Here is a 551,984-nt window from a genome sequence, read left to right on the forward strand (position 1 = left end):
TGCATAATATTTCATAAAAAAACGTTGGAACAATGACAGATATGGTCTCTCTACATCTAATTTAACAGTAGTAGAGACTGAACGAGAACGCGCTCGCCCGGTGGCAGTTGGGAGTTGCCATGGCAACCGTAAACACACAAACAAACAGCTAGAGAGGACCAGAGGACAGCCTCGACATTTCGCTCTCGTTTTATCGCCAGTTATCTAAAAAAAAAAGTTCAACAACGGTGTCAGATTGGTTAAGTAATATTACCTACAGTCTACTTTAAGTATTTATGTTAATATTTATACCTATTGTTACATATTTATGTGGTATTTTTCCTGAATCATTTGAAATGTCAACTAGCAAACGGTAACTTACGCTAGCACAGCATAACTTATGTTATGTTTAACATTATAATGCCGAGCATCTTGAATGCTTTTATTCATGTTCTGCTGTATCTCCGATATTTTTGTTAAATAATTTGGGTGTTTTATTCTTCGTTTTTGTGTGTTTTTCAAAATAAATGAACTGAATGAACTAAAGTCACATTGAGTCTGCATTCGTCATTCACATTCATTGAAATAGCCTTTAAATTAGTTTGGGCAAATGAGGACATAACATACAGCATGTCCGCCTATTGAAAAATGAATAATTATAAAAATTACCAACTGATTACCAACACACAACTAATAGATCCATGACGTTGCCACAACGTTGCAGTTACTAACTGGCAACGTTACAATGTTACGTTGTGACAACGTATCTGGGAATTTCACTTTTCCAGTTGTCACAACGTAACTAGTTACGTCACCACGACGAAAGTTTAGTCAGCAGATTACGTTGCAGTTACGTAACAGCCACGTATTTGTGTTAGCTGGGAAGGTGGGTCATTTACGGGCTGATAAATGATTTGTTTATAACGTTAGCTATTTCCATCAAGAAACGGGGCCTTTGTAAAAACTCAAATACTCCCTTAAGAGACCAAATAAGTAGGCTACGGCGCTATGAATAAAACGCCCAACATGTTAAGTCTTTGACGTATATTTTCCACCTCAGTCCCAAAACGGGATGAAAACAAATAACCTTATGAAAAAGGAAACAAAAACGTCGTTTTGCCTTCAAACAGGCCTGTTCTGTTCTGAGCGCAACGACGACAATAACTGTAACATTATTATTACTATTTTTTTAAGTGTCGAGTTTATCTGAACAATATCTAAATTAAATATAGCCTATATAATATTGATTCGGTTTCGTTGTTTACTCGAGTCCTTCCAAATAACCTTAAACGACGAGTCCCATCCCCCAATCCTGCAGCGTACGTTAGTGTTTAGCTAACATCTGCCCACAAACAAAGACATTGCGACATATATTTTGGTTTGGGTACGTTGAAAATAAAGTAGTAACGTTAGTCATTCTTAATGTTATTTGTTATGAGTCTGCATGTCTCTATGATTGTACAGCCTGAACATTAAGATAGCGACACGGCCGACACCCTTATAACCCAGTTTGACTTGACTGTATAGAGCAACAAAACCGCAATTTTTTAAAACGCAATACACATTTATAATAGAGGATGTGTATTACATTTCTACATACTTAAATACAACAACTACTTGACTAGGTATTGCTGTATACAAGTTACAATATCATAAATAAATGACAACCATGAACTTTCCCTGAATATACGTTAGTATAGTGATCATGCTGTAAAACCAATACTGAGGATTTTATATTTAAATACAGTATAAAAGCGAATCTTTGGTGATATGAACTTGATGCACTTACCAAATGTCCTCCTTTGTTTAAATGTCTTTTCCGAAGGCATGTTTAAATTTAAATTAGACACAGTTTTCTTTAGGCACACCTGCCTAATTTAGTTTGTTTTCTATCCCTGAACAGATCGTAAACTGTAATGTGTTTTATAAAGCGAAATCGTATAATTCAGTTGCGTGTCGTTGCTTCGTCCCGTGTGAAGTCTCTCTTAGCCAGCAAAACAAACTAGTCAGCTGACCGATGACGTCACGGGCGCATATGCTGCCATGGGGAAGGGAAGAGCTTGAGGTTAGTCATAGGCCCTGTCCCAAATGGCACATTCATGTGCACTTGCGCACAAGATCGTAGAGTGTCCCATTCGGGTGATATGCGCACTTCAGCAGAGCCCGCAAGTTTGACTTCTACGCGGCAGTCAAAGCGGCATTATGTTGTGAAAGTGCGGACATAGAGGAAGACCGTGAGGGTTTAGCCTGTGCCATTTGGGACAGGGCAATAGTCACTCTCTGACCCCTCACTGAGGAGCATTTTAGAACCTTTTGTCTTTGCCAGTTCCTTTTTTATTTTATATGCTTACTGAATTCATTATAGTTTCGTATTTGAAACTATAGTATTATGGGGGGTTTGTAAAAAAATTATATCATATATATATATATATATATATATATATATATATATATATATATATATATATATATATATATATATATATATATATATATATATATATAATTTTAGCCTGTCAAAGGCGCAATGTGTAAGATATTTGGTTTACAATATCCAAAAACAATATTTATGTTTTACATTGTGTGACTATTGTGAAGCCTACTTACAATATCCCAAATGTTTAAAAAAAAACAAAAAAACAATTAATCTAGAGAAATAAGCAATATTACCCAGGACACGAGCCGTGTCTGTGCGTCGCCTATCAATGACATATTGCATTGAATTGTGTGTAATTGTAAAATGTATTGTGTGTTTTATTAGACAGGTGAGCAACTGTTTGGGTACATTAACTGACAGAAAATAATCATTGTTATATAGCTCAACGCAGTTATGGTTTGTGCACATGGGGACGATTATTGCACGCGCTTATGGCCAGCGTTTGTTCGAGAAATTTTTCGGTGAGTCCTTGTGTTCACACCCAAGCGATTTTCACTGGCAATGTGCCGAGTAAACGTGCAAATTCAGCAGATGGTGCTCCGGGTACACAAGGTGGTGCCGTACGTGCCACTTTTCACTTCTGACACTCGTTTATCACTCAGAAAAAAAAGGAGTATTTGCCTGCTTGCCAAAAGCATTCACACAAGTTTTGCTAACTCGCAGCATTAGCAGCTCATCTTCTTCAGTTTGTCAATTTACTTCCTCTTTGTCGAAAATCGTCCTGGTGTGAACAGGCCTTTAGCCTTATTGTTTAAATCTTGTACCAGGTTTTATCATGCCTAATATCGATCTAGCTTACTGCAGTGTGCAATAAGTCTCATAGTAGCTGCCAAGCGAACGCACAGAGTAGCATTATAACATTCAACACACTCAAATATTGTATCTAATATGATGACACGGACCTGCATTCCCCCACATACACATGACCATAAAAATCAGAAGCGGTCGTTTGTGGCATAATAAAAGCTCAGTGAAATCAAGGCGTCATCAAGCTCTGCATTCGTTTCGAAATAAGTGACCTCTAGCGGCGAAAAATTACATATTGTGGCTTTAACTGAATATTTCAAAGGGTAGCTTTACATGCCCAACATGTTAGGGCATGTTCACTACATAGGGTGAGTTTGTTGCAATGGCCTTGCCATTAAAAAGGCTTTTCAAACAGCTGCAAAAACAATAACGATTTTACATAGATGTTTTGCTTTTCCAGAAAAAGCGAAACCTTAAATTATACTGTTCTTTAAGTAGTGCAGAGATGAGTCATAAATAATAATAATAATAATAATAATAATAATAATAAAATGTATGAATTTTCGCCTGTTTTTTCCTGTATTTTTATGCAAGCAGATACTTTATAAAATCGTCTTTCTGAAATGTTTCAGAATAGATACACTTATAGCTGTTAATAGCTGTTTTGTTGCTACTATAAACATCTGTATAACAACACTAATGAAGAAATATCAAACAACACAGAATTAGTGTAGTTAAACCAAAGCCATGCAGCCATTATCAATGTTAAAGGTATAATATGTAAGATTTTTAGGTTAAAATATCCAAAAACCATAGAATAATGTTACATTTTGTTGACTTGTGTACTTACATTATACCAAATAACATACTCACTGTATGTGATGTCCATGTACTGAACTCTTGTTATTCAACTATGCCATGGTTAGTTCAATTATTTCATTCTAGGGCACTTTTAATAGGTGACATCAAGTGGCGAAAAACTACATGTGTTTTTAACTTATGACAGAAAATTTTGATGCCTAAAAAAACACATAAAGCCTAATTGTTTTATACAATTATTTTTACTTTTCTTTTTAGTAGTACAGATACTGTATGACCTATTTGATCAAAAGTAACTAGACATATGATAAAGTTCAGATGTTTAATATTGGGCTTGTTAAGGCCTGTTTTCCCAAGCCATCGTATGTCCATCTGTGTTGTTAGGACAATCACATGTAAGTGAAAGTGAAAACAAAACTGACAATTCAGCATTGTTAGGCTTCCATGAGCCATGCTGTAAAATGATTCATTTGATCAAATCCAACCTCTTGAATACTGAGTGGATTGTATGAACTGCGGCAGAATATTAATAACAGCAGTGCATTATTAGGTGAAAAATATGAAATACAGTTTGGGGGGAATTTGGTTAACACAACATAATGTTTCTTTGAAGTTGTTTTGAACTTGCCATATGAGTCACATAATAGGCTACTTTCTTTTTTACATTTTATTATTTAAATGATATCCGAGCTCTAACATAACATTTGCAGACAAGATAATTAATCAGCACGCTGTTAATAGGTAAACATATGAAAGTTTTTTTCCCCCTCACAGATTTTCCCATTAACCTTCTGGTTTGTTGGATGTGAACATGAACATCTGTGCAATAATAGTACATTAGCATATATTTTTGTAGAAATGTTTGCAGGCTTATAAAAAAGGAAAATATTAAATATGTGTTTATACTTATTAGTTTGAAAATAAATATGAATTCACCTAATCTTATTTGGAGACTCTTTTTTTTTAATTCTAAAATTCCTATCCCAGTTAAAAGTACTGGCTATTTGGAGACTTTTGGATGCATTACTAGAAAATATATAAAAGTATTATTACTATTATATCATTATTTGAAAAGCAGATGCATCTGTGAGATGTGTCTGGGAATAAATCCAGTCCAACACATTGTCATCCATATTCTATGAGTATTTCCGCAGTAAAAACCTGTTTTCTTGGAGGTTAGAACTCAAATTAAAACCATCCAGATGTTCAGTATACATTCCTCTGGAAAATAACATCTTGCAACTTCTGTGTAAAAATACCCCCATACTTATCCATATTTAGCGCTTTACACTAATTTGTTAAACTGTATCAAGTTAAAAGCAGTTTTCAATATATTTTTTTTTAATCTCAGGTTTTCTATTAGGTGCTTCTGAGACAAAACATGTATGGGATACTTTAAATTGGTAAAACTGTCAAATAAAAAGTCAATAATTTTGTTAACAGCATGTATTTATAATTTCGATTAATTCATTGTTTCTGCATTAAATGAATACATTGTTAAAATGTAATATTGTAAATGGTGTGATATGTTCTGGAATATATAACTTGGACACAGTCACCTCTGATAACAGATCACTCTAAATTATAATGTAGTAGACATGCATTTTCTGTAAAGCTGCTTTGAAATATGTATTGTGAAAAATGCTATATAAATCATTTGAATTGAAATACTTTCAGGGCACAGTGTTGCTTCTACAGACATTTGTAAAAGAATCGGTCGCTTTCAGGAGCTCAGTGAATTCAAGCGTGGTACCGTGATAGGTTGCCACCTGTGCAATGAGTCCATTCGTGAAATTTCCTCACTACCAATTATTCTACGGTCAACTGTTAGTGGTATTATAACAGAGTGAAAACAATTGGGAACAACAGCAACTTAGCCACGAAGTGGTAGGCCAGATAAAATCACAGAGCGGGGTCAGCGCATGCTGAGGCGCACAGTGCGCAGAAGTCGCCAACTTTCTGCAAAGTCAATATCGACAGACCCCCAAACTTTGTGTGGCCTTCAGATTAGCTGAAGAACAGTGTGTATAGAGCTTCATGGAATGGGTTTCCATGGCCGAGCAGCTGCATCCAAGCCTCACATCATCAAGTGCAATGCAAAGCGATAATAATTCAGTGACGTAAAGCACACCACCACTGGACTTAGAGCAGTGGAGACATGAGTGACGAATCACGCTTCTTTGTCTGGCAATCCGATGGACAAGTCTTGGTTTGACAGTTGCAAGGAAAACAGCACTTGTCTTACTGCATAGTGCCAAGTGTAAAATTTGGTGGAGAGGGGATTATGGTGTGGGGTTGTTTTTCAGGGGTTGGGCTTGACCCCTTAGTTCCAGTGAAACGAACTCTTAATGCTTCAGCATACCAAGACATTTTGGACAATTTCGTGCTTCCAAATTTGTGGGAGTTTGGGGATGGCCCCTTCCTGTTCCAACATGACTGCGCATCAGTGCACAAAGCAAGGTCCATAAAGACATGGATAAGGTGAGTTTGGTATGGAGGAACTTGACTGGCCTGACCTCAACCCGATAGAACACCTTTAGGATGAATTAGAGTAGAGAGCCAGGCCTTCTCGACCAGCATCAGTGCCTGACCTCACAAATGTGCTTCTATAAGAATTAGACAAAAATTCCCCAAAACACACTCCTAAACCTTGTGGAAAGCCTTCCCAGAAGATTTGGCGCTGTTATAGCTGCAAAGGGTGGGCCAACTCATAATTAAACTCTATGGATTAAGAATGGGATGCCATTAAAGTTCATGTGCATGTAAAGGCAGGCGTCCTAAAACGTTTGGCAATATAGTGTATTTATACTATACATATAGGCCTACTATTACAATATAGTTAAAGTTAGGCCTAATTCATATGCTTTGCTTGGTGGTTCGAGTATATTGTAAGAGTAAAGTTGCATTAGAATTTAAGAATATTAAGTATGCTAAACCAAAAATCTAATCCAATAAGCATTCAGTCAAGAGTCTTCATGAAAGACTAGTAACATGACAGTAAAACAAATTGCAAGTACACTCGAGAAGGACAGTTCATTTATAACCACATCTCAATTTTCTTACCAACCACATGACATTGACGTCAAGATGGGCCCCTCTCTCTCTCTCTCTCTCTCTCTCTCTCTCTCTCTCTGTGTGTTATGGATCACTCCCAGTCACACTCCGTGTTCCTGTCATCCTCCCAGTCATCAGATGGTGGGCAGGCTCACTCACGGCTGGGCACTCAAGTGATGGCAGCTGTCCTGTAGGAAGTGCAGTTGGCACGGGTTTATCTGCGATGTCTCTCCGTTATCTCGCCTTGGCATTGTGTCATGGTATAAATATTCAATATTTCGGAACTCAGTTTTTAGAGTCTCAACTTCGGGTTGATCCAAAAATGTGTAGAATCTTGTTAAATCGCAGCATAATAAGGTGTTTCGTAATTGTATTAATTATAAAATCGCAATTAGCCTCACAAGTCCACATCGTCCATAAGAGGCTAGGGCGTCTACATGACATCATACGTGAGCTGTAGGATTTGTCAGTGAACAGCAGGTGGCGCTCTTGCTCAATCCCTGCCCGTCATGATTACAGTACAGCTTCTCGAGAGACCGTGTGTGTGAGGCAGTCTGCTATTTCTGACACGTCCTCTCATAAGGAGCCTGCTCTCGGCTTTCAGAAACATTAAAGCTGCCTCGCAACACAAAAGATTTAATCCTGTAAATCCAACGTTTATAATCCGGAACGCATCACGTAAAATCGTTCATTAAAATGACTTGCATTACATAATTCAGTATAATTTCCTAATTTGCATTACGCGTCCTGTTCTTAATTATACTATTTGATTTTATTAGCATGTATAATTTTGATTTTGTAAGAAAAAAATAAAAAAATAAAAACTTGTTGCATTACAGATTTTCTTAATGCACAGTTATAAAAACTAGGCTATAAAACAACCCATATGGGTGCTTAGTGTGATTTTACTTCCAAACCATTACATTTAATCCTTAGCTATAATTCTAAATGACTTTCGTCTTTATATGCCATTGAATTTTTATGCCTTTGTGATTTAATTATTTTAATAAATTTATCACTAGTATATATATTTTTTATGCATTCTAAGTTTCCGATGAAAGTGGTGATGGTACTAGTTTCCATTGCAGTGGACAGATGAGCAACTCTCTCACAAAGTAAAAAACATTAAATAATGATAATGATTATTATATTACTGCTGTCATATTAAAAGTTTTTATAAAAACTATGAGACAAGCGTGTGTGTGTGTGTGTGTGTGTATGATATGAACAGATGTGTTGTTCATGATTAATGTTAACTAATGCAAATCAATACAACCTTATTGTAGTGTTATTGTATATATATATAATTTTTTCCAGTATATATCCTTTTTTATTATACATAGCACATGCTCATATGTAAACACATCTTATATATGCATGCTACAAATCTATTCTAACAAAAGTTACAATTAATGTTAATTTGTTAACATTAATTAATCTATTAAACTAACTTAATCTAACAATGGGCAATACATTTAAAAGCAGTATTTTTTCATCTTTGTTAATATTAGTTAATAAAAATCCAGTTGTTCATTGTTTGTTCATGTTAGTTCCCAGTGTATTAACTCATATTAACAAATACAGCATTTGATTTTAATAATGTAGGCTATTATTAAATGAAGATTAATACATGCTATTGTTCTTACAGCACCTTACTGTAAAGTGTTATCATATATCCATTATTGTTTTAAAATAAAACGGATGAAGTTTTTTTTTCTTTCTTTGCGATTTAATAATTTTCTAATAAACCTTTAGGGTCATCTTATGCCCAGTGCAGAATGTTTCCAAATGAAATTGCTGTTTACTTCCTAAAATATTTAACCACGGTCTTATAGGAGCAATCGGAAATAATAAGCTGATGAACCTGTTGAACCTTCCTCTGTAGACCAGGATGTTGAGCAGTAATTGAAATCCTTTGACCCATCACCAGGGCCGGAGGACCGAGGAAAGATTTGATCATAATGTGAAGCATCATTGCAAATGAAAATGGTGCGCTCTTTCAATCTCCAACCCATTTTTCCCCCTTGAATAACACTGAAGGAGTTCATTCGGATCAATCCGTGGATGACCCTGAATGGGCTTTTTTGGGAGGAGCAATATCTTATTAAATGAATTACTCTTAAAGTAATGGAGCTGTAATAACCTAGTGCACTCTATAGTTTTAGCATGATAAAAGCAGGCGGCGACTATTGTCGACAACAGCCCCTCTCAAGGCCGAGGCTAGTAATTCAGCACAGCGTTGCCATGGTGGTCGCCATGGAAACATCCTACACCGTTCGCTGAGAGTTGAAGGTAACACCCACTCTCATTGTTCATCGGTCGCTGGGCTAATGCATATTCATAGACACAGCGAAGCCATTACCGAAGGCTTTTATTGGTCTGTGTATCCATCAGCTGCACAATACCATTACAAATGCTGCAATTCACCTATCTATGGCCTCTTAATTAAGAGGGACTAGATTAATAACCTCGGGTGATTTGATTAATAAAGCAACAGGAGTGCATCTGATTTGCGTGGAAGCACGATTGCGTTTTCTGCGCGCTTTTGTTTCAGTTGTGGTCTGACAAAGTTGTGTAGAGAAGAAAGAAGGAGGCGACTCAGGCAGGTATCAGGATGACAGTTTTAATCAGTTTGGAAGAAAAATATTGATGCGATTGCATATCGTTTAACAGACAGCACAAAAGCGTTTTGCTTCGGAGATAATTGCTTCATCAGAAGTGTACAAGGTTTGCATGAATAAAAGATCAACTCAGAGCTCGAGGCCTTGAAACATATCGCCCTCCTACACAAAAACATTCACCTTAAGTTGGCCGGCGCAGTCGCGTCCTACAGGGCTGCGCTTGCAACAAGACAAATAAAACACAACTCTCTGCTGAATTTAACCGTACAAAACAAAAAGACATGGCTAACAGCGCTTTTTGAATATTCAAAATTACACTTTTGTTTAACCAAAGCCAGCTAATCAGCTGCATTGTTTGGCGGGCATGTTCACGGGTCCAAAACATGGTTAATTATGAGCGTTAGCCACAAGCAACAATCAGGCACGACTTACCTGTCTAATGAAGGGGGAAACGAACGGATGAGCCTCTCATTTGGCAGAGGGCATGGTCAGAAGGTTTCTGCGTTTCTGCCGTTACACAATGGACCTGGTCGCTGAGGTAGACTGTGACTTGTTGTCAGAAAGCAGAAGGAACAACAACAAAATCACTAGTCTTCCACAGCGGCCCAGGCCAACATCTCGGTATTTGTAGAAATAGAGTCGTCGTTAGTAGAAACCGTTGAGACGGGGCTTTCTGTAATCTTTTTCAATATACTGGATGGATGTTCTGCAATATCAGTACTGGGATATAGCCAGCAGCATGCCCAACATATTTTTTTTTATAGGAGATGGAATTGATTTACGGTCTATGAAGATGAATATTTATTGAGAGCTCTTCTGTATGTGTGCAGAAGCAACATCAGCTAAAGCTCTCCAGAGACCCAGTGCGAATCCGGAGAACTCAAAGACTGATGGGAGCTCATAATGTGGTATTACTTAAAGCATACCTGCCCTTTCCTTTGAGAAGACTTCACACACCCTGCAAAATGTCGCCCGTATCTGAAGGCTACTGTGGCAACCTTGTGTCCTCGTGCTCGGTCCGATGAGGATCAAAATGAAAGAGGATTCAGCCAACAATCCCCTAGTTCGAATAACAGGTCTGCTTGAAAAGTCCCGGAAAAAGCTGCAGGTGTGAATCACACAACGTATGGTTAATAAGTGGACACCTTAAAAAAATAAAAAAAGGAAGAAGAAATGCAAACATTACTATGCAATACCAAGAATTATAGTACAGTCTTGTCCATGTTTGCCACACCTGCCAATGTTAAGTGAATTGAGAAAATATTTATTAATTAAATGTTTATTTATTATCTCTAAACATATATGTATGTATAAATGTGTGTGTGTGTGCATGGCTGGTAAAAAAAAATTCAAATTTAAAATAAAAAGCGTTCTGAATAGAAAAGTCTGGTTTGTTTAAAATTCTATTTTATATTATATTATAATATAAATATATATATAAATATATATAAATATATATAAAAAAAAAAATATATATATATATATATATATATATATATATATATATATATATATATATATATATATATATATATATATATATATATATATATATATATATATAATATAATATAAAAAATCAGGTCTCCAATTGAGCATTTTCAAGTGACTGAAAACATCAAATTTTTTCAGTTGGCCGAATTGAATTTCTTTGATTTAAATTTCATCAATTATAAAATTATTTTCTGAATATATTTTGTTATACATTATCAAATATTGTGTATTTTATTATTATATCTTTTTAAAATATATGTTATTATACATTATAAAATATTACATTTGTCTCAATTTTCTACAAAGCTGTTCGAAGACGCAAGAGTCGCTTGTACTTGAGGCTGCGTTTACACAACAATAATGTACTAAAATCAGAAAAGCGTTTCCTTTGCAGTTTTTTTTTTTTTTGCGTACAGGTGACACTATTGTCAAAAAATTGTAAAAGTGTATTTAGTGCAGCCTTGTGAATCTGACCAGCTCTGCACAGCCCCACCCACCAAATCTCATTGGTCCAAAATCCCATTGCTTGAAACTTGGGTGCATAGTTAAGCGTTCAACTATGGACCCATCAATCCAAAGTTCCCCGACTTCCCATTAGCCACGGAGGCAGTTACCCTCGGGTATAAAAGCTGGCCCGTAAAAGTGTTCAGTTAAGCAAGCTCACGGCTCCCACGTAACGCCCGCGTTCAGGACATAATGAAGTGATCGGTTTTAAATGACAGATCAATGCACGGAAGTGAGAGCGACAGCAAAGGCGAGGCAGGAAAGGTGCAGCAGGCTGGCCTTTTCATATGGCTCGCACATCATTTCGCTAAAACCTCTCCGCACGCGCACGCACACACAACCTAGACCTTTGATAGTGACATTTGGAGAAGGACAGCGGAGTGCATTTACTTCTACCTTCATCGGAAGACACGAGCGACAGGACTGTGCCCTCTTCTCTCTGAAGGAAACACTATTTGCTTTCAGTCCAAAGGGCGGAGGGCTCTACGACAAAAACAACAACAAAATCCAGCAGAGAAGCCTCCTTGTTCATGGAGCGGCGTAACACGAACCGCGAGATTCTGTCTTAGCGCAGAAATATGTACAAGGGACGGCGGTGTGCTCCGTCAAACTCACCTGCGTGGACAACAAAAGCATGACTGACAGGTGTTTTGGGATGGCAGGGGACCGTCAAAGCTAAGGTTACATCAGCCCATTCATTTTGTATAAGGCCCTGCTTGGGTTAGCACATACAAAGAGAAAGCAACAATCGGGAGGCCATTGTGCCGGGGACGGCATTGAGCGGAGACTGACAGCGCGATTCTTTAGCCCTCTGAAGGAGAGCTTCATTAGAGACGTGGCTACTTGCCGCCGCCTCATACTGAGGTGATGGATTACTTTCAGAGCCCAAGCCGCACAAGGGAAATTAGCTCGGATCAACTATGGTTTTTCCCATTAAAAAAACATATTAGCCATAATAGGCTCCTCACTTTGTATGAATAAAGTCGAGCAGTCCTTTTTTCTTTCGGCCCCCTCTCATTTTCTTTAAGTAGCCGAACCCGTTTCCGCACGCACTTATACATTTACTTAAGATTCCAGAGAAGTGGGAGCAAGTGAGAGAAAGAAAAAAGGTGAGAGTACCGTTCCTATTTATCTCCTGTCGGGAGTCTAGCTGGAAAATAATGGGCTCTACGTTGAATAGTAATCCTTTATTAAGGCCAGTTAAATTATGCTCTTCAGTTTAGGATGGCCGCCTTTCACTGGGCACAATTAGAAAAACCAAACGCGCCGCGTGGAGAGAAAGAGCTCGGTGTCCAGCCAAGAGGAGCGAGCATTCAATTCAGCTCCTATAACATGCGAATTAAGACTAATGTCCAATTATACTGTCGCCACCATTTGTCTAAAGATGATGATTGGACTGAGAGAGAGAAATCTTTTTCTTTTGAGGCTGCGCGTGGATCGTAACCTCGGGGATTCGTCATGCTTGTAAAACTTTATTACGATCACTCTTGGCAGGCGAAAATCAATTGTCTCCATTTTTTGGATTGTTGAGCATGTTATAGGGATCTTTATAGGCTCGGGGATATGACAGTTTGGACGTCAGATGGATTCATCGCGCCTCGCTAATGGAGAGACCTGAAATAGCTGGTCAGGCAGATGACGAGATGTTCATTTAATAGATAGTATTTTTTTTTCCTTCTCAACTCGTGCGCGGAACATGTATTGGGGAAAGAAAACAATTAAAAAATGCATTAGGGCAGCCGATTATGGAGCTTAGACGGCAGATAATGATGTCAGTTAGCTTCGAAATCTTGTCAGAGACGTGTTCGACTGGCATTCAGATGTTTAAATGAAAATGTTCCACAGCAGATGTCGAGCATGATAATGACTAATTGCACAAAAAAGAAAATGGAATTATTCAACTAGTAACTACCAATGGACCCTTTTCCATCTGAAGCGATAAATAAATCCTCAGAGTTCAGGTACGAGTTGGTTTTTCGATTTTAAGAAAATACTGAAGGTTTACATGAAAGAACAGAAAACGGACTAGACTGAATGTTTACATTTTTTGGCATTATGGTTTTCACTGTGAGCACAAATATAAATAGTTCTCTCCCTTCTTAGCTCGCTAACCCTGTGCATCCAAAAAAATCGTTCATATATATTTCTTTAATGCAATAACACCGCTGTAACACTGTCACGTCGGGCCCAACCGGATGGCCACCTCTCCTAATTTGATTCCCTTCACATCTAGTGAACCCGTCCTGTGAGAGAACATGGCAGGAACACCTTACATGGCTGTTCAGTCACCCCTTCAAATTGTTACCTCTCTCACTCCCTCTCCTTCTCTCTCTCTCCCCAGGCGCTGAGCTGAGCTGAGCTGATTAGGTGGGTGACTTACAGTGACGGAGGTGAGTTCCCGCTTCCTACTCGCTCTCTCTCCGTCTAGCTCTATCTCTGAGGAAGAACCACTGCAGAGATGCCTGAATCCATCTCTTACTGATTTGCTGTGAGTGCTGCTGTGTGGAGTTGAGAGAGCTGCGGAGCGGAGAGGCAAACTGTGCCTGTGGTTCCTCAGCACCATTCCTGCAGTTACAAATCTACAATAGAAACACTTCAGTCTCAGCACTAAAAGATCTATCTATCTATCTATCTATCTATCTATCTATCTATCTATCTATCTATCTGTCTGTCTGTCTGTCTGTCTGTCTGTCTGTCTATCTATCAATCTGTCAGTTGGTTGCTTTTTGTCTATCTATCTATCTATCTATCTATCTATCTATCTATCTATCTATCTATCTATCTATCTATCTATCTATCTATCTATCTGTCTGTCTGTCTGTCTGTCTGTCTGTCTGTCTGTCTGTTGGTTGTCTATCTATCTATCTATCTATCTATCTATCTATCTATCTATCTATCTATCTATCTATCTATCTATCTATCTATCTGTCTGTCTGTCTGTCTGTCTGTCTGTCTGTCTGTTGGTTGTCTATCTATCTATCTATCTATCTATCTATCTATCTATCTATCTATCTATCTATCTATCTATCTATCTATCTATCTATCTATCTATCTATCTATCTATCTATCTATCTATCTATCTCTTTCAGTTGGTTGTTTTTTATCCATCCATCCATCCATCCATCCATCCATCCATCCATCCATCCATCCATCCATCCATCCATCCATCCTAGTTTTAACTTTCTAAATAATTGCACAATATTTTCACATTTAAATGAAATGCCAGATTTTCACTGTGGACTCTGTTTTCCATGCAGCTCCAATTCATTTGCCACCATTTTGTCTGTAATCTAGCTCAATATATCATAATAAATTAAATCTACTCTGACACCAATCATAAAATAAGAATCTTTAATCTGAATTTGAATTTTGAATAATTTTGAAATTTGAATCATAAATGTTTTAATAGGTTACATTTTTACTTTCCCTCCTTTCCCAAATTTAAATAGCTTTGGTTACACTTTACAAGCAATATCTGTTTTGACCACAGCTGTTACAGATGTAACGGTACATCGGATAATTGTTATTGTTGTAAATATGTGCAGGCCAGAGTGTGGTTGTCAGTCAGTGGTGTACAGACCGATTTCTCGGTAATTAACGCGGGTAAGAGCATATGATTTACGGTAATTGCCTTGACAAGGGGGCTGAGTGAAGCTACACTTAATTACCTGAACATGCTCTCTCCCAGGAGCCCAGTCAAAACGACCTTTTACCGTTTTTTCCTTTTATTTTACAGTGCTGAAATTGGAGAGATGTGGAGGTGGTGAATTTGCTCCACACCCCCCAATCTGCCTGTCAGAGGGATGTTGAAAAATATTCGGTGGAGGTAACTGGCAGTCGTATGAGAGTGTGCGCATATATATATATATATATATGCGCTTTCATGTTTGTCGTTTTTTTTTTAGAAGGGAACACATAGCAAATCAAAGGCAAATTTCACCAAAAACTTCCCATCAGGTCTTTTTAAAGAGACACCTGCATACAGAATGTGCTTTATGTTGCAAAACCTCTGATTCAGTTAAGATTTCCTAGGCTGCAATCAGATTACCTCGATTGTGCATCCATGGCAGACCATCCAAGCCTGTTTTTATAGCATCAAAAATCAATTCTGCCATTTTCTAAACTGCAGAATGTTGCAATGAAGTCAGATGACCTCATGGCCATTGTGCTCAAATCCAATCTGATTGTCTCTTATAGTCACCGTCGTCAATTCAATACGCCTGAATAGCGGTGCGTTTTGGAACAGGCACGTATCTTGTTAATCAATAGGTGGAAATTTAATTTAACACATTTCGGCTGCATTCAAGAAGATTTAAGTGAAATACAGCACTTTCCTGGACGTGCCGTGCCACCTGTCACTATCAAAACGCTTGGATGGCGAAATAGAGGATTCTAGCGCTAAAATCGAAAAGAGACGGAGAGGATGGTGAAGACAGCTTCTGCAAATTGAGTGATGGTTGTTAAAAACGGCAACATGACAATATGCGTCACATGACTGTGTGGGGGAAGTGCTGTGGACTTGTGCTAGCGGGGAGTTTCCTGGGGGTGGACGCCTGGACGGTGTTAGCGATCAGTAGGAGAGCAGTAGATATGTCTGTCAACTCCAGCTTTCCCCGTCAGTTAGGACCCCTCGCTGTGCCCACCTCTGATGTCGAATTTCAGTCTGACTTTCCTCTCCAACCCCCTCCCTTTCCATTCCGCCCTTCATCCTCCTGCCCCCCACCCTCATTCCGCTTTCTGAAGCACAGATAGGTCGCTGGGCAGTTTATGGCACCGCAGCAGTGAGGCGAAATGCTTTTTGTCCCTCCATCATGTTTTTGTGTACACTCCGCGCCACTGGCGTGCACCTGTACTTGGCGCCGAACAAAGGTCCATAGCAACGGGAGGATCGCGGCAGCTGGATACCACACCTGTTTGATCTTTAAGACCTCTCCTTGATAAGTGGCAGTAACCAGGGAAACCAGGACGAAAGGGTTTAATGCATTGTTTCAATAGGTAGGGCTTAGGCAGGCAACATAGGTCAGGATTTATGTTAGCGAACAAATGAGAAGGGTACGGATAAAATTTGAGCTGATACTAATAGTTGATAGGTAATTTTTAATTACTATATGGTATGGTCTATATATACATACCAGCCATTTATCAGTTGAGGGCTTTTTATTAGTTGCTTTCCTCATGTGAAAAATTATTGGCATATATGATAATAATAATAATATATATATATATATATATATATATATATATATATATATATATATATATATATATATATATATATATATATATATATATATATATATATATATATATATATATATGTGTTTTTATTATTATCATATATACTAGCATGTGTGTATGTATGTATGCATTGTATGTATATATATGTATATGTATATATATATATATATATATATATATATATATATATATATATATATATAAGTGCTGTCAAATCGATTAATCGCATCCAAAATAAACGCTAGTTTACATGCATATGTGTGTATTTATATGTACATTATTATTTTGGATGCATTTAATCGTGATTAATCATTTTATGTGTGTTTGCTGTCAAAATGATTAATCGCATCCAAAATAAACAGCAAACTTTCATTTTGCATTCATGAATGCTACAAGTGAATAAAGGCATCACAGGATTATAAGGTACAGTATGTAAATGTGGATAGTCCTATCAAGATTTGTTAAATATTACAGTTAAGTGTCATTAAATTATTGTGTAAGTGTAAAATTAGGGGAAATGTGCAATTTTATATCAGCCGCGTGATATCAAATATATATATATTGGTATGGGCTGATATTTATTTTAACATGTATACTATACTATATAAAAAGGCAAATACATACTTACACAACACCACTGGACATCTTCAGTGCTTCTCTCCACAGTTGTATTGTGAAGACCTGAAAAAGAAATAGGAATTCTCATGGTTACATAACGGATGCACATATCGACTCCCATTCTACATTTATTTCAAGTCTCTGTGGTCTGTGTTTATCTGTAATTAAAACTAGAGCGGAAAAAATACATCGCAATATCTCTCCCGAGACCTGCTCTGATTTGCACAGCACACATGCACCGTCTCCTCCACTGCGGCCGAACCCTGTTGTGCACAGTCTTAGTCCTGCTCACTTCCTGCTTTGTAATTCAATTGCACGGCCTAACAGACACTCTCTCACCGAGAGGAAAGCTGAGCTTCTTAGCTTGCGTACCCTTGGGATCAGTGTGCTTGGCTCTCCGTGAAGGCGAATGACACATTGGACCATGAATAAGTATTCGTTTTGAAACCGGAAACCTTCATTGAAGGTTTTGCTGGATCACTAGGAAGTGATTTGAAAATAAATATAAAAGTGTCTGCTAATTGAGTCATTTAATATGTTGAATACATTATTCCACTACTAGATATAATATATATAATATAATAGTGGACAGAAAAGCTGAAAATCTCAGTAAAAACGTACAAATGCCGTCACTGGGGTTGTACCTTTTCAAAAGGTGCACTTTTGTTCCAACTAATATGTACCTTTAAGGTTCCAATATGCACCCTTTTGGTACAAAAGTATACCTTTTGAAATGGGTGACAGCTTTTGCACATTTTTTCCTGAGAGTCTATACCAGCGGGTGTAGTTTAAGGCCTTACGCTCCTCGTCGGCCTCTTACCAACCCCTCCCATCGCCTCCGGACCCTCAGCGGACAGCTGCTCCACAGCTCCACATCCACCCTCGCGTCCCCCACTGCTAGACAGTCACTCGCACTGGCTGATTCACACTTCAAACGCAGCCACAAATGGCCATCGCTCGTACGCAGATTCTCTCACGTTCTGATGTCCAACCTACTCTGGAAAACATGCATGTGGAAAAAACGGATTGCCATCTTCAAGGTTAGGGGCCAACGTGAACACGGCTGCGTTAAAAGGCCCTTGAGGTCTTGATGATGCTTCAGTAGATTCCACAATATTACACAGGGCTACCCTGCAGTCTAATATCGCTCTGAAATATCAACACCAACAAGAGGAGCCAAATCCTCTTGAAGTTCAAATCCAATTCAAAGCAACAGTTCAAATGTACAGCACTGTGAACTCAAACACTAGCTATGAGGGAGCTAAGTAAGCAGTGGCTCTCTTAAGATTTATTCATATTTACACAGCTGTTATTTGATATTGGATCGGGGGGTGCTGTAACACGAGGTGCGTTGTAACACTGTCAGATCAACCGATTAGAAATGGGCTGAAATCATATCGTACACGACCACATGTTCCTGATGGAAACAGGTTTTACAGAACAGCTTTGAGTTTAGAAGGAAAACCGAACTCGTTTATAATTTGCTATCAAGTAGAAGGATTTATATGATCGAGTTTCTCGGATTAATTTGATATATAGGCTAACATTCACACGCTGTGTAAAAAAAAAATGTATGTCTCTATTCAGAAGCATGAAATGTTTCCTATACCGTCACCATTTTGAATTCAAATGCTTGAAACTAAATGAGTAATGTAAAAATGCATACATTTAAAAGTAAATTTGAATATGACATACTTTTTTAATGCTACATCCAGCTAGGCTGTAACAACAGCTCTCTTTGTACCTGAGGATATACATTTTTAGAACGTTTTGGGATAAACTACATGAATTTGTAGCTAACAGATATTATGATAATACTATTTCACAGTGTCCTTGTTACACGTTATACATTACCATTGTAATAACAGTAAATTATGCATAATTACATGCAACCAAATCCTAATCCCTGTAGTAAGAACATGTAGTTATTAAATATTACTTAAATATATAATTACACTATAACAATGACACCTTAACATAAAGTGTAACCGGGGATATTATATCAAGTTTGAGGCATGTAATGCAAACAACACCGAGTCACAGACGTTCAAACTAAATGTTTAGTTTGCCACCGTTTGTCTGTCACTTTAAATGGATCCACTGACTAGAAGCATCTGTTGAAAACGATACAGACACAAGACGTTTTGTTTAGTGGCTCTGGTGATTTTATCTACATGTGAAAAGTCAACACACTGTATTTTCCTCACCCACTCCCGTGTTTTGGAAACCAAGCTGCATCTAATTGCATTAATTGCGCATATCCTCTTGTTTGAACACCTGCTGTAAACGAGGTTTTTTTCTTCTTGCTTGCGAAGTACAGACCGCGACACGCACCGAAACCATTTGGGCTGCCATTTCTGGAAGTGTTTTTCCATGTAAATGTGTCATCACGACGCTCACAGACAACCTGTCACATCCGCCTGCTCGCGCGCGTCCACAGCACCCGCACGTGATCGATGACTTCTGTATAGTTCGATAAAACAGTGAGGAATTGTCGATAATTTCGCTGTTTGTTATCTTCAATTGAAGCGTTTTTTGCTATTGTTTGGCAGTTTACAGCCTGAGAGACTTATTCAGGTCTGTTTAATCAAGCTTTACATGAATTTCTTTGTACGTGAAAACGTAACACAATGTGTTTACATGTCTGTAACACGTTGCTGTCTGCTCTGTGTGTGAAACTTTAATAGAAACGGTGTAAATTATTGTCATGTGTGCTGTTGTTACAACCTTTAATAGAAAGCATGAAAGTGGGTGACTTAAGGTAGTCAAATATAAACAAATAGAATTTAAAAAATACATAAAATATAGTTTGTCCATGTTTCTCATTCTGTGGCTCCAGTTAAAGTACATTATAAAGTGTTATAACCCTACTTAACATGTAGACGTAAATCTGACATGGTAAACCTGCTGATTCATATGATACAAGTGTTTCTTACCTCACATTTTTTTCTTGTCTTCAAAAAAAAAAAAAAAAAAAAAAAAAAAATGGGAAAAAAAGGGTGGTGGTCAATGTAAGATTTCTCCCCAGTAGCTCATTTCAATTGGGTAAAGCTGACAGGTTTACAGCTCCCCGCTCTCTCACACACATAATGTATATCTGTAAATCAGACAGGACCACAAGGGTGACCAGCCATAATTACATACAGCATGCTTAATTTAATTTCCTGACAGATAACGCCGTTTATTTATTATATTTGTAATGAAAATTGGTTATCAACATATTGCACAGAACATCTCCAAGTGTGGTTTGTCTGTGCATCATCGAGAGAACACTGGGACAACAGTGGAAATCATTTTAAAGGATCTTACAATATGTACTTTGAACGCGCCTAGCATCTAACAGGTGGTTCAGAACATCTGTTCAGTTCTTCAGAGGGTCGTCACTAAGCCCTACGCAAGAAATAATTCATTCTGACTAGATTAACCAGCCTACACCTCAGTCTAGCTTATGTTCATCTAGAAAAAAGATTTATTTAGTCTTTTTTCCCCCATTGTGTGCACAACAACATCTTTGTTTCCATCCATTTAAATTGTCTTTGCAACTCAACTGTCATTAAGCTCATCACTGAAGGTTTTTATCTTTGGAACCACTTTGATTTCACTTTTAGTATATGTTGACATTCATTAGTGCACTAAATGGTTCCTTGATCTATATACTCTATACGTTCAGCAACCAAAGGATGGCGGTCAAAACTGTGATTTGTTCAGGGAGGCTTCAACATTAGTGCGTCTACTTCCAAATAAATCATTAATTTGCTAAATTGTCCCCAGGGGCTGATCCTGTGCTGTTGGCAATGATTGTCATTGACTCCCTTGTTCTGTGGGTGACACTGGGAGCTGTCCACCAATGCGGTGCTGAAATTGATCGAAGGGGCGAACGCCTAGCGCATATCCGGCGGAAGCCAATTATATGCGCCCTTTTCCTTGTATTTTTTTTTTTTTTTTTGGAGTGGGCATTTAAGCACATTGTTTTCAATGTTTACAAGAGTTCATCCACCTCCTTGATGCCATCACCATCATTTTGCCTGTGTTCCACACCCAGGACAACAATTATTTCCCCCTAAAATGCATATACAAATAGTTATATTTGCATATGTATATATGCAAGCATAATATAGTTTGTATTGTAAAAGATAAAACTGCACCTAAATGATCATTGTCATTCCAAACCCATTTTCTTTTTTTCTCCATGGAGCACAAAAGGAAGTGTTAGGCAAGAATGGCAGCCTTAGTCACTGTTCCCTTTCGTTGTATGGAGCAAGATGGAATGAAAACAGATGGTGACTGAGGCTGTCAGTCCTTAACATCTCCTTTTGTGTTCCACGGAATAAAGAAAGTCAGCTTGGAATGACATGAGGCTGAGTAAATAGCCGAATTTTAATGTTTTGGCTGAGCTATCCTTTTAAGCAAGCCTTTTTTCCCCCCTTCTGCGTACTGAACAAGATATGAATGACTCCACACACAAGCCCACCTGGAGATGTGTGAATTCACATATCCCCCCACCCCCACCACCACCACCCGAGGGTTGGAGTTCAGTCAGGAGAGCATGGCACTTCATTGCATTAAATTGCCATCGGAATACATTGGAGCTAAACGTTGAGGGAAGGCCACCAGGACCACCTCTATGTGATTAGCACCCGCAGAAAAATGAGGATGTTGAGGACTGCTCTGATATTGGATTTGCCAAGGATAATAATAATAAACAGCTCTTCAAATCTAATTGTAGTCATTCGTTCAACACACCAGCTGGGGAATTAAGGATCTTGAAGGAGCTCTTCTCCTATAATCAATAGAAGTTTTGCAAAAGCATATTGACTTGGGGGGAGAGCGATTATTTTGATTGAATGGGAGACAGAACAGAATTAACAATAATGAAAAATGTCGCCGTTTCTGACCCTGAGGCTTTTCAATCGAGGGGGGAAAAATCAGCCGTTTCAAGTGAAAAACACTGTTGAGTCATTTATAAAGGGCTGCATTCATAGGCTGCTTTCACAATAGACGTTCATCATGTTTTACACAGACATTCGACATGCAAATCCCACCGCAAATTACATCTAAGCGACTTCAAGAAGACCTGCTGATGCTCTTGTCACCTGTTGATCAGGATCATCAACACTTGATGCAACTTTCCCTACAAAACACATTTTATTTTAGTGTAAAAAATGGGATTGACACCAAATGCAGTCGACTCCGTCACCACAATCTGTGTAGTTTATATTCTAGACACATTTTGTTAGAAATTCGAATGATTATTTCTCTAGTAGTTCGATAAGAAAGAAATTATTTTCTGGGTTTTGAAAAAAATCATCAGAATGCATCGTTCGGATCGCTTTAGGGCGTTGTATGTTTAAACAAGAAATATATTAAAAAAAATCTTACATGAACTCTATCCTAACCACTTTGCATTTGGTTGACATCGTCTTTCTTAATCGCTCGAAAACCTCTTTTTTCTGTGACAGAAAGATATGAAATGAAGGATATCTTACGTGTCTTTGCTGATGCGCTTCGGAGGACGCTTCGCTGGAGATGACAGCCCGTCTTCTTCTCGCCATGTGCTGTAACAAAAGCATCCCATGCATCCGAAGCCTGTCCCTTTAAAGCCTTGCTGCATCCCTGCAGGTGGCCTGTCAATTTAGCGGATCTGAATGACGTCACCGCAGGGCTGAAAAAGCTGTAAGTTACCTTTCATAATAAAAGTCATTCGCGGGTTTATTTCAGTCGATAAACCGAAAAGGTTTTGTTGTTTTAGCTGATTTAAGATGATCACCCTACTTGGATAAACTATATATATATATATATATATATATATATATATATATATATATATATATATATATATATATATATATATATATATATATATATATATATATATATATATATTATATATATATATATATATATATATTATATATATATAGTTAATGATCATTTTATGTGTGGAAATGTCTTTTAATCCCTGAAAAAAACAGTTTATCTATTTATCCATCTATCTGTGACTGTGTGTTTTAAACTCTGTTCCATCCATCCACCCACCCATCCTTCTTGGCAGGGATGACTCAAAAACTTCATTTGTAACCTTTATAACTCACCTTCATTAAATGTGAAGAATGCCATGTGTCTTTCTAATACCCCATTCATCTCTTAATAACTTAATTTTTTTAATTTAATTTTGTTTATATTCCAACAAATAAATAGGTAAACACCAGTGTATTTTTTTGTTGGTTTAACTTTAAAAAGTAAGTAACCTGGATGCCTTAACATTTTGAGTTTATTTAAATTAAATATTTGAGTTGATACAATGAAGGAAAATGGTTTAATAAATAGAAACTCTAAATATTATTGTATCTGAACCACATAAAAAAATGTGTTAAATCATGAAAATAGCACTATTTGACATGTTTTACTGCGTCATCACAAATAAAACACACAATTATCCAGTATGCTTACAAAAAGTTTTAATACTATTTGAACAAAGGTTGTTGATTCTCAAAAATGTTCATTGTATTAACTCAAATGTTTAATTTTAATGAATTCAAAATTTTAAGGCAACCAGATAACTTTTTAAAAACATATTTTTACAGTGTCTGTGTTCAATTTAATGACATAAAACATCTTAATATGGGCCTAATCTACATTATTGCATTAACAAAATTAAAATGAATGTTAAAACTAAAATTAAAATTATTTACAAAATAACCCAATTTAAAATGAAGTAAAAAAACAAACAAAAAAACAAACAAAAAACATGGAAAACTGTAATAATTTTACTGACCAGAACGGGAAAACAATTATTACCAGCAAGCCACCAACCCCCCCCCCCCCCCCCCCCCTATATATAAGATATATAGCATATATCTTATTGATTAGTAATCCGGAAACTGATTACTTCTTTATTTAATTAATTGTTTGTTTATTTGTTTGCTTGGATTGGTTGATTAGCTCACTGCCATAAATAGATGACACAACATCAGCAGCCAGGAAGAATGCGAAGGTTAAAAACATGCAATTAATGTTTGTAATGTAAAGTGCCCACCCACACACAGCATGATTTAGATGCACACGGCGTGTCAGTTGGCAGCGTGCTTTTCCTCGGAACCTGTAGATTTGTCTAGTCACAACCACAATATGGGGATATTTGCTTTCTGCAAAACACAGTAGGCTATATATAGGCTATTTTCTTTCTGTTCATGCACATTTAATTGTATCTATCCTCGTGTTGGATGTCTCTCTTATCTGACACACCCAGTTCAGGTCTTGGATCCTGTCCTAATGATCTGATTATGTAAATCATGTGCGTTTAAATAAAGGTTAAATCCAAACCATAGATGTACATATAGATTGCAGTTTTTTCATAGCTAAACATTTTGGATTCTTAAATTAACAATTTTTTACTCACTCTTAAAAATAAAGGTTCTTTATTGGCATTTGTGATTCCATGAAGATTTTTTAACATCCATAGAACCTTTTTATAGTTTATAGTAGATTGTTTTTGTTGTTGGTGGTGAAAACCTCCTTTTGGAAATCTGAAGAACCTTTTAACATAATAAAAATACTTTTGGTAATTAAAGGGTTAGTTCACCCAAAAATGAAATTGATGTCATTAACTCTATGTCTATGCACACTATGCACACTTTACTGTCCATGTCCAGAAAGGGAATACAAACATAATCAAAAACATATTCAGTTGTTTGATTAGAATCTCTTGAAGCATTGAAAATACATTTTGGTCCAAAAATATCAAAAACTACGACTTTATTCAGCATTGTCTTCTCTTTCGCATTTCTTTTCAAACCTCAAATAAAGATTCAAACGGTTATGAAGCAGCGAATCGATTCATGATTCGGATCACCAATGTGACGTGATTTCAGCAGTTTGACAGGCTATCCAAACTGCTGAAATCACGTGACATTGGCGATCCGAATCATGAATCGATTCGCTGATTCATAACCGTTTGAATCTTTTTTTGAGGAAAACAGAAGAGAAGACAATGCTGCATAAAGTCGTAGTTTTTGTTATTTTTGGACCAAAATGTATTTTCGATGCTTCAAGAGATTCTAATAAACCAACTGATGTCACATATGGACTACTTTGATGATGTTTTTATTCCCTTTCTGGACATGGACAGTAAAGCGTGGACATCGACTGCATATGCTCTGGGACTAAAATATAAACTGTGTTCTGAAGATGAACAGAGGGCTTACGGGTGTGGAACGACATTAGGGTGAGGAGTTAATGACATCAATTTCATTTTTGGGTGAACTAGCCCTTTAAAGGTGCGTAAAAAACGTGTGTGTAAATTTAATCAGCATCTAGAGGTGAAGTTGAAAACTGCAACTGTTCACCTCTCCCTTTCGAAGCACAAAGCTACAGTGGCCGACATCTAAATGTTGGGTCTGGGAACACACATTGGCAGGGATCAATCCGAGGGGCGGGATAAATGGTTGTCTTTCAACCATTTATGAAGAAAGTAACTGAGGCTGAATCCGAAATCACCCCTATACCCTTAAATAGGGCACTATTTGAGGGGTCAGCCTTTTGTAGTGGTGTCCAAAACCATAGTGGATGTTATTGAGTGCACTCATTCAATTACACAATGCATCACAATAACGAGTATATAACACACAACTATCCGACTTTACGCACTTGTTTTCATTCATTCCTTAAAAGTGAACTGTATCAGTGGACTAACGTAGGGAATAGTGAATCAAGGTTTAGTGGACAATTTCATAGTCAGAGCGAGAGTGCTTTTTTAAGAATGACTTCAGTGCTGCCGTTCTTTGTTCTTTTCTTTCTTGTGTTAAACCTGCCCACCGTCTCTACACACAATGTGATTGATCGACCAAAGTTTGTTTTTTCAAGCTCGCAAGCCAATGGAGAGTTGCTAGAATTACATTTGCTGCCACTAGGGTGCGTCTAGATTTCTAGGCTACCGTTTAGGGCTACTGTAGAAACATGGCGGGAGACACGTGTAAGGAGACTAGTGGTGTATGATAAAAAATGGCTCATTCTAAGGTAATAAAAACATAACAATTCACTATATAAGGTCTTTATTTACCACTGAAAACATATTTATGTACACTCACCTAAAGGATTATTAGGAACACCTGTTCAATTTCTCATTAATGCAATTATCGAATCAACCAATCACATGGCAGTTGCTTCAATGCATGTAGGGGTGTGGTCCTGGTCAAGACAATATCCTGAACTCCAAACTGAATGTCAGAATGGGAAAGAAAGGTGATTTAAGCATTTTTTGAGCATGGCATGGTTGTTGGTGCCAGACGGGCCGGTCTGAGTATTCCACAATCTACTCAGTTACTGGGATTTTCACACACAACCATTTCTAGGGTTTACAAAGAATGGTGTGAAAAGGGGAAAACATCCAGTATTCGGCAGTCCTGTGGGCGAAAATACCTTGTTGATGCTAGAGGTCAGAGGAGAATGGGCCGACTGATTCAAGATGATAAAAAAAAGAGTTTAAATCAGATTAATTAATTAACTTAATCCATAAAATGTTCCTATGATGGGAACACAAAGCACCTGATATAACCCTTTAAGGTTCCTTATAGAACCTTTTCTTCTAATTGTATTGCAATATACAGTATATGCTTTATGTATTTATATGGATGCAAATCAGTTTTAAAGATTAAAGTTTGACACCTGTGTCACCTGTATCTGCTATCATGACCTCAAATTCTACAAAGTCCTAAAATTGCACAATGCACAGTCGACTGTTCCGCCCTATTTAAGAGCTTCGATTAACTTTGGTCAGGGTGCACCAGAGCCCTGCGTGAAGCAAATGGGTAGCAGCATTTATTTATTTATTTATTTAGTATTTTTTTTGGCTTGCACTGTTCCCTTTAAAAGTGTCAGGGGAGATACGCTGTTGGCTTCAGTCCAAGAGACATGCACAAAATAACCCCATAGGTCCTATTTGGGCAACTAATTATGGTTCGTATGCAAAGAGTCATGTATTAAACACAGAACCAAAACATACTTTTTATCATTCCAATTTTCACTTTGATTTTATTGACTCGAATCATCCTAAGTTAATGATCTGCTCATGATTAGTACACCGCGGTACTGTCTTTTTTTAATTGTTTGTTTGAATAGATTTTCCACACAGTAAAACATTAAAAAGCAGCAAGGAACCTTTCTCTAGAGGTTTTATTGAGCTAGTCTGTATATATGTAATATCTTTCCCACTTTATATAGGCTACAGAAAGACAGTGCTCTCGTTTTACTATTAATGGGAGAAAGTGAAACGCTTAATATGGTGTAATAAGTCCCGCCTTCTAATGAAAAAAGCCAATAACTGAATGATAAAGTCATTGCGTCAGTGCAGCTGCAGTTGAATCGTAAGCTCGGTGAACTGTTTTGGAGAATTCGGGGCCCTACTTTAACATTGTAAGCGTATCTGAAGTTTAACGAAATCTAGTTTAGAATAGAAAAAAAGGGTAGGAGCAGCAATTTTGGACCCAAATGTGGGGCGCAGAGCTGAAGTGGTTAATGAGTCATGGGAGTGTTTTGTAGCCTAGAAATCTAGACGCACCCTAGCGGCAGCAAATCTAATCTGCCGCGAGTGTCGTCTAGCAACTCTCAATACACTTCTGAGCTGTAAACGCCAAACTCTGGTCAGGCCAATCACATCGTGTATAGAGTCGGTGGGCGGGGCTGGCAGAGTTTGGCTTGCGTGCTTCTAGTAAACACAGAAGCTGGCGAACGACGGTCTTTATTTTCAGTTGAGGAATTGCAGTTTTACATTACTTCCGTATTGGCTTCAAAAGAGATTGCGGGAGGTTGCCGCTTGTTCACACTATAGCCGATAATTATAACAATAAAGATATAGCCTATACATTTAAAATAAATAAATAAACAATAGTATGTATACAATGTATAAAAAATAGCAGTCTCCACACCACAACGATAACAGTAATGGCAATGTGAAGAAATATCGTTGGAGCCACTTTCAGAATGATTGTTTTCTGGCTGATAAAATCATTGACGGCCAATCAGAATCCATTTAAAGATCTCAAGCATTCTAAAGCTTAGAATAAACAGAAGGATACCGTCCACGCAGTTGCCTCTATAGTTAACGTTCTTGGTGTGAACGGGCCTGTAATGTTTATTTATTAATTATTTCGTTTTCCTGCAAATACTGCCTCCTTCACAGCATATTTTGCTTTTAGTCATTTAGACTCAGGGCTGAACTGATTTTAAAAGGATCAGCATATAAAACCAAGACCTTTGATTTAAATGATTTTTATGCAGCAATAAGCAGCTAACTGTAATGGGCCAGGCATTAGGTTCAAATATAAACAGTCTCTGCTTAGCCTTTTTATTCATTATTTTTATGAAACCCAACCACATTTACCCTTAAAACGAATGTTTCGAAAATCGATAATTGAGTTTAAATCTGGTTTATCTTTTAATAATCTTTCCAGGGGCTGAATTACAATAACTTTCAGGTAAACCTGCATCAGACCAAGAGCTTTTCATTTCAGATATTTACGCTGTTTGCTTGAAATTATTCCAAGAAATGTTGCATGTTTAATGTCTTTTAGGATGTGACAAACCCAGGATGCTGATTTCCAAGCTCATTAAATGGACACCTAATGATGGTTTGTCCTCAGTAAGTGAGATCGATGCGGGTCCTCAGTGTGTGCCGAGGAAGTGAAGATGTTACGTAATTGGAGAAGACACTGATGAGTCCGCATGGGAGGTGCCCCATTCTTGCTTCGACTTTATTTAAATGCTAGTCTTACTTGTTTACAAAGCCTATGCGATTTTGCTGTAGTCGTGATGCTTTGATTCATTCCACAGGACAATAGAGCCGTAGTTCTGTGTGTCTATCACCTTGCAACTGATCTAATGAAGAAAGAACGTCCTATGGCTTTACATTTTGGCGGCTTTATGTCCAAATGGATGCAACAGGACTGTGCACTTCTCCTCTGAAAAATTAGGAACATTTAGCTTGTCATATTTCCCCAGCTGAATTGAGCCTTTTTTCCGTTAAATTTAACACATTCTTGTTTCAGCTCAGAACCTTTGTGTGCTTCATAAGATGGACCAATTTTAAATGCCAGAATCTCCTTCACAATAATAAATGGGATTAAAGTGCTGTCTATGCTCAACAAAGAAATTGGGAAATTATGTTTTTACCTTAGCATGAATTTTATCCACTTAGGAGACGGCAGCTGCAAGGAAGCGCAGACAGCCATTTTACATTTCCATAATTTGGTTGGAAAAAGCCACAAGAGGTGTATTTTCAGGCACAAATGTGCTATTTGTCCCCCCCCATTGTGTTCCCAGCACTATTTTGGTGTACTCCGGGACTGAAATGTTTGGTTCATCATGTTGTTTTGTGAGGCCTTTGTGCATTTCTGTGCCATTCTACTGTACATTATCAGGCATTTGCATGATTGTTTTTGTATTTCAACACTGTCTCCTCTACCTATTTTAGCACAAGGCTTATACGACAGAGGTCATCGTGTAGGTACTGTCATTTGTCTATTTGATTTAGCAAGGAAGCAATTTTAAAACAGTGTAGCATGAATCCCTGATTCTTTTTTGCACGTGCACGCTGATCACAGATTTGAAGTGCACGGTTGTTAAGAGGGTTTGTAAACAATACCGTAGCGGCATCATTCGATCTTAAGAGTAAATATGAGATGTGAACACTTAACAAAGAGCATGTCTGAAAGGGCACAAGTGTTTGGAGATTTGTGTCCTCCATAATCACTATTAATTTGTATTTTTGCTGTCACGCCACACAAATGACATGTGGGTAATTAGGACCAAATTAAGAGGGTATTTATCATGGAGATTGCAATCAATTAATTAAAACCAATAATCTCAATATGCGCAAATTGGCATTTGGTATACAATGTAATTGTCAAACTGCATGCATGGAAAACAGGGACAATTTGAGATCCAATTTGTTGCAGGGATGAAAGTGCCCTCTTAAAAATTATAAAAGTGTCAGATCGTACAGCCGCTCGATATTATAACCAATAATTATAAAGAAATATAATGGATATATTATATGGATATATATCCAACTGCATATATATATATATATATATATATATATATATATATATATATATATATAGAGAGAGAGAGAGAGAGAGAGAGAGAGAGAGAGAGAGAGAGAGAGAGAGAGAGAGAGAGAGAGAGAGAGAGAGAGAGAGAGAAAACGAGAGAATTTTAATACTTTTATATTGTAATCATTACACATTTACTTTCCAAATTACTGTAGAAACAACTTAAAGACAGTATATTTTGCTTATTTGTTGTAATGTTGTCATCTTATGAATGAAGGTCATTAATATTGGTCTCATTGATTTTTTTTTAACCTCTTAAACTCCGTGGAAGGGAATGACATCGTCATGTATATACTTTCAAATTTAAATGTCTGTGGAGGAGCTATGATGTCATATTTGGTACCATTTGAAAGCTTAGAGTCTGGAGAGATCACTTTGGCATTTGTTTTACACAAAGTAATGTATTTACACTGGTGCCATTTCGATTTGGCCTACCCAAATTGAAAAGCTTGAAAAAAACGGGGGTCATCTCTTCAGACCCATTTGAATAAATCTTGCATACAGCATGACACAAACAAACTTCTTTTTTTCCACATTTTCTGTAATTTAGTGGAAGCAGCCCAAACGGTCTGCAGGGTCCTAGAGCACACAGGGTCTGAGATACATACTTTCAAAAATGAATTTATATTTAAAAAAATCAAAAAGCAGCTAATTTTTTTGGGGGGGGGTTGGGGTTATTACAGCTTAGACAACATATACCTACATGTTTATGACTTTTAGCAGTGTTTTATTTAACTTCAAAGGGTTTCCTGTAAAATGATACCAACATTTTGAACTTAGACCACTGTATGTGTGTATGGGAAGCTTTTCAATTTGGGTAGGCCAAATCCAGGCGGAAATACCAAAAAATGGTCTTGGAGTTTAAGTACACACCGAAAAATAGGGTGTCAAAATTGTACCTTTAGCTTATCGCTGGGGCAGTACCCTTAAAAGGACATCTTTGTACCTGTTTTACTCCTAAAAGGTGCATATTAGTACCTTTGAGTACAAATGCGTACCTTAAGGTACTACAATGAACCTTTTTGTGGTAAAAATGGTACAATGTTGTTCTTTTTAGGGAACTTTTAATTTAAGTGTACTTAAAACAATCTTCACATAAACCCTTTATATGCCATATTTACTTGTGGCCTTCCTAACTGTTAGACATACTGAAGTTAACTTTTCTTAACTGCATAAATTAGCAATTATATATAGAATTATAAAAGCTAACATTTTCTCTTTTACCTTTGTTCTTTGATTAAATTTAATGACTGGCATCACATTAGGTGGTTTATCCGGCTCCTGTCACTTTAAAATCTGCTGCAAAACATGAAGTTGGTGTCAACTGCATCTAATTTTCTCACAGCTCTTTAGGTTCATTTAAGACATTATTTAACTAATTGAACTTAAATTATAAATAATTTAAGACGGCTCTTATGAGAATACTCGACAAAACTGACATTTTAGCATAATTCTGTGTGTAATTGTTTGTTCAAGCGCTAAAGAGAACTTGATTCTATATGCTGTCTTATTTGCATGAATAAGAGCATGATCATATGATGTAGCCAAAGTATGAAAAACGGATGCTGTGTTAATTCCGTTAAATATTTTTAACGTTAAACTGAACTGTGTTTTGTGTATATATATATATATATATATATATATATATATATATATATATATATATATATATATATATATATATATATATATATATATATATATATATACACATTTTGTAACGTTTTGTGGTTATATATATTTTTCTGTAGTTGTGGCCAAAATTATTAGAACACTTGGCATCTGGGAGTCGTGTTATTGGAACTGTATTAATTTTCCAAGAGGACAATGACCCGGAACCTTCTTCTAACTATTGGCGGAACTACCTGTGACTAAAGGAATCAGCTGGAATATTGAAAATGATGGACTGGCCCCCTCAAAGTCCGGACCTCAACCCAATCAAGCACATTTGGGGCAAGTTGTAAAATAAACTGGACATATCTATACGCTCAAAGGAAAGCCTTTGGCTTCAGTTGCGTAAGGCATGGGATAACATTAGTGTTGAAGTTCTCAGAGGAAATATATTGACACTATGCCAGCGAGATGTCCTGCTGTAATTGCTGCAGAAGGTGGACATACCAAATTTTCAAGTTAAAAGTGGATAAAAACAGTACGACTCTCTTCTTCTGATATTTGATGGTCAGATCAACCATCTGCATGTTTTATAAACATTTGAAATATAAATTTTGGAGGCAAAAAAGGTCAATATTTTCAGATCTGTCAGGTGTTCTAGTAATTTTGGTTGAACTGTTATTTGACGTGCTGGTAAGGGTTTATTTTGACCTCTGCATCCCAGAGCAAAGCTAACGTAATATTTCCTTTTTGTAAATATGACTTTTTAGAATCCTTCATTTATATACGCTAACCACGAAGGAAATCTCCTGATTTTAAGGGTCAGCTTGCATAGTCTAAGGGCGTTTACATTATTCATTAAAGAGATCTATGGTTGCCGGTGGCCCTAATCTACCCCGCCGCCCAACGGCACAGTGATAAGCATCAGGTTACCTGCCAGGCCGAGGCAGAGGCAGTTCAAAAGTCACATTGACAGATGTCCGTATCGGTGTTATGCAAACCTGTACAGAGCGATTCCTTGTTTAGTTAAGCGGCCCATAAGTAATTCATTGCATTTAGCGAGAAGCAGCATCTGTTCGGCAGCCCCTGCGAGGAAACCCCGATTACCTGGCAGAAGGTGCAGCCTTTCCAGGTAGCCGTTCTAATCAGCTAATGATCTCAGCGCCGAAGATTATTTTCCCAGCATTCACTCGTGTGCGCGCGCACGTGTGTGTGTGTGTGGAGGTGGTGTGTATTTTGCAAACTCTGGTCCCCTTGCATCAAGTCTGGCAATAAAAGTATAAAGTCCTCTGGGGAATATGGGTGGAGAGAACCACAAGCAGCTCGACAAGTTCTTCTGACACTAATGTTTCCTTCACTGGCACTAATAATAGAAAAGTGCCCATCAATTTCCTTTCACCTGTGATCCCCAAGTGGCAGAAATTGCTGCTGCACACTGATGGCCGGCTTTCTCGGCGCAGGCGTGGTGCGGTGCCCAGGCTTCCCTGCTGAGAACCCCCTTAGCTTTCTTAAGGGGTGAGAAGGTAATTCTGCCTGAGTGTGGTTTCTGCACTTGACCTCTCTTTGCCTGCCTTTAAAGAGCGTGTTTTCATGAAATGGTGAAATAATTTCTTTCCAAACTTCTGGTCCATCTCTGCTGACCTAAACTGAGTGGTGTCCTCCCTGAAAAGCTACAGATATTGTCCTACTTGCTCTTCCACTTTGGCCCTGGAGCCCCATAAAAGCTCAAGATTTGCGATCCATACAAGCAAAAAAACAAGAAAACAGGGCTCCCGAAGCAATCAGTGCGTGCTAAAGAGAGTGGCCGCAATTACAGAAATGCGAGACAAAAGCCATTTCAAGGCACTCGCCTAAAACATTTTCACCCTTATCTGGTCTGATACTTTCCTGCCTTTTCTTTGCTTAAGGCGACTAAATTCAAGGTCTGACAGATGCAGCTTTCCGGCATTGTTGCAATGTATCAATGTACACTTTTCAAAGTCATCATGAAATCAAAATTGACACCATTTAGAATTGTGGTGAACAATTAGCCTGTGTCAGTTAATACACAGAAACTTTTGTTGTGGTAATCTGAAAAGTTACTTCCGTTCTCTGTGGATGTCAGTTTCACAGCTTGGGTAGAATATCCTTATCCCCTTCCCTCCAACCGTCAGTCTGCTGCAACACTGAAGTAAAGTTGGTAGCAACTTCCGGACTTTAAAAACCAAAGTACCAAAACCAATGAGCCTTTCAATGAAACTTAATTTGTTTGAGCCTTTCAAAATGAAACTTAATTTGTTTGAGCCTTTCAATGAAACTTAATTTGTTGGAGTAATCAACTTAAAAATTTGTGTTTATGCTACAAATTATTAAGTTCCTCTAACTCAATGTAGCTTGTTGTTTGAATGTAAATTTACTCAAAGTTGTCATAACGGCAAAAAAATATTGTTGAGTAAGCACGTTATTTTTTTAAATTGAACATTTCAATGAAAATGTCTTAAAAGAACCATTTGTTCTTAGTGTGAAGAACATTTTAAAAATAACCCCTTTTGACTATAAAGAAGCTTTAGTACAATGGAAAGGTTCCATGGATGTTAAAGGTTTTTCAAGGAATAAAACAAAGTTTTTTTTTTTTTTTTTGCAGTGATGCCATAGACTTTAATAAAAGAAAAGAAAAGTTCTTAGCATATATATGAAGAACCGTTAAAGGGTCGTCATAAAAGGTTCTTCAATTATTAAAATGTTCTTCACACTAAGACGTGAAAGAAACTTTTTATTGAAAGGTTTATTGCGGAACCCCAATGGTTCTTGTATTTTATCACTGCAAAAAAGGGTATGAAAAAAACTATTTAAGTTCCCCAAATAACCTTTCACTAAACAGTTTCTAAAAGAACCATTATTTTCTTAAAGCGGGGGTGAAATGCTGTTTCATGCATACTGAGTTTTTTACACTGTTAAAAACTTGGATTCCCATCCTAAACATAGTCAAAGTTTCAAATAGAGTTTATAGAGTATTTCTGTGACAAAAATACTCCTTCCGGTTTCTCACAAGTTTCGGAGAGTTTTTTTCAAGTATGGGTCTACTTGACGTTAATAGATCGGAAGGTCCTTGTATGGGCTGTACGGGCTCTTCTCCCGGTAGGGTGCGCGCGCGCGTCACTAGCGCGAGACAGGAAATGCACGCTGTAAACAGTAAACTCTCTCAGCTGCAGATCCAGTCGTCCGTGAACATTAATGTCGGTTATAGTCTGCGCCGCGCTCCACTTCATTCCTCCACTTTGACATTAAGCGACTTCAACGCTTCAGCACAGCATTCTGGGAAGGCAGCGCTGCATTTGAACCGATTTGAACGCAGAAATGCTTCAGTCGCATCGCAAAATGGATCTCCACACTCCAAGAAGTGTGTTTTTGACGGAGCCATCCCAGCGATAAAGGTTCGGTCCTGCTTTGGAAGCAGCCGGTGAGTAAAACTGCTTCAAATGTCTGTGCTGTGCTTATCGTCGCGTTTGTAAACATCAGTAAACGACACGATCGCGATCTTCGTCATTCAAATGCACTAACGGACTTCATTGCTGTTATATGTAACTTATAACGTTACACTACTCTGACGTGCAAAACCGTTTTGCTTGCTACTAAGGTTTGGTTGCATACAATAGTCCATAAACCGAATCATGTCATGTTGACAGGCCTCTAAATACAGTACATACCACAGAGACCGACGTCCTGCTGTTGCTGTTTCTATTTCAGCCTCCGAATTAGATTCTGGATCATATCTATTAGCTGAGATAGCGATGGGTTTCTCCACGCTTGAGGACGTCACCGCTTTGCGCATATGTCATTCTTTAGCTCCGCCCACACGATACGCCCGTTTTTTCCGGAAAGACTCGGTACAGCCCATATTTCTTTTACAAATATAATAAAACGAAAGAGTTTTCGGAGATATGAAGGATGCAATACTACTCTATAGGTACTCAAGATTGACATGAGATTGACTGAAACTGAGTGTTTCACCCCCCCTTTAATGTAAAGAGCATGTGAATAATCTTTTTCCACCATAAAGGGGAAAGGTCAAATGGAACCTCAGACGACCAAATTCAAGGTCTAGTGGGATGCAAAGTTGCATAATTGCATATTTAAGCGCTTTGAGTGCCTAGAAAAGCGCTCTATAAATGTAACAAATTATTATTATTATTATTATTATTATTATATTTGTTCTAGTATATCCAAAATCGTATTTTCACAATGATGCCATAAAAGAACCATTTTGGATTCCCCAAAGAACCTTTCAGTCAAAAGGAACATTACTTTCATAGTGTAAAGAACATTTTAATATTCTAAAGAACCTTTTTTCTGCTATAAACCATTTGTGCAGTGGGCCAAGGTTCTAGAACAGGGGTGTCCAATCCTGCTCCTGGAGGGCCACTGTCCTAGCCTGACAAGCCATACCCACATCAAGATGTTTGGTCTGGAAACTCACCATAGACAGGGCTCAATCCGAGGGGCGGGATAAATGGTTGTCTTTCAAACTCCCTCTGCACGTGATAGGATAGCGCCAACGAAGGTGAAACAGAGCTCGTTGATAGATTAAACATTCGCCGTATCCGGTCAGCAAAACTCCGAACACATCTTCCCTTTTTAAGAATGACTTCAGTGCCGTTCTTTGTTCTTTTCTCAGAGAAAAGCTTAACTCCAAGTCTTCCAGAATCGCGGTCAAAGATGATTCGAAAGACCGCCGCCGTTCGCCAGTTTCTGTGTTTACTAGAAGCACGCAAATGCAGCTCCGCCGTCGTTATGGCCCCGCCCACCGACTCTATACACGATGTGATTGGTCCGGCAAGAGTTAGGGGAATACAGCTCAGAAGGGTATTGAGAGTTGCTAGACGACACTTGCGGGCAGATTAAATTTGCTGCCGCTAGGGTGCGTCTAGATTTCTAGGCTACCACTGTCCTGCAGTATTTAGCTTTAACCCCAATTAAACACACCTGTACTAGCTAATTAAGGTCTTATTAGGCATATTAGAAACTTTAGCAGGTGTGTTGAGGCAAGCTGGAGCTAAACTCTGCAGGACAGTTTCCCTCCAGGACCGACTTTGGACACCACTCTTCTAGAACCACCTATGTCAATAAAGAAATAAAGAGTGTTCCATAGAGAAACAATCACTATTGGGTCTTATTGCCTGCAAGCAGTCATTTGTAGTTTTTAAAAAAAAGACTGAATTCATAAGAAAGGTACGGATGGGCATATTTGCTGAAAGGGAAATATGACAAGGAGTAAACAAACTTAAAAATCTGGCGAAATACGTGGTGGAGATGAAGCAGAGGGTGTTGAAATCACTCCTGATTTGCATGCCCTGCAGTCTCCGGCTCTCAACGAGGACTGATGTACGAGGAGATGCGAGCACTCTTTACACGGAGTCCCATGACACGCTGTACGCGCTCATTATGAACCCAACTATGCCTGTCCAGAATGTTTCCCTCCCCCATAACACACTCGCGCACATATCGCACACAAGCCTTCTTGCATGCACGCTCACACACACGCATCCACAAAAGCAAGATCGGCATCCTGCACTTGTCCTTTACCCTTCATCCATTGTTTGGCTCTGAGAGGTTTCCACGGAAACCAGAATTAGAATTTGCCTGCTACTTAAAGAAGAGGCTGAAATGTGTTGTACAGCATCTGTAGTCCGTGTTGCATGTAAACAACGTAATTTCCAATGACCACGACACTCCTTCCCTCACAAAATGCATGTTCATTGCATATGGAAAGTGTATTGATAACCTCATCATTTACACTACCTGTTAAACATCACTAGTCACATTTTAAGCCACCTGTTTGTTTTAATGAGGCATTTGATTCAGTTTGAAGAATGATTTTATGAGAAGCAACACATAGACACCTTTGAAATACAGCACGAGATAAAAGCTATCAGTCTGTGGCCACATTGATTGGACTGGCAAGGCTGCAGAGAAGGGTTGGCTTTGGTAGGAAACAATGTTTCTAAGCAACAGCATCCTGTCAGCTGATCAGGATGACCAATAGAATCCAGCCATGTATTCTGGTCAGCCAATGAGAGAGCACACGCCTTTATTTCTATCTGTGAGGGTTTAGTGTTAGGAGAATATATTTACACACACTGACCAAGCAGCAGGCAGATCTACATAATTCTGTACGGTCCATAAAGGCCTTCTCTGAATATGACTCAAAATGGGATTAAAAGTTATATTTTAGAGCTTTATGACATTAAAGATGATAATATGTAGCACACACTCTCAGGAAAATGCAACCTGTTGATCTCAGATTATACATATGTGTTAGAACTTTAAACAATGGGAAATACAGCCCCCCCCCCCCAGCATGTCATCTATGAGCTTTTTGATCAACCCCCCGCCCTCCCCCCACAAAATAATTGCATTTTTTTTTTCGAAAGAAAAAAACAAATTGTGAAAAGAAAAAAATTCCCCTAAAGTTTGAAGGAAGCTACAATTACGGAAACATTCTATTATGTTGCTGAGTACCAACTATATTGAGAAGATAAAAGCTTCTTTTTAAATGTCAAACACAGCCTCTATGCAACGTAGATTTTCAGAAATGTAAAAAAAAAAAAAAAAGAAAAGGAAAAAAAAAGCAGCATCGTCGCTTGTTCTGTGCAAAAAGCAACCTTTTAAAACTGCTTTTGCCAATTACGTCCAGTATTGCAATAGGTTTGTAATTAAGGCTATATGCCACCGGTTTGAGTGTACTTGGAGTTTCCACTGGCCTAGCCATTTTCTAGTCCGGAATCGGCAGTGAAAGTTTCATTACCACAGAATTTGTGATTTCCCTGTGCTCTTTGTTTTGCTTCTTCTGCATTAGGCCCTCATATCAGTCTAAAAACCAGCCTTAAGGACCCTCCATCTACCACTCGGGCTCTGGATGCAGAGGAAATGAATCTTCCTGAGTTCTCGTGCATTTTGCCTGCTAGTGAGGAGGGGGGACGTAAAAAAACAAAAACAAAACCTGAAAGGGAAGATGATGACCCTTGACAAAGAGAAAAGAGCCGAATGAAAGGCCATTATTTGGAAAAATCTCAAATGCAAACCCCATACCATAATGCTATAGCTGCCATGTTTTTGGCCCCTAAGCGAAGCGCTTTGGCCCATGGGTGGAGAGTGCACTCAAAACGCTGGCACGTAGCATTTGGAGGGCTCTAATGTTCTTTTTCCATGTTTTTCCACTGGAATACCTTTCATGCTTACAACCTGCCATTACTGAAGATTACAACTTATATAATCTACCAACTGGGTCTCTACATACTTGGGTCGAGGATAATTGGGTACAAATCCATTATCATACTCTCAAGGCCAAGCACACAGGTTTCCTTCTGTGCTCAGTTCTTATTCATTTTTCTTTTTCAATTTTTCAACCCTCATAATCCATTTTGGATAAAGAACACTAAATGAATTTGGGCAAATTAGACTTTATCTCATGTTCTCTTTTTGGAGCTCCACATGAGAACTACCACATAAGATTGAGCGTATTCGGTCAAACAAACGCATATGTATGTATGAATCAGCCAGTATATTTGTAGGACTTACAATTTCCACTCAGAAATTTATAGCAAATAATTACCAAGAAATGGCAAGTAACATATTGAACTAAACATGGACGTTTGAAGTAGAAACACTGGAATAGTGTTGACATATGCCATTAATCTTTGTCTTACTTTGAAAAATCTTTTTTTATAGTTCATTAACACTCTATCATGAAAAATACATATTTTTATCTATCCCCAAAAAAGGATGAATGCTCAAAATGCCTTTTCACGTTCTATGGAGGATTTGGACTTTGTATGTACACTTTTAATCCTGTATTCAATGTATATAGTTTGCTAAATAACCTAATAAATGATTTTTTTCTTTTTCTCTATAAAAAATGTTGTACCAGGTTTTGTTTTGTAATTGCACTCATGGAATGAGTGCTTAAAAAACAAACAAACAACAACAACAAAAAAAACCCTCACCATAATAATTTTAAGCCGTACCAGAAAAGCACCTCCATTAGTGGTATTCTGTAAAGATTTATTGACCTCTGTCCTAATCATCATGGAACTACCCTGTCAATTGACATTTAAAAATGGTTTGTTAATATCATCATTTTAAACATTTTCTGGAAGACGAGCATGCTGCCTATTGAATATGGAATTAAAAGTGTATTTACAAAGTCCAAATGCTCCATAAAACGTGGAAGTGAAAAGGCATTTTGAGCATTCGTCATTTTCTTTCTATGGCAGTAACAGAAGACAAAAGAGTGAGATGACCTCATCTGTCACTGCTTTGCCTTTTCGGTGTACTCTGCTAATGGGTGCATAAATGGGAAGTGCTTTGTCCCTAATTATTAGTGCTAAATTTCCCTTTTGTTAGACTGCTCGCCAACCAAACCCTGACCAAGAAATTTCTTCTACTTGAAAAGTAAATTTAATAACGCTGCTAAAAAAAATGCCAGTCTCTCATGGCCAAACTTATGTCTACCGTATGGTGATAGCTAAAAATAAAGACGTGTCTTTATCCACTTTACAATAGGGAAATAAAAGTTTCAGCTAAAATCCTTCTCTTCATCAATTCACTTCTCATCAGGTAAGCTTTTACTTATCTGTGAGTATTAGGTGTTCCAACTTAACTAATCAAACAACTCAACTCCATCATAAAACAACTACAACCATAGGGACAATAACACATTAAGCACACGCAAATTAATATTCAATAAAAAACAAAAATGCATCTCTTTTGTAACAATTTTGGTCAATGTCATCATGATGAGACTTCAAAACCTTCTCAATACTAATGCACTTTGAATGTTCAGAGCTGTGATTATGATCAATTAAATGGCAATGCAGGTAATGTCTTGTCAGCGGGTGGCCATTTTGTTTTTACTTACTCTAATTCTTAACACTCTCTATGTTTTCCCAACATACAGTAAAACACATGGACAAAACCCTGTGAGACCATTACCCAAGAAAGACCTCTTTAAATTAAGCCCTAGGGTGCTTAAAAAGGGATAGTTCACCTAAAAAAAAAATTACCCCATGATTTACTCACCCTCAAGCCATCCTAGTTATTATGACTTTCTTCTTTCAGACAAACAATTGGAGTTATATAAAAAAAAATCCTGACTCTTCCAATCATTATAAATGGCAATGAATGGCAGCCGAAAAATTTGAAGCAAAAAAGGTGTATCCATCCATTATAAAAGAACTCCACACAGCTCCACACAGTTAATAAAAGCCTTCTGAAGCGAATCGATGTTTTTTTGTGAGAAAAATATCTATACTTAACACATTATAAAGTGGTGGACCGCCTTTCATATTCAAGTTAGCCTACGGAAAAAGCGTAACTGTTGTGACAATGGCATCGGACGTAGTGTAAAACAACATAACTGCCACAATGCTGACGTCGGACGTGGCACAAGCATTTTGAACTGCGAGAGGCACTACACATTCTTTGTAAATTGAATATGGAAGGTGGTCTAATGGAAGCTAGATATTTTACTTTATAACACATACAACAAATATGGATATTTTTCTTACAAAAACTCATCGATTCGCTTCAGAAGGTCTTTATTAACCCCCTGGAGCTGTATGGAATACTTTTATAATGGATGGACACACTTTTTTGGTCTTCAAATTTTGGGCTGCCATTCACTGCCATTAATAATGCTTGGACCCAGAACATTTAAACAAAAATTTTGATTGTATTCGTCTGAAAGAAGAATGTCATAGACTCCTAGGATGCTTGAGGGTGATTAAATCATGGGATCATTTTCATTTTTGGTTGAACTAACCCTTTAAGACCAGCGAACTAGCTTAGGATGGTTTTTAGGTTTTAGTGCTCTAACCAGCCCAATCAAACAATACATCTCAGATTATTTTCTGCCATGTTCCAAGTCTTGCTCCTAATGCATCCAAAATCAGTCTGAAGTGTTTAGTGGTGTTCAGCTGGTTAGTAAGCTTGTCTTCTAGCTTGACCACCCGAAAAGAGCCCCAAACCATTTTAAAAAGGCAGTCTAACCATAATGAGAGACCCGCTAAACAGTTTAGTTCGGTTAAAACTGTTTTTATGAGCAGGACATTCTCCAAAATAATTTTATGTAGCCTATGTCACACTGACAATAATAATCTCCTCAGAAATTATGGATACCCATAGCCTACATATTCACACAGCACTACTGACTTCAGCGGGTTAATTTTACAGAACATTTAATCAATCCAAATCGCTGAAAGAATCTCATACCACAGAGGTGTAGTTGCGCTGTTTCGCCGCTGCTGAAGGGGGCGCTCTGACACTCTGTGCACCCCATGTCCACTGTTTATGCGGAGAGCTCGCCGATGGCAGTTTACTTCCGCCGGTTAGACAGCGACGAACAGACCTCCAAACTTATAGCACTCCCGAATAAACTTTTAAACCGCATTGTACGTCCCTTTCAAAGGTTTTTGCTCTTTATGTTTTATTTCATGCGGATGTAGGTTTTCTTTTGTCCATGCTTGTGCTCCCAGAGAGTTAAAGCTGCACAGATATTAACATGAGAAGTGTTTAAATGAACATGCAGGTAAGATATGCATAATCAACTGCGTGTGTTTTGGTGTTTATCCAGATGTTTTATTTTGAATAATGTTTAAACGAACTTATTTTTGTTGTTGTAATAAACCCGCAAAAAGTGAGTCAGAACAGGAATATTTTTATGTTAGTTTTTGTATTATAACGTGCTAACGTTAAGTTAATACTTATGATCTCTTCCAATAATGTTCTAGTTTCTCATTTGCAGTGGTAAAGCTATAACTTACTGTGGCTACCTTCCGTCTGTTTTTTGTTTTGTATTATAAAAACTATTGAAAATAAGTGTGTAGAGGTATCTGCCCTACCTGCTTTCCATTATGAACTTGATTATTATAATCTGTTCCAATTCCAATAATGTTTTAATTTCTCATTTGCAGTGGTATAGCTGTTAGTATGGCCATCTGCCAGTCTAATTGTTTATTTTTTGTTCTATAGAAAGTATTATATAAAATAATTTTGTAGGGATATTCTCCTGCATTTAAAGGGATAGTTTACCCAAAAATGAGAATTGTCATCATTTAGTTACACTCAAGTTGTGCCAATCCTGTATAAATATATTTGTTCTGCTGTACACAAAGGAAGATATTTGGAAGAATGTTCAAGCAGATCTCGACAGCCATTGACTACCATGGTAGCAGAAGAAAGAAATTCATACAGGTTTGGACCAACTTGAGGGTGTTTAAATGATGACAGAATTAATTTTTGGGTGAACTATCCCTTTAACTTGATTACTTAATTTTTCATTTACAGTAGTAAAGCTGTTATTATGGCTGCTCACCGCAACACTACATCAGAGGATGATTTCCCCACTCTGAAGCCGAGACGCATCCAGAACCAGAATGTGGTCCACAGGCTAGAGAGGCGTCGGATCTGCTCTGGTCCACTCGGGGCTCACTGGTACCGTGTGCGCTGTTTCCACCAGAACCTGTTCCCCAACTTCACAGTGGTGAACGTGGAGAAGCCACCCTGCTTCCTGCGCAAGTTCTCCCCTGACGGTCGATGCTTTATTGCATTCTCCTCTGATCAGACTTCCTTGGAAATCTATGAGTACCAGGGATGCCAGGCCGCTGAAGATCTTCTCCAGGGTCAGGAGGGAGAAACGCTGGCCAATGGGAATGACCAGCGTTCCCTCAACATCAGAGGCAGACTCTTCGAACGCTTCTTCTCCCTGCTCCACGTCACCAATGTGGCCTCCAACGGTGAGCACTTGAACAGAGAGTGCAGTCTTTTCACCGACGACTGCCGCTATGTAATCGTCGGCTCTGCTGCTTACTTGCCCGAAGAGCCTCATCCGCACTTTTTCGAGGTGTACAGAAACAACGAATCCGTGACGCCGAACCCGCGCTCACCTCTTGAGGACTACTCGCTGCACATCATAGACCTGCACACGGGCCGACTGTGTGATACACGCACCTTTAAGTGTGACAAAATTATTCTGTCACACAATCAAGGACTCTACCTTTACAGAAATATACTGGCCGTGCTTTCTGTGCAGCAACAGACAATACATGTCTTTCAGGTAAGAGTAACGGTGTCTAAGGCCCTGTTTACAACTGGTATTATAATTCATTTTGGTTGGTCGGATCACAAGGAGACAAGGAAACATACGCGTTTACACCTGGTGTTTTAATCCGTCTCTTTTGTCCACTTTCAACCACGTCTGTCCTGATTTTTGCGAGTCAAGGGTCTATGGGTGGGTAAACGTATGGGCTTTTTCAGATCTTTTGATCTAATGTATGCAGTAAGTTTGCACAATTTACATATGAAAGCGAAATGAGACGACGCTGATAGCCGCAAGACCATGCCAAACGCTATGAGTGTGTGTTAAAAATAAGGAACGGTGAGAGAACATTTTGCGATCTGATTGACCAAAACTTAGTAAATGTAAACTTATCATTACATAGTAACATAGTAACTGTCTTATATGATGTATTCTTATCTTTTTTAAATTTATATTTATACCCATCATTCCCTGTCAGTTCTCTATCGTTCATAAAAATACGAAGAGAATTGCGATTCCCCTTTGAAGTATAATTGGTTTATCAAACTGAATTTTGTTTTGTCAGACCATGGTGTCCAAGGCGGGCGACACAGGTTTCTATTTCGCTTGTCATTTTGCCAGTCCCATCACCCCATTTATACCCATAATTCGGTGCAAATAGAAATACCAAAAATGCCAATAAAGGTATAAATTACACTCATCAGCCACTTTATTCGGTACACCTTGCTGGTATGGTGTTAGACTCTTTTTCCTTCAGAAAGTCATAAAGTGAGAGTTCACCAAAAATGAAAATTAGCTGAGTCATCCTAGCTTTATGACATTCGTCTTTCAGATAAATACAATCAGAGTTATATTAAAATATGTACTGGCTCTTCCAAGCATAATAACGGCAGTGAATGGATGTTTCTTTTTTGAAGTCCATAAAAGCGCATACTATCCATTATAAAAGTGCATCTATCCATTATAAAAGTGCTCCACACAGCTCCAGAGGGTTAATAAAGTCTTGTGCGAAGCAATGTGTTTGTGTAAGAACAATATACATTTTTAATACATGATGAATACATGCACTTTTATGGCCTTCAAAACTACCATTCACTGCCATCATAAAGCTTGGAAGAGCCAGGACATTTTTTTATATAACTCCGGTTGTATTCGTCTGAAAGAAGAATGCCGTATGCACCTAGGAATAGGATGGCTTGTGGGTGAGTAAATCATGAGGGAAATCATTTTTCGTGGTATAAATTCAGCAAGGTGCTGGAAAATGTAGGTTCATATTGACATGATGGCATCACATAGTTTCTGCAGATTTGTCGGCTACACATCTCAAAAGTGCTCTATTGGATTGAGATCTGGTGAGTGTGGAGGCCGTTTGAGTATAGTGAACTTTCAAGAAACCAGTTTGAGGTGATTTGATCTTTGTGACATGGCACATTATCCTGCCTGAACTGGAAGCAGCTATCAAGATGGTTACACTGTGGTCATAAAATGGCTGGACATGGTCAGCAACAATACTTGGGTAGACTGTGGCATTTAAACAATGCTCCATTGGTATTAAAGGGGCCCGAAGTGTGCCAAGAAAATATCCCCTCACTATTACACCACCAGCAGCCTGAACTGATGATGCAAGGCAGGATGGATCCATACTTTTATGTTTTTGCTGAATGTTGCAGCAGAAATCAAGACTCATCAGACTGGGCGGCAACGTTTTTCTGATCATATTTTGTCCTTTTTTGGTGGGCCCGTGTGAATTATAGCCTCAGTTTCCTGTTCTTAGCTAACAGGTGTGGACCCAGTGTGTTATCTTGCTACTAGATTTTCATTATTTTGTGCGTTCAGAGATGCTCTTCTGCAGACCTCCACTGTAGCAAGTGGTTATTTGAGTTACTGTTGCCTTTTTTATCAGCTGGAACCAGTCTGGCCAATTTCCTCTTACCTCTGGCATCAACAAGACATTTTCGCTCACAGAACTGCTACTCACTGGATACTCACCCTCTTTCAGACCATTCTCTGTAAACCCTATACATTGCTGTATGTGAAAATACAAACGTTAAATAAATCATCAGTTTCTGAAGTACTCACAACAGCCAGTCTAATACTGACAACCATGCCACATTCAAAGTCACTTAAATCACCTTTCTTCCCAATTCTTATACTCGCTTTGAACTTCATTGAGTTGCTGCCGTTTGCGTTAATAAGCAGTCCAACAGGTCTACCTAATAAAGTGGCCTGTGAGTGTATGGGTGTTTCTCAAATGGAAGGCTGCATCCTGGTAAAGCTTCATATCTTGCCTGCCACATCATCAAGCACTGCAGGAAGCCATCTCAATTTGAAGGTTACTTGGAATGCAGCCTTTGTTTAGCATCTTTCATTCAGCACATTTTGAAGGATGCATCAAGTGTATTTTGCACACGTTCCTGTTTAATACAAAGTATTTTTCCCAAATTAAATTTCAATAGTATTTTCGTGCAATGTTGGCCAGTAGTGACGTTACTAGTTTAAAGAAAACTTTCAATAGCGTGGTGGTAGCGTCACTGTTTTCTGAATCAAATGCCTTTTCATCAGCAAAGCTATTTGTGGATCAAGAACTGCGGTAGCGTCCACACAAGCTACATTTTCCCAAGCATTTCTGAAGATCCGCTAAAGTCGCGGATGTACTTGACTTCTACTTTCCGCTCTGTCTCGCGCACCGACACACACATGCACACGTACACATACAAGTGTCATTAAATATAAATACATGTTTTTTTTTGCCATGTTGGTACTGTTTGGAACTGGTCTTATTTCTTTTACCACTGTACTTTGAGCAAAAGTGGCAAAGTCTAAATTGAGCATAAACATGCAAACACAGGTGTGTATGCACACATACACATACAGATCAACTTATGTCAACAAAGTATGTGTTGCTATCTGTTTGACTTTTATTGATCACTGAGACAGCATTGACTGAATGAAATTGGTTCAATATAAAAATTAAATAAATTAAAAATAGCTTAAATGTTGCTGTAGCTTAGCATGCTACATTTCCCAGGGCGGTTGCTTCAGTGTAGTGAAGCTTAATTTAATGTTGATAAACTGCTAGCTTAGTGCACTACATTTTCCAAGTTGCTTGACCAACACTGTTTTGGTGCCGTGACCATGGGGCAGGAATGTTTCTAGCGTCTCTTTCTAGCGTTTATGCTGAGCTGACTGAACTCTAGCTTTCGAGGACTGGACTAGGAAGGACACAGCCTCACTAGGATGAAACCTTCTGTTTGAGACACTATATTTTTAAATATAATATATATTTTTAGAACATTGACAATTTTTAGCAACCTACATTTATTTTGTCAGACCATGTTGCTCAGGTGGGGGACAAGTTTCAACCCAGTTTGGTATGTTTGACTGGTCCAATCCTTATCCCACGTTTTTCCCCAAAAATTTCTGTCATTTCTCTACTGTTTGTACAAATAAAAACTTCGCCCCCCGTAATTACTAAACGAAATGAATTTATTTACTTCCTCCTGCCCAGGTGACGCCAGAAGGAACCTTCCTTGACGTGCGCACCATCGGCCGTTTTTGTTACGAGGATGACTTGCTGACACTGTCTGCGGTATACTCCGAGGCCCAGGCTGAAGGTCAGCCCGGTTTCTCACGTCTGTATAAGGAGAAAACCATCAACTCATTGAAGCACCGTCTGCTGGTGTACCTGTGGAGGAGGGCAGAACAAGACGGCAGCGCCACAGCCAAACGGCGGTTCTTTCAATTCTTCGATCAGCTCAGGCAGCTGCGCATGTGGAAGATGCAGCTCCTGGATGAACATCACCTGTTCATTAAGTACACCAGCGAAGATGTAGTCACGCTCAGGGTCACCGACCCCTCGCAGGTAAAAAAAAAGAAAAGAAAAAAAAAGCCATCTCACCCACAACACACATGCTGTGGAGTAACTGGAGACTGAATCAGATATATCACCCTTGCTGGCGTCATCCCTTAATCTTTGGTGGTGTAAGATAAAATGTTTGTTTTCGTTTTGTTGTCAATCTCTACACAGGTGGGATTTGTGCTACGTCAAGTTTGGTGGATCGGTTGTGCATTTGATAGTAAACGATCATTATGTTAACTACTTTCTCAATTCTCCTCTCCTTTTCATTTTTAGCCCTCTTTCTTCGTGGTTTACAATATGCTAACCACTGAGGTTATTGCAGTTTTTGAGAACACTTCTGACAAACTTCTGGAGCTTTTTGAAAACTTCTGCGACCTCTTCCGTAACGCCACACTCCACAGCGAGGCTGTGCAGTTCCCCTGCTCTGCTTCCAGCAACAACTTTGCCCGTCAGGTACAACGCAGGTGAGATATAAATATCAAGCCTGACCACTTCATAAGCCACAAATTGATGGTCGAGCCAGAGGAGGCCTGCCTCACTTTTTTTCTCACAAAAGGCCTTCACAATCACTCCGTAGAAGGAGTGCAGCTCTACATATTGGGTGAGAACTCACTCATGCTGGCACCTTTTGATATTAAAAACTTTAATTATGTCTCTCAATCGCAGGCTGCTTAAAAAAATATTCTGAAACTAAGAAAAACCTTATCCACCTAAAGCGAGGCAGACAGACTTTCGTTCATATACTACCATTCAAAGGTTTTGCCGTTTAGTACGTTTTTTTGTGTGTGTTTTGTCTTACAAAGGCTGCGTTTATTTGATCTTAAATAAAGGAAATACAGTAATATTATTAAAACGAAAAAACTAATATTTTCTATTAAAATATATTTTAAAATTTAATATATTCCCATGATGCAAAGCTGAATTGTCAGCATCATTACTCCAGTCTTCAGTGTCACATGATCCTTCAGAAATCATTCTGCATTGAATCATTGCTGCTCAAGAAACATTTATTATTATCAATGTTGAAATCAATTGTGCTGCTTAATGTTTTTGTGGAAACTGTGATACTTATTTTCAGGATTCTTTGATAAATAGAAAGAACGACATTTATTTGAAATAGCGATTTTGGTTACACTTTATTTTACACTGACCTTGTAATACATTTTAGTAATAACAGCAACACATGTATAATTACATGTAACTAACCCTCAACCAAATCATAATCCTACCCCAACCCTATACTAAGTACATGTACTAATTAATATCACTCTGTACTTAAATATATAATTACACTGTAACAATGACACCTCAATTGTTAATTGTAGTGTAACCACAATTTTTTTATTACATTATAATATTAACAACAGTGGGTGTACATCATGTCCAAACTAGAAAATACCCCCCCCCCCCCCATAAATTTTGCTGAAAAAAGCATATTTAGCCATTAAAGTGTATTCATCAAACTAAATTTAGATTCATCACCTCCCACCTCCCACCACCTTATCATATCTTGTAATTTCTGTATTTTTGGTACAAATAAAGTGTAAAAAAAAAAAAAAAAATTCCTTTTCCCTTTTAAAGTTTCATAGTTCATTTAACCCCTGCTCCCACCAACGTGCTAAGCTTTCTCTTCCATTTTAATCCAAAGTTTTGTCATAATCAGCCATTTCTTGGTTTCTGTTTCTTTGCCATCATGTTTGATAGCACCGCCCACACCGAAGGGGTTTTGCTGTTTAATTAATGTGAGTCACTTGGCCTGCACAGTATTTATGGACCGGTTTGTTCGTGCCCAGGTTCAAAGACACCATCGTGAATGCCAAATACGGAGGGCACACAGAAGCGGTCAGAAGGCTTCTTGGTCAGCTACCCATCAGTGCTCAGTCCTATAGCAGTAGCCCGTATCTGGATCTTTCCCTCTTCAGCTACGATGACAAGTGGGTGTCTGTCATGGAACGGCCAAAGACCTGTGGCGATCATCCCATAAGGTACCTCTAAGCTAAAGAGTCCCTTCTGTTAAGCAGTTCGGACTTTATACTGAAATATTATTAAAGAACATTTTGTGGTTTATTTTTTAAGCATTCCTGAATATTATTAAGTTTTATTTTATCCTTAAATGTAGACATATGCACAGATTGTTGACAAAGACAGTGAATTGCAGAAGAGGCCAGAATGTACGCCCACTTTTCCAGTATAGTGAAAAATGAGGCCCAGCATGAGGTCCGCAGCAACTTCCTTGTTAAAACTTGAAACACTGAAGTGTAATTTCATGCCGTGGCAGGCGATATTTAAAACACTTCCTGAGGGCTCTCAAAAATGTCTCTGACAAATGTTACCATAATTTTCTGATTTGACAGTTCGCTTACGCTGTAAAACACACTGGTTTCTTGCTGTCGCCATGCCATTTGCCATCATAATAAACTGGCGCTGCTTTTTCCCCCCCTCTTGCAGGTTCTACGCGAGGGACTCGGGATTGCTGAAATTTAAGATCCAGGCAGGCCTGCTGGGCAGACCCATTAACCACACGGTCAGGAGACTGGTCGCGTTCACCTTCCATCCCTTCGAGCCCTTCGCTATCTCCGTGCAGCGCACCAATGCCGAATACGTTGTCAACTTTCACATGCGCCACGGATGCGTATGATAGTGCATGTGTGAGTACAGACGCGAGACTTGAGAGACTGAGACTTTCTTTTTATACATCTTTTTTTTATATTAAAGTTTTATTTATTACAAACGTGATGTCTTTTATGCATTTGCACTAAATGTTTTTATATATTTGGATTTTGCATTGTGCAAAATAAAATGTATGTTATAGAATTGCTTGGTCCGTTGTCCTGAAAGTGAAAGGTTATTGTCAAAACAGATGTTTGACCAGTCAGAACATTAAGATATTCACAGTTCACATTCATCTAATGCCATTTTTTTTAAATAGCAGACAAAGTAAAGAATATGCTAATGCCCCCTTTTAGCAGTTTCCCCCTCAAAAGCCTAATGAAACAGTTCAGCTTCCATTACCTAGCCATCTCCCACATAGTCGACCAGCATTAACCAAAAAACGGAGGTGGGTTCAAAGCACGCAACACCACACCAACACTAATGCCACAATAATAACAACAAAAACTAATTCTGAAATTGATTCATTGTAGCCAGTTTACTAAGTGAGAAGCTTCCCTGTGGGAATACGATTGTTCAGTTGATAGAGCAGAGGTTGAAGAAAATGCATCTGTTTTAATAAGCACTTCAGCGCTGATTGAAGGACAATTTTCAATACGGGAGATTGCGACAGCTTTAAAACGGCTGCATTGTGAACTTCTATACGGAGGGGAAAGATTTCCCCCCTTCATAATGAAGAAAAAAACACAATTAGAACTAATAAATCGAACACGTAAATCCCAGGCGACTCGTGTTTGGAGTCGCCTGTCTCGGTGGGAAAGGAGTATGTCAAGTCTCCCCCCACCAGTCTGAAAGCTTTCTTTTCTTGAAGTTCCCCAGAGTGCCATTTTTTTTTGAGTGGACCCCTAAGTGCAACTACTGTAAGTGTAATCATTCTCTCAAGGCTTTATGAATACGAATCCCTGATATCCCGCTAGTTACTGACAGAAATTTCCCGTCCGGCAAGATGACCGCGTTCTTGTAGGTGCTCCAGGCACGGTTGTGCGCAGGGCCCCTGAACGCAGGAATGAATGCTTTTAGCCGTGGACTGGATTGAAAAGTGTGATCCTAGGGTTCGGCGTGGGCGGGAGTGGGAGGGTGTCGACTGTGCTTCGTAGGGCTTCTCTCTCATTTAATTCATCTATAATGGTGCTGCCGCGGTACGGAACAAAAAAATCTTACCGGGGTTATAATTTCCCTGCGCAATCAGTTCAGTTTTGCGCTGCATGGAGAGAAAAAAAGGGAGGGGAGAGAGAGAGAGAGAGAGAGAGAGAGAGAGAGAGAGAGAGAGAGAGAGAGAGAGAGGTGAAATGCACCAAACACTTGATTGAGGAGAAAATTAAGTGAAACGTTGTGAATTGTGATTGCATTATTCAACGTTTTCCATCGCATTCTTCCTCCTTTTGTGTCTCCATTATGCGTCGCGTTGACCTGTCCCCATCGCAAATGATCCACATTGCTCCGGGTATGAGAGAATTAATTAGATAAAGAGAGAGAAGAAGTAAAACATTTACCACAACAAAATTGGTTGCCGACAGAGATGTTATGCCATGCTCTTTCAGCCCGACCTCGTCGAAAGCTTTAATAGCTGTCATTGTTGTGGCTGCCTGCGCTGTTAGAAAGAGACAGTGCGTCTTTCATTGCAGTCTTTATCGCTCTGGTTTAAAAGGTGTTACTGAACCCGAACCATCCATCATGGGCATGCTTTGTAAAACATGGGATATCTGCGTGTCGTCAATTGAAAATCTGTGCTTTTTCTCCAACCTGGTGACTTATTGTATGGAACATTTAAAGCAGCTTGACATTTCAACTTGCTTCAGGTGTTTTTATAGATGCTCTGCCGCATGTAAAGTTGCAGAGCCCATTGCATAGGTCACTTGTCTACCTCCCTAGGATATATTCTCTTCATACTTGTCACAAAGCTTTTTGATATCCAATTACAATCCCTTCTAATTTGGAGTTAGTTGCTGTTTTTGCAGTTTAAAATTGACAATAAATGTGTATGTCTGGCTTGTTCTCACTTCTGAATGACCTTTAACTTAAGATGAACTGTAGATTTTAGTTCTGCTTGGATTTATTTTTATTCGACAGTCTAGGTAATTCCATAAAACAAAAATAGTGGTTAGAAATTTAGTTAAAGGGTTAGCAAAATTGAAAATTCTGTCATTAATTACTTACTCTAATGTTGTTTGAGACCCGTAAGACCGTCGTTCATCTTCGAAACACAAATTGATATTTTTGTTGATATCCGATGGCTCAGAAAGTCCTTCATTGACACCAATGTCATTTCCTCTCTCAAGACCCATAAGGCACTAAAGACGATGTTACAAAGCCCATCTCACTACAGTGGTTCTACAATAATTTTATGAAGCGACGAGAATTAGTTTTTGTGCTCACTTGGAAATTGCTCCCAGAAATCACAATATATGATTTTTTGACTATTTATTTGTATGATACAGCAAATAAGTATTTGAATACCTGTCTATCAGCTAGAACTGACCCTCAAATACCTCTTAGTCTGCCTTTAAAATGGCCATCTCCACGCCATTTATTCTAAATTATATGCACCTGTTTGAGGTCGTTAGCTGCATAAAGATACCTGTCCATCCCATACAATCAGTAAGAATCCAACTACTAACATGGCCAAGACCAAAGAGCTGTCCAAAGACACTAGAGACAAATTTGTACACCTCTACCAGGCTTGAAAGGGCTACGGGGAAATTGCCAAGCAGCTTGGTGAAAAAAGGTCCACTGTTGGAGCAATCATTAGAAAATGGAAGAATCTAAACATGACTCAATCTCCCTCGGACTGGGGCTCCATGCAAGATCTCACCTCGTGGGGTCTCAATGATCCTAAGAAAGGTGAGAAATCAGCCCAGAACTACACTAGAGGAGTTGGTCAATGACCTGAAAAGAGCTGGGACCACTGTTTCCAAGGTTACTGTTGATAATACACTCAGACGTCATGGTTTGAAATCATGCATGGCACGGAAGGTTCTCCTTCTTAAACCAGCACATGTCCAGGTCCGTCTTAAGTTTGCCAATGACCATTTGGATGATCCAGAGGAGTCATGGGAGAAAGTCATATGGTCAGATGAGACCAAAATAGAACTTTTTGGCCATAATTCCACTAAACGTATTTGGAGGAAGAAGAATGATGAGTACCATCGCAAGAAAACCATCCCTACTGTGAAGCATGGGGGTGTTTTTCTGCACACGGGACAGGGCGACTGCACTGTATTAATGAGAGGATGACCGGGCCATGTATTGCAACATTTTGGGGAACAACCTCCTTCCCTCAGTTAGAGCATTGAAGATGCATAATATAATTTTCAACACATTTAAATGTATCTAATATGTTAAACAGAGCTGTGTTACCTCATACTCATGACCGGAAAAGCGGAAACGGCGCCGGCGACTGTGGCATAATAAGTTGCAAGGCATGTAATAAATCAACAACAATAAGTTAAGCTCAGCTCCTGCTCTGCTTAATATTACAGTAACGTTTATAATCGCATCCATGAACACGATTTCTGCCCAAGTCTTAGCCTGATTTTTTTTTTTTTTTCCACTGACTGAGGTGAAGACCACATGTCCCAAGATTCTGAGCTCAAACGTGTCCTCTTAAAGGGTTAGTTCACCCAAAAAATGTAAACGCTATCATTAATTACTCCCTCTCATGTCGTTCCAAACCTGTAAGTCCAAATGAAGATTTTTTTTTTTTGATGAAATCCTAGAGCTCTGACCACACAGACAGCAATTGAATTAGCACCTTTAAGGTCTAGAAAGGTCATTATTGTTAAGATAGTCCATATGACTCCAGCAGTTTAACCTTAATTTTATGAAGCGATGAGAATACTTTACTTTTTGTGGACAAAAACAAACATCTAAATAACGACTTTCTTTAACAATTTCGTTCTGCCCTCTGCCAGTCTCAAAATGAATCCTGTGAAAATTATAAAAAAAAAAAAAATTGGACATCGCATTATCTTGAAAATGGTACTCTAAATTCTTCTAACGGGCTCCATACCTAATGGCCGGTTTCAAGTTTCATATTACAACATTTATTTGAACTACTTTATAATCAAAACCTTTTTTAATCTTGACAAAATTATTGCTTTTTTGTCTTGAACTTGCCTGTGCCCTTAGCCCTTAAAACAACATGGGTGGCAAGTCTTTGATGGCTCTGTAACACTTCCACTTTTTTTTATAAGTACTGACTCTTCAAACTTGTAATCAGGCACTTATTTTGTGCTAATTAGGTCTGCACAAATGGCTGCAACCTAGCATGCGGAGAGGGTGCGGGTCACCTGAAAAACTTCATCTACGTTTATTCGGCTGCCTAATTAGGTGTCCAGCTGCTTGCCGGTCGGCCAGCTTGGAGATCACGTCCAATCAGACGGCCAAGTAAATCCAGGGCCACTGAGCTGGGTTAACGTGTGATATCCTGCCTCTGTCGGTGACATGGCTGACTGGGGTTAACCTGTGAAGAGGCAGCAGGTGCTGTGGGATTAAGTGTCCGCCCTGCCTCTGGTTACACAAGCTAATTGAACACATTCTGACGACCTCTGGACACCTGGGGAAAGCCTCTGGACATGAGAGTGGGAGGGACCTGGCTCCAACCATGTGTGGTTTGAGAAAAAAGTATACTGACCCCTATTGTGGGAAAAAATAGTGAGAAAATACAATGCAATTTGCTTTGAGTTAACACTAGAATATAAAACCATTCATTCTATTCACTGGACAGAACCATTTAAAAGTAAATTGGTTGCACTTTATTTTACAGTACGTGCACTTACAGTGTACTCACCAAAGAAAGAACTGGGTAATATATGGTAACTACATGGGTTAATGTTATATTTAGGGGTAGGTTTTGAAGTTAGTACATAGTTATTACCCAGTTATTGCAAATACTGTAATAAGTACATATGTACATAGGGAACCGGATTCTAAAATAGTGCTACCAATTAATTAGACAGATTTAAGGTTTTGAGCCTGAAAGACTCAACTAACTCAAGAGTTTCATATTAAATCCAGTTTTTCCTGCACCGCTTTTTAGTAGTGATTTAAAGTATCTTGAAAATTAAAAATGTTTTTGCTAGAAAAGAACCTATTTCTCGGCAGGGATCTTGCAGAGCCTTTGGAGCTCTTTGAAACCATTGATTTGGACCTTCAATATTTTAGTTGCCTTTGAAGACCCCCAATCAACCCCCAATCCCCCCTTAACATTTTGTGACTTGTTCTCAATTAGAGTCATGAACATCATGCATGCAAATTTCAACACGCTGATGTGTTTTGACATGCAGAAACAATTTCTATTATGTTCGTGGGTCAATTTGAGGCCCAAAATAATAACAATCCTTGGTTATATTTAGTTTTTTTTTTTACTGCCATGTGAAGATAAAAGGATTTTTCCCACTTATTCCAATACAGAGAAAATCTGTCAGCTACAATGGGTAAAAATGAGCTATCATTTCTTTCTTTTTTTAAGTTGTATGCAATGCTATTTTAACATGCTGTATGTTGTCTAATTTAGGGTCATGAACTATGCTTGCAAAGGTTTCAATACAATAATGTGTTGTGAAATGTGCATACAGAATTCAAAAGCAACTGTACAGACCCCCCCCCCCCCCAAAAAAAAAAAAATACAATTTCTTTGGTGCTTTATATAAAATATACATTTTACAAAACATCTTCAGCTCTAAAACTATAAGAAAATCTAAATCAAATTGGACAAGTTCTGTGCCAAATTTTAGGTCTATCTATCTATCTATCTATCTATCTATCTATCTATCTATCTATCTATCTATCTATCTATCTATCTATCTATCTATCTATCTATCTATCTATCTATCTATCTATCTATCTATCTATCTATCTATCTATCTATCTATCTATCTATCTATATATATATATATATATATATATATATATATATATATACATATTTATTTATTTATTTTTCAGTGCCGCAGATCTAAAATTTTCCACTAGATGATACCCAGATAAGGATACCCATTTCCATATATGGTTTGACCGATTTGAACCAGATATTTACATATTTTTTATAATATTTATTAGATAGACATCTTATTCAGAAGTGGTTTGGCCAGGGATGTTAATACTGGATTTAAATTCAATCTTTGCATTAGTTCGGCACTGTCACAATTTTTTTTTTGCTGGAAAAATGGCTGTCTATCATTTCTTTTGAAAATCAGCCAGCAAATATGAAAACTAGAGTCTGAAAACATTCAAATGATTTATTGTTGGGGGGTTATTGAAAACATTTGGGGTTGAAGAATGAAGAATTCGCACATAACATGAGGGTTGAATCAGTTTGCCGATCCTTCACTGAATACATTGAACTGTATGGCTTTCAGCAATGGTTTGTGATACTCATTAGCTATTGACTGATTACTGCTATACTGAAATACATATACATTTTTTGAATAGGCTATACAAATGTTTTAATGCAAAAAATACTTTGGCATTTATACAGTGGCCTCAAATGTATGGATGTATGACTTGGGTATGATAATGGTTGTCTATATCTGTTCATCAAGAATGTGGCAGATCTATTAGCTTCAAACTGGGTAAAAGGTTTCAAATAAGGTCAATGTTTGAATTAACGGTGAGTGGGCAATACAAATAGCAACGGAAATTCATGTGTCAGTCAGTTGCTTCGGTAAAACATTAACCTGAGGTTAATTATGAGAGGTCATGGACCATATGTTAGTGTTTGCAGCATGCATGTTGTGTTATCAGTCTTTATGATAAGGCCAAAATGCATACATTTCCTACCACATGCCATGTGAAGACAAGCCTGTGCTGCTGGCCTGACCCTGGTTACTATGGTTACGATGTGTACTTTGTTGTAGCCGCGAGCAGCTGTGTCCCAATTCAGTTGCTGCTTTCTTCGAAGGAAGCGGACTTCAAAGGACACACCTTTGAAGACTGTAATGCTCGGACCGAGCGCTGTTAACACTTTCCCTGCCAGAGTAAAAAAAAACTGCCAGCAGCACATACTTGTATGAATATCTTAACATGTAATTAAGTCCTTTTAATGCTGCCTTCAGATGCACAAGTTTCCTGGTAAAAAGCTGGACATGAACGCTCTCTTGAGTCGTATTTACAATATTGATAATGATCCAAGTTCTCAAGCTGGGCGGGCCACAAACTTTAAAAATGTTTACCTAAATAATAATTTGAAGCATATTGTATGTATTATACACAGTGAAAATAGCCTTTATTTGACCAAAATTGACCCGTAAGTTGCCTATAGATAGTTCAGTGAATGTTTATATGGCTGTTAATAAATGGGACACCTTAAATATCATTTAGACTGTAATACAATTTTCTCAATTAATATAGGCAAGAATAAACCTGGTCTCCGTGGTTCCTGTTCTTTCCAACAACAAAGCATTTTAATGCGATGAGATTGTAATCACAACTTCAGAAGCGGGAAGTAGGGTATTTCCGATAGCATGTGAACGCAGCACAAGTCAATTAGATAACAAAGTCACTCGCCGGACATTTTTAAAATGCCTCTCGGACATGCAAGTGCGGCTCCAATCTCTTTGAATGGGGAAACATCAAATTCTCCAAAACTTTTTGCCAAGCTTATGATTCAATTTCATAATCTGACAACAAGTGTCTCATAAATATAGTTTCTAAATGCTGAAATCATGACAAAAAAGGCATTTTTCAGTCTGGACCAAGCTAATGCGCATGCGACAGTTTGTTTCTATAGGAACCGGAGCTTCTAATGGCAGCTGCAGTGATGAGATGACTTTACTAATTAGTGATCGGCACTTTTCTTTATAAGGCAGGACTAATTTCATCATATCACTTTCTTCCATTAAAAGTAATAGAGTAAAGTAATACTGTCTTTCTGTATTTAGTTTTTGATGTAATATATGAAAACAGCTTCTGTTTAAAAAAGCGTTTCATTCTAGCTTCATATTTATTTATTCATTTTTATCTTGAATGTGGGTACGATTAATATAAAAAAGCAGCATTTTAAACAAAAACCTTAGGAAATCGCATAAGCAATACTTTTATCACTTGTTTCTGCTTCCTTTTTTGATTCTTTACTCTTTCAGATGTTGTGTAATAGCACCTCCTACCGTTTAACCAGAGGCGGTTTTTACTTTTTCAAGTAATTCTATTGTTAAGTATTTATACTTTATCAGTGTTCTTCTTTGGAAAACTTTTAAAGCGGTGACAGGGGCATAGATATAACAGGGGAGCTAAAGCTCATTAAATATGCAAATCTTCTCCAATCCTAGCCTTGGGCGTTTACTTCCAAGTCTCCAGTGCGTCACACCATCAAAACCCAGCGTTCAGAAGACCGCCTCAAGACCATTGTAGAAAATAGCCTATTACGTATTAGTTATGATGTTTTTGAATGTAAAAACCACACGAACGTCATTAGTTGACCTCAGACACTCAGACAACGGTATAAAAAAAATAAAAAAGCCAGTTCATGACACCTTTAATTCACAACATTCCAAAACATAATATTGTATTTTTTACTGCACTACATGCTGTATATTTTTACTCAAGTAAAAGTAATTAAAATGAGTACAAGTAAGAAAGTACTGTATGTTTAATGTAATAATAATAAAAAAAATCTAACTCTTCCTCTATTTTTTCTTTTCCCTCCCTATTCTAGCTGTTGCTACTCTGAGTTATATCCAAATCTCTGCATTTAAGGCACTTTTTGCGTTTCTTCGCCTCTTGATGTCAGATAGCTTCCTGTACTCCTTTGGATACAAAGCTTTGTATAAAAGTGTCTGCTAAATGCATAAATGTAAATGTTAAAGTTAACAGTAAAAAAACAACTTTTTTTATTTATGAAATGTAGTGCACTTAAAAGTATGACATTATGCATTATGCTTTGTAATGTAGTGAAGTAAAAGTTTTCAAAAGAAAAACATAAAGTATATAATTGAAATAAATACATTTTCTTGAGTAGAAAGTAAAAATACTTCACTAGTATCCACCTCTGTGTATAACACTGAAAACGCAGAAAGTTGGAACAATGTGAAGTGGGACATCATTGTTATTGTCACCAAGCAACTGTGACAGCTGCCGTTGACAAGCATTTTTGAAGTTTAGTCTATCCAACTGTCTGAAAACGAAACAGGGTTCAAAACAGAATTTTGGTGTAGGCTAGGCCGAGAAGGATCTATCTGTTGTTAACCTTCATTGCCCTGGGAACGAAGGGCGAATTTGAAGGAACATTTCGAATTGGGACAGCCTTTGTCGCGCCGCTGTGACGCAATCGGCCTTCGAAGGTTGCAGCCTCTGAATTAGGACGCAGCTGCTGTCTGCCTGGTAACCCAGTTCTTGTTAATTGCTGTTGTCTTGGCAACAAGGTGCCTAGTGTAATCTGGAAAAAATGGGTAACAATCTGCAACAAATGTATGTATTCATTAGAAGAATTCAGCTTCTCCCTTCTGGTGTTCCTTTCGGCAGGCAAGACTTGAGATTTCAGTCTTGGCGTTTGGGGTTAGAATAAAGTGAGACAACACACCTGACCTTACAAGATCACACTTATTTCAGCGCAACCTCGACTATGGGCTGCCAGCCACCTGTTAGACAGCAGTGTAATATGAAACGGAAAGGGACTGCTCTGGTGTAGCATCGTGTGCAATCGTGTAATTCAATAGAGAGGATCTACACTGATTTACACCGGAGTGAGATGTGCACATCATCATTCAGAGGAGACAATGAGTCTAATGTGCATGTTTAGTCTAATAATTCACCAATTTAATTCTGCAGTAATTCTGCATAATGTACAAAATGAGTCCACTGTACCTTATAAAAAAAAAACACACATTATGAATGCACTTTAAAGAAATTTGAATGTAAATGTATTTGAATTCTTGAGATGTGTGTGTGTGTGTATATATATATATATATATATATATATATATATATATATATATATATATATGGGACTGATACTTTAAAATAGTGCTGCAGAAAATGGATTAATCGCATATATATATACACACTCATCCAAAGGATTATTAGGAACACCATACTAATACTGTGTTTGACCCCCTTTCGCCTTCAGAACTGCCTTAACTCTATGTGGCATTGATTCAACAAGGTGCTGAAAGCATTCTTTAGAAATGTTGGCCCATATTGATAGGATAGCATCTTGCAGTTGATGGAGATTTGTGGGATGCACATCCAGGGCACGAAGCTCCCGTTCCACCACATCCCAAAGATGCTCTATTGCGTTGAGATCTGGTGACTGTGGGGGCCATTTTAGTACAGTGAACTCATTGTCATGTTTAAAAAAACAATTTTAAATGATTCATGCTTTGTGACATGGTGCATTATCCTGTTGGAAGTAGCCATCAGAGGATGGGTACATGGTTGTCATAAAGGGATGGACATGGTCAGAAACAATGCTCAGGTAGACTGTGGCATTTAAACAATGGCCTAAAGTGTGCCAAGAAAACATCCCCCACACCATTACACCACCACCACCAGCAGCCTGCACAGTGATGACAAGGCATGATGGATCCATGTTCTCATTCAGTTTACACCAAATTCTGACTCTACCATTTGAATCTTTCAACAGAAATCGAGACCCATCAGACCAGGCATTTTTCCAGTCTTCAACTGTCCAATTTTGGTGAGCTTTTGCTAATTGTAGCCTCTTTTTCCTATTTGTAGTGGAGATGAGTGGTACCCGGTGGGGTCTTCTGATGTTGTAGCCCATCCGCCTCAAGGTTGTGCGTGTTGTTGATCCACAAATGTTTTGCTGCATACCTTGGTTGATCTAACGAGTGGTTATTTCAGTCAAAGTTGCTCTTCTATCGGCTTGAATCAGTCAGCCCATTCTCCTCTGACCTCTAGCATCAACAAGGCATTTTCGCCCACAGGACTGCCGCATATTCAATGTTTTTCCCTTTTCACAAAATTCTTTGTAAACCCTAGAAATCATTGTGCGTGAAAATCCCAGTAACTGAGCAGATTGTGAAATACTCAGACCGGCCCGTCTGGCACCAACAACCATGCCACGCTCAAAATTGCTTAAATCACCTTTCTTTCCCATTCTGACATTCAGTTTGGAGTTCAGGAGATTGTCTTGACCAGGACCACACCCCTAAATGCATTGAAGCAACTGCCATGTGATTGGTTGATTAGATAATTGCATTAAAGAGAAATTGAACAGGTGTTCCTAATAATCCTTTAGGTGAGTGCATGTGTGAGCATGTGTGTGTGTGTGTGTTTACAAACTTTTTTTTTAGATTTGATTAATCGTGATTAATCAACTTGACAGCCCTACTTTAAAATAAAGATTTCTGTAACTGTAGCTGCAATATGTTGAAGGGTGCATGATGGATTCTTTCTATCATACCTTCTTGTCCCATCAAAACAAAATGTTTAAATCATTAGGCTTACCATAGTGATGCAGTATGGCAAAAACAAGGTTTTGAACACTGATTTTATTATGTATTCACTCATAATTCATTCCTGAAAAAAGTAACGCTACAATACTTTTTATTATTATTGTTCACTCACAATATTTGTAAATTAATCCAAATTTCTTCATTTAATTTGACTGTTCGGTATAAATGGGATGCTAGAAACAATGTTTAGTCTGAAAACATTTTTTGAGAAACTAGCTAAACCTTCTCCAGAGATCATTTAGTGGGCAATGAGTTTTAAAACCGATCATGTGCACAAGGAGGTTGCGTTACTGTTTTCTCTTGAGTGTGAATTCATGTGTGTCATATACAAGTAATTTATACATGAGATGCATACATCAAAACTAGCCATTTCTCACCCATAGTCTGATTCAGAAACATTTGCATTCAGCACCAAGTCAAAATGAATCTCTGTATAGCAGACAATTTAAAATGGCAGCTTTTGGTGTATGCCTACCGTTGTACTCTTTAAATTTCTTTTTAAATGTTTTGGCCAAAACTGGGTTCGTTATGCTTCATATAATATTTAGTATGTCATTCATACTTAATTTGTAAAAGCAAATCCATAATACTTTTATAAATGCTTTGTTCTTGCAACTGTTTTATGTATCCTTGTTTCTCATAAAGGAAAATATGCTTCGCCAACCTCTTAACGAAACGTGCGCTGGTCGCTGTATAAATGTTTAGATATGTTTCTAAATAAGTTATCCTGCTCTCCATTTCCATTTGCAGGCTTCTTCAAAACCCGAAACCTTTTCAGTGAGACGCATTGCGCCTGATTAGGTTCTTCTGAAGTACCTCACATCCTTGCTACGCCCTTAATGCTGTCAGCAGCCATCGAAGACCTCGCTGCACGGTGGAAATGATCATTCCCCCATTACCAAGGCTCTACTATTTTTAACTGGTGAATGAAACCTTCTAACCTTTCCCTGTTCACTCCTCAGCACATGTCTGAAAGGTAACTGCCCCAATAACGCACCGTGACATGTGTCAGGTACGCTAACCTAGGCCTGCGCTCCAAGAAATCAAAGTAATTTGATAGTTCTCTGTTAGAGTATGCAGAGTGAAGAGCACTTATAAAAAGTGTTATCTTCATTGTTCCTGCTTTAAAAATGCACATAAGGTCATAGTTGGAGCTAATGAGCCCATACGAATTGGATGATATTATTTTTCGGAATGCTGGAAACATGGTTAAGTGGGGTAATAGCACAAACGGCTACTGCTGTGTGCTTCCATTTTTAAAGACGTACAACTAACAAAACAAATAAACAACACTGGAGTCAAGCTAAGTCAACATGCCTGTAAAAATAGTTTTGGATCTGCAAAACACTGCCTCTCTTCTTGTTTTGTTTTCCAGATACATTAAGCTTCAATTGAACTGGCATATACACATACGGTAAGGTATTATATCCATATTTACAACAAGTGTGATGTCTAGTGTATTGTGATGATGTTATATTTTTCATTCATCTGCATGGACCGCATTGCTTTGTGTTATATTATGGTTATATTCTTTATATTATATGTAGCTATGTAACCGTGAGTTTGGTCAAATAAAAACAAATAAAGAATGTGAACGGAGCAGAATGAATGATAGAAATTTTCTATCACACCTCCGCTCACATTCCTTTTTCACCATAGTTTTGTCTCAAAAATATCAGATTTTGCTAGTTTTGCAAAGTAGAGGTACCTCTGTTGTACAGATCTGTCTGTGTTGCTTTTATTTACCCACCTCAAACAGTATCTTAAACCAAGAGAACAGAAAAAATCCATCATATTTTGGCCATGTTTTTTATCCCCAAATGCTGGCACAAATTGTACCTCATGTCTTGAACACTCTGTCAACATTTAATATGGTAGACTTTTTTTTCTTCATATGACCAATATTGATTGAGAGTTGCAGTTCATTTTCTATGAGCACCTCAAGGGTTGATTGTTCAAAAACCCTGCAAGGAGACGGAAAACCCAGCAAAGACACTCAATAAAATGAAACTTTTGTTAAGGCGGAAAAAGCGGACAACGCCTAAATATTGACTAAACATATTTGACTAGGGCTTGCTGTTCCTCGGATTTTGTCAAGCTGTACGGGAGCTTCAAGCCGGCTGTGAATTGCGAATGAAGATCTGCACGCTAGTGCATGCCCAGGGTGTTGTAGTGAGTGTGGGACTGACTTAATTTCCTTTCCAGTAGCCACACCTGATTTGGTGTTAACAATAGAGAGAGAGAGAGAGAGAGAGAGAGAGAGAGAGAGAGAGAGAGAGAGAGAGAGAGAGAGAGAGAGAGAGAGAGAGAGAGAGAGAGAGAGAGTTGTAAAGAAAGAAAGATGCATGCATGTAAAGGGGAAGGAAGGATGGATGGAAAGCACAAAGTAGAAAGGAGGAAAATGACAAAATAAGTGAAGAAGAAAGTGAGAAGACGGTAAGAAGAAAGTAAGTTGCACAGGGAAAGGAAGAAAAACTAAAGTACAAAAAGGAGGAAGTAGAGGAGGGAGGTAAGAAAGACAAATAATGTTTCACAGTGGAAGAAGAGAAAAAACAGCAAGAAGGAAGAAAAACAAAAGTGACGAGGAAGGGGGAAAGGGAAGGAAGGAGGACAGGAAGACAAAGTAGCTTAAGTTGCAAGGGGAAAGAAGAAAAAATAAAGTAGAAAGAAAAAAGTAGGAGGTATGAAAAGGAAAAGCAAGGAAAGGGGAAAAGCAAGGAAAGCAAGAAGAAGGAACGGAATAAAAGGTAGGAAGATAGAAAAGAAAGAACGTTTCAAGAGGAAGGAAGGAAGGAAGGAAGGAAGGAAGGAAGGAAGGAAGGAAGGAAGGAAGGAAGGAAGGAAGGAAGGAAGGAAGGAAGGAAGGAAGGAAGGAAGGAAGGAAGGAAGGAAAACAGGTAAAAGGTGGAAGGATGGAAAACAAAAAGAAAACAGATGGAAAGTGGAAGGAAGGAAAACTAAAGGAAAATTGAGGCTAAAGGTGGAAGGAAAGAAAAAAAGGAAGAAAGAGGAAGGTGAAGGAAGAAAAGGGATGAGAGAACTAAATGGAGGAAGGAGAGAAAAAGAAAGGAACCCAATGAGAAAAGAAAGACAAAAAGGACAAAAAGTTGCATGGAGGAAGTTAGAAAAATAGAAAGGCAAGAAGGAAAGAAAGACTAAGCAAGACAGAAAGTAAGTTACAAGAGGAAGGGATAAAAGGAAGGAAGCGGAACAAAAATGAGGAAGGAACGAAAAACAGAGTAGCAAGGAAGGAAGGAAAATAAGTCCAATAATGTTTTAAGAGGGAAAATAATGGAAAGGAATTAAAGGGGGGAGGGACTATAACAACCCCTTCCTCCCTGCAGAAAACTCATTTAAACCAGCCTGGCTTAACTAAACCGCGTTCTCATCCCATGCTCATTTTTAGCTATTTTTCTCGACTAACCTGTTGAACAAAATCCATCTAAACCCATAGAAAGCTTAGCTTAGCCACCTTCGCCAGGCAGGGAGACCAGTAGGATTTTTTGGATAAGAACCGTAAAGGTTCCCACATTTTGTCTAATTACATGTAGGATGATAATCGGCACTCAGTTAATCTGTAAACCCATAAAAAACCCTTTCAGAAGATGGGGAGAAAACGGCGGAGAAGGATCGCGCAACACGCACCCGAGACAAACCTCCAAACACCCTCGCTGCATGTAGCTATCGGAACATAATCTAAAATTACAGCGAAGCTAACTCATTAGCATACTCATGCACTGGAGGGAAATGCGCTGATTATGTTTTACTTTACACTGATGACCGAGATGTATTCATCTGCTACGACCGCTGCTTTGTGTGTCTGCGTGTTCGTCCAGGGGAAATGGGAGGGGGGGCCGGATACGTAATAATCATCCTCCCTAGATTAAATGGAGGCCATTAGACAGATATTAGGGGAACAATTGGGAGTATTGGGCCAGGCTGTCCGCTAGCGCACTTCACTACGATCAACGAGTGAGTCACGGCTCCGGCTAATGGTTTATCAGCCGTGTAGACAGGACCGTAGCGGGGCTGCGGAGGGCAGCGCACCGGGAGGCCTGGCCGCTGATAGTTTAGCGGCCTACATGTCTCCGGCTTATGTTCCCTCCTCTCCCGGCATTACCGGGAAAAAGTCATTACCGCTGTAATTATTTTCAAGAAGATGTACTCGCAAATATCAGCGATTTGCTTTCTTTGATAAATACTACGACAATCAGGGGGGTTATTTTGCTGCACTATGCACCTAGCGCTGTGCTTTTTTTCCCTGAGGTTGCCATGTTATTTTCCAGGGTATGTCCATTTAGAAGTACGATGTTTTACTGCGTTTGCGTCCACACGTTAATTGGCCGTAATTAAGGACATGCGAGCACAGCAGAAAGGATGAGTGCGGTAGCATTGTGAGTTAGAGAGCCATGTTCGAAGCCGAAACGTGTGGGCTGGTTCTGTCAGAGGCACAAGGCAAACAAAGCTGCTCGGTCATGTCTGAGAGCGCCATGAATAATCTCTGATTGAGCCCAATTATCACAGCAGACAAATCTGACAGAAACAGATGCGGAGGCAAAATGAGTAAGACCTATTAATATTAGCAAAAAAACTAAAAAAACTAAAAACTAAAATCGTGAGGGGAAGGTTCGCGCCAAAAGAGGACAGGCAAAACAATATGGTGCCGAAAGATCCGGAGGCGAAATTAGACCACCTTGTGTCAACAACACACAAAATAAAAGGAGGCACCTGTTTATAATAGACACCTCCCTGGAAGAAGCTTATTTCTCCTGATGGGACCCCTACTGATGAGAAGAGACCCGACTAATCTTCATGTGACCTGTCCCTAGCTGCGGGGGACGGGGAGAACACAACGCGTGCCCGGCGGTACAATAGGCACATGGAGACTCATATTGACAGTTTGCGCTCGGTGGTATCGTTTTGCTCCCCGGGAAGGCATAATCACATTATGGATGAATGTGAAGCGTTGTCTGTATTAATAGGCTCTGAGTCAGGTGGGTTTTACCCCGGTGAGCCTCTGTGCCAAAAAGTAGGGTGGAAAACATGTCCGTATGCTATGATGACTACTAGTGCAGTGCTGCCACCATGTGGTAAGTGCGCATATAGGAACACGTGCAATTTCATATTAAAGGCATGCTGATCCTGTTTAAAAGGAGCTAGGGAAGAAAAATAGCACCTGCCTTTTCTTTTTCAGAGTTATTAAGCAAGTTTCTGATGGATTTATGATGTCTTTTTGCCTCTTTATGCCGTCAAAAAGCACACCATATTCCATTGCAATGCTTTTCTCCGTTGAGGCCACAGGAGGGCAGTGCTAATCACATGTGTGTTCTTTAATGTACAGGGGATTGCAAACTGTACTTTGATGCGTTGTTAAGCACACAAGCCACTGTATATAGAGGTCTTACATTTGTACATTAAAAAATTATATATATATATATTCTATAATGTGATTGCTGTTATCAGATTGACTCTAAAATGAATGTTAGATTAACTGTAAATGGGGGATAAACTGCTTCGATACAAGTCCTTTCTGGTTGATTAGGTCAGAGGATATAATTAGAGATTTAATTGAATATTATTATTATTTTACATGAACAGGTTGTAGCCTCTGGGAGCCAAATGTTAAAACAATCAGTCCCAACAAATTATAAGTGATCAAACTATTCCTCCTGGGACCCAGAAAAAAAAGCTTCTTTTTTTCCATGTCATTGCATTGTTTAGAGCATAAGAAACTATTTTTTGGGGTGAAAATTTATATTGTATTCATATGGTATGATATGTCCTCTGTAGTTGACACCAGGACAATCATTTTTTAAGTTTCAGGATTCTTTTTAAACAAACTTTTTTTGATGATTCTAAAATATGTTATGAAATATATAACTGAATGCATTGATATACCATTTTATTTTATGCAATAAATGTGGGTAAAATGGCCATACTTGGATTTTCCCATTCAATACAATGGATCTATACACTGCATCTAATTTACATATTAATGTGTTCTTGGTGCAACATGTAATGAAAAAAGTAGTGTAATAATGGGAGTAATAGTTGGCAACATTTTCATAATGTATGTAATATTTCAGTGGAATATTGATGTGTAATTTATTTTCCTATTCATTTGTTGTGTCTCCAAAATGCCTGATAAACATGATTTAAGTCCTGGAGTCCACCACAGTAGACATTTATGAAATCAATGCCCTGTTTTGTAACAAAAAGCCACATTTTGATTAGAAACCCCATAACTTTTTCCTGAGATGTTGACTTATAACAAAAAAAAAGAAAAAAAAAAGAAAGAAAATTAATCAGATTTAAATTAGACTTACAAAACATTATCATATTTTCATAAGAGTGCTAAAAATTAATGTCAGCCATTTTTAAAGACCAATAAGATGATGATGTCCTGGTGAAACCTCCAAACATTTTGTATCTGTTCAAAGCCCTGAATGTGCTCTTTAAAGAACACCCTGACTTCAAACTGTGACGCGTGTTCTGTCACAGAAATTCACTAAAATATAATGTCCACTACAGTGGTCAAAAGTCTATTACTGGGTCCCAGGAGGATATATGGCCCTCGACCACAAAACCAGTCATTATAGGGTAATTATTTTGAATTACCATCCAAAAGCTGAATAAATAAGATTTCCATTGATGTATGTTTTGTTATGATAGGACAATATTTGTCCTAGATACAACTATTTGACAATCTGGAATCTGAGGGTAAATTTTTTTTTTAAAAAATGGAGAAAATCGCCTTTAAAGTTGTCCAAATAAAGTCCATAGCAATGCATATTACTACTACACTGTAAAAACGTTTGGTTGGTTTTTGTTAGTTTAACTTAAAAAAGTAAGTAACCTGGTTGCCTTAAAATTTTGAGTTTATTCAAATTAAAAATTTGAGTTGATACAATGAAGGAAATTTGTTTAATAAATAGAAACTCAAAATATTTTTGTATCTGAACCACATAAAAAATTTGACAAATCATGAAAATAGCACTATTTGGCATGTTTCACTGCGTCATCACAAATAAAACACACACACAATTACCCAATATGCTTACAAAATCTTTTAATAATATTTTAATAAAGGTTGTTGAATCTCAAAAAATTGTCATTGTATTAACTCAACATTTTAATTTCAATGAACTCAAAATTTTAAGGCAAATTTTAAGTAACTTTATTTCTAAATAATTTTTTTACAGTGTAATAATACATTTTATATATATTTATGGTAAGAAACTTAAAAAATATCCTAATGGAGCATCATCTTTTCTTTATATCCTAATGATTTTTGGCATAAAAGTAAAATCGATCATTTTGACCCACACAATGTATTGTTGGCTATTACCACAAATAAACCCGTGTGACTTATGACAGGTTTTGTGGTCCAGGGTCACATATATTATATTATATTATATTATATTATATTATATTATATTATATTATATTATATTATATTATATTAATTATATTATATTATATTATATTATATTATATTATATTATATTATATTATATTATATTATATTAAATTATATTATATTATATTATATTAATTATATTAATTACATTATATATTTAATTTACCTATCTTTTTTTCTTATGCACATTTACAGTAAAAGCACAATGGATGCTTGTCTTGACTAAATAGGCTTCAAGAAGACAAATGCTTATGTGAAATGGCTAAAAAGTAATCTCTCTCTGTCATATCCAATTAATGTTGATATAATTTGCCCACATGAGCCAGACTAATGATTCAAGTTATTGATTTCTCGCTCTACTTTTAGGGAAGCCTTCTCCGGAGGCCGAGATCTGGGAGTTTATCCTCAAACGGAGAATAACACCACGCTGTGTCAGGTATATTTTTAGCTAAAACACATGCGGTTTGACTGGTTTTGAATGCATTTCTGACTGTCTGAGAAAACCCTATCTTCCCATGTAGAGTTTGCTTTATTATTTTATCTGGGAAGGTGACTTTGGAAATGGAATAGATTACAAGTTACCCTATTTAATATAATAAGTAATGCATCCCAATTGCTTTTTAAAAGTAATCTAACTAATTACATTGGATTACTTTTTGATTACTTTTTCTAATTTCCAGCACTAAAACACCTTTTTATCACTTGCCATGATGGCAACTCAGACAGGTTATAGTCGAAAGCGTTCAGCGACTATGTGGATTGATGTAATTGGCAGACTTAATGCTCTGCAAATTTAAACGAGAACCAATCAAAAGCTTCAGAATAGCATCGCTTTACTAAACAGCCTTTAAATGGCAGGAGGCATCGTGCACATCAAAAACAGGCAAAGCAACAAATTACAGAAAATATTCAGATGTAACCCCTTTGTAATCATTCAAATTTTCATAAGTAACTGTAATCTAATTAAATAATAATAAGAAGAAAGTCAGTTTAATACAATTAATAATAATACAAAATCAGTGTTCATTCATATTGTTACAAGCAACTAACAACACTTAGCCTGTCATTATTCTATGTGTGCATATAAACTAGTGTGAGCCAATATTTATTGTTTGCAAACAACATTAAATGCATGCTTAAATGCTTTAATATGAATAATTCCTAAGCTGACACGAGGTCTATTGAAAATGCTTAAGAAGGGAGCTACAATTACACATAAATAAACCTTCCTGACAGTGCTAACACAAAGGCCCTCAAAGTGCATTAACTGTAATCCCCACGGTTCCTGCTGTTTGACCATTTAATAAAACTCAATTAAATGCAGTCGGTCATAAAGCTTCTGTATGGAGATCCGCTGCACAAGAGTCAGTCAAGGATGTGTTGACACACCAGAAGCCAAAACAAAAGGAATTAAATTCTCATTCATGGAAGTTACATAAGCACCCAATTGAATATGTATATGGAGGCCATTTTGATGCACAACAACAAACAATCAAAAGCCTGCAGCCAATGACAGCGCCCCCATGTGGTTTGACCAAAGCCCTGACCAGTTGTGTTTTTTAGTGCCATTCTTAAAGCGAGACAATTTTGACATTTTGTGCTTTTTGTCTTTTCATAGTTTTTTTTTTTTTTAGATTAGAATTTAACTTTTAAGTGAATCTTTTATAGCGCTTTATCTATTTGCGTCTCTGTAGATTTCAATTACAATATATTTAAAGGCTGTTATCTCAAAATGAGTTTTTTCTCCTGCACTGAGCCAGAAATCTCTAACTTCAGTACCGGTTACTTACACCAAACTTTACACTTTTATTCCTATCTATATTCTGAATGTCTATCTATCTATCTATCTATCTATCTATCTATCTATCTATCTATCTATCTATCTATCTATCTATCTATCTATCTATCTATCTATCTATCTATCTATCTATCTATCTATCTATCTATCTATCTATCTATCTATCTATCTTTTTGAAAAATGTACTTTTGTTGACAGTATTTTCTGATTTATGAAGTGATTAAAAGATATTCAGTCTTCCCTCTGTAAAAAAAACTTTGACTCTAATATGTCAAAAAAGGAACAATAGTTTTGTACCTGACTTCATTCAATGTTCATATTTTTGTTCTATAAATTTATGCAAATGAGTGCATATTTAATTAGATAGCTCATTTGCATATTTAAACATAGCATTTCAGAAAACTTGGAATTCTTAATGTAATCAATCAACTGGGGAAGTGTGGTGATATCTATTAATTATTTTTATATATATTTTATTATATTCACCTGGGGTGTCTTCCCTTAAGAAATAAAAAGTGAAACAGTTGTGTACGTTGAATGCTGATATCAGACTGTTCAGAATTTCTTACACTTAATCAAAGTGAAACATTTACATTTACACATCACAAATCTTCATCTATTTCACCTACTGTGCTGTGATTTTTATGCAGTGTTTTAGTGTTTATGCAATCAGATGAATTATTCATGAGCTTGAATTTGTCTGTTACTGTCTTTCTGTATCCTTCCACTAGGTGGCAATAGTTAGCTTTCTATCTGCTTGAGCAGTATTTGAATATTTCAGCATGACCACAGTAGAATAGACAGTGACTCAGACTTGCTATGATTTCACAAATATGAGGAGAAAAAGAGAAACATGTATTTCTTATCTCTAGGAGTCAGATTTAATGTTCATAGTCTAAAATAATAATGTCATGCACATTTATTGATGTGTATGACTTTACTCTGACTAAGGTCTGTGGAAATAAGGCTGCCCATTAAATAAGTAGAATATTAAAGGTGGATTTACACAGTTAAAGCCTTAAATGCAGTACGACAAAAAAATAAGATTTTTTCCCCATGCAAACAGTTTAAGCAGGCTCTGAAATACTGCGGATCAAATGAAGACATTGTTATTCTTTTCAGTGCAAACACGCCTCCTTTTTATGTGAATACCTAATTTGTATAACAAACAGAGTGTGCAAATATCTGATTAAACTAATGTCTTTGGTAGTATTTTGTCAGAAAGCCTTATTCTGAATGTTTTGTGGGCTGAATGCTTCACAAAGGTACACAACAGTACAACCTAACAAACGAATCAGTCAAATTAGCCCATTCGGACTTATTTACACTGTTAAAGAGTTGGATTCTCATGCTAAACATGGGCAAAATGTAAAATAAATAAATAAATAGTTGGACGTACTTTCTGTGGCTAATACCCTCCTTCAGGATTCAAACAATTTTTGGAACGTTTTTTCCCCCTGCCTATAACATCATAAAGTGCGGAATTTACGGCCTCAAAATCAACAATGTCACTAAAGAAGTGTGTTTCTGGTTGTGAGCGATAGATACCCGTGTTCAGCTTCCCAAAATAACCCAGCGTCGAGGAAACAGTGGATGCAATTTGTTTTTCCAAAGCAGGACTTTTGCAAGTGTGTTTGTTTGTTTCCGGTCATGAGTCTGAACCGCAGGCGGTGAAGTGAAACTGCGTCAAAGGTCTGTTTTGTTCACAATCGGCATGTGAACTCCAAATAATGTCAACAACACCAACGTATAGTGGATCGAAAGTTATCCATGGAGGGTGTGTGCTTGAGATTCTTTAGCTCCGCCCCCTGCACGCCTTCAAGTGTTTGGCTGTTTTTGGACAGATTCGGTACAGCGCATCTGTCTTTTATAAATATGATAAAACTCTCTTCGGAGATATGAAGGATGCAATACTACTCAATAGGTACTCAAAATTAACATGAGATTGGGAGAAACTGTGTTATGCCCCCTTTACTGTAACGTTTGTGGGTGGTATAAGTGCTTGGTATGTACTCAAATTTCGACACCATTGAAATTGCAGGAAATGAACGGCATGGCGTATTTATTTGCATGTTTGTCTGTCTAAACAACTCCCCCTCTCTGCAGCAGTCTGGTCTGAAACATGAATCCGAGGGGACGGAGATGTTGTCCATCTTGTGAAAGGAAAACAGAGAGAGAGAAAATGATAGAGAAGAGAGGGCATCGTGCTTCTCGCAAGCTGACAATTCCAGCGACTCTGTCAGACAGCAGTTGACTGCTTCTCTGCTATTCCTGTTGGAGGGCTGAACCCACTCTGCCTTGTTGGCACAGATATTTTTAGCCCTGGCGTTTGGCAGAGAGACCAGCACTAAGAGTGATGGGGCCACACAGGCCTCCAACGGCAAAAGGGCAGCAGTGGGAAGAAGAGGGCAGAGGCGGGCAAGGTCACATGAGGCCATTGAAGATGAGAGAGTGGAAGATGTGGTGATTGAGTCTTTGACAGGCTGTATCTTATACCTGTGAAAGGCTAGTATGGTATTTTCTTAAATATTCAAATATGTAGGCAAAACTACAACTAAATGTATCACATGCAACCCAAAAATGTGTCAATAATTAAAATTGTAGTAAAGTGAGACAACGAACACAGAGCGAGTTTCATTCGCATCTATGAATCGATTCTTTTTGGCGAAAAGATTCAAATGTGGTCTCAAACCACCTCATGCGATCTGAATCAGATCGGAGCCATTGCTGAGTTTGAAAATGACTCCCTCACTGAATCGTGAATCATTTTCCGGTTATGGCAGTTTCGATTAGAATTGAGAACCATTCATTGTAATTTAAGCTACATATTCACTGCAGAGATTTTGTTGTAATAAATGATATTCCATAAAACATTACAATTTTACTTAATTGGTCGTTGTTTAGTGAGTTCCAACTCTTAATGTTGAATTGATAGTAAGGTGTGTGTGTGTGTGTGTGTGTGTGTTAGTGTAACCATATTTTGCGAACAAAATTGTACCCAGGAGTGATCAAGACCGGAGAAAATCTCAAAAAACCTCCTTTCGGGGACATCCTCATTTGTAAAACCTAGTACCTATACATTTTTCAATGTAAAAATGCAGAAATTTTTCTATAATAGGTAGGTTTAGGGTCTGGTTTAGGTTATAAAATGTGCAATTCTATAAAAACAATAAAAGTCTATTCAATGTCCCCATTTAGATATAGCTAAAGTAATCATGTGTGTGTGTGCCCTTGTTTATGTTTATATTATATTTTGTTCGGTGTAAAAACCATTACGTCTATGGAGAATCCCCACAAATATAGTGAACCAGACGTGCATGTGTGCGTGTGTGTGCGTGCATGTGTGTGCTCTTGTGTGTGCGTGTGTTTGTGTGTATTATAAATCTAGAGTGAGCTCTACATATTATATTAAGTGCTTCTGTAATTTGGCAACTAAATATTTTATTTTAAAAGCCATTGGCTCAAGCATTTTTAGTCCGTAGCCCCTGCATTAACTGAGCTTCCTATTTCTAGTAAAAATAAAATAAAATTGAACAATGGATTTGTTTGTACTTCTCCGTTTCACTGTTTTCCTAGTACAATCTCTATCACATCTTTAACAACTTTTTGCTATCACAGGACTGCCAAAACAGCCTAACCCCTTCACAGCGCATTGCCTCATCTTTCCCTCATAAACGTTTTTGTTTTGCTAACTCCTTGTGCCTAGATTGTATAAAGGCTCCTCCTCAGTTACTGATAGACTTCTTTTCCTGCCCTTTAGCTCTCTTCCCAGCAGGTCTTTTCCTTAGATCCACCTGTCTGTGTGCCGAGCTCTGCGGAAAGCACTAACATATTCCCTTTGTTAGCCGTACCTCCTACACAATTTGTCTCCGCATGGATGACCTTGACTGCTCCAATCCTAAAATAGACCCTGCGCACAGGTGTTTTTTTATCGCTTCCTCAAGACTATATTATCACATGCAGCCTTTCTTTTTATAAATGGAAGATCTGAATCTTACGGTATCAACTCTATCCTGCCAAGTCAAAGCAATCTGTCGTATGGCATTCGGTTCTGCAGATTACTTGTTGCTATGTGAAAATTTTAAGGCTGTATGCTTTTGGAAAGTCATCACATTTCTGGGAAACATTTTCTGTCCACCTAGTTTGTACTATAAACTGTCCTCAATGAGATCTCAATGGTCCAAATGTAAATGTATACAATATTAAAAAAATACTTTGTGATGGTCCCACAACAGACCTGCTAACCCTTTATTCTACTAACCCTAACCCTAACAGTCTACTACTCAACTAATAATCTAATGAGAGTTAGTTAACATGTACAGTAGGTGCAATATTGCTTAGTCAACATAATGTCTAAAGGCGACCATCAAAACAGTGTAACCAAATACTTAGCTAACATATGAAATTATTTGTAGTGCTAGCAAGCTGTTAACAGAGAAAATCGTTTAGATAAAATAGCTTGCTAGCATTTGTTAATTGCATTAGCTAACACAAATATAGAAGTGAGCTGCTAGAAAATCTGAGGAATAGGCTAGTCTACATAGCTAAATTGACAAAACATGCTAGCAAGCTGATAACAGACTGAACAACCGAGAAGCCTAATACTAAACTACTATTTGAAATCAAAAATAGATATTAACAAACTGCTTAGCTAGCTACTGAAATCGCTAGCTAGCTGCTATCAGAATGAAAAGATTGAGTAATACTGAGGTAATATATGAAATCAAGAATAGATGTGCTAGCAATTAACAAATGCTAGCAAGCTGCTGAAAAAGATCAAGTAATTCTTGGCTAAATAAGAAATGAAGTGAGCAAAGCAGATTAATAGAAACAACCAAAGTGCTTGCAGCTGCTGACAGAGCAAAAGAGATATAAACAAACTAAATTAAATATATAGTGCTAGTTGAAAGAAAATCTGAGAAATACGTAGTGAAATGTAACAAAACCAAAAAGTGCTAGCAAGCTGCTAATAGACTGAAAAACGGAGTAATATTTAAAATCAAGCCCTTATGAAAATAAACCATGGTTTTATTATAATAAAAGTGTATTACCATGGTTTTTTGGCTAATTGATTACCATTTATATAACCACAGTTTTACCACAAATACCATGGTTAAACTATGGTTAGAGGAGCAAAGCATAATTGATTTGTGGTTACCATGGTTTAAATCATGGTTTTGTGGTTTTATTTTTAGTAAAACCATGATTTATTTTGGTAGGGGAGAATATATGCTAGCAAACTGCTTAGCTATCAAAAAGCTACTGAAATTAACAATAAGTGCTAGCAATCTCCTGACAGAGTGTAAAGATTGAATAATACTTAGCTAATATTAAATCACAAATGAGCAGGTTGTGCAGACCCAGAGCAGACTGGAAATACATAAACTAAACTAACAACAGAAGTTTTACTGACAGAGCAAAACAGATCTAAAATACTTAGCTAACATATAGCATAACAATAGGCTAGTAGCTAACAGAAGATCAGATTTTAAATGAACAATAACTGCTAGCAAACTGCAAACAGACTGAAAAGATTGAGTAATGAAAGCCAACTGAAAGATGACAAAATCAACAACCGAGCAAAGTGCTGACAGAACAGCCTAAAAAATTGATTACAATTTACAATAGATAGCAAGCTGCTAACAGAACAAATTACTCAACAACACAATATCAACAATAGAAGTGCTATGAAGCTAATTACAAGGTGCAGGCAGGTGAGCTAATACAGGTCCAGAAAGATTTAGCTTAGCAAGCAAAAAAATAAGCATCATTTTGCTCAGAGATGGACATTAGGTGGATTTAGAGGGAACCTGGGTATATGAGATCGAAGTGCATGGTCTCTCAAGAAGACCTAGACCTCGGGCTGGAGCATCAGTCTCTGAGGATACGGATGGCTACTGTGCCACAGGCACGCTCTTCTCATCCTCAAGAAATAACTTGCCTGAAGCCTGCTGTCGTGCCATCTCTATGTGTGAATTGAGTTTGTGTGTTGCCAGTGGTTATAGATGCTATCAGTCAAGCGCCACACATCCACATGCATGCCTGTACCTGCGGTGTGACGCCAGCAACCAATCTATATTCCACTGGAATGTCGAGAGCATGCGTTAGCTGGCAAACAAATAAAGCCAACAGCTGGTTTGATGGTGAGGAGACAGGAAAATGAGAATTTCAACCAAGTTTCAAAATGATTCCCACGCTTGACGTATTAGCGGAAAGATGGTTCTCACTTCTAAGGTCTGAGATGGAATTAAATATCCACCCCACTGAGTTTTTGTCACCGTTCCTCTGCAAAGCCGCAGCGATTTCACATCTCTCGGTGGCGTGTCTTTGATATTAATGCGGGTGTTTTTATTGTGAAAGGAGGTATTTTTCTTCCCTTATTACTCTCTCCATTGAAGAGCGGTACAGTCAGAGAAATTCGATCACTCTGAAATAAGGCTGTCCCTTACCGTGTTGTCTTTTCCAAGAGGCGACTTAAAATTTACATCTACGTTTAGCAACTGCCTGACTGACCCAGACTCATTCGCACGGCTGTTAATCTGAGGGAAATAAACGTTTCATAAAAACAGAGGCTTTAAAGTCAATTCCGTAAATAGTGTTAATAACCCAACCTCTGACCTCAGGTAATTTAGTCTCCGTGTTTAAAAACCCTCTCACAGCCAGGTGTTGCTTTCACACTGAGATATTTGCACTTTCTCTGATTTATGAATCACAGTTGGTAAGGAACAGTAATTTTTATAATACTTAATTAAAGTGGCCATTAAATAACGACTCCCCTGCTGTATTTTTCAAGCTTAATCACATTGGTGCATTTCGTATTAAAAGACAGACTTGGCAGAATATTAGAGGCTGGTTTCGTATTACTGTCTGTGAATGCAAAAGCACAGTTCACTCCTTTTGTTTCTAATATAGAGCCATAAAACATATCTTCTTGCACTTTTAATACAGTAGGCTGTGCAAAGACAATCAAAGCACAGGCATTTTAGTATTATTTATGGAGACGCATAATAGCTTCTTGGTTTTCACCCAGGGTTAATTTGACTGTGTTTGTGTTGTGAGTAAGTGGTTCCCATATGTTTCTCCAAATGATGGTAATGTCATTGCCCTCTGCTGGTACAATAGATAATTATCCCTGTCAAAATGACCTCTCAATGAAAGGACTAATTTATTCCTCAACAGGACAAAAAAAAACTGTTTCTTTGAATTGACTTAAGCTTTATATTTGTTTGTTCTATTTAAAAATAGCCATTGTCCTCCTCCATAGTCTTCCACATTTTTCTACCGCTTGAGATTTTCTACCACCCCCTCTTTTATATGAATGTGAAGCGGTTTTAAAGTTCACTCAGCAACCCCACACATTTCTGAACAGGACCCCCCCTTGGTACTCCGACTGTTGACAGATGTCTCGTGTTTTTCTCGACATCTTTAACTCTGTGGCACACATGTCAGTGTGCTTTTGGACAAAGGCTTCTCTTTGAAAGTGACATCTGCACAGGCCACAGAGGTGACCGCAGGCCAGGGGTTGAGTCCTGCAGGCGTCTCTCTGCTGGTCATTTCAAACTGTGGCTCAGAGGTCTACAGCCTGCAGGACGGAACTGTCGCTTACACTCCTGACAGACCGCTTACCATGTGTTTCTTTCTTTCCTCACAGATTATAATCCATATGTATTCTAACATATAGCCTAAGAAATAAAGTAATACTTGTACCCAGCAAGGACATATTATACCCTATCATACACCCGGCGGAATGTGGCACCAGGTGCGAAGCTCATTTTTTGTTCGTTTTAGCCCTGATGCAGTTATCGTTTTCATGTTCACTGTCACTTTGTAAAAATTGCAAATGCATTTGCACCCATTTGTTTGCCCATGAAAACAAGGTGTGTTCAGACGCATTGTTGGCATGTTGCTATTTTGAGGAAACTAACCAGGCAAAAACCTAGTCTAAATATAATTTATTTATTTTTGTTATTTAAAGGGTGCGTTAGTAATATGCACCTATAGGCGCGTACACTCTGCTTATTATACAAAGGGACGCGCGGCAGCACAACATTTTTTATATATATAAAAAATAAAAGGATTCCTCTCTGGAGAAGCATTCAGTCTTTCCGCTCGCGAATTATACCATAGTGCAAGCTCAACTGGCTAAAAGGAATGGGAGATGAGACAGATTGGTTTATTGCACGTTATGCCCAAAACACACCCATGACTTATTAAAAGATGTAAGGCCGCCCAAATCGTCCCAACGGAGGCTAACGATCGGCGGGTGAAGGTCGCTGCGCGTTCGGTCTTTTCAGCGGGGAAAAGAGATTTTATTCCAATTCCTCGTTATCTGACTCCATTTAATCATAATTTAGAATTTAGGTTAGAATGCCAAGTGGTTATTTGGTCATTTATATTTAATAGTTTAAGTACACATTTAATTATTCCGTTTAACCCTTTGTTGAAATTATACCCGTATAACCTGAATAATTCCAGAGCAAGTCAGAATCAATCAAAGTGTAACAATTTATTAACAATCAGGTAAATGTATAACGCCAATTACATAATCAATTCAAAGGTAATCCATATAACATCAAATACTCTGAAGTAAAGAATGAAATATATACCTGACTTCTGAAAATTACACAATGCTGGCTATCTTGAGACATCCAGCATTATGGGCTGACGACCTGTTTAAAGTGTCAAGCCCTGAGCTCTTTGCAACATTCCCTTAAATACCCAGAAACAAATGTACAAACTCTTTCAAGTGTAAACACGAGTTCACAATGGGAATTTGCATTAATCAAGACTTGTATTGATGCAAAGGCCAAATGGCTGAAAACCACACCCACCATACTAAGACAATATATCTCTAAACTCTTAAAACATTAATTATCTTTTGGTTAATTTCTGTGAGAATGAGATCTTTGTACCAGTCGCACTGAGACATTTCAAACGATATCAAACACATGTAATACTCTATCGTGTGGATTGCCATTGTAATATAGAGATTCTGGGTGTATTTCCAGTGATCTCAGCATGAGAGAGGGAAGGAATTGGGGGAGAGGGGGTCAACAGGGAAAGATGTAGATTAGCTGATACTGAGGTGAGACTTGCGTCTCCAGTGGTGTGAGTGACAGTTCAGATGTTAATTTCCTTTATTTTCTCAGAGAGTCCTTGTTCCTCCTTTAGACATTTCGGTATCTGCTAGTTTTTTCAGCCAGCCATTTTTCCAGTCATTAAACTAGCAAAAGTGGATTCAAAAGTGCACTTGCACCGTGCGCTTTCAGTCAAGTCACCTTTATTGCACTTTTTACAATGAAGATTGTTTCAAAGCAGCTTCACAGTGATAACAGGAATAATGCAACATAATTTAATAGAAAGTAATATATTTAAATATTTAGCTTTAAACCATGTGCTTAGATTGTTAAAATAGTGCCCATTAAATTGATCAAAAGTGAGTACTTTTATATTGTTACAGAAATTCTTTCAAATAAATGCTGCTCTTTTGAACATTCTCAAAGAATCATGAAATTATTTTAAAGAATTATAATAATTCTTTAAAATTTAAATATGCTCAGTAGAACAAAAGTAATAATATTTTACAATATTAAATGCAGCCTTGGTAAGCATAGAGACTTTTCTCAAAAACATAAATATTACTTTTTTTTTATTTTTTATTTTTTTATTTATTTATTTATTTATTTATTTATTTATTTATTTATTTATTATTATGCAAACAGACAAGTACAATATTTACAAAAGAGAAGTAAGATGCAAAATACAAATACAAGGGCCAACAAAACATAACATGCCAGTACGATGTGTGCGTGTGTATGTGTTTGTTTGTGTGTGTGTGTGTGTGTGTGTGTGTGTGTGTGTGTGTGTGTGTGTGTGTGTGTGTGTGTGTGTGTGTGTGTGTGTGTGTGTGTGTGTGTGTGTGTGTGTGTGTGTGTGTGTGTGTGTGTGTGTGTGTGTGTGTGTGTGTGTGTGTGTGTGTGTGTGTGTGTGTGTGTGTGTGTTTGTGCGTGTAACTGGTGTGGGAGTGTTAATGTATGAATAAAGGATCATGTAGGGAAGTACAACAGACATAACCAAAAAATATATGTGTATAAATAAGGAAATAAAATGGGGTATGAAGAAGGTGACAACAGCAATAGTAATAGCAATATTAATAATAATAACAATAATAATGATAAATCCAATTAATTAGAAATGACAAATAGTATTAATAGTATTATCAGTAGTAGTAATGACAAACATATATACAAATATACTCATTTCATCCGGAATGAGGGGAAGGTTAAAGGGTCAGGAAGAGGACAAATAAAAACAATAGTAGTAATAGTAATAATAATATTAATAATGGTAGATATTGATAAAGTCATTAATAGTGATAATAATAGTAGTGGTAACAATGATTTTAATAATAATAAAAATAAAAATAATTATAATAATGGTAATATTGATCAGCTATTAATAACAAGGTATTATAAAGCTTTGATACCCCTCATGGTCATGGCATAGGATAGACCTCTGCCAGAGTCGTAATGCAAACATAAATATTACTGACCCATAGTGTATACTATTGAGTTTACTTTATAGAAAGTTTTTTTTTTCTAAAAAAAAAACAACCTTCCTTCCTTCCTTCCTTCCTTCCTTCCTTCCTTCCTTCCTTCCTTCCTTCCTTCCTTCCTTCCTTCCTTCCTTCCTTCCTTCCTTCCTTCCTTCCTTCCTTCCTTCCTTCCTTCCTTCCTTCCTTCCTTCCTTCCTTCCTTCCTTCCTTCCTTCCTTCCTTCCTTCCTTCCCTCCTTCCTTCCTACCTCCCTCCCTCCCTCCCTCCCTCCCTCCCTCCGTCCAAGAAACATGAAATATTTAATTATATTTATAATAATTTTCCTTATTTGTTTTTAATATTTCAGACAAGGTTAAGCAGCGAAATCTCATTAATGATTCAAACTCTTAGCCCTCTGGACATGCTGACTAATACAATAAACTCTTATTATATTAAAATTCATAGCACAAATACTTTGCATAGATAAATGATTACTACGAAGACAGACCAACACAGCAGAAATGCGGCGTTCAGAGGTGGGAATCAGTGCGCACTGGCAGGATGATGAAAAGGAAGCTTCCCACTGTGCTTATTGAAATGCATCACAATCATTTGACATGCAAGAAATCTCCAGGCGGATTGGCTGGCAGGGATTCTGAGCTGCAACCTTTCTAGACCTTCAAAAAGCACATTTTTGTGCTCCAGATTTTTGGAACCTAGTTAAAAACTTTTCTTAATGTTTTGGGACAATTAATGTATTAAACTGCCTAAAATATGAGTAGACATTTAGTTTGTGGCCGTATTCTGATTCTTAGTTCTCGTTTTTATGTGTTTTGTCATGATTCATCTATGCAGATTACAGGCTAACGGTTATAACATCCCCAGAGTTCGGGATACCTTATTTGCCCTTGTCACATGTCACTGTTTGTCACGTAGGAGGTCATGCTACATGCAGAATATGTAGGAGGGAGAGAGATTTTGAGCTGTTATGATACTGAAATGTCCTATTTTAACCTCAGCTCAAGAGATTTTCTTTGGCTGATCATCTATACTTATAACTATGCGTATATCTAAAGCTTGATTGATTGATTTGAACTGAATCTTTTTGAAAAGTTTTAATAAACCTTTACATGATAGTGTGGTCCATGACATCCCAACATAGGCGCATAAAACATTCCAAAAATGTTTCCATTAAGATATATACAATGCTATTTTTATCATGTTTTTATTAATTCATTTTGGTGTTTTTGATTTGAAAATCATTTAGAAGTATAATTTTAGAAGTCACTAAAAGACATTTCTTTTTCATCTTTCTTCACTCTTTTAGGTCTATATCTATGTAAAAACCTACACTACAAGATGTTAACTTCAGACCGGATGTGAACAAGAATATGTCTGGATAATTTGGATACAATGTTCAGCCTTTTGAAGACATTTCATGTCCAACTTGCTTCCAATTTGTAAGTACCAGACATTTCAATAATGAGGTTTTACAAGCAAGATCGATCACCCTCAATGTTACGAGTGATGTAATAATCTGCACCAAAGGCAATGGTTTTATTCATACGGGAAACCGGGGAGGGTTGTAACATATTTTGTTTCAACATCTGCGTTTTAGTTGTCAAGCTTATATTCCAGCAGTTTAGTACTCCAGCAGTTATCTGCTACAAATGACATAAACCATAATGTGTGACAACTCAACATTCTCTCCTGTCTCCTACTTGCTTTGGGTAAAAACTGTTCATATTGGGCCCGGTTCAAAACTTATCAGATTGTTTTAGGTATTTCCTTTTTCTCCTCCCATTATAAACCCTAATGGACCATATCAAAAGCATTGGATTTTCTCCAACGTGCTGCTACAAAGTAAGTTTTTTTCTAGGTCACTTACCAGCATTTCTATTTCCCCTTTCATTGAACACCAAACTCGTTCGGCTACAGTCGAGTCACCGTGACACAGCTCACATATTTTTGCCTTTACAACACAATGTGTTCCCCATCCCTTGTTCTGGAGTATCCAGATCTGTAGGTTGAGGGGTTGCAGTATGTTTTTTCCCCTTTATTTTGGTGCTGTTCTGCTGAGCAGACAGACCCTAAAGAGAAATCCCATTTCAAATTAAATTTAAATGACCCCCCAAGCTCATAAACAGTGGGTCGCCTGACAGCCTAATTTATAATTCAGCACTGAGCTAGGGGCTCCTGGTTTGATGTTAAAGAAAAGGCAGCCAGAGAACGAGTCTTTGCATCTGATTCCGAAGAACATAAATATCGGAAGAACAAAAGACAAAAGTTTGGCATAATTAAGGTTTTTAAATGTTTTTGAAAGAAGTCTCTTATACTATCCAAAGCTGCATGAGAAAACAGTAATATTGTGAAATATTATTGCAACTAAAAAAAACTGTTTTTATTGTAATATAATTTAAAATGTATTTTATTCCTGTGATGGTAAAGCTGAATTGTCAGCATCATTGCTCCATTCTTCAGAGCCACATGATCCTTCGGTATTCTTTCTAATATGATTGCTGCTCAAGAAAAAATTCTTGTTATTATCAATGTTGTGCTGCTTAATTATTATTATTTTTTTGTCGAAACTGTTATTCACTCTTGCTTTCAATTACACATTGTTAATAGTTGATGTGTTAGCAAGCGTAAGGATTAGAGAGTGTTTGACAAGGGCCAAATTGTGATGGCTAGATGACTGGGTGAGAGCATCTTCAAAACTGCAGCTCTTGTGGGGTGTTCGCGGTCTGCAGTGGTCAGTATCTATCAAAAGTGGTCCAAGGAAGGAACAGTAGTGAACTGGCGGCCAAGGCTCATTGATGCATGTGGGGAGTGAAGGCTGGCCTGTGTGGTCCGATCAAACAGACCTGGTCTGATGAATCACACTTTTTTTACATCACGTGGATGGCCGTATGTGTTGCTTACCCGGGGGACACATGGCCCCAGGATGCACTATGCGAAGAAGGCAAGCCGGCAGAGGCAGGTTACTTTGACACGTACCACCTACCTAAGCACTGTTGCAGACTATGTACACCCTTTCATGGAAACGGTATTCCCTGGTGACTGTGGCCTCTTTCAGCAGGATAATGCGCCTGGCACCTTTTGTTTGAGGTGTTGACTTGGCCTCCAAATCCCCTCAGATCTTTATCCAATCGAGCATCTGTAGGATGTGATGAACAAACAAGTCTGATCCATGGAGGCCCCACCTCGCAACTTACAGGACTTAAAGGATCTGCTGCTAACATCTTGGTGCCAGATAACACAGAACACCTTCAGGGGTCTAATGGAGTCCATGCCTCGACGAGTCAGGGCTGTTTGGGCAGCAAAAGAGGGACCAACACAATATGTATAACCTATACTGTTATTCAAAGGATACATTCAATTTGAATAAAAATTATAAGACTTTTATAATTAGAAAATATCTATTTTGTTTTAAATAAATGCTGTTCTTTTGAACTTTCTACTTCTAAAAATGTGTTGCAGATTCCACAAAAACATTAATCACCCAAAAGTTTTTCACCATTGATAATAAGAACTATGATTAATTATTGAGCAGAAAATCATCATATTAGAATGATTTCTGAAGGATCATGTGACACTGAAGACTGGAGGAATGATGCTGAAAATTCTACTTTACCACCACAGGAATGAATTACATTATAAATGATATTAAAATAGAAAATAGTATTTTTTAAGTTACACAATTTCACAATGTTACTGTTTTGCTTTGGATAGAATAAGATACTTTTATAAAATAAAATAAAAACATTTAAAAACCTTTTTTAAATTTTTGTTCTTCAGAATATGTGAAATTAATCATATGGATTTTTAATATGGATTATTAATATGATTAATATGCTGTATTAATGTGTGATATTAATAATATGATCTAAGATGGATTCAGTATCTGTTCTGTATTTATACAGTATCAACAGTAAAAGCTAAAGTCAGCAACACAAATGATGACTGAAGGATGTGTGTGTGTGTGTGTGTGTGTGTGTGTCCTTGTTTATATTATATTATTGGGACCAAATGTCCCCATAAGGATAGTAAAACCTGAGATCACCTACATTGTGGGGACCAGCCAGCGTTCCCCACTTTTCAAAAGGCTTATAAATCATACAGGATGATGTTTTTTGAAAATGTAAAAATGCAGAATGTTTCCTGTAATGGGTTTAGGGGCAGGGAACGTACAGTTTTACGGTATAAAAAACATTACGTCTATAGAGAGTCCCCACAAATATAGTGAACCAGACGTGTGTGTGTGTGTGTGTGTGGTGTGTGTGTGTGTGTGTGTGTGTGTGTGTGTGTGTGTGTGTGTGTGTGTGTGTGTGTGTGTGTGTGTGTGTGAGTGAGAGAGAGAGAAAGAAAGAGAGCTTCTCTGTAAAATTTTAGGCAATAAAGAAAACGGCAATTACATTACATTTGTTTATTCGTCAAAGTTATGGAAAACAAAGCTCTGGATAACTTCCCAATTTCATTTAGAACCCCTGCGAGGAACCCCCTGCCATGCAGCCAAAACACACTCTCCACCGACAACCAAATTAGCTTCAAGGGCAGATGCAGATACAACTGTTTATGAAGGTGAAGTCATTGAGTTTTAATCTTATCCTTAAGACAAAGCTAGTAATCTTGATGAAAATAAAACCTTTTAAAAAAAAAAAAAAAAAATCTGTTTTGGTGGTCTGTTAGCGTAACTAGTGTTTAGCACGTACTCTGACAGCGCTTCAAATAATTCCAATAATGCTGTTTGAGAAGTAATTATACTTGAGTTCTGATTTTCATTTGATAGACAAAATTATTTTTTAGATGACAATTTTTACTGACCATAGATCTTAGTCAGGGTAGCGCCATATTTAATTTTTGAAAGGAATGAAAATGAGGTTGTGAGAGGGATAGAATAGACTGTGTTAAATGGATTGTACTGTTGTTTAACAACATACACATGGACCCTTTCATGGGTTTTCATAAGTGGAAGTTGTCAGTAATGGTGAATGGGAGACGACAGTATTTTTGTAACATTTGCTCCAATAGCAAAAGAGAAAATCGCGTTTTCCCTGACTTTCCAAAAGAGGGAAAAATGATATTGACCCAATGGGCACATCCGGCTTGGCTAGATGTCAACTCTGAATTAAAAACAGAACTTAGTTGTTTAATTAACTTTATTGAAAGACATCACAGCCCTTACAGAAAAAACATGAATTTCACGTGTGATCACGTGTTTTTGTGAAGTTTGTGTTTTTTCTGTAAGGGAGTTACTGGTTTATCAGGCTCCTGTCACTTTAATATCTGCCACTGCCGAACATGACGTGGCTCTATACGTTCATTTAACTAAAGATTAAGAAGAACTAAAGAAACTAAAGATTAAGACTAAAACTGGCATTTTAGCATAATTCTTGGTGTTATTGTTCGTTTAACAATGCGCTAAAGGGAACTTGACTCTGGCCATACTGGCGCGTGTCTTACTGTGCGTTGTGTGTGTGTGTGTGTGTGTGTCAGGACATTTGCACACAGTGCGTTCTCTTTTGCCCTATTGTGCTTGAATGGTAGCATTTGCATGAATAAGAGCGTGATCATCGTTAGCCAAAGGATGATAGAAAAACGGATGTAATGTTAATTGTGTTAAATATTTTTAATGCATTAAGCTGATCACGTGTTAATTTTGACAGCACTTATAAAAATGTATTCATAATTTAAATGAATTCATTAGGTAAAAAAATAGTTTGAAATGAATGAATTAAGACTTTTGTCTAGAGTTTTTTTAAAACTTTATTTGAACTTTTGCGGCTTCTGCAACATCATCAGTTTATATCGGAATTATAACCCTTTATCCCATTACTTTCATTATTATTAGATGTTTGCAACACAGAAATAGCAATACTGTATAGTTGAAAACACTGTTTATAAAGCTGACTGAGACAAATGGGAATATGGGTAAATGAGATGAAGGAAGAAAGAGAAAACATAGATTATACCTCTATTTCCTTTCACATATCTTCTGAAACGGCTCGCTTCCACCCACAGCTCCACTAAAACAAGCTTACTGGAAAAACATGCTGATGGAAACCACCGGTAAAGATATCGGCTCTGCAGTGAGAAGAGGGGCCGCCCGCTGCGCTGAAGATACGGCCATGAGGGGCTTTGTGCTGGTAAGCAGAGAAACTATCATGTCCTCCTCCATTCTCTTCTTCCTCTGTGAATACAGAAAGTGCCAGCAGGCGAAATGTGAAGCTCTGTGTGAGAGCTTCATTAAAGAAGAAAGTCATACAGGTTTGAAATGACATAAGTGCGAGTAAATTATGACTTTTTTGTTTGGGGGGGGGGGGGGGGGGTGAACTATCTCTTTAATCAAGCACCCAAGAGTGGCCATAATTAGTTACATGTGGCTCACTGATCATTTTTTAAGTGCTTAAATCAGTCACTAAAAACGGGTTACACAACTGTATAGTGAAAATGTGTCACTTTTGCTCTCCAGTGCGCTGTCTAGAGAGAAAGTCATTTTACAAATTTGAATCTGGCCTGCGACAACGCATAGACAGTAAAAATAAATGGACACAGCGACCCCATAGATTTCAACAGTGAAAATTGAAGTCAATTAGAAGCACTCACTTCCTGATGGCTGAGCGTACTGCGAGCAGCCTGTCTGACAGTTGTAAGTCTTCTAGAAGTTGTGGAAAGTGAAATCTGAATCACGTTGTTTAAATGTTTTGTCCCGTTGCTTTTTGCTCACTATGGGTTTCTCCCCATTCTTCTCCCTTGACTTTATCGGACTTTATGTCTCCACGTCCCACAACATCCTCATAGATAGTAAAAGATTGCTCTGGAGCGTCTCCTCCTGTCTATACGGTAATTTCTCAACTGTGCGACAGTCGCGTTGGTTATGACGCAATCGTTAGCCTATTTTTACAAGAACAGCTTCTACAGGGCGATAGTGTAAGATACAAGGTAATGAAGCGTTTTATACATTGTTTCTTTAGAAATAAACAATGGACAAATGGAGTCTTTAAACGCCTCAGATGTAAAGTTATCAGCGGTCAAAATGACGCAAAAAATGAATGGGAGTCAATGGGATGCTAACAGCAGGTGATGGCCTGGTTAGCAATGGCCGCCCCATGGGAGGTACGCTTTCCAGGTGCTAGATTATCCCCCTGCGAGTCGGTTCTGCACTGAATTTCATGTTGCTTTAAATGAAAATAGTGCGAAATACAGAAAACACTCACTTCTGCCACCTATTGGACTGGAGTGTGAAGTGCTGGATGGCACACAATATTTTAGCCATATGAACTACTTCTTGTTCTTTTTGGAGCTTGGAAGACTTCAAGGCACAATCATACAGCAGACGCAATGGAACCCCAGGGTTTTTCGCTAGTTTCAGCCCGACCCAGTTATCCTTTGTCACATCCAGCGCCATGTTGTTTAAATAGCAAATGCACTCGTTCCCATCTGTTCGCCTATGAGCGTGCTGGTCTGAAAACGAGGTGTGTTCAGGCCAGTGGCGAGGCCAGAAATTTTTAACTGAGTGGACCTTGGTGGAATAGGGTGGACCTCAATGACTACTCTCAAATTACACAAATTTAACAATATGGGACAAAATCACTTGACAGTAAATATAAGCTATATATGATTTATTTTTTTGCCAACAAATTCATATAATTCATATATACAAAATTAATTTATAACAAGCAGCTACAAAGTCTATTGCAAGGAAGACAAATATAGGCCTAGATATTGTGCAGACATCAGTGTTCAGTAATTGGGTTAATTTTAAAATGGAATAACCAGTTCTTGTCACTTATGCAACTCAGTATAACTGTTATCAAACATGTATTTGCAGCTTAACCTGTGAGAATTTCGTCTTGTGTTATGCACCGTGGCCAGTGTTAAAAGTTTATTTCACTAGCAGACGTAAACTCATCTTCCAATCCCCTCAACAATACGTGATTGGCTAAACATTACTACTAAGCTTATTGATTGGCTGTTGCAATAAGGCATATGAAATTGCAATGAAATATGAAAATGTTTTCACTCTACCATAATTATTTTTTTAGTAGGGCTGTCAATCGATTAAAATATTTAATCGCAATTTAATCGTACATTTTTAGCAATTGTGAATCTAAAATTAAGTTTTTAATACTCTAATCAACATGAGTATGGACAAATATGCATGCTTTATGCAAATGTACATTTATTATTAGTGAAACCATACTTATTCAATAATAATCAATACAGCATGAAGATTAGACGTATCAACGGTCATAGATGTTTATCTAAGAAATTGTTCATGTCTCTTAAGCCTAAACTTAAAAATTAAGTGTAAGCAGTGATTTCTCTCATATTAAGAATATAAAGGGAGTTTTTACACTGGAAGTTTAATTCAGAGCAGGGCACAGTTCGTATGAAAAATTGGTAATGTGTACCAGTGAGCGCACCAGAACCACACCACACCCGGAGGAGGTCCATAGTCAACGAGTAGGAATATAGTGCGGCCCCTTTAAGAGACGCGCGCTCCCTATTGAACTGCCGGTATTTTGCGTGTGCGCGCCGAACTGGGCTGCGATTTACGTGGACAGTGTGAAGAACGTGGACTCGGGAGCGCGCTTGTTCAGGAAAGTAACCTGTGCATTCGTTTTAGCCGATTGTAATGTATTTAGTTCAATAAAACAGGTGTACTGTAATCGGTGATGGTGTTAATGATTTACCTCAGACATGAGCGAGAGTGAGCTGCAGTGCATCGCGCTCAGACTGCAGAGAATGCGCTCTGTGAAAAAACGCACTTTTCGTTTTGAAGTCTAATAAAAGTGAAACAAAAAATGTGGTAGCTTATGTGGTAGCTTATGTTGGCAATAACTGCTCTTTTGGTTTAGAATATTAATGTCAACCCTTTTCTTTCCCTATTAATGTTTGGTGCTGCATCCTTTGCGTCTGACTGCTCTCACTTTTTCCAAATACGGGCTATGCCCTATGCCACAGATCAAACAGAAAATGCGCGCTGCGTTAATAAATTTAGTGCTGTTAAAATGAATTTGCGTTAACGCGTTATTAACGTATTTGACAGCCCTATTTTTTAATGAAACTTTTTGTACGTGTTTAAGTGATTTGTGTTGTCACGTAGGCATATTTTTTCTGCTATCCCAATTTTTTTTTTTTTTTGTCTGTTCTGATTGGGTGGGCCAGCCGTCAATCTGAGTGGGCCAGTGCCACCCTGGCCCTTATGTTGCCTCGCCCCTGGTTCAGGCGCATTGTTGACTTGTTGCTTTTTTGAGGCAACTGAAATAGACTACGCCATTGACCAACAAATACTTGGTCTAAAGGCGCGTTAGTAATATGTGCCTTTAGGCGGGTGCACAACGCACGTACACTTGTTACACACACAGGGATGCGTAGCAGCACACAAACATGCCAAATAGTTTCCACTCGCAAATTCCGCCTTTAAAAAATGCGAATCCGCCATGGTGCAAGCACAACTGGCTTTTAAAAGGAATGGGAGATGAGACTCCCATTCCCACTCCCATTCAAAAACCGATTGGTTTATTGCACGTTACCCCAAAACACACCCATGACTTATTAAGGGATTAGGAACCGCCAACCATTTTATAACAATAAAAGTGGATTCGGATATGCCCAAAGTACACCTGCAACATGCGCTTCGGACCATGTGCTCAAATCGTTAAAATAGGGCCTCAAATGTGTAGTATAATGCCGTTTTAAAGTAAATGTGTGTATATTCTCGTTCATGACAGAGCAACAGAAAGCTGGAGAATGATAAAGAGAGAAAGCAAAAAAATCCCTCTATTAGAAGCTGCGCTCAGAGCGTGTGCTTCAGGGTGGAGGGGTAGACGAGAGAGGAAGAAAAAGTGCTGTTAACGACAGATAAAGACGCCGTCACCGAGTGATGTGAGACTTAGGGCAATGAAGACCAGATAAAAAGAACAACGGAATTAGAGCCCTCCTCCCCTCCCCACTCGTCAGAATCGGCAGCGCTGCCTCGCTTTGAAAACACACACATTATGAAACATCACGCGTGATTAGCAAGCTCTTCCTTTGACTTTGACAACTGAATGCCTGACTGCTTGTCAGGAAGGGGAATTCTGAGGAGTCTTCCTGTCTTTTCTCTCTCTCCTTTTCTTTTCTTTCCTTTCCGTCACTGACTTTGATGACTTATCACGCATGTCAGAGACGGTGCTCGGTGGATTGCTGTGTTTGTCTTTGACTCATTGCTTGAATAAATAAACTCTTGAGCTGTAGCGTGTGACTGTTTTGGAGCTACACATAGTTGAGGATATTGACAAGACGTCTTTCTTGAACTTGGATGATTGCATGACGACTGGTGTTATATTATATATGTAAATTATATATGTAAATATAACAATGATTTTGTTGTGTATGTATTCATATTATGCCGTCGCATCATCCAGGGGGATGCTGCGCATTGGTGGTGGTTGAGGAGATTCCCCCCTTCAATGTAAAGTGCTTTGAGTGCCTTGAAAAGCGCTATATAAATCGAACAAATATTTATATATGTATATATATATATATATATATATATATATATATATATATATATATATATATATATATATATATATATATATAATATTATATATATATTTGAGGTGGGCAATTTAATTTTGAAATTAATCTAGATTAATCTAGATTTAAATGGCTCATCTGAATTCTACCGAAGGCTTTCACAATGTGTGTGCTACCCTCTCACATACGTTACGCTAGGGGTGCAACTGTACAGATAGCTCACGGTTTGGTTTGTCTCACACTTTTAGTTTCACGGTTTTGGTACGGTTCGGTATTTACTATGTTCAGGGAAAAAAGGACTACTGTCAAATAAAAATAAAGAAAATAAGAACAAATAACTTAAATACAAGCAGCAGCACACATAAATACTATTGAGCAAATTATTTATAAAATAAATAATGCTTTTCAGGTTTTTCAGGTGGGTCTAACATTAGTTTTTAGGTAGATAAATTGAATAAAGTCATCAAATGTAAAATAATTGCATATTTCTCTGTTTAAATTAAAAATGAATCTTTATTAAACTTGAATAACACAAGCTATTCAGTCAAGAGCAGTGAGTGATGTCCTTATCTTTTGTTTGACATTAAACAGAGTAAAGGCCTCTTTAAGACCCAATGCAGGGATATGCGTCGTCTTTCTCGACTGTATAAAGTTTACTTAAAGGTCCTGTTCTTTGCGATTCCATCTTTCAATCTTTAGCTAGTGTGAAATGGTGCTGTTAGAGCATATATAATACCTGTAAAATTATAAAGCTTAAAGTTCAATGCCAAGCAAGATATTTTATCTAAAAGAAGTTCCCTTTCAAAGCCTACAGCCGGTTTGGACTACACCCCTGCACTTATTTAATGAATGACGTCACTAGAACCGTTTGTTGACTAACCCTCCGCCCACAAGAACACGCAAAATAGGGGGCGTGGTCTTATTGCTCTCCCATGTGGAGAAGAGCGCGCATTCATTCAGCGCTTGCATCTCCCCGTTATGGTAAGAGGCGGGACCTTTCCGGGCAAAGTGCGCCAAGCTGCTGTCCAATCACAACACGGGAAGCGCTGGCCCAATCAGAACTCGTTACGTATTTCTGAAGGAGGGACTTCATAGAACAAGGAAATCATCAGGCCGTTTTTAGGACAGAGGAAACAGCGCTATACAGATAAGTCAATTGTGTGAAAAATACTGTTTTTTTTACACGCGAAACATGAACTCATGTTATATTGAACACTGTAAACATAATCAAAGCTTCGAAAACACGCGAAGAACGGGGCCTTTAAGGCATATCCAGACAGATATGGATACTCATCAAGTTGGACATGGGAAACACTGGTATAGACCCAGCTTCCAACCCAACTTTGAGAATAGATTAACGACGTTATTTTTTTTTATTGGCCGTTAAGAGTCTCACGTCAACGCAGCTCGTTAATCCCGATAACGGCCCACCACTAATATATATTTATATTTTATATTATAACTGTATTAGAGATTTATCATCCCATAAGAATTACTTTTATACATTCATTTTATATATATACCTCACAGCCAGTGGAAAAGAATTGGCAGAAATCATGTTCATGGATGCGGTTATTAACGTTACAGTAGTGTGAAGCAGAGCAGGGCTGAGTGTTGAGGAGCTGAGCACGGCCGCTGGAGCGATTGTTACACAAACACGCCTCGCGAGCAGCGGGACTTTTATTATGATGGGACACAGTCGCCGGCGCCATTTCTGTTTTTCCGGTCATGAGTATGAGGTAACACAGCTCAGTTTATCATATTAGATACATCTAAGTGTGTTTAAAATGATGTTATGACGTTACTCTGTGGGCTCATGCAGCTTTTGCAGGTTTGAGCTTGGCTTGCAACTTCTCAGTCCTCCACTGTCTAGTTCATAACCATGTTGTTTAAAATAAAAATATAATTATAGAGCCAGAATGTTAACTCACCAAGCAAAAGGCTTCGACTTGTGCTCTTTTTAGTTCTCAAAGAGAAAAGGAAAGACACAAGGTGTGTTTGTTTTCCTCTGTGACCCATTATCTTTTAGTCAGAAGTGGTGTGTGATGTGGCATTAGGTCAGACGAGCCGGGAGCGAAAAGCGCGTGTTTGTGGGTGTTCGCGGACTGCAGAAAAACTTCACTCTACTAATTGACTCGGTGTCAGTGTGTGGTCAGGGCAGGGTCAACCTCCACTTCACTCTCATTCACAATTCACAAAAGCTCATGGGACTCACGCCAGCCGTGGCATTTTCAGCTAACACACCGACAGGTTTAAAACACACACATGCACACACTGTACACCGCGCAACACTATTAAACAGCATATAAATATTGTCATAACAGACCGTCCATGCATTTAAAAAAAAAATGTTTTTTTATAATGCATAGACATAAAATGGTTGCTCTCTTGCCATGTGCAGCTGTTTTATTATAACACATGAAACTTTGCCAAATTGTTAATAGTGGTCAATTTTTAAGTATATTTAAATATTTCCCAGCCTGAATTGCATCATTATTGCATCACTCTTAACGAACCCTCCATGGGGAAGCAGTCTTTTTAAGCCGAACAATGTTAACAGCATGAGCACATCTTCATACACTGCTGGGCTAGAGAATCTCCCTGAAGATACCAGCCAGCCCTAAAGATCTGAATACATGATTAATTGAAGATGTTTGAATTTGAGTTTCACATTCAGATTAAGGAGTTACACCCAATCTGAAGAATTACATAAATAAAAAAAGTTGAAAGTTGCGATTTCTAAGTTCAATACGAACTTTTAAATGAATGAGCAATGCCCTTTGAATCACTTTTTGATTTGCAGTCAACTTGAATATTGATGTCTGCAGCATTTGACCTCATCAGTCTTCTGAGAGCGACTCCGGCTTCAGACATTTGATGCATAAGTAACAGGACGGGCCACTGGTGGAATTCAAACCATTGCCTTGACTGTAATGAGTCCTCAGACTGAACCGGCAGTCTTTTAAGGTGAAACGGAGTACTTTGCTTGTAGCTAAATAGCTTTATGTTCAAGCTAACGGCCCTGCGGCTAAATAAACAAAAGTCCAGCTGGATCGGGACCAGCTGTCCTGAATCCATCAGAAGAGCTTAAATGCGCTCGCTGAGGGTTGCGGTGGATTTCAGGCTAGTGATGATGATTTACTGCCTCAGGGCTCGATGAAATAAATCCAACAGGTTCGTTCAGAAGCTAGCATTGCTAGCAACTCAAAAGTGGCTAATTGTACAGTAAATGGTGCTTCAAAGCATCTCAGGTTTTGTTTGCTCTGCATTTGATATGGAGAAAACATAACAACAAAGATATATTACTTTCTGGTTGTCGTAATTGAACAAGTATCATTATATTTTAACCCTCAGTAGTATGCAGTACTGATGGAATATGTAAATGGGGGAAACGTTGGTAAATGTTTTTAAAACCATGATTTTTTTTTTTTTAAACATAGAAATCTTAAATAGATTTGTAATACAGCCAGGGTTGTTTTTAAAAGCCTAGTTCATCCGGTTTGAAACACGAGTAACTATTTTTCATGCTTTTCCCAGCAAATGTGCAGTGAGACTTGTATAGTGTTCAAAAGGTTTCCCAGCAGAACATTGGCCAAAGCATCACCGTCTCCGCTGGCTTGCCTTCTTCCCATAGTACATCCTGGTGCCATGTGTTCCCCGGGTAAGCGACGCACACGCACCCGGCCATCCACGTGATGTAAAAGTAAACGTGATTCATCAGACTAGGCCTTCTTCTATTGCTCTGTGGTCGGTGCACTGTGTATTCTGACGCTTTTCTATCAGGACCAGCATTAACTTTTTTAACAATTTGAGCTACAGTAGTTTGTCTGTTTGATCGGACCACACAGGCCAGCCTTTGCACCCCACATGCAAAGCTTTGGCCGACCCCCATGACCCTGTCGCCGGTTCACCACTGTTCCTTCCTTGGACCACTTTTGATAGATTAAAACACTGATAAATCAACTCATCAACTGACAGTGTGTATGCCTCCTAACCTTCCATTGTCAATTGTGCTCGTTCCTGTTGTGTGTCCTCAAACTGGTAATCCGCATAAGCATCGAGTCTGAGGAGGAGGGGGCGAGCCAAATAATGTATTTACTTTGGACTGCAGTACCCATTTCAACCACTAAATGCCATTATTACAAACAGCACCTTAAAAAAATGTGTTGAATCTTATATAACTTATGAAGAAGTTAAAAATTGCTTAACTTAAGCAATGTTGTCAGAACTTATTGATCCTATAACTTTTTCCAAGATACATTATTGCAATTCTATTTTAGTAAAGAATTTAATTGCAACATTCATATTTTCGGTAAAACTGTTTAAGATGTGCCCCAAAGTGATTAACAATTTCTAAAGTTAAGGGAAATGCTAAGAGCTAAGAGTTTTTTTTTTTGTGTTTGCAGTGAGAAGAATGTAACCGGCAATCAATATTAATATATTAGGTGTTAGGTTATGAATATTGGCGAAAAACATGATTCCATCTTATGAACCAGGCTGATAAGGTTTGTGTGTTTCTACTCCCATGTGTGGAATTTTATTGCATTTTTTTCCACTGATTTTATAGATTTTTTTTAGATTTGGCTTGCTGGAAGTGTTAAAGGAGCACTCTGCCGTTTTTATAAATAGGGGTTATTCAACTTCTTTCCTACATTTAGATATGTGGGCAAATGCATTTTAACATGCATTGTTTTAGTTTGGCAGGGTCGCCGCTAGCATAGCTTAGCATAATGAATGGAATCCTATATAGCCAGCTATCATGCCTCAATAAAAGTGACCCCCCCCCCACACACAAAAAAACCCCACCCACCTAATTACTTATTATGGCCTGCATATTCACAACGAGTACAAATAGCAGTGCACATTTCTGAGGCAGATATTGACTTGGACTATATTATTTGGAAGCACAAGCGAAGCACTGCTACTTAGGCGCAGAGATATCACGGCTCATCCTCACGTCCTCCGGCTGTTGAGCGATCGCAATGTGCTGCTTGATATCTCTGGACCCAACTAGCAGTGCTTCGCCTGTGTTTCCCCATAATATAGTCCCAAGTCAATATCTGCCTAGGTGTTTTTTTTTTTGGGGATCACTTTTACTCGGGACATGCTAGCTGGCAACATAGGATTCCATTCATTATGCTAAGCTAAGCTACCAGCGACTCTGCCCAACTTAAACAATGCATGAACTGAGATAAAAATGCATTTGCCCACATATCTAAATGTAGGAAAGAAGTTGAATAAGTCCTATTTCTAAAAACGGTGGTGTGTTCCTTTAACGTGTTAAAAACAAGCAGCAAAAATGACTTGGTTGTTACTGCGTGCATGCGGCCTCTCATCTGGTGGTGTTGTCATTATGATAACTTCACATCATTAAGACCAAACCAGCCAAGCGTAGTTAAAAAAGACATGATGTATCCTTCGCCCACCCCTCACTTAGATTAAGAAGAGCCCTCTCTCTCCTCAGCGTGTGGACCCTTCTTGGGTCATTACACTTCAAAGTAAATAATATTTTTGATCTTAAGCATACGTTTCCCTACCGGCGTGAATGATGTGTACTCGCTTCTCCATTTCATGGCACACTGCCCTCTGGGCTGAGAACCTTTTCTTAGCTGGAGTCCTTCCTGGATTCCTTCATTATTATTACTATTAGAGACATTCATAAAATAATACCCGTGTTATATCTAATGGCATTTTACCGATGAAAAGCCCTCCCTTCCTGCTCGTGTTGGTCTCCAAATTCCCATCATGCCGAGGCTTTTCTAAAAACGTTCACAGATCTGTCAGCTGTTGTATCCATCAATTATTACATCAACATGACGCTGACGTGATAATGACAGAAAGTAACGATGTCATGCTGTATAGAGTGCTATATTGTTCCTTCCTAGCAATCAATACTTATTTTTAGTATTATTTTCAATTTATTCAGTTTTGAATTTTTCTCATGACAGCTACACCGATCAGGCATAACATTATGACCATTCCTAATATTGTTTTGGTCTCCCTTTTGCTGCCAAAAAAAGCCCTGACTCGTAAAGGCATGGACTCCATTAGACCCCTGCAGTTGTGTTGTGTTATCTGGCACCAAGATGTTAGCAGCAGATCCTTTAAGTCCTGTAAGTTGCGAGGCAGGGCCTCCATGGATCAGACTTGTTTGTTCAGCGCATCCCACAGATGCTCGATTGGATTGAGATCTGGGGAATCTGGGAAAACATTATTCCCTCCTTCACATTTTGGCCCTTGTCAAACTCACTCAAATCCCTACGCTTGCTCATTTTTTCTGCTTCTAACAAATCAGCTATGAGGAGAAAATGTTCACTTGCTGCCTAATATATCCCACCCACTAACAGGTGCCGTGATGAAGAGATAATCAGTGTTATTAACCTCAGTGTTATCAGTTATCAGTGTATTTTGTTTCTGAAAGCAGTGCTTTCAACTATTTTTTTATTTGTAGCTACACGTTTTACAAGGTAGACATAAAAATGTAATTTTTACATAATAACCGTAATTAACAGGTGGTTTATTGTATAAATGTTGATATTCATGCAGGATGAAATCTGACTCCAGAGAGTGTTATGTATTAACAGAGGCAGTTTTTCCTGGCTTCTAAACTCTAGAATGTTATCCACTTGAATATAGAGATAGAAAGCCCCCTTTCGGCCACATGCAAGGTCTGAAAGGTACTGTACTAGTGGATGCCTGGTGTATAGTTTTAAAATATTCATGAGGATTGTATTTACTTGTTCTACAGGGAACAGTTGCTATCATCAATAGTAAATGTTCGGTGAGAAGGCGCCAGCCGGTTCTCAACAGTAACCGTTTGAGATATTTTTCAAACATCACAAGCATCGATGAGATTTTGTTACAGGAATATTTCTCTCTATGTTTCTCTTTATTTGTCAGGATCATGTTAAAACTGGGATGTCTACAGTATGCCAGAGCTTTGTTTCCCAACATGCACTGCTGCATGAATAAATAATGCGGTTGCATTTTTAAATTACCTTTGGTGTTACTTTTATTATAATGTCCAGGTATATTATTTTCTAAAATGTACTTTTTTCTCACTAGAATTGCAAGCATCTCCTTTAAATGTTTATCAAAATTATATTGTTTTTGTTGTTTTGTTAAATTTCTTAAACTCACTCTATGTGAGTATAATGACAATACATCTATTCTATTCTATTCTATTCTATTCTATTCTATTCTATTCTATTCTATTCTATTCTATTCTATTCTATTCTATTCTATTCTATTCTATTCTATTCTATTCTATTCTATTCTATGATTATATATTTTGACCAGACTTTAGTTTAGTTTAAGAAACTTATTAACAGTGCAGTTGTTTTCTGTAGCACTATACTTACTGAAAAAATAAATAATAATATATATTATTATTAAAAAAAGATGAATTAAAAAAAACCTTTTCCACTGTTTTCTTTTAAAACGTTTAAAAATATACATTATAAATAATATATATATATATATATATATATATATATATATAATATATATAATATTAATATATATATATATATATATATATATATATATATATATATTATTTATAATGTATATTTTTAAACGTTTTAAAAGAAAACAGTGGAAAAGGTTTTTTTTAATTCATCTTTTTTTATAAACAGCATGTTAGGTTGGTATAATAACATCTGCCATGATCTGTAATCATTATATGATACAGTGTTATAAAAATATATTTATATTAGTGCTGTAAAACGAAATATATGTGTGTGTATTCTATATAATTTTTATGTACTGTATATTTGAATAGACATATATATATATATATATATATATATATATATATATATATATATATATATATATATATATATATATATATATATATATATATATATATAAAATCTATCCCGACCATCTGAGGGCACCTCAAGCTCTTGAGACGTTTAAAAAAGGACTTAAAACATCTATTTTTGGGAGAGCTTATGACTTTTAGCTATTAAATCTATTAGTATTTTCCCATACTATTCTTAGCACTTTGAGATTTGTTCCAAATGTAAAGTGCAATACAAATAAAATGTATTATTATTATTATTATTAGTATTATATAAAATAAAAATTTTGTCTAAAATAAATATTTGTATGTATGTATGTGTATATATATACATACAAGCCAATTGTATGTATTTATATAATATAAATAGCATATATATAAATAGCAAATATTTATTTTAAACCAATTTTTATTTTGGATACGATTCATCTCGATTGTCTTTTAGCCCGAAATTATGATAATAAAATCGAATCCTATTTTTAACTATTTATTAATACCGTTCCTTTTCAGGGTCATGCGTTGTGTGTGTGTGTGTGTGTGTGTGTGTGTGTATATATATATATATATATATATATATATATATATATATATATATATATATATATATTTTTTTTTTTTTTTTTTTTTTTGTGAATATTTTATTTAAAGATTATTTAAATATAACTGATTTAGAAAAGCTTCTTTTATCAGCTAGATGATTATAATCTACGTTGAATGTTTAAAAATAAATGAACACATGCATTCATTTGACTGACTTGACTTCACGTAATTGGCAAAAATGCAGTCTTCATTTGTCATAGTGCTTCATATAATGAGGTGAAAAGCTATACCATCTGTGCATGGATGTCTTAATATTTAATAGCTCCACACTGTTCCTCAAGCTTTGGGGGTAAAGTATGGTTCCTTGATTTCAGTGGTGTCTTTGAAGGCGGATGAACCAGTGTGGCCGTGCGGGAGGGCAGAGACTTACGGTTGGAATCTGCCTTTCAAACCAGTCATTTTAATTTTGAATCACAGAATCGCTTTCTGAAGACCTGCTGACATCTCATTAGGAACACAGTGGCAAAGCAGAATTAATAATACACACACAGAAAAGAAAAGGGACAATCTTGCTGCTTCTTGGCTCAGTGGTCTGTACTTCTTCTGATTAATGGTTAAATAATCTGTTTACAGAGTCTTTGAGGAGATTTTGTATTTTCATCTAGCAGAATCTTCCTTTTTATACAAATTTTCTGTTTAGTTTTTCTGTGATAAGTATCGCACGCACACACACACATTTTTATGTTTTATGGGGACTTTCCATAGACATAGTGCATTTTATACTGTACAAACTGCATTTCATATCCCCATACACTAAACCTACTCATCACAGAAAAATGTCTGCATTTTTACGTTCTAAAAACATCACTTATTATAATTTTATAAGCTGTTTTCCTTGTGGGGACATTGCCATTTTCGTGGAGACATTTTGCCCTTATAATGTAGGGTTACACACACACACACACACACACACACACACACACACACACACACACACACACACACACACACACACACACACACACACACACACACACACACACACTAAGTAATTCTTATATTGTTTAATTTAACGATGCATTAAAATAACTACAATAAAAATATTATATAGAAATATTATCTGTCTGTCTGTCTGTCTGTCTGTCTGCCTGCCTGCCTGCCTGCCTATCTATCTATCTATCTATCTATCTATCTATCTATCTATCTATCTATCTATCTATCTATCTATCTATCTATCTATCTATCTATCTATCTATCTATCTATCTATCTATCTATCTGTCTGTCTGTCTGTCTGTCTGTCTGTCTGTCTGTCTGTCTGTCTGTCTGTCTGTCTGTCTGTCTGTCTGTCTGTCTGTCTGTCTATCTATCTAAAGTGTTACCATATATATAGATTATGGTCAAATTCTCACTATTAACTAACTTTTAACAACTACTTTTGCCTCAAAAAAACTCATAATTACTGCTTATAGTTAAGGTAGTTAAGGTAAGTAGGATTAGGAATGTAGAATGTGGTCATGCAGAATAGGACATTAATATGTGCTTTATAACTAGTACTAATAATCAGCCAATATCCTAGTAATATACATGCTAAGCAACTAGTGAGAACTGAAGTGTTACTATATATATATATATATATATATATATATATATATATATATATATATATATATATATATATATATATATATATATATTATGTTTTGCATGTATGATGTTCCATTACATGCATTATTCCCTCTCTTCAGAAGGACTCTCAACACAGCAAATTCGAAAATGCTTCATGAAAAGTGTGAGTAATGTTATAAATTTCCCAATGTAATTATAGCAAAATGATAGCGGCTTGGGTTGAAATCTCACTCAGTCCTGACAGTATCGATGCACTGTAATAAAAGACTGACCGCTCTCCCATCGCAAACTATCCGTCCTCCTGGTCGCTCGATGACTCCGTGGTCATGACCTGTTGTACCTCCGCAGATGGCGAATCACAGTTGATGCCCCAGATGGCGATACGTTATCTTCTGTGAGTAAACTGAGCTTGGGCGATGATTCATTTTCCCTCATGCAGCGTTTTATTTGACTCGCTCCGTAAATGTCTTTTGATTTGATAAAGCCAAATGTGCAGATGCAGTTTTCACATTTCACTGTTCGAGGCACGTCAAGCGGTCGGTTTCTGCAGTTACAGCTGTCATCGTCGGTTCGGAGGGAAAGATGAAAACACTGAATTACTGTATGACATTCAATGTCAAATGTTTAATTTCGCTTAGACGATCCATTGCCCCGAATCCATTTCAATTGTCATACAGAACAGTGCAGGAATAACTAAATGTGTGTAATATATTCTTTCAGCTTGAGTGAGTGCGTAATGACTAAAGTCGTTCAGTCACCTGAAAATTGTCAGCAAATTCTAGATGTACCCTGTTGCAGATATATAATTTTACATGAGGCAGTAACAGCATAATCACAGCAATTACAGAGAGGTACATTGACAGTTTCATCTCCACTGGAGTGAAGTGCACTATTTGCTTGTGTGAAGACAGACAGTTAATTTTAGCCAGAAGTTTTGCCGCCATGATGGGTCATTGCTTATTTTGGCCTGTTTTTCCTGTTTAAAAGTCGACATGAAACCAAATTTGGCCATACACTATGATAGAAAAGTTTGGGGTTGGTCTAGTAGTATCGCATCGTTACAGATCGCTTTCAGTTACAATATAACATAAAATTTAAAAAACAGATACATTAGAAATAAACCTAATTAAGGACAACTTACCAAGCTGTCACAGGCTGTAATATGCTTTCTTTTTGAGGTGTTCTTGGTTCTTTGTCCTGTGATTCAGTAGCCTGATGTGGTCATACTCAAGTCTCGAGTCTGAAACTGCTCCATTGGGCTGTGATTATGGGGCGTTTCAGCCGTACCAGGAAAGACATCAATTGGCTAGACCTACAACCAATCAGAGCAACGAAGCAACGCATTGTCAAATGTCAACAGAGCTCAACTGCACTGTGTTGTCAAGTACACGTTTTTTTCCGCGGGTTGAAGCGACTATTATGTGATATATAGACCTATGAGTGCGAATTTTAGCAGGCGATCTTGTCAAAATAACACACATTTTACCCCCCAAACACCATTTTTTTCTGGAGAACCCCCCTAGAAGCTATTGTTTAGGGCTAGTATTTGGTGGGTTTTGTTGTAAAAACTTGGCAACTATGTCTGCACACGCGCTGGAATAAACGATCTTTGCCGGTGTTGTAAAAAAATAAAATAATTTAAGGATACACAGAGTACTTACCCAACATGATCATCATTTCTGAGAGAAATTGTGAAGGTGAATGCATATACAAACAAGCTCTCCGTTTAGGATTCGAAGAAATATAATCCAAGCCCCTTTGATGACGTGATGATTACGTTACTGTTTATCATCTGTCCGTCATCGTCTAAAGCCCGCCCTGATGATTTCATTGGTCAGAACAGTTTCTGTCATAATTACTCCTCTATGGATCGAGTCCAGACCGAACTGCCCGACCTAAAAATGTTGTGGGCGGGGCTAAGTTCGGCTGTATCCAGGCTAGTGATTCAGGATCAGACTCGGGGTGAAACATGTATGGGCGAATCATTGTCATTTTTCCACATTTGACGCCTTCAAAAAATTCCCATACGTGTACTGACTGTTGAGTCGAAACTCATTATAATATGCAAAACTGTTATCCAATCATAGCAGTGGGCTTTTACTTCTAAGTCTTCAGTGGGGAACGCCCATAAGAACCAACTGTTATAAGCCAAATTACTTATTTATTATGATGTTTTTGAATGTAAAAACCACACAACTGAAATAAGTTGACTTCAGACAACAGTATAAAATACTAAAAAAAAGCCAGTTCATATCCCCTTTAAAAAATATGTTTGTGTGGAAACCATGATCATTGCTTTCCTTATGCTTGCCTATTTTTCCTGCTTCTAAGACATCAGCTTTGAGGACAAAATGTTCACTTGCTGCCTAATATATCCCACCCACTAACAGGTGCCGTGATGAAGAGATAATGAGTGTATAATGTTATGTCATTATGTTATCACCAGTGGTTATAATGCTATGCCTGTTTGGTGTGACGCTATATTGCGAAAAGTATTGGGACACCACTCCCATTGATTGATACCTGCAATAAATAATGTTGGTGCTGTTCTTTTTACCCTACAGGGGGTTATTGGTGCTCTCCCTGCACTGGGAGTTCTTGCCCAGAACAGAACCATACCGCCAGTCCGAACTGTGTGCTAATAGTTATTCAATCATCTTTGACGATAGTAGTCCTGACAGAATTTTAAGTTAAAGGGTTAGTTCACCCAAAAATGAAAATTGTCATTAATTACTTACCCTAATGTCGTTCGACACCCGTAAGATCTCCTTTCATTTTCAGAACACAAATGAAGATATTTTTGTTGAAATCCGATGGCTCAGAAAGGCCTTCATTGACACCAATGTCATTTCCTCTCTCAAGACCCATAAAGGCACTAAAGACATCGTTACAAAGCCCATCTCACTACAGTGGCTCTACAATAACTTTATGAAGCGACGAGAATAGTTTTGTGCACAAAATAATGACCTATATAGTGATGGGCCGATTTCAAAAAAAGTTTAAAGGATTATGAATCAGCGTATCGATTCATGATTCGGATCGCCAATGTCACGTGATTTCTACAGTTTGGCTGTTTGACACGCGACCTTACGGGTGTTAAACGATATTAGGGTATTTGGCTTACTCAAATATTTAAAGTTGGGAGCAAATAAATCTGCAAGTACTGCTTACTTAAACTAGAAATTTCTTAACTTAAAAAAATGATTACCTAATTTTTTTTGTTTTGTTTTTGTTTCCCCAATTTATACAGGGTAACAGTACACACACACACACACACACACACACACACACACACACACACACACACACACACACACACACGTTTGTTTTAGTGACATATGTGGACATTCCATAGGCGTAATGGTTTTTATACTGTACAAACCGTATTTTCTATCCCCTACACTGCCCCTACCCCTAAACCTACCCATCACAGGAAACATTCTGCATTTTTACTTTCTAAAAAAAACTCATCCTGTATGATTTATAAGCATTATGAAAAGTGAAAAAGTGGCCATGTCCTCATATTTCACCCTCTCCTTGTAATACCTATGTCATACACATGTCGTTATACACATTTTTGTCCTCATATGTCACAAAAACATGAATACACACACACATTCTTTTGGAGTAAATGTTAAATCAAATTTGAACGTTATTTATTGGGCCTTTGGAAAGGAGAGAGAGAGAAATACATTGGCGTTTGTGTTGATTTTGGAAGTGTGTCATTGTGGACTTTTGAGTAATTCTTAGCATGTCCAATGATAGCGTGTTGACTAGCGAGGCAACGGACCATCCTGACCTCCTCCACCTCCAATAGCAGATTAATCACATGCAGACCACGGATGAAATCTGGGCTTGAAGAACGAGAAAAACAACGCGGAAAAATAACCAACAGATACACATGCGATGGAACAGGTTACGGATGGAAGAGTAGGAAAGGAGAAAAATCGGCCCCTGGAGACAGTAATTAAGACAAAGGATGTGCGGTACACTGCCTGGATCAGGGTTAAACAGTGGCCATCATAGAGGCCGCGAAAGAAGAAGGAGGAGAGAGAGAAAGTGGAAAGAAAGAGAAATCAGCGCGGCATCAGCACAGCGCATAGTGATGGATGAAGCCTGGAGCCAGCTATATTAAACCCATTAGAGGGACATTTCTTCACCTTTCCATATAAATCTCCAGATAAATTATTTACCTCTTGCAGCTCCACGCAACATGATATATGTGCGCAGGCTTTTGTATGCCTCTTAAGACCTGCTTTCGACAAACCTCACTGTACAGACCCTCAATATGCTCCTATTTGTGACGAGTGACCCTGGCAAACAACCCTTTATATCATTGTATTTCTGGCTTTTGAGGTGTTCCTAACAGCCAAAAAAAAAATACAGTTATTATTTCCACAGCAAAACTGCTAGCTTGGTCTTGGTAAGAACACTTTGCAGTTATAGTTATAGTTCTACAAACTATTTAGTGTGGATGATAATGTTTGTCATAAACAGATCATCAGTAGACTGCATTAGAAAAATTAACTTATTAAAATATTATAAATATTAAAAGGGATATTATGATTATTATATAAAACATTTTAACAGTTTACAATAATTTAGTATCATGAACTATTGAGTGTATACAATTAAATCAAATTATGTATGTCATTTTAATAACTACTAAATATAAATGTTGTGTGTCAATCACATTTTATTAAATGAGTTCCTACGTTTGAATAACGTTTTAATTGAAGTACTGAATACAATACATAGACAGATCAGGCATAACATTACGACCAGGTGGAGTGAATAACATCAATAATATCTCTTCATCACGACACCTGTTAGTGGGTGGGATATATATTAGGCAGCAAGCCAACATTTTGTCCTCAAACTTGATGTGTATGAAGCAGGACAAATGGGCAAGTGTAAGGATTTGAGTGAGTTTGGACCAAATTATGATGGCTAGACGACTGGGTCAGAGTATCTCAAGAACTGCAGCTCTTGTGGGGTGTTCCTGGTCTGCAGCGCTCAGTATCTTTCAAAACTGTTCCTTCCTGGTCCAAGGAAGGAATGGGTGAACTGGTGACAGGACCATGGGCGGCCAAGGCTCATTGATGCACATGGGGAGCGTTTATTAAAATTACATAAATAATTTGAACTAATTATATACTCTCAATTGACTGATCGGTATATATAGTCTAAATGTAGATATTTACTTAAAGCGGGGGTGAAATGCTGTTTCATGCACACTGAGCTTTTTACACTGTTAAAGACTTGGATTCCCATCCTAAACATAGACAAAGTTCAAAAACTAATGTTGGATGTTTGACGGAGTATTTCTGTGTCAAAAATACTCCTTCCGGTTTCTCACAAGTTTCAGAGAGGTTTTTTTCGAGTATGGGTCGGCTTGACGTCGATAGAGTGGAAGGTCCTTGTATGGGCCGTACGGGCTCTTCTCCCGGTAGGGTGCGCGCGCGCGTGACCAGAGCGAGAGAGGAAATGCACGCCCCATAAACACTCTCTCAGCTGCAGATCCACTCGTCCGTGAACACTTCTGTCACGCCGCACTCCACTTTATTCCTACGGGTGACGTCGAGCGACTTCAACGCTTCAGCACAGCATTCCGGGAAGGCAGCGCTGCATTTGAACCGATTTGAACGCAGAAATGACGGGAAGCTTCACAACATCGCTTCAGTCGTGTCGCAATAGTGTATCTCCACAGTCACTGCTGTCACAGGACTTCACCAAATCAACAGTTACCAAAGAAGTGTGTTTTTGACGGAGCGGTCCCAACGATAAAGCTTCACGGTTGTGCTTTGGAAGCAGGCGGTGAGTTAAACTGCTTCACATGTCTATGTTGTTGGCTATCGTCGCGTAAGTAAACATCAGTGAACAACACGATCGTGTGTAACGTTAGTTAATTTATCAATGGAGCATGCAATCTATGGTGTGTGTTTAAATACATTTGTTTAGCTGACCACTATAGGTGTCAGTTTGTTTATTGTAAAACCACCCAAACATAAACCTAGCGTTCTCACAAAGCGTGCTTCGTCATTCAAATGCACTAACGGACTCCATTGTTTGTATAACGTTACACTAGTCTGACGTGCAAAACCGTTTTGCTTGCTACTGCTAAGGTTTAGTCACATACAATAGTCCATAAACCAAATCATGTCCTCATAAACTGCGAGTAAACACACACAAATGTAGACAGGCCACTAAATACAGTACATACCACAGAGACGGACGTCCTGCTGTTGCTGCTTCTCCTGTTCAATTTATTTCAGCCTCCGGATCTGATTCTGGATCATATCTGTATTAGTTGAATCTGATTTAGGGTAGCGTTTTCTTCTCCACGCTTGAGGACGTCACCGCTTTGTTCGCGCTCGTCATTCTTTAGCTCCACCCACTCGATACGCCTCCAGGCGCTCGTTTTTTTCCGGAAAGGCTCAGTACAGCCTATATTTCTTTTATAAATATAATAAAACTAAAGACTTTTTGGAGATATGAAGGATACAATACTACTCTATAGGTACTCGAGATTGACTTGAGATTGACTGAAACTGAATGTTTCACCCCACCTTTAAATGATATATTAGATAAATTAACATGCATATTATTTACATATATTACAGTTCATTTGATTAATGGTCCAGTTGCATTATTTAATGCATTAAGTATCATTAACTAGCAATCAACAATACAATACAATAATATTTTATGTTAATTTGTACATTATAATAAATTCTTTACATTTCAATTGAATTATGTATATAATTATATCTAATTATTTATATATAAATACATTTTATTATGTAAAAAGTGTAATTCTGCATTATTTAATGCTTAAAATATCATAACCTAACAACAATACTTTTACACCATTTATTAATTGTTTATTTGTACATATTCAGTTCAATTGTACCAAATACATTCTAAATGTCAATTGTTGTAACTGACAAACTGCAGGCCTGTTGCTCGTTTCTTTCTGACACACTTGCGCAAACCAGCAAGATGGATCGGAAAAGAAACAGCGGCTCTAACACCAGCTTGCAAAACGCATCCTAAGAACGACCTAAAATATGGTCCCGTTGATCTGCAGCACAGACAGATGTGATCTCATTACTGCTCTGAAGCAGTCGGTAATAACCTGCATTGAGACGGGGAAAGGATGCGCTGTTTATTTTTCCTTCCCTTTTCACCTGGATGGAGAGATCGGGTTTGCTAAGGAGATGATATTGCGGCTGTAGTACATGACTGGAAAACAGCACGCGCTTGTTGTGTGTGTGTGTGTGTCCTGTCAGGCTGTAAGCAAGTGTGCTGGCGAAATTGAAAGTAGATTACATAGCTGATGAAATACGTGTGTGTGAGTGTGTGTGTGTGGTGATTATGTTTAAGGGGGGCACCATAAGATAAGAAGTGCTCTCCGCTCTCCTCTTCACTCTATTAATATGGAACAGAATGATTTCCAATGCAGCTGCATGCGTATACGCAGACAACACAAATCATTTGGCAAAGCGGAATTAACAAATAAACAAGCTAAATATTTGTGAGAATTATTTAGCAGGCATCGCGTCGAGGGAACTAGCTCAGCTTGTGCTTGTTTGACATCGGTTGACGCTTTTGTTCATAATTTGCATGAAATATCCTCATTCCAATCTGCTAATTATAATTTGTAGGAGGAGGAAATTCATTTGCGATCGTTTGCCACAGTCTACATCATGTTTCAGAAAAAAAAAAAATGTTGTAGGCCTACATATAAATTTGAGGCATTTTTAAATCTCGTTTTTATTTATTCAATAGTTACGAATAGTTTCCACGTGATATTTCATTCAAGTAGCCAAAGCAGTCTGCTACTTTCTTGGTTTATTTCCCCCAATGAACGTGCACGCTCACGGTTCACAGTTATTAAATGAACTCTGGAAGCCGTGTTACCTGGCAACCCGCCGGCCAGTGTCATCTTTATGACAAAGGCAAAGATCAAGGTGTTATTTATCAAAATATCATGAGAAGTCGCTCTTCATCAGCACCAAAATCCCTTCATTTTGGGAACTCATTTAAATTCTTGTTTTTAAGAAGAGTTCATTTGATCAAATCCAATTTCTTCCCTCTCTGAAGACGTGCGCTCCTATCAATCTTGTGAAACAGAAGAGTAAGATTCATTTGACTTCCCTCTAAAGGCCATGAATCCTGCCAACCTCTCACAGTAAAAAGTGGGTATTGTGACAAAATAGACTTTTTACTATAAGCTGTTTGTTGGCTTTATTTTAATTAATTAGTTAAATTAAATTAATTAACATAAATTAACAAAGAAAGATACTTCTAAAGCATGTAACCTTCATTTCAGCATTTACATTGTGCAATATATATATAATTGCAATGCGTGTATATATATGCACGCATTGCAATTAATAGTAAAATTCTTAATTAATGTACTCCTTACAACTTTTATTTGAATAACTGAATAATCCTTAATCAACTATTTAATTAAAACATGTAAGGATTATTCAATTCTTTTTGAATTTCTACTATTAATTGAAATGCATAAATCTCTTTTTGAGTGTGAATCTGTATTAACTAACATTAACAAAGATAAATAAATACTGTTACTTCTCATTGTTAGTTAATGCATTAACAAATGTTAAGTAATAGGACTTTATTGTAGTTTACATTTTTTAAACTCAATTGCAAAATACATTTGCTTTGAACTGCAGCGTTAATTACTTAATTAAGTGATTTTCTTTGTATTAGTCATATATTTTGTATTTTGACTATGGTAAAACATTCGGTAACACTTTATTTTTAGTGTCCAGAATAATGCATTATTAAGCATTAATTCATGATAAACTTGTTTACAATTAATCATTGGTTAAGCTTGAACATACTAGTAAGTGATTAACTTTACATTTTAAGGGTCTGTAATTATCTATTAGTTAAACTAGTAATTGATGATTTGCTTGTTCATATTAGCCATTACTTAACTTAATAAGCCATATATTTTTTTGTGTAGTGATGTAATTATATTTCTGTGCCATTCTGTTAAGTTAACTGAACATTAAGCTAGTAATTATGTTTAATTACTGCTGATTTTGCTGTTATAGATTGTTAAAATAATGTAATAAAGACAATTTGACCACCTATTCTAAAGTGAAAGTTGTATCCTCATTAATTATGGCACTTTTTCAGTTATATTTAAGTTTATTGACCAGAATAAGCCAATGAATAATAATGCCATATAAGAATAATAATGTCATATAAGTTAATCATTAATTAATGCTTAACTAATGTATTATTCTGAACCCTTAACATAAAGTGTTATCAAACATTCCTTTATTAATTTAGTCAATAGTTCATTATCAAATTCGGTAATTTCTAGACATCAAATTTTAGTTTACAAAAAGAAATTAGCTGCAATTATTTAAAGTGCAAAATCAAACCCAATATTTTTTTAGACACACCACTTCAAGTTTTGGATCAGAAATATTAAATAATAATAAAAAAAAAAACAGCAAGTATGTATTAAATTGCTCAATGGTGACAGTATCATGTTTCCACAATAGTATTAAGCAGCATAACTGTTTTCGATATTGATAATGATAAAAAATGAAAAAGAATAATGATTTCTAAAGGATCACGTGACACTGAAGACTGGAGTAATGAGGCTGAAAATTCAGCTTTGCCACCACAGGAATAAATTACATTTTAAAATATATTCAAAAAGAAAATTGTATTTAAATGAGTTATTTCAACTGTAATCTCTTTTGACTCCAAGGGATTATCTGGAGTTTGTGTCTGTTTGGGTGGGTTTTGCACATGTTGAGTTCAGTGTCCTGTGTTGTAGCAAGTTTTTCATATTTTCATATTTTAATATTCTTGCACATCTGTTATTCATTTCGTTGATTAGTTTGTCTTACTACATTTGGTTGTTTTGTTCCTGTTTCGAGAGTAATTATAGCCTTGGTGAGCATACGAGACTTCTTTCAAAAACATATAATAGACCCCAAACATCTCGTCTTTGTTATGTTTGACGGGAAAAAAAGTATTTATGTTGACAAGGACACTGCCAATGATAATCGAATGTTCAATTAGGGGGAAAAAAACAAAAACAAATAATGCATGCAATATTATTTATTCAGAATATCATGCAGTTATTTCGCTCTAATTTGACAAATTAAACTTTAAAGTGTGCATGAAATACAAACCCGCAGGGCAGTTTGAAAGCATTAAGGAAGCTTTCCTGTGAATACTGTCTTTAGGATCATGCGTTAATACATCTCTTTGACCCCGTCAGCCAAGTTACAGTTCATTTTAATGCAAGTGCATGATGGAGATCTCATAACTCTAATTTACAATAACCATTTCTGCTTTTGGTATAGCGGCTTTGAGCTTGGTTTATTGAAGAGCACAGAGCGACTCCTGGACAACCGGGTGATTTATACAGAGCTTCCTCTACAGGAGCGGTCCATTACAAACCCACCCCATTCACCCGCCATCAATACGGCACTAATTGTTTCTGTGACAGGGGAAACATGGCCATTTTGTAACTGCCCACACAGGAACATTAGCACCCAGACAGTAGCGCTCCGAAGCCACCTCCCAAAACATCTCCCATGGAGCCTCAGTCTCGGAGAAAAGCCATAAAACAACCACAAATGCATGGAATGCTAAGCCCAGGAACATTTGAAACCACCGGCACCCTGGAAAAGCAGCCCGAGGGCCTTCAAAGTATCCAGTGAAGTCATCAGAAGAACAAGATAATGGGCTGATTAGGCCCAAGGTGCTGATGCTCAGGGAATTTAGTGGTAAAAAGACATTAGCAGAGCAGGATAACTCAGCCCGAGTAGGAATTAATAGCAAAGGATGCGGCATAATTCCATTAAAAATGTGTTACTGATGGGTCAGCGGATAAAATACTGTTTGGCTCCTAAGGTTACCCATCCCATTGCATTTTGGAGAAATCTATAGTGCAGGGAGGCAACTGTGGCGAGTCTTTAGCACAGATGTAATAGATAATTGATGTGTTCTTTGTGCAGACTGTCTCTGTCTTTGGGTGTTTCAATGGTTTTATAAATTCGGTTTCCATTATTGGGATTTTAAAGCTCAACTTTAGATTTCTAAAGGGAAGACTAATGCATAGCCCTCGACTATTAGGGTTTAGTATGTTGTCAACACTGTTTTATCATAAATTATTATCAAATATTTAATACATTATCAAATATTTTGCATGTCTGTTGTTTTATTTCATTTCTTTTAGTAGGCCTGGACAGACTGTTGGGTGTATTCTGTAGGCATTGGAGGAACGAATCACCCCGAGGATGTCAAATATACCCGGAGACAGAAGCTGTCCATTAGCATTGCCATTTACCTCCACTGGCACATCAACCCTGGAGGTACACACGACCAAGATCATCTTTGCTTCATGCGGACACTCATTTAATTTCAGTCAACCATTCTGAATTCTACGCCTTTAAACGGATGGAAAGTGACAGTAAGAACTTTACATGGTTGTAAAATTAGAAATTCTGTTCTTTTGACCATTTCCGAAAAGATTAAGCAGCATACCTGATTTCAACATTGATAATAATGCGATATGTTTCTTGGAATGATTTCCTAAGGATAATATGAGAGGAGACTGGAGTAATGGCTGCTGGAAATGTAGATTTGAATGTGTATTAAAATTGTATTTTAAAATATAACAATATGTCCCAGTATTATTAGTGGTATTATTAGCATTGGTGAGAGACCTCTGTCAAAAACATAACAAAAATCTAAACTACCCAAAACTTTTGAATGTCATTGTGTGCCATGATGCTGCAAAAATAAAGCCTTAATTCTGTACTTTTGCCATTCTAATGGTGTGGTTTCAGATATTAAATAGCTAACTGTTGAAACTAACCAGCCAATCCATAAATGGAAGGAACTAATCACTCTGCCATTGTCCTCATCAAACCTTCCCTGATAAACCAGTGAAAACACGTCTTTGTAATGGTTACTTCCAATGACTGGCAGCTAAATTGGTCTGAAGGTTGGCGAATTTAGTAGCTGGGATATAATAAAAATGCCATCTCTGAGTCACTTTTACATTTTTAAATCCCTTAGTTTTCACCATTTCCAAAAAGCCAAGCCAATGTTGATTCTTGTTTTATTACAAGATGTCGCATTCTCTGTTTGCCAGCAGACTCTCCTCTGTTCACCTTTAAAAAGATTTCCCTAGAGGTTTGAAGATTTACTATGATCCGTGTCAACCGTTCTTACTCACAACTAACCTATCCCACACCATACAAACTACAACTTTTCTCTAGATATAACGAGATACGGACGCACAGGCGAGTGACATATGGAATTTCCTGTAAAAACCATCCCTTCATCCCTCCAATTAGGGTAAGACAAAAAACTTTTTGGAAAAAGAATTAATTATGTATACTCATTAGTTAGATTTTGTTCATTTTGAACAAAACAAAAAAAAGTTGTGTACACTGTGTACCTTTAAGCCACTTTGGATAGAAGGATCTATGACAATAAGAACACCAAGAGGAAAGAACAGTCAGAAAAAAAAACCTGCTGGTATTTCAATGAATTTCTTGGGGAATGCTATGATGGCTAGAGTCTTACAGAAATCCCCTTATGCAGTGATAAGAAAAAAAGAGAGCCTCACTGAAAAAAAGACTGAAGGATAGAGGGAATTTGTTAGTAAAGATTGAAACAACAACAGCATTTTCCCACTGGGTACCACCTACCAGGAGCAGTGGGTGATCGTCTCTAGCACTTGGCCTGTAAGAAAGTGATTGTGATGCGTCTGAATGGTAAGTCAGCAGGCTTTGCTGCCCATGAAGTCGACCCATGCAGTGCTTCAGGCAACCTGCTGACCAGTGGTAGTTCTCTAAGATGACCCCTATATTACTGTGTAAAGTGATGGTGGTCTTCTCTGAATACTTGATTACTTGATCTATATATACTTTGGCTGGTTGAATTTTACATAATTTATATACGTTTTTCAATTGTAGCCTTTAAAAAGGTGTAATGATATAATAAAATAAAGAACAATGTAGTGTTGTCAAACATCTTTACTTATCAATACTGAAATATGCTATATATACTATAGCACATTTTAGTATTACTATAGCAATACTAAAGTGCTTCCAATACCCGATTTCCGCAGAATAGGTATGATACCAGCTACGCTTTCTCGCTCTCTCACAATCTCTCCAACAGCAAGTTGACACACAAACCCACCTCTCCTCACTCAGTCGTTTCATTTGCTCCGGATCAATAGTTGCTGTTACAGGAACATATTGCGTATTGTGCAAAATTTTACTCATTCCCTTACGATTTTTTCGAACTCACCCAATCACCCAATAAGTGACAACAGCCAACTAAACCTGTTGCCAAATTATGAGAAAATATTAAAAATATCTATATGGCAGTTATCACCATGGTATCAATGACAAAATTGTGGCCAGTAAAAATGCTGAGATGCTCGTAACTTTGGAAAACCACTAGCCACAGTGGGTGGTAAGCAAAAAAAGTTAATGTCAATCCCTATATATATATGTTTTTATTTTATTTGTGATAACTTTATTTTTGATAATTTCATGACTTTTGGCCACTGTTTATAATTTGCTTAGTTAAAAAACAAGAACTTACAAGAGTTACACGAATGTATTAGTTTTATTTTATTTTACTTCCTTACATTAATATATATATGTGTTAGTCCCCCTTTTGCTGTCAAAACTAAGCCCCTGAAGGTGTGCTGTGGTATCTGGAACTAAGATGTTAGCAGCAGATCCTTTAAGTCTTGTAAGTTGTGAGTTGGGGCCTTCATGGATCAGACTTGTTTGTTCAGCACATCCTACAGATGCTCAACTGGATTGAGATTTGATGAATTTGGACGCCAAGTCAACAGCTCAAACTCATGTTGTGCTCCTCAAACCATTCCTGAACCATTTTTGCTTTGGTCTCTTTCAGCAGGATAATACGACACAGTCACCAGGGAATACCATTTGCATGAAAGGGTGTACATGGTCTGTTACAATGCTTAGGTAGGTGGTACGTGTCACAGTAACATCCACATGGATGGCAGGACTTCCCATCAGAACATTGCCCAAAGCTTCACACTGCCTTTGTCGGCTTACCTTCTTCCGATAGTGCATCCTGGTGTTATGTGTTCCCCAGGTAATCTACACACATGCACCTGATTATCCACATGATGTTAAAGAAAACATGGTTCATCAGACCAGACTTCTTCCATTGCTCCGTGGTCCAGTTCTGATGCTCTGTTGGTGCTTTTGGTGGTGGACAGGGGTCAGCATGGGCATCCTGACTGGTCTGTGGCAATGCAGCCCCATATGCGACAATCTGCAATGCACTGTGTATTCTGACACCTCTCTATCAGGACCAGCATTAACTTCTTGAGCAATTTGAGCTGCAGTAGCTTGTCTGTTTGATCAGAGCACATGGGCCAGCTGTTGCTCCCCACATGCATCAATGGCCTTGGCCACTCATGACCCTGTCTAGTTTGAGTTGTAGTTCAGTAATGGCGGCGGATCTTTCAATCTTTGCTGGGGTTTGTTGGTGGCCGTGGTGTTGTGGCCCTCCTCCCCAACAGGGTGAATTCGGGAAAAAATAGATTTTCCAGCTCGCTCCGTTAGTGGTGAAGGAGTTGGCTGAAGCCCTATTCGGACGGTAATTGTTCCTCATGGGGTCGGAAGATATTGCCATCATTTAAGTTAAAGGGGCTAGTCAGTAATTTTATCACTGTCCGTTTCCCACCACCTGCGTAAAAATCCCTGGCCGAGTTACCTACTGCTTTTGACAAACACCAAGGTCGTGTGGTGATGTAATAGCTGTCCGAATATCAAGAGTTTTCAAGAATATATCACTTCAAAATTCACTCTTTATATCCTTTTACACCACTGCAGAGCACTGTATGGTTGCACTTTGCTGTTATTTGGATGCTTTTCTAGACTTTTCTAGACATTTAAAATGCTGGCAAGTATTTACAAGAACAATATATTTCATAACCGCTCAAAGAAATTAAAATAAAAGCACGTAAACATTTGAATTGGTCCGTTATTTACGGCAGCATTTATTCTTATCATGCTAAGCATCTGACATTTTATTTAAAGCTACACTGTGTGACATTTTCCCCCATCTAGCGGTGAAAAGGTATATGACCATAAAGAGAATATTAGTTTCTGTTCCTCTCAATTCTGATTTCGTTTTAACTCCTACGGTGGCCGATTTAGTCCAAGATTAACATGGCAATCCCCCTCTTCACATTCGACACGGTGCCATCGAGTGTTAAAACGTGAAAGGCGAAGCTTGAATTTACGAGTATGTCCCTCTTTGGCTAATGTACTTTCAAGATGGAGGGGCATCATGGCGACCAGCATTCGAACCCCTCACCCGTATGTATTTCAATGGCATATTATAAACTTATGAGAATACTTTATTACTTGAAAGAAGTAAATATACATTAATGAGCACATATATTTTTGAAAGAACTACGTGTTTTTAGCTAAGAAAAAAATTAAAAAGTAGCTTTAAAGCATACAATCATGTTATGGAACACGTGAGCAGCGCGTTCCCGATCACAAAACTCTCCCGTCCACCATGAATAACACAATCACAATCCGAATGCACGAGTTTTAGTTTTTATCCTACGGTTTTATCACTTGAGGTGGCCTGCACATTTATTTTGACGGATTTGTGAGCAACAGGCGAAAGGCGCTTGACATACGTCACGACCAAACGTTAGCGATTGGTTATGGCAGATCCAGAGTGGCTCAGGGCAGACCCAATAGTTTTAAACTTCAACAGAGTGCCAGCCTTCGCGGAAATGAGAGTGTCAATGGAGAGTGGCCAGACTCTATGTAGAAATGAAATGCACGAGAGTCTGGTAAGACCAGGCTAGTAAAATCCAGCCTTGACCACAATGAATTTCCATTTTAAGCTGGAATTTCACAAAAGTATAATTCTTTTCCTAAAGTTAAACATATGTATAATTGTCTACAATATTGACAAACAGCACCTGAGCATGCTGGAAAAGTATTCAACCAGATATCCCCATCTTTGTAGGAGCCATGCAGCACTGTCACTCAACAGGGAGGTAAAGATGATAGAAAAAGCTCTCAGTGCCCTGAGCCGTCAAGTCAACAGTTAAAGTAAATAGAGCCACTTGCAGAAAACAGCAGTTGGAGTGTTTAATACCTGTTTTTAGTGTAGGAAAAAGCCCAACTGCTGCTCGCCTCGTTCGCTGTTGGTTTAGATGGAGGCCAAGACAAGTGGGTGGAAACCAAGGAATACAGAGTGCATTTTTACCTGTTTTACACTTCCTAGTGCTTTGACAAATGACTCGTACTGTTTGCAAATAACCACATTTTGTTGCTTAAAAAAGAAAAAAGCAATTATAAGATTTCATTTTATATTTTTATATTACATATGCATTTGCATTAGTGTACCTTTATCATACGGATATCGCCTTTATAACAAATGGCCCTTTGTAGACTCTATGTAGACATGTAGCTGTGTTTTCTCCCTGTAACCCTGTAGTTTTAACATTAAACAACCCCAGGGAGTAGTTCTGACACAATATATCGAGCGTGAACACCACCGGGCCATAACACACTCCTAAATGGAAGGGGCTTTCTGTTTAGTGACCTATCTGGGGGGCCAGAGGAAACTCATAATGCCCATTACAGGAGTAGTTAATGGCTCTTAGCAAGGCCTATTAATTAAACACACAGACAGCAGCCCGTTGATGTGATAGGTACATTCTTTTCTCTTTTTTTGCTGTGTGCATTATTAATGAGCAATGATCAGGAGCCCTTCTGCATTGTGGGATATAATTGACTCTAATAGGTGGGACAAGGGAGACGACATTTACACGGCCGGCCGCAGGATTATTAACGATAAGCTCATGCATTTATATGTCGGTCATTTAATGTGATGTGTAACGTCAATTTGGCTCAGTTTTATGTGAATGCTGTTATTAAAGTTGGAAATAAATACTGCATTCAAAGTCAAGGCGTTGGAGACGGTATGAGTGTGAATGCTAATGTTTAATTTCAGTGGTTGAGGTCACGTGTTGGCTAAAATTGCTTGCATAAATGGGACTGAGAACTTTTATCTTATGATTTTCATGAGAATTTAGTCTGGATTAGTGATTCGCTCTGTATTCCTTAGTGCAGTTTGGGTTTGTCCTTTAAAATGGGCTTTTTGTCAAAATGGACCCAATTTATTGTATGCTAATGCTTAGTTAACAACATTGTATGTTAATGAAATTGTTTAAAAATCCAAATATATGATCATAATCATGACATAATACAATGCATATTATATCAAAAGTATTTGTTATCAAAATATTCCTGCTTGGCTGACACCAACCAACTGGTGTGTAACCCTTAGTTTTCATTGTTCAAAATCAACTCCCATCCTACATTTTTTCCTGATGAACTTTCAGTTTCGCTTGGAGATATGCCATGTTACAAAACTAAAATGGATTGTAAATGGTTTTAATGCTGGCTTCAGTGGATTCCGTTAGGGTTACAGAAAATTACTAGTACCTATTATTTAATTGACAGGAATGTTGTTTCAAGATGTTGATTCACAAAAGTGATTCAAGTCTAGAATCTAAGCCATTAGCCCTTTAAAAAAGTTCAAGATAAAATGATCCAGACCTTTAATATACTGTGTTTTACTGTATGTGTCTCCATAAAGTCTGGGCCATTTGTTTTTGATTTATGTTCTGAATGCAAGAAAGAGTTCACTTCATGCCATAATAATCATCTCATTAATCACCTCTGCTCACACAGTTGGATTTAGAAACTTACAGCGAAAATGAAAATATGCTGTGGAAATCCAACAAGCATTAACTTCAGACAAACAAGAACCATATGCCTCTAATGGAGCTTCCCACTCAAAAATAATGCTAGTGAGCTCAATTTATAATGTATTAAGTTCTCTAAAGTCTAACAAGTTTGCAAAGCCGGCAAAAAAGCTGTAAACTGCTTAAAAGTGCCATGTCGATGTACTAAGGAACCTGCTAAATGGAAGGTGAATTATCTTTGAAATAATTTACTGAAAAGCACAGTGTTTATCATAAGTGCTTTTTAAAGATTATGGTATATTTATTATCTATAATGGATATGAAGCACCTCAGATGGGTTCAGAACGTTTGAAAAACTCAAGCCAGCCATTTAAACGCCCTGGACGAGTGTAATGTGGTTAAATGACAGTACATGGCAGGTTTCTGAAATGTGAACGAATTGTCATTTTTAAACAATCATCAGTCTAGTCTGAATGATTTGTTCATGAATCAATCAAATCGATTCAGTCACTCACTCACTCAATGCTTTGTTCACAGCTCACCAGAGAGGAAAATACATGATAAAATGAAATTCACTTTTAAATATGACAAGTTTTATGAACCACTTTTATGGTGCTTTTCTGTCAATTTTCAAAATTATAAGCGTTAGTTCCTTTGCATTGAAAAGAAGTAAACATTATTAGTTTCTGAAAAAGAAAATTCATACTTTTACTATGAAGAACTGTAAAAGTTGACTTTGCCAGAATTATTGTGAAAGAATCCACCTTAATTGTGAGTTATTTCATTATCAGTTTCTTCGGGTTACAAGTGACGGTCTTTGTGAGTGAATCATTGATTCATTTACATGATTCGCTCAAAACTCCTTTAGGAACTAAACATGTGGCTAACGAGTGAGTCCTTAAAGCATTTCCTCAACTGATTCATTGAACACCACTGATTTTGATTTATTCAGAAACGAAACAAGAGACTGGTCATATGAATGAAACATTGAATCATTCACTCAACTAAGTCGATTCATTCTGGAAAAAGTCTCAGAGGCGTGCAACAGTTTATTCAGCTGTGGCTTTATTTGTAACTCGAATTTCGATTTCAAAGTTACCCAGAATCATAACTTCTTGTTTATTGAACCTTTCCACTGCAATGTAAAACTGAATCAGAAGCCCTTACGCAAAAACAATCTTGCCAAGCCAAAAGGGCTTTGTTTGTCCTACAAGTGTGTCATACATACCTCAAATATGTTAATCACTTAGAGCTGACTAGTCTTAGTTCAAAGCTGTAGTGGCCCATCCAAGACTGACAATGACACTATTATGGAAATGCCTCCTTGCCAAAACTCACTGGAGATGAATTTAAAGGACTCAGCTGCTCCTATGCAAATTACTAAACACTCAGATGAGGTCAACGCGAGTGCTGCCAAGCAACGCTTGCAAGCCAGAGACTTTATTTAACAAATACATTAATCTTAGCTAATGTCCTATTATTAAAATGAGAAAAATGCCTTGAACTCTGCTGTGTAAAACCTTATTCAATCAACATATTGATGTAATTTGAACTGAAACTGAAAGAGAGGGCGGACCATTTTGAACAGCTCCTCCCCTTTTTAAAACAGCCAATAGTGTTTCATTCATATCACTCCACGGCCAGAGCTGTTGAGTTTGGTAAAGCCGCATTTGACATCTTATGACAGCCACAGTCTAATACATTCTCCTTGTAGATTTATAATGAGACTGTTTCTAAAGTAAAACAGCAATCAACATGTTGCCCATGACCATGCTGAGGAGGTGTATTTTGAAAAGTGTGTAATTTATTTTAGTGCATGGCGCTGGTGTTATCTCTTCTACTCGTCAGTGCTGCGTCTAATGCAGAGACTCTTTAACCCTTTTTCCTCCAATGCTTTAAAATATGGAATTTTAAAGACTTTATATAAGATGGTGCACTTATATTACTATGAAAGAGAGAAAGTGCAATGCGCAATATGGCAAAATAAGTCCTGCTTTTTAAATAAAAGTAGCAACTGGCAATAACTGATTGGTGAAGTCATCGCGTCACTGCAGCTGCCGTTAGAAGCTCCGGTTCCTATAGAAACAGTCAATGTTCTGAGAAGCACATTTAGCTTTGTCCAGGCTAAAAAAAAAGAAAAAAGTTTTAACACTATTTTAACATGAGAAACAACATTTATATGAGTTACAGTCAGATTTGAAATTGATTTCAAATATGAAATTGAATCATAAGCTTGGTGAATAGCTTTGTGTAACAGAGGCCAGCTAGTAGTAGTTGCTGTGCGAGTAAAACCTCACTCCTCTGACCTCAAGAGATGCTGTAGCGATTGACGCTAGAGGTTGCAGCCTTTAGCTTCCTTGTTAGAGCGTCTGACTCTCATGCCGGGGGACCAGGGTTCGAGTCTCGGTCCGAACAGAAGGGGTTACATTTGGAGAATATGACTGAAATACCTGACGAAAGCAGTTTCAAAGATGGCCGCCAAATTAAATGACTTAGAGGGACTTCATGTAGAATTAAAATGTGTCTGAAACAATTTGTGGTCTGCGGCTGCACACACTTGCGCATATGCTCTGTTATCGTGTCTTTGGACCGGAGCTGCGGCAGTTCGAGTGACACTAACACAAAACCAGTTTCATTCACTCTATGAAAACCATATTTACAAGTTCTGAATTAAGTATATTCATAGTGCAGAGGGTGGGATGCTTCAGATTCTAGAGAGAATTTGATTGAACAGAAAATGTGATAAGAAGTGATCTCATAAAAATCGTTGATCAAATTTGGCTGAAGTGAGAGACTGTACATTTTTTTCAACAACAACAAAAAAACAACAACACCAAAGTGTCCCATATGACTTGTGTTATACTCCAAACAGAACAAATTATTGATTTAAAATATTTGTTTTATTTCACAAGCATTTCGGGTGAACTGTTCCTTTAAGCAGAGCGGTTTTTGCAGTACATTTCTTTCAAAGCCCCTCTCTATCGGCACCATCGGCATGCGGTGGGTGCGAAAGGCGTAGCTATCACGGGACACGGTCCACCGTGCTCTGCTGGAGTGAACACAGCTGATGAACAGAGGGAAGATATCATCCGTGCTTCCTCCATCAGACTGACCCATGCCTGCGGACATGCTCCGTATCTCTTCCTTCTGTGGTGCTGTGGCCTGTCAACTGTGTCCGTACTGCCAACACGCTGGTGTTTTTAACCCTACGGCTCTCCCGCGCTCTCACTATGCTGAACATATAAACAGTGGGAGCTATACTGGGATGTATTAATGAGCTCTGTTTTTATTTATTATTTATTTATTCTTTGTGATGTGAAGGGATGTGGAGGGCCAGATCCTAGGATTGGACACCGCGGAGCGTGTTTTGTTCCTTAATGTCTGTCTGCTGCAAAAATTGTTTATCTGGCATGAATGGCTGACCCCAGCGGGGCGAGTCATGTCAGACCATATGACACGGCTGTGTGTTGGCCTAGAATGTGAACTAGGCTATTATTCTTTCTAGTTGTATGCAAAAAAAAATTATATATATAAAGAAAACATTCTTTGTTTTTTTAAACTATTTTTAATGGCGAAGCAAAAATAGATAAAGTACCTGGAAATGTACCTGCTGTTATAGTTATTAGCTTATGCTTTTGTGATATCGCTTAAATATATTAAAATAAATGAATATTGCAGAATATGTAAAAATACATTAAATATTTAAATTGGCATTGGTAAATAGTAAATGTTAATTAAGTATTTATTTAGAAATTTTGTTTTAATTAATTATATTATAATTGCTTTTGTTTTTGAAGGTCAGTTAAAACTAAATGCTAAACAAGGAAAATTGTGAAATAATTGTTGAAATAAAAATAAACACTACGTTAAAACGCCTATATCCATTTTTGCCCCTCTCTTTGTCATTTCAGATCTCACTATCAAATTATAATAGAATAAAATTAGATTAAAAATGACCTCAGTCTTACGTCAACAAGAAGCAAGTGTACTTATCACTCCCTATAGGCTTTATCGTTCTTTATCAGCTTAGTGCTAAATCAACCCATCTCAAATCAGACATCGCAGCTCCCTCAGGACCGCCACACTTAAAAACCACGATATACACCGGGGACTCTCGCCACTTTTGAACGGTGATGCAACAAAACACAGAACAGTTGACAACATCTGCAGGCCCATCACTGGCATTGTCATCAAACTTGAAGGCTTGTTAGTGAATCCCTCATGTATTTTGGAAGCCATTCGTTAAAGACACCTTAAAGGGTATAATTCACTCAAAAATAAAAATTCAGCAAATTCATGATTTACAAACCCTCAAGTTGTTCCAAACCTGTATGAATTTCTTTCTTCTGATGAATACAAAGGGAAGATATTTTGAAGAATATGGGTAACTAATCAGTTGAAGGGGCCTGTTGTATTAGAAAAAACCATAGACCGTAAAAAAATATGGACGACTCGACATCATCCGTTTCCGCTTGCCATATTTGAAGCTTTCAGGCGCGGGTGCACGGCGCGGACATCTTGGGACCGAGTCTGCGCAGTAGCGATTTCGGGACCGGAGTTGCGCAGTAGAGCGCAGGAAGTAGAGCAGGAAGTATAGCTGCGATGTCAAGAGCCCGCCCACACTCTCGCAGATGCAGAACAATTAATTATGTTGGTGTGAAATAAACAGTTATGGAAATGTAGAAATTAAAGGTAAAGCTCTAATCTGCTCCCAAAAATTCCGAAAAAAATCTGTTAGTGCTTCAGTGACAACTTCACTCAGAGAAGACGTCAGTCTCAGCTGTCAATCATGACGTCACACCCCCGTTTTTAAAGCGTCAGATAACTAACTAAAACTAAACTTATTTTAAAAACGAACACTTGAAATGAAATCATCGTGATGATAACTGCCTTCAATGACATAAACTAACTTTGGGGAAAAAATGTTTGAAGTGTAATTTTATTATTTAGTTTGCCTCGCGTCCATTAGAAAACACAGAGGGGCGGCTATACTGGGACCGGTCACCGGGGGGCGATCGAGGCGCGAAAGCTTCATTAAATGAGAGAGAGACTGCAGGCTTGAAAAAAACACAATGGAAGTCAATGGGGCCTAGTTTGGTTATCAACATTCTTCAAAATATCTTTTGTGTTCAGAAGTAGAAAGTAATTCATTAAAGTTTGGAACAACTTGAGTATATTAGATTTCATTTTTGGATGAACCATCCATTTTAAAGGACTTGTTAATCCAAGAAAACAATGTCATCATTTTAAACACGTACTCTAAATGACTTACTTTCTTACTAAATTATTTTTCAATAAATAAAGTGAACGATGAAGAAGGATACCAACTTCCAAAAGGACAAATACTGGTAGTTTCTTAACAGAATTAAGGCCCATTCACACCAAGAAAAATAACTATAATGTTAACAATAAACATACAGTTCTAAAACTAGTTCTCAAAATCTAAATATAAAAGAATAGAGTCCAAACCAGTTGTGAATGAGACTTTACAGCAAAACCCCCCAGTGTTAAATGAACTCTCCCCAGAGTTTGACTCCACACTCAAGAATGTTAAAATTAACTCTGAACAGAAACACAAAAACACCTGATCTTACCGATTTTAAGTGTCACCGATTTTAAGTCACCATTATGGTGATCAGTGTTTGCTTTAGCTTGTCCCTTGGCTTTTTAAATATTACTTATGGCTGCTTTAAATGTTTATAAAACAGATTTGTTATGGCACAGAAAAGAGGTCCTCGGGTGTTGATTATTTTTTGATTGTAAAAAAGATTGTAGTCATCAAGTAGAGGTAGACCTGATGAACTGTGATCATTCTGAGCCCAATCGCTGATCCTATGGCTAATGTGTTCATTTTACATTATTTGCACTGATGGTCACCATTGTTGAGAATCATATGCTGATTCTTGATGTCTAAGTAGTTCAATGTTTTTTGATCAGAACAACTTTTAAAAATCCTTCTGATTATATTAAAAATGTCAGATTTTATGATGTAGAATCACAGGGATGACTTAACTAATTAAGTAAACCTAAATTGTAGATTAATCATAAATGAGATCAGTAATTTAGGTTCAAACATAACCAACATCACCTGATCACATTTTCTCTTGGCTTCTCTGGCTGTAATAACTCCTTTACAGCTGCCAGACAAAACCAAAAGTCAGGAGCCCAGCTAAAGCAAACACTGATCACTATAATAGTGACATAAACCGGCTCTTTCCTTCAGTGATTCTGCTCGTTATCATAAGTTCATCACTAATGATCAATCATCATTCAATTCATCACTTACCGGTAATTATCGAATTAACTTTAACACTGCTTCAGAGTTCATTTTAACACTTGAGTGTGGAGAGTTAAATTAATTTTGGCAAATAGTTATTTTGAACCTTTCAGTTGATTCAAATCCAAAAACAGATCTGAATGATTCGTTCACGTCTGATTCAGTTCTTGCTTTCAGCCTACTGAATGATGTCATCAATTTGAATTCGAGAACCAGTTCAGTTCTGATTATGAATCATTAAGAGCAATCAGCTCAATGAAGGAGCAGATCATCAGTGAATAATTACATTTTTGTTCCTCTCACAAAGGTAACTAATGGCTCCAGAAGATTGTTATTTTAGAACATTTATTATGCGTTTGCCTTAAAAAAAATTAAAAAATAATCTGGCACTGCCATATTTATTGCAATTTATGCCAAAAGTACTATACCCAATACTGCTTCTTTACTCTACTAAATGTCTCCTTTTCCACAGCAGAAATAGTTATATGGTTTTGTAATGACACGAGGGTGAGTAAATGATGGTAGGGTTTTCCTTTTTTTTGGGAGAACTGATCCTTTAAGAGGAAGGAGGGGAAGGAAATGTAAGAGCGCGATTGAGTTGGACTATAGCCAGCGCAACATCACCTCTATCCAAAGTCCATCCTTCATTCTCGAGGCTCAGAGAGCCTGTAAATACTTCAGAGAGAGCAAGACACCTCATTTTTACCTGAATGAACACCTCTGCTCCAGCCAGTGCATTACACTAATTGAGTCCTGTGGTGGTGTTTGTGTGTGAGAGTGTGACCTTTTAATACAATGCCTGCAGCACACAACTCCCAACAGTTGTATCTCTCCTAGAAGGAAGTGTGCGTGTGCCAAAGACGACGTGTTTGAGCAATGTAATCAATGACGGCATATCCAGATTTGGATATTTGTTTTATAGGTATATTTCAGCATTTACAGATGTTAAGGTGTGGTCACATTAACCGTTGCTCTTTAAAATTGAAAATCAAATGAAATCCAGTCATTCCAATAGGAATCCGGGCCATTGGGAGATTCGAAAAGCGGAAAACTTAAAGGGTTAGTTCGCCCAAAAATGGAAATTCTCTCATTAATTAATTACCCTAATGTCGTTTGACACCCGTAAGATCTCTGTTCATCTTCAGAACACAAATGAAGATATTTTTGTTGAAATCCGATGGCTCAGAAAGGCCTTCATTGACACCAATGTCATTTCCTCTCTCAAGACCCATAAAGGCACTAAAGACGCCGTTACAAAGCCCATCTCACTACAGTGGCTCTACAATCATTTTATGAATTGATGAGAATAGTTTTTGTTTGCAAAAAAACCAAATAACGACTTGTATAGTGATGGGTCGATTTCAAAATGAACAGCTATGAATCAGCGTATTGATTCATGATTCAGATCGCGTTTCAAACTGTCAAACTGCTAAAATCATGTGACATTGATGATCCGAATCATGAATCAATACACTGATTCATAACCATTAGTTTTGAAATCGGCCCATCACTATACACTCTCAGAAAAAAAGGTACAGTGCTGTCACTGGGGCGGTACCCTAAGGTACAAAAGTGAAAAGGTACATATTTTTTACCTTACTCACCCCTAAATGGTACATATCAGTACTTTAAGAGTGCAAATTAGTACCTTGAAGGTACATAGTAGAACATTAAAGGTACATATTAGTACCTTTTCGGTTTTGTACCTTAGGGTACCGCCCCAGTGACAGAAATGTACCTTTAAAGACAGTGTATAAGTCGTTATTTAGAGAGAATTTTTGCATACAAAAACTATTCTTGTCACTTCATAAAATGATTGTAGAGCCACTGTAGTGAGATGGGCTTTGTAACGACGTCTTTAGTGCCTTTATGGGTCTTGAGAGAGGAAATGACATTGGTGTCAATGAAGGCCTTTCTGAGCCATCGGATTTCAACACTAATATCTTCATTTGTTTTTCCAAGATGAACGGAGGTCTTACGGGTGTCAAAAGACATTAGGGTAAGTAATTATTGACATAATTTTTATTTTTGGTTGAACTAACCCTTTGAGGGGAAATGGGTGGAGCTTGATGTCCATCTCTTCCTTTCTGAAATAATGGGTTAAGCTTGAAAGTCCAAGCACAGCCTAATCTAAGCCTCTGTTGGCTGAACATCTGATGCATATGGCACACTAATTTGGAAAAACTTAAGGAGTTTTAAAGTCGTCTTCTGATTGAATTCTTCTAGGAAGATTTCCGAGAGACGTAGGTGTTGCGTTCTTTAACGGTCCTCCTGGAAACAAAGATGCCGTGAAGCCAAACCCCCTTATGGAAAAAGCCATCCATTGGGTTTTCAACTGTGACAATGAGCACTAATCATGATCAACTAAAAGCTGGATTTTCAGAAGTATGTACAGTTCGCAGCATAGACTCTTTAAAATACATCCAAGAGTTTTACACACCGGACATCGACATTGCATTTTCACTCCCCTAAACATGACGCTGAACAAAACGAACTGTGATTGGTTGCTTTACATGTCGGTCCTTGGCCAATAAAAGCTGCTATAGAGTCCAGACCTTCAGACTGACGGCAAACTAACCACACCCTAACCTTACCCATAACCCTAGCCCCAAACATAACTAGGTTAAGCTCCACCTATTAAGTCCACAGAGGTGGAGCTGGACAAGGTCAATCTCTACCATTACATCCAGAAAGGCGGAGCTGGATGTCATTTGTCTCTGCAGTGAGCACCTCTTGAAACACTTCCCTACGCAGATTTCACTCATTTTGAAGTGAAACACAAAAACACGCGATGAAAACAAGCAGAATCACTAAAGGAAAGCGTCACCGATTTTAAGTCACCATTATGGTGATCAGTGTTTGCTTTAGCTTGTCCCTTGGCTTTTTAATATTACTTATGGATGCTTTAAATGTTTATAAAACAGATTTGTACTTTTTCTGGGTTTTCCCCCCTCACCACCAAATATATAGTTTATTTGTATCATTTTGTAAAGTTATATGCCTTTACAAGGAAGAATTAGTCCAAAAGTCAGACACATTTTCGCTTTTACTGTACGTTTCGTTGTTCCTATAAAACTATCAAATGTTCCTTTACAGATGTCACCCTGAGAAACAATTATTATTATTCAAACTGGGAGTGCATTTTGCTTATATTTATTTCAAACACAGTGTTTTCTTGTTGTATTTTGGTGTGACCGTTTCTCTAACAGAAACATTACAGTCCGAGTGAGGCGGTTATTAGATCAGACCACATACTAACTGTCAGTGCATCTCCATTTGCTGCCATTAGTTGCAAGGGGGAATGTTTTAGCTGGGGGACGTGGCAGAGGATGTGGTATCTGTTGTGGCCTGAGATGATTCACTTCGGCTAGGTCATAAAGCCCCATAATTGCCGAGCCTTTCTGTTTTATTGCTATTCATTGCAGGGAGTATGAAGCAACTCAGAGGCCAAATGTGGGACCCTGCGAGCCCTTTAATGGACATCTTTGCCCATTTTGGTCTCCGCTATGATTCAAGATAGAAAGAAATAATTGAATAGTGCTCGGATAAATGGCTTTGGTTTGGGCAACGGCAGATGCTTAATGTTCAATAGATAAGGTCAGGCAACACTGTGCCGGGATGGAGTTTCTGGTTGTCATTGGTTTAAGGTTGGTGATGCTTCAGGCAAAAGGGTGGAATGCGATCTCAGAGGTCAAGAGAAGTGTGTGTTTCTCCGAAGGAAAAGTGCTGTCGGCTTGGTTCAAGCCTGTGATTAAAAATATAAATTAAACCTCGAAAGCTTAAAAAAAAAGGGGTTTATTTTTGGCAAAATTATGGAGGTCAAACTTATGGAGGAATGAAGCTGTGCTTACATTCCTTCTATGAATCACACATAAACATATTTGAGAAATAATCATATGATTAAATTTAGGATGTTTCAATGCAACATTTTATAAATTAGACCCAGGAACTAAAAAGACTTATAATATGATAGGGAATAATATGGCATCTTTAAAGCAAAAAAATATTTTAAAAAATGATTCAATATTTACATGCATTGTTATTCTGAAAATATAATGAATGGAGTAATATAATGAAATAAATTTTATTAAATAAAAAAATGCAGAATAGGATGTTCACTAGTGCTCTTTGGACCACACTGCATTTCTAATGTTTTCTTTATCATTTTTAATGCCTCAACATGGTTTAGGTTTGTCATAGCCCACTGAGCAATGGGCCCCACTTGCCAATTTGTAATGTTTTTGTGGCTTAAATGGGATTATAGGTTACACTTTAAATTAATCGTATTTTAAGCTTCCCTTAAGACAATCCCCAGCATGCAATTACCAAAAGAAGTTGTCTTTAGGATTTATAATTTCATTATTTATTTAATGATAAACCCCTTTTCTGTCATTAAATTAAAAAAAGTTAATTATTTTAAAACTCTTTCCTTCCTATATGAGAGCTTGTCATGTATTTATTATTTGTGCAAAATAAAAAAAATAGATACATTATGCTTGGAGACCGCAGTTGAAATATAAAATGCTGGCTATATTTATGATTTTAATTTTCTCAGATGATCTCCCCCAATTTTCATATTTGGTTCAGTAACTGCCACCGTATCAAGGCACTGCAATTCAATAACCCATATTTAAATGATCTTTTACATTACTGTATAAGAGACTATAACATCAGGTTTGAGGAATGCAATGCCCTGAACTAGAACCCTTTATTTAGTGAACAAAAGAATACACACATTAATAATAATACAAAATAATGCTGTACATGTATTCATAATCGGGTAAGTTTTGAAACAGTGGCAGAATTTTAGAAGTTTTTTTCTTTCTTAAAATAGGTTTGAAAGAAGGCAATTTGTGCTGTGTTTAATGAAAATATTGTCCTCCCACTCACACACAGTAGATCTGAATGCAAGCTTACTTCAAAGTGCTTGGCACGCAAAAGAAAAGGCATAGCTATTAAAAAAAAGTGTGAGTGTTACTGTATGTGAATAGACAAGGAAAAAATGATAAAAGGGGGTCTAATGTTTGGAGGAGTTATTCAGTAGGTGATTATTGCTTCTTATCAAAAACAAAGAAGTTGAAGGCACCTTGAAATGGCTTCAACTTTATTTCATCATTTGTTTTAGTCATATTTTTTATATAAAATCATGAAGTCTCATTTCTTTTGTTCTGTTTTAATGTCGTTTTTTTGCTCTTATGGTCTTCTAGGGAGAATAAAATCAGCATGAGACTGCCATTGGGAATTATTTGTGTTGTTTTGATAAAAAGTACATAATAAAAGCAAGTAATAATAAAAGCAATAAAATGACCTTTATGCTTTGGATGCAGTTTTCCACTCTAAGTTTTCCACTCATAATCATGCATCCATTTATATAATACACACTATTTTCAGACCTAAAAATCCATTTTGAATGCAAATCATATATACACAATATTGCCAAAAGTATTGGGACAGCCCTCCAAATCATTGAAATCAGGTGTTCCAATCACTTCCATGGCCAAAGGTGTAATCAAGCACCTAGGCATGCAGATGCGTCTACAAACATTTGTGAAAGATTGAGTTACTCTCAGGAGCTCAGTGAATTCAAGCGTGTTACCGGGTTAGGTTGACAGCTGTTCAGTAATTCAATACATGAAATTTTCTCACTACAAAATATTTCACGGTCAACTGTTAGTGGTATTATAAAAAAGAGAAAACAATTGGGAACAACAGTAACTCAGCCATGAAGTTTTAGGCCACGTAAAATCAAAGAGCGGGGCCAGCGCATACTGAGGCGCACAGTGTGCAGAAGTCGCCGACTTTCAGCAGTCAATAGCTACAGGCCTCTAAACTTTGTGTGGCCTTCAGATTAGCTCAAGAACAGTGCGTAGAGAACTTCATGGAAGTGTTGGATGCTGCGGTGTAAAGAGGAGACGTGTTCTCTGATGAATGAGTCTGGGTTTGGCAGTTGCCAGGAGAACGGGACTTGCCTGAAGACATTGTGTGAAGTGTAAAGTTTGGTGAAGGTGGGATTATGGTGTGGGGTTGTTATTCAGGGGTTAGGCTTGGCTCTTTAGTTCCAGTGAAAGGAACTCTAAATGCTTCAGCATATCAAGACATTTTGGATAATTTCATGCTCCCAAATTTGTTTGATCAGTTTAGGGATGGCCCCTTCCAATTCCAACATGACTGAGCACCAGTGCACAAAGCAAGGTCCATAAAGAGATGGATGAGCTAGTTTGGTGTGGAGGAACTTGACTGGCCTGCACAGAGTCCTGACCTAAACCCGATAGAACACCTTTGGGATGAATTAGAGCAGAGGTTGCGAGACCAGGCCTTCTCGTCCGACATCAGTGCCTGACCTCACAAATGTACTTGTAGAAGAATGGTCAACATTTTTCGAAAACACACTCCTAAACCTTCTGGGCCAATTTGCAACCCTAAAGGCAGGTGTCTCAAAACTTTTGCCAAATGTGTGTGTGTGTGTGTGTGTGTGTGTGTGTGTGTGTGTGTGTGTGTGTGTGTGTGTGTGTGTGTGTGTGTGTGTGTGTGTGTGTGTGTGTGTGTGTGTGTGTGTGTGTGTGTGTGTGTGTGTGTGTGTGTGTTCATGTTTTCTATCCTGGTGTGGACAATGCACACAGACTCATAGGGACTCATGTCACTGTGGGGACCTAAGTTAAGGTCCCCATGAGGAAATAAGCTTATAAATCATACAGAATTAGTTTTTTTGAAAATGTAAATATTCTGAAAGTTTTCTGTGATAGGTTTAGGGGTAGGGTTAGTGTAAGGGGATAGAATATACAGTTTGTACAGTATAAAAACCATGACATCTATGGAGAATCCCCACAAAGATAGTAAACCAGACATGCGTGTGTGTGTGAACTAAAACTCAAGCCATATACAGTAAATGCATATGTTCTGATTTCAGGTCACCTGAACCAAGACCTTTACCATCCTCTTCGATCTGCAGTATGACAGGAAAATAACCCAAGGATCCCACTGTGACGGCTCAACAGAGAGCTGTTTTCTCCGGGCTTGTAATCTTCATCCTTTGACCCCACTTTGTGTAGGTCCATCTTCTCCATTACCAGCAGATGTTCTTCCAGCCTTGTTGGAGTCATCCCAGACACACCCATCAACCTCCTGAGAATGACAGTGGGGTTTTAAAACGGTTCCACTGGTTGGTTAAAAGACATGAGCTCTGCTAGTAGAAAGCAAAACTGTCCCTATGGGTGCCCTAAAATGGATTCCTGACATTGATGAATTGGCCTGAATGAGGGACATGATTATATTTCACCCTTAACATTAGACATAGTGCAAGTCAATGCCCTTTGGAACACAAAAACAGAAGCAAAAAATACCTAAACACGGAATCATATTAGGCGTACTGTGACATTTTGTTTCCACACGGGAAATGAGTCTCCTCATTGGCTGTAAATAATTGTATGCTAAATCACTGGTGCTTCATGAATGCAGATCCCTGAGGAAAATCCTTGTTATATGCACCAAGAAGGGCAATTGTACATAGATTTTTTTAGCCATATTTGTTTGAGCCATTTGATAAAAATTATGTCATTTCAAAATTAAAATCGCTTGCATCACCTTAATATTAACTTAAATGTTTAATAATAATATTAAAGAGACAAGATTCATAGTAAGATTTATAGTCAAAACATAAATAATTATTATTAGGGAAAATTCTAGGTATGGTTTCAAACTACCATTCACATGTTTGGGTTCAGTAGTATTGTCTTGTTATGGCTGTAAGTCTGTTATGCTCAAAGCTGCTTTTATTTGATCAAATATACAGTAAAATTGTGAAATATTTAATACTTATAATTTAAAATGTAATTTATTCCTATGATGCTAAGCTGAATTTTCAGCATCATTACTCCAGTCTTCAGTGTCACATGATCCTTCTGAAATCATTCTAAAATGCTTATAATGTGCAATAAATATTTCATATTCGTAATTATTATTAATGTTGAAAACAGTTGTGCTGCTACTTAATATTTTCACAGAAAAGTGGAGAAAAAAATTTAAGATTTTTTTTATGATCAGGATTATTTTTATATTTAAATGTATTGTAACTATGTAAAGATTATGTTTAAGTAATTTTATGGACACATTGAATACACTATTTATTTAAATATTAAAAAAATATTAATTATTAGAATTATAAATATTAAAAAATTACCTTACCTGACTGGAAACAATCATCTCATAGAATGGCTTGTGTAGTTAATTGTTGTTAATTGGCTTGTAGCAAACACCCCTCAGCCAATTTGCAGTACATTATCACTACTGACTGCAGAATATGCGTAACTCAAAGCTAGAACAGTGAGCAAAAATCAATTTAGTCCGTTGATCAATTTATCAACGGGTCTTGTGTTAGCGTCCCACAACTTGGACCATTAGGTGACCACCAGTTTAATCACACCCTTGTTTAATTTAACTCTTTTTCAAAAGCTAAATCAAGAACAGCATTCCCTCTGATGCATTTATTCACATGTTGCTCTTTCTGTCACAGCGCAGACATACAGGTTTGTGGCTATGTGACTTGTTTCTGTTTTAGACTGTATCCTTCCATTCGGCGATTTCAGGGAACGGAGAAATGTAATGAAGAGGGAGTGTCTCCTTTCGCCCACACTGAGGCCACACACATGCTGTTACTCAGAGAGGGCGAGAAACAGACAGAGGGAAAGGGATCTTACACAGGTTGAATCACACCGCTTCAAAACTAACTGACTCAGTAGCATAAACTTATGCAATTGTTCCACACACACACACACACACACACACACACACACACACACACACACACACACACACACACACACACACACACACACACACACACACACACACACACACACACACACACACACACACACACACAATAAATAAATAATAATGATGCCTATAAATATTACTATTATTATATAAAAAATGCTTATATTATAGTAGTTCATTTAAAAGTCAATTATGTAAAAAAGAGAAAAATGACATGCCTTTAATGCATATGAACAATTAAAGAAATCTATATTTATTATCTTTTAATAGTAATGTAACTGTTATAAGAGCATATTTAAGATAAATGCAATATCATCTAAGTTCCTGATTAGTTTTGCGTAGATCAGGAGTTTTCAAACGGGGGTCCATGGAAAAGTCTAAAGAAAAGAAAAACTGTCTAAAAATATAAAAATAAATAAATAATACAAATTAAGATGAATTAACTAAATACACCAATTATATATATATATATATATATATATATATATATATATATATATATATATATATATATATATATATATATACAGCATAGTGCAGTCAGTAGGGAAAAAAACATAATAGAAACTAAATACTTCCAAATACTGTTATGCGTATTAAAGCTACATAAATGTAATTTTTCTGTCTGCTAGAGATTGCCTATCAGCGGCGTAGTTTGATGACGCCAAGTTTGAGTTTAGAATCTTGTGACATGTGGTCTTCACCTCACAGTCGGTGGAAAAGAATCGGGATAGGACTCTGAGGATAGAAATCATGTTCATGGATGTGGTTATTAACATTACTGTAGTGTGAAGCAGAGCAGGGCTGAGTGTTGAGGAGCTGAGCAAGGCCGCTGGAGAGATTTTTACTCAAACACACGCAGCGGGACTTTTATTAGGACGGGACACAGTCGCCGGCGCCATTTCCGTTTTTCTGGTCATGATTATGAGGTAACAGAGCTCTGTTTAATTATATTAGATACATTTAAGTGTGTTTAAAATGATGTTATGACGTTACTCAGCGGCTGCTGTGACACTTGTTCACACTGCTAAGAGTAAAGTATTTCTGCCCCCCCCCCCCCCCCCCAAAAAAAAAAACGAGGGTAACGCCGATATGACGCAATTGACAGGCGACTCCCTCAGGTGTCCCGGTTCCTTGGTTAAAATAGCAATTTTCTCACAATTTACATATAGTGTATCTTTAATAATATTCACAGAATATATCTTTATACATGAAATTTTATGACTTTTAAATTTTAGAATGGGGAGCCCTCACACCAGAATGATGATATTTTGTGGTCCATGGCATGTCAAAACCAGACTGACAAACCCAGGTGTTGATCAACACCATCCTAGTGTTTACATGTAAACATCCATATGAATTACAATAAATATGCACTGGCCCTTTAAGACAGCCATTTTGTCACTTTCTATTTAAGAGGGCCTGCCAATCATATTCTCAGTCAGTCAATCTGCAGGTAGATGCCAAACAATGTGGATTACAAACAAAAACTCTCAGATGGATTTTATACAATACAAGAAACACCCCCAAACCACATCTCTTCAGGAAAGGGTTTGATTTATTTTGTTATGTCCACCTGGGTGTTCTTGGGATTTGTAGAAATGCCTTTACTTGAGCTGGGTGTATGGTGAAGCCAAATTTCTGGCTGTCAATGCATTGGGCATAGTTGCTTTTATCCTCTAATACAGAAAGTATTGGGCATCTTGAATCTTATTATTTGAAACTATTGCCATGTTTATTTGTTGGATTGAGTGTTTACTATGATTGATTTGCTGATGGGTTTGTCTTGTCTCTGGGCCAGATGAGCTTTTGAGTTGTCTTTAACAAAGTATTTGTGTCCCTATGGAATGGAATGTTCTGGTGATTGAGAGCGTTTTTAATTTTTAAGCTTATTTAATGTTTATTTACTGTCCTGATGAATTGTGTAGCATGTGGCCATTTAGTTAGGTGGTACTTAATGGCAAGAAAACAGATGATATTTTTGATCTTTATGAATGTGAAATATATATATATATATATATATATATATATATATATATATATATATATATATATATATTAGCAGTGGGTTTTAAACATCCGTCTTAAAGTAGAATAGTTTTGTCTCTTTATTTATTAAAGTCTCTTCTCATAATATTTTAGAGTACTTCTTGGATAAATAAGTGGAAAAAATTAAATCCACAGATAAACAGAAGATATTTGTGCCCTTTATGAAAATAATTATACATCTAGTTTTTTTTTTCTAGCAATGGTTTTAAATATCAGTCTTAAAGTAGAATAATTTTGTTTCTACATTTAAAAAACAATTCTCTTAACATTCCAATATCATATTTTACAGTACTTCTTGGACAAATAAGTGAACGTGTGTGTGTGTGTGTGTGTGTGTGTGTGTGTGTGTGTGTGTGTGTGTGTGTGTGTGTGTGTGTGTGTGTGTGTGTGTGTGTGTGTGTGTGTGTGTGTGTGTGTGTGTGTGTGTGTGTGTGCTTGATGAAAAGCTCTAATGTATCGTTAAATGATATGTTCCATGTGACAACCGTGTGACAACATGCTCTCTTATTGCATTATTATTATTGATGTGTATATTCAATGAAGTACATTTTATTCCCCCTAGGAAATAATTGTGGAATGATGTATTTACTAAGTTTTTGCATTCAAGGCTTGCTTATGCAGAAATTAACTTTTAAATGCCTAAGCTTAAAGTAAACTAGAAGTCATCATAAGGATGAATGACTGTACAGAACACATGGATGTTTTTCTCTCTCAAGTTTCCTCATTACGTCACCAGCAGAGCTGTCTTAAGTTTTCACTCCTTGAGCCATCTGTTGCTCCAACTGTTGCTTTCCCTTCTTGAGATAAGACGTCACTCTGGGAGCCCATTTGCATCTGTCTTGCCTGGTCTCATCACAATTGCTCAGCACTAAATTCAGGTGTAAATGGGGCTCAACGTTTTGAGATGACCATTCTAACCATATTTGTAGGCAGTGTTGGGGGTAACGGCAACCCAATCTCACGTCCAATTGTGCGTATTTTACGAGGTGGCTATTTTGAATGAATTTGTAAATGTCCTAACCTCAAACACCCGCCACTGCAGTTTAGACAAATCGTACAAATTCATGCAACTGACGTTGTACAAATTTGTATGAATTAGCCACCTGGTCCTAGCCTGACAAGCCAAACCCACATCAAGATGTTTGGTCTGGAAACTCACCATAGACAGGGCTCAATCCGAGGGGCGGGATAAACGGTTGTCTTTCAAACTCCTTCTGCACGGCGTGCACACAATTGGATAGCGCTACAACCAACCAGAGCTAGTTGAAAAGATTAAACTTTCGTCGTATCCAGTTGGCAAAACTCAGAACACATCTTCCCTTCTTAAGAATGACTTCAGTGCTGTTCTTTTCTCAGACAAAAGCTTAACTCCAAGTGTTGCAGAGTCGTTGATTCGAAAGACCGCCATTCGCCAGTTTCTGTGTTTCTGTGTTTACATTATGTTAAGCCCCGCCCAGCGACTCTATACACGATGTGATTGGCCCGACCAGAGTTTGGTTTTTACAGCTCAGAAGGGTATTGAGAGTTGCTAGACGACATTCGCGGGCAGATTAGATTTGCTGCCGCTAGGGTGCGTCTAGATTTCTAGGATAACCTGGTACAAATACGTGATACAGATACGTTGTATTGATTGTGAAATCATGTTGGCAACGTTACGTAATCAGATTACTTCAATGTTATTAATGTTACTTTTAAATTTACAATAATAAACAAGTAGCTTAAAGCAAGTTACTTGTTCTCATTTATTGACTGACACCTCTCCTGTCTCCATGTTGAGACAAAAAATTAGTGCGGTACAGATGTGTTGTATTTTTTTAAAAGGAAATAACATGATTTTGTATTTGTAACACATTGCTTTTATAAGTAATTTTCCCTTACACTGACTGTTTGTGGGTAGTCTGTGTTGCATTAGATAAATTAATTCACAAGAAGAAAACCAAATATGCATGTCTTTAATGCTGAAATATGCTGATAATTTGGCTTTAAAGGACACTTCACAAAGGAAACACCAACCCGACGTCAAAGAACTAGCAGTGATGAAAGCCAACTAGTGATGTGTGATTTGTTCATTTTGAACGAATTGTTCGAACACTGGGCATCATAAATGTTTAATGCCCATATCTTCTGATGATTTTATAATAATAAATATATTACAACATGCAGTCAATAATACGACTGTAATGTTGTATATGTTGCGAGACACAGAACCGGGAAGCGGTCATGTGACAAAAGAACGAGACTCAGAGTCAGACACGAAGATTCGAGAGATGAACACATTTTTTTATTCCAAAAGTACTAAATGTGTTGAAAAATGTAACTTGGCTGTACAGTCGTTTTGGAGAAAACGGTGATGTACTTCCTGGTTCTAGTAAGAACTCGAGCTGCTGCGTTTTGGACTAGTTAGAGTTTGTTTATTAAGCAAGCAGGGCAACCACCCAGTAGAGCATTACAATAATCTAGCCTTGAGCTTATGAAAGCATGTACTAACTGTTCAGCATTTTGCATTGAAAGCATGTGCCGTAATTTAGATATATTTTTAAGATGGTAGAATGCAGTTTTAAAGCTGCTAGAAACGTGGCTTTCAAATGAAAGATTCGTATCAAAGAGCACATCCAGGTTCCTCACTGACGACGAGGGCTTGACAGAGCACTCATCAAGTGTTAGAGAATATTCAAGGTTACTACTTGTGGTGTTTTAATTTGCAGTTAATTACCATTCATCCAATTTTTTTCTTGTGAATTGGTAAGTTTCGTCAGGGCGCAAAGAAATATAGAGCTTAGTATTGTCAGCATAACAATAAAAACTAACGCCATGCTTCCTAATGATATCTGCCAGTGGTAGCGTACAGGGTGAAAAGCAACGGTCCTAACACTGAGCCTTGCGGTACTCCAAACCGAACTTGTGATCGGTGTGACATCTCTTAATTTACTGCAACAAACTGATTATGGCCGGATAAGAATGATTTAAACCATGCCAATGCAATTCCACTAATGCCAACATAATTTTCGAGTCTATTCAAAAAAATGTTGTGGTCGATAGTGTCGCTGAATGCAGCGCTAAAATCTGGTAATACTACTAGAGAGATACAACCACGATCAGATGATAAGAGTAAATAATTTGTAACTCTGATGAGATCAGTCTCAGTACTATGATACGGTCTAAATCCTGACTGGAAATCCTCACAGATATCATTTCTTTCTAAAAAGGAACATAATTGTGAAGACACTGCCTTTTCTAGTATTATAATTTTTTTGACTTGGAAAAAAGATTTGTTCATTTTGCTGAACAAGATTCAAAGATCTGAGACCGTAAAATGATCGGAACTTCCCACTACTAACGCCAATAGTATTATTGCCTCTTGTCGCCCCCTTTTGTGCAAAACAGTTGCACTTGAACACAGAGAGAACTACAGCTGACTGTTAGCTAGCATGTACATTCTGCACTTGCATGTGAAGGAGACAACTGTACATTTCTGCAGATATGTTCTTCTCTATTAATCATTCAAAAGGGAAACCAACGCTACAGGATGCAGGTACACAAAGCGGCAACAAATCAGCCTACGCTTAAATCAGCACTAGGTAACATACGGGGTATCATACGGGGTAACACACTAGGTATAAATAGACATACGGGGTCCGCGGGTTATGAGACGACCCACGGATCACTAGTTCAGGGCTATCAGGGTTGTCATGTCAACAAATGCACGCGAGATGGCATCCCCTGTTGTAGGATGACAGATCTTACGACAGTAGTTGAGGACATTATTTTTTCCTGTAGGGGGACCCCGAGAGCAAAAGTAGCCAAGTGCGGCTTTAACGTTATCTTTTTGAATATCAATCCTGCTGATCATGTTATTTATTCATGTTAATATTAAACATTTCGCCCAGGAACATTTGGGTAAGATGACATAAAATTAGAACATCCTTCTATCTTTACCGTTTCTACTTCTTTGCTCGCTGTTTCGCTATTATTCCCGTGCATTGACTCATTCGGTAAGCTGAACAGCCAATCCGAGATCTCTCTCTCTCACACACACAGCCTGACGGTGATTCTACATGCTGAATCAGCCCAAAAAACACAGACGGTGTCCGACTAGAGCCAATGGTGTGGAACACACACACAAAAAAATAAGACGGCCGACACTCAAAAATGGCCCAACATTGCCCGGCGGCTGATTGTCGGCTTGGTGTGTCCCGGGCTTTAGAGCCAATAAGAAAAGTAAAGCTTGAATGACCCTCTAGTTTCTTATCTTCACTTCTCTTTGCTGAGGTGACATAATACAGAAATCTACATATGGTGCCATGACCTTATTATCTGAGAGCACACTCTTATTCCATTATTAGTTTAAGGTCCTATTTGATTAAAAGAGCATTAAAATCTTACAGTATCACTCCTCACAGGGGTATCAGTTTGTATTATAAATATATCCATCTCTCCTTGGTTTTTGATCCCTATTGATGAACCCTCAGCAAAGAGCAGAGAAAAATGTTAGTGTGTGTTTGTGAATAAATATGTATGTATGCATGCAAGCTTGTATGTATGTATTTTCATGTAGACCAGTAATGTGTTTTACAAGTCATGGGAGATTTGTATTTATTTATGTATGTAAATACATGTATGTTTTTGATTACATTATATTGCTGGTGTGTTTATGAGTTCATCTTAAGCCCTGTTCTGGCTGGACTGTTTTTCCCTGAGGAGGTCACATACTTATTTGTTTTACAGAAGATTTTTTTCCATTTGAATGAAACAAATGGTTTTTGGCTAACTCAGAGGTCTGCAGAGAAATCTAATCCCATTTGGATGGGAATGTCTGTTGTTGGGGTTTATTATTAATTAATTAATTTTGACATTTTTGGAGCATCTGGTGCAACTTCATTATGGATTTAGACTTTAAGTTCTGTTTATTTTATTGGGCTTCAGTTCTTCTGAGAGCCCAATCCTGAATTAAACCTAAATAATCACAGTCCTGCTAATAACTCAAATGTAACTTGATTTTACTGGTAACACTTTACAGTGAGGCTTCAGTAACTACATTCTTTAACAACTAACAAAAATCCATACTTCAAAATTTGTTTTAATTATATAGTATTATTGTATTAAATACCGTAATATTGCATGACACAGGTGCACTTAGGGCGTGTCCGATTTCAATTCACTTTATTTCACAAGGTAGCAATGTGTCTAATGCACAATGATGAAGTGACGTATTACTCCGTTACTGCAGGCTGAAAACGAAACAATAATAACTGTAATCTGCTAAACTTGAAATGGCTCAGTGATCTGCTCAAACTGACCCCTTCCAAGCTTCAAAAGGTAACAAAATATATGTTATTCTTCTGTAACTGTTACACTAATTTCAGGAGAGTTTTATATTATTGTGACAGGTAGAGATCCATCCGTGTTAGATATAGATCCGGGTCACTAAAGACCTGAAGATGTAAGAATTATTGGCAAAACAGTCATGCATTTAAGGGTTAAAAATGTTTGTGCTGCTGCACACTCATGTGTGTGTAATAAGCAGAGTGTACACGTGTTATGTACCCACCTATAGGTACATATTACTAACGTGCCCTTTAAATAACACAATCTATTGACTTTAGACCATGTTTTTGTTGGTCAATGCGCCTGAACACACCTTGTTGGGTGTGGATGAACAGATGGGTGCAAGTGCATTTGCTATTTAAATAACATGGCGCTGGATGTGAAAATGATAACTCTGTCGGACTGAAACTAGCAAAACACACTTGCGTTGTGCCTGGTGCAACCATAGGACAATATATGACATCATGTAGTGATGAAAACACAAGTAACTAAAACATAGGTCACAAAATCTCCTGGGTCCATGGACTTACAGCAGAGCACTTCACTCTTGATTTCAAGTAGCCTTATTTATTTTGCCAATATCTGCTGTAAATCTGTTTAATTATTTTTGCCTCAGATTTACATGTTTGTGTATGATTAAACTATTTAGTATTTTTGCAGTAAAACATACAAAAGCCACTAGGCCAGTGTTATATATTTTGTTCAGTTGAGTTCTTACAATATCCCAAATGTTTCCAACTATTTGTAAATTGTTAGAAAATTGCTATTTTAACCAATGAACCGGGACGTCTGAGGGAGTTGCCTGTCAATTGCGTCATATCTATATTACCCTCGGTAAAGAAGCTCTTTATTCTTAGCAGTGTGAACAAGTCACAGCAGCCACTGAGTGAACGCACAGAGTAACGTCATAACATCATTTTAAACACAACTAAATGTATCTAATATGATAACCAGAGCTGTATTACCTCATACTCATGACGTAAAGGCGAAAATGGTGTCGGCGACTGTGTCCCATCATAATAAAAGTCCCGCTGCTCGCGAGGCGTGTTTGTGTAACAATCTCTTCCGCGGCCTTGCTCAGCTCCTCAACACTCAGCCCTGCTCTGCTTCACACTACTGTAACGTTAATAACCGCATCCATGAACATGATTTCTGCCCGAGTCCTATCCCGCTTTTCCACTGGCTGTGAGGTGAAGACCACATGTCCCAAGATTCTGAGCTCAAACATGGCGTCATTAAACTACGCCTTTGTTTTGAATAGACGCCCTCTAGCAGATTTAAAAGTTACACTGTGCAGCTTTAAATGTTTTAAAATTTGGAGGGCAAATTTGTGCAAACTGGTGTAGGTGTTATCAATATGGAAAAATTCTACCAATAAGCCCTTTTGAAGCCAAAAGTTTTTGTAAAAAGAAACAACCCACTCTAAATAGTGTTTAGTGTTTGTATGTGAGTTTTTTTCTCTTTCAATGTGTTTAAGATAAGCACTTAATGTGTTGCTAACTTGCTACTATGTAAAAGAAATACTAAAAACTACACGGCACATTGCAAGTGCAATAAAACTAAATTGCAAGATTGTTTTAAATGATAGAAAATGTAAAGGGTGAAATAAGAGAGCATTAAGATGCAACCCAGTTTGTGAAGAGTACATTTAATCGCAGTCCTCTGAATTCAGCATGCTCTGTTAAGCAAAGTTAACCAACCAACAACCTTCCCAAATGTTGCCTGTCTAGAAACAGTTTTCTGAGACCATTTGTTTCTTACGCTGGAGCTGTCAACAAAAACTTGCTTAATCATTCATCAGGATGTTCATTAATTGCCTGTTGAGTTCTAAGTAGAATAAAGGAGCATGCTAAAAGTGGCATGTTGTGTTTGTGACAGAACTTGAACATCTCTATAGCGCGCTGGGTTTATTCCAGTGTCAGCTTCAGGCCAATACGTCTTAGCATCTTTAGATCTGCTCTTAATGGAACAGGGCCATCGCTTTTATGGCATTGCCCTCCGGAGATTCCCAAATGGCTTTAATATCTCTCTCTCTAAAGTTTGACTCATTTGTGTAGGACAGAATGAGTTTAACCAGCCAATTCTGCAGATGAAACCCAAGTGGCATGACCGCAAACCACAAGATAGACATGCAGCCAATGTGCATCCTTAAAAATATGGTACCAAACTTGTTAAAGCACAAATTTGAAACTTGTCAGATTCATCAAGGCAATTTCAAAAGCAAAGTTGTCCAATTCTGGAGTGTTAAGCACTTTAGACCAGCCGAGATGGGATTTTTCATACCTGTGAGGCTGTTTTAAGTCCAAAGGTCACACACTAGGTGCTCATAACAGCATTCGCCCACGGCTAACACTGTATTCACAATAGTTATGAAACGTATCCTCTCAACGCGAATCAAGTTTATGCTTTTTTCCCCCCCTGCCTGTCCACTCCCCATAATGCTGAGCAAAGCATAGCTCCAGGAAGAATACAGCAGTGATTCTGAAGCCAATAAACATCATCCAATTTTGACTTGCAGACACTCAAATAGCATTTTCTTGAAGAAACGGTGTAACCGTTTTTGTGTGTGTGTGTGTGTGTGTCTTTCGACTGGGTGTTTTACATATACTTTAATCCATTATATCCACAATGTTCGCTACAGTTCAAAACTTTGGGGTCAGTGTATGTATGTGTGTGTGTGTGTGTGTGTGTGTGTGTGTGTGTGTGTGTGTGTGTGTGTGTGTGTGTGTGTGTGTGTGTGTGTGTGTATGTATATATATATATATATATATATATATATATATATATATATTGATCAAAATAACAGTAAAGATAAAGTCTATACATTATTACAAAAGATGATTTATATTATTATAAATTAATATAAAAAATATACATTTATATTATAATATAAATAAGGGGCGGCACTGGCTCAGTGGTTCATGTAGGTTGTCTATAAACCGGAAGTTTGGTTGTTCGATCCCAGGTTCCACCTGACCAAGTGTCGAGGTGTCCATGAGCAAGACACCTAACCCCAGCTGCTCCCGACGAGCTGGATGGCGCCTTACAAGGCTGACATCGCCGTCGGTGTATGAATGTGTGAATGTGAGGCAAAATGTAAAGCGCTTTGGATGGCCATAGGGTCTGTTAAAAGCGCTATATAAATGAAGTCCATTTACCATTATTTCAAATAAATGCTTTTGAACATTCAATTCATCAAATTGTCTTTTACAAAACATTCAGCACAACATGTTTTCAGCATTGATAATCATAAGAAATGTTTCTTGAGCAGCAAATCAGCATATTTCTGAAGGATCATGTGACACTGAAGACTGGAGTAAATTCAGCTTTGCCATCACAGGATAAAAATATTTGAATTTTTTTGTAATATTTTATAATATTACGGTTTTACTGTATTTCAGGTCAAATATATGCGGCATTGGCGACAGTAACCATACTTTGTAACATTCAATTGTAGTGTATATAAAATATTTATATAATCCTCCCATACAATATTTAATTTACTTTTAATTATGTCTTGTGTAAACTTTTATCTTAAGTACATGGAGTATTAAGAACAGAACAAATTCTTTCACTTTTTTATTAGCAGCTTTGCAAATAGTGCTTGACAGAAAAGCCAAAAGCCACACAAAGAATAATGATATTTACTCCTTGTGAGTCCGTGCTCACTTTAAGATGGAATTAATCACACATGTCAGAGGTTCAGTACAGTTTTTCCCTCCTTTTTTTTTAGTCCATCTTTCTGCCTTTTTATACCCTCCACCAGGTCCCTTGCTGCCTCTTCAAAACACTGGCATGCATGTCAACTTGAGAAATGCCACCTATTCCCTTTCTGGCAGGGCCCTTGGCTGAGCAGATGGCATGTGGATGTCAAGCACCAATGTATTTATTGCCATGCGCCCCCAATGATGGCAAAAAAGCAATATCTGAACCCATCCATTCTGCTGGTCGAGAACTGGAAATATGTCTCGAGTCTGTGTGTGTTTATGAAAATATCCCCAAGTTGTCAGATTTGAGGGACGACACTCGGCACCCACAGCGACAGCCTTCATCTACTGCTCATCACCTGTGACATCAACTTCTTGCACAGCTAAAGCTAAACTGCATAGTTTAGTCTCATGGAAGATGAGGCCCCACATATAGTACAGCAGCCCTGGCAGGGGCGACGGGTGAATTAGGGCTCGAGGAAAAAGGAATGAAATGGAGTGTACGAGACTGTGACAGGCTGCCGTCTTGCGCGCTTGTGGCTTTAGAACTGAACCAATCTGAACAGGTGTTCGATTTGGAGACCTGTAGACCAGAGGGGACAGCGATACTCTAGAGATCCCAGCCTGTAACGGGTCTATTTCTGGAGTGCCAGAGAAGGAACAAAGAATTCAGGTGGAAGATGACCGAACCAGAAAGCACACACACTGATTGCCATTTGCTTAGTGTCATTCCAAGTTATGCAGGATTGGAGTGACATAACAGGGAGTCGTGATTCACTGAAATTAACAACTGCAAAGTTTCGGATTTGGACTAAATGGGCTGGCTGAAATCATTAACTGAAACAGAAAGGTGCCACTAAAACCGCTTGCAAATGTAACCTTTTCCTGAGGAAAGCCATTCAATGTCTATAAGCTTACTAGTTGGGTAGAAAAAAATATATCTAGAGAGAAGCATTTTGCTAAATATATGAACTGTTACATTCTTTATACTTGTACTTAACATGTTCTTCATGAATGTGTTTGAATAAATCTGTCATGAAAACAAGTTTTTATTATAGCCACTGTTTGAATGAATATAAACATAATTCTGTTATTAAAAAGTTGATATAAAACTTGTGAATTTTATGTGAATAAAAGCTTAAATTAAATCTGTTCATCATGTAAAACGATCGTGTCTCTTCAGAACATTTGGACTACGCCGCTTGATTCATATGGATTAGTTTTATGATCTCTTTATGAACTTTTTGAAGCATCAAAATGGTAGTTGTATGGACTGTATTGATTCTATCAAAATATCTTCATTTGTGTTCCGAAGATCTGAAGGGTTTGGAACCACATGAGTGTGAGTAAGTTATGACTTTTCATTTTTAGCCGAACTAACACTTTAAATAAACTTTTTTTGGTTTCCGGCTTAATAAAAACTTTAATTTCGATTTGCATTATAAATTCATTTTGGTGCATCCCTAACAGGAAGTAAATGGTAACAGATTTGTCTTTTTTCCCCCAGTGAACTATTCCTTGCAGCACGCGCGCACAATCAAAAACGCATCCTCATCCACTTTCCGCCCACTTTCAACTTCTTTTCTGGTTCTCTATCTGTCACTGTCTATCAATTTTTCCTTTCGTCTTTTACCCTCTTGGTTTCCTCTCCACCTTTCAAACAAGAAAAACACTCCTGTAAAAACCTCAGGCAACTCCTGGCTGTTCATCGATTCTGTCTTGTGTGGCTGGGAAAACAGATTTGCGATGGCCTGATCTCTGTTCACATGTTTGGGCTCACAGGAGGGAACATCATGAGCTAAGTACCCTTCAACATTTCAGATGATTTTTGAACTCTAGGGTTAAAAGTCTAACTGAAGTCAACTGTCCATCCACTATCCAAGACAACATGGCTTTCAGACAGAACTATTGCTCTCTTGAAGAAGGGAGTCCATTTTTGCAATACCTAACTTCTTTATAAACTAATGCGATAAGAAGGAAAGGCAGCCTGTATCTGCAAATCACCAATGTTCCTGAGGTTTTGAGGTCCACTTCACAGCCAATGATGGACCTTACAATCTAGTCACCAACTATCAAGAATGAAGGCCAAAGCTTTCTACTTGACTTCAAAAGGTCTCAAGAAACTCCCCCCTTAGTTCTGCCGTGTCTTCTGTCGTCCTTCTCTCTACGACAACACTTCTGATCACTCGTTTAACTTCTCGACACTTCTACAAAAGCGGGGAACAACAATAACTACATATTATACCTCAGCAGTTCCCTGAAGCTAGTTACTTTCTCTGTCTGCTGTGGAGAAGCAGAAGGGACAGATGAGGAGAAGGCAAACTCAAAGCCGGGGGTAGGAGGGGAAAAAAAGAGACTACTTGAATCCAACTCAATCAATACGTCCTAAGAGACCATTATGGGATTGTTCTTTGTCAGTCCTGCAGAGGGCACAGAGTCTGTCATAAACCAAGTCAGAGTTCTTTCCAGAATCCTCTTCAACCGTGATTTTTTTTAAACAGCTATTCTGCCACTGAGAGTTTTGACCTTCGGTGTATATGCGTGTGTCTGACTTTCTCATCTTTCTGTTTCCCACTGGATCCAAGCATTTGCTCCATTGATCTGTTCTCCAGACATTTATTTATTCCTCTGAAAGTTGTTGTTGTTTAGCTGTGCAGTCAAACGGATGTGTTTAATTGAGCTCCTGATATAGTGTGCATTTGTGCAAGTACTCCAATAGTGGAAGAGAAGAGGGGAGATGATTTGGCGATGGTATGAGTTTAAGAATGGGGACTGAGGCCATCTGAACACCTTTTTTCACCCCATGAACAAAAGCCATTGAAGCAAGCCACTGACTCCAATTAAACTGCTATTAAATCGAAACTCAATGTGTTCCACTTTCAATTAGTCTGTGAAGGACATTTTGTGCTTTCACTTTAACTTGCCAACTGAAGTGACCGTCTCCTCTTCCACTCCACAAAGAAATTGACATAGCTCTTGGGTTCGCAGAAGTAGTGGGGTTAAATTGTTTTTCTTTCTTTGCTAAACAAATGGATGAATTACATCAGCAGCTACCCAGGTTGCCGGGTCTGGGAGGGTTGGGTCGGTTGAACAGATTCTGAGATGAGCCCACAATGCCCTGGGAAATTAGTATTTGGAGCACCAGTCTGGGTATTCCTGAATTGGCAGGCTCATTCTAGAAGGCTGGCAGAAGCTTTAAGACAAGAACATAATGCTCCATCATAGTTAGCGTCATGGCACAAGAAGATCACAATATAATCTGGCAACTGTACCACAGCTGGGGAATGTCATGGCTGCTTATTTGATGAAATGAGATGAGCTACTCAGATAAGATGAGCTGAGTCATTTGATTGCTTTCATGTCACTATTTTGAGATGCAAGTTTTTGACTAGAATGACTGCACTGCATCTACAAGTCATACATTTAACATACGTAAGAATGATTCTCTGGATCTCCCTGTTCTTTTTTTAAATATTGAAATTCATAGTGTGGTGGTTGCAGGTGATAAACCTGCTGTGAATTGTAATCTAAGTCATTTGTCCTCTTTGCGTATTATTATTCATTTGGTGCTGGCTTGTTCTGTAGCTTGATGTGTGTCCGTTTCATGTTCAAAGACGATGCAGTATCAAAGATGAACTGCTGAGCGGCTTCAGTTAGTGCAGGGATGTTAAAATGCAATGTTCAGTTTTTAAAACTCTCTCAAATGCATATTTCTTGAACATTGTCTGTAGGTTGTAGGTGTCATTGTTTGAAACACTTTTTGGTCCAGTTTCACAAACAGAACTTAGGCCTTAGTTTAATTAGGGCATTTAAGTAGTTTTTTTCTCTCCCCTTTTTAATGTCCCCTAAAAAAACAACTGGTGTGCATCTTGAGTCAAAACAATGCTAGTTGATTTTAGTTAAAACAGTTAAAACATCCATTTTAGTCTAGGACTAGTTTAAGCCATGTCTTCTGCTGGTGAAATTACCTGCCAAACTCCAGCCGTTTTCAAGAAAAGGATTAAGACCCTGCTGAAAAAAACTGCTAAAATCAGCTTAGGCTGGTCTTAGTTAGTTTAAGCTGGAAATAGCTGATTTAAACTGGTTTCCCAGGTTAGTCAAATTGGTGTTTAGTTGGTTTTAGCTGGTATCCCATGACCAAAACACCTCTAAAAACAGCCTGGGAGACCACCTTAAACCAACCAACTAGCTTAGGCTGGTTTTAGCTGTTTCGAGTAATTTTTTAAAATGTATTTTTGTCAACACATGACATTAAATCTACCACTTACTATTATATTCTTAAAACCCTGTGCTAGACTAACTGGGATTTATCACAACAATTATATATTGTAAATGTAAACAACTGTTTTGTACTCCGCAAAATACTTCTGTAATAAACTGGATAATGCTAACTGCTAAATGCTAACGTGCTAGTTAATAATAATGAATACACACATATATCTTTCTTATGGCCTCCCCTGGAGGAAAATTATTATAACATTAAAGCCATAATATCACATCCACTGTTAAATGCACCAGTTGTTAGGGTAGTACATCAATCACTATAATAGACATTTTGACTATAATTTAACTAATAAACTTGTCCTTTACATTCTATTTAGGTCGAACATGAGAATTCAAATTCGTATGAACACATTATTTAGAAAAATCTCAACTAAAAAGGTCAGTTATCTCTAGATCACGCTAATTGGAAATATTTTAATTTCCTTATTAATTTCCTATGATTTTAAAGTACTAAATCCTGTTACTTAATCACACCTCATTTCTAGCAGGCAAGGATGATGAATTGAATGACCTCCCTTCTTTGGGCTCTAATCAACTCTTGATTAATCAATTTCTAATCAATGCTGATGGATGAACTGTCTTGATGTATCTTTTAACAGGCGGAGGGTGCTCCCCCGTGTGTCTAGCGGATGATGCTTTAGAATGACAAGCGAGTGATGCCAGACAGAGGTCATTAATGTGTATTTCACTTCAAAAGTAGAGATGTGCCAACAAGATGGATCTCTTCGGTTTAATGCAAGTTCGGATCAGAGCGCAGTTTGATCCAGGCTTTAGGAGATGGGCCAGTGTGGGTTGGTGGAGTTGTTTGAGCTTCTCTGGAGAGATTTACTCTGTATAATGTAACATCTCTGTACTGCAGTGTTCAAAATAGCTATGGATTGAATGATGTATTAGAAAAATACATTTTAATATTAGGGATGCCAATTTACACATTCCCATGATCAATCATGGTTTAAATTAATCAATTAATCGATTAATCTTAAGCCTTAATACTGCAATGGCATTGCTGACAGCATGATGGTGCGTAAATGCTGTTAAAAACGCCATGTTCCTCACCAAATGAAAGAGAAGGGTTTTTAGTCTAAATAAAGGACTAGGGTAGTAAAGTTGATGTGATTTATCATTTAATTAAATTGCTTATTTAATAATCAATTATATTGGTGATGTCACCAACACCGCCTCACATGCGTGCTAGTCAGAATGCGTAACTTGTGGACACACTCTTCCCGCAACAACGCGCTGAAACAAAGCAACCAAACCCAATGAATTACAATATGTTATGCAATTTGACAGTCCCAGTCATAGTTATTATTAGTTGTGCATTGCTGTTTGAGCTGCATGCGCTAAAGATATTCACAGGCACACTTTAGGCCGCAATAATTCTTAACCAAATGCATTCTATATGAGATAAATCAGGCATAACATTGACATTGGTCCCCCTTTGTCTGTCAAAACAGCTCTTTTCCATCGAGGCATGGACTCCACAAGACCCCTCAAGGTGTACTGTGGTATCTGGCACCAAGATGTTAGCAGCAGATCCTTCCAGTCCTGTAAGTTGCGAGGTGGACCAATTTGGAGGCCAAATCAATACTTCAAACTTGTTGTTCTCCTCAAATCATGCATGAACCATGTTTGCTTTGTGGAAGGACACATTATTCTGCGATAGGAGGTGACAGACACAAGGGAATGGCGTTTCCATGAAAGGGTGTACATAGACTGCAACAATGCTTAGGAAGGTGGTACATGTCAAAGTAACATCCACATAGATGGCAGGACCCAAGGTTTCCCAGCAGAACATTGCCCAAAGCATCACACTGCCTCCGTCGGCTTGCTTAATTCCCATAGTGCATCCTGGTGTCATGTGTTCCCCAGGTAATCTACGCACACATACCCGGCCTGCCATGTGGTGAAAAAGAAAACATGATTCATCAGACCAAGCCACCTTCTTCCATGGTCCAGTTCTGATGCTCACTTGCCCAGTGTTGGCGCTTTCGATGGTGGACAGAGGTCAGGAACCCTGACTAGTATGAGGCTATGCAACCCCATACGCAACAAACTGCGATGCACTGTGTATTTTGACACCTTTCTATCAGAACCAGCATTAACTTCTTAAGCAATTTAAGCTACAGTAGCTTGTCTGTTTGATCGGAGCACACGGGCCAGCCTTCACTCCCCACATGCATCAATGAACCTTGGATGACCATGACCCTGCCGTTGGTTCACCACTGTTCCTTCCTTTGTCCGCTATTGATAGATACTGAGCACTGCAGACCAGGAACACCACAAAAGCGGCAGTTTTGGAGATGCTATGAACCAGTCATCTCACCATCACAATTTGGGCCTTGTCAAATCCTTACACTTGCCCATTTTTCCTGCTTCTAACACCTCAAGTTTGAGGACAAAATGTTCAATTGCTGCCTAATATATCCCACCCACTAACAGATGCCGTGATGAAGAGATAATTAATGTTATTCACTTAACCTGTCAGTGGTCATAATGTTATGCCTGATGTTATGCGTGTATATATAGGCCTGCACAAAATAAACACAATATTACAACTTGCATTCGCACAAAACAAAAGGCTGCGAATGCACACGGATTCTTATAGTCATAAAGGTGTAACTCTAGCCTTTTAAAATGGTCCCAAACGTAACTGGCATGCTTGCTTAATTTCCTTGTGTCTGTTTTTACATGTCTCTTAATCGTCGATCGATACGTTTTATTGATAAAAATTACCAACAATTAATCAATTGTCGATTAGCATCCCTAGTAATATATAGTCAAGTCTCCCCCAAAACAAAAAATTGTCATCATTTACTCATACACATACCTCACATTGTTCCAATTTTTTGTTTTTGTTCCATACAATTGTGTTAAAACATAAGTTTTATTTTGGACCCCATTGATTTCCATTGTATTTGACTTTCAGCTGAACTTACTGGGGATGTTTTTGTCAGTATTAAAAGCATTAATAAAAACGCAGTGGATTTTGAGTGTCATGTCTCTTCAGTTTCACAATTCTAACATTGACTTTTAATCACTATTACTGCACAACTGTCAAACTTAGGTTATTAAACCTTTTTTTATTCACCCACCAGTCACTGTAACAGTATTCTGCAATAAAAAAGCCTTGGCAACTTCTTTCACAAGTATAAGAGTAAGCACATGAATGAGAGCCTTTAAAACAAGTGTGACTGTGTTGATGAGCGGTGTGCTTTTTCTGCATGTTCAGAAGGTGCCGAACAGCAATATACAGTAGCAAAAAAAAAGATAGATTGAAAGAGGGGGAGATGCTTGATGAGGCCCTCTGTTGTTTGTTTCCCATAATGCACAGCGCAAACTCGCCTGGAATACCTAATCAGCTAACAGACTTCAGCTACGAATGTGGCAAGTTATGAACTAATGAGCTAACCTTCACACATCTGACCTCACACTGGAACTGATGCAAGACTTTCTTTATATTTTCTCATTCTCCGTTGTGAGGAACAGTCCAGTTTCATTTGAAGTTTGGGATGTTCTCTTGCGGCATTTGAGGTGTAATATGTCCCTCAAAAATCTGGAACAGACAAAGAACATGGTAAAACATTTGTAGAATGTCTTAAAGTACACATGATGAATTTTCCATTGACATGAGTCAATTTACCATAGTCTTTTTCACAAAGAAAAACTTCCTTTACAATCCACCCAGACAATATATTGAAACTAAACTGATATGAGTCATTCAGAAATTGACATCACGCGATAAATCGTGCTATTCACGCAAAGTGGGATGCTTGAATATTTTGAATCCATTCGCTTCATTCACGTGTGACATTCCCTTAACAACAGACGCGAATCATGGGAGGGGCCTCTGCCAGGCAGCGGCAGTCGTCAGAAGGACTAGCCAAGTCAAAGGGTTAGTGCACCCAAAAATGAAATTGATGTCATTAATGACTCACCCTAATGTCGTTCCACACCCGTAAGACCTCCGTTCATCTTCAGAACAAAGCTTAAGATATTTTATATTTAGTCCAACAGCATATCTAAATGTAAGCACACTTTACTGTCCATGTCCAGAAAGGGAATAAAAACATCATCATAGTAGTCCATATGTGACATCAGTTAGTTCATTAGAATCTCTTGACGCATTGAAAATACATTTTGGTCCAGAAATAACAAAAACTACGACTTTATTCAGCATTGTCTTCTCTTCCGCGAATGTTTTCAAACCTCAAATAAAGATTCAAACGGCTATGAATCCGCGTATTGATTCATGATTCGGATCGCGTGTCAAACTGCTGAAATATCGTGACATTTGCGATCCGGATCTTGAATCAATACGCTGATTTACGACTGTTTGAATCTTTATTTGAGGTTTAAAAACAAACGTGGAAGAGAAGTGGAATCCTTCACTTCACCACGTGACAGCAGCAAGCAGGCTCCTGATTGGTTGACGCGGCAAAGAAAATATCTGGCAAGAAGTGGAAAGCATGGTTATATGATGAGCAAGAGTTATATGGGAGCCAGCAACCATCTCACCCTTTAGCCCGAGACTGGTTTCCCACTGAAGCTAGCAGGGCTGAGCCTGGTCAGTACCTGGATGGGAAACCAACTGGGAAAATCAGGTAGCTGCTGGAAGAGGTGTTAGTGAGGCAAGCAGGGGGCGCTCACCCTGAGGTCTGTGTGGGTCCTAACGCTCCAGTATAGTGGCTGTACTGTAACAAGCACCGAGGTCCTGGCTCTCCGTGGTCATTAAAAATCCCAGGATGTCCTTCAGAAAAATAGTAGGGTTGTAACCCCGGCATCCTGGCCAAATTTTCCAATTGGACTCTGTCCACCATGGCCTCCTAATAATCCCCATATACCGATTGGCTTAATCACACGTCTCCTCTCCACCAATCAGCTGGTGTGTGTGGTGAGCGTTCTGGCGCAATATGGCTGCCGTCACATCATCCAGGTGGATGCTGCACATTGGTGGTGGTTGAGTAGATTCCCCCTCTTCGTAACACGCATTGAGCACCCAGAAAAGCGCTGTATAAATGTAACAAATTATTATTAAGTCTACAAGCAAATGCATTTAAACTTTATAATAAAGACAGCAAAGTATAAATGGCCCACTAACTCATGGTGTAGGACAGATCAGCAGTGATATTCGCTTGATCTTGAGTAGAAGCAACATCTCTTTTAAGGCAATTCTGTGCACTAGGCAGCATTCTAAATTCTTGGTAAGAAAATGTCTTTTACAATTCAGATCTAAGACTGATGATGTGCAGATTAATGTATGGACTCATTCTACAGCCACAAAGATTCAGTCAGTTCTTTTTTCCTTCCACCTCTTCTTCTAATCCGGATACAGAGGCTGCATGAGTCTTGAGGTGGTTGGTGAGTGACAGATATTGATTGTTCACTGTCAGGACTTATTTAGGGCCGGTGCTGCCACACGCAACGTATTTTTAAAGAAACAGTTCAAGCTAAAATTAGAAATGTCATTATTTACTCTTATGTCATTCGAAACTCTTATCCTTTTCTTTCTTTCCTCCTTGAAACAAAAAAAGTCAATAAACATTACCATGGAAGTATTCTTCTGATAGCTTTGTGTAAAGAACAGAATTAAATTAAAGTAATTTTATGCTGTTATACCCTTTTTGATTTTAAATCACAGGGCTTTATATGAATTCCATTGGTTCTTCCTTTATAAATGCATTGTGAGGATTCAGACGCCGTATGATAAATAAAAGAAGAACTGATCTGGACAAAAGGTTATTAATGATATAAAACCTCAGAACTAAGAGCTTGTCTCATCAATCAGGCATGAAAGCAATTAAGTACACTAAGATACCGCTAGTAACAGGGCCTCCTCTAAGTGAAATGACCCAACCATATACAATATGCATTACAGTCAAGAGTCGGATGTTATTTACACATCCGTTTAAATGATATAAATCTATTAAATATCGCTGCAAGTGCGCATTTACAGAATCATTGTGCGTTATTACTATGCTAATGGAAAAAACATATTCATGTATGCTGGAGCAGCATACATTTTTGAAATAATTTAAAAGTATTTACTGTCAACATTGATCAATTTTATGCTTCCCTGCTGAATAAGTCTTACTGAGCCTAAACTTTTGAACAGTAGGTTACACCGATCATGCATAACATTTTGACCACCTTCCTAATATTGTGTTGTGACTTGTCAGGGCATGGACTCTACTAAACTCCTGAAGGTGTGCTGTGGTATCTGGCACCAAGATGTTAGGTGTAAGCATTGTCCTGCTGAAAGAGGCCACAGCCACAGGGAATACAGTTTACATTAAAGGGTGTACAGCAATGCTTAGGTAGGTTTTACGGGTCAAAATAACATCCACCTGCATGGCAGGACCAAAGGTTACCCGTTAGGACACAAAGTTACCCAGCAGAAAATCGCCCAAAGCATCACACTGCCATGCACCCAGCCATCTACGTGATGTAAAGGAAAACATGCTTCATCCGACCAGGCCACCTTCTCCGTGGTCCAGTTCTGATGCTTATGTGCCCACTGTTGGCACTTAAGTTGTTGGGCAGGGGTCAAGATGGGTACCCTGAGCCCCGTACCTTACAAACTGTGATCCACTGTATATTCTAACACTGTTGGCACTTTTGTTGGTGGGTAGGGGTCAGCATGGGTACCCTGAGCCCCGTATGTTACAAACTATGATCCACTGTATATTCTAACACCTTTCTATCAGAACCAGCATTCATTTCTTATGCAATTTAAGCTACAGTAGCTCATCTTTTTGGTCAGACCACATGGGCCAGGTTTCACTCCCTACGTGCATCAATGAGCCGTGGAGCCCATGACCCCGTCGCTGGTTTACCTTCCTTGGACAACTTTTGTTAGATTTGCAGTTTTGGAGAATCCTTACGCTTGCCCATTTTTCCTGCTTCTAACACATCAACTTTGAGGATAAAATGTTCACTTTCTGCCTAATATATCCTACCCACTAACATTTGCCAGGATGAAGAGATAATCAGTATTATTCAATTCACCTGCCTGATCAGTGTGTATATATAATTTTTTATTATTATTCTATATTTTTCTCTATTATTTACTTTGAAATGTTTATTATTCCCTGATTTTTTGACTTCTAAACCTTGATGTGTTCCTAATAGTTTATAAATGGTATAAATAGCCTAATGTTTGATTTATAAACAAACCATACTTTAAGTCTTTTCAATGAATCGATTGATCCAGTTCACAAAATCAGTCTGATATATATTCTATAAAATAAATAGACAGTATATATTTGAAACTATGTGAATTTACAACATTGCTTTTTTTTTTTTTTTTGCATTAAATGTTCCTTTAAGATGTGTTGCACAAGATGTGCTTCCATTAACAAATGGAAAAGAAAAACATTTTGGTTACACTTTCAATAGACCACTTTAGACTAGATTCTACTAACTATAAGTAACTTTGTAACTACATGTCAGCTTACTCTTAATGTCACTTTTAGTAGACTGTTAGGTTGGAGTCAGTAAAGTTACTTATAGTTAAAAGAATGCCTAGTGGGCCATTATAATGAAGCGTTAACCATATTTTTAGTTCTGAAACATAGCTAAAACACTATTTCTGTCTTTGCACTGATACGAAATAAAACATTTATCAATGTAAATAAGATGAAATATAATTGTTGTATGATGTGGAAACTAAGGCGTTGAATGCAACACACATTGAAGAGAGACGTTAAGCACCTACAGCAGAAAAGAGCTGCCAGTTATCTCGACGACTTCAAACAGACAAGAGTGATGAGAGGCAGGAACAACGTTCCTGACAAGCAAAATGAGACGACAACGTGAAGAGGCAATTAAGGAGGGAACGGAATCAATAAATACGAGTCTAGCCATTATTTCGCCCTCTGTGAAGAGGCAGGTGCAAACTGATGTGCAGGTGACAGAGTGGGTTTTTGAAAACCTCGACATCCGACCGACAGTTAGACTAACGTTTATGCTTTTGCCATCAGTGGCTGTGACAAGTTAAAAAGGCCCTTGCGTTTTGGAGGGCGTGTGTGTGTGTGCGTGTGCGCGCACGCTTTTTTCCCGCCGCAAGCGCGTTTATTTGCGTTGGCGTGCAGAGTTCAAATGGAGCTGACAGTTAAGCAGATCAAATCCTCTGCGATTAATTTACTGTTCTCTGTTGTTTTTAGTTGTATTTTAGTTTTCAAAAGGAAAAGGGACTTGAAAAGGCTGTTTGGGAATGAATGAGCTCACTTAAAAGCCACTTGTCAGTAGCTAATTTATTTTTACTCTTAAATGTGAAATGTTTAGTCAAAGAAGTCACATTTTTTATGTTTTGTATGCTTACAATTGACTTCCTATAGTTCACCAGAAATTGTCATTTACTTACCCCCATGTCTAAAGGCTTGTTCACACCAAGAACAATAACTATAAAGACATCTATTAGCATCCACACACACCAGCAGACGACATCGTTCTAGAGTGCGCGCTGCAGTTTTGCCGCCTGCCTCTTAAAGCAGGATTCTGATTGGATGTCAATGTTTTTATCATCAGCTGAAAAGTGATTCCAGTGATATTAAATGTTTCTCTGTGTCATTATGGTTATTATTGTAGTGTGGACTCATTCTTTTAAATTTAGAATGATATTCAGAATTTTTATTAGAACTATATCGTTATCATTAGGCTATTGTTTGGTGTAACCCTCCATGTTGATAGGTTTTTTCTTCTTCTGTGGAGATGTTTGGTAGATTAATAAGCTGCTTTTCATACAATGGAACTGAATGTTGACCACAGCTGTTAAACAATATTTGTGAATAATTACTGAATTTAATTTCTTTCCTCACACAAAACTATCACATGGGTTCAACAGACTCAGAAGTTGTTCACAAGTTGTATGAATGGCTTTTTATGATGCTTTATGGTGCATTTTGTCCTTTTGGAGCTTGACAGCCCCATCCACTTTTATTGTGCTGTATGTAAGAAAGCACTTCCATCCTCTATAAAGTCTTACATGGCCAGATTATTTTTAGGACTACTTCTTCTTCCCCCCCCCCCCCCATCTATATAGTGGAACAAAAAACTACAACAGTGTTTAAAACCTTACACAAGTTATAATTATTAGATCTGAAAAATAAAATTTTATTTGGCCAAAATGGAGTATGTGTCACATGCCTGTCCTGTCGTGTGTGCACTTGTGGGTTTTGTTATGTTGAGCATGTGCTCGTGTCCCTGTCAGTTCCCTCCCCCTTGTTATCTGATTATTGGTTAATTTGCCCCACCTGTTCTCCCTCATTATCTGCCTTGTTTGTTCCCTTTATAATCTCCTTGTGTTTGTCAGTCTGTGTTGGATCCTTGTGTAATGTCTGCGTCTCCCGTTCCCCCAGTGACTTCTGTTGGTATGTTTTGAGTTTTAGTTTATGTTCTATTATGTGTTTTGCCCCCTCGTGGGTGTTTGTTTTGTATTTATGTTTTATTTGTTATAAATATATATCCTTTTCTGCACTTGAGTCCTCGCACCATTTCCTTTGTCTGTAACGTGACAGAAGGATCCAACCATACAATGAGGACTCAGCAGAGAAGTTCTCCCTCGGTGCCAGTCCCGGGGGTCCCGAGTCCGGGAATCCCGAGTCCAGACATGGCCTGGAGGGCTGTTATGGGAGGCTTTGTGGTGGCAGTCCTGCATGCTTGGGAGAAGCACAGGGTGTCATCCACAACTCCGGTGGTCCCAGTGCCGGTGGATCGTGTTCCGGTGGTCCCTGTGCCGGTGGATCGTGTTCCGGTGGTCCCTGTGCCGGTGGATCGTGTTCCGGTGGTCCCTGTGCCGGTGGATCGTGCTCCGGTGGTCCCTGTGCCGGTGGATCGTGCTCCGGTGGTCCCTGTGCCGGTGGATCGTGTTCCGGTGGTCCCTGTGCCGGTGGATCGTGTTCCGGTGGTCCCTGTGCCGGTGGATCGTTTTCCGGTGGTCCCTGTGCTGGTGGACTCCGTTCCGGTGGTCCCGAGTCCGGAAACGGCCTGGAGGGCTGTGATGGGATGCTTTGTGGTGGCAGTCCTGCATGCGTGGAAGGAGCACAGGGCTTTATCCGAAGCCCCGGAGGCAGTTCCGGTGGTCCCAGTTCCGGCGGATCGTGTTCCGGTGGTCCCTGTGCCGGTGAATTGTGTTCCGGTGGTCCCTGTGCTGGTGGATCGTGTTCCGGTGGTCCCAGTTCCGGCAGATCATGTTCCGGTGGTCCCAATGCCAGCAGATTGTATTCCGGTGGTCCCAGTGCTGGTGGATACTGCTGGACTGGAGAAGTTTCCCCAACGCCCTGCCTGCGCCGCCGAGGCGTCCTGCTCTCCCTGCGCCGCCGAGGCGTCCTGCTCTCCGTGCGCCGCCGAGGCGTCCTGCTCTCCGTGCGCCGCTGAGGCGTCCTGCTCTCCGTGCGCCGCTGAGGCGTCCTGCTCTCCGTGCGCCGCTGAGGCGTCCTGCTCTCCGTGCGCCGCTGAGGCGTCCTGCTCTCCGTGCGCCGCTGAGGCGTCCTGCTCTCCGTGCGCCGCTGAGGCGTCCTGCTCTCCGTGCGCCGCTGAGGCGTCCTGCTCTCCGTGCGCCGCTGAGGCGTCCTGCTCTCCGTGCGCCGCTGAGGCGTCCTGCTCTCCGTGCGCCGCTGAGGCGTCCTGCTCTCCGTGCGCCGCTGAGGCGTCCTGCTCTCCGTGCGCCGCTGAGGCGTCCTGCTCTCCGTGCGCCGCTGAGGCGTCCTGCTCTCCGTGCGCCGCTGAGGCGTCCTGCTCTCCGTGCGACTCTGAGGCGTCCTGCTCTCACCGCGCCGCTGAGGCGTCCTGCTCTCACCGCGCCGCTGAGGCGTCCTGCTCTCACTGCGCCTCCCTGGCGCTCCCTGCACTGACCGCACCACCCAGGAGTCCTGCTCTCACCGCGCCTCCCTAGCGCCCTGCTCTACCCATGCCGCCCTGGCCGCCTGAACTCTGCGGGCCGCCCCGGCCACCTGAACTCGGTGGGCCTCCCGACTTCGGCGGGCCGCCCTGGTCATTCGAACTTTGTGTGCCACCATGGCCTCCTGAACTTTTTGTTTTCCTCGTTCCTCCCTTGTTTACCCCTCCCTTGTCTGTACCTTCTTTGTCTGTCCCTCCCGTGCCCCCCTGGTCTGTCCCTCCCGTGCCCCCCTGGTCTGTTCCTCCCGTGCCCCCCTGGTCTGTTCCTCCCGTGCCCCCCTGGTCTGTTCCTCCCGTCCCTCCCTGGTCTGTCCCTCCCGTCCCTCCCTGGTCTGTCCCTCCCGTCCCTCCCTGGTCTGTCCCTCCCGTCCCTCCCTGGTCTGTCCCTCCCGTCCCTCCCTGGTCTGTCCCTCCCGTCCCGCCCGGGTCTGTCCCTCCCGTCCCTAGTGGAGCGTCTGGTAGCCGCTCCTTAAGGAGGGGGTAATGTCACATGCCTGTCCTGTCGTGTGTGCACTTGTGGGTTTTGTTATGTTGAGCATGTGCTCGTGTCCCTGTCAGTTCCCTCCCCCTTGTTATCTGATTATTGGTTAATTTGCCCCACCTGTTCTCCCTCATTATCTGCCTTGTTTGTTCCCTTTATAATCTCCTTGTGTTTGTCAGTCTGTGTTGGATCCTTGTGTAATGTCTGCGTCTCCCGTTCCCCCAGTGACTTCTGTTGGTATGTTTTGAGTTTTAGTTTATGTTCTATTATGTGTTTTGCCCCCTCGTGGGTGTTTGTTTTGTATTTATGTTTTATTTGTTATAAATATATATCCTTTTCTGCACTTGAGTCCTCGCACCATTTCCTTTGTCTGTAACGTGACAGTATGCTAATGTATCATATGATTTTTCCAACATGTTCATTTATGATACAGTATGTACACAGCTGAGGCTGTCTGGCAAAATATACTGTCAAGGTTTTTATCACAGTCTTGTCAGACTTGAGCTTGTAAGTAAGTGACTTTTCCTGTCGATATAAAGCACCATGGGGCCAAAAACTGATGCTGGACCTTTGACAAAAGGAAGCAATTTATTGAATGCCACACAAAATGACTTGAGAGAAATGGCAAATTTATTTCAGAAAGGTTAAGTAGTATTTCACACCTGTGGAACTGTGTGTATTGTATTAGCCCCACACAACACATTTAGCACACAGGTGAATCTTGGGATAACAAGTTAAAATAACATCAAAGGGCTCATAAATGCATATGTTTCAGAACTACAACACAGAGCTGGCAGTTTTAACAGTGTTAAATGTTGAATGTGCACACATGGTTCATGTACTGGGTCCTTCATTGGAACCGCGTAGGAAGTGAGAATGACAGATGGTTCTGTTCCTCCGCTCTGTCAAGCAGGCTTCAACCCCACGGCTCTGTGGCTCCGTTCCTCTGTATCTCTCATGATGAGGAAAGATGGGGCAGGTCAGCTCTTTGACAGAAGGGAGCAATGTGAAACAGACACCTGCCTGCCTGTGTCATATGTACGTATGAGAGAAAGACTATTGAGCTGGGTGGAAATGGTGTGGCTCTTGTAAATGGTGAAGAGAAAAAAAGTTCGGATTTTTATTTTTGGAAATACCCAACCAAATAAATTATTTTAAAAGCAGGGTAGGTGATTTTGTTCTAGAAACTTTTTGTATTATGCTGGTTGAAAGTCTCCTCACATCCTGATAGCAATCACTCAGTTAAAGGGATAGTTTACCCAAAAAAATTAAAATGAGTAATTGTAATAGTAATAGATTTACTCACTCTCAAGCCAATAGTTGTATATGACTTTCTTCTTTTAGATGAATACAATCAGAGTTATATAGAAAAATGTCCTGGCTCTTCCAAGCTTTATAATGGCAGTGAATGGCAGCCCAAAAAAGGGCATCCATCCATTATAAAAGTAACCCACACTGCTCTGGGAGGAAAAGCCTTCTAAAGCGAATCCATGGGTTTTTGTAAGAATTATTATTATACCCATAGTTAAAATATTATACAAAACATTTTGAATTTGTTCTGTATTCATAAGTTGAAAATGGAAAGCAGTCTGCCGTAAACTATATTTTACTTTATAACGTTAAAAAATATTTTTTTTTTCCTAACAAAAACCCATTGATTTGCTTTAGAAAGTCTTTATTAACCTTCATTATTAGCCTGGATTACTTTTATAATGGATGGATAGACTTTTATGGGCTTCATAGTCGGGCTGCCCATTCACTGTCATTATAATGCTTGGAAGAGCCACATGTTTTTTAATAGAACTCTAATTGAATTCGTCTGAGAGAAGAATGTCATATACACCTAGGGAGAAAATCATGGGGTAATAAAACTATCCCTTTAAGTGGTCTAAATGTATTTTTATGTGTATATAGCATCTGTGTAAGGCATACACTAAAAAACGAAGTAGTCTAATTTTCTTAATTTTTCTTCATCAAGTTTTTGCATGCATATTTTTTAAAAGTAAATTTCACAAATGAAATTAAGTAAACTCTACTTAACAAAATGAAGTAAAATTACCAAAGGATTTTTCAAAGTAGATTTCTGCTTAAGGTTTCCTTTGAAATAATTGAAAGGAAGTATTTAGTTTTCCTTAGCTTGAACTGAGTACTAATATAGAATTTACTTAGTTTTTTTTTAAATTCTCGACTGACCTAATTTTTTCATAAAGAATTGTTTGTGTGTGTGTGTGTGTGTGTGTGTGTGTGTGTGTGTGTTAGTAGTATTTACTTCACCACAGAATAGTTTTTATTAGTGTAGGACTGTAAATGTGCATCCAATCACTGCATTCAATGTCCTACCGGCCTGCCACATAGATATTTTCATACCTCCAGGCACCAGCTTGGACGTCATCAATGCGTTTCATGCTAAAACAGTCACTGAGCACCTCAAAAAAAAAAAAAAAAAAAAAAAAAAAAAAACACAAAAAAACAACAACCATGCAACCGCCTTTTACACTTCCTCCTGAACCAAAACAACGAGTTTATGCTGCGTTCACGCCATAGCTTTTATTTGGAAGAGACAGAAACCCGTGATGTTATACCTGGAGGGGTTTGTGACTCAATGCGTTTCAGTGGCAGCACTGCTTTACTTTTATTTTCAAACAGTCTTTTTAAACAGTCATTTTAAACAGGTTTTATATTCTAATATAGGAGAACATTTTTAAGTTCCTCATATAACTTATTTTGTGATTGATCATGTTATTGCAAAAAAAAGGGGGAAAAAATCTATACTGTACTATCCTTTAAAGTTGTAGTAAGTAAAATTTAAATATTTTTTAGTTAAATATTTTGCAAACCAAGGCTGCATTTATTTGAAGAAGAAAAATGTAAAGAAAATAGTGATATTTTGACATATTTAAAATAACTTTTCTATTTTAATATACAGTAGTAACTTGCAAGTTGATAGTGTGCGGGACTTCTCCTTTTCATTTGATGATAATAGGACTTTTTTGTCCTGCTCTCCTACGCACCTATCACACACAGGTGTGCGACGTTTATGTGATTAATATACAGTAGTATAAAACATATTTTGTTCCTGTAATGGCAAAGCTGAATTTTGACGCATGATCCTTCTTAAATCATTCAAATTTACTTATTATTAGATTCATATATATATATATATATAATCTAATAATAATAATAATTATTATTATTTTATTATTATTATTATTATTATTATTATTATTATTATTATTATTATTATTATTATTATTATTTTATTGTTTTTCATTAAATTGTTTATGTTCTATATCAAACAGTTGTGCTAAATTTCTTAATTTCTTTAAACTAATGCTAAACCTTTGAACAGTGGTTCATTATCATCATCATCATCATCATTATCATGATTGTGGAAAAAGACTCCGGACAATAAGAGAATGCGTATTAAAGTACATCCATTTTGATTTACCAAGTCAAATTTTAGTTGCATCTTTGTACTGGTGCTTTACAGAATAAATGATGTTTTTTCCTCTGCTAATGAATGATATTTGAACCAATGTGCTGATCTGAAGAATCTATAATGTAACATCAAGAACCTTTTTAATCTCTAAAGAACCATTAAGCCAACTCAAGATGCCTATACAGCAAAAGGGGCCCACATAAATAAAGTTTAAATCAGAACAAACTGCTTTGGTAACCTAATTTGACTTTTTCCTCTTAAGTTTTCCTTTCAAGTTTCACGCTAACCTTATAGTAAAAACAAGTGTAAATCGGTTTTGTGGGTCCCAATCTCTTAAGGAGACTATCCCTTATGTTTTCTGTAAATTAGAAATGCTTTATTTTTACAGGAAGGGGAATTGCTTCTGCATTAAAAGATAACTTGCATCCAGTAAGCTTCATTGCTGTTTTAACCAGGGCTTTTAACATGTTTGCTCATCTACCATGAATGTAGCCAAATTGGGGTAAGCTAGTGGATGAAGCTTAAGTGATTCAGCATCAAATATTTATTGTGTGACCACGTTGGCAATTGTGGGGAAAGCAAATGTGCCTGCATTTAGCTGTGGTTATTTGTAGCTAAAGCACTATTTCATAGTACAATTCATCCATTTGTCTTAGTGGCCTACTACATTAAAATGGGTCATATTGCATCATTTTCATTTGTAATAGTGTTATTTTTATGCATTAAACTATATTTGTGGAATGCATGCACATTGAAACACTACTTCAGGCCAAGGATCCCTTGGTGATAGAGACCATCATTTACATATAAAACGTAGTGTTGCTTTCTGGCCTATAATTACATGCGTATGGTTTCATAATCTGTGTTTCTTGCAAATGTTATTCTTGTATCATTTAGAGACTATGTTTTTAATAATAGTTTGAATTAGTTTTTATTTGTACATTTTTTGTTTTCATTTTAAAAGTATAATATAACACTATGTGACTGCTTGCAGTTTGCGGAAGAACATTGTTTTGGGTGTGCTTTGTCTCTACGTGACTGTGCAGATGATTTTGGTTATCCTACTGCTCATAAAATATATATGGTGCATATGAAATCGTGTACTGAGTAGGTACTTGTCTTCTGACCGTTAAAAAAGTATGTTCTATGAATGTTTGTAGTATGAATGTAATGCGAAGTACTGCATCTTCAATATTGTCATTATCACTTTATCTACCAGCGTCAATTGCGTCGCTTCACCTCTATTCATAAATGCTGTCCAGTGGCTTCATGGGATAGTAAAGTCCACTTCATATTCTTGTTGGAAGTAGTAGGTCATCCGGGGACTTTTGTATACTATTTTTCACATGCTATATAGTAGAGAAGTATTTGTTTTTTGACTCAGCATTAGGCTGGAGGTAAACAATCGGCGAGAGTTGCTGCTTGTAGTCAGGAAGGAGCTAAAACAGACATGTGTCTCTTCACAATAGATAATGCTGCTCTGATAGAGGGCTACATATCACGATTTATCAGTTCAATAAAATATCTTATACATCTGTTGAGTATTGAATACTCCATCAGCATGTCATTTCTGCAACATTTTAAGTCCCTTAGTTCTAGCTTTCTCTGAAAGGCCAAACTAATGTTGATTCTTGTTTTATTACAAGCTCTGTAACATTCTTATTTTGCCATCAAACTCTACTCTGTTTGGCGTTTAAAATGGGTGATTTCTCACTGATGTTCGTGATCCATGACAAATTTTCGCTCATTGTGACACTTAAACTATGCCACTCCCACAATATACATGTGTCAAAGTAGCGGGAGCAACTTTTCTTTATTTACAGTTATTATTGTATTATTTATTATGCGACATAGATGGAGAGTGGCGTATGTAAGCAATTCTTATGAAAAACCATCCTACTATTAGCCTGACAAGCCAGACCCACATCAAAATGTTGGGTCTGGAAACTCACCATTGACAGGGCTCAATCGGAAGGGCGGGATAAACGGTTGTCTTTCAAACTCCCTCAGGACGCAATTGGATAGCACTACAACCAACTAGAGCAATGTGGAATGGAGCTAGTTGATAATTAAAAGTTTCGCCGTATCCGGTCAGCAAAACTCTGAACGCATCTTCTCTTCTTAAGAACGACTTCAGTGCCATTCTTTGTTCTTTTCTCAGAGAAAAGCTTAACTCCAAGTCTTCCAGAGTCGCGACCAAAGCCGATTCAAAAGGCCGCAGTTCACCAGCTTCTTTGTTTTCAAGAAGCATGTGGAACCTCCGCAACTCTGCCGTCATTATGTTAAGCCCGCCCACCGACTCTATACACAATGTGATTGGCCTGACCAGAGTTTGGTTTTTCCAGCTCACAAGTGTATGGAGAGTTGCTAGACAATACTCTGCAAATTAGATTTGCTGCCGCTAGGGTGCGTCTAGATTTCTAGGCTATCCTACTATGTCTAATATGAACATTTAAAACTTTCTTACAGTCTTACTGTAGCCCTGCACGACAAATCGTGGCCACAAATTAAGAGTTTCTTAATGATTATATTGTGTGTAAAAATTTGGCTACTTAAAACAAGGGAACAAATTAGTAAAACATCTCTGCTTTCATATTAGTAAGTCATGGTTTACACATCCTTAGGCCAGCTAGGTGTATAATACTTTCTTCTTTCAGCGGCACACAATCTGCGTTCTGTTCAATAATATCTTGGCTCTTCCAAGCTTTATAATGGCATTGAAAGCACCTACGTTTTTGAAGCTTTCCAAAAAAGTTTCCAGGTTTTCCATTTAAGCGCATTTATCCATATTAAAAGTGATCCATATGACTCCAGTGTGTTAATAAATCCATGATTGGACTTTATGAGAAAAATATCCACATTTAAAACCTTATAAGAAGAAGAAAGTTATACCTAGGATGGCATGAGGGTCAGAAAATTATGTACAATTCCTTTAATTCATGGCCATCTGTGACATTTTGGTAGAAGGATTGATTTATTTACCGCTTGTTTAAAATGTATATATAGAGTAACTTTTGTATATTAATAATTTTTTACACTTTTTTTTTTTACTATTGGAGAGACAATGAAATGTTTATCTTTAGATTCTTGTTAAAGTTTAGCTTAAAGGGATGTTCACCACTTTAATGATTTAAAAAGTTCATAAAGAGATCGTAAATTAATTCATATTAATTGAGTAGTTAGACCAAATTTACTGAATTTTTAAAGCATCAAAGTGTTAGTTGTGTAGCTGTCTTTGGAGAGACAGAAATAAAGTAAAAATAGAAATAACCTAACCCTTTAAGAAATAGCTGTTACTTTTTGAACAGGATGAAGACGTCCAATTTTTTCTTAATTTGTTTCATTTATTCCTGCCCTTTAGAAGCAACAGAAGTTACATGTTTCCCAGAAGACAAATTTAGTACAATTTACTTTGATCTTTAAATTCCAAAAAAAAAAAACACACACACACACAAAAACACTCCTCCTCTTAATGCAGTGTTTCCTTCTGGAGCATCAGTGAATGTATGAACCTTTTTTAATAGTTGTGTTTGAGTCCCTCGATTGTCAGAATGAAACAGTCACTGCTGAACAGGTTTCAAATATGCAAAAGATGCTGGAAAACTGAAGAAATTTCTTGAACTGGAGAGTTTTTCTGAAGAACGTTAGGCAGTTTAACTGCTCAGGACAAATGAGGGACTCAAAAGCAAACATCACAAAACACAAACCTTTATATAAATTCAGCTATTTTTTTATCTTGTGGACAATATGTAAACATCTTTTATGAAAAATATCTTATTCAGGACCATACTAATTACACAACTTATTTATAGACCCTTTCCCTACAATGTTGGGATGAATCCATAATTTTTTTCATGGAAACAAAATTATGTAGGCCTAGTTGAAATGTGAAATTTGTCTCTACACAGTTTCACAAAAAAATGTATATAGTTCCGTCAATACAAATGCTAATGGATTATTCACAATTTTACTTAAGCAATTAACAAAGCTTAAAATAAAATCTGTACAATTTGTTGAAAAAAATAAAACCCTTTTCACCATTACACATTCCCTGCTCTGTTCTCCGCAGTGCAAACACTTGCTGTCTAGCTAAAGTTTTGTTTTGTTTTCCTTTTTTGGATTACGACACTCTCAAAAACAATAGATACTGGTGCCAGTCATCATTACTCATTATGCGATAATTTTAATGAGAAATTTGTTCCTTTTGTCATGTTCATGGAGACCCAGAAATGTCTAATATGTCACAGAATAAAAGAAAGAGAGAGCTGTAGAAATGAGATTGTGAAGGAAATGATGGGGTTCTTTTTTTCTTGTGTTACACACCACATTGCTCTCAATGGATAAAACAGGTTGCACTCTAAAACTGAAACAAAATGTGTGCTTATGCTACTAATTGTATAAGCAAAAGAATGCACTAATATTTTGAGTAGTATTTTACCCCCCCAAAATATAAAATTGCTACAATGTAAACCAACTAATTTGACTGCAAGGCACTTTACTATATGTACACTATTGTCAAAAGTATCGGTACACATCCAAATGCAGGTGTTCCAATCACAGGTGTATAAAAAAATCAAGCGTGGTACCGTGATAGGTTGGCACCTGTGCAATAAGTCCATTCGTTAAATTTCCTCTCTACTAAATAGTCCATGGTCAACTGGTAGTTGTATTATAACAGAATAGCTATAGCAACTTAGCCATGAAGTGGTAAGCCACGTAAAATCACAGAGCGGGGTCAGCGCATGCAGAGGCGCACAGTGTGCAGAAGTCGCCAACTTTCTGTAGAGTCAATAGCTACAGACCTCCAGACTTCATGTGGCCTTCAGATTAGCTCAAGAACGGTGTAGAGCTTCATGGAATGGCCGAACAGCTGCATCCAATCCTCACATCACCAAGTGCAATGGAAAGCGATAATAATGCAGTGATGTTAAGCATGTCACCACTGGACTCTGTGTAACAATGTGAAACAATGTGTGATTTTTTAATTTATATTGATTGACAGCACTAATAACATTTTGTTGTTGTTGTGTAAAACAAGAATGGGTTACTTTATAATTTGTTGACACATCAATTTATATTTATATATTTGTTGGTCTTCTAGTGAATGGGTGACTTTATTGGACCTAGTTTAAGCAGGAACTACTAATAATGTAATTTGTCAACCCGTTCTCACTCCCAAGGCGTCAAAATCCGAAGCATAGTCAAGTGCCTTCCGCGTCACAATTAAGACGCTAAAGGTGCCCCTGGGCGTCATTTTGCGACGCGCTGGGTGCTCCATTCATTACAAAAGGCTTGTTCGAGATCCATTGGCGCTGCGCAGACCGATCGGTGTATGACATCAAAGTCCCGCGAGAGAGATTCAAAAGCACAAGGAGTAGTTTGCTCTACAATCGTTCTCGCGGTTCTTTGATGTCATATGCTGCTCAGTCTGCGCAGCGCCAATGGATCTTGAACAAACCTAATGATAAACCTTTGGCGTCATAAACAGACGCATTTAATTATTTGCGTTTATAAAAGCAGACATGATTTTATTAATATTTAAAGGCTACTTTTATATTTAGGAACAACTAACTCCACTCCTACCCTAAACCTACCCATATCTAAACAATATAAAACACATAACAGGCAAATAAATGTACAGTCACAGGTATTTATTGCAAAAACTGACCAAAACAGTATAAAAGTATTAACTCATGTTGCATTCCAAGTCTTCTGAAGTCATACGATGTCTTCATGTGAAGAACTGAGTTGATCTTGATGTTTTAATCGCTGAAATGATGATCCCGCTGCCCCGTGAACGAACTCATTCATATCTCATTCAAATAATTCAAAAGTCTCCTGAGCATGACGCAATCGGTCACAAGACACACGAGAGCCAATGACATTTTACAATCAAAGCTGACGTAATGACGCAATTGGTCACAAGACATACTAGAGCCAATGCAATTTCACTATGAAATCTCACGTAACGGGCGCCAATATTTGAAATTTGATTGTGTTTGTTCATGATCTTCGGCGGATGGAGATGCTGATCGCTTTTGGGGATTTTCTTCATACAAATCAATCGTTTGGCCTCGGAAAACTTGGATTATTTAACTTTTTTGAATAACTCATGTATGCAGACGTATGTTATATCCTGTGTTTTATATCATGTTCAGACAAATGGGTAGGTTTAGGGATGGGATGGGGTTGGGTTACATGTTAAGCATGTCTAAATAGCGTAAATAAAATAAATGTAAATAAAATTATGCTTGCTGATTAAATTGAAAAACACACTCCAACATGTCATAATGGCAAAATTATAAACTAATACAATTTCACCATGACGATAACATTACTAATACCCAGTGCGTCTGTGTATGACGCCAAAGGTTTCTCACTGAAATGAATGGAGCACCCAGCGCGTCGAAACATGACGCCTTGGGGCACCTTTAGCGTCTTTATTGTGACGCGGAAGGCATTTGACCATGCTTCGGTTTTTGACGCCTTGAGAGTGAGAATGGGTTGAATTTGTTTATATTTTATTTAAATTGGTTATATACACTCACCTAAAGGATTATTAGGAACACCTGTTCAATTTCTCATTAATGCAATTATCTAATCAACCAATCACATGGCAGTTGTTTCAATGCATTTAGGGGTGTGGTCCTGGTCAAGACAATCTCCTGAACTTTTGAGCGTGGCATGGTTGTTGGTGCCAGACGGGCCAGTCTAAGTATTTCACAATCTGCTCACTTACTGGGATTTTCACACACAACCTTTTCTAGGGTTTACAAAGAATGGTGTGAAAAGGGGAAAACATCCAGTATGCGACAGTCCTTTGGGCCAAAATGCCTTGTTGATGCTAGGTTTAGAGGAGAATGGGCCGACTGATTCAAGCCAATAGAAGAGCAACTTTGACTGAAATAACCCCTCGTTACAACCGAGGTATGCAGCAAAGCATTTGTGAAGCCACAACACACACAACCTTGAGGCGGATGGGCTACAACAGCAGAAGACCCCACCAGGGGCCAGATTCACAAAACATTCTAAAGAATAAAATGATTCTTAACTGATTCTTAACTGATTCTTAACTGATTCTTAACTTCTTAACTTTCTAACTTTCTGGACATGGACAGTATAGTGTGCCTACACGATACGCTGTCGGACTAAATTTAAAATATCTTAAACTGTGTTCTGAAAATGAACAGAGGTCTTAGGGGTGTGGAACGACATTAGGGTGAATCATTAATGATAAAATTTTATTTTTGGGTGAACTAACCCTTTAAGGCAGTTCTGAAGGCGAAAAGGGGGCAAACAGTATTAGTGTGGTGTTCCTAATAATCCTTTAGGTGAGTGTATATATTAATTATGTGCATTGGTGTGCTTTGCCATTTTATGTTATTTAGTTAACTGCATTGTGTGTTTATCTGAGTAACTTTTTATGTAATCTATCTTCTTTATTTTAGTATTTATCCCAGTTGCTGCAGTAGCCACTTTTGACGAAAGTGTTTTCAGTAACAAAGTAATACATTTATATAATTGAATGAAATGTCATCACATATCACCAAAATGCCATCCCGTAAAACCTGAAACATCTTCTTTACAGTAAAGTCCTGGCAACCTGGTAATACAATAAACTGGTCCTGGTCTGTGTTTGTATTCATTATGTTGTTGACCTATATCTATGGTCTTACATATCTATAAACACTTGTCCCACTCTATAAATTGTGTATTTATGCAGCACTCGTAAGATATGAATTTACTCTCAGCATAGTTAACTACTGTATATTGTTGACTTTTTTTGTTTGTTTTTGTTTGTTTAATCTCCAAGCAATGTAAAACATTTTTTTTCATCCTGCCAAGTAGCTTTATCAGCAGAGCATACAGTTAAACACAGACACTCTCAGGATGAATGAAGTCCAATATACCCTAGGAACAAGATCTGTGGAACCACAGATACCAACATGTTTGTGTTGTCTCTTGCATGTTGGTTTTTTGTTGTATGGTAGATCTTCAAATACACCATACTGATTTAGAAATACCCAGGTGTGGAAAAGTGTGTAGACACAACTATGACATACTTAGCGAGGCCTACAGGGAACTGATGTCCTCGTAATTCTTGTTTTTAGACTCCAAAAGTCTTCGCTTAAGCAATGACAGAACTTGCCGCTTCAGATTTAGTGTTGAATGTGCAGATGGCTGGTTATACATTAATTGGGCGAGGTCTTGGTGGGGCAGGACACTTTGACTCAGAACCACTCAGAGTTCAAAGAGCAGGAGCATCAGAGATCAGCTTACAGTTGAGTAAAAACATGATTCCACAGCAGACGAACGAGAGTTCATGATTGTGACCCCGAAGGACTGGTTTTCTTATTTAGTCTAAGGAGTGTGTGCTTGTAAAATGACAAATTCTACCATTGGTTGCTGCTCACATAGAATAATATATATACATACATACATACATACAAACATACATATGTACAATACATACAATACATACATACATAGATACATACATACATACAGTACGTACAGTACATGTACGTACATACATACATACATATATACATACATAGAGTGGGGTTGTAACCCCGGCATCCTGGCCAAATTTGCCCATTGGCCCCTGTCCATCATGGCCTCCTAATCTTCCCCCTATCCTGATTGGCTTCATCACTCGGTCTCCTCTCCACCATAAGCTGGTGTGTGGTGAGCGTTCTGGCGCAAAATGGCTGCCGTCGCATCATCCAGGTGGATGCTGCACATTTGGTGGTGGTTGAAGAGATTCCCCCTTTTATGTAAAGTACTTTGAGTGCCTAGAAAAGCGCTATATAAATGTAACAAATTATTATTACATACATACATACATACATAAATGCATACACGCATGCATACACCGATCAGGCATAAAATTATGAAGAAGTGAAGTACATTGATTATTTCTTCATCACAGCACCTGTTAGTGGGTGGGATATATTTTGTGTGTGTGTGTGTGTGTGTGTGTGTGTGTGTGTGTGTGTGTGTGTGTGTGTGTGTGTGTGTGTGCAAAACACTTTATAATTTTTTGTTGGCATACATTTAATGCTTATCCAATAAATAGATACTGTATATATGAATATGAATATATTGGCGACTGGGACACTTTTTACTTAAGTAAGCCTAATATATTTTCCAGGATGGGTTTCTGTATACTTTTTGTAGCAAATACTTTAATATATATTTAAAAAAATACAATAAAAAAGAGTCCCACTCTATACATTTTGGACTTGTAAGATGTTCATTTATTATTACAAAATAGTTCTTGAAACTAAAATACATGAATCTGGCTTTTGACTCAATACCTGTCTGTTATTGTCACGTCACAGACAAGGGAAACAGGAAAATGGTGCGAGGACTCAAGTGCAGAAAATGATCATTTATTATAAAATAAAACATAAACTCAAAACAACAACCCACAAGGGGGAAAAACACATAATAGAATAATATAAATACAAACTTAAACAAACCAACAGAATCACGGGGAGGACGGAAGACGCAGACATTACACAAGGATCCAACACAGACTGACAAACACAAGGAGCTTAAAAGGGGAAGAAATCAAGAGGGAACAGGTGGGGCAAATTAACCAATAATCAGATAACAAGAAGGGCGGGGTTGGCAGTAGACCGGAGACATGACAAAACCCACATGTGCACACAAAACAGGACAGGCATGTGACATTACCCCCTCCTTAAGGAGCGGCTACCAGACGCTCCACTAGGGACAGGGATGGGAGAAACAGACCAGGGCGGGACGGGAGGGGCTGACCAGGGCGGGACGGGAGGGACTGACCAGGGCGGGACGGGAGGGACTGACCAGGGCGGGACGGGAGGGACTGACCAGGGCGGGACGGGAGGGACAGACCAGGGCGGGACGGGAGGGACAGACCAGGGTGGGACGGGAGGGACAGGGGAAACAGACAAGGAAGGAACAGACAAGGGAGGGGCAAACAAGGGAGGGACAAGGAAAACAAAAAGTTCAGGAGGCCATGGTGGCACACAAAGTTCGAATGACCAGGGCGGCCCGCCGAAGTCGGGAGGCCCACCGAGTTCAGGTGGCCGGGGCGGCCCGCAGAGTTCAGGCGGCCAGGGCGGCATGGGTAGAGCAGGGCGCCAGGGAGGCGCGGTGAGAGCAGGACTCCTGGGTGGTGCGGTCAGTGCAGGGAGCGCCAGGGAGGCGCGGTGAGAGCAGGACGCCTCAGCGGCGCACGGAGAGCAGGACGCCTCAGCGGCGAACGGAGAGCAGGACGCCTCAGCGGCGCACGGAGAGCAGGACGCCTCAGCGGCGCACGGAGAGCAGGACGCCTCAGCGGCGCACGGAGAGCAGGACGCCTCAGCGGCGCACGGAGAGCAGGACGCCTCAGCGGCGCACGGAGAGCAGGACGCCTCAGCGGCGCACGGAGAGCAGGACGCCTCAGCGGCGCACGGAGAGCAGGACGCCTCAGCGGCGCACGGAGAGCAGGACGCCTCAGCGGCGCACGGAGAGCAGGACTGCTCAGGGGCGCAGGGAGAGCTGGGCGCCTCAGGGGCGCAGGGAGAGCAGGGCGCCTCAGCGGCGCAGGCAGGGCGTTGGGGAAACTTCTCCAGTCCAGCAGTATCCACCGGCACTGGGACCACCGGAATACGATCTGCTGGCATTGGGACCACCGGAACATGATCTGCCGGAACTGGGACCACCGGAACACGATCCACCGGCACAGGGACCACCGGAACACGATCCACCGGAACTGAGACCACCGGCACACGATCCACCGGAACTGGGACCACCGGAACTGCCTCCGGGGCTTCGGATAAAGCCCTGTGCTCCTTCCACGCATGCAGGACTGCCACTACAAAGCATCCCATCACAGCCCTCCAGGCCGTTTCCGGACTCGGGACCACCGGAACGGAGTCCACCGGCACAGGGACCACCGGAACACGATCCACCGGCACAGGGACCACCGGAACACGATCCACCGGCACAGGGACCACCGGAACACGATCCACCGGCACAGGGACCACCGGAACACGATCCACCAGCACAGGGACCACCGGAGCACGATCCACCGGCACAGGGACCACCGGAGCACGATCCACCGGCACAGGGACCACCGGAGCACGATCCACCGGCACAGGGACCACCGGAACATGATCCACCGGCACAGGGACCACCGGCGCACGATCCACCGGAACTGGGACCACCGGAGTGGTGGATGACACCCTGTGCTTTTCCCAAGCATGCAGGACTGCCACCACAAACCCTCCCATTACGGCCCTCCAGGCCATGTCTGGACTCGGGATTCCCGGACTCGGGACCCCCGGAACTGGCACCGAGGGAGAACTTCTCTGCTGAGTCCTCATAGTATGGTTGGATCCTTCTGTCACGTCACAGACAAGGGAAACAGGAAAATGGTGCGAGGACTCAAGTGCAGAAAATGATCATTTATTATAAAATAAAACATAAACTCAAAACAACAACCCACAAGGGGGAAAAACACATAATAGAATAATATAAATACAAACTTAAACAAACCAACAGAATCACGGGGAGGACGGAAGACGCAGACATTACACAAGGATCCAACACAGACTGACAAACACAAGGAGCTTAAAAGGGGAAGAAATCAAGAGGGAACAGGTGGGGCAAATTAACCAATAATCAGATAACAAGAAGGGCGGGGTTGGCAGTAGACCGGAGACATGACAAAACCCACATGTGCACACAAAACAGGACAGGCATGTGACAGTTATTGAGATTTAATATTTGTGGCAACTTCCATTTGTGTCAACAAGCTCCAGTCTCTATTAAAAGAATACACACGATGACAGCTTAATGCTTCGTGTAAATTAACTAATACTAATATGTATCATTACAATGTTTAGAGAGTAAGGAGTTTTTGTAAAGTGTTACAGATTTATTCATTTAGGTGAAATATATTTTTTTATTATTACATTTTGACCTTTTAAAAAAGACTGTTAAAAAATGACTAGAAGAAGTTATTTAAAAATATACATTGGAAATGTGTATATTCAAGATGGAAGGAAAGTATTTCTTATTTGACAGCAGATTTTAGTCAGTATGTATATATATTTTTTTGTAGAAATGGTAGGCTGTAAATGTTCTTCAACATCCTTCATGTATAGTTCTTCAACTATAAATGAATCAACATCAGTGCGTAGTAGGCTACGTTAAGACCCCCCCCCCCCCCCCCCCACACACACACACACCCTTTTTAATAATCTCGGACATCCATATTTGTCAAATAATGGTGCGTACTGCTTGGTACACGATGTGAAAACACTGTTTGGCAGCGGGGTTTTGCCTGTTGCAAAGTGCGTTGTTTTTCAAGTGCTGATTTGATCGCCTTTGCTGTTATGCAGGTGCGTCAGTTTTTAATCTGCCCAGTAGGTGGGACTTGATGCTCGGAGCATGGACCTCTCTCTCTCTCTCTCTCTCTCTCTCTCTCTCTCTCTCTCTCTCTCTCTCTCTCTCTCTCTCTCGACTGCGCTCTGACGCTTTTAGTCTTCAAGCCGGAGCTCCAACAACCTGGAACTGCGCGACAAACAGCACCGTGGAGACGGGGAAGCTTGTACCATGCAGCCCGGAGAGGAGGACAGACTGGGACCGTTGATTTTTGAGCCCTTTCTACATTGACGGAGTATTTCTCCCCTCTTTTCTTGGGGACATCATTGCGATCTCATTGATCTAACATACCTTTACTCTCATCCACGCAGCCGCGCGCGCTCTCGCGTTACCGTACGGATACCCGGAGCGCTTTCGTTTCTTTCGCCGTTGAACATTAACCCCCCTCAAGGAGCTAAAACATTGAGGGAGACACCTGGAAACATGGATTTATTCTCCATCCCACCTCGCGTTTGCTGGTGGAGGATCCTGTTTCTCCTCAGCATCTTCCAAAATTACATGAGCTCCATGCTGGACTGCCCACCGACCTGCACTTGTTCTACCACTGACATCTTTTGCAATAAGTCTTACCAAGGGAATTTCCTTCCCCTCCTGGCACTACAGGACACCGTGAGCGATGGGAATACCACTAACAGCCTCCCGGACCTGTTTGAGAACATCTCCTCCATGTAAGTCAAGCGCACAAGTTTCCATCACATGTTGAGTCCATGTGTGCATTGAGATCAACTCTCAGCCTCCCACTCACTCCAGGCTTTGTGTTGGTGTGTGGGATGATTAGAAGGGTTTTGACGATGGGCAGTAGCTTAAAACGATCTTAAATTGATAAAGAAGACCAGCTTTGCAATTGAATGTCCATTTTGAAACCAGGAATGAAAAGAAAGCCGTTGGATATTTGCCACTCCATACGCAAAGTCCATGTTAAAAATTCCCAAGTGCATTGGGGACAATTAATTGCTTAATAGCTTAAATGCATCTGCTTTTTTTTTTTTTTTGGCTTCACAGAGAGAAGTCTTTATCGAGGCTGCTTTGTATTCAAGACAGGAATCCCAAAAGGAATTTTGTCACATTCGTGAGCTTCGTGAAAGGTGCATTGTGCTATTAGAGACCGAGCGAGAGAGAGAGAGAGAGAAGGAGGAAAAAAAGGTTTGCATGAGTTTGAAGTGACACACCAGCTTGTATTAATAAGTGCATCGGGATTTTAAAGTCGCATCTCATTTTTGCATTCGTGTCTAGGTTGATGTTCCAGTGCATGGCAGGTTATGGCAAGTCGAATAAGTAATATTAGAAAGCAACATTAATGCTGTAATAGCTAAATTATGGTCTTTTTGATGGTCTCTGATGGTTTTGGGATAAATAAGAGAGCTGCGTAATGGCCCTCAACTGATCCGAGCAAATAAATAATAACGCCTGGAGCAAAGAACATTAACGTTGTTGTCTTCAACCGGCTTTGGATGCCAAATAATGACATTTTGCATTTTGAAAAGCGTTTAGGTTTGCCATATTAAGACATCAATATTCTCTCTCTCTTAAAGTTTTCTGGGCCATCTTTTGTGGTTCAACCACAATTATGGTTCAGCACTGGTTCTCCTGGACACGACACCAGTCTGGATGATGTTTCCCTTTGTAAAATCAATAATTTAAGGCTACAAACGTGCGAAAAGCAAGACCGATCGAGTTCCCCTTGAAATATTTCAATGCCAGCGCAGCACTGAGAACAAAAGAGTGCATTTTGATGGAACAAAAACCCGATTGATGATTGATTCTTTGTTGGGAATTGCCTAGAAAGGGATGCTGTGACAACAGTATAGCGCTTTGTGGCGGATTTACTTTTTTCCCCTCGCATTCTATCGGGCGAACTGCCTAATAGTGTATGCAAACTGATGTACGAGCTCAACAGTTTCTCAGGGAGACGTTTTTACAGCCCCGTCTCCAGTCACTGTGTAAGGCCACTAGAGGGGATAGTGGTAACCTTTTCCAGCATCTAAACTGGGAAGCCACCGATCAGGGAGCAGGTCTCTAAAGCGTGCATGTCCCTTCTCACTTGTTTGCTTTTGACTAGCTGTTTGCTTTAAAGATTTAATTTTCAGCAGTAGAGAGTTCAGCACCCCTGATACTGGACAGCTCCTGTAACTCTGCCAGTTTCAAGTCTTGGGCTGCACATTTTGGATCTTGGAGCCTTTACTAATGAGTTCATGATATGATTAAAAAATGCCCAACTTCCAAATTGTGATGTGGGGTATGCGAGTAGCAGGATTGAGAGCTTTCCTGAAAAAGAGGCCTACATTTTTAGTCGGCATTCCCCTACGAGTCATCAACCCACTTCTATTGTATTCACTCGACCTTGACCAATTTACAAATTATGGCGATACTCCTTCAGGCCAACTAGCTTCAGTGTTACTACTAGAGCTAAAGCAAAGGCCAACTGAAACTTATGTCGAGCGAGGAGGGCATTTAGAGGAGACTGGGGCAAGTTGTCACAAGGGGAAGTTGATGCAAGCATTGCATCTCAGTAACTAGCTTTGAGTTAAATAAAATGTCAAATTTTACATAAATGTCAAGTCAGGACAGGTCTTTATTTTCCTTCATTAAATAACATGTATATATAATATATAGTTAATTTGCCCTTTAGACTGTTGGCTATTTAAATGCAGGTTTCCATTGTGAAAACTTACCTCATATACCTCAAAGACGTGTTTGGAAACCTAAACCTCACTTAAGGTATGAAAGTCTTTGTATTGCATGTCGAATATCAGGCACACTTTCCATAACACATTTCACAAACAGAGATGTTTAAAAACGGTTTCGATTCTGGTATGACACTTGTTTTAAATGTGTCTGAAATACCCAAGACTAATGCTGATAAGTATTTCTGGGCATCACAGGTGGTCGAGGTCCATCTGTTTTTTGCAGTCTCGCACATTTTCAAGTGGGTTTTTCGAGTTCTGAGAGAGAATAACCTAAAGAAGAGCTTGTAATGGTCACATGTGCTCAGAGCTTTTACAATGTATTGTTGTTTTTCCCCCAGCTTTGCTGTAGTCTGCTGTTTTGTTGCCCATTGGAGTAATCGAGGACCCTTAGTGTTGATCATTTGTTTGCATCAAGCCTATCCATTACGCTAATTGTCTTTTTTTGTACTCTCAATAATGGTATTTCTGTATTAGCGGCACTATTCTTTTATTTCGCTAATGGAATGTCATAATGCATGGCCAGAATATGAAAACATACCAGATCCCTCTTATTTAACTGTTTATGCTACAACAAAAAATGCTTAATGAAGTCAATAAGCAACTAGACTGCTGTTTTTCCATTGCATTTAGTGAGTAAAGTTTATTTATCGAGCACATTTCACACATAAAATCACAAAGTGTAAGCAAAAAAAACCCAGTAAAACAGAACAATCAGAAAGTTTTAAAAAGCCTAAAATAAAACCCAGTCAACTAAAAGCTTGTTTAAATAACACTGTCTTGAGTTGCCTTTTAAAAGAATCGACAGAGTCGGGCACACGGAGGGACAAGGGCGTTCCACAGTCTGGGGGTTGCAGCCTAAAAGGACAGGTCTCCCCGGGTTTTATAACGAGTCTTTGGGACCATGGAAAGACTCTGGCCTGAGGATCGAAGGGACGGCCTGGGGAGTAGGGACACAGCAAATCAGCAATGTTTTGTGGGGCCTGACCATTTAAAGCGCTAACATTTAAAACAAATATTTTCGAATCAATCCGAAATTTGATGGGTAGCCAGTGAAGGGCGGATAAAATGGTTGTGATGTGTATACTTCTGCCAGATTCTGTTAAAAGCCTCGCCACAGCATTTTGAACCATTTGGAGACGATTTAGAGCAGATTTGTTGAAAAAGTAAAAAGAGAGTAACAATAATCTAAACGTGAGGAAATAAAAGCATAGATAACCATCTCAAATTAAGAATCCAATAAAATTGCCCTCAATTTTGCAATATTAGATGATAAAAAATTTAATTTTTGACGAAAAGTCTAGAATGGCAGTCCAAAGACATATTTACAGTTGCTCTGAAGATTATTTTTAATAAGGACCTATTATACCTATTTTAGATGGTTGCATCTCCTCTCTTCCCAGTCTGTCAGTAAGGCTCTGTGAAGCCCCTCCTTCAGAAAATCAGTGTGTTCTGATTGGTCGGCTGGACCAGTGTGTTATAATTGGTCAACTGCTTTCGAGCGAGTTTCTGAAATGCCACACCCCTTATTATAATGCTGCCATAACACATTGCTAACGCACCTCATCCATCCTTTTTCCATATGCCTTGGTTGGGGATTATTAAATGAGAAGTATTGTGATGGGAATGTTCAAAAACACATTCTTTTGCACATACTTTACGTGGTGGCAGCACCTCTCTTCCCAGTCTGTCAGTAACGCTCTGTTTAGTTCTGGTGTCTGTGAAGCCACTCCTTCCGGAATTCACAGTGTGCTCTGATTGGTCGGCTGGACCAGTGTGTTATGATCGGTCAACTGTTTTGAGCGCGTTTCAGAAATGCCACCATAACGGTGTTATACACACTAACGCACCTCATCCAGACTCCGCCCCCTTTTTCCATGTGCCTTGGGTGGGAATTATTTAAATGAGAAGTATTGTGATGGGAATGTTCAAAAATACATTCTTTTGCACATACTTTACTTGGTTGCAGCAGCACCTCTTTTCCCAGTCTTTCAGTAATGCTCTGTTTAGTTCTGGTGTCAGTGAAGCCCCTCCTTCCGAAATTCACAGTGTGCTCTGATTGGTCGGCTGGACCAGTGTGTTTTGATTGGTCAACCATTTTGTGTTTCGGAAATCCCACGCCCCCTACCATAACGCTGCTATGACACACTAACACATCTCAACCAGACCCCGCCCCCTTTTTTCAAATGCCTTGGGTGGGAATTATTTAAATGAGGAGTGTCGGGATGCGAACGTTCCTGGGGGGAAACTCAAGACTGCAATCGAGGTATTTCATAGAGTTTAGAAACAGTTCTGCCAATATAGAGAATAGCTCCCGTTGGAGTGACTGTGCTTTGGAACTTAGCAGACCTTTTTCATGCTCAAACAGCAACATTACACACTGAAGAAAGCATAATAGCTCCTCTTTTCTTTTCACTCTCAAAAACCGAGCTTTATTAAGAATTCTGTGCACAGTGTTGTCAATGAAACGGGGGAATTTATCAGTGACTAGCACTAGAAAACAAGACGCATGCCCACTATATTTGATTGACCATTCAGTCTCCATTCAGCCATCCCGAAGGTCCCTGTGTCTATAGACAGACGTCTGAGAGCCTAATTTAATGTGCGATTTAAAAAAGAAAGGATTAGCAACCGTCTCAGATATTCCCAGTTGAAAATGACTCCCTGAAATCTAAATGGCGTTACTTTGCAAAGATTACACAGACGCTTTACAGAAATTGTTTTCAACGTAAAGCAGCCACGGCAAATCGGCACCTATAAAAGACATCAGCAATGTCCCATACCATAATAGATGGAAAAGGTATGAAAAGGATGTTGGTCATTGAAGAACATTTTAATGGAAATTCAAACGACATCTAGTGTATGTGTTGTGCTCGCCGCTGTTCGTAAGAAGGATTTTTCCCCCCGTCTGCCTGCTTGATTGATGCTTTCAGGTAATCAAACAATAGCTTCAGGGCACAAATGGATCCGTAATTACACTCCTTATGTGACGATCAAACTTTCTTCCTTGAGCAGGAACTGAGATTGGAGAGTTTGTTTGCCTTTTCACCGGGCAAAATGTTGACTAAGCGTTTGCGGATCATCGATACTCCGTTTTTTGGATTCTTATGCTTCACGATCTGTGACTCCTAAAGCGCCTTTTGTTCTGGCAGGTGTGGTTATGTGCAAGGCCAGCTAATTTCAGCACAGTCTGTCTGGCAGTGGCTGCTGGAAAGCATGTTAGAAGCTGTGAAATCATCCATGGCATATGTTGTGCTAGGAGAGGCTGAGAGAGGTGAGGAGGGTTATTATCAGAGTGGCGTATCTAAGGAAATGCAAAAGGATCTCATTTGCATCAGCCTTTTTTTTATTGTCTCATGCCGAGGTGGTAGTACCCGTTTGAGAAAGGTCATGGAGATAGAGACGCTTTGGACATGGGCTTTTTGAAATGCATGAAATATTCTTTGTAGATGTCACATGAACACGCCAGAGTAAGAGAGCATCAACCCTTTCCAAACAGATGTGCTGTACCGCAGGGACTCAGAAGCATAATACTGCGATGGATCTAATCTGTCTGTCTGTCGTTCTACCTATCGTCCTCTGTCTGTCTGTCTGTCTGTCTGTCTGTCTGTCTGTCTGTCTGTCGTCCTCTGTCCGTCTGTTGTTCTATCTCTCGTCCTCTGTCTGTTTTTCTGTCTGTCTGTCTGTCTGTCTGTCTGTCTGTCTGTATGTCTGTCTGTCTGTCGTTCTATCTCTCGTCCTCTGTCTGTCTGTCTGTCGTTCTATCTATCGTCCCCTGTCTGTCTGTCTGTCTGTCTGTTGTTCTATCTCTCGTCCTGTCTGTCTGTCTGTCTGTTGTTCTATCTCTCGTCCTCTGTCTGTCTGTCTGTTTGTCATTCTATCTCTCGTCCTCTGTCTGTCTGTCTGTCTGTCTGCCCGTCTGTCGTTCTATCTATCGTCCTCTGTCTGTCTGTCTGTCTGTCTGTCTGTCTGTTGTTCTATCTCTCGTCCTCTGTCTGTCTGTCATTCTATCTATCGTCCTCTGTCTGTCTGTCTGTCGTTCTATCTATCGTCCTCTGTCTGTCTGTCTGTCTGTCTGTCGTTCTATCTCTCGTCCTCTGTCTGTCTGTCATTCTATCTATCGTCCTCTGTCTGTCTGTCTGTCTGTCTGTCTGCTGTTCTATCTATTGTCCTCTGTCTGTCGTTCTATCTATCTTCCTCTGTCTGTCTGTCTGTCATTCTATCTACCGTCCTCTGTCTCTGTTGTTCTATCTATCGTCCTCTGTCTGTCATTCTATCTCTCGTCCTCTGTCTGTCTGTCTGTCTGTCTGTCTGTCTGTCTGTCTGTCATTCTATCTATCATCCTCTGTCTGTCTGTCGTTCAACCTATCATTCTGTATGTCATTCTATCTATTGTCCTCTGTCTGTCTGTCATTCTGCCTATCGTCCTCTGTCTGTCTGTCTGTCATTCTAACTATCGTCCTCTGTCTGTCTGTCATTCTACCTATCGTCCTCTGTCTGTCTGTCTGTCTGTCTGTCTGTCTGTCTGTCTGTCATTCTACCTATCGTCCTCTGTCTGTCTGTCTGTCTGTCTGTCATTCTAACTATCGTCCTCTGTCTGTCGTTCTATCTATCGTCATCTGTATGTCTGTCTTTCTATCAATCGTCTGTCTGTCTGTCGTTCTATCTATCGTCCTCTGTCTGTCGTTCTATCTATCATCATCTGTCTGTCGTTTTATCTATCGTCATCTGTCTGTCTGTCATTCTATCTATCGCCCTCTGTCTGTCTGTCATTCTACCTATCATCCTCTGTCTGTTGTTCTGTCTGTCTGTCTGTCTGTCTGTTGTTCTCTTTATTGTCCTCTCTGTCTGTCTGTCATTCTATCTATCGTCCTCTCTGTCTGTCTGTCGTTCTATCTATCATCCTCTCTGTCTGTCTGTCGTTCTATCTATCGTCCTCTCTGTCTGTCTGTCGTTCTTTCTATCGTCCTCTCTGTCTGTCTGTCGTTCTATCTATCATCCTCTCTGTCTGTCTGTCTGTCTGTCTGTCTGTCTGTCTGTCGTTCTTTCTATCGTCCTCTCTATCTATAATTCTACTTATCGTCCTCTCTGTGTGTCTGTTGTTCTCTCTCTCTCTCTCTCTCTCTCTCTCTCTCTCTCTCTCTCTCTCTCTCTCTCTCTCTCTCTCTCTCTCTCTCTCTCTCTCTCTCTCTCTCTCTGTCTGTCTTTCATTCTACCCATCATCCTGTCTGTCTGTCTGTCTGTCTTAAAAGGGTTAATTATTTTTATTATTTAATTTGTGGCACATACCACATTAGATTTTCTGAGCACCCAAATATTTACAGTCATTCTCAACAAAACATATTTAAAAAAAAGGGTGAGTGATGGTTAAACGACAAGCAACCATTGGTTTGGAAATCAGGTTTCCTATTTGTTTTATCCAAACTCCCTAAAGCTCATTTTACTTGATTTAACAACTAGCATCTAAACTTCTTTGAAGAAGCGTATCAAATCCAATAGGATCGGCACTGCCTCTTCTCTTCTTTTGCTTTAGGTTTAGTAATTGTTAGTTCTGTCTTTGCAAGAAAATCAAACTGACCGCATGCATAACAAAACCACTCCTGTTTGTAAACTATTTGGAAGACAGGCTTATTGGCTTAAAGGCACTTTCACTGACAAAAACAGCTTTCACTCTTGCTTGCTGGTTATGGGCCTTGTTAAGTCGAAACAAAGTCCCCCTTTTATTTACCTCCTATTTGTTTACAGATGCACAGGTGCAATTTGACAATTTGGAGAGCCTTAGGTGTCTGATCAAAAGAAAACCACCGCCTGTCTGTTCAGAAATGGTCCTGTTTGACATTTGTAATCTAGAAAACTACCAGTGTAGCATTCATTATTATTGTAACCCCTTTTTATGACCTATTCTTTGACCTTGAGAGCTTAAAAAGCTTTTTGTGTATCATTACGCTTTGATATTGGTGACACAAGAACACGCATGAATGAGCATGTTATGTACATTATTATTTTCAATAATATTTTAGACACAACATCCTTTTAATAACTCACTAAAACAGCTAAAAGTATGCAAAGCTCTTGCTAATGTGCAAATTATGGATTTTAAAGGAGCACATGATGGATTTGGAGGCGCGCTGATATGGACTGACCCGCTACTGTCCCTAATAAAGTATTGTGACGCGTCCAGAGTGACCCCTGATGTTCATAATGTGTCTAGAGGCCCTTTTTATGATAACCATAATGGCAGAAAGATCAATAGAGAACAGCATAACCTCAAAGACCCCTCATTGTGTGGTTGCAGATATGAATGTGATATGAAGGTCTCGCTATGCTACGTTAATCAGAAGACTGTCTCAATAACAGGTTTGCTGTATTTTCCATTTTACATGTTGTATTGGGTGACTGCCTTCAGTCATAAATAATCCCGGCGTGCCATTTGAAATGGGGGCAGCGGTTACCGGGTGGTATCGATCGGAGATTCAAAATGCCCTGTTGTTGTTATGTGGGGTTGACAGAATTGATCAAATGTAGAAGATTTGGGGCATGAACCTGCATATTAATTGACACTTGTGGACCTGTATTAAATCTTTTTTGGTTTTCTGATATTTAAGGGTTAGTTCACCCAAATGACTCACCCTAATGTCGTTCCACACCCTTAAGACCTCCGGTCATCTTCGGAACACAGTTTTAAGATATTAAAACTGTTTGGGGCTGTTCATGTGCTCACAGTTTTAAGATATTAAAACTGTTCCTCCATTGAATGTATGTACGGTATACTGTCCCTTTCCAGAAAGGGAATAAAAACATCATCAAAGTAGTCAATATGTGACGTCAGTGGGTTAGTTAGAATCTCTTGAAGCATCGAAAATACATTTTTGTCCAAAAATAACAAAAACAACGACTTAATTCAGCATTGTCTTCTCTTCCGTGTTTGTTTTCAACGGTTATGAATTTGCCTGATTTGAAAGATTTGGACGGTTATGAATCAGCCTATTGATTAATGATTCAGATCGCCAGTGTCTCGTGATTTCAGCAGTTTGGCAGTTCGACACACGATCCGAATCATGAATCGATCCGCTGATTCACGACTGTTCGAAACTTTGTTTCAGGTTTGAAAACAAACCCAGAAGAGAAGACAATGCTGAATAAAGTCGTAGTTTTGGTTATTTTTGGACCAAAATGTATTTTCGATGCTTCAAGAGATTCTAATTAATCCACTGACGTCACATATTGACTACTTTGATGATGTTTTTATTTCCTTTTTGGAAAGGGACAGTATACCGTACATACATTTACTGGAGGAACAGCTCTCGGTCTAAATATAAAATATCTTAAACTGTGTTCTGAAGATGAACGGAGGTCTTACAGGTGTAGAATGAAATTAGGTAATTTTTAACAGAATTTTAATTTTTGGGTGAACTAAACCTTTTCGAGTTTTCAGGGAGTTTAGTTCTATTTGTGTTTGAAATGAAGAACCACTTAAATAAATTAATAAATATTTATTATTAAAAGTATAGTAGAAATAGCAGAAGTATAAATTAATCAATTAATAATACTAATAGTATTTATTTATTACTACTACTACTACTACTACTACTAATATTAATAATAAACAAATAAAAATCACCTTTATAAAATCCACTACATCTCAGGAACATCACGAAATGTTCAATGTCATACCCATTTCTCTTGTTATTGTCTTAAACAAAGTCCTGATGAGAGCAAGTTTATCAGCACAATTCACAAGAATGTAGTTCTTGCTGCTGGCTATATGCGACACTAAATAACAGTAGGAAGTTGAGGCAAAATGATTGCCACTGCTACGTCGAAACAGTGTGGTGCAAAAATATGTGCATGCCACCCCACTCCTGCTGCTTCTACAAATAAGTTACACGGCGCTTTGTCAGACCCCACACTGTGAACACTTCTGTTTGCGTGTTTGATGGGTAATCGTTCCCTAAATTTAGCTGAATGCACTCGGTTGTAAAAATGACAGCAAGCGATCTCAAGGTCACATGGCTGTTTAATGTAGATTTGTAGATATTTTGGGTAAGCAGGTCGTGTAGCTTATTTTATTTTATATGAAACATTTTTAATTGGGAGAGGAAACTGGAATTTCTGTCTTATCGCCATCGTCCAGACATCCAGAGAGGTTTCATAGTGGCCGTAGACTACGATAAAATATTGATCACTCTCTCCTTTCAGCACATGATGAAGCCTTTTACCTCCTTGCCTCTTTAGAAGACAGAAAAATAAAGTTCTATTTCTTTATGACTATTTTGCAGCTCTTTTTGTGTGCCCGTGAGGCATTTTTGTAGCCAATGTCAAAGATGAAATTGAATGAAACAAGCACATCCCAGTGTTTTTTTCTTCTTCCCCTAATTCAATATAAAGTTATTGATTGGGTCAAAAGTAATGGAATAACAGTGACATTCCAATCTAGAATATTCATGACTATAGATAGAGGAAAATACGAGGGAAGGAGCTTTGGGCTTCAATCATGGACATATTGGAGGTAATTTTGTCCGCCTCTGTTTTAGATTTCCTTCGTTTTCATTTTCTCTTACTCCTCTCGCGCTCCCATCCCCTCCTTCATTATTTTTTTTTATCCCTCCTTGCCGCTGATCTTTTATTCATTGCATGGCTAATGAAGCGCCTGATAGACTGTAGAACAGTGGGATGAGCCGCAGCAGTTCATTTCTTGGCTATAGCTGGAAGAGAGCAGATGAAGGCGTCCACAGGTAGGCAGTAGCGGTATCTTTACTAGCGTGCCCTGCAGTTTTCATGCTTGCCAGATTTTACAAAGGACTTTCATACCAGATATTTCTTTTTCTTTATCATTTTCAAGTTGTAATAAAGAAAACAATACCCTTTAAGCCTGATAGTAACATTTTCGTTGATTAGATAGCGCTTGGCCGCATTGGAAGCCAGAATTGTAAACTCATGTAAACTCTAATCATGTAAACTCTAATCTGATTGGCTGACTATACACCTCATCCAGGAGTAAGGGCACACCTTTATTTCTTTTTGATTATGTAATCAGTCAGCTTGGACTACATGGTGTTTCATACAAGGTACTTTATACAGTAAGCACTTATAAGGTTATTAAATCTTTAAAAGACTGAAGATATACAGTATATAGTCAAAACTGGAATACTCTAAGGGCGTGTTCACACTTGGCAGGTTTGGTTAGATTAAAACGAACCCTGGTGCAATTGCTCTGTTATTGCGGTTTATTTGATTTATAGGGCTGTGACAAAGGACTATTTTGATAACCGATTAATCTAACGATTATTGGAACGATAAATCGATTGATCATCGATAGTTTCACAGATTAATTAAGTAGGTTTTGATCGATTATTCCAATTTTTCAATTTGTTAAAATATTGAGTTATACCTATTTTAACTAATAAATAGCCGTCACCTTTATTTATATAGCGCTTTTTACAATGCCAATTGTTTCAAAGCAGCTTCACTGTGTTAACTGGAGGCAAAAGAATTTTGTTTCGGCTGTACAGCCGCTCGGGAGAAAACGGCGATGTCCTCCATCTAATTTCAATAATCATATAGTGTCAATGTGGGCAGATCGGTAATATAGTTGAATTTTAAGTGTCCCCAATTGAGCAAGCCAAAAGCCAAAGGAGATGGTGGCAAGGAACCAAAACTCCTTCAGGGCCAGAATGTAAAAAAAAAACAACCTTGGAACAAGGCAGCCAGACAGTGTCGGCCCAGATCCGGCCCACATCTGATACACATTAAATCCACATGTACCAGATGTGGGCCAACACTATTGTAAGAGTTGAAGTTATTTTGAATGTTAATTCAGTAGTATCTCTCCTGGGAGCTTAAGAGAGCTTAAAAAGCTTTTTGTGTATCATTACGCTCCTATCATCTAAATGGATGTTGTTGTGAGGACTTTTGTCATGACGCGGTGTATGTAAAAAGGGAGAGCGGAAGAAGGTGAATAAAGGGAACTCGTCAGTGTCCGTGGGTTTTATTTCCATAATCTCAGAGTTTATTTAGGATTTAAGCCCAGAGAACACCCACAAGCAAATACTACACTATGTTGCTGTCTGGAAATTGTAATACACTTTTTTATATAAGAGTAAGAATATGAGTATGTAATATTGTGCATACTGTTCTCACACAACACGTCCGTTTTCTCAGGTCAAGCTCATTATCCCATTATCTCTTCCTCTTTTCTACTATTACAGCAAAAAATACACATAAATGAGCATCAAAAGTATGTTGAAAGATACAGCACAACATACTGAAATGAATCATCTTTAATGATTTCACTTAATCTGAGTTTCAACCGTAGAAAGACTTCAATAATACAGCTGGCAAACAATGTCACAAAATGTTACATTTACCTCAGGAAACCCATTTAATGACCATAAAACCTCTAGAGAGGAGCCTTTTTCAAAACGGTCTCAATTGTGTGAACTTGAATTAGTGAGAGTTGGTCGCCCTTCATATGACAGCAGTTTTTTTGTTCATGCTAAACTTTTCCCCATTTTACGTGTTCGGCTTTGTTCGCGCTCTGAAGTACTGTGTACTCTATTGGATTGGGTCAGGGAGGGCTGCATTACAGCACCCCACTGGTCAAACCCTGTTATTGCAGGCCCTTTAAATAGGTAGATTCATATGAGATCAAAAGATTATTTGACTAAATATTTGTAAACAATTTTTTGTCATCGATAATTTTTACCAATTTCATCCCTATTTATTTAAGTGTGAATGCTGCCATCCAAATCCTGATGTGCACCAAACAAGAGGACCAATACCCATAAAAAGTAGGGTCTTGGTCTGCTTTCAAAAGAAATCTGGTGAAATACGAACACATCATAGGACTCCAACAAACTATCATTTTGATAGATTAATCTAAGGATTTTGGAACAATGAATCGACTAATCTAATCAGTAGGCTTTGATCGATTATTCCAATTTTGCAATTAGTTAAAATACTGAGTTATATCTATTTTAACTAACAAATAAAAACAAAAGCAGACAGCAACATAGTTTCGGCCCAGATCCGGCCCACATCTGGTAAATCACTTCAGCTTTTGAAAATGTATTTTTGATGAATTTTGAACCAACTGAATAGACCAATCTCCTCTTTTCCTCCTCAAAAGACTTCAGTAATAACATGGGCCAAAGAAATCGAAATGCACCAAAAACGACATGATTTCACAAGACGTGACATGCCTGATACCTGTTTTTATCTTGTCATAGGAGCTACACTGCCCTGTACAGTTTGGTACAGGAATCAGAAATGGTGTGTCCTTGCAGCAGATCTTCATTTTACAAACATCTGCACTGTTTTTTTTAGCAGTGTCATTAAATGCATCTTCAGCACTTTTTCCACCATGTTTTAAAGCTTTCTTTTTAGCTTTACACCTTTAGAGTCTATAGCAAGTAAGCCCGTTCAGGCGGACTCAAAACATTTTTTTAACTTTGACTGACGTTCTCAAGCTAAAGAGGCCTTATAAGAGGTGTAAACACAGGGCTGAGGGCTTCCGTGTTACCAGAGGGTCCTAGTCCTCTGTGATACTCATTGCTATTCACAGGGAGCCATAGCGATAGGAAAACAAGAGTGGGCGGCAAGAGTAGGATTGAGCATCTTAGAAGGCACCTGCGCCAGGCGGATGCCGGTTGGGTTTAGCTGCGTATCTCTGGTGCCTGAGAGCACATTGTTGTTGTGTTTTTTTTTCGGGGGGGGGGGGGGGGGGGGGGGTGTTTAGGATTCCAGGGGAGCTTTTCTGTGATGAAAGGCTAAGTGGGATTTTGACTCCTATCTCAGGCATTTTGCTGTGTAATAATGTTACTCTGCAACTGCAAGCGGCCTAGTCCCTATAAGGTCATTTTGATGGTGTCTTGAAAACTTGTTTTTCGATCCAAGTCGATGGGATAAATGGACTGCCTCCTCTGTAAAGCTTGCATCAGGCTTTTTCTTAGATCTGAAGTAACCCAACCACAGTATGGTAACTCTTAAGCTTGTAGGGGATTGTATAAATACCATTTATAATCAAACTTTTATATGATAATGTGGCTTCATTGGCATATCATTTGATTGTTCAAAAGTGCCTTAAAGTCACTATGAAATCTAAAAAAAATTTTTTAATCAAAATCGAGTGTTCTAGGCGTGACGTCAAAACCCGGAAGACTAAACTTGCCAGTGGTTCCCTCGACATTTTAGGGTTTTCAAGTTATAAGTAAAATGGTCTGTGGTAAACGTAACCTGACAATATTTGGACATTTTGTCCTACAACATAAATTAAACATACCCCAACTGTCTTATCTAGTTACTTTTTATGAACATAAAAAAATAAAACAATTAGCTATAAAATTCACATTGGGTGTGTGTAATCTACATTGTAGAACAAAACGTCCAAGTATCGTCAAAGTTATCTTTTCCACAGGCCTTATATTACTCATACATTTAAACCCCCCCATTATAATACCCATAGAAAAAAATCTTGAGGGAACTACTTGCAAATTAGTCTTCCGGGTTTTGACGTCAAGCCTGCAGCACTCTTAAACCTCCCCTTCCTCTTTCAACATCATCACTTACTGGCCCAAGGGCGAGACAACCTGTCATTCACATGAGATCGACCAATAGCGAACCACAAACCCAAACCACATAATTCACAATAAATTCCTGATGGACAAAAAAGTCCACAAAAAAGCCATTTCACTTGTGCCTGGATCTCTGAACTAAACCGGAGGTTTGCTGGAGGTCTCAACCACACACAGTGCCTCTTCCCTGGGCTCTGGCATGCCATTCTCTCGGTCTGACTGCCTGGATGTCTGAAACGAACCAGGGTTTACTGGAAGCCTCAGCCCACACACAGTGCCTCTTCTCTGGGCTCTGGCATGCCATTTGCTCGGTCTGACTGCCTGGATGTCTGAACCAAACCAGGGTTTACTGGAAGTCTCAGTCCGCGCACAGTGTACCTTCCCTGGGGTTAGGCATGCCATTCCACCGGTCTGACTGCCTGGATGTCTGAACCAAACCAGGGTTTACTGGAAGTCTCAGTCCGCACACAGTGCCTCTTCCCTAGGCTCAGGCATGCCATTCCTCCGGTCTGACTGCCTGGATGTCTGAACCGAACCAGAGATTACTGGAAGTCTCAGTCCGCACACAGTGCCCCTTCCCTGGGATTCAGTGGTTGTCAGGCTGTTGCTATGCATTTGATAGTGAGTGGTTAGTGGTTGCTACTTTGTTGCTATGTGTTTTTTAGGGCATTTTGCCCAGACAGCAACATAGTGTCGGCCCAGATCCTGGCCACATCTGGTACATGTGGATTCAATGTGCACCAGATGTGGGACGGATCTGGGCCAACACTATGCTGCTGTCTGAGTGGATGCTAGAAGCCAGAAATAACATTTATTTGAGGAGAATCTAATTACTTGATAGATTTGTGAAACTGGTTTTAATTGTAAACATGTCATATAGTGTCGCTTAAGGATTTTTAGATTGTTTACTAAAAGCGAATGAAGCCATTTTTGCAGTGTGTGTGATATTCAGATCTTTAGAAAGGACTTGTTCAATGTAAAGATGTGGTCACATTTTTCATTGTTTGGTGAATGTCCTCTGGCAAAATCCAGTCATTTTAATAGGAATGCATGCCATATTTCATCACACAGATTTCGTTGAGAAAGTGACTCTTCTGTGAGCTGTGCTTCATACATAGCCATATTGTTTTTAAATAATTATTTATGCCTGCTATGTACCATTACCACTATGGTCATTATCATCATGTCAGATTCAAATGGTCATTTTCCTGGCCACGTGTGTCAGAGGGCCGGGTCGGGGTCCGTCTGTTGAAAAGACGCTGCCAAGCTGTTTTCTTTGATAACTAAAAGTTTTCAATCTGTCTAACAGGTGCTCTGACCTGACGATCTCATTTATGAGAATCGGTTTGTGGCGAGCAGTGGCCAAGATCCAAGATCTACAGGCCTAATTACCCAGCTGCTGCTGAAGATTTTTTAATTTCCTATAACTGATAAAGAGAGAAACTTTCCTGCACCTGGTTTTAATGGCAAATCTGTGTTTTCCATCTGTTATTCAGAGGGTTTCTTCATTGCCTTTCCTCAACATGATTGACCAAAGCTTTGGAAAAAGTAGTTGTCTATGAAATCATAGTTCATATCAGCAGCTTGACTGCTGTGGAATGCTTCTATTTGCGTATACGCAGAATAAGGGACAGCCTGATCCTGGGTCGGAGCTCCCGGTCGTGTTTCGCTTGTGAATTCTGGCCTAGACTGCAGTGGAGGAAAGCCTCGCAGAGGGTGTGGGCCATATTCCTCCTCCACCGTGAGAGGAGTTTTAATGAGCACACAGCCGATGCATGTCCTGCGCATTCATAAATAGCTCTCCACCCCCGTCAAACTCCCTTCATCCTCCATCCACCGGCCCACGGTGCTGGTATCAAAATCCTGCAAACGTTGTAAAACAGTAACATCAACCCACAGACGGAACAAGGAGTTCCTTCGCTGCCTGGCGCATGTCACTGACATTTAACAGAATTATCCATGCTCAACGTAAACTCTTGTCCACATTGAGGATGGATATTTAACCCGTTTGAAGTTTTCAAGAAAGGTGAAAGTGAAGTTTAAACTTTTTGAGACATGGGACCAAAAAATCATGTTCCACAGATTATATATTTCTTTATTTATACTTTAAAATAAATAATAGATGATCACTATAATGTTATAATATAAATTGATTTTTTTAAAGGGGGGGTGAAACACTCAGTTTCAGTCAATCTCATGTCAATCTTGAATACCTATAGAGTAGTATTGCATCCTTTATATCTCCGAAAAGTCTTTAGTTTTATTATATTTATAAAAGAAATATGGGCTGTACCGAGTCTTTCCGGAAAAAAACGAGTGCCTGGAGGCGTATCGTGTGGACGGAGCTAAAGAATGACGATCGCACAAAGCGATGACGTCCTCAAGCGTGGAGAAGCCTATCGCTATCGAGCTCAGCTAATAGATATATAATCTATAATCATTCGGAGACTGAAATAAATTGAACAGGAGAAACAGCAACAGCAGGACGTCCGTCTCTGTGGTATGTACTGTATTGAGTGGCCTGTCAACATTTGTGTGTGTTTACTCGCAGTTTATGAGGACATGATTCGGTTTATGGACTATTGTATGCGACTAAACCTTAGCAGTAGCAAGCAAAACGGTTTTGCACGTCAGACTAGTGTAACGTTATACAAACAATGGAGTCCGTTAGTGCATTTGAATGACGAAGCACGCGATCGTGTCGTTTACTGATGTTTACTCACACGACGATCCAACAGCATAGACATTTGAAGCAGTTTTACTCACTTTATCTAGTGAGTAAAACTGCTAGTTTTATCGCTGGGACTGCTCCGTCAAAAACACACTTCTTTGGTATGATTTGGTGAAGTCCTGACAGCAGTGACTTGCTGTGCGGAAGCGTTGAAGTCGCTTGATGTCACAGATAGGAATAAAGTGGAGCGCGGCGGGAGTGTATGGGCGTGCATTTCCTCTCTCGCTCTAGTCACGTGCGCGCGCACCCTACCGGGAGAAGAGCCCGTACGGCCCATACAAGGACCTTCCGCTCTATTAACGTCAAGTCGAGCCATACTCGAAAAAACTCTCCAAAACTTGTGAGAAACTGGAAGGTGTATTTTTGACACAGAAATGATCTATGAAATGTCCAACATTAGTTTTTGAAACTTTGTCTATGTTTAAGATGGGAATCCAAGTCTTTAACAGTGTAAACACCACAAAAAAGTAATAAGTCATAAGTTGCACAGGTATATTCGTGGCAATAGCCAACAATACATTGTTTGGGTCAAAATTATTGATTTTTCTTTTATGCCAAAAACCATTAGGATATTTAGTAAAGATCATGTTCCATGAAGAAATTATTTATCCCGCTGTTGGCGGGTGACCAATTGAAGATTAGCGACATTGCTAACTTATCTGCGCCACTTAATCTAAGCTGTTTTCAAATCAGTCTACTGTAGGTGTTCCTGTAAGCTAAATTTTTTGCAAGTAACAGTGTAGCATGACAAAAAACCTACATAAGTAATTTAAAAATAACGTTCATGTGTTGTGTGCCCCCTCAAAGAGACATGAAGTTGTGGCGTTAGGAGCAGGGAAGTCTATAGAGTACCTTATTTTATGAATTAAAATATCAATATTTAGCGCCAGCGTATCGATTCTCGTATCTCGTCTGATTTTATAACACCTCTGCGCGCCAATGATATATGCGATACTATAAATTGCAACTGTATTAACCGGTCATGTACAATTTAAATGCCTTGATTGGATAAATAAATAGTTTGGATTTGACCCATTTTATGTTAGCAGTTAGCAGCTAGCAACGCCACTAAAATTATACAAATGGCTAAAGGGGTGATGAATTGAGAAATCAACTTTACCTTGAGCTTTTGATATATAAAAGGTCATGGTAATGACCCCCCCCCCCCCCTTAACTTCAGTTTTTTATTCTGTTTTGTCCCCACTCAAGAATCAGTTTAGATGATGAAATGAAATCCACGTTTCTTTGCCTGGGAGCTGGGAGGCTGTGTTTCTGGGCAGCGTAGAGAATCTTGTTAAGTGTTTACTTTCTAAAAATTCTTTCATTTGGGTGCTACGAGTAACAGATTGGGAAATTTTGGGGGGGTTTGACTCAGGCTTCAGATCGAACTTTGTGTTTGTAGCGATTTCGTAAGGGTCATTGATTTTCTTTTTATTCTTCTCATGCTAGTGTTTTATTACCTTGCTTTATATTCTTTGCAGCACATCAGTGACTTTTCCTGTCTGGCATAGCTTTCATCAAGCTAAGACACTTACGAATAGAGAGAGAGAGAATAAGGAGACTGGTTTACATGTAATTCCTTTTCTATTCAGGTCTTTATATTGTTAGCATGGATTGCAGGGTGGCTCATTTAAAAAATCTCCTGTGTATTTTTTTTCTGTCAAGCACAAATGGCCTCGGCAGGTCATGCCTTTAAGTAAAACGTGCAATTATACGACCATAATTTGCTATAATTAAAGCTTGGAAATTGATATGAGCAAAGAACATCAACAAAGGAGATGTAGTTCACGTACATTCATCACTAATTTATGAGGATATCTTGTTTTAATTAATTCATAATTGCTTTGGAAACTTGGAGAGCTCACCACCGTTACTTTTCCCTAAATAATTACAACCATGTCACCCAATGGGATGTTTAAGATTGGTAATTGGAATTTGATTTAAGTGACTTTTTAAATATTTCAAGCCCAAAGAATAAAACGTAATGGAACATTTTAAAAGACTGAACATTTAATACCCTGATAGGTCTGAGCAATTAAGGGGAGTGTTAAATTTGATTTGCCAATATTGGCGAGGAATAAAAAGAAGACTAATAACAATGGAAATAGGTTTGTTTTATCTTTACCGGCCACAGACAGTGCGGCTGTGTATGACACATTCGGTGCGGTGGTATATCAGAGCTTCCAGCATTTCATGTGGGAACGCAAAACCATTTAGACATTTGCTTTTGCTTTGAAATAGCTTTTGATTTGGTCAGATCTAACCAGACTGGGAAATGTTCAAAACACGCTTGCCGGAAAGTGAAGATATTTTTTATGCAAGTTAAGGTAGTAACTCTGTGTGGTTTTGTTTAGTTTTTTCTTCCCAAACTAGTTAAGTCAAATCCCATTTAATTGGTCAAATTAATCACACAGTCATCGGTCAAGAAGTTCAGACTTCATGAATTCAGTTTAAAGTTTTGACAAATCTTGGATGACTGTGATTGTGACAAAGAGTAATGCTATCTACCGATATCTACTAACACTTCACTGAGGTAAAAGTTAGGTTGAGGTTAGAATCGTTTCAGTGTTGTGTAGGAAATTGCACTAATATTCCCATGACTGAAAAAATCTTCTGAATTGCCTGTGGAGGAGTTTTTAGCTAGCTTAGAAAATATTTATGCTAGTAACTATACTACATTTTGCTAGCATAAATATCAAATTAAAAGTCGATTTCCTAAATAAATGTTTACAGTTTAATGGTGTAGATATTTTTAACACACATATTGCAAGTAATTAGCATCAATACAAGTATATTCCGCTTTTGGAGGGTGACCAACTGAAAATTAGCGACATTGCTAACTTATCTGCGCCACAGCATCTCACCTATTTTCAAATCGGTCTACTGTAGGTGTTCCTGTAAGCTACATTCTTTAGCAAGTAACAGCGTCACATGACAAAAAACCTACATTAGTAGTTTAAAAATAGCTTGACTGCAGTTGAACTACATTAGCGTGAGAAGCTACAACACTGCTCCATTCTCATAACATGTCCTATGCTGTGCTATGCTAGGTAGCTAAGTGTGCAGTAAATAAAGGTGCATTGAAGGTTGTATTTAGAAGTTGGGAAGTCGTAATAAAGATGTCAGGTGCATTGAAATTGATTTGGTGCGAGCAAGATGAGGATGCCCCTTTTCTACAAATAATACAGTATAATAAAATTATATTTTTTTGCGTTGTTATTCAGTTTACAGTATGAAGGTGCTGTAAACTGGCTTGTTGTGTATTTTTATAATAATATATAATCGCAATTGTACAATATGATCATATTTGGTTCATGCTACTATATACTCCTTACGAAAATGGTTTTATTATAGTAAAAGTGTAGTAACCATGTTTTGTTTTGTTTTGTTTTTGGCTTTTTTGACTTTTCGAGCCCTTGCCCATACGTGTCTGAATCCAGCGTACTAAAGGAATGCTCTGTTAGAAACGTACACATAAGCAAAACGATCTATAACAATGCAGTACTATTACATATAAAAACACGTTTTACACACATAAGTGTGTTGCACTATTCCTGTCGGATCCAAATCCAGCATCAACCGGAGAGATGTTTACAACAATTTCGCAGTGAAATTAAGTGAATATGTCTTCCCCACGTGAGCTGGAACCTCATTAAAAATAAAGTTCAACCACTCATTCCTAATATTAGGATCAGAAGGAAGCTTATGCAGCGACTGTGTTCTTCCACAAGCAGGAATAGCGCAATATCTTAATCCTCCTCGGCATGTTTATTGTTGTTGACCAGCTAGCACGAGTCCTCCATGAGTTTTACCAGATTCTGTAAAGGTGGTGTTTCGTCACGCACTGACGTCAGTATGAAGCACAGGGCCGTTTGCTGAGCGTGGTGTCTATAAAAGCTTTTCTTTGACTAACAAGGACGTTTTCAGCTCTGAAACTTAGAGGATATTCTTATATTACCATGACCTTTTATATATCAAAAGCTCAAGGGAAAGTTGATTCCTCAATTCATCACCCCTTTAAACTAAAGTTAGTGTAGCAAAACCATTTGTGGTGACCATGGTTTATTTATATTAACCATGTTTATTTTGCTGTAAAACATGGTTACTTTTCATTCGGGAAGATAAATACTGTAGCAATTTCCTTAATTTCAACAAATTTCCCACTGCATGAATTTCATACTGCCATATTTTCTCAGAAGCTCAGGGCTATAAGAAAATAGTTTTCCACTCATATTTATGACTTTTTGGTGATGTTCATGTCCCTTCAAAGATTTTTCCAACAGGCAGAGGTGGGTAGTAACGAATTACATTTACTTCGTTACATTTACTTGAGTACATTTTTTGGGTAACTTGTACTTTTAGAGTATATTTAAAAATGGGTACTTTTACTTTTACTCAAGTACATTTCTTGTGAAAAAACTGTACTTTTACTTAGTTACATTCGGTGGCGTTCCTCCGCTACTGTCAATGGTGATAATTAATTATATATTTTAAAATAAGTTATGACTTGTTCGCAAGTCTCGCGAAACGTTGGAGAGGCTGCTTCGCGAGAGGTGGATACGCATCACCCGCATAAAATTAGCGCGCGTTTAGTCAGAAGATGATGGCCGAAGCAGAGGGAGATGTGTGTGAGCTACGGCAGATCATCCATACGTGGCCTCATGTTCAGCCTGTTTTCAGTCCAAGATGTCAAAAAGAACAGTTTCATAATTTAATGCATGCTGTACGTGTGCACCAATATGAACTGACATCTCAGCATACAATAATTCCAGCTCCAACCTGAGAAAACAGCGGTAAGTGTAACAATGATGCCTATATTTGAACACTGTTAATGGTAATTTGGTAACTATGGACACTTTTCCTTTATTGTAATACTATTTCACACACTGTCCGAGTGTTTTCCTCATATGCGCTCTTGTGCAAGCATTGACAAATCGTTTGAATCCTCCGAACACACGTCCACAAACAAACGTTCACATCTGTACATTTACATATCTTTTTTTTCTCATAAAACGAGCAACCTCATTGGCAAAATGTACCTGTGACAATGTTTTTGCAAACCACAAAATACGTACCAATACACACTGCAGGAATTCCAACAGAAATGAACACTATAGGCAGAAAAACTGCATTTTTTGTTAGTCTATGGTTTGTAAAACATTTTGAATTTTGCGTCACAGCTCCATGTTCTGCTTTTCTAATTCACCAGACTTGCTCGATAGCTCAGCTGATACAGATTTGTATTTGCAATGCGAAAAGCTTGAGAACGAACCCCATGAAGAACGAGTCATGATAAGAGCTCAAAGACGAGATCTAAACACAATCTAAAAATACATGGACACAATTTTATTTTTGTCACATTTGCTTTTGTTAACACTTTCGGGTAGGTTTAGTGTGGGTGTAGGCTACGTTAAAAACACAACGTAACAAAACATGTCAGATTCACGCAAATCTGTTCTGGAAAAAAATAAGCTTTTAGCGCCACCCAGTGGACATTTCACTTTGAAACTGTCGCAATATGTACGTATTGGTACATATTTTGTGGTTTGCAAAAACGTTGCCACAGGTACTGATGAGATCAGGCTAAAAACGAAACAAATTGAATAGCCTAATGTGACATCTTGCATTTATACACATATCCGGACAGACAACAGTCTGCAGTGTATACATACGTTTAAAAATGGGACTGTATTTTTAAGAATGCATATACTTATAAAAATATAAGAACAAAGTATGTTTTAAAAAGAGCTGTGGTTAGCCCAGCACACCATTAATTTACACTGTTTAACCATTAAACACACACACACACACACACACACACATATATATATATATATATATATTTGGAGGTGTGTGAAAGCTCTCTAAGTAGTCTGAAATTCAGGGTTTTTGGATCTTATCAATCAGATCGAAAGTAACTAGTAACTAAGTACTTGAGTAGTTTTTTCATCTAATACTTTTTTACTCTTACTCAAGTAACTATTACGATTGTTACTTTTACTTTTACTTGAGTAAATATTTCCGTAAGTACTTGTACTTTTACTTGAGTAAAGATTTTGGCTACTCTACCCACCTCTGCCAACAGGAAACGCACTATAAGTAACATAAAGACATGCTAGAATTGTTGATTGACGTTTGTTCTGAACTTCTAAATGCCAGACTTTTTTTGTCTCCGTCTGTAAGGACTTCTAGCTTAAATTATAAAGCCTTTGCTGATGGAGTCTCTTGTTCAAAAGCTTTAATTGCAGGTCTGTCGAGAGTGAGCGACTACGAGAACGAAAGATGACAGATTTCAACAATCATCTCTGGAGAGTGGATGAGTTCAGGGATTGAGCATGTATCCTTCCTTAATTCCCTTTGCTGAAAGACGTACCACCCCCCACTTGTTACGAATACCCTTTTAGAACGAGCCGAGCCCCTGGATCATGTCTTTAAGTCCGACCCTATATCTGTCTATCCCACCTAATTGAATTCCTCAAAATGAGAAGATCCGTCTGCCAGAAATCCCGCTTGCTTTATTTCCCATCAGCGGGTGAAGAGCACATGGGGTTTGATGGCAGAACCCTAATGTGCTTCCTGCCCGTCTCATCTCTTCTTTTACCTTTCAGAATTAGTTAAGAAGATGGAGAGAGAGAGCAGTTCCTTGTGTAGCTGCTCTGCGAGGAGATGTCAGGGGCGGAGTGGTTCATGATGATTTCACAGCTGTCTGTGGAATAATTGAAGACTGTGTGCTTGTGGGCATGTGGAGAGAACTACATGCGGTGGTGATGTTGGTGGAGACTCACGGTGTCTTTTGGTTTTGTTGCTCGAGAAGCTGCTTTATGTCCCAAAGGTATGTCTAGTATAGTATGTGTGTGTATATGCATAGATATCCATAATAAAGGCTAGATGTCTCGTGCGCGCTATTGGCCAATGGAGGTCGCCGTCCGCAACTTGCGGCCATCTTGTCACAGGCAGCTCGCTCACTCGTAACAGTGTGTTTTAATGGTGCATGTACTTTTAAACAGAGGTGGGTAGTAACGAATTACATTTACTTCGTTACATTTACTTGAGTACATTTTTTGGGTAACTTGTACTTTTAGAGTATATTTAAAAATGGGTACTTTTACTTTTACTCAAGTACATTTCTTGTGAAAAAACTGTACTTTTACTTAGTTACATTCGGTGGCGTTCCTCCGCTACTGTCAATGGTGATAATTAATTATATATTTTAAAATAAGTTATGACTTGTTCGCAAGTCTCGCGAAACGTTGGAGAGGCTGCTTCGCGAGAGGTGGATACGCATCACCCGCATAAAATTAGCGCGCGTTTAGTCAGAAGATGATGGCCGAAGCAGAGGGAGATGTGTGTGAGCTACGGCAGATCATCCATACGTGGCCTCATGTTCAGCCTGTTTTCAGTCCAAGATGTCAAAAAGAACAGTTTCATAATTTAATGCATGCTGTACGTGTGCACCAATATGAACTGACATCTCAGCATACAATAATTCCAGCTCCAACCTGAGAAAACAGCGGTAAGTGTAACAATGATGCCTATATTTGAACACTGTTAATGGTAATTTGGTAACTATGGACACTTTTCCTTTATTGTAATACTATTTCACACACTGTCCGAGTGTTTTCCTCATATGCGCTCTTGTGCAAGCATTGACAAATCGTTTGAATCCTCCGAACACACGTCCACAAACAAACGTTCACATCTGTACATTTACATATCTTTTTTTTCTCATAAAACGAGCAACCTCATTGGCAAAATGTACCTGTGACAATGTTTTTGCAAACCACAAAATACGTACCAATACACACTGCAGGAATTCCAACAGAAATGAACACTATAGGCAGAAAAACTGCATTTTTTGTTAGTCTATGGTTTGTAAAACATTTTGAATTTTGCGTCACAGCTCCATGTTCTGCTTTTCTAATTCACCAGACTTGCTCGATAGCTCAGCTGATACAGATTTGTATTTGCAATGCGAAAAGCTTGAGAACGAACCCCATGAAGAACGAGTCATGATAAGAGCTCAAAGACGAGATCTAAACACAATCTAAAAATACATGGACACAATTTTATTTTTGTCACATTTGCTTTTGTTAACACTTTCGGGTAGGTTTAGTGTGGGTGTAGGCTACGTTAAAAACACAACGTAACAAAACATGTCAGATTCACGCAAATCTGTTCTGGAAAAAAATAAGCTTTTAGCGCCACCCAGTGGACATTTCACTTTGAAACTGTCGCAATATGTACGTATTGGTACATATTTTGTGGTTTGCAAAAACGTTGCCACAGGTACTGATGAGATCAGGCTAAAAACGAAACAAATTGAATAGCCTAATGTGACATCTTGCATTTATACACATATCCGGACAGACAACAGTCTGCAGTGTATACATACGTTTAAAAATGGGACTGTATTTTTAAGAATGCATATACTTATAAAAATATAAGAACAAAGTATGTTTTAAAAAGAGCTGTGGTTAGCCCAGCACACCATTAATTTACACTGTTTAACCATTAAACACACACACACACACACACACACACATATATATATATATATATATATTTGGAGGTGTGTGAAAGCTCTCTAAGTAGTCTGAAATTCAGGGTTTTTGGATCTTATCAATCAGATCGAAAGTAACTAGTAACTAAGTACTTGAGTAGTTTTTTCATCTAATACTTTTTTACTCTTACTCAAGTAACTATTACGATTGTTACTTTTACTTTTACTTGAGTAAATATTTCCGTAAGTACTTGTACTTTTACTTGAGTAAAGATTTTGGCTACTCTACCCACCTCTGCTTTTAAATAACCATAACTTGCTCAATTTTCAACCGGTTTTCAAACTGTTTCGTTTGTTATAAATGACAGAGATGTAGTTATGACACTACATACTTATGAATAATTATAACCATGGACTTTAATATGAAAGTAACATTGAACAGAACAGATGGGTGCAATGAACACACACACACACACACACACACACACACACACACACACACACACACACACACACACACACACACACACACACACACACACACACACACACACACGGTATTTATGTTAAATCAATATATAGGCTACTAAAACTGTGTACCGAACGGCAACATGAGAAATTATATATATTTATACACATAGCTCTGAATTTTTCCCTGAGCTAGCTCTATATATATATATATATATATATATATATATGCTTTTTTAATAAGAATATAATAAAATAATTTGTATTTAAAAAAAATTAAATAAACAAAAAAACATTTATTTAAATGTTTCATTTATTTTCATTTATTTTAACTAGACAAAAGATTGGTTGTCATAAAATCGTTATTGGTGTCAATAAAACTGAACAGCTTTGAACAGCTCGATTGTGGTCTCAGCCCCCTTGATAACGTGCACATAAGTTAGCCGTAATACACAAGCTGCACGATTAAGTCGTTTATCGAAACGAAAAGCTGCAATTTTAACGTGTTAAAGCATCCTGATTTGTAGCCATGTTAATAACGTTTGTAAGAAACCAAACCATTTGTAAATCCGTCAAGATTTCAGCGAGATAAGAGTATTTATGTTCGTACAGATCACTCATCTTACATCAGGTCCCACAGCGCCCGACAGAAAGCCTGCCTGTGACAAGATGGCCGCCGGTGATGCCGATGGTGACTCCGCCGTAAGATATCTAGTCCTTATTATGGATATCTATGTGTATATGTATCTACACCCTAGTGGGAAAGAGAAGAGTCAAAGCCCCTCTCTCTTGGGTGCCTTTGTTTAGAAGAGGGCAGACCGTGTGTTGCATTATTCATAAAGTTATTTCTGGCGAGTGCTATTGACAGGGCACGGTGTTGTGCTCTATCTCGTCACATTCGGAGAGGAGAATGAAGCCCAGGTTGAGATTGTGGTCTGACTAGCCACTCCAGAATCAGGATTTAGTACCAAATCGTGGCCTTGAAGTACTGAGGGAGCCATTTGGCACCGGACATAGAAGTAGTAGTAATGATAATAATACATCATAGTCAAAAGATGCATGCATGCATATATGTATGCGTGCTAAGCATTGTCCACATGAACGTATGTGATACATGTGTCCCGCGGTCTCTCTTGAAACCAACACGGAACGGGACTTAAACTGCAATTCATTGACTGGCTGGAGAGATAAGCTCCAAAAGGGAGTCAACTTTGTATCTCCCCCAATGTTCATTGATTAAAATGCCAAACTTTACTGGAGAATTTTTTTATTGTTTTATTATTATTATTATTTTTTAACAGCCCAATACAAGTGGTTTTGGACTATATAGCTAATTTTGCCCTTCATGACAACTGTGAGGGGGTGAATTATTTTTTACAACTCAACCATTTAAATTATATTAAGCCTTAAAGGTCTGCATAATTATTTGAGTGACAGGTGGATTGCCACAATGGTCGAGCTAGGTGGGCATGGTTTCAGCAACCAGGAACCTCAGCTCCACCCACGTCCCGCTTCTTTGCCCATTTTCAGTTACCCAGTGCTGCGTTCCACTCCATACACTCCACAGACATGCACTTGCGAACTTCCCTAAGCACTTCCCCTTGGGGGAATCCCCGCCGCCATTTTGAAGTGCTTTTCACTTCGTGAAGTGGACAAGGGAAGTTTATATGGACAGACTCTTGATCCCTCGATTTTGACCGAGTGAGCTAGTCTACTTTATATGTACACTTCAGGCAGCTTCATATACCACAAGGCAACACGATTGTGACGTCACCGCATATCGCGTTTAATATCTATGATATTTTTAAAAACATTTAAAACAACCCAAACACATCCATGTACATATAGAATGCTGCATTAAACAATTAAGGGAAAAAAATAATAAATCAACTCAATGGCGGATTCCAAGTGATCAAGGGCTTATGGCGTTCCAGTTCAGTCCATTGCAAAGTTTCCACCAGTAGTGGGCACTCATGCAACTTAAGCAATGAGGCACATCCAAGTGAACGAGATGGAGAGAAGTTCACGAGTGAAGGGCATAATAAAAACCAACCTGAACGCAGCACAGGAGTGCTGCCAAGGTGGCAATGGCCGGCTTTTAGGCTTCAAAAATGCGCTTCGGAAAACTACGGGTGACGTCACGTACACTACGTCCATATTTTTTAATATTCAATGGTTTTAATATTACAAATATACACTAGCTAGTTTTAACCGGTTATTACTATTTACTATTACTACTGAGTAAATGTCTGATTTTATTTGTAGTGGTGGTAATATCTCAATTTATTCATTAATTAATTAATGTATTTTTAATTCACTTATTTTAATAGAATGTCTATTCACACTAAGTTCAAATAGCGTGCCTTGTTGGCAAGTGCTATCGCACTAGCTCTGCCTAACAATGCCTGGCTGTGCCAAACAAGATTTATAAAAAACGCCCGTTGTTCATCGTCCTCAGGGGCGCAATCATGGCTAATAGATCACGGTTTTATCACGGTCAACACGGCTTCAAATCCGCCTTTTGCAAAGCTTGCTCTTCTCTCTTTTCTCATCACCAATCAGAAAATGCTCTAAATGTGGAAATAAAGTGCCAAACAAAATGTTTAATAATAATAAAAGCATTTATTGGGTAGGGTTAGTGATCGGTGGCTTTTATTGTCCCTTTAAGGCGGCATTCCGTTTAATAATTTAAATAAAATTAATAATTTACACTGTTATTATTGCATCCTGTTAATGTACAACAATAATGAGGTGTAAATAGTATGTATCTGTCAAAATAAATGATACATTACATGTAATTACTATTTATATGGCAAAGAACTGCTTCTTTTATTTGGTGTAAATAAAATATATCACTATTTTCACTGAGTAAACAGAATCTACAGCTATTTGCACTTATTGCAAAAAGGCACTGCCTTATTTTATTTCATAATAATAATGCAGATTAAGTTTGATGTTTTTACTTAATTGAAAGAAAAAAAACTCATTAAGAAGTATTTTTTTTATATGTAGTGTACGCATTATTCCACACTAAACATTTCAAACAATGCTGTGCTACATTGTCACATTACATTTTATTCAGAGATTGGCATAGTTGTCTTTTTAAAGCCATTTTTATATAATTTTAGAGTCAGATATTTTTTTCATGTTTTTGCAAATTTCCATACTCTGGGCGATATGTATACGATTAATATAATAATTATATAACATGCTTTTCTAAGTACAACCATGGCGTTAATGGTCACGTGCGAATAAATATTGCAACTTGAACCATGCAGCCAGTTCCTCCAGCGTTATTCAGCCTTCAGTCCACGACACCACATACGGTACAAGTGGCCGTGTCACAAAACTTGATCTCAATGAGATGTGGCACTTGGCTAAAACAGACCCCAGGCCCACTTTCCATAAGGTAGTCTCTAAAGAACAACAGAAAAGCACAGATCCTGTTCACCGTTTGGCCTGTAACACAAACATTAAGATTGAGTGAGTGCGTGGAAGTTCTCCGTTTCACGCGGACGGCTTTTATCAACAAACCCTCAAACGGCTCGCTTGTCCCCTAATCCAAATCCTTACTCTACTCCTTTTATTTTTATAATATCCGAGCCTTTTCAAGTCTATGTGACTGTTTTTTTTTTTTTTTTTTTTTTTTGTCAGTTACTATTCTCCCATGTTTACTTGAGTCTTCAGACAATGTCGTCAGTGTGGCTTAATCTAGTTTAAAGAGCTGGAACCCCCCTCGGTTCCCAAACCCCCCTTCAAACAACTCCACCCAAGACCCAACAATGAGACGACTGTGATGGAAGAGAAGAAAGACGGGTGCCCATGTCAACGAACAAAGAAAGGGGCGTAGTAGGCAGATCTGGCCAATCACGAAAGATATTACATAAGAAAAATGCAGATTGTGCTCTGACCGCATTTAGACTCCCAGCTTTTTATTTTCCTGTCAATTCGGATGTTCTGAACATAATCATATCTTTCCCATGTCGATCACTTAGACATGTTTTACATAATGTAAACAGACAATATTGGGTCTGTGTCTCCATTCAGGAGAATTAAATCTGGTGTGTCTTTCTCGTAGAGCCACATGCTGATAAAGATGGGAAATGAGAAACGTGTTGTCTCCAACAGCCCTGCGGATGCATTATTGCAGTCGCCCTAATCTAAAATAACACGCTGTAATGTATGGAATTTATGTGCCACCTTAAGATCCACATAATAGACGATTTAGTGCACACGCCATAAAGCAATAACAGGGCAGATTGAGTTTATGAAATGCAATTTTTCATTCTGCTTTCTGGAGCTATGAGTAGAAAAGAATGTATTACGCTGAAATGCATGCCATATCTCTGCAGTGGCCACTAATAAGGGTGATTGCATTGCCATGGTTTAGTGTGTGTGTGTATTTATGTACGGCGGATGTAATCAGTGTGTTTTGATCCTCGTTCAATGGAATGTAAGTGTTTGACGCTGAGAGTGCAGCAGTTGATCAGGCAACTGGAAGAAGCAGTCTAGTTTACGGGGTTTGAAACCCAGTCGGACAAGTCAGTGGTGTTTTTGTTTGTTTTAAATCATCGTTAAAAAATAAATTAAAAAAGGGCATTTTAATCTGGACTAAAACAACATAGTATTACCGTGTGTGTATATGCATATGAAGTTTTCAGCTAAAAATCTTGTTCTTCCTACATCTTGGCCCGAGTGTGAGTAAATTACCTGAAATATATATATATATATATATATATATATATATATATATATATATATATATATATATATAACTGGAATTCTCTATTTTAACCTTAATTACTACTTGTAATATAAATAATATAAATATTAAAAGAAAAATAATAATAATAATAATATATATATATATATATATATATATATATACATATATATATATATATATATATATATATATATATATATATATATATTATTTTTAAAATATTTTTCTTTTAATATTTATATTATTTATATTACAAGTAGTAATTAAGGTTAAAATAGAGAATTCCAGTGCAAATAGGCAAATTAGAGTCATATTGGGGCTGGAAAAAGAATAATATTGCAGATCATAACTGCTTTCTTATTTTTAGGTTCTGCATTCGAATAGCCTACATGTTTAGACTTGGTCAAACTCTAGATTTCTTTTAATGTGAAATCTTAAAACGTTAATAACATACTCAACACACACACACACACACACACACACACACACACACACACACACACACACACACACACACACACACACACACACATATATCAGAGGTGGGCATAGATAAAAAAAATTTAATCTAGATTAATTTTGAAATTAATCTAGATTAAAATGGCTAATCTGAATTCTGCCGAAGGCTTTCAGAATTTGTGTGCTACCCTCTCACATACGTTACGCTAGGGGTGTAACAGTACAGATAGCTCACAGTTCGGTTTGTATCACGCTTTTAGGTTCACGGTTTTGGTACGGTTCGGTATTTAATTTAGCCTGACAAGCCAGACCCACATCAAGATGTTTGGTCTGGAAACTCACCATAAACAGGGCTCAATCCGAGGGGCGGGATAAACGGTTGTCTTTCAAACTCCCTCTGCACGCGATAGGATAGCACTACAACCAACTAGAACAACGAAAGTGAAGCAGAGCTCGCTGATAGATTAAACATTCGCCGAATCCGGCGTATCCACAAAACTCAGAACACATCTTCCCTTTTTAAGAATGACTTCAGTGCCGTTCTTTGTTCTTTTCTCAGAGAAAAGCTTAACTCCAAGTCTTCCAGAGTCGTGGTCAAAGCTGATTCGAAAGACCGCCGTTCGCCAGTTTCTGTGTTTACTAGAAGCACGCAAACGCAACTCGGCCATCGTCATTATGGCCCCGCCCACTGACTCTATACACGATGTGATTGGCACAAGCTATTCCATCAAGAGCAGTGAGTGATGTCCTTATCTTTTGTTTGACATTAAACAGAGTAAAGGCCCAAGAGTTTAAGACCCAATGCAGGGATATGCGTCGTCTTTCTCGACTGTATAAAGTTCACTTAAGGCATATCCAGACTATGTCTGCTTGGATACTCATCCAGTTGGACATGTTGACACTTTTTGTATGAGTTTGTCCGTTCAAGCGCAAGACTTGAAAGATAACTCAATATTTGCGCGCTTTGAGACGTTTGCGCGCTTTGCGACGAGTGCACAGAGATAAATCTTCTCTCAGCGCGCGCGAGTCCTCTTTCCCGGCTTCTGGCTCTACACGCGGGTGATGAGTCATCACCCGATGAGTCATCACTGATGACGGTGAAATGACTGGTCATATTCAGACATACGGCAGCATTTGCATGCACTGAACAGTTTACAAAGAGAGGCCGTTTTGCCCACGTTTTTCTTTTATTATCTCTGTATTACTGAGAAGCCAGCACGTGTATCCATCAACAGAAACATACACAAAGCATTATTTTCAAGTTACAACCCATATTAAAGATGCGTCAAACTTTGAGAATAGATTAACGGCGGGTTTTTTTTTATCGGCTGTTAAGAGTCTCAGGTTAACGCAGCACGTTAACGCCGAAATATATATATATATATATATATATATATATATATATATATATAAAATAGACCCCTATACTACCCCTATATTAAACCCCTATATATATATATATATATATATATATATATATATATATATATATATTAGACCCCTATACTACCTATACTGGGGATTCAGGGGGAGTAGTAATCTGGCAGGGGTCAGAATTCCGCACACCGGTGTCTCCTCATCTTCTCCACTAGATCTAGTCCACCTACCAGCAACATAAAGGTAATGAACGATGTGGTCACGGGCATACAGGCAGGGGTGGAAAAGAGTGGGTGTGGGGTGGTGTGATAGCTGTCAGTCAAAGCCGAGTTTGCGCATTGCTGAAGAGGTCCTCTTGTTCGTCTGGATGCTCGATAAATCATTTAAAGGTGCCTGTGCGCTGTCGGCGAGCTTTCAATCACGCCACGCACATGCAGTTACGAGCAGACCCGGGGAGCTTCTCAATCACACGCTCTCAGCCGGCCTATTTCAACAACTTCTATGCATATGCGATCATAAGATCCTCCAGATGGGCTCCTTTACATTTCATGCCACGATCATGTGTGCTCTTGTGACTCATCTCCATCCTCCCACCACTCCAAAAACACACGCACGAGGCGCACAATCGCTCTCCCCCTCGTTGCGCTCTCAGGGCAGGGAGCACACGGCCTTGCCGAGGGAAAATACTGATGATATTGGACACAAACCGCGAGGTGCTCAAGTCTTCTGCGACGGCTGGAATGAAGGGTCGTGATGCCTCATGTTTGCTTGCAGTTTATAGCTCGCTTTGTGACACAGACAGGTCTGACCTCAGAGGTGGAGAATGCAGATTGTTTTCTGAAAACCATCCTTTTCGGTGCTACGATCCTACGCCTCCTCTCCTGCTGAGCCCTGTCGGAACTTGAATTGCATGGCATTGATTGGCCACCTCACAGCTGAGGCGCTCATCCATATTCGCTGACCATGTGTTTCACGCCATTCCAACATAGGCTCATGAAACCTTTTCAAAGACTGTGATGATCAGTGTTAGGGGTAGTAACTCGTTATAAGTAACTTGAGTTAAATGGTTAGTTCACCCAAAAATTTGATTTATGTCCTTAATGACCCTAATGTCGTTCCACACCCGTAAGACCTCAGTTCATCTTCGAAACACAGTTTAAGATATTTTATATTTCGTCCGAGAGCTGTTCTGTTCTTTAAATGAAAGTGGATGCACACTATACTTTCCATGTCCAGAAAGGTAAGGAAAAAAGCATCGGAAATACATTTTAGTCCAAAAATAACAAAAACTACAACTTTATTCAGCATTCTTATCTTCTGGGTTTGTTTTCAATCCTCAAATTTAAGATTCGAACGGTTATGAATAAGCGTATTGATTCATGATTCAGAATCATTTTTATTACCTTTCTGGACATGGACATTATAGTGTGCATATACTTTCATTGAAGGAACAGAAAAGCTCTCTCAGTAAAAAAAGGGGGCGGCAGTGGCTCAGTGGTTCATGTAGGTTGTCTACAAACCAGAAGTTTGGTGGTTCAATCCCCGGTTCCATCTGACCAAGTGTCGAGGTGTCCATGAGCAAGACACCTAACTCCAGCTGCTCCCGATGAGCTGGATGGCGCCTTACATGGCTGTTATCGCCGTCGGTGTATGAATGGGTGAATGTGAGGCAAAATGTAAAGCGCTTTGGATGGCCATAGGGTCTGTTAAAAGCGCTATATAAATGCAGTCCATTTACCATTTACTAAATATAAAATATCTTAAACTTTGTTCTGAAGATGAACGGAGGTCTTACGGGTGTGGAATGACATTAGGGTGAGTCATTAATGACATCAAATTCATTTTTGGGTGAACTAACCCCCTTTAAGTAATCAGATTACTTTTTTAAGTAACTATTAAAGTAACACATTACATTTAAATTTACTACAACATATCTGTTACTGTTACAAATGTGCAACACAAGTTACAACACAACACAAGTGAGTAAATGCACATTGTGTGTACTGTGTGAACATTATGGCTATTGTAATTTTAAAAATAAATGTGAGCAGGCATCTACTTTCTCTTAAAAAGAAGCAGATTCAGTATTACTCAAAATTAATAAAAACAGTGAAATGCAATCTCAGAATATTCCACAAAACTGCAATAATATAATGTATTAAATTATACAGATATACTTTATGCATTTAATTGTATTAACCAATGTCTTTGCTGCTGACCTTCAAACCACTTCAGTCATACTAAGCAAAAAGGGCAAAAAGGAAAAATATTGCTGAAGTAAGCGTTTTGAACTTTCTTCTCCTGCATCTTATTCTTCTTCAATCCCGAATGGCAGAACAGCTGAAAGGTTATTTTAACTACGGTGTGAATTTGCATTTCTTTCAACCTGAGGCTTATTCATTTCACTTTTGGTGTGAAAGTGCCTTTATGTTTTCCAAAAATAGAACTTTTGTTGTTATTAAAAAACTAACAAGCAAGCCCAGCCCAGGTGAGAAAAATGAGCACATAAATAATTTAATGCATAAAACTAATCATAAAAACAAACTAAAACTAACTAGTAACTTTTAAAATTAGTAACTTTTTTACGCAATATTGTAATACATTACTTTTAAAGTAACTTTCCCCACGTTAACTTTCCACTGTTATTATTAAAATCATAATTGTAGCAATGTTTTTATTTTATTTTTATTTTATTTTAACATACATTTATATTTCTATGGGTTGTGCATTAAATTAGAGAAAATGTGTAAAAATGTTTTGAGTGTTTGTAATACAACGGCTAATTTGACATCTTGTTCTCCTCTGTCCACTATAATCAATCTCTCAACATGTTTTTAAGTTACACATTAGCTCAGGCTACAATTCTCACTATTAACTAACTGTTAACTATGGCTTTTGCCTCAATAAACTCATAATTACAGCTTACAAATAGCTAGTAAGTTACTTGTTAATTTAGGTATTGGGTAGGAATTAGGTTTGATTAAGGGATGTAGAATATTGTCATGCATAATAAGGCATTAATATCTACTTTATCAACACATTCTCACACCCAAACTCGTCACACCCAAGTGACACTTGGTCACTACCGGTATTTAACGCACAGGTTACCCCTTTAGCATCACAGGGTGCTCCATTTATTTTAGTTGTTTGCCCAATGCGTCAGATCAAGAGGCATTTAATGCTTTAAATTTGTAAAAGTAGACATGATTTTAAGAATATTTATAGGCTACTTTATATTTTGGAGCAATTAACCTCACTCCCACCCTAAACCTATCCACTTCTCAACAATAAAAAACTACAGTAACTACAATAAATCTACAGTCACAGCTTATAGTCACAGTTGTTGCAAAAACTGACCAAAAACAGCATTTGGAATTGCATTCCAAGTCTTCTGAAGTCATATGATATTTTCATGTAAGAACAAAGTTGATATTAATCACTAAATGTTTTAATTGCTGAAATGATGATCCCGCCGCTCCGTGAACGCACACACTCAGTCAGTCAGTCAGTCATATCTCATTCAAAAGATACACCCGACTCTTTAATATGACGCAATCTGTCACGAGACACACGCGAGCTAATGACGTTTTACAATCAAAGCTGATGTAATGACGCAATTTGTCAAGAGAAATACGAGAGCCGATGCAATTTCATTATCAAAGCTGACGTAACATTTGTTCAGGTGGCCATTTTTGATTGTGTGCATGATCTTCGGGCGGATGGAGATTGCTTTTGGGGATTTTCTTCACACAAATCAGTCATTGGCCTCGGAACACTTGGAATATTTTTACTTTTTGAATAAATTGTGGCTGCAGTTGTATCTGGTTATTAGTTTTATATCATACAATACACAAATGGGTAGGTTTAATGATGGGATGGGGTTGGGTTACGTGTTCAAACATGTCTAAATAGCGTAAATAAAAATAAATAAATGTAATAAAAGTATGCTGGCTGATTAATTTGAGAATCACACTCCAACATGTCATAATGGCAAAATCATAACCATGCCCAACGCGTGCGTCTGTGTAGGACGGCAAATGTTTCTCATTGAAGTCAATAGAGCACCCTGCGCTTCGAAAAATTATGCTAAAGGAGTACCCTGTGCGTTAAAAAGTGACGCTGAGGGCTCCTTACCAAGCAAGAAAGTGTTGGCTTTATAAGTACTAATAAACAGCCAATATTCCTAGTAATTTTCATGCTAATAAGCTAAAAATAAACTAGTTAAAAATGAGAATTGGACCCTGAACTAAAGTGTTTTTTTTTTTCTATTGGAAAGTCATAGAAATGCTGTCATGGATTTTTTTTATTTTTATTTTTTTATTTTTTTTATTTTATTTTTGGCTTTTGGAGCGAACGGGCACACACAAAAATATATTTGTTGTGTTTTCTGTTCACCACTATAGAGGTTTACCCAACTATGGTGACTTCTGCTTCTGAGAACCCTGAAAATGCAGATAGGCTGCATTGGAAAAAAGTGCTTCTACATATTTGCAAACCTCCAATACCTACACTGTCAGAAAAAAGGTACATTTCTGTCACTGGGGCGGTACCCTAAGCTACAAAAGGTACTAATATGTACCTTTAATGTTCTACTATGTACCTTTAAGGTACTAATATGCACTCTTAAAGTACTAATATGTGCCATTTAGGGGTGAGTAAGGTACAAAGATGTACCTTTTCACTTTTGTACCTTAGGGAACCGCCCCAGTGACAGCAATGAACCTTTTTTTCTAAGAGTGTATACACACAATTATCTGCATTTTCCAGCTGAAATGAACAATAGAGGCTGGTTAGAGTAGTTGGTTAGAGTAAATAACCAACAACTTTAATTTCACGCATATTATGGTTACAGGTTACAAATGTTTGTTTGCGGAGCTTCTTGCATACTGTTATGATCCCAAAACCCTTTTACCATGCATGATTTGTAAACTAATACATTTTGACATTTGCATCACATAACCAGCTCCATATGCAAGTTTTTTTTGTTTGTTTTTTTTGATGCGGTAAACTTCCTCGCAAGCTCAGCCGGTACACGTTGCACTTTTGATTCGGAGTGTTTGGATATGAGTTGTGAAACATTAGTCACCATATAAAATGGTATGGTCGCTTCAGCAAATCCGCGTCTGCTTTTGTTAACACTGTCGGTTAGGTTTAGTGTAGGTGGTACATTATTTTCAAATGTAAGAGAGCATTAAAGAGGTCCTGAATTGAGGAATCAACTTTCCCTTGAGTTTTTGATAAAAGGTCATGGTGATATAAGGATATCCTGTAAGTTTCAGAGCTTAAAACTTCCTGGTTAGTTAAAGAAAAGCTTTTATAGACACCAGGCCCAGCAAACGATTGATATCAGACTATGCCACACCTTGACATCAGAGTGTGGTGAAAGAAGAACAACGCCTGGTTCTATAGCCCCGCCTTGGACTCGTGCCTGACATGACACAGGCCTACATAGAGCTAAACCGGATCCAGCTAAACAATAAACATGCAGAATAAGCTTTATTTGGATAGATTCCATTATTATGAATGCATGGATGAACTTTATTTTTAATGAATGTCCACACTAAACATTTCAATGACTGTATTTGTAGACATAATGAGATTACATGAATGAATAAAGCAACACACTAATGGGAGTAAAATGTTTTTATATGTGATAGTATTGCATTGTTACAGATCGTTTGATGTCTATTGATTAATGTGTACATATCTAGCTGAACATACCTTAGCACGCTGTCACAGGCTGGAGAATCCTTTATTTGAGGTCAGACTCGGACATGTACTCGCAAAGCCCGAAGTCCCTGCCGACGCTTCAATCATTTTAAGTAGTGAAATTACAATCCTTTCTGGATGTTGTTCAGTGTTGACTTGATATTTGAAGGAAAAAATACAATCGCAGCAGTTTTGAACAGTGAGGCTTGTGCACGTGTGTGTACGGTTCGCTGCTATATCCACCGATCGGGTGGGTCAAGTAATAAAAAAATTACATTCCAATAAAACGCGGGTGGAGGAGTGAGAAATCATTTTGTTTGCTTGATAAAGATATTTTGCGAGCCCTGTGGGCATTTTATTCCGTTACTCTTTCCTCACACGCTTTCAAAACAATCTCTCACATGTACTGACAGGGGAGCTGAAGCTCATTAAATATGCAAATCTTATCCAATCCTAGCCGTGGCCATTTATTTCCAAGTCTTCAGTGTGGCACGCCCATAAAACAACGAGTATTCCAGGAGAGAGCCTCAAAATCAGGGTAGAAAATAGTCTATTACTTATTCATTGTGATGTTTTTGAATGTAAAAAACACGTTAGCGTCATAAGATGACCTCATACAACAGTATAAAAAAAAAGGAAAAAAGCCAGAATTTCCTTGATACGGACAACAGTCAACATAATAAAACGTTGCCAGATTCAAGTTTACATATTTTGGATCAAATTAAATGTGCCAAATTCTTTACAGTGTATATCAATTTTAATGTAGTTTTAATTTATTTAGTTAGTTATTTTAGTACAAAAAAAAATCTTCCTCTATTTTTCTCTATTCCCTTCCTAATCTAGCTTATGCTACTCTGAGTAATGTCCAAAACTTGTATTTAAAGCACTTTTTGCCTTTCTTCGCCTCTTCATGACGGATTGCTTCCTGTACTCCTCAGTTGTAAGTCACTTTGGATAAAAGCGTCTGCTAAATGCATAAATGTAAACTAAAAAGAAAATATGAAATTTTGCATTGGATCAAGCTGAAATAAAAAACTGTATGTAGTCAACTAAAATGCCTATTAACGGCATGTGTACCGCAACAACCCAGTCTCGTGACACTCATTCACAAAATTGCCACCAGGTGGCGCAAAAGGACAGTTGGCTAAATTGTTCAGTAAGGTAAGTTTTGGTGTGTTTATTTTATTTCAGTTATCTTCATTTTATTACATGTAACGAAAAAGTTTGTCATTGTTTTGGTTTTGACATTTCACTTTGAATGGGTCGCAAAACGTGCAAGAAGCAGCGTAATATCTCTCTGCAGAAATGTCACCGAAGGTGCGTATTTCCAACGAGCCTGGGCTGATTTATTTAAATTCACATTTATTAAACGAGATCAAATCAATAAGATCAGCTTGTGCTTTTATTGCAGTCCTAATTAAGCAGTTTGAGACTAGGGAGGGTTTCGCTGGCAGAGACAGGGCGCATTTGGCCGCTAGTACGACAACAGAAGGACCGCGCGCGTCTGTGTTTGCAACATGCACACATCGCTGATCTGTTGAACTCATTAAAACTGACGTTTATTAATTTCAAAGGCCTTTTGAACCTCATAAAAAGACAATTGAGTGTTTGAGTAGTGTTCGATGATCGGTGCCCTCTCATTTCCTATTACGGCAGCTGGTCTTCAGCGGTGAATAAATTCATGGAGATTTGTGACATTCTGCGGTAAATGTGTTTCTAGAGCTGGCTCGGTGCATCTTACCATCATTTATTTTTTTAACAGCTCTAAGAGGCCCCGAGTCTTTAATGAGGATTAAACAATGTCATATGCTCTGACTAATGAGAGCATTTTTACACTTTTCTTTGATTTCTCTGGCTTGAAACGGTAATTGGGTTTAGTGTTAATCTAAAACATTAACTACAGCCGAACGGGGCTCTTCGGCCAGGAGAACGCTAATGCCAGCTCTCATTTCCAATCTGTAAAAATCACAATGACATTGGACATTGCATATATTAGCTTCACCAGAGGCCAGCCGGCGTTTGAAGTGGGACTTCAAATAAATCACGGCCCACTAGGCACAGAGACAACCAACAAGCACGACTATGGTGTCTGACACGTTATTAGACTTAAAAGTGACTAAAGAGCAGCTTTGTTAGCATTGACAAACCCATCTCGGAAATTGGAGAGAAAGTGAAAAATAGTAAGGCTAGTGTGCTGCTTAGCGCGGCTATTTAGCTTACTGACACTGCAGTGTAGCATTAGCATGCCTTCATGCTAGATTTCTTTGAGTATGGTGCATAAGGGTACATAGATGGGGGAAAAGGAAGGTTTGTCATTATCAAGTTGCACTTTTGGAAATCCATTTTTTTTTTTTTTTTAAACCTGAATCTGTGAAAGTGTGTGTTCCCTGTGAAAAAGTTCTCGTAATTGTATTGAATGTGCACTTGTGTACTTTAAATCTTAAAGGTGCAGTGTGAATTTTAGCGGCATCTAGCAGTAAGGTTGCGAATTACAAATCCTCACCCCTCCCTTTCGAAGCAAATAGAGAAGCTACGGTGGCCGACACAGGACAAAGATGTTGTCGTCTATGACAGCAGAGAGTAGCTAGCGTTCTCTCGAGTTCTCTCTCTGTCTCTCTTTTTTTTTTTGCTGGTATTAGTGCATTGGAATTTTTCTGAGCAAAGCTTTTAGTGTCAGCATTATAAATAAATAAAAAACCCAATAAGAACAAAATAAATAATAATAATAAAGAGAGCTATCAAGGCTGTACATACCATTAATAAACACTAAGAAAGTACAAAAAATACACACTATTCAGTGGCACACACGCTATATAAAACTGTTAGTATCATATGAGAATATTTTTGCACATTTTGCAGTTTACTTTGTCCTGACAAACGTAAACAAACGATACATATGACCAAGAAACTGAGATAAAAAGTCTCATAACAGATACATAAATGGCTTACAAGCATAAACTAACTTAGCATTCTCTAGTCTATATTACAGAGATGCCTTGTGATCGTAGAAGTGAGAGACATATTTTCCCCTTCTGTTAAGTCATTTTCCATCAGTCTGACTATGGTATATACAATATAGTGTCCATGGATGGGAGATCAGATTCATCATCTCTGCAGTCTTTATAACCTTTTGGAGAAGCTTCCTCTCTGCCTGGGTGATGCCAGTATAACGCCTCTCACAGTTCAATATGCTTTCGCTACTTCCTATGTCGTATGCTGTGTCACTAACGTTTTTTTTTTTCTTTGTAGCTTGAATACGGCTGAAGCTAGGTATTTATAACGTGTTAAATATGGATATTTTTCAAATTAGAGCTGGGCAATATGGCCAAAAAAATCTTATCTTGTTTTTTTTTTTTTTGGTTGAATGGTGATACACTGTATATATCTCGGTATTTTCAACGTTTTTCTATTTGGATAAAAAATATTTATTATAAAAAATATTATATATATATATATATATATATATATATATATATATATATATATATATATATATATATATATATATATATAATTTTTTTTCACATCCTGTCCAATGATGTCCTAAAAACAATGTTGATATTGAAGACTATAAACCAATACAGTGAATGCAATGTAGGTTATGCAATATATTATGTGCAAATTGGGGGTTTACAATTTAAAAACAAAAAGAATAATTTTGTTTTTAAATTCACTAAACTAAAACTGAAAACGATATAGCATCCTATATTACCCCGTTATAATGGTCATAAAAATATACTTACTTGTAGGTTTAAAATTCCACATATGCCACATTTATTGTCCCACAAGAATTTTAGAAATATGTAACGTAACGTTATGCTTTAGTCAGAATTATTGCGTTCATATTCTACTGCGTTCCGTCTGTTTGGCGCTCATGCACGCGGCGGCGCTCGTACCGGAAACATAAAGTTTAGCGGAGATTTACCTTTAGACGGCTCGTGTTCTCCGGACAGCAAAATTGACATATTTGCAGGACTTTCTAACATTTACAGATGAAGAATATACCTGTGAGATGTAAGTTATGCACTGAGGAAAAAAGCACCACATTTCAAACGCATTAGGCTACAGCGCAAGTATTTATCTGTCAGTCAGCACAAGAAACAACGTCTGTCAGGGCAGCCTGCTTTAAACTATACATGTTAACTATATATTACCAGTTATTTTGAAGCCCTTAATATAAAGCATGTGTCATGTTAAGGACAAGTTGTATCATGCACTTTCCCTGCATCAGCTCAATTCTGCTTAGGCCTAATGTTAACTTACTCCGCTGTTTTCAGATGCGTTCATATCAATCAACTACAGTAGACTATATTGATATAGAGGCCTACACACGGTTGCCTCATTCCATATCGTCTCTAAAAAATATATCAATATATTGTACAAACTTGATATACCACCCAGCCCTAACACAAATACATGGCTTTTCACATGGTCCTTCTGCCTCCCAGTGCCGTGTAGATTACTTTTATAATGCATGGATGCACTTTTTTGGGCTCCCATTCACTGCCATTATAAAGCTTGGATTAGCCAGGACATTTTTATTTTTTATTTTAACTCCGATTGTATTCATGAAAGAAGAATATCATATACACATAGGATGGCTTGAGGGTGAGTAAATCATGAAGTTAGTTTCTTTTTTTGGTGAGCTATCCCTTTAATACCGAGTGTAAACGGGGTGTAACCTCTGTGGAGTCAGTTTGCTTTAGCTGTATTCTGTCAATTTATGTTTCTACCCTTGTGCCATGATGTCTTTGTGATGGCTTTTACTGTTGAAGCAAATTGATGGCATTTATGATATCATAATGCAGTTTCATATTACAGTCCTGTTTACAGCCAGTAGCTTCCAGAATACTCTCACGGATAAATATGAAAGTGTTATTTCAAGCGTTATGATCTGGCTTTGCTTTAAAAGCTTTGTTACATCGAGGTTTCAAGATAACCGACTTTGGCTTGCACACTAACATGCGAATGCGATACAAATCTCATAAAAGACCCAAAAGATGTGAGACCTGGAGATGAAATATGCCGTTCTCAGCTCATAAAGCCCAATCATGAAGCTATAAAGTCTAATATTTAAAGGGTACGGCAAATAACTTCCCTCAGAAGGGCTGACTTAAGTTTCTCTTTCAATCGCTATTTATCTGCCCTCGCAGATGGGAGGTACTTGAAACCCATTATTTTACGCTAAGCAGTGGCAGCCCCTTTATTTTCTTTCTGCCGGGCTCATGTGGCCTGGCGCCAGAAGGATATGATCCCCTATTTTCTCCTGACAGCGCGGCTCTAGTGGCATGCCATGCTCTGGACTATTTCAGCATTAACAGAAATGCTGATGACAACATGAGCCCATCTTAATCCAGTTTGCAAGTGTGTTACACATCTTAATTCGGCCCAGACCTGTAGCCTGCACTGACTGAACTATAACCGACCCACCCAGGAAGACACATCAATGTCCTGCTTTTTTTGGATCCTCAGGTGGCTGAGGTCATTTTAGCCACCTGAGGATCCAAAAGAAAAGAAGGACATTGCTCTTGATCTGACTCAATGTCTTGTAGGCTGATGTGAATTTCTGCTTGTGAGCTTAATAATACACTGCATGGCAAAACAAGTCGCTATTTGGATTTAAAATAGGGAAATGTCTTAGCAGGACAAGCCAGACTCACATCAAGATGTTTGGTCTGGAAACTCACCATCGACAGGGCTCAACCCAAGGAGTGGGATAAACGGTTGTCTTTCAAATTCCCTCTGCACGGCGTGCACACAATTGGATAGCGCTACAACCAACCAGAGCAACGAAGGTGAAGCAGAGCTAGTTGAAGCTAGTAAACATGTGAAGATTAAACTTTCGCTGTATCTGGTTGGCAAAACTCCGAACACATCTTCCCTTTTTAAGAATGACTTCAGTGCCGTTCTTTGTTCTTTTCTCAGAGAAAAGCTTAACTCCAAGTCTTCCAGAGTCGCGGTCAAAGATGATTCAAAAGACCGCTGTTCGCCAGTTTCTGTGTTTACCATAGACAATAAAAGAAATGTGTTTACTAGAAGCACGCAAGCGCAACTTTACCGTCATTTTTAGGGGTGGAACGGTACATAAAACTGACGGTTCGGTACGGATTCGGTAAAGCAGTTTTACAAAATTGCTTTTAATTTATTAAATTAAGCAGTGGTTTACTGAAAAAAATTTCTGTCCTTAAAGGTCCCGTTCTTCGCGATTCCATCTTTCAAACTTTAGTTAGTGTGTAATGTTGCTGTTAGGGCATAATACCTGTAAAATTATAAAGCTCAAAGTTCAAAGCCAAGCGAAGAATGGTATCTTTAAATTCATTAGTAAACTATATAGGGATCCCTTACTTACACATAATAATAAGGTGGTTAACAACACAGCCCAACTATTAGCCCAAATTCAGTTATTTATTTTTTAGAACACTCATATGCTTCACTTAAGGCAGTTTTTGCACTTCTAAATCGAATTATAAATATATTTTTCTCTCCAATTGAAATATAATCATTTAAACACACTGTCGGTCATTTTTAGCCTGGATGCCAGCCGAATTTAGCCCCGCCCACAATTTTTTTAGGTCGGGCAGTTCGGTCTGGCCTCGCTTCCTTGAGGAGTAATTATCTCCAAACAGAAACTGTTCGGACCAATGAAATCATCAGGACGGGCTTTAGACGATGACGGACAGATGATAAACAGTAAGGTAATCATGCACATCATCAAAGGCGCTTGGATTATATTTGTTCGGATCCTAAACGGAGAGCTTGTTTGTATATGCATTCACCTTCACAATTTCTCTCAGAAATGATGATCATGTTGGGTAAGTACTCTGTGTATCATTAAATTCTTTTATTTTTTTACAACACCAGCAAAGATTGTTTATTCCAGCGTGCGTGCAGACAGAGTTGCCAAGTTTTTACAACAAAACCCACCAACTACTAGCCCTAAACTATAGCTTCTTGGGGGATTCTCCGGGGGAAAATGGCGTTTGGGGGGTAAAATGTGTGTTATTTTGACAAGATTGCCTGCTAAAATTCGCACTCATGGGTCTATATAACACATAATATTTGCTTCAACCCGCGGACATAGAAAACAACCTGCGGGGGGAAAAAACGCGGACTTGGCAACACAGTGCAGTTGAGCTCTGTTGACATTTGACAATGCATCGCGTCGTTGCTCTGATTGGTTGTAGGTCTATTTAATTGATGGCTTTCCTGGTTTGGTTGAAACGCCCCATAATCACAGCCCAATGGAGCAGTTTCAGACTCATATTCTGACTAGAATTGAGTATGACCACTTCAGTCTAGGTCATTTTGATATATATGGCTAATATAATAAATATATCAGCTACTATAGGTCATATATTCAGTGAGATTTGATTTCTCTAGCGAACTCTCAGCTGTGGACACTGAAGGACTTCTGAGGTAAATGTGATGCTACGGGACATTGTGCTCAAACTATTTTATCATCTTTCCATGGTTGAAACACTGATTTAGCGATTATACAAAATACGTTGCAGTAAGTTGTAATGTATCCTCAACATTCCTCAAGATATTAATTCATGTTTATTCTTTAGAAAGAGATGATCGTGGTCACTCGCGTGACACACCGCCGATTGAACTGACGCGCCTATAATGTCACTTCACATTAAAGAGCATCAAAACAGCATTTATCGTTTGAATTTCGTGATAAAATGGGACTGAATTCTTCATATGTTTGTTTGGGAACTCGGATTGAAGTGCGATTCGCACTTAAAAAAATCAGATTGTTAACTGTTAAAGATTGCATTTAACCTTTCTGGTACACACGTGCACCGAACCAAAAGCCCTGTATCAAAACGGTTCGGTGCGAATACGTGTACCGTTACACCCCTAGCGATTATGTTAAGCCCCGCCCACCGACTCTATGATTGGCCTGACTAGAGTTTGGTTTTTACTGCTCAGAAGTGTGTTGAAAATGGCTAGACGATTAATTTCTTAAACAACCATGTAGGAAGACACATCATGGCCATATTCCCAGATCTTGACCTAAAATGTACGCACCTCTTTATGGAAATAAATGCTGTGATGTTATTTCCATCAAGAGGTCCATCAGTTTTTGGTCAAGATCTTGTATTGACAATGCAAGAGTCCTGCACTCAAAGATTTATGGACCCAATTCATGTGTAAATGATTCTTCATGCTCCCTCACAACCATTCTTTCACAGTTTGAGCATGATTAATCTTGACATTGTCATCCTGGAATATGGCCATAATGTGTCTTCCTACATGGTTGTTTAAGAAAGGAAAAGCTACACACTCCATCAGTTAGGGTTAGAAGAACTGTTGCCAAACAGATAACATGCTAGAAACATAATGATCACAGCAATAATTATCCAATCATAGATATTTACGTATTTAATATGATTCATATAATATAATACACTGCCCGGCCAGAAAAAAAGTTGCTGTTTGAATTTAAATAGGCAAATTCTTAAGAGTCTGTGATCCTTATTGCAGTGATTATTATGTTTCAAGCATCTTATATGTGTGGTAACAGTTCGTCTAACCCTAATTGATGGAGTGTGTAGCTTTTCTTAAACAACCATGTAGGAAGACACATCATGGCCATATTCCCAGATCTTGACCTAAAATGTACGCACCTCTTTATGGAAATAAATGCTGTGATGTTATTTCCATCAAGAGGTCCATCAGTTTTTGGTCAAGATCTTGTATTGACAATGCAAGAGTCCTGCACTCAAAGATTTATGGACCCAATTCATGTGTAAATGATTCTTCATGCTCCCTCACAACCATTCTTTCACAGTTTGAGCATGATTAATCTTGACATTGTCATCCTGGAATATGGCCATAATGTGTCTTCCTACATGGTTGTTTAAGAAAGGAAAAGCTACACACTCCATCAGTTAGGGTTAGAAGAACTGTTGCCAAACAGATAACATGCTAGAAACATAATGATCACAGCAATAATTATCCAATCATAGATATTTACGTATTTAATATGATTCATATAATATAATACACTGCCCGGCCAGAAAAAAAGTTGCTGTTTGAATTTAAATAGGCAAATTCTTAAGAGTCTGTGATCCTTATTGCAGTGATTATTATGTTTCAAGCATCTTATATGTGTGGTAACAGTTCGTCTAACCCTAATTGATGGAGTGTGTAGCTTTTCTTAAACAACCATGTAGGAAGACACATTATGGCAATATTCCAGGATGACAATGTCAAGATTCCTCATGCTCAGATTGGGAAAGAATGGTTGTGAGGGAGCATGAAGGATACTTTTCACTCATGAGTTGGCAATTGAAAGTCTTTGGGATGTGCTGAAGGACACTTGACAGAGTGCTGGACTCTTGCATTGTCAAAACAAGATCTGGACCAAAGTTAGATGCACCCCTTATGCAAATAACATCACAGCATTTATTTCCATCAAGAGTTCCTTTCATTTTTGGGGGGCCAGGCAGTGTATTGTGCTTTTGTGGGACTGCACATGTCCAATGTAAAGTACTCTCTAAAAGGGTTAGTTCACCAAAAAACCTGTCAATAATTACTTACCCTAATGTCGTTCGACATGCGTAAGACCTCCGTTTATCTTCAGAACACAGTTTAAGATATTTTATATTTAGTCAGAGAGCTTTCTGTTCCTCCATGGAATGTATGTACGGTATACTGTCCCAAAACATCATCAAAGTAGTCCATATGTGACGCCAGTTAGTTAATTAGAATCTCTTGAAGCATCGAAAATACATTTTCGTCCAAAAATTACAAAAACTACGACTTTATTCAGCATTGTCTTCTCTTCCGCGTTTGTTTTCAATCCGCAAACAAAGATTTGAACGGTTATGAATCGGCATATTGATTCATGATTCGGATTGCCAATGTCACGTGATTTCAGCAGTTTGACACGCATCGTGAATCAACACGATGATACTAAATATAAAATATCTTAAACTGTGTTCCGAAGATGAACGGAGGTCTTACGGGTGTCGCACGAGATTAGGTTAAATAATTATTGACAGAATTTTCCTTTTTGGGTGAACTAACGTTTTGAGCCCGGGATACACTGTTCCAGACGAAAGTCATCGTGAGACAATCGTGATGATTATTGTGATCGTGGCTCCTAATCGTGATCCTACGTCGCACAACGAGAGCGGTTCAAAGATGGCCGTTGTCAGAGTCTTGAGACCAAAGATAGCTTCCGGTCATTTTCTGACAGTGTCAGAAATTCAGCACGATCACCGCACAGTGTGTCTGCTGCTACGACCTACGTCTACTGACCAGCCAAAAAATGTGACATGGAGCTAAAACTTAATGCTTTCCTCAAACTCTTTTCCCTCGCCCTTTCGCCACGTCCTGTTTTTTCAGCACACATAAACTACCAAAGTACAATTCATCTTGCTCTTTTTGTTTACCAGTAGCGCATGCTGCGCATCATCGTACAGTCTACATACATGGCTTACCCAAGTTTAATAGATCCATGTCACAGTGTGATTTGCAGTTATCTATTAGATTCAGTATGATTTGTTCTGATCTTATAGGATTGCTAAAATCGTGCAGTGTATCCCAGGCTTTAAAGGTCCCGTTCTTCGCGATTCCATCTTTCAAACTTTAGTTAGTGTGTAATGTTGCTGTTAGAGCATAAATAATACCTGTAAAATTATAAAGCTCAAAGTTCAATGCCAAGCGAGATATTTTATTTAACAGAAGTTCCCTTTCAAAGCCTACAGCGAACGGCTGGTTTGGACTACACCCCTGCACTTCCTTCATGAATGACGTCACTAGAACCGTTTGTTGACTAACCCTCCGCTCACAAGAACACACAAAATAGGGGGCGTGGTCTTATTGCTCTCCCATGTGGAGAAGAGCGCGCATTCATTCAGCGCTTTTATCTCCCCGTTATGGTAAGAGGCGGGACCTTTCCAGGCAAAGTGCGCTAAACTGCTGTCCAATCACAACACTGGAAGCGCTAGCCCAATCAGAACTCGTTACGTGTTTCTGAAGGAGGGACTTCATAGAACAAGGAAATCATCAGGCCGTTTTTAGGACAGAGGAAACAGCGCTGTACAGATAAGTCAATTGTGTGAAAAATACTGTTTTTTTACACGCGAAACATGAACTCATGTTATATTGAACACTGTAAACATAATCAAAGCTTCGAAAACACGCGAAGAACGGGACCTTTAAGGACTATGATTGAGTCCTGGATAGAGACAGAGAAATTCTCGAGAAAATAACTTAACATTATGTAAAATTATGTGTAACATCTTGTGTAATTTATGAAAGACACAATGTCGTACAGGTTTTTGTAGTGACATGAGCGTGAGTATAGTTTCTGTTTTTGTGTGAACTATTCTTTTAATATAAACATCCATGAACCAGAATATTATTTTTTCTGTTGTTCTGCTGTCTGGCTGCACATACTTGAGCTTAAAGGGATTCACTTTATGATGAGGATTTTCCATTACACCATCAGTGTTTCGTAATTCATTACATGAAAAATAAGGAAAACACCTTTAGCAGAAACTATACTAATAAAACAGTTGAAGAAGAATGAAACTGGGTAACTCGATTAAGATGAAATACTATGGCAAAAACAAACTTGAGAGAATGAACCAGTGTTAATTTCGTTGACGAAGACTATGACGAAAAATATTCGTCAACTAACCCTTTTCACGGACGAAAACTAAATAAAAACTAAATAAAAAGTCAGATATGATGACGAAGAACGTGACGAAATATAACTGACACTTTAGTCAACGAATAAAAATGAGACGAAAATATATGGGAGGTATAAATGGAGAAGAGATCCAATCATAAGTACTCTTTTTGTGGGCCGTGTTGGGTAGAAATCCAATCAGAGCGAATCTTTGAGGATAGGTTGATCTATGCAGAAGCAGCCGAGCCATTTAAAAAAGCCGCGGCAAATGCACGCGCAACAGCTAAACAAACGCAGCAGCGGCAGTTACACAGAAAAGACCGAACAGAAATGTCAGAGGCAGGACGAAAACGAAGAATTGACATCTGGTCACATTTCACATATGAATCGCTGGGAAAAACACCACCAACTTGAAGAGACATTTACAGACGACTCATCCAGAAATACATGCCAAAGCACGCAGGCCAAGTTTATTTTAGCAGATAAACCACCGTGTTCCCGCTAGCTGCTAAACTTGGAATAAAATAGAAGCTAAAGAAAACCACGTCTGACCTGTATTGATTAGACCAGCGGTTCCCAACCGGGGTGCCGTGTAAAACGCACTTGCACCACGGTTCATCTCACATCTGATGATGACGCATCTTTGATATGGGTTGTAACTTGAAAATAATGCTTTATGTATGTTTCTGTCGATGGATAAACGTGCTGGCTCCTCAGTGATAGGCTACACTACAACAGCGATAATAAAAGAAAAACTGGCAAAACGGTTTCTCTTTGTAAACTGTGTTCAATGCATGAGTGCTGCCGTTTGTCCAGTCATTTCGCCGTCCTCACCCGGGTATATTCGCCAGAAGACGCGAATGAGAGCGCGCACGCGTCCCACAGCGCGCAAATATTCAGTTATCTTTCAAGTCTTGCGCTTGAACGGACAAACTCATACAAAAAGTATGTCAACATGTCCATCTTGTTAAGTATCCAAGCAGACATAGTCGGAATATGCCTTAAGAGGACTTTATACAGTCGAGAAAGACGACGCATTCCCCTGTCTTAAAGGGGCAGCAACCTTTAATGTCAAAGAAAATATAAGGACTCACTGCTCTTGATTGAATAGCTTGTGTAAGTTTAATAAGGATTAATCTTTCATTTAAACAGTTAATAGTTATTTTACATTGGATTATTTATTCTATTTCTCTACCTAAAACAAACATTATACCTACCTGAAAAACAGGAAATGAATTGTTCATTTTATCAGTATCTTTGCTCAATAGAATTTATTTGTGCTACTGCTTGTATTTAAGTTATTTGTTCTTATTTTCTTTATTTTTAATAGTCCTTTATTCTGTGAACATAGCAAATACCGAACCGTACTGAAACCGTGAACCTAAAACGTTATACAAACCGACCCGTGAGACTAAGACTAAAACTCTTATGATATTTAGTCGACTAAAACTAGACTAAGACTAAAAGATTTCAGATGACTAAAATGGGACTAAAACTAAATGGTGTGTTATTCATAAGACTAAGACTAAATCTGAATTTGCTGTCAAAATTAACACTGGAATGAACATGTTTGGAAGCGTCCACTTAGATCTTTTAGATGTATGCATTGAGTTGTCCTTATTTGATTTCTTTATTGATTGACAAGAGACAACCCTAACTAAAGTAAAGCATTTTTATGTTAACGCACCTTAAGGTTGTTTTTTTGTTGTTGTTTTTTTTACCAGAGCTGAGGTTTGTATATCCTGTGTTTAGCAAGATCTAATAGCATGCAAATATTCAAACAAAAGCAGTTTCCATGGCAACCATCTTTTAGTATTCTCTGCCCATAGTGACCCTGAACATTTAATGGAACTCTATGAATGAGATAAAGTTTCCCATTTATGGTTTTGAGGGTGCAGCTGTATTCCCAGGTGAAGCTTATTTTCTCACCATGTTTTCATAGATCCATTTTTTCCACACGTACAAAGCAATGGCGCAAATTATCATGGCGTCACAAGTGAGAATGCTTCCATGTTCTTCAGACAAGTGACTTAGAGTAATGACTTTCAGCAGTTCTATGGTTTTAATCTGTTCAACCAGAACTGGGTTCCACAAACTATTGTAATTTGGCAAATTCTCGTTACATATTGATGCTTGGTCACATTAATATGGGGTACTCCTTCAGCATAATTTTTCGACGGCCAGGGTACTCCATTGAACCCTTTGGCATCATACACAAACAAAAGTCCTGCATTATGCCCGAGCCCGACGGGCCCCGACTTTTATACGCCCCTAGGGCCGGGCTTCAGGCCAATTTTCACGTCATACCTAAAACGCGGGCTGGGCTTCGGGCCTTTTTTTAGGCTTCTCCTTCGTTTTATATTTATTTTATTAATTTAAAGGAACAATTAGATGTTCTGCGCTGGTGGAAACAACACGAGACCATGATAGCTAATGCGACTGTCAAGACATGGCTCGCACAGTGTTCAGTGTCCACGCCAGCAGCAGCACGCATTTCTTCAGCTGCTAGAGTTATGGCCTTTTTACCTTCATTCATTTTCTCTGACCAGTTATCTATCTGATTGCGAAATGACCAGGAGTAGGCCTAAATGCCTTCCGAGATTCTTTCGAGACGTAGCCTATTTAATTCCAATCACTAAACAAATCAATTCATAAGGTGGAATGAAAGCATTTCAGACTAAACGGGACAAAAGTAAATGTCTCTGATTGTTTAAACCACATGTATAAATTTTACTCCTCGCAAACGGTTAAAAAATAAACGTGTGAGAGTGTTATGTTGTAGTCAGATAGATATGATGGTGCTACTGCAACACGCATCGCCGCAAATGAGTAAAGCAAGCCAATGCAAATGGCCGCAAATGAAACTTAAAATAAGTCTTAGATGCTCAAAAACACAATCATCTTCAGTAATGAATGAGACTAAAAGACCTTACCAGTGCTTAGGTCGCTCTTTCTCATATTGCGGTCTGAATTTGAAATGAGCTGCTGAATAAAATACATCTTGAATCTTTTGCCTTTGTTGCTGTATACTTAGTTAAATGAACATATACCGCAGAAATTGAAGATCAGATTTATATTCATTTTGCGTAGGTGTAGGGTATAAGACCACCTGCATGTTCTTATTTTATTTTTATTTGTTTAGATTGTTTAGCTTGTTTCGTTTGCGAGAGCCGCGAGCAGTATCAGCCTGCCTCAGCTAGTCACAAATGCCTTTTACTGTGGAGGTAATATTATAGTAGGCTAAATTAACTAACATTGTGATGCTTGAAGTGTTTTATATCTATGGATTTTATTATAGGCAAGACAAGAGTTGCTTTGAGAGGCTAAATTAAACATGCGGTTAACTCACTGGCGGCCGCTGGTCACTTGGTCGTCACTTAAAAAAATTTAAACTTTAATTTAACAAACAAAAAATGCTCTAAACATTTTTCTAAATTAACTTAATAAAGAAACTAAACGAAATATACTACTTTGTATATACTACAACTACTTTGACATTAAAAACAAAACTGAACTATTTTAATGACTGCAACAATTAAAAAAACAAACAAACAAACAAACAAGCAAACCACAGGCTCCAGTCAGACTCAGGCAGATAATTTTAATAAGTGCTGTAACACAGACGCATTGTTATCGTCATGATGAAATTATATATTAGCTTATGATTTTGCCATTATGACATGTTGGGGTGTGTGGGAAGGAGTGGGGTATAGAAATCATAAAATCATGTCTACTTTTACAATTATGCAAAGAATCTTGATCTGACGCATTGGACAAACAACTGAAATCAATGCAGTAAACGAATGACACTACCCTGTGCATTGAAAATGTACGTAGATGTGTGCTGACCGCTGAGTTGAGAGTGAGAACGTGTTGCCTCTACCTAAACTCTCTACTTCAGAGCTACATGCCCTCCAGAAGCTTGCGCTCTGCAAGTAAATGGCGCCTTGTGGTGCCATCCCAAAGAGGCAGAAAATCACTTTCACAGACCTTAACCTTGACTGTTCCAAGCCGGTGGAACGACCCGCCTATCTCACCCTCAGCTGCTGACTCTTTAACCATTTTCGAGAAACAAGTGAAGATGCATCTTTTTCGTCAACACTTGACCCATTAAATTCCATTGATCAACGTAAAGTGACCGTTAAGAATATTTTTATTTATTAAATTGATAGTTAACCAAAAAAAATGAAAATTTGATGTGTATCTGCTCCCCCAGGGCATCCAAGATGTAGGTGTGTTTGTTTCTTCAGTAGAACACAAATGAAGATTTTTAACTCCAACCCTTGCTCGTATAATGCATGCCAATGGGGTGTATTTCTATGAGAGTAAAAACACATAGACATACGAATCCATATTAAACCCTGCAACTCATGACGATTCATTGTCTTAAGACACGAAGCGATTGGTTTCTGCGAGAAACTGAACCGTATTTATTTTTTTACCTCATGGCAGACGAATCTCATGTAATATTCCCAACGCCATTACTTCCGCCAAAGATGGTCAAAACCGGGCGTGATCACTTGTCCCTTTAAGCTCTAATAATGTTACTGCCTGGTATTTTTAGTGCATTTCCTGCAAACATGGAAAACAAATAAAGGGTCTCAATAAAATGTGTCACATGGTTAGTGCAAATTGTAACATGACCAGAGCAGTTTACTTCGTTTGCACCATGAGAAGATGATGGCTGCATCAAAGCTTCAAAACAAATGTTAAAGGGAGAATTTGCATTCAATAATGAAAGTTACCCCATGATTTACTCGCCCTCAAGCCATTCTAGATGTATATGACGTTCTTCTTTTAGATGCATACAATCGGAGTTATATATATAAAAAAATGTCCTGGCTAATCCAAGCATTATAATGGCAGTAAATGTGGCCCAAAATTTGAAGCCCAAAATAGTGCATCCATCCATTATTAAAGTACGCCACATGGCTCCGGGGGGTTAATAAAGGCCTTTTTCTGGTCTGAAAGTGAGGTGTTTTCAGGCACATATTTGGCGTATTGCTATTTTGAGGCAACTGAAAACAACTACGCTATTGGAGCACAAACGGACGCGAATGCATTTGGTATTTAAACATCGTGGCGCAGGACATGAAAATGATAACTAGCAACACTTGCCTGGCACCCCAATGAATCAAGCAACATTTGAACATCAGGTATCAGTCGTGTGCATCTTGTAAACACATCTTTGTATTTTTTCCCTCTTTTGTTTAAGCATGGTTATTTTTGGTGCAGCACGAGCTGCAATTGCATCATTGCTTTCAGATATGTGCTTGTTTTTACAACCCGGCTCGGATTAGAATAATTTGCAGACTCAGCACAATATGGCTGTACCTCATGCTGCTGAGGGCTTGTTGATCCAGAACGGCGGCGCTGGGATAAAAGCAGTATGCTAATATGCCTAGCGTGCGTCTTCATGTGAACCGTTTCCTACAAGCACATGCCACCTTCTTACTTTCAATCATTAGGTATGCTTGGATTACATGATAGCACTACTATGATTAAATAATTTTTTTGGGGGAAAGGATGAGGGGTGTTGTTTTGTCTTCATGTAGGCTGGTACTGTAGGTGGTTGACAACCAGTCTTGAAAGCTGTGGCCTGCGGCTTCCAGAGAACAGATGAGCGAGTGGGCGGCTTCACCGCTGAGATCAGGGGCGTTAGAGATGGAGGGAGAAAAAAGAAAAGGCCAAACGACCTCCCTCTTCTCTTCTGCATTCCTGCGCCTTCTCTTCCATCTCTGGCTGAAGCGCAGTCATCGGCTTAGCCTCACGGATTGCCACAGGGAAAAGCATTCAATATATATATATTTTTTTCTTTTTTTTTTTCAAGCTGATAAATAGGGATGGGATACACTTAAACTCACGATACGATGCACCTCGATATGCCAGGGTTACGATACGATACGTCACGATACGATATCAAATTTTATTTTTATTTTTTTCAAATCTGTGATTTTTTTACCACCAAAGTAATGTACTTAAACGAAAGGTAGGATTTTTCTCTTTTTTTGCATTTTGGTTCTATGTTGTTTAAAAAAAAAAGAAGAATTTTTAGAAGTCCACGACCACATCTTAAACAGGGGTGCCAATAATTGTGGAGGGCACTGTAGGGATGTCAATCGATTAAAATATTGAATCGCAATGAACTGCATGATTGTCATGAGTTAACTCGATTTTAAATCGCACCTTTTTAGCAATTGTAAATGTATCTTAAATTAAGTTTAAATTAAGTTTTTAATACTCTAATCAACATAGGTATGGACAAATATGCATGCTTTATGGAAATGTACATTTATTATTAGTGAAACCATACTTATTCAATAATAATCAATACAGTATGAAGACTAGACATATCAAAGGTCATAGATATGTTTATCTAAGAAATTGTTCTCTTAAGCCTAAACTTAAAAATAATGAGTAAGTAACTGTTAGTGATTTCTCTCATTTTAAGAATATAAAGGGAGTTTTTACACTGGCAGTTTAATTCAGAACAGGGCAAAGTTCGTATGAAAATTGTTAATGTGTACCAGTGAGCGAACCAGAAGCACACCATACCTGGAGAGGTTTAGAATATTAATGCTAATGTCAACCCTTTCTTTCCCTATTAATGTTTGCTGCTGCACCCCACCCTCATTCTACGCAAATCATGCAGCAGTGCCATCTATCTTTATTTCGCGATACATTTTTTTCGACCTCGATGCGTTTCGTCACGTTTTGTATCGAGATATTTTGTCAAACGATATTTCGTCCCATCCCTACTGATAAATGAGGCTTTGAGAAGCAGTGCAAGTTGTCTGATGGCTTTCAGACTTTCACTATCACCCCTGTTATTTCTGCACCAGCTGAGTTCAGGTCATTGCACTGTCGCAACTCTTTAAACCAGGGCTGGGCTTCTGGGCTTCTGTCCCTGAATGTTTTTAGCACCATTTTTTTTTACCTCTGTACGTGGTCATTTTTGTCACTGTTAACTATATTTATAGCTCTTTATAGCATGTTCCTTAAATTGTTAAGTTGTGCAAGAAAAAAAAGAAAAAAACGATTTCAGCCTACTTAAAGGGGTACTTCAGCACAGGGAAGATGAATCTGTATTTAAACTGGGTCATCAATGTAGTAGAAATGTGAAATTATTTTTGAATTTGGTGCCTTCTAGACTGAGAAAAGACAGAAAATGTATTTTTGTCTCATCGGGATGAAAGACTACAATTCCCAGAATGCTTCGCTGCCCTGTGCCATTCCCAAAGCCACCAACTTGGTTACTGTGACTGAGTTGGAGAAGACACTACAATTAAAAACTAAACGTGTGTGTTCAATATAATGAGTGAGTCACCGCGTGAGTATCACAGCACTGAGCACTAACTGCAGGAGTGAGATAAATGAGCTGAATGAGCTCTCATGATGAGAGCTGAGGTAATCGCGACTACACTCGCGGCATACATTCACAATGCGAGTTCAGTCTGCCGCGTTTCAGTTCATGCCTTTGCAAGCTTAACTTTCATAGAAATTCATTTGAGAAGTTAAAAGACTTACATTGCTCCCCATAGCTCCGTTTAAATGAGTGCCTGGAGAAGAGAGCTGAGCTCTGAGTGTAATCTCCCATCCCTCATGCGCGGGTTCAAAACATGAGGAAATGGCTCCCTCTGCTGGCTGCAGTCTTTAGCCTTTGGCCAAACATTCCTCCTCTGATGCAAATATTGTCAAGAAATAAAATGCAACAATCTCTTGTCTCAGGGGGGTATGAGCGGGGAAAGCACAATCATTTGAATTTACTTCAGGGTTTCTACTGATACAAAGCCATATGCTAATCGCTGAAGTAACCCTTTAATAATCTTGCGTTTAATTCAATGTGTTACTTTTTTGTGAAATTTAGCAGTAAGTTCCTATTCCATTTTTTTAAAATCATGGGTTCAATTCCCAGCAGGGTTATTAAAGTTTTTAATTTTCTATTTTAATTTTAACTTGTCTTTTCAACTTAGTTTTCCCTCTATTGTCGCTAGTTTTAGAGTTTTTTTCCTAGTTTTTTTTGGTTTAAAAAAATAAATATTTTTTGTTTGTAAATTAAATAAAGCTAAATTATGAAATAAAATATAAATTAGGCGAGAAACGTAAATTAGAAATGTCACCTTGGCAACTAACTGAAAAGTGTAAGCTCTAAAGTGACTAAAATTAAAACATTTAAACATTAATTACTGATTTGAAGATGATTTATAGAAATATGAAAAATTAACAAAAATGACAAAAGTACACAAAATGACTCATTTAAACTAAAATGTAAAAGAAATATAAAATTATTATCCCATAAACTTTACATTTAAAAAAAAATTATAATTGAAATAATTAAAAATATTAATAAATGCTATAATACAATTTGATGTCCAGATCCATGAATCAAACTCCAAAAGTATTTTGGGACATTTTACATTTATTTTAGTTAGTTTTAGAGGGATAAAAATGTAGCTTAGTTCAGTATAACTTTTGACCCTCTACCGGTTAAAAAACAAAACTGCTAGGATTTTGCAGAAACATTGTTTTGGCTGTGCTTTGGCCTTGCGTGGATGACTATAGTTATCCCACTGCTCATAAAATATTCACTATATTTAAATATATAAAAAAACACTGTGAGCCAGTGATGTAAAAAAGTAGTGTTTTAAAGCTTAGTGGAAGTTTTCTCTAGACCTGCATTAAATATTACAGACTTATACTCATAAAAATGACTCTGCTTATGTAATGTCAACAAGTCTTTTAAAGTCCTATATTTCATCGAAAGCTGGTCCCAGATGCATCAGTAGATCTGTGGTTGCTTGGAGTTTGATTTTGATTGGAGTCCTTGCTTATTTTTTTAGTATTTCCTTTCAGTGTGCAGAGAATTTGGATCATTGATGTGTAAAATAAATGTCTGGACTCCTATAGCTTTGGCTGTGCATCTGTCATGTTGACGACCAGAAGGAAAGAAGGCAACGAACAACGATAAAAAGAGAAATGAAGTTTTGTGGGGTTGTCAGATCTCGCTACACCAGCGTGTTGCTACATGAAGTTAATTATTGGAACGGTTCTATAACTCACCATGACTTTGTATTCATTCTTCACCTAAAGTTGAAGTGAAGGGAAGATTTAGAGCTGGCAGTCCTCCAGTGTTTCGCACCGTCTCTCAGATTCCCACATCAAACAGAGCGCGTATGCAGATCTCCAATACTGGAATATTTATGAAAAGCAGACCAATCCCTCCTGTTGCGGCACCATTTTGGAGACGGATCTAGATGTTTTTGGAGGTTTGGGATGTGGTGATCTTCCTTCTTAGCCATTCATAGAGCAATCTGTACTTTTGGCATGCACAGAATGCACCAGCTAGCTTTTAGGTAGTGGTCAGAAGTAAACCTGTTACTGTGAAATAAGAAATTCTCCAGTGTGCAACTAAAATGGGCTTGCCTAATGAAAATCTTACTCATGAGCATCGGCATTCCATATATACACGTACATTTCCTATGCAACATTTCATTGACTACTATGTACATCAAAAAAATAAGTACAATGTTCTTATTGTGTTCATATTGTATTGCAAATCACTTTTGCTGATGTTAAGATAGAATACAGGTAATGTTAGGGACAAGATGTGGTGGTGAGGTGTATATATATATATGTGTGTGTGTGTGTGTGTGTGTGTGTGTGTGTGTGTGTGTGTGTGTGTGTGTGTGTGTGTGTGTGTGTGTGTGTGCGCCCTTGTTTATATTACATTGTGGGGACTGTATCATCTGACACATCAAATGTCCCCATGAGGAAAGTAAAACCTGAGATCGCCTAGATTGTGGGGACAATTGATGTGTCAGATGATACGGTCCCCACAATGTAATATATTGTGGTCACCAGCCAGCGTTTCCCACTTTTCAAAAGGCTTATAAATCATACAGGATGATTTTTTTTTGAAAATGTAAAAATGCAGAATGTTTCCTGTTATGGTTTTAGGGGCAGGGGCAGTGTAGGGGGATAGAATGTACAGTTTGTACGATATAAAAAACATTACGTCTGTGGAGAGTCCCCACAAATATAGTGAATCAGACGTGTGTGTGTGTGTGGGGGGGGGGCATGGGCATGGGCATGTTTTTGTGACATATGAGGACACAAATGTGTATAATGACATAGGTATGACATAGGTATTACCAGGAGAGGGCGAATTATGAGGGCATTTGTCCTCACTTTTCAAAATGCTTATAAATCATGCAGGATGAGTTTTTTTAGAAAGTAAAAATGCAGAAAGTTTCCTGTGATGGGTAGGTTTAGGGTCAGGGGCAGTGTAAGGGGAAAGAAAATACGGTTTGTACAGTATAAAAACCATTACGCCTATGGAATGTCCCCATATGTCACAAAAACAAACGTGTGTGTGTGTGTGTGTGTGTGTGAAATGTTAAGGCAGGCATGCATTTGTGTGATAGATGCAAATTTAAAGCAATATGTTCAAGTCTGACTTCCACCTCATGTTGCTTCAATCTTTTTTATGCTAACTTGGGACCTAAAATAAGCCATGCTTATCTTGTTAGCTGCAGCTCTACATTGTTTTTTCCACAAAAAAAGCTTGTATCTTACATTGGGTTTATACACACATAGATTTTATATATAATTATTTATATATTTTATATATAAATATATATATATATATAATAATTTATTGCATTTTCATGCATTTATTACATTAATTTAATTTAATATTTCATTGCAATTTATGTTAACTTTTTAATGTTTTGTTTGCTATTTGTTTGAGTTATGTTTGCTTTTGTTTTGTCTAGTTTTCTCTTTGGTCAAATAAACAAGTTAAACGAAAGCATTTGAGCTATTGGAGGTCAGGTGTCTTTTGGAGGATCGTGCATTTTGATGTTGATCTGAGCTCACCTGGGGCCCATACCATGAAGCCGGTTAAGCTGGCTAGTCAGATATGTTTAAGCTTAATTTGTGCCAATCCTGGGTTTTAGGTACCATTAAAGTGGTTTGGCTTTAGCTGTGTTCATCGCCATTGTAACTTACACTCCACAGCTAACCTGTTCTGGGCCAGGTTATGTTCTGGATAAGAGATCTTAAACTGAAATTGGACCAATCAGCTGTGAGTAAAGTGACACACCTCTGATGCAATAAAGTCACTCCCTCTGTTTCTACTCTAAATTAAAGGTCACTACATAGCAAATGGTTTTTAAAGGCTAAAGCGTCTGGCTTTTAACAATGCTTATTTATAATAATAATAATAATTTTGAATGATTTAGATATAATTTATGTAATTATTATACCCTTATTTAATTACACATTTATTATTTTAGTTAATCAATCATTAATAGGCAGTTTGTTTAAATTAATTTAAATAGCCTATATAAAGCGATCCGAATGCGATCCTGATTGATTCACTGATTTGTGGCCATATGAATCTTAATTTGCTGTTTGAAAGCAAACATGGAAGAGAAGACAATGCTGAATAAAGTCGTAGTTTTTGTTATTTTTGGACCAAAACGTATTTTCGGTGCTTCAAGAGATTCTAATTAACCAACTTATATCACATATGGACTACTTTGATTATGTTTTTATTCCCTTTCTGGACATGGACAGTATAGTGTGCATAGACTGCTTATAATACTATAAAATATCTTAAACTGTGTTCTGAAGATGAACGGAGGTCTTAAGGGTGTGGAACGACATTAGGGGGAGTCATTAATGACATCAATATCATTTTTGGGTGAAATAACCGGCCCCTGAGCAATATAGCATGTTTATGTCAATAGACCAGAACTCAGTACTGTTATTCTAATTATTCTGCAGTCTGATATAAACTGTGTTAACATTTAACCCGAGTCTTTTGTCTTCAAAAGAGCCATATTCAAAGCATGAAGATATTTGCATGCATCTGTATGTAAATTCATCTCATCAGATGGGACTTGACTGTCATTAGTTGTTAATGCATTAGTGATTCCTCCTGAGTTGCAGGAAACTGTAGCATTTGAAAATGACTTTAGTAGTATAGTAAACATAAGTTAACACTATTACAAAACATACAATTGTCCATTGCATTTTATGGGAAAAAACTCCACAGTTCTCAGATTGTTGTTCTTATGTCTAGAAGCTTTGGAGTTCCCAGGGTGTGTTTTGTATTGGTTCGTCTGTTATTCCCAGCCTTTCTCTATTATTCATTTAAAGCAGTGGTTTTCAGTTAGTTTTACTTCAGATCCTTTTAGTACCAACATAGATTATTGCTCAAAAGTTAACAACCTTTTTTAATATTAAAGTCAAACACAACACAATTTATTTTGCTATCCTAACTGTGCATGATATTTGCATTTTATTATTCTTTGCATTATTTTCCCCTTTCTGTCAGGTACTCTCGACTTAAAGACATCTGATTTAAAGGTTTTTATATATTGTACGTTTGCTCCTTTTGGAATTGCTTATGGAAATCTTGCTTCTGTTGGCCAGATAGAAAATCTAATAACCTTGCAGATTTTTTAATTTCCTCAGTACTCTCAAGGTATTTACCACCTTAATGAACCACACACTTAAACATTCAACGGCATAAAAAAGAAATGGCAACGTTTTCATTTTTCCTCTGAATTTCGAGCTTTTGCCTTTATCAAAACATAGTTGTCAAACAGTGAAAGTGTCCGCAAATGATTATGGAGATAAATCCACTGCCAGAAGAAGTCCAAGAGGGTTCATCTGTATCCCATTACAGAGAAGGCAGTTTTAGCTTCTTTGGTAGATGTTTCGCGTTGAGTTCAGTACCGAGTTGACTGATTAGAATTCTTGGGGGATTGATCATTTAGGAAAGATTGCGCCACAGTAACATTCATAATCTAATCTATGTTGGTGGTCATCATTGACCAAAAAAAGGCATGATGAGGTTTTGCATGATGGTTCCAATTTGGCTCGTCCGTTGTTAAGGTATGTGCATGGTGGGTTTGTTTTTATTCACTTTCAGATTCTGCATATTCAAAACTGAATATTTAAAAAACCTCCAGCTCTCGCTGTACTGTAAGTTTCCTGTGATGGGTAGGTTTAGGGTCAGGGGCAGTGTAAGGGGAAAGAAAATACGGTTTGTACAGTATAAAAACCATTACGCCTATGGAATGTCCCCATATGTCACAAAAACAAACGTGTGTGTGTGTGTGTGTGTGTGTGAAATGTTAAGGCAGGCATGCATTTGTGTGATAGATGCAAATTTAAAGCAATATGTTCAAGTCTGACTTCCGCCTCATGTTGCTTCAATCTTTTTTATGCTAACTTGGGACTTAAAATAAGCCATGCTTATCTTGTTAGCTGCAGCTCTACATTGTTTTTTCCACAAAAAAAGCTTGTATCTTACATTGGGTTTGTCCCAGGACCCACCCTCCAGACCTGTGTCTGTCTGCGTTTCCATCGTGGTCTAAAGTACTGTAAAGATTAAGCAAATTAGTCCTGTGACGGAGGACTGCGCACGACTTTCCAGTTCCCGCTGGATTTCGTCCTCCGCATATAAGCTTAATAAAGTCTGAACCTTCTCGTTGGTTGTATTTTTTAACCTCCATTGTTGATTCGGGTAGCGAACAATTCTTACTGTACGCACCACAACAGACTTTTAAAAATGGGGTTTGAAATAAAATGCATGAACTCAACCAATCTGCATGTTTGGAGCCCAGGCCCCACCCCTATAAGTTCCTGCACTCTGAAATAGTACTACCTTGTGAGTAGGGACTGTCTGAGGGGGACATTTCACTTGGAACTTCAAATAGACTCTGTTATTTTATTTAATTACATTTATTTAATAGGTCCCTGCTGTCCAAATTCACAGATACCACCATAAAGTCCCTGCTTCCACGTTCCTGTGGCGTAAACATAGCTTTAGATAACAGCTTTTCTGTTGTGGATTTTTCTTGAAAGGAAAAGAGCAGCTTGGACACTCTACAAAATATCTCCTTTTGTATCCCACATAACAGGGCTGAGGTGACACTGACACTAGATATTGAAAGCTTTTGCCCAGAATAGGAAAAACCTCCTTCATTTTATGGATGGAGGAAATTCAAGTTTGACGGTTTCTTTTACAATAACCATTTCCTTATACGACGGTAATATAAGCCGTCATATTTGAATGAATTTGAAATGTTTTATGGTAGCATGTTTTTTAAGGCAGACTTGAAGTGTCAAAGAGACAGTTTTGCCATAAAAGTAATGGTTAAATCTCTACAATAACCCAAATTGTGATTAATTCAAGTCATTCTGTGGCCGTCTGCAGAGGCTTTTAGCTCTCATGAATGTTTATTGTGGCAAACCGTTGCACATATTTAATGAATCCTCACAGGAATGTTTGTTTACAAGTTTGTTTTTATGTGTACTTACCAGAAAGATTGACGAATCCATTATGATATGATGACTGAAGAGGGCCAAATGGGTCTGGAGGTGTACAGGAGCCACAGGAAGCCGTGTCTACTTTAGATACTTGTTCTTTAGACGCTCGAGGTCTGCTCTTTGACTCATTACTGGTCATTTAGAAACTGCACAGTACAATCAATGGAGCCATCAATTAGTCGATGTGTCAGTTAGTCACAGGGGCAAAAACCCAGCTCACACTTTTTGATTTGTCTAGTCCATCACCGTCCACCAACTTCCCCTCCGAATTTCGATTTCTCCATGCCTTCAACTTTCAGTTTAAGCGCAGTCTGCAGAATCTCATCAGCATTTCTTTAAACGCTGATGAGTACTCAAGGAACTGTGAAAAATCATCCTGTTATCTGATAGCCAGATTGCCCTTATGTTGTTCCAAACCTGTATGATTTTCCTCTGTGGAGCCCAAAAATGGAGACTGTTCACTCTGTTCTTTTGAGTATAATGAACTTGAATGGGTACTGAGACTGCAAATCTCCAAAAACGACCAAAAATTAGCTGTAAAAGCACCAAAGTGTAGACCGTATGACCTGTGTGCTATAGTTTAAGGAATGGTTCACCTAAAGCCATTCCAGGAAATAGAAAACAGATTGATTAAACATGACTAATAAACACATGACTGCGACAATATATGGTTTATCTGAGTTTTTCCAGTCCTTCTCGTTTATTTTCAAGGTAAATAAGTCCACTCATACAATCGACATAGCCTTTGTCAGTGTATAGAATACTATGAAATGTGTAGTGTGCCTTATTCTCTGTAAGATGACACATCATCTCACAGAAGGATGCTCAACTGTTGTTAGAAGTGAGTTTGGAGTAAGACATGTTAATAAATGTTGTTTTTTGTTGGACAAGGTTAATAAATGCTGCTTTTGTTTGGAAAGGGACGTGTTGCTTTTTCAAATGCACGTTATGGAGCAGAACTTACTAGTGATCACAGAGCTGTGCTTCACTGACAAGCTGTGCATAAAATTAATTAGTCTTTGTGATTTCATAATCGCAATAAGCCAAATCGTGTTTTGTTGTTGTTAATGACATTTTTATTGTATTTTTGTATTTATAATGGTATTATTTATATACTAGAATTGTATTTATTTATATTTTGAATTTTTTACATAGTCAGTTTTCATTTTAATGTTAAAGTTTTAGTAATTTTGTTATGTCCTTTTGTAATTTCTATTCATTTTATTTCTTTTAATTGATTAGTTTACTTATTTTTGTTTTGTTTTAATTATAATAATTCAACTTAGTTGCCAAGGCAGCATTTCTAACTTTCATTTAAGTTATTTAGTACATTTGTTTTTCATTCTATGTGCTTTATTTATTTTAATTAACGAAATGTATTTCAACGAACTAACACATTTTTAAGTACAATAACAGCAGTGCTTGATGGTCACGTTTCTTAATTATTAATTTATTTCAATTTTTGTTTTTTGTTTACAAGAATAAACTTAAATTTGTTTATAAACTTAAATTTCTTTTATTTCAGTTTGTTGGCAAGGCAGCATTTCTAATTTTCATTTAAATTATTTAAATATAGCAGGATCATTCGAATATACTCCCGGGTCTCTGATACAAAGCCAGATGCTAAACTGCTGAAGTAACCCTTTAACAATCACAACAGTGCTTGATGGACACATTATATACTACACTCAAAAAATGATTGTTGAATTTACTTATAAAAGCAGCATCAAGTGGGTCCACGCAACTATACTGAGTAATTTTTACAATAATTTAGTCATATGAACAAAAGAAATTCAAGTAAAGATGACAAAATTTATTTGAGTTAATACAAATTAATTTGTCACGTTACATAATATTTATGTGCTGTTTACTTAATAATGTTATGTTAAATTTATAAAAGTTTATTATGTTAGGTTAATTTTCCTTATTAAATTAACTATTTGCTCTACAAGTGGAAGTAGAAAACTTTATTAATAACAACAAGCATATTTTTAGAAACAAAATGCAAAAATAACTCATTGGACAAACTCAATTTAAATGAGGGCAGGTGTTCCATCAAATAATAAAAACAAAAAAATTAGAAACTTCTCTAAATGGTCAACATAATTGAACATTAACATAAACTAATAACATCTTTCCTAAATTCACCCTCCTAATGCAGCTCCATGCAAAGCATGCTGGGAACTACGGATCCACTGCCCAGTTTGTTCGTTTCACTCTGCAATATTAAGTTGACCAAACAAAACTTTACTTAAAGGGGGGGGGGGTGAAATGCTGTTTCATGCATACTGATCTTTTTACACTGTTAAAGACTTGGAATCCCATACTAAACATGGACAAAGTTTCAAAAGTTAAGGTGGACGTTTGATGGGAGTATTTCTTTGTCAAAAATACTACTTCCGGTTAGTCATAAGTTTCAGCAAGTTTTTTGCGATCATGCGTCCCCTTTGACGTTAATGGGGGCGTAATTTCCTTGTATGGGCCTTACGGACAATTCTACCGGAAGAGCGTGAGAGAGAGAGAGGGAGAGAGCGAAAGTAACAGGCTACGCCCATCAAAGCGCTGGCTCGTAGGCTGCGCTGCACAGGTAATGTGCACAATTAACAATGACATCAAAAAGTGCGTTTTTGGTTGCCAGACCAAGACAGTCCTGCACAGATTCCCCAAAAACCCCGCGGTAAGGCAACAGTGGATGGAATTTGCTTTTCCGGATCAGCAACTGAGTTGCGCAAATGTTTATATCTGTTCGCTGCATTTCGGTGCCGTCTGTTTCATAAACAAGGCCCAGCTTGACGCCGGATTTTCCAATCGCCTAATGCTGAATGATGGAGCAGTCCCAACGATAAAGGTCCCAACGTTAGAACCGCGGGCGGTGAGTTAGACTGCTTCAAATGTCTGTGTTTTTGCCTATGCTCATCAAGTAGCCCAAACATGATCACGTATAGTTAATTGATCAATGGAGCATGCGATGTGTAGTGCGTGTACATTTGTTTAGCTGGCCACTATATGTGTAACTTTATGTTTGTGTATTGTAAAAGCACTCCAAACAACAATACACAAAGAGTGGGGAAATATGTTGAACTAAATAAGCGCGCTTCTTCATTCAAATGTGCTACTATTCCGTGTCTTTCTATGTAAACACTAACTTAGCCTGCCGTGCAAAACCAGTCCGCTTAATAACGTTACAATTGTCTACACAAACCACGCGTAAACACACACACACACGTGCACAACTGCACTTCTCACACGTACACCTTCAAAGACAAAAATACGACGATATAATTCAAGTATAAATATGTAAATAACACAAGTCGCTAAGCATATTATATAGTTAGTGTATAACTTGTACCACATAGAGACGTCCTGCTCTAGTCGTTTTTGCTGCTGCTCCTGTTCAACTGCAGCCTCTGGGTCTGATTTCGGATCATAGATGTATGGCTGTATCTGATTAAAAGCCATATTTTTATTTTGAATAAAGTTTTTTTCCCGCTGTTAGGGATGACACAGCTTTATGACGCACTCGACTCAACACAATAGCAGCAGCGCGCACACGTCATTATTTAGCTCCGCTCACACGATACGCCCCCACCCGCTCGGCTTTTTTCGGAAAGACTCGGAACAGCGCATCTTTCTTATATAATTATTAAAAAAAATAAAGACTTTTCGGAGATATGCAGGATGCAATGCTACTCTATAGGTACTCAAGATTGACATGACACTGACTGAAACTGAGTGTTTCACCCCCCCTTTAAGTAAAGCTATCAATACTAATTTTTAGTAGAAACAACTTAGTAAATTTAAGTTCATGTAGTTACATGAGTTTTTTAAGTAATGTGAACAAGGATGATTTAAATCCAACTAACAACTGTGAAAGTTTATTTTCTTGAGTGTAGGTCAGTATAACATTCTTCAAAATGTCTCATTTTGTGCTCCAACATAAGAAATTAAAGGGTGCGTCTCAATCAGCTCCCTAGCTCCGTAGTCAGGGCACTGATTAGGACATCAGTCAATGGGCTGACTCCCTGATCAGTGCCCTGACTATACGGAACTATGGTGCTGATTGAGATGCACCCAAAGTTTGGAACAACATGAGGGTGAGAGGTAAATAATTTGGACAATTTGGCCATCTGCTTTGCCTACATGACTTTTAATTTTTTAGATCAGCAGATATTTTTTTATAACTCATTCGTTTACATTATATAAAGCCTTACATTTCTGCATAATTAAGGGCGTGGTTACTTTTGAGTGACAGGTGGATAGCGATCATCCGCCATCTATAGACATCGTGTCACATCAGCTCCACCCACATCCCGCCTCATTGCCCATTTTCTGTTATCCGGGAGTGACACGTGATGACGCGCTTGCAAGATGGCAACGGCCAGGTCGGCCCTACTTTACGCTATAGAGCGACTTATTGGAATCCTATGGGTGACGTCACGGACACTACGTCCATATTTTTTTACAGTCTATGGTAGTAACCAATCGGGATGTGTGTCGAGGTGTCTCTGTGCCGGATGTGGTCTGTTTTTCTCATAAATGCACCCACATACGCCCACTCATACAGACACAGATCAAGTGTAGACTGTTGGCATGTTCAAACCAGATATGGACATTGTTAAATTTCTACGGCTGATGTAAATATGTGCAAGCCGAGCTCAGACAACCTGATGCTAGCAACAGATGGAGGGCAGCTCGTAATTTCCCGGGGACATCTATCTGAGATGCGTGTCATGCAGCTGCTTACCGCCGTGTCAAGAAAAACAGCATCTGGGTGTGTGTATGGGCAAGCGAATGAGTGATCGGGAAAGAGAGGCTCCTGGGCCACTGAATGATTGAACTGACAGTATCGAGAGCATGACACAGAGGCAAATCCCAGAAGTTTTAAATCATTTGTCGCTAAGTGCCAGAGATAAATAAGCGATTAAGACTCAAGATTCCTTTAGGAGTGTGGCGAAATCGCCTGCACCGTTCGATTCGCTCGCCACCAGATGCCGAGCGGAACTTCCTGTCAGCGGACGAGAGGGGAGACCTCTGAGAATCGCATTTCCATGACAGCAAACTACAAGTGCACGCATTTGCATTGCTGACAAGCCAAATGCTCCAGGGGATGTGGCAGCCCTCTCCTCAATTAAACGCTTTGTCATTAGCTTAGATATAATTGCATTGTGGGTAATTTAAACTAGTCGTTTGGGAGCACCAGACAGCGAGTAATGGTGAGCTACAGGCATTGTGTATCTCGTCAATGAAATTAGAAATGTGTGTTGATGAAAGATACTTTTGGTTTTATCAATAATAACGAAGACAAAATGGACAATTTCTATCTATGTTGACCCAGACTGCATTTATTTAATCAAAAATACAGGTAATTTGTGAAATATTGCAATTTAAAAGAACATTTTCTAATATAATTTTAATATTTCTAATGTTATTTTCAGCATCATTACTTCAGTCTTCAGTGTCACCGGATCTTTCAGAAGTTGTTCTAAAATGCTGATTTGCAGCTCAAGAAGCACTTATTATAATCGATGTTGAAAACCCTTAAATGCATGAATGTTTCGCCAATCATAATTACATATCTGGGTCTTAAGTGACCCGGATCTACATCTAAAACAGATATCAATCTCTCCGGATATCAGAGAAACAATTACAGAAGATTGAGGCATATTTTGTTACCTTTTGGAGCTGGGAAGGGTTTTATACCATCATCACTGTCCTCGTCAGAACTCATTTCCCAGTACATTCAGCCTCTGGATCATATTCGTAATCTCAAACATATTCTCAAAGCTATCTTTCAAATCAATATTTCGAGCGGTGACAGCTTCTCCCATTAAGTGACCGTGACACTAATGCTTAATTGTGTTCAGCACTTGCTCTGCAGTAAATCTCTGAGCCATTTCAAGTTATGGTGATGATACTTCCTAATTTTTGGTTTTCTGCCTGCGGTAACTATGAGTGAATTCCAGCATTTATTTGAATTACATTTAAAAGCATTATAATTAAGTTCTATATGAAATATTATATATTATAAGTGGTGATTCATGTCATGAAACTCTAGATGGCGCAGACTAGTCCTTAACTCAAACTGCTTGCATTCACATCATTCTCTATGGGGCACAGCTGATGCTGTATCAGTAGTCAATGATCTCACTGCTCAACCTTCAAATAATTGGTTAGGATTTGCCTTAGCAGTGTAGCATGCTTTCAGAAACCCTCCACCTTTTCCAGCTCCTCCTGTATAGATCTGCTACAGGTAATTCATGTATGTTATATTGTGCAGCAGCAGAATATCTTACTTGTTCATAGCAGCGTGTCGTGTATGTATTGGCAGTAGCAAGTCCTGTACTTGTTCTCCAGGAAATTATTCTCTATTCCACCAAAACCAAACATATCAACATTGTCATATCCATTACCATGCCGAACAATCCTACAGCGGTCATGACAGAAATTATAGTTCATAATATATACATTTATAAAGTTGTATATAAGTTACTTGTTTTAAATGAATGATTATACATTATGATTATATAATGTTTTTTTTTACTTTTTTGAGGTAAGTACGAAAGGTCACATGGCGTAGTAATTAACAGAGAAAAGTGATCCGAATGTGCCCTACGGTCCCTTCGGGTAATTATTCGCCCTTTGGACAATTAAACGCATGGTTTTTTTTTCCAGGAACCCACTATATGTACTTCCTCCAGTTACAGTTGATTGTTTTTTTTTTATCATTTTGCATATTATCATCAAATAAAGTAATACAATATTAACAAAAAGGAAATGCCTTTTCTGTCAGAGTAAAATAGTTTAAAATCAATATGACATTAACCCTTAAAGACCGAGACAGCCGCCCGCGGCTAAAAATAACTATCGTTCTAAATTGTTTAATAACTTTTAAACCGCAAATCCAATCTGTATGCTGTAAACTGCACCGTAAAGAGGAGAATCTCCGCTTTCCATTGGTATAATATGTTTCGCGATTGATCATTCAGAGGCTCCGTTGTCAGCATCGATGCGTCATCAAAATATGTAGCATTGACTAAAAATAACTATCGTTCTAAAATGTTTCATAACTTTTTAACCGCTAATCCAATCTGTATGCTGTAAACTGCACCATAAAGAGGAGTATCTCCGCTTTCCATAGGTATAATATGTCTCGCGATTGATCATTCAGAGGCTCCATAGTCAGCGTGGATGCTAGGGATGGGACGAAATATCGTTTGACAAAATATCGCGATACAAAACGTGACAAAACGCATCGAGGTCGAAAAAAATGTATCGCGAAATAAAGATAGATGGCACTGCTGCATTATTTGCGTAGAATGAGGGTGGGTTGCAGCAGCAAACATTAATAGGGAAAGAAAAGGGTTGACATTAGCATTAATATTCTTAACCAAAAATGCAGTTATTGCCTACATAAACTACCATATTTTCTGTTTAACTTTTATTAGACTCCAGAAAGAAAAGGGCGTTTTTTCACTGAGCACATTCTCTGCAGTCTGAGCGCGATGCACTGCAGCTCACTCTCGCTCATGTCTGAGGTAAATCATTAACACCATCACCGCTTACAGTACACCTGTTTTATTGAACTAAATACATTACAATCGGCTAAAACGAATGCACAGGTTACTTTCCTGAACAAGCGCGCTCCCGAGTCCGTGTTCTTCACACTGTCCACGTGAATCGCGGCCCAGTTCGGCGCGCACGCGCAAAATACCGGCAGTTAGTTCAACAGGAAATGCGGATCTCTTAAAGGGGCCGCACTATATTCCTACTCGTGTAATATGGACCTCCTCCAGGTATGGTGTGGTTCTGGTTCGCTCACTGGTACACATTAACAATTTTTCATACGAACTTTGCCCTGTTCTGAATTAAACTGCCAGTGTAAAAACTCCCTTTATATTCTTAAAATGAGATAAATCAAGTTTAGGCTTAAGAGAACAATTTCTTAGATAAACATATCTATGACCTTTGATATGTCTAGTCTTCATACTGTATTGATTATTATTGAATAAGTATGGTTTCACTAATAATAAATGTACATTTCCATAAAGCATGCATATTTGTCCATACCTATTTTGATTAGAGTATTAAAAACGTAATTTAAACTTAAAGATACATTTACAATTGCTAAAAAGGTGCGATTTAAAATCGAGTTAACTCATGACAATCATGCAGTTAATTGCGATTCAATATTTTAATCGATTGACAGCCCTATAGTGCCCTCCACAATTATTGGCACCCCTGTTTAAGATGTGGTCGCGGACTTTTTTTTTTTAAACAACATAGAACCAAAATGCAAAAAAAGAGAAAAATCCTACCTTTCGTTTAAGTACATTACTTTGGTGGTAAAAAATCACAGATTTGAAAAAAATAAAAATAAAATTTGATATCGTATCGTGACGTATCGTATCGTAACCCTGGCATATCGAGGTGCATCGTATCGTGAGTTTAAGTGTATCGTCCCATCCCTAGTGGATGCATCATCAAAATATGCAGCATTGATTTGTCCAGGAAACACGTGGGTCGTTCCCCTGAGCCAAACAGAAATTATTATTTTTTTTATTAGTCCCACCCCCCTGTGCCCAGATTCGTTGAAACTTTCATCAACTCAACCAATAAACACAGTGTTTGGTCTTTTGAACCACGAATCACGTTTCTCTGAAAAATGAACGTGGGTGTGAATTTGCATGCATCATGCAACCAAACAGAAATAAACGCGTGCAAAGCGCTCTCTCTCGGATCACAGCCAGTATATATCTCTATTCGTATGTAGTTTGTGTTTTACACATTTTCACTATTATATTTTCCTCAATTTGTGTTTGAGAGTATTATGTGCAGAGAAGTTGAAATGTCCGTTTATGAAAATAGCCGCCCACATGTAAAAGTAGGCTCAGTATATTTTATTTCACGGTTAGTTGTCACAACTTGAGGTATTGTTTGCGTTTGTTTTTCATGCTCAAATTATAATATATTTCTCTGAAGAAAAATGTTTGTTTCAGTATTGTTATTATATAACAATCTTTCTATTTACTTTATTACTTGAACTTTTTAGGACGCATTATCAGTAAATAAAATACACCTGTTTTCACTCAAAAACCTAGAAACGCCTAGAATAATGTTATAATAAATGGCTATAACTTGCTGAGGGATTGTTACATGTAGACAAAATTTAATCTGGAAGTGTAAAACAACCAAATCTAACTTTCTAAAGGAAAAAATCCAAACTTCATGAAGTTCTGTTCGAGTTCACAGCAAAAACATCACATTTTTGCTGCCATTTTTCTTGAAATTATATTAATTTAATCCATTCTCAGAATAAATAAATGTAAAATTGGGACATCAAATGAGCTAGATGGAAACTTCAGGTACTCCTGTTTAAAATTATATATAGCACTTGATGCTAACTGCTAGAATGGGGGAGAAAAACAAAGAAAAGTAGAGGCACATCAGGCGCCCCAAAAATGTTCTAGGTCTTTAAGGGTTAATCAATTTTGACAACTTGTTTTGCCAAAAGGCATAGACTGATGAAAACTTTAAGGCCTGGTTGCACAAACAAATTAGGTCTTTGTTCAGTTAGGACATTTAGGTTTGTTTTATGATAATGCCTTAAAAAACCAACTACAAAAAAAAAAAAAAAAAAATACATTACTAGTGTGCATCTTAAGACAAAACAGTGGCACTGATATATTTTAATATATGTCACTGCAAGTTGCTTTCTTTTAACACAAGTTCAAGTTCACGTTCAATCATGCATTTTAGTCTAGGACTAGCTTAAGCCTTATCTGTGAAACCGGGGGATTTATCTTATTGATGTTTACTGTTATAATGAGTTCCTGGTACAGTATATCCACATATGCCTCCAGGCTGTCCTCTATGGCACATGAGCCAGCAGAAGACAGATGCTGGTGAGGCAGAGGCCTCCTGCTTTTCATCTAAAACCCTTCGTCACTGACACTGGAAAACACATTCCTGCAGCCAAAAGGGTCCTTCAAACCGAAGGGCTTCCAAAACCACATTTCACAGTACGGCATTGATTAGGAAAAGTTTTTCCTGGCGTTCTGTTCTCTCCCCCAACTACTAAAATTGTTTAGCTAATTGAAATGTTTGTAAATGTGTGACATCAGCATTACATGACTTTTAGCACATACGATTACCAAAGCATTACACTAAAATAAGCACACACCATAATGCCCCCCCTTGCTCTGAAATCTCCACAGATGGTCTGTGTCTGCATCTATCCAGGCTTATTTTTAGTTTGCATATGACCGATTCTGTCTGATAGGCCAATGTGGACTTAATTACTCTGCTGGATCCCGATGTTCACAGAATGCAAAGTGTCGGCGTGTGACGTGGGTAACTTATAAAAATAAGCAGCAGAAGTGTGTTATTCTTTTGACAACTGGCTGTAAATGGGAAATTACCATCTGGATTTATTTGCTATTAAACAGCCTGGTCAAGCAAAGGGAGTCAAACATCATTTGTTTGCAGATGTCTCTTGGTTTGATATTTGTTGTCTATGTAATGAAATTAAGTATTTGCCCCTGTATTTGAAAAAGTTGCAGTTCATCCGTCTCGAGACATTTCACTAAAATGTGATGCGCATAACTCAGTTTCATTTCACTTTGAGTTGCGTCTACTCGCCGGCAAGCCATCGCTGTCTTCTGAGAGGCGGTGTTTATCAGCGTTTAGCAGGGGATGCCCAAAGTGTTCAACCGGGGAAACTTCTAGAAACATGGTTAAGGCGTTGGTGAAACTTCTGAAAACATTTATTAATCAGACTCTGTGTTGTAATGGGCGCTAATTCACAAAATGATGATGCCAGCTGGCTCTTGTCACAGCTGCGCTGAAGAGGTCTAGTTATTTCAGTCAACTACTGGCACCCAGTACTGATAAAAAATCATGAACGCTGTCTATTTTTGTTCTTGTGATATAATGAAATGTTTTTTGGCTTTATCAGATGTTCTTTATCAGTTGAAAATTAATTTTATTTCACTGTGGATATTAGTATAAATGAGTATGCGTAATCTATTTTTACTAACTAATGTAGTCTGTAGTCTCTGGCAAATCCAAAAAAGATAATCTGTTTTTATACTGTGCATTTATTATGATGATTTAATGCACTTGATGTGCTAAATCTACTGATTATTCATTTGAATGTGTTAATTATACACTACCCGGTCATAAAAAGTTTGTATTTAAATAAGCAAATGCTTAAGAGTCTATGACTGGATCATTATTGCAGTGATTATTATGTTTCTAGCATGTTATATGTGTGGTAACAGTTCTTCTAACCCTAATTGATGGACTGTGTAGCTTTAATTTCTTAAAAATGTATGAAGACACATCATTTCAATATTCCAGGATGACAATGTCAAGATTCCTCATGCTCAGATTGGGAAAGAATGGTTGTGAGGGAGCATGAAGGATACTTTTCACACATGAGTTGGCAATTCTGAGTCAAGACCTTAAATTCATTGAAAGTCTTTGGGATGTGCTGAAGGACACTTGACAGAGTGCTGGACTCTTGCATTGTCAAAACAAGATCTGGACCAAAGATAGATGCACAAAGGTTATTTCCATCAAGAGGTGCATTGATTTTTGGTCAAGATCTTGTATTGACAATGCAAGAGTCAAGCCGATGAATAAGTATTGGCGTATTTATACGGATTTTAATATCAACGAATTCCTAACATTTATCATGCTCTTGTTTTACACAAATTACAACTTTCCTTTCTTTGCAGGCTAATGGGAATTTGTTGAAGCCTATCTTCTAATTCTATACTCTGGATTTGTTTTTACAGACACATTGAGAACTGGTCGGGCTTGCAGACGCTAAGGGACGTTGACATGGCATTGTACACGGGGCTTCAGAGACTGTGAGTACCACATTGCTACCACATCTTTTTGATCAGACATCTGCAGGAATGTATTGCTAGCGGTGGCATTCTTACATACACAAGTTTCACAGTGGCATCCAAATGCTTTTTCTAGCCAGCCCCACATAAAAAGTGTCTCCCCAAGGCCTGCTTTAAAATGATCAAATAATGCTGCTGAAGTAGCCAGAAAATTTAATTACATCCCCCAACACCCTCCATCTGGTCAAGACTTGCTTTACCTCATTCAGTCTGCTGCGGTGATGCTCATATCTTTACTTGGCTCTTCATAAGTAGGGCTTCCTCCCTCACAAGAGCCCCTCAAACCTCCTTCTTCCTTGCTATTACAGCTCGACTGCTTAATGGAGGCCAGGAGCAATGATTAATAAGGTTCTCATTAGCGGTTAACTGTAACCCGCACTATTAAGGTGATGTGGCAGAACCTGGTCACAGACTGTCACAGGAGGGAATTTCTGAGCTAAGAAGATTAAAGGGTTTTTTTCCACAGTGAATGTTTTTTTCGCAATGTAAGCTGGTTTCTGCCACAAAATAATACTATTTAAGATAATTGCAACATTTCTTGTGAGATTATATCGTGCAGTTCTGACTTTATAACTCACAAGTGCAAGTTTTTAAGTCAGAATTGCGAGATATAAAGTCGAAATTGTGAGATACAAAGTCAGAACTGCAAGGTATAAAATCGGAATTGCTCGATATTAGGACTGTCCTCGACTAAGGATTTAGAAATTCGAATTAAAATTGTCGAATCTCTCTATGGTCGACCGATAGTCGAATCATCTATGTGTGTGTGAATGGGTTGGGAGGGGCACGACACTTGTCAGCAGAAGGGTAAAACAATTTTTATTTTCCTTTACACACAGCACACAGCAACAACTTTTAATAAAGCGACCAAAACCGCCTGCCAACTGACAGATGAACTGACAATGGCTTTCTTATTTAGGTTTAAATCAAAGGTAATGTGGTGCATAAACATTCATAAACCGTTTTCTCATAACATGTTAAAGCCGCGATCGAAATACAGAACATCACACAATATATAAAAGAACATTTTGATAAATAAACCTAAAAAAAATACCTGCCTAGAGAGGAAAAGAACACTTTGAGTGCGTTTACATGCACGTTCTTAAGCCGATTGTGCCTAAAGGGGGTGAAGGACGCTAAGCTCAGCGCCGCGCCTCAGGATCTCACACCGCCTCCTGACGCGCACATCATATACACGCAAGCTCAATTTTGAATTGACGGACAGAAGAGCTGCACGATGAGTGTATCTTGTAGCACAGGGTTAAATCAGTATGTACATTGACGATTTAAGGGAAATATAATATAAATGAAATATAAAACCTTGAAAAAGCGCTCTGTGGTGCGGCAGGATTTTAAACAACTTCCTGAGTGGCCGCGGACAGGCGCTGAATGCTGCCGCCGGTGTGTGTACAGTACACTCATTGAACGTGTTCGAATTTTAAAGGTGCGGTGCGAAGCTCAGCGCCCTTAAAGGGGTCGCACACCGGATGCTCCGTTCAGCGACGCGCCTTTAAAATATTGAGCACCCCCATATTGTCAAAATGGTATGATCCTCGTTTTATAACACCCGTGAAGATTCAACCGTGAGATCGGTGGTCGAATCAGGCTCCGCATATTGATGCATCGAATCTTCGACTGTTCAGGGTCACCCCTACTCGATATATATTTTTTATGGCTAATGCGAGTTAATAGCTCACAATTCTGACTTTATAACTCGCACTTATTAGTTTGTCATGCAATTCATACTTTCTCATAATTGCGCTTTAATATATCACCATTCTGACTATATAAACTATATGGAGTTAAAAAAAAGTCACAATTACCTTTTTCATTTTTTATTCTTTGGCAGAAACAAGCTTTCAGTGATCACTGTAGACTTTAAGAATGAGCATTTATGTAGGAGTTTACAACAGGATATGATTAATACATTAAATTAAATTAAATTAAATTAAATTAATTTATTATTAATACATAACAAATAAAACATGCAAAATGCAAGTGTAAGTACTGGGCTACGCCAAAAAAACATGCCGCTCTAACGTTTGATTTCTTCACATTGATGCAAGTAGTACAACTTTCATATTTCATATGCTCCATCGGAAACTAAAAAATTGTTAACATTTTTCAAACATTTAGCATACTATTTTAGAAAAAAGTTTTTTTACCCATCCATATTTACTGCAAATGAAATAATTAGTATTATTTTAGCTTTTGGTACAAATTAAGCTTATTACACCTTATTTGTGATATTTGTTTGACAGTTAAAGGGATAGTTCAGTTTAAAAGGAAAATTCTGTCATCCTTTACTCACCCTCAAGTTGTCTCAAACCTGTATGAATTTCTTTCTTCTGCTTAACACAAGGGAAGATATTTTGAAGAATGTCCGTAACCAAACAGTTAACTGGAGCCATTGACTTCCATAGTAGGAAAAAAAAATACTATGGAAGTCAATGGCTCCAGTTAACTGTTTGGTTACTGACATTCTTCAAAATATCTTCCCTTGTGTTGAGCTGAAGAAAGAAATTCATACAGGTTTGAGACAACTTGAGGGTGAGTAAAGGATGACAGAATTTTCCTTTTAAACTGAACTATCCCTTTAATGTTTTGCTATCCCCGCTTGTGTAAAGCAGGCAGTAAAAATATGTTTTTAATGTTTAGACCAGCAATTTTTTCAATACACAAGAAAATCGGACTCGGTTTAGAACAACATGAGGATGAGAATGAAAATTTACCGTTCACACCAAGAACGATGACTACATTAGAGTCCACAGCAATGCACAATAACGTTCTGTAAATGAACGTTAACTGTAAATGGCTGTTCTGTAAAAGTCGCTTTAAAGATTCTGACTGTTTTTATCGTCTGAAAAAATATTTCTGATAGTCGTTAACACTAGTCTTTTGTGTCGTTAACGTTAGTTGTGTTGTGGAAGTCTCTGTTCTTTAATAATTAAAATGATTATTAAAATGTAGTTATCATCCTTGGTGTGAATGGATCTTAATGGACATGTTTGTTACATTTTCTAGTGTTAATGCTTTACTGAAAACCCAAATAAGATGAAGTAATTAGTCACATCAAATTTTTAAGAAGTTACTGGCAGATTTGAATTCTATACTCATACATTTGAATTACTCTTAACTTTAAATATATGAGCAAGCCAATTCATATTAACATGAATATTTTCAACTTAATTATTTTAGTAGTGGAAACTTGGCTAGCTTTAGCTACTGCAGTAATTAATCGGTCCCGCTTTATATTAGGTGTCTTTACTATGTACTTACATGTAAAATAATAATTTGATGCAGTGCACTTATGTACATGTTTTCACATTGTACTTGTATTAGTATAATTACCTGCATGTAATTATATCTGTAAATAATTGATGTAAATTCAGCTATAATTACACTGTTGAGCCTTCTCTTCTCTTTCAACCTACCCTCAAACCTACCCATACCACCAAACCTGTCCCTAACCTTATCCGTATCCCATCTCAAGAGCAGCAAGGTTTTTGCAATACAACATAAACAAAATAAGTTAATTGTATTTTACTACATGGTAGTTAAAGACACCTAATATAATGTGGGACCAGTTAATCAAATGATGTAGAAGATTCAGCTGCAATTGTCAGAATTTTTGAGATTGTCAGATTTGAGAGTACATGTAAAAAGCTCCTATCCTCTAAACAGTTTGCTACACAAACTTCTTAGAATCAATCTAGAGACGTCCATTTGGGCCACCATTCGCGATTCAAAAATAGCAGTTGATAATCATCCATGTTAATCATCATGTTCATCACCAACCTCATGCAAAAAGAAATACTGTGATGCAATCGCTCCAGCAAAAGCCCCTAATAACAAGAGCTGAGAATGCTTCATGCAAATAAACATCTCACAAATACCAATGAAAAAAATGTATTCAATATACATAATTGATTCCAGCTGCCAGTGTAAATAACTCCAGAAGCAAGGATGCAGGCTCTTGATGATATTCTGCCCTTAATGATGTTACTTGAGGAGAGGAGACAGACTGGAAGAGGAGATTAGATGATGTTTTTTTTCTCTCTTTTACTTCCACATTTCCCCTTTTGACACTGCTGTGAGACGGCTAGACAATTAGCAGCCCGTTTAGCCCCTAGCTGCTGTCAGAACCATTTAAATGACAAACGTGAACTGGTCTTTTACTTTTTTGTCCATTTTTTTTTTTTTAGCTCACCACCTCTTAGACCTATGATTTGCTCAGATAAGATCTTTTTGCAAAATATTTTAGGCTAATCAAAGCAACTTAGTGCAGCATTTGTCATTAGCATAACCTAATTGTCCTTTGCCACAGGTGGTAGATGATTTTTTTTTTGTAGCCCAAGTAAAATTACATTTTCCCAAGATAACATCACATCCCTTGCACCCGTTTTACATATGTCATAACAAATATTTCCTCCAAGCTGGGAGTGTGCGTGGCTGCACACTTTTGATGTTGCTTGCACGCAGATGGAAAAAGCTAGAATTAGAGAAACTGAAGCTCTGTGAAATCTTGTATAGAAACGCATAGCGAGATTGTTTCGTTAAAAAGGACCGTAACCATAAATATTTCAAATTCACATATGCATATTCCGCCAATCATTACCAAATATGTGACCCGTCACGGAAACCAGGGACACAAGTCGGCAGCTCTACTATTGAGAAAAATGAGAAAGAAGCGTTTTTTTTTTTCAAAATAATGTGATTTTCGCTTTTTTGCAGAATCTTTTAGTTGAAATCACGAAGAAGCTCCGTGTTTGAGATGGCATTAATTGTATATTTAAAAGCGTATATTTTGAGGTTGAAATCGCCTTGTTTTGTCTGTGTGTATTTTCATACTGGCTTTTGGTATTGCCCCGCCCTCCAAGGGACGCGTGGCTAATTATTTATGCAGCGCTCTGTTTAATTTAATTTTTTTTAATTTATGTGGCTAATTATTTATGCAGCGCTCTGGCCGGCTGTAGAGATGATCTAAGCGACGATGAAAGCGGCTTAATAAGACTGGATAATACCCTAATCTACAACTGAGCGAAGATGAAGAAGAGGAAGAATGTATCAGACAGGCGTCAGACGAGTTGGACCGTAAAAAAACAGAGGCTATATCAATAGTAACATTTGACAGGGATAAAGACAGAGAAATGTGTCAACTCTGTAACCGTGGCTGTAGGGCTGCAACGATTCATCGAGTAACTCGAGTTAATCGAATCAAAAAAATCCTCGAGGCAAAATCATCTGCCTCGACGCTTCGCTTAGTCCATTTAACTACACACAGATATTGGAGAAAGACATTTTTTGTGTAAGGACTCGGAGTATGAGCGGATTGCGGTTATATCCGCGGTTCAGGTGCGTAAACATCCCAAACATTGCAGGTGGATGAGAGAAATCGTTAATATGTTGATTTTAATAAAGACGCGGAACTCTCATATCACGCTAAAACACAATGAATGCGTGTCGTTCTTTAACTTTCGTTTTCAGCTCATGTCGAGATCCAAAGACCGCAATGCGAGAGAGAGAGAGAGAGAGCGGGCGGGCATCAGCACTGGTAATATCATTTAATATCGCTGTTTTTAAATGAAGACAACTGTGTGTTGAGCTTCAGGATGCGACGCTGAACATTTAAGTTTAATTTGCGGCAGTTCACGCGTCAGCTGAGGAGATACGAACTCCAAACACATGAACTCGATGGAGTTTGCAGCTTTGCACATGGATCACCGTCATTGTGATGTGTGTGAAATCTTTAATGAGACTTTATATATCCTACTTGATAATATCTTCGAAATGCACCATTAGATGTTCTTAATATAGGCGCAACAAATATCAGAACAAGCTGTAACGCGCGCGCGTGTGTGTGTGTGTGTGTGTGTGTGATTAGCAGCGCTCGTGCTTTCAGAGCTCAGAGCTGCGTGCTTTCATTGATTTGTGTAATTTAAATATCACACTTTAATCATATTTATAGCTACTAACTTAAAGCAAGCTGTGTTACAATGATGAATGATTAGCTCAAAAGATCAGCATGTGTGATGTACTTTATCTGAATTAATCTCGCGTTTGATCACGTTCTAGCGGTTATTCCTCCGTGTGATGTATAGGTTGTCGACCCTGGTTTATGTAAATGTAATTTTGCCAAAATAATTTTTTTTGTTTTGTTTAGCAACCTACTTCAGTGTAGCTAATATGTGACGATAGCATTGCGCTTAACACGGAGGATTTGAAGTTGTGACGATCGGGTGCGGGTGATGGTTTGCTTCTAACAGCTGATTCGGTGACGATAGAGCTGATCCGCACATCTCTTATTCCAAGTTAACCTGTCCAATATGTTTTGCTCCAGTAAAGGAGTAAATAAGACAGTAAATGCTTATGTCATGCCTGAGCTGAAGCTGATACATGAAAGTTAAGTTGCACAACACAATGTTTAGTTATTTATATTATTTATAGAATATTTATAGAATATTAGAATATTTATATTATATAGAATTTATAGAATATTTATATTATTTATATTGGCATTATTGTTATTTATATTACTACTATTTAGGTTTATTGGTTGTAGGTTTAGTTTTAGATTGAACTATGTTTACCTTTTTAAAGTAATTTGAAATAGATTTTTATTTAATATAATATGGCAATTGTATGCATTAAAATTGTTTAGTTTCACAGTTATTAATGTATGCAATTTCAGCAATAAAACTTAATTTTTCTAAAAAGAAGACAAATTAGATGTTAATTTTAAGATACCCGTCTTATTGTCTCTTATTGCTCTTTAATAAAGAAAAAGTAATTATTATCCGATTAATCGATTAATCGATCGATTAAGTGGTAGATTAATCGATTACAAAAAGAATCGATAGCTGCAGCCCTACGTGGCTGTAGTGTAGGGGTAAGACGCATGTCATTAAGTTTTGACGCAACTCGATCAGAGGATCGAATCTGCCTTTTGCCACACTCTCTCTACTCCCTTTTCCCATCACAAATCAGATCAAAAAAGGGGTTTATTTTCAAAAAGATTTGAGAAAATATTAGAAAAGTGGAAATAAAGCATCTTACGTGTTTATTAATAAGTGTTTCTCGGTTAGAGTGTGTGGCAAAAGGCGGAATCGAACCAATGATCATTTTGTGTCAAAACTTAATGACATGCGCCTTACCTCTACACTACAGCCACGGTTACAAACTTTTAGCATCTTTATTATTAGTAGTATGCGGTCCGATTTTTCCCGTTGCGTCTGTCGTTACTAGCAACCATGCAGCTTTACAGGGGGTATGGCTTATCTAAATGAGATGTAAATGAACCCTATTGTCACTCCCAGCAGGTGAGAACAGGTGAGAACTGCAAAACTTTAGAGGCTGTTTTCTCTCGTTGAAACTTTTCTAAAGGCCTGCATTCAGATGGCCACAATTTCTCCAAATATTATCAGATTTCCATGTGTTATACATCGTTGGAAAGCTTGGAGACTACACTTTCAGAATCTGAATAACTCAAAATGCCCCAGAACCGACTTGTGTCCCTACTTTCCGTGACTGGTCACATATTCGGGTCTTTAGCGACCCAGATCTATATCTAACATGGATGGATCTCTACCTATCGTGATGATATAAAACTCTCCTGATATTAACAATTACAGAAGAATAAAATGAAGCATATTTTGTTACTTGTAAAGCTTGTAAGGGTTCAGCTTGAGCAGATGTTTTATACCATCATCACTGTCCTCGGCAAAGCTCCTTTCCAGTACATTCAACACCTGGATCTTTTTCACAATCTTAAACATAATCCAAAACTATCATCTTCAAAATCAATATTTTGATTTGATCAATATTCTTCACCCGATCTACCATCAAGTGACAGTAATATTTGATTGTGTTCAGCACTTGCACTGCAGTAAATCGCTGAGCCATTTCAAGTTTTGCTGATGATACTTCCTATTCTTTTGTTTTCTGCCTGCGCTAACTATGAGTGAAAAACGTCACTTCATCATTGTGTATCAGACATTGCCACCTTGTGGAATAAAGGTGAATTGCACTTATTCAGAAAAAATATACTTGGGCTGTTACACACCTTGGGTCATAAGTGACTCTATACAATTTTTACCAAAAATAAATAAAGGGGAGAACTGGCATTCTTTTATAATTGTATTGTTATATGGTTTATAATACATTTATAATTCTAAGATGGTTGATGTCTAACTTTAAAGAAATTAATGAAAAGGAGGGTAGTAAATGATGTCACGGGTCACTAAGGACCCGAGGTATGCGTTTACAGTTAAAGGCCATTTTGCATGCATTTAATATTAAAAGGTAAGTTCACCCAAAAATGAAAATTTTGTCATTAATTACACACCCATATGCTGTTCCAAACATGCAAGATCTTCGTCCATCTTCGGAACACAAATTAAGATAGTTTTGATGAAATCCGAGAGCTTTCTAACTCCACATAGGCAGCAACACAACGGCCACAAAGGACCAGAAAGGCAGTAAAGACATTGTTTAAATAACCCATGTGACTCCAGTGGTTCAACCTTAATACTATGAAGTGACAGGAATACTTTTTGTGTGCAAAAAAACAAACAAAAAGAATTACTTTATTCAACAGTTCTCTTTCGTGTCACTCTCCTACGGGATTTTCACGTAAGCATCACAACACATGCATGTGGTGCTCAGCCAATAGTGAGCCGCCTTTCTGCCGTAAAACCCGGAAGCACTGCACTGTATGAATAGCCCAACAACGTTAAAATCAGACAGGGAAGAGAAGACATTGTTGAATAAAGTCGTTATTTTTATTTAATTATGGGGGAGGGGGGTTGGGGGTTGCTGTGGGGTCAGAGAGCTCTCGGATTTCATCAAAAAGATCTTCATCTGTGTTCTGAAGATGAACGAAGGTCTTGTGTGTTTCGAACGACATGAGGGTGAGTAATTAATGACAGAAATTACATTTTTGGGTGAACTAACCCTTTAAGATTTAATGTTATCATTTAAAGTTTCAAATGAAAAAAATGCCCAGCAAGAAAAAAAAATGTTGGGAAACTACTAATACATGTTTGTTTGTCCTTTCCATTTCAGGACCATTGTGAACTGCAACTTACACGTGATTCAGCCACGAGCCTTCGCTCAGAACCCAAACCTGCACTACATGTGAGTCCTGTGTGCTAGGATGTTCTCGCACCCTCTGATTAAACACCTCATTTGAAAGTCATGAAGGTGACTTTCAGTTCCTCGAGACTCGTACTGATAGAGATTGTGAAGTTGGGTACACTCGTTCTTCTACACCAGGCAATAGATCTTCTTAAGTAGGCCATGTTTAGCAAATAGGGACAATGCGTTTTCCATCTTTGGATACTCTCACGGTATCACGACTGTTCTTTTCGAGAGATGCCTTGGACCTCCGTGCATAATTTATGATGATAAAGTTCTCCTCAGTGTGTTGCTGATCACCACCCGCAGCCATTTCTCAAAAGTGAGCTTTGCGTGCAGCCCAGAAGACATACGTTGGTTTTAATCTCTAAAGAGCAGCTTTGCAGTGCACTTGTTAACATATTGTCTTTGTCTATAGTCGTTTGATGGTTTAAAATTGCTTGACCGAAATGACTCCTTTCGGTAATTGGCTTAACAGTCTGTGCCATATAGCGGCTATGTGTGCCTCTTGAAATTCTCTGCGTTAGATTGGATGCTCACTTCCTCGTTCCGACAGTCAGCAAAGAGCCTCTGTTGTGTGTTCTGAATAAACAAAGTTTGTTTGAGCTAGAGCTGCCTGAGTTGTGGGGAAGAAGATGGTGGAGAATGCGGGCACTGAGAAAGAGAGGAAGATGATTTACTTAATGAAGGCTGAATTGGACGAGTGTGACAGGACTGTTATTTCCCAATTTCCTGCGGTGAGCGTTGGAAGGGACATGGAATCACAGAGTCACCTCCAACACAATTTGTGCTGTCCATCACGGCCTGCAAATGCACTTCTTATTTTCTCTCTGTCATAAACCGGGTCGTATGCGATTTTGTGTTGGTGAATGTCTTCTGTATAGAATGTTCATGTATTTGTCACTAGATGTGTCCGCTATAAGCACTTAAGTTGTGTGTGCAGTAGAATTTTTTGTGTCAAGCATCAAGTATAACCTGGACAGTAGCAGTCTGTTCCAGCTCAAACTATGTGTAGACTTAAAATTTGCACACGTTTGTACACCTTTTTGTCAATACCACCTCAGTGTCATTTCCCAAAAAACTGAATTGTGGTTTAAATGACACTTTAAACTTTTTTTGGAACAAAATAGCACACTCGTTTGTCTTCCTGAGGCTGCTTTCATAGCTAGCATGTTGTGCATCCTGAATAAACACATTTGAATATCATCACCTTCATGCATAACTTGACAAAATTACAGCTTGATTGGAAGTGACAGTTCTTGTTTTCTTCATACATCACAGCTCATATTTCAGGTTTTTCGGATTCTTTTGTCTTGTAGAGTAACTATTAGGGGCAAAATTGTTAGTTGTGGAAGAAATGAAGAGTGATGTACACTTGTTTTTGAAGAGATTTAGGTTTATTTTGAACTCAACCAGGGAATTGAAACCTGTTTAGTTTAACCTATTAAGTACTGATGATTGAACAATGGGTGACCAAGACAACACACATCGGTGTGGTTTTCCCATCACATTCAACACAATGTCTATGTGCGTGAGAGTCAGCAGGCATGCAGAAACTGTAACTACAGGACGGCAGTATCTCTTTTAGGGCCCTTTTTATTCTCCGTCCCGTGTGTGGTCTTGAAAGAGCTGACTTTTATGAGCTAAAAAATCCCAGAGATTTCCAGACATGCCTTTCACAACACACACAGGGTCAGGTCTCGGGAATAAAGCGGCAGTGTTCTGATCCGTTTCCCATTTCTGTTTTATGCCCCAAATATTTGCTGTCGATAATAATTCATACATCGCTGTACTCACAGGGAACTCAAGTAATAAGATATGCGTCATTGCTGATCTGGATCAACACACTCAAAAAAATCTGAATGTTTTGTTTACATCTTAACATGATGAAAAAGGCATTAGTATACTTTTGTGTAATTGCATAAGATTTTACTTATTTCAGAGAATATATATATATATATATATATATATATATATATATATATATATATATATAATATTTATTTATTTTTTATTTTTTATTTTTTTTATTTTTTATTTTTCTTACCCCACTGACAATTTATTTTCAGTTGTTAACTGAAAGGTTGTAGTGAAGCAAGTAATTACATTTTGATGAAATATTAAAAAACTTTAATATTTTAATTATTTTGGTGAGTCATGCACAATAAGACCTAAATAGGGCAAATTGTGTGTTGTTTTTTTTTTGGCAGCCTCTTGTTTTGGAGATTCACCAAGCTTTGTGACCCTTGCAGTAAGAGTTGTGGTGTCGAGGGGCCTGCTGGCTTGTGTTTATTCCATGTTTTCATGCCCCGGCCGCCAAAGGAAATTTGTTTTCAGCAGCTTTAGATAAAAGACACAGAAATCAATACGGGGGCCCATTGCTTTGGTCGACCTGCTTTTTGAAGTGGGGCATTTGCTTTCATGTGTTTACTGGCCATGTGTGGCGAAATGAAAGGTTGTCTTCTGCATTTCTACAATGAACATCTTTTGACGATGGAGAGATGACTCAATATCTAGGAATGGTTTTCCTAGGTATCTTGTAAAGGTTATTCCAGAGAGAGAGAGAGAGAGAGAGAGAGAGAGAGAGAGAGAGAGAGAGAGAGAGAGAGAGAGAGAGAGAGAGAGAGATATAAACTAGAGTATAGACTAGAGTATAAACTAGAGCTGCTCGATTATAGCAAAGCATAATCATGTTTATTTTTGATTAATATTGAAATCACAATTAACACGTTTATTGGTGGGCAATATTATCAAATAATTATTTCGCGATACGAGTCATTTTAAATACAGTATCAGTGAATTGTCACAATTATCGATCCTTCAGCAATTAAATTAATACTTGGTCAACTAATGTTAAAATTACATACTGTAAAACAAGTAAACATTCATAAATACAATAAGAACAAAGAAACTAATTACAAACAAAACGGTCAAATACATGCTACAGTAGTTTTTCAGGAAGATATACTAATAGATAAGTAATAGCCTACAACAAAAAATGTAATCATCAAATGTAAAATAAAACTACCTAGTCTTACTACACACATTAAATATAGATTAATCCTTATTAAAGCTAGGTGCACTATTCAGTCAAAATCAGTGAGTGAATTTCCTTTTGCATTTGTTGTTTGATTATCATTATTGTCAGACTGCAGCATGTATATTAATATATTATATCACTTTAAGAGCTAATGCACTGATCCAGTGTACTGTTACACATGCGTTTTCTTTTTCAACTATGTATGTTTATTTAAAGGTACAATATGTAATGTTTGCCGCTTGTCGTTTATTTAAAACCAAGGTGTAGCATGATGACACCTTGAGTTTGCAGAAACATGTAAGGTGTTGTCTTCTCCTCTACAGCCGGTGGAAAAGAATCTGAGCAGAAATCATATTTATGGATGAGCTAATGTATTAAAGATTTATTAACGTTACTATAGTATGAAGGGTGGGGCTGAAAGCCGTTGGAAAGCCAATGTTTTATTAGATTATACATTTGAGTGTGTTGAAAGCTAGTTATAAAGCTACTCTGTACTTGGCAGCTTCTATGAGACACTTGTTGCACACTGCAGTAGATATTGGGCATGGTAAAACATGGTACTCGCGGTAAATTAATAAAATGAGATTTAAACTGACTGTGTTGAGCTATATTACAATGATTACTTTTTACTCGGTTTACTCATTGTAAGCTGAGCAACATTGTTATTTACTTTTGTCAAAGATTACTAGCAAATTGAGGGTAACGCGGGTATGATGTCATTGGTATCCTGGTTCAAATTGCTTATATCTCTGGATTTATACATTCTTGGAAACATTTGGGATAAAGTAAGTACATAAGAAATACTGTTCTAGTGGTTTTTGGAGATTTTAATCCAAAAATTGAACATTTTGTACCTTTAGGATATAACCCACTGTGTTAAAGTGGATATCGCCAAAAGGGATTTAGCCAGTTTTTTTTTTTATATTTTTGTGTATGTGTTTATGTGCCTATCTGAAGCTCATTGGCTTATCCGTGTTCGGCTAGCACACGCAGAAAGCTGCCCAGGAAACAGTGTCTCTTTAGCGGCTTAATACGCTTTTAATATGCTGTTTAATATCAAACACATCCCACAGTTTAGCTACAGTAGACTGCATTTTTCAACACTCACTTGTTTGGCTGATTTGGATGTTAAGTTTGGGCTTTTAGGGAGGAACAAAAGTGCACCACTGTGAAGTAAAGGAAGGTGCACTGAATGGAATTACCTCGATTATCTTGTTTTCGTAATCAATTGCTATTATTCGCACAGCCCTAATATTAGCAAAACATGAAAACAGTACATGCTGTAAAATATGAATACCTATCTAATGCCAACTAAGCTGAAATAACTACTTTTTAGAAGTTTACTACCTTGTCAGACAAACCAACTAGTATTTAGTTTTTTGTATAGTTTAGTTTTGGTTTGATTTTGTTCAGATTTAGTTTTTGTTTTTCTGTGTTTAACATTATTCAGAAGGACGTTGTGATTTGACGATAGTTTTGGTGGTCGTTTCTCTTTCTTTCGTCTCATGCCAATTGTCTCTCTGTCATTCTCTCTCGCGCCCTCTCATTCTTTGTCCTTCTCTAAAACCCCTTACTTTTTCCTTTTTTTCTGGCCTTGGCATGCAAACTCTGTATTTTCATCTTCCTCCATCATTCTCTCTCTCTCGCTCCATCCATCTATCTCTTTGTTTCTGAGATGACATCATTTATTATTCATGCCACCGTTGATGTGGCTGCAGTTTTATTCCCCTCGCAACGGGAGGAGCGCGTTAAAACAGCTTACATCTTTTCCTTCTCTGTGAAAGAACTCCAAAATGAGCCTTTGACTTTGTGGCTAGTCAGTCAGCCATGTCTCCCTCTCTGAAATTTGATAGGATGCTCATCAGTAAAAGAGAGACGCTCCATTGTCTCCGTGGGCTCCGAAGGCCCCTGAGCCCCAACGAGAGCTTTATTTGGCTTGATGAAAGTTGAGTGCTTTGAGAGAACACATTAAATGTGTTGACGCGTCCTCTTCGCTCATTGAAATATGAATTGGATATTAATGACGATGCCTGGTGGTGATTTCGATGAGCTTTATGAAATGTTGCCATCAGATTGGAATGACTAATCGCATTTCCGGGAGACATTATTTGCATTTTTGCATTATTCATTTGTGTCAGGTGAAATGTAAAGCTTAAGGAACGTGGTTGGTTAAGCCAAAGCTAATGTCTGACGTGATTGCTGTACAAATTGAGTAAATTTTAGGACTCGATAAGTACATTACCATGCATCGTGGATCGTGATTGAAACTGCGCCTGCAGAGTGAATCCAGCCAATGAATCCAGGCAATGAGACCGTCAGTCACTCATGACCCATGATGCATTGCATTGCAACATTACAAAGTTCTGAAAGACAGTTTCCATAAAACTCAGAGTAGCAGGTTGGCACAGATGAAGTCAGTTGTCTATAGAGGTCTTAGTCAAGTTATATTCTTTAACCGACTGTCCCCAAATCTCGCATTTTCTCCTGTCTCTGCACCAGTCGTTCTCTTTCTAATTCTTCTCTTTGTCACTGGCTGTCATTCCTCACTGTTTTATGTGCTTTATTTCACACTCTCTTTTCAGGAGCACAGGTCTCTGTAGAATCTGTAGGTCTCTGTTCCTGACATGTATGCAGAGATAGTAAGGGGTTTCCAAAATTTGCAAGCTCCCATCTCATTTTGCTGGCTCAAAAAATGTCCAAGAACCAGCTATTGATATATTATATGTAGAATTTTATTTTTTCCATTAAAAACATCAGTGAACGTTTTTTCCCCCCTGCAGTTTAAAGGTCCATCATTTTTGACATAATTTTACAATATTTCAGTAGCCTGACATCATCAGAATATGAGTCTGATGCTGCTCCATTGGGCTGTGATTATGGGGTGTGTTTCAACAGAACCTGGAAAGATCTCTATTGGATACACCTACAACCAATCAGGTCAACAGAACTCAACTGCACACATGCTGGAAGAAGTAACGGTGTTGCTTCGAGGAAGATGAGTGTAAATGATCTTTGCCGGTGTTATATAAAGAATTTAAGGATACACATACTTAGCAACACAATCATCATTTTTGAGAGAAATAGTGAAGGTGAATGCATATACGAACAAGTTCTCTGTTTAGGATTAGACTGAATTCAACTCAAGCGTTCTTTGGTGACGTGGATGATTACGTTACTGTTGATCATCTGTCCTCAAATATTGTGGGCGGGGCTAAATCCGGCTGTCATCCACTTTTTTTAAGAAGCCTCTTATGTTCATCAAGACGGCATTTATTTGATCTAAAATACAGTAATTTTGGGAAATATTATAAGAATTAAAATAACTTTTTTAAAATTTGAATATATTTTAAAATGGAATTTATTCCTGTGAATTTTCAGCATTGTTACTTGACTTCAGTGTCACCTTCCAATATGATTTTTCTTATATATTCAAATTAAAACATAGTTTTAATAAATTATAAATATATATTCATTTTTTTGTATTTTTGTAGTCAATACCCCTGTAGTCAATATTTTTATCCTTTAAAATGTATCTTTGCTCACCAAAATTACATGAAATAGCTTGAATGTAACTCTACATCCTTGCCTCATTAATTTTACATAGATCTATGAATATGCAAATGAACCCCGCCTCCACTCACTGGAGCTCAGAGACCCACTCGTCCATCTTTTACTCAAGTTACCGTAGTAAACGCTGCGCAAAGGTATCACTCATTACAACGTCAGAAACATAATAATAATTAATATGATTAGCCTTTTGATTGACTACGTTATCAAATAACTAATAATGTATTGCTAATGTTACACAAACCATGTTCCTGTTCGTCGTCTGAGAGTCAGCTGCCTTCTAACAATCAGTATCCTTAGAAATGATCCTATGAACAACTTATAACATCAAAATTCACCTGCTATATTGATAAATGTACATATGTGTTTCATATGAACAGAAAAATACACCAGGATAACCTGAAGTCTTGAGACGCCCCTGCTTCAGAGAATTGTTAATGATATGCTAAAGCCCGCCCACACACTGGCGTGATTGGTCGCAAGATGTTTGTGAGGTCAGAAACACCAGCAATTTGTCTTTTTTCACTGCAGGTTTAAGGAGAAAAATACTCGGCAATGGCGTTGAAATGAATTTGCACGTGGTTTGTCTAGCACCACATAGACATAAACATTTTAAAGAAAAACTTTTGATTTTCACCACAGGGGTTTTTTTTAATGGTAGTGTACTACTACTCAGTGAATGATGTGTGAATGTGTTCCTAAGTGACAGACTCAGCCTTCTTGATTCATCTCTCAGTCACGATGCAATGCAGGAGAAACTGTGTAGGAGTGGACAGGCAGGTTATCCTTTTTATAACTTCCTGTTTGTTTTTTGTTTTTTTCAGTATAGATCAGTGTTCAAAGACACAAAAAGGTCCATCACACCAACCTCCGTTCGCCCCCGTGAAACTCACACCCTCGCGCCACTAGCTCTCAGCATCAACGTCATCTCTCCATGGGGAGATGTCCTTGTACAGCAGGATAAAAGCTCTCTCCGGCATACACAAGAACAGGTCTGTGCCATGAGAGGACCAGCTAATTGGCTTCTTTGTCAGAGATGTGTCAAAAGAGGAGGTCTCTCTTTTTTTTGATAGCCAAGGCTTCGGATAGTATCCCGGTGACACGTGTGAGAGAAAGAGCATGTTGGGGTGACAACATGGTCTGATGGTAGCCGACTCACAGATTTTCACATTGCAAAAAGCAGGAAGGTAACTTTAATAATTACTGACATCCAAAAATAAGGGGCTGGCTAACACCTTATACCTTATATACCTTATACTCACTTTTGTGCATTTGATTCCACTCTGAAGTCAAGAGCAGACCACTCTGGTTGAATAATACCACATTTAAGGTGTGCTCACACATGGCATATTTGGTTCGATTAAAAAAAACTGTGATTGCTCTGTTTGTGCGGTTCATTTGAATAAATGTAAACGTTGCCATGTGAAACTTAGTGCACACCAAAAAAGCGGACAGAGGCCGCTGAAAAGATGGATCTCGGTCTACTATATAATTGTCACAATTATGGCTGCGTCTGAAACCTGGAAAATGCTGCCTTCAGAAGACACATTTGAAGGCAGGAAGGCATCAAGCCACGTCCAAATCTAATGTTAACTTTACTTCCTGTCTCCTGAGAGACCTTCATCTAATCGATTTTTGAAGAAAACATACGTTTTCTTTGCTCCCTTTGATATCCCACAATCCTGTGCTTTCCATTCAGTGATAGTTGAGCTGGGAAAATAAGATGGTGTCCGAAAGTTGCATTTACTGGTCAGTTTTTGTGTAAATGTTTGTTTTTTTTACCAAGATTTTCCACTTATGATGTCTTATGATGTGTTTAGTTCTCACCAAAGCTCGCTCTATTTAGCTGTAGACCGTTGAACTGTTACACCTTCTTAGAAGTCGGCCTGAAATGAGTTTCGTGAGGTGCCTTCATTCACAAAACGCTGCCTTACAAGCCATTCCCTGATAAGGCAGCGAGGCAACGAGTTATCTGCCTAGGTTTTCGGACGCAGCCTATGTTCTGTTTTGTCATCACCTGTGCTCATTTGACTCTTGATTAGTTCATCTCTACGCGTGTCTTATTAGTTCCCTCCTTCACCCTGTGCATTTATACTCCCTGTTCTGTTCAGTCCCTGGTCGGTTATTGGTGGTAGTACACATGTCTTTGTCCTTTTTGAGTAAAGTCTATGTTGTACCTTCATCTCCTGCGTTGTGCGCTTACTACTGCCTCAACACGTGACAATAATATAATGAAAATTACTTACAGTACAGTGCGGATATAATGTTTATAAAAATATCTAAAAAAAAAAAAATTTATTTTAAATTGTAATAATATTTTACAATATTACTGTTTTCCTATATTTTTGATCATATAAATGAAGGCTTGGTGAGCAAGAGACGTGCGTACGTGCCATCAAAAATGTATTAGATCAGCAAACATACTTTTTTTATTGTTGCAAATCGCAAGACTGGTTTTAAAGAATATAAGACTTGTATTCTGCAAGCATGAATTGAACATTAAATTGAACAAAAGTGCAAGTAAATATATTTATAATATTAGCCAGCAGCCATATCACCCTGTAGCCCAAGACTGGTTTCCCACTGAAGCTAGCAGGGCTGAGCCTGGTCAGTACCTGGATGGGAGACCAACTGGGAAAACCATGTAGCTGCTGGAAGAGGTGTTAGTGAGGCCAGCAGGGGGCGCTCACCCTGTGGTCTGTTTGGTTCCTAACGCTCCAGTATAGTGACTGTACTGTAACAAGCACGTCCTTCGGATGAGACGTTAAACAGAGGTCCTGACTCTCTGTGATCATTAAAAATCCCAGGATGTCCTTCAGAAAAAGAGTAGGGGTGTAACCCCGGCATCCTGGCCTAATTTACCCATTGACCTCTGTCCATCATAGCCTCCTAATAATCCCTATATAATGATTGTCTCCTCTCCACCAATCAGCTGGTGTGTGTGTGGTGGGCGTTCTTGCGCAATATGGCTGCCGTCGCACTCTGTATAAAGTGCTTCAAGTACCCAGAAATGCGCTATATAAATGTAACAAATGATTAAAAAACAGCTGCTTAACATGCATTTAAAGCCAGTCAGTTTTATCGCCATTTTATTTATCATCTGTTATTTTATGTTATCACTTATGACTTGTTTAATGGCATGAAACAATACCCATAAACCATCTTCAACTTACAGTATCAGTATGCATGTCACACCTGACCACCGCTTTCTTGCCTTTGTAAAACCTGAAACGTTGTCCATTTGTCAGATGTGTCTTTTTTGACTAAAATAGATTGAGGTCCAAGTTCTGCAGCGGTGTGACACCGATTAAATCTGTCAATCATAAGTAGAGAGTGGTAGTTGTGAGGCTGGGGTCTGGCCTCCCCGCTCTGGGCTGTCAGTCACTCGCTCCTTGACGCAGTCTGGCTGCTTTGTGCTGTTCGTCAAAACCACAGTATTGACTTGCGCTGCAGTATATTCTGTTTGGTGGTTTGTCATCCTTTTGTCTGCGGTTTTGTCTTCTCAGGAGGCTAGAAGTTCAGGGTGTTTTACAGAAACAGAGAGAAATGGTTTTATTGGAATGAAATTAACTGCGGCGCTCTGACAGGAGAGAAAGGTTCAAGTAAGATTTGCAACATATACCAAACAGATTCCTCTTTTTTCCGGACAATTTCCTGTTGCTTTTGGGATCTTATCATATATTGCAACTCTTTTTCTCCTTCCTTCCTTCCTTCCTTCCTTCCTTCCTTCCTTCCTTCCTTCCTTCCTTCCTTCCTTCCTTCCTTCCTTCCTTCCTTCCTTCCTTCCTTCCTTCCTTCCTTCCTTCCTTCCTTCCTTCCTTCCTTCCTTCCTTCCTTCCTTCCTTCCTTCCTTCCTTCCTTCCTTCCTTCCTTCGCCTTGCTTGCATGAAATTGATAATAAATTATAATGATTTATTTAAAATAATTATTATTCTGTATTGTATTGAAATATTTTTTCTCCACAATATTATGTTGATACTTTAGAGTAGCATTTATTTATTTATTGCAAAGGATAGTAAATGAAAATTTATTTGCATTTATTATTTTTGTATTGCATTAATTTTATTTATTTGCATATATAATTAATTATATATATATTAATTGTATTAATTTTATTAATTTTATATTTTATTTATGTTCATATTATTATATTAATAATATTATATATTTTTATGTATAATAAATTCTGTACATATAGTTTTTTAATAGTAATTTATTAATCATTCTGATTACAATAATGCATGTATTATGTAATTTATATATTCATTGATTATAATGATAATACATTTATTAACAGCTTTTACAATATACATTTATGTTAGTAAACACTGCAGGTTATTTTATATATTTTTATATTTTTTAACATTTTATAAAATATTACTTACAATGATATAAATTATAATAATGTTTTCTAAAGTTATTAATGTATTAATATGCAGAGCCAACTGTAAATGAGCCAACCGTTGGTTGAAAACCTTTCCAAACGTTGCTCTATTTGAGCAGCTTGACCTTGCAACATGGTAAAGGTGTGAGTTTGGGCGGGACTCTCTGTTCGTTGACCAGTGGAAACTGTTTGGGGGAAACCCGTATGAAAACAGTTGTATTAATATTTCTAATTCACTGAGTGTTTGTATGTGAGTGAATGTAGGTATGCATATCTCAGTCTTCTCATTGGACTGAAAAAACACTGTAGCGCCTATTACATTCCTTTTCCGGTAGAGCGGTGCTCCCTATATCAGCTGGGCTAATGGGCTGTGATGCTCAGATGCGCCGGGCACAGCCTGTGCTCTCCCCTGGGAGGTCACGCCAACCCTGCTGACACTGTACGGATCAATACCTCTGTTGCGGCCGCTGAGCTGTTACCTCCTGCAAACCAATCCAGGGGAATGTCAGCATGTCTTTCTTTTTGCAGCCCTGTTTTTTGGCATTCACATAAGCCATCGGTAAGCACAAAGTATAAAAATCAACAGTAATAGAAATGCGGAGGGATATAGTTTAGCATTTTACAGTGGTTTGGAATAAATGATGCAAAGAAAATATGATGGAGGAAGAGAAAATGAAGTTAGGAGTACAGCGATGGAGAGAATGGTGAGACGGAGCGACAAAGAGAGACACAAATGCATACAAACACCGCCACATGACAGCAGAACTGACAGCTCTGCGAACGCAAATATCATTGTTTGCGCGAGTTTGTTTGTTCCTCTCTGTCTGCCATGTTCGGAATGCGCAATTCACATTTGTTTGGTGCCAGGGCGTAAAGTCAAACACTCCTCTCCTCCATTTGCATCTTCATTGTAAACCATGTGTATTCATTTGGTAAATAGACTACGACAGCCTGCAAAGTTAATGAAAAATATCAGAGCAAAACTAATATGCCAGCCGTCTGCCTGACGAAAGCATGATAGGGAATTCTGGATTTATGTGCAAGCACTATTGGGTTCATTTTATTTTGATGGTCCTTTTTAGACATACTAACAATAAGTAACTTTGCAACTACATTAGGGGTGAACTGTTAGGGGTGGGTTTGGGTTAATACGTTGACATGTAGTTGCAAAGTTACTCATAGTCAGTTAAATAGGTTTTGAGTGTGTAAATATATAAAGTGTTAGCAGATATTATTTAGACAGTCTACTAATACTCTAATGACTGCTAATTCACATGTTACAAAGTTTCTTATAGCTAGTAGAATGTCTAAAGTGGACCATCAAAATAAAGTGTGAAACATTATTGCTGTTTTTGAACCAAGATAACCATTGTTTTCCCAAAGTAAATGAATATTGTAGCATTTAAGCTCTATAAAGCAGTGGTTTCAGGCTTTTTGATGCCAAAGACCACCAACCATGATGTTCTATTTTGTAAGGAACCTTCTTTCTAAAAACATAAAGACTTTAAAGAAAGAAAAAATAGTTTGTAAAGCATGAAATTATATATTTCAAATCTCAGTCAAAAAGATGGCTTTTATACTGTCCAGAATTACATTGGGACTAAATAGTCTTTATGTAATAATTATTATAATTCATAATATTAATAATGCAAATTTCTATTTTATCATTTGAATAAAATGATTTCAAAATTGTGTAGCATAATGTAGAATTAAATAAATAATACATACAATTTGCAAGGTCATTCATTTATTAATATACAGAAACAACTGTAATTAAGCCATCCAACTTGGCAGCAACATTGACCCTTTTATTTATTTATATATTACAGTATATACAGTCAGACCCACATTTATTCAGACACCTTCATGCGTGCTTATTAACATATTATTGCACAAATATGTTTTAATAATTTGACACCTTTAGTTCTCACACAGTACGAATGGGTATTTCTATGCCTTCATGCTTTAGCTATGTGTAACCCCTCCTGTTCGAACCGCCCGCTCCAAGCGGGACTCAAACCCGAGTCTGCCGGCATGAGAGTCGGACGTTCTAACTAGGAGGCTAAAGGCTGCAACCTCTAGTGTCAGTCTCTAGAGCATCTCATGAGGTCAGAGAAGTTAGGTTTACTGACACAGCAACTACTAGCTGGCCTCTGTTACACTCACCCCCCTTAACCTCACTCCCACCGGGGTCACGGCACCAATGAAACCCCTCCTGTTCAAACCGTCCGCTCCAAGCGGGACTCGAACCCGAGTCTGCCGGCATTAGATTCGGACGCTTTAACAAGGAGGCTAAAGGCTGCATGCAACCTCTAGTGTCAGTCTCTAGAGCATCTCTTGAGGTCAGATGAGTGAGGTTTACTGACACAGCAACTACTAGCTGGCCTCTGTTACACTCACCGCCCTAAACCTTACTCCCATACAGGTCATGGCACCCCATGTAACCCCTCCTGTTCGAACCGCTCCGCTCCAAGCGGGACTTGAACCTGGGTCCACCAACATGAGAGTCGGATGCTCTAACAAGGAGGCTAAAGGCTGCAACCTCTAGTGTCAGTCACTAGAGCATCACTTGAGGTCAGAGGAGTGAGGTTTACTGACACAGCAACTACTAGCTGGCCTCTGTTACACTCACCCCCCTAAACCTCACTCCCATCCAGGTCATGGCACCCCATGTAACCCCTCCTGTTCAAACCGTCCGCTCCAAGCGGGACTCGAACCCGCTACAGCCAGCTGGCCTCTATTAGATATGGAAACGTTTCGTAAGACATCCAATATTTTTTGAAACTGTTCAATGCAAGTTTAAACTTGGGTTATGTCAGTCCTATTTGTTCCAACATTATTTTCTCTCATTTCTCTACTGTGCCGAGAGAATAAGTGTCAAAACTCCAAAAATAACGTACAAGCAGAATAATGCGGTTCAAGTCAAATCCAGCCAAGTCAAGTAGGCCAGTCAGGTCTAAGATTAGCATCCCTGCTGGTTTACTGCTCTCAGGAAAATGTTTATCTCCTAGCACGGTATGAATATAATACTTCATTATGATTTCGCATTCCCAGGAGGCCACTGCATCCCAACTCGCTGCCAACCATTGGAAAGCCCGGGCTCCTCTGCGCACAGTATTTTGATGATGGACCAAGTTTGCCAGGTGTACCTCTAATGCGGCGCGCACTTGCCCCATGCTATAATTAAATCTGTTCCGCTAATGATCTAATTAAAACCCACAGGAAGTTGAAGAAAAGACTACGACACTTTTATTAGGTAGCGGCACAAAAGACTGGAGAACTTTGGCACTGGAGTAGGCTGTCCTCTCTTGTAGGCTCGACACACCTCGAGGCCGTTCCCTCGGTTGAAACCCATTGCGCACTTCATCGGGCTCAAATCTCTGAAAGAACTCTGCGGAGAAAAAAAGAAAAGAAAAGTCAGTTGTTCGTTCCCTCACTTTTTATGGCTTTTCCTGCTCCGCTTTCCTCTTCTAATCCGTTTTCACACAGACAAAAAGCATGCAGAATCTGCTGTGGTTAAGGAGGCTTATCTTACAAAACATGTTTGGGTTGAAAAAAAGAAAAGAGCGGGGAAAAAAGAGTGGGGGAAAATGGAGTATTAGGTCAGGGCTCTGTGCTCTTGTGCTTGGCATGCAGAAAGACGTCCCTTTGGGTTCTGTCAAAAGCTGCCAGGCCGTACGAGCTTGGCGGAAGCCTCCATCTCACAGTTTGTTACAATACACTGTACGGAGAAGATAGCTTGCAGTGCTAGCCTGAGAAAATGTCTTCACCAATCTGAAGTGTCCCAGTTAGGCCCACTAATAAGTCATTACCCTGCTGTAAAGAACAACTTAGTCCCATGCTGGTTCAAGCTGGGCTATCTGTAGACATATTCTTCACCAGCAAAAAAAATTAAAAATACTCAAAGTATGGTCTTTCTTGCTAATTAAAACAGGTACCAACATCCACAAGCACAACACCATTTAAACAGGGAAGCTGAAGTTTATACTTTACACATTATCATTGTGTGAGGAAAATACCATGTTTGAAAAGTATTATAGGTTAATAGTGTAAAAGTGTTAGCCTGACGTGGTCATACTCAATTGTATTCAGAATATGAATCTGATACTGCTCCATTGGGCTGTGATTATGGGGCATGTTTCAACCAAACCAGGAAAGACCTCAATTGGATAGACCTACAACCAATCAGAGCAACGAAGCGACGCATTACGCTAGTTGTCAAATGTCAACAGAGCTCAACTGCACTGTGTTGCCATGTCCGCTTTTTTTCCGCTGATTTTTTCTATGTCCGCGGGTTGAAGCGACAATTATGTGATATATAGCAGGCATACATTTTAGCAGGCAACCTTACCAAAATAACACACATTTTACCCCCCAAACACAATTTTTTTCCCAGAGAACCCCTCCGAGAAGCTATAGTTTAGGGCTAGTAGTTGACGGGTTTTGATGTAAAAACTTGGCAACCCTGTCTGCACGCGCGCTGGAATAAATGATCTTTGCCGGTGTTGTAAAAAAATAAAAGAATTTATTGATACACAGAGTACTTACCCAACTTGATCATCATTTCTGAGAGAAATTGTGAAGGTGAATGCATATACAAACAAGCTCTCTGTTTAGGATTCGAAGAATTATAATCCAATCCCCTTGACATGCATGACTACCTTACTGTTTATCATCTGTCTGTCATCGTCTAAAGCTGGCCCTGATGATTTCATTGGTCCGAACAGTTTCTGTTCGGGCATAATTACTCCTCTATGGATCGAGTCAAGACCAAACCGCCCGACCTAAAAATGTTGTGGGCGGGGCTGAGTTCGGCTGGCATCCAGGCTATAAAAGTGTATAAATAAATAAATATACTTAGGATTTTGTCGTTTTAATTTATAATATCCATCCATAATAATAATAATAATAATAATAATAATAATTGATTACATTTATATAGCGCTTTTCTAGGCACTCATAGCACTTTACATAGAAGTCCCATCTCCTCAACCACCACCACCAATGTGCAGCATCCACCTGGATGATGCGACAGCAGCCATATTGCATCAGAACGCCCACTACACACCAGCTGATTGGTGGAGAGGAGACAGAGTGATTAAGCCAATCATTATATGAGGATTATTAGGAGGCCATGATGGACAGGGGCCAATGGGCAAATTGGGCCATGATGCCGGGGTTACACCCCTACACTTTATCGAAGGGTTTTTTGGGGGGGATTTTTAAACACCACAGAGTCAGGACCTCTGTTTAACGTCTCATCCGAAGGACGGTGCTCTTTGACAGTACAGTGTCCCCATCACTATAATGGAGCGTTAGGACCCACACAAGAACACAGGGTGAGCGCCCCCTGCTGGCCTCACTAACACCTCTTCCAGCAGCTACATGGTTGTCCCAGATGGTCTCCTATCCAGGCACTGACCAGGCTCAGCCCTGCTTAGCTTTAGTGGGAAACCACTCTGGGGCTACTGGGTGATATGGCTCCATCCATCCATTTATTTATTTATTAATTCCTTCACATTATACATATGGGTCTTAATTCATGAAATACCTTATATTTTTACTAGATCCCATGCCCCTAACAAAGGGATCATCATATTTCATAAGTCCTCCAGAGAGTGGGTACTATGTAACGCTTTCCACGATTTAAGCCAGATTCACCTCTGCTTGAGGAAGAGGTAGCCAAATCTGGTCCCAGTTCCCTGGTCCCGTCAGTGGTGGAGGTGTGCTACAAACGGTTCTCCCCGATGTTGTTTCTGGCGCTGCGCCTTCAAACCTTCGCACATGCCAGTTTCAAGATACCATCTGTGCCTACTGCTCAGGATGTCTCGGCTCGGAAACAGTTCAAGATGGCCCTTTCCTCATCCAGTGCGTGCTCGGACCTGCTGCTTTTTTCCTTCTGGCCTGTTGCCTCGGTTGCAATCGTAAAGCAGCTACAAAAAGCCAAGGGGGCCAGTTGGCAGCATGTTTCTACCTCATGCCATCAGAGGTAGTATAGCCATTAAAATTCCTCACGTTCAGGGGGCTCGGAACAGCATCTAACCGAGAACACCAATGAATATACAGAGCCGTTAATGAGAGAGGTTTGCATCTTCAATGAACATTCGTCGCTCAGTAAGAGATGTTGTTCTACCTAAACGCTTTCCATGGCATGTCTGTAAACCAGCCCACCTATTTAATGACCTTAATCAGCTGTGAACCGAACAGCTTTGAAAATCCTGCTTTTAATAGAGTGGGCGGACCGGAGGCCAGTAAATGGCTGCTTGCACAAGTAGACGTTTTGTTGTGACAGATCGTTTATCAAATTCCCATGATAAATTCATCTCGCTGTGAGATAAATAAGCGATTATAGAAAAATAAAGGTGTAAATGTGGGTTTGTGTGATGAGGGTCATTGCGAGTAGAGGACGGAGAGTGCGTGTGTGTTTGTGCGTGTGTATGTAGTTTTATGTATGTATGTTTATATTAAATTATAATTTATATATAATTACATATGCACTTGTTGAGGTTATGTTCAGGGTAATCAATGCAAATGAGCTGAAGTAAGATTTTTTTTTTTTATTTTAATCTTAATTTAATTGTTCAATCAACCTAATATATTATATTAAAGGTTACTTAATTCATGAAATTAAACCTACATGAATAATTTTTGTTGACACAACAAAACTTCCCTGCATGCATTGCAGAGGACTGCATTGGGAAAATAAATTTAGGGAATAAAGTGTTGTTGTCTTTGTTGAGCTAGGGGTAAAGTTTTGTTATTGTTAGTGTTTAATAGTGTTAGTGTTTAATGTTCAGTTGTGTTATTAGTTTGGAGATTTTGAGGAGTTTTTGTAATGTTTTTGAATTTGTGGTGACCATTATGCAGAAGAGTGGCCCCTGTGTTTAGTCTATGCTAATGTCAGGAGTGACACCTCTTTTCTATTTTGTTCATTATATACATCGTGTATAATGATGAATGAAACTGCTTATAATTGACATTTCAGTTACATGTTTTAATTTAAGTTTGACATGCATACAAATTCATTTTACAAATGTATCAATTCCATTTAAAGTGTATTTGATCAAATTGAGTTGGACCAACTCAATTACATTGCATGAGTTTGTTTTTTATGAGTTGGGGCTACATAAATTTACTGGATGGAAATCCTACCTTCAGTTTGTCTAATGACCTATTTTTTGAGTATCTATACAAGTAACTAAATAAAACCCAAGCACATTTGGGACAAGAGAAGAGGACTTCCTTTTGAGAACAGGCTCTTAGACAAAAATCTTCATGCTGCCTTGAGGACGACCTCTCAATTGTATTTGATGTTGGCAAAAGAAAGAGTCCTACGAATGTCGGCATCAGCTGTGAAAGCTGCCAGCATGACCATCTTGTGTAGTTCCTGCACACCCCGTTTACTCATGTCAGCCGCTGTTTCATCACTGAGCTCGACACAATGCTTGGTCGTGAACCAATGCTGTGAATTACATATGGTGTGGGCCTTGCCATCCTGGCACATCACGCTGAGGGCTCACGTTACATGCAGTCAATCAAGGGTGTGAGGATGAAGGGAGGTCATGGAAGTGATAGTGACACCTCCAGTTGGAGTTGTTTTTTTGCACTAGTTTGAGCCACCTGCCTGGATGACATATGTGACATAAAACCCAGTCTCAGAGGAACGTGTGTGAATGATCATCAGGACATTTGACCTTCCTGATAAAGCTTAATGAATAACCCTTCCTTCAAACATGCAGAAAATTCAAGGGGACATGTTTAAGTGGTATAATCTGGTCCCCGGTGAATCTACTAACCCAAACATGAAAAAGGACAACCGAGTACTTTGGTTTTGGTAAGCCTTTCTCTGAAGGCATGTGAAAAAACGAGCCTCTCAGATTTGGCTACCCTAGTGATGTAGGAAGGGGATCTTTTTATAATAATACCACCCTTTAATCTGTTTCCACCCACAGAGCCACCATTTTGTTTTCGCAAGCGACAACGGTGTACCAGTTCGCAAGCGACAACTGTTCTGTTTTTGGCTGTAATGATAAACTCCTGGCATCTGGGATATTGGTGAGGATGCAGTGGATTTATTTAATTTGTGAAGGTTCAAAAGAAAACTAATGACAGTGCTGATCTCTGTGAATACACAGACAATGGTAACTTTAGCCACCGAATAACGTCATAACCAGCACATACACAAAAGTAATTTGCATAAATTCACAAAATATAATAAATTAAGTTGGTCAAACAATCTTTACGAATTCTACTCAGAGTTTTTCCACACCCTAATTGGAGCCCGATGTCATAAACATGCATATCAATGGCACAAATATGTTTGGTGTGCAATTTATATGCTAAAAAATTAGGTTTTGTGTGCATATGATTTGCGGCTTTCGCGTGCATATGATATGCACTTTTGGTGCGTGTAATACCCACATGTATGAGATTGTGTTGACATTTATTGTTGTTGTTTATCCACACTAGTGTGAGCTGTAAAGGCTCCGACCTACTCTGAAAAGCTATTTATTCAGCAGCTAATTTGCATTTAAAGAGACACACACACAAAAAGCATGTTTTTGCTGCCACCCAAATAGGGGCTTTCTAAACATTAACATAAATAACACATTGTGTCTTTTTTGCTGAAACTTCACAGACACATTCTGGGGACACCTGAGACTTATATTACATCTTGTGAAAAGGCATTTTCAGAATAATTCGGATTTGGAATAATCATAAATCACATGTAGTCAAACCACCTGTACAAAAGAGTTCAAATGTAATGGCAGTCTGTACTCACTCAATGAATTAAACATGAGAATAGAATACTACATAGTGTGCAATACATACTGGATACTGCATGATAGATAGGTAGATCCCAGAATACTCACTAACTTATTGATTTAAGAAAATAAAAAAGCATCAGCAAAATCAGGAAACACTTAGAAACTATTACATTTATTGGTGCTTGTGTAGTTCCTTTATGGTTAGCGGTGACTGAAGAAGGTGGAACAAAGAGTTGTAATCTGTCGTTATTGTGCATGAAATAGCACTCTTATGGACTATTCTTACTCTGAATAATGTGGCTTGTTTAAGTAATTACCAACAATTGTGTAGCACTAGAATAGAACACAGCCTGTAAGTGGGGCCCTGTTGTGCCTTCTGTGGATTGGATCTTTCAATCAAGATTATACCACTTACACCAGCCTCTCGTGCACACAGTCTACGGCTGTCAGTAAGTGCCTGGGTGTTTGATTTTTCTGCTTTTGCTCCCTTTCTTCGAAAATAGGATGTTGAGAAAGGATCAAAAGGCAGACAGACTAGAGGTCAGAGAGGCAGAGTCCCTGAAAGTGCTTTAAAATAATCAATCAGCCCACATTTGCTTCACTTAGACTTTAAAGCTCTCCTTTTGGGTAATAGCCATGATTTTAGAGGGGACGAACATGCTCACAGGATTTTTCTGTCCTCGTTTCTGAAATTCGCAAGCATGTTTTGGGGCTTCCTTGACCTTAAGTTACTGATTTGCTCTGCACAGGTCATCTGAAATGTGAGAATGTACCAGAGTTCTGATTGGACGGGCAAGTTGGAGTCGCCCATCTCCTTTATATATATATATATATATATATATATATATATATATATATATATATATATATATATATATATAAAGATGCTGTAGGGTGATAATGGTCTGCATGTCCATTGAAACTGAAATGTCTCTCTTTTGTCTCCCCATCATTTCTTGTCTTTTCCTATTCTTTATAAATCTTCTTAAAGCGCACCTCTCTCACCTTTACCGTGAGAAATGGTCTCTGCTTCAGTCAACTCATTAATTTTCTGACTTGGGTGCTGCACGTGCTTACGTCTCTTATTAAGCGAGCTCATTTTTTTGAAGACAGTTTTAGTTGGTCTCCCTGTAACGTCCAGTGTATCTGCTGCATTTTAGGGGATAGTTCACCCACACATGAAAATTGTCATTATTTATTCATTCTCATGTCGTTCTAAACCTGCATGACTTTTGTGTGTGTGTGTGTGTGTGTAATACAAATAGGGTTTTTTGTTTTATCCTTTAAAATAGTGGTTCCCAACTTGAATGCTGTTCAGAAGTTTGGGATCGGGAAGATTTTTTTATATTTTTAAAATAAGTCATTTCTGCTAATTTCTGCTGATTTATTTAATTGAGAATTGTTTTTTGGACAGACACGAAAGAAATTAATACTTTTATCCAGCTAGAATGCATTAAATTGATCAAAGGTGTACAGTAAAGACATTTAAAATGTTACAAAATATTATATCTCAAATGAAAATATTTCAAATCTTTTTTATTTAACAGAGTTTTCAAAATGTATGATAATCAGAAATTATTGCGCTGCAAATCAACATATTAGAATGATTTCTAGAATCATTACATTTATATAGAATCTTAGAAGGATTGTGTGACACTAAAGATTGGAGTAATGATGCTATTTAAAATGTATTCAAATAAAAAACAAAACAGTTATTGTAGATTGTAATTTTGTTTTTTGTAATTTTATTGTAAATTGTAATTTTGTCATTTATAAGCATTTTTAGTATATTTTAGTATACCATTGAATAATGACTGAATACATAAGCTTAATCAACAAAATATTGTTTATTTATTTCAGTCTAGCAGACCAGCGCAATGTTTGCCATTAAGTGTAGCAAAAGCATATTTGTGATATTTGAGGCTCGATGTGCTGCGATGACACGCAAATTCCTTGTTGTATAGCTTGCACATAACCATGCTCTTGTCGACGCTTCCATCCTTTCGTTTTTTTAAAACAAAATTTCCCATCCACGGGGCCAAGCAAAGCGGTCTCATCAGCTTCTTGGTTCATGTTCTGATGTTAACGGTTTGTTGTTGTCGTGACTCGTGAGCGCTAGTTGGTGTTCCAGTATAATCGGTCCGTCAAAACTCATTCATTGAAAAACGTTCCGCTTTTATTGTAAGTGCCTAAGTGTAACTCAGAGTTTTGCTTTTCCCCCCTCAGAAATACATTTTTGCGGTAATCAACATTCATGCCACAGATGCTGTTGATTAAACTTAACATGAAATGTTCCTTTAATGTTTCATTTCTCCTGCCTGTATAAACAGGAAGTACCAATTAATAGCTAATTATACTTGCGTTCGCCTGCATACATGACCTGCTTTGCCCTTTACAAATCATACCGCAATTATATACTAAATTAGGATGCGGCAGGTGACTCTGAGTTTGCATTTACATCTGCACATTTTTGCCCGCGCCATGCTAACATTAGCCTTTATATCGTTAGTCACAATATTGATTGACAGTGCACACGTGTAACCTCTCCCAGCAACACTGTATTTATCAGGAAATGCCCGAGGCGGAGCCACTCCTGCGAGGTGGCTGTGATTTGCATCCTTGTTTATTAATGCCAGCGATTGGAGAGCGTGTTGGTTAGGCATGACTGCCCTCTCTGCCCGTGTTTGCCGCAAGCCTGTCAGTCACCTGAGGAGTGTGAAGCCGGCGTGTTGATCCCCGCAACTGACTCATATCCCTTCACTGTCATCTCATTAATTCCTAATTAAATGCATCTCATCTCCTGCCACTCTGATTGTGGTGGCCCATGCCATGGAAACAGGGATTTCAAACAAAAAAAAAAAAAATGGTGGCTTTGTACGAGAAAGAAATGTGTATGTCCGCTTGGATACCAATATTTGATTGGCTCCCTGCGAAAGTTGATTGTGGGAATTCAGCCTCAAACCTCACCCTGCAGTTTAGTATCTCACAGATTCTCGAACGCTCCATCAATCTTTTTATCTGATACCTTCAGAAGGAGCCAATAACGTCTGGTGTGCTCCTGAGAGACACTTGGAGTGGACCTCATCGTCCCACAATACCTTTCGGGTCTGTTAGCAGAGATAGCGTGGCACTGGAGGAGAAGGGAGCAATGGAGACGTGCTATCCTAAACGCCTCCAGCTGTGGTAGTGGATGGCTCCGCTGGCCTCGCATTGGACACATTGGAAGACTGTATTTCCCCTGACCCAAATGTCCATTGTCTGGGGCATTGCCAGGCAAGGCAGCTCATTGTTTTGAGAGATATGAGCGAGTGGGAGCCAGGCTGTATGTGACTGTGCTTCACTTAAGCTTATGTAGCTCAAAAGCCCATTTCACTACCAAAACAAATGTGTAGACACACAAATGGGAAGAGAATAATAGAGATGTTGAACTGGCCAAATCTGGCCTGTAAACAAGACCCTGTGATCCAACTGCACTTATATTTTTTTGGCAAATTTTAGAACACATTGCTGTGATTCACTAACAGTAAATTAAAGTTCACATTAAATCGAGATTCATCCTATATCAGTTTTCTTTATTTTATATTGTCACTGTTACATTATGTTACATGTAGTTACTTAAGTAATAAATTACAACTAACCCTCAACCAAATCATAATCCTACCCTAACCCTAAAGTACATGTACTTAATATTACTCAGTACTTAAATATATAATTACACTGTAACAATGACACCTTAAGTGTAACCTTTATTTTTAAGTACTATACCTGGCCTAAAAACATAGTTTAGTCCAGCAGTTAAAAAGGGTTTATTGTATGATGTATGCTTTTGCTGTAAGTGAAAGTCAACCTTTTGGTTTCTTTAGTGGGGGTGTATGTAATAAACATGACATGTTTGTGAAATGTTACATTGCTTTATTGCACATATCGAGGTAGTTCCGAAGTTAAATGTACACATGATGCTAAAAGAGTTTTCTACACAACAAATGAACATCAACAGTGTCAATTTAATTTGGTGTTTATTTCCTTTAGTGCTCATTTCAGCTGGAAACTGAAGTGAATTAGATTTACAGTGTAGGAATGTTTAGCAACAGTGTTGATAATGGTTTTCTTTGATCCAATAAGACCAGGCTATAAAAAAGATGCTACTAGACTATATTTAAAAAAAGAAGAAGAAGAAGAAGAAAAAGAAGTCTTTAGTCTGTATGCCATAGCCCAGAATATCCTGACTTTCTACTTGTTATTGCTAGTTGTTTGTAGGTGGTAATGGTGGAGACATTGTGAGTATTTGTTTAGACAAAAATGTGCATTACGCCCCTGCATCCAGGATGAGTCAGCAATACATTCCATTTTCCCAGAACAGAAAGCTGCTATTTTAGTGGGGTTTTTCATTTTCTTAGTTCTGTAGGAATACACTAAAATATGCATGGCGCCAGCTACAGTATACAGTATAGCTTAATGACTATATATAGTCATTAAGCTGATATATATATATATATATATATATATATATATATATATATATATATATATATATATATATATATATATATATATATATATATATATATATATATATATATATATATAATCATGGCTATCAAAATCTAGTGTTCTGTATTTTGCGTACGTGAGTTTTTGTTGTAGGTGGCTATTGTAGATGGCTATTAAAAAAAAATATATATTGTGTACTGTGCTAATTAATTGAGACTTCTTACAGCTCTTACAGGTTGTTGGCCTTGTTTGTTTCGTTGCTTCTATTGCTCTCCCCTTTTTTGTAAGTCACTTTGGATAAAAGCGTCTGCTGAATGATTAAATGTAAATATAATATATATATATATAGTCATTAAGCTGATATATATATATATATATATATATATATATATATATATATATATATATATATATATATATATATATATATATATATATATATATAGTCATTATATTTACTAAGCTGAGTCATTAAATAGAACTATGAGAATTATGTAATGACCACAATGTAATGACAAATACATACATGCATGCATACATTCACTTTAAACCAGATTAAGTTGACAAAACTCAAAAAAGTTATGCAGTCGGTTACATAAAAAAAATTAAGTTTAAGTAAGCGGATTTCACACATTTTGATTTTTTTACTCATGCATTTTAATTGCTCTTAACTTTAAATATTTGAGTAAGCTAATTCATACATTTAAATTAAAATGATCAACTTTAATCGTTTTAGTAGTGGAAACTTGTCTAGCTTTACACTCTAAAAATGCTGGGTTGTTTTAACCAAATATTGGGTCAAATATGGTATACCCAGCAATTGGGTTGTTTTAACCCAGTGACTGGGTTGTTTTAATCCTGTGGTTGGGTTAAATATTTGCTTAAGACAACCCAATCGCTGGATTAGTCCATATTTGACCCAACATTGGGTTGTTTTTTTACTCAGATTTTTTTAGATTGTAGCTAATACAATAAATGCTACCTTGCTAACTGGTAACACAATGCTTTGATAGCATTAGCATAGCATAGCACTGAATAAGTACAGCAATATAGAACATTTAGCATACTGTATATCTGTTCTCAAACTGAGCTTCATTCGTCAACCCCCCCCCCCAACAAAAACAGCATAACAGAAACTCTTAAACTAACATAGCAAAAGAATAAACACTACTAAACATTAATCTTACACACACACACACACACACACACACACACACACACACACACACACACACACACACACACACACACACACACACACACACACACACACACACACACACACACACACACACACACACACACACACACACACACACACACACACACACACACACACACAAACACTTGATTTTAGAATTTACTGTCCCTTTTGAGTGTCATTGCACAGCATGCTGGGAAAGTATGAGTTTAATTTAAGTTAGTCTATGTAAAAAAAAAAAAAAAAACATTCACAAAACAATGAAACAATTCAGATTACTTAAGATGTGTTAGTTTTGTAAACTCAAAAGAAAAAGAAAATTCTCAATACTCATGAAAGTTATTAAAATAATTTGTTTCATTTGAGTTACTCAAACTAATTAATTATTTTGGGCATTAGAGAATAAGCCAGATCACAAGGTTTTAATCTCAAAATATATTCAGTCAAGTGTGTCCAAACATTTGTCTGGTTATAAAATCATTGACTAAAAACCACAAAGCTTCAATTTAGAATTTATGCTCTCATGTGTAATAAATTGGGTGAACTATCCCTTTAAACTGTATATGTTTGTGTTTATCCAGCCTCTCGGCACAAACAATTGTTGCTGCTGGGGATATATATTACTGTAATCCTCGTTTTTCCAGATCAGTTTTCATATAGAATGTTCTGAGCTGCCAACTGTTCCCAATGGACCAACCGAGAAGGGCAAGAGAAACACAGTGCTGCTGCTTCATGGGTTTCTCTTCTCTCTCTCACACACACGCACGCACACACACACACACAAATAAAAAAATAAAAACGTTTAGCCTGTGGCTAAGCGCTGGCTTATTCATGCTAACTGTTCATTATGAGAACATCCTTGTGGGTCTGTGTGTGTGATACGTCCACACATTAATTCTCACCGCAGTGCTCATATTCTGTCGGGTTATGTCTCATATGAGCAACTGTTTTCCTTTTTTGGTTCCTGTAGTACCAATTATCCCCTAATTATAAATTTCAGATGTCAAAAACACCATAACCCACTGTTGCACAGCTCTGAGCACTGACAACGCTAATTGATGCCCCTGGCCCAGGACCCAAAGGAACATTCACAATCTCACACTCCTTGCACTAGAAACGCCCTGAATGGATTATTCCTGAAAAGTCATAAATCTTTCACTGTGAAGTGCGAGTCTGAGACCAGGACTGGTCAGAGATTATTAAAGAGACAATTAGCGCACCGACCCGGGGTGCACCACTCGGCTTGAGTATATACTTTTACATACACGTTTCTGTTATCCTTCTTGTAGCCTACCTGCTACTGTGACAGCTAGGTGTAGTATCCTTGGCTGTCTCTGGGGGCGCTAATACTTATTTGGACTGATAAATTGCTCCCTACTCAGTGGAGAAGTAGAAGAACATTTTTCTTTCGTGTCCCACTGCCTACTGTCCTTTTCCTCAGTCCTTGAAGGCCATGGTAAGGACAGTGGTGTCACAGAAACCTTCAGGCCTCTGCGGCATTGTGGGAAGGGATTCACAATTTGTATCATGGATGTGACTGCAGCGGTAATGACCTAAGGTGGTAGGCTAGCCATCTCATGAGAATAGCCCACATGATGTGTGTTCTATATAAAACCTGTTTCCATTGTAGTGTATTGTATGTAATGGCTAATATAATTGACCAATTATTCAGCTTTGATATGAACTTATACAACTGCTAAACTTATCTTGCCTTTTTGAGTTTGACTGATGATTAGCATAATACCATGGCCATTTGTGTAACAACAACATCCCTTTGGTTCCTGTGTGTTTTGAAAAAGAGATCATAAGAGTATAGTACCTTTTAAAATGCCCTATAATGATTTTTGGATATAACCTTTCATGTAGTGTGTAATATAGTAGCTGTTTGTAAATGTAAAAGGTCTGCAAGTTTCAAAGAAAAAAAAAAAAATGCTGCCTGTGAACATCTGCTTTGACCTGGTAGCTGAGGCCTGGTCAAAAAGACGCTTTTTTTCGTACGGCAAAAGCAAATTCACTTTACAATCACTTCTAAAGGATGATAACTGGCTCAAATTGATACGGTAAAACCTATGCCATAGTTACTGTGGTAAAATTACTATGTATATAAGTGCTAAGGAAACCTCCTGAGTAGAGATTCAGATATACATTATATTGCCAAATGTATTGGAACACCCCTACACATCATTGAATTCAGGTGTTCCAATCACTTCCATTGCCAAAGTTGTATAAAATCGAGTACCTAGGCATACAGTCACTTCTACAAACATTTGTGAGAGAATGGAGGAGCTCAGTGAATTCAAGCGTGGTACAGTGATAGGTTGCCACCTGTGCAATAAGTCTATTCATGAAATTTCCTCACTACTAAATATTCCACTGTCAACCACTAGTGGTATTATAACAAAGTGGAAGCAATTAGCCACAAAATGGCAGGCCACGTAAAATGACAGAGTAGGGTCAGCGCATGCTAAGGCGCACAGTGCACAGAAGTCGCCAACTTTCTGCAGTCAATAGCTACAGACTTCATGTGGCCTTCAGATTAGCTCAAGGACAGTGCATAAAGAGCTTTGTGGAGTGGGTTTGCATTGGATGCAGTGATGTAAGTTTGGCGGTTGCCAGGAGAACGGTGCTTGCCTGACTGCATTGTGTCAAATGTAAAGTTTGGTGGAGGGGGGATTATGGTGTGGTGGTGTTTTTTCCCCCCAGAGGTTGGGCTTGGCCCCTTAGTTCCAGTGAAAGGAACTCTTAACTCTTTTGGGATGGCATCAGTGCACAAAGTAAGGTCCATAAAGACATGGATAAGGTGAGTTTGGTATGGAGGAACTTGACTGGCCTGACCTCAACCCGATAGAACACCTTTAGGATGAATTAGAGTAGAGAGCCAGGCCTTCTCGACCAGCATCAGTGCCTGACCTCACAAATGTGCTTCTAGAAGAATGGACAAAAATTCCCCAAAACACACTCCTAAACCTTTTGGAAAGCCTTCCCAGAAGAGTTGGCGCTGTTATAGCTGCAAAGAGTTGTCAAACTCCATATTAATCTCTACAGATTAAGAATGGAGTATCATTAAGGTTGATGTGCATGTAAAGGCAGGTGTCCCAAAACTTTTGGCAATTTAATGTAGTAATAGGGATTTTGTTTTTCCAACATGTGTAGTAAGCAGTTGAACCAATCAGAGCAGAGTAGGCTCTCGTAAAAGAGGGATTTACAGATACCAAATCGTTTCAGATACTGTAAGAAAAAGGATGATGCTGCAGTGTATATAATAAGAAAGCATTTTTTGTTATATTTGTGATATGGACAGAAAATCTATTATTTCAAAACACTAAATCCCCTAAAGGGTAAAAGAGTTTTTCGCTATGCATGTATCCCCATTTAACTGTATGTAGGCTGTTTATTTATTTATCTTTTAATTATTTTTTTATTGCCAAGGTTTAAGGCTGGGTGAATTAGCATTTAAAGCAGGCTTATAGTATCTGGGGCAGTGCAAAAAGCCATGAATAACTGACAGCTGTAGAAAGCAGACAAGCGTGGAGGATGCCGTAGAAACGAGTCTGAACAAAGCAAACGGAGCGATACATTGCTGACAGAGGGGATTCGAATATCCATGTGTGGGAAGGAAGGCCAGCCTTGCCTTGGAGAAGAAACTCTGACCTTGAAGACGGATTTGATGAATGTGCATTGGTCTAATAGTCACAGAGAAACCGGTGAAATATTCATATGAATGTATTTATTTTTGATGGGACTCTTTGGCGTGGGCTTTGATTGTGCACGTCTGTGGCTCATCCCCAAGCAACTTGTATATGAAGCCAAACGCTGCTTATCCTTTAAAACTAGACCTATGACTGCACAAAATACGTGAAAGACATAGTAGAGCTAGAACATCTGCCTTTTATGATCTTCAAGGTTTATTTGAGGTCGCAAAAGGCATCATGCTCTCCCAAGAACTCCACAGCGGCAATTACTGTCTCGCAGGTGTCTGATATAAAAGATGTTTTCCCATCAGCGCTGCCAGTCCGCTCTGGTGTCTGTCTAGCATACGCGGTGTCCCGCAGATAACACTCTCCTCCTGAGGGAGTGACACCTGTTGTCTGTTGTTTACAGGTAGAATAGCCTTTCCCATGGTCCGCTGGCTGGCTGAGGGAAGCTCGGGGCCTGCCCCTGGCCCTCGGTCACCCCTTCATGCATAGTTACCTTACCCGGGACTGCAGGCTATGTATCTAATTGCCGTTTTATGGCCGTTTAGCCCTTGCCTTCCCCGTAACTCCTTCGGCGTGTATTATTGATGAGGCGCTGCCATCCCAGAGCAGCTCACCAAATGCTTTCGGGCATTGAGAGCAAAGCTCTCTGTCACTTTATTGTGAGGCTCGTACGTCTCCACGTGTGTATATGCCAAAACCACAGCATGGCCGTTCACGGACAACACGGTTGTCGTGAATATGGAGGCTAATTAGACACAGCTGTGCCGCAGCGATATGCGTATGGAAAACGAGGTAAAATAATGTGGCTTTTTGCGGCTCTCCATTGTGTCTGCTCCCTTTTCCAGCTTCACAAAGATGCTCTCATTTAATTGAGGTGTTAATCAGAGATTTGGAATTTAATTACCGAGTTTTGTGCAGTGGGACATATATTCTTGTATTTCCTTATTTTCTCCATTTGGTCACATGATTTTTAAGAAATAGGAAATTAACCAGCAAGTAAATATATGTCAGAGACGGAATTAAAGGGTTAGTTCACCCAAAAAATGAAAAATCTGTAATTAATTACTCACCCTAATGTCGTTTGACACCCGTAAGACCTTTGTTCATCTTCAGAACACAAATAAAGATATTTTTGTTGAAATCCGATGGCTCAGAAAGGCCTTCATTGACACCAATGTCATTTCCTCTCTCAAGACCCATAAAGGCACTAAAGACGTCGTTACAAAGCCCATCTCACTACAGTGGCTCTATAATTTTATGAAGAGACGAAAGTAGTTTTTGTCCGCAAAAAACCCCCCTAAAAAAAAACAGATTCGTAAAGCTAATGAATCAGTGTATCGAAGCAGTGGTTCGGATCGCCAAACTCAGCACTTTGGCGGTTTGACACGCAATCCGAAGCATTTTGAAATCGGCCATTACTACCGTATTTTCCGGACTATAAGTCGCTCCGGAGTATAAGTCGCATCAGTCAAAAAATGCGTCATGACGCGGAAAAAAACATATATAAGTCGCACTGGACTATAAGTCGCATTAGGGCAGAGCTGGAGCCGCGCGCATGCGAGCACGCGAGCACCCGCGCGCGCATGCGACCACCTGCTCGCGTGCACTCGCTCGTGCCCGCTTCACTGCATAACCCGAGCAGAAGAAAGAAAGTTTGAAGTGAGTAAGAAACTTGTAAGGGACTGGCGAAAAGCAGAGGTTACTTTAATTGTGATGAAGAAGAAAAAGAAATCTACTTGCGGACTGTAAGCAAGATGGCCAGAGCTGAAGGAACGAGTCCACAGAGGCTTGAACTCTCTGCTGGGAGAGGCTCTGCCGCGCGAGACGAACGCTGTGAGAATCGTTCTCCGCTGCATGTTTTACTACATGCTGTTTGTATTTTGCAGAATAAGATTTTCTTTATGGGAGCATTTTGTTTGTGTTCAGTCTTTCTAAGTTGTTGTGTATAAGTAAATATTAGGCTACAGGAGCAGCATAGAGCGCATTCTCGCGGCTATATGTTTATTCTTGTCAGTCAGTATGAATTAAATTTGATATATAAGTCGCACCTGACTATAAGTCGCAGGACCAGCCAAACTATGAAAAAAAGTGTGACTTATAGTCCGGAAAATACGGTATATAAGTCGTTATTTATTTATACGTACAAATATTCTCGTCCCTTCATAAAGTTATTATAGAGCCACTGTAGTGCAATGGGCTTTGTAACAACGTCTTTAGTGCCTTTTATGGGTCTTGAGAGAGGAAATTACATTATAGCCATTGGAGGCCTTTCTGAGCCATCAGATTTGCACCCTTCATTTGTGTTCCGAAGATGAACGGAGGTCTAACGGGTCTGGAATGGCATGAGGAGAGAAATTAATGACAGAATTTTCATTTTGTGTGAACTAACCCTTTAAGCAGGAGCATCACTAAAAGAAGTGAAGTTGTAGCATAGCTAATTGTTAAGTAATACACATTTAGCTTAACCTGGGCTAGTGTTATTTGATCAAAGATTAACTTGGGTAAAAGTGTTGAAGGCTTGACAGTTTGAGTGGCTTAGAGTAGCTTTACACTTACTACAGCATTTCTCTGACAGCATTTAAGAATGATATGTCGCTGGTATTTTCTGTTACCTACTTTTAGGTAATTTGCAAGCAGCTAGTAATTTGCAGTCTCATTTGTGAATTAATTACTCAGAGTCAGATTGAGACGCGCGTGCACGTTGGGTTTACATGTTTTATGGGGAATTTCCATGAACATAATGATTTTTATACTGTACAATTTGTATATTCTATCCCTCTACCCTAAACTAGGCATCAGGAGGAAAAAAAACTTTCTGCGTTTTTACACTTTCAAAAAATATAATTTTGTATGATTTAAAAGTTTTTTCCTAATTAAGGTACCAATACATTTTATATGTTTATATCAATGTTTAATTTTAGTTGCTTATTGTAATTTTATTGTATATACCAACACATTTTGTAGGTTTTGAAGTAGGTTTTGCTAGACTTAGAAGTTGTCTTGCTAAACTTAGTACTTAGTACTTAGAAGTTAACTCTGATTTTTTTTTTAGCTGACAAGATTTCATCATGCATGTTTGTTTACTATAATTTTTTGTATTATGATATCTGACTATTTGTATGTATTTTAAATGTAGCAAGCTTCTTTAGCCTAGCTCCTGTAAAGGCTAGCCTTCAGCTTAGCTTAGCATGCATCTCAATCAGCTCCCTAGTTCAGTAGTCAGAACATCAGTCAATGGGCTGACTCCCTGATCAGTGACCTGACTACTCAACTAGGGAGCTGATTGAGAAACTCCATGTTTGTTTCTTGTGCAGTAGTTGGAAGATTAGCATTTTAGCTTTTTTTAGTTGCTTGCCTTAATAATACATTATTTACTACTACTACTACTACTACTACTACTAATACTACTACTACTAGCTATTAGCTATTTTTGAGTAGTTTGCTTTAGACCGGTTATAAACAATGTCCATTTAACATAGGAATTCATTTGCTGCTATCACTGTAAATATCACCTGTTAAGTTGACTTTCCGAAAGTACTCTCATAAATATTGTCTATTTCTATCTTTAATAACGATCTCAACCTTTGTATTTAGGTTGCACGTCACGTTTGATGTGTGATTTGATTATTTATTTCTTTATTGCCTCTTCTCCAAATCCAATTTTAGCTGACATTTCTTCTGACTGTAACGAAGTATGACCTTTGAAAAGGACACTTCCTGCTCGCGTACGGCGGTTTGGGCAGCTTTGCTACGCCTCAGACGGGTGAAGGCCCAATTCCGCTTTCATGCGTTTGCGGTGCTTCATGGGAAGGCCTTCATTTTGAAGCTGTCTGTGCTTCTGTTGACGTTTTTATCGTCATCACCAGCTCCGAGGCTGCCCGTCACACACCTGAGAACAGCTGAAAAGAGCGCGCGGGAGCATGTGCTTGGAGAGAGCAATGTCTGGTTAGGAGCTAATGAAGCTTTCAGAGGGACTCAATAATTCCTCTTTCTCTATGCTAATGCGGGTGAATGATCTGTCTCAATAAGGCCCTTAACCCTCCTTCCCACGTCCCACAAGCGCCTGACTCTGAATGGATGACACGGTAATGACATCATTCGTATGCAAGGGCACACATTGAGACTCCCTCTGCATTTACACGCGCATCAAGCACATGTAGGCGTGCTAACGGACATGTAAACATATATGCGTACAGCCATTATACGGTTACGGTTACGGTAACAGGAAACGGTGTTTAAAGGCACTCCTGTTCTCATTCACCACTCGCACATGCCTCGTACTTCTCCGATAGTCATTAACGTAATTGATAGTCTGCGACAATCTGAAAAGGTTTATTTGGGAGCTAAACTCCCTCAAGGGAGTAAGACGGTTCAAACACATCCTTGTTTATTGTGGTCTATTTTCAAACTAACGGCGTGTGTGATTATTTTCCATTCGTTGGAAATCCTTTGTATTCTCATTGAATTACAATTTATGAGAATAAAAACATGAACACAGGGGGTTTCTGCTAATAAGTGGAATTTTCCATCATTTTTTTTTTTTTTTGTCTGTGAAAGATTTAAAGTAAGTAACCTTCAGAATAACTTATATAGTAAATATTACACAGTATTTTTAGTCTGGAATATTTTTGCTAGTCTGTTTATTTATTTTATTTTATTTTTTCAATTTGATAATTTTATGTTATCAACCCTGAAATACTGTACTGTTTAAAGTACTGTTTCTGTTATTTTGAGTTTGTGTAGTAATGATATTTATTTATTTATTTTGAAGGGGACATATTATGCCCCTTTTCTTTTTTTGGTGTCCCCACAATGTGTCTGAAGTTTCAGCTCAAAATAACCCCTAGATCAGTTATTATAGCTTGTCAAATATGTCCCTATTTGGGTGTGAGAAGAAAAGCGCAGTTTTTGTGTGTGTCCCTTTAAATGCAAATGAGCTGCTGCTCCCTGCCCCATTCCAAAAGAGGGCGGATCCGTTACATGAGTTTCGAATACTCCGTCAAAAACAAAACAGGTGAATCTCACTCAGCCAAAATGACATAACCAATTGTGGAGTGCTGCCGCCTACTGGCGGTTTTAAATCATTTCAAATATCAGTATTCAACGTTATGTGTATGGCAAAAATGCTCATAAAAGAAAAAAATACATTTAAACTTTATGGAAAAGGTGCTCATGTGGGAATGTAAAAAAGACCATCACCGGACGATACAATGCATAATAAATGTCCATTTATGAATTACACAGACGGTGAGCATTTTCGGGATAAAACTAATGACATAGCTGTAGCCTCTGTGAATACAGTCAGATGCTATGGCAATTTTAGCCATATTAGCTATACAACGTTATCAGAAAAGGAAATTTGTAAAAATTCACAAAATATGAAGCGCATCCTTACTTGTTCTGGGTATGAAGTTAGAGCATGAAGCGTTGGTACTGATCCATCCTTCAGAAACAACATTTTTTACAAATCCAGCGCTGGACTGACCCTCATTGTTGTTGCAGTAATGCATCAAATTATTTGTGCAAATATATATACATTTTATAGACAATCTTTATTTTCCTTTAAAAAATTCAATTTAGCCACGGTGTCCTCAATGGCGTTGAGGAGTCTATGGAGACTTGTTGGTAAATCCAACAACTGAACATTAGGATTTTTTTTTTTTCTCCCTCAGGGGTGTGTCTATGCACAGGGGTGTGTGTCTATGGGTGGATTGTTGATAATACAACTTGTGTGAAAACTGAAATTGACCGATTTTTTTTGTTTGTCTTTCTTCCATGCTTTTATTCACATTTCTAGAGATTTTTGGCATATTTACAATGCCGATTTAGTGAAACGTGCCAAAATCGTAACATTTGTGCCTGTAATGATTTTTCGAGAAAAAGTCAAATGTGTCCATCAACCTGACTAACTGCTTAATGGAATGCCGTAATTCCTCAAATAAAGACCGGGCCTTTATTTACCTGGACTGCTGAAGGGTACTGGCTTTTATTTGAAGCAGGCTTTTATTAGGGGCAGGCCTGTATTTATAATTCTATCTGTTTGGAAAATAATTGCTTTAAATAAACCGCTTTAAATTAATAGCGGATAAAAGCGATAGCGTTCTAGTGGATCCAGTCATTGATTTTTTTTACGAAACATGCAAACATATAACCATTTACGACAACATCAGCCAGAAAGGCAACGAAGCAATTTCGGTCAGAATTACTGTAGCCTAATCGTTAACCACCATTGAGACTGTTTTAAAAATGTCAAATATTTATTCCGCACTTAATTTTTATATAGGTTGCACGTGAGGTTATTTTAGCCTACTAACCAGAATCGTCTTTATACAGGATATTGGTTGCATGAAAAAAAACAAAAAAACTTCCTTCCACTTAAGAGTTGCATACTTTTAAGCACTTTTTATTTGGATATTTCTCTTTACATATTGTCTAATTTATTTTTCTAACCCAAAAATGACGCATCTGCGCTTTTTATAGCCTTTTGCGCATGAGGGAAAAAAAGCTTCCTTCCACTTGAGAATCTTTTTACATAAATATTTTTATACTTAAACTATAATTTTGTTTTTTACTGACCCAACTAATTACTGCAGTGTTTTCTAAAAAGGTTGCACGTGAGGGGTAAAGCTTCCTTGCATTAAGAAGAGTTGTGTACTTTTAAACACTTTTTAATTTAATGTATTTCTTTACAAACATATTATTTTCTACTTACAAAAACTATAATTTAGTTATTTTTCTAACCCAATTAATGAGTCCGTATTGTTGCACTAGGGAAAAAAGCTTCCTTCCACTTAAGAAGAGTTGTGCACTTTTAAGCACTTTTTATTTTAATATATTTCTTTTCATAAATATTATTTTCTACTTAAAGGTCCCGTTCTTCGCGTGTTTTCGAAGCTTTGATTATGTTTACAGTGTGCAATATAACATGAGTTCATGTTTCGCGTGTAAAAAAACACAGTATTTTTCACACAATTGACTTATCTGTACAGCGCTGTTTCCTCTGTCCTAAAAACGGCCTGATGATTTCCTTGTTCTATGAAGTCCCTCCTTCAGAAATACGTAACGAGTTCTGATTGATCCAAACCGGCCGTTCGCTGTAGGCTTTGAAAGGGAACTTCTGTTAAATAAAATATCTCGCTTGGCATTGAACTTTGAGCTTTATAGTTTTACAGGTATTATTTATGCTCTAACAGCAACATTACACACTAACTAAAGTTTGAAAGATGGAATTATGAAGAACGGGACCTTTAAAAAACTATAATTTAGTTATTTTTCTAACCCAGTAATTTTTCTAACCCACTAATGACTCCGTGCTTTCATCGCACGTGAGTATTTTTTTTTTCCTTCCACTTATGAAGAGATAAAGCACTCTGTCACTTTACATGTTTTTTTTTAATTTAACTATATAATAATTTCATTCTTTTTCTGACCAAGCTAATTACTCATCCGCACTTTCAATAGGTTGCACACACTTTTCTCGGAGATATTCAATTTTGATTTTGCGTATTGTTTTTTAAACGTGTTTGGTGTAGCCTGGTTCATATGACCACTTTACAATATTTCATCAACATAGTTATATTTTGAAGCCTATTCAGTTTTCTTGTACAAAATAAAATATTTTAAGTTAAATGCAGAGTAAGACGCATTAAAAAAGATGAGAGGTGAAGATCGATATTTGTGTACAGCCTTCCTGATTTTCACAGACGTCGCATCTCTCATAGACTACACTAGTCTATTTAAAATGGCATAAATGCAGAGGTGGGTAGAGTAGCCAAAATCTTTACTCAAGTAAAAGTACAAGTACTTACGGAAATATTTACTCAAGTAAAAGTAAAAGTAACAATCGTAATAGTTACTTGAGTAAGAGTAAAAAAGTATTAGATGAAAAAACTACTCAAGTACTTAGTTACTAGTTACTTTCGATCTGATTGATAAGATCCAAAAACCCTGAATTTCAGACTACTTAGAGAGCTTTCACACACCTCCAAATATATATATATATATATATATGTGTGTGTGTGTGTGTGTGTGTGTGTTTAATGGTTAAACAGTGTAAATTAATGGTGTGCTGGGCTAACCACAGCTCTTTTTAAAACATACTTTGTTCTTATATTTTTATAAGTATATGCATTCTTAAAAATACAGTCCCATTTTTAAACGTATGTATACACTGCAGACTGTTGTCTGTCCGGATATGTGTATAAATGCAAGATGTCACATTAGGCTATTCAATTTGTTTCGTTTTTAGCCTGATCTCATCAGTACCTGTGGCAACGTTTTTGCAAACCACAAAATATGTACCAATACGTACATATTGCGACAGTTTCAAAGTGAAATGTCCACTGGGTGGCGCTAAAAGCTTATTTTTTTCCAGAACAGATTTGCGTGAATCTGACATGTTTTGTTACGTTGTGTTTTTAACGTAGCCTACACCCACACTAAACCTACCCGAAAGTGTTAACAAAAGCAAATGTGACAAAAATAAAATTGTGTCCATGTATTTTTAGATTGTGTTTAGATCTCGTCTTTGAGCTCTTATCATGACTCGTTCTTCATGGGGTTCGTTCTCAAGCTTTTCGCATTGCAAATACAAATCTGTATCAGCTGAGCTATCGAGCAAGTCTGGTGAATTAGAAAAGCAGAACATGGAGCTGTGACGCAAAATTCAAAATGTTTTACAAACCATAGACTAACAAAAAATGCAGTTTTTCTGCCTATAGTGTTCATTTCTGTTGGAATTCCTGCAGTGTGTATTGGTACGTATTTTGTGGTTTGCAAAAACATTGTCACAGGTACATTTTGCCAATGAGGTTGCTCGTTTTATGAGAAAAAAAAGATATGTAAATGTACAGATGTGAACGTTTGTTTGTGGACGTGTGTTCGGAGGATTCAAACGATTTGTCAATGCTTGCACAAGAGCGCATATGAGGAAAACACTCGGACAGTGTGTGAAATAGTATTACAATAAAGGAAAAGTGTCCATAGTTACCAAATTACCATTAACAGTGTTCAAATATAGGCATCATTGTTACACTTACCGCTGTTTTCTCAGGTTGGAGCTGGAATTATTGTATGCTGAGATGTCAGTTCATATTGGTGCACACGTACAGCATGCATTAAATTATGAAACTGTTCTTTTTGACATCTTGGACTGAAAACAGGCTGAACATGAGGCCACGTATGGATGATCTGCCGTAGCTCACACACATCTCCCTCTGCTTCGGCCATCATCTTCTGACTAAACGCGCGCTAATTTTATGCGGGTGATGCGTATCCACCTCTCGCGAAGCAGCCTCTCCAACGTTTCGCGAGACTTGCGAACAAGTCATAACTTATTTTAAAATATATAATTAATTATCACCATTGACAGTAGCGGAGGAACGCCACCGAATGTAACTAAGTAAAAGTACAGTTTTTTCACAAGAAATGTACTTGAGTAAAAGTAAAAGTACCCATTTTTAAATATACTCTAAAAGTACAAGTTACCCAAAAAATGTACTCAAGTAAATGTAACGAAGTAAATGTAATTCGTTACTACCCACCTCTGCATAAATGCATCAGTTATATTCTCAATTTAATTCACAGAGGCCCGGCGTTTAATCGACTACAGGCTTTTTATTTGAGGAAATACAGTATAATCCAGTTCTCCTAGCTGTTGAAGTTTTTCCATTGAAGATTTATGATTGTATGTGGGTCTAGCAGGAATCGAGCCTTGATGGACGGCGCTCCGGTTTATTTAGTTGTCCTGATCCCCCAGACCCCTTTCCTTTTAACGCCCACTGTCCAGATGAACTCCTCTGTGTGCCGAGAATAATAATGTCCTCTCCAAAATACGGAGCCATTGTGTGTCCCCGTGGAGGCCACCTTAATAATCTCATTATCAATTTAATGAGGTGATTAGAATGCCGAGGGCAAGCGGCGCAGGAGTGGGTGCATTACCAAGAAACTTTCATTTGAGGAACCGAAGGTTATTTTGTTTGTCAATTGATACATTTTTGTCAGTCTTTTTCCCAGCCGCCACCTTCTCGTGTCTAGGTCGGGTGTCAGGACGCTCTCCGTGGCTGGTTAGCTGGTTCCCTGCCTCCCATCCTTCGACACAGGAAATGGAAAGAAAAGAAAGTGTGAGGATTCACAGGCTGAAGTTGCTATGGCAACAAGTCAGGGCAGCAAGCAGATTATTTTATTTATTTATTTATTGCTGCTGGAGATTCCTTATGCGCCACACTAGGGACCGGCTAAGCAGATTCAGATTAGGCACATTAGCATGTTGAAGCGACTTTGTCTTGGAAAATATCCAACAAGTGGTTGTTTTCGTTTCACTTGGTTCCTTTCTAGAGCTCTCCAGGAAGCACACCTTGTTTTCAGCGGCACTTACAACTTTTTTCCATGATATGCCAAAAGGGCCCTTTAAGCTCAGTTTTCCCCCCCGTTATGACATTTTTTTTTTTTATTAGCTGCAAAAAAAATAAGCATGCTGAGTTTGCTAAACAAAGTTGACATATTTTAAGAACCATTAGGCTAATACACGTTACCTACGGGGGGGGGGGGGGGGGGACTATTCAATGTATAATATCTATATTCCTGGCTAAAATATTCTTTTAGATTTCAGGCCAAATCTAATAGAAGCTGCTAATATACAGTCTAATCACATTTAAAAGGCATTTTTGTTAAACCTGTTTTTTTCTTCTGCTCATAACTCTGACATCATAACCATGTGATTTAATAAATGCTCATAAACATATGAACGTCCACATTTGAATATTGTCGCATTAACATTTTAATCTCATTTATGTATTTACAAACAGTATTTACAAACACTTACTTTGTAATTTGACTTGTATTGCATTAAACAGTATCTCACACACACACACACACACACACACACACACACACACACACACACACACACACACACACACACACACACACACACACTCACAAACACTATTAAAACGTTTGTGGTTGGCAAGATTTTTTATTATTATTATTATTTTGGAAGAAACCTCAGTGAAATTAAAATAATATTGTGACATTAGAGTTTAAATTAAGTTTGTAAATGTAATTATATATATATATATATATATATATATATATATATATATATATATATATATATATATATATATATATATATATATATATATATATATATATATATATATATATATATATATATATATATATATATAATCATTTGTTTTGTCAGCAAAACAAAGATCATTACGGTTCAACAACTGTAACAATGGAAGTTATATTTTATTATAGTAATGTAAAATTCTTCACTGCCACTTTTTAAAAATAAATAAATACGTAAATTACTAAATAAAATCACTGAAACCAAATCTTTGAATGTGTGTGTGTCATAGATCTGCATTTAGGGTGATAGGGCTCGACTTCCATTGGAGTTAACTGTAATGATCTTTTGTTTTGCTGTCAGTAGATGCTGAAAGAAAATGCAGGTGAAGGGACGGGTCAGGGACAGGCAGCCAGCACGCTCCGCTCCCCTGGGCAGCACTGGGGCGAAAGGATGCATCTGGGTGCATTGATTATCTGTCAACTGCTCCTGATAGGATCTGAGCGGGCCAGTGTTGGGGGTATTAAGTGATCTGAAGTATTCAATAAATATTGATAATGAAGGCCTGTTAGTGAGGCTCCAGGGTTTTTGTTTCAGCCCCAGGAGGGGCATTGCTTGCTGCCATCCCACAAGGCTTTGTGTAGTTGTGCATGTAGTATGCAAAAGGAAAGATCTAAGAGCTAAACTGTTAACTGTCTTAAGAGCTAACATTTTTGTTATTTTAGTTTGAAGTGTTCTCCCAATATATACAAGTGAACAGGTGCTGCTCGATTCAACCGCGGATAGACGTCAGTACTCACATTTTTCAAGTTGGTGTCCACGACGATGAAACTACAAAACTCTCCGGACTGCTTTGTCAGACAAAACAGACAGATTTGGCGATGTGATTGGTCAGATCGCCTGTCAATCAAACGTGCGGCGAAAGTTGAATTTCCACTGAAACAGAAAGAGAGGGCAGGACATAACATTCAACCCCTCCCCTTTTAAAAAAAATAGCCAATAGCATTTGGTTATATCACAGCTCGAACAGAGCCAAGAACAGTTTCCTCCTAATCTCTAATAATTTATCCTCCTAATATCCTCATTTATCATTTTAAAGTATAGCATTTTGTGTAGAATTCAAATGGGTCTGATATGTTTTGTGGTTTGCATCAACCCTTGCTGTGTCGTGTCTCTAGATCAGAGCAGACTGTGTGCGGCTACGGCGGTTCGTGTGACAGTAACGTAAATTCAGACTTCATTCCTCCCACACTGTAAAAAATTATTTAGCAAAAAAGTTACCTGGTTGCCTGAAATTTTGAGTTAATTGAAATTAAAAATTTTTGAGATTTGACAACCTTTATTAAAATATTATACAAATATTTTGTAAGCACATTGGGTGATTTTGTTTGTTTTATTTCTGATGATGCAGTGAAACATGCCAAATTGTGCTATTTTCATGATTTATCATTTTTTTTATGTGGTTCAGAGACAAAAATATTTTGAGTTTCTATTTATTAAACAAATTTCCTTCATTGTATCAACTCAAACCAGGTTACTTACTTTTTTAAGTTAAACCAACAAAAAATTTTTTTACAGTGAAATGGAGAGCATATATTACACTGTCTAAATTGATTCATTATTCCCTACATAGTGCTATTCACCAAGTAGAAAATAGTAAATGTGTAAACAAGTGACCAATTTTAGCTGGTTTTCATTGGACAGAAAATCTGAGAAGAAGATGAAGTGCAGGGCGATGTCACTCAAATAGTTGATCCATTTTTGTGGAAGTGAGACTGTAAGTTTTGAATGCTTATGTCTTCTAAATTCGAACTTGGTGATTGTTTTGGAGCAAACTAGCTTATAGAAAACAGTATGGCTAACATTCATTCTAAAAGCAAAAAATGAAGTTGATTTCATGGTGACTTTAAACCTTTTTTTCTTCTGGTCTAATGTTGACGCATTAGGTCAGTAGCCGGAGTAGACGATATTTTGTGCTGTTCGAACGCATTCGACCACATAGCGTTTACACTATGTAAGCAATGCGGTCGAATGCATTTTCTATCTCTGGAAGTGGCCAAAAGTAGCCAAGCTTAAAATGTTTTAGGTCCCTTTACACCTGTATTTAGCATCGTCCACTTGTGATCCAATCAACCAAATCGCATCTTAATACCATGTGTAAACGGGGTCTCGGAGACCCTCGCCTCTGTTTTTGAATAATGCCTCCATCTTGGCCTCCCACATCTGAAAGCTCAGTTCTGAAAACCTTATCTGCTTCAGTCATTTAGCATTGTATTGAGTTTAGTGGCTTTTAAGGCTCCAGGCCTCCTCTTCCTCGATTTAATTTGTTGTCTTGAAAATGACCAAGTCTCTGTTTATTGAATTGCCTGGCTGCAAGGTACTGTACTGTTGCACTTATTCTCTTAACTTTGGGCTGGTCGCCGCACTGCCATTGTTTGTCTCCCCTATGTTTCCTTTATCACATTATTGCAAATAGTCCGTGTTAAATCATTAAATTCTCTCTCTCTGTTTTCTCTCCCCTGCAGAAACTTGTCCGGGAACCCTCTGACAACTCTCTCATGGCAACTCTTTCAGAATCTCCAACTTTTTGAGCTGTAAGTTAAATGTGTTTTTTCTTTCTTTCTTCATGCTCTCAAGCCTCTATTGATTTTAGCTGTGGTGAGCACTGATATCGAACACCATAAGCAACCGAGGATGCACCGTGATGTGTTTGTTGCGAGACATTGAATGTTCTTTTTGCAGGTCGTAAAAGCACATTAAGCCACTCTGCAGTATATTTGACCTTCTGGTGGCACGTAGTGCAAGTATGTTCACTGGGTGTCAAAATGGGAGGAAAGCCTTTTATAATGAGCTAATTATTGTTACTCATCAGCGTTTTGGCTTTTTGAGGTTGTCTGCTGGTTTCAAAGTTGTACGTCAGTGTAGCCCTTTAAACTTGGACACTTCATTGATTGAGCGGATTGCGATCCCTCTAGGAATGCACAATACATTTCACGCGAATTATGCAGATGATTGAATGCAAAAGGGCATTTATATTTGGCCTTTCCATGATTGAATAGTACTTGATCTGAACACTTGGTTTTAATGCCATTGGACAAAGAGTTTTTGTTTGTTATCTAAAGGATGTATTTAGTAAGTAGGAAAAATGTGCTTTTAAACTATTTCAAATATAATTTATCTGTCTCTAAATTATTTATCAATTTTGTCTATCTTGTATATTTTAAATATATTTATTAATTTGTTTATTTTTTTCCAAAACTTTTTTTTCATTTTCTCACCATGAAAATAGCCATAGATGGATGCTGACATATAATATAATATAATATAATATAATATAATATAATATAATATAATATAACATAACATAACATAACATAACATAACATAACATAACATAACATAACATAACATAACATAACATAAATAATTAGGGTGGTCAAACTATGAATCGCTTCCACCAAATGTATTTCAATTAATCATAAAATGGCCCTGATATGTCACTAGACATTAAGAAATCATGTTAATTTCAAATACTTCTATCACTGACAACAGTAGTCAGGCCAGGATATTGTCATTTAAAGTTGTTGTTGCATCCCTCAACTGATGTTGATGTTGACATGTTGTGTTTTGGCCTCAAGCTCCGCCCTCCACCTATCAACCAATCACAAAGTCAGTAGTGTTTCTATGTCTGGGTTGCCAGATCTGCTCTAGTTACCACAGCTGCAGCTACAAACGTTCCTGCTGGATCCTGCTGCCTATCTGGCAACCTCGAGTTAGGGGGGAGGAGAAGAGGGGATAGTACCAGTTTTGGCCATAGTCTTAGATTCAACAAGGTGCTGAAAGCATTCTTTAGAAATGTTGGCCCATATTGATGGGATAGCATCTTGCAGTTGATGGAGATTTGTGAAATGCACATCCATTTAAACGATGCCCAATTGGCACTAAGGGGCCTAAAGTGTTCCAAGAAAACATCCCCCACACCATTACACCACCACCACCAGCCTGCACAGTGGTAACAAGGCATGATGGATCCATGTTCTCATTCTGTTTATGCCAAATTCTGACTCTACCATCAGAATGTCTCAACAGAAATCGAGACTCATCAGACCAGGCAACATTTTTTCAGTGTTCAACTGTCCAATTTTCGTGAGCTTGTGCAAATTGTAGCCTCTTTTTCCTACTTGTAGTGGAGATGAGTGGTATGCGGTGGGTTCTTCTGCTGTAGCTCATCCGCCTTACGATTGTGTGTGTTGTGGCTTCACAAATTCTTTGCTGCATACCTCGGTTGTAACGAGTGGTTATTTCAGTCAAAGTTGCTCTTCTATCAGCTTGAATCAGTCGGCCCATTCTTCTCTGACCTCTAGCATCTTTGTAAACCCTAGAGATGGTTGTGCTTGAAAATCCCAGTAACTGAGCAGATTGTGAAATACTCAGACTGGCCCGTCTGGCACCAACAACCATGCCACGTTCAAAATTGCTTAAATGACCTTTCTTTCCCATTCTGGCATTCAGTTTGGAGTTCAGGAGATTGTCTTGACCAGGACCACACCCCTACATGCATTGAAGCAACTGCCATGTGAATGGTTGATTAGATATTTGCATTAATGAGAAATTGAACAGGTGTTCCTAATAATCCTTTAGGTGAGTGTGTGTATATATATATATATATATATATATATATATATATATATATATATATATATATATATATATATATATATATATATATATATATATATATATATATACATACACAAACATATATATGCACGCACACACACACACACACAGTCTTTGCTCTATTCTCTCTATATTAATAATGCTCTTTTAAATCCGTTTTGGATGTGTTTACCTGTTTATTTGCAGATAATGTGAAATCATTGTGTGGCAGTGTTAGCAAGTTGCTGGGCCTTTGCCTCAGGATTACAGCAAATCAAGTAAAGCAATTTCATAATTATAGCGGAGGTGTCATCGCAGTGCTGTCCAACAAGCAAACACTAATCAGCTGAGTGCATAGGGCTTTATTCATACAGGCATCTGTGTCTCTGTGTATTCGTGCGCGTGACAAAACGTGATATTTTAAGCCAGGGAAGCAGGACAGCTCCTCAGAGGTGCCCCATCTTCTCTGCAGGGTTAGCACGTCCTTTGGAGATCCTCCAAGGAGAGGAGTACTTTTGGATTTCCTGGGAGACATCGAACATGTGTTGTCCTTAACAAAAGCATGTACTTTCCTCTATCTTAATGGATAACTGCTCTCCTAATTAAGCTGCATATACAAGAGACAGCCTTCTAGTTAGCATGTTTTGCTTGGCCCTTTACGTCGAGTGACGTTTCCCGCGAGCCTTAGGTTAAATAAGTTTATCATTTAAACGTGCAGTTAACATCATATTATGACATTTAGCTTCTTGGTTCATTCATATTCTGCAGGACTGAAGGAAATTACACATTTCCTAGCATTCACAGCTTGCGCTTGGGGCAAGTCATGCGATTAGACTCAGGGTAAATGAATTTCGTGTGACACAACGCAGGTCATATGGGTAATACCAGAGCCATGAAGCGATAATGATTGTGGGACACACTCTCCAAAGGGACAACACAACCATATTACATATGTGCACTGTTATGTAATTCTAGCACGATCGCCATCTGCAAGTCTCTTGGTGTTTTAATGATTTGTCATTGGTTTTGTGTGGAGCGAACATAGCTACAAGCATTAGTGCATTTTAGCATATTTTGAAAGCTGCCTAATGTATCTATCTTTTTGTATCTTCTTGCTTCAAAAATATAAACAATAATAAGAAAATAATTAATTATAAATGTAATTAATAAATATAAATCTTTTTTTTAAATTTGCTTTTTAAACAAAATTGTGTGTATATATGTATGTGTATGAAAAGTGTATAGGCTATCTTTTAAAAATCAAATTGCTCTATGAAATGAATGAGATTTTGACTTCTGTAGTATTTTTATGATCAAGTAGTGAGCAAACCATCTCCCTCTCATCCAAACCCTCTCCACCCTCCCACCCCCACCCAAAGATTAGAACGAGGCTGACACACACACACACGCACGCAACCCCCTTTAATGATACACTTTTACTTGATTTCTGATGCACTTTGAGTGCTTCTATTATCAGCCTGTGACAGACAGTTGGTCGTCATGGAGCTGCTCCACTTGGGGACACATCTGTTGATTAAAAACAGATAAGCTGAAAGACGGTTCCTGTCCTCCGAGCAGCATGGAGCCAAAATCATCATTCTTTAAAAGAGGACACTGTTTTGTGCTCTTTTTCTTCCTCTTTTGTATTTGATCTTTGTGAGCATAATACAAAAAATCGCATTCAATTCGATAAAGACTTTTCACTTGTGTTTGAAAAAAATCTGTTTACAAGGTTTAGAATTGTTATTATAAATTGGAACTTTACATATCTTTACATTATTGTATAATTCCATATAACAACTTAATGTAAATGTTTATATTTACTAAAATATTATCTAAAATAATTTAAATGCATTATTATATTTACCTATAATTTTTCAGCATATTGCATATTTTAAATAACAAATTGTGTATCTGACAATAGCTGTTTTCACTGAAGCTCAGAGTGCAACAGTCGGAAGTAAAAACTCTCCAAAAGGAAGGACCTTTAGAGACACCCCGACTGTAAGCTACGATGCTGTTAATCAATGGTATTTGCTTCTGCTGAAGCTGTCAGCCTGCATTATTCCAGCTCATTTTTAAAATAATCTTGTTTAACAGCGGATTTCCTGGTGAAAAACTACATTACCCACAATGCATTACAGAATTCCACCAATCAGAGCCAAAAAAAGCAACAAAAGAGCTAAACGAGCTCTTTACCTAGATTAAGGACATAATTTAGTTGATTTCTCTTTTTAAATGTTTAATGTTGGTATATATGCATATTTTGCAATAAACCTATGAAGTATGCAGTCTTTTGTATTTCTTTTCAAATTTGACAAATTTGTCTTTTTTTGCCTCAAATCAAAGCTTTTAATCTTACGCTCCACCTCATATCTGTTGGCTTGGTTCATGGCTTATAAGACTTTAACAAAGACTTTTTAAAAACCCTATGGGAAAAAAATTAATAGAAAAATGTTTAATACACAAGCGCCTTGGAAAAAGGGACCAGGCGCTGTTGCACTCGTTATGAAGGATGGGAAGCTAATCCTTAACTACTGCTTTGTTCTCTAAAGTGGCCTGTTATTTAAGCAATAAGTATGTCTGCCAGTGTCATTTGAAACGTTAGTTATGGTGTATGAAGCACATTCAGTGCTACTAAGCTGTCCGCACTACGCACAAAGGCCTGTATAGCTAGCATATTGGTTTAAGCACATTAGTCCTTTACTTTGATATGCGTTCTTGGAAGACTCTGATGCACCCGTCAAAGTGCTGCCAAGATTTGAGATGCAGACTGTGGGAATTGCACATAATGTCTGCAGTCAGTGCCAGCACTGTCACTCTATAAGAACTGATGTGAACACCTGTAAAAGCGTCTTAGCACAAATGTGTGTGTTTGTCCACACCCAGGCGCAAATGTGCTCACACATGTAATTGCTGTCAGTTTTTCTGCTTGACGGCCGGGAGGTGAGAGGGGCGGTGTGTGTGCGGCTTAGGACCGAGGGTATAATCACTGTGTAGTGGAAAGACTCGTGCAGAAACGACAGCCAACTACGAAACTACTGCAGGTGGGAAATGTGACAATTGCCCATGCTTCTTATGGAAACACATGCCTCAAGAATGCAAGGGCTGAATTGTCTTCACTGGAGGCTTTTCAAATATTGATTATGTGATTTAATTTAAATTCATTTGGATTCATTAACTGGCATATTATGTTATTAATTTAGATTTTGAACAGTTGACAACACTAGTTTGTACACTGCTGTTTTCCCAGGCAGAACTGTAGATGGTTACCAGGGATTGTGTGTGGTTGCTATGTTGTAGCTATGGTGATTTGAGTGGTTGTTAAGTGTGTACTTGCTAGTCCAAGTCAAAAGAGCTCCATCATGTACATTTTTTTTTGTGTCTAACCCTTAAATGCATGAAAGTTTCGCCAGTCATTCTTACATATTCGGGTCTTTAACGACCCGGCTCTAAAGCTAACACGGATGGATCTCTACCTGTCATGATAATATAAAACTCTCCTGATATTAGAGTAATAATTACAGAAGAATAAAATAAAGCACATTTTGTCACCCGTTGGAGCTGGGTTCCGTTTGAGCAGATGTTTTATACCATCATCCTGTCAGAGCTCATTTCCCTGTACAATCAGCATCTGGATCATATTCGCAATGGAAAACATTCTCAAAACAAACATTTTCAACATCTTTAAGTCAAGTCAATATTTTCATCACTGGCAGCTTCTTTACCAGATCCACCATCTGACTCACCTTCCTGTTTTTTTTGTTTTCTGCCTGCGGTAACTATGAGTGAAATGTCACTTCATAATTTTGTAGCAGACATTGCCACCTTGTGGAATAAAGGTGAATTTCACTCATTCAGTCATCAAAAATTCAATTATTGCTGTACAGAAAAAATATACTTGCACTGATACACACCTCGGGTCACCAGCGACCCTATAAAATGTTTACAATTTTTTTTGGGGAAAATAGCCTTTTTGCACTTTTTTTTTTGTTAAATAGTTTATAATGAATTGATTGAGAAATACTAAGAAGGTTGATGTCTAACTTGAAAAAAAAATTATTAGGAGGATTAGTGAATGATGTCCCGGGTCACTAAAGACCCGAGGTATGCGTTTAAGGATACATTTTAAGTGATCACTTAGAAAAGTGATAGTACAAGGATACACTGTAAAAAAAAAAAAAAATCAGGTCTCCAATTGAAAATTTTAAAGTGACTGATCACATCAACATTTTTCAGTTGGCCAAATTGAATTTCTGTGAATTAAATTGCATCAATTCACAGATTTTCAATTCGGCCAACTGAAAAAATTAGATGTGATCAGTCACTAGAATTTTTTTTTTAATTGGAGCCATTTTTTTTTACAGTGTACGTTTACATGACAACCTGCCTGTACGTTGCCTGGAATGTTACAATAATATGCATGCGCATGACATCACTGTTTTCACAAATTTGTAGTTTATATTGAGACCATGATAGCCTAGAAATCTAGTTGCACCCTAGTGGCAGCAAATCTAACTTGCAGTCTAGCAACTCTCCGTTGGCTTGCAAGCTGGAAAAACCAAACTCTGGTCAGGCCAATCAGATCGTGTATAGAGTCGGTGGGCGAGTTTAACATAATGACGGCAGAGTTGCATAGGTTCCGCTTGCTACTTGAAAGCAAAGAAGCTGGTGAACGGCGGCCTTTTGAATCGGCTTTGGTCGCGACTCTGGAAGACTTGGAGTTAAGCTTTTCTCTGAGAAAAGAACAAAGAACGGCACTGAAGTCATCATAAAGGAAGATGTGTTCGAAGTTTTGCCGAAACTAGTTGCTTAAACTAGTTCCGCTTCACCTTCTTCATCTCTCTGGTTGGTTGTAGCGCTATACAATTGCGTGCAGAGGGAATTTGAAAGACAACCGTTTATCCCGCCCCCTGGATTGAGTTCCCAGACCCAACATCATCTTGAACTTGTCAGGTTATGACAATGAAGATGATGTTTGTAGTTGAAAACAGTGTCATGTAAAGGCCCCTAAAACACTTTTTAATTTTCTGTTAAAAGAACTAAGAGACTTTTTATATAAATAATAATAAATTATTGAATTGTTTTATTTGTCTAAACCAAGTGATTCGCTAGAACGAATCAGACTTTTCAGTCCTGCACATAGTGAATAAACAATGTGGAATTAAAACATTACCACTTCTATTAGGTATTACTAAAAAATAGATTGACCAAAGATTTTTCTTTTTCTTTTCTTCTTAGATTGCAAAATTGTGGTAAAAATTGCACTTTACACAAGAGCTGGATCAGGCTCTTCGTAATTTACATTTTCATTCTCCTCAGGCACTCTCTGTCCCAAAAAGAATGAAGAGAAACAGTAAGGACTGCAGTAATCAAGACAGATATAGAGTGAGATGGAGAAAACTACATTCAGCAGGAAAATTGTGGCCCGAAATCAGATCTCTCGCGCAGACCATATTGTACTGAGTGAATGACCATAATTAGTCTGCTTTGTACAACAACACAGCAGAGGACACTGGAGTAGCCTATTCTGAGGTGCAGATGTAGGCCAAGTGTCTCATTTATGTTTATTTGCCGCAAATCCAGTTAAGCATTCGTCGTAAACAAGCTCGTAGAGGAACAGCAGGAAGCGCTGTAGTTTCTCAATTATCTATTTTCTGACATCTTTACTATTTTACAGCAAAAAAATAGATTGATGCCTTCGACTGTAACACAGATGTCATTACTGGATTGAACATTTCTCTGACAGAATATACCTTAACCCCTCACTCCCATCCCCCATTTTTGTTATTTTCCTTCAGTGATTGCAATCTCAAGGCGAGCGTGAAGTATGCCTGGATGTTTGGCAGCTTGCCCTTGAGGTGATCTTGATTTTAAAGATGTCCGCTGATCCTTCAAGACAAGTCCTTGATATCTCTTGCATTGTCCGAATTTTATTGACGGAGAGTCGTTGTTGGGCAAATGAAAGCAGAAGGTATCTCATTCAGTCACGTGGCTGGAGCTTGACACATTAAAGACTCCGATCATCACGATAAGTGGGTCTAACAGGAGTTATTTTCTTATCATAGTCCATGCGGACCACTGCATGCACACTGTATGTCATTTTATAAAGATAAAAGATCTTTAAAAATGGGTCAAAAATGGGTTACAGATCTGACACAGTCATGGGGAACTGGGTATAAACAATGCTAAATGCTAATAATAAAATGAAATGAACCAGATAACAACATAACGAGAGGGGTAAACACTTTTTATATCTTGTATTGCTGGTATATAAAAAATCATCAGCAATCCGGTGCAGATTTGTTGCAAATTTAAGTAGCAGCTAGTCAATTTAACCAGTTGCTAATATAGACTGGTTGTGTGACATGTCTTCAAAAACCTCAAAACTAGTAAAGAACAGCCTCTTTTACCTCATTTTTGTATGCTTACCTGAAGATAGCTGGTTAATAGTGCAAGCTAGTACCTTTTACTGTATTTAGCCCCCAGATTCTAAACAGATTTCCGGGTTTTAGCGAAAGTGATTTTTTTAAGCAATATTTCTTTAAAGGATCAATGTGCAGTACTTATGATGATCTCTTGACAGAAATTCAGTATAATATGCATAACTATGTTGTCAGTGGAGTATAAAGATTTTCCATAATGAACTGTTATGTTTTTATCACAGCCATTTCTAGCTACATACACCATGGGTCTCCTTACAGTATAATCGCCATTTTGTGTCATGTTTCTACAGTAGTCCCAAACAGACAAATGTCTCTACACAGCGCTAATCATTCTCTGCTCTCTCTCCGAAAATTGCATTTTTGAAGAGCGTTGGGTGTTGCAATTCACAACCTCACCGTTAAATGCCGCTAAAATTCACACAATGCACCTTTAAGTCTTTTAATGTTTTAGTTGTAAAGATTGCATTCTCAACTAGTAGAATACAAGCTAAAAATTAGCACAGCACGTTTTATCTTACACACTCATGGACAGCAGTCAGTTTTTGATAAAAACAATGCTAAATGCTAATAATTGATGTGTATAGATAGCAAGATAACAAGAGAGGTGTTAACTCTTTCCTTATACTTTGGCGTTGATATCATAAAACTGCCACATTTTGGTGCAGTGTCATCTCTCTACTTGGTAGCAGCTAGTCAAATTAGCCAGATGCTAACAAAGACCAGTTATGACATGTCATTATCCTCAGAAAGAACAAAAATGGTTAAGACCAGCTGCTTTTACCTCGTTTTTCATCTTTTCAACTTTACCTGAAGTTAAATTGGTTAGCAGTACGGAACCTGGCGCCTTTAGCTAGCCCCTTGTTCCTGAGCATTTTCAAGTGCGAGTGAGGCGACAAATGGTAAATCTTCTGTACCCGCTCGGAGGATGATGATATGATACAAGCCTATTTACGGCCAAAGCACAAAAGCGCATTCGCCACAGTCCGCAGACTCAGTCACTCAGCCGCCGCTTTCAGCCTCTCGGCTAGCAGCTGTGAGCACCATCAATCCGTTTTATTCTGTTGACCTTTCTCTAATCTCAGTCTGTATAAAGCGGCTCCCACAGACACGGACTTCATGTCTGGCTCATCGCTGGAAGGATCATCACGGTTTAAAAAAAAAAAGGACTAAGAGTAATAGTGACAGTAAACAAGCTGCTGGGAGAGTCTGTTTTTAAGGCATTTATTTCCCACATTTACAGCTGTCTACAATATACAAAATAAATAAAACACTGCAATTTGTTTTTCAGCCAGGGAGCCGGGTTAACAATTTAATCAGATTATTTAACAGGCCCAGTGTTGTCAATGAGCCAGTGGAGTTAAATAATATAACAGTTATGTTTTACAGAATGTAGAAATGACCTAATGTGGGCTTTAATTGCATAGATTAAGTTGTGATGTAAACAATTGATGAGAGAAGGCTAATTATCAGGGTAGATTATGAAATAAATATACTATATAAAATAAATATAAAATAGTTTAGTGTTTTAAAATGGAATGTTTATATTTTTAGTATGTATGTGTGTATCTCTCTCTCTCGCTCTCTCTCTCTCTCTCTCTCTCTCTCTCTCTCTCTCTCTCTCTCTCTATATATATATATATATATATATATATATATATATATATATAATGGACTAAGAGTAATAAGCCTATTTACGGCCTCTATCTATCTATCTATCTATCTATCTATCTATCTATCTATCTATCTATCTATCTATCTATCTATCTATCTATCTATCTATCAATCTATCTATCTATCTATCTATCTATCTATCTATCTATCTATCTATCTATCTATCTATCTATCTATCTATCTATCTATCTATCTATCTATCTATCTATCTATCTATCTATCTATCTATCTATCTATCTATCTCTGTGTGTGTGTGTATATATATATATATATATATATATATATATATATATATATATATATATATATATATATATATATATATATATATATATATATATATACACCGGTATATAATTTAATTGCAATTAATCATATCCAACATAAGTTAGTTACATAATATATGTATATTTCAATACACACACACACGTATATATATATATATATATATATATATATATATATATATATATATATATATATATATATATATATATATATATATATATATATATATATATATATATATATATATATGCATGCATGCATGTGTGTATATTCAAATATGCATATATTATGTAAACAAACTTATTTTTAGATGTGGTTAATCATGATTAATTGTTTGACAGCACTACTATTACTAATAAAATCAATTAAAAAGAATAGTGTTATGATGATTGATACATCAAATTAATGTATATTAATTGCATATTTAAATATTTGTCTTCAGATTGAATAGGCTTTACATTGAATTGGATTGAATTAGGTCAGCGTGCCTTACAGTCTATAACAATATATTTTACAATCGAGTTCATCCGTCTATCAGAAGTAAATTTCCAGCCACCATGAGAGACAGTAGGCCTAGGGAATCGCGAATGAGCTCTTATCTTTGTTTTATTGTGCAGGACAAGGTCAGAAATAGCGCAGGAATTGACAGTTAGATGAAAGTCCATGGTTGTTGTAATTTGGATAATTTGAAAGTTTTCTCTGAAGGGACGTGACCTCCCTCAACTCCAGCGACGCGTCCTGTGGAATCGCTGCTCGTTTTAGTAGTGATTGCACTGCGGGTGGTGTCCATCATCTGAATGGAACCATGCCCAGCTATCTAACCCATGCCAATTTAGTGAGCAGGTAAGGATTCTGGTATGGATTGACTTTTAAGTCCCTGTTAAACATGACACGAAAAGAGGGCGGTAAAAAAACAGCGCACACTCGCTCATCTGGTTTGTCTGCAACTTAATGGGATTACTGATTGGGAGAAAACTGTTAAGCCTGGTGACACATTGTGGAGGGAGATCGTACATTAATCCTCGGTTTATAAGGATGCTTAAGTCATTATGCATGTGGGAAAAGATTGAAATGCATATATTCATTAGTCTTGGGACTGTTAAACAGAACTTGGCAATATTGCTGAGAATCCATTTTTCACAGTTCCCTTTACTTCCTGCAAACATTTCTGATTCCTATCAAACCTGGCAGCATTTGTGACGCTTTAAAGACGGCTTGTTTAATGTCGTACAGAGGATACGTGCTAATTAGCATCGCAGAAACACAAAAAAACACTGCATATCTGCATTGCATTTAGGTATGCTCAACAAAATATTTGACGCAGGAAAAAAGCTGTGACATTTCACAATATAACAGCAAGATAGGACTGTGAAGAAAGTGTTTTGACAGTTTTAAACCGAGCTGAGTGAATTTAGCTGGAATAGAGATACTTTTGTCTCTCGCATTGATCTCTGGCCCCACCTGTTACCATGACTACACGTGATCTTGTCTATTTTTCAAGACAAGGCCAAGCTTTTGCTACACCAACTAGTGAAAGTGTGAGAAGAAAACAGAGATGCCTGACAGAAATCTGCCTGTAATTTCCTGGCCATTTAAAGTAACACGCTGCTCCAAATAGCACACAGACCTGCATATACTAGCACTCTGAAAGCTTCCCAAATGAAAATCAATCGTAAGCAATTCATAAGTTAAAAAGTCATCGGTATGCCAAGCTGTGCTTCAGAGCTCCGGGTGCATGGCTGTATACTTTGGATGCAGACCAAACAAATTCCTTGAATCATGTAACAGTATGGGAATTTACAGTTCATAGGAATGCAGATATGAACATTAAAAATTGAACAATTTATACACTATATGCACATATAAGTATGCACATATAAGTATTGGATGTTGTTTTACTTGTAATAGTAATGTGTAACAATGCCATGTTACTCCCTAAAAACAATTGCTTTACTTCGTATGGAAAGTAATGGGATGTTACTTTTGTTACATTTTTTTTCTTTCCTTGGCTGGGCTTGCCTGTTTCTTTTTTAATAACTATAAAGTTATATGTTTGGCAAATGTAAAGCCCTTTCACAACAAAAGTGAAAAGAAATAAGCTTTGGGTTAGTTCACCCAAAAATGAAATTGATATCATTAATGACTCACCCTAATGTCGTTCCACACCCGTAAGACCTCCGTTCATCTTCAGAACACAGTTTAAGATATTTTATATTTTAGTCCCAGAGAATATGCAGTCGATGCACACGCTATACCTACTGTCCATGTCCAGAAAGGGAATAAAAACATCATCAAAGTAGGGGTGTGCACGAATATTCGAATAGTCGAATATTCTATCTGTAATTAACATTCGAAAGCTAAAAATACTATTCGAATTTTACTGCGTTGATTTGCTGGCTGTAAATGCATTGGATCTATGACAAATCCCTCTAAATCTCGCAGTTATAACTAAATCCACTGCGTGGCGTTGTGGAGCGGGTAAATAAGTTGAGTGTATTTGATCACAATGTCGTCGTCTGCCTCGCAATGTGTTTGGAATTACTTAGATGACATTTGAAAATGATCTTACAAAATGGAGTTACTTTTGATAAAATCAGTTAATTAATCTGGGTTATCATAATATCTACTCCAGAAGAACGAGAATCACATGACATCCAAACACCAGCCGAAGGAGGAAAAAGCATCACTGCTTCAAGAGTGCGGGTAAGCACATCTGCACCCCGAGTGAGGGCAAGATATATTATGATAGCATTAGCAACAATGTTCTCGAGACAACTGCTTCCTTTAAGTTTCGTCGAGGGTTTAAGAACAGAAAACACAATTAAAGTGCTTCACTTAAACTTCACTTAACCGTTATCTTTGTCTTTGCAACGTCTGTCATTGGGACGTTTTCTCACCCGATAATAATATCATCAATATTATCGTTTCTCTCAACATGAAAATGAGAAACAATACAAACAGGACAACGACAACCATAACTTATACCGACTCCTGGGTGTGTGTCTGTGTGTACGTTCTGCACAATATAGCTAACATAGCGCTCTGATTTCTTAGTGGGGTTTTTTTCCGCTCGCGCTGCTTGAGCTTATAATGCTTTTGTTCTTTAGGCATTTTTTTTACACATACTGTTTAATGTTTTAAAACCATATATAATGTAAGCGTGTTGTGTACATTGCCTAATCATAAGCTTGTTCAGAAATGGTGACGACATGTTGATAAAAAAAGAAACAACTTCTCTCTCATTTTCTCAAAATACCTAATTTAAATTAACGAATATTCGAATATTCTATTTTTATGAACCCAAATATTCGAATACAATATTTTGAGAAAATGCCCATCCCTACATCAAAGTAGTCCATATGTGACATCAGTTAGTTAATTAGAATCTCTTGAAGCATTGAAAATACATTTTGGTCCAAAAATAACAAAAACTACAACTTTATTCATCATCGTCTTCTCTTAACTTTATTCAGCATTTTCTTCCGAACTGCTAAAAATCATGTGAAATTGGCGACCCGAATCATTGATCGATTCATTGATTCATTAACCATTTGAATCTTTTTGGAGTAACACAGAAGAGAAGACAATGCTGAATAAAGTCGTAGTTTTTGATATTTTTGGACCCAATGTATTTTCAATGCTTTAAGAGATTCTAATTAACCAACTGATGTCACATATGGACTACTTTGAGGATGTTTTTATTCCCTTTCTGGACATGGACAGTACAGTGTGCATAGACTGCATATGCTCTGGGACTAAAATATAAAATATCTTAAGCTGTGTTTTGAAGATGAACGGAGGTCTTACGGGTGTAGAACGACATTAGGGTGAGGAGTTAATGACATAAATTTCATTTTTGAGTGAACTAACCCTTTAAGAGCGCTGCTTATTTGTATGGTTGGTCTGGATCCTCAGCAGGCATTGGCTAATAAAGTGAGATTAAATACATAAAGTATATTTGTGTAACTTAACATATTTAATTATTGCAGGCTTGTGTAATATTCTGAGCTTGCATTTCAACCGTTTCTCTCGACTTGGGGACAGGAGAGGTGTCAGTCAATATACTGAAATGTATATATTTTTATTTGAAAAGTAACTTAGATATTTGTTGTACATTTAAAAGTAATGAGTTACTTTACTCATTACTTTAAAAAGTAATCTGATTATGTAACTCACATTACTTCTAATGTTACCCCCAACACTGATTGGTTATATATTAGAAAATATATATAGAAGATAATTAGGGTTAGTTATGTTTTTTTTTTAGTTATGTTTTTTTGTATTTTCATATCTGCAGTTCATCAATGGTAGAACAAATCAGTAGAAATTAACAGCCATACAGATTGCAGTTTTTAATTCATTTTTTTTTTTAGTTTAACTAGTTTTTTTTATTTTTTATTTGTATGTTCTTTTTTTTTACATAATAGGATTATAATATATATGCCTTGTGTTGGTCTACACGCATACGAGAATAAATTGTTCCCACGTTGATTTTGAAAATCTCAAAAGATCAAACGTTTGAAAGAGGCAAATGCACGCTCCCTCTTTCTTGCATTCTATATATTTCTCTTTCCTTCTGCCACTCCCTCTTTCTTTTGTAGTGTTTGGCCCTTTATGTGTGGAATAATAGGAAAGATGCTTTCATATTGATTGTTAGCCTGAGGTAATCACTCAGAAGATGAAGATAATAAGCTCAGCAGAGAACTAGAGAGGAACATGACTGATGCCTGGCAAAATGTTCATGCACTGGTAATAATGTCCTCCTGTATTGATTATTACTTCCCACTTACCCCGGCAATTAGTTTACATATTTAATGCAATTCGGTTAAAAAAAGCTAAAACATTTATTCACTCTTTTTGTGCCATTTAAGCATTGCAATATCAATGTTCATCCTTTACAATTTGCTTAATGCGTCTTATATCAAGATGTTAATCCAGGACTGATGGGGGCAATATATTTAAATGAAATACTGATTTTCAATGGAATACTGAACACAAAGGGTTGTGGGTAACGAGCAGGAAGACATTGAGGGAGCTGTTTAGATTTAATAGGGCTAGGTGATACAGAGAAGAATATATTTGATTATTTTTTTATTTATTTATATATATATATATATATATATATATATATATATATATATATATATATATATATATATATATATATAAATGATTCTGTTCTTTGTTTGGTCTGAAATGGCTTAAAGGGTGTGTTTTTTCAATGGGGGACACTCTATTTGTGCACTGTAAAAAATTTGTGGTGTTTTTTGTTGGTTTAACTTAAAAAAGTAAGTAACCTGGTTGCCTTAAAATTTTGAGTTTATTAAAATTAAAAATTTGAGTTGATACAATGAAGGAAATTAGTTTAATAAATAGAAACTCAAAATATTTTTGTATCTGAACCACATAAAAAATTTGATAAATCATGAAAATAGCACTATTTGGCATGTTTCACTGCGTCATCAGAAATAAAACACACACAATTACCCAATATGCTTATAAAATCTTTTAATAATCTTTTAATAAAGGTTATCGAATCTCAAAAAATGTTCATTGTATTAACTCAAAATTTTAATTTCAATGAACTCAAAATTTTAAGGCAACCAAGTAACTTTTTTTCTAAATAATTTTTTACAGTGTGACTGTTGTATAATATATAAGAACTATATACACTTCAGGCATAACATTATAATGACTAACACTGGTAAAGTGAATAACACTGATTATCACCTGTTAGTGAGTGGGAAATATTAGGCAACAAGTGAACCTTTTTGTCCTTAAAGTTGATATGTTAGAAGCAGGAAAAAAGGGCAAGCGTAAGGATTTGAGCGAGTTTGCCAAGGGCCAATTTGTGATGGTTAGACGACTGGGTCAGAGCATCTCCAAAACTGCAGCTCTTGTGTGGTGTTCCTGGTCTGCAGTTGTCAGTATCTATCAAAAGTGGTCCAAGGAAGGAACAGTGGTGAACCGGCGACAGGGTTATGGGCGATCAAGGCTTATTGCTGCACGTGAGGAGCGAAGGCTGGCCTGTGTGGTCCGATCAAACAGACAAGCTACTGTAGCTCAAATTGCTCACAAAGTTAATGCTGGTTCTGATAGAAAGGTGTCGGAATACACAGTGCATCCCAATTTATTGTGTATGGGGCTGCATAGCCGCAGACCAGTCAGGATGCTCATGCTGAAACCTGTCCACCATCGAAAGTGCCAACAGTGGGCATGTGAGCACCAGAAATGGACCACGGAGCAATGCAAGAATGTGGCCTGGTCTGATGAATCACATTTACTTTTACATCATGTGGATGGCCGGGTGCCTGTGCAGCGCTTACCTGTGGAACACATGGCACCAGGATGCACTATAGAAAGAAGGCAAGCCAGCGGAGGCAGTGTGATGCCTTGGGAAATGTTCTGCTGGGAATCCTTGGGTCCTGCCATACATGTGAATATTACTTTGACATGTACCACCTACCTAAGCATTGTTGCTGACCATGTACACCCTTTAATGGAAATGGTATTCCCTGGTGGCTGTGGCCTCTTTCAGCACGATAATGCGCCCTGCCTCAAAGCAAAAATGGTTCAGGAGTGATTTGAAGAGAACACGAGTTTGAGCTGATGGCATGTCCTCCAAATTCCCCAGATCTCAATCCAATCGAGCATCTGTAGGATGTGCTGAACAAACAAGTCTGATCCATGGAGGCCGCACCTTGCAACTTATAGGACTTAAAGGATCTGCTGCTAACAACTTGGTGCCAGATACCACAGCAAACCTTCAGGGGTCTAGTGGACTCGACGGTTCAGGGCTGTTTTGGCAAAGGGGGACCAACACAATATTAGGAAGGGGGTCATAATGCTTGATCTATGCATGTTGCTGTTTTTCACTAAATATGAAAAAAGTGAACAGCCTGCCATTTCCATTTTTTTTCATGCCAGATAATGGAAGTCACCAGCATGTCTATTGTTCTGATGTCACCAGGGCATTCGGTAACACAATCTTATACTTCCCTGCCCATCCGTAGGCATATTTCAGCGTCACTCACGCTTTCTCGGGTCACGGCAGACCACCATCAATCTCTGTCGTTCCCCTTCACTCGCTCTCTGTTGTGCAAACACTACTCATGCCTGACAGAGCAGCGCTGCATGTTTCGCTCCCATCCAATCCATATTGACGCGTGTCATTTAGAGCTGTGGTCAATGACGAGTCTTTATCACTCCCGTCGCTCCCACTGCCCGCTGACAGCTTCCGTCTAGAGCTTATGAAAAACACCAAAGCTGCTTAATGGAAACTGCATCCTGCCACCGTAAATGGTAATAGAGTCATTCCCAAGATGTGGTAGAGAAGTGCAGGTTGGGAAATTATACCTGCTGTTTGGAGCACATCCAGAATATCCATATGGATTGAGACGAATGTGGATTTCCATACCTTGAAGCTGGCAGTGCAGGCATATTGTGAAGGTAATGATGCAGAAGGTGTGAGAGCCCTACAGATACCAGGTCGCTTTTCTCCACAGTTTGTCTCACAAAGGTCTATGTGAGCATTCATTTGCAGATTTGTTTTAGAAAGTTAGGCATGAAATGGCATTCACTGTCTTTTAAACCGGAGTTAAGCAAACAATCTGTCTTTTTACTTTCATTTTTTCCTTCTGTCAGGTGCTGTGTGATTGTATATAACACCCTGTTTGATTGATAATTAGGTTGTGATGACTGGAGGGACTTAACTTTAATTATAATATGATTAAACAATGCCCCCCTCATAGATCAGGCTAACGATCCAGGAAAGCCAATTTAATCCCTGTAAGAATGACTCGGAGCATCACAGGAACAGTAATGAGAGAGAGAGAACCCTAATATCCGCCACATGGGGCTCGGTCTCCCTGCGAGGAGTTGTGGGTTTATATCTGTTACCACACATACGTGCACACACTTGAATGGGAAATTTTCTATTTTACATTCATTGCTCGTAATATAAGGTAATGACCCCCAACTCCAACGTTTTGGATGTCACTTTTTTTGACACCCAATTTGGTTGATAGAATCATTTACTTAAGTGTTTCACACTGCCCTAAGCCAACTGCTTTATTAGACAATTGCTACTTATTTTATTTGGCTCATTGGGATTTTTTTTTGTCATCAATTACAGTAACAATTTTTCCCATGTAAAATAACGCACGCAACACACACACACACACACACACACACACACACACACACACAGAGAGAGAGAGAGAGAGAGAGAGAGAGAGAGAGAGAGAGAGAGAGAAGAGAGAGAGAGAGAGAGAGAGAGAGAGAGAGAGAGAGAGAGAGAGAGAGAGAGAGAGAGAGAGGTTTAACAAAACTTTATTGTATCACAAAACCATTCATTACACTTTCACTTCAACATAACCTCAATTTAACTACACTTAAAAAAATAAAAATAAAATATTTAAAAATGTAAAATTAACACTCCATCATCAACTTCACACAAAACATTTCCAACAGCCCAAATGTTTGAAAATTCTAATACATTATTAACCATATTAAAATATGAAAATTCAACTTTAACTCGAGCAGCAACCAACCCTTTCAATACCATCTCTACATCAAGTGATCCAGTACCTAATATTTTATTCCTCCTGGTTATCCATATTGCCATCTTTGCTGATCCTAATAGATAATTTACTAAGCACACTTTTTTCCGTTCCTGAGTGTTATATTTCAGACCACTAATAAAATCTTTATGAGAAAAATTCACTCCAAAACCTTCATACCAACTTCTTAAAAAATCAAAGAGACCTCCTAACCTCTCACAGTGAATGAACAAATGATCTACAGTTTCATCCATTCCACAAAAGGGACAAGATTTCGGTACTTCTGGATTCAGGTGCGCCACGTGTCTGTTCGTTGCTATGATACCATGAATGAGTCTCCACTGTAGATCAGCTGTACGTTTCTCTATAGGAGGCTTGTACAGTGATCTCCAGCAACCCCTGAAGTCTGGCCCAAATAAATCTGACCACCTCCATGCCCTGACTTTCTTCAAAACAAGCCAATGGGACACCTTGACACACGCAGAATATATGGCTTTTTTGCTAATGTCCTGAAAATCTCCCAATTCTGGTGTTTTAAAAGTCAATATTGATCCACTGTCTTCTTGGTACTCCTCCTTTGGTGCAGCAGACACTGAAATCAATGGAAACTCGTAGACTTTCCCTCTGTCTTGTCCTTGCTGAAATTCTAAAGCTTCTCGGCAGACTCCTGGTAAAACTGCAATCACTTCCTTCAGAAGCTGAGACAAGAGTCTTAAAGAGTTTATTCCAGTCTCTTCCTGTAGTGATTCTGCGGTTTTCCACCCTTTGTCATCTCTGAGGTTCTCTACTTTTGTACAACCAGCTCTAATCAGACAGTTCCTCAATCCTCCTGAAGACAGACATTTTGTCTGGATAAGTGAATTGTGAAACAGAGGTTCCCCCATAATCCAGCCCTGTGGTTGATCAATTTCTCTGCTTACAGAAAAAGTCCTGTTCCACGTTCGTAGCATGGAATTATAAAATGGAGTCATATTTTTCAAGTCCAGCTCATTCGTTTTTATTAAAAACAATTGCTTATCATATTTAAGACTTGATGTCCTTCTCAGCAAAGCACACGCCACATTGCTCCACTCTGTCTCCTCCGCATACAGCAACCTCTGTGCCGCTTGTAAACGAAATGTGTTGATCCGACTTCTAATGTCCACAAGGCCTTGTCCACCTTCCTGAACTGACAAATACAAAACAGGCCCAGGCAGCCAGTGTTGGCCCGACCAGAAAAAATCCACCAACTTCCTCTGGATATCTTTAATCAGTCCATCAGGTGGCTCTAGCACATTCAGCCTGTGCCATAACATGGAGGCAGCCAAATTATTTATGACCAAGACTCTACCCCTGTAGGATAGTTCAGGTAATAGCCATTTCCATTTAGACAACTTGGCTAACACCCTATCCAGCATGCCTTCCCAATTCTTTTTCCTATAAATCTTAGACCCAAAGTAAACTCCTAAAATTGTAATACCTTCTTTTCCCCACTTTAGACCTCCTGGAATTTTTGGTAACCCACCATTACTCCAATCCCCCATAATGAACCCCTCACTCTTTCCCCAGTTAACCTTTGCAGAGGAAGCTTTTTCAAACAGGTCTAAGCTCTTACAGAGAGTATGAACGTCTTCCTGCCCAGTTATAAAAACAGTTACATCATCTGCATATGCTGATACAGAACATCTTAACTGTTTTGAAACAAAAACACCATTCAATTTACTTCTTAAATCACCCAAAAGTGGCTCAATTACTAAGCTATACAGTTGCCCTGAAAGAGGACACCCCTGCCTAATGCCTCTTTTAACAAATACTGGGCTGCTCAAACCACCCCCTATTTTGATCAATATGGAGGCCTTATTATACAACAACCTTATCCAAGAAATCATTTTTTTTCCAAAACCAAATGCTTCTAGAACCTTAAAAAGATATGCATGCCCAACCCGATCAAAGGCTTTTTCTTGGTCAATTGATAGAAACCCGATGTCACAGTTATCAATAGCTGAAACATCAATAATGTCTCTTATTAAAAACAAATTGTCCATAATTGTTCGCCCTGGAATACAATATGTTTGTTCCTTCTTCACCACAATATGTAAATATTTCTTAAGCCTATTGGCTAAACATTTGGATATTATTTTATAATCTGAACACATTAAAGACACTGGCCTCCAATTTTTCAACAAACCCAAGTCTCCTTTTTTTGGAAGTAGGGATAACACAGCTCTTTGACAACTTGTTGGAAGTACTCCTCTTTCAAAACATTCACAGATCACATCATAAAAATCCCTTCCTAAAATACACCAGAAATTCTTATAAAATTCTGCAGGCAGACCGTCCATTCCTGGCACTCGACCAGTAGATAGTTGTTGAACTGCTTCAGAAAGTTCGTTAAACGTAATCATCTTCTCAAGTTTTTCTTTGTCCACCTGATCCAGTTTTGGTAGCCCTTGTAACAGTTCATCCATTCCTTCAGAGTCACATTCAGTGGATCCAAATAGTTCTGAATAAAAGTCGATAGTCATTTTCCTCATTTCCAATGGATTTGAAGTCAATGTCCCATTCTCACGACGCAAACAATGTAAAACTTTCTGTTGCACAGCTTTGCGCTCCAAATTAAAAAAGTAAGAAGTAGGAGCATCAGTTTCTTTAATAGACATTACCCTTGCTCTAATCAAAGCACCCTTGACCCTTTCCTCTAAAAGGGCCCTCAGATCCATTCTCTTATCATTTAAACCCTTCATCGTGCTTACATCATTCGCAACAATCTTATTTTCAATGTCATGAATGTCTTTCTCTAGCTGTAATATTTTCTTTTTTATATAGACTGTAGAATTACAAGAATACTCTTGACAAAAAACCCTGATCTGTGTTTCCCCAATCTCCCACCATTGAGTCAAATTTTCAAAGTTGTTCTTATTCAGTTTCCACATTTCCCAAAAGAAACTAAACTTTTCATAGAACGAAATATCCTGCAATAATTTCACATTAAAATGCCAATAATAATTAGGACGTGACATTTTCATAATATTAAAATCAATAGTTACCAAATGATGGTCAGAGAAACAATTCGGAAAAATGTTTGCATTCATAATTCTGTTGTTTTCTTTTTTACTAACATATACTCTATCTAGTCTTGCACCAGTAATTGTTAAATCCAACATCTTAATCCATGTATACTGCCTAATCATCTGATTTCTATCCCTCCACACATCCATTAATTCAAACTCTTTAGTTAAGTTAAGAAGTTCATGACTTGATTGCGGGTGAGACTCATCTCCATTTCTATCTAATAAAAAATTAGTAGTACAATTCCAGTCTCCACCCATTATCACACAAGCGTCATCATTTTGTTGTCTCAATGTATTTTGTAATTTCCTAAAAAGTTCTACACGATCTGGCCCTTTGTTAGGCGCATATACATTAATGAACAAAAACACAAACCCCTTAATTTCTACTTGAACTATTAAAACCCTTCCTTTTTCTAATTCCATTGTTGACAGAACTTTCACATCCAATTGTTTTGAAAACAGGATAGCCACACCCGCACTAATGTTTGAACCATGACTAATAAAGCATTTTCCCTCCCACCATCTATACCATTCAATCTCATTTTTATAATCAGTATGGGTTTCTTGTAGAAACGTGACATTTATATTTTTTAAATGTATGATTTCAGTGACCAATGCTCTCTTGCTCCTGTCTCTTCCCCCATTGATATTTAAGGAACCCACTCTTATACTCTCCATAAGAAGGCTAAAAGTAAGAAGAGACAGACTGAAAAAGAAAGACAGCAAAGTCACCTTATGTGAAGTGCACCTCATTTGGCACGATTTAATTTACGTTTTGTATGACTTTTTCCTTTTCTCATCTTTGAAAGTATCTTTTTTAACCGGAATCTTTTTCTCTGACTCAAGCCATCTTCCCCAACCCTCTTCTGCCAATACAGAACTGAGGTTTCAAACTTATTTAAATCAGAAAAGAAATTCCTTACATCAACAGGTTTACCAAAAGTCTCATCCATAAACTCATTTATTTCTTCCAATGAATACACTTGATCACACGTAATTTGTGAAACATCAGATATATCTGAAAAATCAGACTGAACACTGCCATCATCATCATCATCCTCATTGACCATTTCCTTATCAGTATCCAACACTACCTTGGGAGACTGAAAAACAATACCTTCAGCCTTAGATTCCTCTGCCCCTCTACTTTCAGTGACCATATTTTCTTCAGCTACAATTTGTTCCCGAGCCTTTTTGCAACTAACTCCTTTGTCACAACCATTCTCAGCACTATTCTGCTTTTGAACATTGCCAGAACTGTTTTCCTTCTGCCCTTCACTGGTACACAGCTGAGCACCGGTAACACTGTCCTCTTGAGATCGTTTCAAACTTTTTTCAACGCGATTCTCACTATTTAGCAACTTAGCTTCACTAACGTTACTCGTATTTTCTATCACTGGCTGCTCCGCTCTCTCGTCCGATTTATTACTTGGACCAGCCTCACTGACTTCACTTCTAAAGGGACACGACAACTTTACATGACCCAATGAGCCACATTCAAAACAACGCATTTCTCCAGCGCTAGCATACACCATATACGACTTTCCATCAAAAACACACCTAAACGAAACATTCAGATTCGGTGAGTTCAGAAACATAAACACCTGTCGTCGAAACGACAACACATGTTTCAAAGCCGCATTCTTGCACCCGAGCGGGACCGTTTTAATGCCACTTGCGAACTTCCCATAACGAGACAGTTCTCTTTCTAAATCCGCGTCTGGAATGAACGGCGGAACATTAGAAATCGTAACTTTAGTTGTCGGCGAAACCAACGGCTGAACTGGAACAAAATTGCCACTTACCGTGATTCCACTTTCAACCAATCGGTTAACCAGTTGCTCGTCTTTCAAAAACACCACTAAAGCCTTATTCATCCGTGACGCTGATATAATATTCTCATGTCCCACTCGTTCTCCTATATCCAACAGTACATCTTCCACCGGAACTCCCGCATCACTAACACATCTAACCCCGTGCTTGAGTGACAAGGATGACGTTCCCACACTCAGGTGAGACGCCATCCCTCCCAAACACGAGGTCAGGCTTCCAAGTTCACAGTAATTTAAGAAATTTACTATAAACCAATTGTGCACTATTAAAATGTTATCAAAAAAATGAACTCTAATGAAACAGTAAGTAAGAAAATAAAGACAGGAAAACAGCTTTTTATATTTCCCTCTCACCAGCACGCTCACCCTCCCATGCACTTACTCCCCACTTCCCAGCATGCACCAGAGAGAGAGAGAGAGAGAGAGAGAGAGAGAGAGAGAGATTACATATAAAGTATATAAAGTCACACTGGCAGAAACATTTGCTCTGGAATAAATTGAGACCACTGTAACTTTTTCTTAAATCAGCATCTCTACAAATATGGAAGCCATTCCATTCCAATGTCTGTTGAATTCCAATACAGTCAAACCTCATTCTACTGAATGAGGTGCTGATTAGGTGATCACCTGAACCAAATCTTATTTAATAAGGAAACGTATAAAACAACACTTCTGTGGTCATCCTATCCTCTTGCAGTAGGACCATCTGGATGGCAAAATCAGTGCTAGTAGTACCTCAAAAGTAATTGAAATCAAAAAATAACTGTTGACCATGCCAAAAAAGTTGAAAAGAAAAGTTTTGAGTGAAGAAAAGAAGGGTTCAATTCTGGCAGAGGGATACAGATGGGTTGCTTCCATCCTTAAAATTTCAAAGACGGCAGTTCATAAGAACAAGGTCAAGCAGCAGACATTGGGGACAACAAAGCAACAGACAGGGCGAAAACGACTCTCCACTGAATGGAATGACCGGCAACTCTTTTGGATGTCACTCAACAGCTACAAAAAGAATGGCAAAAGGCAGCTGGGGTGAAGTGCATGGCGAGGATGGTTGGTGAGGATGGTCAAAACAGGCTCTAAGGGGCAGGGCTGAAGTCGTGCAAAGCCAGAAAAAAAACCTTCATCAATGAGAAGCAAAGAAGAGCCAGGCTGAGGTTTGAGACCATAAGGATTGGACTGTAGAGGACTGGAGCAAGGTCATCTTCTCTGGTGAGTCCAATTTTCAGCTTTGTCCAACACCTGGTACTCTAATGGTTAAACGGAGGTCTGGAGAGGCCTACAAGCAGTGTCTCGCACCTGCTGTGACATTTGGTGGAGGATTGGTGACGATCTGGAGGTGCTTCCGCAAGGCTGGAATCGGGAAGATTTGCCTTTGTGAAGGATGGATCAATCAAACCCCGTACAAGGTTGTCCTGGAAGAAAACGTGCTTTCTTCTGCTCTGACAACGTTCCCCAACTCTGAGGATTGTTTTTTCCAGTAGGACAATTGTCATGGCCTGCCCAATCTCCAGACCTGAACCCCATTGAAAACCTCTGGAATGTGATCGAGAGGAAGATGGATGCTCACAAGCCATCAAACAAATCCAAGCTGTGTGATTTTTTGTTTTGTTTTTTGCACCAGGAGTGGCATAAAGTCACCCAACATCAATGTGAAAGACTGGTGGAGAGCATGCCAAGACGCATGAAATCTGTGAAAAATCAGGGTTATTCCACCAAATATTGATTTCTGAACTCTTCCTAAGTTATAACATTATTATTTAGTTGTTCAAAATGAATATGAACTTGTTTTCTTTCCATTATTCAAGGTCTGACAACACTGCATCTTTTTTGTTGTTTTGACCAGTTGTTGCGTTCAGCAAATAAATGCTCTAAATTACAATATTCTTTTGGGGAATTTGGGAAAATGTTGTCAGTATAGAATAAAACAAAAACAATAATTTTACCCAAACACATACCTATAAGTAGTAAAACCAGAGAAACTGATAATTTTGCAGTTCCATACGCATCGGCATAGCGTCTCTGCATTTTCACCTGGAGCGATATGCCCTAAATTGTTAGTCATATGCATGCAGATGAAATGGTCTTTTCTGAAAGCATTAGATGCCCACGTTAGCACCTCAGCGGCTGGAGCTTAAACTGCCGCCCACTGTGATATGTCACAGCGTATGACCCCAGCAGCTTGAAACTGTAGAGCACCCCCGTCAGAGCCGTATCCCCTAGCTTAACCTTTCATTGGCTCCGTATAATGAATCTGAATGGATCTGTCGGTCTACATCCAGACCTAGCATTAAAGCCTGGTTCTGTCAGTCAGCCATTTTATCCCAAGGCAAAGTGCTTTCTAACATTACAGGTGTACCTAGCTGCCCTGTACACTTAACTTGTACTCGTTGACTTTAACCTTCTATTTGCTGCCTTGCTTCCCTTTGTTGTCGAATCTAACCAGCACCAAAATAAGCGTACTTGCAGCAGGTATATTTCTCAATTTTCATTAAATCTGGATTATGCCTTCTCTGTCGTCTTCCAGGCTCCTTCTTATTGGAAAATTGTTTCCAGGGAGAGTGTTAGTTGAGTTAGTACATATGGGTTTAACTCATATACAATGCATAGCTGACATTTACCCAGCATGTCTTGAGAACTCCCTGAACATACGCTAACGCAGTCTTCTGATTATTCATGTATAAATTCTGCCCATGTTGTGTGCGCTACTGTATGCAGATGAACAATTTATAAGAGGAAGAATGAATAAAGCATTTTTCAGAGTGCTTTTAAATTGCTTCATATTATAAAGGCTCAATTATACTCTCTGTCTTAGCTAGGAAGCTAACCGCTGTTTGTCACCTCCATTGCGGTGACACTTTTCATCAAGGCATAAGATGTGCATATATTCCAATTTATTTATCAGTATGTGCATTCCTCTGCCCACTCTTCAATGCTCCAGTGGATTTATTCAATGGTGTCCCATCGTTTGACTGCGTGCGGATACGGAAGCGCATGCATAATGTATGGCTACTGTGCGGATGTACTTTAGACCACGCTATTTTGGAATTTTTTCAAGCACCCAGGCTCAACGCATCAACGTCCCCTGTGTTTTTCCTTTTTTCTTCCCCGGCTAGCAGTCACCTTGACCTTTTAAAAGGTTAATTTGATATTTTATTCAAGTTTGCAAGTTATGAAAATAGTTATCTCTCTAGCTGTGAATTAGCTCTCCAAACAAGTGCACTCTGCTGAAAAATAGCTTTAATTAGCCTAATTATATTAGGTGGTTTCCCAGCATGCAAAGGCGGGTCTCTTTTGTTTTTTGAGATGTTTTAGGTGCTCTTGTCAGCTAATCTGGCTGGGAAACCAGCTAAAGACCAGCTTTGCCATGCCGACTTAACACCAGTTTGGCAGGATGGGGAGTCCAGATTAACCAGATGTTTTTAAAGGCGCAATATTTACGATTTGTTTATTAAAATATCCAAAAAACACCAAAAGAATGTTACATATTTTTGGTTTTACATTTTGTTGACTTCTGTACTTACATTGTCCCAAATGTTTCCAAAAAGCTATTTTAACCACAAGGAGAGTGTCCGTCATCTGTCAATATCATACCCGCTTTACCCTCGATTTTATTTTGTAGAAACCATGGATAGTTAATATATTAATGTATTGTGTGTTCTATTAGACAGGTGAGCAACTGTTTGGATACATTAATTGACAGAAAAATAATCATTGTTATATAGCTCAAGACAGTTAGTCTCATTGTTTAAATCTCGTTTTCACGATTTACAGTGAGTACCATATTTTACCATGCCTATTATCGATCTAGCTTGTCTCATAGTATCTCAAGTATCTCATAGTAGTCACCAAGCGAACGCACGGAGTAGCATTAGAACATAACTTTCAACACATTTAAATGTAAGTAATATGATAAAACAGCGCTGCGTTACCCCACATACACATGACCTGAAGAAGTCTCTCATTAGCAGTCACTCCAGCTGACTCATTTCGCTCCAACGGCTTTCACTTGTTACTACAGTAATGTTAATAAATCTTTTAAACATTAGCTCATCCATGAATGAGTCCCATATGATTCTTTTCCACCGGCTGTAGAGGTGAAGACAACAGCTCACATGATTCCACAAAATAAAGACGTCGTGTAGCATCTAACCTCTAGTGGCAAAAATTACATATTGTGCCTTTAGATCTGGTGGTTAGCTTATCTACCTTGGCCATATTGGTTAGGTTAATGTATTTTTACTTATTTTAGATTAACTTTGGACACTTGTCAGCTGGCCAGGCTGGGCAAGATCAGCGAAACAAGCTAAAGACCAGAACATTGGGAAAACAGAAAATGAGCGGTACATAATCTTGATTAGGCAGGAAGACCAAATTCAGGTCTCCAATTGAAATGGTTCAAGTGACTGATCACATCAAAATTTTTCAGTTGGCTCAATTTAATTTCTGTGAGTTAATTTGCATCAATTCACAGAATTTCAATTTGGCCAACTGAAAAATGTAGATGTTTTTAGTCACTAGAAATATTTTAATTGGAGACATTTTTATTTTTTACAGTGGAGGTAAATAGCAATAGTTGAATTTCTGTAGCAGGTAAAACTAATATGGAAATGTGGTGTTTTAGCCTGGCAAAACCAGTTAATCTGGTGTATTTGGATGGATGTTGGCACTTGTCAGTTGGTCTGGCTGGGAAACCATCTAAGCTTGGCCATGCTGTGAGACCGGTTAAAGGGATAGTTCACCCAAAAATGAAAATTAGCCCATGATTTAATCACCCTCAAGTCATCCTAGGTGTATAGGGCATTCTTGTTTCAGACGGATAAAAATTGAGTTATACTAAAAAAGTCCTGGCTAATCCTAATAATCTTTATAATGACAGGAATTGTTGCTCTGTTTTTGAAGTCCATAAAAATGCATCTGCTCCACACGGCTCTGGGTGGTTAATAAAGGCCTTCTGAAATGAACTGATGCATTTTTGTAAGAAAAAAATCCATATTTAAAACTTTATAAAGGAAAGTTTCGGCCAATCGCCCTCCATATTCAGTTTATGGAAAAAGTGTTGAAAGTGCCTCTGTGGTTCAAAGGCTTACGCCACCAGGTACGCTCGTCAGGCGTCGCGTACACTTCTTTAACTTCGAGAAGGCACTTTCAACACTTTCAACGGAAGGCGTTCGTTCATATACACCTAGGATGACTTGAGGGTGAGTAAATCATGGGCTTATTTTCATTTTTGGGTGAACTATTTCTTTTAAATCAGCCTAAGCAGTTTGGTAGTCTACCCTTGCCAAATTGGTTAGGTTAGTCTATATTGATTTGACTTGGACACTTTTGCACTGGATGTCCAGCTAAAACAACTAAAGACTAGCTTGGGACACCAGACAATGTGCTGAACACCCACCTGGATACGCGGAGGAGACCAGCTAAACCAGATAAAACCAGCAATGCCTTAATGTTGTAGAAGGTAAACCAGCCTAATCGGGTTAGCTGGTCTCTCAGCCTGACCAAACTAGCTTAGACTGCTCTTTGGTTTTAGGACGTTTTGGGGCACTTGTCAGCTGGTCTGACTCAAGCTAAACCAGGTAAAACCAACAAACCTTCTTAGGTTGGTTTAAGTTATTATTATTATTATTATTATTACTGGTTAGGCTTGCTTGTTTTGTTGGTGCAGTCATCCTATCTAAATTATATTGTTCTATTACATTTACATTTTATTGTTATTTAGCATTTTTTCTTTGCTATCTGTCGCCCATCAGAACAGGCCAATTGCAACCTATTTTTTGGGTTGTGGGACCCACTAGTTTAGATTATAACCACTAATCTAAAGTGTCATATTTTCAAGACGTGGGCTATAAATGAAGCGTGTCATGCGTGTTCTTTCTCCATTATGAACTGTTCATGACACTGCTTAGTATAAAGGAAATGTGCACTCCTCTCATTAGGCATGTTAATTTAGTTTTTAAAGGGTGGAGAAACTACTTAGACTCTCCTTTGATCATTATTCATCAAAGCTCCAAAATGCACAAGCAGGTTGCGCTTGTCCTTGTGCGGAACGTGCCGACAAAATTGTTTAAAGATTCACGAGAAAAATGTCCCCCTCATTTGTGCAAATGAGCAACAACTCCATTTCTCAGAGCTTACAGTTCGGCCCATTTCATATTCATGGGATTTAGCTCATATGCCTCTATCTCCTGCCCTATCTTGCAAATGAGAAAGGTTATCTCGCTCGCACCAATTGATGAATGAATGAGCGTGCAAAGGTTTAGGCGGGCATGCTCCGCCGGGCTGCAGACCAGGTGAGACGTATCCTGCGGGTTTAATATTTCGTACTCTTAAAAGGGGGAGACTCCCACCGAGATCATCTCCAGAACCTTCCGCAGCGCCGCAGGATCCTGCCGGCTGGAAGCCCTTTAAGCGAGGAGTGAGCGTAAAACGGAACAAAAGCGATTACACCCTATTCTTTGCTCTCAGTAACTATATGGTAGATAAAAGTATAAAGGCAGTTGTCATACACATTTCTAAATCATTACAATTGGGGACAGCAGAGGCAAATTAGTCTGTAATCTGACAAAAAGTGTAATTAGTAGTACTAAGGATTATTTTAACAGTTAATATTATATATTAAAGCTTGAAAAAATGACATTTTATGAATCCATTATTCTTTTTGGGAGCACTTGAACATGGATTGCACGGTTTTGGGGCTGAGTATTAATTTAGTTTTGTGTGTTTGGATGTATTTTTTTCTAGATATGTCACCTATTTAATTTAATTTAATTGTATTTTAATCTTATTTTGTTTTACTTTTATTTTATTTGTATATATACATTCCATCTGGTTTGTCTACATTTTTTAATGCTGGTTTGTTTGCTTGTTAAAAATCTATATTCTATATTTTATTACATCTATATCCAAGTTGTTTTAATTAAAAAATATTTTATCTCCTAGTTGATCTTTTATTAGATTTCATTTGTTTTTCAAAGGTAAATATCAGCTTAGATATACATTATATTTTATTATATCCATCTCCAAATTGTATTTTATTAAAATATATTTGATCTCCTAGTTGATCTTTTATTTTTATTTTTTTGTTTGTTAGTTTTTTGCTATGGTTTTCCTTACTTTACTTTGCTATATAATTAACAGAGGTACATATTTTAGAAATTAGGGCCTTTGAAAAATATCAGATGAGGACCTTGAAGGGAAAAGGTTGTGAACCACTGAAGGAGAAGTAAAGGAATGAAGGAGAAGATATAAGTAGGGAAGAGGATCGTTTCAAGTAGTGGAATGGCGCCCCTGACTCAACATTTCCAGTAAGTTGAAGACCCTCTAAACTCTCAGTGGAGCCTTCATGATCGCGGGGAGATATGTCAGAGTTGACATTTAGACATTTGGAGGAGGTTGATGTAGATGATGTCTGTTTTTGGTGCAGGAGTGGGGGTGGCTGCGCTCAAAGGTTGTTTGAAAGACCGTGAAATGTGATACTGAGAGGGCTAGAGATGGTTGTTGTTCGCAGCGATATAGCTGCTTTGGGAGTAGGTGTCGGAGTCATAGAGATGGCATATAGATGCTTCCGAAATGAAGCCCTTCACTAGGCCATGTGATGTAGTTGTGGGTGGAGGTGCTATCTAATGCCGGTTTTATGTGGGTTTGACCTCACACCCTTCCGTCTGTCCAGTTAAATGTATGCAATTATAATCCCATATGTTACTGAGCACAGAGACTATCCTTTTAGAAAGCCTAATGTGTTTTATTTGCTCACAGGGTCCAGCTTCTTGCTAATGAGGGCTGAATTAAGAAAAAATACCAGCAAATATTTATAATATACATTTTTTTGATATTGAAATATTTCTCTTGATGATGAAATGCCTTTTTTCATGTTTTTTGTATGCTGGGCTCCAGCAAAGGAAATGTTTTGGGCTCATTTTGATTAAAGTAATAAAATGTGAATCTTGAATGAATTTTAAGTCATTTCAGGTAAAAAAAAAATAATCTCAATTTAAAAGAAAAAAACACAGGTATGCACGATAAGTCCTATATCTTGGACAAATATGTGAATACACATTGTGATTTTGTTTGTAATATTTCGATTTTGGTGGCTTAAAATGGTTTTAAATAAACTTGATAGAGGATTGAATGATTATGATTGATGTAAAAGCTGATTTAAGATTGAGGTAAAAGATCTTATACATGCTAGCCATGACAGATTTTTCTTTGAGATCTTTCTTTGAGGTTGATTCTTTGATTCAATTCGCTCACGCCAATTACATAAGCAAGATTGTTCTTACGATTTGTTTTATTATATGATACCATTCATGATTTAGGTTACCAGGTAATTACAATTTATACTTTTGCGAGAATTCATTTTAGATTCTATCAAAATATTATGCCACATTATATCACATCTTGCAGCTTAGTTTTTGCCTTAATCCAGAAGCTCATGTTTTGTTTGACTTCGTTTGTGGGGACTCTGATCGCCCTGGGCCCCAGTAGTGAATTTGGCATGGCGAATATCTGGACAGACGTGGCCAGGAAAGGGCTACAGTCCAGAAAGCATTCGTACACAAAGCCCTGGGCACAGAACTCGTTCTGGCTGCAAAATGGAACACCGCCAACAGCTCTCCGGGCTGTGGTTGACTGATGGATGCTGGAAAAGTTAATGTTTTGAATAACGGTGTCCTTCACCTAGTTTGCTACTGGTTCTCTGAATGGACCTACTTGTAATTGTGTGCATATGTATGAGTCCTCACTAAGAACTCTATTGTGTTGTGGCAGGAAACTGGAAGGGGTGGTGTTTAACTGCAGCTGTGGTATCCGTTGGATCCAGCTGTGGCAGCAACGAGGCGAGGCCGGACTCCATAACCAGCAGCTGTTCTGCAACAACGGAGTCTCCAAGATCCCTCTACAGCTCATGAACATCTCTCAGTGTGGTATGGGACACTACCTGTAAATTGTGGTTGTCATTAAAAGAATGGTTCGGGTTCAATACAAGTTAAAAGGGATATTTCACCCAAAAATGACAATTCTCAATTCTGTCATTATTTACTCACCTTCATGACATCTTAACCTGCATGACTTTTTTCTTCTGTGAAAAGAAGAATATATTTTGAGAAATGTTGCTGATTTTTTATTATTATTATTATTATTATTTTTTTTTTATTTTTTTATTTTTTTCAACAAAATGCTCAAAAGTTGTTTTGGACCCAATTGACCATCATTGAATGGACAAAATCAAACATTTGTCAAAATAAGCTCAGATAAGTATGGTGGCCCAGTAGTGCAGCCGTACTAAATTAAACCACAACACAACGAAATCGCCACAACACAACAGAATTAAACCACAACACAACGAAATCACCATAACACAACGGAAATGCTCCCGACCACGAGGGGCCTCTCAGTGTGCAAAAAAGTTAGTTTTCCTTGCCATTGCTCTATAGATTGGCCAGTCTTACAACGATATAAACACTACGATCAGTTTTAAGTGTGTAACCTTTGTATATCGACATTAAATATCAATTTAAACTCACCTACATGTATTATAGCTGCATATTTATACTTGTGAACGTTTTTACTCACGATCACAGCGCCTGATGCCCAAGGGAACGTCTGCCAATTCCACCAAGTGGTTGAAATGTATAATTTTATGAATTAAAATTACTTTTTTTGTTGTTGCTTAAATGTTCAAATTCCAATGTTGTGCATTATTGAATCAGTTCCCTTTCAGTCGGTCATGTTCCACGTACGTCAGAACTGAACCGACAAATTGAGATCCCAATTCGTCGGTTCAGTTCTGACGTACGTCTCCTTTCCCTCCTTCAGGGAACGAGGGTTACATACGTAACCGAGACGTTCCCTTTCAGTCGGTCACGTTCGACGTACGTCAGAACTGAACCGACGAATTGAGATCCCAATTCGTCGGTTCAGTTCTGACGTACGTCTCTGTTCCCTCCTTCAGGGAACGAGGGTTATATACGTAACCGAGACGTTTTTTAGAATACAACAAAGCTGTGGAATTTTAACATGTCGGTTTTTGAATGTTAAAAGTAATTTTAATTCATAAATATTGTATGTTTCAACTGCATGGTGGAATTGGCAGACCTTCCCTTAGGCATCATGCGCCGTGATCGCGTGTAAAATCTTTTTCAAGTATAAATATGCAGCTATAATGCGTGTAGGTGATTTTGAATAGATATTTCATCGATATTTAATGGTTACTCACTTAAAACTGATTAAATAAGGCAAAATAAGGAAAATTAACTTTGTGCATTGTTAATTTGTGTTGTGGTGTTTCCGTTGTGTTGTGAAGATTTTGTTGTGTTGTGCCTTGTTTCCGTTGTGTTGTGCCGATTTCGTTGTGTTGTGGTTTTATTTAGTACGGCTACTAAACTACTGGGCCACCGTAGATAAGATATTCATACAGGTTTGAATCAAACTGAGAGTGAGTAAAGGATCACAGAATTGTCTTTTTTGGCTGAAATACCTTTAAGTTCTTCAACAGCATTTATGGCATTTACGATTACCACAGAATTGTTGTTCTTCCTAGATTTTTGAAGTTTGTTGAAAAATATAACTTTGAGTCTTAACCAAATATAAATGCAAGCTTGAGTCTAATGGGGTAAAATTGCTTCCTGGTGTTGTATGTGTAATATTATAACCTTAAAGGGATAGTTCACCCAAAAAAGAAACTTCTGTCATTATTTGCTCATCCTCATGTCGTTTCAAACTTGTAAGACTTTCATTCATCAACGTGCTGCGTAACACGAGAAGGAACCCTCATTGGTTCTTGAGGAAAATCAAACGTGCTGCATAACACGAGAATGAACCTCAATGGTTCTGGCTAAAGCTCAAACGTGCTGTGTAGCACAAGAATGAACCTCATTGGTTCTTGCTGAAGCTCAAACGTGCTGCATAAAACGAGAATTAACCTCATCGGCTCTTACAGAAGATCAAAAGTGCTGCATAACATGAGAATGAACCTCAATGGTTCTTGCTGATGCTCAAACGTACTGCATAACACATGACAATTAACCTCATTGGTTTTTGCAGAAGATCAAAAGTGCTGCATAACACAAGAATGAACCTCATTGGTTCTCGCACATCAAGCGAACATGCTTGAGCTTCTGTTTACCACAACTGATGTGTGATGTGTTACCACAACACGTTGATGAATTTTTATGTAAATATAAATCTAAATTCAATCTGTTCATCATATAAAGTGATCATGTCTCTGTAGAAAATTTGGGCTAAACCACTGGATTATTGGATTATGAATTATTACTATCACTTTATGAACTTTCTAAAGTGTCAGAGTGTCAGTTGTGTAGCTAATGGCCATGAGGGACGTCATGAATAATTCATGAAAGAATTTTCATTTTTGGGTGAACTATTCCTTTAAAAAGTTAGTAAACTGAAATATTACTATGTTTTTAAAACTAGGGATGAATCAAAATTATTTTCTGTGCCCACATTCATGACATTATGAAATTCTTGCCACAAATGCTTTCAACAGAGCTCATCTGTTTCACTTATTTAGATGAACTTATACATATTTATATTAAAATCAATAAAATACCTTTTATTATTGTTCATACTAATGACTGCTTTTCTATTTCAAACCAAGATTTGCCGGAAATCAGCGTAAGTCACAGTAACCTGACGGTGATCGAAGGTGACAGGGTCACGATCACCTGCAATGGGTCAGGGGTGCCGATACCGGAAGTGGACTGGACTGTCGGAGGACTGCACTCAATTAACACACACCAAGTAAGGCAGACCTTTGATTGTAGCATTCTGACCAGAAATAAACATTAAGCTTTTAGTCAGGGTAGATGGCATACTTAATTTAGAAGACAAAAAAAAACTTGGAGGCCAGCTTAAACCACTTTAAACTAGTAAATTGTGCTTATGCTGTGTTTTTTTCTCCCTGCTGGATGGGTAGTACAACCTTAAAAGGACTGTACTTCTCATTCCTAACAGCCTGGCTTTATTAGGTCCAAATAAAATATATCGTCTAACATAACGAAGATCTATTAAGTGATCCACTTGAACCTTACAATGACTAGTTAGACCATAAACCATTTGTTGAATCTGTGCAAGCTTGGTTGTGTTTTCAAAGCTATTGTCCTCCTCTCTTCCAGTCCAATCAATATCCACCGAATGTTCACTCCATCAACTTAACTCTGGTCAACGTCAGCCGAGACGATAACGGCTTCATGCTGGCCTGCATTGCAGAGAATATAGTTGGGATGACTAATGCCTCAATACAGCTTTCAGTGCAGTGTAAGTGCCTCTTTTTTTGCTCTATGCCTCTCAAATGCCTTTACATTCAGCCTCACTTCCTCTAACGTGCCAATTTTACCTTACAGCCTCAGAACCGTCCATTTCTACTGTGCCTCACGGCTACCAACTCTTAATTTGTATTGCCTTTTATTTTAAACGGTAGGCATTTAGGGTGGGAAGATCACCAAAAAGCTTTCTTCCTTTTTTCTGTTTTGAAGTAGTGAGCATTATTGATCGAAAACGGCTCTGGGAAACGCAGAATCAATGCTACAACAAGGTAGAGGTGAAGTTTGTAATTTTTTTTATATTAAAATACTTACTATTATTTCAGCTTAAAGGTGCACTGTGTACATTTTAGCGGCATCTAACGGTGAGTTTGCGAATTGCAAACCAGCACAGTGGCCGACACAGGACAAAGATGTCGCCGTATTCTGCAGAGCAGTTTGTCCGTTTTGGGCTACTGTAAAAACATGACAGCACAAAATGGTGACTTCACTTTAAGGGGACCCGAGGTGTATGTAGATATAAATGGCTCATTCTAAGGTAATACCAACATAACCGGTCATCATGTAAGGTCTTTATACACAACTGAAAACATGGTTATGTATATTATATTGTATTGCTGTCAATAGATCCTCATAAATACTACACACTGCACCTTTAACATGTTGGTAACTCTGAGTAAGTCAATGTGTCGTTTGAAGTGGCTGAGAAGTGTAAACACCGTGGCTCTGTGGTGATTTCAATACATTGCTGTTTAAGCATTCTGACCTCTGCAGCATAGCAACTGGCTCAGCCAATGGCATGTTTGGGGTGGGGCTATCCAATTGACTGACCAATGACAGAGAGAGAGAGTGTCCTGGAAACCAGTTTGACAACATTGTTTTGACACTTTCATGACAATTTTTGCCACAATTTATGGTTATGTATATAAATTTGCACTCTCATTCATACAATCTCATTCATATGTTCATATATTTTAAACAAAAAAAAAAAAAAACAACTTATGAATCCCATCATACAAATTCATATGAAAGCTTGTAGATCATTTTCTCAAGATTGTTTTTTTCTCTGGATTGTTTTAGATTGTTTCTGTTTGGACACGGGGTCCACACGTCACCTTTTAAATGTGTTGTATATTTTTTCGTGACTGCTTTGTCAAATCAAATTCTATAAATCACAGTAAGGCTAATAATTTTGGGAAATTGTTTATGAAGTAATGAGAAATTGGTTCACCAGTAACAATCATACTCCTACAGAACTACTAGAATCTCAGGTCCTACACAACCCTATGTGTTGCAGGAAAGTCATTTGTGTAGTTTATTGATCTATGAAAGCCAGGGCTGTTCTTCATCTGGACTTTTCACACGAAAAAAGGCTGTAAGTGAAATATTAGAGAGATTTATCAATGTTATCATGTTTCAGTGTGTAGTAGGCTACATGTGATTGCTTCGTGGTTGAGTTAGGTGGTGCATTTTCTGTGTTCGTGTTTTGGCAAGGGTATGCCGGGGTCTTCGGAATCAGAAACTTGGAAACGTTCCACTTAAAATATGGTTTTGCTTTATATTACACACACACACACACACACACACACACACACACACACACACACACACACACACACACACACACACGCAAAATCAATGCACTTTGCATTTTTATCTGTAAGAAAAAAGTTTATTTTCTCCATAGGGGTAAGAATGCAAAAAATAACGTCCCAAGTGAAAAATAAAATGAAAGAAACAACAATCCTGAGGCAATAAGCAAGTCATGAAAATGGGCAAAAAGGAACTATGCCTCTAATCAAACATATAAATCCTACCCCTGAGAAAAAAATAACCAAACAAATCCACTAAGACAAAGAAAAGCTAAGAACAAAGACATAATCTGCCTCAAACTAATATCATATATAAAGACCTAGCTCGTCTACATATCACATTTTGACATCCTGGAATAATAAAAGGTTAATGCATCTAATTAAATTAAACTAATACATTAAAAAATTATTCCAGAACTAACCAACTACGTGATGTACTGCCTTCAGTAGGGACCATTTTTAATGTGCTTGTCTTTTGTGCTTTGTTAAAACTTTTTGAGATAACGCCATAAATTGTCACAATCACAAAATATTGCGATTTAAACCATTGCCATTAATTAAAATAAATTGGGGGGAAAAATCACAGCAAACAAACACACTACATCACACCATTAAACAACAGCTGTTTTCGCCCACTTACAACAAAGTAAGGCAATTATAGACTTCCTTATATGAACACAGCTACAATTACAATGTAATGTGAGGTCGCTGTGTTGGATCTGTATTTACATTTATACTGAACGGTGTTGGCCAACAACAATGTAAGATGATTCTTCCCACACTCAATATCTATTGACCACATGAGATTTGCTTAGAGCTGCAAATTCTGTGGAAATAGGAGTAAGTCCATCTCTCTCTTTCTCTGGTGTCTGTCTATTTGTCTCTGGCCTTGAGACTGGAGGAAAGTCACATAAATTAAGGGATGCTGATTGTTGAAAGGTTTTATATATACAATGCTGTTCAAAACTTTTGCTGTTTTTAAGACTTTTAACTGTTTTTGAGTTGAGTATCTTATGCTCAACAAGGATGATTGTACAGTACAGCAAAAACTGTGATATTTTGAAATATCAGAATTTTAAAATATATTTAGCATTTTAAATGTGTTTTTAAAATATAATTTATTCATGTGATGGTAAAGCTGGATTTTCAGCATCATTACTCCAGTCTTCAGTGTCACACGATCATTTAGAAATCATTCTAATATGCTGATTTCTTGTTATTATCAATGTTGAAAACTATGGAGCCCCTAAAAGAACTTGGTGGTGGAAAAAAAAAGTCAATGCTTTTGCTTTCGCTTGAAACATCTTTGCTTTCCCCCGAGAAACTTTCCGTTCTCATGCAAAACATGTTATGTTCCCCCAAGAAACTTTTGAGCTAAAGTTTCTAAGTGACAATTTAGTTTATTTATTAATTTATTTTTGTGAGGGGACACAAAACATTTGCGAGAGAATGCAAATGCATTCACAAATATTTCCTTGACTTTATATGTTGCAATTTCTGACTTTCTCACAATTTCTGACTATATCATATAATTCTGACTTTATATCTCACAATTCTCTTTATATTTTGAAATTCTGATTTTGTCTCACAATTCTGATTTTATATCTCAATTCTGACTTTATATCTGACTTTATATCTCATAATTCTGACTTTATATCTGACTTTATATCTCATAATTCTGACTTTATATCTGACTTTATATCTCATAATTCTGACTTTATATCTGACTTTATATCTCATAATTCTGACTTTATATCTGACTTTATATCTCATAATTCTGACTTTATATCTGACTTTATATCTCATAATTCTGACTTTATATCTGACTTTATATCTCAATTCTGACTTTATATCTGACTTTATATCTCAATTCTGACTTTATATCTGACTTTATATCTCAATTCTGACTTTATATCTCACTTTATATCTCAATTCTGACTTTATATCTCACTTTATATCTCATAATTCTGACTTTATATCTGACTTTATATCTCAATTCTGACTTTATATCTGACTTTATATCTCAATTCTGACTTTATATCTCACTTTATATCTCAATTCTGACTTTATATCTCACTTTATATCTCATAATTCTGTGTTTGTCTCACAATTCTGACTTTATATCTTAATTCTGACTTTATAACTCACAATTCTCTTTATATCTCGCAATTCTGATTTTATATCTCACAATTTAGATTTTATATCTCAATTCTGACTTTATATCTCACAGTTCACTTTATGTCTCATAATTCTGACTTTATATCTCAATTCTGACTTTCTTTCTCACAATTTTGACATTATAACTTGCAATTCTGACTCTATATTACTGAATTCTGACTTTATATCTCACATTTCGGATAATATAAGTCGGAATTGTAAGATAAATGTCGTAATTATCTTTTATTTATTATTCTGTGGGGAAACAAGCTTCCATTCTAGAGAAAACTGCGAAATGTTTTTGTGGAACCTGTGATACATTTATTTTAGGATTTTTTGATGAATAGAAAGATCAAACCACATTTTTGCTTAATATAATAATTAATTTCTTTTTTCAACAAAAAAATCATGCATACCTACAACATTTGAACTGTACTGTATTATATTTATATTTGATATATTTTTCCTTATTATATGAATAACTTAAAAAAAACTTTTTTTTTTTTCCTACAAGGAATTAATGAATAGCTATATTCATGTAAATAGAAACATTTGAGTGAATTAACCACTGATTTGTTCCCTGATGAATGTTTAATATGGACGTTTGACATATTTACAGCATCATAATCGCTAACAGTTAATTAACATGTGGTGGGTGGAAAAAATACTGCAAACGTTTATGGACTGCAGTTGTTTCCCACCTTTGGCTCAGCGCCTCCGTTCCATGAAATGTCCGCTCACACAAATGCTTCATGACCTGCCAGGCAGTTAACTTGGGATCTTCTGTCTAAGAGGCAGGATAAAGAATCAAACATCCGTACAGGCCACCTGTGCCACTGCGGCCAAAGTCCCTCTCATGCATAAATGTGGTTTATGGTTATCTGTGCTCATTGGTCTATGGATTTATGTTGGACGGTGATTGAAAGTAGTTCATTCTTTCTTGTCTTGTTACTCTCCTGCAGTCCCTCCTGTCATCCTTAAGTTTGAGGAGCCGCAGAAGTGGCACGACACATGCATGGTCTTCACGGTGCGTGCGCACCCCCCGCCTACCCTGAGGTGGTACTATAAGGGCGAGGAGATCAAGCAGACCGAATACATTCGTCCAGATATGGAGACGTATCAGGACAACCTGGAGGGATGCCTCTTGTTCAAAAACCCAACACATCACAACAATGGAAATTACACACTGGAGGCCAGCAACTTCCTCGGCGTGGCTGTCAAAACGGTGTACGCACATTTCCTCCAACCACCTTTTGCTGGTACGTGACGCTCAATTGCATATACATATATACTATTTATTCAATGAATTCACAGTCAAATACATATATATACCTATTTCCCATAAGGCTGGGGCAAAGGTAACGCAAAAGGAAATAACATACAAGACTTTTGTTATCATATCAGCAAATCTTACTTTAAACATTCACCTTCCACTTAAGGTGGAAAAATAGTCCGATTCTGTGGTAGTGTGTCCTTTAAAGTGCTCATGAGGAGGGTTTCTATGATTAGAGCTGTTAGGTTGCAGACGGCATGTTGAGAAACCGAACCGAATGTCATTTAAAGGCCCGAGCCTGAATTACTTATTAACACCCGAGGTGAGAATACACCAGGTTTATAGTTAAATATAGATGCAGACCCTCACTTGCAAAGTTCACATTTCTTGCCGTGATGCTAAAGCAGACAGAAGCAGACAGAAGAATGTGTTCTGGAAACCAGGTTCAGTCTGTGCTTAAATATAGGTATTAGAGTTAGGTTTAAAATTGATTGATGATACCAAACTCTATCTATCTATCTATCTATCTATCTATCTATCTATCTATCTATCTATCTATCTATCTATCTATCCATCCATCCATCCATCCATCCATCCATCCATCCATCCATCCATCTATCCATCTATCCATCTATCTATCTATCTATCTATCTATCTATCTATCTATCTATCTATCTATCTATCTATCTATCGATCTACCTATCTATCGATCTATTGTTCGTTCTATCAATCGTTCATTCTATCTATAGTTCACTCCATTGCTCTGGCAATTGTTTATACTATAATTTGTTCTATCAATCTTTTCATCATTCTATCTGCCATTCTTTTTATCTATCAATTGTTATATCATTCTATCGATCATTATATTGTTCGTTCTATCATTTTATTGATCAGTTTATTGTTTATTTTATAGTTCTATCTACCATTCGTTCTATAGTTTGTTCTATCTACCATTCGTTCTATCTATCATTCTTTCTATTGTTTATTCTATCATTCTATCTATCATTCTATTCTATCGTTCTATCTATTGTTCTATTATTCTATCTATTGATCAATCATTCTGTCAATCAATCAATCAAACATCCAACCAATCAATCATCTGGAAATTAACAAGATTTCAAGATTTTGAAATGTATATACAATTTTTTTACAATTGTGATATTTTTTCTTCTAAAGATTTGTGTATACATTTAGTATAACACATTAAACATATAATTCAACTTTTTTATATTAAATTAACTGTATAACATTTTTATATAATTTTAATATAAATAATTTATTTATATAAAATGAATAGTTTAATTTAAGTATTAAATTAATACTTCAGAAAGGACACATTTAAGGGGGTCGCACACCGGACGCGAAGCTAAGCGCCGAAGCAAAGTTGTTCAAAATCCTGCCATGCCAAAGAGAGCCATTTCAAGGTTTTATATATATTTCCCTCAAATCGTCAATGTGCATACTGATTTCATCCTGTGCTACAAGATACACCCATCGTGCAGCTCTTCTGTCAGAAGCCGATTCAAAATTGAGCTTGCTCTTATATAATGTGCACGTCCAGTGTGAGATACCTAAAACGCGGCGCTAAGGATCGCGTCCGATGTGCGACCCCCTTTATACTCATCAAAACTCTCATTTATGACATATAAGCAATGATTTAGCAATAAGAAATGTTTCTTAAGCACTAAATAAGGATTTGATTTATGAAGAGCCATGTAACAATGAAGACTGGAGTAAGGGCTGCTGAAAATTTAGCTTCGTCTTCACAGAAATACGTTACGTTTTAAAATATGTTAAAATAAAAACAGCTATTTTAAATGGTAGTGACATTTCCAATATTACGGTTTTTGCAGTATTTTTGATCAAATAAATGCAACCTTGATGAGCAAGACTTCAAGACTATCTGACCCCAAACTTTTGAATGGCATTGCATATTCTTTATTCATGATTTCGCTTTTATTACATCAGAAATGAAAACGAAAAGTGTGAAATATATTTACATATATACAATAGTAGTTAATGCATTTTGAACCTCACTTGTTAATGTGTATATATGCTCTCAAAATATGAATATACATGTATACATGCAGATCATATGACAGCCTCATGCATGATTCCACATTGATGTAATGTTTCATTGCATGATAAATATTGCAATTATTGTCTCATATTATAATCTAAAATGCTCACAATTGAAGATTACCATGATTGCACAAGAAATGCACTGAAGGATGAATGCTGATCATTTTTAAAATGTGTTTACATGAGTCCTTAGAGCTGATCTCAACATATTCATATATCTGGTAATTATATATGTGTGTTTTTTTTTTTTCTCCTTTTCTCTGTAGACTACCCCGAATATGGTGAGTTTCTCCCTTTAATTGTCTACTGCATGCATTTTTGTAACTTATTCATTAGTTTTGTTTATCATAAAAACAAAGAATGATTTAGAAAGTAGCAATTTAGTCTGTGCACTGAACAAACAAATACCCTCCAAACAATTACCTTGGCCTTATTCTCAAATGGCTGGCCGCCATATAGCTGGGCACGCTGTTATTAGACCTGTTTTGTATTTTTGGCTTAAAGTGACCGATATCTGTCAGAATGTGGAAAAAATCAGATCCTTTTCCACAAGAAACTTATTTAATCTGGATCAAGGTCAGTGTCTACAGGACAGTCACTCACCTTCATGAGAACATTTCTTACACTCATACCACCCTAATTTACTATATTTAATAAAGTTGATGCATGGAAACTTGAGCGAATGACAGATTGTTACTGTCAGAGCTCTGAATGAAGTTATATGACTGTAGTGCGGGGTATCAGGCTGTCCACACGGGTTCTTCATTGAGGTAAAAAACAACAAAAAAATAAGAACAGCCTAAGGCTTTTGTTCAATACTACATAAATATTAGTGGCAGATTAATCTTGGAGCAGACTTCCTGTCGAAATGGCAATAACCTTGCATAAAAAGGATCTAATCAAACAGTATTTGCCTCAGGACATGTTTAGTGCATAATACCCAACAGTTCTCTTAAAACCTGGGTTGTCTAGTCCTGTTCCTGAAGGGCCACCTTCCAGCTGAGTCTAGCTTCAGTCCTAATTCAACACGACTGAACCAGAAAACCAAGGTCTGACACTAGAATCTTCCAGACAGGTGTTGGAGCTAAACTCTGCGGGACAGTGGCCGTCAAGGAGCAGGATTTGACACCCCTGTCTTATGGTGCGTTCAAATACTGGGAAGTTTGTATTTACGAGTTGGGAAGTTGTACTTACAATATCTGCTGGTCTGAATCGCAGGTGTCATTCGCTCCTGTGACGTCCTGATTCATACTTCTCTAACATTAATAAACTTTTAATACGTTCGCTCATCAATGAACAGGATTTCTGCCCGAGTCTGTCAGATTCCGTTCTGTCGGCAGTGGAGGGGAAGACTGCAACTCCCATGATTCCATGCTCATTCACAGCGTCATCAAGCGACGCCTTGTTTTGAATGAGCTCTAGCAGCAAAAATGACATATTGTGCCTTTAAGCTAGTCCCAAACTAAAAAGCAACTAAAAATGTCAATGAAATGTGTATATATGTATAAATTATGGTGGAAAATAAGTATTTGGTCAATAACAAAAGTTAATCTCAATACTTTGTTATATACCCTTTGTTGGCAATGACAGAGGTAAAATGTTTTCTGTAAGTCGCCACAAGGTTTTTACACACTGTTGCTGGTAGTTTGGCCCATTCCTCCATGCAGATCTCCTCTAGAGCAGTGATGTTTTGGGGCGCTGGGCAACACAGATCTTCAACTCCCTTCAAAGGTTTTTTTTTTTTATGGGTTTGAGGTCTGGAGACTCTAGGTGCTTAAAAAAGCTTCTTACGAAGCCCCCTTTCGCTGTCTGGGCGGTGTGTTTTGGCTGATTGTCATGCTGAAAGATTCAGCCACGTTTCATCTTCAATGCCCTTGCTGATGGAAGGAGGTCAAATGGCCCCATTTATTCTTTCCTTTATACGGATCAGTTGTCCTGGTCCATTTGCAGAAAAAAAGCCCCAAAGCATGATGTTTCCACCCCCATGCTTCACAATAGGTATGGTGCAACTCAGCATTCTTTCTCCTCCAAATACGACAAGTTGAGTTTTTACCCAATATTTTGGTTTCATTTGACCATATGCCATTCTCGCAGTCCTCTTCTAGATCATCCAAATGCTCTTTAGCAAACTTCAGACGGGCCCAAACATGTACTGGCTTAAGCAGGGGGACATGTCTGGTACTGCAGGATTTGAGTCCCTGGCGGCATAGTGTGTTACTGCGGGTCATTCACTAGGTCCCCCCGTGTGGTTCTGGGATTTTTGCTCACTGTTCTTGTGATCATTTTGACCCCATGGGGTAAGATCTTGCATGGAGCTCCAGATCGAGGAAGATTATCAGTGGTCTTGTATGTCTTCCATTTTCAAATAGTTGCTCCCACAGTAGATTTCTTCACACCAAGCTGCTTACCAATTGCAGATTCAGTCTTCCCAGCCTGGTGCAGGTCTACAATTTTGTTTCTGCTGTCCTTTGACAGCTCTTTAGTCTTGGCCATAGTGGAGTTTGGAGTCTGACTGTTTGAGGTTGTGGACAGGTGTCTTTTATACTGATAAAGAGTTGAAACAGGTGCCATTAATGCAGGTAACGAGTGGAGGACAGAGGAGCCTCTTAAAATTAATCGTTACAGGTCTGTGAGTAGGTGACCTTGTAGGTGACCAAATACTTATTTTCCACCATGATTTGCAAATAAATTCTGTAAAGATCAGACAATGTTATTTTCTGGATTTTCTTTCTCATTCTGTCTCTCATAGTTGAAGTGTACCTATGATGAAAATTACAGGCCTCTCTCATCTTTTTAAGTGGGAGAACTTACACATTTGGTGGTTGACTAAATACTTTTTTGCCCAACTGTATGCTCTGATTGGTCGGATGGACCAGTGTATTGTTATTGGCCACCTGCTTTGACCGTGTTTCAGAAATGGCCCAACCCATGCCAAACCACTACTAACGCGACTCACCCAGGCTAATTGTAACACCCCTCCCCCCATCTTTTTGCGTATACTTGGGTGGGAATTATTTAAATGAGGATACTGTGATGTCTGTTCCCAGTAGAAAACTCAAGATTACATTTGAGCCGTTTCAGGGAATTCAAAAACAGTCCTTACTGAAAAATCGTAAATATGATCTTTCCAACATGATTTGAATGCACAATTCAAGTTAGTTCTATAACGTCTGAAAAGTACTTTGAAAATGACATAAAATGGAGGGGAAATTAAATCAATGCTAATTTCATAAAGATACTCAGCTCCAAAATGCATTTTAAAAGTGAAATTATGTAATGCATATACATATACTGAGGGTGAAAAAATATAGATTTTTGAAGATATTTTTAATGTTAAATTAACATAATTTAACAAAATTTTAATGTGTTTTAAGTCAATTACTGCAAAATATCTGTCAGAGTCACAGTTCTGTATGTCCATGTGGTCTTGTTTCAAATATATCATGTTTTTCTCTGAACACTAATCGGCTCTTGTTTGTGTCCCAGTGAGTCCTACTCCGACCGCTATTCCAACCATGACACATCGGCCTGAAGAGGACACGTTTGGCGTGAGTGTTGTTTTCTCTCCTGAGATCGAAGCACCCATATGAAGTATAATGAGGTTTCCCAAGAACACATGGTAAAAGGTGTTGAAAACAAACCCCATTCTAAGCCATTTATATTTCCGTCAATTTTCCTTCTCACATTGTAGCTCCTATCTTCCAGTTCTCTCGTGGCTTGTATGTTTTTACAGCTTCTTTTAAAATGTACTTTTGTTCATTTTTGTGCTGTAATTGACTGGATGGAGATTATTTTCTCATCTGAAGATTTTAATAGGGACTCTGGCGCGAGTAAGAGTAAGCGTGGCCCTCGATTGTTTGGAGGTCCTAATTACGGAAAAAAAGCTTTGTGCTTCTGATAGCTTTATTCCAGCACTTTGACTTCTTTGATTTATTGCTTATTATCTTTATTCTGTGTTTATCTGGAGCATTTAGACGTTATATTAAGTTGCTCGCTTTGTATTTCCCAATAGGACGTGTATCTTGGCTGTAAGTTAACCGTTATCACTCTCCTACAATACCTAACATGAATTATTATCATCATCATTTTTTTTTTCACTTTTATATGCTTTGCCCTTCCCTTTTCATGCAATTTATCAAAGCTACTGCAACTTATGACTCCAATTATATAAACCTCTCATGATTACAGCATCAACATCAATATAAATCATCTAAACAAGTCAAGACACGCTTTGTAGGTTTGCTGTAAAATTGCAATTTTTTCCCCGTGCGAGACACTCGAGATTAGACAGAAAACTAATTTATTTGACATGTTTTAGGTGGATTATGACAATCTTGCACTGTAGTTTTGTCGTAAAAAAACTTTAAAAACATATTTACAGGCAAAGTTATATTATCTTGACAAATGTTTTGAGAATTCAGCAGAATGTTGCTAACATGCTAATAGTACTATTTCTGTAAACAGCATGCATATTTTGTCTATGCATGCATGTAGAATACCCAGATGACCTGTTATGTTCGTCAAAAATTTGCAACAGAGCATACTGTATCCCATAATGCATTGCGTTTGACTTGGCCTTTCATTCCAGTGATTAATGAGCTGAAAGCAACTTTATATCTACAGCTTTAATATCTCTTACTAGACTCAATGTCTCATTCAATAAATATTGCAAGGATTTTTTTAGTATTTGTACGAACAGGAAAACTACTTATGTAAAAATTCCAAAAAAACATTCATTCTGTTCTTAACCTCGCTAATTTGGAGTATTCTAAAAAATAAGCAACCGTGTGCCCAAGGTTAGTAATTTGCATAAATCATACCTAATCTCTCTCCATATAAGGGCTTTCCTTTACAATTTTGATTTTCACATGATTGTAAGGCCACCCAGAGTATGTGAAACCATTTTGTGCATGTGTGAATTATGTTTCAGTGGTTACGACATAGAATTGTCAGGATTTGTTCATGAAAACCTTTTGACACAAATGCACACACTCTTCGTAAATGATAATCATTATTTTGATCAGACTATCACAAGTTTACTCAAACTTAGATTAAAAAGGCCAAATAGCTAAAAATCGAATGTGTAAATTAGCATGTAGCATTATGAGACAACAATGTTACATGCTAATGTTGGCTTTTCATTAGATATTGAGTACACAACGGTTTTTTAATTAGTATAGTTTATACTGTGTAAGCAGTATGAAGATATTACGTTCTAAAAATAATCCTTTTTCACTTTTAACCTGCTAAAGCTAAGCTAAGCGCTAACCTGACAGTGTTGAAATCAGGCTCTCATTTCCTATTTTGGTTCTTCAAATAAATTAAATGTTTTGTCTCCTACTTCTCTAGGTGTCGATTGCGGTTGGCTTGGCTGGCTTTGCCTGCGTTCTCCTTGTCGTTATGTTTGTGCTAATCAACAAATATGGCAGACGCTCAAAGTTTGGCATGAAAGGTAAGCCAGTGTAAACTATTCAGCGGGAAACTTGGCATGTTGCGTTATAAGTGTGACATCAACTGACTCATTTTTTTTTACACCAACAACTATGGTTCATAGGAAGAAGAAGAATGAGATGCTAATTATTATCCTTTCTATTTTAGCAGTTTGTTATCATCAAACTCTTTGTGTTTGAGGATATTTTACATTTTAAATGTGTTCAGCTAGGCAATATCAGGTTGGATTTTGCAAATGTTTATTTGTGGCAGTGCGAACGTGTTTGTGCATCTTTGGTTGTTCATTGAACTGAGTCAAAATGGCTGTCGTGTTTACCGATTTCAAGGAATAATGAGCCTGATGGAGTTTCAGCCATGCTTTTGGTCCCTAAATAGGATTCATATGTCACTGTGCTGGATGGACCCTTGGGTTTGTCCGAGGTCCAACGCCTATGTTTTGCTGGCGAGCAGTTTGAGGACGCTGTAGTTAGCCGTCGCCTTGGTTACGTGCTGGGATGGTGGGATGCTAGGCTCAGTCATGCTTTCCTGATTCTCCGATGGGTTTGGCAGGGTTGTTGTTTTCATCTCTCCTCTCAGAATCCTCCAAAGCGTGATCGGTTTGGCTACCCATGATGCATTTTGGCTGCTTTTTTAGCTAGAGCAGTGGGAAACAACCCTGTTTTGTATCCCAGCTCTGACACGAAAACGAGAAATTTCACATTTTCCCCCTTGACACTTAATCATTATGAATATGAGTCATCCAGACATCATATAATGGCTTCGCAATGAACATTACATGTGACATGTAGGCTCGTGTGGAACCGTGCAACTCCAATTACAATACAACCAACACAAATGCTCCTGTATCAAAGGGATAATTAATGTGATGCTTTCAGTCCCTGGAGCCTCTTGCCATGTTATATTTTTCATTCAACATCAACTGGAATCTAATCAGTGGCTCTTTCTGGTGGTAACGGTGTCAGAGTACCCATAAGTCCCTGCTACGGCGCAGACAGAGCTCTAAATGAATGCGTGCCGTGTTGGCTGACTCTTGCCTTGGCACAATGCCACGTTCATTGACTTTCTCCGTTGCGCTTTGGTTCCCACGGGGAGATTCTTTTTTTCTCCCTCCTCTCTTTCTACCGTGTTTTACAACTGCTACCCTTGTCTCTTCTCTCCACCAATCCCTTTATACCCTCCCACCCTCTTCCGTCTGTTACCCCCCCACTCTTGTTGACAGAAAGCGAGAACGCTCAATCCTTTTTCAACAAAGCTAATTAATTGGAGATTAAGCCGATAACGTAAAACGGATGTGGAATTAAGCAAGAGAATGGGGGAAGGAGGAGAGCTCTGGAGGGTGCTGGAAGAAGTCCGGGTGCCGGTTCCGGCTTGATCCGACTTGTTCCGGCTGTTTGGGTCTCCAGCAAATTACAGGAAGATGACTGTTGTGCTTTGGTTTGCTTGTACCCCATTATTCAGACGCTAGAAAGTAGGTATGAAAGAAAGAACATCTACAATTCTTTTTTCATTTTTAAAAGTGATTCCAATCATATTTCAAGCAATTCAAAACCGTCATGCAGAATCCAGGAAGCATTTGAAGACACTAGTTTATATTTAATTGTTGATCAATTTATTTTGTTTTAATAAATGCATTTCACTTTTTTAAATTGTGGGTTTCTTGTGGTTTCTGTGTTTACCACAGTTTCGACATTCTGCTAAATGCTGCTATAGTATCAGACTTCAATTCTTGGCCTTGTGCCTAGTTTGACCCTCAATTCTGACCTAAGAGCCGCAAGTGCCTGGGGATAAAATGTGGCCTTTTGTCACCCTATTCAGCGATTTTATTATTCCTTTATTCGAAATCAAACAGCAGTCCTTTTTGTCGGACTGTCTCGATCGAGAGCAGTGGAAAAAGCTGTTTGTGCTCTGGTATTGAGACGTTACATTATTCTTTTGGTTCTCATCCAGTTCGATGAATGAGACTTGTTCATATGAACTGAGGCGTAAATAATCTTAATCTACTCCTGTGGTGAGAGAAAGATTTGGTCCAGGGGACGTGCAAGGTCCTTTAAAAAACATTAGTATTTCTCTGAAGTACTTGTAGATCAAGCTGTTCAGGCAGATAGCGTTTTTTTTTTTTTTTTGTCTCCACTTTGGGTGTATTTGTAGGTACATCATTTTCTATGTTGTGACATCAAATGCTTCCTAGTGGAGACTAAAACAGAGAGATATCTGAAGAGGTCTTGGTCCAGACTTGGTTAATCTGCAAGTGCTACCTGGCTTCACTGGCTCTCTATATAGCAGGACCGCAGGGTGTTTAAAGCACCCCGTCTCCTGATTCTTATTCCAGCCCGCATCTTACGTCTGAGTTAAACTTTCTCTGAGGGCTCACAGTGAGATCCCATTATTACCATCTTAAATCTGACAGCAGGGCTCTCACACAAATGGAAAAAGCTTTTTTTTCTCTCTTTAAAGTCCTTACATCTGAGAGGGAATATGTGTGTAAAATATATATGTGTGTGTGTGTGCGTGTGTGTGAGTGTGAGTGTGCGAGATCTGTAGCTCCAGTGCCGCCTGCATTCATCCTTCTGGTTCAATAAAATAGTCAACCGTAGTTCTCCACTCCCAGACTTCATTTCTGCGGATATGAAGCTCAAATGCTTCGCTTCAGGTTACTCCTGGCAGTCTATTTAATTCGTCTCAAAGCATATTGCTCATTAAAGACTAAGTGATCTGAAAACATCAATAGTGCATCACACTTCCTGTGATTTACTTATATCTGATTGTTTTTTGTCACTTTTTTAAGCTCTTTGGCGATGGTTTTTCCTCTGAGACTTCCATCGTGTGTCAGTCAATTAAAAGTGTGTTTGAAATGGATGCCGTTCAGCTTCCTAGTAAAGAATGATTTACTTAACCCCAAAAGACATCTTTTACGAGTCTAAGGCATGAATTCATGAGCCATGGATTATTATCTCTTCTAATGAATGATTTGGAAGTTAATTGTGTAGCAATAATGGCAATGAGAGTTATTATGCTGATAGATAGATAGATAGATAGATAGATAGATAGATAGATAGATAGATAGATAGATAGATAGATAGATAGATGGATGGATGGATGGATGGATGGATGGATGGATGGATGGATGGATGGATGGATGGATGGATGGATGGATGGATGGATGGATGGATGGATGGATGGATAGATAGATAGATAGATAGATAGATAGATAGATAGATAGATAGATAGATAGATAGATAGATAGATAGATAGATAGATAGATAGATAGATAGATAGATAGATAGATAGATAGATAGATAGATAGAGTTGTTTGGTCCGGTCCCTTTTAAAACACGTCAGCATTGAGATACAAAACAAGCCAAGTAGCCTTAACTTAAGCTTTAGTTGGGATGGATGGATGGATGGATGGATGGATGGATCCTGTATACTGGTGAGAAATTGTTGTTTCTTCAGTGGTTTCTTCATTTGTTTGTTCCCTTATAAAACATGTTAGCATTTACGCTAGAAGTACTGAGATACAAAACAAGCCAAGCACCCTCATCTTGAGCTTTAGTTGTTGCAGAGATTAATGCTGCCTTCACGTGTTATCGGAATTGTCATAAAATACGAGTTTCCGAGGTAAAAAATTGCACATGAACGCCCTCTGATGTCGTGTTTACCACTGGGAAGTTCGGGAATAATTTTGATACCCAAGTTCCCGAGATGGGCGTGGCATAACCGTTAAAAATGGCGGCTGGGAGACCAATTTCTGCTGTGGTAGGTTTTTTATTCGTTTTTTCTGCAACAGTTTCATTGTCTTGTCTTGTTGTTAAAGTAGTACATATTTACATAAATTAACAATCATTTGAAGCATATTGTGTATTTTAAACACATTGAAAATCGCATATAGTTGACCATCATTCCAGACTATCTAGAAAGTGTGGTAAAAGTTGCTATTCAAAAGGATCATGTATGGATAAAAACTATTACCATTTTAGTCTTTAAGCAGCCTTATCTTGACTACATTATGCCTTTATTGTAAATGTGATTATACACAATATGCTTTCGTGTTGTGCTCCTAGTGTTTGCCAGTGATTCTAGGATTTTCTGGGACCGGGAAATGACTGAAATGGTTCTAGTATTAAAATTACATTTTCCCAAGACGCACAAAAGCATGAACCTGGCGTCCTCCATTCTTTCCTACAACAAAGCACCTCAACACAACATGCTCATAATCACGACTTCTGAAGTGGGAATTAGGAAACTTCCGATAGCACGTGAAGGCAGCGTAACCCATAGAAATCGCGCTAGCCTTCCCCAGGTAGTTTGCTATATTTTCCCTCATCTATATTGCTCCAGTGCATCTAATGAGAGAGTGTGTGCTAGCAGAACCCTGATTAAACTTCAGCAAGGCTAGTGTGACACCAGTTAGATATTGTTCATCCTGTATTTTTACATTTAACGCACAGCATGCTTGATTTATTTCTGTGTTCGGGTTTCGGGTTATAATTACCGATCTTTTTGAACAGCATAATGAAGAGGAGATGAGGAAAGAGGACCCATGTGCGACCTCATTTGTTCTCATTGACAAGGGTGGTAATCGGTGATCGATTATAGATGGCCTACCTGCAGTTACAGCCACCCAATCTCTCCCAACACACACACACACACACACACACACACACACACACACACACACACACACACACACACACACACACACACACACACACACTCTTCAGCTTTCCTCAGTTCTGGCCTCGCTGCTTCACAAAAGTGATTTGATTCTGACCTCAGCAGGTGTAGTGTGCTGAGTTTGCTTTACTGTGAAATCTCCCATATAAAGCATTTTTTTTTTTTATGTTTCCAACTTTGTAGCTGGAAATGACCCATTTTATTGTCGCACCGTCAAACAAATGTCTTTCTTTAGGTTTGTCGTTTGTTCTTCCTACTTTCTTTGCCTTCTGGTGTCTTTTTTTCCCTTCCCCTTTGCAAATTTAATCTGTCTTCTTTCTTTTTGCGTCTTCATTCCTACTTTATTTTTCACCTTCCTTCCTACACCTACAGTTACATTTCTTCTCTTTCCCCTCCTGTCCCTTTTCATTTTGTATCCTTCCTTCCTTCCTTCCTTCCTTCCTTCCTTCCTTCCTTCCTTCCTTCCTTCCTTCCTTCCTTCCTTCCTTCCTTCCTTCCTTCCTTCCTTCCTTCCTTCCTTCCTTCCTTCCTTCCTTCCTACTACTTTCTCTTCCAACCTCCTTCCTTCCTTCCTTCCTTCCTTCCTTCCTTCCTACTTTCTCTTTTTTTTCCTTCCATCCTCCTAGTAACGTATTTTTATCACGCATTTGCCTCTTTTCCCTTCCACCCCTTTTGTTTGTTTTTCTTCCTTCCCTTTACTATAAACCTACTTGAATTTTGCGCAAGCACATGAAAACCACTTGATATATGGTTGCATAGCGGAGACTACAAAGACTAAAGGTATCATCCATTTGTTTGTGATTCTTGGTGGGCTTGGAACCACATTCATATTTTACGTGCGTCCATTTTTATCTGATGTAACGAAACTGGCTGTGCTATTTCAGAGTTCAGCACCTTCCCTTTAGGGAATGCAGAGATTCATCTGGTGATATAACATCGGAAGAACAGAGGAAAAAGAGGCTTTTAAAACAAAAAGAACAGGACAAGAGAACAAATGATTCTATTAAGCATCCGCTGCTTGTCGTCCTTCAACGATAGATTCCCTGCCAAAAGGGCGAGTGGAATAAAATTATTTTCTTCCCCTCTTAGCAGTGGCCTTGTATCTCAATACAATCTCATTCTTTGCCCAAAAAAGCTTTAGGTGATGCTTAACTTTGAACCAGGACAGCATAATGATATTAGACATCATGTAATTACAAAGCAAAGGCAATGTTTTCCGTCTTTCCAGAGCACTGAATGCAATGTGCTTGGCTTTTCTTTAGAATGAAGGTTATAAAAGTATGTAGGCATACACACACACTTTGTGTCAGCGTGTGTTTGCAGCAGTGGTAAGAAAGGGCAGGATCTAAACGAAGCAATTCTCTTATGGAACACACATTTAAACTACAAAAAAACTTAAACAAAATAATATCCAATAAGGACAGACAATGAACAAAAAGAGACACAGGGCTTAAATAACAAGGCAAACTAATCAATGAAATGAACAAAAGGTGCAACAACTACACACAATCAATAAAAACAATAGAAACAAACAGAAATCCCTTACACTTCGCACCATTTCTTTCTACTACATGGCCACTAAAGACATTCTAAAGTTTTTAAACTAGTAATTCAAATTATTAGCAAATCAATTTGCATAGGTTTAGTTGATCCAATGGACTATTGGGGCCTGCACCAAGGTACTAAATCTATTACGCTATTGTATATCAGTGGTGGCTTGTTTTGACTTTACATGCTGGCTTTGATGAGTGTATCATGGGACTAATTGCGCCAGACTACTTAAAAATCAAGATCGATAACACAACATTGCAATCCACTGCCATCTCTACCTGCCGCTTGGCCTGCTTACACACAGAGTCGGGCTCTCACTCTCTCCACAGTTGATTGGAGTTGCCAGTGATGGCCTGAGCTGCACTGTCATTTGTCACTGTCCATTTTTCCGCGGTGTCTACCTCTACCTCCCATGACCCCCGCCGCACTAGAGCAGGCACCTGCGCTCCGAGAACCAGCCTCCACGTGTCAGCAAGTGAAGTGGAGCTGCCAGAACAGAGGCGGGGCCTGACAGGCTGCGTATTAAACTCTGACACTCACACCACGACTCTCTCCCATCTCCTCTGTGGCTAACCAACCGCTTTCAGCCCCGAGCACCTCCACCTTGTCTGCTTCGGTCGCTTTCAGTCTATCCCGGCCTCTATCACCCTTCCACTTTCCCTTCAGTTTCCTGGTGCTGGGTGCACTCTCTTCCCTACATCCACCGTCCCAGGTGTCTGTCACAGGGTTTTTTTCCCATTCCTTTGTGCACCATTACCTGTGTAGCGCCGAAGGGCGATTAGTGCACACCAGTGAAATAAAGTATATGACTCCTGACTGGCTCTCAGCCATGGCAGCCTGAGCCAGAGGAGGGAAGAGCAGCACTGCTCAGAGTGCTCATGTAGTCCTCTATCCTGATCCAAGTTTACAAGTTTATTTACTACTTTTTATATATGCATATTTTTAATGTTATAATTGAATGTATAATATAATTATAAAGTGTGTGTATGTATATATATATATATATATATATATATATATTGCGATTAATCGTATGATTGTCATGCGTTAACTCATGATTAATCGCAACTTAATTGCCCATTTTTATCAGCTGTAAATGTTTCTTAAATTAATATGTTTCAAGTTTTGAATGCTCTAATCAACATGGGTATGGACAAATATACATGCGTTATGCAAATGTACATTTATTATTAGTGAAACCATGCTCAGAGCATGAAGACTAGACATGTATCAAATGTCATGTTTTCAAAGAACTTTAAGCAACTCAAAATTCAACTAAACAACTAAAATTCAGAATAAGCAGTGATTTCTCTTATTTTAAGAATATAAAGGGAGTTTTTACACTAGCAGTTTAATTCAGAACAGCACAGTTTGTGTGAAAAATTGGTCATGTGAAAGCTGTTGTGCAGAGCTTTGAGCACACCAGTACCACACCATACCTGCAGGAGGACCACAAGTAGGAATATAGTGTGGCCCCTTTAAGAGATGCGTGTTCCCTAATGAACTGCCGGTATTTTATGCGTATGTGCCAAACTGTGCCGCGATCACGTGAACGGTGTGAGAAACACAGACTCAGGAGCGCTCTTGTTCAGAAAAGTAACCTCCGTATTCGTTTTAGCTGATTGTAATGTATTTAGTTCAATAAAACAGATGTACTGAATATGGTGATGGTGTTTATAATTTACCTCAGATATGAGCGAGAGAGAGCTTGCAGCACATCGCGCTCGGACTGCAGAGAATGTGCTCAGTGTAAAAACGCACGTTTCTTTCAACCTGTAGTCGAATAAAAGTTCAACCGAAAATATGGTAGCTTATGTGGGCTATAACTGGACTTGTTTCAGAATAGTATTATTAATGTTAACCCTTTTCTTTCCCTATTAATGTTTGCTGCTGCATCCTTTACATCCATGGCTTTTCTAAATTTCTCCAGCTATGGGCTAGGCCACGGATCAAAGAGAAAATGTGCGCTATTATACAGTACAGGCCAAAAGTTTGGACACATTACAATTTGTAATGTTTTTGAAAGAATGTAATGTTTCTGCTCATCAAGCATTTATTTGATCAAAAATACAGAAACATTTTTTTAATATTGTGATATAGTACAATTTAAAATATTTAGTTTTCAGTTTATTATACTTTAAATGATCATTTATTTCTGTGATCAAAGCTGAATTTTCAGGATCGTTCCTCCAGTCTTCAGTGATCATGATCCTTCTAATAATTCTAATATTCTGATTTATTATGAGTGTTGGAAACAGTTCTGCTGCCTAATATATTTGATGAATAAAAGGTTCAAAAGAACTGCATTTATTCAAAATAAAAACATATTTTCAAATAATATAAATCTCCTTAACTGACATTTTTTTTATTATCAATTTAACACATCCTTGCTGAATAAAATTATTGATTTATTTCAAAAAAAGAAAGAAAAAAAAAGACTGACCCCAAATTACTGACCAGTAGAGTATATTGTTGTTACAAAAGATTTCTATTTTTTAAAACATTTGCTTCTGTTTTTTATTTATTTTTTACTTTTTATTCATCAAAGTATTATAAAAAAAAAGTATCACAGGTTATTAAAAAAAATATTAAGCAGCAGAACTGTTTCCAACTTTAAAAATGAATCATCATATTAGAATGATTTCTGAAGGATCATGTGACACTGAAGACTGGAGGAACGATCCTGAAAATTCAGCTTTGATCACAGAAATAAATGATCATTTAAAGTATAATCAATTAAAAACAAATGATTTTAAATTGTAATAATATATCACAATATTACATTTTTTTCTGTATTTTTGATCAAATAAATGCAGGCTTGATGAGCAGAAGAAACTTCTTTCAAAAACATTAGAAATAGCAGTGTGTCCAAATTTGCGTTCGTGTGTGTGTGTATTATATATTTAAATCAAATTGTTTTGTTTATTTATAAGGCATTCATATTCTTTTGGCAGCCACCTTAATTCAGTTTAATAGCGATCTACTGTATATTTGAAGACCAAGATGCATTTATGTCTTGTTTTAAAATCAATGAATATGTCATAGTGGCCAAACTAATGCATGCATCATGTAGAAAAATAGGGACCCCCAAATAAGATGTTTTATTTAATACTGTAGAATACAAACTGGAGGGATTTATCTACCCAGACGTACCGGTCAGCTCGCCAACATTGGTAGCATGCTGCCTAGAATCTGTGCATTAAACTAGAAACATCCTGCTGTATACATCACTGTGAAAAGCTCATTAAAGAGATGTACATTTGAAGAAAACAAGAACAATTCTGCATTCAGATCAGCTTCTTTTCTATCTCCATGTGCAGGGCTTAAGAGAGAGAAAATGGCACCGTTTTCCATCGCCCGCAGGCCTCGTTCCCATCTGCCATCGTTTCTTTGCTCTGAAACAAAACAGGAGCCCCTCAGACCCTTTTATTTATTTACTGTATGGCAGTTAAAGATAGATGAGAAGAACCCTGGAGAATCTGGCTCCCTTCCACTGTCACTGTCCTAGAAATAGAACAGAGTGATGAAGGGGCAGAGCCTTCGTAATCGCCGCAGTATCAAAGACAGGGCCCCAATAAAAAAGAAGGCCGACCGAGGAGGCTTCTGGGACTCCTCGGGCGAGCTACTCCATCTGAGCTTCTGCCAGGGTCGTCTTGGGAGTGTGTTGGCTTTCGCAGGGCTTGAATCCTCGTTACATCTAAGTACATCTATACAACAAGAAACACATTTTTTTGGGGAACTTTGATGGATGCCAACTAGGGCGTGTGACATTTTTTCTTTTTTCATGAGGGGGAAAAAACATCAGCAGTTACAAAACTTGTGAGTCAGCTAAACTTAGTACATTTTCCAAGACTGTTTACTATTCTACCAGTGGAGTTTGTTATTAATAAATTGATCTGTCCTAAACTGTGTTAGAAATTATGGATATAAATTTTGATTCTGTTTAGAAAATCTGTTGTTCCGAATGGTCCTCTCTTTCATTCTGTATGTAGCTTTGGAACATTTTGCCGTTTTTCCACCATCGGGCCGAGCTGTTTTAGAAAGTTAAGGAATAATTTCAGATATTTCCACTTGATCTGCACATAATGGAATGGTTAAGCAATGGTTTTGCTTGATGATGGAAAAGGTCTACTTTCTCATTTGTGGTACAGGAAAGATTGAGTCATTGTAGTGAATAGGTTTGTTCTAAATGTCTTCGCTCTAATATAGTGTTGAAAAGTTTGATTCATTTTAGTGATTCGGTTTGTTCTAGATGTTCCTCTTTTTCACCTCTAGTGTTGGAATGTTTGATTCATTCTTGTGAATCAGTTTGCTCTAGATGTTCCTCTCTTTCACCTCTAGCATTGTAATGTTTGATTCATTCTTGTGAATCAGTTTGCTCTAGATGTTCCTCTCTTCCACCTCTAGCATTGGAATGTTTTATTCATTCTTGTGAATCAGTTTGCTCTAGATGTTCCTCTCCTCCACCTCTAGCATTGTAATGTTTGATTCATTCTTGTGAATCAGTTTGCTCTAGATGTCCCTCTCTTTCACCTCTAGCATTGGAATGTTTGATTCATTCTTGTGAATCAGTTTGCTCTAGATGTCCCTCTCTTTCACCTCTAGCATTGGAATGTTTGATTCATTCTTGTGAATCAGTTTGCTCTAGATGTCCCTCTCTTTCACCTCTAGCATTGGAATGTTTGATTCATTCTAGTGATTTGGTTTGTTCTAAATTGACCTGTCTATAAAATATAGTGTTTGAATGTTTGATTCATTCTAGTGAATCAGTTTGTTCTAGACGGTCCTCTCTTTCACCTTTCTAGTCACTCATTTTTTTCTATATTAGAGATATTATCCTATCTCTAATATATAGTGTTGGAATTTTTTATTCATACTAGTCCTTTCTCATTTGTAGCACAGGAAGTTGTTTAAATGAATCAATTCATCCTAAACAGTCCTTTCTCTCATTCTATATCGTTATAAACGGTCTCCATCTCACCTAACGTGTTGGAATATTTGATTCATTCGAATGAATCAGTTTATTTTAAATGGTGTTCTCTGTCAAATGTAGTATTGTAATGTTTGATTCATTAGTAAATTGGTTTGTCCAAATTCTCTCATATAATGTTGAAAATTAAGACAAAAGATTCACAACTGATGATTCGTTGATTAAAATCCCTGTATACAATTTACAATATTTTTTGACTTGATTATGAAAATTAGGACGTTTGTGTTGTATTTAGTATACATTTATCTTTTAATTTTGAAACGGTCACCTTAAAGTCCATCTGTTCAAACCTGCTTAATGTTTTTGTGCAAGTAAAATGGTGAATTATTATGGTAAACTATATAATGTGATATATTTGTTATGAAGTCTTTATAAAATAGGTTATATTGTTCTACATAAGTAGCTTCAATGTATTTTGCTATCTTATTTATTTTGTTACTATCAAAATAAATAGCTAACTTTTTCAAAGTATTTGCTTGTAGTTTGACTAAATGATGATTAGCTTTTAGCTTAGCGTGCTACACTTTCAAAGTAGTTTCTCCAACACTGCTAATTATTTAGTTCAACTCAAAGCACAACATGGATTTTCATTTCAAACTAATTTAGTTTGGCTCAAAGAATTATGTTTTTAAAAGGCAAGGCCAGAGGCAGGCTAAAGATTTGTGGTGTGTCGCTAGGCTTCGAATGGTCATGCGTTAAAGAGTTTTACCCAAATATATGGGCATAAAACAGGCTGTTCTTCTCACGCCCCTAAGGAAAGCAGTCTTCAGCAAATGTTCATTAGCATTTTAATTGGATGCTTAAAGATATACATAATTATAAGTTCCCTCACAGAAAGTGAATGTTTAAGTACTGTCTTGTAGCGCTAAATGGCTGTATACCCACTTGCACGCAGGCGATCAGTGTTCCCTGGTACTATATGTAAAGGTGGAGCTGAGTCAGGAACAGGTAGTTGGGACAGATGAATAGCCTTGGAAATTCAGCACTTTTTTGCAATGCTAAAATGTAGCGGATAATGAGGCACTTGAGTTTACTTATGGTGTAAGCAGTGTGGCTGCTGCATTTGATATGCTGTTTGTTGTAATTTGCGGTTGGTTTTCTTTTTTGCCTGCATCAAGCATGTTTTTTTTTCCCCTCAGCATGCAGATAAGAAAACAGTTTTTCCTTGCTGATTTTGCTACAGCATAACTGTATTGTGTGGATATGATGATATTTGGCATGCTTTCTTTTTGTATGTATATGTTTATTTGTGTGTGTGTGTGTGTGTGTGTGTGTGTGTGTGTGTGTGTGTGTGTGTGTGTGTGTGTGTGTGTGTGTGTGTGTGTGTGTGTGTGTGTGTATTGAGTGATCAGTATCTATCAAAAGTGGTCCAAGAAAGAAACCAGCAACAGGGTCATGGCTGGCCAAGGCTCATTGATGCGTGTGGGGAGTGAAGTCTGGCCTGTGTGGTCCGAACCAGAGATGTATAGTAACGAAGAACTACTTCACTACTCTACTTAAGTACTAAAAGGCGGTATCTGTACTTTACTAGAGTATTATATTTTTCTCCTACTTCTACTTTTACTTCAATACATATTTTCGATGAGTTTAATACTTTTACTCCGATATTTTTTTAATGTGCTGCATTACTCGTTACATTTATAAAAATGCTACGAATCATTCCATTACAAACCCACATTATCACTGCCAGAACGGTAGATGGCAGGTTTGATGAAGTTGGCACATTATTGAGCTCCTGTTCTGCCTTATGGCCGAACTCCGCCAAAGCCTTATGTGTTCGGTGAGTGATGTAGAATAGAATAGCTGGTGCGCTTGTCAGGGCGCATATGCGAGAGAGAGCACGCGTCCCGGCCTTGCGCGCAGGGTACGCATTCACCGTAACAACACGAGCGCTGTCTTGCTCTCAAATTGCTCTCTATTTGTTTAAATAGTTAATGTGCACTGTGAAGTAACATATACAAACAATTAACAGCTGTATTTTTATTAACTAAGATTAATCAAGATTAATAAATACTGTAACAAATGTATTGATCATGGTTAGTTCTTAGACTAATACATTAACTAATGTAATGTTAACTAATCAAACCATATTGTACAGTGTTACAAACAAATAATTTACTCCTCTAGAACACCTCTTGAAATAAGAATATAAGTGTGCTTATATTTGTTTTTAGTAAGAGTTGTTAGTAAGATTTCATTTTAACGAACTACAGCATTTTCAGGTTATTTATATGACAATGTGTAGAAAAATTACCTAAAAAATGATTTCGCCTAGTTTAGATTGGAGTGAGGTGAAAACTGAAAAAAGTGCAAAGCAAGTTGTTGTTAAATAGCTGTTAATTTTATTAAATTGTATATGGTAGAAAATTAGACTATTAGTCAAAATAAACTTTTTGGTAAAGAAATAAACTTTTGACTACTTTCTTTAATAATTACATAACAATACTTCTACTTTTACTTTCAGCACTTGAGTAGTACATTTTTAAATGAAACTACTTGCAATACTTAAAGCTACACTGTGTGATATTATCCTCCATCTAGCAGTAAAAAGGTATATGACCATCCAGTGAATAATAGTTTCTGTTCCTCTCAATTTTGATTTCGTTTCAACTCCTACGGTGGCCGATTTAGTCATGGCTTTCAGTTCGACCTCTTCTGTTGCTTCAAGTGATGAGGTTACTTTTGAAAACTATTATAATTTGCTGTTATTTAATTTGCCAAATGATCTATGATCAAATTAATCTATGTAAAATGAATAATAGTTTTACATTTTCGTTATATTTTACCAGTTCATTGCTAACATCAGCTATCAGGTTCCCAGACGAATGCAAGCTAATCTTAGTAAAGTAACTTTTATCAGTGCTATCGTTATTCTGTATATTGTACGACACCACTAGCGTAAGGCAAACAAATTATAATGCAATTAAAATATTAATCTCATGTTATCCGTCATAGAACACGGATTTATGTTATAAGGGAAGCAATACTTTTTCATCATTGACGCGAGGAAAACTATCCTAGACGTCGTTCTAGTGTTATGCACAGCACACCATGATATAATTAGCCAAGCAACAATAAAACTTCCAATATACAAAAATAGGCTGAATTAATATTACCTGTCGAGAAGAAAGCAGGCAACGTCTGCGTTCTTTTTAAAATCGTTGCTCCTCATGAGCTCTTTCCATCTTGGAAAGGCCACTCCAATATTTACTTTTATCCGGGTCGAATTCAGTAATCAATTCCGGGACGTGGTTGCTTTCACACAAAAGGCGACCCGGCAATGTTCGGGGAATATTGCGGGTCCGACGTGCAGTGTGAAAGGGGCTTAAGAGGGGCTCCATCATCATATAGCAGCCTCAAGCAATCCTCCTCTTCACATTCGACACGGTGCCATCGAGTGTAAAAACGCGAAAAGCGAAGCTTGAATTTACGGGTATGTCCCTCTTTGGCAAATGTACTTTCAAGATGGAGGAGCAACATGGCGACCGCCATCCGAACCCCTCACCCGTATGTATTTTCAATGGAATATTATAAAATTACGAGAATACTTTATTACTTGAAAGAAGTAAATATACATTAATGAGCACTTATTTTTGAAAGAACTAAGTGATTTTAGCTAAGAATAAACTAAAAAAGTTACAGTGTAGCTTTAGGTACTAAATTGTTTGAATACTTTTTTACTTCTACTTAACTGTGGTACTTAAAGAGGACTTCAATTTCTACTCAACTCACTTTTTTGATAGAGCACTTGTACTTTTACTCAAGTCTGGGTCTCTTGTACTTTATACATCTCTGGCCTGAACAAACAGACAAACTACTGTAGCTCAAATTACTCAAGAAGTTAATGATGGTTCTAATAGAAAGGTGTGTGTTGTAGAAAGGACGTTTGTTGCGGATAGGGCTGCATAGTCAGAGTTTCCCACGCTGACCCCTGTCCACCACCAAAAGTGCCAACAGTGCGTCAGTGAGCATCAGAACTGGACCACAGAGCAATAGGAGAAGGTGGCCGGATCATGATTTCTTTTACATCATGTGGATGGCCAGGTGCATTTGCTTTGCTTTGGCACCAGGATGCACTATGGGTAGAAGGCAAGCCGGCAGAGGCAGTGTGATGCTTTGGGCAATGTTCTGCTGGGAAACCTTCCATCTGGATGTTACTTTGACACATACCACCTACCTAAGCATTGTTGCAGACCATGTACACTCTTTCATGGAAACTGTATTTCCTGGTGGCCTCTTTCATCAGGATAATGCGCCATACCCCAAAGCAAAAATGGTTCAGGAATGGTTGAGGAGCACAACAATGAGTTTGAGGTGTTGACTTGGCCTCCAAATACAGGGCTTTTGGCAGCAAAAGGGGGAGCAATATTAGGTATACATAATTGATGATTAGCTTTTAGCTTAGCATGCTACACTTTCAAAGTAGTTTCTCCAACACTGCTAATTATATATATATATATATATATATATATATATATATATATATATATATATATATATATATATATATAATATTTCAGCAACTCTTTCTACAGGGTACATTATTATTGCCTTTGACTGAGTCACTGAATCATTCATTCGTCCGAATTATTCAAAATCACTTATTCATTCGGTAACAGCACTACTATGGATTCATTCTGCTGTGGCTTTGTCTATTTTAAATTGATTTGCAGAAATATGGTCATGCAAAGTAAAGGACAATATTGTATTTAAAATCGGTGCTGTTTAATTACACACAGTCTTGCTGTTTATCTGAATAGTAACAATTTCAAAACAACAGTACTTTTGCTTGTGCGATGATGGTTTTATATACATATTAAATATGAAAAAAAGAGGAAAAAAAACATATTCCATTTTCAATCCACAAATAGAGCTGCAACTCATACTGTATGAGCCATGAAGTTTTCTTGGCACTGCAGTGACATGCTTCTATAAAAAAGTGGCTCTGTTGACATCTGGTCCCACATAGACGAGGAAAAAAGCCTCAGATGGTTTCGGAATCCTGTGACAGTGACAGTTAAAATGGTAGATCCTCGGCCAGAGACGTTTCTTCTTATGTAGAAAGATCTGATGGTGAGCTTTGTTCAGCCCTGCTTTAGAAAGCTTCAAACGGGCAGGCCTGAAGCAACCCAAAAGAATCCACAGTCCTCAGCTTTCAAGACAGCAGGCTAATTGGTGAATATCTCAAGCTTGGCTAATGTCTGACTGTTGTTTAAAGAAGAAAAAGAGGTGGGACTTCCCTCATAAGGAAGTTCAATGGCTGCTTTGATGGCGTGTTTATGCTAGTTCTCTGCAGGCCGCTCGGTTTCTTGTACATGGTGCCGCTTCGCAGCAGACCAGTGTTTGGGGGCACATGGGAAATTCAGCAGAAATGTCTGATGAAACTAATTACGCTATATTCAAAGGAACTCCGGCATGTTGGATTGGTGTGTGTGTTTGCTTTTTTGGGGGAAACTTTCAGACAGCTCTCCTAAGTTAGAGCTAATGCCGTTTCATCATGTTCAGTAATGAAAGTGTTTGGATGTACAACGAGGGAGGATGAGGGGATGAAAGTTTTGTTGGAACTTGAGAGTTGATTTTTACAGTATTTAATGATATATTCTGCTGATAATACAAGCATATCTTATGTTCACTCTCTCAGGCAAAAACATGAGGGATGTCTTTCAATGTCTAACCCGCTTAACGTTTCTAGTGTTGAGTAATGTTTTCTTGCTGGAATCAAAGAATTCCATTTTTGATCAAAATGCAGGCTCGGTGAGCATAAGAGACTTCTTTTTCGAAAACATTAAATATAGTACAAAACCCAAACTTTTAAATTAGCTAAAGCAGAGAAGTTTGGTCACGGTGCTTTGTGGATCTGCAGAGTTTTCTGCCATCATCAGTATATTTAGCTGCAGTGTTTTCATCAGTGTGTGTAGATCCCCTCAGGTTGAAGTTCAGTTCTCCAGTGGCTGGCCTGCGCACTGGGCCGGTGTCCTCATTGGATGGGGCCTCTGGATGGTTCTCTCCCTAGGGCTCCTCGCAAATGAGAACTCTGGCTTCTTAATGTTTCATAAGGGGATCTTTCAATTTTTAAGTAGCTGGGAATAATTGTTGTGTAATCACAAGCCGTTTTCCTTAATTATTCATTTGTGAAGATCAAGAGAGGCATAGCAAAGGAGGTGGGGAAGAAAAGGATGGGAGGCAGGAAAAATAAAGGAATAGAAAAAGTGGCAATTTCGGGTTGATGGATAAGGATAAATGAATCCACTGAGAGCCACTTCCTGTGCTCCGCCTTCAGCTCACAGCTCTGTCTTTAATGGCCCCCAAGCCAGTCAGGGGGCTGTTAACTTTTTTTTTTTTTTTTTTTTGCTGTATTTTTAAACCTGGCCAGGAATTATGGACTTTTCCGTTATTGGATTTCCCATTAAAGCTTGACACTGCAGGCTGTCAATGAACAAAGATTCCTTCCCGTTCTTTATGGGGACACTAAGCTATCTCTTGGGTAAAAGTGGTGGCTCCAACTGTGTGTGCATGATGTTTACTAAGTGAGTCTTAAACTGAGGTTAGCTTCTGCTTCTTAAAGTAAGATAATAGAGCAAATAGCTGCACTCTAAATAAAGTGCTTCCTTTGAAAGTCGACAGGTTCTTGTTTTGGCATTGACCCTTGTTGTTTCATATCAAACTATTTTCTACAGCAAAGTGTTTTGAAAACGTTATCAATATAAACCGTCATTTACCAACAAATCAATCTGAAATTGTGATGTAGCTGCTGTCGGATCCAATATAGTTGGCTGCTTCTTCTTTGAGCAAAAGTTTCTTTACAACCTCCTTACAAAACAAAAGGCTGTGAACACCACATTTCTTAATGCACAGATCCAATCTTTTGAACATATCTGTTTTTTGGCACACCTGTTTACATTAATTCCTGCCCAAAATGATTGTCGCTGATTACTTTTCTGTGCACATGGTAGACCCTCTGGTTTGAATGGCTAATAACATGATTGATATATGTCAGGTGGCCATGATTATTTGCCAGCATGGACAAGAGAACAGCTGTCATAGATATTTTGTAGCGCAAAATCTAACCAAACGGATATACACTATATTGCCAGTATTGGGACACTTCTGCAAATCATTGAAATCAGATGTTGCAATCACTTCCATTGCCACAGGTGTGGAAAATCAAGCACCTAGGCAAGGAGACGTTTCTACAAACAATATTTGTGAAAGAATGGTTCACAGGAGATCTTCAGGAGATCAGTTAATTCAAGCGTGGTACCGTGATAGGCTGCCACCTGTGCAATGAGTCCATTCGTGAAGTTTCCTCACTACAAAACATTCCACTGTCAACTGTTAGTGGTATTATAACAAAGTTGAAGCAATTGGGAACAACAGCAACTCAGCCACAAAGTGGTAGGGCAGATAAAATCACAGAGCGGGGTCAGGGCATGGTGAGGCGCACAGTGCGCAAAATTCACCAACTTTCTGCTGAGTCAGTAGCTACAGACCTCCAAACTTCATGTGGCCTTCATTAGCTCAAGAACGGTGCGTAGAGAGCATAATGGAATGGTTTTCCATGGCTGTGCAGATGCATCCAAGCCTCACATCACCAAGTGCAGTGCAAAGCATCAGATGTAGTGGTGTGAAGCTCGCTGCCACTGTACTCTAGAGCAGTGGAGACGTGTTCTCTGGAGTGACCAATCACGCTTCTCTGTCTGGCAATCTGGGGTTGGACGAGTCTTGGGGCTGCATTGTGCCAAGTGTAAAGTTTGCCGGAAGTGGGATTATGGTGTGGGGTTGTTTTTCAGAGTTTGGACTTGACCCCTTAGTTCCAGTGAAAGGAACTCTTAATGCTTCAGCATACCAAGACATTTTTTGAACAATTTCATGCTCCCAACTTTGTGAGAACAGTTTGGGGATGGCCACTTACTGTTTCAACATGACTGCGCAGCAGTGCACAAAGCAAGATCCATAAAGAGATGGATGAGATTAGTTAAGTATGGAGGTACTTGACTGGCCTGACCTCAACCTGATAGAACACCTTTGGGATGAATTAGAGCGGAGACAGCGAGCCAGGCCTTCACGTCCAATATCAGTGCCTGACCTCACAATTGTGCTTTTAAAAGAATGGTCAAAAATTCTAATAAACACTCTTAAACCTTGTGGAAAGCCTTCCCAACAGAGTTGAAGCTGTTATAGCTGCAAAGAGTGGGGCAACTCCAAAAGAAACCCTTAAAGGATTCTTAAAGGATTAAGAATGGGATCTCACTAATGTTCATGTACATGTAAAGACAGAAGTCCCAAAAATTTTGGCAATATAGTGTATACAGGAAAATAACAGTACTTTCAAATTACTATTTATACAGCTTGTTAAATCTAGAATTCTGAAATGAAATAAAGTAGCGCTGTAAAATTACTTTGAGTTTGAATAAATTAAATGGAGAGAGATTGAGTAGTGAAGCTTGGTTTAAGTACAGAAAAGTTATGACCTCATTGCTGAGAAAAATAATGTAGCTTTCAGTGTTATAGTGGTTTTATTTATAAAACTCATGGGCAGAGGTTGAAAATCAGCTCCTGAATGTTTATGTGTAAATGTAAATTATTTCCCTTATAAAAGTTCCCACCTCAAATAGAAAGCTGCGAGCGAGCGCATACATCTGCTTCATAATGCAACAGTAAAAAGCTGTCTTTGTCAGCAAACATGTCGCGCTCGCTTTGTGGCGGCTTGGAATACAAGGGAAATTGGGTATACATGTTCACGGGCAGTTATTTTGCGCCTTGGTTTTTCCACACGCTTCTTGCGACCCTGTTGATTATTTTGAATGAAACGCTTGATTGTTCGATGATCACGCTTCAGAAGCTTGGCTATTTTAAGACTGCTGCATCCCTCTGCAATATATCTCACTATTTTTGACTTTGCTGAGCCTGTCAAGTCCTTCTTTTGACCCATTTTGCCAAAGGAAAGGAAGTTGCCTTATAATTATGCACACCTGATATAGGGTGTTGATGTCATTAGACCACACCCCTTCTCATTACAGAGATGCACATCACCTAATATGCTTAATTGGTAGTAGGCTTTCCAGCCTATACAGCTTGGAGTAAGACAACATGCATAACGAGGATGATGTGGTCAAAATACTCACTTGCCTAATAATTCTGGACTCCCTGTACAATTTAAAGCTACATTTGGAAGGGGCTCAGATCAGCAAAAAAAATCAGATCTCGCGTGGATTTTTTTGTTTACATGTGCAACAAATTGCGGTGTAGTGTAAATGCAACCAAAATGTACCGAACAAACCCATAATTCGATGTGCCATTAAAATAAACCATCCACTTGTTTCTGATGCTGGGATCCTTCTGAATATGTTTAAACTGCCCATTTCAGAGCGAACGTTCTTTCACTCTTACATTTGTCCTGTTGTGGACAGACTCAAGCGCGAGGAGTACGTCAGAAACTGAACGGGCATCGGTGTACTGTATCCAGTGTAGAGAGCATCAGTGATTATAATGGGTTCTATTTGCTTTTGACTCGACGCTCACATCCAGTGTAGGCGAATGTCAGCCGCTAAGCGACTCAATGCCAGTGGGCGGGGCCAGGTAGGATGATGCATAACATTTCGTCAATGTCTTGCTCTGGAGGCAGTCATATGCAAATATATTTAACGTCACAGATCTCACAATATCAAAAAGAGCTGTTTTTGAAGCTTGATTTAATGCTTTTTTTATAATAAGGGGGATGTTTTAAGCTGTGAAACTCTCAGGAGGTTTTAATGGTACAAAAAAATAAATAAAGGCAAGTTTGATTTCTCATGTCATGACCCCTGTAATGTTCTAGAGCCGCAAACACACATAACTGGTGCCAAGGAATTGTAACAACTTTGTTTACTACAGTATTTTCTAGCTGTCAAGGCCCAAGAGGAGCTAAAGTGGTTCCTCGCGGTTACACTCAATGTGCAGAGGGAAATTAAAAGTGATACCCTGGCATGAAACCTTTGAGAGCTATCCATGGAACCGAGTCGCAATCATGCCGTGGACTCAGGCTGGTCTTTGCAGAAGCAGTTGGGGGAACAGGTTCTGGTCCAAGCACGAGTTGTGCTTGTGGAAAAACACCTGTGCTTTCCCTCTCTCTAATGGGCTAGCTGGCACACATTTGAAGGACCTAGCCTCTTGTCAGCAATTAGACACCTGTGCGGCTGTGCACAGGCATGCAAAGGACGTACACGATTTGCAGACGTACCATTTATCTGGATTCACGCGTACAGCACGTTCTGTTGCTTCCGTACAAGAGGTCACATATGCTTTGTCCCTTGGGGAACGCTAGCCTAACTAGCCTTGTGTGATTCCAATATGCGATATCTATATAATGTCAAAACACATCCCTAATGCAGCTGCCAAAATCTGTACCACTTCCATATGCTCTAACTGGAGCAGTTGCAGATTAACCTTGTTGCAGTTCATTTAAATGGTTTGCATTTTAGATGTGGAATTTGAGAAGCCCCTAAGTGCTTCTTCACGCCCCACCAGCAGACCGCAGTGGAGCAGTTTCCTCTCGCCTCGTCGCGCATTCATTTAATCTAGAAGGCTGTGGGGACGAAGTGGAAAATACCTTAACTAAGAGCCTTTTAAATTGAAATCTCAGTAATTAAGTGCTTTTGTTTTGGTCTTGTTTGTCACATTTATTGGTTCTTGCCATTGTTCTCCTGCTCTCTGTTTAGCCTGTTTCAAAACGTGCAGAATATTCAGTCTGATAATTAAGGTTTGACAATGCAGAACTGTAACATTATAATGGCTGTTTGCATCAAGAGATGCTGGATATTCATTGAAGTCTTGCTCTGACCAAAACACATCTTAATACCAGGTGTAAACAGGGTCTTAAACAGGGGCGGCAGTGGCTCAGTTTCACGTTGGTTGGCTACAAACTGGAAGGTTAGTGGTTAAATCCCTGATTCTACTTGATCAAGTATCCATGAGAAAGACACAGCTGCTCCTGGGACAAGCTGGATGGTGCCTTGCATGGCCGTCGGTGTATGAATGAGTGAATGAATGGGTGAATGTGAGGCAATATGTCAAGCGCTTTGGTGGCCTAAGTCTGTTGAAAGCGCTATATAAACGCAGTCCATTTACCATTATAAAAAGTAAGTGATCTGGCTCTAGAATTTTTTTTGTCTTTTGTACTACACTGTTAGATTTTTTTTTTATGTGTGGGAAAAAAACGAAGCTTCTATTGTGATCATTACTGGATATACTGTCAATTTAAGTTATAAATGTGTCCCAAAGCAATCCTAAAAGCTTTCTCTCGTCCCAGCTGCGGGCATCCCTCTCTAGGTGTCATAAATTGTTCGTGCATCAGTTTTCAGGAGTGGCAGGTGAAATGATGTGTTTGAAAAATTCTCCTATTGATTTCGCAACAGTCAAAGTTGGAAGGTCACCAATCATCTTTGGCTGTGACAAGCAGTATCTGTCCACCTGTCTCCAGTGAATGAGTTAGGGACCTCGGGGCAGCTGGACTGCCGCAATGAAATCAGAAAACACACTCCAACTCTGGATCAGTGACATTACCACACACACACACACGCACGCACACAACATTTACTCTGTTCGTTTTTTGAGCTAAATCAATAGCTTTCAACTAGCCTTGTTCATACTCTTTGTCTAATAAAATTTAGCCAAAATGATGCCTCTCCTCCATCTCTCTGGGCTATTTACCTACTTACCGAGGGAATATGTCTTGCCTAATTCCTGTCTTAACTCTCCTGTGGTATCAGGACTAGCAGACGGGCAAAACAAGCCCATCATTCTTTCAGGCAATCACATCCTATAAATAAATGGGCGTCAATTAGAATGAGAAATGTGTGTGTGCACAGCGTTCCTCAGTTTCCTCTGAGATAGCTGTCACTTTGTGGTCTACTTTCACCATCACAGTGTTTTTTAAAGTCCCTCTCTCGTGTACATGTGATACCCGAATCTTTGTGAAGCTGGATGTCTGATGAAACTTTGTTTTCGGGAAGATACCTTAGGATTATAAAAAGGAAAGGTTCTCTAGGACAGCTGAGGACAAAAATGAAACTCAGCTTTAAGAAAGATAATTGCCTGTCAATCATGTTTTATACAGAATGAGGCCATTTCAAATAAGGATTTGGGATCCGGGAGACTGTTGCTTTGGGCGGGTGTGTGGGTCCATGTGGATTCATACAGGACCCGTCACTGTTCATCAGTGTCATGGCCAGAAACAATGAGATCTGACTGTGATCTTTGCCCATCCATACTCAAAAACAACCAGAAAAATGTTGTGGTCTATTTCATACTTCGTAATGGTTTCATCATAACTAACAGAGCAAACACAATGTCAATAAGAAATGTGTTGATTATAATTGGAGTCCAGAACTCGGTCACTGATAAACTAGGGGTGTAAGAAAATATCGATACACGTGAGTTCGCAATATTATGTTTGGCGATACTTTATCGATTTTCAAAAACACTGTATCGATATTTATTTATTTGCATCCAAGAATTGTGGCTGTGTTCGAATTGAACCACAGACTGTATACAACCCAACCACTAGATGGCAGTGTTATCTCAGAACGTAACTGACGCGCGGAGCCAAAGAAGCGCAAGGTGAATGTGTGTGCATTAGCATTAGCAAACCTCACAAGATGATAGGATTATTCCACTCCCGCTGTTTACAGAGATGAAGTGTGGACTCATTTTGGCTTCAGCTACAAACAAGCCACTAAGGAAATCAACAAGAGTCATTTTGTTTGCAAAATAGGCCAAGTTAAAATCCAATATCCTACTCAGGAAACATTGAATCTGAGAGCTCGCTTAACATCTGACGTCATCCGCGCTGCTGAGAAGCGTTTTCGATAGAATATAGACATTTTCCTCTCAGTAACAAAATAAACACACACCAAAACTGACAGCGGTGGCAGCAGAAGGAAAGCATCTGATCAGAGCAATGTGGATATGGATACACCAGCTCGGCAGTTCAGTAGCCGACTTGATATGGCACTTTATACAATAGACTGCGTTAAAGAAAACAGCTTTACAGTATTAAATATAAAACAGTCATGGAATGGACTATGCACTTTCTGTTGCTAAATAGTTTAGAAATTAAAAACTGCTATACTGTGAACCTTTAAAACATGTACACATAAAGAATCCTGCAGTCACTTTACTATTTCCCTTTACTTAGATCGCACAAAATAGTGATATAAATGATACTGTATTAATTAAATAAAAGTTACTTGTCATGTTTTATGCATATGGTTGTGTTCTTTATTCTTTTAAATTAATCTTTCTAAAAATAATAATTTTAAAAACTCGTACTCGCAATATATCGTACCATAACCCCTGTATCGTGATACCGATAAACCCCTGTATCGTGATACAGATAAACCCCTGTATCGTGATACAGATAAACCCCTGTATCGTGATACAGATAAACCCCTGTATCGTGATACAGATAAACCCCTGTATCGTGATACAGATAAACCCATGTATCGGGATTCAGATAAACCCATGTATCGGGATTCAGATAAACCCCTGTATCGTGATACAGATAAACCCCTGTATCGTGATACAGATAAACCCATGTATCGGGATACAGATAAACCCCTGTATCGTGATACAGATAAACCCCTGTATCGTGATACAGATAAACCCCTGTATCGTGATACAGATAAACCCATGTATCAGGATTCAGATAAACCCCATGTATCGTGATACAGATAAACCCCTGTATTGTGATACAGATAAACCCCTGTATCGTGATACAGATAAACCTCTGTATCGGGATACAGATAAACCCATGTATCGTGATACAGATAAACCCCTGTATCGGGATACAGATAAACCCCTGTATCGTGATACAGATAAACCTCTGTATCGGGATACAGATAAACCCCTGTATCGTGATACAGATAAACCCATGTATCGTGATACAGATAAACCCCTGTATCGTGATACAGATAAACCCCTGTATCGTGATACAGATAAACCCCTGTATCGGGATACAGATAAACCCCTGTATCGTGATACAGATAAACCCCTGTATCGTGATACAGATAAACCCCTGTATCGTGATACAGATAAACCCCTGTATCGTGATACAGATAAACCCCTGTATCGTGATACAGATAAACCCCTGTATCGGGATACAGATAAACCCATGTATCGTGATACAGATAAACCCCTGTATCGTGATACAGATAAACCCCTGTATCGTGATACAGATAAACCCCTGTATCGGGATACAGATAAACCCCTGTATCGTGATACAGATAAACCCCTGTATCGTGATACAGATAAACCCCTGTATCGTGATACACATAAACCCCTGTATCGTGATACAGATAAACCCATGTATCGGGATTCAGATAAACCCCATGTATCGTGATACAGATAAACCCCTGTATCGTGATACAGATAAACCCCTGTATTGTGATACAGATAAACCCCTGTATCGTGATACAGATAAACCCCTGTATCGTGATACAGATAAACCCATGTATCGTGATACAGATAAACCCCTGTATCGTGATACAGATAAACCCCTGTATCGGGATACAGATAAACCCCTGTATCGTGATACAGATAAACCCATGTATCGTGATACTTGGCAATACACAGCCCTATGATAAACTACTGCTGTTTGAATAACAGCTCCAGTGATTGTAAGTGGAGCTTTGATCGCTTTCTATATGTAATTTAATCACAGTTTAAATAAAAGATTATTTTCATCCTACTGAGAAATGTTGACTGTTTAGTTACTGGTTTGATTTGCTGACAAAGAACATCTGACTACATGAATCATTAAAAATCACTGGTCACAGATCAGGCATTAGAATTAACACAGTTACATGTTGTGGCATTACTGTCGAGTCCATATTGTAAAGTCAGTTTGCAAAGTTTGCAAAATTTAAAAAGTTACCTGGTTGCCTTCATTTTTAGTTACTCAAACTATTTGAGTTAATACAATGAACATTTTTGAGAATTGACATCACTCTTTATTCAAATAGTATTAAAAGATTTTGTTGATCAGTTACAGTTACGCATAAAGCATAATAGTTTTTTTTGTAATGATGCAGTGAAATTTTTATGATTTATCACAATTTGTTTATTTATATTTATGTGTTTCAGATACAATAATATTTTGAGTTTCTATTCAATTTCCTTCATTGTATTAACTCAAATTTTTAATTTCAATGATCTCAACATTTTAAGGCCATCAGGTTACTTACTTTTTTTAATTAAACCAACAATATTTTTTACAGTATGTAAAGGATATTCTAATAGTATAATGACCTCTTGTATGTCAAAAGCTCAAGGATTTGATTTCTCAGTTTATGATCCTTTTAAATGCTGTGCAAACATCTGCTCAATGTTGTTCTTAACATCCGACAGAAAACATTTGAGAGATGCAAGATTAAAATAATGGTGCGATTGCATTGTTACATGAGGGCACACACTTGTGATGTCTCAACATATAGTAGAGTATTTTAGTTTTGACTGTAACTCAAACCGTTTGTAAAAGTTCACGCTTTTTCTAATGGGAAAATTAATAAAAAATCTATTATATTTATATCGTACGGGAGAATTGCGTCTCTATATTTAGAGACCAAATCTTAAACACTTGGAGATGGGCTCTTTTGACTTGGACCAGTGAGAAACCACCTAACAACCTCCCAGAACACTTTGGCAACCATATAGCAACGTTCTAAAATCACTCAGAAGAGCATAGCTACCATCCAAAACACCTTCACATCATGCTAGTTTTAGTCCTTGATATTTTTGAAGACTGTCCAACACCTTTTTTCCCCCTCCCTTTCTCTTCCTATTGATCTCGGTGTTGTCAGCATTTAGTTTTTTTCTTCCTCTATGCTGTTTTCCTGCTCTGCTAGGGACAGATCGTCTCGATTTTAAATCATTGAGCTTGATAATTGGCTTCAATTGTACAAGTCATTTACAAACTCAAGGAACCTTGATGAGCAAATGTTGCCAATTAGCCCAAGATGCAAATGAGCCAAGACAAGTGCAGGAAGTACATCCTGCTTCCCATTGTGAAGGGAGGAAAACGCTCTCTCGTGGCTGTTTGAAGGACCTCATTTCCAAAAGAGCCCTTCTTGGTAAGAGAAAGAGGAAACATTGAGGAAGAGATGAAGCCAAATGGCTGACACTGACTCTAGAGGACAGCCGTGGAGCAAATCTGATTAAGACTTTATCTGTGGAACATCACAATACAGCATCAAACTGAAGTGTGAAATTAAAGCTGAAGATGTGGGGTTGTAGTGTTTAAAGAGTTGTGTTTGTTTTTCTCTTAGCGCTTAATCCGTCTGAGACAAATTGGAGTCAGGCTGTACATTTTAACAGACATTAAGAGGGCTATACATTAAGCTTGAATGCTGGTTGTACCTGTCGAATGACGAAAAGGCTTCGACTTAGTTTGAAAGAGAGAGGAGGAAACTAGCTTGACGGTAGTCACTAGGTTAAAGCAGGACGAGAACCCTGCAGTGGCACCTACATGTGTTGTTTTTACACACAGCGGTGCCGTCTGGATAAACACGTCGTAGACAGTCAGGCGGAAGAGGAACTTCTCGGAGCGTGGGGAGGAGGATAAAAACAAGGGAGGAGGTGGTTATTAGCATAGATTTATGATGTTTTCTTAAAATCAGAAGAAATAAGAAAGGATATATTGCATAAAGAAATTAAGCCGATATATTTCTCAGTACCGGCAGATTGATTGATTGGTTTGTTTGTTTGTTTGGTTTGCTTTGTTGTTGTTGTTGTTGTTCTTCTACTACTTCTACTTCTTCTTCTTTTTCTTCTTCTTCTTCTTCTTCTTCTTCTGATTTTTCCTTTCAGACACCGCTACATTAGCAATCAGTTTTTTTGTTGTTGTTTTTTTGTTGTTGTGTTTTTTGTCTTTTTCTTGACAGCAGCTTGCTCCACCTATGTAGCCAGGTTAGGGGCGAGACTGTCTATAAATACTATCAGAGGCGAAAAGGGGGGGGTGATTGTAAAACATGGTGCTTTTCATTGATTTTTGACCCCAGGATTTTACATTTTGATTTGGTTTGGAATTTTTTTACTTTATCAGAATGGTATGAAACTTAGTAAAGGATTTTGCACTTGCTAAGTAAACACGCAAAAATCATGGACATGATTCAAAAAGGATAAATGGTCTTGTAAATAGTCACACTTTTACAAAAATGACTGCATTGGAAATTCAATTTCATAGTGGAAACGTTTGGTACTGCGCCCAAACAAAATCTTACTGAAAGCTATTTTTTGATAGACTGGGTACACCCAGCCTGATCTGCCGGCGATTTGATTTCACCCTGCAACTCAGTCTGGAAACCTGTACATTCATTTATCCTGCTCTTGTTACACATTTGCGGGAACCAATCACAGACTGTGCCTGTTGATCAAGCCTCTTGTGGTCTGATTGGTTGAAGGACCATCCAGTTGTGTACATTTTGAGTCATTTGAATAACGCCCCTTTCACACATTCTCAGTCTGCAGTGCGTGTGCGGTGCGCGTTGCGTATGCGTTGCAGGATCCGCACGCCCTGTTGTGCTTTCACATATGCTGCGTTTTCACATACGCAACTGATCCGCTGTTACATACCACAAACACAGCATTTATTAATGATTTTTGATTTGAAATTTGTTACTGAACATGGCTTGTCAGAATTGCAATTCTCTTTGTTTACTCTTTCATATAAGTCAGGTTACCGCAGGCTACTAGCCTACATTTAAACAACATTTTTCAATTCATTAATTCATATTTATATAGGCTTAGATTTAGCTTACACAAGAGGCAAAACATTTAAACATAGGTTATAGTCTAAAATCATAAACATTTTAAATTAGAAACTTACAATAGGCTATTCAAAAACAGCCAACTCTCGTCTTTTCTTTCGTTTTTAAACCCTTTTAAAAGAAATCCTGCAGGTCAAAAAGAACTTTGCTTTTCACCTCCAAGAAAGTACGAGTGCTCTCCATTATGGCACTTTTTTTAACCTAAATGCCAGGAAAGGAGTCGTTTTGTTGCTTTACTTGAGAAAAAAAAAGCCATGTGTTGACTTTGAAACAAGAGTATATTTTAAATGATATGCATCTGTGGTGAAATTACTAGATTTTCGCGTCAGTACATGTTTATTGTAATGCGAACAATGTTCTATCACTTTAATGCAGCAGTGCAGCGCAGCAAAAAATAGACTCGGTACGGAAACGATCCGTGCACTGCTGGAACGGACTGACGGACCGCATCCGCATGCAGTGTGAAAGCTGTCATCCGTTAACATGGGTACGAAAAAAAATACGCACCGCACACGCACTGCAGACGGAGTATGTGTGAAACGGGCGTAATGCTTGTTTATCACGCGCCTCTTGTGCAGTAGAATACACAGAGCAGACTCTCCAGACTGTTCAGTCTTCAAAGATTAAGCTTGGTCTGGTGAAAATGTTTGATATAATGACCTCAATTTCGGAGCACAATCTGTTTTGATTCATGGCTTTGCGTTTATGGTATTTTTGCGTGTTTTTCATAGCAATAACCTTACAATTTTAAGTTCAAACTTTTTTCACTGATCAATAATTTCACTTTTTTTTTTTATTATCAATAATCGGCCAAGTGTCTGCTTTTTAACGTTTCAGTCAAAGCATTTAAGATGCATGTCAAATTAAATTTTCTCAAAAAATCTATGCTCAAATAGTGAATACATGGATTATAACTTCTGCATAAATATCATTTAGTGCCATTAAATCCCCTAAAAATGCAATATATTAAATACAACAAACATTATCAAACTAAAGCCCCGTTTCCACCAAAATCACCCAGAACAATTTGTACCAGGAACTTTTTTACAGGAACTTTTCTCCCCCCTAGACCTGCAACTGTCTGCGTTTCGACCGCAATCTAAAGTTCCGTGAAGATTAGGCAAATTATTCCGGTGATTTAGGACTGCGCGCGACTGCTCCTCCAAGTCAGTGACGGACAGTAACGTTAATCATTTTTGTGTGTACCGATTGAAAGATTTAGTGGACTGTTTACATGAGACGTTATCTAAACCGATCTGATGTTTACATGTGATGACTTTCAATCGCAATCATTTTGTCACATAAGCAGTTTGCCTGCCACATCAAAAATGTCAACGCTGTTTTCTCCAGCAGCTATGTGTTAACTGAAGCCATAGCAACTCTTAACGGCCACCAGGACTAATACAGTATTATATAATAAGCTATTTATTTTTTGTAAAGTGTAATAATCATCTCAGAAAATTCTTCTGTCAGGCACAGTTAAAGTAAATACTGCCTGGGGCAATATACGCTGTGTCATTGTTCCAACATTATCTTCATAACTTACGAAATAAAAAGTTTACCCCTCAGAAAAATTAACTTTCCTCTCTTGTCAACATGAGCGCGGCGTGCGCTGTCACGTCATTTAAGGATGCACACTTAAAAGTAATCGGTCAGGTCGTTTACATGGTGAAAAACATGGTGACATGGTGTGCTGCTTTTGCTGGTTATGTATAGGTTTACTAAGGTAATTAACAACAACAGAAAAGAGCACTAATATGCAGATTCAGCAGCATGCAGCATATTCAGAAAGCTTGTAAAGCTAGATTTAAAATGACAATGTATATTATTATCAGCTATTACGGATATTGCACGTGAGATGGCTGAGACGAACGCGCGCCATCAGACAGAGAGAACAAGACTGATATTTACTGAGCGTAGACCGAACCTCGCAAAAGACTTTTAAAAATGCCGGTTGAAATAAAATGCTGCGTGAGATAAACCAATCAGCATGTTCAGCGCCCAAGTCCCGCCCTCGAAAGTTCCTGAACTTTGAAAAAGTACTACCTCACGAGCAGGGCCGTTTGGAGGGGGAAATATTTACCCGGAACTTCATTTAGACCCTGGTTCCTGCGGTCTAAACACACCGAGTACCACCCAAAGTTCCTGGTTCCTGGGTAAAGTTCCTGTGGTGGAATTGGGGCTTAAAACACAGTACATTCTTTCCATTGAAAAGAGGATCAAACTATATTTTTTGCAAGTCACCTTTATTTTCCTTTCAGCGTACCACAGAAATAGTTTCAAAGCAGCTTCACAGTGTTAACAGGAAGTAACTCAAATTCTGCTCTAAAGCAGCTGTAGCAAGACGGTAGTGTCATTATTTAACTCAATTGAGTGATTCAATTCAGTTCAATAACTGTGAAAAGTTCATTCATTATGAAACAATTTCAGTTCAGCAATAAGCAGCTCCACTGAAGACTTGCTTGCTATTATAGCATGTCTGAACAATGATTGTGGCGCAGAAAATCATACACTACTTTTAAGCGAAACGTCTCTTTCTTTTGATTTTGGAGGTGAAATACGACCTGAGCATATTCTTGACAGGCTTCGTGAGATTCACACTTCAGTTTATCTCACTCTCTCTCTCTATCACTGTCAACATCTGTATCCTTCCTCTTTTTCTTCCTTTATTTCTCTCGTCTCGGAGAGGTCGGTAGTGCAGCAGGTGATGTGTGCTTGGAGTAATGAGGCTTTGGAGACCCAGCGTTACAACACAGACTTTCATTAGGACTTTGAAAAGGGCAGAGAAAATCTGTGAAAAGGACCATCGCTGATCTGAAGCGGCTGACAAGTTCTTCTCATGTATACGTATGGCGGTATATACCGTGATGTGGACGTAGAAAGATTTCTTGCCTATCTTTTTTTAAATAATATTTGTTTTGCTGTTTTGTAGCCTTATTATTAATCTATTATGAATAATGTCATCACCACCCACTTCGTATAAGGAATACCAGCTCTAGCCGGCAGCTCTGGCCTCTATTTTCCATGACAACCGTGAATTAGGCTGACATCATGCAGACCGGTCAACAAATCTTTTTTAATAAGCTCTTGTTGTTATTGTCATGGCGATGGTAACAGCATTCATTTAATCCAAGATATGGATTCATTTAAGTCAAATTTTTTGCATTAATGCACTCTAATTCTGTCATATTTTGATGGCATCTCAGCCCTCGCATACATCTCGCTGCATTTTGTGTATTCTAAATGGCTGTAAATCTGTCAAGAAGACGCGCGCGTGTGGGCAGGAGGGGGCGCGTGTATGCGTGTTTTTGAATGGCTGGAGTTACAGTTGGTGGGGACTGGTGGTGCACGACTGTGCGGGCGGGCGGATTTTATCACTTCCAGCTGAACAAAGACGTAAATAAAGGGAGAGAGGGAGTGAAAAGGATGCAGGGAGAATGTCCTCCTAATCTTGGTCTTATCTGCAGCAGGGATCAAATTCATTATTGGGGATATTTCAAGCAGGGTTCCCCACGCTGCTGTTTTGCCCCCCATGTAAGCATTTGCATTCATGCGGTTGGCAAGGCATCTTCAATGCATTTGGCATGCATTCAATATATATTTTATCAGTCAAGCATGTGGTCTTGGCACTACTTGACACAAGTTGAGCTACAGGGACCGGTTGCATAAACATAGCCGATAAGTTAAGTCTTATAAATGAGTCTGAACATCTAGAAATGAGTTAGGGCTCTTACCTTTTGGATTCAAATTAGACCAATCTTCCTTTTTATGTAACGGATTTACTGACTTAAAAGGTTAGTTCACCCAAAAATGAAATTGATGTCATTAATGACTCACCCTAATGTCGTTCCACACCCGTAAGACCTCTGTTCATCTTCAGAACAAAGTTTAAGATATTTTATATTTAGTCCGAGAGCATATCCAAGTGTATGCACACTATACTGTCCATGTCCAGAAAACTAATAAAAACATTGTCAACGTAGTCCATCAGTTAGTTAATTTTAATCTCTTGAAGCATCAAAAATACATTTTGGTCCAAAAATAACAAAAAATACGACTTTACTCAGCATTGTCTTCTCTTCGCGTTTGTTTTCAAACCTCAAATAAAGATTTAAACGGGTGAGAATCAGCGGATCGATTCATGATTCGGATTCTGTGTCAAACTGCCATACTGCTGAAATCACGTGACATTTGCGATCCGAATCATGAATCAATACGATGAAAAATCTTTATTTGAGATTTGAGGTTTGAAAACAAACGCGAAAGAGAAGACAATGCTGAATAAAGTCGTATTTTTTGTCATTTTTGGACCAAAATGTATTTTTGATGCTTCAAGAGATTCTAATGAACTAACTGATGTCACATATGGACTACTATGATGATGTTTTTATTCCCTTTCTGGACATGGACAGTATAGTGTACATACACTTCCATTGAAGGAACAGAAAAGCTCTCTGACTAAATTTAAAATATCTTAAACTTTGTTCTGAAGATGAACGAAGGTCTTACGGGTGTGGAACGACATTAGGGTGAGTCATTAATGACATCAATTTCATTTTTGGGTGAACTAACCTTTTAAAAAAAAGTATGACAATTATGCAACCGGCCAAAGGAAGCAAGACGTCTTCAGAAAGTGAACTTTCATTATTTAAAAAATAAACAGTGACAAAATTTATCAACTTTCTCTGACTAAAGATGTCAGTTGTGCTAGTCATATCGTTCGCTCATTCTTCTCACATAACAAAACAACTTAATATTAAATAAATCAATATTTATTATCCATTTAAGTATTTATTTAATGTGTGGCTAAATAAATAATAAATATAACAAGTAGGATAAATACTGTCAGCCAGTCAATAGTTTAATCATGCCGAAAATAGTGCAAGACTGTACTGTACATTAGGATTTGTTTGGATCCACCGTATATTACTTTGTGATTGTATTTATTATGTGATTGATTTGATTTTGGGTAATTCTTGTTCTAAATTAAATTATTATTATTATTTGGTAATTGTCATTCTGTTGTTTTTTATAATTTTTTTTAGTTCATCTTATTTTATAATATCTTATTTAATAAAATATTTATTTGAATATATAATATTATTGATTTATTTTAATCTATCTGTTTTATTTATTTATTTTTATTTACCACCTCTCCAGTTTTCATTAACGACCGGACATTTAACTTTTATTTTTGTTTTTATCTCTTACAATATTCTCATTATGGAAGTGGAATACATTGCAGAATGTCATACTGGCCCAAGCCACGAAGGGGCAAAAGGGTCCAAGGGTGCATGTAACTGTAAATAAGATATCAGGCTATATATTTAAACATGCTTTAAGTCCTCAAGTTCTAGTGTATTCTATGAACCGCAAAAACAAAACTCCTATCTGCAGTCCCACTCGTGTTGAAGAAAAAGAATGTGATGTGACACCGGCAACAGTTGCAAATTCCCCCGGAGGACTTTCCTTCTGCTTACAGCTGCAAATTCCATTGTTTTGTCTGTTAAATGTTGGGGAAATCAGCATTATGAAAGCAGAAGGCTCAGGCCTGGTGCGGAGCATTGCTTCTGTCAATCTCTATAGTGCTCCAAGGCCTAGAGATAGCGGCCCACACAGAGGGGAATTTATCAGCTTTACACACCCGTTAGAAAATAAAAGTCAGGAGTTTTGTCTGCCTTTGATCTCAGCTGTTAAATAATAATTGTAATCTGTCAATTCCACACAACAGCAGAACAAAATGTCAAATAGTTTTTCGCTATCGATAAGCACTGTCTCCTCATATAGGTGGTAATACAATAGCAGAGAACCTTCGTATGACAATTTTAGTACATTTAAGTTTTTTTTTCATTTAGTTTTTTTCAGAAATCAGTGTAATTGATACGCATAGTTTTGTGTTTAGATTAAATTACAGGTTGTAATGTTCTAAAATTTCTGTTGTTTGTGAAGCTTTTGCTGTAATCAGCTGAAAAAGTAATTAGATATCAATTACGAACCCTGCCCATTGACCACTGAATTGGACCCCCCCCCCCCTCTCTCTGACAGTGGAAGTCTTCCTTGTTCTCATCATTAGCCTTTAGCCCATCTGCAAGAGCTGTACTCTCACACCTGCGCTGCGCACACAGACAACCGCTCAGAAACAGCCCTCTCTGCAGGATATTGATCTAGTCGCTCTCTGTAATTGGCTCTTTACTTTTCACTGCACTGTTTGCATGCCACTTGCCAGATGTGAAGCATAAAACATCTGCTGAAAGGATTCTGGTTAAACAGAACTGAGGTAAAAAAATAAAATAAAAGCCTCTTTAACAGGCCATTGATTTCAGAGGAAACATTTTCTAGAAAATAAGAAAAAGGGCGCGATTTGTCCTGTTAATTTGAATTTTAACACTCTTTTTGTGGCCATTTAACCCAAGTTCCAAGTCTTATTGTGATTTATCAGTGCTTATTTTTCTATAGAAAAACTGTTTTTCCCCCCATTTTCTGTCACAGAACGTCCACTAGGAGGGGGAAAATTACATATAAATCAATGTTTGTTTGTTGATTAGTTGATTGGTTGGTTGTTGTTGTTGTTTTTGTTATTGTTGTTTTTTGTTGTTGTTGGTGGTTTTTTGCTTTTTATTTGGTCGGTTGGCTGGCTGATTGGTTTGTTGTTTGCTTGGTTGGCTAATTGGTTTTTGGTTTTGTTGGTTGATTGGTTTGTCGTTTTGTTGTTTGGTTAATTGTTGATTATTTGGTTGGTTGCTTGTTTGGCTGGTTGGTTGGTTGGTTGGTTGTTCTTTTGTTTGGTTGGTTGGCTGATTGGTTGGTTGTAATGTTGGTTGTTTTTTTTGGTTGGTTGGCTGATTGGTTGGTTGTTCTGTTGTTTGGTTGTTTGGTTGATTGGTTGGTTGTTCTGTTGTTTGGTACTGGCTGATTGGTTGGTTGTTCTGTTGGTTGTTTTTTTTGGTTGGTTGGCTGATTGGTTGGTTGTTCTGTTGTTTGGTTGATTGGTTGGTTGTTCTGTTGTTTGGTTCTGGCTGATTGGTTGGTTGTTCTGTTCTGTTGGTTGTTTGGCTAATTGGTTGGTTGGTAGGTTTTGTTGGTTGTTGTTTTTTTTTGGTTGGTTGGTTGGTCTTTCAATGTCCAATAGGAGGGGGGAAATTACATATGAATCAATGTTTGTTGGTTAGTTGATTGGTTGTTTGTTTGTTGTTTTTTTGGTTGGTTAGTTGTTTGGTTATTTTGTTGTTTGGTTGGTTGGTTGGTTGGCTGATTGGTTGGTTGGTTGTTTTGTTGGTTGTTTTTGGTTGCTTGGTCGGCTGATTGGTTGGTTGGTTGTTTTGTTGTTTGGTTGGTTGGTTTGTTTGATTGGTTGCTTGGTTGATTGTTTTGTTGTTTGGTTGGTTGGTTGGCTGATTGGTTGGTTGGTTGTTTTGTTGGTTGGCTGATTGGTTGGTTGGTTGTTTTGTTGGTTGGGTGATTGGTTGGTTGGTTGGTTGGTTGGTTGTTTTGTTGGTTGGGTGATTGGTTGGTTGGTTGGTTGGTTGGTTTTCTTGTTGGTTGGTTAGTTGGTTGTTTGGTTGATTTCATTGGTCAGTTGATTCCTTCCTTCCGTCCTTCCTTCCGTCCTTCCTTCCGTCTTCCTTCCTTCCTTCCGTCTTCCTTCCTTCCGTCTTCCTTTCTTCCTTCCTTCCTTCCTTCCTTCCTTCCTTCCTTCCTTCCTTCCTTCCTTCCTTCCTTCCTTCCTTCCTTCCTTCCTTCCTTCCTTCCTTCCTTCCTTCATATTGCAATCCATTCTGCAAACTAGACTGTCTGGGAATATAATTAAAATAGCCTGAAATTTAAAGACCTGCTCTCATTGTTCAGCATGAATTCCTTATAAACTTGGGTTATTTACAGAGTTTCAAAATTTGTAAAGATTGATTCATATCAATATTTGAAATGCCTCTTAGATCTTCTATTTTATTTATTTTGGTAATGTATTAGCTTCCATGTTATGTTCCATGGTGGAAGAATGCCTAGTTTTTAGATTCACAATTATACACTTTGGATCTTTGTAACAATTTAAAGGTGGCCATGGCCATTCACTGTGAATTATTGTCACTATGACATCATACAAAATGAGTGCTATGGAAGTGCCAGCCAAGGGCAAGAGGAACATTGGCTATGTTTTTTAGCGATTATGACAGCTAGAACACTATATCTTTCAAAGTTAGCTTTACAATGTCATAAGAGTAATACTGATGACAGCCACAGTCTGGAGAAGGAAGTGAAATAGTGAAGCAACAGAAGAAGGAGAGCGATAGAAAAACATCATTGTGATTCCTGGAGGTTCTATTTTTCAAAGCGTAACTTTTTCCTCCTGTGACTTAAGACAGATGTGTCTCAGTGGGTGGACAGGATATATATATATAATGACCCCAGTCCATGTTGACTGGAACCACTTATATCAGGTAGCTATTAGCACTACCAAGTTCCTGTGGGATCTGGACAAACATCCAAAAGATCAGGACAGGGAGTCCAGGGCCAATGGTCAGGGCATACATTAAGTGGCTGTCGACTCCCGCTGGTTGCTGAAAAAGCATTGAGATGTTTGCATTTCCTCTTGTTCCTCTTCCTCTTCTTGCTGTAAAGACAGTACAGAGGATGAAATCCGAAAAGCCCATTTTCTCTGGATTATAGGAGATCTGTTGTTTCATCTATTTTCCTTTTGTTCAAAACATGAACAAGATAATCGTTTTATCTGTGCGATATTCCAGGGCCGAATGGGCCGCGGGGGTGATTGAAACCCCCGGGCTTCCCAGCTTCCCGCGTGGCCTGTTTCCACTACAGGGATCACCCCAGAATAACAAGGCATTAGGAGAGGACATATATAATTTATTTCTAATGCTGGCGGAGGCTTTGAAATGGTCCCTTGCAGCAAAAAGCCCATGATTATAGGTTAAGGGGTTGTAGAGGAAATGTTGCTGCAATCACTTCAAAAGAAGGCCAGAATTTCAGATACTTTTCCATGAAATAAAAATGCCCCGTATTTATCAATAATGCCCTTTCGATACAGCATCTAGATTATTCAAAAAAGTTTGTACACAGCTCCTAGGACCTGTAGTCAAAATCTCCATGCATGCTTTTAAGGTTTAAAGTTTTTATTAATTAAAATATTCTTGTATTGTTTTTTTATCATACTACTAATACTACTACTAATCATAATCATAAATTATAATCATCATCATCATCATCATCATCATTACGACAATCCTACTATGAACATATAAATTATTATTAATTAAAATGTTGTTTTGGTTCTGTTGTCATACTACTACTACTACTACTACTACTACTACTAATAATAATAATAATAATAATAATAATAATAATAATAATAAATATTTATTATAATTAGTAGTAATTATTTTTATTTTGTTGTAATAATAATAATTATTATTATTATGATTATTATTATTATTAGTAGTAGTAGTAGTAGTAGTATCTTCATCAGCATGATCATTACAACACACCCTAAAATTAATACAATATTTTTAAATAATAATCATAATATGTTTACTGTTGTTGTTGATGTGAAATAGGTTGGTTTGTGCTTTATTCCTTTATTATTTTTAAATAAAAATATTTGCTGTCTGCTGTATATTAATGAATTTATTATTATATATACAGTGGGTATGGAAAGTATTCAGACCCTCTTAAATGTTTCACTCTGTTATATTGCAGCCATTTGCTAAAATCATTTAAGTTCATTTTGTTTCTTGTACACACAGCACCCCATATTGACATAAAAACACAGAATTGTTGACATTTTTGTACATTTATTAAAAAAAGAATTTGGGACAACCAGAACCCTTCCTATAGCTGGCCGTCCGGCCAAACTGAGCTATTGGGGAAGAAGAGCCTTGGTCACAAAACCCCAAAGATCACTGTGGCTGAGCTCCAGAGATGCAGTCAGGAGATGGGAGAAACTTGTAGAAAGTCAACCATCACTGTAGCCCTCCACCAGTGGCCCGACGGAAGCCTCTCCTCAGTGCAAGACACATGAAAGTTTGCTAAAAAAAAACACACACCTGAAGGACTCCAAGATGGTGAGAAATAAGATGCTCTGGTCTGATGTTAATTCTAAGTGGTATGTGTGGAGAAAAATTGTCCAATACAGTCCCAACAGTGAAGCATGGGGGTGGCAGCATCATGCTGTGGGGGTGTTTTTTCAGCTGCAGGGACAGGATGACTAGTTCACCTTCCAACAAGACAATGACCCTAAGCACACAGCTAAAATAACGAAGGAGTGGCTTCATAACATCTCTGTGACTGTTCTTGCATGGCCCAGCCAGAGCCCTGATTTAAACCCAATTGAGCATCTCTGGAGAGACCTGAAAATGGCTGTCCACCAACGTTTACCATCCAACCTGACAGAACTGGAGAGGATCTGCAAGGAGGAATGTCAGAGGATCCCCAAATCAGGTGTGAAAAACTTGTTGCACCTTTCCCAAAAAGACTCATGGCTGTATTAGATCAAAACAGTGCTTCTACTAAATACTGAGCAAAGGGTCTGAACACTTAGGACCATGTGATATTTCAGTTCCCTTTCAGTCAGTCACGTTCGGCGTATGTCTCCATTCCCTCCTTCAGGGAACGAGGGTTACATAAGTAACCGAGACGTTTTTTTTATTTTTTTATAAATCTGCAAAAATGTCAACAATTCTGTTTTTCTTTCAATATGGGGTGCTGTGTGTACATTAATGAGAAAACAAATGAACTTAAATGATTTTAATAAAATGGCTGTAATTTAACAAAGAGTGAAACATTTAAGGGGGTCTGAATACTTTCCATACCCACTATGATTTGGGTGGTCAATCAACTTTCATCTGAACGCGTCCCTTGCTATTGTCAAACACGTGAAACCTTAGATGAAGAATCACACATTTTCTGATAAAACACGACCTCTGCCAGACCAGCCCCAACAAATATGACAAAATGAGACCTGTCACAGTCGAGAGAAAGGACACAACAGCCATCGCCTCTCAGAGCCCATGAGGCAGATGGCTATATGTACGCAAGAGTACCACGTCTAATTCAGTCACTTGGCTCCAGTGCCAGCACCTCTGTGCCTCACCAGTCCCCACTTTGATGCTTTTCTGCCAGAGGTATCCATTACGATTCATTTAAGCAGCGCAGAGATGGACTGCGCACTGCCATGAATATAGATTTGTCCATCTGCCTGCCCATAATATCTTGATTTTGGGATAATTGCATTGAAATAGGATCTGGTGTTGGGCAGCGCCTGTCGTACAGTTTGTTTAAAAAAGCAAAATACATCACATTGCGAAAGTTACATGATTTTCAAATGCAGGACGCTTTTTTCCGTTGCATTTCAATAAGGATAGGATATGACTATTGGACTCTCATTTGAGCTGGACTCCGACTCATCTCACTGCTAGGTTTAATTTCCACCAACATCCTCAGTTGGAAGTGCAAACATCCAGCCCCTTCATATCCTCTCATCCCGCCGGAATCGCTTGCGGGCTAATGATGGCGATGGAGAAGGAACCCGTCTGTGTGTTCGCCGCAATGTCCGTCCCCATCCCTGCTGCGTTTGGCTCCAAACAGAGAAGTCCTGGCAACGAGTGCTTCCTGTCTGGATCTGACTGGCAGGTGAACAGCTTGGCTGCTTGTCGCACAGCCACTGGTTTGTCAAGGAATACTTTCGCTATTATGAGAACGCTTTAGTTTTAAGTTTGAATGTCTTTTTCATTTTATAGCAAAATATTAAAATGTTTTTCTTTACATCTGGCATTACCTTTTATGATTATAAATTCCATAGTATATGTACAAAACTGGCTAAAGTAATATTAATAATGCTTATAATAAATGTTATGATTTTATATATATATATATATATATATATATATATATATATATATATATATATTAAAATCATAACATTTATTATAAGCATTATTAATATTACTTTAGCCAGTTTTGGCTATGTAATATGCGCTCAAGAGTAATACATTGTAAATAATAAACAATTATAATTACTAGTATTATTATGAATAATACATTTAATTATTAAATAAAAGTTTGGGTGTTATTATTATTATCATTATAAATATTATTATATTATTATAAATTCTTATAAATTAAATAATTAAAAATAAAATGTATATACACTATAATAATAATACTAATACTAATAATACATTTAATTATTAAATAAATATACTATTAATATAATTTTAAATATTAATATATTATTATGAATATTCTGGTTATAAATGGTAAATGATAAATTATAATTACTATTAAAACTACTGCTAATAAATTATTATTAATAATAATAATAATAATAATGTTTATAATTTACCATTTATAATATGGTATTGTTATAATATATGTTATTATGTCATTGTAATATAATATTTATATACAGTATAATAATAATACAATAATAATAGTAACAATATAATTAATATTCATATTCATATTATCATTATAAATATGATAAAATATTATATAATTATACATTCTTCTTCTTATAATAATAATAATAATATTAATAATAATAATATAACAACAGTAATTAATAATATTAAAGTTGTTTATCATTTACCATTTATAGCCATTTATTAAGAATAATTTATTATACAATATAATAATAGAAGTACAAATATTATTATTATTATTATTATTATTATTATTTAAATATTATACTGAATAATTGTTATAAATGTAAATGATACACAACTGAAATCAACAACAACAACAATAATAATAATAATAATAATAATAATAATAATAATAATTATTATTATTATTATTATTATTATTATTATTATTATTATTATTATTATTATTATTATTTAGTCTTTTTTTAATTTAAATAAGACCTAAATATCCAGAAGTGTTCGCATACTTTTTGAGGCCGCTGTATTTTCCAGACCACAAAACAGACATCATCAAGGCCAGCCGAGGGAAAGAGAGGAAATGGAAGTACTAGAGTTAGAGCGATTTGTTTGTCTGTTTGAAGTCTTCTCAACGCCTTGCTCTGTCATAGTACCGACATCACTCTCCGCCACGCTCGCAAGTAAACCAATTACGACGAGGAGAGAGGCGAGAGGCAGGGAGAGGAGGGCCACGACAAAGGTCATGTCAATCTCAATACCCTGATGGCTTTGAAATGAAAAACCCTGACCTGTCTGAACAGTTTAGTGTCAGCTTTTGATTCTTCTGTCTGGCCGTTATGCCGCACTGAAACGGCATACCTCAGATTGCACGGGAAGCACAAATTTAACAAAACATGTTTAGTAATGCTAATATATAATGATAAAGATATGTTACATATTCTCAGAACATTTCAATGCTTTCAAAGTGGTTTTAGATGCAACTTTAGGAGCAACATCTCAGACACCAAAATAAAGTGGCATCTGTGCTTTCCCACCTGCTCGTCTACACACAAATAAGCGCTAACACCTTATGAAGGTTGAATTTTGTTTCCTTTTTACTGCTGACAAGAGGAAGGACATGTTATCACAGCTTTTCTTGGGATTAGTAGGCTTTATCTAACGATGCATAATGAATCACATTTATCTGTCCCTGTTGCTTTAATCGACACTCAAAGCATTGTGGGAAGAAAAAGCAATCCAAAGGGAACAGGTTCATAGAGCCACCTTATCTTGAAATGAGCTAGTTTTGTGGCTCATTGTGCAAGCAGGCTATGAATTAACTATGGAGACATTGACCGCATATTGGCCATGAACCATTGCATTGTGTTTAGTCAATGCTCATCTAGGACTGGAAGCATCGAGACATTTACCTTATTTTGCTAGAAAGCCTTGGACAAAGAAGAAAACTCAGTTCTGACTGTGCAACACACTAAATGTATCACTGAAATATGGTGTACTTTTAGATCATTGAGAAAAAATTGACTGAGCCATAGATAGGATTTTAAAGGAACTTACATTTTTGTTTGGCATAGCTTTCCCTACGGTATACCGGTTTTCTATTATTATTATTATTATTATTATTATTATTATTATTATTATTATTATTATTATTATTATTATTATTATTATATTTTTAAATTATTTTAGACAGTTCATACTATTTTCTTTTATTCATTATTTATATTTTTAAATGTTTAAGTATTTTTATTTTTTTGGTATTATATTGTTAATTATTTTATTACAGAACATACCATACTTATTTTTTCTATTTTATTTATTGCTAATAATATTTTAAAATAATAGTTATTTTAAGTATACTAAGTGTATAAGTGTTTTAATAGTTATTATTATTATTATTTTATGAATTCCTGTCTACAGTAGAACTTACCATTATTATTTTTTATTTACTACTAATATTTTTTTAATAATATTTAATAATACTATATTGAGTTTTTCTACTGTAGAACATATATGTTTGTTATTTTTTTGTTTATTATTAATCATACTTTAAATAATTTAAATGTATTCTTATTTCTTCTTCTTCTTCTTCTTCTTCTTCTTCTTCTTCTTCTTCTTCTTCTTCTTCTTCTTCTTCTTCTTCTTCTTCTTCTTCTTCTTCTTCTTCTTCTTCTTCTTCTTCTTCTTGTGAATTATTTTTTAAAAAATATGCATATTTTTCCCTTTTCATTTATTGCTAAATATTTAATTATATTTAAAAAAATATTTAGAAAGAAAGTTACCTGGTTGCCTTACAATTGAGTTCACTGAAATTAAATTTTTGAGTTAATACAATGAACATTTTTTGAGATTCGAAAACATTTATTAAAATATTATTAACAGATTTTGTAAGAATATTGGGTAATTGTGTGTTTTTTATTTCTGATGATGCATTGAAACATGCCTAATAGTGCTTTTTTTATGTGGTTTCATGTGGTTTTTTATGTGGTTTTTAGGTGTCTTTCATTGTTTCAACTCAAATTTTTAATTTCAATAAGCTCAAAATTTTAAGGCAACCAGGTTACTTACTTTTTTATGTTAAACCAACAAAAACCAACAATAATTTTTTACAGTCTAATAATATTTTAAAAGAATAGTTATAATTATTAATAAAAATAATAAGAAAATAATAATAAATGTTAGTATTATTTTATTGAATTCTTGTCTACAGTAGAACAGATTATAATTTTGATAATATCGTCTTCTTCGTTGTTATCTTTCTCTTCTTTCTCTGCTTCATCTTCTTCTTCTTTACGTAACATACTTTTTTTCTTTTTATTTATTAACAATATTTTAAATAACTATTATTATTATTACTTTAGTTCTATGCCTTAATTAATGACTGATGATATTAATTATGAGATTAAATTAAAAATTTGATTAAGGTAAATTAAAAGTTATATATTAAAATACTGCCAAGCTAGCATTTATAAATATATATATATATATATATATATATATATATATATATATATATATATATATATATATATATATATATATATATATATATATATATATATATATATATATATTAGATAGACAGACAGACAGACAGACAGACAGACAGACAGACAAACAACATTAAGCTGGTGTATAAAAGCCTTTTAACAACCATTGCTGAATAATGAAGGCAGATGTTGTGGCGTTTGGGACGATGTTTAGCCCAGCAGTCAGAGGTTCCATAATAATATCAGCAGCACTTTTCACTAGACTTTTTGTTGTTGAGGAAGTTTAAAACCTTTCAGATAAGCATGTTCACAGCTAAAGAACATTCTAGTATCAGTGTTGCACGAAAAAAAAGCAATGCACATTTTCTTATCTCTGGACAGTTTCATTCACCATTACTCCCAGGAGACACAGTTGAGTCCAGGTCTGTCCAGATCCGTGAACCAGCATGAACGGAGCAGCACGACATTCATATTTATCATGGGCCACCTCCTGTTTCCTGCATTCAGGAGGAAATGAATATACCTGGCTTTTCTCTGCCATGTTCTCTTCTTCCTGTTTGATGGAGGGATGCACTCGTTTCACGTGAAGCGAGATGCTCTAGCTTAGGTAGAGGATGGAGCTGATAGAGGGCAAGAGAAGGTGCGTTTATGTGTTCACACTGCCTGTGAGCCGTCTGATTAGGCGCCGTCATGCTGAGACATCCAGAGAATCTGTATTCATTTGAGCATGCACCTGCCATCTAAAGCAAAGGAGAGGAGCTTTTGAAAAGCTGAATGAAATGACACTGGAGAATTGGGGATGATAGGGAGTGAGGGAGGGAGTCTTACAGACAGGTGAGAGCAAGATGGCGCCTTTTTCTAGGTTAGGACTACCATAATACTCTTTCTATTCTGCTGTAAACAACCTGCATACTGTGTGTATACTGCGTGCTTATTGTCATACCTGAATTATATATGAATACAGAATATATTGATGTGCTGCTGTATATCCCATAATGCAACATGCTCGGCTCGATTTCCCATTTCCTCTAAGACTAATGGACTAGAAGTAGCCTAATACCGATCAGGATTTTTCTCATTCTTGAATTTATATGATCAGAATACTTTTAGATTATTACTTGAATTAAAAATGGAAATTTGTTTTAAATATATAGATAAATAGTGGAACCCTAAATGGGGGAATCTTGTGGTGAAATGGGTGAAAAATGTGCAATGATCAATCACTCAAATATCAGTTAAATGTTATCACAATTATTATATTTATATAAAGAAAATTAAGCACTTTTTAGGACCATTTAAGATTATTTGCGTAACATTTTTATAATCACCTTTTCCCCCCTATCTTCCACCCAGCGCAATTGACTTTGTACACCGACGCATGTGTCATTACTATTTTGCACCCGCGCAAAGCGCGCTTTTCCCTCCACAGAAGCACGTCGCTAAACTAGTGAATGAACTTGCACTCCCTGGGCGGTTCAGCGCAAAAAAAGGAGGCGTGTTCCGGCGCAAACAATCTCTGGTGCTATTTTGCTGTTCCATTAAACAATTGCGCCACTGACCAGAAAAAACCTAGTCTAAAGTGAGTGGCGCATTGCGCGTTGTTCATTATGCTATTTTAAGGGCGCATGCTTGACCATAATGTATAGCGTGCACAACGCGCATACACTTTGCTTAGTAATCTACACAGATGCAACAGTTATTTTTGCTAATCATAAATTGTTACATTAAAAAAATATTAACACATGAGATGACAGAAATCATTGCGGTGTGCCACGAAGATGTGAAATAATAGACATAAATCTAGCTTACAAATTATTCAGGCTAATTGTAGTAATTAAGGATCAGACCTGTTTGCCCAATAGTGGCAAAACATATATGTATATAAGGACATCTGACAAATTGGTTTGTCCATCAAGAACCAGAAAAAAAAAATCGACTGAAAAACTGAAAAAACTGTTTAACCGACGCTATTTTGGGTGGGTTTTTCCCATCCCCATACAACACAACTTCTCTGTCTTTCACTGCTCTTACAAGAACATCAGTCTCCTCGGCTGTGAACCGCTCCTGGCGTGCGCCTGGTAAATACGCCATAATAATAGCAATCCATAATGGAACTTGCGCACCTGCTTTTAAAGGGAATGTTGGATGACGCTCTGATTGGTTTATTCACGTTACGCCCAAACCACACCTATGAATAATGAAGCTACTTCAGACCAACCCATTTTCGATTTGCGCCGGGCGCAAGAGCCATTTATCCGCCGGGAAAATAGCAACAGCGCCGAGACCCGCCCACAAAGTTACTTGGCCTTCGCGCTTTGACACTTGCGTTAAAATAGGGCCCTAAATGTTCATTTCATGCAGGCATTATTATTATCAATCATTGTTTCAATAACTTATAACTTTGCATTTTTTGCAAAACAGTTTTAATGGGAAAAATAGTTTATCATAAAACAATTATAAAAATGTTTAAAAAATAATCTAAATTATAATGTGATTTATTTTCTACAGTATAGCATATTTATTATTATTATTATTAGTAGTAGTAGTAGTAGTAGTAGTAGTAGTAGTAGTATTAATAATATTAATAATACTAATTATTAGTTTTATAGTATTACTGGTCATATTAATTTTTAAGTTATCAAATGTGAAAATAAATGTGTCAGCTGTGAAAATAAATATTATAAAAATATTAAAATTCTGACAAGCATAACAATATAGTAATTATATTATTGTACTGTGTGTGCGGGGGGGGGCATGTTTTTGTGACATTTGAGGACACAAAAGTGTATAATGACATGGGTATTACAAGGAGAGGGCGAATTATGAGGCCATTGGCCATGTCCTCACTTTTCAAAATGCTTATAAATCATACAGGATAAGTTTTTTTAGAAAGTAAAAATGCAGAATGTTTCCTGTGATGGGTAGGTTTAGGGTCAGGGGCAGTGTAAGGGGAAAGAAAATACGGTTTGTACAGTATAAAAACCATTACGCCTATGGAGAGTCCCCATATATCCCTAAAACAAACGTGTGTGCTTGTGTGTGCGTGTGCATGTGTGTTGTAGTAAAATTTTAGTAAAAAATTATTTAAATTAATTCAATTAAATACATTTCCAAATTGATACCACAAATACTACCATTTTAAGATTTTTATTCCATAACCGTTTATTTATTTGTTTATTTGGTTTTGTTTGTTTGTTTGTTTCCTGCATTATGATTATGGGGTGTAAGTTTTGCTTAATTGTCATTACATTAATGCGCTTCTCATTACATCTTATGTGGTTTAATACATTCTAATTGTTATTATTCTCAGTCATGATTTGCATTTCTGTAATATTCATTTTAATGAATAAAAAACTGTTTCAACAAGTTTATCATAAAACAAGTAGACAATAAACAAATTAATAGGAATATAATTGTATCAAAATAAAATAATTCTGCACCAAATATTAGCATGTTCTATAACTATTGTATAGTAATCTATAAATACTGTACAGTTTATTTTTATTAAAATACAAGTTATGAATGTATTTATTTATTAAATTATACATGTATTCATTTACTTATTATTTTGCATTATGTTAATGGTGGAATTGATCTGCTTAATTGTTAATAAATAATGCAATACATAATACAAATATTCAATTTGTTAAACGAACAAACACATTTTTCTTTTTTATTTCTTTAATGTGATTTGTTTGATGAACTGTGGTCTATGGATATATTATCAGTTTGTAAATCCACCCGAACATGCATGACAACCATTAGAGACGTCTATTTGAATGTGTGCCGGACCGTCGGAGAGAGAGAATACAGAAACACAGAGGCAGTGCATGTAACGTCTGGCGGCACCAAAACAGGAAGACGATAGCAGGACTCATTGTCTCCCATCCTCTCTACTTGGGAAGTATAGAGATCTATCAAGAATGGACACTGTTCAATATAAGCACACCAAGAACCTTGTCTGCCTGGGTGGGTAACAAATGAGGGGTCTGGCCCCTGTGGTCCCTCCTGGCCCTCAGCTCTTCTCCATCTGATAGTTTATCTGCCTTCTGTCCATCTCTCTGTCCCCTCAACTCCCCTGTGGCTTCTCTTCCTGTTTGCCTATCTCTGCACCCGTCTATATCCCAGCATGCTCTTTCTGCTGTCTTTTCTCCCGCCAGAACGCATATGCACCGTCTACCTCTCTGAATGGTTATGCTTTTATATGTCATCACTCGTCTCATACTAAAATGCCTTTAAATAGTCTATAATGGACAGACAACGTATACATAGACACACCATTCCACCATAGTTTGAACTGCACCGGAAAAATTCGCTCCACTTTTGCCACTTAAACCTGCGGGCAAAATATAGTGTGATTGCTATAAATTCTGTTACTGTAACTGTAAAGAAACGTATGATATCAAGAATTGTAAAAACGATGTAATAATTTTAATCTGAATGAAACTGGTTCCCTGGACAATTACATTTTTGTTCCTACTTCCCGACAAACACAGGAAGCTGTTTAGCATTTAACTCTAATGCAACCTAATGAAAAGATGCGCATTACAGGAAATGTAGTTTAGTTGCACAAGTCCTTCATAAACCCGCTTATACGAGTTATGTCTGTCAAGATAGAAACAAAACTGCTCCGTCAAAATGTACAACTTGTGATCAATAACAATTTGCTTCACACCCCAAGTCTTTAATTGAAAAGGAAGTAACACGTTTCTCAGTGGTATTAAAGGAAGTGAATGTAAGATTGTGGCCAAAACTGGTACTGCAAACACTTTCAAATGACTGTAGAGCGGTGTATCCCCACTCCCCCTCCCCCCTGACTCGAGGTTGCCAGATAGGCGGCAGGATCAAGCAGGAACGGTTGTATATGCAGCTGTGGTAACTTGAGCAGATCTGGCAACCCGGATGCAGAAACACTACTGACTTCGTGATTGGTCGATAAGTGGAAGGCGGAGCTTCAGGCCAAAACACATTACACATAACTTTTAAATGACAATATCCTGGCTGGACTACTGTTATCAGTGATATAAGTATTTGAAATTAACAGGATTTCTTTAATGTCTAGTGACATATCAGGGCCATTTTATGATTCATTGAAATACATTTCCTACGTACAGTTAAAAGTTGCAAAAGGACATTGTGTTGCTTCTTGTGACACTTTCAAAGATCGAGTAAGATTAAGTCATTTTGATTACAAGATAAAAATATTTAAAAATGAGATGCATTGATTAATCATTTACAATAACATCAATGGGTCATATTTTAGATTGAGGTCCAGTTCTCAATATTAACTATCAACTACGACTTTTGCTTCAATAAACTCCTAATTACTGCTTAATAATAGTTAAAAAGGTAGTTTGGGTATTGGTAGGATTAAGAGATATATGATCATGCAGAATACGGCATTAATATATGCTTTATAACTACTAATAAACAGACAATATCTTAGTAATATGCATGCTTATAAGTATAGTTAACAGTGAGACATGCATTTGTAAAATAGTAGGGCTGTCCCTGACTAGTGATTTACACATTTAAATCAGAACTGTCAAATCTCTCTATGGTCGACTGATAGTCGAATCGTGTGTGTGTGTGTGTGTGTGTGTGTGTGTGTGTGTGTGTGTGTGTGTGTGTGTGTGTGTGTGTGCGTGTGCGTGTGCGTGTGCGTGTGCGTGTGCGTGTGCGTGTGCGTGTGTTTGTTGTGTGTGTGTGTGTGTGTGTGTGTGTGTGTGTGTGTGTGTGTGCAGGAGGGTAAAACTATTTTTATTTTCCTTTACACACTGCACACAGCAACGACTTTTAATAAAGCGACCAAAACTGCCTGCCAACTGACAGATGAACTGACAATGGCTTTCTCATTTACGTTTAAATAAAAGGTAATGTGGTGGATAAACATTCAAACACTCAAAACATTTTAAAGTCGCGATTGAAATACAGAACATCACACAATATATAAAAGAACATTTTGATAAATAAACCTAATAAACAAACAAAAGGAAACCCTGCACACTATAAATACTTGCCAAAATCAAAAACTTTTTATTAACTAATAAAAAGTTTTTGATTTTTGCACGTATTTATAGTGTGCAGGGTTTCCTTTTGTTTGTTTATTGAGATTTTTGGATCTGGGTATCCTTTGTCCTTCGCACCTATCATGAGCTACAGGTGTACGATGGTAATTGTGCACTGATATATAAAACTAAAAAAAATACCTGCCTAGAGAGGAAAAGAACACTTTGAGTGCGTTTACATGCACGGTCTTAAGCCGATTGTGCCTAAACACCGGACGCAAAGCTCAGCGCCGCGTCTCGGGTATCTCACACCGGACGCGCACATCATATACACGCGATTATATTGAATCGGCTTCTGACAGAAGAGCTGCACGATGAGTGTATGTTGTAGCACAGGGTGAAATCAGTATGTACTTCGACGATTTGAGAGAAACATAATATAGATTTAATATAAAACCTTGAAATGGAGCTCTGTGGGGCGGAAGGATTTTAAACAACTTCCTGAGTCGCCGCGGACAGGTGCCGAATGCCGCCGCCGGTGTGCGTACACTCACTGAAAATAATGTCTTCGAATTTTAAAGGCCTGGCGCGACACGTCTTTAAAATATTGAGCACCCCCATATTGCCAAAATGGTATGATCCTCATTTCATAACACCTGCAAGATTCGACCGTGAGATCGGTGGTCGAGTCCGGCTCCGCATATCGATGCATCGAATCTTGGACTCTTCGGGGTCACCCCTAAAAATTAGATTGGGTGAATTTCCATTTCATGCTGTCGATCATGTGCATTCAGCTCATAAATAAGATTATTCCAACATGATATAACATGCCAAAACGATGCGATGCACTTTTTGTGGTCGGGTAGTCAGTTACATTATTGCTTATCTCTCAAGTCAGATCTCCATTTCAACAATCCGCCTCAATCTCTCTCTCTCTCTCTCTCTCTCTCTCTCTCTCTCTCTCTCTCTCTCTCTCTCTCTCTCTCTCTCTCTCTCTCTCTCTCTTTTTTCTGGGAGATCAGGGTCATTAGCATTCCGCAGGAATCAAACACCTGCCAGCCACGTGAAGCCTCACTGCGGTGAGCACAATCAGCCAAATGTTTTCCTTGTGCGATGAATGTGTGTGGCTGTCACCATTCCAGTTGATCTATGTGTTCTTTGCTCTCTTTCTCTCATGCACCATCCCTCCCTCCCTCCCTCCGGTTCCTCCGTTCCTCTATCTAAGATTCACCAGAGGGGGTCTGTGAGGGTAAAATACCGCATAGGGGCTTCAGGTGCACCTGAGCGATACTGAACTCTGATTTACTGTCACAGATCTTGCGTCACTTTACAAAATCGCTCCAGGAGTTGTAGGAATATTGGCAGCCCCAGACGAATGGCCATAGTTCATTTTTCCATTTAGGACTCAAGCTGGTCAGCCGCCAATAGCGATACGTCACAGGGTCACCGCAAGGTTGCACGCGGCGCGGACCTCCAGTCCCCCAGGGGCGCCATTACACACTGCCAGACATAATGAACAAGAATGAAACCGTGATAGCCGTAGGCGGAATTTTAAAGCAATGTCGTGACTCACATGATGGAGAGATGTGTGTTCACGCTAGCAGCTAGTCACATAGGACAGCGATTGTTTTTCTTTTTTTCTGTGGTTGGATCTTTGGATGCACCACACACACACCATACCACTGGTCCTAGCCAGGGGTATCTGAGTATTTGCTGAGCGTGAAACATTTAATCAGTGCAGGTGTGTAAGCCCTTGCACGTTGTGATTCACACGTTCCAACCATTGCACGGTTTGTAATTAATGCACATGTGAGCATTATGCAAAAATTTGCCACCAGTGTGTTAACATGAGTTCTCTCAAAGCTGGTTTGATTCCATGTAGTCTTCTCTCTGTTCTTCACATTGCATCGTGAACAGCAGACCTTGAGATAAGGAAGCTGAGCATGTCACTGTCTGTCATTGAGAGTAAAGATAAAAGCAAACAGAATATTTGTTTGACATGAACAACATAGCTGTGAAGCATCTATCTATCTATCTATCTATCTATCTATCTATCTATCTATCTATCTATCTATCTATCTATCTATCTATCTATCTATCTATCTATCTATCTATCTATCTATCTATATATCTATCTATCTATATATCTATCTATCTATACTGTAAAAATATTAAGTTACCTGGTTGCCTTAAAATTGAGTTCATTGAATAATTTTTGAGAATCGACAACCTTTATTCAAATAGTATTAAACCAATCTGTAAGCATATTGGGTAATTGTGTGTGTTTTATTTCTGATGACGCAGTGAAACATGCAAAATTGTGCTATTTTTATGATTTATCCCATTTTTTATGTGGTTCAGATACAATAATATTTTGAGTTTCTATTAATTAAACCACTTTCCTTCATTGTATCAACTCATTTTTTTTATTTTAATAAACTCAACCAGGTTACTTACTTTTTTAAGTTAAACCAACAATATATCTTACAGTGGACCTGTTTGCCTTAAAATTTTGAGTTTATTCAAAAATTAAAAATTTGAGTTGATACAATGAAGGAAATTTGTTTAATAAATAGAAACTCAAAATATTATTGTTTCTGAACCACATAAAAAAATTGATAAATCATGAAAATAGCACAATTTGGCATGTTTCACTGTGTCATCAGAAATAACACACACAATTACCGAATATGCTTACAAAATATTTTAATAGTATTTTAATAAAGGTTGTCGAATCTCAAAAAATTTCATTCTATTAACTCAACATTTTAATTTCAATGAACTCAAAATTTTAAGGCAACCAGGTAACTATTTTTCTGTATAATTGTTTACAGTGTAGTATTAAACCATTCTGTACGCATATTGGATAATTGTGTTTTAATTGAGATGACGCAGTGAAACATGCAAAATTATGCTATTTTTATGATTTATCCCATTTTTTATGTGGTTCAGATACAATAATATTTTGAGTTTCTATTAATTAAACCATTTTCCTTCATTGTATCAACTCATTTTTTTTTATTTCAATAAACTCTTAGGCAACCAGGTTACTTACTTTTTTAAGTTAAACCAACAATATATCTTACAGTGGACCCATCTATCTATCTATCTATCTATCTATCTATCTATCTATCTATCTATCTATCTATCTATCTATCTATCTATCTATCTATCTATCTATCTATCTATCTATCTGTCTATCTGTCTATCTATCTATCTATCTATCTATCTATCTATCTATCTATCTATCTATCTATCTATCTGTCTATCTGTCTATCTGTCTATCTATGTGTTTAAATTGCTTCTATTTCATCTGCATCACAGGCTTTAAATATATGACTATATTTATATATTTTTACAATGTATTTGTTTATTTGTATATTAAAATACATGTAGAATCTATTGGTTGTGCACAGCTTGTATGGGCTGCTATTTAGGGTGAATTATCACTTTAAAAGAGCTGTACTTCTATTCTTCACAATCTTGTTTTTGCTCAGATCTAAATAATAAATAGCACCTGCCATCATAGTTGCAAAGAATCATTTTTCTCTGTTTTATATGAACAGCTAAAGGTTGGTTCTTATTATGAAGAGGTTTCAGTCTTTTGCTAGTGTCCTTTATCCTGCTAATGTGCGTGTGTGTGTGTGTGTGTCTGACTGATTTATGCCTGCGGAGATTTGGTCACTGTTTGCTTCTTCATCAGTCCCTTCAGGCGGAGCGGCTGTACTGTCCTTCCCCTCCAGCTCCACGGGCGTTTATACAGCTATAAACAAAATGCACATCGAATGTTGTGCCTATGGCCTACTTTGTTAAGGACCATAAAGATGAGTGACTGCCTTTATGTTCCAGCCGGTTTTTCATTGTTTGGCCCAACTGCAAAGGTGCTGGCACGGGAAATTAATGCTTCCTGTACCGGGACTCTGTTTTGTTGACTAGCGCAGGTGCTAACGTTGTTTTATGACATAAGGAGCTAATCATGCCGTTGCTGTTGATTTGTGCTGGAAGAATACTGTATACTGTGACGTGATGTGAAGGGGGAAAAGAATATTCAAATAGCTATATAAAATATCAGAACTGAGGCTTAGCAGTTAACATGTAGCATTTGAGTTTAGCTCACAAATTTGAGTCTAGTTAGCGTCAAGTTATAAAACTGAAAACAAATAGCACTAGTTTCCTCAACAAATGGCACAATGTGAGGTATTATTAGTGTTCATTGCACTCCCTAAAATCTTTAAACCTGAGTATGAGCAATAATAAATGTAACTAATGTTCAAGGAAAGTGTATTAGAAGTCCATATTAGAAGGTGTGGCGAGTCTTTAGCACACCCGAGGCTCCAGGAGATGTTGTGCTATTAATCCGTTTCACAGATGAAATTGTGATAACTAGTAAGCTGCTGTTTTCAAAGTGTTTGCACATTTCCATTTCTCATACCAAGCGAACGAGCGGTTTATTACTTAAGGCGGCACTCTATGAAAAATTTCTCCACATAATCGCTCCATTTTTCCTCTGCGCTTGTCATTGTAGTGGGGCGTCCTCACCGAAGAGGAAATAAGCAGCAAATTAGGTACATATGGTACACTTTAGTGTTTAATAAAAAATAAATAGATAAAAACATTAGAGGTTTAAATCCCATGTATTTTGTTTTTGTTTTATTGAGAGATATTAGATGTGTTAGAGAACCTAAGAACAACATTTTGTTAACAGTAGGTAGGTTTAAACACCTTAAATCAAATGTCTGTGTGGTAAATTAGTTGTATATATATAGACCTTCTGAAATGTAATTAATTAGACAATTCAAACAATTCAGTTCATTGTAAGAAAAATAACAATACAATTAATTTAACATGTAATGTCTATCCATGTAATAATGCATAACATCCAAATTATATAATAATATATACACCCATTGCCAAAAGTATTGGGACAACTTTCCAAATCATTGAATTCAGGTGTTCATGGCCACATCTGTATAAAATCAAGCACCTAGGCATGCAGACGCTTCTACAGACATTTGTGAAAGAATGGGTCGCTCTCAGGAGCTCAGTGAATTCAAGGTGGTACCGTGATAGGTTGCCAACTGTGCAATAAGTCCATTCATGAAATTTCATCACTACTAAATGTTCCAGGGTCAACTGTACAAATTTTAAGCAATTGGGAACAACAACAACTAAGCCACAAAGTGTTAGGCCACATAAAATCACAGAGCGGGGTCAGCGCATGCTGAGGCGCATAGTGCACAGAACTCACCAACTTTCTGCGGTCAATAGCTACAGACCTCCAAACTTCATGTGGCCTTCAGATTAGCTCAAGAACAGTGTGTAGAGAACTTCATTTAATGTATTTCCATGGCTGAGCGGCTGCATCCAAGCCTTACATCACCATGTACAAAGTGTCAGATGCAGTGGAGTAAAGCACGCCATGACAACTCAAGACTCTAGCAATCGGATGGATGAGTCTGGGTTTGGCAGTTGCCAGGAGAACAGTGTTTTCCCGACTGCATTGTGCCGAGTGTAGAGTTTGGTAGAGGGGGGATTATGGTGTGGAGTTGCTTTTCAGAAGTTGGGCTTAGCCCCTTAGTTTCAGTGAAAGGAACTCTTAATGCTTCAGCATACCAAAACATTTTGGAGAATTCAATGCCCCCAACTTTGTGGGAACAGTTTTGAAATGGTCAGGCTGCACACTAGTGCAGAAAGCAAGGGCCATAAAACAAAGGCCTGTACAGAGACCTCAACCCGATTTAAACACCTTTGGGATTCGATTATTATGTATATTATGTATATATATATTTATGTTTTCTGAATGTTAGGCCTCGGTTAAATATAGACATTCAGGCCAAATGTTGTTCCTTATTCATGGAAAGTTTCTTCTCGAAAATGAAATTGATAAAAATCCTCTCATTTTGAAGGTCCAGCATGTTTCCGGCTCTTTGAGACACACCACATTTTTCACACCCAAGGTTTCTTTAAGTTTGAGGATATTTTGTGCAAATAACGCTTGAGTCCAGACATGCCTACCGAGATGCAATTGAAGAGGGTTTTCGAAGAGAAAAGTGGCGAGATGAAGAATGCATTGTTGTTGTCTGCCTTGCAGGCAATCAGAACACCGGGGAGCCGATTCACTGTGTTCATATTCTCTGTTTACCCAACAAAAGAGTTTTGTCATTGCCGCTGACACCAAGGGGCACCACAGGCAATTCTCGAATCAGGAAAAAGAGAAAAGCAACTGACTTCCACCCATTACAGTGGTTTGCACAGGAATGAGCAGAATGGACAGTACAATTACGGCTATAGGAAGTGGCTTGAGTGTTTTTATATGGCTGAATTTTCCAGATCTACCACTTCCAATCAGGCTCATATGTTAAGGAAGGTATGAATCATCCCCTTTGCCCATGTCTGTACCTCTCTCTCTATATCTCTCTCCCTCTTGGACGAGGTGGTTTGATGTCAAGGAGACACTTCAATGCACATTGGTGAGATCAAAGGAAGTAATGTGAGTAATTTATTCGTGCTGGTCTTCCATGGCTGCTTTGCATTGCAATCAGCGCACAATTGCCATAAGAGAGAATTGGGCATGGATAGTGCCTGTTTTATCTTTTATAGCTACCTGAGATACAGTGCTCGGTGCACTTTCAACATCAAAGGAAGCCACATCAACTCCAGGCAAATGGCTTTCAGACAGCAGGGTTCAGATGCCTTTATAAACAGGATCAATCGTCCCTGTCACCTTTTGCGCAGAATCGGCCCCAGCAGGTGTGTGTGTGTTTAAAAGTGTGTAAGATATTAAAAAAAGAGCGCCGAGATAGAGATCAGTTTTGATTATGTCTCTAACTGCGTGCAATGTGATTCTCAGTCATGATAAACTGCATTTTCCTTCTGGATTTGTCATGATAAACAATGTTTAGCTAACGGTGCGTTTTGCATGTGTAAATACGCCAAAATAAATCTGTGATCATAATTGAAATGTTAGTAAGAAGACAAAACTTGTTTTTGATCAGTTCCCAAACCCAATAGCAACATTTTATTTAGCCTAGATTGCTTTTGCTTTTTTTTTTTTTCATTTTAGGTTGTTCAGTGGTTTTAATACAATTGATATTATTCATAATAACAATAATAATAATTTATTACAGTTATTAAATTAGTATTAATATAATATTAATGCATTTATTAAATAAAATAAATGTAATTTATGACAATACATAATACTACTACTACTAATTATAATAATGTATTATTGATCATTCATTTATATAGTAGATGTGTAATTTAATTATTCAAAATTAATAATAATATTTTATTAAATTATAGTCATATTGCATATTTTATACTTGTATAATGTATTATATATATATATATATATATATATATATATATATATATATATATATATATATATATATATATATAATAAACACACACACACAGAATATGCAGCTCCCATACACAGCTTACTGTAATGCACTGAGTATTCTGACACCTTTCTATCAGAACCAGCATTAACTCCTTGAGCAATTTGAGCTACAGTAGCTCGTCTGTTTGATCGGAGCACACAGGCCAGCCTTCACTCCCCTTTGTGCATCAATGAGCCTTGGCCGCCCATGATCCTGTTGCCGGTTTACTGTTCCTTCCTTGAACCACTTTCGATAGATACTGAGCACTGCAGACCTGGTCAGCCGTCACAATTTGGCTCAAATCCTTACCCTATTTCATAACACATCAACTTTGAGGACAAAATGTTCACTTGCTGCCTAATATATCCCACCCACTAACAGGTGCCGTGATGAAGAGACAATCATTGTTATTCACTTCACCTGGTCATAATGTTATGCCTAATCGTTGTATATGCAAACACAAACCTTTATACCTTTATGTTAGATGTGATTAATCATTTGACAACACTAACACATACACACACATACAGTATATGTGTATATGTTTGTGGTTAGTATGGTTCCAAACCACTCCGTTTGCTGAGTTCCTCTTGCCTCATTTAGATGTGATTGACGGCTCCACAATTATCATACTTCAGAAAAATCAGTGCGATGACAAAAAGTGAGTTCCGTGCAATTATGTGATGAATATGTGTATCATGCAGTACTGTCACTATTGGCACAAAGTGTGTGAAGTTTGCTGTAATAATTTGTGTACATGTACGCGTTCGAATGTGTTATGCATGTCTTCATGCAGGATTGCCACAGTTATTTTTTAGCACTAATTAACAACTGTGTTAGAACTTCCTGTAAGTGGAATTCTGTATGATAATCACCCCTGAAAGGGGAGCACATTATCTATGTTTAAACAACAAGGGAAGCCAAGCGATTTCTGAATGTTTTTACACATGGCTGCAGGTATTCGCAATGATTTTAAGTGGTTTACAGGAATAGTTCATCCATAAATAACAAGACTGTCATTATTTACTCATATTGTTCCAAACCTGTATCTTTTCTTTTCTTTTTTTAAGTGAAGAGCAAAAATAAATATTTAGAAGAATGCTCAGGCTGCTCTCTCCATTTAATGAATATGAATGGAAATGGGGGCTCTCTTCTGCATTTAATAGGTTTGAGGACTACACCAACATGTAAAAGTATTTCTTGAATATCATCCTTAATACAGCCATCATTTGCGGTCTGATTTTAGGCACTTCCTGTTGCATTCTAGCCCCTCCCACCCCATAGAGATTTTATTATGAAGGTTTTGCTGGTTCTCTTCCGTCCATCTCACAATCTTATTAAACTGACTTTGTTCTTCCAATACAGAAACAGAAGAAAAGATCAAATAATGTCTACTTGAAGGCAATACATAATATTGGCCTTGAGGCTTTCATTGAACGGGAAGAAGGAATAAAAACATAATTCATCACTGAAATGTGTTTTTTTAAGCGTTTTATAGTGCTCGGTCACAGCAGAGAGCTCAAAGTACTCTTAAAGCAGCTTGATAATACATGTGTTTATTTTATATGTGTATTTTTGTTCTTTTTATGATTTCTGAAAACGTATCCTGTGGAATGCAGTGATAATAATAATTCAGAGGAGGAAGTCCTTTGAAATAAATGGAAACTTATAGACAAAACACAGTTGTCTATGTCCATAGAGGAGACGACAAGAGGAGGAAGCTACTCATTTTCTGTTTCGGCCACCTAAATGGTTTCCAGCACTTTATTGATAGAGTTTCTAACTCGAAATGCCAAAAGGCAACAACGAGTGAATGCGATCTTCAATTCACCATGCCAGCTGTATAATAGGATTTTGAAAGTGCCATTTGATATGCTTTATGTATTTATTCTGAAGCGCGTTAACAGCTGTGTTTGACCTTGCGCTAAGTGTAACCGAAAGATATCAAGGAGGAATTTTAAGGAGTGCTGTTACTTTTGACTTAATATGTAATATTATAAATGCACCTTTAAGCAAAAACTGAGCTAATGAAAAACATGTTTTAATTTTTAGGGTAAAATGAAGAAATGTTTGGATGACTTGAACCTACAGTTTAAAATAAATGTCTTGGTCAATGCAGTAAAATAATAATGGCATTAATAATAATAATGACTATTATCAGTGTTAGTTCTTTTTTTCACCTTGCTAAGACTTTTGGTATTTACAAAAATTATTTTAATGGTTCTTTTGGGGCTTTTAAACTTTCCAATTAAGGAAAAGAAAAGTATTTTAATGACCCAATTAGCTGCAGGGGTCATTTGACACTAAACGTCTCCTCCTGTCTTAAAGGCTAAAACTAATTAAGACTTTTCCCCAAGATTTCCACTTAAATATGTCACAGCAGACCAACGTTATTGTCTCAAAATAATCTCAATTTATAGCCATGAATGTGATTGCGGCTGCTCATTACATTCGTATTTCTGATTGAAGCTCACAAAGAGCAGTATAACATCAGATAAAAGTCCTTTTCATTTTGCAGTTCAACTAAATTCCAAATGAAACCTTGGTGATGACTTTTATGCTTCCTAATAAAAGAATCATTAAAATTAGTGATGCAGTTGGTAGATATTTCAAAATATGCAGCTCATTTTTTATGTATTTAGCAATTTGTTTACTTGTTTTTCCTTCAATATGATTTGTTTTTACCCCACTGTCTTCAACAATGCATATTCCAGGTTTTTTTTATTCTCGTAAGAATTGTCTTATTATTTTTCACAAGAAAGTCTTTGTATCTCTAGCACTGAAACAGCTTTGCTTAGTTGTAACATCACGCCTTATTTGAGTACTATGACCTACTCAATTATCAGTTAAGAACTGGCTCTTTCTGTCTACATCTCATTGGTCTTGTGTCAAGATCTCTGACCTTACGAACTAAATGGATAGTTCCAACTAAAACTAAACAGATTTTCAGAGTCAATCTGAAAAGCCTTGAATGACACCCTGAATGTTTCTGTGTGTTCTCACAATATAATATGTTGTCAAATTCAAAGCATTCAAATGTTAGATCGCTTATTTAGGGCTCAACAGTAAGGACTTTTCTGCTATATTAAATATTAAAACAACAACTTAATGACAAACTGTTAAAATATTATTAAATATCTTCAGTGTTAATTACATATTTATTTTATTTACATTTTTATTTAATTTTCTATTTATTTATATAATTAATATTATTTATTATTTTATTTATTTATTTATTAAAAGAAAAATCAGGAAAAGTGTTTGGAGAAATGGAATAATGATGGCAGAAATCAATGACAATATATATAATGCAGAAATACCCCTATTGGAAAAGTGCAGGTTTAGTCAGCTGTCCTGAAACTCTCTCACATTGGCAGGCCATCTTTATTGTCTAGACCTGTCATTTATCTATTGCCAGCTTGGAGGCCAAAAACCAAATGTGGGCGTATTTTTGTTGACGCCGCTAAGTGAGCCGATGATGGGACTTTGGGAAACTTGGGGAGTCAGTATTTATCGTGGCCCGGGGCAACCGGCAGCGGAGTCTTTTGGGGTTGAATCGGGCCGAGGCGGTTAATGTGTGACCAAATGACAGAGAAGAGCTCAGAGGCCAGTCGCAGCTCTAAGAGATAACGTTTATTCTGACAAATGAGCCTGTCCGCTTTTCCCTCTCAGACGTATTACACTGCATTCATTTTCCATTAAGCAACCAATGTCATTTTGTGTGATGGCTCTCTTTTTCTCTCTGCAGGACCCGTGGCTGTGATCAGCGGTGAAGAAGACTCCGCCAGCCCCCTCCATCACGTCAATCACGGCATCATAACCCCGTGTACCCTGGACGCTGGGCCAGATGCTGTGGTGATCGGTATGACCCGTATCCCAGTGATCGAGAACCCACAGTATTTCCGGCACGGCCACAACTGCAACAAGCCCGCCACTTGTGAGTACCAAGTGGACACCTATATATTTTTTGTGAGTACTTGCGAGTACCAAATGGGCACCTATACCAGTGAGTACTTGTTTATATCATTTGGGCACCAGTATATTTTTTGTGAGTACCAAAAGGGCACTAATATATTTTTGTGAGTACCAAATGGGCACCTATATATTTTTGTGAGTATCAAATGGGCACCTATATATTTTTGTGAGTACCAAATGGGCACCTGTATATTTTTGTGAGAACCAAATGGGCACCTATATATTTTTTGGGAGTACTTGTATATATCATTTGGGCATCAGTATATTTTTTGTGAGTACTTGTGAGTACCAAATGGGAACCTATATATTTTTATGAGTATTAAATGGGCACCTATATATTTTTTGTGAGTACTAAATGGGCACCTATATATTTGTTATGACTACTAAATGGGCACCTATATATTTTTATGAGTACTAAATGGGCACCTATATATTTTTGTAAGTACTAAATGGGCACCTAGATATTTTTTGTGAGTACTAAATGGGCACCTATATATTTTTATGAGTACTAAATGGGCACCTATATATTTTTGTGAGTATTAAATGGGCACCTATATATTTTTTGTGAGTACTAAATGGGCACCTATATATTTGTTATGAGTACTAAATGGGCACCTATATATTTGTTATGACTACTAAATGGGCACCTATATATTTTTATGAGTACTAAATGGGCACCTATATATTTGTTATGAGTACTAAATGGGCACCTATATATTTGTTATGACTACTAAATGGGCACCTATATATTTTTATGAGTACCAAATGGGCATCAATATCTGAGTACCAAATGTGTATCAATGTATTTTTGTCAGTACTTGTGAGTACCAAATAGCCACCAAGATGTCTTTAATGCAATTGTGTGTGTGTGTGTGTGTGTGTGTGTGTGTGTGTGTGTGTGTGTGTGTGTGTGTGTGTGTGTGTGTGTGTGTGTGTGTGTGTGTGTGTGTGTGTGTGTGTGTGTGTGTGTGTGTGTGTGTGTGTGTGTGTGTGTGTGTGTGTGTGTGTGTGTGTGTGTGTGCGCAAGATTTGCATGAAAAATACAGTACAAGCAGTGTAGTTCGATTCCCGAACATATGAGTCTTGTGAGTTCGAAACAAACTAAATTACTGGTTACTGATGAAGATTCACTTACTGATTTTTGGCATGTTTGACTTGCATTTAAACAAGATTTGTTACTGTGTTCAGTTAAGGTCTGTTCACACCATTCACAACTATAATGATAACTTTATAAACCTCCACATAAACACGCTAAACTTTCTGTTTATAATAAGCACATGCTAAAGTTTTGTTGTCCACCGCATTAAGTGCTAGAGCTCTTTAAAGTCAGATAGATTAAAATTAGTTCTCAATGCTTTTATCCTTCTTCAGCTGGAAAAAAATGTTAAGTGATTCTAACGTTGTCGTTCGTCTGTCATTATCGTTGTTGTGGTGAGGAGTCTGCTATTCTTTTAAATCCAGAAGGAACCTTTGTGCTGAAAGAATCAGTGAATCAATTTATTGTTGAATCAGTAAATTGATTGAGTCATAAATGGAATCAATTCAATCATGGATCATTGTATTGTTGCCATTTCTGTTTTGAAAATTTGAATATATATATGTTTTCACTGCATACTTACGGTTCCAATTCCTGCTGCCCACAAACAGACATTTTTCGTAATCCGACTTTGTTCCTCACAGAAGATGGAATACATTCCCATGTTCTTCACTGCCCCCTTGAGTACCGTTCCAAACAGAACTGATTCAATTAAAGTCTGAGGACTGCTGCCATTTTAAAAGCGTATGAAAGCGTACCTATTACAGTGAGTGGCAGCGACATTGGCTGTGATTTGTGCCGTTTCTGCCCTTGCCTAAATTTTTACAGTGTGCTCAGGGAGTGCGTAAATCTGCTGCCCCCCTTTGCAGGACTCATCATATTTTAGTGCACCTACTGTACTGTCATATTTCCAGAGTAAATTGAACTTGGGTTTAAATTTAGGTTGGCTGCAAATTCCCTCATGTGCCTTACAGATTGAATTCTAGACAAAAGCATATGTATGCTTGAGGAAGAAAAGTGAAGTAGGAAACGGGGGTGTGAAACTGAGTCGATAACTTTACATTTAAGAAGACTTTGTGTGAGCTCTCAAAGGGGTTTCAACCACATAAAGGAAATGAATGTTTTGTTGAGTATTTTAAACTGAAAAATGCTCAATTGAAAAATGAGGGTACTGTACTGTCGATTTTTTTTTTGTTTAAATATATTTTGTAAATGATAGTTTAAGTTTATACATGTTTAAAATATGTGCATTTTATGTAAAAAGTAATTTTCGACAGCCTTTTTACTGTGAACTTCCGAACAGATGTTAATCTGCTTTAACCAGAATGAAAAAGACTCCACATTCATATGGTAATTTTAATATCTTTCACAATTGGCAAACCTTCTGATTTCCACCTGAGAAAAGGATTCACACTAGTCCTTTTGGGGCGCCGATGGGTTTTCTCTTCCACACGGCCTTGATCCGAACTAATCTGTGAATTATCTGTCTTTAGGATTTTGCATTATTCTGGAGCTGGCAGACTGTATTCCCTCAATGCATCCTTACTCTCTTTTCTATTCTCTCTGTACTTCCTATGAGCTGTTCCATGACTTCCAAATCAAGCCAAAATTGGATTCTCAGTGGTGTGCAGGGGGGGAAAATGGCGCTACCTTGTGTTTCCAGACACTGTGTGCTTCTGGTCTGCCCGTTCTATCTCCAATGTGGAGACAATCCCGAACTAAGCAAGCTTTGTTAAATCAGCTTAATTTTTACTGGGCTCTAAAGATGCAATTCTGATTCGGCAGTCTGTTTTGAACCTCAAAAAGCAACGGGATATCATCAGTCATATTGTGCTGCTTTGTTGCCTCATAATCAAATAAATTAGATTTGTTTGTGGGCAGAGACATGCGACTCATGCAGGATATCGCTTTTAAAGCACCTGGAGGCAACCAAGAAGATTAATTTAATTCATCTGAGGCAAAGCAATAACACAGCAGCTGATTGCATGAGGTGTCAATGTCGTGTCCAAGTCCTGAATCTTTTATTCTCGGGGAAATAAACTTGTACTCTTTTTTTCTTTCTTATGTAGCACTGACCTTTTATTGCAGATACTTTATATATATATATATATATATATATATATATATATATATATATATATATATATATATAAATGCTGGTTAAAAACAACCCAAGTTGGATTAAAAATGGACAAACTCAGAAATTGGGTTGTTTGAACCCAGTGAATGGACCCATTAAAACAACTCAATTTCTGGGTTTGTCCATTTTCAACCCAACTTGGGCTGTTTTTAACCCAGCATTTATGCTAATTTTTTTTGTTGCTTTTATGTGACCCTGGACCACAAAACCAGTTATAAGGGTCTCTTTTTTTTTTTTTTTCTTCTTCTTTTTTTTTTTTTTTGAAGCTAAATGAATAAGCTTTCATTAGTTTTTTTTTTTTAGGATAGGATAATTTTTGGCAGACATACAACTACAATGTGAGGGTTCAAATATTGCCTTTAAAGTTGTCCAAAAGAATTCCTTTTGCAAGGCATGTTACTTTTGATAATACATTAATTACTTACCCTAATGTTGTTCGACACTCGTAAGAATCTTCAGAACACAAATGAAGATATTTTTGTTTAAATGTGATGGCTCAGAAAGTCCTTCATTGACACCAATGTCATTTCCTCTCTCAAGACCCATAAAGGCACTGAAGACGTCGTTACAAAGCCCATCTCACTACAGTGGCTCTAAAAAAATAAATAATGAAGCAACGAGAATAGTTTTTGTGACACGAAATAACTTATGATGGCCGATTTCAAAACGCTACTCAATAAAGCTTCGAACCGTTATGAATCAGTGTATCAATTGATATAAAGTAATTAATGACCATTTTTGAATGAACTAACCCTTTAATAAATTTACGATAGGAATTTAACAAAATACCTTCATGGAACATGGTTTACTTAATATCCTAATGATTTTTGGCATAAAAGAAGCATTTATAATTTTGACCCATACATTGTATTGTTGGCTATTGCCACAAATGCAACTTATGACTTTGGTTCTAGGTCACATAAATATATATTATTATTTCTATTTAACATTGGACAAGTGGGTTAGAAAATGGATGGATTTATCTGATTATATTTAATTTTATATTTTCATTCTACATTCAGCACCGGCAATTTGTCAAAGTTGTTTATTAGTCTTTCTGGGGATCCCGATTATGCTCATTTCAGTGAACTCAGATACCAACAGAAAAAATAAATAGAGGGACCCAGATGAAAAACGACAAAGCCGTAGGCAAACAAAGCCAATATCCGCTGCTCCATGAAGCTGATACACAATCAAACAGTGCCTGGTGGCTATTGAGAAGCACATGGATGGGTTGTAAAGCTGCTTGATTTGTCATTTTGTACTTGGAGAGTGGAGGACGTGGAGGGAATGAGGTATCACAAGCTGTGGATGATGACTTTGGAGCCAGTGTAGCTTAGCTGGTAGACCATGAAATGTTTAATTTAATTATATTCATTCCCGCTTCTGAATGTTTTGTTGTGCTGGCGTAGTGGTTAAGAAGCTGGGCTGATAACCAAAAGATTTCAAATTCTAACGCAGCTACAGGAGATCGATGAGTAGAAGAGGAAATGGATCCTTCTGAAGTCTGTACCTCGACTAGCAGATGGTCCTCAAAATAATGATTGGCCCTTTTTCTCTAAACCCCTCTTGAAAGATACTCCATTCGACGCACATGCTAACCCAGTAAGCCAAAAAAAACATATTAAGTGTGGAAAAACATATGTATATATAAACACCCAGAGTCATGCTTTATGAACTGCATGCATCTTTAATGGCAAAATGACTGATTTATAATCTGCCAGACTTGAGTTTGTGGGTGTTTACAGCAAGGGTTTTGAGAGTGTGCAATGCAACAGATTAATAGCGACTCTTTATTATTATTATTTATATCCAGTACCTCTTCATTTTCACACGAAAGGGGCTGAAATGAGCCGGAATTGAGAATTTAGAATAGAAAAACTGACTTCATGCAATTTTAAATGAATGTCTTTTGTCAGGAATCAAGCTACAGCTTTAAAATTAATGTGTGCCTTTGCCTGATGGTTTGTTTACATGACTGATGAAAAATTAAAACATTTTTCCCTTGCGTTTTCAAGGACAGGCAACTAAAAAGCTACTGCTCCCAGGCCAGTAGTTGTCGATGTGACTTGGAAAAGAAAAACTGCACGCCTATATAGACAGAACACGTAATACACATGCAAATGACGCCACCGTTTTCACAATTTTGCATTTTAGTGGTTTGCACAGACGACGATAATGCTATCGTTTAAAAAAATGCATTTTATTTTCAAAAGTTCGCTTTTTCAGGCACCCAAAACACACTGTAAAAAAAATCAGGTCTCCAATTGAAATTTTCTAGTGACTGATCACATCTAAATTGTTCAGTTGGCCAAATTGAATTTCTGTGAATTAAATGGCATCAATTCACAGAAATTCAATTTGGCCAACTGAAAAAAAAAAGACACCAGAAATGTTTTAATTGGAGACAAATATTTTTTTACAATGTAGTTGTTGTGCAAATGACTGGCCAAAACTAATACAAAGCTTTCAGTTTTTAGTTGAAAACAGTGTGGCCACTTAATCTTGTTTAGGTCAAAAATGCCTTCAGAAAGTTCGCACGTTAGCATTGTTAAGCTTATAGAATTGATTTATATTGGACATTTTTGAAGGAATTTAGAGGAATATGTTTTCCTACAAAGTACCTCGTAGTACCAGGCTAAATTCTGCTCTCGGTTAAACCCTCACTAGGGTGACACCATTTGACTACTTGTCAGATCAACAGGGCTATAAAAGTATTGAGATGGATACATTGGCTACAGTACAAAGACACACAGCTTCATTACAGCAGGCTGCCTAAATGCAAGGCCTGTAGCAATGTTGGCTAAACTCTGTGAAAGCATTGAACCCTTTGTTCAATGGCCGTCAATTACCCAAGCCTCTTCCCTATAATCATCTCTCTCTAGACTTCAGCCCGGAACCTTCTGGCATTTTAGCAGTGAACTCATTCCACCCCAATTACCCATTAAAGGACCTCACAGAATTTCACAGCACATTTGAAAATACAAACTTCAAGTACTAAAGAATCTATACATTAGCTAGCAGCCATTTTTGTCACAAGGCACAGATATCTCAAGTGAAAGCTTTGAGATGGAGCAATTAAACATCATGAGTTTTTTTCATCTATCTATCTATCTATCTATCTATCTATCTATCTATCTGTCTGTCTGTCTGTCTGTCTGTCTGTCTGTCTCTATCTATCTATCTATCTATCTATCTATCTATCTATCTATCTATCTATCTATCTATCTATCTATCTATCTATCTATCCATCCATCCATCCATCCATCCTTCCATCCATCCATCCTAATCCAATCCCCTATCCTGTCCTATCCTGTCCATCCCATTCATTCATTCATTCATTCATTCATTCATTCATTCATTCATTCATTCATTCATTCATTCATTCATTCATCCAGTCCAATCCAGTCCTAATCCCCATATCCTATCCTGTCCTAACCTATCCCATCCATCCATCCATCCATCCATCCACATCCCCTATCGTATCCATCCAAATCTAATCCGTACTATTCTATCCTGCCCATCCATCCATCCATCCATCCATCCATCCATCCATCCATCCATCCATCCATCCATCCATCCATCCACATCCCCTATCATATCCTTCCAAATCCAATCCCCTATCATATCCTGTCCATCCCATCCATTCATCCATTCATTCATTCATTCATCCATCCATCCATCCATCCATCCATCCATCCATCCATCCATCCATCCATCCCATCCCATCCCATCCCATCCCAATCCCCTATCATCCCAATCCCCTATCCTATCCTATGCTATCCTATCCATTCATCTATCCATCCATCCATCCATCCATCCATCCATCCATCCACATTTTTGCATATATAATTTTGTAACACAGTTTGTATTCATAATACAATTAAAGGCATATAAAATTCTATTTTTGGTATATGGACGGAATGTTCACAGGCTAAAGGATATATGTTTTTCATTAATATTCTCAGTCTTTTTTTATGATAAAGGATTTCTTTTATTGTCTGAAACCAAAGGAAAGAGAAAAGAACAGCCTTATCTGTTTTGACAGAGCACCTTTCTTTCAAACAGCATTAAAGAAGATGATCTTTCTCTTATGTCTCCTGGCAAGATAAGAGAGGAAGACTGCTATAAAGACTTACAGACCATTTGCTGCTGTCATTTTGGTGCAGAAAGGTTCAAAGCAATGTTCTGTGTGGACTAATTTTGCGCAGACACATTTTGCTTATTTCATCGCAGCTGATTGGATACAAGACTTTTTTGCAGTAAATCCCCACCAGTGGTTTCTCAGCTGGTTTTGCTTCCCATGTTTTAGGTAAACACTAAAAAGTAGAGCTCAGTTGCTCAGCAGGAGCTATTTTGTAATTTGCAATATTACATGGATTTGCATGTGACAACAGCCAGAATTACTGTACCTACAAAGCTACGGGAAAAAACGGTCAAGGAATTCATACCCCAATTGTGCTTCATCTCATTTTACTGGGATGCATATTTCAGCCCTGTCAGCCCAGAAGGAACCCCTCAAGCATAGATCTGCAGAGTTGGTTATCTCTAACCATTTAGTTAACAATGTCAACCAACATCTAGTTAAGTGTTGGCCTCATTTAAGCAAGTGCAAAACTGTGCTAAACCTGTACCACTTTGATATTTCTATTAAAGTGACATAAGTGAGGTATGCCATAAACTATTTCTTCCACTTGTTTCCATGAGATAAGTTCAGAAAGTTTATAAAGAAACCCTTTCAGTCTGAAATTGCCAAAGTACCTGAGTAAAACGGCACTCTTGAGGGCCTTTTAGAAACTTATTTACTCCAAGCAACTTCAATACAAACACAATGCGCTGAAAGATATGTCCTTATTTTCTCTGCTTTTGTGCTCCAAACACAAAAAAGCATGATAAACTTTGTGCTCGTTCACCACCGGAGGCAGAGGTTCACCTTTATAGAATTATAAATCATTGTGGACAAAGAATAGTGTCTGTCTTGAAAGCAATCCTGTGTTGTTACAGTAGAAATATCATAGCAATAGATTCAATAACAGCTCTGAGGATGCAACAAATGCTGCTCATCGAGATGAATACAGTCATATTCCTTGGGCATGCTGAATCAGGATATAGCTGTAAAAAGATTTCACTTTTGTAATCTAAAAATGTCTTTACAGTAGATTCCTGTTTTAGAAGAAGATATTTTAAAGAAAGTTTCAACTGTTTTATCTGTACAATGAAATCCAATAGAAATAATCATAATCGTAATTCAATATCTCAATAAATAATTTTGGCAATCAAACAACATATCAAAACAAAAGTGTCTTTGAAAGACAATATATTTCATTTTTATTTCCATTACTTGCCAATTCTTACTTAATTTGCACTTAATATGTAAATGTAAGTCAAGGGGCATAAGAAAGCTACATTAAAATTGAAAAGAAAAAAATAATGATAATTGAAGATAAATTATAGCCATAGTATTTAAAAATAAAATAGTATGTATATTACACTGTAAAAATATTGTTGGTTTAACTTAAAAATGTCAATAACCTAATTGCCTTTTATTGAGTTTATTGAAATAAAAAAATTGAGTTGATACAATGAAGGAAATTGGTTTAAAGCTACACTGTGTAACTTTTTTAGTTTATTCTTAGCTAAAAATACGTAGTTCTTTCAAAAATATATGTATTCATTAATGTATATTTACTTCTTTCAAGTAATAAAGTATTCTCATAAGTTTAAAATATGCCATTGAAATACATACGGGTGAGTGGTTCGAATGCTGGTCGCCATGATGCCCCTCCATCTTGAAAGTACATTAGCCAAAGAGGGACATACTCGTAAATTCAAGCTTTGCCTTTCGCATTTTAACACTCGATGGCACCGTGTCGAATGTGAAGAGGGGGATTGCCATGTTAATCTTGGACTAAATCGGCCACCGTAGGAGTTAAAAAAAAATCAGAATTGAGAGGAACAGAAACTATTATTCACTGGATGCTCATATACCTTTACACCGCTAGATGGGGGAAAATATCACACAGTGTAGCTTTAATAAATATAAACTAAAAATATTATTGTATCTGAACCACATAAAAAATGTGGTAAATCATGAAAATAGCACAATTTGGCATTTTTTACTGCGTCTTCACAAATAAAACAAATTTGCCTAATATGCTTACAAAATCTTTTAATAAGGTTTGAATAAAGGTTGTTGGTTCTCAAAAATGTTCATTGTATTAACAAAAAATATTAACTTCAATGTAATCAAAAATGTAGACAATCAGGTGACTTATTTTTGTAATAATTTTGTACAGTGTAGTGCTATCAAATCGATTAATCTATTAACACACTTTTATTTTGTATTGTTTTCTTTTTGACGTGTGTGTGTGTGTGTGTGTGTGTGTGTGTGTGTGTGTGTGTGTGTGTGTGTGTGTGTGTGTGTGTGTGTGTGTGTGTGTGTGTGTGTGTGTGTGTGTAAAAGCTTCTTGTCACTTTTACACTTTTGAAATTAATACTTTTGTTTAGCAAGGATGTATAATATTCCAAAAGATTTCTATTTTTAAATAAATGCTATTCATTTGAACGTTCTTTTCCTCAGATAATCCTGGAAAATAGTATCATGTTTCCATATACATATTAAGCAGCACAACTGTTTTCAACATTGCTCATACTATGAAATGTTTCATGTTTACCGAACATCATATTAGAATGATTTCTGAAAGCTGACACTGAAAGCCGCTAAATGCCAAAACGCATATATACAGTATAAATATAAACAAAAATAAATAAATAAATATATATATAAACCCTAAACCTATTCTTAAAATCTGATTGGTTGGTTGGAATGGGTGTTAATCTTGGTACATTTGAATCCTATTTGAATAAATCACATTATGATTGCTGCCATATCACAGCTTTTCATTTTAAATCATTGATATTTGATACATTGACAAGTTAAACGAGCTCTCTAAATCTTCACAAAAGCCTCATGCATGTCAAATGATTTTTAAATCACAGCACTTTATTAATATTTCCTCCGACATTCCCCTCTTGAAAGAATCAAACCCGTCTAAAAGACTGATGACCTTCTCCGGTGAACCATGGGGAGCTTCGGCTGACAATAAGCGTGCTGATGGTGCGCACCTTGTGGTCGGCCTTCTCCCATTTGCTACAGGTGTAACCACCGCAGGAAATTAATCCTTATTAGGGAGCGTTGAAGGGGGTGCGACTCTGGACTGTTCTGCTGGCCTAATGACAGATACATATCTGCCCGAGGTCCTATTATTCCTTCAGCCCTGGCTCTGCCTCCTGGCGCTCCGGTGCTGGCGTTTTAATGAATCTGTATTTTTATCATCTGTCAGTTTGTATTAGATGATAGCTTTAGATTTCTTGCAGGACATTAACAGAGAGCATGTTTGGTAATGGGAGAGCACTGTGCAGCGGGAATGATGGAATGCGAGCGTTGAAGGAACAGATTTCCAGTGCGCTCGGCTCTTTTATTTGAGTCAAGGGTAATCATTTTGCATGATGTTTGGAGAGGCCTCAAGTTCTATCTTTTAAACTGCTTCCCTGGGCTGTTTTAAATGACAGTACTGTAGTTATGGCAGAGCCGAGTCATCCAGATGGAATCCAATATTTGCATTCTATGCGCTGATGGATGTATTTAAGACTCTAATGCATTGGAATGCTAGATGTACAAAGCAATAAAATTGTAAATATATCAATTGACAGATGTATCAACCTTCATAAAAAATTAAATAATCTCTCTCTCTCTCTCTCTCTCTCTCTCTCTCTCTCTCTCTCTCTCTCTCTCTCTCTCTCTCTCTGTCTCTCTGTCTCTCTCTTGGATACAATTTTGAGTAGTTTAGGAAGAATTTTTTCAAAAACGTTGTTTATTTACAGGTGTAAATATCCTCGTGATAAATGGGAATTTTGTACCTTTTTAAACTTTTTCGATGGTCAAGCAAAATTAGCCATTTGGAAGGCATATACAATTGAAATATAAGGACGGAAAGTAAATATAGTAAATATATTTAAGACCTTGGTTAGTCAAGAATTAGATTAGAATATGAATTTAATAAAAGTGATGATCTAATGTTTGAGAAAAAATGGCGTGTAAATAGAAGGTGAAGAGATTTTTTTAACTGGTAAATAGTTTGCTAAATATGAGATTTATGTTTTTTATGTTTCAAAGTATATTTTTGATGGTGAATTAAATTGCTGTTTAAAAATCTCTCTCGCTCTTTATCTCTCTCTCTTCAATAAAATAATACATTGCTCTAACAGTAAGAACATGAAATGTATTAATGAATGTTTTATATATATATATATATATATATATATATATATATATATATATATATATATATATATATATAATTATTAAATAATACATTTTTTAATAAATTAATAAATTTGTCAATTTAGTGTTATTTTATTGATAAAATATGTATAGTAAATGAACTGTAAACATATATATTAGGGCTGTCAAACGATTAATAAAAGTGTTTACACATAATATATGTGTGTGTGCTGTGTATAATTATTATTTATATTTGAATACATACTATATAAATATATACTAATATAACAAAGTTGTCTTCAGTATACAGTATATATGCGTGCATTTATATGTGTGTGTGTGTGTGTGTGTGTGTGTGTGTGAATGTGTGTGTGTGTGTGTGTGTGTGTGTGTGTGTGTGTGTGTATATACACACACACATACATATATTTTTATATTTCATAACATTTTCAAGACCAATTTAAATAATAGAAGTATTGTTTTATGTAATATTTTTCTGCTAGTATCAATATATGCAATTATGTGAGATATTTTGTAATTAATTATATATTTTTTTGTTTAATTTCCAGCCCTATTTTTACTTCCTAACATGGTTTGACGTGAGTTTTCGTTTTCTGCGCTTGTAGTGTTTGAGTTTTAGCCTTTTTTTTTCTTGAGCTGTCATTTTAAGACCGATGCATCAACTGAAAACGGGAAGCCCTCGGAAACCAATTTGCACCGCGTCTTAGCGTTGTTCAAACACGGCTAATCTGTGATAACCAAAAGACACCTATTTGTTCTCCATAGAGCTTGCAGTGTGTTCATTGAATTTTTTGCTGTGGAGCAAAATGCCGTTTATACCACCTGTCAGAAAGCTCTTCGTCCTGAGGGCTGGCAGGAGATATCGAAGGCAGCAGAGTTTTAAATCGTCTAATGATCAGACAAACTATGACAGATGAGATCTTTATAGCCATGTCTGAATGAGTCCTCTGGATGAGGTCATCATGGTCCTCCTCATCTGCACTCTCTCACTTTTCATCTTCTTCCTTCTTCCCTCCCACCCTTGTGCCTCCCTTCATCCTTTCCCTCATCCTCTTTTCTTGGAGCCAGGAAGCCATAACAACATCCCACCCAGAGCCAAATGCTAAATCATCAAAGGAAAGGATACAATGATTAGGGCCATCTAAGGCAGCATCAGGATCTCTGTTTAAAAGGCCCACACTGTAGGGTAATTGATAGGACGGTACCTCCTCGCACCCTCCCATATCCCACCGGCAAGCAATCGCCGCTCTCTGCTCTCAGATCATGTGCTGGAAATGAATTTGCCCCAGATGCAATCAATATCAAAAGATTGACTCGAATCCGAGCGCTCTACCCCATCTCCAGATGTCATGCCCCCTTCCTCTCATCCATCTATGTCTTAATCTCTTCCATTCGGGCCCCAGTCGTCATAGCATGAAATGTTTACGCAGACTGGGAGAGTTTGAGGCTTTCAGATGTGTTAAGTTGCATCAGTAATGACGTTCTCAGTTCTGGATCCAGTTGGCTGCAGTAGTGTTTGTCAGACATGATGAATGTTGTATTTAGTTTAGTTTGTTAATGTTACTTCAAAGGCAATTCGAGACCTTCTTAAGGGGGACTTCAGCTCAGTGCCTTTCATCTTAAAGGGTTAGTTAACCCAAAAAATGAAACCCTCATGCCGTTCCAGACCCGTGAGACCTCCGGTCATTTTTAGAACACAAATGAAGATATTTTTGTTGAAATCTGATGGCTCAGAAAGGCCTTCATTGGCCACAATGACATTTCCTCTCTAGGGGAAGGACTAAAGACGTCGTTCCAAAGCCCACTACAAATTCCCGTTCCAAATCTCACTACAGTGGCTCTACAATAGTTTTATGAAGCAAAGAGAATAGTTTTTGTGCGCAAAAAAACCCAAAATAATTAATATAGTAATGGCCGATTTCAAAACACTGCGTAATGAAGCTTCAGAGCTTAATGAATCAGCTTATCGATTCATGATTCGGATCGCGTGATCCGAATCGGCGATCATGCTTTTTGAAAATGCGTTTTGAAATCGCTATATAAGTCGTTATTTTGAGGGGGTTTTCTACACAAAAAGTATTCTCGTCGCTTCATAAAATGATTGTAGAGCCACTGTAGTGAGATGGACTTTTTAACAACGTCTTTAGTGCCTTTATGGGTCTTGAGAGAGGAAATGTCACTGCTGCCAATGTAATTTTTGTCATTTTTGGCTGAACTAATTCTTAAAGACACCTAAAAATCTTTGATTTGTGTTATTTCCCTTCATTTTTATTAAAAAAAATTTTTTTTATATACTAACATTGAAAAGTTTATCTGCAGTCATATCTTTATAAGTCAAAGTGGTGCTAAAGTTACAACCTCCAGCGTCATCGATTGCAAAGGGTTTCTATTTTATTTTATTATTATTTTTTAGTTTTGATTAGGCCTACATAAAATATAGTGGGTAGTGGGGTAATATGTGTCAACCCTTTATTCTAATAAACAGCACAATTTTTGTAACATGATAGCATATTTAGAAAGACCATTTTGTATGCCTGAAATTGAGATGTTCCTTTGAGAAAAGTGTAATTTAAGTGCATTATTCATTTTTTCCTCTTGAAAGTGAATTATTTACAAGTAAAATAAATGTAATATATTCATTTCATTTTTAAAAATATATATATTGTTTAAATGTGTCAACAAAATGTTTTATAATTGTCCATTATGTCTTTCCAACCCAGTATGACATTTTCTTCTGTGAAACACAAAAGATTCTATTTTAAAAAGTCGTCTTTTTTCTCCTTTCTTTTTTTTTTTTTTTTTTTTTTGGCCCATACAACGAAAGTCAATGGGATCCAAGGTTGTTTTAGAGCCCATTGACTTTCATTGTATGGACAATCATTTTCTCATGCTTTTGTCATTTCCAAACATGTATGATGTTCTTAATTCTGTGGAACACAAAGATGGTTATTTAGAAGAAGAAAAAGTATCTCACTCTCTCTCTTTTTTTTCTCTCTTTGTCCCTCTATACAGTGAAATTCAATGGTATCCAAGGTTGTTTTGGACCCCACTGACTTTTATTCTAGGGACAAAACATTCTTCAAAATATCTTCTTTTGTATTTGCACAGAAGAGAGTCAGTCATACATATTTTAAATGACATGAGTGCAAGTAAATCAGGACTCTTATTTTTGGGTGAAATATGCATTTAAAGCTACACTGTGTAACTTTTTTAGTTTATTCTTAGCTAAAAACATGTAGTTCTTTCAAAAATATATGTGCTCATTAATGTATATTTACTTCTTTCAAGTAATAAAGTATTCTGGTAAGTTTATAATATGCCATTGAAATACATACGGGTGAGGGGTTCGAATGCTGGTCGCCATGTTGCTCCTCCATCTTGCCAGTACATTTGCCAAAGAGGGACATACCCGTAAATTCAAGCTTTGCCTTTCGCGTTTTAACACTCGATGGCACCGTGTCGAATGTGAAGAGGGGGATTGCCATGTTAATCTTGGACTAAATCGGCCACCGTAGGAGTTAAAACGAAATCAGAATTGAGAGGAACAGAAACTATTATTCACTTTATGGTCATATACCTTTACACCGCTAGATGGGGGAAAATATCACAGTGTAGCTTTAAGTAAAACACGGCGCACTAAGACTAAACCTTCCTATGAGTAAAATCCTATAAAGACCTGCTAATATAAACAACTTTATCCATGTCATGCTCTTTCTTGTGTCATTTGCCCTGTTGATAGCCTGTACCACACTATAAATGCTAATGCATCCCCCTCCAACTCATTAAAACGCTCTAATTGCGACATAGTGGCGTAACGGTCATTTGCCAACAATACATAACCTTCATCACGTCTCCTCATCATCCTTCCCTTGCCCCCTCCGTTCACCCACAATATGCAGCATGATAAAATCATTAGCCACTGCTGCCACTGCAACCTAATGAATTAACCCAATAAAGCTGTAAATAAAGGCCTAGCTCTTAAGGCAGAGATGTGACTGACATAACTGTTTTGATGCTGTAACTTTTATGCATCGACCTCCATCGTCTGTCGCCCGAGAGACGATGTACTAAATCACAATTACCTGGGGCGAAACATCGAACGGCATGCGTGCTCTGTGGATTAGCCTTGTTTGGTACACAAATTGGTTTGTATATAAATCTGGTTGAATTAAGTTTGTTGACTTCTGGCCCGGTGTGTTTTCAATAGTAATGCATTCATTATTCTCAGAGACACGGCTCAAGCTTTTTCATCTCTCAAGAGCTCGTCGGAAAAAAGCCCATCACAGACCCCGGTACACAAATGTACTTTCAGGTACAAGATAATTGAGAGCACTGGGTCTAAATGACCCGTGCGTGTTTAGGCGTGTGCTCCTTCACGCATACACAACAAGAGATGACGTATGTAATGAATGTAAATCTTCCAGGGTAAGCTTCAGAGCAGGTGAGGTTTGGATGTTGGCAAACTCCTTTGAGGCACTATTTGAAATCTCTCCTACTCACAGGATGTTTGAAACTCAAAATTTCATAATTAACTTGAGTGTTGTATTTGATAAATCGAGATATGAGGTGGAAAAATCTGTAAACTGTCTGTACACCCTTCCGGTCTCTCTCTTGAAGCGGAAGTGGAAGTGAGTTAAACGGCAATTCATCGACTGCAGAGACAGGCTCCTAAATGGAATCAAACCCATAGACCCCCCATGTTAAATTGCCCAACTTAACAGCACACTCTAAAAAATGCTGGGTTAAAAACAACCCAAGATGGGTTGAAAATGGACAAACCCAGAAATTGTGTTGTTTGAATGGGTCCATTCACGGGGATCAAACAACCCAATTTCTGAGTTTGATCATCAAGTTATTTTACATATGCATCTATTTACATTTGATATTGCTTGTTTCTGCTTCTTCTTCAAACGTGTTTTGATCAAAAAAATTCAGTACTCTTTCAGAAGATGTGTAATAGCGCCCCCTTATGTAAAACACAGAAAGCTGGACGTTTTTGTCAGCGACGGGGAAGATCTTTATAACCTGTAAGTTGATGAAAAGGCGATGCACTTACTGCCTCAGATGTGGTCGTTCTATTGACGGACAAAACGTGTAGGCCTATGTCAGAAATTAACTGAAATTTGCTGTTCGAAAACCTCATTTAAAGGGATAGTTCACAAAAAAATGCAAATTCTGCCATCATTTACTCACCCTCAAGTTGTTCCAACCCTGTTTGAGTTTCTTTCTTCTGCTAAACACAAAAGAAGATATTTTGAAGAATGTTTTTAACCAAGCATATAGAGCAGCCATTTAACTACCATAGTATGGGAAAAATACTATGGTAGTCAATTGCTTTATATGCATGTTACAAACATTCTCCGAAATATCTTCTTTAAACTATCCCTTTAAGCTTGATTTTGGAAAAATGTTTATATAATGACACATTCAAGTGTCTGAACGCAAATAAAGCCACAATATCAACATCAAAGTGTTTAATTTTTCTTTCTTTTTTCAAATTAAAAAGTTTTTTTTTTCTTTTTTCATTTCTTGCAAAGTGAGTTTTTTTTTTGGAGATGAAAGGTTTTCTGCCTGAAAGCAATAGAGTGTTTACAAAGCTTGATGATATCAAGCCTGGTAAACACCAGTCACAGACACGAAGATGTACCTTTAATTTCACCAAGCTGATTGCTAACTAAAAACATCAGAGTTATGTTTTCAGGCCATTTCAAGTTTGATTTTGACATGACATCTAAGTGGCTGAGTTGTTTACTTTTTAATTAGTCTTCCTTTTAACGCCAAAATGTTGCTCAGTCAGACCAATTCGCGAACGTGCGCGAAAACAAGTGGTGGGATTTACGTGAACCAACCATAGTGCAATCGAGTCATTGCCTCCTCTCACGTGACTTTCCGCCATTTACCTCCCACCAAACCCACTGCATGCTTTTAAAACGCAATGGGTTCAGGGGAGGCAAGAGCGTCATGGACTCCTGCTCTAACTTCACCTGCTGGTGATGCTGTTGAACGTTGTTTCATTTAAAAAGTCTATAAATCACTTGTTTTTCCAGTGTTAATTTTTTTTTTTCGAACGCACATTTGCATTTATTTTTTGTAATATAGATTATTAATTATAATGGAGGCACTGTATCCCTTGCCTCTTTGGAAAAGACGGACAGACGGACGGACGGACGGACGGACGGACAGACGGACGGACGGACAGTTAGATAGATAGATAGATAGATAGATAGATAGATAGATAGATAGATAGATAGATAGATAGATAGATAGATAGATAGATAGATAGATAGATAGATAGATAGATAGATAGATAGATAGATAGATAGATAGATAGATAGATAGATAGAGGGTCCTCTTTTGCACAGTGTCCTCATTGGAAAATGGACATAATTTTTTCCAGATCAATCATCTGAGGACTGTATTCTCCAGATCACTCCATCTCAGAAGAGCCCGAGCTGATGTGACGCGCTGTGGACTAACGTGTCCCACACTCCATTAGTTCCCTTCCCGCAGAGCTGGAAAGGGTCGGAGGTTAATCCAGGCTTCAGGATCAGATGAAAACACAGGAATTCTGTAATCGAGAACGAGCGGCACATTTTTCCATTTCCCTGTAATCGAAAGTGTTTAAGTGCAGCTTTGTATCTAACTTTCCGTTGTATGGGATATTGATTGGTATTTCTGATCATGAGAAAGCATAAATAAAGCTGTTTTTCTTCTGTGATTTTCTAAAATTGTCAAACAATATACAGTTACAAACTAAAGAGCCAAAAACGCTAGCATTGCACCATTTAATTGATTTCCTTCTTTAAACGTCCTGATTTCCTCGTATTTTGTTCGAAAAGCATTCCAGCCCTGGGAAATGATTTCAGCTCTATCTTGTAGGCATTTTCATCAAATCTTTTTCGATATACATCGATTTGAGCTGTGTCTTTTGTGTCACAATAGATTGATTAGTACTACAGCACAGTGTGCAGCTGCAGAATGCATTCGCCGTTTTTGCTTCATATTCAATAGCAGCAATAGACACTCAAGTATAAATATCCCCGCCTGGTCTGTTATTCCCGCACCGTATTAAAGTACATGAATGACTAACTCATAGGGGCAAACTGACTGTCATTGCTCACGTTACACCTCTCCTATATGTACAGCACCACCACAGAGCTCAAATCTCATTCTTGAGCCCATCCTGTCCATACACATCATCGACAAGCTTTTTCACACGCCATTGCCCACGGTTAAGCTTCATCTCTTATTCATGTGATTGCCATGTCTGCTTACCCTGTTTTTGACTTTCCGAAATCGAACGCAGTCGCGAATTGCTTAGTCTTTTCTTTTTTTACAACCGCCACTCCTTGCTTATACATTTATATTTTTACATTTATTTACTGACAGTCATTTTTGATCTCTCTTTTCAGTAAAATGTCACTTGAAGCCAATTTCGTAAGCTTATATATACACTCAAACTAAAATTCATTCAGACACCTTCAACATTTTCTCACATTATCACAGTTTATTTAAGTGACCACTTAATTTTTTTCAGAGAGCTCTGGAAAAAATGAATAGGCCACTTAAAGTGTATATATATATATATATATATATATATATATATATATATATATATATATATATATATATACCGGTATATATATATATTGAATAAGTGATATATGTGGCCATTACATAAACCTATGCCTGCATTCAGTCCGCCGAGACATTGATTTTCACAGCAGGCCTGATTCGTGAGCTAGAGATGTTTTGTTACGTGTTCTTGGAGGAGAGTGAGGAAGCGCCACATTCGTGTGTATGTAGGACACGGTTGTCAAGTGGGTGTGTCTAAGCACTGCAGTCTTTCTTCTGATGGACGGAGAGGGAGTGTGTATGTGCGTTTACAGACAGGAACACGTCCTCACGGCCCCACTCCGACAGTCCTTGCGGGCCTTCTTCTGACAGCCAGTCCCGATAGTAAGCAAAGGATGTAAACACGCAACCAGGGACACCGCAGAAGACAGGCTCGCATTAACCTTGCCTGCAAATGGCTGCACACCCCCATGCTTTATTAATAGTATCTTGAGGGCGCTTGTGTAGCACATGTGCTCGTTTAACAGAGACTGAAAAAAATAACACTTGGACATCTTTGCAAACACAACATGTGGCCTTGTCACACGAGGCTCTATTTAAGGTGGGCGTGTAGTTCTCAAGGCGCAAGTTATTTTTAATTAGGCTAAAACATTGGGCAAACAATAACTCTTGATGCATTACTTTCATGATTAGTTTTTTTGTCATTTAAAAAAAAAAATTAATAATAATAAATAGCATTCATATATGCGAGTGTGTTATACGTGTATATGGCATGTTATAGCCAGATATGACAGAGATAGTGCAACAATCAAAGTCAACTAAAAATCTGCACACTGCTATTTGCTGCTCCCAAAAATGTATTAAAAAGGACAACGTTTCGACCCAAAGGGTCTTCATCAGGCAAACAACAAGCACAAACACGTATCATTTATATCTGTGTGAACCATTACACCTGACCTCATTAATGAACCAATTACCCAATCATCCAATAGTGTCAAAAAAAGGAGATTATAACAATACAAAAAGAAAATGTATAATTCAACCCAATATAACAATCATCATGGGGGAAAAAAAGTTTACATATACAAATACATATATACACATTCACAAAAAAGGTTTCAAATCAAACTCCATATCCAAACATTTTGGAGAAAGAGAATTAAGTATAGTATAGATACTGTATAATAGATACTGCAACACACATCGAGTAGATCGTAACCACATCGTAATTTGGTCAGGACTTGATCTGTTGTGGAGCAACTATGCTCGAACCAGAGCTGTTTGGACCAATCAAATTGTCAGGGCGGGCTTTATATGATGGTGGACAGATGATGGACAGTAACTTAATCATCCACGTCACCAAAGAGCGCTTGGGTTGAATTTTTTTTCTAAACAGAGAGCTTGTTTGTATATGCATTCACCTTTACTATTTCTTTCAAAAATGATGATCATGTTGATAAGAATGTGTATACTTAAATTATTTTACAACACTAGTGCGTGTGTGTAGATGCGTTCTGTTGACAACTGTCCGTCGCTCAACATGTGTCACTTGATCCGTTGCTCTGATTGATTGTAGGGCTATCCAATTGAGAGGCATTTTTCTTTCCTGGTTTGGTTGAAACCATAGACTGTAAAAAAACAAATGTGGACGTAGTGTCCGTGACGTCACCCACACTGTAAAAAAAAAAAAATGTAGCTTTTTGTTGGTTTAACCTTAAAAAGTAAGTAACCTGGTTGTTTCAAAATTTTGAGTCAATTGAAATTACAAATTTGAGTTGATACAATGAAGGAAATTTGTTTAATAAATAGAAACTCAAAATATTATTGTATCTGAACCACATTAAAAAAAAATGATAAATCATGAAAATAGCACTATTTGGCATGTTTCACTGCGTCATCAGAAATAAAACACAATTACCCAATATGCTTACAAAATATTTTAATAATATTTTAATAAACAATACATTTTCATTGTATTAACTCAAAAATGTTATTTCAATGAACTCAAAATTTTAAGGCAACGAGGTAACTTTTTTTCTAAATAATTTTTTACAATACATACGATTCTGAAGAGCAGTTTTGAAGCGTAAAGTAGAGACGAGCTGGCCGTTGCTGTCTTGACAGCGTGTCATTGTGCGTCATGCCCGGATGATAACAAAAAATGGGCAAAGAGGCGGGATGTGGGCGGAGCTGAGGTGACATGTTGACTAACAGACAGCAGACAAACGCCTATCCACTTCTCATTTAAAGTAGCCACTCCCTTAATTATGCATAACTTTAACACTTTATATAATGTAAACGAATGAGTTATTAAAAAAATTCTCCCCCCTCACAGTTGTCATGAAGGGCAAAATTAGCCGTATAGGCCAAAACCACAATTTGTACCAAGCTGTAAATGTGTTCTTTTCTGCTGTAAAGTTGGGCATTTTAGCATGGAGCTCAATGAGATTTTGCTCCCTTCCGGAGCCTGTCCCTAGTGGTCAGTTGAGGAATTGCAGTTACTTCCTTATTGGCTTCAACAGAAACTGAGGGAGATTGCCGCTTGGCAAACACGCCTTATATTCACAGCCCAATGGAGAAGTATCCGACTTGAGTATGATGAAGTCCGGCTAGCGTAGAGTATCTCTTTAGCAAAAGGATATTGCATGGCAATTGGAGATCAGATTTATATTCGTTTCGTGGAAATTGTAAATTGTGTAAATTGAACCCTTTTTAAAAACCAGCAACCAAAAAAAAAAAACATGACGTGACTTGGTGTAAACAGGCTCAAAATGTTAGTTTAAACGGAAAAGGTCCAGCAGGAATTAAGGACGGAATATTCAGGAGCCTCATGATTGATTTTGAATTTCATTCAGATTTGATTCTGAAGCAATTAAAAACAAAAAGATTCTTAAAGCATCTCAAGTTTTCAGCAACAATGCTCCAGATATTTCATTTCCCGCTACTCAGCGTTAGTTTGTTAACTTGTTTTTTTCCTCACACTACAGAGAGAGGAGTCTAAAAGGAGTCTTTTACAAAACGGGCGAAAGTGCATTAAGTCATCACGCAGGAGGGAATGACTTTGTGGCTCGCTGGAAACGAACAGGTGCTCTTTCGGATTCATTTAGCGTTGCTTTCAGGAAAGTCCGGTCTAATCCTGTTTTTGTTTTTGTTTGCTAGCAGCGATTTACATGCCTTTGAACCCAAATCAGCTATGGTTTGGTCTGTTGTGTCATTTTCAGCGACACCAAGTAAACATCTGCAGTAAAACGGCCTAATTAGGATGAAGCCGATGTCCTGTATTCCCAGCTGCTCGCTATGTTTAGACAGACGACGTCTAGCGCGGGTAACCTCTTCTCCAGAGTGCCCTCTCACAATACAGTCTGTGAGGTGAACGCAACACAACAGTTGGCATAATAAGACAATTAGCCCGCGCAATTTGTAACTTTCTTAATTGCGCTGCAAGCTGAAAACGTTTCTAGTGCGCCCGTCACCTGCTAATTGTGAACCTATCACTCACAAGCAAATGGAGGACAGGAAAGAAAGGAGAAAACAAAGCCCTTTCTCTCTCTCCATCTTCGTCTCAAGCTCGTGGTCTTTTTCTGTCCTGATTAAATAAATGCTTTTTAATTAGTTTGGAAGTAATGCATGTGTTCGCCATCCTTTGTCTTAATCTGCACCGATGCCATTGTGGGAAGGAGGGGGAAAAAAACTCGTACAATCGAGTGTGCTGGAATATTTACTGTCGTCGTTGGATGCCTGCCACAAAGTGCAATTGCCTCGGCAGCCCTAAATGAAATTGTCCCTAATATGTTTCTGCTGATTAGGTGCTCTGCTTAGATAAAGAACGGGGCGTTTGCCAGCTAATACAAAAGGCTATTCTTGAGTGCTGTCCATTTATCAATATTTGTTTTTAAAAAAAAATCACAAAAATTAGCTGGGAAAATAACTGAATGACTCGTAACTTTGGGCAGTTAGTGTTGATGTTGGACTGTGGCTTATCCCAAACTCCTGTTTGGAGTAAATACCAGATGCCGTCGTGGTCGGCCATATGGAGCTCGCTGCCTCTCAGCAGACTGGGAGCTGGGAATGGAAGCAGGTGGAAGGTACAGAGATTAAAGAGCCGCTCGGTCTGCCTTACATCACCACGACTGGTGCTTCGCTAGCCACATTTAAACCTGCCCAGTTTGACGTTTCTATTCGTATTGCAAATGGGCCGTCAACTTGTGTGCAACATTCATAAAGGTAACTCGGAAAACTATGTGCAGTGCATTATTTTGTTGGAAACAATACAGGGAGTATGGGAGGAAAATTAAAAAAGAAATTGTGTTCTGTGGTGAAGCTTTGGCTACGTCTACATTAATCTGGATAGATTTACATTTTTCGAGTTTACGTTCCAATGTCACGTGATTTCAGCAGTTTTTAACGTGATCCGAATCATGAATCAATGCGCTGATTAATAACTTTGATACTTTGCTTTGAAAACCCATCACTGTATAAGTCGTTATTTAGTTTTTTTGCGCACAAATTTATTCTTGACGCTTCTTAAAATTATTGTAGAACCACTGTAGTGAGATGGGCTTTGTAGCGACGTCTTTAGTGCCTTTATGGGTCTTGAGAGAGGAAATGACATTGGTGTCAATGAAGGCCTTTCTGAGCCATCGGATTTCAACAAAAATATCTTCATTTGTTTTCTGAAAATTAATGGAGGTCTTACGGGTGTCGAACAACATTAGGGTAAGTAATTAATGACTGAATTTTCATTTTTGGGTGAACTAACCCTTTAATAGCTCTTCACTTCCATGGTTTTGTACGATTGCATTCACATCAGCAGCGAACCGTATCGGAGTTCACATGAACCGAACTCAAGACTAGCTTTTTAAGAAGACTCGGTTCGAAAAGTGAGGCATTTCCTCAATAATGCAGCACCATTGACAGTCTAAAAACAACCACTTTTTAAAAAGCTTTTCTTGGTTGCTTTCATTTCTGATGGTGACCCAGTCCCTATATTGTTGTTCTACCGATCAAATTCTTTATAACATCCAGTGATTATCTGTACATCAAAGGCAGACAGGAGATGATCTGCAGATTATCACCTGCCGTCTTTAATGTTGTGCCGATATTTATTAGGGTGTTTGAGGTTACATTCCTCACTCAAGGGCAGAGCCGCAGTAAGGCTCAGCGGGGACTTGAACCGGCAGCAGACTGGCTGCTGCTCCATTACCCTGCCCAGTGGACCAAGTGTGACTTCATTCATCTCGGTTTCAGTGGCAAATCTACCTGATCTCTTGTGTTCAGATCATTTCATACTGCGGCCCCTGGTGGGAGCTCACACAAAGATTTGGCTTTAAAGCAATGCAAATGTATGTGTGTTTTGTGTAAATGTACACAACAGGCATACGTTTTAGCAGTCTGGTTAAATTAAATGCTTTCAGAGATCACAGAAACTATCTAGGTTAAAAGTGATAAGTACATGAATGATGAAACACAAGTTACATCAAAGGGCTGTCATCAGTGCATCATGTTTTGCAGGTTTACATTACCTTGCATATAGTTGCATTACCCTTTATAATGTAAACATTAGAATACATTTGCCTTCCGTGTGACATTTAGGACTTGACATTTTATTTAACTGATTGTAATATTAATATTTTTTTTTTTAAATGAACAAATGTGTGTGTGTGTGTATATATATATATATATATATATATATATATATATATATACCCATTAACTGACGAGCGCAAACCTTAATAAATCACCTTCGTTGATTCATTTAATTTCTCTCCTTCCATAAGTTTTGTGTCTCAAAAGGAAACTCCTACAAATACAAATGCATTAAGGTCAGCTGAAAATAATAACCCTTTCCACGCCTTTTCAGCACTAATTCTTCACTGTGTGTCCTTAATTCCTCTAAAGTCGTTTTCTTAACGCCAAAAGAGGGTTTGACACTTTTAATAAATCTGGTCCTATATGTTATAAAAGTTGGTGCCACGTTCCTTTAAGTTACCTGATCGGTCTGAGTGACAGCAGTCTGGCTCTTGAATTCATACATTTCTCAATCTCTGTTTTGCAGCTCCGCCCGCAGGAAGACTGTCACACAATCCACTCAATCTCTCTCTCTCTCTCTCTCTCCCTTTCCCCCTCCAGATGTACAGCACATTAAGCGCAGAGACATCGTGCTGAAGAGGGAACTGGGCGAAGGGGCCTTTGGGAAGGTGTTCCTGGCAGAGTGTTACAACCTAAGCCCCACTAAGGACAAAATGCTGGTGGCTGTCAAGGTAAGAGATGATCCCTCCATTCCAGGAGGGCCATTGCGCTCTCCAGTTACACAGTACTCATTCGAAAGGTCAGGCCCCTTTTTCCAGCCCCCCTCGGATGACATATAAAGTTGATCCTCCTGCGCCCGCCAGAGAGGGGTTTCTTTCGGGGAACGATCGCTAGATGTCTTGGTGGTGGAGGATTTGTTGACTAAGATCAATGATGGAAAGAGCTCTGCTGTGCTCCGAGGAGAGATCAGCTACAATAGCATTTAATATTTGCCATTGATATAAGGTTTGGGAGGGTATTAAGATATTGCAGTGCTGTGGTTTAGTCTTCATGACATAGACAAAGTGGAATGAGTCACTGCTGTGTGCAGACAGTTCCTGGATAATGCCTTAACATGGTTTACCACATGAGACTATTCACCAAGGTCAAGGCACTCACCATCCAGTGAGCTGAGGCGGTCTATCGAAGGAGGTCTTCAGATCAATGCTGATCTATAAGTGCATCAGTGTGTCTTGTCAATTTAGAAATGCCAAATTTTCAAGGTTTTACAGATGCTGAAATGAAATATAAAGTCAAACATATACTTGGTATTTTGTTGTGCATGTTGTTGTGAGTTTTTTTAGAAGAATTATCAGCTTTATCCTAATAGTCCTAATCACTCTCCTGACCAAAATCCACCAACCCACCCACCTACCTACTCAACTGCCCACTCCCCAACCTACCTACCTACCTAACCAACCAACAAACCATCCTAACTACCTACCCACATACCTATCTAACCCCCCACTCACCCACCTACCTATGCACCCACCGATCCATCTACCTACCTATCTACCTATTCACCCACCCACCCACCCATCTACTTACCTAACTGTCCACCCATCTACCTACCTAACCACCAACCAACTAACCAACCTACCTATCAATCCACACACCTACCTAACCACCAAGCTACCTACCTATGTAACCACAAACCAACCAACCTACCTAATCACTCAACTACCTACCATCCTAACCGCCCACCCACTCACCTACAGTGGGGCAAAAAAGTATTTAGTCAGCCACCAATTGTGCAAGTTCTCTCACTTAAAAAGATGAGCGAGGCCTGTCATTTTCATCATAGGTACACTTTAACTATGAGAGACAGAATGAGAAAAAAAATCCAAAAATCACATTGTCTGATTTTTAAAGTATTTATTCGCACATTTTGGTGGAAAATAAGTATTTGGCTACCTACAAAAAAGATTTCTGGCTCTCACAGACCTGTAACAACTTTTTTAAGGGGCTCCTCTGTCCTCCACTCGTTACTTGTGTTAATGGCACCTGTTTCAACTCTTTCTCAGTATAAAAGACACATGTCCACAACCTCAAACAGTCTCCAAACTCCACTATGGCCAAGACCAAAGAGTTGTTAAAGGACACTAGAAACAAAATTGTAGACCTGCACCAGGCAGGGAAGACTGAATCTGCAATAGTTAAGCAGCTGGTCATGAAGAAATCAACTGTGGGAGCAATAATTAAAAAAACAGAGGACATACACAACCACTGATAATCTCCCTCGATCTGGGGCTCATCACAAGATCCAACCCTGTGGGCTCAAAATGATCCAAAGTAACAGAGGCTACCATCAGTAACGCACTACGCCATCAGGGACTCAAATCCTGCAGTGCCAGATGGGTCCCACTGCTTAAGCCAGTACATGTCTGGGCCCATCTGAAGTTTGCTAGAGAGCATTTAGATGATCCAGAAGAGGATTGGGAGAATGGCATATGGTTAAATGAAACCAAAATATAATTTTTTGGTAAAAACTCAACTTGTCATGTTTGGAGGAGAAAGGATGCTGAGTTGCACCATACCTACTGTGAAGCATCATGCTTTGGGGCTGTTTTTTCTACAAAGGGACGAAGATGACTGATCCATGTAAAGGAAAGAATGAATGGGTCCATGTATCGTGAGATTTGCAGTAAAAACCTGCTTCCGTCAGCAATGGCATTGAAGATTAAATGTGGTAATACAAAGTATTGAAATTAACTTTTGTTATTGACCAAATACTTATTTTCCACCATAATTTGCAAATATATTATTTAAAAATCAGACAATGTGATTTTCTGGATTTTTTTTTTCTCATTCTGTCTCTCATAGTTGAAGTGTACCTATGATGAAAAGTACAGGCCTCTCTCATCTTTTTAAGTGGGAGAACTTGCACAATTGGTGGCTGACTAAATACTTTTTTGCCCCACTGTACCTACCTAGTGCGCTCATATTTGGATTATAGAAATCAGGGAATAATCTTACCAGCACCTAAATCCTCCCTAAGCAGTTTTATCAGCATTATATCTTTAATTCATTAATTCAATCTTTAATAGAGAACTTTTTTTTCCTCCATCATCTGTATCTAAAGATTCTCATGTGCAGAACAACACAAGCAGCCACATATCCTGTTTACAACCAACTCATTGGAAGAAAATCACTTAATGATCTCTGACATCTACATTTTTTTAGATTAAATTTTAAACCGAAATTAAATTACATGGAGCGCAAATAGAGAAGTCTTCAGATTTGATATTAAAAAATGTATTAATAAATGTATTTATTTAAATCATGATTAACAGTTAAATTTAACAACTTTTCACAACCCTTTTCAATTTGATGCATAAATAGAAATTAAAATCTGTTAATTAATGTTTATCCATTTGCTATTTTTTCATTGGACAAATGAAAGCAGCCATGATGTGGGAGCAGCCAATGAAATTTAAAACACAATGCTCACTGAGATGGACTTCAAGTAAAGTAGCTGACCAATGTTTGTTTTAATGTTTATTTATTTGTCAATTTTGCAGTGCAAGACCTCCATACAAAGACTACAATTGTCTGATTTCAAAATTAACAAAAATGTCTCTCATTTGTCAATATATTAAAATCTTCAATCAAAAGGCAGAGATCTCAATAAGCTCTTTTTCTCATTAGGTTCCTTCAAGACCAACCATATTGTTCTTAGAGGAACCTAATGAGAAATGAATCTGAGCTATGCAACCCACATTCATTTCATAGCTCTATACTCCCACTGCATTTCAACAATTGTGTCGTTTTCATCTAGGAATTGTAGGAAAAACATCAAGTCTGAGGCAAAGTTGAAACTTAAATGAAAGCTAATTGAGACTCCTAAGCTTTGAAAGAACAACCTCTAAGCAATAAAACGTTCCTCTGGGAAGCTGCTTGGCTTCGTCAGCTTCATGGAGCTCCATCATGGCAGCTGCTGTTTGAAAACCGTCCAACTCAAATTCAGAGAGGTCAAGTTTTTCCTTGTGTTTTGGCCAAAGAGCTGCCAGCATCTCTCTCATACCTTTGCTCTCCCTCATCTCCACCTGATGCCCAAGACCTCCAGACCCTTATTACGAGTGACAGCCCCCCAGGTGGTGCTGGATTCGTCCCCTCTGCTCTCTCCAGCCTGTGCAGGTGGCCAATTCTGCAACACAGGGGTAATAAAGCATTATGGATAGGGATAGATACCTCGCCATCTGCGAATTGGTTCCCTCATCCATCTTGAACGCATGAACCTCTCTGCAATTCCTGATATGGATTAACCCACGGTAGCTCTAATTAAAATTAAACTGCGAGCTCTGAGGGCGAAACGCAATTATAACATAATTGAAGGAGCGATTCCTCACAAACACAAAGTGATGCTGCATCTGGCTGCAAGAGCGTCTGGGAAACCGATTGACATATCACGGCCAAGGCCACAAAGGAGGGTTTTTTTTTCGGTGAATGACAGGATATAAGATGACAAAAAGACGGATGTGTACAGGCAATTATTTAATCTGCCAGAAAGGACAAAGAGAGGCAGGAGCAAATCAAGGACGTCATGCTGGTCATTTGTGAATCTTCCTTGGCATCCCTAGGTTTAAAATTCTGAAAAATATATTAACGGTTTTGAATGATTTTAAGCACTTTCGACATCTACGATATAATAATTGTGTCAACCCATCAACATTTTGATTATGCATGTAAATATACTGTCAAAAATAGGTGGTTTGTGGCATATTGGATAAGATTGTAAATGCATAAACCATTAGAGACAGATCTGTTTAGATACAGATTAGTTGGAGAGGTTATTCTCGTTAACCTGATTAATTGTTCACTTGAATTATTTATTACTGACTAACTCATTTAAGCTCCCTTAATTAATTTACTTGTACCGTGAGTATGAACAAAAAAAAAAATCTTGAATGCACATTTTATTCCTGTAAATGTGCAATATATCCTGCGATATTAACGATTTGATATTAAAATTGTAATTACAAAATTCATTTCAAAAAAAGTATGTCTATTTGTCTAAAAATCTCTGATGTTTCAGAATAAATCCCCAAAAATGTCTAGATTAGTCAAGATACTAAAGTCTCCAGTGATCTCAAACTCATTTCTCATTAGGCTCCTCCAAGTCCAAACTATGCAGATGAGTTTGCAATCAACATACATTTTTTTTTAAATATTAAAAAACAACAACAAAGGCACACTTAATTCCTGGATATACTCTAATATTTATGATTTGTCTATGAAATATGAAATTTAATGCCCACAGTGCTCAAGTATCTGGCTGAGTATTAAATGTTGTGGTTATTAGACAATAAACGGTCGGTCTTCTGTTTCTCTGCAGACCCTGAAGGACCCCACCCTTGCGGCGAGGAAAGATTTCCAGCGGGAGGCTGAGCTGCTGACCAACCTTCAGCATGACCACATAGTGAAGTTCTACGGCGTCTGTGTGGACGGTGACCCACTTATCATGGTCTTCGAGTACATGAAACACGGAGACCTCAACAAATTCCTCAGGTGTGTGGATGGGTTCAACACACTACGCACGCATTGTCATAATGCAGTAATCATTGTGCTTTGCTTGTAAAATTATCTCAAATACAAAGGGAATTAGTTATTAATGATTGAGGTCACAGACCAAGTGGAACATAATTATACACCCACTGAATTCCAATGTGATGAATTTCAGAGTCTTACGATACACACATCCTCTGGAGTTGTAGTGGGCCAGGATTGTGACAGAAATGCTGAATTTATTTTAAAACATTTTTTTTTTTTTTAATGAAATGTTTTAAATAAAAACTAAATATAACACTTGACTGTGATATGTTACCCTGGACCATGAAACCAGTCATACATGTCAATGTTTTGAAATTGAGATTTATACATCATCTGAAAGCTGAATAAAAAAAGCTTTCCATTGACATATGGTTTGTTAGGATAAGACGATCTATTTAAATGTCTGGAATCTGAGGGTGCAAAGATCGGCTTTAAAGTTGTCCAAATTAAGTCCTTAGCAATGCATATTACTAATAATAATTAGGGCTGGCAAAATATTTAATCGTTATTAATAGCATGATTGTCATGAGTTAACTCGCGATTCATCGCAACTTAATCACACATTTTTATCAGTTGTAAATGTATCTTAAATTAATGTTTCAAGTTTTTAAGACTCTAATCAACATGGGTAGGGACAGATATGCATGCTTTATGCAAATGTACGTTTATCATTAGTGAAACCATACTCAACAGAGCATGAAGACTAGACATGTATCAAAGGTCACAGATGTTTTTCAAAGAACTTGTGCATTCCTCTTAAGCCTAAGCTTAAAAATTCAGGATAAGCATTCATTTCTCGCAATTTAAAGGGGTACTTCAGCGCTGGAAAGATGAATCTGTATTTAAACTGGGTCATTAATGTTGTAGAAATTTTTGAATTTGTTGCCTTCTAGACTGAGAAAAGACAGAAAATGTATTTTTGTCTCATGGGGATGAAAGACTACAAATCCCAGAATGCTTCGCTGCCCTGTGAGGCCATTCCCAAAGCCACCACTACTGGATTACTGTGACTGAGTTAGATAACACACACTACAATTAAATACTGAACGTGTCTGTTCAATATAACGATCGAGTCGCCACGTGAGTCTCACAGCACTAACTCAGATTAGGAGTCAGATTACATTTAACGTCATAAATGAGCTGATGAGCTCTCATGATGAGAGCTGAGGAAATCGCGACCACACTCGCGGCATACATTCACAAAGCGTGTTTAGTCTGGCGCGTTTTCAGCTCATGCCTTTGGAAGCTTAACTTTCATAGAAATTAATTTGAGAAGTTAAAACACTTACATTGCTTAGCATCCGTTTAAATGAATGCCTGCAGCTGAGCTGAGTGCTGTGAGTGCGATCTCCATCCCCCATGTGCGGGTTGAAAGCATGAGGAGAGAGCTCCCTCTGCTGGCTGTAGTCTTTAGCCTTTGGCCAAATTCGTATGAAAAACACACCATACCTGGAGGAGGTCCATAGTCCACGAGTAGGAATATAGTGTGGCCATTTTAAAAGCTGGAATATAGTGTGGCCCCTTTATGAGATTTGTGTTCCCTATTGAACTGCCGGTATTTTGTGCGTATGTGCCAAACTGTGCCGCGATCCCGTGAACGATGTGAGAAACACAGACTCAGGAGCGCTCTTGTTCAGAAAATTAACCTCCGTATTCGTTTTAGCTGATTGTAATGTATTTAGTTCAATAAAACAGATGTACTGAATGTGGGGATGGTGTTAATGATTTACCTCAGATATGAGCGAGAGAGCAAAAATAACAGCGGTGAGAAAGCATCCGAAGTGTATATATTTGTACCTGGGGCCTGATGGAGCAACGTGGCATTTTTCCACACTTAAATCGCGATTTATAACATAAAATAAACTAGGGGTAAATATGTGTGCACTATACGGACACTCTAGACCGTGCATGCACACTCTTTTACTGGAGTGAGCGAAGTAATGAAGTGAACAAGGATTTAAATTATGTTTTACATCTGATATACACATTTAGGTTAAATATGCCACTCTCATTAATGAAGTTAAGCACTGATACGCTTTCGGGGTGTTTCGGGAAGGAGATGGGGTGAAGATGCATGTATGCACAATATTTCGCTGACTGTGCTTTATAAAGGGAATTTTGTGGCAGTTCATGGTGCTGTGGATACTTTCCGGACGCACTGTACATGTGCAGAAATAAAACAATTCATATTTTTGATCAAATTCATTTTAAATAATGATGTACTGTAAATCTAATGACATATAGGCTATATATTGCCGACAGAATTACTCACAAAAAGGTTTCAAATTTCAATATTTTTATTGAGTAGCGAATCATTTTTTATATTTTAGCTATTAGTTCAAATTAGAGTTCAGATGTCAAAATGGTTGGGAACTTCAACCATTCATTCAACTCCAACCAACCATCTCTAACCATTAGAATGTTGTAACAAATTGAGTTGCGTGTCGTTTTCTTGTCGTTGTGATGTAAAATTCAGCTTTGCGATGTCAGCTCGGTCCATCCGACTGTGATTGATAGGTTACAACCATTCACAAAGGTACTGAACAAGCAATAGGAGGTGGATACAAAGGAGTACATGGGTTCTGACAGGGCTCTGTCGAAAGAGCAGAAATTGCTTTCTCTTTCCAGCTAGCAGGATTATGGAGGATAGCAGGCTTTGTCAAAACGGCTTCATACGTAATGACACTTTAAGGTGATAGATTCATGGAAGGGCAGAGAAAACTGACAGGGATGCAAATTGCATCATACAGTACTTGTTTCCTTTGAAGAGGAAAGTAATCTATTGGTAATTTGCATTGACATGAATAGCCGCATTAGCTTATTTTAATTTTGGATTGATTTGTTTTCTTCTGCATTCATGAATATAGCTTTAATTCTTATCTAATGCATGTCAAAAAATCATATACGTGAAGATATTGCTTGCCCTCAAGTTGTTCCAAACTTGTATGGATTTCTTTCTTCTGCTGAACCTCGAAATATGGGTTACCATAATATGGGTTAACAGTTAAAGAGCCCCATTGACATCCATAAAACGAAGGGGGGGAAAACACGATGGAAGTCAGTGGGTGTTTAGACATCACCTGTTTGATTACTGACATTCTTCAAAATATCTTCTTTAATGTTCAGCAGAAGAAAGAAGTGCATACAGGTTTGGAACAACTTGAGGGGGAGTACTATAGATGATGACAGAATTTTCATTTTTGGGTGAACTATCACTTCAAGGGCCCTATTTTAACGATCTAAGCACATGGTCTGAAGAAGGGGTGTCTAACCCTGTTCTTGAAGGACTACCACCCTGCAGATTTTAGCTTCAACCCCAATCAAACACACCTGAACCAGCAAATCATGGTGTTCAGGGCTGCTTGACCATTACAGACAGGTGTGTTGGAGCAGAGTTTGAACTGAAATCTGCAGGATGGTAGCCCTCCGGGACCAGGGTTGGACACTTTTCCGAATCCACTTTTGCTAATTTAACGACGGGAAATGTTGCCTCTAGTCTTTTAATGAGTCATGGGTGTGTTTTGGGGCAGCGTGCAATAAACACATTAAAACACGTAAATGTTTTATGCATATGGTTGTGTTCTTTATTCTTTTAAATTAATCTTTCTAAAAAAAATAAAAAATAAAAAAAAATATATATATATATATTTATATATATATATATATATATATATATATATATATATATATATATATATATATATATATATATATATATATTATTTTTTTCTTACAATATCGTAATATATCGTATCCTAACCCCTGAATTGTGATACGTATCATATCGCCATATTCTTGGCAATACACAGCCCTACCACCCATAGGAGCATATTACTAATGCACTCTTTAAATAATAAAAAAATATTGTGCCATTGAATTTAGACCAGGTTTCAGCTGGTCAATGGTGCAGTCTGTTTTAGCTGCCTCAAAATATCAACACACCATCCATGCGCCTAAACACACCTCGTTTTCAGACCTGCACGTCCGTGGGCGCACAAAAGTGTGCAATTATATTTGCTATGCAATGTGGCACATAAGGTGAAAATAATAACTGCCTCAGGCTGAAATTAACAAAAAACACTTGCATCGCGCCTAGCGCCCCATTTCGCAGGGTGTATGATAGGGCCCTAAGTGTGTCATCCAAATACTTTTTGGGAACGAAATGATAGAACTGAAATCATTTGGGTCATTCCGGCTATTTTATACTTACAGAGCTCATGGTCCAGATGCAATGATCCTGGTTGATGGACAGCCACTGCAGACCAATGGGGAACTGGGTTTGTCTCAGATGCTGCACATAGCCACTCAGATCGCATCAGGGATGGTCTACCTGGCGTCTCAGCACTTTGTGCACCGTGACCTGGCGACACGCAACTGCCTGGTGGGCAACGGGCTGCTCGTGAAGATCGGAGACTTCGGAATGTCAAGAGACATCTACAGCACTGACTACTATCGGGTAAGAGTGCTTTTGTTTTCATGTCGGTGGTAAAAACTTTTATAAGATATTAAATTATACAGCTCAGACAGTCTGAACCTGTATTTATCTCATTGATTAGTCATCAAATATCCACAAAACACGAATTAACCCCTTGTCAATTGTGGCCGATGATGGATCCATAACTGAATGCATAATTACTCATTTTTAATGACTTTTGAGGAGTTGTAATATTGATATCCAGCTGCTTTAGTGTTTTGAAAGACTTTAATCAAGTTGTTTATTTATAATCATTAGATTAGTCATAAGAAATGTTAATTAAGGACTAGGTTAAAAAAATCACTATAGTTGTTAATTCAAATTATTTTCAAGGTATTAAAAATACTAACATAAATACAAACATATTAAACATCTAACATCTAAATCATACACAGAGCTCTGAATACTAAGTTACTGTATATATACATTTGAGATTTTAAAAGCAAAAATTATCATATCCGTGTTTTGCAAGAATAATTCTGTAGATTTACATTCATAATGTGTGGATTCACAAGTATATAACATTTAAATTAAAGGACTATACAGTGGTGGCCAAAATTATTAGAACACCTGCTCAATCTGAAAATATTGTGCTTGAATATTGAGCCCCAAATGTGCTTGATGGGGTTGAGGTCCGGACTTTGAGGGGGCCAGTCCATCATTTTCAATATTCCAGCTGATTCCTTCAGTCACAGGTAGTTCCGCCAATAGTTAGAAGAAGGTTCCGGGTCATTGTCCTCTTGGAAAATGAATACAGTCCCAATAACACGACTCCCAGATGCCAAGTGTTCTAATAATTTTGTCCAACAAAGGTATTTTAAAGGTATACAGTTCCAAAAAAAAAATTATTCTGTGATCATTTACTCACCTGTCAATCCAAATTCATGTGACTTTTAGTGATTCTTGCATGACACACTAAAGGAGATATTTAGAAGCATGTACAAGCTGCTGTGTTATGAAAGTGAATGGGCACCATACAGAGAAGGAAAAATAGCGTAGGGAAAATACAGCTTGGGCACTTTGCAACCTATCTAAAATCAGAGAGGTTTGGAAGCACACAAGAGTCAGTAAATGATTATAGAAATGTAACTAATGCTTATTTTTGAGTAATATTCCTTACTATTCCTATAACTGAAATATACCTAAAAATGTGAATTCAGACAATTCTGACTCATTCAAGCTAGTTGGCTCAATTATGTGCTCCAGGCCCATTTGCGCTTCTACAGAAGATCCTCAATCAAAATCTTGACACAGACATGGGCCTCTCAGTAGATTTGGCCTAGATAACAGAGGGCTCAATTTGCAAGCTGAGGGCCCTAAATGAATTAAAATCTATGTCTTCACTTAGAGCTCAACAAGAGGATGAATGAGGTGACGCAGAATTTACAGAGCTCCTCTATCGCTCTACTAGATTAAGTTGATTTGAACATGATTGTTCATCTCGCTGCTTTGAATGTGACTCTCATTTTTAGGGCACTGAAGTGAAATGAGAATTTTACTCACTGTCAAAAGTCAAGGAATGATTCAGGAGCCAAACTGAAAAAGCAAACGGCTCAATCAGCATATGTACTGCTGCTGTCAGTGGCTTCTGGTGAACTTTTGAACTGAGGAGATAATTGCCATACGATGTATTACAAACAAGCCACATCAAATATCAAGTTTGGTTTTTTAAGTGTTTTTAAAGGAGTCATGACATGGAATTTCTTTATTTGAATATGTTCTTTGAGGTTTACTTAATACTTAATAATGATAATTAAGTGTTTGCACCAAAAGGCAAATGTGTAATTATCCATTTTAAGGGAGCTGCTCCTTTAAGACTTGTCACTAAACTGTTATGATTGGCTAACATCACTGCATAGGTAAAATTCTCATATTCTCTATATATACAATACATGTATGTGTATTATTTTTTTCTTTTATAATATTTTTTTTCCAGTTTTTTGCATGCTTAAAACGTTGTCTATCCTTGCCTACCCCAAGGTGGACAATGTAAAAGGGACCGGAAGCAAGAAAATATTTTGAATACACTGGAAGAAAAAAATAAGCCTGATGACCAAAAAGCGGCTGTTTACAGAAATGTGCCTGAAAAGTAACATATTTCTAAACACAGATCCTTCAATAGACACGGGTGGTTGCTTTTCCCAGAGCATCAGTCCTAATTGCAATGGAGGAAATATGTTACTTTAACAGTAAATGTCAAATAGACCATTGCATCTCATCTCACTTAATGTATTCTGTGGCTTACTTTATTTTAATGGCACTGTGAAATGGCTGATTGCACTCTGCAGCACAAAAGCGATCAGCGATCAATTTACTGTTCCTAACAAACAGGAAGTGACTGTTTTGAAAAGGCAAACCTAAATGTCTGTGAGTCTGCGAGGCATTTGGCATTGATGCATAAAGATGAGCAGCATGAAGTCTATTTAGTGATATAAATCTATACATTTCAATCAATACAGAAGACTATTAATCAGCAAATAAAATAGACTATTTCATTCACTGTTTGTGTAAGATTGTGTTTTAGGTTTATCTTTAAAGCCCTAAAAAGTGCATCCATCTATTATAAAAGTAATCCACATGGCTCTTGGGTGTTAATAAAGGCCTTCTAAAGGGAATCGATGGTTGTTTGTAAAAAAAAATATCCATATTTAACACGTTATAAAGTCAATTATCTAGCTTACGTCAAACCGCCTTCCGCATTCAACTTACAAAGAAAGTGTAGCGCCTCTCGCGGTTCAAAATGCTTACGCTACATTCAACGTCATCGTTTCGTGGGCTTTTTTGCACTACGCTCGACATCATCTTTGAGACAGTTATGCTTTTACCGTAAGTTGAACAGGGAAGGCGGTCTGGCGGAAGCTAGATATTTTACTTGCACTCAAAAACATGCACTCAAAAAATGATTATATGCTGCTGTTCACTTTATTTAAGCAAATCATCTTGATTTAACGCCATTATATCAGGTTTCTGGTATAACAACTCTTTGACGTAACTTTGTTTTTTATTTTTAAATAACATGTTTCAATCAAGTAACCCAATCAAACTGGACTTTCACTTCCCATCATGCTTTGCAAAGGGGCTGAATTCGGAGAGTAAATGTTTAAATAAAGTGCTATTTTATTTTATGCATGTTTAACAAGATGAGAAAATGGAAATATTTTTTAATGTTAAATGTTGGTATTTAAAAGTTTCTTTTATGTTAGTGTTTTTGGAGGTTACCATGGTGATGTGTAGAGCATGTGCTTGGGCTGAGGACCTGCTAACGACAATTAAATCTGTTTTATTAATAAAAAAAAAAACAGCTACTTTGGGTATGCCATGGATGTAACAAAACCATCTTCTGGCTAGCCAATAAGATTTTGTCAAATATTTTCTTTGTTAGATAACATTTGTACATTTGTAATTAAACTGGACTACTTGTTATGGTTAATGTTTGATATTCATTTTAAATAACTGAACTTAATAGTTTTGGACAAAATTAAGAATGTTAACCTGATTCAACTAAATGGCATTGAATTAACCTTAGGTAAAAAATATATATATAATAATAATATGTTATGTTTAATATGTTTATAATATGTTTTAATATGTTTAATATATAATATGTTTACTGAAATAAACAATGTTAATTAAATTCAACATAACCCAGTTACGTGGAACCTATTGACAAAAAAAATTAAGTAAATCCAACATATTTTTTAGAGTGTTAAATATAAATATAAAGATATTTCTACCAGAAAGACTCGGAGATAGAATGATGAATGAAGCATACATTTATTAACAGCCCAGCAAGCATAATAAAGTTTTGGCATAGGCCCCATCCATAGTTTGTAATCCGAGGGTAGCGGATCAGCATATCCCTGCCTGAAGATGAAGGCAGGGGCGCAGCCGACCCCCCTTTAGAGGTAGGGGCGGGATAAACGGTTGTCTTTCAAACTCCCTCTGCACGCGATAGGTTAGCGCTACAACCAACCAGAGCAACAAAGGTGAAACAGAGCTTGTTGATAGATTAAACATTCGCCGTATCCGGTCTGCAAAACTCCGAACACTTCTTCCTTTTTTAAGAATGACTTCAGTGCCGTTCTTTGTTCTTTTCTCAGAGAAAAGCTTAACTCCAAGTCTTCCAGAGTCGCGGTCAAAGCTGATTCGAAAGACTGCCGCCGTTCGCCAGTTTCTGTGTTTACTAGAAGCACGCAAACGCAACTCGGCCATCGTCATTATGACCCCGCCCACCGACTCTATACACGATGTGATTGGCCCGGCAAGAGTTTGGCGATTACAGCTCAGAAGGGTATTGAGAGTTGCTAGACGACACTCACGGGCAGATTAGATTTGCTGCTGCTAGGGTGCGTCTAGATTTCTAGGCTAGAAGGATACACTTTTTGGGGCTTCAGATTTTGGGCTGCCTGCCATTATGATGCTTGAAATAATGGCAGGACATTTTGTAATGTAACTGTGTTGTCTGAAAAAAGAATGTCATATACACCTAGGGTGACTTGGGTGTGAGTAAATCATGGGGTAATCTTCATTTTTTGGGTGAACTATCACTTTAAGCTCTATTGGATTCCTATTGGAATTTTTTGGAGTCAAATCTGCAATACAGAATTCTGCATGTGATATTTTATTTAGCATGTAAACTTTAGTTACATGCTAAATAAACTTCTAAACTTCTAAACTTTAGAAGTTAGCTGTCTATGTAAGAAGCATATCCTTGATTTCCACAAATTGTTAAAGTCTAAACCCAATCCTGATCTGCAGATTTCTCTCAGTTACTCCGAACCGCAATAGGCACATACGCCTCACATCTCAGAACAGATATAAACCGAAATGGCATCCAGCAGCCCATCTTCTCTGACACCGGTGACATTCTGACGTGTTAATTCTCCAGAAAGTACCTCTACAAGGTGGTCTCCTGGGAATGAATGCAGTCAGTTAGCCCAGAGTCAGTATTCATCAACAGCTTGGCTTCCTCATCCATGTAATGATTGTGCCGTATAATCTCACTTGCAGAAGGAGGAGAAGCTGGGGTCGATTTCGAGTTGCTCAGGTTTTCTTTGTCAGTGTAAATTTGCGCTGAGGGCTATGATGTAGGAACCAAACACCTCAGCTTCCTGCCAGCAAGACCTGGCAGAGAAAAGCCGAGCTACCTTACTTCAAACCCATCCGTGTCTGGAGCTAGATGGTTCTATAACGTGGATGAAGGACTTGTTGTGGTTGAATACTCCAATGATGGGTATCCAAGTTAATAGACCCAGAACAGAAAACCTCCACTCTGCATTATGCTATCTGTGTTACTTTTTTTTCATCTGTTAATGCACATTTGGTTGGTACATTGCAAAGTGAGACAGAAAACTGCTGGAAATTCCAACCACATGTCTATTTCCTCAACGCTCTGTAACTTCTGACGAGCGCTCGTTTAATGACATCATCTGTCGTCAGCTGTTCATTGAAACAAACATGCTATTGATTTTAATATGCATTAATTACCGCGATGTGATTCCCATCCTCCTCGTCTACCATTCTTCCCCCCTCCAGTTGCTAATTGTGTTGCCTTTCATCGGTGCCCTTTCAGATTGCGTTGGCATTTTTGTCACCACCCTGCCAGTTCTCATTCCGATCTCTACGAAGCCCCGCAGACTGATTTACATGCATCTGCAGTCTCTTCGTTCCACCTCAGATAAAATGGGGGGGGAGCAATCTGGGAGAAGCTATTCAGATGAATGGAAGTTCAATCAATACAATCGATTCAATTTCCCAAACACTCGAGCACAAATAGTTTCACTAAACAAAAACACTGAATATGTCCGTGTTTGGTTTAGCATACTAACATACTACATATACTGTAGCCTAGTCAGCTCACTGTTCTCTATAGATACATGGCAGTATACAAAAGACTGTATCCCGCAGTGCAGTGCACTTAACTCGACCTTACATTTCCAGTGTGACAATTGAACTTATAGCAGCAATCTTTTAAACTCATTTGATCTGACTTCTAAATGTAGAATTAAAAATGGGAACTAACAGTTTTAACTGTATGCCATGCACATGCAGCGTAACGAAGTACAGTGTAATTTAGTATACACTAAAAAAAATATATAGAAAAAAAGTTACCTGGTTGCCTTAAAATTTTGAGTTCATTGAAATTAAAATTTTGAGTTAATACAATGAAAATTTTTTGAGATTCGACAACCTTTATTAAAATATTATTAAAAGATTTTGTAAGCATGTTGGGTAATTGTGTGTGTTTCATTTCTGATGATGCAGTGAAACATGCCAAATTGTGCTATTTTCATGATTTATCAATTTTTTTATGTGGTTCAGATACAATAATATTTTGAGTTTCTGTTTATTAAACAAATTTCCTTCATTGTATCAACTCAAATTTTTAATTTCGATAAACTCAAAATTTTAAGGCAACCAGGTTACTTACTTTTTTAAGTTAAACCAACAAAAACCAACTTTTTTTTTTTTTGCAGTGTACAAACATAGCCTATGTCTTTTGGTTTTATGAAAAATAGGAAGGCATGTGGAGATTAGAAACTGGCTAAATTCGGAATAGCATATTAGCATAGACTATATGGCAGGAAAAAAAGTGCAACAATCGGCTTCCAGAAGTAAACATCACATTCATTTTCTCCATGGAACAACTGATTTTAAATAATAACTAAAATTCTTAAAGACATACTTAAAAAGTTATGAGGTTGTTAATCAATGGTATATTCTTTTGTCAAAGCCGCCATCAGCTAACATTATTTCAGCTTATTTTTTTAAATAATCGTGTTTAACTCGACCCCAATCAGACAATGGCAACAAAGAACTCTTTAGCGCCACATCACCTTGAAACAATTACAGGATTCAGCCTCAAGCTCTCAACTATTTAAATATCTGTATGAACAGATATCATATTTTTCAAACGTAAAATATATTATTTTTTTTCTGTATCTACTATATCTAGACACTAATGCACTCTATAATAAAAGTAGTATGCTATTTTAGCACCTAAAACTATGCTATTCTTACTATCTTTTCTCCAAAATGGCAGAAAAAGCTATTAAGAAAAGTATGCTAGTATGGTATTTGTATTTTACTCTGCCATAAGATCCTATTCCTCTCAATGCCTGGACGTACTCGTAGCCTGCATGTGTGATATCTTGTCCTAGCTAATCGAAAGAGCTAGTTAGCCAGTCTTAAGCAGTTAGCGATATGCTAAGCTAATAGACTAAGCTCTTAGCTTTCTAATCAAACGCTAACTAAAAACACAAAGAAAGAAATCTTTCATTTGACCATCTTTAGCTTGTGACTTCATTTAAAGACATTAATGTGTTTTTACAAGCAATTTCGGATACACTTTAGTATAAAGAACACATATTCACCATCAACTATGACTTTTCCCTCAATAAACTCCTGAAAGCCATTCACTGATTGGTTGCCGGCGCATTGGCCCAATACAGAAGAAGCCTCCGTTTTGGTGACATCACTGCTTTAGGTAGTTAGGTAGTTTTTGTAGCGTTTAAGTTTAGGTATTGGTTAGAATTAAGGTATATATGATATTAATGAAGGCATTATGTGCTTTATAAGTACTAATATACAGCCAATATCTTAGTAATATGCATGCTAATAAGCCACTAGTTAATAGCGAGAATTGAACCCTAAAATAAAGTGTTACCGCTATTTCTAATTAGGCTGGATCTTGCAATTTGCTAGCATTGCAGCTAACACAGTTAGTGCCGTATTTGACTGTTTCAAGCTCTCCAAACATATTTCTGTCTCTCCCCCCTCTATCTACGTCCATTATGGTGATCATACCTTCATTACCTTCATCCCTGGCTGACTTTTCCTGGCAAGGATGTTGTGTGCTAACGCTAAAGTGGGCTGAGCTAGCCAGGCGAGCAGCTCAGTATGGCCATGGGGAGCAGTTCCTGCCCACGCATGGGGAGCGTTAGCAGCGGCCCAGTAGTACACTGAACTCCATCTCACGGAACAAGAAGAGTGTTGTTTGACCGCAGCAGGACTGGCATATTGCTTACACCTCCTAAAGGGCAGAGGCGGGAAGGAAAGAGCGAGCCAGCGAGGGGAGGGATATTTGCCACACATCACTGGAGCCTGTGGGACAGCTTCCTCCTCTGTGAGGAACTGGCTGCGAATGAGAATCACAGAAGCGTAGCTGATTAACATACACAGCCTTATACTGCCTTATCATTCCCTACATTAAAGACATTACACTGAAAAAAACCCACCTCCCAGACTTTAATTATAGTACATCTCAATGCCTCTATAGTTTCCTAATCTCGAAGACGTTCATATTTTTGCACTCATTATTCTGAGTCATTTGCAGTTTGCAAATTGAAATGAGTTGTGAGCTGTGCAGATGCGCTACCTAAGATTCTTTGTTGTTTATTTGATAAACAGTGATTTATTCAACGTCAAGCATTGAAAACTGTGGCATTTTCCTAATTCTTAAATTGTCGTTGCTGTGCTCAGTGCTTAGAGACATGTCCTGTTGCCAAGGATACACACTTGACAAAGCATTGTGGGATGTGATCCAATGAACATTTTACCATAATCTTATTTAAAGTTGGTTTTCTGCTGGTTGTTTTTAACGCATGACTATTTTGTACCTAAATGCATTTATGATAAAAATAAAAGCACAATAAGCATCCTACAAAGCAAAAATTAGGCAGTCTATGGATGTACAGTACGCCGCAGGCTGCTTTGTATTCCGGCACACAGTCTATAGCCTGACCCCCATGTGAGGAAACCACTAATGAGCCTTGTAATTAATACGCAGCCGCCACTTACGAGTTGAAAGCCGCAATAACCACGCAACCGCCATTGAAACGTCACTCTCAGTTGTCCTGGCATGGCTGTAATTAACGCAAGCAACAGACACGAAGAGGAAATAGATTCTAAACCAGTCCAGTCCAGTGCTGGCCCAGGGCAGAGATGATTAATGTCTTGTTGCTTTAATCGATTAATATCTCGCTTAACATAGGGAAGGCCTAGAGGGAGACTTTATTTATGGCCTTTGATGATTTGGAGCTGTCAAAAACCCTTAATGGATATATTTGTTTTCCCTTTCTCCATCTTTTCAGGTTTCTCAGTTTCCCGGGTGCTCTGCAAATATTATAAAAAGGGAGATCTACCAGTACACACGATTAACTGGTAGAAATTTATCAACCAAAAATTATCATCTGCATTGCAGTTATGCATCCTTTTTGCGCCGTCACACAAGTAGTATACAGAGTTATTTAGCTTTTTCCATATTGGGTTTAAATTGTCCAAAATGCACACGTATGTGTTAAAATCTTTGGGAGTATCCTTTTAAACATTAATGAGAAGCAAGTTTGTGTTTCAATACTCGATCAGTGTATTCAATCTTAGTGACAGCAGCCATATAAACCTGCTGTCTGCTGTGTTATTAATGTTAATCAAACAACAAAGGCAAAGAGAAATTTAATAAAAATGGGCACTGTGTAAATTTTAGCGGCATCTAGCGGTGAGGTTGCGGATTGCAACCGCCCACTGCTCACCACTCCCTTTCGAAGCACATAGAGAAGCTACAGTGGCCAAAACAGGACAAAGATGTCGTCGTCTGAGATGACAGAGAGTAGCTAGCATTCTGTAAAGAAGTTTGTCCGTTTAGGGCTACTGTAGAAACATGGCGGGACAAAATGGTGACCTCACTGTAAGGGGACCCGCAGTGTATGAAGATATAAATGGCTCATTCTACGGTAATAACAACATAACGCTTCATTATGTAAGGTCTTTATACACCACTGAAAACATAGTTATGTATATTATATTGCATTTCTGTCAATAGATCCACATAAGTACCTCACACTGCACCTTTAAACAGCAAAGTTTATAGTGTTTTTTCTATTTAATTACTTGTAATTTATGTAGCATTTCTTATTCCGTGCTTGAAGTTTTTCAGGTAGGGTTTTGTTTCTAATGTAATTTTGTTTTAACTAAATTAATATTGTGCTATTAATATTGCTAGTTAGCCAGTCTTAAGCAGGTAGCACAATGCTAAGCTCTTAGCTTTCTAATCAAAGGCTAATTGAAAACAACAAAATAAATCTTTCATTTGACATCTTTAGCTTGTGACATGTCATTTAAAAGATATGAACATGTTATTAAAACATAAGCTATTTGAAATCAGGCTGGACCTTCCACAGCAGCAGCAAGTTGCTAGCATTGCAGCTAACCCATTTAGCGCCGTATTTGACTTAATTACATCGGTATCGAGAAATAAAACTACTCATATCGTGATATAAAGTATCCTAATTGTAAACCATATTCTTATTATTCACAGCAACTAGGAAGGTCGATTTACCAGCAGAAATTAAGAATAAAGAAAAGCAATGAATATAATGATAACTATATTAGCGTCCACACAAGTGCATGATAATGTTCTGTTTATTCTGCCACTTTAAATGATCAAGCTCTATTCTGTCAAGGCTTCATTGTTCATCAGCTGGAATTTTCTGAAATTGATCCTGAAGATATGAAGGTTCATATAAATACTTGTGGTGTCATATTGCCTATTATCCTAACATTTTACAATTATTAAAACTTTAGCATTATAGTTACTGTCCTTAGTGTGAATCAGGGCTTAAGAAATTGTAGTTGTGGTGTGGACGCCTCCATTCTCATACATTTACAAAGATTATTGAAACTTTCTAATCATCATTATATTTATTGCCCTTGGCGTCGTCCTTAAGAAATTAAGAAATGCTATGAAAATGTATGTCTTCTTGGAATGTTTACATGAAAAATAAGACTTTTAATCATTTCCCCTTTAAAATTCTGTATTTTATCATTGAGTGTGGTTAGTCTTTGGTAATGCAAGTTTGTCACTAGTCTTTGATAATCATGATCTGGTGCCCCGACAGGTGGGAGGACACACCATGCTGCCCATTCGCTGGATGCCACCAGAAAGCATAATGTACAGGAAGTTCACGACAGAGAGTGACGTGTGGAGCTTCGGCGTCATCCTCTGGGAAATCTTCACCTACGGCAAGCAGCCATGGTTTCAGCTGGCAAATAATGAGGTATGTTCATCTTATCGGTTTCCACAAAGAAAAATCCCTCTGACAAAAATAAATCTTATTTTTTAGCTGTTTGCCAGCCTTCTGGCTAGATTTGGTCACACATTATTAGTAAACTGTATGACTGCCGTAGGTGAAAGCAAGGTGTAAAGACTCATTGCCTAGTTGAGATGAAAATAAAAAGTTAAATAGAGATGGAATGCCTGTACTGGACAAAAAACTGGAACTGAATTGTGAAAATAATTTAGCAATATGAGACACATTCAGTCTTGAGACAGGATGGCTAAAGGGGGATAATCACTAGCTGTTGTGGTGAGGCTTTTAACGGGTATAGACAGTAACTCAAGCTCATCTCAAACATGACTTCTTCCTATGAAATGAACAGGTACACGTACATGTTGAAATGTCATGTTGTTTTTTTCACCGCACACATATTCCCTCGTGTGTCGCGTTAATGAGGAACGTCGGCGCTTTATTTTCAGCTATTGTTCTTCTCCATGTAACGTTTCACAACTAAGGTTTGGATGAACTCCAAACAGCCACACACACATAGAGATGCTGCTCCTAAATTCCATTTTGTCTGAATAGCAAAGATTATTATTTACCTTTTCAAATAAATCTCATAATTAGAGCTATTGAACAAAAAGTGCCTTATAATATATTCAGTACTGATACTAAACTGGGCTTTATGTATTCATTTATGCATTCAGAACAAATGTTGCAAACAAGTATCCACAAACGTTTACTGGAATTCTCTGTACAATGAATAAAAATATTACATTATGAGCGAATGTAGATATTAGAAGTTTATGAATGAATATCATGAAACCTTCAAATAACACCATATTTCACCCCAAATCAAAAGAAAATTGTTTAAAATAATAATTTGCAGAATGAAAATGAAGGCTTTTTTAGGACGAATACAATGGGGAAATTCTTTATATATTAGTGCTGTCAAACGATTAATAACGTTTAATCACATCTAAAATTTAGTTTTTACATATGTGTGTACTGTGTATAATTATTACGTATTACGCACACATGCATGTATATATTTAAGAATGTTTTGTATATTTATATATAAAATATTTTTATGATATAAATATATATACAATATATACATGCACATATTTCTTAAATATATACATGTATATGTGTGTATTCACATATACATAATAATTACATTAAATATTAAAGCTGCACTATGTCATTTTTCTGTCCGCTAGAGGGCGTCTATTTAAAACAAAGGCATAGTTTGACCACAGCAGGTTTGAGCTCAGAATCTTGGGACATGTGGTCTTCACCTCACAGCCGGTGGAAAAGATTTGGACCAGGACTCCGGCAGAAATCATGTTCATGGATGCGGTTATTACGTTAATGTAGTACGAAGCTGAGCAGGACGGCTCGCAAGTAGCGGGACTTTTATTATGACGGGACACAGTCGCCGGCGCCTTTTTTTACTTTTCCGGTCTTGAGTATGAGGTAACACAGCTCTGTTTATCATATTAGATACATTTAAGCGTGTTTAAAATGATGTTATGACGTTACTAAAGCGTAAAGCGTTTCTGACAAATAAAACCGGAAACCAAGGGTAACGCAGATAGGACACAATTGACAGACGACTCCCTCAGACGTCCCGGTTCATTGGATAAAATAGCAATTATCCTACAATTTACAAATAGGTGGGAACATTTGGGATATTGTAAGAACTCAACTGAACAAAATATATAACACTGGCCTAGTGGCTTTTGGATATTTTACTGCAAAAATACTACATAGTGCACCTTTAAGTACAAACTTTTATTTTGGATGTGATTAATCGTTTGACATGCATGTATTATACATTGACATCATGTATACACAAAATTATATGATTACTTTAATAATCTAACTAATCGAATTTAGAATCAACTTTGTGAAAAATGACTTGGGACAAATGCAAACTGTGAGATTCACATTTATAAGCAAGAATCAGCGCTAATAATATAAAGCAAAGAGTCTTTGTGAGAGTGTGTGTTAATGTTTTTCTCTGCTGACCAAACACAGCTGGATGTGCTGAAAATACTTCATTCCCCACTTCAGATTCACAAGCTGTGAAAAGTGAAAAGGCGACAGCGATTCTCTTGAAGCTTCTATTCGCAGCTGATTTGAGCACTACTTCACACTGAGATTATCAATATCAACTCAGTGAACCATAATCTATAGGTGCTGTGCGATTTATGCAAGAAAGATGTGTGTTTGTATTGTGCGATGAAGGGGCTTGAATACCAATTGTATGCACTGCTCCATATTCTGTTGCCAGAGGGCTGATGGCTACTGTATTGCATCAGAACGTATGCTGTCATTTCTGCCGGTGGAAGAAACTAAATCAAACTTTCAGTCAATAGAACACAGACATCCACAAGCTGGAGTCAGCGCGGTGGACACAAGGGACCACGAACAATCATCTGTCTCTTCTAAAAGTCGATACGATGCCATCCACTGAGGCAAATGTCTTCAGTTTCATGAGACGGTCCTATTTTGCGTATCATAACACAAGGGCTATAGATGTTTTTTTTCTGCAGAAACAGACAACTGTTAAATGATAGATTAAGCCTGTTGAACAAAAAACACACATCAGTCGGTTCTTGTGTTGTCAGGACTGTCAGCAAGTCCTCTCACCGCATCTGACTGCAGCAGAAATGCACTTGTGTTATAGTTCGGAGGAAAGCTTCCTCGTATACATCGAAAAATGCTAATAAAGTATAAATATAATAATTTAGAAATGGAGCTCTGAATTTTACATGTACGTTACATGACTTTACAAAAAGACATTTCAAATCACAGTAAAAAAAAAAAAAAGTTGGAATGGAAACTACACTGACACAACTTGCATACACTTCTATTCAAAAGTGTTTAAATGTGCTGTATGTACGTTTGGAATGTACTATCGCATAAAAATACATAATAATGTAGGAAACATGCTGAGTTTATTTACTCGTTTCTCAGAAAAGCAATGCTACACCAGTTATTCTACTTTAAAATGAAAAGTCTTTTGCTGCCGTGCATGTGATAATGCATGTTGCCAGTTCACCCAATTGCATTTCGAGAGCATGGGTTGCCAGTTACCAGAAATCACAACAACGCAGATTCTACCCGATCCTAAAAAGCCTCGGCAACCATCTAACAACCTCTGTGAAACAGATCGACATTAAAGGTGGGGTGAAACACTCAGTTTCAGTCAATCTCATGTCAATCTTGAGTACCTATAGAGTAGTATTGTATCCTTCATATCTACGAAAAGTCTTTAGCTTTATTATATTTATAAAAGAAATATAGGCTGTACCGAGTCTTTCCGGAAAAAAACGAGCGCCTGGAGGCGTATCGTGTGGGCGGAGCTTAAGAATGACGAGCACGCACAAAACGGTGACGTCCTCAAGCGTGGAGAAGAAAACGCTACCCTAAATAAACCTTGGCTTTCAATCAGATTCAACTAATAGATATATGATCCAGAATCAGATCCGGAGGCTGAAATAAATTGAACAGGAGAAACAGCAACAGCAGGACGTCCGTCTCTGTGGTATGTACTGTATTGAGTGGTATTGACTGTCAACATTTGTGTGTCTTTACTTGCAGTTTATGAGGACATGATTCGGTTTATGGACTATTGTATGTGACTAAACCTTAGCAGTAGCAAGCAAAACGGTTTTGCACGTCAGACTAGTGTAACGTTATACAAACAATGGAGTCCGTTAGTGCATTTGAATGACGAAGCACGCTTTGTGAGAACGCTAGGTTTATGTTTGGGTGGTTTTACAATAAACAAACTGACACCTATAGTGGTCAGCTAAACAAATGTATTTAAACACACACCATAGATCGCATGCTCCATTGATAAATTAACTAACGTTATACACTATTGTGTTGTTCACTGATGTTTACTCACGCGACGATAGCCAACAACATAGACATGTGAAGCAGTTTACCTCACCGCCTGCTTCCAAAGCACAACCGTGAAGCTTTATCACTGGGACCGCTCCGTCAAAAACACACTTCTTTGGTAACTGTTGATTTCGTGAAGTCCTGACAGCAGTGACCGTGGAGATCCACTTTTGCGACACGACTGAAGCGCGATGTTGTGAATTCTGAATTCTCGTCATTTCTGCGTTCAAATCGGTTCAAATGCAGCGCTGCCTTCCCGGAATGCTGTGCTGAAGCGTTGAAGTCGTTTGATGTCACCCATAGGAATAAAGTGAAGCGCGACGCGACAGACATGTTGCACAGACGACTGGATCTGCACCTTGAGAGCAGTGTTTATGGGGCGTGCATTTCCTCTCTCGCTCTAGTCACACGCGCGCGCACCCTTCCGGGAGAAGAGCCCGTACGGCCCATACAACGACCTTCCGCTCTATTAACGTCAAGCCGACCCATACTCGAAAAAAACTCTCCGAAACTTGTGAGAAACCGGAAGGAGTATTTTTGACACAGAAATACTCCATCAAACATCCAACATTAGTTTTTGAAACTTTGTCTGTTTAGGATGGGAATCCAAGTGTTTAACAGTGTAAAAAGCTCAGTATGCATGAAACAACATTTCACCCCCGCTTTAAAACGCAGATAAATCAACGCATCAACTTACAAGTCTCATCACTTTTCATTGCCGCTTGCTCATTCCTGTTGCGCGTCCTCAAACTGGCAACCCGCATAAACTGAGGAGGAGGAGGGGGCGGGGCAAACAATATTTTGAATTTGGACTGCAGTACCCATTTCAACCACTAGCTGTCATTTATACATACAGCAACTTTAATGTTTTCGAAAGAAATTTATTTCAGCATTTATTTTCAGCATCATCATTACTCGTCTTTAATGCCACATGATCCTTCAGAAATCATTCTAATATGCTTATTTGCTGCTTAAGAAGTATTAATGATATCAATGTTGAATACTTTTTTCCTTATTTCTTCACAAAAGTTAAAAAGAATAGCATTATTTGATTTTATATAGTTGGTATCATAAAGTATGTAAGCAGGCCGGGCTCAATTTTATACAATATGTAACAGAAGACCTTGGCCTGGGAAAGGTTAAAGCCCCCCATGACAGAATATTTATCCGCAAGTAATTCCATTCTCCTTTCTCCCTGTCTTTACAGGTAATCGAATGCATCACACAAGGACGTGTGCTGGAGAGGCCACGGCTTTGTCCCAAGGAAGTGTACGACATTATGCTGGGATGCTGGCAGAGGGAACCGCAGCAGAGGTTGAACATCAAAGACATCCAGAAAATTCTTTATGCCTTGGGTAAAGCCACACCTGTCTACCTGGATATCCTGGGCTAGTGTTTGTTGGGAATATGTCCGGATGTCTGTCTGCGTCTATCCAACGGAGGAACGAACAACCTGGGATTTACCCAAAACAACATGTACCTTACTTCGCCACTGTCAGACAACTACAACATGGGGATGGACTTAAGTGCCTGCTACTCCTTTCGATACACTGGATAACAGTCTTTAAAAAAGCACTTTTACATTTTGTTTACCTGCATATAAAGATGTACAGTTCTACTGCAAGAAGAGGAGTCTCCTTTCTCTGTTTCTTTCTTTTCATTTGGGTAAGAACAGCCTACTTTTAAAATCTAAAAAAAGGAATAATGGAAAACTTTTATTTCCCCCTAAAATATGGAAAAAGTAAAAAAAAAAAAAAAAAAAAATGTTGTTTCCTGACTGCCTGACAATTCTCCCCGTGGTTACTTGTTTTTCATTTTATAAATATATATATATATATATTTTTTATTTATTTTTCTTTCACCTCCGAGTGGATGTATGCCATGTTTCTTGCTGAGGGTATATCGCCTTTCGGATATGACTGCTTACCGTTGCCATGTCAGATAATTGGCGAGGACTTTTTTTTCGAAAAAAGCCTTACTGCGCTCTGATTGGCCGGATCTTCTCTCTGACTCTACAGGAAGTATCCAACAGGGCTTTTAAAAATTCTGAGGAGCTTTTTAGCGAATGGAATAACTTGAAGGAACCACCAATCAATACAAAGGAGTTTATTTAAAAAAGAATGTATATAATGTAAATTTCTGTGTCACAAGCGACAGTATGTTAACTTATTTCATTTCCTGATTAGATGATTTTAGTTCCTTGGCGTGCTGTTACGGTGAGTGAATTCTATAAATATTTTGATAATATTTTAATGTTTTTTTATTTTTCCACATGTCCATAGAATGTATGTTGATATTTCTAAATGAACATTTTTTTTTTTTTTTTCATTTTCCCCCCTCTTTTGTTTTGGATGCGACCAAGAGTTCAAGAACGGTTAGGGGTTTTCAAGGTGAAACACACCACAAAAGGAAAATCACGAGACGTTGCCTCGCTCCTTGTATTCCAGAGACCTTTTGCTTCTGAGATGAATGTAACAGGAACAGTAGATTTGTTTCCCAAGTGAGATCATGCCCAGAAAATACCCATATTCCATTCACTAGCCCTCATCGCTTTTATGAATTGTGATTATGCTTCTTTGCAAACATATTATATCGTCCTTTCCCATAGTTTGAGTAACAAAAGAGAGATGGTTATGCTAACTGGAAGAACTAGCATGAGGAACCACTAAATCCCTTAAGAAACACTGTCCATTCTTAGTTCTGCAACCTCTTTCCTCCAGTAAATATTGTAGCTGCTTTATAGAGTAATCAAAATATAATGAGAAAGTCCATAGCAACATAGTAGATTCTGTGATGTAATATTCTTCTCCCCAACGTTTAACAATAGAAGACTGTAAACACAATAATGTGATAATTGTATAATCGAGATGGAGTGTATCTAATACTAAAGGGCTTCTTTGAAACATTCTTCCTTTATTCTGGAGCGACATTTTGATTTTGTGTTCTCTTCGTTTTGCTGGCTTATGCTTTTCATTCAAGGTGATTCAGTATTTGCCTAATGGTAAATCTGTAATCATTACACGTGGAGTAAATCAGCCATCTGTGCAAACGATTGTTGAGCAGATAATAAGTGACATTTTAAAACTTCATCCTGAATTTAGCTTAACCCTTACATATATCAACAGTGGAAAATTCATTTTTAGGTGTTATTCATTTTATGTGCGAGTGCTCACTTCGATTCTCGCTACTAAATCATTACCAAAAGCGAAAAATGTCAAAAACTTCCTTGCTTTCCCCAGGTCTCTATCAGGAACCATAAGTTAAATTGCTGTTTGAAGCAACCTGCCCATCACAGTCGAGCACATTCACGCTTAACCATAATCTCACCCTTCACATCAGGAAAAGTTCTTGCCGCAGAGGAAGTGACTTGAACATTTGTTGATCTTGTTGTGTTGTTTCTTTCGGCTTCCCACAGTGGCCAGATAATTCTCTCTACATTTATGACAAGGGGGAAATTGCAAAAGTCTTTCAATAACACCGCCAGTGATGTGCTTATGTGTGATAAGATGTTCCTCATTTTGATATTCTTGTCGGCTACAGGCCCCTGCTGCAGATATCCACGGACTTTACAATTTTGCACACCAAGCTTTCGTGCAGAAAAATAAAAGTGGAGATTTACCCTGGTGTGGGTACCCAACTGCTTGCTGAAAAAAGACTTGAGGTTTAATAAGTGAACAGACCTGCTTTTCTCTAGCACCTGCATTTTGGACGAGCCCTCGATTTGCGGCTGCATTTTAAACACAGCCCTCTTTACTGATTGTAATTTCTGCAAGTCACTCATTAATGTGGCATACCAGATTTTACATGTCAATTGTAGTACACAGTAAGCACTCATGCTGAATTAGGTTCTAATTGGAAGGAAACAGACAAAATGTCACTTTTGGCAATGGCAGCAAATCCCAGCTTTACTGCAGAGAGACTTTGAGAATGCACGCGGGGCTGATTTCAAAATATTAAAATGATATGTTAACATGAACAGGCTATTATTGTCACTTTGGTCAGCCCCTGTTTTAGTTTGGGGAATTTTCTAAATAAAAAATAAAAAAACACTGCTTACATTTATTTTTAACTCTTTCCCCGCCGACATTTTTTTTAAAGTTGCCGCCAGCATTTTTGGTAGAAATTTTGTTGTATCTGAATATGATATATCAAAAGAAAAAAACAGACCCTCTGCTTTTAAACAAAAATATATATATTTTATTATTTTATTTTATTCTAGCTTCATGCATTCTTTTTTATTCACCCTTGAATGTGGGTAAGTTTAATAAAAAAGTAACATTTTGCGAAAAAAGGCTGAGAAAATCATGTTTTGACTACGTCTGAATCAGATTCAGTTCGATTAGCATAATGTATATGCTAATTATTTTTGATGATCACATAATTTTTTCGTATGCATCTGCTTACATATGAGATTGCTCGTTTCTGTTTCTTTTTTTCCTGTGTTTTGATCTGGAGATACTGCACTCGTTGCGTAATAGCGACCCCTAGCATATTACAGTAAAATATGGAAATCAGGGCAGCGTTTTCTCATGAATGACAAGGCAACTTATCAATGATAGGGAAAGAGTTGATAAAATGCTGGTTTTATATTTTTTTAAAAACATGCTTTATTTCCACTGCGGCAGCTTTTTAGCAAACATTACCGCCACTGTTAATAATAAATTAATCAGTTAATCTTCATGCAGTAGAGCAGGGGTGGCGAATTCCAGTCCTGAGGAGACTCAGGCCATGTCCACACTAATAGTTTTTTGTTTGAAAGCGCATATTTTTATCTCTGTTTTGGCGTTCCATCCACACAGAGACAGCGTTTTAAGGCAACGAAAACTCAGTTTTTTGAAAACACTCTCCAAAACAGATACATTTGAAAACGCTGTCTTCGTGTCATAGTGTGGACTGTGAAGACGGAGATATTTGAAAATGATGGCGCATGTTTAGTCATGTGACGCATATTGTACCAATAAATATGCATGTTTATAACGCTATTGTGCCATTTATGTGCTATTCACTTTCACACAGTTGCTAAAATATGTTACTTTGCACTCTTCTTATCACAGTCATGCAAGGATGACAGGAAATGTACTTGCATTTGCTGTCCTGTGGCAAAACACAAGTGGAGTTGCGTTTTAGACCAATAATGTTTGACCTAGTGCAACCTGGACAGCATCATAGAATTTTTTTGCTAAATAGCATGATCCCGCCAGAAGAATTGCGTGATAACTTTATGATGTCTGTATCATCTCAGTGAGCTTATTACGCATGCGCAGTAAGTTGAATTTGGCGTTTACTGACATTTCAGCGTGGATGAGAAACTTTTGGAAACCGTTAGTGCGGATGGAGAGCGTTTTGAAATTTTCAAATCCATCCAGATTAATGTAGATGTAGCCTCAGTCCTCTAAAAAAGTTAAAAAGTAAATTAAAAAAAACTCACCTGCCTGTGGCTTTCTAGTAACCTTTCAGACTTGGTTGAAGCAAAACTATGCAGGACTGTGGCTCTCCAGGACTGACGTTCTCCACCTCTGCATTAGAACATTGTCTGCGCATTTGTTTCATTTTTCCCTTCTGAAACCAAATTCAGCTAAACATAAGCATTACACCCTCGTGCATCTCTTCTACAAATGTGAATGTTGTGTAACAAATGAAAATACGAAACTGCACTTAGTTCCTACCTGTTTCCTGAGGAGGACTAAAGGTTGCGGCTCACTGTAGAGGCGGTGGTTACTGAAGATTATTTGAGTCAGTGGGTACATAACTGTTATTAACAGGGTTGAAAGAGTTGAACATTTCTCTGCAGTTTACCGGGTGAGACCAATCGTTGCTCAATGACCTGTGAAATGTGGATTATACAAACGTGGCGAGAAGGGGTCGTGTGGCGTTAGCTGTGGGGGGCTGTATCTTTATCACCTGAAGCCATCGGAGAACTGGCGCGAACTGAATTAGTAGTTTTTTGTAAATGAAAGGACGCAAGTGTGTAAGCCACAGCTAGTTTGGAGTGGGGGATCAGAAGAGAGAGAGTGTGACAGCAGGGTGATGGTATGGCAGCTCCAGGGGTTGCCGTGACTCTAATGACTTCACCTTGCAGAAACGGGTGGAAATTACCAATGAAATGAGTTTTTGGCCCGGGCTTTTAGATATCCCTTAAATATGATGGCCAGTTCTTTCGGTAATCCCCCTGAGGCAGAGAAGAGAGGTGTGTGTGGTTGTATCTGTGTGTGAGAGAAAGTGAGGGGTAGGAGAGATGAATCAGTGAAGGTCACACGCTAACAGTGGATAGAAGTGCCACAGCGCTGTCTGTTGGCAGGCTAACAGAGTTGAGTTAAGCATTCAGAGCTGTGAGGCAAGCAGAATCTCCCTCTCTCGCTTACCGCCGCCATGGCAGCGAGCAGGCGCAGGGCGATTGATGAGAGGTTTAAGACCTTAATCATGAGGAGAAGAAGCGAGGCAGGAAGCTGGAACATTACGTCTGGAATGAGCTCTCTTTCAGCACTTCATAACCCTGCAGAAGGGCTGCAGAAACCTTGGCACTGTCACGCTTCGCCGCTGATCTCAGATCAGCTCTCTCCTCATCCATTTATCCTACCTTCTGTGGGCCTGATTTACAAAAGCATTTAGTGCATGCAAGACTGCTTTACTGGGGCAAAGTGAAGAAGAAAAACTGTAATTGGCCAATCATTGGTAATGTTGCTCAAATCAAACATCGAGATTTGCCAGCAAAACGTTTAAAGACGTCACGTGTTAACTTTTTACCCCGAATTACTGCCTTTGATATATTCTGTTTTGAGCACTGCTAATACTAATCCAAGCGTAGCTTCTTTCAAAACCAGTAACAACCCCATCAAATTAGCCAACCAGCTTTTAGAACTCATTTAGCCCCCGACACTTGATGTGGCCACCTGGAGCATTAATCTTCAAGAGATGCAGTCACGCTGAATATCTCACTGATTGAATCTGTTATCCCAAATTGTTGTCGCTGCAGATCTTCAGCTGTCACTGTGGCTCACATAAAACATGCTATCCGTTTTTTGCCTGCAGGATAAAACTCATTTTCATTGCCTTCAAAACATTTAATTAAAGATCCTTATCTGATTTGAAACTCCACTCCTAAATTACAAATGAGACTACCAGAACAAGTCCTTATCTACCTCCAGTGTATTGCGGCTTAAGTACTCTTAACGTACTGTGGAAAGAAGAGGTTCCAAACTTGTGGTCTGCTGATGATACGAATAACAATGGTAGTGTTTTTATACATCTGAAGTAGCAAAATCCCTGAGAAAGGGCCAGCTGCATTTGCAGAGCCTGACTCAGCTCGCGCTGCAGTTGCGGTACACTCCTGGCACATGGACAAGCATGTGAATCTTGTTACTTGGAACCTAAAGTGATCTATAGTTTAGGCCGGCAGATCTCCTGAGCTGTGGGGAAAGCTGAACCCGCTTCCAAGGACGGTTGTGCATTTAACTCGGGAAATCCTGGCCAAATGCAACTCCGTTTTTCCTTAAAAGGGAGGTTAAAATTGACTGCGGCATTAAGACTTCAGATGGGGATGTCACCCCAGAGCAATCTCCTGCACTGTCAGCAGACTTTGACATCTAGATTAACCTTGCTGCTGTGAGCGTGCTGACGGCTCTCATTAGGATGCAAGACGCAACTCGGATCGTCTATTCCAAAGGTACCTCGGCCCCCTCTTTCCGTGCGAAAAGGAAAGTTGGAAGCATGAGCCAGCACACACACTGATCCGAGGGAGGTCCTTATGTGAGTCCGTGTGGGAGGGGATGTTATCTTTTTTGGAACGGAAATCTTGAACAAATGGCGATCTGTCCCAGCCTTCCCACCTTTCCCCTGAATTTACCAGGCAAGCAAAAGATGTGGCAAAGGGTCTAGGTGGACATCTGGGTGCAAGTCTCACTCTCTTTCATGTCTTTTTGTACAGAACTGTTTTATTTCCTAATAGAGACTACAGCCCTTTGTTCCACAGAAGAATACTTGTCAATCAGAACAAAAAGGGAACTCAGCTCCTTTGAACTCTTGCTCAGTCTCTTAAATGTATTATTCAACCTCATTCCACTCTCTGGTCAAATTGTGGGAGAAAGTTGTTTTACAGAGGTGATTACTACAAGGCAGTTCCGACTGAGTGAAAAGTTATTTCGCTTGTAATTGTTTCTTTTCACTTGTGCCAGATAATGACTGTAACCTTGTTGGTCAAAGCTCAATATCTAAACAGCATGACGATTAGTCGGTACCCTTTTGTTGGCCAAATAAACTGCCAGTTGTCAACTCAATAAGGAGCCAATAAGTCACTTTTTCTATCTAGCTGTAGCCTTTCCGAATGTTTTTGATGCAGTATGTTTGTATACGGGGGGGGGGGGGGGGGGGGGGGGTCTTGGCTATGTTTTACTAGTCCCATGTCTGTTCCACCGAAAATATCCAGAACAATTTGTCCCAGGAACTTTTTTCTCCCAGGCCTGTTGCTAAAGTACTGTGAAGATTAGGTCCAAATTAGTCCTGTGGCGTAGGACTGCGCACGACTTTCCAGTTTCCGCTGGATTTCGTCCTCCGCGTACAAGCTTAATAAAGCCTGAACCTTGTCCTCGGTCCATTGGTCGTACTTTTTAAACTCCATTGTTGATTCGAATAGCAAACAACTCTGCGGTTACTGCACGCACCACAGCAGACTTTTTTTTAAATGGAGGTTGAAATAAAATGCTGGATGAACTCGACCAATCAGCTTGTTCAGAGCCCAAGTCCCACCTCCGAAAGCTCCTGAACTTTGAAGAAAGTTCCTGCGAGGTGATTTTTTCACCTGGAGCTTCATTTAGACCGTGGTCCCTGTGGTCATAACACACAGAGTACCACCCCAAAGTACCTATCCTGCTTTGATTGAGACCGGAAAAACAACTTTAGGTTGTTGCAAGTGTTTTTTTACCACATGGTTGTAATTATGAAAACACCGTTCAAAACACTGCCTTTAATTTACGCCTCGCATAACCCACCAATAATCTCAAAAAGCCACTGCTGAGAAATGGCTATAAATGTCTTCTTTAATGGCATGGCTAACAGTAGAACACCTCTGCAGTGTTAAGAGGGTGCAAGCAGAGACCTTTCCATACAATAACCTGACTAAAAATAGTGTTGCGAGAAGGATGCATAGAGCAGAAGTGGGGCGGCGAGTCTGTGACTCACTCATGCTGCCTACGTTTGCCTCAGAACATGGGTGACATTTCAGATCACAGCTCGTCTGCACTAGCACTGCCACCCACAACACCATACGTCTAAATCAGAATACTGCAAACTAGCCTCTGACTGCAGCGTGACAAGAACATGTTTGAGTCACAGTTATAGTGTGACACCTGGCCTATCGGTTTCAATGAAACCTATAATGATAGAGCTGATGTTATAGCTCATGACACATTTAGCGTAGTTAGTATATTGCCTGTTAAAGCATTTCATGAGGTCAGGAATGTCGTGAAAAATGTTTCAGTGTCTCCCCGTATTCTTTTATTGATGCACATAATGCTAATGCGATTATGCAAACAGTTATTTATTACTACATGCAGACCCTAGAGACCAACATTTTAGGCCATTGCTTTCAGAGAGTTTGATGGTTGAATGACAGCTAAAGAAAGAGGTCAGAAATAATTAATTGGCCTTAGGTCAAAGTAGAAGCAATGTAGGACACGTGCGTTATTATCTGCAGCGGCGTAACAATCATCTGTCATTCATCTATTCAACACAGGGAGATCAAATGCTTTGAGAAACTGCCAATTTGATCAGTCAAGTATTTTGTACAGTATGTTAAAGAGTTGGTATGAGGATAGGTCTGTTCATAAAACTGGGCTAATGTATTCGTTTAAATTGTAGTACGTACGTATTTCTGACACTATATTCGGATAATAGTCGGACCAGAGGATTTTAGTTTGAACCTCACTTGGATGATGACTTTTTGGGCTGTTGCTAGCTAAGCTAAGCTATTAGCATTGAGGTTTATGGTTTTTATGTTTTGTTCAGACTTGATAGACTAGATTAAGATTCAACTAGCTTTTGGTGGAAATGTGACACTGTAAAGTTACCTTTTCTTCCCATCTTCCTCTCCATGAGGTCAGGCAAGGTTATCTAAAATCTTAAATTATTAATCATTTATACCCTTTTTACTAAATCTTCTGAAGAGATCATGATTTAGCAGCGTCATCTTTGATGTAAGGCATAATAACATTGCATCATTCATATAAGCGTAAATCATCTGAGATGAGATAAGCGGTTGAATTTTTAGAAAAGCGCTAGGAACGTTTTATTGTCTTCAAATCTGTTTCTCAGACTTAGGTTGGCGATTAAATAATGACGATTAAGATTCATAAGATTCTTTATTTGTAAAGGGTCTTTTAACCCTTAAATGCATGAATGTTTCGCCAAATTATTATTACATATTTGGGTTTGAGCAGAGGTTTTATACCGTCAAGATTTTGCTGATGATACTTCCTATTCTTTTTTTTCTGCCTGCGGTAACTATGAGTGAAACGTCACTTCATCATCGTGTGTCAGACTTTTCCACCTTGTGGAATAAAGGTGAATTGCACTTTTTCAGTCATCTTTGATGATTTAATTACTGTCGTGTAGAAAAAATATACTTGCTACACACCTCGGGTCGTTAGCGACACTACACTGTAAAAAAATATTGTTGGTTTAACTTAAAAAATTAAGTAACCTGGTTGCCTTAAAATTTTGAGTTTATTGAAATTAAAAATTTGAGTTGATACAATGAAATAAATTGGTTTAATAAATATAAACTCAAAATATTATTGTATCTGAACCACATAAAAATTTGGTAAATTATTAAAATAGCACAATTTGGCATGTTTCACTGCATCATCACAAATAAAACACAATTACCTAATATGCTTCTTTAAAAAAAAAAAAAAAAAATCTTTTAATAATATTTGAATAAAGGTTGTCGATTCTCAAAAATGTTCTTTGTATTAACTCACATTTTTAATTTCAATGAACTCAAAATTTTAAGGCGACCAGGTAACTTTTTTTTAAAATAATTTTTTTACAGTGTATACAATTAACAAAAAAATAATGGGAAAACAGGCATTCTTTTATAATTGTATTCTTTTTTTTTTCACGTTATATTGTTTATAGTGAGTTGATTGAGGAATATTAAGAAAAAACGAATGATGAGGAGGGTAGTGAATGATGTCCCGGGTCACAAAGGGTTTAATTCTTTTTGCTAAATGATGTAAATCTTGTAATGAAAGCCATAGATAGATCGTTTATTTGGTATTTGAAGCCATATGAGCAAATATGTTATAGGAATCGCGTTAGAAGTATATGCACACGCTTAAATTCTCTTCTATCTGACCACTTAGCTTTATTGTTTGTGAATCAGGGAAAATGATTGGGAAAATTGCGGGGGTCTGGAATGGATATAATACAGAGAAACACTGCAGTAAGAGCAAGGAAAATGTTGTCCCATTGCTCTCGCGGTGCTAAATCCAATCGAAGCCGAAAAAGCCACAGCAGGAACTGACATTTCCACCCTTGTTTTAAAAGCCAACTTCAGCTATATTAAAGTCTGCAGGCAACAGGACTCTCGTCCAAACAATATGGCTCACCATGTATTGTTTTGACCATCTTTTCATCTCTCAAACACCCTGGCCCTCCAGGTAGTGGACGTGCACTTAGATGTCGGAGCTGATCTTATTGTCATGGTGCCTGGGCTCTAGAGGAAAGACCGGTGAGGGATCTGGAATGCAGGGAGAGCAGATAGAATCCTAATCATGTATGCGATTGGACTCTGTGTTTCCAGTAACCCAGCACAACACTCGTAGATATTGGAGGAAGAGAAATATATTACAGGGAGGCTGTATTGTGGTGGCCTCATCCATGTCAACTAGTTTTCATCGTTTTTCATGTATTTTTAAACGGACGCTTTGTTCAACAGCTTGTTCATTGACGCCTTTGATGTCACATTGGCAGTATATACAGTAAACAAGGCTAAGCGATTCATAAAACCATATTAAAATAAACTCATATTACATATTAGCAATAGCTATCTGTGTGTGTATGTGTTTGTGTGTGTCACTATCATTGTACTATTCATCTATCAACCTAATATATTTCTCTTCCTATGAATTGTTTGTGGGAAAATTCCATTGCAATATTCAACTATGGGAGACATTTAAGCTACACATCTGTTTATATATATGTGTGTGTGTGTTTTTTTTCTTTTCTCATCTGGGCTAATGCGAGAGCAGCAGTCGGGCAATCAATGTCGAGTTCAAATGTCTGAATATTTATGTGATGAGTGCAGATATTTTGTGTTTCCATTGCCATCGAGCTGTGTACGGTTTGAAAATAATAACTTTGTGACACCTTCTGGGATTCACAGTAATGCATTTTCCATCTGAGAAGTCCTAGCTGAAGTGCTGACTTTACGATTTCTCTCGAGTATTTCTATCATCTTGTACCAACCCTCGTTAGAATGATGAAGGAACGAGGTGTGAAAAAAAAACTCTCACGGTTCCTCTATTTGTAACTCATCGTTAATCCACCTGTGTTCCGTTTACTGATCCATCTATAAACTAAAAACAGCTGTAACTAACTATGTATCCTATGATGATTTATGTAGACTTATTCTATAAATAAAAAGAAAAAATACACTTCCCTTTGTGTGATTATATTTATAGAACTCATACACACACACACCCCAAGCAAAGATAAAGATATATTTGAAAAGAAGCGGGTTGAGCAAGACAACCGTCAGAACAGACCTGCGACCATATTCACTGTTGGCAATATTTCCACATTAATGTCACTCTAATGTCACATTAATGTACAGCCCAAAGTCATCTGAGCAAACAAGGCACCTTTTCTGGATCCTCAAACTCCTTTAGCTTCTTTGCCATCTGACCTTGAGAGAAATAACGGTCTCCTCATTCACACACAGCGGACCGGAGAACATGATATAGCGACTGCTGCCATTACGGTCATATATTATGTGCACCCAGATCACTCTGCATCCATGACAGCCTGTCTCCGGGGTGGGGAGGAGGAGGCATTAAGCGCCTCTGTACCTGCAGTGTGGCGATAACCTCTTTAGTCGTGACCTTTCCAGAGCACGCATGCAGTGTAAAGCGCCGTCCTCTTTTAACCCTCTGCTGTAGCATGGCTCTGAGACAATAGCAGATTAGACCTTATTTGATGCCCTGGTTAATTCACAAGAGCGACAGACCTATTTTTCATAATTATTTATGTGGGCTGCATTGGAGCACTGCATGCTAAATGAAAAATTCATATACTTGCAGAGACATATTCCCTTTTTTCTTTCCACCAAAACACCCAAGCAATGTGCTGAAATCACTTAGTAATGTGCTAAAACACACTAAAAACATCTTAGCGATGCCCTGGCAACCACCCAATTTACCACAGAGCAATGCGTTAAAATCCACTTAGAAAATGCTGGCAAAGACCCAGAACAGCCTAGCAAATGCATAGCAATATAAAAGCTAATCAGAACACCTTAGCAACACCCTGGAAACCCCTGAGCATTTTCAAACTGACAAAACATAGTTTTGTGTAGAGTTTTTCCCCAAAAACTCCACATTCTGTGTGCATCTGGGGCCTGTTACGCTAGCTGCACTGTCAGAAAAAAAGATACATTTATGTCACTGGGGCGGTACCCTAAGGCAGTGTTTCTCAACCAGTGGGTCGTGGATCATTCTATAGGGGGTTGCGAGACTTTCTATGCGTTCCCCTATTTTTGAATTTCGTATATGTTGAATCATTACTGCCGTAACTTTCTAACGCTGTTTCTAAACTTTCCTATCACAATAATGTATCACTGCCGCGAACAGCTCTTATTGGACAAGGTCCTACCCTCTTTTTTTACCCCACGTTTTACCCCGTTAATTACAGCTCAAAGATGCAAATATTATTACGATTGAGTGTTGCTAATTTTACCTAGAAGTTGAAATGTATTTACGGCGGATCCAAATACTGAATAATGAAACCATGACAATAAAATATCTTCCATGATCCAGCACTGCATCAGCACAGCGGCAGCCATATTCTCTTCCCAGGGGTCATTGCAGCCAGAGACCTGTGGCGGATTCACTGTAGCTGAACTCCTGTATGTTGCAAAAGGAACATAATGCTAAAAAAAAAGATTCAGAAACAGTTTTAAAGCTTAAATAAATCACCCAAAATATGGCACCTGTCAAATCTAGATTGGTTCCTCGTTAATGCGTTCGCCCTTCTTATCTCCACCTCTGACTGCATTCCTCTGGTCCAAAGCGTTACAGCATGATTGATAGCTGTAAATCTTTTTTTTTTTTGAGGATCCCCTGCCATCTTTCTGACCCAACATAAAGTGAGAGACAGCCGTTTAATAGATCTCTAATTTACACGCAGGCTGCCGAGCCCTTCGTCTTTAATTAAGACAGTGTGAGATCATCTTGAGGAATGAACATGACACATCTCTCATGCTGCACACCAGGCGACTAAAGATAAGATAAAGTCGACCTGCCAGTCTAAATCCGTAAAGACCCCGCTCCTCACTTTCACCTCTTAAATTAAGTCTGTGGTGGAAAAGGGAACATTAATGGAGCATATTTGCTAAGCTTCATTTGTATGTACAGAAAGTCAGGCCAAAAAGGTTAATACATTGCAATTCTGTTTGGTGGCATCAGTGATAAATCAATTCATTTTAAAGGCCTTTATAGATTGTTGTTAATCAGAAATGTTACTTTTGTATGGCATTTATCTTCGGTTTGTTGTTGTTTTTCAATTTACTCTTCATTCACAGCCACTCGTTCTGATTCCCAACAAGGCTTTGGGTAATTCATCTCACCATGGAACTCCCAGTGCAATGACAGGCAACTGTGAATCAGACCAGACCTGCGTCGGTGCAAATTACAGATCAGACATTACAAACACCATGCAAGTCAGACTGGTAATGAATTATGCAGACAGGGTGAGTTGACAAGCCTTTGAAGGTTGGAAAGGAGGGTGAAAGGCGGCTTTCTCTCAGGTACACACTGCACTATAAAAATGGAGGTGTTGTGTGCAAGCAACAGGGGAGACGTGCACAAAGCATCAATGATGGTTTAATTTAATGCATTATTCCCCCAATGATTCTTGCATTATTATATCTATTACCACAGCATATTATGGCTTTTGTTTATAAAATCGATGTGGGAATCTTTAGGAGGGTAATTTGCATTGCCCTTTGTTAAAAAATACAAACATGTTTACTATGTATTTAAAAAAAACAACAGGCAAAAAACTAAAACTAAAACGACACAGTTTATTAAAGGAACAGTTCACCAAACATCTCATTCTGTTATATTAACCTATCCTTTTGCCATTGCAAAAACTCAACAACAAAAAAATAGCAAAAGCATTGTAAAGCAGAAGAACACACAGCAGAGTACATGGAACTGAAGACCACCACAGCAGAGTAGAAGGAACTGAAGACCACCACAGCAGAGTAGAAGGAACTGAAGACCACATCAGAGTAGAAGGAACTGAAGACCACCACAGCAGAGTAGAAGGAACTGAAGACCACCACATCAGAGTAGAAGGAACTAAAGACCACCACAGCAGAGTAGAAGGAACTGAAGACCACCACATAAGAGTAGAAGGAACTGAAGACCACCACATCAGAGTAGAAGGAACTAAAGACCACCACAGCAGAGTAGAAGGAACTGAAGACCACCACATAAGAGTAGAAGGAACTGAAGACCACCACATCAGAGTAGAAGGAACTGAAGACCACCACATCAGAGTAGAAGAAACTGAAGACCATTACATCAGAGTAGAAGAAACTGAAGACCACCACATCAGAGTAGAAGAAACTGAAGACCATTACATCAGAGTAGAAGGAACTGAAGACCACCACAGCAGAGTAGAAGAAACTGAAGACCATTACATCAGAGTAGAAGGAACTGAAGACCACCACATCAGAGTAGAAGGAACTGAAGACCACCACATCAGAGTAGAAGGAACTGAAGACCACCACATCAGAGTAGAAGAAACTGAAGACCATTACATCAGAGTAGAAGAAACTGAAGACCACCACATCAGAGTAGAAGAAACTGAAGACCATTACATCAGAGTAGAAGGAACTGAAGACCACCACATCAAAGTAGAAGGAACTGAAGACCGTTACATCAGAGTAGAAGGAACTGAAGACCACCACAGCACAGTAGAAGGAACTAAAGACCACCACAGCAGAGTAGAAGGAACTGAAGATCACCACAGCAGAGCAGAAGGAACTGAAGACCACCCCATCAGAGTAAAAGTAACTGAAGACCACCCCATCATAGTAGAAGAAACTGAAGACCACCACAGCAGAGTAGAAGGAACTGAAGACCACCACAGCAGAGTAGAAGGAACTGAAGACTTCCACAGCAGAATAGAAGGAACTGAAGACCACCACAGCAGAGTAGAAGAAACTGAAGACCACCACAGCAGAGTAGAAGTAACTGAAGACCACCCCATCATAGTAGAAGGAACTGAAGACCATCACATCAGAGTAGAAGGAACTAAAGACCACCACAGCAGAGTAGAAGGACCTGAAGATGCCCACAGCAGAGTAGAAGGAACTGAACACCACCACATCAGAGTAGAAGGAACTAAAGACCACCACAGCAGAGGAGAAGGAACTGAAGACCACCACATGAGAGTACAAGGAACTGAAGACCACCACATCAAAGTAGAAGGAACTGAAGACCGTTACATCAGAGTAGAAGGAACTAAAGACCACCACATCAGAGTAGAAGGAACTGAAGACCACCACATCAGAGTAGAAGAAACTGAAGACCACCCCTTCAGAGTAGAATGAACTGAAGACCACCACATCAGAGTATACAGGATTGAAGATCCCCAAGCAAAGCAGACGGAGCTAGAGACCACTATTGTGGAGTAAACACACTTCTCTGGTCATGACAGAGCAGGCAATGATTTAACAGATGCCTTCTTGGCCATAACTGGAAGTTTCATGGCCGGTCGCTGCCTTAGGACGAGCTGCAGACAAGAGTGCGGCCAAAACACATAAGATGGCAGTAAGTGCAGCCGATGCTGGTAGGACCTCTGGGACCACCGGACTGGGAAGTGCTGGGACCACCAAACTTAGATTTGCTGGGACCACAGGGATGCTGACTACTCGCTCAGACATCAGAGGTGGGTCTGCAATACTGGATGCCAGTCTTAAACGCCTTGGATCAGCCTTTGCTGCATCAGGTGTGTCGGCCATGGTGGCTTGGGACTCTAGCGTGGTGGGCATGATGGTTGGGCACTCCTAGGTTGCGGATACTGTGGGAGTGCTCCATTCCTCATCCAGGACTCCCTCTGAGCTGTTTAATTTAGTCATGCCACTGCATGACCCATCAATCTTTCCACCTGAGTCCCCAGCCACCATGGCTCCCATACTAGAAGACAGAAAGAGAACAAAGGGACAGTGGGCACAGAAAATAACTTCAAAACAAGATGACAATATTGATGAACACACAGTGTTTCACAGAAGATTTAGTGTCATACCAGTGAAAAACAACATGATGGTGTGTAATTACTGTAATGACTATTCCTGAACTATTCCTTTAATATGGGTTCTGAAAGACTTGAATTTTGAGGTTTCCCTGATAAGAAAAAGGCTGTTCATGACACATATTTCTCATGGCCTAGATAAAATAAAAGTCTGTAAATGTTTTTTCCTCCCTTCCATCCTGCCTCATTTATGAAATGCCAGCATCAAAGCATTCAATTAACAGTTCACTGACAGCTGTTTCGGTAAGTAAAGAGGCTATTTTTCAAGAATTAAATTATATATTAAGGTGGCCAGGGCAATTCCTGGCGCTCGCTTCCTTGCCGAAACCACGGCTGCTTTATGATTTATTAAAAACGCATAACCTGAGGTCCCATTAACATTTCAGAAAGTGAGCTATTTTCTCCACTCCTTTAATGTACCTTTTAATGCACCGCATTTATCCATGGGAGTACCAGGTGCTGCCGGAGATCGGGCACATCATGACGTTCACACATCTGCCGACACTATGAGACCGGGCTGCTAGAAATGTGTCAGGACTGTTGGATATTCCTCTTGGGCATGTAGTCTGCAATCTCCTTTGGGTACATAAAACATTCTACGGGTTATAACGGCAGCTCTGATTCAAGCTATAATGAAAACCAAAGTTCCATGTCTGTATGAGGATAATAGTATTGACACATTTTCTTTTCAGTGTGATTTTAGCTCATTGCCATTTCTTAGCATTAATCTAGCATGGAGAATGGACTTTAATTGAATGGAGGCTACTGTGGTGCTTAAGTTGCACTGCGATTTAGATTGATTTAGGTCCTTGTGCTGCTAAATCTAGCATTATGCTTTTTTGTTATAAACAGCATGCTGAACCCCATGAAATCTATTGGCTTTCTCAATTGGCTGAGAATGAAACATGGGTAGGTTATTGACTAAAACTACAAGCATATTGTTTATCTAGGGACAAATTCCTAAATTAACAATAAGATTTCAATGAATTAGCTCAATAATGGGATTCTCTGTGCAGAACTATGTAACCTGGTCTTGTTTGGTGTATCTTTTCAAACTCATAAGCGCCATGACTTACTGCTGTATTGATCTTCTTCCCATACAACAAGTAAATATTAATTAAAGATGTAACACAGAACCTCATAATTATGTTTGACTCAATCAAGTGGTCACTTAGTTTCACTAATGAGGGATACAATGGCATGATCGTAGTGCATTGATCAAATGGTGGTCTCACCAATAATGCAGGCTCTGGTTTCATCTCCAGACGCCTCATCGTCTTTTCCATTTATTGTTTTCATGCCAGGATTGCGTCCAACACCTAAATGGGACGTATAACTGTGACCACTTACTCAGCGCTGTTGTGTTGCTATGGCTTTCTTGTGTTTCACAAGTGAGAGCATCGTCCCCTTATCAGAAGCGACGGGAAAGAGAGACGCTGGAGTTCCCCAGGGGGAGACAGCAGGCTCGTCTGAGTGCCATGATCAATATGGGCCCTCCTCGCGTTTATATCAGGAAAATAATACAGCGGCACCATAATGCATCTGGTTATGCCCCCACCCCCCACAGACGCTTAGGGAGGCTGGTGTTTCTCATACACTATAAAGCAGTCCCTTTTCAGCATGTCCCTCATGGGCTCGTGGCACACGGCATCAATGGGAAAACAAAGCACTTTTCACTGCTAGCGATGGTGCAGTCAAACCTAAACTATGGATTTCTACCACCTGAGGTGAAACACTTCACAACTTACATAATGCCACACTGAGGTAGTGTGTTGGTTTACAGAGTTTCTTCACTGCAAAAAAATAATAATTACTTTGTAAATTAATATGTTCTACTTGATTTCCAGCTCAAAACCGCCTTTTCTTCTGGGTAACAAAAGAAGATATTTTGAAGAATGTCTTGCCCAATACAATACAAAAATAGATTTGGACCCCATTGATTTTGCGTGAAGAAATGTTTTTGAAAGTATTTTTTGTTTTCCATAGAAGAAAGAGTAAAAGTCATATAAATTAAAAAAAAAATGATGGGAATTAAATGATAACTGATTTATTTGTATTTTTTTGTGAACTATCACTTGTTTTCAGGGAAATCTAGATATAGTGTATTTTACTTTCATTTGTTTTTAGCAAATTTAGAAACAAGTGAAGAAATCACAGTCAAAGTGCAGTCATTTTTTTTACAATTACATTCAAGATAAAATCAAGGAAAATAAGTCTTAAAGGGATAGTTCACCCAAGAAGATCTCGCATCCCATTGACTACCATAGTAAAAATTACTATAGTAAATCAATGCTGTTACTATAGTAATCAATGTATATAGTACTATAGTAATCAATCAGAGGTACTATAGTAATCAATGAAATTTCTAGTAATCAATCAATCTGCCAAATTCCAGATATATTTCTTTGTGTACATCAACACAAAAAATGGGGGGTGGACTATCCCTTAAACTGTTGCATACTTAAAGGGTTACTTCAGCGATTAGTATGGCTTTGTATCAGTAGAAACAAAGTAAATTCAAATGATTGTGCTTTTCCTCCTATGATGCAAATTGACAATATTTGCATCAGAGGAGGAATGTTTGACCAAAGGCTAAAGACTACAGCCAGCAGAGGGAGCCATTTCCTCATGTTTTCTCCCCGCGCATGAGGGATGGAGATCACACTCAGAGCTCAGCTCTCTTCTCCAGGCACTCATTTAAACGGAGCTATGGGGAGCAATGTAAGTCTTTTAACTTCTCAAATGAATTTCTATGAAAGTTAAGCTTGCAAAGGCATGAACTGAAACGTGCCAGACTGAACTCGCGTTGTGAATGTATGCCCGAGTGTGGTCGCGATTACCTCAGCTCTCATCAAGAGAGCTCATTCAGCTCATTTATCTCACTCCTGCAGTTAGTGCTCAGTGCTGTGATACTCACGCGGTGACTCACTCATTATATTGAACAGACACGTTCAGTTTTTAATTGTAGTGTCTTCTCCAACTCAGTCACATGGTAACCAAGTAGGTGGCTTTGGGAATGGCCTCACAGGGCAGCGAAGCATGCTGGGAATTGTAGTCTTTCGTCCCCATGAGACAAAAATACATTTTCTGTCTTTTCTCAGTCTAGAAGGCACCAAATTCAAAAATAATTTCACATTTCTACTACATTGATGACCCAGTTTAAATACAGATTCATCTTCCCAGCGCTGAAGTACCCCTTTAATTAAAATAATAATCTAATGTTTAGTTTAAGTAATGTGTTTGCTAGTTTAATAAGATAAAATGAAAGAGGTTTATGAAACAATAAAAAGGAAAAGTAGTTTAAGTACAAGTTGTCTTACAGACATTCCATTTAAATTTCATTTTTGCTTTAATGATTAGATATTGTAGATACTGTAACAAAAGATAAATATATATATATATATATATATATATATATATATATATATATATATATATATATATATATATAATATAAATATTGATTGATTGATTGATTGTTTTTCTTGTTGTTTTACTTTATTTTGTATTTTTATTCTATCTTTATTGTTTTAGTCTGTATTTTTTCTTTACTCTGTACAGCACTTTGGATAGCTATGGTTAAAGGTGCACTATGCAACTTTTCGTCCACTGGAGGGCGCCTATTCTAAACGGCTCGCAAGTACCGGGACTTTTATTATGACGGGACGGGACACAGTCGCCGGGCGCCCGCAATTCCGCTTTTTCTGGTCAGGTAAAAACAGCTATTTTTATCATATCAGATACATTTAAAGGGCCAAGAGCTTCGGCCATCCATCCACTCTCTTCCCTGAACTGAAATGAAGTAGTGGGCTGTACTTTCCACACGATTGACATCAGGTTCAAGTGCGCCAGGTTGGCTGGTGGTTATGTTGCCCGCATACCACTTCCCATGGCCGAGACTGGTATTACGACGGGTCGGGGTTAGTAATGCTACTGCTAATTAAGGTTGATATCTCTGCAGCACTATAACTTGACCTTTATTTTTAATGACATCATCGCCCTTATTTCTTCTCATTCTTTTGATGCGTATAGGTCATTTTTTGGATATTTGTACTTCAGTTTTTACACATAGAACCTTTAAATGTGCTATATAAATACAATTTACTTACTTACTTACTGAGTAAATATTTAGAATATTCTGTTATGTGTGTTAATGTCACCACAGAACTGCAAAAATGTATATAAAAATAAACAGGCTTTACTCACCTTGATTTCTACTGGTTGAGACAAACAGATAACCACACCCCCAAATCATGCTATTGGATGAGCCAGTGTGGCTTGTTGCTGGTCGGGATTCTCGGCCACAGAGTCACAATATTTAAGCATTTGGAGGGAATTTACTCACAAATTACTTACTTATAGTTAGAATAGAATAGAATAGAATAGAATAGAATAGAATAGAATAGAATAGAATAGAATAGAATAGAATAGAATAGAATAGAATAGAAAAACTTTATTAATCCCCAAAGGGAAATTGCGGTGTTGCAGTAGCAAAATTCACACAAAATACAGACCAGAGTTAACTGGTGACTCTGGCATAATAGTACAATGGGATCTTCCATGTTGTCTTGGTATTCAATAAAGCCAGTTTGCTAGCTTCCTCCTTTGTTATGAGGATTGAAATGGACATTTTTAGATGATAATTAAGAATGATGTGTTTAGCTACAATACGTTTCATGGAGGAACAGGATAGCATCTCTGGAATGCAGGCGCAATCTTTAAATGTCAAGGAGGTCTTGAAGAAAAAAGTATGATATAAGACGCAAACCACCCTTCACTCTATTAATTTACATTCCCGGAGGCCACTTCAAACGGCATAAATCTAATAACAGGGTTCTAGTGAGGTGCATCATGGGTAATATATAAACTCCGCTTTATGGCCCAGAAGGGCAGGAGAGGGATCTGATGAAATATAGATAGAGAGAGTAAACTCAAAGCTCAGCCACATAATGTAGCAGGAAAACATGGTCGATAGCAGATTTTGAAATGTGATTAAAATGTGCATACAATGATAAACACCTACTCCCAAAAATATGTTTACTTTTCATTTCTCATCTGCAAGGCTGGTTAAGCTCGCTCACTTGTCCAAGCACAGCACGTCTGCAAGACAGCGTCCTATACAGGGACAAAAAGAATGGGAAATGACTATTCTTGAGGTCCCACAACATCTATATGCTATGTATGCTTTTGCCAAACCAGCAGCTTGCCTGGAACAACCCTGGAGATTGAAGACTGGTGGCTTCAGAGCTGACCTCCCTGCTTTTGATCTGGATGTCTCTCGACATGACCTCATCAGACAGCAGAGCCCTATTAGTTGAGATGGCTGGAGAGGTTCCTCGGTAGTCATTTTTCGAGGAGTCCTTGTTGCTGTGTCCGGTTTCATCGCTTGCCGGAATGGACGGTGAACCAGGCGAGGGAGCGGGATGATGTAAGGAAAACTCATAAGAGGTCAGCCTGGGTGGAGTATCGACAACCCAAAGGAACGACGGCGCCAGCTTGTTAAACTCATGTCCGTTGGCAAAGAGAACACGGCTGTGTTTTTATTCCCGAGAGGACACTTGCTGTTTCAACCTCTCTACATTGTTAATCTTTATTGATCTTCCGTTAGAGACATTTGCACTGAGTACGACGTGGATTCATATTACTCTAATTTTGTTTGTATGTTTTAGCGGGAGCGAACAGGTGTGGGGGACTCATCCCTCGTATGTTTGGCTAGCCTCCAGCAATGCGATACGCCTTCAAGCAGAAACGAAGCTACAACGGGAGAGCGGTTTGTAGCCGCTGATGGTCCAAACAGCAAATATCTGACATTTTCCCATAAAGAAACGGATCTTCTTAATCCTTGTCTGCATTAGCTTGCTGTTTACTCTGCTTGAGCTGTTGATGCCTCACACCTGAGTACACCAATCTTTAATTAAGACTCTCAGCAAGACTTCCGCGCTGTTCTCCCGAGACTCCCGTCTCCATGAACTTTCCTAATGTTAATTTAACTTTATGCTGCCCCGAAGTCCATTTCAATATTAGGCACTAGAAGAACTTGCAATATTTGGGGGAAATGCAATATTTGTATTATTAATACTTAAAATAGTAACGCTCAACATGCAATATTTCTAGGACAGTTCATGGAAGAGGGAAACTGAGAATAGCAACTCTTTGCGGGGGAAAAACGCTTGCTTCAACAAATCCTCCCCTCACCACGCTCACACATGAGAAATGTTTCATGAGATTTTTACGGAGGATTTGAGGACATGGCATGAATGTAAACGTGGCTGTTCCTCAGCTGCAGGGTCAGAGAAGAATATCGGGCGGAGCTTTCACATCACTCATGTATGATAAATGACTTTAAATAACGACAAAAGAGGAATAAAAGTTTCATTTATTTGTCAATTTTTCAGATTACTCATTTCTCAAAGTGACCATTCACGTTTCTCTATTCCTTTCATCATGTTTTTTTTCTTTCTTTGTGGTGTTCTTTCCTGTGGTATTTCTTTCTTCCCTCATTCGTTAATTCAGTCATCCTTCCTTCCTGTGTTCTCTCCTTCTTATGCTCTTTTTCTTCCTTGTTTCCTTTGTGATCATTCTTCATTTCTCCCTTCCTTCTTGTTCTTATTTGCTTTTTGTGTTGTTCCTACATTCTTTTGTTTTTCCTTCCTCCTTGTGTTCTCCCTTCCCGTTTTTCATCTTGTTCCTTCCTTTCCTCCTTTTTCATTCTTCCTGTTTTTCACTTCAATACTTCCTTTCGTTTTCATTCTTTTCTCCTGTTTTTCTTTACTTTATTTCATAATTTGCATTCTTCTTTTCCTCATATTCCTTGCTGTTGTTTCTTTACTTCCTTCATGTTCTTCATTCCTTAATTTTTCATTCTTATCTCGAATAACTTTTCCTTCTTTTAGAGAAGAACTTGCTCGAAATCCTATAAAAAGAAATAAGACCTCATTTAAGCAACAGTCAATGCTCTACAAAAGTTCTCATTTTCTTTTCATCAAGTGTGATAAATGCTTCAAACGTAGCTTATTATAATCAATTAAAAATGTCTTCAATAAAGGATCTAGTAATAAGGGCACTATGTGGCAATGATTAGAGTGGCAATATATGAGCAAAAATAAGACACTTATTAAAATATCGGTAGATAACACTTAAGTGCTACTCCTGGTTTTTATCTTTATACTATAGGTATGTAAAACAAAACAATAGAGACATGATTATAGCCAATGTAACTTTGGCCACCAGTATACAAGATAAAAAAGGGGAGAGAAAAATAAATGTATTAGAAGAACAGGGCCAATAGCAGCAGCGCATATAGTTCTCGCTGAGAGAGAGAGAGAGAGAGAGAGAGAGAGAGAGAGAGAGAGAGAGAGAGAGAGAGAGAGAGAGAGAGAGAGAGAGAGAGAGAGAGAAGTTAAATATAGTATGTTTGGAATTCTGAGTGGATGCCATAATTTGGAGGAGCTATTGCAAGTGAGAAGAGGACAAGGCAGAGGATTAGAAACATAGGCTGTTGCAGAAGGATTGTCGAAGCATTGTGAATGTACTCCTCATTCATTTATATTCTTGCCTCAGTGAGTCAGTCCGTATAGGCCGTGTTCACAGTAGGGCTGAAATGATTAGTCGACATTGACAATTGAAAAAATCCCACAAATATCTTTATTGTCGATTAGTCGTCTGATCTCACGTGACCTCGTGTAATGGCATGCAATATCGCGATTTGACCGCTACGGCGCTGTAGCGCTAGAGTGCAGCTCTTACCCTTATACAAATGCTATTGTGGTCGAAGAAAACGGCGCAAATTATGACCAAGGGGGTAATCTAGCACTCGGAAAGCGTTCCACCCCTAGGGGCTGCCATTGCTAACCAAGCCATCACCTGCTGTTAGCATCCCATTGACTCCCATTCATTTTTGAGTCACTTTGACAGTGAATAACTTTACATCTGAGACGTTTAAAGACTCCATTTGTCCATTGTTTATTTCTAAAGAAACACGACAATGCATAAAAGGCTCCGTTACCTTGTATCTTACACTATCGCCCCGTAGAAGCTGTTTTTGTAAAAATAGGCTAACGATTGCGTCATAACCAACGCGACTCTGTCGCACAGTTGAGAAATTACCGTATAGACCTGAGGAGACGCTCGTAGGCAATCTTTTACTGTCTATGAGACAGTCGGGGGGACGTGGAGACATAAAGTCTGATAAAGTCAAGGGAGAAGAATGGGGAGAAGCCCATAGTGAGCCAAAAGCAACGGGAGAAAATATTTAAACAACGTGATTCAGCTTTCACTTTCCACATCTACTAGAAGACCTACAGCTGTCAGACAGGAGGCTCACGTCACATCTACGTTGTCAAGCTCAGTTTGAGCCTGCGCAGTTCGCTCAGCCATCAGGAAGTAAGTGCTCCTATACTGACCTCACTTAACGCCGTAGAAGGCAATGGGAACCCTCCGTCCATTTCTTTTACTGTCTATGATTATGACAGCGTGCAAACAAATCCGATCTAGCAAAGTGTGAGAAAGTTTCACAAAACTTCGAACCAAGAATGTTGTCGTGTGCAATACAAGCAAGGGGCAATTTGCTTTTAACGGGAGCACGACGTGCATGTTGGAGCACGAGGAGCCGGTGAGAGGAGAGTTCTCAATCTCCACCTGAAGCTAACTAATTAGCGGAAAATCTCTATTAGAGAAGGCAATACTACTAATAACAGGGTTGCCAACTTTTAAGTTTAGGTTGGAGTGAGATTTTTTGAGGGCCGGGGGGGGGGGGGGGGGAATGCTTTTGATCTTGATTCAGTATCAGTTTATATCTAGTATATATACTGTACATAATAATATGTTTGTTTTGGCACTAGTTTAAACATTTCTTGGGTCAAATTATATGTGCCATTCCTTAATATTCACTTGTGACTGCTTATATAAGTATCATTATTCATTAAAAAGATTAGGATGCAAGTTATTTAAGTTTTGAAATTTCACATTTAAAGAAATCTAGTGTTTGATCATCATATCTAAATATTTATTAGAATGCAAAGACTGCAATATATTTTTGAGCAACTAGATTAGATACATGTATATTTATTAAAGAACCATAAGGCACCTAATGGCATTACAAATAAACATTAATATTTTTTAGCCACAAAATGACTCTAATTTGCCTCTTTGAATTGGAATTCTCTATTTTAATATTAATTACTACACTAATTGTAATATAAATTTTAGAAGAAATACAAATATTAGAAGAAAAATATTTTAAGTGGACATTTATTGACAATACTTGTTGCACAAATAGTATTTAATACCAAAAGATCTCCTCAAAATATTCAATAAATATAATTTAATGAGTATGAGTGTGACCTATTAGTAAGGAATACCTGAGGGCTAAATACAAGAATAACTTATGTTAACAATGTTGAATCTCTATCACTCTCCATAATAAAACGATCCCATATGGCTGACTTAATAATCAATAAACACTAACACTATGCTGTACTGTTTACCAAAACTTGCAGCAAACATCTATATGGTGAAACTGTTGTGTATCCGCTTAAGCCATTTAAATTCATTGGCACAGCGCTAAAAGTATTGCGCGCTCATGGGCCACGTGACCAGCGCGCGCCGCAGGGAGACGAGAGCATGCAACTCTGCTTTTCAACGCCTCTGGCTTTAACATTATGCCACATTAGCGCCAAAACGCTATTTATTGTTTGAATTTCATTAAAACACATTTAAAAAAATTAAAGCTTATAGCTTTGTTTAATATCAAAAGCAGGTTTGGCAATTTGGCGTGAGATTGTGTTGGGCGGAGTGAGAGCGTGAGACAGAGCCTGAAAGCGTGAGTATCACGCCAGATGCGTGAGAGTTGGCAACCCTGCTAATAATATTAATACTATTAATAATAATGATTAAAGTATAAATAATAACTACAGTAATGTGACTTATTTTGGATAGAAAAAGTCCTTATTGTAACCCTATTATGTATTAAAGTAACGTATCACTTGCCTGAATTTTGTTCCATATGCATGACGTAAGTTACAAAATCAGATAGGATCATTCATGTTAGTTACTGTTTCATACTGTTAATTAAAAGGTGAATGAGAATCTGTCAGCTCAATTGTCATGCAAAAAAATATTGTAACTTTTATACTTGTAATAATTGTTTGCAGATTAATATTTTAGCATTCTTTGTGTCCGGAAGTAACGTTAACTCGTTTTTCTGTTTCAGAAAAGCAGCACCTATTATTGATCACTTTTCGTCAGAGAAATTGAAGCTGATTTTTTTTTTAAACTGGAAGAGAACAGAATATTTAACGTTACGCAATGCTGAGAAAGCATTTGTGTGTGACAGAAATCCGATAACTTAAAGAGAATGACATTTTTTGTTGGCTCAAAGTTCATTAAAACAACCATTTCAAAAAGCTAAAGTGATTTTCTTTTTTTATATAATAGTTAGAATAGGTATACCTCAATGTTTTAACTAATTGAATAATCGTTCAAAACGTACTGATTAGTCGTCAATGGCGATGATTAGTCGATTTATAGTTCGAACAATCGTTAGATTAATCGATTATCAAAATAATCGTTTGTTGCTGCCCTAGTTCACAGCGTACAAGCCGCTGTTAACAAAATGCAAAAAAGGGTGATATTTAAGTGTCAGTGTTGAAATGTTGAGTTAATGATAAAAGTACATACATGTAATTTTTGTTTATGAGAAGTTTTGAAGATTGATAATTGTTTTTGCCTTTTTTTGTTAAGAGATCGAAATCATCTTCGACTGTTTTCCTGTCCCGTTCCAGACACGAGATGCCATTAAGCCTATATATATACATGGCGAGCCGCCCAAGGATCTGATCTGCCTGTTGAACTGTGCTTTTAGAGCTCACCAGAACTGGTAGGATAATTTTATTTTATCCATTTGAATCTTCAATGAAAGACTTAATTTGATCAGAGTGATTCTAGTTTGATTGCTACAATTATCGATTCAGTATCAATACATATAGCCTACTGTATGTGTTCTAAATATGTATTCAAAATCAAAACCTAAAAATAAGTGAGCGGTTATGATCTGCAATACTTTTGAACAACTAGACTAGATGCATTTGCTATAGAGCTATACAGGGGCCTTTGTGGGTAATTGCAGTAAATGAAAATTATTATTTTTCCAGCCTCTATTGTATTTAGTACCATAAGTTCTCCTCAAAACATTAAATAAATATTATTAAACTAAAATATAAAACATTTATTCAATTGAAAAATAAGTTTTTTATTTTCATAACATTCATAACTTTTCATTTTCATTAAGGTGTATTTGACCACTAGTAATTATGAGTGTGACCAATTAGTAAGGAATACCTGAGGGCTAAATACAAGACACAACTGTTTTTCAATGGCCATACTAAGTGCACCAAAATGGTATTTATTGTTTGAATTTCGTATTAAAACCTCATATTAAAACTTTGTGACTTTATTTCATATCAAAAGCAGTTTTGGCAATTTGGAATGAGATTTACTTGGGGAGTGAAAGCGTGAGACAGAGCCTGTGTGTCTCATGCCAAATCAAATTTGTAAGCGTTAGCAACCCTGAGGTCAAATAGAATGCACTGTGTGTGTGTGCATGTGTGTGTGTGTGTGTGAAAGAGAGACGGAGGGAGAGCAAGGAAAGGAAATGCATCTGAACGAATACGCTGCATGTTTTAAATGCCGTAAAAAATTTAAAAAACAACAACGAAATATGTGGTGGCAGGTGTTGTTGATTGCACAAATTAGTCTATGTGTGTGAAACACTGCAACGGTAAAGTTAAATAGCTTAAATAAAAGTTATTTAACTTTACTCTGCCCTCAGCCAAAACTATTTGGCAGGGAACAAATTATATGCAAGATGCATTCTGGGTTACTGGTTTGTCTGAAGTCCACACAAGTCAGCCCTTGATGCATCTTTGATACAGGGGCGGATCAAGGACACATCCGCGGATTTCAACTGTACTTGGCTCGATGTGAACTTTGAATTGGAACAGAACTTGTGCAATGAAAAGAACACGTATATTGATTCACTGAATCTTGAGTATTTGATTCGCCTGTCTGAAAAATGGAATTGAAAATTGAAATTCAGAACTGCATTTTGTAGAGACAAATTAAGTCCTTGAACACACATTCAAGTTATTGAGTATAATATTTAGTTTGAGAATTTCTTTTAGTTTTCTTCAATTTTGTTAGGTCACAAACAAACTGACAGTGTTTGTTTTTTCCAAATGTTTTTTTATTCTTCTGCTTTGCAAAGTGTAAGTTGATTACCAGCTGAGTTTAACTGTTTTTTACTGCCGAATCCAAATAGCTAAAAATAAAATTCCATCAAGAGTGATTTTACAAATGTTATTTATTGTGACTTGAACTATGGTGAAATAACTGCTTTAACTGCAAAAAGAATTGCTGGTGGCGGCATTCGGCACGTGTCCGCGGCGACTCAGGAAGTTGTTTCAAATCCTGCCGCCCCACAGAGCTCCATTTCAAGGTTTTATATTAAATCTATATTATATTTCTCTCAAATCGTCGAAGTACATACTGATTTCACCCTGTGCTGCAACATACACTCATCGTGCAGCTCTTCTGTCAGAAGCCGATTCAATATAATCGCGTGTATATAATGTGCGCGTCCGGTGTGAGATACCCGAGACGAGGCGCTGAGCTTTGCGTCCGGTGTTTAGGCACAATCGGCTTAAGACCGTGCATGTAAACGCACTCAAAGTGTTCTTTTCCTCTCTAGGCAAGTATTTTTTTTAGGTTTATTTATCAAAATGTTCTTTTATATATTGTGTGATGTTCTGTATTTCAATCACGACTTTAAAATGTTTTGAGAAAACGTTTTATGAATGTTTATCCACCACATAACCTTTTATTTAAACCTAAATAAGAAAGCCATTGTCAGTTCATCTGTCAGTTGGCAGGCAGTTTTGGTCGCTTTATTAAAAGTTGTTGCTGTGTGCAGTGTGTAAAGGAAAATAAATAGTTTTACCCTTCTGTTGACTAGTGTCGTGCCCCTCCCAACCCATTCACACACACACACACACACACAGATGATTCGACTATCAGTCGACCATAGAGAGATTCGACAATTCTGATTCAAATGTGTAAATCCTTAGTCGGGGACCGCCCTACAGAGAACATGTTGTAATACAAACCCTCAACTAAACCACGAACAAGCCTCTGTGTTGATTTCTCACCTACATACTGTGCGGCCCTTATTGAATATCATAAGTGTGACACATCATACCCGTTAGACGCTACACCTAGGTTTTTGCAGCACCTTCAATATTACAATAACAGATCACCATTAATTGGCTTTTAAACTTTATCACTTGTTTTTTGATAGAGTAATTCTACCTGAGATGACATGGCCAACATGGAAGAATAATGCTTTCTTAAAGGGTATATATGCTTATTAGCACAATATACTCAAGGTAAAGGATGACTTTGAGGTTACATGAAAATCATTAATGCATGCAGAGAGGACACCCACGCTACGTTCTTCGGCAAGAACAAAGCAGCAAACCTCTTTCACGCTCGCAGTGTGTCTCTAGAAATCAAAGTGGGGGCATCTCCTGAGTCTACAGCACTCTACTCAAAGCGCTTTCTTGAGAGGAACTTGCTTGAAATTCTGTGAAAAGAAATACGACCTCAGTCTTTCAATAGAATAATCCCCACATTTTTTTTGGGGGGGGGGGGAATTCAGGGCTTGGAGTGTATTGTTTTATCTGATATTTACTGCTTGTTAAAAGTAGAATTTTCCTATTTCTATTCGTTTATTTCTTCTTTATCCCCCCCCCCCCCCAGGAGTGCACATACTGTGGACGACAGTGTAGCTGTCACTCTGTCTAACCTTTTTGCTGACCTCAAATTTCTGCTACAATTGTTTTTATTAACTTTCCTGTCAGACGTGTAGCCAGCATCTTGCCCATGTTTTAAGTCTGAGTTAACAGCCTTTGACATATTTGCTTTTGATTACATAATGGCAAGATACAAGGAAGTTTAATCCATTAAAAAAAAAAAACCCAAAAAACGTTTAAGTCAAATCTAGCCACCTGCTGCGTGAAGTCTGTGAGAACTATTATAATACTTTCAGGAGAAAAACCCAATGGATCCCATTAGACTGCTCTATCAGTTTAAAAGGAACATCTGTCCTTTAAAAGGACATCTGTCTTGAGTAAAAAAATAAAAAAATAATGACTTCTCATAGAAAATTCTCTGAACAAATTCATGTCCACAAATGGGTTTGGGTTAAAAAAAATAAATTTAAACTTTTAAATAGAAAGCAATAATATGAATTGCCTACTAATAATAACCCGTACATCACTATTAATCACTAATAAATTGCTATTCGATTATTAAATTCCAAGTCCACAAATGGTTTGAGCTGAGTTGCATTATAATATAATATAATATATAATATAATATAATATAATATAATATAATATAATATTAAAAGTGTGACCATAGACCACAAAACCAGTCATAAGGGACAGTTTTTTGAAATTGAGATTTGAAATATTGCCAAAAATAATCAAGTCTCCATTGATGTATAGTTTGTTAGGATGGAAATTTGAAATGAGGATCACCTTTAAAGTTGTTCAAGTGAAGTCCTTAGCAATGCCTATTACTACTAATACATTTGATACATTTATGGTAGGAAATTTACAAAATATCTTCATGGAGCATGATCTTTAAAGAGTTCAGTACATGGACATCATATACTGTGAGTCTCAAACATCATTGCCTCCTTCTTATGTAAATCTCGTGAATCCAAAACACCACGGAAAAAAAAGTGCTTCTCAACATAAACCCAACCGTGACGCAAGCGTTGGGGATCATTTATATCCACGCCCCCAACATTTGCATCTGTCCAAACGTGCAATGTCAGGCGGAAATGACGGAGGACACACTTCATGCTCGCGTGGACACACTTCATGTTCCAGGCTGTGCAGGAGACTTTTCTATCCTTCCCACAGATAAAAATTGTCAACAGTCATGGCTGATGTTTAATCCGATACCACAACAATTTAATTCAAGATCGTTCGTTTGTTCGGCCCATTTCAAGCAAGCTTCGCTCAGCGTCTTAAACTGAAGAAAGTGGCAATTACAACTGTATTCCTGCAAGCAGTAAGTAGCAATTTATCCCCTTATTGACTGTTTAAACAATTTCTGATTAAATTGAAAGTTTCTTAGAGAGACCGCATGGTCTAGATAACGCAAGATGCTTACAGTAACAATAGGATACTCCAAGTACCATACCAAACTAAATAGTGTGTCTAATGACAAAGGGTAGTATTATTTTGTATTACAAAATACAACCGTAGATACTTTGCTTAATCGTTCACTCGATCATTCTAGCAAATGTCACCTTTTCCACCATATAAGTTAAAACAATAGTCATTTGACAAGGCTATTCATTTTGTAAAAATATAAGTTCTAAGTTATATATTTATACTTTATATATATATTATATATTTTATACTTCTAAGTTATATATTTATATTTTTGAGAACTGAAGTATGGTGTTTCCTATGATGTTTTTGCCTATTCGTATTTCAGATTAGGCTACTTCACAGTCACTGCGTAACGTTAGCCTACATTGTGACTAACGTAATATAAACATGCAATATCGTTGACGAAAAAAGACAAGTCTAAAATGTAGGCTAAATTACACACTTTAAGCAGAACATCTCAAATGGAGATTGATAAAATGCAGCTTACTTGTTTATTGGTGTTTTCAGATCATCCGCGTGCGAGAGAACTCGTGTGCATATGGTTGCCAGATTGGATATTTTTAGGTAAAACACCGGATAGAATATGTTTTTTTTTTCAGAGAAAAGCTCTGTTTGGGGGATTTAATTGCTGAAATCTGGCAACCGCAAGCGCTCTCGCGCGCGGATGAAAACATCAATAAACAAGTAGGCTGCATTTTATCAATCTCCATTTGAGATGTTTTGCTTAAAGTATCATTTAGTCGATCTGTGTTCTGTCAGGACTCACGAGCCGCTTCACTGAACTGCTGTGAGCTGCTGAAATAAGCCAATCAGAGCAGAGCTCAACATTAATATTCATGACCCTTCCAAATAAGGCAAAAACAGAGCATTACATCATAGGGACAATTTATAGGGTTGTAAATGGACCTGTAAAACTGTATCTGGATAATTTTTGCGCTTAAATAAGCCAAATACCATCTATGTAGATATCAGAGAACAATTTAACATAGTTTCAAATCATTCTAGGGCACCTTTAAGGATTTTTGGCACAAAAGAAAAATCAATAATTTTGGCTATTGCCACACATATTCCTGTGTGACTTATGTATAGGGTCACATAATATAATATAATATAATATAATATAATATAATATAATATAATATAATAATATTTAAATTAGACAATAATATACATTTTCTACTAATAATAATTAAATGCTAAATGCTTGATTTAACATTCTCGCATTAAGACGATTTTAACCGACACAGCGAGGGCAATTGAATTTTGTGTTATTTCAGATAGTAAGTCAGGCACAGCCAACAGAGAGACTGATCACACATGGCAATTAACTAGATACCTGAAACCGTAGATACCGGGCATGCTGTTATTTCCTAATTCAAAGCGGACAAAGGCACAGGCATATCAACTATATGTCTGAACATTCCTCATTACTTCTTCATTTCTCTACAGCCGACGTTTCGTGAAACAACTGTAAAATGACTGTCTTCCATGCATGTGGAAGGAGCAAAATCAGGGTTTGCTTATCAAAGTGAATCAAGTCAGGAGACCTCATCTAATTCTGCTTCATTGCATCTGAAGTTGTCCAGACAAATGCAATTCACAGCTGAACCAAGTCAAGCATCGGCTTCAACAGTGTGTCCCACGTACACACGCGCTGACAGCACCAGTGGTAATCGGAGTGCAATGTCGAACATTTGATCCATCTCAGGCCTGGCCGAGCAGCTGGTGTGTGGCTATGGGCACATCTAAGCTGTCAGACTTATCAGAAAGGGTGATACATTGGGGATGGAGACACTGATAAGGCATCAATTATGCATGAAAATAGGTACTCTACATCGCTCTCAGGGTTGTCCTCGCCTTTCTTTTCCAACCCTTTTTATCCAGGAGCACTCTGAATGCATGACTTCTAGACGTGTAATTCATCTCATAACCTTTTTTTTTCCACAGACGCACTCAATTTTCCATTCCTGACCATCACGTCTTGGTCATAATTTTCTAGTTGGAAGCCCAGATAAGGCCCTGAAAGTTTTATGAGGACAAATAAGATCCCCATCTCGTCTAAGGGCCGGTGTCATGATGTCATCGGCGACTGCATACGAGAAGACCCCAGATGAAAATCCGATACCTCAAAAGTGGGACTTTTAATGCTGGGGAAAAAGAGAGAGAAAGGATTACTTTGAGCCCTTAATCTTATATATCAGATGTTCTCTTATTTCTAAATTTTTTCAATGCCTCCCCCCTTAGGGTATCAAAGTGGCCTGATATTACTGGGACGACAGGGCCTGAAAGTATAGGGCATACGGCATAGTATCTCCCAGATGCAATACGATCCCTATTTATTTCTCCGTTCTGTACGCCAAATGGCGAGTTTAACAGAGGTTATCGTCCCATCATTACTCATAACCCTTTAAGAGGCCAATTTTAAAAATTCACATCTGACTGAAAAGCCGAACAAGATTTCTTTATCAATTATTGGACCTTCCGGGCTTTTCTCTCTGTTTGTGGACTGATATTTACTTCTGTGGAGGTGTAAAAATGGGCCAGTGAAATTGGATGAAAAAATTAAGCTGACAGGTAATAAGAGTGACAGTCAAAAAATAATCTCCCCGAGGTACCCAACCCACGTGGGAAGAAACCCACAGGTGCAGCGTCTATCATCATGCTTTTCAACGTCTGCCACTGCAGGATATCCATAGGCAGCACTGAGAGCTTTGAAGAGGCCTAAGAAATCATGTGCTTTTCTGGAGGGCTTACTGGCACACGTGGAATGTCAATTTAAGAGCATTTGTGCCCATATCTGCTTGGATTAGTAGAACCCAGGGCAGCGAGTGACTGTGGGAAGAGATATTGTATTTTTGTCCTGTTTCCATTCATCACTCTCTTGGGCTCTTTTGAAATCAGAACTCTGAGTTTTCTTGCAGTTTAGTTCTGGTAATGACTGTTACAGCCACGTAGGTAGAAAAACACAACTTTTAGTTTATCTGCATGTTGCTTGCACTGCTGGTGCTCGGTTTTGGGGAGTAAGTAACTAAAAGTAGCAATGCTAATCATTTACAGTAACTTTCCAGTATGTTGTTGAGTTACTTTTTCTTATAGAGGAAATAATTAAATGCACTCCAATTCACTTAATTAGTTCATTAAAAAAATATTCCCTGGTCGAATAAATATTGCTGTTCTCAACTAAATTATGAATGTTCACGTTTTCTTTGACGGAAAACAAATTCACAATAAATACAACAACCAAAATTAAATCCTTGTTTTTGTTCCAGATAAATAATGCTCTGATTTATAAAAATGAATCACCTTTTATGAAGGATTTTCCTATTAAATAGATCCAATATTCATTTTTATTAGTAGTCTGTAGTGCTAACCCCTTTTTGGAGGGTAACTTGACTGTAGTTCAACTACTTAAATCTAATAAAAAATGTATAAAACTGAGTCAAAAAAAATAAATAAGACAGAGCAGCATCTAACTAAACGTTTTAATTCACAAAAGGTGTAAAGGCTTGTGCTGAGTCAAATGAATCAGTGAATCATCTTCCCAAGGCTGTCACATTCTAGTCTGATGATAATGAAGATGTGCACAAAGGATGAAATTAGAGATGCACCAATGTATCGGCTGCCAATATTTATCGGCCATTTTTTAAAAATCAATTTACAACCATCGACATATTGGCTAAAGCATGAAAAAGGTTGATATAACAAACTGATGGTTTAGTAATGATCTGTGTGAAGGGACTGCGCTGTATAATGCCTGCTGCATAATCCAAGAGTTTAATGTAATATTCCTGCTGCGCTGCTGTCTGTGTTTTAATATGAATCAATACAACAAAAGACCAAAAAAATTGTAACTTTCATAAGGATTCATTTCCGCGATGCGGACAACGCAGATGGAATCCAGTCATAAAAACAAAATTTACTGCACAACACATAATGTCATGGATATTGTCAAAGTTTTGGTGAATAAATGAAACGTAGGTCGGTCACTTCAAAATTGATATATAGTGTCTGTGAATATGAAGCAGCAGAAAGACTGTTTAAATATGAATCCTGCATGTTTATGTGTCTCTGTGTGAATGGTTTCATTTAACACACACGCACACACACTTGCAGTGCTTTTCAGCCTCTGCTGCCTCATTATGAGGACATGAATGCATCTCCAGTCACTTATTGAGCATTTTACCGTTTTATTTGACAAAATCGATTATCATATCAAAAAACACAGGAACTTGAAGGGTTAGTTCACCCAAAAATGAAATTAATGTCATTAATGACTCACACTAATGCCGTTCCACACTAGTAAGACCACCGTTCCTCTTCAGAACACAGTTTAAGATATTTTATATTTAGTCCAACAGCGTATCTAAGTGTATGCACACTATACTGTCCATGTCCAGAAAGGGAATAAAACATCATCAAAGTAGTCCATATGTGACATCAGTTAGTTAATTAGAATTTATATATATATATATATATATATATATATATATATATATATATATATATATATATATATATATATGCACTTTTAAATGCAGCATTATGCAAATTGCAAACACACGAGGAGAGTCTCATGAAAGAACCACAACTTGCAGATCAATGTGCTACTACATTTATCTCTGATATGGTAGGAAATTAAATTAAATTGAATGTAGATGATTTTAACTGACAAGATGATTGACAGGTCAGTTAAAACTGACAGGATGCACATAGCTAAGTGACAGAGCTGTCTGTTAAAGATGCAATTATGGCGAAGAAGCTTGCCTACTCTTCTGCTACACACTCAAGTATGCACTTTTTTCACAAAAAACAGAATTAGTAGGCGAATTGGAACGCAGCAAGTAACAATGAAACCAAACTGAACATAACTGTTAGAAAGGCTACTTAAAGTAGGGCCTTCATCCACAAAACAGCGGGATACTGATGACTCAATTAACTGTGACAGGATTACGAGGCTGTGCATTAAAACGTAGCTCGTATTTATGAACAACATTGCTGGGTAACGTACATATTGTTTGTTTTTTTTATCATGCAGCTTCATTATAGCTGTTAGCTCACTGGCATAAACTTGCTCTCATCCTTTATTTCTGATGATATTTCTGGCCTGATGCTCAATGGTATTACTGTGAATTGCTTTATTTGACTACTGCATGACATATAAACCAAACATGTTAAAAAAAATGTAGGCCATAAGGCTGAGATCCTCAATCTAACCTCTTTAAAGATCCATAATTGAGAGAGAAGAAGTGAATGGCATTCATTTCCATCAATCTTGTCGCCATAGAAAAGGGTTCAGGGGCCAATTTATCAGTTCAGAGAGATTCAACATCAGCAAATAGTGTTTGAAGCCAAGAAATATGAATACCCTCCTTGCCACCTCTGATAAATCTCTGCTGGAAAATCTGTGCTGGCAACCTCAGGAATGGTGTATATATCAAGATATGAACCCTGAGATCTGAGTGAGTTATCTATATAATACATCATATTCTTTATTTTAACTGTGTGTCTTTATCCAAATCATATTTGCTGAGAAACAGGAGAATGCTCTAGGCTATTCAATTATTTGAAAAGAATTTTATCACTGTCACAGTGTTTATGTCAGAAGAAACTGCAGTCTGCTGTACTCAGCAGTTCAATCATCTATGAATAAAGCGATCACTGCCGGAGCACAGGTTGGAGATGTGATGAAATCCGTTGTGATGTCATAAAGAGAGTAGAACTGAATCACTTAGAGTATTTTAGTAGGGATGGGAATCATAAAGAATTTAATGATTTCAGTTCAGGTTCACCTTGATGGTTCCATTAGCGCATGTTTTATTACTTTTAAAGAACACACAATTGAAAAAAATGGATGCAGTTCCACTGTGAAATAAGATAATTTCAATAATAAAGTCATATTTCTTTCATCCATTAGCGTTTATTAAATACTACTGACTAAATGATAAGGATAATTTACAGCGTAACTACATTTTAAGTAATTCATCAGCACATCTCTGAAAAGAACAGACTCAAATGATTCATTTGTTTGGGAATGTATATTTTTGATTCACTAAAAAGAATGACTCAAAAGAGTCATTCATTTGGGAATCAAAATTGGTTGCATTGGCTGTTTTTGATTTACTAAAAAGAACCGACTCAAATGAGTCAATTGTTTGCGAATCAAAATTGCTTGCGCTTGACTCAAAAGATAACCAGAGGATGCTGTATGCAGCTAAATCATTCACCTATCCATTTTCCAAACTTTTGGTCCAATCTGGGACAGCTTAAAATCATACAGGTATAAATTCCTTATTTAATTGATTATTAAATTGATTTCTTTTTAATGGATTATTATACTACCGGTGCTGGCAGTGTGTTACGTTTCAAATAATAAACAGCAAGCATAAACTCTGCCACAGCGGCAGCCCTTCTGGTGTATTCGGTGTCCAAATTCACTCACTTGTTTTAAATCACTCCTTCAAGTGGACTCTATTAGTGGAGTAATGTAGGGATTAATGAATGCGTTCCCCCTATATCCAGATAAACTACAGTCAACATGTTGCTCTACCAGCATCAGTTGCATTGCATCACCGCCATTCACAAATCCTCTCCCGTGGCCATCATACGCACGTTTCCTAATCTTGCCAGGTACTCTTTGCCTACTCTTTTATGAGTAATGTGAACAGCTCTTTAAGCACCCTCAAACACTCAAAATCACCCCCAGTTGATACTGTAATAATATTGGCGAAAAAGATTGGGCAGATTTGCAAGTTTGTGTCCGAGCTCTGGAGAGTGTCAAATGCATCCGTTTACAGCGTGTTTTTTTCAGCGATGAGTAATCTAGCCAATCACAGGTAGTTGTTGATCTCTTGAACGCGATCACAACGCCAGAGTTTTTAGGTGAATTCAGTGCTGATTTAATGCAGGCTCGCAGAACCTCTCATTAACAAACAAAGTGAAGGAACAAACCAAAAAAAAAAAAAAAAAGAACTTGAAGAGAAACTTTATTGGTGGTCTTTTTTTGTGGTGGTCTTCAGCTTTAATCAGTATGCAAATATGTAATCCTCTTCTTCTCTTCAGTCAAACTCATATCATTTGTCATTGTTCGACCTGTATTAATATGCTAGAGGATTGTACACAAGTCTCTTGATTGGTGGATTTATAGGGTACTGAGAATGTAATTTCATACTGCATCTAATGCTTAGGGTGGCCCAGTCCATGTTGATCATTTCGACATAATTTGTTTGTTGGCACAGGCTGGGTCCTAGGTGCATATATGCATTAATGTTAATTAAATGAGATGTTACTCCCTCCAAGTAGAATATGAAAGTAAATACTTGCCTGCGGATTGGAGAATCAAGCGTACTGTTAGTTCTGGCAGGTCACTTCAGTCAAGCCAAAAAAAATTATTCAGACAGCAAGTACAACGTGTACTTGTGGTTGCAGGACACTATAGTTTATGTATGTAAGTGAGGATAGCAAAATAAAATGCCACATATACCCAACAATTCGTCGTACATTGGACTGCCAGTAAAAATGATCAGCTTGGGACAAATTCTTCAGACACTTTGACCTGACTGTGTTTTGCATAAGTGTTTTTTCTTTAATTGCTAATGTGACCTTTTACACCACAGACTGACCATAATGAAGCATTGCTTGGTCATCGGCTGACATAAGTTGGTGTTATCTAATTGTGAACTTAAATTTAACAGCTGGGAGTTTATGATACATTACATGCCTTATGCCTTATTGCATGTTATCTGACATTATCAAGATTCATTTCTGACAGTTTAACACTGAGCTCTTGTCATATTTTATTACCATTTCCTATAGTGAATAAACTGTGATAATGTGATAATGTTGAAAGTGTCTGAATGAATTTTGGTTTGACTGTATATTGTTCAGATTATGTTGTTAATCTGAATGGTGTTTGCTCAAAGTCACGCTAAAGTGGTTGCCAGGCAGTTGCTATTGTGTTCTGTTGGGTTGCTAGGGTATTTGGGGTGGTTTCTTATTGTTCCAAGTCTAAAGAGCCCACCCCCAAAGTGATATTTGCCTCCAAAGTGTATAACTTAGGTAAGCATGAGCAATAATAGTGATGGTTGCCTTAATTAATAACATATAATTAAAAATAATAACACCTGATAACACAAATGCTCCTTCAGGGTAATTTCACTCTAATCTTCTGCATTTACATCATTGCTTTTTACACAGGGTAGTGGAGAAACATTGGCTTTTATTACCGAGGTCACAGGCAATAGCAGACTCGTCTGTTTTCACCATCAGAACGTTGTAAGCCTTGTTCAAGGTGAATGAGTCAAATGTGGGTAACCAGCTCTGTAACACTTCAGCGTTTTCCGTTTCAGGGTCACCTGCGGTAGATCAGGGAACAAGTAAAGCCTTCTGATCTTATGTTTGCAGATTGTATCTGTAACAAAAAAGAACCCCATTGTTGACTTTTTGTGAATTGGAGGACACATGTATTTATCTCCTGGAGAGTTGAATTACGAAGTCCTATAAACATGTATGACATACCGAAAGCTTTTCACAAGCAGTCCGCTTTAACTGAAAACAAGTTGTTCTGACATAAACGAAACAAAGAAAGTTGTTTTTGTATAAATTAGTATATATTTAAAGCCCAGGTATACTTCACTCTCTGGGTTTCATTCTGTCTCGTGCACACACAAGCCTTTCAAAAAATAGGTTTGCCCTCTTAAAAATACTGCTCTGACTCTACTTACCGTAAGTAAGTTTGTTTGGCATATGCCCACTATCAAAGAGACTTTGGGGGTGTCACTATGAGTTTTCTTTTCAAGCACTCAATTCACTCCCAGTGGAGATTAAATCAATTAGGGATGTCACAAGTACCGGTATTTCGGTACTGAAATTTTGAAAATGTGATGATACCAGCATTCCGGTAGTAGGGCCTACTGGTAGTACCTACCGAGTATATTCGGTACCCACTTATAGGCTACTTTCATTCACTTCTGTGTTTATCAAAGTGCAGGGATCCAGACTGTAGCTGAATACTAGTGACTGTGGATATTAAACCACGAAAGACTATTTAAATATGAATCCCCCATGTTCTGTGTCTCTGTTTAATTTGACACACACACACACACACACACACACACACACACACACACATACACGTCTATATTACCAAGAGGGGACTATCACTCTACACTATCCAAGAGGGGACCTGTATTTCTAGTCATTTTGAAGAAACAAAAATCACATACAAAATTTTCTTTTAAGGTCCTTATTCATAATATAATTTCAAATAAGCATTTTTTTATTTTTTAAAAAATATGCCAAGAGGGGACCTGAACGATGTCTACCTATCCAACAGGGGACCTCCATAGACTCTAATGGAGCTGTGTGTGTTTGTGTGTGACCGATGTCTACCTATCCAACAGGGGACCTCCATTAGTCTGCAGTGGAGCTGTGTGTGAATGTGAAGTGAGCTGGCAGTCAAGTCTGTCTTCATTTTATATATATATATATATATATATATATATATATATATATATATATATATATATATATATATATATATATATATATATATATATATATATATATATATATATGCATTTGGCATATATGCCATCTCCACCATTTCATGTCTTTACAAATAAATAACATAAATGCAGTTAAGCTTCGTACAGACTATATAATGTGTCAAGTAATAATATGTCTTTTTATAATAACTGTGTTCTTTTGAATGTACTGAGAAGTATTTATTTGTAACCTAAAATATACTTTAATACTTTAATTTATTTTGAAGCTTATTTTTAAATATATTTATTACACAGTCGCAATAAAGTTACAAGATGTAACATCAAGTAACACACTACACTTAGTTAGTCCACAAGTCTTCTTGTGTTTTAGTCAACACATTAAAATAAGTTAACTTGTTTACTCAGGCATCTGGTATCACAATAGGCACACACACACACACACACAATATACCTTAGACATAACATCTAATACATTACAGAAAAGTCATTTCTTTAAGAAATTCATTCTCTGTTGTGTCTTCATAATTACAGTATATGATCAGTCCACATCTCTCATTTAAGATTATTGTCAGGTACACCAATGTATTTACATTATTGAATATTACAGGTCATTATTGAATAGTGATTACGTTACACACACACTGACTCAGGTCCCCTGTTAGATAGTAAATCACGACGCCTGTGTGTTTGCTGTGACATTTCTTATCATCACAAACACACTGCAAAGATTTAGAGTTTTTACAGCAATACCTGAGTTTAAAGGGTTAAATCAAGCAGAAATAGCTCTCTAATGTATTAAATGCAGGCCATTATTGAATAGTGACTACGTTACACACACACTCACTCAGGTCCCCTGTTAGATAGTAAATCACGACGCCTGTGTGTTTGCTGTGACATTTCTTATAATCACAAACACACTGCAAAGATTTAGAGTTTTTACAGCAATACCTGAGTTTAAAGGGTTAAATCAAGCAGAAATAGCTCTCTAATGTATTAATTGCAGGTCATTATTGAATAGTGACTACGTTACACACACACTGACTCAGGTCCCCTGTTAGATAGTAAATCACGACGCCTGTGTGTTTGCTGTGACATTTCTTATCATCACAAACACACTGTAAAGATTTAGAGTTTTTACAGAAATACCTGAGTTTAAAGGGTTAAATCAAGCAGAAATAGCTCTCTAATGTATTAATTGCAGGCCATTATTGAATAGTGATTATGTTACACACACACACTGACTCAGGTCCCCTGTTAGATAGTAAATCACGACGCCTGTGTGTTTGCTGTGACATTTCTTATCATCACAAACACACTGCAAAGATTTAGAGTTTTTACAGCAATACCTGAGTTTAAAGGGTTAAATCAAGCAGAAATAGCTCTCTAATGTATTAATTGCAGGTCATTATTGAATAGTGATTACGTTACACACACACTGACTCAGGTCCCCTGTTAGATAGTAAATCACGACGCCTGTGTGTTTGCTGTGACATTTCTTATCATCACAAACACACTGTAAAGATTTAGAGTTTTTACAGAAATAACTGAGTTTAAAGAGTTAAATCAAGCAGAAATAGCTCTCTAATGTATTAATTGCAGGCCATTATTGAATAGTGATTATGTTACACACACACACTGACTCAGGTCCCCTGTTAGATAGTAAATCACGACGCCTGTGTGTTTGCTGTGACATTTCTTATCATCACAAACACACTGCAAAGATTTAGAGTTTTTACAGCAATACCTGAGTTTAAAGGGTTAAATCAAGCAGAAATAGCTCTCTAATGTATTAATTGCCGGTCATTGTTGAATAGTGAATATGTTACACACACACTGACTCAGGTCCCCTGTTAGATAGTAAATCACGACGCCTGTGTGTTTGCTGTGACATTTCTTATAATCACAAACACACTGTAAAGATTTAGAGATTTTACAGCAATACCTGAGTTTAAAGAGTTAAATCAAGCAGAGATAGCTCTCTAATGTATTCAAGGCATGTCATTATTGAATAGTGATTGTTACACACACACTCACTCAGGTCCCCTGTTAGATAGTAAATCACGACGCCTGTGTGTTTGCTGTGACATTTCTTATAATCACAAACACACTGTAAAGATTTAGAGTTTTTACAGCAATACCTGAGTTTAAAGGGTTAAATCAAGCAGAAATAGCTCTCTAATGTATTAATTGCAGGTCATTATTGAATAGTGACTACGTTACACAGACACACTGACTCAGGTCCCCTGTTAGATAGTAAATCACGACGCCTGTGTGTTTGCTGTGACATTTCTTATCATCATAAACACACTGCAAAGATTTAGAGTTTTTACAGCAATACCTGAGTTTAAAGGGTTAAATCAAGCAGAAATAGCTCTCTAATGTATTAATTGCAGGTAATTATTGAATAGTGACTACGTTACGCACACACTGACTCAGGTCCCCCGTTAGATAATAAATCACGACGCCTCTGTGTTTGCTGTGACATTTCTTATCATCACAAACACACTGTAAAGATTTAGAGTTTTTACAGCAATACCTGAGTTTAAAGGGCTAAATCAAGCAGAAATAGCTCTCTAATGTATTAATTGCAGGCCATTATTGAATATTGATTATGTTACACACACACACTGACTCAGGTCCCCTGTTAGATAGTAAATCACGACGCCTGTGTGTTTGCTGTGACATTTCTTATCATCACAAACACACTGCAAAGATTTAGATTTTTTACAGCAATACCTGAGTTTAAAGGGTTAAATCAAGCAGAAATAGCTCTCTAATGTATTAATTGCAGGCCATTATTGAATAGTGATTATGTTACACACACACACTGACTCAGGTCCCCTGTTAGATAGTAAATCACGACGCCTGTGTGTTTGCTGTGACATTTCTTATCATCACAAACACACTGCAAAGATTTAGAGTTTTTACAGCAATACCTGAGTTTAAAGGGTTAAATCAAGCAGAAATAGCTCTCTAATGTATTAATTGCAGGCCATTATTGAATAGTGATTATGTTACACACACACACTGACTCAGGTCCCCTGTTAGATAGTAAATCACGACGCCTGTGTGTTTGCTGTGATATTTTTTATCATCACAAACACACTGCAAAGATTTAGAGTTTTTACAGCAATACCTGAGTTTAAAGGGTTAAATCAAGCAGAAATAGCTCTCTAATGTATTAATTGACGGTCATTATTGAATAGTGAATATGTTACACACACACTGACTCAGGTCCCCTGTTAGATAGTAAATCACGACGCCTGTGTGTTTGCTGTGACATTTCTTATAATCACAAACACACTGTAAAGATTTAGAGATTTTACAGCAATAACTGAGTTTAAAGGGTTAAATCAAGCAGAAATAGCTCTGTAATGTATTAAATGCAGGTCATTATTGAATAGTGATTACGTTACACACACACACTGACTCAGGTCCCCTGTTAGATAGTAAATCACGACGCCTGTGTGTTTGCTGTGACATTTCTTATCATCACAAACACACTGCAAAGATTTAGAGTTTTTACAGCAATACCTGAGTTTAAAGGGTTAAATCAAGCAGAAATAGCTCTCTAATGTATTAATTGCAGGTAATTATTGAATAGTGACTACGGTACACACACACTGACTCAGGTCCCCTGTTAGATAGTAAATCACGACGCCTGTGTGTTTGCTGTGACATTTCTTATCATCACAAACACACTGCAAAGATTTAGAGTTTTTACAGCAATACCTGAGCTTAAAGGGTTAAATCAAGCAGAAATAGCTCTCTAATGTATTAATTGCAGGTAATTATTGAATAGTGACTACGGTACACACACACTGACTCAGGTCCCCTGTTAGATAGTAAATCACGACGCCTGTGTGTTTGCTGTGACATTTCTTATCATCACAAACACACTGTAAAGATTTAGAGTTTTTACAGCAATAACTGAGTTTAAAGGGTTAAATCAAGCAGAAATAGCTCTCTAATGTATTAATTGCAGGTCATTATTGAATAGTGATTACGTTACACACACACTGACTCAGATCCCCTTTTATATAGTAAATCACGACGCCTCTGTGTTTGCTGTGACATTTCTTATAATCACAAACACACTGCAAAGATTTAGATTTTTTACAGCAATACCTGAGTTTAAAGGGTTAAATCAATTAGAAATAGCTCTCTAATGTATTAATTGCAGGCCATTATTGAATAGTGATTACGTTACACACACACACTGACTCAGGTCCCCTGTTAGATAGTAAATCACGACACCTGTGTGTTTGCTGTGACATTTCTTATCATCACAAACACACTGTAAAGATTTAGAGGTTTTACAGCAATACCTGAGTTTAAAGGGTTAAATCAAGCAGAAATAGCTCTCTAATGTATTAATTGCAGGTCATTATTGAATAGTGATTACGTTACACACACACACTCACTCAGGTCCCCTGTTAGATAGTAAATCACGACACCTGTGTGTTTGCTGTGACATTTCTTATCATCACAAACACACTGTAAAGATTTAGAGGTTTTACAGCAATAACTGAGTTTAAAGGGTTAAATCAAGCAGAAATAGCTCTCTAATGTATTAATTGCAGGTCATTATTGAATAGTGATTACGTTACACACACACTGACTCAGGTCCCCTGTTAGATAGTAAATCACAACGCCTGTGTGTTTGCTGTGACATTTCTTATCATCACAAACACACTGTAAAGATTTAGAGGTTTTACAGCAATACCTGAGTTTAAAGGGTTAAATCAAGCAGAAATAGCTCTCTAATGTATTAATTGCAGGTCATTATTGAATAGTGATTACGTTACACACACACACTCACTCAGGTCCCCTGTTAGATAGTAAATCACGACACCTGTGTGTTTGCTGTGACATTTCTTATCATCACAAACACACTGTAAAGATTTAGAGGTTTTACAGCAATAACTGAGTTTAAAGGGTTAAATCAAGCAGAAATAGCTCTCTAATGTATTAATTGCAGGTCATTATTGAATAGTGATTACGTTACACACACACTGACTCAGGTCCCCTGTTAGATAGTAAATCACGACGCCTTTGTGTTTCTCTCCTCAACCCCCACAACCCCCCACTCACAATTTACATTTCAATAAAGGAGACTTGAAAAACCAGTTTGTGAACCACAGGCCAATAGAGCTCAAACTACCAATGTGACAGAACCCTTCTCAAATAAACTAGAGAAGATGCTGGGATTTGCCCTGCAAAATTAAACTAAATTACATTTTTTACAATCGCTAGGCCACATTTCTCAATACTTTGGTCATTTTCAAAATCCTTCACACAGTTCTCCAAACCAACTTTCTGCTCCACATCAGTTATTTCACATTCAAAATCCACAAAAACCAACAAAACACTTAATTCATGTCTCGAATCAAGTGCCAATGATCCACAGTTTAGCTTGCACAGACTGAAGTTGTGATCACTGTGTGAAGAGTTGAAAAAGTGACTTTATTATTGAGAAATGTTTTATAAAAGAAAATGTTATATCACAGCTTAACTGTGGATCAACATTGCTTTAGCACAAATGCATTCAATGGCAACAGCTTTCAATTTACCTGAAATCTTTTCTCACTTTGACACAAACACAATCAAATCTTTGTTCTACAGGCCAATTCACACATCCTTACATGCTGTTTTCAAAAGTGTTAAACTTATGGACAAAACAATAACATAATACAAAACTGAATGAGACAGCAATTTACAACATGTATACCGTAATACTGTAATGCAATTTATCCTGCTAAAAAAATCAAACACTATCAAAGCAACTTTGATGAAACTGAACACCAACACAAGTGTTAGGCCATTACCATCCATTCAAAAGAGGAAACTTAGGAATAATGTTGTACTGTACTGTAAGCATGCAGTGAATTATAGCAGTACAGTGTCATTCTAGTTTTGTAAAGACATTTTAATTGTATAATGTTCCTGATGTTAGTGTTGATGTAAACCTGTGCTGCCAGTGCTCTGGAAGAATGAGTTGATTTGTAAAAGTAAAATTAACTGCTGTGAAGCTGAAAGTTGGTTAGCAAATTTATAAACTCCTCACTCAGTTCTCCTAAATATTGGGAAATGTGTCGTAGCGATTGTAATTTCATTTCATCATGTAATTTCAATTTATTTTTGGCAGTGTATTTGGTCTAGGACACAGGTAACAGTAGTGAGGTTCTGTGTCTCACCTGTGAGAGTCTTCATGCATTGAAATGTAAATTACTGGTGGGGGGTTGAGCAGCAAACTCAACACACACACTATTCTCTATTCCAATTTCAAGAGCACATCTAAACCACTAGCCCAAACACATTACAAGTGAAAGCACAAATAAATACAAAAGATATGATACACATGAAATAAACAGTGCTTTTCAGGACGGTCTGTCAGTAGTTGTAATATAACAGTGTATTGTCCTCACTGTAAAAAAAAAAAAAAAAAAAAAAAAAAAAAAAAAAAAAAATATATATATATATATATATATATATATATATATATATATATATATATATATATATATATATATATATATATATATATATATAATAAGTTAATAATTTTAAATTTACTTTTTCTCAAAGTGTATGTTCACTTAACTGAACCTACTATGACATAAGCAACTATGTTTACTGGGATACTTCCTATTTTTTTAAAAGTAATTTTGTATTAATTTTAGCATTTTAGTTTAGCATTCGTGGACTGTCAGAGATACAGCTTTTGGGGCGTGTGCTTTAGGTGTTCACCCATATAGCACGTGAGTAATGATGAGCCTTCTGAAGCAAAGTGGCACGTTTGTGTAAGAACAATGTCCATATTTTAAACTTTATAGACTAAACTAACTATTTTTATTGAAAGAAATTGTGTTTTAGTGTTATTATGAAAAGAGTAACCCCTGACGCTAAGTTTTGTTTAGCTCTATCTTCTCTCTTCTGCGTTTGTCAGTGCACATACGTCAAGGATTCATGGGTGAAGAAGGGTTACTCTTTAAAGGACAACTCCGGTGAGAAATGACCCTTGGGGTAATTAACAGATGGTTACCGAGTAGATCGTTCTCTGGGATGCGTTTTCATGGAAATCAAGTGTAAAGAGTTTTATCTCTAAAAACAGATTTGAGTGACGAACGCTGTGCTAAGTGATGAACTGTGACTTGGAATCTCATATGGTCCGTTGTTTCCGGAAGAAAGCACTGAATGCAGTAGAGAAAAAAAAAGAAAAAAAAGTCCATGTAATTAGATTTCACAAACTTAATTCCTATCGACCAGCTCACTTAGCACAACGTTCGTGGCTCGACTAGTCGAGACTGTTTTCCAAGATGGCTGCAGTCTGTAAACGTGTAATGTACTGTCTTTAGAAAGTATCTTCTTATTAAACCGTTTGTACTCTAACAAGTTCTCAATGCTTCGGTTTGCATGTAGGGACCCTCATTATGCTGCCTTGTTAGTGTGAGGTTATTTTGAGCCTTGTTAGTGGTATTAACTAGCGATTTAATTTCACTTATTCCATGTCCCATAGACAAACATTATAAGCTAATCTGTGTTTAGAGATAAAACTCTTTAAATTCAATTTTCATGAAACCGCATCCCAGAGAACGATCTACTCGATAACCATCTGTTAATTACCCCAAGGGTCATTTCTCACCGGAGTTGTACTTTAAAGAGTAACCCTTCTTCACCCATGAATCCTTGACGTATGTGCACTGACAAACGCAGAAGTGATTCGTGTGGCACTGAAAACCGAAAGCTAGTATTTTAGTCTATGGATCAGTTACTGTGTGGATCAGTTATATGATGGTTAGATGCACTTTTATGGACCGACAAGGCACTGGCATTTTAAAGCTGGGAAGAGCCAGGACTTTTTTAATATAAATTTAAATAACTCAGATTTTATTCATTTGAAAAAAGAATGTCATATACACTTGGGATGACTTGAGGGTGAGTAAATCATGGGCTAATTTTCATTTGTAGGTGAACTAACTGCTGTAAACTGGGCCCACAAACACAGTAGATCCACACAACCCCCCACACAATTTACATTTTAATAATAATAAATAAGGGAAGACTTGAAAACCTAGGGCCCTATAATTTCCGCGATCACGGAATCGCGGACGGAATCGCGGAATTGGCATATTAACGCGGAATCTGCATATAAACGCGGAATCTGGTGTTAACGCAGATTTCCCCGGAGTTTTACATATTTGTAATGAAATTCTGTGTCGTGTGGGTGGAGAACGTATGTCTGAGGAAAGTGCAGACGGGGGGGAAGCAAATCTTCGCGACACAACCCCTCCCGTCATTTCAGCTCGCCCTTCAAAACAATGAAAGTATGGCGAAGTTGGTCTCCACGGCTCTGCTTTCGGCAGCGGAAAAGTTAAGAAACTCGACGCTAACGGCAGTTTCACACTGCACGCGCAGGCGGCGCAGAAGCTTTGCGTATGGAGAGCGTGAGCCGCGCTCGTGTATTGCACAGACAGACAAATATTGTCCATTCTGTCAGATTTTCCGGTGTTCTGCTCGAACCCTGTCATCTCGTGCTTTGATTTATAATGTGCACATTAGGCAGCAATGCATATCTGCTGCAAATGCGACCGTTTTCCCCTCTGTTAGTCTGTTCCAAACATGCATTTAACATGCTGTATATGGGTAGTTTACATGATAAGTAACCTTAAGGTTAAAATGAAGCATCTAGTTTTAATCATTTAAAGGGGCCTTTGAAGTTGGGGGAAATAACTTCAGGCAGTGTTGTGTTTTCGTGTATTTTTATTTTTCACAGCTCTGGATATCATTATGGTGATTGTTAAACACACAGAACAATTCACTACATGATTTCATGGTGCAATGTTTTTTTTTAATGTTAATTTTCAAATTTAAATGTTTTACTTAAGAGTACTTAAGAGTACTGTAAAATATGATTCTTATGATTTTTTTTTTTTTTTAGTTCTTTTTAAAAAAAAATTACTTGAAAGAAAAAGCTAATGGAGCACTTTCATTTTAACTTATATAAACTATTATAATTTATTTTACCGGAAAGTTTAAAGCTAATAACCATTAATATTTGAAGTATTTGAAGTGCAGTGTTATGTCAAATATCATATTTGTCCTAAAAAGTAAATGTGATGTTTGTTACCTAGATAAATTTAAGGTCATTCCTATTTTTTGTTTTATGTTGTATTATATTAACATTAAAAGCAAACTCTTTTTTCACCAAAATTACAGTAAAGGGTAAAAAAACTGAATTACCAAACATTTTAACGGAAAAAAAGGAATCTGCAAAAATTAAAACGGAAAAAACGGAATTTGCAAAAATTTAAACGGAAAAAACGGAATTTGGGAAAAAATAAAACGGATTTTATAGGGCCCTAAAAACCCAGTTTGTGAGCCAAAGGCCAACCTAGAGGAAAGGAAAATCAAACCTGAGATCTGCTTCTCAACTCACATCTTTCTCCTAGACAGAAATGAGATCAAGTGAACATCAAATTGAGACATAAGGCTAAGTCTCCTGCTTCTCACATGTTTATCCTGAGACAAAAAATGACATTCTCTCATGTTTATCTCCACTAAAGTTTCATAAGAGATCTCAACAACATCACATACTATGCTCTGATTTGTCTCCTTGGCTAGAGAGACTGGATTGCTCATATGTGTCTCCTCTAAAGTTTCAGAAGGGATCTCAACAGTATCGCATGCTGTGCTCAGACTTTTTTCTTCAGCTAGATACTCTGGAACTCTCACTTTTGTCACCTCTAAAAAGTTTCATAAAAGATCTCAATAACATCACACATTGTGGTCAGAATATTCTCCTTAGTTAAAGTCTCTGGCACTCTCAAATTTGTCAAACAAATGTTGGTCACTTTTTTAAAACTCTTCACACAGTGATCACAACTTCAGTCTGTGCAAGCTAAACTGTGGATCATTGGCACTTGATTTGAGACATGAATTAAGTGTTTTGTTAGTTTTTGTGGATTTTGAATGTGAAATAACTGCTGTGAAGCAGAAAGTTGGTTTGGAGAACAAGTTTTGAAAATGACCAAAGTATTGAGAAATGTGGCCTAGCGATTGTAAAAACTGTAATTTAGTTTAATTTGGCAGGGCAAATCCCAGCATCTTCTCTAGTTTATTTGAGAAGGGTTCTGCCACATTGGTAGTTTGAGCTCTATTGGCCTGTGGTTCACAAACTGGTTTTTCAAGTCTCCTTTATTGAAATGTAAATTGTGAGGGTTGTGGGGGTTGAGGAGAGAAACACACAGGCGTCGTGATTTACTTATCTAACAGGGGACCTGAGTCAGTGTGTGTGTAACGTAATCACTATTCAATAATGACCTGCAATTAATACATTAGAGAGCTATTTCTGCTTGATTTAACCCTTTAAACTCAGTTATTGCTGTAAAAACTCTAAATCTTTGCAGTGTGTTTGTGATGATAAGAAATGTCACAGCAAACACACAGGCGTCGTGATTTACTATCTTACAAGGGACTCGACTCAGTGTGTGTGTGTAACATATTCATTATTTAATAATGACCTGCAATTAATACATTAGAGAGCTATTTCTGCTTGATTTAACCCTTTAAACTCAGGTATTGCTGTAAAAACTCTAAATCTTTACAGTGTGTTTGTGATGATAAGAAATGTCACAGCAAACACACAGGCGTCGTGATTTACTATCTAACAGGGGACCTGAGTCAGTGTGTGTGTAACGTAGTCACTATTCAATAATGACCTGCAATTAATACATTAGAGAGCTATTTCTGCTTGATTTAACCCTTTAAACTCAGGTATTGCTGTAAAAACTCTAAATCTTTACAGTGTGTTTGTGATGATAAGAAATGTCACAGCAAACACACAGGCGTCGTGATTTACTATCTAACAGGGGACCTGAGTCAGTGTGTGCGTAACGTAGTCACTATTCAATAATGACCTGCAATTAATACATTAGAGAGCTATTTCTGCTTGATTTAACCCTTTAAACTCAGGTAATGCTGTAAAAACTCTAAATCTTTGCAGTGTATTTGTGATGATAAGAAATGTCACAGCAAACACACAGGCGTCGTGATTTACTATCTAACAGGGGACCTGAGTCAGTGTGTGTGTGTAACGTAATCACTATTCAATAATGACCTGCAATTAATACATTAGAGAGCTATTTCTGCTTGATTTAACCCTTTAAACTCAGTTATTGCTGTAAAAACTCTAAATCTTTGCAGTGTGTTTGTGATGATAAGAAATGTCACAGCAAACACACAGGCGTCGTGATTTACTATCTTACAAGGGACTCGACTCAGTGTGTGTGTGTAACATATTCATTATTTAATAATGACCTGCAATTAATACATTAGAGAGCTATTTCTGCTTGATTTAACCCTTTAAACTCAGGTATTGCTGTAAAAACTCTAAATCTTTACAGTGTGTTTGTGATGATAAGAAATGTCACAGCAAACACACAGGCGTCGTGATTTACTATCTAACAGGGGACCTGAGTCAGTGTGTGTGTAACGTAGTCACTATTCAATAATGACCTGCAATTAATACATTAGAGAGCTATTTCTGCTTGATTTAACCCTTTAAACTCAGGTATTGCTGTAAAAACTCTAAATCTTTACAGTGTGTTTGTGATGATAAGAAATGTCACAGCAAACACACAGGCGTCGTGATTTACTATCTAACAGGGGACCTGAGTGAGTGTGTGTGTAACGTATTCATTATTCAATAATGACCTGCAATTAATACATTAGAGAGCTATTTCTGCTTGATTTAACCCTTTAAACTCAGTTATTGCTGTAAAAACTCTAAATCTTTGCAGTGTGTTTGTGATGATAAGAAATGTCACAGCAAACACACAGGCGTCGTGATTTACTATCTAACAGGGGACCTGAGTCAGTGTGTGTGTGTAACATAATCAATATTCAATAATGACCTGCAATTAATACATTAGAGAGCTATTCCTGCTTGATTTAACCCTTTAAACTCAGGTATTGCTGTAAAACCTCTAAATCTTTGCAGAGTGTTTGTGATGATAAGAAATGTCACAGCAAACACACAGGCGTCGTGATTTACTATCTAACAGGGGACCTGAGTCAGTGTGTGTGTGTAACATAATCACTATTCAATAATGACCTGCAATTAATACATTAGAGAGCTATTTCTGCTTGATTTAACCCTTTAAACTCAGGTATTGCTGTAAAACCTCTAAATCTTTGCAGTGTGTTTGTGATGATAAGAAATGTCACAGCAAACACACAGGTGTTGTGATTTACTATCTAACAGGGCAGGGGACCTGAGTCAGTGTGTGTGTAACATAATCACTATTCAATAATGACCTGCAATTAATACATTAGAGAGCTATTTCTGCTTGATTTAACCCTTTAAACTCAGGTATTGCTGTAAAACCTCTAAATCTTTGCAGAGTGTTTGTGATGATAAGAAATGTCACAGCAAACACACAGGCGTCGTGATTTACTATCTAACAGGGGACCTGAGTCAGTGTGTGTGTAACGTAATCTTTATTCAATAATGACCTGCAATTAATACATTAGAGAGCTATTTCTGCTTGATTTAACCCTTTAAACTCAGGTATTGCTGTAAAACCTCTAAATCTTTGCAGAGTGTTTGTGATGATAAGAAATGTCACAGCAAACACACAGGCGTCGTGATTTACTATCTAACAGGGGACCTGAGTGAGTGTGTGTGTAACGTAATCACTATTCAATAATGACCTGCAATTAATACATTAGAGAGCTATTTCTGCTTGATTTAACCCTTTAAACTCAGGTATTGCTGTAAAAACTCTAAATCTTTACAGTGTTTTTGTGATGATAAGAAATGTCACAGCAAACACACAGGCGTCGTGATTTACTATCTAACAGGGGACCTGAGTCAGTGTGTGTGTGTAACATAATCACTATTCAATAATGACCTGCAATTAATACATTAGAGAGCTATTTCTGCTTGATTTAACCCTTTAAACTCAGGTATTGCTGTAAAAACTCTAAATCTTTGCAGTGTGTTTATGATGATAAGAAATGTCACAGCAAACACACAGGCGTCATGATTTACTATCTAACAGGAGACCTGCATCATTTTGTTAAACATAAATAAATCAAAAGTGGTTAGTTTAAAAAGCTCATAAATGGATAAGGTGGTAAGATGGGCCTTTTTTATGGGCCAAAAGTCACACATTATTTTTACAAATACTTGGCTAAAATAAAATGTTTTTAATAATGTCTATGTTAACACTTGTTTAAAAGAACTTTAGATGCAAAGTTTGTCCCATTTACCGTACCTTTTTTTTTATATAAATAAAATAATGCATTATTTTTCAATAATTATAGGCCACTGTCATTAAAATGTTATATATATATACACAGAAACAAAAAATGTTTACAAAAGCATTGAATGAGATCCCTTAATAATTTAATAAAGTTTTACGGTCTCTCCACGGCCATGATGGATGGTATTTACTATATTTATTTGTAGAAACTGAGGACACACACATTTTGATGGCAGATGTATTTCTAATTACATCCTGGTTGTTTAGATTTTTTAATCGTTTTTTCTTGGATCCTGTAGTATTTAATTTTAAAGTAATGCAAAGTTTGAAACTAGTCAGGGTATTTAGTAAAGAGATATAATCTATATAATGTTTGTTCCTTTAGTAAGCAGCCTGTTAAACAGCAGCTCTAGAGTCAGAGGACAGCAGGCCATTCAAACAATAGAGGAGTGTGTGTGTGTGTGTGTGAACGACGTGTGTTTAAGGGCTATTACAGTTACTGCTCCAGCCTACAGGGGAGCTGCTGAGCATGGCCTTAAACACTCACACACTCTTAGGTCCCCTCTTGGTCAAAATTTTTAAAAATTCACCAGAGTGTTGTTTCTTAATTTTAACATGATTTAAACACACACACCTGTAGGTCCTTACTTGGTCAAACATTTAAAAAATCACCAGAGCATTTCTTTAGTGTTTTACTTCATTTTCACATGATTTAATGCATGACCAACAGGGGACTTGAAAAATGTCCCCTCTTGGCTCAGAGGTCCCCTGTTGGTGAGTGTGTAACGACGCCAAGGTCCCCTGTTAGATAGGTAGACAAGTACACACACACACACACACACACACACACACACACACACACACACTCACACACTGAAGAAGGCTCGTTGTCTTTTAGCCTCTGCCGTGTTTATGAGGGCATGAACGAATGACCCGGAGCTGCTCTGAGAGTCACTTCATGAGCATTTAGCTATCGTTATATAAACACACAGACACACTCAAAGCACTCCACGGCAATTCATCAAAATAAAAGTTTGGTGTAACTTGAAGAAATTGTCAGAAATATATTAGGCACTGTTGCACTGTAGATTTAGCTAGAAATACTATTACTAAATTATTATTAGGTGTTTCTAGAGGGTTGCTTATTTTTGACTTTTTTTAAACAATGTTTACTTTTAAACAGCCCTAATCCAACCCTCTCAATTGACATTGAATTGCTTGAAGTGGCCTCCTTGTAATTTCTGACTTTTAACAAAAACAGAACAATGCCTAAAAGCTGCTATATGACAGAGTGTAAAGCAAAAAAGCTAAGAAAAAAATAACTTTTTGTAAGTGTTTTTATAAGTGTTTAAGGAGACAAAAGTGGATACAGGCAATTAGACGTGAAGCATCAGCAGGAAGAATGGGCAAATTGTGGGATTCTGGCACAATATTCCTACGTGTGTAGTAAACATTGTCACTGGTAAGTCAAATATCCAAATGGCAGTTTTAAATATATTATATTTTAGCATATCCTGTCGCCAATTACATTCCCCTCCAGTGGGCGTAGTTCTCAGAGTAATATCACCCGTGGCGGTTTATCTCAATTGCCTGTATCCACTTTTGTGTCTTTTAAACTGTAATTTGTTTTAGGTTGACAACTTATAAAAACTTAGTTCTGGGTTTTTCAAGATTGTTTGCTGTACCCCCTGTCACAGAGCAGCTTTTAGGCATTGTTCTGTTTTTTTGTTTGCTACAAGTCAGAAATTACAAAGAGACTGCTTCAAGCAATACAAAGTCAATGGAGAAGGTTGGATTGCCCCCCCCCCCCCCCACACACACACGGTGGGTGTGGTTTTCAGATTATGAGGCATGTTGCTCTGTCTCTATGGTGCCGCTGACTTCAGTAATCTGAATGAGTCTTTTTTAGTGGTTATCGGGGAACAACATGCTGCTGAATGGCGCGAAATACCAATCAGAATCAAGTATTCCACAGAGCAGTGTAATAAACTAAAATAAGATCTACACTATATAATTTATGCAAGAACTTTTTTGATGAACAAAGTGAATAATATAAAGTGAGAAAAACATTTATTTTAGGCATTTAAATTAGCAAGACACAGAAAATGCTGTGTGTTCATGTGTACTGTATTCCTGTCACAGGCTGAGGTTTCAGTCACTAGCTATGTTGCCATGTGAATTGTGATATCACATTTAAAAAAAATGCTGGATGGAAACAATTTCTAATAATGTGCACAAAAAAACCTGCATGCTCAATTGAGGCAGATAATGTTTTTATCTTATTGGAAAACATGCACATTAACTACAATAGAAACACACTTACTGAATAAACTCCTCAATGCGCAAACAAAAAAACTCTACTTTTGTGACTTTACCTCAACAGAGGATGTGACTGATGGGACTCGTTGATTGGAATAATCATAAGGGGTTGGTTGTAACCTTTTTAATGAACTGTCACAACTATTCCCAGCAAGCAATTTTGCGTTTTAAAGACATCTAATAGCTGTTTAAACGCAGCCCTGACATCTAGGCTAAAACAAGGCATCATTTGGCCTGTCAGTGAACATTTAGTAGACATGTAACTAAAGAAATGGAACCAAAGACCCTGTAATCACTGTAGACTTTGCTTACATGATGGAATATCATACATCTCGCAAGTTATTTGGGCAAAAATGACATGTAACCAAATTCAAGGTTATTTTGGCTAGAAGTTGGTTACTCCTAGCCAGACTATATCGGGTTTATAGTTAACCAAGATTGTGAAATGTTGGCTATGGCTTGCAGGGTTCCCACTCCTAACAACCATAACATAGCTAACTGTTTAACATGTGGGTTTGAAGGTAGCATGAATGCAAATCATCAAAATAAACTAGAGAAATGTCTACTGTAAATCAAATAATTGTACCTGCAATACAGTGAATGCTAGACAAAACAAGATCTTGCTAAAAAATAGTTACTTTCTTTACTGAAAATCAGCTTTTTTGGGCATAAAATCTCCAATGTTTATCACAGTCGCGTCACTTCTTCTGTGAGGTCAGAAAGGTATTGGGAGTGTATGATATTGTTGACAATACCACAGCTCTTTTCTGACATTTCACACTGACGGTGTTATAACTGACCCCGTGTTACAACACTCCCTGCTCTCCCCCTACAGTAAATATAAAAGTTATGTGTTATGGTTTTATAAAGAATAACACAAGTCTGTGCATTACTTGAATAAAACCCTCGATGCTCACGCGTACAATTCGAAATTGTCATCATTGATGCAACAGGACCATATGGATATTAAATACTTGGTCCATAACGGCGAGGTCTCCAGTGCTCTCCACACATCCGAGCACTGCTCTTTGCTCCCTGACAGACCCCCACCGCCTGCAGTCCCCAGGTTCCCTTTAATCATTTTAATGGACAATTCTGGGATTGCAGGAGATCTGGCAGCTTTTAATGAGATGGGCTTTTACCTCATATACCTGCTGTGGTGTTTTATGGTTGTGTTTTAAGGCTGCTCTTTGTTGTAATCTGTTTGTTTTCTCTCTAGCTTCCGCCCTCACCAAGTTGCCTTTTAAAACACTTGTATAATCCCTTCGGTGAAGAAAATGCCAATCAATGTGCTCTATACATTCGGCATTGGATCTATGAGGTGTAGACACAGATAAATACGCTCATGTTTAACCTTGTGAATACTGGGAAGAGATTTAAAGCCTCTAGTGGGTTGTAAAAGTAAACTAAAGACAGCTAAACAGCTTCTATTTGGTCACGTGACTTGCAGTTCTTAAGAACAGAATCTCAGCTATAGCTACAGCTTAAAAAGGCTTCAGCAGGCTTACACTACCAGTTATGGTCATCAGCATGCAAGTATTTTGAATTGTGAGAGGCACTTTCAACACTTTTCCCATAAATTGAATACGGAAGGTGATTGGCCAAAAATGTGTAGACGTTCAGTTTGAAATTTTTCTTACATCATTGCTATTTTAAAGCTTGGATTAGCCAGGACTTAAAAAAAAAAAATATAGCTCTGATTTTATTCGTCTGAAAGAAGAATGTCATATACACCTGGGTTGGCTTGAGGGTGAGTAAATCATGGGGTGAACTCTTCCTTTTAGCATTGACTTAAACATATGGTAAAAAAACAAAACTTTTCAGCATTAGATAATGTCTTAAAGCAGTTTGGAACTATTTTTCTTTGCTTTAGCTTTGCTTTAGCTTTAGAAAACGTAACAGTGATTCCCTCACAGACGAGGCTTAAACCTAGTCCCTGACTAAAATGCATGCTTGAGCTGTTTCTACTGAAAGCAGCGTGCACTGACATTGCCTTAAACGGAGTGTCTATTTACACTAAGTGCAAATAGCCAGCTTTGTTGGCAGAGGCTATTTACACTAACTCTGCCCACTGATGTCTGGTTGGGCCAGACTAAATTACAGAAGATGCTAGACTGTCAAAACAGTAGCAAGGCGCATGGCAGAAAGTCTTGATGCAACCCGAATACTAATCCACCTTTTCCTATCACATATCAAAGGCATTGATTTTGATTAAAAATGAATACAATATTTGACAATTGGAAACAAAGGGTCTAACGTGTGTTTAATAATAGTGTTTATCGGTTAGGGGTAAGTGTGGGAGGGCTTTATTGAGGTGAAAATAGTATCTGCCACTTTTTGTCCTTACTATTTAACCACTATTCACATTTATTGCAAAGATAATATGTAAATGCCATATATCGCTTAGTGTAAATAGAATTTAGTTGCTCTTTAAACTTAGTGCAAGTAGCATCTATTTACTTGGTTCCCGTCTAAAAATGTAATTTCCATTGTTTTTTTTTCCTAAGGCATGTTTATAAAAGATACTTTAATGTCCTAATTGAACTAAATCCTGGCTTAATCTAAGCCCTGACTGTGAAACTAGACCAGTATGTCTAAAATACAAGTTACTCATCTTTATAGTATTTTTATTGTAACTTTTGTCACATTATCTTCCACATTTAACGAAGAATAAATGAATGGAGATAGATTGTTCATTAAATATAAATGTCTGAGAATGCTATATTTGGTAGGGTCTGTGCAAATTTGAGATCTGGAAGGTTTTTTAGGACCTGATATGGATCAAATGCAGTGATCAACATTTTTCTTTGTATCTCTGTTCATGTTTTTTTGTATTCAGCGTGCTCTGCCCCACTGATGGTCATAAATATGGCAGATAAATGGTAAAAGTAACGTCACTGAAACAGATGAATACACACACAAGCAGGGTATGGACAGGAACTGTTCATCACATTAACTATGAAGTATGATTTTAACATTTAAAGGGGGGGTGAAACACTCAGTTTCAGTCAGTGTCATGTCAATCTTGAGTACCTATAGAGTAGCATTGCATCCTGCATATCTCCGAAAAGTCTTTATTTTTTTAATAATTATATAAGAAAGATGCGCTGTTCCGAGTCTTTCCGAAAAAAGCCGAGCGGGTGGGGGCGTGTCGTGTGAGCGGAGCTAAATAATGACATGTGCACGCTGCTGCTATGTTGAGTCGAGTGCGTCGTAAAGCTGTGTCAACAGCGGGAAAAATCCTGGCTTTTAATCAGATACAGCCATACATCTATGATCCGGAATCAGACCCAGAGGCTGCAGTTGAACAGGAGCAGCAGCAAAAACGACTAGAGCAGGACGTCTCTATGTGGTACAAGTTATACACTAACTATATAATATGCTTAGCGGCTTGTGTTATTTACATATTTATACTTGAATTATATCGTCGTATTTTTGTCTTTGAAGGTGTACATGTGGGAAGTGCAGTTGTGCACGTGTGTGTGTGTGTTTACGCGTGGTTTGTGTAGACAGTAAGCGGACTAAAAAAAACACAGACATTTGAAGCAGTCTCACTCACCGCCTGCGGTTCTAACGTTGGGACTGCTCCATCATTCAGCATTAGGCGATTGGGAAAATCCGGCGTCGAGCTGGGCCTTGTTTATGAAACAGTCGGCACCGAAATGCAGCGAACAGATATAAACATTCGCGCAACTCAGTTGCTGATCCGGAAAAGCAAATTACATCCACTGTTGCCCTAACGCGGGGTTTTTGGCGAATCTGTGCAGGACTGTCTTGGTCTGGCAACCAAAAACGCACTTTTTTGGTGACATTGTTATGTGCACATCACCTGTCCAGCATCCTACAAGCCAGCGCTTTGATGGGCGTAGCCTGTTACTTTCGCTCTCTCCCTCTCTCTCTCTCTCTCACGCGCTTCCGGTAGAATTGTCCGTAAGGCCCATACAAGGAAATTCCGCCCCCATTAACGTCAAAGGGGACGCATGATCTCAAAAAACTTGCCGAAACTTATGACTAACCGGAAGTAGTATTTTTGACAAAGAAATACTCCCATCAAACGTCCACCTTAACTTTTGAAACTTTGTCCATGTTTAGTATGGGATTCCAAGTCTTTAACAGTGTAAAAAGATCAGTATGCATGAAACAGCATTTCACCCCCCCTTTAAAGCCAAATAAAACATTTCTACTTGAAATTTAGGCTGTATGACTAAATGAAGAATATTGGCCTATATAGTCTTATGATGAACTTCACGTCAAAAGGGAAAAAAAACTCTTGTCAATTTAAATCTCACAAAAGGGAGATTAAACAATTAAATGAAAAAGATCAAAGTGACCAAGATGGCTATGGCAAATCCCAAGAAAGTTTGAGTAACTCTAAATAAATAATGGTTAATACTTTCCACTGAATTTCATATTTGTCATCTAGAATATTCATTATAATACAGTACAGTTTTTGCATTGCAGAATGTCTTTAGTGGCTCAATTCCATACAATAAAAAAGTGGATGTGATCATTATGCTCTATTTTTGTTATCTGAAGCTTTATGTGAGGAATATTCACTATTCATTGAAAATCTTGGTCAGTATTCCCTTCAATTGTATGGAAAAGTGCATCCAAACATTCTGCCTAACATCTCTGTTTGACCTTTAAAGAAGAAAGAAACGTGTACCGTTTCTAATGAGGGTGAGTAGAATTTTGGGTGAACTATCCCTTTAACCCTCTTGTGCTTTTTTTCCGAATTCATTTAAATTAAATGAATGTACAGTGTTTTAGTTTGTTCGTGTTTTTTTAAATCTAATTTTAGGATAATCTTTATGATACTAAATTATATTTATCATATAGTTATAATCCACGTATTACCTGTTTTTGAGCATAGACCTCAATGGAATTTCCAATGTAAATCGTGAATGCTTTGAACACACTCAAAGTACAATCAAAGTAGTTAACAAAAATTATTCCTATAAATTATTTGTAGACTGTGACATGTATCATTTTGATCATTTAATACAATATATCTATAGTACAATCACTGCTAGCATTTAGAGGCAGGGAAGCTTGCACTGCCTGACACTGGATTTTGTGATAGTAGTTAGATGGACACAACTAGAGGCCATACCGCAAGGGACAATTGGAGTCTGAGTGGAGACATAATGGACAGATAAGGCCCAACAGCCAAGGGAGATTAAATGACAAGACACTAAGTGGCTTTAAAGATTACAAAGGGGAAGCAAATGGAGGCACACACATACCATTTTGCAATCTGCTTGGAACTGATATTATAGTTGTACACAGAATGCAACTGGGGCTGGGTGATACAGTATATCCAATATCTGCAATGATTTTACTGGCAAAATAATCTTAATAATAATCGAAATAATCTAAAATCTGTAAGATTTTAAACACATTTCACTCCAAATTTGAATGGCTCTTTTTCATCTTTCACCATGAAAGTTAATGGGGCCCAAAAGAATGTGTGGAATAGTGTGAAAAACATACAAATAATATTTTTAACACAGTAGCATTAAAACCTGAATGAATCAGCATTTTTGAACAAGAGATAAATCGAGGGCCTAATCATAAAGACAGTCACTTGTTTTGTTCCTGAATGATTTTTTTTTAAACAATTTGGTTGAGTGAATGACAAGTCAATTATAGTCATACACAGTGGCTGTCATTTTCATGACAGATTTATTTAAACATAAATTGAATACACAAGACATCAGCAACAGGTTAAGTAGAATATAATGAATATATATATATATATATATATATATATATATATATATATATATATATATATATATATATATATATATATATATATATATATATATATAGGCTAGTGCATATATTTAGTAAAAAGTTAGTTTCTCTAGTGAACTAACAGCTGTAGACTCTGAATGACTTCTGAGGTAAATGTGATGCTACATGACATTTACAAGTTATTTTATCGTTTTTTCGTGATTGAAACGCAGGTTGAGCAATTACACTACATAAGATACATTTCAGTAAGTTGTAATGTATCCTCAACATATCTTGAGATATTAATTCATGTTTATTCTTTTGGAAGATATGATCACATTCACTTGCTCAACTTAAACTGATGCGCCTATACAGTGATGAGTCACGTCACATTAAAGAGCGCCAAAATGGAATATATCGTTTTCATTTTCTAGGAAAATGGACAGAATACTTAATATGTTCGCGTGGGAACTCGGATTTATGTGTGTTCTGCACTTAAAACAAGCCAACTGTTAAAGATCACATTCAGAACCGTTCGGTACACACGAAAGCCCTGTACCGAAACGGTTTGGTACGAATGTGTCCCATTACACCCCTAGTACACTCTGCTTGAGACAGACAGACAGACAGACAGACAGACAGACAGACAGACAGACAGACAGACAGACAGACAGACAGACAGACAGACAGACAGACAGACAGACAGACAGACAGACAGACAGACAGACACCTTTTGGACCAGGTAAACTAGCAAAAGTAGTTTCGGACACGCCCTAAATGCTTATAAAAAAAGTTATAGTTATATCTCACAAAGTAATTTTGTAGCTGCCTATCTTTATATATATATATATATATATATATATATATATATATATATATATATATATATATATATATATATATATATATATATATATATATATATATATATATATATATATATGTATATATATATATATATATATATATATATATATATATATATATGTATATATATATGTATATGTCTTCTGTCCGCAGCAGATTACAACATCAGCACTCTGTTTGTTTCCTTTGTATTATTTTAAGCATTCCAGCAGTGTGTCATCCTATCTAAAGCAGTGTGTTCAGCAGTCTTGCTGTTGTTTAATTAGCACCAGCTAGCATGTAATTACACACACGGCAACACTGGAAACTGTGTGCCAGTTTTATCCGATCTGAATCAAAACAAGAGGAAGGGGATGCAGTTATTTTCTAACTATGAGCATAACACAGAATTTGATTATTATGGCCCTTTGCTCAAAGGAGATAAGCAGTATAAACTCATAATACATCTTATAAACATGACCGCTGAGGCTGACAGCACAGGCTGATGTAGTCAGGATAACTCTGATACATTGTTCTCTCTGTTCTTTTTAACCCTTTAGACTTAAAATAAACTATTAAAACACAGTTAGTTAAGTTAAATTGTTCCACCAACAAATGTCCAGCAGTTTTGTCATCTCATCTCACAGCTCAGATCATGTTAACTCTTTCCCCATCAGTGTTTTTGATCATTTTCACAAAATGTTCATTTGGTTTTGTGAAATGTGGTTTTATGTTCAGGTCTTAGCAGGTGTGTGGCATGACACTGCTGTTACGTATGGTTCTACAGAATCACCTTTGTGCACTGACGATCGCCTGATGTCCACTGTAATTTCCAGTCTGAGACTGCTGGCCTGGCTACAAACTTTATTCCAAGTAGTTGATCTACATTGGCTCATAATGTACACAAGCATCTGCATAGCAACACCCTAGCAACCACCTAGAATACCCTAGAAACCACATAACAACACCCTAACATCAATCGTCAGCCCAGCCATTTTTTCTGCCATAAACTGAACAAAAGGGCAGGAGAAATGGCTGGGCTGACAATTACAATTGATAGCGTATACTATGAACACCTGAATAAAATGGCAGCTAAGATTATGCAGGACTCTTGTCACCCTCTCAATGCTTGTTTTGACAACAAGGTCATGAAGCACAGTGAGCGGTTAAGACCACCAGCAACACGCACTAAACGATACGCTCTCTCTTTAATACTACAAGCAGTTAGACAGCACAATGAGCACTATAAACGTACATTTGTAGAGCTTTTTTAGTTGTATGTGTATGTATTTAATGTTAAATTATTATTTTGTAGTGTGTATGTGAGTATGACGGTGCGTGTAAGCACTGTGATTTCCATTTTTATGGATGAAATAAAATTAACTTTGATACAAATGTACCCAAGCAACTGTATAGCAACACCCTATCAACCACCTAGAATACCCTAGAAACCACATAGCAACACCCTAACAACCGCATAGCAATACATAATTTTTTTTAACTCATAATAAATATTGTTTATGATGATAATATTTACTTTTATAAAATAAAAAATAAAATGTATTACTATTTTTGTGATATATTTTCATTTATTGATTTTCAAAACATTTAATTGTGGGTCTGGGACAAGGTAAAAACACAAAAACAAACAAATAATTTGTCACTTGCAAAGTAAGAACTGTAAATAAGGCATGGTACAAAGTTTCCAAGAACTTTTTGTCTTGAGAAACTTCAAGCAAATTGTAAATTGCTTGTAATAAAACTTGCAAATTGCAAATTCAAGTTGTGCAAAACTAAAACTGGCAAATTGCAAACGTAGGTCAATAAATATTAAGCATAAATAAACAAAACTGAAAATGCATTACCAAATAGTGAAGGTGCCAACTAGATAATATCTACTTCAATCAATCTAGATCTGCTGCAGGCCTTAGAAAAAAACAACAACAACAACCTGAAAGCCAAATTAGGAAGCAGATGAACTTCAGCTTAGTTCAGCTAAGCATAACATCTTCTACCAGGCATGTGGCGGGAACCCATCATCCACCTCATCTGTCATACCGGCATCTATCAAACTGACAGCCTTTCGTTCTCTTCACATTTTGAAAAAGAGGAAAATAACACACTAAACAAGTGACAGTGATGAAGAGCAGTCTTCCACAACTGACTCCATTGCACTCTACCTTGTATCAAAAAATCTCTGCCAGGAGAAGGTTTGATGAAGATACTCCATGACTTAAATGACATGGTTTTAAAAAAATACGAAACACATGTGATGTCTTCCCCGTCATTAATCATCAAACATGGTCCTGTGTGAGCATAAATGCATTAATATCAGCGGACATCTGAGAAAGGACATACTCAAATATCCTGAAGCACATTTCCTGATCCTCCCCACCACTGGGACTAAACTAAAATGGCAGGACTAATAGTGATTTCTGGGTCATGAAGGAGAAGAGCTGGAAGCAGTAGCGCAGACATTTTTATTTACTGAAGAAAGAACATTTCAAAGCTTGAGAGGAGTCACAACCAGTACAGATGTACGTGTTACTTCAACTACAAACACTTTGATATCCCAGCAGAGGACATCAGACAGACTGTTACAAACTGCTCGGAGACGCAAAGGCTGAGGATCTAGCCTTTATTCTATTTAAATATCTAAACGTTAATGCGAAGAAAAAATGTATATATGCAAGAGATATAGGTTATGCTTATCTTTGCGCGCTCCTTTTAAGTTATCTTGTGTAAAACAGTTAATTTGTTCGCAAAGGACATACAAAAGACCTAAAGTTAAGTTGCACATCCCCTATCCAAAGACGTAATGAGGCAAAATCTCAAAACACAGGCAAATAATCCGAACAGATACCAGGGGTCTGTTCTTTTTACCTCGCTTAATACATCCGAGATGATTTGACTGATGATAGATCTTCAAATTGTGATACCTAAACTCTGACTAATGTGGTTCTTTTAATATCTGGATTAAATAGTCTGAGATTTATGTAACAGCGTTAATATACTAAAAACATGCACTATATTGCCAAAAGTATTGGGACAGCCCTCCAAATCGTTGAATTGGTGTTCCAATCACTTCCATGAAACGGGTGTATAAAATCAAGCACCTAGGCATACAGACACTTCTAGAAACATTTGTGAAAGAATGGGTCGCTCTCAGGAGCTCAGTGAATTCAAACGTGGTGCCGTGATAGGTTGCCAACTGTGCAATAAGGGAACAACAGCAACTCAGCCACAAAGTGTTAGGCCACGTAAAACCACAGAGCGGGGTCAGCACGTGCTGAGGTGCACAGAAGTCGCCAACTTTCTGCTGAATCAATATCTACAGACCTCCAAACTTCATATGGCCTTTAGATTAGCTCAGGAACCGTGCTTAGAGAGCTTCATGAAATAGGTTTCCATGGCCAAACAGCTGCATCCAAGCCTCACATCACCAAGTACAATGCGAATAGTCAGATGCAGTGGTGTAAAGCACACCGCCACTGGACTCTAGAGCAATGGAGACGTGTTCTCTGGAGTGACCAATCACGCTTCTCTGTCAGGCAATCCTGTGGACGATTCAGGGTTTGGCGGTTGCCAGGACAACCGTACTTGCCTGACTGCATTGTGCCAAGTGTAGTGAAGGTGGGATTATGGTGTGGGGTTCTTTTTCAGGGGTTGGCCTTGGCCCCTTAGTTCCAATGAAAGGAACTCTTAATGCTTCCGCATACCAAGATATTTTGGACGATTTCATGCTCCCAACGTTCTGGGATCAATTTGGGGATGGCCACTTCCTGTTCCAACATGACTGCGCACCTGTGCACAAAGCAAGGTCCATAAAGAGATGGATGAGCGAGTTTGGTGTAGAGGAACTTGACTGGCCTTCACAGAGTCACAGAGTGTAGCTATTGACTCTGCAGAAAGTTGGCGACTTCTGTGCACTGTGCACATCAGCATGTGCTGACCCCGCTCTGTGGTTTTATGTGGCCTAACACTTTGTGGCTGAGTTGCTGTTGTTCCCTTATTGAACACCTTTTGGGAGGAATTAGAGTGGAGACTGAGATCCAGGCCAAATGTGCCAGGCCATTTTTTCAGAATGGTCAAAAATTCCCATAAACACACGTTCCCAGAAGCCTTCCCAGAAGAGATAAAGCTGTTATAGCTGTACATGGTGGGACAATTCCATATTCAACCCAACGGATTAAAAACGGGATGTCATTAAAGTGTATGTTCATGTAAAGGCAGGAGTCCCAAAATGTTCGGCAATATAGTGTATATCTCTACTAAAGTTTCTTAAAGGGGGGGTGAAACACTCAGTTTCAGTCAATCTCATGTCAATCTTGAGTACCTATAGAGTAGTATTGCATCCTTCATATCTCCGAAAAGTCTTTAGTTTTATCATATTTATAAAAGAAATATGGGCTGTACCGAGTCTTTCCGGAAAAAACCGAGCGCCTGGAGGCGTATCGTGTGGGCGGAGCTAAAGAATGACAAGCGCGCAAAGCGGTGACGTCCTCAAGCGTGGAGAAACCCATGCTATCTCAGCTAATACAGATAATGATCCACAATCAAATCTGAGGCTGAAATAAATTGAACAGGAGAAACGGCAACATCAGGATGTCCGTCTCTGTGGTATGTACTGTATTTAGGGGCCTCTGTGTGCAGTTTATGAGGACATGATTCGGTTTATGGACTATTGTATGTGACTAGACCTTAGAGGTAGCAAGCAAAACGGTTTTGCACGTCAGAGTCAGAATAGTGTAACGTTATACAGAACAACAATGGAGTAACCGTTAGCGCATTTGAATGACGAAGCACGCGATCGTATCGTTTACTGATGTTTACTCATGCGACGGTAGCCAATAGCAGAGACATTTGAAGTTGATTTACTCACCGGCATCTTCCAAAGCAGGACCGCTCTGTCAAAAACACACTTCTTTGGTATGATTTGGTGAAGTCCTGTGACAGCAGTGACCGTGGAAATCCACTTTGCGACGCGACTGAAGCGATGCCTTGAAGCTTCCCGTCATTTCTGCGTTCAAATCGGTTCAAATGCAGCGCTGCCTTCCCGGAATGCTGTGCTGAAGCGTTGAAGTCGCTCGACGTCACTCATAGGAATAAAGTGGAGCGCGGCGCGACATAAGTGTTCACGGACGACTGGATCTGCACCTGAGAGACTGTTTACAGCGTGCATTTCCTCTCTCCCTCTAGTCACGCGTGCGCGCACCCTATCGGGAGAAGAGCCCGTACAGCCCATACAAGGACCTTCCGATCTATTTAACGTCAAGTAGACCCATACTCGAAAAAAACTCGCCGAAACTTGTGAGAAACCGGAAGGAGTATTTTTAACACAGAAATACTCCATCAAACGTCCAACATTAGTTTTTGAAACTTTGTCTATGTTTAGGATGGGAATCCAAGTCTTTAAAGGTGTAAAAAGCTCAGTATGCATGAAACAGCATTTCACCCCCCCTTTAATGGCCAAGATCAAGTTATCGTATGTGCTGCATCAAGCCACTCCCATAATGTCACCACTCTTCATACTACATCTAATACTACATATTAATGCACGGCTCAGAATAACTGCACAGCATGTGTGTAAATAAAATTATAATTTTAACAATAAAATTCTCACCCCAAAGTCCCTCGTTCCTGAGGAGCGTTCCTGCGGTGGCAATATAGACACACAAACCCATCAATATTGATTGACACGTTTTAATTTGAACACCTGGATTCAATTTTTTGGAGGGGTGCCCCTAATATTTTTATTAATATAGTGTATCACTTGTGGACAGAATATTTTTTGTTTGCATAATTTCCAATTAAGCTGTCATTTCTAAATGAAATAATCTTCAATTATACTTAGAATATATAAAATGCTAGCTATGACATAAAAAATATATGTTTTGGTTCTAAAAATATTAGATGCCATTTCCACCACAAAATGCAGTGAAAAATGATTCATCCTTTGAGATGTGGTGGAAATTACCTTTCTGAATGTCCTGTCCACAGGGTCAAAAGATCACTCTTATATTTCTGACAGCTTTACTTTGTGAGACAATTTCATTTTCTCACATCTCCATTCACTGTCAAGAGGAGCAGTTGCACTTTTCTTGCTCTTCTGAACCCAGTGTTTCAGGATGTTGTGGGATATTGTTTTGGTTGTTCAGAAAAAGTTCTTGGAAAACAATTTTGGAAGGAAACACATTCTAGCCGTGCAGTTGAAGACAAGCATCTACAGATAACAGCACCTGAAACACCCAAGTTACCCTTTAAGCATTGCATGATGCCACCTTGATGTTTTTTAGTCTATTCTGATGAGCTCTGGACAGCTGAAGTGGTTTCTCAAGACATGCCCAATTCCTGCTCATGCCATACGATGTGTGTGTGTGTTTGGTTGCTGTCCGTGGTGCTGAACAGCCGTCTGTGTGTAAGCCGGGCTGACAGCGGCCTCACATTGTTTGAATGCAGGTCAGTTCCTGTTATACCTATAACACAAAGCCCCAACAAACTGTTTTAATAGAAGTGGGCTACTTGCTGTGCAGGAACGGTTCAGTACGGTTCACTTCCTGCATGATTAGATCTGAACTGCCAAATAACTGCTGCTGAAAACAGGACATAATTGTAGGATTACAATGTGAAAAATGTTGTTGGCAGTGCTGCACTGCATTATTTGCGGCAGCTGTTCAATTTAAAACGTTTTCAAAGTTCTTTTTGACCTCTTCCTAAAGTTTAAAAGAAACTGATACAATTGAAAAACTCTTAAATAATGCAACTTTATAATACCTTATACATTATCTGTGGCTAGTTATTTCAGTGACAATATTGTAATTAATGTAGTTAAAATGTCAATACGGACATGTATTTTAGAAAACAATAGGAGTTAATTTACTTACTATTGCTGTTCAAGAACTGCTTAGCTTATGCCGAGTTACACTGTCCAGAAATCGCTGACCAATGACTGAAATCATAGACCGATCGGTGCTCCTGCATGCGAGTGACAATCACGCAGTGCAACCCTCTACACACACCTTGGCAAGTGAATTTTGCCTTTTTTTTGCCAATATATAACTTTTTCTTCTTCAAGCTTCTTAAAGCTGAATAATTCTAAATGAACTATGGTATTTTGACAGGAAAATACAAAAAATAATATTGTTAACATGTAGCATGTCAGCACTAGTGTGTGTTTTTGTGTGAGAAATGTGTTCAGAAAAGTGACGGCGAGTTGTGCGCTTTCACGCTAGAGTTCAGTGTTCAGCGAGTGAAAATATAACTATGCTAAACTTATTATTAGCCTCTAACACACACTAGTGAGTAAAATCAGAGAATTTTAGCCAATAGACACTGGACACTGTACTGTCCATGTCCAGAAAGGGAATAAAAACATCATCAAAGTAGTCCATATGTGACATCAGTTAGTTCATTAGAATCTCTTGGAGCATCGAAAATACACTTTGGTCCAAAAATAACAAAAACTACGACTTTATTCAGCATTGTCTTCTCTTCCGCGTTTGTTTTCAAACCTCAAATAAAGATTCAAACGGTTGTGAATCAGCGGATTGATTTATGATTTGGATCGCGTATCGCGATATCACCATGACAGCATGAGGGTCAAATTAGCACGGAATATACACCAAAAAGTTTACATTACATTGTTGTTATGCTTTTTTAAAAATATAAATAAAATCATTTAATTCAGTTGGATAGCGATCGCTTCAATTAATGGTAAATATTGTAACGCCTGCTCTGTCCATCCAGCACGAGTCGCGCACAGTGCAGTAGGAATCACAGTTCTTTGATCACGTGACGAGAGTAAGGTGAGGTGACTGACAGGAAAGACCATGTCAGAGGATTCGTTGCGCAACCGAGCCCAAGCGTCTGATAAATGTCTTGTAGAGTATGTGCTCAGCACTGGTGATCCAAATACACAGAGTATGTGCAATCGAAAGTAAATGCAAGCTCCCTGATGCGCGCAAATTAGGCGACGTACAATAGCCTGACTCCCAATATCAAACTATATTGGGAGTCTAAAACTATCAGACTCCCCATATCTTAGGCTGGGCTGTCATTTTAACCACTTCTTAGCTCTCGTCTCTGTTTGCACTTTAATTTTGAGAGACTACTTTGCACTTATTGTTTGCACTTAATCAGACTAAGAAAAACTGTTTATTTTTATATATACTGCTTTTATTTTTATGTTGAATTTGTGAAAATAAGTTCAGTTAGGAGGTCACACTCAGTCAGAAGTTCTGGATGCTCAGAATTCATGTTCAGTAAGGTCTGAAGAGACTTGTGTGAAATCATACTGGAGAAAAGCCAGTTGAGAATAATTCAGGAACAGGAACAACTCACGACTTCACTCTGTTATTAACGGAAAATTAAACATGCCAGGATAATCTTATTCTTACCAGGCTTTCTTTTTTTTTGTATGATTGGGTGAAAAAAAACATTCACCTGAGACTCTGCCATTCTAATTAAAGAGGATCGGAAGCCGTTCCTCTCACGGACTTCTCTTTGTTCCCTCCGTCACTGGCAGAGTTAATACTCTTCCTTTGTAATCTCCGTCTGTCACTTGTGAAACCTGACCAAAATGAACGATGGAACAGAAAAATATGTTAAAGGAATATATGCCAATTTGTCATCCAACATTGACTCATGGTGCATTAAGAGGTGTACCGAGTCCAACACATTTAAAATATCATCAACACAACTAGTTTCACAACATAAATAGTTGTAGTACATTTTTTTATTAACTACAAGTTCTACATTATCATATTTTATCATTGTTTTGTGAATAAAACGGCTCTCTGCCATTGCATTGCATTCATCGCATTTTTATGTAAATTAAGTGCACAATTTTAACAACACTTTTTGCTGTCTGGGCTGTGTTCATTTTAAAAGCAGCTGAGCTTATCTAAGCTTTTCATCACCAGATGCTGAATAGATTCAGTCAATAACAGTGAAGCTTCTAAATCCTAAGGAGTTTGTCCATGGCAGATTGAAATCATCTTCAGAGGAGAGCATAAAACCATAAAAATCCTTGCATTGCCTACTGATAGCTGTCTTTACTAAAAGCTGCACTTTTGTACTGGAGGCCAAACTGCATGACCACAAAACGTATTTGTAAAATGAAGCTGCACTAAAAAAATATAGATAGGATGCATGGATAGGAAGATTTCCACCCAAGTGCCATAAGCAAACAAATCTTCTAGGCTATTTCTATTGTTTTAAAATATTGTTTTATTAAATAAAAACTAGGGCTGCACGATTAATCGAAATCGAACCGCAATCGCGATTTGGCTTGTGTACGATTATGAAAGCTCAAAGGCTGCGATTTTAATTAAATAAATAAATGCCCAGTGTGTTAGCGAAGAGCGGCTCTGTGATAAACGCTGCTCCATCTGAAAGACAGCGAGTTTGAGTCGCTTATAACGTGCGTTTGAAAAAGCAACGCGAGTCAGACATCTTCACAAACTAGTGAAGCGTTCATAAACCTGTTCAACAAAAGACAACGTTTAATAACACGTTTTACCTCACTTCATATCATCAGTCGAGTGTGTGTGAGCTGATATCAGCTGTGATGTGGCTTCTCATCAGAGTGAGGCAGACGATGCGTTATTTTATAGCATTCTATGTCAATCAGCACTGCATTATAATATACTTTATTATTATGAAAATACCCTTGATGGCTTGAAGGACTCAAATACACCATATTTTGCTGCAGTCGTGTTTATTGTCGTCATGTTTAATCAAAGTGGCGTTTTCCGCTCGGGCGCCCTCTGGCTTTCAGTATGAATTAAAAACTTTTGGGTAACCAACAATAAGAAAATAATACTTAATACATTTTAAAACTTAATAAACTTAAACAATTATTAATTTGTTGGACAATCCATGTTTTTCTTCAATGTACAGGAGTTTTTCCCCCACAGTGGATGCACAAGAGGTTCATATTTCATATTAAAGACAGACTTTAAGAATAACTCCTTAAGCTTAGACCTTTCTAATGTTTTTTAGTCATAGGCGGTCTGCATATTAATAGGTAACCTAGCAGTTTTTTTTGTTGTTGTTGTAAAATAAGTTTTCTGTAAAATATTACAAAAATAATAATAGTGTTAGTATTATATTGGTATATTTATTCTGACATACTCTTTTTATTTGTAATTATGAAAATGTTATTGTAATATTTCTTATTTTTAAAAATATTTTTAGCAGTAATAATAATCATAATAATTATTATTAGTCACATTAATATAAAAACACAAAATGTTATATACACACACTTTTCATTTGTAAAAAATAATAATAACAATAATCGCATTTTAAATCGCAATCGCAATTTTACCCAGAATAATCGCAATTATATATTTTCCCCAAATCGTGCAGCCCTAATAAAAACCCAACAAGCATGTTTTTGTCTACTGCTTTTCATGCTTTACTGTACACAACTAATGCAAATGCCTAAATGTGTCTTAAAGGGTTAGATCAATCTGAATTCTGTGATTAACTCCTCACCTTCATGTCGTTCTAAACCCGTAAGACCTCTGATTATCTTCAGAAAACGAAGATTTTTATAATCCTCAGCATCCTCAGCGCAAAGCGGTCCTTTTACAAGTTATCCACTGATCTATATAGAGGACAGTAGTTATATCTTCATTTGTAAATGCTACTAATTCACACAAGTATTTCCATTTTGCATTAAGGCGCATTCCGACGCATTAAACTTACTGAACGAGCGCCGGTGCGGCGGGAGCGCATGTCAAACACAGAACGCAACCGAGAGAGAGACTATTAATATTCAGCGCAAAACATTAATTTATCTGAAATATCTGCTGTTGGACGCTAAATTTATGTTTAGAAGTCAATATGTCAACATGTTATGGCAGTAGTAACTGTAAAGGGATAACAGTGTGAAATGGAATATAAATGTAAGGCGTTTCTACAGGATAAAGGAATGACAGTTAAAGTTACTGGGTCCATAGAGAGAGAGAGAGAGAGAGAGAGAGTGTGTGTGTGTGTGTGTGTGTGTGTGTGTGTGTGTGTGTGTGTGTGTGTGTGTGTGTGTGTTCCTGCAGAACATCCTCCCTGGTAGCATTAAATTTATGTTTTTTGTGTTTTTCTTTAATATAATTTTAATGTAGGGATTTACTAATGCTTAGTAACTTTTTTTTGTGCAAATAATGTAGGCTACACCACAGATACACACTTACGGAAATTAATCACGGTTATATTAGATAGTAAAACCATGTTTTTATTATAATAAAACCATGATTTTGCCCTATTGATTACCATTTGTAAAACCACACACATACAGTATAGATAAACTATGGATTTGAGGCAAAACAATGGTTCATTTGTGGTTACCATTGAATAACTACAATAGCCCTGTTATTTATTAATTAATATTGTTTGTGTTTATTTATTGTAAAACCATGGTTCATTTTAGTAATGGTTATATTTACTGTGTGTGTGTTCATAGCACTCAGCTGACGTGTTTGTTTGAAGGACAGCATTGGACAGGATGTGAAAGTGTTTTGTCAATAAAATAAAAAATAGCCCATTTGTTAGATTAATCGGGAAAAAGTAGAAGAAAAAAATCAATCGGTACACTAATCGATTGTCAAGATAATGGTAAGTTGCAGTCCTATAGAAGACTGACACGGTCGAAATGAAATGTTTTGAATATAGTCGTTATTTTTGTTTGTTTTTTTTGCACACAAGAAGTACTCTCATCGCTTCATTAACCTAAGGTTGAACCACTGGACTATTTGAACAAAATACTACCTGTTTTTACTTCCTTTCTTGGCCTCGAAAGTGTTAATTAAATTGCTGTCTATGAAGAGGTCAGAGAGCTCTGGGATTTAATCAAAAATATCTTCATTTGTGTTTCGAAAATGAACAAAGGTCTTATGGGTTTGGACCGACAGGAGGGTGAGGAATTAATGACAGAATGTAATTTTTTGGGTGAACTAACCATTGAATTGTTGAAATGCATTTTTCATTCACTTATGCACGTTTCTGGGGATGATGTGATTAGCATTAATGCATATCAGTTTAAATAGAGTGACAGAAAAGGACACAGTTAATGAGAAATTGAGCAGTGTTTTAATTACTGTAGCCACTGACCTAGAACATTCTCAGGTCTTGGTAGACAGCTGATTTATTTTAAGGCCTCCCGGACAAAAAAAAACAAAAAAACCTGAAGATTTGTTTGTTTTTATGTGCTGCTAAGCATAAGATGCACAAAATATGGGTATGCTTGCCGTGATGTTTTTGTATCACACTGATTTATGTTATTTGTTCTAGCTTTTTTATGTTGTCTTGTTTTTGCAGTCTGAGTCTGTAATCAAGTTTGAGGGTAATAATGATTATCATGACCAAAATAGGGTAAGGAAAATAAGCTATGTTCTCTGAAAACAAGTCTAAACTCTTAAATTTTCATTCTTGAGTAAAAAGATCTTTTATATATCTTAAGATCTTATGCATCTTATATAATCTTATATTATCTTCATTAAAGATTTATTTAGACACATAAATCTCACATAAAAGTTCTTGCACTGACTTTTCCAAACTTCTTGCACAGAGTTTGGTGTTATGAAATGTCAGATCCAGAATCAAACCTGAGCAGAATGAGAATCAGTAAGAAGAAGAAGAAAACTGAGATTGTGGGATGACCTATTTCAATTCTGAGAGTTAAAGACATTGGAGATTTAATCTTATAATATCTCTCTGAATCGATTGTGGTAATTTATTTATTTACATGATCACAATGCATCAATATTTAAAATCTTTTTAAAAATCCACAGTTAAAGCTGCCAATTCCATGGTTCACACTTCAGTTTATATTTATTGTTCAATTCATTTCCCTTTAATTTTCATTCCGAAAGCTGAAGTTTATAATTTCCATGCCGTCAACAACACCAAATAATACACAAATAATGACTGTATTTATATAACCCCCCCCCCCCCTCAAGCCTGTCATTGGTCAGAAAAATATCTAATTGACCAAATATGATTATGTTTGCATAATGCGATAATTAACTCTTAACGAGCCATAATTTCAGGTATATTCAAGGTGAAGGATTTTTTAGGATGCCAAGGCACAGATGGAGATCAAGGTGGCAAACTGGGCAGATGTAAAGGAATATTAACATTGACTTCCATAGAACCACATTGCGAGCCTCAGGGAAATATTTTTTTTTATATAATAATTTTTTATTTAAATTATTGATTTAAAAAGTCTGTTTTACCTCACAATTAAAAGAAACTTGGGTTTAACTTTTGAAGATGTTTCAAAACAAAAATGATTTAATATTTAATCCGAAAATACTTTTTACTTATAAATGTAGAAGTCAAATAAGCATTTTGTGGAGTTATTATAAAAGATACTTAAAAAAACAAAAAAAACAATTCATCATTAATTCAGATGGACTTTTAAGACTTGTTTCCCCACACATATTTAGCTGTACTTTTTGCTGTAATAATCTACAGTGCAAAAAGTTTATTTTGCAAATGAGCCATCAAATATGTGTTTGTATATTCTGTAACATATGCTGTTTACTATAGTCATAAACATATTCCTCAAGAATGGCACTATACTCACCGAGTTCAGAAGTTTGCTGCTAGCCTGTGGTCTCTGAAGCATAGAGTCAGCTGTATTTTAGCTCACACACATTTCAGACAGAGTTCAGATCCACACAACCCACACTATCCTCTTTAGATTCAGCTGATGTCCACCGGCACCTTATCACCATGGGACACACATGGGACACACTCCCAGAAACAAGTTTGCAGCATTCACATACCTGAATACAAACAGACATTTGGTTAGTCTTTGGGAAGTCTTAATCATCCTCCTAATACTGCTGCTTTAAGTTGCAATGAATGCATTATAGTTAAGTGCCAAAGGCCTGGACGTCCCTGTGGAGCAGATGGGATGAGAAGGTTCACAGCTGGCCATGTTTACCAAGCATTTACTTTCCTAATGGGAGAAAAGAGAGCAGGAGAGAAAGGAAAATAAAGACACTGACTTGGCAGGAAGTGGCGCACAGCTCAGTCAAAGAGTTTTTGGCAGAAACGGCGATGCAATGTACGGGATATTCAGTGCTTTTAGGAAATAAGATTGAGAACGAGTTAATCAAAGTATTAATCAAGCTGGGGGAAAACACAGACCTCCTGATCTCAGGTCAGTTTGAACCTGTTAAATGAGTGATATTTTGCATATAATTAATGTCTTAATAATCCAAATTTTTCCCCTCATGTTTTTCCGTGGTGTTTTTCACAAACAAGGTTTACATATGAAGGAGGAGGCACTGGTGTTTGAGACTCACTGTATGATGTCCATGCACTGAACTCTTATTATTTCACTTTGGCAAGGTTAATACAATTTTTCATTCTAGGGCACCTTTAAACATAGTTGAGCACTTGTCATTATAAATTTCCCATTTAAAAATAATCTTTTTTTTTATTTTTATTTAAGGCTATTTTTTGAAGATGATACATATACATGAAGCAGCATGGAAACAAACTAAAGTGACATTGATGATCAACTAACTTTTTTTAAAATCAATCCATACATTTAGGAATCATTAGTTAAGCATGGTCCAATGAAGGCTCGCCCTAAACGACAAGTCTGGAAATTATTATATGGAAAATAAATATTTTGGTTCACACTTTTTTTTTTTTTTTTTTGATCTCACCATCAGCCATTCAGCACCAGTAAGTCACTTCAACACAGTGTAACAGCAGGAAGTGTGCCCAGCTTCCCTCCGCCCTCTACCTGCCTGTGCCTGCCAGTGTATCCTGCTGGGCAACAGACATTAAAAATTGATGGTGCCCATCCTGAGCAGTACCCCATTATTTATTTACAGGAATGGTTTCGTCCCAATCCCTTGATGGAATACAAATGAAACATGGCTGTTTGGATTCCAGATTGCATTCATTCCCATAAATAAAAACACATTCTGTTATTTCTTCAAAAAGCTGTGCTGTTGTTTATAACCACTGTGGTAGTTTTGAGGTTGATTTAACCGTGTAATGAGTGTCACGTTCGTGTTAATGTATTCATAGAGTGAAATCATTTTAGTTCAATCTGATGTGGCATGAATATAGAAACACGATCAGGGAACAATCTGTTCTAACTCATAATGCGACAATCAACTCTCAACAAGCGATAATTTCAGGTATATTCAAGGTGAATGAAAATGTAGGATGCCAGGGCGCAGATGGAGATCAAGGTGGCAAACTTATGATTGCCGTCTGAAAAAGTTGTTGGGCAGATCTGAAGGAATATTATCTTTGACTTCTGAGGAACCTCAGAAAGAGATGTTGAAAAAGCCTCGGGAAAAGATGTTGACCTTGAATTTAGTAGTCTTTCCTTCACTTTTCCAGGTCAAATATGTAGTTTTCTAAATGTATGTATTTTTTTCAGAAAGACAAACCTTCATTGGCTCCATGTGCTAGGATTTCCACAGATATTTTTCTTGATTTTTAACTCGAGCATCTCGAAAAACACAAAATCCAAAACTCTACTTTGGGATGTATACCCATTAGCTGGGCAGAGGCGAAAATGATAGCCAAGGGGAGAGTGAGATGTTATTTCTGCAGCGTTACGAACAGGAAACCAAACAAGAGACAGACGATCATTCTTGTGTGGCTCTGTTGCCCACAAAACATATAGAGGCACTAATTTAATTTCATGTTTCATTGGCTGCTGGTGCCACAGACAGGAAAGTTAGAATGGCATCCCGAAGGTTGATGTTTGACTTTGCAGACAGGAGGAAGGTCCTGATTCCTGAAGTTTTTGGCACTTTGCAACAATTTACTATCATCTGTGTCAAAAAATGATTGTTAGTAAGTTAATGATATGAGCGATCATTTCGATATGTATTGATACTGGAATATCTGAAACGATGCGATTCTCAGTTTTTACAGTATCGATACCAGCTGCGCTCTCCTTCTCTGACCGTCAGAGAGTTGACACACACCGGCATATTCTCACTCAGCCCGGTTAACCTCTGAGCACGGCGAAGGCACGTTCTGCTGGACTTTTTCCTCATGACAGTGTGTGATCGGTCTGAATTTCGCCCGGGATTGCACATAAATTAATTCTACTAATCCCCGCAGATTTTGTGCTCACATCTGAAGCGCACACACATAGCCTACCGTAATAAAGCCGCCTCTGACAGGATACAAGTGCAAACATTTGCTTCTTTTTCCAGCTTATTATTGGTCAAATACACTCAAAGAATTATCAGTGCACATCTGGAAGAGTATTAACGTAAACACAGTCGCAAACAGTTCAGGAAGAAATGAAGAATGAGTAACAGGAACAGTGTTTAGGATCCATGCGTCCGTTAGTCTTAAAGGGGCCGCAGTCATTTGTTATTCAAACTACAAAAAGACAAACGATCAACTGCTCTTGACTGATCAACTTGTGTAACTTTAATAGTTTCATCTATTATCTTTTTTTTTTTTTTTTTTTTTTTTTTTACTGTGGTATCGATTTAGTATCGATATTTTAGTCTGGTATCGAAGTCATAATTTTGGTATCGTGACAACACTAATAATGACATGGGTATGACATAGGTATTACAAGGAGAGGGTGAAATATTAGGACATTGGCCATGTCCTCACTTTTCAAAATGCTTATAAATCATACAGGATTTTTTTTGAGAAGAGTTTTTTTAGAAAGTAAAAATGCAGAACGTTTCCTGTGATGGGTAGGTTTAGGGGCAGGGGCAGTGTAACGGGAAAGAAAATACAGTATAAAAACCATTACACCTATGGAATGTCCCCACATTTCTCAAATACAAACACGTTTGTGTGTATAAAACTATAAATAGAATTATTATATTATTTATTATATGATATTAAATGAATACATTTATTATATAATAAATCATATTTATTATTTAAATATAAAATAATTATATTCAAACAATAAATATAATTGTATTATATTATTATATGATATTAAATTAATTATTTATTTGTATTATATATTTATTATTAAAGTATAATTATATTTTGTATTACATTATTTGTATTTAATGAAAATGTTATATATATATATATATATATATATATATATATATATATATATATATATATATATATATATATATATATATATATATGTATGTGCTTCTCAAAAAATGAGCATATTGTGATAAAAGTTCATTATTTTCCGTAATGTAATGATAAAAATTAAACTTTTTATATATTTTAGATTCATTGCACACCAACTGAAATATTTCAGGTCTTTCACTGTTTTAATACTGATGATTTTAGCATACAGCTCATGAAAACCCAAAATTCCTATCTCAAAAAATTAACCTAATCATCTGAATCAACTAATTAACTCTAAACACCTGCAAAAGATTCCTGAGGCTTTTAAACTCCCAGCCTGGTTCATTACTCAAAACCGCAATCATGGGTAAGACTGCCGACCTGACTGCTGTCCAGAAGACCATCATTGATACCCTCAAGTGAGAGGGTAAGACACAGAAAGAAATTTCTTAACGGATAGGCTGTTCCCAGAGTGCTGTATCAAGGCTCCTCAGTGGGAAGTCTGTGGGAAGGAAAAAGTGTGGCAAATTACACTGCACAACGAGAAGAGGTGACCGGACCCTGAGGAACATTGTGGAGAAGGACCGATTCCAGACCTTGGGGGACCTGCGGAAGCAGTGGACTGAGTCTGGAGTAGAAACATCCAGAGCTACAGGTGCCGCATTCCCCAGTTCAAGCCACTTTTGAACCAGAAACAGTGGCAAACGCGCCTGACCTGGGCTACAGAGAAGCAGTACTGGACTGTTGCTCAGTGGTCCAAAGTACTTTTTTCGGATGAAAGCAAATTTTGCATGTCATTCTGAAATCAAGGTGCCAGAGTCTGGAGGGAGACTGGGGAGAAGGAAATGCCAAAATGCCTGAAGTCCAGTGTCAAGTACCCACAGTCAGTGATGGTCTGGGGTGCCATGTCAGCTGCTGGTGTTGGTGCACTGTGTTTTATCTAGGGCAGGGTCAATGCAGCTAACTATCAGGAGATTTGAGCACTTCATGCTTCCATCTGCTGAAAAGCTTTATGGAGATGAAGATTTGGTTTTTCAGCACGACCTGGCACCTGCTCACAGTGCCAAAACCACTGGTAAATGGTTTACTGACCATGGTATTACTGTGCTCAATTGGCCTGCCAACTCTCCTGACCTGAACCCCAGAGAGAATCTGTGGGATATTGTGAAGAGAAAGTTGAGAGACGCAAGACCCAACACTCTAGATGAGCTTAAGGCCGCTATCGAAGCATCCTGGGCCTCCATAACACCTCAGCAGTGCCACAGGCTGATCGCCTCCATGCCACGCCGCATTGAAGCAGTCATTTCTGCAAAAGGATTCCCGACCGAGTATTGAGTGCATAACTGAACAGAATTATTTGAAGGTTCACTTTTTTTCTATTAAAAACACTTTTCTTTTATTGGTCGGACTAAATATGCTAATTTTTTGAGATAGGAATTTTGGGTTTTCATGAGCTGTATGCCAAAATCATCAATACTAAAACAATAAAAGACCTGAAATATTTCAGTTAGTGTGCAATGAATATAAAATATATGAAAGTTTAATTTGTATCATTACATTATGGAAAATAATGAACTTTATCGCAATATGCTAATTTTTTGAGAATGACCTGTATATATAAAATATAGTATAACACTATTTTATTTGCATTATATTATTTATAAATAAATGTAAATAATATAATGTGTATAAATAAATGTAAATAATATAAATTTAGGCTTTTAGATGCTGTCATTTGACCAAATTTACAAAAATATATGTACAAAATGTAAAAGCGCCTATTTAAGTGAGTTTGTCATTGTACTGTTTAATGTTTTTCATTAGGAATAATAGGCTAATGAATCCACCATTCAAGCAACCTGCCTCCGTATCGGCATTAATTCAGAAGAGAAACTGAAATGAGCGCGTTTACTGACGAACTGTCATTCACGGTGTGTGCGCACTGGTACATTTTCAGTCCATGCATATGAAAGCTTAACTTTTCATAAGTATTTATTGAAACCACTCACTTTGCTCCGCTCCTTTATTAATGCCCGAGCGGTCGTGTGCATGTTACTTTTGGTAAAACAGAAATGGTGATGTAAAAGCCCAGTGGGTGATGGCGGCATTACCGCTGTTGTCACGTGTCGATTAACCGGTGGGAAAATGTCCTCACCGTCACATCCCTTTTTTCTACTGAACTTACAAACTTGGAAAACACCAAAACCATCAACACAAAGAATGCAGACAAATGACAGTACAGTTGATATTTGAACAGCAAAACTCATTTCAATTCTGTATGCTGATTAATATAGCTAACTAAATTAATATTTAGTTATCGCTATATTAATATACATCGTGGACATAGGTTAAAAGGCTTTCTTCCTCCTTTCAAAATCCTTTATTTAAAATAAATTGTCCCCCTCAAGATATGTGCACTCATTTAATTATTCAAATGAGTATGGACAAAGCAAATCAATAATAGGATAAAACCAAGTGGATATAGCTTATTAATATTACTCCCCTGTCTGCATTTAAGGCAGTGAAATGTCACCTTATCTCCTTTTGTTTGCTTTTTTTTTGTTCAGCTTTCTTGCAGTCTCTCTAGAGTGATTGTTCTAATCTAGGCCATAATGAAATTCCCTGCAGAGAAACATTATGTGTAGGAGGGGAGGGTTGAATGAGGGGATATTTAAACAATTTATGAGAGCACGACACACGAGCAACTGCCGTCACCTTTTTCATAAAGCAAAACTGATAAAGACTCGGACACGTAATAAAACTCAGATCACAATTAAACCGAGCGTTAAAGTGGAAGCTGCATTGTGTCCCTGTGTATTTCTTACAGCAGACATTATTGACTTGGAGTGGGATTAGCTGTGTTTTATTTATTGCAGATAATCTATTGCTGAGTTCTCGTCAAGTGTGATGATCTGGAAAAGTTATGTTGGAAAAAAGGAAACATAAATACATTTACAAAAAAAACACGAAACAGTACAGGCTGCAATCACGTAACTGCTAAACCAGCCGTGAAATGCTTTGGTCTGGATGTGGGTTTGATCGATTTGGCTGTTGTTGGGGTCAATGCTCTACACATGCAGGTGAGAAGCAACTCCAAGCTGATACTTAATACACAAAACAACCCTTGGGCTAACACGTGAGATAGTAAACTTTTTGTATTGTGTGCTGGTTGACAAGATTTTAAATTGGCCATTAGACGTTTACTGAGGTTACACATTAAGGGGCTTATTTTAATGATCTGAGCACAATTAATCTGGGCGTAGGTGCCCTCAGGACATGTCCGAATCCACTTTTACT

At 37.8% G+C, this 551,984-nt stretch overlaps 4 protein-coding genes and 1 long non-coding RNA gene across 12 annotated transcripts in view; 3 read left to right on the forward strand and 2 right to left on the reverse strand.

The window, feature by feature from the left end:
• Positions 1-1,994, reverse strand: part of map1lc3b (microtubule-associated protein 1 light chain 3 beta) — a 7,195-nt gene extending 5,201 nt beyond the window's left edge. Inside the window, exon 1 of the mRNA XM_067435901.1 lies at positions 1,769-1,994. Within this exon, the coding sequence (XP_067292002.1) occupies positions 1,769-1,808 (40 nt within the window). The 5' untranslated portion in view covers positions 1,809-1,994. The remainder of the gene's footprint in view (positions 1-1,768) is intronic.
• Positions 1,995-15,441: 13,447 nt separating this feature from the next.
• On the forward strand, positions 15,442-50,912 carry det1 (DET1 partner of COP1 E3 ubiquitin ligase). 3 transcript variants are annotated; one of them, XM_067435900.1, is made up of 7 exons: positions 15,442-15,481; positions 22,971-23,184; positions 43,554-44,322; positions 47,813-48,166; positions 48,437-48,627; positions 49,957-50,148; positions 50,612-50,912. In XM_067435900.1, the coding sequence occupies exons 3-7, from the start codon at positions 43,570-43,572 to the stop codon at positions 50,799-50,801; spliced, it is 1,680 nt and encodes a 559-aa protein (XP_067292001.1). In that variant the 5' UTR covers positions 15,442-15,481; positions 22,971-23,184; positions 43,554-43,569; the 3' UTR covers positions 50,802-50,912. The 3 variants fall into 3 exon arrangements, with proteins under 3 accessions (XP_067292001.1, XP_067291999.1, XP_067292000.1); XM_067435898.1 differs by lacking the exons at positions 15,442-15,481; positions 22,971-23,184 and adding exons at positions 42,569-42,795; positions 43,382-43,460; XM_067435899.1 differs by lacking the exons at positions 15,442-15,481; positions 22,971-23,184 and adding an exon at positions 42,570-42,795.
• An 85,914-nt stretch (positions 50,913-136,826) lies between these two features.
• On the forward strand, positions 136,827-475,532 carry ntrk3a (neurotrophic tyrosine kinase, receptor, type 3a). 3 transcript variants are annotated; one of them, XM_067435678.1, is made up of 17 exons: positions 136,827-136,915; positions 254,989-255,063; positions 264,166-264,237; positions 306,986-307,054; positions 339,731-339,885; positions 342,579-342,721; positions 343,096-343,237; positions 347,954-348,250; positions 350,613-350,627; positions 353,833-353,894; positions 355,696-355,798; positions 417,334-417,522; positions 442,746-442,876; positions 447,520-447,692; positions 451,947-452,190; positions 463,104-463,262; positions 468,388-475,532. In XM_067435678.1, exons 2-17 carry the CDS (start codon positions 255,035-255,037, stop codon positions 468,571-468,573), a joined length of 2,169 nt encoding a protein of 722 aa, XP_067291779.1. In that variant the 5' UTR covers positions 136,827-136,915; positions 254,989-255,034; the 3' UTR covers positions 468,574-475,532. The 3 variants fall into 3 exon arrangements, with proteins under 3 accessions (XP_067291779.1, XP_067291777.1, XP_067291778.1); XM_067435676.1 differs by lacking the exon at positions 136,827-136,915 and adding an exon at positions 178,067-178,636; XM_067435677.1 differs by lacking the exon at positions 136,827-136,915 and adding an exon at positions 221,084-221,208.
• Positions 475,533-478,849: 3,317 nt separating this feature from the next.
• Positions 478,850-484,455, reverse strand: LOC137065027 (NADH-ubiquinone oxidoreductase chain 5-like). The gene is made up of 4 exons (XM_067436595.1): positions 484,205-484,455; positions 482,603-484,015; positions 480,175-480,341; positions 478,850-478,914 (listed from the first exon to the last, which is right to left on the reverse strand). The coding sequence occupies exons 1-4, from the start codon at positions 484,453-484,455 to the stop codon at positions 478,850-478,852; spliced, it is 1,896 nt and encodes a 631-aa protein (XP_067292696.1).
• Positions 484,456-493,182: 8,727 nt separating this feature from the next.
• LOC137065089 (uncharacterized) overlaps positions 493,183-551,984 on the forward strand; it is a 91,802-nt gene continuing 33,000 nt past the window's right edge. The window contains exons 1-3 of one of the 4 annotated variants that reach the window (XR_010901592.1): positions 493,183-493,326; positions 495,456-495,591; positions 546,323-546,558. This is a non-coding gene — a long non-coding RNA (uncharacterized lncRNA). Of the gene's footprint in view, positions 493,327-495,455; positions 495,592-546,322; positions 546,559-551,984 lie in introns of those variants that run through there. The other 3 variants (XR_010901590.1, XR_010901591.1, XR_010901589.1) reach the window with 3 other exon arrangements.

The sequence above is a fragment of the Pseudorasbora parva genome, chromosome 25, assembly GCF_024679245.1.
Source record: "Pseudorasbora parva isolate DD20220531a chromosome 25, ASM2467924v1, whole genome shotgun sequence".
Lineage (NCBI taxonomy): Eukaryota > Metazoa > Chordata > Actinopteri > Cypriniformes > Gobionidae > Pseudorasbora > Pseudorasbora parva.

Bases quoted from the DNA above. Each gene is read 5' to 3' on its own strand.
- det1 (XM_067435898.1), top strand. From the start codon at position 43,432: ATGGTAGCAGAAGAAAGAAATTCATACAG. The intron at 43,461-43,553 runs GTTTGGACCAAC...TTTCATTTACAG, and splicing joins GAAGAAAGAAATTCATACAG to TAGTAAAGCTGTTATTATGG. The intron at 48,167-48,436 runs GTAAAAAAAAAG...TTTCATTTTTAG, and splicing joins GGGTCACCGACCCCTCGCAG to CCCTCTTTCTTCGTGGTTTA.
- ntrk3a (XM_067435676.1), top strand. From the start codon at position 178,392: ATGGATTTATTCTCCATCCCACCTCGCGTTTGCTGGTGGAGGATCCTG. The intron at 255,064-264,165 runs GTGAGTACCACA...TTTCCATTTCAG, and splicing joins TACACGGGGCTTCAGAGACT to GACCATTGTGAACTGCAACT. The intron at 452,191-463,103 runs GTAAGAGTGCTT...GTGCCCCGACAG, and splicing joins ACAGCACTGACTACTATCGG to GTGGGAGGACACACCATGCT.
- LOC137065027 (XM_067436595.1), bottom strand. From the start codon at position 484,455: ATGCCCACCACGCTAGAGTCCCAAGCCACCATGGCCGACACACCTGAT. The intron at 484,016-484,204 runs GTCTGCAGCTCG...GGTGGTCTTCAG, and splicing joins TGTGTTTTGGCCGCACTCTT to TTCATTCTACTCTGAAGGGG. The intron at 478,915-480,174 runs GTGCACATAATA...CCTGCATTCCAG, and splicing joins ATGGATGCAGAGTGATCTGG to ATCCCTCACCGGTCTTTCCT.